The sequence below is a fragment of the Lutjanus erythropterus genome, chromosome 3 (assembly GCF_056507025.1).
Source record: "Lutjanus erythropterus isolate fLutEry1 chromosome 3, fLutEry1.hap2, whole genome shotgun sequence".
Classification (NCBI taxonomy): Eukaryota; Metazoa; Chordata; class Actinopteri; order Lutjaniformes; family Lutjanidae; genus Lutjanus; species Lutjanus erythropterus.
In genome coordinates, this window is record NC_139319.1 from 45,310,619 (window position 1) to 45,887,334 (window position 576,716).

Here is a 576,716-nt window from a genome sequence, read left to right on the forward strand (position 1 = left end):
TTTTATTGTAATGTCTTCTAGTTCCATTACATTGGAGGGTCGACAGAAATCTCCAGAACTCTGCAGCTGATCTGACTTGGGGGTGAACTATTCCTTTAATAATTATTTGTGTTTCTTCTTCAGTTGGAGATGTTTCATCATGAGAAACTGAAACTTCATCTCACTGACCTTAGCATGTGTGGGTTGGAAAAGTCTACTACTATGCAAAGAAAGACAGAAAGAAAAGGAAACTATAAAAAATGTGTTGTCGATTTTCAGATGAAGTTTCTTTAACGTATATCAAAATGAAGGAAACAACATAACTGAGGTGCAACTTTTTGTTGTGTCTAACGCAGAGCTGTACACCCTTATAGAAAAAGGTCAGAGCAGCTTTGTGGACCCAGCTCCGAGTAACCAGACCCGGCTGCTGGTCAAAGAGCCCTCCCTGCCCATCAACGAGCTTCTGGAGAAGAGCAGCAAGACTGGTGAATCCAAATTTGCCCTCCATCCTCTGCCCTCTGCTGTGTGGCCGAAGCACAGCGACCTGGCCCCAGTCCCTCGCCACCACAGTCCCCACAACAAGAGCAAGAAGGGCCCCAAGAGCGACCGTCTGCTGGAGCACAACAGCGAGAAAACCAGAGGTGAGGTGGCCGGTCCGCTTCCCAAAACCCTCCTGACAGGAGCTGCAGCTGCTGCTGCTGCTGCTGCTGCTCCCAGCAACAACAACCGCACTGTGCAGAAACCCAACCAGGACGCCCAGTCCAACATCAGTCCTCCTCAGCAGAGCGAGCCAGAGGGACACCCCAACTCCAGACCCAGGGGTCCTCCACCCCACACGCAGCCTCAGGCTCAGCCACACCAGCCGGCCCCCTCCCCGCGCAGAGATCCCCCCAACCGACGGCTGGACCCGGAGGAGAACCGGCCGGGAAAGTCCAGCCTCTATCAGTCAGGTATCGGTGCAGCAACCCGGAACAACAGCCGCCCGCCTATCACCTTCAACCGGCGCTCCTCCAGCCTGCTCTACCAGTTCGACATCCTGAGGAGAGGTATTTGTTGTGTCCCGACTCTGAGGGCTGACCTGTGTGTGTGTGTGTGTGTGTGTGTGTGTGTGTTTGTGTGTGTGTGTGTGTGTGTGTGTGTGTGTGTGTGTGTGTGTGTGTGTGTGAGAGAGAGAGAGAGAGAGAGAGAGACCTGTCAGCTGTCCTCATAACCAGGATCTCTGAATGTTACTTTAATGCAAAGGCCGAAAGTAACTAAGTACAAACAATTCATTACTGTACTTTGATTTTTCAGGTATCTGTACTTTACTGCTGAATTTATTTTTATGATGTTTTATTTATATAAACACAAATATTTGTACTTTCTTCTCCTTACAGGCCCGATACTTTATTTGTAATTCATTTGAGAGGAATTATTGATTATTTGTGATTGCATCATTGCGCGCCACCTTTACAAACACGAAGAAGTAATATCAAGAAGAATATGGCTTTACAAGCTGAAAAATGGCACAAAATACATAAGACAAAAATTACATAACAAGATGAAAAGACGGAAAATAGATGTAACAAGACGAAAAAGACGCAGCAAGATGTAGACAATGTAACAGGACAAAAACAACATTTCCAAGAAGTAAATTATATATATATATATAAAATATATAATCAGTTCTTCTACTTTTACCTGAGTTTTTCTTCACTCAGGAATCTGTAGTTCTACTCCAGTAATGAATCTGTGTACTTTCACCACCTCTGCTTTAGTGAACTTGAGCTTTATGATGTATTAAACTGCTTTGTGGGATGATATGTTTCAAAACACTGAAATTATCTAACAGTAAGAGTTTAGCCATCTGGAAACATCTTTGATGTTCAGTATCACAATATTTATTACCAGCAATAATCTGTGCAATCTGACTAATGACTCAAACCAATGTAAAATGGATTTCTTACCAAATTAACCTTCATTCTACCGACCTTTTTAACAAACAAGGACTACTGATGATTATCGAGGTGCCAGAATAAAATATCATCAAAAATTATTACTTATTTATTTATTAATTTATTTATCTCTAGAATATTATTAGCTATGTAATTAAAGCTAGTACAATATGTTTTTAACTGGTTATGAAACAGTCTCTGTTTAATACCAATCACCTATATGACCTATATGAATATATAGTTATTGTTAATGCTTGCCAGGTTTGATTCTCATTAAAATCAGATGAAATAAGCCTGTTTACATTTTCCCAGGCAGAATTACAGTGAGTAATATATTATCCAGTTAAAAAGAAGAGAAAGGAGATGTTTCCTTAAGTAATAATAATAATTTCTGATGTTATATTTTGTGGTTATGGTGGAGGAAACACTACCACTTTTGTCCACAGGGGGCTCCAGAATCAACAAAATATCTCAGTTTCTTGTTGCAGCTTTAATGTCACCTTTAATTAATAATAATTTTAGCAAAGTTACAGTTAATTTGTATACTCTGTAAAACAGAAATTGATAGAGTACATGAGGAGATCTGTGACTGTGAATGCCCTGTCCTCACTGATAGTGTGGACTTATAGTCAGTCCTGACAAAACTATCAAGATGCTTTTGAACAAAGATAAAATGTTGGTGCATCTTGATGGGCTATGGGTTGCACATGTTCACCGCAATGCCCCTGATGTGTTTCCCATCACTCTCCACTGTGTCCTGTCTAATTAAGGGTAAAAAATGACCCTTAAAATACAGAGATATAAACACAGATGTTTTTACTTTTGTGGAAATATGGGTCATATGGAGCCGTTACTGTAGCAAAACTATTTACAAATGTGTGTGGAGAGTTTTGTGACTGTATCTAAATCCATGTGTGCATCATCAGGTTTGTAAATGTGAACAGAATCTCTAAATGTGTACTGGAACTTTGTGAACGTGAACAGGAATCTGCACAAGTGTATTCAGAATCAATATGTGTAATCAGACTGTTAAATGTGTAAAAACAAGCTATGAGATTTAGTGTAGACAAATCTGTAAATATACATTTTTGGAGATTTTTTTTAGTCACCACCAGTCCATTGTTCAGTCAGTCCACAAAATTCCCCACCCTTTGGTGACCACCATTTTTGTCCTAGGACATTGAAATTTGGCATAGATGTCAAATGTGTGTGTGTATGTAAAAGTGTATGTTTCTGTTCATGCCATCTGTCAAAACGGGTGTGACAGTGGGCGTGGCCTAAAACAATTATCACTTCTAAATGGATTCACATAACACGTCCAAACTCATGAACCATCAGTTGTAAATTCTTGTGGGAGGCATCACTGGTCTCTGCAGAGAGTTCTTATTTCAGTTGTATGGCTAAGCCCCATCCCCTTTGCTTTAAGCCACGCCCTCTTCATACCTAATGAACTGTTGGTCATAGAAGCTTGCAGCAGGCATCATTGGATTTAGCAAAGTAGCAGGAGTAACACTCTTCATACTTTAGCTATTGCAAATTTGCACTTATTTTAGCTGCTATCAGAAGCTCTATAGGTTGCTTGATTGGTCAGTCAGTCAGTCACCAAAAAATTCCCCACCCTTTGGCAGTTTTCATCCCTGGAATTGGCTGAAATTTAGCATGGAAGTCGTGTGTGTGTGTGTGTGTGTGTGTGTGTGTGTGTGTGTGTGTGTGTGTGTGTGTGTGTGTGTGTTAAGGCCTGTGTTTGTGGTCATGCAAATTGGATAAAGGGATGCATGGCAGTGGGAGTGGCCTAACACAAAAAGAACTTTAGATTCACAGACTCATACAAAACTTTGTAGAAAGACTGATTATGAGCCAAAAGACAGTCAACTAACTGTTCATGATGCTGGACAAAGAGGGCGTGGCAATGGGCGTGACCTATACGTTCTAAGCAGAACTTAACTCATTACTTCCTTCTTTTAGGTACCTGTGTGAGCCATTATCTGACTCAGTGGAGTTTTTTAAATTTTTAAATTGTGACAGCTTGCTCACCCCATACACTTTAGCCACGCCGCCTGTCATAACCTTGTCGTGAACTATTTGTCATAGAGCATTGTGGCAGAGACTTTTTTCACTGATTAGATTTAGTCCCACTCCTTATGCTTTAGCCACACAGGTAAAATGGTTGTGCATGTGTGAATACATGCACTTGATGCATGCAGATTCATGCTTTTACACATTTACAGATCTAATTATGCACACATGGACTCTGAATGCACATTTGCAGAGTCCTGTTCACATTCACAAATCCCACTACACATTTAGAGACTCTTTTACACATTTAAAAATATGATTACACTGATTGAGATACAGTTAAAAAACTCAGTTATACAGTAATGTAATATACACTAACAGACAAAGTTCACAGAGTTCACAAAGAGTGATAATGACAGTGATGGTTTCACTCTTCTCAGTTAGTTAACATCCCCTGCCACTAATTACAACCACTAACCCCTAAAATCTGGCTGTCAGTGTCTCTCTTTGTGTGCAGATGTCTTTTGGGAGCAAGAGATTGTAATGACACTGATGCAAAGAAAGTGTGAGGGCTCTGACATTGTAATTAAGATGGAAAATGTAACAGGGATGTGATCCCATCACACATACCACCACCTCCTCCTGTCCCATGCTGTGGAATTCGACGCCTGGGTTTTGTAATGACAACCTTGTCCTTTTCTAATGACGCTGGAATGAGGGTCTGGCTCCACACAGGGCACGGCAGACAGTCACTTTCTCTTCTTCTCAACCCTCCATCCTGTCCTCTTCTTGTTCTCTTCTCTGCAGAGTCCGACTTCACGCATGATGCTTTCTGCATGAGCGAATGCAGGAAGGAGAAGGAGGAGAGGGAGTATTACTGCTACAGTGAGTTTGGTATGTATCCAGCAAGAGACAAAAACAAAAGTAAGATGCAGTCAATGTAAACTTTAATGCTTTGTGATGATTTTCAGGCATTAATATGGTACTGATCATTCCATTTAGGACATATTTGTGAAGTAATGAACATCCCTGAAGACTTTGAACACATCCCTGGCTGTATGTAGATAGTAATTAACGGTCCAGTGTGTAAGAATTATTTATAAGCATGTTTTCATTAGTGTATAATCACCTGAAAATAAGAATCTCTGTGTTAGAATTTTTGTCACTGTTTGGATTGATATCTACAGAGGGCACAGGTCCTCCTCCTCAAGGTTGCCATGTTACACCACCATGTTTTTACAGTAGCCCAAAATGGTCAAACCAAACACTGGCTCTACATACGGCCTTTTGCACGAATTTCACAGCCACTGTAGGTTCTCCTACATGCTTGGAAGGCAAGAGGGCAATTTTTCAATCTGCAAGCTTACTGCTAGATGCCACTAAATCCTACATGGTACTCCACTCCAAAGCACTCCAATTACCATTGTTCTCCATGTTAGGAAACTTCTTAAAAAGACTGATATTAGTCACCCACATGTAGGTCTATGTACAATAAATATGAAGCTATGGCCAACAGGTAGTTAGCTTAGCTTAGCTTAGCTTAGCTTAGGGAGCTAAAATAAGCTAAGCTTAGACTGCAGACTGGAAGTGGGGAAAATCAGCAAAAGAGTGAACACAAAAATCCACCTACCAGTGTGTTAAGAGCTTACAAATGAGCACATTCCATTGACATGGAATCCAGACAAACACCAAAGTGGAAAGGTTTTATTTAGCTGTTCCCCCCTTCTCCAGTCTTTATGCTAAGCTAAACCAAGCAGCTGTAGCTTCTAGGGGTGGTTAATCTGTCTGATTTCCCGATCCGATTCAATTACAATTATTGAGGTCCCGATTTGATTACCAACCGATTTTTGATTATTAACGATTCTCGATTAGCGATTATTGATTTTCCATTTGACAACAGTAACCCAAAATACACCACAAAGTTATTGCACCATTAAAAAAACAGTTGCTGAATTACTTAACTCTTTTATTGAGTAACAACTCAAAGCACTTCCTGTGCAGTACAAAAAAGAAAAAAGTGGTGGGATTAGGGTTAAATTATTTTAAAAATGCACTTTGATCTTTGTCTGTCTGTAATTATCACCATAGTTAATAATGTAATAATAATGATAATATTAATGATAATGGTTATAATATTAAAAACTTCAAACTTATACAGTGCTGTACTATGTATATACTATACATATATTAGATCATTATATACTGTACAGTATAATACACAACTACACTCTGTAGTCTGACTCAATGTCCCGCCTACAGCAGCACATCTGATTGGTTAGAAGTCATAATCAATCAATCAATCAGCAGACACACTGTGTCACAGACGTGGTGAGACAGAGCTGCACCAGTGAGCAGAGAGGAGCTGTGTAGAAGTTAAGACAGCTGATATCACCAAAGTTTCAATGAACATCACAGTTTGATGATCTGTTTCTATGGTGATAGCAGAGTTACATCAGTGAAAAAAGTTATGGTCTGGATTTCACTCAAGGTGATGTGACGACTTTTAAATCAGTCGCTCTTCACAGAGATGAGCTGCACACAGCAGCATCTGTCCTCTGTTCACTGCAACACTGCATGGAGATTTCTGGTATTATAACTTATACAAAAGTAACAGTGACAGTAAAACTATGATGCTCACATGTGGTCCGTGGATCACATGCATGCCAAACCGTAGAAGGCGATCCGTATGGGACACGGATCAACTGCGATCTGTTGCACCCCTAGTTGGTTGCTCGTTGCTGGTTGATCCTCGTCCATTTTACACACCTGCTCGTACGGCTCACTCGCTCTGGCCGCTGCACACACTTGCGAATTGGAACTGGGCACGCTCGCTTGACGTTCAACTTCCGTTGACCGCGGGATAACATTTTTGCAAAATAAAAAAAATGCAAAAAATAATCGATTTTTGAAAATGTAATAATCGATTCATACTCATCCATAACATAATCGCGATTAATTAATAATCGATTTTTTTCACCACCCCTAGTAGCTTCATTTTGTATATATCATACAGACATGAGTGGTATCTATCTTTTCACCTCACTCTGGGCAAAAAAGGATTTGTATATTTACCAAAGTGACAAACTGTTTGTTTAAAAAATATATTTCTAAAATTTATATTGCACCTTTAAGTTCTACTTTATGGTGTGTATATATATATGTATATATATATATGTATATATATATATATGTATATATATATATATATGAATTTCCAACATTTTAACAATGGTGGAGAGAGTACTGAAAATCCGTATTTAAGTACAAATACTGTTATAATATACTATAAAGTTTTTTTCAAAAGTTAATTGAAATCAATATAGATACACAACAAGTTTGAACTTCTCGTGTACATCACCTGAGTCTATGACCATAAAAACTTTTTTATTTGTACAATCAGATCAGAAAAAAATAATTGTTGGATACAGGCAGTCAGCTCTAAAAAAAAAAAAAAAAGATTTTTGCTAATGAATTTGGATCTGTGAGTATTCTTCAGTCTAAATCATCCCCCAAGTCCTGCACTGTTCCAGTCAGGTGTCCTGGTCTCCTCACCAAACCTGTGTCTGCAGCAGTATTTTGTTGTTTTTCATCTGAATGTCATGGTTTTCATTGGCCCATTTGTGATTAGATAGTCTTAGGAGCTACAAAAATGACAGACAAAAGGTTTGGATACTAATTTAACTTTTATTTAGTATTTAATTAGGACTTAAAAAAGCAACTAAGTAGGTTACACTGTGTCATGTATACTTGAGTACAACTAAATTAACAGATTTTAAAAAATACTCATGAAAGTACCCCCCAAAAAGACTTGCATTTTAGACAGCATTTTAACATGGTTTTTTTTATGTCCTTTCAACAGCCATCAATGGGATAGTTCATGACATCGATGTGGTACGTAAAGGAATACGGCTCATCACACTGATGGTGAGCAGCGACGGCTTCTACAAGATGAGCCGTCTGTATGTGACCCCAGACAGCTTTTTCTTCAAAGTTCGCCTTTTGGTTCTGGACACCTACAAGTGCAGCAAGCCCTGCCCGGACATCAAGCTCGGTAAATATAGTGGGGTCACTCAAAGGCCTTATAAAACAAAAGATCTGGACAAGAAAAACTCAATGCTCAAGTGTATAAAACTCCCTGTTATCTATTTTTTATGTATTAAGTGATTTGTAAAAATAATAAAAAAAATATATATATCCATTGATTGATACTCCAGATCAGATTAAGGACAGCTGTATATTATGGGACATGTATGCAGAGACTGAAGGAAGTGTAAAGACCCATAAATTATGAGGCCAATAACAAGTTTACACCAAATTGTTCTTGTGTGGGTTGTGGGATTTTGTTTCCCTGAATTCAGCAAAAACAGTAACAACCACTTTGTTTAGAGCAAACATGAAAATTGCTCAGCTGTGCATTTTTTCCAGTCATTTCAACATTTCCTCTACGTGTTCCCAAGGGACCAGATACATCGTAATGGGCCAGATCTACCACCGGAGGCGCCACCTTCCCAGTGACCTCCTGAACCTACTGGGCGGTAAACTGAAGCCTGGAGACGGCCTCCTGCGAAGCAACAACTACGTTAAGAGGTTCAACAAACGGAGGCACCAGAAAACCCTGGAAGCCACCCGCTCCAGGTGTAGGTGAAGCAAAGATGAGACTATTGCCCCCTGCTGCAGGGGAAGAGACATTGCAGCTGTTCTGAACTGATCATAACTAACCCCTCAGTATTGTGCAAGACAGAGGACATTTTGCAGAAAGCATGGATTTATTTTCTTATGGACTGCTATGATGTATCATAATCCTGCGTCATCTTTTTTTTTTCTTTTTTTTTACTCATCTGTAAAGTTTCCGAAGTTCTGACTTGTGGTGTTTTTGATAGAAAACACAAGCAGCTTCAATTAAATGGATTTTCCATGATCATTTTATGTGTGGGGCATCAAAGAACGGTGTCCCCTCAGCCCTCGATTATTTTCTCAAAATATCAACTTCACTCATGGCTGGATCATGAAGTCCCAAAATTGAAAAGGTATAAAATTGGCTCATTTTGAAAGGTGAAATGTTCAGAAAATTTTTGTTGTTAATGACACCAGTGGCCGTTGAATGAACTGCAGTCGAGCATCCTGAGTATTGGCCAAAAAAAGTGGCGTGACATGCACGAGAATCAAGTTGATTGACCTGCGTCCTGTTGATAGATGAGGTAAGTAAAGTCAGGCTTCTGTTGTGATTGGTGCTGGTCGTTGTTGTAAGAGGACATTTCTAAGCTAATGTTAGCTACTGCTGCACACTGTAGCTGAAGAGAGGCAAGGCACTCAGGAATCTGCATAAATGTCATCCTTTTTTCACAAAAAAAAGAAAAGCTGTCCAGAGTCCTTCACATAGAAATCAGTCCACAGGCTGCTATAAGCAACCAAGACTCATTTTTAAAGTTATGTTAACATCCGCTCACACATAGGTTATGGAGTGCTGCATGGATGATGTATTTTTGTAGGCCAAACCCGGAAGTTAGCATCACTCCAGTTCCCTTCACAAAAAGCCAATTGGACTTTTTTATTGGATTTTGGATTAGTGCACAAAGCAAGATAATCTTCACAAATGAGCATAAAAGCAATCACCTGAAGTAAAAAGCTAACGTTTGGCTATAAACGAACTAAGCCACAGTTGTATGACTTCACATGAACACCACTAAGTGACTAGTGTTCAGTGTGATAACATTTAATGTCCCTGACAACCTCTAGTCTCATTTAGCTCCTTGTTAGCAGCCATCTTTTAAGGCATGTCAAAGCTGCCAAATTCATGACATGTATTTTCTGATATTTTTTATGTTGTAGAACAAAACATGAAAATCCCCTTAGTTCGTGCTACAGACCTCGTTTCAACATCTAGTCAAAAAGCCCATTCCGAAAACTGACTGACTTTGACGAGGGGACTGGGAGTGCTAATATGCTAACTCATTTCCAGGTTTTAGGACTCATTCCTGCACCACTCTGTACGAAGCAATTAATACATGTAAATTGCTTCACACAGTACCTTTAAATGGAAATTTTGCTTATCTGAAACACACTTCTGTCCATTTAGCCTAAAATTAGTTTATAGAATAAATATATTCTGTCATCTTGCATCTTTACATCTTGCAAATAGGGTTGAGGTTGCAGATTTCAACAAACTCAAAACCCTTTGCTTCACCCTCCCCTTCCAAGAGTGTAGGAGAAGCTATGGTGGCAGCAAAACTTGCAAAAAATACACAGAAGGCCATATCAGGCCATACAGCCAGTGTTTGGTTTGTCCATTCTGGGCTCCTGTAGAAACATGGCAGGTCAAAATGGGCAGCAAAACTACAACAATTATTTGTAGGTGATAATGCACTAATAAAAACATATTTCTGAACATTATATTCCATTTCTGTCATATTCTACCAATAGATTCTGCTAAATCTTAAACACTGGACCTTTAACGTTGTTTTTCTGAGTAAATTCAAATTGACTTTTCAAAATGAGGCCAGTTGCTTAGAATATTTTAGGAAACATAGGAACCATGGATCTCAGTCCATTCTTTAAATTTAATATGTTTGATTAATAAGCACTGTTTCTAAACGGATATGAATACAACATGTTGTATTGCACTTAACAGCATTGTTTTGTAACAACCCAGCCCTGTGTGTCTTGTCACTGTGGTTGATATTGGTAAGCAGGAAATGCTCTATTACTGTTACAAGGACCAAAGGGACAAAGGAAGGACGGATCTGAGAACAGTAACAAACCACGGTGGAGAAGGAGGAGGAGGAGGAGGAGGAGAAGGAGAGTGAAAAAGGGAGCATAGGACCTTTGGCTGTCATGAGAGCGGCTTATTTTTCTAACTTTAATTATGCGTCCACGATGAAATATCTGCCCGAGTAGACTGGGACATCAAAAGGAGGCCTTGCTGAATGAGAAGGGCGTGTGTTGTTGTAGGGACTAAGCCATAAATCTAATCGCAGGAATCTGATCCTCTCCGCACCTGGACACATGACTCGGAAAAGTGCCTCCGTCATGGCTCCTCTCTGGGATGGCTCTTGTTTTCTTGCTTACACATAAACACACACTCCTTTGGTGTAAGGCCAAAGCTCAAAAAGGGAATATTTAAAGTATTCAGGCAGGATCAGAGAAGGAAGGAGGAGGTTGGGGGACAAGGTGGAGGAGAAATAAAGGAGGTTATGTAAAATGACATAGGGAGGGGATTGAAGCAGGATGTTGGGTCTGTCTTTCTGAGGGGAGAGCTTCTTATTTAATCAGAAATCCCGCAGCTTGATTGTAGTACGACCCTGAGCTCGTACTTCTTATGAAAGGGAAAACATTTGCACTGAACGCTTACTTTGCTTTAATATACATGAACCCAATAAAAATGTGTATTTGTTTTGTACTCAATGACCCAGTGAGGAGTTTATTTGTCTTTAAACCATCCACTCATGCTATCACACACATCCAGAGGTGGCAAAAGTACACACATTCTTACTTATGTAAAAAAGATTCTGGTAGAAGTAGAAATACTGATTCAACTTCTTTACTCAAGTAAAAGTGACAAAGTGCAGGCTCTGAAACATACTCAAAGTATAAAAGTAGAATGTAGCCATCTGAAGGACATTTCTACCAGCTATTTCTGGCCAAGCCTCCCTCTCTTGTCTGTTTTCATTATGTTACATCTTTTATGTAGTTTATAGTGTTGCTATTTCTTTTTCATCTCGTTACTTTTTTGTTGTCTTCGTCATACATGTTTTTTGTCTTGTTGCATCTTTTACATCGCTTTTCATCTTGTTACATAGTTTTTTTCCTTAAGTCTTTTTTGTCGTAATTTGTCTTTTATGTTGTATTTCGTCTTTTTTGTCATTATGTTTTTAACGTCATGTTTCGTCTCATTACGTGTTTTTTAATTTGTTACATTGTTTTTGTCTTCTACGTCTTTTTTTGACTTATGTCTTTGACTTTCATCCTGTTATGTCTTTTTTGTCTTGCTGCTTCTTTTTTTTTGCCTTATGTCTTGTACGTTCTTTTTCATCTTGCTACTTCCTTTTTGCATTTTTACATCTTTTACATAGTTTTCTTCTTGTTACATCTGTCATGTGATATGCACTGATGGACAGACTGATAAATTGTCTTTTCTATGTGTTATTGTCTCAACCATTTAGGTTGAAATCAGTCTTGATGTTGGAAGGCAGGGCACAATGATGCAAAATGGAAATAATCAAAAATTCCCCTCAAATGCATTAAAACTAAAATAACAAGCCTGTTTTAAAAATACAAGAAGTACAAATATTTGTGTTAAAGTGTAGGGAGTAAAAGTCAAAAGTGGTCAGAAAAATAAATATTCAAGTAAATTCTACTTAAGTACAACAATGATGTGTTAGCACTTAGTTCAGTTTCACCTCTGCACACAGCTGCCCTCTGACAGAAACATTGATCCTCATTATCATTCCTAGTGATTGCATGAGAAGGAGTCCCTAAAGTAAGACACTCTAATTAGAGTTAAACAACCACGGTCTCTGTCTGGCCTCCGGGAGGAGAGACAGACTTGGGAACTTGGACGTGGAGGCAGGCAGGGCTAAGCCTCTTTTCTCCCCCTCTGTCCGTCTGTCAGCTGGGCCGCTCGGTTCCCAGGCTCGACCAAGCCTCTATCTGGGATCTGCGCTGGAGGGAACAGATGCAGGCGGGCAGGAAACAGGAGCCCGCTCCACATCTTGGCTACCATCGCAGCGGGAGGACATTCCTCATTGCAGAGGATGTAAAGAAGGAGGAGGAGGGAGAGAAAAAGGGGAGGAGGGCTGGGGGGTGGGAGTATCTCTTCCTGTGTGATAGCCCCCAAGCCACAAGAGGGGAGTGAGAGAAAGAGCGAAGGGTGATGGATTGAAACCACTTGGGGCTTGTGGTCATCTGCGGTGCTCTCAGCGTCCGTGCAAGACTCTGGATTCATTTAGCGGTTTGAGTGTGGAGTTAAGAGATGGAGGTGGGGGAGGAGGGTGTGAGAGGAGAGAGTGAAAGGTCAACCCTGGAGGTGGCTTTATGTGTCACGCTGGTAATTTGATCACAGGAAGAGTTTGCATGAGTGTGTTTGGGGTCGTGACCTCGTCCTTCAGCGCTCACAAGTATGCACACATTTCACGTAAAGCTCCAGATAATTGATAAGTTAACCTGAGGGCTGAACTTGCCATGTAGGGCTGAATTAACGGACTAAAGGGGCCCCAGGAGTAAAAATAAGCTGAGGGCCCCAAGTGACATCACTGTTTTTCACAGTCTCTGTGTGGTGTGTCTGTATTAGTTAGTGAAGCACGCCATTGATTTGCAATTTGCAAGTCTCAGATCTTTGCACTCAAGTCTGAAGTGAAGACATACAATTGACCCTTCACAAGTCCCGCCCCTTTTCACTCTGCGTTTCAATAACAGTTAAGCAAGACTGATACCTAACTTTATACTTAGCTGTCTCCTGTACTCATATATGTCATGTGTGAGGCTTGTCTCTGTCCACATTTTGAAGATGGTTGCCAGATGTGTTTGGAGGACAAGTAAAAGTCACATATATTCACATCTCAAATTGGCTAATGTTAGCGAAATGATAGCTAACTAGCAAACCAATCAATATCAATCATCAGCCAACTAGTTAGATAGCATTTTGCTTAATTAGATAAATAGTTACCTAGTGTTTTGCTCATATTAGCTAACCAAGCTTCCATAAATGTTAATGGAGCACATACTGTAGCTAAAAGGCGTAGGACTTAGAAAGGGTCAGTCAACCCATCCCTTTTCTTTCTGTGCTCCACAACTCCATAATAACAGTTAAGCAAGCTTGGTACCCAGTGGAAGCTCAGCCAACTTTCTCCTTTCCTTTCCTGTACTTAGATAAGCCATGTGCTAGGCTCATTGATTGTGTAAAAGATTTTGCTAAACGGTGACAACCAGGCGTGGCATTGTGGGTGGGCATAACAGACCTGGGCCTGCCCACTTGTACAACTGGCCACCCTTAAAGGACTGGGAGAACATATGTTTTCTTAACTTTTATTTTTAATTATTACAATCTGCATTTTAATACACCCTTAAGACAAAAAAAGTTTCCATTTGAAAAGAGACAACATTTATTCTTCTGGACCAATCACAACGGGTCATTATTTGTCACCCCAGACATATAACACTCGTGCACACACGTCAAAATATGGCTGATGTTCAGCAGAAAATGCTGACTGGAGCATCCAGGAAAGCATATCATTGTCTTATTTTATACCTGCAAATGCATTTCTCATCGAAACTAGAACCTCTAGAAAATATAACACAATAGAGCTAAATATTCCTGCCTGACTTGACTGTCTTCAGATCACCTTCACAGCAGGGACTGTTAAGTTTATGAATGAACAGCGCAACACACCACACTCTCTCCTGTTAAGTCACTGTAGCTCACCCACTACTCTGTTTCTCCCTCTCCCTGCAATCAATTTAAAGAGTAATCCAGCCAGACCAAACAAAAATGCATTAAAAGGAATTAAAATGTCAGTTTTCTTAATGAATTGATGTATTGAGCTACTTGATCCATAGTAAAAATATAGATATAACAAGATATACCCATGTGTGCCAAACGTAATAAATATAAACTGCCACGGTGAAACACTAAGCTATCTCAGCATTTAAAAAAAAAGTTGTCACCCGGCGCTGTGCCGGGTGACAACTGATATATATCATCACATCTTAAGTCTGCTAATGTTAGTGAAAAAAACTAACTAATTAGCTAGCTAATCTACATCAATAGTTAGCGAGCTAGTTACACCTGATAGCTAATGTTAGCAAAACACTAGTTAGCTAATCTACATCAATCATTACCTAGCTACTTAGGTAGCTATTTTTAGCTAACAAATAATGTGTGTCGCTTTTACAGCCCCCCTGCAATGTATTAATACTCTCCAAAATGTGGTTTTCTTTTCAACATAAATGAGACTAACACATAGCATATCTAAGTACAAGAAACAGTAACAGAGAAAGTTGACCAATATTCCCCTGATTACCAAGCTTGATCAACTGTTATTGCAATACAGAGCAAAAAGGGGTGGGGCTTATGAAGGATCAACTGCCAAGTCAAGTCCCAAGTCCTACTCTGAGTTTTGAGTCCTCAGCAAGTCACAATGCCCTCTTCACCAAATTTAATGGCACGATGATGCAGCAGCAGTAATTTTCAAACTGCACGTTTTGCAAACTGCAGTACATATTTTGTTGACCACATAGTTTTTGTATGTGAATGAAATGATCTGTGCTATCATTTTTCCAGCTAGAACTCAGTAATGTAACATTAGGCTAGTTCTTCATGGTTCTCTCCTGCAACTTGATTAGATGCTGTCGCATTGGTTCAAACTTAATCTGGGAAATAATTATTGCTCTGAGAATGTATAGTGTTAACTGATTCAGAAAATTAATTGATTCATGGCTCACTTGTCAAATTACACACTTTTTAATCTTTGGGCTTGGGGCAAGGTATCCGAATCAGTCCGAATCAAGTCTTCGAGTCTTTTTGTATTTTGTCAAGTTGAGTCTAAAATCACCAAATTTGTGGCGATTGTGTGTCAGACTCAAGTCCACACATCTGGTAATTAGTTTGTCATCACTTGATTTAGCACAAACTGAATCTAGTGGTAAGCTTGCAGATTGCAAACACCTTATCTCACTCCCCTTCCAAGCATGAAAGGGAACCTAAGGTGGTTGCAAAACTCACAAAAGGCCCTCTTTAGCGCCAGTGTTTGGTTTTTCCACTCTGGGTTACTGTAGAAACACGGTGGTTCAACATTGTGGACTCCTTGGAAGAGGACCCACACCTTCTATAGATATAAACGGCTCATTCAAAAGTGGCGAAAACACAGCAATTCTTATATTCAGGTGATTACTGATAAAAACATATTTATGAATATTATTATGTACCTATATTATGATTTATGACATCTCTTCGACTATCCACTTGTTGTCTGGCAACCTGACCTGTGAGGTTAGTCTGCCAAATAAACCCTGTAAAACCACAGTGGTTCAATTTTACACTTTGGTTTTTGTACAAATTAAATGAACAAGCTGTAACGTGTTCATTTGTGAGCTTTAGAGGTGCTGGTAGGTGGATTTCTGTTACCTTTGGACAGAGCCAGGCTAGCTGCTCCTCCTGTTTTCAGTCTTAATACTAAGCTAAGCTAACCACCTGCTAGCTCTAGCTTCATACTTACCTTCTACAAATGTAGACATGAATGGTATCAATCTTCTCATCACACTGTGGATAAGAAAGCAAAACTGTTAAACTGCTCCTATAAATGTACTGCAAGGAGTTCTTAACTGGTTATGAAACAGTCTATGTTTGCCTCTATATGAGCTACATAAACAAACAAGACCATCAGAGAAAACACTGGATATTTCCATAGTTATTCTAATGTCTGCCACTAGGTCACATTCTTGAAATCAGATGATTTATGCAGACCGAAGAATCTATGTTTACATTTCCCCAGGCAAACTTACAATGACTGTAGTATTTTCACTCTCATATTAAAAATGCTAACATGCTAATGTTAAGCAGGTATAATGTTTATACCATCTTAGATCTTAGATTAGCTTATTAGTATGCTATCATCTGCTGGTTAGCAATAAGGACACAGTACGGCTGATGGTGGTGTCATTAGTTTTTCAGGTATTTGGTCATAATCCAAGGTGTGACCAAAGTGATTAAAAGTTATTGAATGTGTGTGGGGAAAATCTCATGGCAGCCCATTCAACAGTTACTGAGACATTTAGCCTAAATCAAAACCACAAATGTGAACCTCATACTTGTGCGAGATAAAAAGATGATAACCAAACTCATTATCATCTTCCTGTGGGAACTGAATATTGATTATGGAAACAGACGTGTTTATCCTAAATCTTAAACTGTTTTCCACATAGGACGAATTCGGCGAAGTACCGGAAGTTAACAAGCCGCCATTGCTTCTCTCTGCAGTTTGAGCGCGAATGAATGCTAGCAGTCATAAGAAATTTACAATTGTCTACTTTCACATTTACTTTTAATGTAACGTTACTTTTCACAGCAGTTAGTAAGTCGGGATCAACCTGTGCAGTTTGGCTGCTCCAACAGTCGCGTCAAACTGCAACTTTGTAAAAATAAAACAGAATGCAAAATACACAAACCTTTACTTAATGAAGCCAGCTGCTGTCTGAGACCAGAGACTCTACAGAGGACCACAATGTCTCAAAGTTGGTCAAAAATATTAACAGAAAGGAACTTTGTTCTTGACAATCTTGAATACTTGATGAAAAATGAGAATTCCTATATATTTTCTAATATATATATATTACACAGTCCTACGTCACTTAGCTAAACATGGCGGAGGTTGTAACTTTTTTTTTTCTTTTCAGTGTCTAAGTACTGTGTAAAATTTAAAGAACATTAATATCTCCATCCTAAAAGGTACCTCAACAGTTACTAAGGGCCGCTGTTGTTGTCAATCCAGCCATCCATGCTGTCACTGTCAGCAGGCAACAGCAACCACAAGATTAGACCTGACTAAAAGGGAACCCCAGATCCCCAAGATCTCGCGAGAGTGAACAGCCGACAGCCGACACTTTGAAAACTCTCGTGAGATTTCCGCAAATGTGGGGTTCCCTTCTAGACACAATTAGCAGACAGAGTAATGGACGCGACTTGCCACTGCAGGGATGGCGGAATACACAAAGCGGTGGCTGTTTTATATATCTTATATTATATATTTCCTTCTTAATATATTTATTTATATTTTTGAAAGATAAATGTATATATTTTTTGCATATAAACTCTATTTTTTCCTATGTATTTTAAAAATCTTTATATTTGATGTCATTTATCTGTCCCATCTTTTTCCTCCCTTATTCTTCAAAAAAGCAAAAATATTATAGGAGATATTATTTTTGCTTTTTTGATTATGGATGCACTTTCACGCCCAGGCTGAGCAGTCAATTTGTCCATTCAGGCAAAAGCAGTAGATAAAGAGATTAAAGGGATAAAACATACATTATCTAAAAAAAATAAATACATTTATTAAAACAAGAACAGAAAAAATATTTATATGCAGAAAATAAATGTATATAATAACTATACACAAAATACATACAGCAAATAAATGTGAAAATGAAAATGCTTCTAATATTTCATTTCTGTTTTATTTCCACATTTTAAATGTATTTAATTATTCTATCATTTATTTGTCTAATAATTGAAAGTTTTTAAAATCTCTTACAGATTTAGTCTTTTTTATGGCAGTCTTTTGACTCCAACGAAATGTGCAAGACTGGAATATTTAAACAATGTATGTACAGTTAAAAAAAAAAAAAAAAAAGTACAATAAAATAAGATAAACTTCTCTCCGGTGTGTCTGTAATGAGCAGAGACAATCAAAGAAAACACAACTCTTTTAAAAACTGGTGTCAAAAACATTACTTTATTACCTAGGATGAAATGTCCTATCAAGTACAAAAGAGAATCTCTTCAGAGTTGCCACAATCTGTTAAAAACATAGAGTACTTTTTATCTGCAGTTACGTTTCTTCAACATTACTCAAAAAACTGAGAACTTCTCATTGATATGAATAAATAATACAAGAGATGCAATGTCAATATAGAAGTTATGTTGAACGGGTCGGTTTCTTACAAAAAAAAGAACAACTCTTTACAAGAGTTAACTGTGTCACTCTACCCCATTCAAAAAGTTTATGCTCACAATATGCAGCACTTTTAATATAAAGGGCAATTTCACCTAAATGTAGAGTTCAATTAAAGAGAAAAAATATACAGGCGGGCTTAGTTGCTGGTTCAAAGAGTGAAAAATAAAAGTTTCTACTGCTCTAAAAATCTTTCGTCTCTACATATTTGGACAGCCATAATATACAATAGAGATTACAAACGGTGGATGAAACACATCATCATCAGATTACAAAGTGACGGACATTTGTGTGAAAAGACACACAAACACAGAAAAGGAGACAGAAGCTACATTATCTCTCAACTCTGCTTATACACATAAAAACAAACTTTGTGATTGAAACTGAAACATTTGCTTAACGGTTTTTAACAACTTAAAGTGTAACTGTGTCTCATGACCGCTCCCCTCCTACAAAACTGATAATCACGGATTACAAAAATGTTCCCAAATATGCTAAAAATGCAGCTATAAAATTTTCATACAAACCCCACGGTACAAAGACTCCCCAGTCCCCGCTCAAAGTTTACTCCCAGACATGCTGCCGCAGACCGCAACATAACTGAGTTGATGCTGAGTGGAAAAGTCCATTATCCAATTACTTAACCATGCTTTGAGGGCGAGTTGAGAGACATATGTGAGCCAACCTGTCAGCTTCAATGAAATATGCTGGAAGAAGTGGCTGATAGATAAGCAGAGAGACTCGCAGGCTCTCAGCCATCGACAGGGACGAGACAGAGTGTGCATGGAGGGACATACGTACAGTACATGGACAAGTTTCACCTTCCCTGAAGGCCTAACAGTCTCGCTTCCTTACATCTTGTGTCCTTCAAAAAATGTCACATTTAAAGGACCACAGAGCTAAGTTAGCATTCTTCACTACACAAAATGGAAAAAAGGTCAGATGAGGGGCAGGATGTGGTGGGATGTCCTGGGTGTTTCCCCTCAGAGAATTAAAATGAAAGTTGCACAGACCCGCAAACTAAATGAAGGCCCATTGAGTGAGTGCTGTCAGAGACTGTATGTGGTGTTAATCAGACAGAAAAAAGTTGACTTTTTGTTTTGTTTTTTTTAACAAAATCTAGCATCTGTTACAAACAGAGCATCTCAGCATGAGGCTGCTGTGAGAGGGAATGTGCAGTGAAATGTACCACTGACAGTCAGTCAGGTTTGACGTGCCACCATGTGGGCTGTATGAGGCTGGTTCATGTTTCGTGCAGCGCTGCACACCTGAGCGTGTAGTCAAAATAATTGAGTTCTACAGAAGCCCTGAGAGGCAAGTGAGAAAAAAAAAATCCTGATGATCCATTTTCTAAGTCTGATCTAAGTTATTTTCTCCCCTTAGTTTATGATTTAAGACAGGGGTCTGCAAGCTTTAAGATCAGAAGAACCATTTTTGTCTGGAGCTGCAACTATTAGATTCTCTTTTTCCCCCTGAAGACTTTTCTTTGTTTAATTTGGCATCCACAGCTAGCTTATGAAGACTCCACCAAGAAAAGGCACCGAGCCATAGACGTAGGCGACAACACACTTTTTAGTTGTGTTAAAGTTTTAAATATTTAATTAAAACCTTTTGTAAGATTTGGTGTGTAGGCTACATATTTTTACAGTTGGAGAATGTAAGAATCACCTTACACTATACAAAAAATAGTTGAGACAACTCAAAAACGTTTTGCTGACCTATAATCTTTAGTCAAGATGATTTACTTTTCTCCCTTAGATAAACTTGAATCTTATGTACTTCAAAAGCTGGTCACAGCGAGTTGTGAGCCTGGTTAATCATTATTTTTGTGCCTGAAAAATAAATGGTTTTAACTGAACAATTTTTTGGGCTTTATAAAACTCAAAGATTTAAATTCCTCTAAAGAAGAAAAGTCAATTATCTCAACAAAAGATTAGTAGTAAACTTTTTCAAAACTTTGAATTGGGCTCAAAACTCAGGAGTTTATTGCAGTACACCGATTTGAAGTTTTGAGTTTTCTCAACTATTTTGTTTTTATAGTGGTAGACCTGCAGCATATTCATTTTTGACAAACCCCCAGGGAGCCACTGAAGAGGAACTAAAGAGCTGCGAGTTCAGAAAAGGTATTTAAAAAAAAAAAAAAAAAAGACGCTCTGTCAGGATGATCTTGTGAAACAGGTGGGGAAAAAGTTTTGCCAGGTAAAACTTTTTTTTAATGTCAATAAGAACAAGCTAGAAATGTATTTTAATTGGTGAAAGTAATGTTACGTAACTTGTGAACCAGTGTTGGGCAGCACAGCATTACTCAGCTACTTATTACTGTAATATTATAACTTTACCCAGTAGTGTAACGGATTACAATTTCCTTATTGTAAATAAATTAAGTTACTTTTTGAACTAGGTAAGCTTGCTTATAATGGCTTGTACGTGCAGCAGGTCACATCAGCCATTAACCAAAAAGTTAAACAGTGGATGAAGGGATGAGAGGCTGACTTTCCACAAGTGGAAGTACTGTCATCATTCTGAGTTTGTTTGGCTCCTCCAGAGAGAATCTGTAGCGATGGAATCTGATTTGAAGGTCACAATCAAAGAGGTCGACTTTGTTTCCACCACAGACAACATCTGGACAGCTAACTTCATGAGTGTGACGGTTCCCTGGATCAGCTGTTCAACTTTAGAGCACAACAAGGCTTACCTTGCGAGGCCCCTGGATTCTCATGAGATCACAAGATCATGCAAGAATCCCATTTGTATCTGCACCAAAAGAGGGGCAGCCAAGCAGGTTATGACAAGGCTGCCGAGTACAAAAGTAATAGCGAAACTAATCACTTTTGATACCAAGTATGAGTGAATATTATTCATTTTTAAAGGAATAATATGTAAATACCAGCTTCCTGAGTAACTTGCCCAACACTGTTGTTAACACACAGTCTCTGAACCTGTGCATGGAGGAATTAAAACTCACCAGAAAGAAAAACCTTTAATGTGTTTAGTCCTAATGACAGCATGGGGGGTAGTGGTGCGCTTCAGCCTCTTGTGGCTGAAACGAGAATTACAACAACAAACACTTAAAAATGATGATTAATTCTGGGTCAAGGAAGAACTCTCCATGATTCCACTGGAGAAGATACAGTAAATATGTATGTCTTTCACTTCAGCCAGTTGGATCTAATGATGCAGAATATTATCCGATATTCTTATCTTAAACACTGTACATATCATGAATTATATACAAACTATGAATGTGTATTTTTATTATTTATTTTTTCCCACTGAAGGCTTGTGGTTGGGGGTTCTTTACTGTTCAAGTATGACTATTTTTGTTCTGAAATTTTTCCACACTTGGGAAAAAAAATTAAGGAATTTAGAAAGATTATCCTGGCAAAACCTTTTTCAGGAACCAGGAATTTTTTAACTTGCTTCTCAGGGCTTCCATAGTTGCAGTGGAGATGGTGTGAAACATGGAAGGTGACACTGATCCTGAACAAAGCGGATCTGAAAACTGATTTCAGTGGGATTATATTTTGTTGTGGGGGGATGAAGAGTGATGTTTGTTCCTACCGCAGCAATTAAATGCTGCTTTAAGACATACAGCTGTTAAATATGAGACGAATGAACTCCTAAAACGGGCATTTCCGTTTTCATTTTGACCTTATGAGTGCTTCCATATGAGGCGGAGGCTTTAATGGGATGTCTGTGTGATAAAAAATGTGACGGGACGTAATGAAAGTTGCACCCTGGGAGGGAAGCCGACACTTTGCTATAGATGAATAAAAACAGCGATCAGCTACAGAATGAGCACAAACTCTTTAAAAAGAGTCTGCTGCTGCTGTCAGATCAGATCAGACTGCCACTGAGCATCCAACCAGCCAGCTCCGTCTCTCCCGTGTGGATCTGTCTCTTCGTGGATGGGATCGCTCAGGCAAGGAGCGGCTGGTTGGTTGGGAATGGAACAGGCTGACAAACAAAGTCCGTGGTCGCCCCTGCTCCGACTTCTCTGTCGTTTTGTCCAAGTGACACTTTGGATGAAAAGGGGTGGTGTGGGGGGGGGCTTTTCTCTCCGTTCAGCTCTGCAGCGGAGGAGTTGGAGGTCGGGTGAGCTGAGCCCGACCGGGACCGCGGGGGCCTCAGTCATTCAGAGGAACCCACAGGGCCTGTCTTTTTGATTTTAGGAGGGAGCTAAGAGGCTGCTGATTGTAGTTTGTTGTTATGAGACCTACAGAGACAGGCACAGAGAGGAGGAGGAAGACAGTTGGAAAACTTCTTGTTGTTTCCTTTTTTATTAAAAGCTTTACAATATGACAAAAATATGCACTAGGGGAAATACAAAAAAAACAAAACAAAACAAAACAAAACAAACAAAAACATGGATTGGATGCCAGTGGGTCAGACACTTTGACAGAGACCAAGCAGCCATGTTGGTGAAATGTAATCGAAGTGTTTGATGTGTTGTCGGCCCAACAGTGTATATACAAGAACTTTTTTTTTTAAACTGGAGACGTCAAGCTCGCCATATTTAGAACAGGAAAGCTAAACTACATTTTTCTCCAATCTGTCTTTACAGATCCTACCATTATTTCCTTTAGAACATAAAAATAGTCCTTCACAAGAAGATATAATATGCACATGAAATAACATTATACATGATACAGCCAATAAAAAGAAACTAAGAAATGTTGCATGCTTTTTTTTTTAAAAATTCTCGGCTAAGAAATGAGGTAAAAATGCTGCAGCATATTATGACCAAGATGATAAACAACAGTTCTGTCAAATTAAAAGATAAATTATCTGTGTGTGTGTGTAACTTAAGTCAGATTTCACAATCAAAATCAATAGCTTTTTGTGGTTTTGAAAACGGAATCTCAAGAAAGAGAATGACAAACTTTATATTTTGTCTTCTATCCAACTCAAACATAAACAAAATATCAGTCATCTGTTGCAAGAAGTGTAAGAAAATACATTTTCCCTTGAATGCTTTGTGTTACCAACATGGCTGCCATTATTAGACAGTAGAAACTTTTTTTTCTTTCCTTTGCTTCTAAAATAAAAAAGGATCACACCTACAGTGTGGTTTAATATATGCACTTTCTTACAAAGTTTGTTTTAACGCTGTTTTAAACAAGTGAAAACAGCAACATCCAGGATAGCAAATTATTATTATTTTTTTGTTTGTTTGTTTTAAGAGTGACCCCGGCACCCAGGAGTCTGACATCACAATCTGCAAGAGAGAGAGAGAGGGAGAGACAGAGAGAATGGATGGTGTAAATACAGGCGGGTGAAGCACATCACCGTTTCAGGCACATGAAGCTGGATGCAAACCACAAGACTCACTGAAAGGAGAAACTCTGAGTTGATTTAAACTCACCATGAAATCTTCAGCAAATAACCGAATCAAGGGGTAACTTCAATATTTTTCGACCAGGACTTATTTACTCATGAATTTGTGCCAAAGTGACTACTGAGGACATCAATTTTTGAAACTGGTAAATTACAAAGTGAGAACTCTGTCAAAGTGTTTGTTTTTGCCCCTGACAGGCTCAGACATTTTTGATGAGTTTTATTTTTGTTTCTGTCAAGTTTGAATGAAGTGACTTTATATGATGATAAAATTGACCGTTTCTGTGAATGGAGTCTGGTGTCTGTTTTTGGTTAAATAAAAAGGGTCTTACTCAGTGAACACTACCAGACAAATGTTCAAATTCATCAGCCACGCAATAGTTAATCATTACTTGTTATTTTTCTAATTTCCCACCCTACTCTTTCACAAAAAGGTCTGTCTGTAGAGACCCTTTCCACAATGTTGTCATACACTTTCAGTGGACGTACTTTGACAGTGCACAGTTGCCCATAAGGATTATGATGCAGTCCATTTTGAAGCTGAGAGTTGCAGCAGTCTCCCTTAAAACTGGACCAATTTTAAAAATTATAATCCCCATTTGTCACTTAGACACAAAAAAAGAGAAAATAGGGTCCAGGCAAGTTATTCTTTAAAGTCCAGCCAAAGTACAATAAGTTTTATATGCATATATAAATCTGACTGCGGTAAAAATCTTGTTGTGTGCATCCACCCAACGCAATCACATCACGCAGCGAAGGCAATGCAGCAAGGTGAGTTCAGAGGCACATCCAAGAGCAGATAGTGGAGTTATTAGAGATGATTTGTTGTCTGATTGTTTTTTCTTTTGGCTTAAGTTGGCCCTTTTTGGTTTAAACTTACTGAGCCTTAACTAGATGGTAAATGCTCAAGTCTAGAGCTGCAACGATTAATCGATTATTTAATTAATTGCAACTCTTTTGATAACTGATTAATCGCTTTGAGCAATTTTTTAAATAAAAAATGTCCAAAGTCAGCTTCTCAAACATGAATATTCTTTAGTTTCTTTACTCCTTTCTGACAAAAAAACTGAATCTTTTGTGTTTTGGACAAAACACAACATTTGAGGATGTCATCTTGGACTCTGGAAAATATTTTTCACCATTTTCTGTTCTGATTACTAATCAATTAATGAAGAAAATAATCAACAGATTAATTAATGATGAAAATAATCACTTGTGTGAGAACATTACTCCATAACTCCACTAACAGCACCAAAGCAGAAAATGCACCTTTATTACACACAGAAGCTCAAGCAGAAATGTTATGGGTGGAGAATCAGCTGACTGAAGGCTGAATGAAGATACCAAAACAATACAAAATATTATTATACATCAGTCTTAAAATGGGACACTGTATTTGTGGGGAGTTCTCTGTGCTTTGTGACAGAAGGGGCCTGTTTGTACGAGCATTTAGTCACGACCCAAAAAGAAAAAAAAATGAACGTTTTTTTCAGTGATTTAAATGTTTAGAGTAAAACACAAGATGGTGACGCAGGGAATTAAAGAGAAGAAGGAGTCAATGAACTTTTACAAGTGTCTGACATGTATGTTTCCATGAGAAGTTACATTTTATTGGCCTCATTGGAGAAAGTCTGTGTCTACCCAACCTCCAAGGAGGTCAGAGGTCACAGTCACAGCTGGAACCGCTAATGACTGAAGCTCTTTCTGAAAGACACTTAATCCTGAAGGGTGGATGCACTCTGACTCAGGGGCTTAAAGGGATAGTTCAGAATATTTGAAGTGGGGTTGTAAGAGGTACTTATCGGTAGTCAGTGCATTAGCTATGGTAGATGCCAGTTGGCAAGCCCCCAGCTCAGAGAGGCAGAGAGGGGGGCTGGCTAAGAGAATAGAATATTTTCACAGCTTTACTTTGCCATCAAGACAGTCTTTTCTGGTGAGAAACTTCCATTACATGAGCTAAATATCACTCTCTCCAAACCAACCAAACTCCATGAGCAAAATCAGTCATTTTACCTCGCAAGATAAGGCAGCTGCTGGTCTACCGCTGCCTCAATCTGCTTATTTTGTTTGTGTTTTTGTGTGACTTTGGTGTTTTAAGAGGATAGTCTGGACTCACCAAAGTCACCCAATGACACACACTAATGAACAGATCAAGGCAAATGTCAACCAGTAGCTACCGCGTTCACCAAGTAAAAATGACTGATTTTGTCTATGGAGTTTGGTAGGTTTGGAAAGAGCCATATTTGGCTTATATAACGTCAGTTTCTCATCTAACCCTAACCCTGATGGAAAAGTAAAGCACCGAAAATATTCTAAATATAGCGTACACTTAGACTGAGATTTTTTTTTTTTCAGTGGACCTTTTTAAGTGGGTAAAACAACTTTTGTTGCTGACCCTGTCCAAAGCAGCTCATATCTTAGCCTCCGTGCTGGTGCTCCTCTTTGCGTCTCATAACCGTGGGGTTGCTGACTGTCATCTACTGTACCTCACACACCGAGTGTGGATAAATACCTCACAAATTCTTACATTAAATAATCCAAACTATCCCTTTAAACTTCCTCCCTTTTCTCAAAGTCATCTGCTAACATTTTGTGTTTCTTTTCCTCATCAGATCAGCTGATCGTCATCAACGTCCCGTCTTACCTGCTGGCTTTGAAGCCTTTGAGTTTCTGGACAAAGAAGTTCTCCAGAACCTCGGCACACTGGTAGAAGGGAGAGTCGCTGGGGTTGTAGTAGCGGCAGTTGTCGAAGATTTTGGTCATGTCCGCTACGAACTCTGTCAGCTTGACGTACTCGCGCTTCTGTAACCTCTCCTCCATGGTGGAAAGGTCTGAGAAAAAGGGGTTTAAAAATATATTTGGTTAACGATTATATGTACAGTATATAACAGAAATGAATAGAGAAACCCTACAAATTGAATTGTGAACTCGTGCCAGAGACAAACATCACATACGCGGAAGCAGCAGATAAATATCTGGCTTCTCTAATCGACTTTGTTCCACAAATCAGCATGTCTGCTTTAAAGTAATTGCAGCCTATGTGTGTTTGACAGACGTTCAAATATGCTTCCTGGGAGCACAGTTCATCACTTTATATGTGACAGCAAAAATCCAAACCCACTGCCAGCATTAACCTCGATCTGCTCAGCCTTCCAGATCAGTTACTGAGATCTGACCAATTAGTCATTCCTGAGGAGAGCGTCATTATCCCGACGTCATTATCACAGTGTGAAACAGGTCGAGCTCTTTCATAAACATCACTAACCTGGTTAAATCAAGACAGAGGTCAGATTGAGTTAGTGAGGAGGCTTCATATGATCTGCTGCTGCCAGTGGTTTGCTCTGCACGGCGTCCCCAGGGCTGCATTTTAAACAAACATATCCGACTCTTAACCTCCTTAACCCCCACCCAGCTGGCCAGGCGCTTACGGACCTCATGGTCAATATCAAAGACCTCCTTCTTCTCCGTCATCAGATTTCATCTTCAAACCCTCCAAAAACTACCAACGGCTGCGGCTACACCAGCCAAATGCTGCTTCTTTTTTTTATATTTTTTGAAAACCAACAAGGTCTTTTTCTTGCGGTGGAAGTGGAGTGGGGAGGACTAGAGTTTCCAGGACGGGGCCAACAGGAGCTGAGTGTGGGGCTGGTCCCTTTCCACAGGGAGCCCGGCAGACCCCGGACCAGCTCATTAACGGTTTGTTTGTGTGGAAGTTCAAAAAGGCCCTGTTGACGTAAGTCCCCATTTACATGGGCGGTTTGATCTGAGTTGGAGGGCTTCCTCCCTGCTGGCCTCCTGGTGACTGTGTTTGAGCTTTAAGATATAGAGACTGGGTGTTACTTCCAGTAAGGAGCTGCCTGCAGCTTCATAATTGCCTAAAGCAATTACGAAATGAAAACAGCACTCCTGAGGCAAATCTTAATCTTCCGAAGAGGGATCCCAAACCAAGTCTTGGTAATTCAGGATTGGGTATCTGCTGATTCACGAGAATCTTTATATTTTCCTTGGTAGAAGAGCCACAAAGTGCAACACTTGAAGTTTGCCAAACCACAAACGATATGATGTTTCAGGCCTGAAGAGCTCTGCATTCACAAAATATAGCCTGGACCACTGCTTTCCTTCAATAGGTCTTGTGATGATCTGTATTGTGTCCTTTATCCAGAGCAGCAACTGTATGGGTTATTGTCATTATCAATTGATATGATCATTCTTTGACTGAATCCATTCATCATTAGGAATATGTGTATGCCATCGGCTAATAAAGACATTAAAATAAAATATTGGTATCAACCCAAAATGAACACTTGTGTTTGTGTGACAGGCTGATAAAGTGATGCTTTGATTATCCACATGTGATGCCAGTATGTCTGTAGTGTGGCAGGTTTCTGAAGTGGTATTTGCCATGATTGCTCAGCATCTGAGGGGTGGCCAAAACACACTCCTTCAACACTGTAAATATCATTTTAAAAGGGACAGCAAAAACATACAGTTTTTCCTCTTAACTCTAGTGTTATTTATCCATCTAAAAAAAATTGTCTCCTTCAGAGACAGTAGAGTACCGTAGAAAGAAAATAGTTCCCACATGAGTGTCATTCAGTTGCATTATGTTGGAGAGAAGGCAGACATCTCTTTGGCTGTTATCTCCAAAATTCTAAAACTCACAACAAAACTATCTCAATAGATAAATAGCACTACAGGCCAAAATATGGGGTGAACTATTACTTTATGAGCCATTATTTACCTCCATTTGCGATTAAGTGGAAAAAAAAATTGTGTATATTGGTGTCGTCCTAAATTGGATGGAAAATATCATATCGGCAAAAAAACAAAAACAATATTGCACATCCTTATTTAACATGTCTGTAAAATGGCAGAAAACATTGAGTTGCTCAGTTTGATTCAACCAACAGTTCAAAATGCAAAAATATTACAATACAATAATACAAAACAGAGGAGAGTAACACATTCTTACATCTGATAAGACCGAACTAGAAAATATTTGGTATTTCACCTTAATGAATGACTTAAATGATTATTTGATAATCAAAATTGTAGTATTGGCAAGGAGCACTGACACCCCCTGTCAAAAGGAGAATATTTTTTTAGGATTCATTTTATAAGGTTTTTAATGTGCTGTTTTGCAGTTTAATGTACTTAAAAATAAAAGCACACGAAATAAATAAATTGTGGCTGAAATAAAAGGTTTATATCACAGTTTTGAAGTATTAGTAGTAAGTATTTGACAGATACTGCAGTGTGATTCATGATTTTAGTGCCATCTTAGTCCCACTAAAAATATATAAAAATGATGATATGAATTTTGTTGGGGTCTGCATGTTCCCCTGTGTCTCCAGAATATGATTTGTACTCAAGGGCATCTTTGTTGCGCCACAATGTTTCATTTATGACCTGTTATGACACACATGATACTGCTCTGCTGTGATTAGCATGTTGCAATTTCTATAATATCTATTTTGATTAATTGTTCTGCCCTAAAATAAATCAAGTCATAAATGAAGGCAACCATGATTGGAAAAAAAAGGTAGAAAAGTACATTACTCAGCTGAGGAAAATATTTACCACTTAAGTACATGCAATTGTTAGTAGAGCCTGATATTATCGACCCAATATTGGACCATTTCAGCTCTATCAGTATTACATATGTTGTCCAATATGCGCTAATATGAAAACTTTTGCAGACTGTGCAGAATGTTTTTATTTAGTAGCTTTATAGGCAGAATTCTGTGAATTTGATCATTATTATACATACAGATCATACGACTATTGCTTAAACAGTGTTAATTATAATTGTTAAAAACACGAGTTTAAGTTTAGTGTTTTAGTGCCCTGGCATCATTTTTGACAATAAAGCTTGTTGTGAAACTGTAAAATATTCTACCTCTGTTATATATCTTTGTCAAGTGTTAGCCACATTTGATCACTGCAAAAAAGGGAGGAATATTGGCCAATATACCGATATCAGAATTTATTGTACTCCCTAATATCGGTATCTGCCTTGGCCCCAAAAGTCAAGTACGAGTCAGGCTCTAATTTGTACGGTACTTTAGATTTGTGTTTCATTTCAAGATTTTCCTAACTGATACTATAATTTGATTTCAAAAGGCTATTCTCAGCCTCAGCTCAGTTTTATTTATACAGCACCTTCTATCAACAGGAAACAGTGGGGGAAAGCTTCCAGAGCTGGTTAGTGAATACAGTAAAGTGAGGACTTTTAATTCTTAATATGTTCATAAATACAGACACGGCAATGGGATGAAGAGCTCAGAAAAGGTTTAGGTCCAGAGTAGCTGTCGCCCAGATGGACTGGAGGATAATTCCTGAGTAATGTAGCTGGGAAACTTCCAGTTACAAACCGTGTTCTCACAATTCACTGTTGTGCTTGTGTGTGTTTATGAAGGCAAAGCTTTTTTTACTCTTGTCCTCCACTCACCCATTGGTTCCTTGATAACCCTGTAGTAGTCCGGGGCGTCATTTGTGTCCACTGGCTCCAGGAACGGCCACGCCATTTTATGTGCCTGCGGGGGGAGGGAGGGGCCGACGGGGAGAGATAAAGAGAAAGACGAGACACTTGAGAAAGCTGAAACTAACGAAGAACAACAAACAACACCATGAAAATGACACTGAGAGCAGGTGGGTCAACACAGATGTTCTCTCCCGCTTTCTTCCTTGCTTCCATCTCCCTGTCTTGCTCTCTCTCTCTTTCTCTCTCTCTCACACACACACACACACATACACAGACTGCTGGAGAGAGGAGGAGAGAATGAAAGGAGAAGGAAGAGGAAAAGAAAGGGAAGCTTGGAAAAAAAAAAAAAAAGAAAAACGCTGAGGCCAGGCAGCTGTCCAAGTAGCGCTCTGGGGAGCAGAACCCATCAGATAAGATGGACACAGAGGACTTTTGTTTGCTGCTTTTATACTGTAGTGCTGCGACAAGGAGCAGAGTTAGAGTGAGTAATGAAACTACCACTACAGTGCTGCTGCCCCTGCTTCACATGCTGTTCAGTGTGTTTTGTGTACCTGTGCAGTAAAACAGTGTTGTAGTACAGATTAAAAGTCCCCAAAATTCATCTTATCCATCAGTCTGATTGACAAAATAGTTTTATTTTATTTTTACAGGGTAATCTTTCACCAGTGTATAATCAAAAAAGTAGGCCTGGGCAATAAAACAATAGTTCTATGCATCAGCAATATATATTACATCAATATCATATTCCTTGATTCCTTGATAATGTAGCATTCTACTCAGAATGGGTCAGTGAGTTTGTTAGCACAGCTGAGACTGATGGGAATGTAATTAGTTCTTCAGGTTAATGGCCCAAAAATCATAGTACAGCTACTGGACAAATGAACATTTTTACCTTGGGACAGCGCTGTAGGACAAAACAACAAATCCTCCAGTGGGGAACATTAACATGTGGACCAAATTCCATGTCAATCCATCCAAAAGTTTTTGAGATATTTCACTCAAAACCACAAGTGTTAACTTCTTGGTGGTGCAAGACAAAAAGTCAAGTGATCACTTAAGTCAGAAGGTCAAATTTAGTATATACGCTTAAGTATTATAAATGTTATTTTCTTCATTTATATATATTCATATCTTTATCACATTTTAATGAATTATAACTGAAGTGATTATCATGCTTTCCATAATTATGTTAATAAACCAAAAAAGCCAGATACCCCCCTATAATTTCCTTGACAGGGACTCAGTACGTCTTTATAAATATTAAAATATTGTATGATTAAAAAAAAGTTGATGCTGAAAAAACATTAAGCAGCCAAAAAGCCAATCATTTAACAGTTGTGTTGTTCAGTCGCACCATCAACATGACACAACAACTGAAACAGTATGGAGTGAGAAAATGACAGCAGACAGTGAGGAAGTGTTAATAAAAAAGATAAGTCAAGTCTATTAAATCTATTCCCTCTTTGCCTTCATAGATAAAGTGGCTGAATTCAAAATAAGGCAGGTATTTTCAAAATAAAAAAGCAAAACCAACCATTTTCTCCTGGTCTGTCTTAAAAATAGTTAGATAAAAATTATCAATAGACTCAAAGGGAACATCTCATCGTAATAAATTTTTTAGCTACATCGTCCAAACCCCCCCCCCCTCTCTCTCCCTCTCTCCCTCTCTCTCTCTCTCTCTCGTTTTACACCTGGCATGACAGGTGAGTGAAATGATCTGACTGCAGTGCTGCTCCATCACTTCCCTCAGTAAGCACGTGTTTCACCTGTAAGGAACGCAGCGTTCTCCGCAGGCCCTCGTAGTCCTTGTCGGTGAGCGGCGTGAAGACCGTCATGGCGTCCTCCGTTGACTGGCACTGCGGGCACACGTATTCGTCGATGTGGTTGGCCTCGCTCTGCAGGATGCCCACGCAGCGACCGTGGTACCAGTTCTGGCACCGGTCACAGCCGATGTAGAACCTGAGAAAACAGAAGATGATCATTTTTTGATCTGGCGTGGGACGTAACCAGGGTTCATACAGTTCTTAAAGGATCAGTCTGTAAGATTTAGAGGCAATATGGCAAAAATGGAATATAATATTCATAAATGTATTTTCATTAGTCGTACGGACACCTGAAAATAAAATACAGATGCAGCCTTGTTTTTCTCAAGTTCTTCTGCAAGCATGGAAGGGGAGTGTGAGGTGATTTGCAATATACAACCTACCTGAACTTACTATACAACTGACTATAAATGCAGAGTACAGTATATTGTTCAGAGTCACATTGATTGTATGTTTTGATCATGATTATTTAATACTCACTAATTTCCAGATAAGGGACCACCACAGGAATTATCTGGCTATGAATGACAAATATGATGGCATGATTGTTTTATTTCAGATAGTCAAAGATTTTTGGTCTACATGAGTGATTGTGTCGATGAAACATCAGATTTTGTTGAAAACCAATCTTTTTTTTTTTTTGAAGGAGTATATTCAAATTCAAACATATTCTGAACTTTTAAAATATAACGGTTAAATCTGAGCAATAGGCAAGACTTTGTAGGAACCTTAGGAACTCCTCTATGACAGTAAAATGAATATCTCTGGGTTGTGAGTAAAACGAGATATTTGAGTATGACATCTTGGATTTTTTGGATGTTTTTCACCATTTCTGACACAAACAACTATTAAATGATAAATGGAGAAAATAAGTGACTGGTTAATCAACTATGAAAATAATAGTTAGTTGCAGCCCTAACATTTTTCTCTTGGTAACAACACTGGTAAAGCAAAAACACATATTTCTTTTTCACATGACTGATTTCTACATTTAATCTGTGATTTTTGTTGATTTATAATCAAACTAACTTGTGACTAGAGATGAAACAATATGAAAATTTCATACTTATAGTGAATTGATACTGTTAGTGCTATCACATTTGCTTTACTTGTTCTGTTTATAATGTATGTTCTATATATCTGCCTGTCAGCAAAACATGAGAACATGTACCCCACACACACACAGACGCACACACTTGTGCAGCTTCTTACTGGGACTCATCATATGGCGTCTGACAGATGCAGTACAGCTCCTCCGTGCTGCCCTCCTGTCCCCGTTTACACTCCACGCAGATGTAGTCGTCCATCTTCTTGGCCTCTTTCTCCGTGATGCCCACACAGTCTCCGTGGTACCAGTTTGTACACAGGTCGCAGCCAATGTAGAACCTTCAGAGAGAAAAAGGAACGTCACTAATGACAGCAGATACTGACTAGTTACAGTACAGCGTGTCCGTAAATATATCAAACTTTATCGTGGTTTTTTAAAACTAGAGCTGCAACAATGAATCAATCAGTTGTCAACTATTAAATTAATCAGCAACTATTTTGATAATTAATTGGTTTGAGTCATTTTAAAAAAGTCAAAATTCTCTGATTTCAGCTTCTTAACTGTGAATATTTTCTGGTTTCTTTACTCCTCTCTGACAGTAGACAGAATATCTTTGGCTTGTGGGAAAAAAACAAGACATTTATGGACGTCATCTTGGGTTTTGAAAAACACTGATGCACATTATTCAGCATTTTATGACATTTTATAGACCAAACAACTAAGTGACTAAACAAGAAAATAATCAACAAATTTTATCAACAATGCATAATCAAACATTTCAGCCCTAATTAAAACATCTCAGACTGTTAATCTGTGTTGAGAGAGTTTCTATTAGAGATGATAACAATTTATCAATGAATGATTAATTGGTCATTAAGAATTTGATCAATCAAGTCAAATTTTCGAGTAATATTTTATAATATAGTTTGGCTGCAGGTGTCCAGATCTGTTGCTGTGATGGCAGACGTGTTATAAAACTTCTTTGGCCGTGACACGTGTGCGTTCACTTGCACGGCGTACTTCTTGCTTTGCTTTTGACAACATCAGGCCTGCGCTCTCTCACAATGTGGTAAACATTTTGGTTGCGCTGGCTGCCTGCTGCAAATGGCATGACAAACATTTTGCTTTTGTTTTTTAGAGATCTTGAATTTTATGTTTGACAAAACCAAACAGAGGAAATAGTCTGGAAACACAAATAGTACTTTTTTTTCATAGTTATCAAGACCTGGAAACTCAAATTCCATGCTGTGTAGTAACTCTGGGAATACTGGGTTTCATTTAAAGATTTCTTTGTTTAATGGTGAGTGGTACTGGGTAAAACCCTGCATATCGTCTCTGTGAGAGTGATGTCGGCCCTGTTCAGACCTGGTATGAACATGCGTCCTGAGTGATCTGATATCAATCCACACAGCTCTGAGTACAGCGGTCAATGCACACAGGACACATTTGAGATTTGACATTCAGAGGTTAGCCTACTTAACTGATATCATTAAGTCCATCATTTGGTTAAATGTGATGTAAATTACTTATGGCCTCTCTTACTCGCAGTAGATGTTTGTGAACACACCCGGACTCCCTTCACAAAGTTCGCTACTTTGAGAGTTATTCATCAATTATTGAGTGAGAAGAAAGTTAAACTTTCTTATTTCTTACAAAAAAAAATGTGTTGCTGACAAGAGCGGACGGGAGAGAGGCCCTGTGGTGCCGTGGGACACACACTTTTACTTCCTCTGACTCTGTCATGAATGTCTTTCTTCGTCATGTATGATGTAAAAAGATCTAAACACAAGTGGTCACTTGAGACGCACTGTAATGCCAGATGTGAACTCACGTACTTAGAGTTGTGATCGAATCATCCAGGACGCATGTTAATACCAGGACTGAACAGGCTCCTGATATCAGAGCAGATTGTTTCAAAGTAAATGCATCTTTTGATGTGGAATATTCAGTTAGTTTTGATGTGTAAACAATAATGTGTTAGAGAAAGGAACTGGCAGGGTGCTGGGATTTTCTTTATCTTTTTTGGGTTGTTTTTATGATTTATATAACTGCCTCCATACAATTACTAAATAGGGTTAAGTTTGTTTTTTACTAGTCAGGAAGTCGGCTGCGTAACTGACATTTACACATCAGTAACTTTAACTGAAATTCCATCCTTCATCCTAATATTGATTCTACAACCAGAGCTTCCTTACAGCATGAATGAATGCTCTACACTTGTTGCTGCAGTGTGGAAGCTTCTGTTTGACCAGTCAGCTTTGCTCAGTACGACTCAGTAAACCCCCTATATTCCCCTTCTGAAATTCAAGGGCATTCACGAGTGCATCATACTTGGTCTCATCGTAGGGTGTCTTGCAGATGCAGTACAGCTTGGTGTCCTTCTTGCTCTCCTTGGTGCTCGTCGTCACGATCATCTTCTTCTTCTTGGACTTGGTCGACGTCGCCGTCTCCCTCTCCTCCTCCCGTTTCCTCTTGTGCGTGGAGGTGACGGTGGTGGTGAGGTGGTGCTGAGAGGCGATGCCATGCGTGTGCGCCAGAGCGTGTTGCTGCTGGTTGTGTGCGGCTGCAGCGGCGGCCGCCTGGGCGGCCTGGTGGGCTGCGGCCTGAGCCCTCTCCTTCTCCCTCCGCATCCGCAACAGGTCCCTCTTTAGCTCCTCCTGAGGAGTGGAACGTCAGCAAAGACTGGGTTTAACTTCATACTTTATGCATTTGTGAAGCAATTTTCTTATTCTTTTATGTACCCCCTTGTTTCAAAAATATATATACTGGATAATATTTCAATGGACACCAATTTTGTCGATTTTTCTACTGTTTTGTTCCGTCCTCCCTCCCCGCCTTTGTACCTGGGCCTCTAGCTGCAGCTCCTTGTCGAGAAGTGCTCTCTTCTTCAGGATCTCCATCTTGAGGCTCTCTTTGTGCCGGTAGAGGAGCGAGGAGAGCTTGCTGGCGTTGGCCAACCTCCTCTTGGCCTCCACCACCTCCTCCTTCTTCCTCCTCTTGGCCGCCTGCCTCTCGTCCTTGTCTATCCGGTCCAGGATGAACTTCATCACCTGGTTGCATACAATCATCCTGGACAGACAGGAGAAGGCGACAGGAGTTAATTACAGACTTATATCCTCCTGACCTTTTGAAAGTTACAGAGGATCATGAATTCATATTGTGTAGAATAATGAAGCACTGTATATTAAGGATGAACAGCCACTTGAACACAGTAGAAAATGTATAGTCTTGCCTAAAAACACAGCCCTACTGAATCTAATGAGGACCCATGTGAAAAAGGGTGAAAAAGTCCCGTTCAGCTTGTTTTTTTTAAAGGCATAAAACACACATTAGAGTCCTGCTGAGAGAGAAAAGAAGGATAAAAGGGCAGGGAGGGAAAGGATTATCACATATCTGAATCTTGAATTCAAAAAGTCAGTACAGTTGCAGTCACAGAGGAAGAAAGTGATCCCTCTGACACACCAGTGGGCAGGAGTATTAATTCAAACAATGCTTCAATGTTTCAGAAAGTCCAACCTGTGTGGCTATTGGCTACTTCAAACATGCGAACGTCTAACTTTCCACATGTAGGAAACGGCAGTGCGTGTCAATGAACAATGAGAGCGTTTCTCTCAACGCAGGTCCTGGAGGCATTCTGGTGGCTCGGTTGTGTAACTACAAAGTCCTGGACTTGTATCTCATCACTATCTGGCTCTAAATCCTCCATTTCTCTGCAGTGAACTATCAAATACTGCCTGGAAGTGCTTCAGGGGCAGACGGTTGTATCTTCTAAAAAAAAAATAAATAAATAAATTAGATGAGTGTGTGAACTCTTTCTGCATGATCTGATAGAGCGAACACGTAATCAAAGAACATGGTCTTAAAAAAATCCTGACCCTAACATGACTCCCTCCCACGACTGATGCATTTGTGCCCAGGGATGGGAACTGATAAGATTTTATTGATCCCAGTGCCATTACTAATTCTGCTTACTGATCCAATTTTTTTTATTGATTCCCTTATTGATTCCTGATGAATTTTCAGTGTGGGAAAAAAATCGGCCTACACAGGTTTTCAGCATCAGTGTAACTGTTTTATTATCTCTGAGTCTCAATTCAGAGTAGAAGCAGAATAGAAAAGAGGCTCTCCGCCTTGACTCCTTTTTTTGTTGCAAGTTCCCAGCAGCATAGATGTTTGACATCATTTTGCAAACATGTCTTACTTGTTTTAACAGAGACATCATATCACCCCTATCCTGGTTTTGCTCCGTTGGCTCCCTGTATGTTTTAGAATTGATTTTAAAATGTTACTGATCACTTTTAAAGCCCCCAAGCTACATAGCATAAATAATCCAGTAAGCAGCCTGAGATAATTGTTTGGGACCCTCCCGGCGGGTTCAAAATGAAGGCTTAAATCTAAAGGTGACTCATTTTTGCCACCAGGATCCCTCAATTTTGGAGAGAACACCGCAGAATCCGTGACATCAACAATTTTATAGACTTGCATTTATGTGACGTTGTCTTCTTAATCTATTTAAATCATTTTATTCTGTTGTGTCCCTTTATTTTTATTTATTCTTATTGTCTCATTTTCATGTTTCCCTGTTCTTATCTCTCTTTTATCTCAATTTTAGCTTAATTTTGTCCTGAAACATAAAGTTATTACAATGTACAACAGTCAAAAAAACATCCCAGCATTAGGGGTGAAACAACTTCAACATTAAACTGAAAAATGATCTAAATAAGCTTTCAATTTCAATTGCATTGAGTGCAACAACATTTCAAAGACGCCAAAGCGTAGCTAACCTTTCCCTTATCTTTCTAAAAGAATAATTTTAATGTTTTTTTTATGTAAATGACAGTAAGTCAGGGCATAAAATCAACGATCTGTTGATCTTTACAAATCAAGACTAGACAGCCTTAAAATAGCATAACTGCATCAAAAATCTAAAATTTGAAAAAACAAATCAAATCATGACCTTAAAAGCAAAGGTCATATCGAATTGTGGATTTGGGGAATCGTGACACCCCTAGCCGGCATCAATAAAAGGATCTGATAAACTCTGAGACATAGATTCCTGATAGATTGGACAATATGGAACCGTTTCTCGACTGGAATCAGTTCTTGATTCCCATCACGAGTTGTGTCATCATCCCTGTGAGAACCGAGCAGTCAGAGCAGTCGTCTTACTGGGCCACGTGTCTCACAGATGTTAGAGGGCTAATTTGGTAGTCCAGTGTTTATTTGTATGAGACTCTGCGCTTCAGTAGCAGGGGAGTGGAGCTGCAAAGAGGTACGGTGAGAGATGGACAGATAGATGTCGACTGGGAAGCCGTGCTGCTCTTGTAAACACGGGAAAGGGACGAAGAAAGGTCACACGCAAATTCAAGCTACATGGGAATTCACACTCATGTGTAGGGTCCTATCCTGTATTTTACGACTATTTCTGCCACCATTTAATTAAATTAAGGCACTTTTTGCAGATGTGAAACGTGAAAATATAGGCATACTCTTCTGAATAAATACATTTATTGTCAGTTCTAAATTAGAAGACGGGAAAAATCACAATATCTAGTTGAGTTAAAGATGATTTGCACAAATAGATTCATTAATAGGACAGGATGCTACAATTCCTGAAGGTTTATTAGGGTGAAAAAATACATTTTGTCATGAATGATACTAATCACTACAACTGTCCAACAGTGAGAGCCTGAAATGAAGCTATATGAAAGAATGAAAGTCATTTAGACTCTTGTATTATTAATGTGGTTCTGTTTTATACTTTATTCATGGATTTTAAATAAATAGGTAAATGCTCTCATGTCTCATTTAGCCTACAGACAGTTTGTTGTCAGAAGGAAACTGGTCAGCTTCCTTGTGTAGATTGGACTGATGACTGTGTCACTTTTCACAGACAATTATTTACCTAGCAGTAAAGTTTCCTGCACATTATTTAGCCATTATTACATTCCATTATTGTTAAATTCTTGATTCTGATTGGTCAGTTACAGCATTTGAAGGTCTGTTATTTCTGAATAGCAGACTGTTGCCATGGACGCAGCTCTGATCATAGACTATGAAGGAGCAAGAAAATCATTATTAAAAATCAATCAAATGTTTTAATCTGTATGAAACACCCTTCAGGCTGATTCAAGTCCTCCAACATTCTGTTGGGATTTAGTTTTTAAGAATGAACTGCTTGCTTATATATGGTTGTTTGCATTTATATTCTGAAGTCATTTGCAAGGTACCACCATGGGACAAAGTTGATAGAAATGTTGCACCGGGGGACAAAGTTTGCAAACACAAGTAGCAAAAACCTAAAAGACTGTGACGGTTTGATTCCACTGGACACGGCTGTGTTACGTTACAGTTGTACCGCTGCCACCGGAGCTGATCGCGGCCATTCTGCGCAGTGCCTGTGATTCCAGCAGAAGCGCTGCAGCGCGACCCAGAAGCAGCTCTCCGCTCTGCTCTGTGGGGACCAGGTGCCAAGTATATTTTTGATGGATGACGTTGCACAGAGCAGATCAAACGAGTAGGAAGTCAGCCACAGAAACAGCATAGAGAACCTAGTCAGTTTCAAAATAAAAGACCCAGTGCAGACTCCTGATCATAAAAGCAGAGAACGAATAAACTATTATGCAATGTAGCCTACTTATGCATGATAGAAGCAGAAAAAGCATGTACAAATTTAGCAAGTGAAAATAACTAGGAGGGCAAAACACTCAAATTGAATCAACAGATAACAGGATAAAAGAGGCATTTCGACCAAGATTAAATGTACAGGAGTGATTTTAGAGCATGCTTACAGCATTCACTAAATAAATATTTAAGACTTTTTAACACTTTTTAAGGCCTTAATCAATAAATATGAAATTAAGATATTTTAAAGCTTTTCAAGGCCCTGTAGCCACCCTGGTAAATGATATAACTTCCTTCAACTCAAAAGGAGGTTGAGGAAATATTAAACAATGAAGAAGAAAAACAATCTGAGAGATAATATACAAATCTCTTTACACATTCTGTAAAAACTGAACGTCAGTACATTACAGTAAATCAAGAACATTTATGGTTCCAGCTCCGCTATATGTTCACTTGTGTTCGCTAACATTCACAACTAAGATCGAAAACTGTTCGGCAACAGAATGCTGCGCTCAGTACACATTTGTGTGAATAACACACAGAACACGTCCACGGCTGCTGGGGTCGAAGACGGGCCAGGGTTCCTACACTGAAGTACACACTGCAAATGCGGCGTGGAAAGTGGAGGAGACTTCATGAAACAGGACACACAAACACGCACGCGCTGATGTCAGAGCTCTGCTTACAGAGTCGTGTTTTGAAGGAAAAGCAAGAGAAAAGGATGACATGAAGAAATGGAAAAAAAAGGATGAAAAATAAGCAGAGAGACAGACAACAGACAGAGCTACTGTAGTGATGTCACGGTAGTCTGGGTTTGGTATTTCAGGTTTGTGTGAATGGGCACAGTGTTGACACACCGTCTGTGGACATAAACACACGGTTGTCAGGGTCAGCTGTGGGTTACAGTACCATCTATCTACACTATATAAAACAGCAGGGTGCCTCTTGGAACAGCCCACGACTTTTATAGAATTTATTATTGTTTTAATAGTTGCAGTAGTCCTAACTCTGCATACAGATTAAAAACACGCCTTTTTCAAGGTAACAGTACACTAACGAACATCTTCACACTCTGGGTCCTCAGACAGTTTCCTGGGAAGTGCGGTGCCTGGTCCTCAGGAAATAACGATTGGAAACTGTTTAGCTTTTGATAAAAATGTAACAGTACACCCACAGTGGTATTTGTGTCACTGAAGTGAAGGTTAAAATAAACTGTCTGCATCTAAGAATTCCTCCAGTGGAATCGACCAGAGCTACTCTACAAACTACAGGAACTACTTTCTTACATGAAACTGCTCACAAGGTCTGTGGATTATCTTGAGTAACCAGGTCATGAGTTTTGGAAAGAAGAGACACTTGTTTTATATTTTTCAAATTAATTTTTTGGTGCTTCATTGAGATGTTTGTTTCATGTGTTTCTGTCTGTTCATACAGCCAATAAACATGATTAAAATGTAATATAAATAAAATGTTAGAGGGGTGAGATCGTCTAAAATATACCACCTTAAAATAATGTTTGGTTAAAAAAATCTAGTGCGTTTTACCAAAAGTTTTATTCTAATATAGGGTGAAAAGGTCACATATCCAGAGTTTAGTTAAGGGCACCACATGCCCAATCCCAATGCTTTATGTTCTTTTACTTGGAAATTGCTTGTTTTTTGTTTTCAGCAGCTTTATTTCATTTCGGTTCTTTTCTGTTGTGCTGACATATCTGGGCCTGTTAACGGGCACTTGCCTGAGAGATTTAAATTACAGAATAGTATATTTGATTTTTTTTTTTTATATTTTATTTTCTGGTGGTTTTCACTGTGACAAATAGAGAAAGTGAGAGATTAAAAAAATCTTCTGTATGATACGTGGCCATTATTTCATTGGATCAGTGTGTTACATGTGATTTTTATTGTGCAACTCCTCTCATTTATAAAAGGGTTCGTCTTTGTGTTCTTGCTTGTGAGGGTCACAGTGAGTACATGCAGCTGTTGGTGGTTACACACCCAAACGTTCCCATGCTGTGTAGAACCTCCCAACGTGGTGCTGGACAAAAGCAAAATGCAGAGAGGAGGGAGGACGGCGTATAGACTGCTTATGTGATGATGATACAGCTCCATATGATCACAACATGAACGCATTGATCCAAGGAAGAAGGACCGTCCCCACAGATAATGACTCTGACGCTGAATGTCTGTGCCGTTGTGGTTTCCAAAAACATGTTGTGCTCAGTCTGACGCACAAAACATCATTCCTACATTTTCACACCCACAAATTCGGGACACAAACCTCTGATTCTCTTCTCTCTCTGCTGGCGTCATGGTCTTCTTCTGCTTTAGGTGCTCGATCACAGCGTTTTGTTTCATCACCACCTGAAAGCCACGACACAGGAAGATCAAACCATGTGGAAAGATATTTTACAGCTTGTGAAGAGATGCCTGCACTGAGGGAAACAAACCTTGAATAACATATTTCAATCAAAGTGAAAAATAAATTCAATTTAAAATACAATCATCTGGACTCTGGACTGGATTCAATACTGTGACTTTAGTGATGTAGAAAATGTGCTACAAATATCTACAGAAATGGATTATTATTTAATGTAACCAGGTTGTATAGTATAGTATGTCACATACCCATATAAACAGGTGAAAACACATGCATACATATATATATACACACATGCACACAGTAGCAGTGGCAGTGGCTGTATTAAGCCCAACAGAGATGAGGCCTGGGCTTTATAAATAAACCCAGTCTTAGTGGAGCATTAGAGGATGGTGACTGTTTATGTACTGAGAGATGGATGACCTGGCTGTGATGGGTGCCTGAACACACTCGCACACATCTACACACACACACCTGTTTTTGAATGATGTCGCTCTGGCTGGCTGCGTTGAGAGCTTGCTCTCTCTTGGCCTCTGCTGCTTGTTTCTTCTTCTGCTGTTGCTGTTCTCTGAGCTGCTGGATCCTCTGCAGCTGCTCCTGGACAGAAGCTGCCTGGATGGTCACGACGTTTCCGATCTGTGCCGACGGGATAGTGATGAATGAATGATTTTACGTCATGGTGTGAGCTCGGTAAGTAGCCAGAGCACTTAACACAAGAGAACTTTTAATGTTCTAATTTGTTTTCCTCTGATTTTACAAGGATCAAACCTCCTTGGCAAAGTCTTGTGAAGGTAATGTAAGTTAGCATCTGGTTTAGCAGGCTTGCTGCCTACCTGTCCTCCCTGAGCTGATGTGGTCCCGGTCTGTTGTATCTGGATCGGAAGCTGCAGTTTGAAGTGCTGTGGCAGAGAGCCTCCACCCTGCTGGGACTGCAGCTGGGCCAACACCTGCAGTACCAACACAGAAGATACACAAACTTGACAAAGCTGAAAAGAAAACCAGGCTTTTATTTATACAATATCCAACATTGGTAGCACTTTACATTACAGCTTGGTAATTACATGGTAATAGTTTGAGGAAATAATTAAGTACTTACTAGTAGTAATAGCCAGTTAATATATTGCCATGAAATTAAATGAAAACAGGTAGTGTAGCATTTTGAAGCCCTGATTCATTGCACAGAAATATATTTAGGATAAGTTAGATCATCTTAGAATGGCTGGACAGATTAAAGTTAAACTGAGCAAGCAAATTTTGGAAGTTTTGCCAAATTAATTTCCGACTGCTGGACATCATGTAGCTCCACCAAGTGTCCAGCTGCCAAGTTGTCCAGGGTCACATGAGCTGTGATGTTATGGCTACAGTACTGATCAGGATGCATCTTCGCTAATCCTACCTGTACCTGTTGCTGCAGTCCAGACATGCTGATGAGCTGCGGCGTCTGCTGCAGCTGCAGCTGGGCGGTTCCTCCCGGCGTTTTCACTTGCAGCGACGTGGGCGACTGGATGGGCATGTGGGCCTGCGTCTGAGGGGGTAACTGGCCCTGTGGGGTGGCCGTCGAAGGGGTGCTGGTGGTGGCCAAGGGGGTCGCCCCTGCCTGGACGGGGGCGGCGGCCTGCTGGGCGGGCTGGGCTGGGGCTTTGGTGGCGGTGGAGTTGGGCTGGCCAGGAACTGTGGTGGCTAGAAAGAGATGGGCGAGTCAATGTCATCATAAAAATATCACCTTTGAAACATGAGTGATGCATGTGCACATATCCTAACTGCTCTAAACTGCAGGAACCTTCCCGAGAGACTAGGAACCTTTGGTGGAACTCAGTGCGTTACCACCACAAGGACCACAGTCTGAAGTGCTGGGGACATTATTTTACCCCCACAAGAGTCCCTACTTCAGGAGTAGTGTTTTCCCAAACAACAGGAACTTTGAGGGTGGGCCTTGCTCTGTGGTAGAAATGCAGACAACAAAGGGCTGAAGGACCTTTCAGTTCCTTTAGAAATAGTTCCTGAGACTAAAAGTTCCACACACTTTGGGTGGAAACGTAGCTTGAGACTCTTGTCTTCAACTCAAAGCATGGTCAAGGCATTGATTGCCTTTTGTAAGGTAGTTCTATACCCAAGAACACATTTAATCTTCACATTTATTTGTTACAAGCCTTTGCCTTAAATTTAGTGGATAGTTAGATAAATAATGCATATCTGTCATTTCTTGTCATACCTGTGCTTGACGTGGGTGTGGCAGCTGAGGCCAAGGGGGTGAACAGGAAGCGCTGCACCTGGCCGTTGGGCAGTGCTGCCTGCATGAGCTGCTGGCCGGGTCCCGGGATGACGGTGACCCCTGGAGGTATGACCTGCAGTTGACCAGTGGTCTGGCCCTGGCCCTGAACCATCACAGTCAGAGCCTGCTGGGCACCGCCGACACCGGCCGGCCGGTCCACACCTGACGCTGCCTGCTGCTTCTATGGAGACGCAGACAAAGGCTTGTTAGTGGGTGAATCACATGGTACAGTCCAGACTAATGAATGAAAATGAAGGCCTGTGGTGAAAAATTGAGGCTGTAAATTCATTTGTGTCATCACAAAATCTAAAATGGCATTACAAATTGGTGCAGACTTTCTGACTTTTAAACCAACTTTACACTGCCTGTAATGTCCTGGACTAGTAACAAGTTGGAAAAATTGTTCCAAACTGAAACTGAACTTCATTTTCATGAATTTACACCAACCCTTTCCATGGGATTTGTACATCTATTCACAGTAACAACTTGTATATTTTTTGTAGATGTTTGTAATGCTGGCTCTTATTGCACCAACACAGGTGAACTTGAACTGGGTCATGAACTGTTGCTAGTATGTGGTTTTAAAGCCCATTAAGCCATTATATGCATTACTGGGCCCTTCAAATAAACTTTACTGTGAGAGGACAGATGATGCACCTAGAAGCCTTTTTTGTCAAAGTTTATACTAACCTGCTATGAAACTAAGCAGATTTGACATTTTAAAATCAACATCATACATTTTACATTTCTGTGGAGACAAGGGTGTCGGCCAGCTTATCATCATCCTTTGATAACTGAGCTAAAATAAAACTTCTATAGTTCATTTACATACAGTTATACATGATCAATGAACAAATCTGCATATTTTCTCATCTGAATGTTGATATCCTCTCACTATAATTAAAGGAAAACATGTAAAGAGAAATTGTGTTTACAAACCAAAGTAATATATTAATCTTACAACCAGTCTTGGATGCAGGTGCTGATATTGTTTTGGGAAATCCTGCAGGTCACAGAATTCCCACGGGATCAATTTCACTATGATTGGGACGGAACAGGAAAAAAAACTCAACAGGAACAGGTGGGACAGGAACCGTAATAACAATAGGTCAGTTTTTTTATATAAAGAAATGAAAAAATCCTATTTTCTTCATTTTGAAACTAATGCTTTTGTTTTTTCTTCTGTTTGCTCTGGTGGCTGGTTGCTAGTTGGTTACAAGTTGATAAAGAGGGGAAGTTTTTGGAATTATACTACACTGTGAGAAAAGCCTGAAATAGGATAGCTGGTTTGCCAATTTATTTTTATTTCCATTACTGATGTTGCCAATGGAATGTCTCATTTGATCCAGGGATCACAATTCTCCAGTATTTCTCCCGACACATTTTCAACCCGCCCCCCCCACCTTCATTATCACAACCTGTTTCTGGCAATGTACACTGCATATAAGCCATACTCCAAAAGTCTCCTACTTCCACCCATTTAACCACACAGCTACACCAAGCCAGACTTCTTGGAAAGAAGAAGATTCATTTCATTTAAAGGGAGGGGGCGTGCATTTTTAAAATCTGCAGAGTCAATTTTCTTTTAGGAGCTATGCCAAAAGAGTAAATGAGTGAAAGAAAACTGACGAAAAAATGAAATTTAAAGTATTAAACAGAAATGGAGTTGCAGTGGACATACTGTTTTGTTATTTTCCTTCTTCAAAGTCAAGTAAATGCAAGAAAAGAAGTGTCTGAAACTACATCTTTTGGGTTTTGAAATCCTCCCTATTTTGAAGTCTAAAGGTTGGCAGGTAGGTTTTTTACCATGGGATTGGGATGGGAGTATTTTTGTGGAAGTGAGATGTAATAGGGAGTGAAACTCGACCCTCTAGTCCTCATGAGTGTATAAACCTGACAGACAATAATCAATCTAAACAATTACAGGCCATGGTATATTTAATTGCCAATCATTTCACTTCTTTTCAAAAATACATTTTTTTGTGCTATTTGGACGGTGACACAGGACATCTTGGGAGTTTCCAGAGTGTCTCTCACTAACCTGTGTGAGCTGTGTGAGCTGCGCCAGGGTCAGTTTAACCTGGCCTTGCCCCTGTGCCCGTGGGGTGCCTGGTGGTGTTTGGCCCGCTGCCTGTCCCGCTGTGGTGGGGCTGGCCGTCCCCTGGCCGGTGACCGTGGCGACAGGGCTGGCACCTGATATCGCTGTGGAAACTGCCTGGCCGCGAATGATCTGCGTCACTACTTGCTGTCCGCCCTGACCTGGAAGAGAGAAGTATATAAACAGAGAACATTTAACAAGACTCTGGAGGCCATTTTTCTGGAGAAAGATTGTTGATTGTTGAGTCTCATTCCCACGTTGCTGTATTTGGCCAAAGTCTCCCATCACAAGAGGAGGAGCAGAAGTCTAGTTTTCTCTCAGACCACTTGAATTACATTATGCTTAAATGTTATTATGGATCTTTTGATCAATGATGCTAAAAATAAATCAACTGCTCAACTTTAAGGGTCAGAAGTTTAGCATGTTTGTTACCTTGCTGGACCACAAGGGGAGTTCGGAGTATTGTCTTTCCCATTGGTCCCGTCTGCTGGATCGGTGTCCGGATCACCGTCATTCCTGGACGGATCTGACCACCAGCTGCCAGAACCTGGAAAGATATTTTCATTAAGACATTAGTAATCATTTGTTTCAAAGCTACCATCTTTTTCTTAAACTGACAGAAGATGGTGAAAAAGGCGAGGTTAAAAATTGAGGTCAGATTAGACAGTTCAGTGTGATACCAGGCCAGCATGAGGAGGCGTTGGTGCTGATGTTTACTGAGACTGTGATGTCTACATGCTTGAGTCCTTTGCCTTAGAAAGTGTTGTGTTTGTGTTGTAATACCTGCTCTGAACTTCTGAAATTTAGCCCCTGACTCATGGCATTGAAGAAAACTAAAACTAATACTGAAACTAATAAAAACAGACATTTTCAAACAAACAACAAAAAACTAAAGTGGAAATAAGTACGCCCACTCTGGAAATCAGTTAAATAGTTAAATAAAAATGAACACAAAACTCAAAACAATAATTCTACGGCAGACTAGCTACAGTTGTGACGTCACACAGGATGAAATAGAAAAATCCTCTTTGGAGACTTCAGAGCAGGGAGGAGGTAGACGTACCTGCTGCTGGGAGCCTGGGGTGTTGGGCCTGATGTTGAGCGTGGTAGCACGGGGCTGGAATGTGGTGTAGGTCTGGGCACCGCCTGCTGTGCTGGATGGGATGATACCCAACACTTTCTGCTGAACCACACCTGCAGAGAAAAGAGAGAAACAGAAAGATACCAGAGTGAACATCTGAGAAGAGGGAGGAAGCAGGGTGCCGTGAGGATAAGAGTAAATTTTAAAAAAGGCTGAGAATACTCATAATTTTAAGGCAACTGTTTTCACTATTTTTTGAGTTCTGAATCAAACTCAAACTCTTAAGTTTTGAAATAAACTAAAAAAAGTTGCTATAAAGAGTTTTTAATTGTTTATGAAACAGTCTGAATTTCAAAAAACGGCTAATGAGTATGTTAGCCTGTTAAAATAGAGCAGGAGGAGATTTTTATTTAGATAATTTTATTTTTGGTGTTATAATTTGTGGTTATTACAGTGTTAACAGTGTCAACAATATTGAAGTTTCCTATAGTAGCTTTTCAAAAAACTTTAAATCTCTGAGTTTTAGAAACAAAAATATGTATTTCAAAAATTGTTAAGTAAATTCATAAAAGGGAAAGTAAATAATGGTTAATGACTTAAAATATTTTCTGTTGCAACAATTTAATTTTTCAAGCACCCAAAGAAAGACAAATCAGGAGCACAGGTCACTGTGAAACAGTTTTTTAACTCAAAGATTCAAGTTCATCTAAAGAAGGAAAGTAAGCAAAAGTAAAATGTCTCAACAAAACATTACAGCGCACAAAACTTTATTTAAAAAAAAAAATAAGAGTTTGACTTAAAAAATTTAGTGGAGCCAGTTGCCTCAACTGTCTTTTTCTTTCTTCTTCTGTTTTTTACAAAGTACCTAGTGGAGATGAGCTGAAGATGAGAGAAGGACAAGGAGAAATCTGTAATATAGTTACTGTAATAAATCATAAGATGACCACAATGTGTCATCAGAGATCGAGGAAACATGTTAAGTTGAAATACTCGCTTCACTGACAACAACGCTACAGCCGCAGTGTTTCCCTTTGAAATTTCCTGGAATAACTCGTCTTGTTGCCTGTTTCACGTTAATCAGAGTTCAAATTAATGCTGAATGTTTGTCAAATGATTAAGTGTCTGCTTATGAGTTCTCAGAAATCGTCAAAAAATCTTGTAGAAGGTGCAGATGTTTATAATGATTAAATTGAGCAAAATGTTAATGGAATTTGGCAGGCAGGTACTGGCAGCCACTTAACTCAAACTCCAGCTTGTGTTATTTCAGAGCAGTGGGCTTTTGTTTTCAGGATAGCAGACTTAGCTTTACACTGACAGTTACAAACAGCTGATGACTTACAGTTTACAGTCAGGTTATTGTCAATTTATGACGTTTCACACATCCTGCGCTCCTGCAGACTGCCTGAGCCTCCCTGCCTCTGGGGAGCAGGAGCTGGGGGGACACAGCTTGCTTCAGCCATAAATTGTACATTAAACTATTTAATATACCGTCTGTGGCTCCAACTTGCTATTTAGAGTGCTGCACTCATTTTTGGATAATTGCTACACATTGCTTCTCTGAAGTTTGAAGAAATTGTGAGGGTTAAGATTTTAAGATACAGTTTAGAATTTTTTGTCATATTTTTGGAGATGATACTTATATGTCAAATCCCTGCCTTTGCTACATCAAACACAACCATAAGCAGAAAAAAACGCTTAAATCGCTCAAACATCCCTAATACAATTACCAATGTGAAGCTGCGGTTACATGTTTGCATGTTCCAAGTGAGCAGCTGTACAGAAGTCCTGCATTGACACAACTCAATACAATATTTGTGGGCTTCTCTTACTGCTACACGGCCAACCGTTTGATCACAGCGATGGCAAATATTAGTTGAGCAGGTAAACAAAATCTTCAAAGGCTCACTGAAAGCTTAGTTGGGTTTTCCCCAACATACCTGAACCCCCTCATACATTATGCATGAATTCAGGCCCTACTTCTTTAACTTTTATCTGACAAAGGCCGCGTTTCATATTTGCCCACCAGGCTCTGTGCCTTAATGAGCTCACGTGAAGCCGGTGGCAGAAATGGAAACCATGAGTGTCGCTCTTTTTCCTCCACTCATGCTGCTACTGCCGTCTTGCTGTGGTTTTTAAACCGCAACCGAGCAGGTAAGCCTATACATCAAGGGTTTCCCTCTTCAAACGGGGACGTTAAACCCGGTCGTAAGACCAGGGGAGTAGCTGCTCTGGTCACACACATCAAACACGCTTCTCTATGGACTGGCTGTTTGCAGAGGTCGGGGAGTTGGGACTCCGGTGAGTGGAGAGGTACACTTTTATTCAAGAAGACGGAGGGAAAAAAAGGAAAACGGAATCCCGCTATAGAGGACTACCTGTCTGGGAAGCAGACCTCAGGGTAAACTTGTTTTCCTGCCTAACTTCCTTAAGCCCTTCCAAAACAAACAGGGAGCCCAAACAGTCAAATCAAACAGTCATGCTGGATAAATACACATGTCCATTAAATGGTTACACTCCACCTGAACTTAGTTTCTCCTTCATGCTAACTTCAAAGGTAAGAAAAATCACTTTCTTTGTATCCTTGGTGAATATCATTCTCTTTATCTGGAAGTTGCAATGTTTTATTCAAATGATTCACAGTAGTAAAGAGGGTCTGTAGAACTTTTTATGAGAAAATTTCAAGCACTTTTTAAGCACTTTCAAGGCACCTAAACCAAAAATGTCTCCCAAAGCCCTTCTAATCATAGAAATTCCAGCTCAGAATGGAAATTTCTAAGGAGCACGTGCTGGCTAAGTCAGTATTTCAACTTAGCTTGTTTCTTTAATCTCCGATGACAAATCACGGTCATTTTATGATTTAGTGTCCTATGTTGTATGATGCATCTTAATTTGAAAAACACATCTTGTGTACACAGTCAAGTACGTGATTTAGTGAATGCTGAATCTGACCTATATGAGCCACACGAGAGCTGTCAGTGGCTTTAATGGAGCGTGTCAACATGACAGACCACCTCTGCTGAGTGCTGAGCCTTATCCATCATCCAGTAATTTGACAGGACCACAGACAGGCCAGGCGGTGTTCAGAACAAACCATTGGTGTCAATATTGACATTTGCAAAAAACTGAAAAGCACTCAACTTAAGATAGTACAATCCCGAATCCGCAGTCCAGATTTAGAACCTCAGACTACACAAGTCCACCATCCCAAAAACCATCCAACCAAAATAACAGCTTTCTATTAGATTACCATGCCGACAGGACACAACCAGACATGATGTGCCACTCCAAACTAAGCTGCTGACTCATGAGGTTGGGCACCACAATGGGGTTGGTGCAGACCAGGCTGCCGCAGTAGCACAAAACACAGTGAGCGACCGACTGGCTGCCTCTGAAATAGTAGCACCTTTTACATTAGTTCAGCTGAACCAGATGGAACAAAAAGGTTAGCCAGAGCTGAATGCACAATATGTAAATTCTGCTGCTATGAGTCTCTCTCACATTAAAACCATAGCAACAGACATAGTTTGACAACTTTGTGAAGTAGCATCAGGGGAGTTGTTTCCTTCTCTTTTAAACAACCACCATGATGATGAAAGTCTATCTGACATCACTCGGGACGAAGTCATTGTGGACGAGGTAATATTAGTGATTAGTCACGTCCATCGACTTCCTTCCTCACTCTTTGCCATGTCCAATATTTCTCTCGAAGTTATAGCAACTAGCCAGCAACTGCTACTACAGGAAAAGCAGCATCACCTTGAATAAATTATGGATTTCTGCGCGTTTGAGGATTGTTGGAAACACGTGGGATAATGTTAGTTGGTGCTTCCCAAACAAAAGTTCACGCCCCCGATGCCACAATCATTATCAGTCACTAGTAATAATAATAACTGGGAAAGCAACATGATTCCAGCTGAAGTTTAGTGAAATAAAGGTCAGCATGACAGCATCAGCAAAATTTCCTCTACATAAATCATATTCATTCAACTTTGTTTCTTCATCTCTCCCTTGGTCATCCATGTGCCCACCCCTGCAGTGGCTCTACATCCCCCCCGAAAGGCTCACCACTTATGTAAGCTCAAAAATCACAAAATATATAACATATGTCTAGCATTTTTAGACATTTTAATGCACTTTAATTCACTGTTTGCCCAATGAAGGTCTAGTACCGAAACGTCGCAAATAAATGATATATTGCAATATACAATAGACATTTTTTTTTTTGCGTACGTGTTAATAATAAACTCTGACTAAGATCACTTGTGTTCATTTGTTTAACTCTCCTGACTTTGGCCTCTAATGGCTAACATCTTTACATCCATCTGGACTTAATTTGGCAAAAGTGAGCCCAATATTCTCTTCTTTTGAGCTCCATTTCTGGTCTCCACCAACTCCTGACAGAAATATCTCTCTTTAGCTACTAAATCCTCAACTAACTCTTGGGTAAACCTACGTATGACATCACTAAAAGAAAAAATGAAAGCGTGAAATAACACTGACAGGGATTCACTGAACAAATCAGAGGTGTGGGTGATAATTCTGATGTCTGGGACCAGCTTGAACAAAATGTCTCAAGTGCATGTAATATCAAGCATGTAAACAGCTGCATTAGGACAAAATGAGCACTTGCGTGAGTAAACATCTATGCTGGCGTAAAAGGTTGCTGAAATAGTCTTACTTCAATACAAACTTACGTCACAACAAGTTCAGTGATTATGTTTTGTTTTGTTTTGTTTTGTCTTTACTCTGGTGGTAGCATACAACATAGCTTTAATCCTGGCCCCTGATTAGGAGCATGGTAAAACTAACTGACAGCTGTGTGACTGATTCATGTGTTTAATAGTGAGCAGCATCAACACCTGAGCCCTGTGGCTCTACTAAGTTGTGACTTGTTTACTTGGCTCACTGTCAGTGGCAATCAAGGACAGAGGAATGTCTAATTTGTGTCTAATTTGTAGACTGCAAAATATTTGGTCCTGCGGTAGCTGGCACCAACAACATTTCAAATGAGTGAAGACAGACCTAGTCCTTCCAGAGCGCTGTGCGCGTGGTTGGCACGCTAACTTGCTTACAATGGCATCCAATTAACGAGCCAGATCTAATTTGGCCCCTTTGATACGTTTGAAACGTCTCAGCTGTGGGATCTGAGGTGAGGCAGTGAAAACACAAACATACATGCATCCTGAAATGGTGGCGGATGGAAAGAAGTTAATGTCCACACTGAATAAATGTAAGGCGAGCCCTCCGTCTGGCTGCGAGGTGTGACTTATTAAGACTGGACGTACCTCCTTGTGAAGTTGGCACGTTGACTGTGACGATCTTGCTGTTGGCGGGCAGCGGCAGCTTCGTGGTCACTACCTTTCCACCCACTGAGGTTCCCGTAATCTGGAAAGTGTGCCCGCCAGACGTGGCCACAGTGGTCTCTGTGCCCGCTCCTAATAAAGCAAACAAACAAAAAAAGAAATAACAAATACAGTTATTGCTGTAAATCCAGTATTTTCAATACCCCTGGTAAACTTTGACAATCACCACTGCATATCTAAAAGAAGATATGTACTATGATTTGCCCTTTAATTGAGGTAAAAACAAACTTTCCTGCTTCTCCCCCAGCTTCTTCTCTGTAACGTACCTTGTGTGCTTTGACCCTGCTTGACCCAGGTGGCGAACGACTGCTGGAAGTTCTTGTTCTGCTGGAATGTGACGGGGGTGCCCATCTTGGTGGACAGTACCACTTTGGTGCTGGGGGTGCCCTGGCCCGACAGTGAGCCGACGATGACTTTGGGCGTGGCGGCAGGTGTCGATGGAGTCCCGGCTGGGGTAGCTGTGACTCCGCCTGGTTTCTGCTCCAGACGTTTCTGAGATGGTACACAAGTCAGTCACAACATTAACACAGAAACCCATGACACAAGTATTCCAAAAAGAGCCAAAAAACCCATCAGTTATAAAGAAATGAGCTGTTAATGGTATACACTGATACAGACAGGGATTTTGAGGGATTAACTGCCTGGTCAAACAATATTATCGTCAGAAATGAACCGTGTGTTGCCTTGGACTGGTTTTACCTCAAAGTTTGAAAAGATTAAAGAGAAAAATTGCTACATTTCATGTGAGTGTGTAGTCAGCATCAATAGTAAATTCAGTCAATTGAAAGTATAAATTCCTCAGTGTGTGCTCTATTGACTAGTGTTATAATAATAATAGAATTTCTAACTTCAATACAATACTAAAATATCAACATTCAATACCTCGCGAAAAAATTGACACAGCCCTAACTCTAAAATCTTAGATTTTCATGAAAAGATCTTTTCAGTGTTTCCTCTACAATTAGAGGCAAAAAATGTTATCTATGTCATGTTCTTCATGTTCAGACCTTCATGCTGAGGGACTTTTTGTTTTGAAATTTTATTTGAAATTCTAGGTTTGTTTTTCATTTCCTTCTCATAACTTAGGAGTTTGGGCGGCACGGGGTTCGATCCCCCAGCTGGTTGGGTCAGGGCCTTTCTGTGCAGAGTCTGCATGTTCTCCCCATGTCTGCGTGGGTTCTCTACAGGTTCTCCGGCTTCCTCCCACAGTCCAAAGACATGCATGCTAGGTTAACGGGTGACTCTAAATTGCCCGTAGGTATGAATGTGAGTGTGAGTGGTTGTCTGTCTCTATGTGTCAGTCCTGTGATGAACTGGCAACTTGTCCAGGGTGAACCCCGCCTCTCGCCCAATGTCAGCTGGGATAGACTCCAGCAGCCCGCGACCCTTACGGAATAAGCGGTTACAGAAAATGGATGGATGGAAGTTAGGAGTTCTTATATTGACTGTAGAAAACTCACTATGAACTATAAAACTATATGGTTCATTTAGTGCTCTCTCTCTCAGTTGTTCCTGATGTTGCATTGATTTTTTTCACTGTACTGCAGTCATGTCTGTAGAGAACTGTTTCACTGGCCATGCTAGGAGCTAAGCTAACTGGCTATCCTTGCTAGTTTGCCCTGTATTACTGAGAATACACAGTGAATGTGGTTTCAGTGCCATATTATAGTGATAGCAGTTACATCAGCAGGACATAGAAGTAGGACAAACAATACTGCAACAGTAGACATAATACTAATGTGTGTCTACCCCACTGTGACCATGCAAGGTCAAGCCCTTGATCCCCCTGGCGACCTGAATCCTCCCCTCCCCTCCCACCATAGTTCCATGTTTAGTGATACACAAATTCATAAATTGACAGCCATTTAACAAAATGCACTTTCTTACAACGTAATGGTTCATAAATAACATGTTCAAGTCAGCAGCTGTTTAACATCTGCAGAGGTCCATGCCTGAACAGCCCTCTCAGTAGCCCCATGTATTCTGGCTATAGGAACCAAAGAGTCTAATGTTCAAAAAGGACGTCAGCCATTGTCCATCTAACCGCTAACATCTTTTTCGCTACTGTGAGGCCTGAAAACAACACATAATATTTGGAGGGAGACAGACAGTTAACATTTAGTGTTCACACGGCCACAGACACTAATCCGATCTCATTTACCACTCCTGAATTTCTTTTAGTGAAGGCTGGTTATCAGCTGGCTCCCCCTCTCCCTCACAGCCCACTACCAACATCTCTTGTGCTGCTATCAGAGGAGAGAAAGCACAGCTGGCACTGGTGTATTGATACAGCAGAAAATGAGAATTGAAATTGTTTCAAATACTTAGAATCCATATTTACTGAAAATGTTCATTTTTAACAACACTAATACTGACTAAGAAAACAAAGGTGTCCTCCATGCAGAGCCATGCAGGTCGTGCCTATATGTACCACCACCACACGCAAACATTGCATTAGGTAACAAAAACATTCATCTAGCTCGGCCCCTGACAACGCAGAGGAGGAGACAAGCAATCCAGCACACACTGAGGAAGTTACCGCTTCATCTGACTGTATTTACCATCAACAATGTGGTTGTCCACATAAAATATGGCAAATTTTCCCGTTATACAAATATGTGACAAATAAATATCTTCTTTTTTTAAATGGAATGTGCTCCTGAAGAAATTGAACATTTGGTGGAAAGACTGCTAACTAACTAAACCACACTCACCTTGGCCTGCTCTGCTGCCTGAGCTTTCTCTTTCTCCACCCTGTAAAAGAAAAAAAACCCTTGTCAAACTTACAACACAGCACAATCTTTTCACACATTTAACAAGCTAGAAGTGATTATGATGATTGCGACGATGAAACGTAAATATGATGGATTGAAAACATCTTGAAAATCAGCCTTACGTTATTCTACAGCCTCCATTTTACCTCACACAATTTTGGCAGTACCAGGAGCTCGAGCAGAGCCAGGAGAATATTTGCCTACTGAGATTATTTAAATCAACATGGCGAATAATATCTGACTCTATAAACTGTTCTGACATGTTGCAAAACTAACACTAAATGGCAGGTGTAGGCATGACAGGCTTGAGGCTCTGACCTTTCTGAGAAGGCTCTAATCTCCCAGAGGTCCAGCTCCTCCTCAGCCACCCAGGTCTCGATCACCACCGGGCCCGTCTGCTTGGCGGGCTCATGCTTCTTAGGGCGCAAGGCACTGGAGCGTAGCCCCTTCCTCTGAGGGGTGTGGGTCTCTGAGATAGTGGACAGAGGAATAAGTCAAAGACAAAAGGGCTGCTTGAATTTTTCTGGGAGACAAAGATGGCGTAACTGTGTGAGTATGAGTACTCGGTTATCAGCAAACGATCAGTGTTATGGTGTTGTATTTCTTAACACTGCAATACAAAAGAAGGAGCAAACAACTGACGGAAAGAAACACAAACAGATGACTAAGATCATCCTTTTTTCCTCTGCTCTCAGCACTTAAACTCTTTCTTCGTCATCGAGAATAAAAGTGTGTCTAACCTTTCGGAGTCTCGGGCACTCCGAGGGGGCAGATGATTTTGCGGATGCAGTACTCCGAGCGAATGCCGTAGGGTCCCACGTCGCGGCGCTTGATGATCTCGGTGGTGGTGATTTCAGTGTCTGATGTCTCTGTAGCAATGAGTGGGGATAGGGCTGGGTTGGTATGGTGATGAGGACGAGAGCCCGAGAAGATGGAGGAAATGCACTCCAACATAAAAACCACTGACACCCACATGAGACTGACAAGGCTGGGTCTGCTAATTTTGTATGTTTTGTATGTTTCTCTGGGCCAATACAGGAAGTTATGATCTGAAGCTGAACAATTATTGGAAATGTAATCAAACTCGCAATATGGCCTACTTTCAAACAGCAGAAGGTGCAGTACTGTTTCTAGGAAAAATGTGTGTCAAAATACCATTTTAAATCAAATACTGTGGCGCTGCACAGACGTCCTGGCCTGCATATCAAGAAAACATCTGTTTTTTACAGACCCACACAAAGAAATCACACCACAATCATTTTAATTGTTTTTAGTTTTTCAATAAAAATTAAAAGAATGATGTAGGAATTATCACTCTCAGTGATATCACAAATCCTATTACAGTTGCAACCCCTACTATTGAGTTAATGAGCAGAAGAACTGCTAAAGTTTTCTGAGTCCCAGATTCGAGTCGATTCTTGTGGAACTGCATCTATAATCCACAATGTAGGTGGGAACATGAATATAAAGCAGAAGATTCGTATAATAATCATTTAAGTGCATCCAAAAATCCCATCCCTATTATAATTATCTCTCTTCTAATCCAATGCACAGTTCCACTCTTGAAACAAACTCCCCATCCTCTCAGGGTGAAGGGCATCTTAATATGGAGGAGGTTGGATGGTTCGGGAGGGTATGGGGGGGTTCTACCTGTACGTGTGGTGCCGACAGCAGCGGACGGCTTGACGGCCATGTCGTCCCACCTCAGACAGGCCCACAGGAGCCTCAGCATCAGACTCACACCAGCCAGAGATTTCACCGTCTGCAGGCGATACCTGGGACACAACACACAGGGTCCAACATGAATTATATACAGCTGAATGTCAACATCTGTTCAAGTATTGTGTGTATGATATACATTGCAATGATTAGTTGTCAGCTATTAAATTAAATGCAAACTACACTTTAAAAACGAGAAAGAAGTTCAAGGCGACTTACTGAGTTTTGAGCCCAACTCAAACCCTTAAGTTCTGAAAAAGTTAGATATTTATTTATTTATTTACTGTCTTTTCTTTAAATTATGATGAAATTATTACTGGATAATGGTTCATATTTTTTAAGTTCTCAATTAAAACATTTAATTTTCAGGCACACAAATAATGACAAATAAGGTTAACTGCAAGTTTATCAAACGAAGAGAGGTAAATGATCTCAACTGAATATTAATTAAAGGTTGGTAAAACCTTTTATTGTTTATTTCAAAACTTTAGAGTTTTAGTTTGGCTCAAAACTCAAAAAACTGTTGCAAAAACTGTTTTTAACAGTGTATTTTCTGAAGGGAAAAAGTCCAAATTCTACAATTTCAGCTTCTCAAATGTGATATTTTTTCTGATGTCTTTACTCCTCTATGACAGTAAACTGAATATCTTCACTAAATAGGCCATTTAAGGACTTCAGCTTGGGCTTTGGGAAATAGTGATTAACATTTTTCACCGTTTTCTGACATATTAAGGACCAACAAACTAATTGATAAGTTGGGAAAAAAAGTATTATATTTCATTAATGGATAAGGAAAATAATCATTAGTTGCAGCCCTACGTACATGAACAAAAACATGGCTATACTGAAAGAAACTCCTGGATGGAGAATGGAAATGTCTGTGCACATTCTGCAGAAAAGCTGGGCTGATGGTAGAAAGGATACTTGTTCTGCAGCTATGAGCTGAAGGAAGGGTTTTTGGCATTCCCCACTACCGCGGTGTCACACAGTTCATTAGTGCAGGGCAACCGACTGGCAGTGACTCGCTCGGCGCTACAGAAAACATATTGCATTGTGGAACAGGAAGAGGCAGAGCAAAAACAGACTGAGGTTTTTGGTGATTCTGCTGTCCCCTCATGACCATTTCCATGAAAGAAACAGATGGACCGGCTGCCGTCTTTAATAAATCATTTCATATGCTGATTTGGTTTGGGAACAGATATTATCTCGGACTGCGAAAGCACACAAAACAACGGCTTAACTCACAAAGTTCAAAGTGGAAGCTTGTGCATATTTCATTTTGCGGCCATTTTAATTGGATTTAACTGTATTGGGTGTAACAGACTGAGTGCAGAATTAGTTGACAGGATGTCATCCATCAATGAATAATTTCCTAAAGTTGTCTCTTAAAAGAAATATTCCTTCCGTGCATCATTATAGTCGGGACAGCTGTTCCGACAATGAACTTGGCACCAAGAACATGGACATTTAAAATATCTTGAACATCTACAAAAGCATGATCATCACAAGGCCGTGGTGTGTGCGTGTGTGTATGGGAGTATGGTAGATATTCTCTTTCCCATGTGTAACCACAGGCGGGAAAATATCCCTGGGTTTCAGGGCTGGGTCACTGCACAAAGTGAACATCCTGACACTTCTCCGACCGCTGGATGATTCATGACCGTTATGGAACTCTGAGGTCCGGTCAAAATAACCAGAGGTCCCTGTGTGACACCAGGCTCGGAGCCACGACATCACTCAGGGCCAAAGCTGCGGACGGCAGACGGGGAGGGAGACGACATAATGAACAACCAATCAACAGGACATGGCACTCCAAAACCAGGAGAGGATTTAAAGGTGGACGCTGAAGGGAAAACAGCGTCAGCTTTATGCCAGCTGTTGTCTTTCATCAACAGCATATATGTTAAGATGATAGCTGTAAAATGAATGAGCAGTTATAAAAACAACTGGGTATAATTCTTTGCGAGCACAAAGCTACAGAGGCCTTGTTGAGTCACCTAATATCCTCGTCAGGGTGATTACACTCAGCTGACACAGAAATGTTCTTCTTCCATGGAGTCCACCATGTTGCACGCTGATGTTCCTACAGTAGCCCTGAACAAACTAAACACCCAGCTCACCAGAGGTATGGTTTAGCGTTTACATATTTTCCTTCTTTGGGTAAATTTTAGGTAAGGTTAAATTAAAAATTCCCTTTTAACCTTGTTGGACACATCCATGGTCATACTGTGCACTTATTTAACAATATATATATATCAATGGGGGCGGAAGAAAATATCAAAAATATTGAGTGTCGCGATATTATGTTTTATGATACTGGATCGACTCTCAAAACACTGTATCAAGATATTTTGATGCAAGCAAAGATTAGTAGCAAGGTTGTTATCTGGCTTTCCAGTTCTGACTGCATAAAAAAGTAAATTTTAACTTTAATGTTGTGCGTTTGGTGCCGTGTTCTTTATACTATGACAGTTTTCTGAAAATTAGAGTCACCTTGCTCACAGTTTGGCAATATATCACAATAAATGGAATTGTATCCCCTGTATCGTGATATTTATTGTGTCCAATTATGTTTTCTTCCTGTAAAACAAAATATGATGTGTGGTAGGCCTGAACAGAATTTTAGTGAAATCACAATATGTCTCCTATGACTAAAAAAGTTCATCAGCCCCACCCCAAAATTATTTTCAATCATTAATAATAAATGAGGAAGCAACTGACAGAAAAGGATTCAAACTAAATTTTAGTGAAATTAAGGTCAGCATGTGAACATCAGCAAACTTGTTTATTTCCTCTATATAAATCATATTCATTTAACTTTGTGTCCCTCAATATTTCTCCCCTCGTCATCTACACACCCCCTGCAGTGGCTCTGCCCCCGTTTAACTCCCTTCAGCTTTAACACGTGCTTGTGTAGGCTTGAGCCGACTAATTTCAACCAATGTCATCCACACATCAATCACTCGTCAACATTTAGCAGCACAGAACTGAGATTCATTACTCAGCAAGGAAGCAACAGCATTGTACGTTTGCCATGTCTATTATGATACAGCCACTTTTCATGTTCAAATCAAATTCCTACCAACATTATGTCCCGCCTGCCCATCCTGTTTCACTTGGAAACAATACGGAAGCTAGATAGGTGAAATCTGTTGTTCAGTATATGTGTAACATGTGTTACATATATGTATAGAAAATGTCAGAGTGATTATTTGGGTTCAAATGTAGTAAAAATAGAAGAATAATTAATTAGGACATTTTATTGCCACATCACTTGACAGAATTATGTAATCAGCATTTAGGCAGAGCTGAATCTGAAAATTTACAATCAATGTATCTAGATCTTACAGGCCGACACTGTACTGTGACACACAAACACACAACTGAACACACAAATTCTTGACGAATATTTGGCAGGCATACCTCTTCGAGACCGGATACAGTGTCTCTGGCTGCGTGCCCCGCTGCAGAATGTAAATCAACTTTTACAAAACGTAACGTTTTATTCTGAAGTGGCTGTTCATAAAATAATGGTGTAAGTGAGTCCAGACTCAAATGCTTGGTTAAAATTAAATTTGGAGTGCTGCCACTGCAGGGTTTTAAATTAATAATTCCTGGGGAGTCAGTAGATACAAATCAAGTCTGACTGTCAAGAAGGAAAAATTATATATTCAGTTTAAAAGTACATTAAAGGAGAATTAGATTTGGGCTGTCTGTATTGGAATATCCTTCTTCATTTAGAATTAAGTTTTGTGTCTAAGTTTATAAGCTCCACAGGGACTCAGTTTCTGGACCATTGTCTCACAGTAAAAGGTCCTGACTTTAAATCTGTGATCCAACTTTGTATGTCCTCTGTTTTTGCTCCAGTGCTCTTAAACAAGACGCTGGCATCAAAACTGGAGTTGTTTCATCCCTGCTTATTACAGTATATATTATAGATTTTTCCCTTGAGTGTGTGAGAAAAATAAACTGGGTGTGATCTTACCTCCAGGTGATGCCAAACGTGGGCCTGGGTGAAGGATATGGCCAGATATCCGGCGCTGGCTTGGCATTGTAGCTAAATATGGGCACCTCGCGGAATCCGCCTCGCCTCCCCAGCACCTTCAAGTCATCATGCGGCAGTACGAAAATACTCTTGCGGTTGCTCTTGGTGACAAACTTGCGGTAAGAAGGAAGGGCGGTGTCTGAGCGCGTCTTCTTGGTGCGGGAGAACTTGAGGAGGCGGACACGGCCCTTCGTTGACGAACAGTCCTCTTGGCTCACGGCAACAGACGACACTGTGGTTTTACCACTAGTGTCAGTCGTCGACTTGCTGAAGGAGGCCGAGCATGCAGTCTTCTGTTCTTGCATCACCGTCTCGTTCTGGCTGTCCTCTGAGTGACCGTCGGGCGCCGAGGAACAAATTTTGGTCACAGTTGTTTTGGTCATGGTGGTGAGGGTGGACACCGCACTGCTTTGTGTCGATGACACCACAGGCGCTATCGTCTCTCCGGATGCCTTCGATAGTACATTGTCCGTCCTCATCTCTGTGGAAACTACTGTCGTGGTGGTTGTGGAGGTTGTGGTTACCTGGGTGATGATGGTCTTGAGTGTTTCCGTCGCACCGCCATGACTGTTCTCCTCTGCGAAGTCATCACTCAGGCTGGACTCTTCCGCTGAAGGTATGGGAGACGGTGGCATTCGGATAATCTTGACCACGGGACTGGCTTTGGTCTCCACGGACTGAAATGTGCTGTTGTGCTGTAGAGTGCTCTGAGTGTTAGCTTCAAGTGCATCTATGTTGTTCTCCAGCCTCGCCAGCTTCAGCGGAGGTTTATAGTCCTCGTCCAGTATCGTTGTTGTCTTGCTCTCTACTTCCACCTTAGAAGCTAGGCTCGGTTCCTGGGCCCCAGCTTCTGTACTATCATTCACAGGGGCCAAAGCTCCGTTCACTAAAGGCTTTTGCTGTGCGCTGTCCTTCAACGAGACTGCCAGTTCTTCAACTTTACTGATGTTGTTCACTTTCGGCTGCATATTGTTTGTAAGGACACCATTATTTGAGCTCATTACAGAGTTACTCAACATGCTTTCACTCCCCGAGCCGTCATTACCATTTACCTGAGGGAGAGGAGAAACTGGCTCAGGAGTGCTATCTCCTTCTGTTCTACCTTGCATATTTTCTCGGCACTCCACCGGCCCCATGCCATTTTCCTCTGTAGTCGAATGCACTGAGCTTAAAGTTTCTTGGTTTTGCTGAATAAGTTTAGAAGGAGACGTGTTTTGACTGCTTTTCTGCTCAAGAACACTTGTAGGTATCCTTACAGAGTCCAATTTCAAGTTGGGTACCCCTGACCCTGTGTTTTCAACACGTGCAACCTTGGTAGCATCTGATGATGCACTGGCTGTTTGTTGCTCTAAAGAGCTATGAATCCCCCTTGCTGCTGTTTCTTGCGCATCAGGCAGTTTGACACCCTCTTGCCCTGAACCATCTGAATTAATTTCTTTTGGCCCCGTAGTCCTTCCCACTAAGTCTGCCTCCAGTTCCTGGGGCGTGGAGGTGATTTGGTTTTGTGGTGATGCTGAATCTTCAACTGTACCTGTACTGCAACTGTCTTTGGGTGTTGAGCCCAGAGGAGGAGAAGGAAGAGAGAGGGGAGTGACGGTCTCATCTGTACTTTTAGAGAGTTCATCCCGACTCTCCCCTTCGACCTCTCGTCCTCCAGCTTCTCCTGGCCCTGGAGTTTGTGTTGTCGTGGAAGATTTCTCCTCCACTTTCGCAGCTTCGCCCAGCGCGAGCTGCTTCTGAGCGAGAGTGTGGGGCTTGAGGGGTGACCGCGGCCGGACTGGAGTGACCGGAGCGGGGGCTAAAGTGGATGAAACCGGTGTGGGAGTCTGAGGGTTGGAGGCAGACACCTGCTGCCTCTGCCTCTCCTCAATAATGTGCTGCTTCACCCGTCGCTCCAGCAGGCTGTCCAGCTTGGAGGCCTTGACCTTCTTCTTGTAGGCAACGCGGGTGAGGAAGCCCTTGCTGACGTCCACTACATCGTAGTTAAAGGGTCGTGTGGGCGCCTCTGTGGGCTCTTCCTTCATGGAAGCCTTTTCCTCCTGAACACTGGACCCTGGAGAGAAAATGAATTCAAACTTCAATCAGCATCTATATAAAAATAAGACACTTAATCACATTGACTTTTCCTTAATCCTGCCCCTATTTTGCTCTGTGCTCCAATAACAGTTCAGCAAGTTTGGTAACTCAATCAACTTTCTTCTTCTCTGTAAAAGGTCACACTTAAGTTAGCAAAATGCTCGCAAACTAGCTTGCTAACAATTGATGTAGATTAGCCAACATGTGAATACGGCCCAACTCCAATCAGGCCCCTACACAAGGGTGTAGCTCTGTTAGACCTTTTCCACCAACACGGAACTGTTTCAAACACCTAAATTTGGTTCCCATCTGGAACCAGAATACAGCAGATTTTCCTGAGGAACCAAAGTGGATGTGTCATATATGCATTCAGCAACACATTCTGTTGATGACATCATTGATTACAATGTTTCACTAAATAGTATCCTGAATGGAACCAGTTCATGAGCCAGAGTTTATTTGGTGGAAAAGTGCCATGTGTTAGACGCCCTCACCTTTCACTGACAGAAACATTAATCATGATGGATTCATAATTAAGTCAATATTTATAATCTTACACACTGACAAAGATGTAAGTGCAAATGAAATGGCACACTCATTACATTCATGGCATGATTAGCTTGTTAAAATGACTAATTGAATAAATAAAAACTAATTCCCACGATTCTTTGGCCACATCTATATGGATGGACATTTTTTGTCATGTCATTCTATCATGTGGGCTTAAAAACAGTGTGTATTTGAGGTGAGACAATTTATTACTTATCTTTTAGAAATAATCACACAGTACTTTATCTCTATCCCAGACAGAAAAGAGGTGCTACACCTGAGAGGACTGAGTTTTGTAAGCCTCCATCAATGCATAATTGCTTTTAAGGCTGACTGGTTTGGAATGACGCTCAATGTGGCAGACCCTCCACGAGAATGTGCAAACAGTGTGAGAGTGGATGAGGGCCAGATTGGAAATGGGCCCTCATGTCGAACTTACAGGTCCTCCAGCAACATTTTTTAACCATCTTCAAAATTTGTTTCTTTTCCCAAAATATCATATCTAAGCAGGAAAGGAGAAAGCTGACAGAGGTACCAAGCTTGCTCAACTGTTATTGGAGCACAGACAAAAAAAGGGGTGGGACTTACGAAGCATCAGTTTATGTCAATCAAGTTGAAAATCTTGTGAATATCAATGTAAATGTGTTAATAAGAAGATTAAAAAGAAGCACAACTGATACTCCACATGCAAGTGAACACAATGCTATTAGACACTACGTCGCACTCTGTCATACTTTGCTCTTCATCTGATCGTGAGTCTGTGGGGTCCACCTCCATCTTTGTGGGTGACTCATTAGCTGACAACTCTTCAGACTTTTCTTTGTCGTCCGCCCCTTCTTTCTTTTCCTCTTCCGTCCTCTCCTTAGAGTCCAAATCTTCAACAGACATCAGGTGATCCGTTGTGGGCTTGGAGAGACTACAAGAGTCTTGATCTTTTGTCTCAATTCTTAAGACAGCAGCTCCCTGAGCTTCTGGTTCAGCTACACTGAGCCGTCGACTCAAGTCCAGCAGGGTACATTTCTTGCCGAGTTTTGCATCTTTGGGAAACACAATGACAGCAGGAGTTCATTTTCCGCATAATCTTGAAAACACACATGTAGATCTGTCAATATCTTCTATTAATCCTCGCAGCAGTTAAAATAAAAGGATAAACAAGAACATAAACTATCAGTATGAATACACAAGAGGCCAACCTATTTGTGAGGTCTCTGATTAGCGCTTTGATCAAGTCAACACATGCAAACCAAATAAGTAAAAGATCTTTTCAAAGTTTGGGCGAATCTGAGCACAAATTTGACAGCTCTACATAACTCAATGGCATACACAGGCACATCAAAAGAGAGACTTATTTCATTGAACGCCAGCCAACACACACAATGACATCGTTGAGATTACTGAACGAGAGACCAATTCACTCTCTGAGTCTTTAACTGAAAGAAAAACCAAACTCCAAATAACTAAAAACCACATTTTAAGCCCCAAAGTCTCCCATTCCAGACCTTCCAGTTCTTTGCGGTAGTTGGCGTTGGTGTTGCCGGGAAGCCTGGGGACAAACCGCTGCACATAAGTCTTACTGATCCAACTCCAGCCCCCGTATCCCGTAACGCGATACTCCTCTCCTTTCTGCTTCCACACCTTCACACAAGACAAGAAAGTAGAAGGTGAAGGGTTGAAAAGTGAATCAGGACAGACTGGAAAAAAAAGGTTGGAAAAGGAGAGACTGAGGGTATAAAGAACGATTAAAAGTTTAGAGTTTGTTCACACACTGATCGCTAATTGCTGAGGGAAATGACTCACAGCAGAGCTCAACCTGCTCCATCAAAGAGCCCTTGATCATCACTCACGCACTTACACACAACAAACACACCAGCGTTTCCCACAGCAATGAATCAGTTTTTCAGGCAATAAAGTCTCAGTGTACAAGTCTACTAGTCTGAAATATTATTACCGCCTGTGTGTGACCTACATTGCTGGTAACACGACGGTGGTCCATCCTCAACCTGATATGCTTAGTATGTATGCAAGAGTGCAAGAGGGAGTTCCTTGTGCACATTAATGGTAAAGAATATCCATCTTCTGAAATTAAATTCATATTGTGCTGGGTTTGAAATGATCAAGTGAAAATGAGTATGTACATGACCTACCTGATGTTTGATCGGAAAGGTGTACTTGACCCAGGTGGCCTGCTGCATCGTCTCTTCATCCTCCAGCTTCTTCTCCCTCTTCTTTACTTTCTCTTTCTCCTCACGCTCCATGGACGTCATGCGGTTTAACCTGAAGATATTTGTTTAAAGTGTGATGTAAGTATATCCTGCTAAAGTCAAAATCTTTAAGTGTTTTATCACATATTTACTGCGCCATATATCACCTATGCTCCCCTATCAGGTCCAACAATGACAAAAAAATATTCTCTGGTATTTTTAATAGTATTTCAGAGTTTGTCTTTTCCTGGAAAACAATTAAAAACTGTTGATGATCATGGAAGCAGAACACAACCGGCCACCAGAGCAGAATGGAGTGTCTCCAGATACCTCACTGTACAACAGCACAACTTTATAACTTTATTCATTAATTTGGGTGAAACTGAATCATTTTTTGTGGAGAAAATAGATTTTGGTTTGCCCTCTGATGTCCCGTGTAATTAAATAATTGAGTTGAAGCTGAGCAGCCAGACTTTCATGATGGACGGATAGCTACAGCTTACTTCTGAAGCAGCTAACTGTAACTGTTTGCAAGCAACAGAACTGGCCTCAGCAGCCTCCCAGTGAACACAGATATCACTGGGATAAACACAGCCTCTTAGACCAGAGCTTCCATCCTGAGGGAAGATAGCTGTACTTGTTGCTCAAGTAAGCTGGCTAACAGCTAACTACCGTTAGCTTGTCTAGCTCAGCCCCATGGTCCATGGAGCCAAACCCAGCAAGAAAACCACCTCAGTGCTGTAGCCTATTCCCTGTCAAAGTGTCCTCCATTGGTCTCAGAGTGTGTTTTGGTCACGGGCCGGCTGTGCTCAACAGGACGTGGCACCTAACAGGACCACTCGCCTTCATAAATGCATGGGCTGTTTAACTGCATGGCAGGGAGATGGGGGTGTCACACAGTGCTATTGGCTACTCCAATCATTGTCTATCCCTCCCGAGTGGCCCAAACGCAGAACAAATAAAGACTCCACTAGCTGTTTCATGGGACCGGTGTGTAGGATTTAGTTGCATCGAGCAGTGAACTTGCAGACTGCAAACACCATGAGTCACTCTCCTCTTCCAAATGTGAAGGAGAACAAAACGCACAAAATGCGAATGACCAAATTTAGTGTCTGTGCTGGGTTTGTCAGTTCTGGCCTACTGTAGAAACATGGTGGTGCAACATGGCGGGCTCTGTGGAAGAGGACCCTCGCCCTCTGGAGATATAAACAGCTCATTCTAAGTTACAACAATTAGTATTTTCAGGTGATTAATTGATTAAGTTTCTGCCATATTCTGCCAATAAATCACCATATATCTTAGACATTGGATGTAGAGGAAAAGTTTTAGTTTTTTTAACAAAAGAAACTTTTTTGGGCTGCACAAAGAATATCATGATTTGCTTTTCGTGAAAACCCTGCTGTATAATGACAGCTATTGGTCACGATTCAGCCATTTAAAATACACCTTATATGACATATAATTTTGTAAATAAGCAACTGGAATGTTCCTCGAGTAATGTAAAAATATGATTAAAGCCCTGATTAAAGATGAGGGTTCTATGAAGCATTCATTCACTTCCATTCTACAGATACACACACACACACATTCAGGTCCTAACCCTGCGAAACGCCGGACAATCTCTTCTTTAAAGGGGTGCTGTGGTGTTGAAGCAGTAGTACAGGCAGAGGTGGGTGGTACTGGTAGTGGACTCGCAGTCTAAATATTATGCCTCACAGCGAGGGTGGGCCCTTTGATCTGATCTGGTTATGATCGCCTCTGCCTGCTAAACTGACCACACATCCCCAGTGTACATGCACTCAATGCTTACTTGACTCTTTCACTTTTTTGAAGTATTTAAACCGAATCTGTGGAGGGATCACGTAACTATTATTTTGTTTATGTGTTGTGTGAAATTAGATCAATTTGTAAAAACACAGGTTTATGAATAAATGTAGTATGTATGTAGTTAATACACATGCACACTCATACTGTACATACACAATGTGCGTACCTGGTATGGCCCAGCGAGTCCTTCCAGACAGGCAGCATGGCCACAGGTTTGATGGCACACTCCAGGATGGCCAGAGCCAGCGCAAACTCTCTGGCCTTACTGCACATCTGAACTGCTTTGATCCAATTGGTCCTAAAAAACAAGCAAAGAAACATTGAATTCTTTTAAACTTCTCTCTTTACTCTGGGTGCTTTCCCTAGGAGGCTAGTTTAATTTTTTAATTTTCAGCCTGGTCTTGGTATGCTTTTACTTTGGATAAAAAGGCCTCAGTTCAGAGCTTTCTGTCATTCACACTTTATTTTACGGTACACAAATAAGACGGAACAAGACATGTTTTGTATCAAATTAAAGTAGAAGTAATGTGCTTTTTATTAGACAGGTTAGATCATTTATTAGACTTTCTCAGAGGGTAATTAGGGACAAATTACAACAGAACTGTACTGCAAACTAATGTGAAATCACAAATGTCATACTTGAGACAGGCCTTCTTTGCGTAGTTCCATACAACTGACAGGAAGGCGTCTCAAGTATCAGATTTGTGATTTCACTTTAGTTTACAGTACAGTTCTGTTGTATTTATGTCCTAAATTACCCTCTAATAAAGTTTAATAAGGGGCTATCAAAGGGTCTGATACTGACAAATAAAGAACATTATTTTATCTAGTTTGACACAAACTTCAGCTTGTTACGTCTTATTAGTGTCTGAATCTAAAATAAAGTGCAACAATAAAACAAATACCCATTGACTATTACATGTCATAGTGTCCGTCTTCGTACCTGTGTGAGGCCCAGTTTGGGTGCATGAACGGTGCTGGAACGTTGTTCTCCAGCTGGATGATGGTGAGTCTCAGCGTGGAGATGGTCAGAACCTTGGAGCCATGAATGGACCCGTTCCACTTAAATTCTCCTGCTGGTGTCATGCAGAACTTGTGGGAGAGATGCCGCCTCTTGTCGTGGTCCTGATGAAAAGACAAATTAGGTAGGTTTTAGCCAGGGATTCACCTAAAAGACAGGGTACGCTTCACTGCCAATTTCTTATTTTTTACTTTTAATTTCATTCAGAAATGGTCATATCACAGTCATGTACAGAGTCTAATGATATAAAGCCTTTTTCCTGTTTTCCATGTGAGCTTTAGCTCAGTCTTTAGAAAAACTTTGAGTCCTCCTTCTTCACTTTATAGTAGTGCACATTCAGTCCACCTATACAGGTTTAACACACATCTTCTCATCATGTTTATTAGTGCCCTATTCAGTATCTGGCTTGTCTCAGATCCAGTGGACACAGTCATACCTAGGGACAGTTTATAATCACCAATCCATCTGACTTAGAAGTCTTTATAATAATAAAAAATCCCTTGCAGACACAATTAAATTAATGTTAGAACATTTATGAATATTCAGATGATGACAACAACTTGTCGTGCCACTTGCCTCTCTGTGCTGGTGCTTGTTGAGGGCCACGGCGTTGGAGCTGTACTGGTTATGATAGACGCGGTACTTCCCCTCCTGGCCAAGCTTGAAGTATTGGCAGAGTGTCCCCTTCATCACCACGTCCTTGCTGTTACGTGTGCTGACGCGGGTGACGTCACCTTGTGCATTTACTACTAGTACCTGCAGAGGTTGGGAAAAAAAGAGTCATTCAGATTTATTAAAAGACAGCAAATCTATGATACATATACAAGCACCTCCTCTGAATAAAATAAGTATCCTCATCACAGATCCTCATATTCAGTACGGCTTTCTTTTTCTTTTTGTGCTCTCTGTGCTGTCCATTGTGAAGAGGCTAACCAACACTGACAATAATGCTTTTAAGTGAAGCATGACCATAGTAACTGAAGTGCACATGTTGTATTATGACAGTAACTGGCATGAAAGTGTTAGTCCAAACGCTTAGGCTTGGAGACAACCTAAGACAGGGCTCAACAGTAAGGACTGCTCACTTGCCTGGGGCAAGTAAAATGCCATGCCGAGCAAGTAAATCTAGCAAAAAAGACTCTTTTGATCATCAATTGATTGTTAAGGTAATTTTTCCAAGCAAAATAGCAGAAAATGCTGTTTTCAGCCTCTCATATATGGAGACTTCCCATTCCTCTTGGTTTATTATCATATTAAACTGAATATCTTTTGGTTTGGGGCTGAAAAAACAAGAAATTTTTCACAATTTTCAAGACATTTTATAGACATTGCAGCCACAGATTATAATAAGTAATAATAATATAATTAAGCCTTTGTTTTTAACAACAACCACTGACATAGAAAACAGTACAGGGGCTGGTAAAAATTGAATTTGGGCAAGCAGATTTCTGACCCACGTGGCCAGTCAGGCACTAACGTTGAATGCCCCGAAATATTTTGCATAAGGTACAAATGTAAGGTTAAGACATAAGGTAGTTTATGCAACCAGGCATTAACTATATTATGTTAAGTTTAGGACGATGTTCAATCGCCAGAATTCAAGACCTTTAACTTCATATTCATGTGTACATGTCCTGCTTTGCGCACCTGTGTCAGACACCATGCAGGCATTTTTCATTCATAGATTAAAAAAAATAAATCATGATCATCAACAGTTCTTCTCACCTCTTTACCCTCTTTGAAACCCTTGTTGGCTTCGTGGACAGCAGCTGCAACCTGCTGGCTCTTGAGCTGGCTGAGCTTGCTCTCTGGATTTCTCAGCCGGGTCACCATGCGAGTCGCCGACGACTTCTTACTGCTGAGGCCTGTCGTCTCACCGTTGGCCGAGTCTTTACTGTCCCCTGGAAACCAAGTGCCCGGTTCAGTCAAGGACAGAAGAAACCAAGTCAGACACAGCTGTGAACTTTATTTGATGTGGATTGATCAGTGAAACCGATACAGTCTTGAAAGCCATTACATAAGAAACAGTTGTAATATGTTTGTACTGCACCGAATCTTGAGAATTGGGACAAAGCCATACATGTAGGGGTTTTAATTTTTACTCTTCAATAATTCTGGAAAATATATATTAAATGATCAAACTCTTGGCAGTTAAACATCGTAACGGGCCAACCTCCTAATGATTACATTTTACATATGATAGAGCTGATGTCTTACGAAGTTTTAAAATGTTACATTTTTTCATTTCACCCCATAATTGTAGTGAGTAGACAGTTTATTTTTTATTTTAGTAAGTTGCTAAGAGTTTTCTTAATACTAACCAAAACACACATAAACCATAATTCTTATTTAAGCTTTCATGTACAAGGGCTACAGAGTTGACATGTTACGGTTGAGACACATCTTATAACAATATTATTTAATGAATTTGTGGGAAAATAGAACTCCTACCAGTGCTTGAGCAGTATTTAGGCCTGGGCCTGGTTGAAAAACCTATCAAACAGTGAAGTTTCTTATGGGTTGATATTGATAATTATTGATCATGTAAGTAGTGACTGATGAGGTGTTGAAAGGGCAAAAGTGATAAAAATAAGTTTGCTGTATTATAGATATGACTACTGGTATGACTTTCACAAAATATTAACTAAAAGTTGCAACTTTTATTCGTTTTCCTAAATCAATAGTTGAAATTGCTAAGAATTAATTAATAATTAGTAAGATACAAAGTGCACATTTTTCTCATTTTAAGTTTTAAGGGAAAGTTCACCCAAAAATGAAAATTCAATCATCATCTATCTACTCACCCTCATGCCGATTGAGGGTCAGGGTTATTCTGTTGGTCCGAAAAACTCTGCTGGAGTTTCACAGGAAAACAGTGCTGCAGAATCTCCCAAACAATGGAAGTGAATGGTGACCAGTTTTCAAACATAACATAAAGATAAATAACTAACAACAACTGAAAAAAACAAAAAAAACAAAGTGCACCCATACTGCTCATGTGGTGCAACCTAAGTCTCCTAAATTCCCAGACATGCTGTTTGCACACCGTCACACCACACATTCACAGTTCAGACAGTGTGAGATTCAGGCTAGAAACATGGTGTAAATAACATTTTCTTAGTCAACTTGAAATGTCGGGGCAGTATGGAGGCATTTTATATTTTTATTCTGTTTTTTTACATTTGAAAACTGGTCACCATTCACTTCCACTATTTGGAAGACTCTACAATGCTGTTTTCCTGTAAAACTCCAGCAGAGTTTTGTGGACTAAAAAACTAAACCAACCTTCAATCGGCATGAGGATGAGTAGACAATGACTGACTTTTCATGTTTGGGTGAACTATTCCTTTAAGTTTCCTTACTCAACAAACGCCTCTGCCAGACAAAACAATGTCACAATTTCAATGGGCACAATCACTGCCAGACTATTGATTAATTATTAATTTATTTTTTAGTTAAATGCTAAATTCTAAATAAGCAGCGATTAATCAATTAATGATTAATCATTAACACCCCTAATTAACAGTGAGATTTCTGACAAATAATCTGCAATGTGGATATAATGACTATGCAGGCAAAGACGAATAATTGAACAGCTAGATCAGTCTGGTAGGTTCAGGAAATTACATCACTTCACAGACAAATCCAGGAAAAGTCAACACTTGTGCCATATCACAAGATAACAATAGCCAAAATCTAATGTGACATCTCCTTTCATGTCATGATACGATATAATATCGATATTATATGGTATTAAATCGATAAATATTGGCCAGCCATAGCAGTATACCCACCATTTTTAAACCAGGAAGTGATACAGGGGTCCTTAGGATATAGCTAAACCTTTTTATGCCTGATTAAATCATACTTTAGTGAAAAAAAGGGGGTGCTTTCTGGCACAGAGCCAGAAAAAAAAGCAAACAAAAACATTTCTTAAATCACATAGATTTCATATATATAAATCCTTAAACAATGGAATTGCAGTGTTGGCAGTAAGATATTTTTTTTGGTAGGACATGATTTGTCCCAAATCTAAAGCATAGGTGACTGCTTTTCTTGTGCAGATTTAACTATCATGTGAAATGTATGAACACGTCAGACATCAGATGAGGTATTGTTTGGTCAGACCTGTATCATCGAGGCTGGCCAGTGATGACTGGGAGGACTTGTCAGCCAGGTCTGGAGGTTCGGGACCTCTGGGAGGGACCACAGCTCCCATGCTGCTGTTACTGTTCTCTTCGTTGGTGTGGGAGGGCTGGCTCAGGCTGGGGACGCCATCTCCGCTGACAGGGACAGACTCTGATGACGGGGTTTCTGCAGCACAGACAGAAAATCACAAGGAGTATTGACCGTTACATAAACAAGCCTGTCTGGAATTGTGTTGGCTTTTTTTGCCGTCATCAGTCATCATCTGAGACATCTTTCATGGTTCGTTTAAGTGTTCCAGCAAAGTGCAGGTGTTAGCGCCGACTGAAACGTCTGAACTGGAAAAACAAGACAAATTGTGGCATCAAAGCTGTCAGCAGTGACCAATAAACACGAGGCTCTGCACAAGAAGAAGGTCAGTCATGATGAAAACAAACTTTCTTGTGATGGTTCTGAAATAGTTCAGGCTGTGGCTCCCTCTACTGATAACTTGTGCGCAATGCATGCACCAAATAACCAGTTCACATGAAGGGATGGGTCACTTGAAAGCAATGGGTGACCAGTCCAGGCAAGGCAAGGCTCCAACTAGGCTCATGCACACATATAAAAGGGATTGTCTGGATTTTTTGAAGAGGGATTATTTGAGATATTTAATGAATCAATAGTCAGTGTATTAGCTACAGAAGATGCCAGTCAGAACACCTTCAGTTGTCAGTCATTTTAGCTACTTAAAGGGTTCACAAAAAAACAATATCAGTTTAAGTATAAGCTATATTTAGAATATTTTCACCACTTTACTTTGGCATCAGATAGCCGTTTCTGGTGGGAAACTACAGTTATAAATCAAATGTCACTCCCCCCGAACCAACCAAACTCCATAGAGGAAATCCGTCATTTTCCCTTGCAGAACACAGGAGTTGCTGATCTACTATTGCCTTGATCTGTTCGTTTGTGTTATTGTTTCACTTCTGCGAATCCAAACCATCCTTTCGAAATAAAGAAATCACACAATAACACAAACGGATTGAGAAAGTGGTAGACCAGCAGCTCCCACATTTCGCAAGGTAAAATGACCGATTTCACCTGTGGAGTTTGGTTGGTGTAGAGAGAGCAGTATTTGGCTTATTCTAACAGCAATTTCCTGTCAGAAAAGGCTGTCTGATGGGAAAGTAATGCAGTGAAAATATTATAAATATCATGTACATTTAAATTTACATTGATTTTATCAATATGTGTCTAAGATACCTTCTGTTGTTCTGTTAAACTTTCAAATTTTTATTCCTTTATTCTTTTTATTTCTATTTATTTATACTTAGTAGCCACTATGTGATGCTGTTTTTTTTTATCTTCTATTATTTTATCTTTACGTATTTTATTGTTCCATCTTAATTCTACCATGTTTTTGCCTCTTTTGCAGTGTCTTATGGTTTTATCTCAGTTTAACTTTCTCTTGCTTCTGTTTGGCCTCACTGTTGTGACTTTCTGTTGCTCACTGCCTCCTGGGTACCCTGGCCTGTCTGTCAAAGCAAAGGTGCTATATGAATAAAGTTATTACATTTATGTTGCTGACCCCGTCCCGTCCACAGCAGTACATTGATTTGCTTCCATGACATACTTCTCTCTGCTTCTCCACACTGGAGAGGCAGTGACCAGCATCCACTGTAGTGAATAAATGATTATGGATAATAACGACTTCCACCCCACTTCAAATAATCGGAACTATACTTTTAAGGATGAACATGTGCAGATCATCCCTGAACAAGTATCCACAAATGCACTACTTAAATGGACAGCCATCTAACCAGAGGTTCCCATTACAAGCAAGCAGCAGAAGAAAAGCTTTTTATAAGAATTACTGCAGCAGGCACAGTGAGCGTTGTCCTCAGTTGACTGAGGCTCGGTTCTAGCCATAATGATTGCGGTGACAATGCTGTCTGATTGCAAATCAATCGATGCAATCAGTTTCTTGTCTCTATGGGGGAAAAAGAGAGCATGAGGAAAATTAAGAGTTCAAGTGCAAAACGACGGAAAGTGTTACAAGGCTGGAGCCAGATTTCAGGAAACAAAAACTGAAATATTGAACACAAAAGCCAGCAGATGAAGTGAGAGCCACATGCGAAGCGGCAGGCTGGGAAATGGTCAGGAGGGAGGCTAAAGCACTGGGGGTATATGGCGGAACAAACAAGGCACTGGCGATGTTAGGGGCATGACATTGGTCGCACAATCCAGCGAAGTTGCAGACTGCGGCAGTAAAGCAGCTTAATGAGGTCAATTTCACCCTGAAACGTCCTTGTGTACCTTTGGTGTTGTTAGAGACCTCCGTATGGGAACATCCCTCTATCAGAGCCCCTACGGAGGAGGCAGCGGGGGGCTTTGGAGCCTCCGCGGCCAGGCTATAGCTCACGCCGGTGGGGATGGTTTGTGTTGGAGCAGGGGCTGCTGGAAGTTTAGGTCCGTCTGAGGTGCTACTGCCACTACTGCCTTCTTGGACAGTAGGTGGAGCTTCGACAGCTACAGATGAACAGCAGCAATGTTGTAAATACTGTGGTTTTCAGTGGATATTGCACACATAACTTAAAGACAATGGAGAGAAGCAGTGGTGGGCTGACAAGTATGGTCAAACCAAAAAATCATCATCAACTGAAAAAGTAAAAAACTGTTGGCAAAGCTACACATATGACCTTAACAAACGTATCTTAAAGGTATAATATGCAGCATTTGTTCCTGTTTGTAAACACACCATTCAAAGTTAGCCCCTCCATCCCGCCTAAACAAGAGTAAGAGAGAGAAAAAGCAGCAGTGGTTGACCGAGCTAGAGACTAGAGACTGTGCTCCTGCATCTGTCGATGCATTTCCTCAGCAACAACATGCCTAGCTTGCAGCTATCAAAAGCTAATACTTTTTGAAACTTTCTACAAGCAGCAAAGCTGCTGACAGTGATATTCTCACAGTCTCTGTTCACACAAAACTTCTCCCAAATGTTCGACTTGGCCTTCCACAGTTTATTGTCCTTAATTTGATATCCTACACTGACTTTTGCCTTTATGTCATCCGTTTTAGCTATTAGCGAGCCTACATTACTGTTAGATCAGTGATGACCCATTGTTTGTCTGGATGCAGGTCAAAGGTTGTGTCTTAGGCTTTCACAATAACAAAAGAAAATCCTGGAAATTATTTGTGTTCTCACCTGCTGCCTGCCCGCAGTTAGTCTGTACTTGTGAATTTACCCGTTATACAACTTTTTTGCAGGTTACCTGGTGGGTACCCAAGGATAGGGCTGGGCAGTGAAATTAAATTTCAATTTCAGTTACGATTTTGGCTTCCCACAATCATTAAAACAAGATAATCAAAATAAAACATTTATCGTGCCACATACTGTGATGGTGTGTTTTGTTTTGTCTTGTGTTGTAAAAGCAGCGCACCCTTCCTTTTCAGCCAGTTTTGGTTTCAGCTCATGTTGACTGATTTTACTGCTGAGTTACATGTCCGCTGCTGTTTCCGTTAAATGACGAACTTATTCCACACATTTGCCAGATGTTTTAAGCGGAGGGAGACGAGCACTGAGCACACACAAACAGGCAGGAGAAGAGAAATCCTGCCTGTTTGTATCTTACAAGGCGATCTCTTTAATTAATCTTTAGCAGGGGAAGCGACGGCCCATTTACGCAGAAACAAAAACTTTGTGATGTTGTAAATCCAAAAGATTATCAGCTCTGTGTGTGATTATAAACATGGAGAATCACCTGCTGACCAGTGTGCTGTTGTGTTGTGTCACACCTCTTTTGATTCTGCAATGCTGGCAAACTATGTAAAAAGATACACTGTATATCACAGTTGGTGATAGATAGTTTTGTTACATATTATTTGCTTTATTTATCTTCATATTTTTCGCTTTATTACACATTTTCGTTTATTTCTTGTTTTTCAGTTCAATTATATTGAAAGTTCAGAGTCATTGTGTAAAAAATGTCCAGTAAACACTAAAATCATGATTTCAATATCAATCAAAATAATCGTTCTGCTGATTTTTGCCATAATAAAGCAGTCCTACCAAAGGGTACCTGACCAAAGCAGGACTTGGGCTTGTCTGGGCTGTCACTACATATGTACTGCGTGTGAGACGTAAGAGTTAAACTACACACGCCCACGCCTCAGCGCAATCCTGCAAGAAGGTGCCACATTGCCGGCTTTTGCGTGAATGCAGCCAAAGCGAACGCTTCATCATATCTGCTGTGTCCTCTTTCTGCCTGCATGCGTGTATCTCAGCCTCGCCCTCAGCTAACCACACACAGACCTGTCTGTGTCATGACCTCTTTATGACACAGACGGAGGGGAGAGAGACAGAGACAGTGATGTCGCTATGTTTCAAGCTAAAAGTAAAGGTAAACGTAAAGGTCAACTTAGAACAATCCGAGGAAACCTACACCAGTACTTAAGGAACACACAGGAACTCCACAGAGAAAGGCTGTGTCCAAACCAGGATTCAAACCAAAGACCTTGTTGCTATGAAGCTGAAGGGCTAATCACTAAACCTGACCTCACAACCTGCTTGCTGTTACTGGCTGGGTGCTACACACCATCGCCCAATGGCTGATGAACAAAAACATACAGAACAGAGAAAAATATGAGATAATTAGAAAATACGGCCAGAGGGTAAAGTCTATGCAGATATAAAAACACACTTCTTGTTTTTTTTTTTTTTTGTTTGTTTGTGTTTTTTTTAGGAAAATCCTGCATATTATGCCTTTAACTTCTGGGATTCTTTAACTTTTTAAGATGAATGCAATCATGCACTTATGGGAAGGCACACGGGCATTTATATTCCCTATGCACTCAAGGGTAATTAGACGCCGCTTACTAAAGACGTTAGCATTTTCTTCTTCTGTTCATGCAATAAATGTCTTATTATTCTGTATAAGAGCCTCTTTATTGCGCTGTATAATACACATCCAGCAAGGCACCAACATTAATTACCACATGTGCTTTGTGATTGCCAACTTGAGTCTTGAAAAACAGCACAGCATTTCTAATTGGTTTAAGAGCCAAACAACAGCGGAATTGATTCTTAAATCAATAACTAATTACACCATTGTGATGATGTCCTTTTTTTTCCAAGGCTCAAAAACAGAACAGAAGAGGTAGCGACTTCCAGAGAAAGAGCTTTTCAGGTCAGACTTTTTATTGTTTTTTGTGCTACTATTACCATATCTTCAGGTTAACTAATTGGATGTGTTTTTTCAGAATTTCTTATCAAAGATAAACATCATAATCACCTCCAGTTTTGACGCCGTCCTTTTTATCCTCCGTGGCCTCCTCTTTGGTCTCCTCCTCCTCCTTTGTTGGAGCCTTGACCTTCCCGTCCTGCTGCCACTCATCCCTCGATTTTGCCTCCTCGTCGTCCTTCTCCACGTCCACCTCCTTCTTCTCCTTCTCCAGCCGAGCTTTCAGGGCCTCCTCGGCAGCCCGTCTCTTCACCTCCTCCAGCTCCTCCTCCTTCTTGGCCCGCAACCGCTCCAGGATCTCCTCTGGTTGAAAGAAGATGTACGAGACGAGAAGTTGTAAGACAAAATAAATCAACAACAGAACACAGGGTAAAGCCAACAAGCCATCCATAACTTTTTCACTTTTTACATACTTTTAATTTGTATATATTTCTGATATATATTGCAGTAGAATGTACATATTTTAACATATATGTTTTTCTCTTTTATTACTGTTTTGCTAGTATATCAAGATATCAAGTCCTCGGGTGACAAAGATAACTTGGGAACTGACCCAAAATGAACACTAACAGGAAAACAAAAAGATGGTGTGGTTTTGGAGGGGACATTATGACATGCTTGAGCTTTATATTTAAACCCAAAACAAAAAGATGATGCAGAATTATCATCCAACGGACCTCCTCCTTTACACAATTTACATGTAACATGCTGACTGGGAGCAATTCAATCCTAATCTTCTATAAAACACCACAATAAAGTTAGATTCTGATGTGGTAAGAGAGCCTAGTGGCACCATGCTGTCTTGTAGACTCATCCCTCCAGCGTTAATATGAGTAGCAACAGTGATAGGTACATACTGATAGGTAAGCACACTGGGTCATTAATATACTGTAGAGTGGAAGACTGTGACGTCCTTTACAAGAGTGTGACTCATCAGGGGCACAATTTAATAACATAAGCTGAGTAATATAAAACCTCCATCTGCACAGATTGTGTAAATTTAAAAGGGTAACTCCGTCTGTTTTCCACTTTGGGGGTTTATATGCGGCAACATCATCATGCAGAAACCTACATCAGGTCACGCAGGAAAATGGCTTTAAAAGGGCTAAGACTCTAAAATATACACACATGAGAAACAGTTGTGTGAAGCTACATAATGATATAAAAACATCAAACAATAAGTGCCCTCATTAAAGCAGGAGACAGATTAGGGCTGTATTGCTTCTTTCTTAAAAAACCGAAACCTCAAACAGCAGCTCTAGATACTTTGCATCCATATATGATACAAAACTGCCACGCAACATATCACAATACCCTGCTGCATTGGTTTTTAGCCCTGACCCTGCTGGAGCAGTCTGCCTCCTCACCCAATAGGAAATCTCGCATCGAGCAGAACAAACAGCACAGTATGCAAATGTTGAGGCTTTTCTTTTACTGACACACAAAACAGAAAACATCCGCTTGATTGTTAAATTATGTCTCTCTCTTATTTTTTTTTACAATCTTCCTCTTTGTTTTATCAACACTGAATTAGAAATGCAGACGCAGGGCTGACACATTCAATGTCTCCTCACTGGGTATGACACATGCAGACAGAGGAAGAATAACACTGGATGAAAGAATATCCAGTTTCACACTTGTCATCAAACTGGATAGAAAATCCCACATTTTGTATGTGAGCATAAACATGACAGAAATTGAATTCAAAAGCCTCCGTCTTCTTTCTACAGACACTTTTGTTATTTCACTTACTATCATCTTTTAGATGTTTCAGGATTTTAAGAATTAATTTTTAAATCCACTTAAATCCTGGTTTAACTTTTAATTATGATGCACCAAATGTTTAAACCAGCTTAAAATTAGGAAGATTAAATTTAAGCCTCTCATTAAACCTCAGTTTAGTTTTTACTCTAAACCTAAATTCAATTTATTTCTATCACAAAAACTTTAAACTCCAATGTAAACTATAATCCAGTGACTTTAAACTCACACTTGACGAGGTTTAACTTTAACTTTTTAGCTAGCTATCAAACAATACAAGTGTTGTTAATGTCCCCTCATTTTTTTTACTTACTAGCTAAGTTCTGACAGCACTTAGATTTATTATCTATTTATTTATCTATTTTAATGTGGGTAAGTAGCAAGCATGTCCATATTGACTGAACTCTATTTCATTTCAGTTTACGCCACTACATTTGGAATTACTAAATTGAGGTAAACTGAGGTTTGTGCAACAGAGCTCTGCTTAATTTTAAATCTAAATTTACTAATCTTTTGAGCTGCAACACTTACTCGAATAATTGATTATTAATTTAATCGTCAACTATTTTGATAATTGATTAATCTTTTTGAGTAAAATAAAAAAAAGAAGTCAAAAGTGATTGTGGCTTCTTATATATGAATATTTTCTGCTAACTTAACTCCTTCATGACAGTAAACTGAATATCTTTGGATTGCAGACAAAAAAGACATTCATGGACATCATTTTGGGCTTTGGGAAACACTGATTGGCATTTTTCACTTTTCTGACATTTTATAGGCAAAACAACTAATCGATTAATCAAAAGAATAATCAACAGATTAATCCACTGAGGAAATAATCATTAGTTGCAGCCCAACTCATTTCAGTTTTGCTAAACCCTGATCAGAATTTATGTTGGTTGGTGCAACTCAGTCTTACAGACCAGTTATAAGAACAGCTGTGAAGTATAATAACCACAACAAGCCCAAAAAGCGGTGAGGGGACACTGGGCATTTAGTGGTTTTTCCAGGCACTTTTCTGACCAATTAATCACTTGTGTGTCTTCAGTATTAAGTGTGCTACACACATATCCTTCTTGTGAGATGTTGCTGAGCTAGCTGGTACTGGGCACTCTGGCACAAAAGAGCAATGGGATGAAACTGCTGCTGCCAGTTTTAAGAGGTCTGACAAAAGCTGCATTTATTATTTCAAGTGGCATACATTTTTAAATGCTTGTGTTGTACACTTCCTTGGGGTAAAAAAAAAAAAAAAAAAAGTCTGTTGTAAGTGAGACTCTTCAACTTATCTGTGCCCAGCAGATGCTTGTTAGAAGTGATAGTTTCCACTCAAACTGTAGCATCAAAAGATAACGCAAACAGTAGCACCATTTAAAGTGTGGTGCTATTTTCCAAAACAGAATTGTTATGAACTTCCCATGTTAAAATGTGCTCACAGGTGCATCATTTTTACTGACCCTGAAACACATGCATGGATATGGCGGACAGCCTATAGACAGAGAGGACAGGATGAGGGACTGAAGGGAAACTCAAATGCTGGATACTGGCCAAACTGGGAGCAGAGTAAGGTTACATAATGGCTGGGTTGATTCCTATGGTCCAGCCATCTATGACTGGATGGCATTCATGAGTATCGGGGAGAATGTAGGAGTGGCAAGGGAGTGATAGAAAGAGAAAGGAGGGAAAAAAATACTTTGGGCTTAAAGAGAGCTTTCTTCCCCTCTGCACCATGATTAAACTAAGCGATTACGTTCTCTGATAATAGGCAGGGGCTGACTCAGGCTGTCTGAGGGGCAGGAGCAAGAAATAAAAAGGGCACCAGCTGTGTGAGACAAGACCAGTGCACTGAAAGTCCTGCTGCATCTACACTTCAGAGGGCTCTTTAGCACTGGAAAGGCACCATAGAGGAGCACATTAGCACTGGAAAGCACTCTAAAGGACACTTTATTATGTTTTCTTCACTGGAAGTGTGCTTTAGCATGTTTTCCCCTCTGGATGGGCGCTATGAAGTACACTTTATTTCTCCACTGGAGGGGCACCCTAGAGGACAATGTAGCACATTTTTGCTACTGGAAGGGCACTCTAAAGGGCACTTTAGCATGTTTTCTCCACTGGAAGGGCACTTTAGCATGTTTTCTCCACTGGAAGGGCACTTAAGCATGTTTTCCTGTCTAGAGGGGCACTCTGGAGGGAGGTTTTATCTACCATATGGGCATCCACTAAGGCACTTTTACATTGTTTTTTCAAACGTGGTGTTTTTTTAAACAAAGAAATAATGAAGAGCTCTTTACCATTAGCTGCAGTGAGGAAACACTTGTTGCTGCCCCGGGCCTTGTTGGTCAAGTCCTCTGTGGCGTCCATATGCCTGTGCACTTCGTCCCTTATCTCCTCAAGTGCTGCGTACAGGTCAGCCTCCCAGTACTCCTTATCCAAACAGTCTATGAGCTCAGCTAGCTGGACCTGGAAAGAGCAGAGTTAAAGGAGAGTTCACCAAGACTGACTCAATGCTGTGACGGCCACACCGCCAAAAAAAAAACACAGGGATGTGATACATTGTGTTTTTACACCAAAATTAGCAAGTATGTGTGGGTATTTAAATGTGACTATACCTGATAAAAATAGGTGATTGACCCTTCTAGCGTCTAACTGAATCTCAGTGGTTTGAAGTTTTGTTTCGCTCCTGCGTCAGTGTTTCTACTTTCAGATATCTGCTTTATTTTACTATTTCATGTTCGCTCTCAGCTGCAGAGGAGTCATGTAAAGTTAATGCTGATGAAAACGCAACATTTCCTGATTTTGCTGCTTCATAATAAAAGCTTTTATATAATAAAATAAAAGCTAATTTATCCGCTGTTATGCAGCCACTTGACTAAAGATGAGGACTTCATCACTGAATACAAAATCTTCAAACAGGTGCAGACTCCACTGTGCTGTGCTGACACACTAGAGGCTGATATTTTTTCAGGAATTCCCACAGGATGGGAGTCAATTTTGCTATTCATCACAGGGCTGGAATGGGACAGGAAAAAGTAAAGCCCATACAGGCGGGAATTTTAATAACAATAGGTCAGCTTTTTATATATAAAAACTGTGTGGACTATGCATTGATAGGAATGGGATGGGACGGGAATCATCCTTCCTGGACTGGGACAGGAGTATCTTTGTGGAAGTGGGACCGGACCAGAATGAAAATCCTGGAACACGGAACCAGAGCTGATTAATGTAAATGCTGATTGTACCCTTTCCCGCTGAAGATAAAAGCCAAATGGGTGTTGGTGATGTTTTCCCAGTGTAAAAAGGGGTTATGTAAGAAATTACGTAAGAAAAAAAGAGAGCATTTTAAAACAAAATAATTCAGTGTTATTGTGTGAAGCACAGTATATAACCCTGGTAAGAGAAAACCATGAGTTGCATTTACCTTGGTGCTGTAGTACCAGATGGCTTTGTCCTCCTGCTCGCCGTCCTCCTCACTGTAGGGGAGACATGAGAGAGGAGACAGGAGTCAAAAAATTAGTGTGGGGTAGGACAAACAGGAAAAAAGACAACACTAGAAGATAGATGCTTTACTATGCTTTTCTACAGGTTGTTCTGTCGCTTTAATGCCGTTTCTTTGCCTTTGTCTTTTGTCTTCTCAGCAGAGATTTCACATCAATGTATCAGTGAATGCAGATAAGCCATTTGTCTCAATTCTAAATATTTACCCTACATTGATGCCAATTTATGCATATTGTTCCTGACACATAAACATGACTAAGTTCTACATTAATCAGAGACACCGGTGCATCAGTCATGCCAGCAATTACCTTCAAGCACTGGACATAATTTTGCCTGGCAGATCCATTCATTATATGTGCACGAGTGTTCTAGTCACAGGGCTCACAGGTCTCTTGGCAACAATTTCACAGTGACAACTGAGGATAGGAGTGTTTTATAAGAGCATTTCTACGTAAAATAATTTTCACATGCGTTTCCCAAACCAGCACTTCAGATCCAGTGCATGTGCTCTTTGCTGTAAAGAGCATCTTAGAATATTGGCTGTCCATGCTGCTGAGAATTATCAATGGATTTTAAGGTTGTATGTTGTGTTCAGCTGTCTGTAAGAAGTTTAAATAAAAGACAAATCATAAATGAAACAAATGGAACAGAAGACTGTTTTATATGAACAGTAACTGTGTTGTGTATTTAGGATTACAATTAATAACATATATTAATGATATAATTTTATATTGATATACAGTCCACTGAGGAAGAGATAGGATCTTTATTATTATTTTTTTTATTACAATTTCCTTCAAATACAACACAACTCCCAAACAGTTGGAATGTTGTGTAAAACTTAAATAAACAGGAAAAAACTGTACAGGAAAAAGACAAGATATTTAATGTTCAACCTGATTGTTTTCATTGTTTTTCCTAAAATATACACTCATTCTGAGTTTGTTGCCTGCAACATGATCCAAAAAAGTTGGGACAGGAACAACAAAAGAGTGAGAAATTGAAATGGTAAAAAAAAAAAACACCTGTTAGGCACGTTCCACAGGTGAGCATGTTGATTGGTAACAGGTGACGGCATCATGATTGGGTATTAAGGGCACCATCATCTAAAGGATCAGTTGTTCACAAGCATGGATGGGGTGAGATTCATCACTTTGTGAAGAACTGTGTGGGCCAACAGTCAGGAACAACGTTTCTCAACACGCTGACACAAAGTGGAAAAGTGTCCTGTGGTCTGATGAGTCCACATTTCAGACTGTTTTCACAAATCATGGACGTCGTGTCCTCTAAGCTAAAGAGGAAAAGGACCGTCCAGACTGTTACCAGCACTTACTTCAAAAGACAGCAGCTGTGATGGTATGGGGGTGTGCCCATGGCATCATGGGTAACTGTCACATCTGCGAAGGCCCCATTAATACTGACCGGTACATACAGGTTTTGGAACAACATATGCTGCCATACAGACTACGTCTTTTTCAGAGACGTCCCTGCTTATTTCAACAAGACAAAGCCAAGACACATTGTGGATGTGTTCCAACAGTGTGGCCTTGTAGTAAAAGAGTTCAGGTACTAGACTGACCTGCCTGCAGTCCAGACCTGTCTCACATTGAAAATGTGTGGAGCATTACGAAGTGTAAAATGTGACAACAGAGACCCCAGACTGTTGAGCAACTTAAGTCATATATCCAGCAAGACTGAGAAAAAATTTAACATTCAAAACTGTAGAAATTAGTGTCCTCAGTTCCCAGACGCTGACTGAGTGTTGTTAGAGGAAAAGGTGATGATGTATCAGAGTAGTAAACACGCTCCTGTCTCAGCCTGTTTGGAAAGTGTTGCAGGCATCAAATTCAGAATGGGTGAATATTTATGAAAAACTATAAAGCTAATTATTTTTTATTCACACTTTACACAGCATTACAACTTCTTTAGCATTGATGTTGTAATTAATCATTAAAAATATAACCTGAAATTTGATCTTATGGTTACAACAAAATCACGCTGGTGATGATTCATAATTGGTAGATTAGGGATCTAAATTTATCAGTTAATAGTTTCTTGGTCTACAAAATGAAAGAAAATGGTGAAAAATGTTGATCGATGTTTCCCAAAGCCCAAGGTGACGTCCTCTAATGTCTTGTTTTAATCACAACCCAAGGATATTCAGTTTGCTGTTATAGAGGAGTAAAGAAACCAGAAAATATTCACATTTAAGAAGCTGAAATCTGAGAATTTTGACTTTTTTTCCTTTAAAAAAATTACTCAAAACTCACAATAACACTAAATTATGTCCCAGCAGTACTTTATTCTAGAGCTGCACCGATGAACTGATTCTTAAATTAATCGCCGACCATCTTTACAATCGATTAATCCTTCGGAGTACTTTTGTGACTATTTTCTGGTTCTTTGGTCCTCTATGACAGTAAACTCAATACTTCTGTGTTTTGGACAACACAAGACATTTAAGAACGTCAGCATGGGCTGTGGACAACAGTGATTGACACTGTTCACCACTCTATGCACCAAACCACTACTTGATTAATTTAAAAAATAACCAACAGACTAATCAATGTTGAAAATAATCATTTGTTGCAGCCCTACACCGTTCTAAATGGTTTAAACCCTGAGAATCTGAATAACTGGTGAAAAGATCAGCTCTCCCTGTTTACCATGCAGATGTGTACCTGTAGGGCACAGCAGCTGAACTGTACTAATTAGCAGGAAGCCTAAGCTTCTGCAGGGCCCAGCAGCACAATGAGAAAGAGTGAGACACTGGAGTTTTAATGTCGCAGCAGCTAAAGAGTGGAATATCTGACAGCTTTTTGCTCAGCATGGTCTATGCCGAGGGACTGTGAAGCCCGGGGCAGTGTAACAGTAGTGTCTATTCAGCATCCCTTACTTGAGGCACATGTGCACTGCACACACACACAAACACCTTAACTTCTGTGCACATCATTCACTGCACGTACATGCAGTCACACAAACTTTCCTCTGTGCACGCTACTTGTATGCGCGAACACACACGGCCTCTGAAGGGAAAGAGTGAAGATCAGTAATGCAGCACCTGCTGGGGGCCAATTTGGCGAGCAGGACGTAGCAGGAAGAGTAGAGAGAGAGTGAAATGCAGCCACAACAAACTTTGGGCCACCAACCCTCTTAAATCTTAGATTGTTCAAGTGATTCATGCTCCTTTATGGTTTATGGAGCAGGCCTTCTGCTGCTGCTGACCCAGCACGCACGCGCACACACACACACACACACACACACACACACACACACACACACACCATCTGTGACTGCTCAATACCAAGATAATTTGTTAACGTATGGGACCAGTACTGCTGATGGTCAGGTTATGTTAAATCCTATGGACAGATGCACTTATTTCTGGTTTATTAAACAGTGGGTCCAGCCACCGTGCAAACTGTGCTCATAAGACCCTCGGCTTGTGGTTTGCTTAACTTTGCACCTAAGCGCTCATTACTTTTTGTGACTGGGAATAAAATGGTACAGCAGTGACAGAATGTGCCACTCTGCATTCTTCTTCTACCACATATCCCTGCAGCCACACCGTGGTTTGACCGCAAAAATAAATGTTAGATGAAGCCCTACTTTATTGGCATCAATTTGTGTAGAATTTATCATTTTTCTTAGTTCAGGTTTTATAATTGTATTGTTTTTTTTCTATTTCTAGTTATTTATGATCACTAAAAATAGGGGTGAAATTTTAGTGTTTCCATTCCTTGAAATGATTTTGGGCAATAAAGTTTATGGCTTAACTGTAAAATATCCTGCTTCCATTATACATCTTTGTCACAAGTGAAGGATCATTCCAAAAATGTGTTTATATTCTCTATTCTGTAAATTATATTCTGTATCAAGAATATTGACCAAAGTATAAATATCTGAGTTTTTTTACTCCCTAACATCGGTACCAGCTCCTAAAATCCAACATCAGTCAGGCTGTAAGAAACAATAACAAAGATGTAGTTTGATGATGTCATGAAGTAGCATGACTCAGTTTGAGTAAATCATGTTTACAGATGACAAGTATAGGGCTGCAACTAATGATTATTTTCATAGTCGATTAATCGGTCAATTATTTTCTCAATAAATTGATTAATTGTTGTTGGTGAATAAAATGTCAGAAAATTGTGAAAAATGTCGATCAGTGTTTCTCAAAGACCAAGATGACCTCGTCCTCAAATGCTGTTTCGTCCATCACCCAAAAATATTCACTTATTACTGTCATAAAGGGGTAAATAAACCAGAAAATATCCACATTTAACAAGCTAGAATCAAAGAATTTGGACTTTTTTTTATTTACCCAAAACGATTATCAAAATAGTTGGTGATTAACAATCAATTTATTGTTTCAGCTCCACATAAAAGTTTGATTCACGTCACATTTAGTCACGTTCAACAACTTCCTTCATCACTCTCTGACGTATCCATGATTTCAGAAGTTAAAGTAACAGCAGCTAGTAGGAAATGTTACCTTGAATAATCTGCAGATTTCTCTGGGTTTGACTGTTGTCAGAAACATTTTGGATATTATAACTACATAGCTCAGCAAAATATATAACATAGGTCTGGCATTTTTAGACATTTTAATCCAGTAAAGTTGCATATTATAGTTTTCAGTCCTGCAACAGTGCATATAATATAATGCAACTCAACTGTCATGAAACAAATTTGTGGTATGCATGTGTGACTGAAGTATCAGCCTATGGTTCATTTGCAGGCACTTTGAATGGCTCACCACAGGTCACTCGACCTGGCCTCATGACCCCTCTGCTGGCCCAGTCTGGCTTTGAACACCACACTTACGAGCAATTCAGTGGTCAAGCAGTAATGTGTACGAAGTTTAGGTGCTAACGTGTGTCTCTGTGATGATCAGGGATTAAGCTGAGGCACCACTCTCTCATGACAGGAGGGGGTCAAATACAGGTTGAACACAGGCTCAGTGTGGGTCTCCTATATTGAGTGGCATTATTGATGGTTTAGATTAGCAAGGACAAAGCAAAGCCAACCACACTTAGAGCTTCACACTGATTGTAACAGTGTATCTACAGAAAATCACAAATCTCACACATGTCAGTCTTAAGTAAAGCGGTTGGAACAAAGTAAACTGACCCACAAATACTGTGGTACAAACAGAAGCTACAGAAGTCTATCATGAACTATACATTATGGCAATGTACAGACAGGAAATTAAAGGATTCCTGGATGTAATTCTCTTCTTTATAGTGTTGTTTATAAGTTTACATGCAGATGGTCTGTGACATTTGTGAAGACTTACAACCTTGCTTTTATGCCAAATTATGTGACAACTTTGTAGACTCTGTTTTGAAGCTAAAACATAATTGATTGAACTGTTATCGTAATCGCAGTATGGCCAAGTGCAATATCCAAATCTCAGAAGCTGCGGAGTAAAATGTGTGACAAATCATCATTATAGTGAAGTACTGTAGTGCTGCAGAGATGCCCTGACCTACAATTCTTGCTGTCCACATATAAGATGAACGTGCTTGTTTGGCACGGACCCCAGCAAATATCACATCATCATGATTTTCATAGTTTTTCAATATCAATAAGTAGAGATGCACCAACTCCAATTTTCTTTGCCGGATCTGATTTTTTAAGGACCTAACCTGCCGATACCGATTCCGATTTTCAGTCTAAGAACTATAATTGACAGCATTCACAAACATTTTTGCAACTTTTCTTGTAAAAAATAAATTGGATGTTCATAATAAAACAATGACTATTAAATATTCATTAAATACTATTTCACATTTTCTCTAAAGGTCCTCCAGGTTACAGCCAGGCCTTATTATATTATTATATTAACATTATGTACTAGAGGGAACACGATCTTGCGGGATCTCATGGAATCTCGTGGGTTTAGGCGGGACACAGTTTCCTGTGATCTCAGGTGGAAGCAGATGTAAACAAAACCAGAGACTGACTGGTGCAACAGTTTGCTGTAGTCTAAATGAGAAAATGTCTGAGGAGACACATCAACACAGGTTGTTTATTCTTCAGCCAGAACAGGAGGTGAGACTTAAATTGTCCGTCTGTGAACAGCAGTCTGCCGCTGGTTATTTTTATCCTGTTCTTGGTATCTATCGCTAACAGTGACTTCATGCAAACATGTGTCTGAGTGTGTGTGGCTGTGATCAACACTTTTGTGGGTGTTATGTTAAGTCAATGTGTGCTGTGTGCATGACATGACCATCGTACAGAACATGTGTAAATATGACAGGCAGAGAATCAGATATGTGATGCCGACCAACCAGTGCCTCTGGTTCAGTCTCTGGCTGGTTGATTGGTGCATCTCTATGAATAACCGATAACTACCTGCCTCTCACGGCCAGTGACAATAGGATCAAGATTGTAGATATCGGACATAGAGATGTCTGCCTTCTATTGAATATAATGGAACTAGATGGCGCTCGGCTTCTCTTTCTTGTCTTTCTTTGCTGCTCACAGCAAGGTCTGTGGATTATCTTGAGTAACCGGGTGATGATTTCTTGAAAGAAACATTACTGTTGAGTTTTTCAGATGTATTTTTGGCACTTTGCTGCATAAGCTGAGTGCCATCTAATTCCATTATACTACAGAGAAGGCAGACATCTCTATAACTGATATCTCCAGAACTCTGCAACTCACTCTAAAACAATCTAGACGGATAAACAGCACTACAGACAGAAGGAAAAATATGTATTTTTGATTTTGGGGTGAGCTGTCCCTTTAAGTCCCTCACACTGACACCTCTACTGTTGACTCCTGTAAAAGATGCTTGGCACATACAGGAAACAGTGAACTTACACGACAATGCGGCGGTTGAGGAACCAGTACTTGCGGTGGTGTCGGTCATAGCCGACTGGCAGTTGTCGAATAAACGGTTTGCTCCTCTGAGCTTCTGGGATGCAGTCTGCCACGCCGGGTACCTTGTGTGCCACGCACACCTCGCACTGCCACTCGTCCTCCGGCACTTCCTGCAATGGCGGCTTCACACACTCCAGATGGTAAACGGCCGAACATGTCTCACAGCACAGCAAGTCGCCGAGGCGATGGCAAACCCTGCAGTGGTCGTCGTAGGCAACCACCCCTTCCGACATTAGCTCCTCTCGGGCAATGTTGGTCGCCAGGAACTGGTCCACCAAAAACTGGAGAACTTTGACTTTGCTCTCCAACGGTTCGTACGGGTAATCCTCGCCCTCCTGGAGAGGCAGAATGTGCCGGTACTCCGGGTCGCTCTCGCAGTACGCCCGCACCACCTCCGGCCAGGTCATCCCGTCCACAAAATACAGAGTGGAGTTGACCGAGTCCTTTACGTCGGTGGGGCCGAACGTGGTGTTGGAAGTGTCCTCCTCTCTGAGAATAGCTTTGAGCAGGGAGATGTGGGTCTCTGCCAGGAGCGTGCACTGCTCCTGGCTGGCCAAGGCTGCACAGAAATCCTCAAAGCGAAACGGGGAGAGCCGCAGCACCGTGCCAAAGTTGCGGAGGACTTCGTAGACGGCAGACACGTTGAGGAGCTGTGAGGTAGGAACCAGGAGATCCTCAGAAGACTTCGGAGGCTCAAGGGGAGGAATGTCTTTTGCCTCGAGGATGGGAGAGCGCGGCCGTATTGCCCGGCTCTTTCTCCGGCCTGCGAGAAAGGAATGGAAAAGGAAAAGAGCGGAGTGAGAAGAGGATGGAATACAAAACAGAAAAAGAACACATTTTATACAAAATACACTGCAACCACTGTCTGTCTACTCGTTGTAATAATAGCAAGTTAATAAATAGTAACTTTATTAAGTATGTGAAATGTGGTTAAGAGAAAGAAACCACTGCTTTGAGTCACCACAAAATGCAAACTATGGCAATTCTGTGCATCCCTATGTACCACAACAGAATGAGCTATATACCAGTCCCTCTAGGATTTCACAGGCTGTTTTTTAGATTCTTGCAGCCCAAAATGTCTGATTTGACTGCAGCTTTTTTTTTTTAAATTGTGATGCATGTTGCAATATTTTTTAGAGCTGCAACAACTAATCCATTATAACTGATTATACAATTAATCACCAACTATTTTGATGATCTCTATGTTGGTCTGAGTCATTTTTTTTAAAGAAAAAAGTCAAAATTTTCTGCTTTTAGCTTCTTAAATGTCAATATTTTTCTGGGTTGACAGTAAACTGAATATCTTTGAGTTGTGGACAAAACAAGACATTTGATGATGTCATCTTGGACTTTGGGACAGACAATTATACAGTATAAACATGGCCAGAGCATTGATAGATGTCAATAACAAACCCTGTGAACTTTCCAGAATCTGTGACAAAGTAACTAAATTAATTAAATGCAAAAATAGTTGATAATAAAATATTGAGATGGTTCATTGTAATGTACATGTATGACATTTGCGCAGGTTTGGAACTTCTGCAAGACAAAGATGATTGATCAAATCGAAGTTGAGGGGATTGGACAAAATTGAAGAATTTTGCATTCATTGTTGCTATCGGAATTTCCTGAAGGGACTGATATACCTTGCTGTCAAATTCAAAAGTCAAATTCATCTCTCATTGGGTTGCACTCTCTCATTTGGCACTAGTACAGTGTCTGCAGTAATGGTGGCACTGGGGGATCCCCAATCTATTCTAATAAAAGCAGATACAATAACAATGCACCAATGGAAGTTATACGACCCACACACTTTCCAAATATTACATATGACAAGTGGAATTTTGGGGAATCACAATCAAGCACTAATGCGAAAGGGATTATTTCTAATAGAGTTGAACACTAGAGAAGTCGAATTATAAAAAGGCAGGCAGGCACATTCTTGTCCCAAGACAATGAGCTAAATGCTCCCACCTGATTTATAACCATGCTATTTTTTTCTACCACATAAGACATGCAGATGGTGCAGCATATGTACTGTACCTGTATATGCCCTCTGGAATGTGTGTGTGTCTGTGTGAATTATCCGTTTCTGGGCACAGTTATGTGGAATAAGCCTGCATTGTGGTTGATACGAATGGGTCAGTTCAGGTCAGTCAACCTGGCCTCACGACCCGGCTCCTGACCGGGGTCACATGCTGAGCTGCATGAAGAAAAATTTCTATAATCTCTGTGTAGTAACAGGACACTAATCTCACAGTCTTTATGAAATTACTGTATTCTTATGCAAGATTGGTGTGTGCTTCTAGTAGAGTTGTCATGATACTAGAATATTAAACTTTAATATAATACTAGAATCAAAAAAAGGCCAAGACACACAAAATAGGATTTTTCTTTTTGAAAAATTAACAAGCTGCCTATAGAGCTGATACAGAAAAAGACTACGCTGCTGCAAGTAAAATTTTGGGCAGGACAGTAAGACTAAACTGAACTGAAGACTTGAATGAGCAATTTTTTTATAGCTTTGGTACTTTTGATTCTTGGAAATGTTGGCATTGTATTGCTTTTAAACATGTGGTGCTGAAAAAAAGGACTGCAATTAAAGATTGTTTTTATATTCCATTAATCTGTTGGTTATTCTGGATTAATCAATTATAGTTTGTGTATGTATGTAGTTGGCGTGGTCAGAAAATTATGAAAAATGTTGATCAGCGTCTCTCAGAACAAAGATGACATCCTCAAATGCCCCGTTTTGCCCACAATCCAAAGATATTCAGTTTCCTGTTATAAAGGAGTAAATACACAAGAAAATAGTCACATTTAAAAAGCTGAAATTAGACATTTTTTTCTTATAAAATGACACAAAATGATAAATCGATTATCAAAATAGTTGGCGATTAATTTAATACTTGGCTAACAATAGATTAATTGTATTCCTCTCATGTGCTCTTGTCAGTCTCATAGATGCTGTGACATTATTGCAGAGTGTATGTTGCTGTGTTAACGTTTCATAAAAATGAACAAATCCTTAAATATTACGCCCCTTCATCCACACTGTCTGCCATGTTGAATCTTCAGTGTAAACACTGCAGTGACCGCTGTTAACCTGGAAGTTGATATCGGTTCAGCAAATATATTTGTATTAGGTCTGATATAAATCTGTGGTTTAGCACTGATGTGTAAACAGAGAAACAGAGAGGGGACCACAGCAGCGGAACTGGCTGCTTAACAAATGGTGACAGGGATTAGGGGGTTCACCACCGCAGATTCATTATTCAGCATCAAACACGGGGAATGTGTGTAAAAGTGAAGCGGTGTGTGCGTAACGTGCAGCTGCAATGATTAATCGATTATTAAAGTAATTGACTACTATTTTGATAATCGGTCAATCATTTTGAGTCTTTTTCTTTTAGAACAAATGTACAAATTCTCTGATTTTAGTTTCTCAGACACAAATATGTTTGGGTTTCTTTAGTCCCCTTTGACAGCAAAGTGAATATCTTTGGATTATGGACAAAACAAGACATTTTAGGACATCACCTTGGGTGTTTTTCACCAGTTTCTGACATTTTATGGAAGAAACAGCTAATTGAGAAAATAACTGACAGATTAATCACTAATGAAAATAGTGATTAGTTGCAACCCTAGTGCAATGTGTTTTTAAAAAAAGCATGGATGTGTTTGTCGATGACAGGGAAAGCACTGCTGCATCTGTCCATCAGCATTTGTCTTATGAAAGACTCCTCACACTTGACTGCACAATGCTGCCATGTTCACATGTCCTTAGAAAAAAGGAGGGTGGAAGGTAAGAGGTAAGTGAGTAATCCCTGAACCACTTAAGCTGCATCTGAGCCTGACCAGAATACAATGAAGTGTTACAGGGAGAAGAAATCAAGAGAAACAATGGATATTTAATGGTTTCTTTCTACGCATTATTGTTCCAAAGAAAATTTAGCTATTCCAACAAGAAAAGACCAATGCCTGTCATAATAGACATCAAAAGCAAAATAGTGAGCTTTTCTGTGGAAGACACGTTGATGTGCACAAAACACCTGAGTCTGGATCATCTTTACAACTATTTTCCTCATCCTGTCAAACGTGAAATAAAGGCTGCCACACAGCATTACCTTACATAACTGATGTGCCAACTGATTCTTTGCAAACACAACTTCATTAACATGACTGTCCGCAAGTGGGGACGTGATGGCTCTAATTTGCTCACCTGATAAACATAAGAGTGGTTACTATGGTAACGGTGCACCACGTCACATTGTAATGACTTGGTGTTTGCAACAAGTGAAAAAAGAGCGCCTCTCTTCAAAACAAAGGCCTGTCAAACTCATTTAGCAGCATTATGCAACTAAAATGTGTCTTCTGAAAACGAGCAAGAAAAAGTGCACACAGATCTGATCACTAGGTAAAATGAGCAATTATTGTTAATTTGACGGGTAACACTTTCATTTAAGTACTGCATCTTTAGAAAAAGTAGATCTGTTATTCCGAAGCCAACAATCTTACAAAGTACGTGTTTGCATAGAGTGTACTTTACATAGTAGAAACTGCACCTACTGTGCTGTTACACAAGTGGAAATGCTGAATGAATTAAATTAACTGAAGGTAGCAATCGCAGTCCATACATCCTGTTTCTGCCTGAGTATACAAACACGTTAAATGCAGCGTGCATGAAAAGTCCAGTGAAAAAAAAGAAAAAGCGCGAATAAATTCTTCTTCATTATAAATTGACAACAAAAAAATGTGCTGATCCGACAAAAGTCAAAAAACATGAGAGCCGGTTGAAGCGTGGAGTAGATGTGCAAGCCAGCGGCGAGCGGAGCACACGGTAAACAAAGGCCTGTTTCTGAGTGCAAGCTCCATTTTGAACAATGCGGCTTGCTTTCTGTACTGAGCTAAAAATAAAATGCACACTTTAAGTAATGCACACCTGATTTGCTAAAGTGCGTGCACTTGCAGGCGAACGTACCTGGGGTGCTACCGAGCGTGCTGTGGCTCCTAAAACTACTCTCGGTGCAGTAGCTGGCATCATCATCATCTGGTAGTTCCTCCAGATAGTCTGAGTCGTTTCCCAAGGCCTCCTCTTCTTCAAGATCCGACGAAGGGTTGTCGTTCAGGAGTTCATCATCGTCTGACCTGTAGCTTAAATTATCATCCTCCTCGTCGCTGTTGTCGTCGTAAACCACCTTGGTCTGAGGCCGCCTCACTCCGCCTCTGCTCCCGCGGCCGCCTCTCGACCCCCTGCCTCTCCCTCTGCCTCCTCTGCCCCGCGATCCCGCGGCCGCCGCCGTGGTAGAGGCTCCAACTTTCCTGCGGCCCCGGGACGAATGAAAGTTCTCTCGGCCGGAGATTTCTGTATCCACCTCGGCAGAGCCAGTCCCGCAAACGCCGCCATTTCCCCCGCGTCCCCGACCCCTTCCCCTGCCTCTTCCCCGTCCACGCATCCCTCTACTCCTGCCGCCCCGAGAGCCGCGGACTGGCCCGGGTGAACCTTCCCGCATCACGGCTGCTTGTTTGGGCGGCCTTCCTCTTCTCCCCCTCATTGTAGGAGAGAGTATCTTCTGTTCCGCTTCAATCTCGGTGTTCGAGTAAGCCACGCACACCGGAGAAAAGCGGGGGAGAAGAAAGCCAACAGATCTGGTGACGGTTCCCGATAAGTCCCCGCCAAGCCCCGGCCTCAATTTCAGGGCGGAAAGCTCAAACTGAATGGCCGGTGTCCCGCTCTGGGTCGCCTGCAGACGCCATTTTTCTTCTCAGCTCTCCCTCCGTTGAAAACACAGCAGGCCCCATAGCTGCATCAAGCTAACCACCGATACGAGGAGGCGGACCGGTAGTACATAGTCTTTTCCTTCAAAGTAAAAGCAAAGCTCAACTAATAATGACAAGAATGCGTTAAATGCCATGACGTAGAGAACACACCACGAATACCCACCTGATTAAATCCATTGTTAGTTTTCACTGTGACCACTTATATAGACAAAAATAAACTGTACAAATTTTCGTTTTAGTGACTTCAATGAAACACACCCGGAAATGCGCGTTTCATCCTCTGACTTGACGCTAACAGGCCTGAGTGGATGCGAGGTCACGTGACTCACTATTCTACAATAGACGCAATTGCCGTGCTAGTTCATAAAATTAGTTATCCATGCAAACGCTTTCCGCCAACAGTAGTTTACTCGAGTTGGCCGCTTCTGGTGGATGGTTTGAATTCCAGGTGGGTTGAGTGTATTCAGTGAAACACCATCGTTCATTATCGGCCCTGTCGCCATCGTCGTCACAGCAAACCGAGGCGAGAAGATAAGCAGCATACGTCCGACATTGAGGTCTATTACATGAACCTATAGAAGTCGATACAAAAGTTAACAACACACGTGTTTCATTGTTTGAATGACATGAATGGGAAAACTAACATAAGCTATTTCATAAACAAATGCATTTTATACGACTTCAACGTTAATTCATGTTTATTGCTTTGGAACCCGGCTAAATTTTTACTCAGTTCAGACAGGTAAATTAACTGAAAATACAGCCGGAGCTTGAATAAACCTGCCTATAATCTAGTCTAGCAATGTAGTTTGTAATAAACTTTAACCAAAGGGAGGCAACACAGGTGCAGTCCAGATTTGATGTTCGGCGAAATCCTCCTCTCTTTTAGCTTGTGTCTTTCTCTGGGTTTGACTTATGAGTTTTAAAAAATTAACTGTTCATTTTTTAGATTTTTCTTTGCTTTTGTTTGATTGTCTGTAATAAAATTAAGTTAGCTAGTTAGCTATTGGAAGAACACTCTAAACAGCGGAGCTACTCTTTAGCCGCCACAGCCAGCCAGCCGAAACATAGCCCGGCAAGTTTCGTCGTTACTGACATTACTACAGGATTTACATTATAGTGACGTTCAGATGAGCTTTATACGTTTACATCTTTAAAATGGCACTATCAAACATATTATAGTAACTGTTGTCGTGGCCGAGTGGTTAAGGCGATGGACTAGAAATCCATTGGGGTCTCCCCGCGCAGGTTCGAATCCTGCCGACAACGAATAACGATTTTTTTTTTTTTTTGTGCGTTTTGCTTTGTAAACTTAAACTATGGAACGAACAGCCATAAGGCAACACCCACCAAATTGTTATCAATATCATAATTAGCTGAAGCAGGAGTTCCCAGACCTCTACATATTAAGACCCACTACAATAGATGCACTTTGTCCCATGAACCCTCTACTCTGAGAGAATTTTGTCTTAAGGAATCCCTTCTGAAGATTTTTTTATTTGGGTTTGAAGACAATAATGTCATAGTCAACCAATGATCAAACTACGATCACTATAAATTACAGTCAAACAGCAATTCCCATTTCTTACCTTGTTTCAGCTTTTCAAAAATGTGATTTTAAATATAATATTCCTCGTTTTGCTTGGGACCTCCTACAACCCACTACAGGATCCCTGTTGGTCCCTGGACCCCAGTTTGAAAACCACAGAACAGTGTTAGAGAATCTCTTTAACAGTGGAAGTGAATGGTGACCAGTTTTCAAATGTAAAAAAAAAAAAAACAGAAAAAAACACCATAAAATAGTTCCATACTGCTCATCTGGTGTAATCCAAGCCTCCTAACTCCCCAACATGCCAGGTTGACTAGAAAGACATCATTTACACCACATTTTTAGCCTAAAGATTCACTGTAGATCCTTAGCTTGGAGCCACATTGACATGCACATGTACAGTCTGGACTGGGTGTGTATGGTGTGATGGTACACACAGACGTGAGCAGTATGTTTGGGCTTTCGGAAACTGAGATGAAAACTTTTCACTGTTCACTTCCATTGTTTGGGAGATTCTGCAGCGCCATTTTCCTGTGAAACTCCAGCAGTTTGGTGGACTAAAAAAAACTAAACCTGACCTTCAATTGGCATGAGGGTGAGCAGATAAATGACTGAATTTTAGTTTTTGGGTAAACTACCCTTTTAACAGCCGCATCAACTTGTTTACCATAACCTTTTATTTTTTTCTACAGCCTGCAGCCCCTCTTGTAGACTCTATTCTTCATACCGCTCCCCTCATAACCCTCAGGTAAAGTTTTAGTGTCTCATAATAGGTCAGTGGTACAGGTGATTATTTTCAGTTACTGAATCAGGCCACTGCAGGTGTGTTCCTGTGCAGCTAGACAGGAACCACTGCTGCTTTTCTACATGCAAATTCTCTATACCTAACCACTATTATACTATTAATACAAAGTAGTGTCACCTTTTTTTATCCACAGTGTAGGCCTAAGCGTGCAGAAATAATGACGGGAAAAAACAACAGTGACACATGGATTAAAGGGTTTTTCTCAGTTATACGTTTATATTCAAAATAAAAGGCTTTCCTGCAGAAAACCCAGTACAAAGTCACAACTGACAGATTCACAAATATTCAGATGTGTTAGGACACATACAAAGACAGCCAGTCACTTTAACAACTAAGTGTTAAAAGGCAGGACTCATTACAAACATTACAAACTTTTGCCACTATGTTGTATTAGGTGGCTTTTGCATGCGTTTTACAAACATTTTATTAACCAGTTTGACATAAAAGCAGATTGTTAATTCATCTGCAAATCTTTCAATATCCATTAAAACTCATATGTTCAGTTCTGGGGTCACATTACAGAAACTTTCTTAAATCTTAAATTGAGATAGGGAGAGTATTGGAATTTTCCCAAGCTGGTATTACAGAAGCAAATCCTAACTAACTTTAGGAATCATATTTTATCTCAGGTTAGAAAAGCCTATAAACTCAATTCAACGTCACTAATCAACTTTTATGTCTGTTACCTAGCAACCAACAACTGCTTTTCTCATCTCGCTGAGCTTAACAACTTTGTAACTGCTTTTTTTTAACACACTGAAACATACAAAACATGGGGCAGAAACAACAATGGGCACTTAATCTCAAGACAGTGTCAGAGGTTTGGGTGGATGCCCCCCCCCCCCCAGAAAATTTCCCAACAATGCTAAATCACTAGACTGCAGGCACAATTGCTGCGTTCAGATGGAACTTGTGAACTCGTAATTAGGACCTGTAAGTTCTGGGGCGACATCATGAACTCGGAGCTTGCGGAAAACATCCAGTTCACGATGTCATGAACGCAACATGAGGGGGGCGTTCATGCAGATCTCTTAAAGACAACCCCATGTGAACGCACCAAGTACATCTGTTGCGTTAAAAGAATAAAAGAGCAGGCATAGGGATTGAAGGAGTTAGCTAATATTACTGTTAGCAAACACTTCCATTAGCTACTGTTAACTAACACTGCTGTTAGCTACTGAATGGTTAACTAACACTACCATTACCCAACACTACCATTAGCTACTTACCGGTTAACCAACACTACTGTTAGCTACTGAATGGTTAACTAACACTACCAACAACTAACACTGCCATTAGCTACTTAACACTGTTAGCTATTGAATGATTAACTAACTACTGTTAGAGCTTGAAAGTTAGGTTGATTGTGTAATACATTTTCCTATATTCAGTTAGGATACAAACACTTGCAGCCTTTAAACTGAACTCATGAACTTGTAATTATAACACAGTAAGACTCGTGCATGACTCATGAACTCTGAGCTTTTAAAAAAATTGCAGTTTCGGATGTTGTGAATACCGCGTGAGGGTAGTGTTTTCTGGACTCTCCTCAACCCAGTAAAGAGGATCCCATCTGAAGGCAGCAATGGACTGACGAAATGTTTATCTGCGTTTATCGGCTTTTTCTTAAATCAAGTCCTAACCCCAATTACCACAATTAACAAAGAGTTACAAAGTACAAGCTAGGAAGTTTCTGTAATTTGACCCCGATAGCTAGAATCTGTGCCAAAAAGCACTTAATATTATACCATTTGGTACACAACCTTGAAACCACTGCAGGTGAAAAGGTGGAAGGAGACAATGTGCTCAATGATTTATTAAAAGTATACACATTGTGCACAGTCTAAAACAGCTCAATGACTTCGATGGAGTATTGTCCGACATCTTTCTTCACCTTCATCTTATTGAGCTCTTGGAGGCTGCTCTCGATCTTTCCAAGCTCAGAAAACAGTCTCACCTGAGGACACAAGAAAGCATCTTTGGTTAAGCCCTTCTCCAGATCACTTTTCAGATGTAACAATTTTGCACATCCTCTTGCTATTTTTCCAGAGCAGACAGAAGGGAAGACTGTTTGTTACCTGAGATTTCACAAAGCTGTGGAGGTTCAGCAGTAAGCCTTTGGCCTCAGGAGTCATCACTAACACTGTGAAATGGGCGTCCAACAGCAAGCATACCCAATCCATGATCTACAATCAGAAGTATGTTTGTTATATATCAGAAGTTTATTTTTAGGAAAGTTAGAAAAGCTCCATCTATTTATGCCGACAGCCTGTATGCACTTTGGGTACACTTGAATCAGGTCAAAATGCAAGTCCACCTTATCTGGATTTGACAATCCGTCAGCAAAATCCTTTGTTCTGCCTCCAGACTTGTCACTTAATGTGTCCTGGTGGGACAGACACTAGCTGTGCTGATATGTCAAATGTGGCAACCCTAATTATTTCCTAAGACACTGACCTGAGTCAGACTTAGTGCTCTCAATCCATGCATCTGTGGGGAAGCACCTTGGGAATATCTCAGGTAAAGGAACTGCAGGTACTGGAGGAAAAGCTGATTGGGTGAGAAAGAAAATTAACATTGTAAACACAGGGTTTTTAAACGTGCCGTGGGTGTGCTGTCAAATGTTATGGAGCATGAATGAGTGCTGCCTGTTTTATTTTAGAGATGGAACAGACCACGCAGAAGTGGTAAAAGTACACATTCTGCAGTCAAGCTAGTAGCAGTAGAGTAGCAGACATTCCGAATCAACTTCTTTATTCAAGTAAAAGTGAAAAAATACAGTATAAAAGTAAAAAGCAGCCCTCTCTGAGGGACATTTCTACTGGCTGTTTCTGTGCAAAGCTAATTCAAACTTTCCTTTTCTCTGCAAACATTTTCATTATATATCTTTTACATTTTTGCCGTTACATCTTGTTTTGTCATTTTTGTCTTATGTCTGACATCATTTTTGTCTTGTAATGTCTTTTTCATCCTGCTGTGTCGTTTTCGTGTTTTATGACATTTTCATGTTATGTTTTTTGTCTTGTCTATTGTCATTATCATCTTGTTATGTACCGTTTCCATCTTGTTACACCTTTTATGTCTTGTTTCCTATTTCACGTTATTTTCATCTTTTGTATTTTTACATTGTTTTATGTTCTACATTGTTTTTGTTTTGTCATTTTTGATTGTTATGTATTGTTGCACCATGTTATGTCTTTTACATAATTTTCTCGTTATACATTTATCATTTTCATCTTGTTACATCTTTTAAGTTATTTTTGTCTAGTTATGCAATGTTATATTATTTTCATCTTGTTATGTATTGTTATGTTGTTTCTGTCTTGTTAAGTTTTTTGCATAATTTTTGGCTTGTTACAGCTGTCATGTAGTTTCCATCTTGTTATGTCTTACATAATTTTTGCCTTGTTAATTTTTGCCTCATTACAACTGTTACATCATTTTCATCTTGACACATCTTGTTACAGGGCTACATCTTGTACATAATTTTAGTTTTGTTACGTCCTGTTTTGTTTTTAACATCATATTCATTTTGTTATGATTGTTATGTCATTTCCGTCTTGTTACATCTTTTACTTTATTTTAATCTTAATATCTTTTACATTATTTTCATCTTGTTATGCAATGTTATGTCATTTTCATCTTGTTATGTATTGTTACGCTGTTGTTTTCATCTTGTCACATCTGTCGTGTTTGTGTCTGACATGCACTGATAGATACACCAAGAAATCATCTTTTCTGTGTGTTAATGTCCCATCAATTTAGGTTGAAATTAATTTTGATGTAGGGAAGGCAGTGCACAAAGATGCAAAAATCACTCAGATGCATTAAAACTAAAGTAACAAGCCTGTTTTGAAAAAATAAGGAGTAGAAAGTACAGATATGTGCTAAAATGTCATTAGTAAAAACAAAACGTTGTCAGAAAATGAAATACAATACCTAAAAAATCTACTTAAGTAGACTAAATAAAAATTTGGTTACATCACATCTCAGATACTAAGAAGCTGTTACTCACAACAACATATTGGGAGGAGAGGTCTTTGAGGTGGGGGAGGAGGAAAGTGTCGCTGTACGCCGTCAGCAGGACCTCATTTCTGTGCAGCTCAAGTTAAGGTCTCATATGTCTGAGTATGTTTAAATTTAAATCATGACACACCAAACAGTTGCAACGATTCTTGTGTCTGAGTAACTGGGAGGATACAGTAGAACAGCTTTATGTAATCCCACGGGACAGGTCTGTTCTGGTGGAGCTGAGCTCTTCTCCTTGTCTTCTGCTCCTGTCTTAATGACGGTTCCTCCTTCACCAAGGGCCTCTGAGCGGTCCTCGTCACAGGAGGTGGGGCTGAAACCGTTCTGCAAGCCGACCTGCCCACGCTCCCTGGCGATTAGGGTTTCCATGAAGGAGACGCTGTCAGGCTCCAGGCTCACTTTCTCTGCGTCAGCATCTGACATACTGCAGGATAGGTAGAACAACACTGTTATTTTTTCATTTTATGTGACACAGCAACAATCAAGATTATTAATGCACTTAATCTTCACTGAATATTAGAGGATTACCCTTAAACTAAAAAAGTTAATCAACTGTTTAAAGCCACCTCATGCAGAATTTAAACAATCTATTACTTTGGTGGCTCCCAGTGGTCACATCCAAAGTGTCATCGATTCATGGTCATAAAGTGGTTGTCGAAAGTGGTTGTGACAAATCAAGCCTGAAATCTCCTGTGTTGCATTTTGCATGCCAAACAATAAAACAAACCCCAGTTTTTAGGAAAAGGAAAAGAGGAGATCTGTGGCTTTAGACCATCTGCAGAGAGGATGAAAATGGTTAACTGTGGGGCCACTTCATCACAGGGTAGTTAATGTTACTAAATGATTCTGCCTATAGATCGAAGTAAATCAGAAAAGAGTCTTAGTGATGGTGTAGTTAAAGTTTTTATTGTGTTTTTAGAATGGAGGTCGGTTTGAGAGACCACTCAAAAGAATCCCGAGAGCAAAGGGTATTTTAACGTGAAGAATTGACATTGACTGAGCTGACCTCCCTTCTAATAATGAACCTTTTAAACAGCATAAAGTAACCAAGGAAGTGGAGCAACTTCTTTTGGCCTGTCGTAAAAGTTTGAGTAAAGACCACAAATGGCAATCAAAATATGTGTTATTACAATTCTATAAACATGTAATTATTATAGAATGTCAAATTAGACAAACTCAAACATTAAAACTGTTAAAGTGTCTTAACAAAAGAAAAACAGACAAATTTTAGAAATTAGATTAAATAAGGTAGCTCAATGTGTCCAGTTAGTCCTATTAATTAAAATTCTTGTCTGACTGGCCAAAGGATTTGGGCTCTTTGGAAGTTCACATTTACTGTCAGCCAAATTAGAGGGGCTGCTTTCACCAAAAAAGGGGTGGGGGCATGACGCTAAGGGCTAAGTGCACCGATGTGTTGCTCTCATCTACTGGGGTACTGGGGGTGTGCGCTTCAAAACCAGCAGTTTTACCTGATAAAGGCCTTCAGGCAGGCACAGGTGATGGCTTCCGGGATGTCGGGGAAGAACTGCAAGCAGAGCTGACACAGAAAGTAGTCCTTCCTCTCCAGGGCCAGGAGCACAAGGTCAGGACACACACTGTTGGGGGTCATGATAGAGAAATGGTCACATGCAGGCTGGGGTGTTCAATTCAGATTGCATCAAAATCCAAATCATCCAATTTATAACATTTGCATTCAAACACAGGTTTTGACATTTAAGAATAAAAAAGAAATATATTATGCAGCCTGAAGACTGATTAAAAAGCTCTAAGAGTCAACATTTCAGTTAACTGTCCTATAATAAACACCACACTGATTTGATGGCCAATTCATACTGACCTGTGGCAGAGGGACTGGGTGTGCACCAGCTGGACCAGGGTGCTGGAGGTGTAGAAGGCAGGGTCAGCTAAGCTCCGGGTCACAAGGGCGGATGCGAGCTGCCCCACTGAGGGCTGCAGGTCTTGGATGTCCGCCCTGGAGAGGAGCCCCTCCACCTCTTTCTGGACCTCTTCAACTGATGCTGTCTGCATGAGGACATTCAATATTTTGTAATTATAAAATAACTTACTTCCTGCATTTTGTCAGATAGCCTGAGAAGTCAAACTTTTTACCTTAATGAGCTCCAGGACCTGGTCAACTGTTAAACTGGGTGCTGACTGGGACTTACGATTTGTTCTCTGCATAAAAAGAGAAGAATAAACCCGCATGTGATACCACTGACAGGAACATTAGTGAAACATTAGTCTTCAGGTGGTGCTACATTCAAACACACACAGAACTTTAAACACTGAACTTAAACCAAACTGCTGAATGTGGTTCCATGTTTGCTCAGTAATTTCATAAATTGGGATTAATTGTTTGAAGAGGCAGACTTGTGTAATGTCAGATATTTCGAGCTAAAAAAAATACATTAATCTTTAAAAATTATAATAGAGACCACTATTTATTAGTAGGGCTGGGTTCCAAAATAATAGATTTGAAATGATTTTCCTTTGCCTGGTCCGATATGGATTCATAAAATCCCCAAGTTAATCTTTAAATGTATGTCTTTTCTCCTGCTGCTGTGTGGTCCAGCCTGCAGTTTTAACCCTGTTAGTGTCACGTGACCAGCTTTTGCTGTGAGATCTTGTTGTGCAAGAACCGTGTGTTGGTCAGGTAACGTTTAATAAAAAGTACATTATTAATGTAACTACTTTTCTTATTGAACACTCGTTAATGTAAACATTAATATGTTTTAATAATGCACCAGATTAGAGGGCTCTTTGCACAATTTAAGACATTAAATTTCCACAAATCTCTTTGATATCCAAGCAGAATTGATATTCTAACTGAAATATCCCCAGCCAAACTGATATTGAATTGAATCAAATTAATTTGGGAAATCTGAATCGATACCCAGCCCTATTAACTAGGAGTGTAACGATGCATTGATCTGGATAATTTAGTAATATGATGCAAGATCCATATTGTCATTGCTTTTATTTTGAAATTCCCGTACCCCAATATTTATGGTTCACTGTCAATACAATTTTTTTTGTTGTTTTTTTTTTAAAATGAAGATTAAAAAACACTGAAAAAGTTTAACTGAGCTGAATTTCTTCATGAAAAAATCTTGGTTGTTGCAGCAAACTTGTCCTGAGCTCCATTACTGACATGAGTTCAGGTGGGTGATTGTGTGCCGCTACTGGCTAAAAGAGCACCGGCGAGCACCCGACAAAAAATAGAGTTTTATACACACTTATATGTGTACTGCTGTACTGTAGGCCTGTTAGCTCCTTCTGTGTCATTTGTAAAACGAGTCAAGAGTTACAGCTGTAAGTTACAACCTCTATCCCAGCAGTAGCAGCAGCAGCCATATCAGAGTGAAAGAAAATCTCGGCCACAGCAACAGCAGGGATTATATGAAAGTAAGAAAAAAGCATGATTATTATTAACTTAATTATTATCACAGTTAGTACTAATAGCATACCGTTTTTCTGGTCTCCACTGCTCTGGAGGGCTGAGCTTTGTCTCCATGGAGAATGTTATTCCAAGATGGTACAGAAGTTGGAGCTCTGGACTCTGTCAGAAAAATGCAGAATTGAGTCAGTCAGTGTAACAGCATCATTATCAACCTGCTACATGACTGGACGTGCATTTTTTCTTATGTTACAGCATATAATTTATGTGAAATCAGTGTACACAGGCATCAAATGTTATTCTCTGCCATTTGCTTGATGCAGTTGGATTAAGTTATTATTACTACAGCAGCTGAACTACTAATCTGATTTATCTCACCTTCAGTCTTGGCCTGCCTCAGTTTCCCCAGGGCAGCGGCCAGGGAAGATTTGGGGCACTCGTAAGGAATAACAGAGAGGGTTTTCCCATGTGGAATGAATAGCTTGTTGGAATAAGTCCAAAGCTAAGTTAGAGAGAAAAGAAAATGAATACAAACAGACACAGTACATGTTGACATGGTTTAACATAAACAGCACAAGCGTTATATGTAGGTGTAACATTGTAAACTGCCATAAAGTTGTGAGGAGGGACAGTGAGCCCCGTCACAGTGGAGAGCAGGCACGATGCTCTACCAAAGTCATACAGTCCTCCATCAGCACCCAGCAGCTGGGAGGACAGGGAACCTTGGCCTGCAGTAACAAGAACAGTGAGGGAGCCTGAGTGGGTGGTCTCATGCATACTTCTAACCTCAGCTGGACACGCTGGTGACTGTCCTGCAGGAGCTCAGGAGTCCTACCACTAACATGGCTACAAATCATAAGCATTCATTCATCCATTGCTCATAAAACAGACACTTAAGAAAAGAATCGGCTCGGCAGTTTATTTACATTTAATTAACAAAGCATTCCTACCTGTCCGTAGATTTTACCCGCCATCTCTTTTCCTGCCTGTAGAGTTTGGAAATTGGTATTCCAGATGCAGAGGAAGTCTGAAAAGAGCCATTCAAGAACCACACTCACATCAGACACTGGAGTCACACAGAGTCAAGTCATCATTCTAATGCATTCAGTCTAAAAACCAAGTGATATATGAATTATTATTTCCAGTATTATCATTATTATTATTATTTCCAGCCTTTGATAATTATCCTTGTAATAATTTAAGTTTTAATAATCTGAACCTAAAAATTCATTTTAGTTCCAACAAACAAAATTCCTTATTATTTGGCAAGACATCATTCAGTGTTCAATATCAATACTTCAAACTGTTGAGTCTGTTTATACTGTATATACTGTTCCTATTATATATTTCCTCTTGTTTAAATTGTTCATATGTTTCCAATTCATCTTACTAATTTTTTTATTTTATTTTAGATTTTTATTGATTCTTCTTTATATTTTTTGTTAGCCACTTTGCTGCTGTAATAGGAATCTCTTATAGTACAAGATGCAGAGACTAGAAAGTGAATTCGGGTCAGTTATGAAACTTAAAAATGAAAACACTCTTGACCCATTCACACTACTCTGTGTAAATTTTACCAATGCAAAAACCTTTTTAGTAAAGACTGACCAAGCAGAGTTGTGGGTTTTTTTTGTTCGTTTGTGTTTCCCCTCCCATTTGCCTTGAAAGACACAAAATATCTTATTTCATGCTGTGAATTCTTCACATTCAGACATTATTGTTCAGAGACTTTTATTCTGAAATTTTGCTTTGAAAGTATGCATTTGTTTCTGCTTCCTGTCGCAATGTTTCTGCATTAGTACTGGAGCAGAAGCCACAGACAATGTGCTTTCAGGCTTCCTCTACTGCAATTATGAACACTATTTTATTGAATGAACCTCTGTTGAATACACTGTAAGACAGTATATTTGATAGAAACAAGGAAGGTGCACTCAGTCACTGTCTCATGTGACTCAGATCATTCCCACGGGATGTCCACACCTTACAGGCTAACAGAAGGACATCCATGGACAGAGCGCTGTCATTGTTGTGTGTGATCACTCAGCTGATGAAGGTTGTGTCAGACCAGAGTCATCACCGCTGCACTGTTGTATTTTCCCTAATATCTTGTTGTGATCACTTTCATTTCTGCTGTTATAATAGGAAATTTATCTGCCTCATCTCATTTTATATTCTTTTGTAAAGCACTTTGTAATATTATATTGCTATACAAATAAAGTTTATCATTATTATGTGAACACATCTCTAATGAGATGGACTGCAAACATTATCTTTGCACAATCTAATTTGTAGCATTTCATTAAATCCCTGCAATTCAGCTTTTGGAAAATATTTCTCCTTCCTCTTTGCCATTTCCTCCTCTGACTAAGAAACTCTAATGCCTCTTCAAAGTCCAGTCCAGTTTTTCACCTTAGGATCTCTCTTAAAGGTCACATATAAATAGAGCGTCAATGATTAATCAGTTTATCGATCTGAATAATTGGTCTGAGTAATTTTTCAAGAGAAGAAAGTCAAAATTTTCCAACTTAAATGTGAATATTTTCTGGTTCCTTTGCTCATTTATAACAGGAAACTGAGTATCTTTGGGTTGTGGGCAAAAAAAGACATCTGAGGACGTCATCTTGGGTTTTGGAAAATACATTTTTGCACCTTTTCTGACATTTTATAGACTAAACAACTAATCGATTAATGAAGAAAATAATTGACAGATTAATCAACGATTAAAATAATCATTAGTTGCAGCCCTACATATAAAATACACTTTGTCGTGACTTTTCAGCAAAAATGTGTGTCCCTGGTGTCTCTAGAGAGTAGAGACCCCCTCCAAAGTAGGAGAAACTGACATCATCTCTCTTTTTTGCTTGCTCCCCTTTTCAGAAAATGTGTTCGAAAACACCAGTCAGGTTTTTTTCCTCTTATTATGTCACACAGGGCTTTGGACAACCTTACTGAACACCTAGTGAATCACAGTGGGCAGTGTGTGCTCCCCTGAGCAGGGCACTGACCAATCAGAGGGACAGGAGCTAAAACAGAGCGTTTCAGAGAGAGGGTGAATAAAGGAGCGGCAAAAATGGCCAGTATAAGAAAGATAATGTGTTTTATGAACATCAAAGCCTGTTTTCTATTAGAGCCCCTAAATACAAATATGAAAAATGAGCATGTCTCCTTTAAGGGCTAAGATGCTTTGAAAATATTTTTTACCAGGAGCTAGTCTTAACTGTGAGGGGAAACGTCATAATTCTAAGAAGTTTTTGAGAATTCTGTCACCAAGAGCATCTCAGCAACCCACTGATGACTCAATGACATCATTTACTGAAAGCAGTGTACCCAGATTGACTTCATTAAGATCTGTCATGCTTAAAATGATACTTTTAGTGGTGTGGAAACCAGCCAGATGTTCTGACTGATTACATCTCCAAACCTTAAACAGATATGTCTGAGCAGAGCACTTGTGGTCTTCATTTGAGGCAATTACCTTTCCCCGCTCCGGCAGAGGGGTGTGGAACCCCCACAACAGCTACGTGGGCTTCATCCAGGACCAGGGCGGACGCCGCCTCCAGCAGGCCCTCGCCGACCGGAAGACCCAGCAGCAGGGTGCGGGGCATCGGAAGAGCCTGGGACCCCTCGTCAGCCCCCAGGCCCCTCACTGAGACTACACTCTGGTACACATGACCGTTTGGGTCTGGGTAGCAGGAAAGATGAAGAGCCACAAGAAGGATTATTGAAGGAACTAAAAAAAAAACATCTTCAATATCAATGTTCCAGTGTTGGCTGCACATCTGACTGAGTGAGGGGCTTTTGTTCAAACAATTAACCCCTTTAAAAATAACACAAAGCTGTCTAACAGTGACACTAAAGAGATTTCCACGGGTACTTCGGACTTACAGAGGTAGAGCAGGCGGACATGTTTGTCCCTGTAGGAGGCAGAGAAGCTGAGCGGGGACAGACCGGGCTCCTCTCTCTCCAGCCGGTACCTCTGCAGGGTGTTGGGATTCAGTCTCTGCAGGTAGAGGAAATTCTCTCCTTTCTATGGGAAGACAGTTGAGAGACAGTCAAGGAAAACACATCCTCAGAAATACAAGAAACAAAGAAAAACAAGGACAGACAAAATTAGTTATTGTAAGCAGGTAATAAAATACATGTCATTGATGTGAAGCCCTACATAAGCATGTCCTAAAATGAAGTGTCTTAATAGCTTAGCACTGTTATACAATTTTAAAATTAAACAAGACATTTGAGGATGTCGTATTAGGTTTTTGGAAACACTGATCAACTTTTTTCACCGTTTTCTGTCATATTAAAATAAGCATTCATCCAGAAAATAACCCACCGATTACCTGACTATGAAAATAATTAGTTGCAGTCCTAATTTGAATTGTGAGAGTTTGTGTCTTTTGTCAAAAGCCGAACTGATACCTGTTCAGTTGTGAAGATGACAAACTGCTGTGACTCTGCCACTATGTTGGTGCTCCACCTGAACACATACAGAAGAATCATCAACACTCTACAAGAGACAACACAACAGACTGCAACACAGCACAGAAAATCAGCTTATTTCAATACTTAAAATTTCACTAACACTTTCTATGACACCCATGTCCATAATGCATTATAAACAAACTTATAATCTGCTAACATTACCATGTAATATATTCTAGTTATAAGCACTCAAATGTTCATATTGCTTTACTCAATAATAATAATAACATGTTATAAAACATTTCATAATGACATATAAGGTCACGGTTTGTTGCAAGGTTCATAGTGTATGGTTGTGATGATATGATCCTTTTTTCAATAAATAAATAAATAAGCCAAAGGTCTAATGAATAATTCAATAGTTCAATAATTCAATCATTGTCTGGATTTGTTGGGATGTGTAGTTTTATGACAACAACTGCTACAATGTCTTCAGGACGACTCTGAACCTCACTCTTACTCTGGATTATACATAAGACACTGACCTGATGGTCTCCTCTGGAGCCAGGACCTCCTCTATGGGCTGCTGGGGAGCAGCGAGGAGAGCGTCCAGGAGCCTCACAGCTCCTCTCTGGAACAACACCACAGGCTCCCCTCCAGACGCACTGTGGACCCTCCAGATATCTGATGACACCTGCAGAGAACCGAGTCAGAGGAGGCAGGAGTGAGAATGAGCTGTGTTTGGAGGCACTTATATTTTACATTGGTTAAAAAAGTAAATACTGTACTGAGAAGGACACTGATGATCTTTTTGTCTTTTGTGTCAGGTTACAATGGCAATCTCAACTGGTAAAAGGTGGATATATTGTAAATATAGATATCACAGCAATCAATTAAGCATGAGGAAATCATAATATTAAATATAGAAATGCAACATAAAAATGATCCAAGTATTGAAAGGAGGAATATGTGACCTATTAATGTACCAAATCATAAAATAACCATGATCAGAGTTTAAAGAAACATGCTAAGTTGAAATACTGGCATAAGCCTTGTAAATTTCTGCTCCAGGACGACTGTTGTGTTTGCCAATTTCAGGTTAATCTGAGCTAAAAATTAATGCTGAATGGTCGTAAAACAAGTTTGTGTTTGTTTATGACTGGTAAGAAATCTTGTAGAAGGAAGAGATGGTTAAATTAAGCAACATGTTAATGAGTCCAGCAGGTAGTGAGATTGACGGTCACTGAACTCCAGAGTGTGTATTTTCAGAACAACAGGCTTTTGTTTTCAGTATAACAAACTTAACTTTACATCAACAGACACTGATTTTACATCAGCAGACAAGGGCCAAATCTGGCTGCTTACAGGGTGCAACGGGACCCTCTGACCATGTTCTAATTCACAACGAAAATAAGTTGATTCACACCGTTTTTCCCAGGAAGGAGGGACAGGTATGAGAGTTTTGTACTATGAGATAAATAAGGCTGTTTCATTCTGTCCCTGGCAGGGGCAGTTTATGTTATGAATCATTCTAACATTTCAGTGATTGCACAATAAAAGAAGTTCCAGATATGTTTAATGTTGCACACGGCAAGTAAATACACTGATGCAAAATCAGGTTAGAAAAGAAATGATGAGATTAAACAGTCTACACAACACTAACTCTGCCACCAGCAGTATCACAGCTGCACTGTGCAGTAGATTGTATGCTAGATATTTGTTCTCAGCCTTCGAAAGGGGGGAGCCAGTGGTCTAAACTCAACCCTTCTGCAAACTGAGGTCCATCTGGCACTGGAATGAGACTGGAAGACCACAACAGAGAAGTCCAGTCACTTAGCAGTGCTGCTAACCACTTCAGCATGTGTCACACATAAAAACTATTTGTGCACATTAGAATCTTTTTTTTTCAGGGTCTGAAAAACAAGGAAAATGCCAACAATTATGTGAACTCAATTATTAATGAGTAACAGTTAATTATATTCTTTCTTAATCTTTATCCCTGGTCTGAGGTCTGATGATGACCAAGCAGTAAAACGGCTGTAAACACAGGATTTCTCCAGGTTTTAACACCCCTGTAAGACCATTATGAATGCAATTCAAGACCCATTTCACATCCATACTGGCAAAAATGCACGTCGTTTCCATTACTGTGTATTACTTTGTAGTTTTTACAACCTATAACCTATATTTTTTCCCTAAAAATGCATTTAAAAGTGAGAGTGCAGTTAAACCCCACTTTATAACAGTAACATTATAGATGAGGATGTTCCAGCTATGTTTAAAGGGACAGTTCACCCCCAAATCAAAAATACATCTCCCTGTAGTGCTGTTTATCCATCTGGATAGTTTTGATGTGAGTTCGAGTTTTGCAGAGATCAGCCATAGATATGTCAGCCTCCTTTCAAATATAGTGGATCTAAATGTCACGCTGCTCATGGTGATCAAAGCACCAAAAAATGTGTCTGAAAATTTCAAAACCAATCTCTCTTCCCAAACATCATGACCCGGTTACTCAAGATAATCACAGACCTTGTTGTGAGCAGTTTCATGTAGGAACTTTCTTTCTGCAGTAGAATCTCCCAAAACTTTTTTATTTAGACTGCCAATTGAAAAATATGTAGTTTTTGGGTGAGCTGTTCCTTTAATATTGTATCAACTCTTTCAAAATGTTACCGAAGAACTAAAATGCAGCTGCAGTTATTACATGCAGTAAAATATGTGATTCATCCATTGATCCTTACACCAGGCTGATTTAGCTAACAAGTTAATTAATCAGTTTATTTCAAAATAAAGAAAGACAGATGAGTTCTGAGCCTTCTGATGTTTATTCATTCCATCTGATAAGGTTATTAGCGAAGATTAATCGATGATTGATTAATCAGTCTTTAAGAATTTGATCAATCACATGAAATGTATTTGATCTATCAAATAAAGATCTGCAGTAACATGTAGGCCTTAATGTCCTCACGTTTCATAAGCTCTGTAATGCTGTCAGAGAATATACATTTTTGTGCTGTAAAGATAAAGCTTTGGTTGAGCCGGGAAATAACCCTAACATATACCCTAATTGTTTTATCATTATTGTTTCCAATGATCAGTTAAGAAACGTGCCTATAAGTTGCAACCTTATTATTAATGTTTATTAAGTGACCCCTGGCTGCCTGTCATTTTGCAAAAGTGGCCCTGGTTCACAGTTATCCCTGGTGGATGCCATTATCACTAGATGTATGATTCGCCACATCTCACTCCTCTCTATGACAACAGGCTCTTCACCTTCTAATGTGGCCTCTTGGAACAGGTATAAACACTTGTGGCTCCAGACGTGATCAGACTACACATTGTACAAACTAGTTTACTCCAGCCTCAGAGGCCACTGCAGCAGAGAGCTGAATATCAATGTTCACACTTACAGTTGCTTTGAAGGCTTTATCCAAGAGAATGTCTTCTTCCTTCCAGATTCTGACAACCTTAAAAACAAAAACAACGTTTTTTTAAGAAAATATTTCTGGAATGTAACATCTACAGAGACAAGTCTGCAAACAGAAATACAGATCCAGACATTACAGCAGTAAGGAGAAGACTGTCAGTATTGCATGAGTTTATCTATTCAGACTCACAACTCACATTCAAAACACACGTTCAAACATTTGGAACAGAATTGAATTTTAAAAACAATTCAAGTACAGAGGCATCAAAGCTCTACATCAGAGTTCTTTCACACATGAACTACTTTCTGACCAGATGGATGCAGCCTGGTACATTACAATTTGAAAACTTTGGATAAAAAGTCAAATTCATATAATTGTAAAATCTTAACTAAATTTGACTTTAAACTGGGAAAACATGATCAAATTTGCAGATATTTTAACTGTGTTTAAAACAGCGGTTACTCAAATCCAGGGCTGAGCAACCTTTATTTTGAAAAGAGCCCTTTTCAGCGAAAAAGGGGGACTTGACTATTTTTTTGTTGTTGCTGTTGTTTGGTTTCGGCATGCCTAGCTAGCCAAGGGAGACTCGGGACTAGCCCTCAGCAAAATGTAGAGGAAAGGATGATGATCTGTAGACATACGCTATGATGCACATTTTAGTTGATGAAAAATGGAAATTACAATGTTAAAACAAAGAAACATTTTTCATTTTCGTATATTTGGCAGGGAGCCACTGGACGGGGTATGTGACTTCAGAGCTGCAGGCTGCTGACCACTGCTCTAATCAAACATGCTGTCATGATCTGGATTACTGGTTATGTCACTGTTTCATTAATTATCTGTATTTTTGTTTGTGATTATGTTCTTGCAATGTGCATTTTCAAGTTATATGGTTATCTCATTGTGTTTTGCGCATGTTTCCTTTTGTCTGTATTCTTCTTTAAAAATACAGATTTTTTTCTCTTACTTGTAGAGCTACCTATCTAGATTTTGTGTGAGTTGCAGAGTTTTGGAGATATCATCTATAGAGATGCCTGCTGTCTCTTCAATATAATGGGACTAGATGGCACTCAGCTTCTGGTGCTCAAAGCGCTAAAAAATACATTAAAAAATAAACAAATAAACAACAGTGTCCCTTTCCAAAAATCAGGACCTGGTTATCCAAGACAATCCATAGAAGAGTGCCATTTAGTCCCATTATATTGATAGGCAGACATCTCTATGCCTGACATCTCCAAAACTCTGCAACTCACACTAAAACAGTCCAAATGGATCAATAGCACAGCCAACATAGGAAGGAGATAGAAGAGAAATATGTATTTTTGATTTTGGTGTGAACTATCCCTTTAATGTTTCTATATGCCACCAACGAGCCAGGGACTGCAGATGGAAATTAGCCTGTGTGTCTAAATCTGGCACATTTACATGATGGAATCAATCGGTCATGTTAATGAATATGGTCTATTCTTTCTTAAATAAAATAAACATCTAGAGTTTAAATTTGAAAGAAACTAAAAAAAAAATAGATGGGTTTATTTTGCAAAAAAATAGTTAGATCTACCCGTTAAAATGGGGTAGAATTGCGTGACAATTAAGTAACTGTGTAGACAAAGCCACACTATGGAATCTGGTAGGTTGTTTTGTGTGAGAAACTAATTTCAACCTGACAGCGAGTCAATAAGATGGTACCAAATCAAGAATCAGAATCCATCTAATAAAGATCTGTGTGCTAATCTCCACTCTTGTCACTACAAGAATGAGTTAAAGTCTACCTTGTTGTCTGAGACGGCCACATATTCTTTGGTTTGTGTGTTGTAGACTGCTGAACAGGTCAGAGTCTGTCCTTGCTTCACCGTCCAGCTGCTCAGCGGCTTCTGGTCTGAAACCTGTCACCGCCACAACAATACAAAAGAGAGGAGCAGTTAATATAAATGAGGAAAGTTCTATCAGTCATTACACAAAGAGTTTCCCTTCATCTACCCATATTCTCACTGGTAAATGAAAGACTGTTTAATTATTCCACAGCGGGGGGCTGCGATTAACCATTATTTTCACAGGCGATTAATCAGCTGATTACATTCTTGATTTATCAATTAATATTTGTTTGTTTTGAAATGTCAGAAAAAATGCCAATCAGTGTTCCCTTAGGCCTAGAACTATCAGAGCTACATTGGTCTTTATCAGTATTGGCATACATGTTATATTCTGAGTATATCTGATCATTTTTTAAGGTTTAAAATATTGCATATTTTACTGTTTTTTTTTTTTAAAAAAGATGGTTATTTATAATCATTATAAATTCTAATAAAAGTTTACTCTTTCAGTCCCCAAATATAATTTTGGACAATAAAGTATCATTAAACTGTAAAATATCCTGACTCTATTACAAATCTTTGCTACAACAACATTTAGCCACTTTTGAGGGATCACTGCCAAAAATAATTATATATTTTGTAAAAAAATAAATAAAATAAATAAAATAAAATAAAATGTTGTATACTGTATAAACAACATCTGTAGATTTATCAAATTAAGACTTTTTTAATACTTACTTTTAAAGACAGGTTTAGAACAAGGTTACTGGTGCAGTGTACATCAGTACGTGCAGTTTTGAAACTGAGCATTTTGCACAGACTTTAACTGTTGTAAACTGCAAATACTGTTTTATACTGTATATTACCTTGTCTATCTCAGTCATTTTGTTTGTATCCTTTCTTCTTTTCTATTAACTAGTATATTTTATATTTGTAAATAGATTAACAACACCGGGTAGAGACACATAGCAAACTAAGAATTTCATTGCATTGATAAGTTGATTATTTCTGCATGTGACAATAAAGCCTTTGATCCTTTAACTCCTAGCGGTTGATATAGCGACGGTTAGCTAACATTTGTCTTCACACACTGGTATGATGTTTACTCCAGCCTTTACGATCCTTACTTAGTATTTTCTCTGCATCAATGTGCTCCCAGGACTAGCTGAGGCATCTGTCTGTTCTGGTGGTTTGTGTCTGTTGCTAACACAAAACGAGGATGCCAACACGAGTCCCTCAGGTCGCACAGACAGATCAGCTGGCCCAGGTTAGGAGAGCCTAACGCTACCCAAACGTTAAACGTTACCTTATACAACGTGACAGATCTGGTTGAGTCGGTGACGACGACATGGTCGCTGTCTCTCTCCGCTTCGATCCCCTGAATGCCTGAATTCGGCAGAGTTTGAGCTGGAACAAGTCCGCACAACGTGTATCCCTCATACAGCGCGGCCATGCTGGACGAGAAGGAAGAGGAACCCCTTCGATCTCGCGAGAAAAGACGAAGGTTTGTCTGCGGCCACCGGAACCGCGAGACTGCACATCCGTGCTGCTAACTGAGCTCTCCGCTTAGTTTTTTTTCCTAGGATGGTGAAGTCAAACCGTGAATAGTTATTAAGCACGAAACGTTGTTAAGTATTATACAGTGTTTATTATCATTATGAGCGACATGTGGTGCAGGCACTGCAGTAAAGAGACAGACGAGAAGCCGTCGCTGATGAGTTTGGAGGTGAGAACTGAGCGCTAGCGTTAGTTAGCCATCTCTCCCCCCTCCCTCTACCGCCTATATATTTACGTCTTGGTTAGATATACAATTCGCCTCACTCACCAAACTTTAGCTAGCTCTATATCTAAGGTTTATAAACCGTAGCGAATGAGACAAATAACGTTATACAGTTTTTGAACGCCTCTGGTCTGTTCTCTGAAATACATCCACGATTAAAGCTTGCTTAATACTCGTGCCAGCGCTCGTTTGAGATGAACTGCGTCTCGCAGACGTATAGTGCATTCATGTGGTGTCATAATAATCGGAAAAATGATTTCCCCACTGGGGAAATTCACATGGACGCCCCCTCAAGTCGGAATAACAAATCGGAAAGTTGCCAAGATATTTGTTGTCGTCTATATGCAGAAATATGGTGAACAAGGCTAAATGTTTGGTCGATAACTTTTATTAATTCACCTATTACATAACATTTTTGATCATATGCAATTTGAAAAATAGTATTAATTTGTAACTTTAAGTTGCTATCCACATAGAGTGACCGAAATTAATTAGAAAAGTTAATTACAATTAGCCCTGATAACAAGACCCCTACTCTACATTAGTATGGTAGAAACTGTGACCATTCAAGGAGCACATTAATGCACCATAACATCCTGTTGGATCACCTGTAGGTAACCTGTAGTCTGCAGACCATATTCATAGCTGATGAAATAAATAAGTAATAAGTAAAGTGCATTTTTGATGGCTAAATGAAGCTGAAATAGAAAAGATCTCCCTACATTGTAACTGTGCTTTTCATAAGTCATATATATGTACACATATATAGCCTTTATTATTATCATCATCCACAAAATCTGTTTGTTAACAGATTAAAACTTCATTGCACAACATAAAACTAACATATCTGGCATTAAATATTACAATTACATCGAAAATTAGGATTTTATACAAATGTGGTGTTGTCAAAAGTAAGAGCCAATCAGAGCCAGTCAGGTCATCAATCAGGTGACAGCCAGGTGTTTGCAGTTGAAGGAGAGCAACCTGGCTCTAAAAACTGTGGTCGCCTTGATCTTGTGAGGTTATCCTTGCCCACGTATGCATGATGTCAGAGCAAGTCGAGATCAAGTTGAACATAAATCCAAACGGCATGCACTGTGCGGCAATCAACAGTGATCAATCCTGCACAGCCCTGACTCCTTTTAAACACACCTAGTTTCTAACAGCCTTCACATAAATATTGGTTTACAGAACATTTTCAGATAGTTATAGCTCAAGAAATCAAATATGTTATTGCCTTTCTCATTTTGCTAAGTGATATAACCTTTATCGTTGTTGTTGATATTATTATCAACCACACAATGTATGCTTGTTAATAGATTAAATGTATGTTGCACAACATAAGACTATCGGTGCATTTATATGCTAGAGTAGAGTAGGGGACATGTTATCAGGCTCAATGCTAATAAATAACATTTCTATTTAATCTAGGTCACTATGCGGACAGGAACTAATGGTTACAACTTAATATTATATTACAAATTAAATATGACCGAAATGGTATGTAAAATGTAAGTTAATAAAAGTTATCAACCGAACATTTTCTCTTGTTCACCATATTTCTGCATATGTGACGTCAACAAATCATAACTTGGCAACTCATTTCTTTATTGCTCCGATTTTCTGAGTTCAGGGGACATCCACGTGAATTTTCCCAGTCAGGTAACTATTTTTCCGACTAACAAGTGCTGTGACAACAAGGTGGTTATGCTTATAGTGGTATGATAACTTGTTTTGATGGACAGGTAGGCATTCTTTAAAATCACAGTCCTGTTTTAACAGAAACTGTTGCCAGAGCAGTACAGCCATACTTTGTGCAGCTATGACACAACAGGAGACACCGGTTTCAGGGCTGCCATAAAACTGAAGCTGTCGTCTGAGGAAGATGCAAAGAGATGGCTTGAAGATTTCCAGAGCTCTTCAGGCTTCACGTGGCGAGTGTCTAAAACTTACCCTAATGGTGGGCGCTACAACAAGTATCGAGTAAGTATTACCCACTCAACCATCCGCCCACCCTTGTAATTATACCATGAAACTTTTCAGTTTAACCACTGATAAGGATGTCAGGAGGAAAGCAGGTATTTTTCATGTGAAGATGAAGAACAGGAGTAGTTAAGATCGAAGAGTTTGTGTGCATGTCTTAATGTTTGCAGTTGTTGCATTCATTCAGTATATCTGCTTAACTTTCACTTTTTACATTTCACAGGTGGACTACAGGTGCCAACGTAACAACTTTGGGTACGTGAGCAAGAAGATGAACAAGACCACCAACACTTCCTGCCCTGCTACTCTGTTCCTGATCTTGAAAAGGCAGCTCGAAGAGGAAGATCGAAAGTCGAGGTTAGTAAAAAAAGGTTCAAGGTAAATCTTTGGTAGATAACTTAGTTGCTTCATCATAAAAAAAGGATTTTGGCGTGTGTCCTCAGTTGTGTCAATGATATGATGTCAAACACAAACAGTAATATGGTTTAACAAATCTCTCAGTAACGTCTGCCTCATTACCGTATTCACTTCAGGTCTGGAGATCCTCACATGAAGGACGGACTCTTCCTTCATGTTAACTTGCGCCATGAGCACAACCATGAGGTTTCATGTGGTGATTTCAAGCCGAGGAGAGAAGTCTCAGCAGAAACCATTGAAAAGCTGAAAAAGCTATTTGAAAGCGGCCACTCTCCTTCATCGGCACTCGATGTACTAAAGTATGATTTACAAGTGGGAGAACAACACAACTACGTGTATGCTGCTGCAGATCATTCTGTCTGTCCAGATTTGCAGTTTTGTTACAGGTGGGTAACTCATGCAATCAATCACAAAGGTCTTACATTTGTTTAATCTGCTACTGAATGACAGTTCCAGGTTGGGCTGGGCTAACTAGATATACATATAGAAAGACATGGCGATATGGACAAAATCAAATACACAATATTTTTGACCCTTGAACTCTATTGCAGCCATTCCCAAACTTAAAAATGCCATGACCCGATTTTAAATCTGGAAATCTTCTGCAGCCCACCCAAACCTTAAATCACAACTCTTATCAACACTGGAGACTAATCGTACCAATGACGAGATGTAAGATCCGTTCTGGTACTAATGTGCCTGGTCACCAAGTATGGTGTAACATCTGTTAAACTAGGTCAGATACAATGAAGAATAACACAATTTAAATCCCACGGATTACTTTTATTAGTTCTGATTACTTGATAAAAATATAAAAAAAATTGATCACCTTTTAATACAACAAAGAACTAATCGATTAATCAAGAAAATAATCAGCCGTGAAAGTTGCCCAAGACAGGTATGTGAAGTGTGCTGTTTTATATTAATGTTTTGTTAGTTTATGTAATGGGTCTTATCAGAACACTGAGGTTTATGTTGGTAAATGTCGTTTTTGCTCTGGTTTATAGTTCTAATCATGAGTGTGGTGGCTGTTGCATTTCGTCATATAAAGAGAGAGAGGTCCAAACACCAAAGAGCTCCCATTTATTTGGGTGACATTTCAAGCTCCAGGCTCTTCCTCACACTGCTTCAAGTGCATACATATACGTATTCTTAAATACCCAAAATTCATCGACCACGTCAGGGTTCAACAGTAGTGTGTTTTTTTCACTTGCCCAAACACACAAGTGGGTCAGAAATCTACTTCCTCAAAGTCAATTTTCACTTGCCCCTGTACAAATTGTTTTATTTATTAGAGGTAATCAAATAACAACAAAGACCAAAGTTGATTTTCATGTTTAATCAAGGGCTGTAACATCAATAAAATGTCAGAAAATAGTGAAAAATGACCAGTCCAAGTCCAATCAAGTCCAAGGTGATGTCTTTAAATGTCTTGTCTTGTCACTATAAAACCCAATCAGAAAATACCAATCTGTCCCAAAATATTTTTCTATTTTATTGTTTTTTGTTGCATTTCTTCACCTCAGCTGAAACTCAATATTATGTTGATGTAGTGACTGCTATGTAGATTTTATTTCGTGCTGTGCTGTCTCTATAATTCTGCTAAAAAAAAGATTTATACTTGGCTGTATTGATTTTTTCTCACTACCTCTTATACCTAGTCTAATATCATGATATCAGTATAATAATGATATACAGCCCAGCCCTAATTCTGGCATTGTCTTAAAAATATTACGATTAAAACAAACATCATAATATCCCAGCATCTATGGGAGCTGTGGTGAAGTTCAGTTGAAATGTTTTTATCACCGAAAATGTCTTATTCTTTATTGCAGGTTGTACTACAGACTGTTCAAAAAAACAAAGGGCGCAGCAGCAGGGGAAGAAATGTTCAAAGATCTTGAACAAACCCTTGAGAATTACAACAAGGATCAAGGGGATGTCTGTGCCAGGATGTGCAAAACCACTGACGATGAGATGGTGATTGCCATATGCACCCCAATGATGAGGAGGGTCCACGCCACGCTCAGAGAGAGCGGCGAGATGGTGTTTGTGGACTCCTCTGGGACTTGCGGCCGCCACAAGCACCGTATTTTCCTGCTCCTCACCCATTCCTCAGCTGGTGGTTTGCCTTTGGGCGTATTTATCACCACCTCTAAAACCCAGCCAACCATTTCAGCTGCTATAGAGCTGCTACAGACGGTCCTTCCACCTGACAGGTTCTTCGGCCACCCAGAGGGACCTCTTGTTATCATGACTGACGACTGCTCCGCACTCAGACAGGCGCTGCGTGGAGCATTCCCCGAAGCCACATTGGTCCTTTCTGTGTTCCACCTCCTTCAGGCCATGTGGAGGTGGCTGTGGAGTGGTCCAAATGGAGTTCCCAAGCAGCACAGGGCCCACCTCCTGAGCTCCTTCAGAGGTCTGGTGTATGCTTCCTCACCAACGGCTCTCATGGAAGGCTACACCATGCTGATGAAGGACCACATTGCCTCACAGCACCCAAAGTTTGTGCGACACCTGCAGGAGGTCTTCAAGCGGCGAGAGGAGTGGGCCATCTGCCTGCAGTCACAGCTGCCCACCAGAGGGACCCACAGCAACAACTATGTGGAAAGTGCCATGAGGGTGGTGAAGGAGAAGGTCCTCCACCGACTGAAGGCCTACAATTTGACACAGCTGGTGGACTTTGTGGTCACAAGGATGGAGGCACACTACGTCCGCCACCTCACAGATGTTTCCAACAATCTGCTGCAAAGTTCTCTGAAGAAGGAGTTGGAATCAGAGGAAATTGGGAGAGACTCCATTGTGCAGGTGTACTATTGTGGCATGCAGATGTACAGCTTAGGTCACACAGTAGCTTACACCTGGGCAAAATTATTTTACATTTATTCTAACACCATCTACAGTGTAAAGCTAGAGTTTCAAACTGACAGAAAAAGAGCCAGTGTGGTTTTAGGAATTTATTCCAACCAAGCAAGAGCACACCTGATATAACCTGATATATATTTATCTACACTGACCTCCAAGTGAACTTCACAGAGTAGTATAATCAGAACTAATAGGCGTCACCTTTATGTGTGTGTGTGTGTGTGTGTGTGTGTGTGTGTGTGTGTGTGTGTGTGTGTGTGTGTGTGTGTTTGGGAGTCTGATTGAGCCCTACATGAGTGCACAAGATGAGTGTAACATTATACTTTGACAATGACAAGCAATGACCAGTCCAACACTGCAAGCTGATCTCTGTAAGTTGTCTGTCAATGTGAAGTTAAGTCCATTATCCTGAAAACAAAAGCCCACTGCTCTGAAAATACACACTCTGGAGTTGGTGTTCAGTGACTGCCTGCCTTACTACTTTCCAGACTCCATTAACATATTAATTTAACCATTATACACTAACTCATTTGACAAACATATAACATAATTCGATGTTAATGTTAACTCCATGTAAAGTGAATGATGGACAGTGTGCAGAATTACATAGGCCAGAACAAAAACAGACATTCTGCACCAGGAATGGAAATTCTGATGCCTGTAGCCAGTATTTTGACTTAACTTGTTTCCTTAATATCTGATGATATTTCATTGTCATTTTATGATTTAGTACAATAAATATATACATACTTTGCCTCAAAAGCACAGTGGAGTGCATTGGGTGAAGGCTGGACATCTCTAGCTCAGTTGTGCGTGTATGTCGCATGGCCTCAACTGTAATATTTAAAAGATATATGAATATTTCAAAACGGAGTTCCACACATTCTAAAATGGACTTGCCCTCTTCATTTTGCCAATTCTGCAGGAAGACCAAGACAACTACACTGTGACAAGCTCAACAAACGCTGCCGTGTCCCACCACGTCAACATGGCCATCGGCTGCTGCACGTGCCGGGCAGGGATTATGGGTGGACACTGTAAGCATCAAGGCGCAGTAGCCAGGATATTTAGACATAATGACACCTTCCTTCATAGCTTGTCACCAGACACATGGAAGCTGTACTATCAGATCGCCACCGGTGAGTTTCTAACCTCATTGCCTGGTCAAGTTTATTTATATGTATAATATAACATATAGTGGTGAAACCCTTGTCTCGTAACTGTTTCAGCTGTTCTATAACATGAATGAGAGCAACCCATCTGAGTACTTAGCTCCTGCATTATATCCCCACCCCTTTTGAGTGAAAACAACCACTCTGAAATAAAAATTAAAAAAAAACTTATTACTTTCCAGCTATTAGGAGCCAAAATCGTCTGGACAGTCAGATGAACAATCATGCTATGCAATGCTATGCTATATATCAGTGATCAGCGTTATTACATAGAAGAAATTAAAGAAATAGAGGTCCTTTCATTCTGACTTCAGCAAAGTGGATGAACCTGACATATAACTACCTTATTGAGTCTTCAGGTGATATATTTATATATATTTTGATATATATCTGTCACTTTTTTATATCGTTAAGACACTTTATTTTACTGTTTTGGTGCTCATGAACCAAACTCCATTCTAAAAGTTGGTGACTTACAGCTGGGCCATATTTTTTCACAGTAAAAGCTTTCATTCCAGCATCACAAAGACTCTTTTCTGATTCACCTTGATCTACAGACACAATCAGCACACATGCCATTTACTCACTTACATCATTATGATGAAGTGTTTGTCACCGGTACACACACTGACTGGCCAGTGGTACAGTGTTTGTTCTAGCATGGTTGGCTCTCACCTGTACATACATATGCATAAGAGCGAAAACGATGAGTGGATTAATCGATTAGTTGTCAAGTATCGCCAACTTTTGATAATCGATAAATCGTTTGAGTCATTAAAAAAAAAAAAACTCATTCTCTGATTTCAGCTTCTCACCTGCAAATATTTTCTAATTACTTGTTTTTGACAATAAACTGAAAATCCTTTATTTGTGGACAAAACAAGATATTTTTGGAACAGTTTTCCCGAAACAGTTATCAACTTTTTTAAAACTATTTTTTTGACATTTTATGGCTGAAAAGAAAATGACTGACAGATTAACTGATATTGAAAAGCTCTAACATATACATAAAACAATCATGTGGTAACCTTTGACCACTGTGCATTTTCTCTCCAACAGGAAAGGATGTTCCAGACGACTGGTTTCAGACTTTGGTACAGGATAAACCATCTCTGTCTGAGAGAACTGCTGAAGTTTGTACTGATGAAATCTACTGCCATCCTCTCACAGGTAAGTCAGTGAGGGCACACTTCATAGTACATTCATATTCATAGTCACATCGAGTGTTTTAAAATCTTTCTCTTTAGACTCAGATGCTGAAAGCTTGTCCGAGCCAATGGAGGAATCGCTGATTCAGCCAAGTACCTCAGAGGAGACAGATTCCGGTACAGCTGAACAAAATAATTGATGTGTAAAACATTGTTTAGTTTGATAGAAGGGTACATTTGTTAAGACGACTCTCCATGAATCATTTTTCCCAGGTGAGCTGGCCCTCAAGGAAAGGCTGAACAGCGTTTTCCTGGACATGACCAAGAAATTGGACAACCCTGACTTCACTCATGCCATCGCTTCATTTGTGAAGACTTATGACAGCATCAAAACAGACAGCGCCATGGTGTCAGCTCTTTCATCATTTGGGAAGTCCCTCCAAACAAAGGTCATAGGCTGCAAAAGACCGAGAGGAGACCTTCAGACTTCCACCCAAATTGGAGCGCAGACATCCGTGTCGGCTGTCCTGAGCAGTGGACAACCCACAAAGTCGGCAAGAAAGGAGCAGGCCTAAGCGAGAACTGGAGGAAAACAAAGTGCTGTGGAGGAGAGCATGTGCCCTGGGGGACCCACTAACAACCACCCACACTCCCAGATGTCGGATACTCAGCTTCAGTGCTCTTCATCCTCCCCCATCCTCCCATGTCTGAACATAACTGGTGATTCCTCTTACAGTCCTGTACACAACTACTCACTGTTGAGTGATTCTTGTCTGTTACACCCTGATATCTGTCAGAAACAAGTCCAGAAACGTTCAAGTTACTATGAAATATATAAATAGTTTATTGTTTTGCATGCATTCATTTAGTTAGTAATCTGTCCTCTGGCTTTGCTTTACAACATGCAACATTTGTGTTATTGCCAGATAGTTACAAGTAGGAAATTAGACAGAAGGTTGGAAATCACAACACCAACAAACCTACAGAGTGAGCAGTGTTGTCAATACTATTGATAATTGTTTAGTCTGACTGATATAATTGACTCTTCGCTAAGCCCCGCCTCTAAACAGTGACAGTTAAATCATAGGTTAGCAACCGTAACTAGAGCTGTCAAGCTTTCCGCTATGAGAAGAGCAATTCTCGGCATTTCATGAGTCTGTACGTTTTTTTGTAGTCTCTCAAAAACATGTTCAAGAGCACATGTGGCGAATGGATTAAACTCTGTTTTCATCTGCTCTAACATAAACTGTGAACATTAGCATGTCTGGCTAACTACTTCCAGCTTACTGGCTACTGGCTACAACTTTACCTCCAGGCAAATTTGTTAGATACCACTGCATCTGTATCTGTTTTGTGGGGGTTTGAGGAGGAGGATGTGAGCTGATGCAGAATCAAAGTTGGCTGAGGACAGTGCATCTCCCTCTGGCTCACTGTCTCAAGTCTAAGCCAGGTTAGCTTAGCTTTCATTCTGGCTCTCTTCCACGATCACGGTCCTGCTGGTCCCAGCGAGTCCCTGCACTTCCTTTTCCCACGTCAGTGAGTGTGATTTCTATCATGTAGATACACCTGCTGAATTTCACCATCCAACCAATGTTTGCTTAGATGTAAGCTAGCTTTAGCCTCAGTCTGTTAGCGTTAATGTTACATGTATGCAGCTGCTAGCTAACTTTACATTAACACTTTCACAGGTTCTTGTTGTAAAACATGTCAGATGGAAACATTGAAACATCGACTGGAGACTTCTCAGCTGACTCATGTCAAGTTAGCAGTAGCTTAGATCAGCCAGCTACACTTCTTCTTGTGAGTCGTTATTTTAGTTGACAAAATCCACCGTCGTTGGCTAGAAATGAGAAGCTGCTTTTGTTTACGGACCTCGTGTTTCAACAGTTAGTCCCAGTTTTGATGTTAAATCTGTCACCGTTATCACTTTAAACTGCATAGATGCAGCACGAGACTGAAAAGCTTGACAGGCATAGCAACAGTAACTAAGGAGGGCGGGGCTTATTTAGTTAAATGTCCAAATTGTAAAGATCAGTTAATCACATACCTTGGCTTTCACATTACACATTTGAGTGATAACTGTACCTCTACATACAAGCAGCCAGGTTTTCATGAACTTTTCTGTGGTTTGGACATCCTGAAATCAGCTTGAATCTAATATTCATTGTGTAATCTGTTCTGTTTACATCTTAGTATCTCCAACATTGCCACTCATCCAGGTTACTGACTAGGATGACTCACAATGAACCTCTACATTACTCTAAGGTCGATGTAGAGCAGCTTTTATTTCTGGGTAAAATTCCTACTGTTTGGCGCAGGAAAAAACTAAAATATTTCAGAGAAATAAGCATGATAGAGCATAGTAACCCATGTAAACTCTTCATAAATACAGTGGGGATCCGATGCCAGATCTTATACGTTTCCTCTACACCACATTTATGGTAATGACCCATCATCATTCACAAGAGTTTGGAAAGTGGCTGTAAACATGATCTTGGCAAAGGTGAGCTTGTGTCAGTAAACATGCTTCTCTCTGGCTTTTTATTTGAGGCGAGAGAATAAACACTTTTATATTAACATTGTTGAGACCACTTCACCTTTGGCTGTAAAAATGTATACTGTCAGCTAAAAACTACTGAAGTTCTCATCTGTGTGCAGTGCCTCTTTACTTTGGACCCAGACATTTCTGCTTATTCCCACGATTAACACAAAGCACACAAAAGGGCATGTTTACAACTGAGGACACTCCTTGCTGAAGTTTTGAAAGTGGAATTCTTTCTCATTCTTGCTTGATATACGACTTCAAGTACCCAACAGTCCAGAGTCTCTGTTGTTGTAATTTGCTCTTAATAATGCACCACAGATTTTCAATGGGAGACAGGTCTGGACTGCAGGCAGGTCAGTCTAGTACCTGAACTCTTTTACTATGAAGCCTCGCTGTTGGAACACGTCCACAATGTGTCTTGGCATTGTCTTGCTGAAATAAGCAGGAAGAAAAAGACAGACATAGACATGCAAGAACCACTCATAAACAGGTTTGTTCTTAAGTGGTTTAAACGAGTGTTTTTGCATTCATCTTTTTTCTCATATTTTGAATTTTCTTTAAGATATAAATACAATTTATGAGGTCTGGACCTGTCATACAGTCATGTGCAGTCAGTCTGCTGGTATCTAAACCAAATGTTTTTCACTAAAGACTGTATATTTCAATAATTTGAAGACACTTTGAGTTTGAAAAATAAATTACGCTTCATAATTATGTTTCTGTTATCCTGTTTGACTACATTATGCATTATTACCTACTGTCAGGTGTACTGGTCGTACATCTTCACATGCATACATCCTCGAACTCTGCGATGGGAACTTTTCCTTGACTTCCTCCTTCCATTGCAGTCGTTGATCAGTTTGCTGTGGCAAGATGTTTTGTTTTCTTTGAAGCCATTCTCATATCAAGACATTTCTTCTTACCTTCAGTTAACACAGTATTAACACTCATTTTTCTTGTTTCTTTGCTTTAGCAGGTCCTTTAATGCCAATTGTGTGTTGAGAAACTTTGTTCTTAAACTGTTGGACTATTTGCCCATCCAGTTTTTCACAAGGTGCTGAACCTCACCCCATACATGCTTTTGAACAGCTGAGCCTTTTGAACTCAATCGTGATACTGTCATCCAGAGCTGGTCCTGACCTCCCCGAGGCCCTAAGCAAAATTCTGCCAAAGCTGTGTAAACCATTTGCCACACAGTCACACCCCAGTGCTTCCAGTACAGTCCTTCCTCCTTTAAATCAAATTGCTTCATCTGTCAGTCTAAGAATAAGTACATCTATACAGAACAGACTGAGAAACAAAAAAAACAACATTTATTGAATAGAATATGTTGTTTACAATCTTAAGGTAAGTGGATATTGACATTAACATAAAATTTTTGAATATGTAAAATGTAGAAAACTGCATTAGGTCAGAGTAGTAATCCATGTGTGGCAACTGTAAATGCTGTAACTAAGTACTTTTACATCAAGCTGTGTACTTATTTGAGCTACTTGTACTTGAGTGTTTCCATTTTATCCAACTTCATACTACTTTACTACATCCCACTGGGAAATGCTGCACAAAGGTGCAAAAAGGGTGTTTCCTGACTTTTTAGAGATTTGTGGTTCTCACAGGACAGCCACGCTCCAAACATGATGCTCTTCTAGAATATGACACTTTTCTGTAGATTAAACCAGCCAACAGTGGCTGATAAAGTAGTTAAAATGAGCTCAATCTTAAACATCTACAGCAGTAACACTAAAGCAGTAATATTAATCCAAAAACATCAGACATTATAACACTGACAGGGAACATTTTACTGCAACATGACCACTTTTCCTTTAAGTATATTTAGCTAATACATACTCTTACTTAACTTCCTGGGTGAACTGAACCTTGACTGAGAGACAAATAATCATTGTCTTATTTTAAAATGCACCTCTGAGGACTCACATCATGTCCATATCTAGTCTGGACAGACACAGGCTGGTCCACAGAGGATGTTGACAGGAGCTCCATCACGCACTGAAAACTTAATGTTACTTTTAAGTTTAAGTTTTAAAACTAGATTCAGGAACAGGACCACACCACTCTCTACTAAACTCTATCATCTGCATCTCGCTAATTAAACCACCTGCACCTCTCTGCTCCAATCACCTGTGCATACCTATATAAGGACATCTAACCTTCTCCCATTCGTCTCAGTTCTCATGATCCCTCCCCACCCAAGACCAAGACCCGCCCATCCTCATTTTTCTGCAGGCAGCATGCAGCTTAGTGATCGTCCCTCATCAAGAAGAGCCCAGGTTCAACCTCATCCATTTCACTTGTCTTCCCTGCGTCCATATGGATCTCTGCTAGGACGTGTCCCCAACCTGAGTCTCATCCCTCAGGTTCCCAGCCCTGCAGCTCCATGACAAACCAACCCCTTTCATCCCTCTCCTCAACCCCTTCATTCCTTTCCTCAACTGCTTCATTCCTCAAACCCTTTGTCCTTTTCCTCAACTCCTATATCCTTCTTCTCAACCCCTACATCCCTCAAATCCTTCATCCCTCTCCTCGACCCCTCAACCCTCAAGGCCCTCATCCCAAACCCTTCATCCCTTCATCCCTCATCCCTCAAACCCCTCATTCTTCAAACCCCTCATCCCTCATCTCGTCCTCCTCATGCCTCACTTCAAACCCTATATCTTTCTCCTTGACCCCTACATCCCTCAAACCCTTCATCCCTCTCCTCAACCCCTACATCCCTCAAACCCTTCACCCCTCTCCTCAACCCCTACATCCCTCAAACCTTTCATTCCTCTCCTCAACCACTACATCCCTCAAACCTTTCATTCCTCTTCTCAACCCCTCAGCCCTCAAACCCTGCGTCCATCATCTCAACCCCTTCATCCCTCTCTTCGACCCCTGCCATCCCTCCACACATGACCCTCTTTCCATCTCCTGGCTCTGCTGTCGTCTGTTAACAATTAACCTGTATACCTTTTAAACTGAGTTAAGTTTTTGAGCATTTCACAACTTTCACAGTCTTTGTTCCCCTGTCTAATTTTTTTAAACATGTTGCAGGCATCAAATTAATCAAATTGTATATTTACAAAAAGCAATAAAGTTTATCAGTACTGTATTCAATTGAATAGAAGTCGAAAATTATTTGCAAATCATTGCATTTCTGTTTTTATCTACATGTTACACAGTGACCCATGTCTGAAATGCTGATTTTTTTATTGTTTTACAGTCAGACCATATTGTTTAATGTTAGGGAGCAGAACACACCAGCACATTTCCCATATATTGCAGTAGTTTAATAATCATCAGGCAAGGGATCTGCTGCTGCTTCAGCATTGTGTGATCTCTGATGGAAGTGAGCTCGAGTGAAGGCTGTAGTCAAGATGGCTGGGCTCTAGAAAAGAGACACAGATACAAAGAATAGGTTAGAATGAAACACTTACTATAATACATGTACAGATAATAATATAATAATCAAAGTCAAGTATGAAGTATGACCTTCATCAAGTCACAGAAAACCAAACTCAAGCACATTTATAATAAAAGAAAAAGATACAGAGAACATTTGCCCTTTCAGTCATCTGTACAAAAGTACAAAAACAAATGAATAAAATAAAATAAATCCTGACTTGATTTTTTGGTTATTGTTTTTCTTTTAAAATGCCTTACTTTCAAAGCAGTCAGGGATTTTGAGATTTCCATCGATGCACTGCGTTGGCACTGCGTAGCCGCAGTTCCTGGCCTTGTTCTTGCAGTAGACCGAGATGATTTCTTTGTGCAAGATTCTGTTAGGACTCAGGTCTGCGATCCAGAGTTTCCGTCCATTGTACAAAATTCTTCCTCGCCCTATGCCAACACTGCATGGAGCTGTACATCACAAGGGAAAGAAAAAAACATTACAGTGAAAATACAGTGTTGAACTGTTTTTGAGTGCTTAGTTGCATTATTGTCATATATATATATATATATATATTTGTTTTGTTTTTTTTCACTTAAATGTGTTTAAAATACAAATTGAATCACTTTTTAGGATTTTGTAATTCTGGGCAGAAGATGTAATTGCTAACAAAATACTTGTTAGCAGTTACAGAGCTTGTATTTGTATTATTTTAAATACTGAAAATACATTATTGAATGTGTAATTTTATTCAAATGAAACATATTTTTATCTCCAGGTTCAAACAATGGAGGAAAAAAAAAATTTAAAAAATAGTCCAACAACAGTTTTTTTTAGTGAAAATATATTATTGAAGGATATATATGAAATATATATGTCTTTTCTATTATATTCATTAAATATATATGCTCATTAAGCTTTAAATAAATGAGTCTACATAAACAAAAGTATTTGACAGTACATGTAATGTGTGTTCTTTGTGTTGTAACTGAGTTTGTATGATGGAGTTGACAAAATCCTCAGTCGCAAAAAATGAATAAAAAATGAGATCCCTAGGAGGCTGGCCTGTTACAAGGTTCAATAGCCCAAGAGTTTGATCTTTTAAAATATTTTCCCAGCATAATTGAAGAGTGAAAATCAAACCCCCCTAAAAATCCAGAGTTGCCCCGATTCCCAAGAATGATTGTGCAACCCTTTTCTACAAAGCTAACTCTGAAAAACATGACTACAAGCAAGTCTTAACTCATTTAAAATCAGTCATGTAAAAAGGTTCTGATTTTGGTTGTAGTCCTACCCTTGCAGGACGGCCTTTCAGACCAGCTCCCATCCCGCTGACAAACAATCTCGAGGCTCCCTTCAATTACAAAGTCTCCATTGCAGCCATATTTGACAGTTTCCATGAAATAGAATTTTCTCTGGTCGTCAGTTGACTTGTAGCCCCTGTCGATGTTCTCCGGTGGAGGGCAGGTCACCACTGTAAGGGGAACAATTTTAATCCATTCATTAGAAAATCTCTGCCAATAAAAATGTAGCCAGACATCTGTGTTTTCATATATATATATATATATATATATATATATATACCATCTGTTCTCTCCAATTATCACAGGGTTTTGCATTTTGAAGTGTACTTTAAAATTTCCCCTGAGGAAGGTGAAGACCAAATTGCATCTGATTTGTTAATTATCCATATCCTCAAAAACTGTTTTGTCACATGGTGCCAAATGATAGAAAGATCTACCTGTCCTATTTGTCCATGAATGAAATATCTGGCACCCAATCACAAAGTGTATGTGTCAAAAAGAGATATAAATTATGATAACTGAATTTTAATCATTAATCATTAGCATTTGCAATTATTTGGCTCACTGGTGGGTTGCCAGTGAGCCACTGGAAGGGAGCTCTTCTAGCGGACAAAATGTGATAAAGCACCCTCTAGAGCAGTGATTCCCAACTTGGGGTCTGGGCTCCCCTCAGGGGGTCCCCAAGGCTTTTTCTACTCTGACGTCATGAAAATCAGTTTTCCATATTAACTATAATCATAATTTATATAAAAGTCTGTATACAAAACCATTTAGATATTTCTTTTGTCCTAGGCCAAGGCCACATCTTGGTGACCTCTCAGGCCATGATAAAGAATCATTATGATTCTTTTAGTAAGGATGAGTGTGTATAAGCTGATTCTGTTGGGCTGTTAAAAGAAAGACTGTTAAGTTTATAAAAGAAAAGAGACATTAAAAGTATAGATCCTAAGAATATGCACAATTACAATTTATGTTTTTTGACAGTTAAGCGTTTGAATACAAAATATACTTTTGATGTGTTCTAGTGGAGAGACATGATAAAGTGCCCTCCAGAGTGCCCTCTAGAGCAGGGTTTCCCAAACCTGGTCCTCAAGGCACACTGCCCTGCATGTTTTAGACGTCTCCCTCCTCCAACACACCTGATAAAAATGATCAGGTTGTTATAAGGCTTCTGCAGGGGCTTGATGACGAGCCGATCATTTGATCATTCTTCTTATTCATTATTTCTTATGACTCATAAACTGACACTAAGTCATTTGGCGAACTTTCAGCATTCATTTGAACCGAACTAACCGTCATACCTCGACATTCAGGTGTCTTGGTCCAGGTGCCATTGACGGTGCACTCTGCTCTTGCGTTGCCGACAACAGTGTATGGAGGCAGGCACTTGTACGTCCCTTGGGTGCCGTAAACAGTGGTGTTCCCTCTAACCCTCGTGTCATAAACGATCATCCCAAACTCTGGAATCGGTGCGAGACCACAGGTCACAGCTACAAGAGAAGAGCCAGAATATGTCAACTTATTGTATGTGTCTTCACATATAATTCATACTTGTGCTATTCTTGTTTTTCTCCCCCCAGATTTACAGCAAAGCAAACTCAGATTAGTTTTGCTCCATTTCTAGATAACAAGTATAAATGTGTGCTTTCAGGCCTGATATCAAATGGAGGGACTGAATTTTTCAAGTGTGTGATTAAGAGATGAGATGAGGAGGCGAGCAACTCGGATAAACCTTTATTGATCTCCAACTGGGAAATTCAGTTGCTACACTGTAAAAGAAAAATGAAAAATAGAGTTTTTTCTGCTAGCCTGTAGTGCTATTTATCCATGTAGAAAGTTTGAGATGTAGAGATGTCTGCCTCGTCTAGATATAATGGGATTAAATGGCACTCTGCACCAAAAAATGCATTTGAAAAATTCAAAGCCAGCGTTTCTTTCCAAAATTCATGACCCAGATACCTTAAGGTAATCCACAGAGCTTGTTATGGGCAGTTTTATGTAGGAACTACTTTCTTTCTGCGGTAGAATCTACTGGAACTACTTTAAAATCTCCCAGAAAGACAGTAGTTCTGAACTACTCAACAAGGTCTGTGGATTATCTTGAGTAGACGCTGGTTTTGAGTTTTTCAAATGTATTTTTTGGGGGGACTTTGATCACCACAAGACAAATACCATTTAGTTTCATTATATTGAAGAGAAGGCATTATCACAAAAACTCTGCAACTCACACCAAATCTACACAGATGAATAAATAGCACTACAGGCCTGGGAAAAACATGGCTTTTTCATTTTGGGGTGAACTCTCTCTTTAAGGAATACCTTCTGAGTAGTTTTTTAAAGTTTGATAATAATAAGTTCTTCATGGTCAATCAATGATCAAACTAGGATGACTAAAAATATTAAATTAATATTTCCATTCTTGTTTCTCCCCTTGTTGCTCTATCTTCTAAAAAACGTGATAGAAGATAAAATACTTTATTCCTCCCTTTGACGGGGACCCCGACAACCCACTCAGCGACTCCTTGCTGGTTCCCATACCTCAGTCTGAAAACCTCTGAGCTACAATATAGTATAAAATTGAGTATTTATAGTTAATAGTTTGGAGAATACTAAAGATAAAAATGAAACTTTCAGAAATACGGGACTGAGGAACAAAGGAAATTACAAAATATGTCTGCTACTACACCTGCTGGCAATAAGCAGAGATAACTAGAGAAAGTAAAATAATAGAATAACAGTAGAAAGTAGAAGGTACAGTATCTATTGTGTGTTTTATGCTTTCTATTTTACCCTTGCACTCTGGTGGTGGTTCGCTCCATGCTCCGTTGGCAAGACACTCAGCGCTGTCAGCTCCTGTCATGATGTACCTGTGCAGAGCAGCAACATTCATTCACTTCATGCTTACATTCCAAATGAACACATGAACAGACAAAACATGTTTGATCTCCACCACAACTAATATGAGATGTGAGTACATTGGCAACAAAAATCATGTTTTCAGGAGATTCTGTTTGTCTGTTTATGATGGCAAAAGTGAGAAAATGGGTAGTTAACTGTAATGGCATTAGTAGAAACTTGCCAGTGATAATAAAACAGATTACAAACAGATAGAATATATGACATTATAACCAAAAGTGTGCGTTCTTGTTTTACCCTTCATTACAGGTATAGTTGATGGTGCTCTGGTACACAGTATCCTCATAGTACAATTCTCCATTAGACACCGGATCAGGATAGGGACACTGTTTCGCTGCAGGACAGAGGACATGTGGGAATGAATTTTTTTTTTTTTTTTTTTTTTTGGCATTCTGTTACTGCATGTTGTTAAAAGAAAAGGAGATCAAACACAGTGGTAAACATGCTCTTGTCCTGACCTTTTTGGAACATGTCGCAGGCATTAAATTCAGAATGTGTGTATATTTATGAAAAACAAGTTTGAGCATCAACTGTATTCAATTATATTCAACTGAATACACATTGAGAAGGATTAGCAAATCATTCCATTCTGTTTTTATTTACGTTTTTCATAACATCCCAACTCTTCTGGAAATAAGGTTGTATGTTCATATTATTCAAATAAAAGTTCCCTTAAAAATGTTTATGTTTCCTGTTAAAATGTAATAACTCAAGCCTATAGAGACGCACGCCTGCAAAACAACTTGGTTTTGGTCCATTCTCCGCTGGCGGTGCAGACAATCGTCCGGGGGCCCGACACAGGGGTGTGACCCTTTTTACAGGACAGTGCCAACTCCGCACCGGGGCTGAAGAACCTCTGGAGCCCGGCCATCTCAATGTTACCTGCCAGCTCAGGTCTAAAACACACTGCAGGGACAGATGGATTAAATGATAGCTGCGTACATCTCTGCTTGAAAACATGATCCAATAGATTTACATTATCCAGCAATCATTCTAACCCTGTTGTTCTAACACAGCAAGCTTTATATTAAAGTGCTTGCAAAAAGTATTAGTTAATAGGTAATAATAACCTCATAAGATGCTTATTAACATTAATATGCATTCACAAGACTTTAAAAGTGTTAATAAAAGAATATAAACATGTTTATTAATAGATTATAACAATAGGATTAGACTATTAGTGCATAATAAAGGATTAATTAACCTTATTGAACACTATTTACAAGTTTCTTATAAGTGCTTATAAATGTCTTATAATTTTACAATAAACATTTTTTTATGCTATTATCAACCCTTATATAGTCACATATTATTAATTAACACTTACTGCAAGCATCTTAATATAAAATACAAAAGGGATTGGTAATACAAAACTTGAATAAGTAGTTTACATACTCAAGATGCTTATCAACATTAATGTGTGTAAATTAAACTATAAAAGTGCTTGGTAATTGCATAATAAAAATGTTAAGTGTTAGATTAAAACAATAGGGTTGGACCTGAGCAAAAAGCCTGAAAATAAAAAAAATATTATAATAATAAATCATGATTAATGGTTAATAGATGCACAATCAAAGATTACATAACCATAACTAACTTTGATCACACTTTAGATCCAGTACCCTTAAAATACATTAACTAACTGCTAATAAGTGCATAATAAAGGATTTATTAACCTTAATCAACACTGTTTACAAGTTTGTTATAACTGCTTATAAATGTCTTATAATTTTAAGATAAACATGTTTTATCAACCCTTATATAGTCACATATTAAGATATTACTTAATGGGTTCATAATCAAAGATTACGTAACCACAAGCTAAAAATGCACAATTGGCTGTTGATAGGTGCATAATAAGGCATTAATTAACCTCAATCAGCACTGTTCACACACTGTTCAGATACCCTCAAAATGCATTAGTTACCTGTTAGTAACCATTTAACATAATGGCCATTTTTGACATGTTTTTTACAAGTACTTTTAAATGCCTTACAAACTTAACACTTACTTATAAAGACATATTAATGTTAATAAGCATCTTTTGAAGGCCTTATAACCTGTTCACTAACACTTATTCCAAGCACCTTAATATAAGGTGTTATCAGAAAGGGTATAAACATAAAACATTCAAATCAAAATGTATTTCTGTGTTGAATAACACTGAGTTGAAGTATTTTTCATACACAGGCCATCAGCTCAGACATGTTGGAATATCAACACATTGAAACAAAACTTAATACGATCATTAACTTAAACAAATGCCTTTAGAATCAGTGTCTCGAAAGATAAAGAGATTACCTGATGCTAAAGCCATAAAAACAGCAAAGTAATAAGTGTGTACGCATGCAGCTCAAGCCATATAATGTCACATAAAAGCTATTAATAACAACACATACCACTGTCTTGTCCGGATGTCACGGTGATAAAAACACCAAACAGACACAGCACAATTAAAGTCAGAATGTGTTCCATCTTGGGTTGAAATGTTCAGATGGTCCTCTGTTCTCTCCGGTGGTCTCTGGCTCAAATACTAAATCTCTGTCCTCTCTTTCACTGCTGTTTGTGTTTCACTAAAAGTCAACAGATAAGAGCAGCATGAAGTAACTCCTCTCTCTCTGCAGAGCCTTGTTTTTGTTTTCTCCCTTTTTTTTCCTGCCTTGTAACTTTTTACTGGAAATGACACACTCCAGCAGTGGACTTTCGATATTACACAACACCCGAAAAATATCTTGGCCTCATTTTGCTCTTTCTTAAGTCTTTTTAAAGAGCTTAGCATGATGAGACAGAGATACCATACCACCAAATACCATACTATACCATATATAATATATTTCCATGTATGTATGTCAGTAAAAAGGTTTCTCTCAGAGAGCCACAGATTTGATATCAGTGTCCAAATTTACAGAAATAACATGATACAGTAATTCAGATGACTGTATTTGTCCACAAAGTTTTTACAAAGGTGCACTACCAAAGCTAAACAACATGTTATTACTAACTATCCCTATTACACTACACAACACTGATGGAGCTATACTTTTTAACATAGCATCACTAAAGTGACATGAGCTGAACTCTCCAAAAGGCAAACACTGTAAACAAAACACACATATGGACACAAACCTGCCGCAGCGCCGAGATCGAAGTGGCTGATGGTACTGAATGCCACTTGTGCTTTGGTGGCATATGGCCATCTGAAAGGTGGTATGCCCCTGGTTCAGCAGACAATGCTGTTGTCTGCAGTGGTATGGGCCACTCATGTTCCCCTGTCCTTTTCCAATGGCAGGTGCCACTGTCAGACTATCGCCCTGATGCATATGCAGATTAATATATATATCCTGGGCAATGTATGCAAAATTAATATTGGAGCTTGTTTTAGCTAAGATGGCTAAGGTTAGCCTAGCTACTGAACCAGTCTGACAAACTGATAATAGTAATTTAGAGCCAAGAAACCAAATATTATTGGGATTTTCTTTGGTATGTTAAATGCATTAGTAGAATGCACAGATTATATTCCATATCACAGAACATTAACCAGCAGGTGCAACTATGACACCATAAATATGTTGAATGACTAACATGGTGGCATATATGATGATGACAAGGTATGTATTGACTACACCTGATTTAGCTTTACTGTAAATGTCAACATTGGTATGAACCCACAGAGACAGGTTCCTATGTCCCAGGAAGGGCCACTTGGACATATATCACTTATATTTTCATATGAAAATATAATGCACAATCTTTTTAGCCCGTTAATTAGTATTTATGGACAATAATAAATTATATACATATGCCTGATTAACGTTTTGCCATTTGGAGTTTAATATGATGTGATGTCGTGTGATTGTGTTATAGCAATAAATTAAACAAGCCAAACGAAATAAGTCTAAAAGTATTATTTGGTAAGTTGGCTCTAAGTTCCTGTTACTGATTAGTTCAACTGGCTGCAGTGGCTATTTTATCCTTAGCCATGTTAGCTAAGACCAGCTCCAATACTAGCTTAGGGTACTTAGCCCAGGGTATATAAATTAATCTGCATGTGCATCAGGGTGACAGCATATTCTACTGGAACACAAGTGGCATATACATACACAGGCTGTCAGTGATCTGTCAGTGATCTTAGTGTCACTCTGAACGTGACTGGTTAAAGGCGAGGCTTTAATGTTATACAGATTAGGCATTTTGTATAGAAGAGTCGCCATCACGAGTTTGCATTCAGAACTGACAGATCCTCAGAGGATACCATCTCCACTGCCCTCCACTCAGTCTTCACTCACCTTGAGAAGCAAAACACCTTTATCAGAATGCTGTTGATTTCAACTCAGCATGCAGCACGATCTTCCCCATGAAGCTGACTGGCAAACCAAAAACTCTGGGGTTGAGTTCCACACTCTGCAACTGGGTATTGGACTTCCTCACAGACAGACCCCAGACAAATTGGATTCTCACCTTCTGCACTCTTGTGCTCAACACCAGAGCACCCCAGGGATCTGTGCTCAGCCCACTCCTGTTCACACTGTACACCCGTGACTGCAGCTTGGAAAATTACTACTACTACTAGACTGAATTATATATGTATACAATACAAGATAGATTTATTAGATGTTTAATAGTCCATGGGCAAGATATTAATATCACAAATATCAGAATACAGACCTCACATTGTAATCAAACTGCAGCACATGTACCACCGGTGGCATGCAAGCTCCCTCTAGTGGTTCTTGAAGGAATGTCAGAAATATTTTTTAGAGATGAAATAAATTCACATGCCATCAAAATAATACAAAATTCTGAATTGAAATATGTGAAATATGAGATGATTGAAATGTAATTCAAATAAGTTTTGTCTTTCCTGTATTTTTGTCTTAATATAAGCCTATAGCCATCATGAATGCATAGAAATGTCATCAGTGATTACAGGTAGTTATGAGTTAAACTGTGATGGCAGATGATGAGAGGAGATAAAATGTAGAGATTTAAAATTAATATTGAAATCGTGGAAATATTCCAAAAAGAAGTGCAGATCAGGAGGAGAATATTTTGAGCAGTGGCTACTTATGTTCACTAAAAGCTGCTACCACCTAACAGTGTAAAAACAGTAAGGAAATGTGATTTGAGTTACTTCAAATTTAAAGCAGGACTTATTAGAAATAAACCTGCCTCTTGCGTGAACTGTCCACATCTGTAGCCGTAGTCGTAGCCATAAGGTCAATCTGTGCTATTGCATTTTAACCTCAGTCATGATCAGTGTTGGGAATAACGCCGTTATAAATAACGCCGTTGCGTAATGGCGTTATTTTTTCACTAACGGGGTAATCTAACTAATTATTTTTTCCGCCGTTACAACGCCGTTACCGTTACTGACGGTCAAAAGCGGTGCGTTACTTACTCTGAATAAACTGAAGAAACTACCAGCCGTAGCGAGTCTACTCTGCTCTGTTTATTTGTCATCCAAGACTTGGGGTGCGTTCAGGTTCGAGAATAGCGCACGTACTTTGTCCCTGCTCATTCAATTAGACAATGCTTTCCAAAGCTTGCTAACGTTTCTGTGTTTGCTACACCTGAATGCTAGCCTCGTTCCCATCCCCCACTGTCAGCCAGCAAGAATGCTGCTTCCAACTTGACCAGTTGTCTCAGGTTGTGAGAGTTAGATTTAATTTATTAAACTCACTTTATATTGTTTACTGCTGATTGTTATTTTATTATATTGTTTACTGTTTATTTTTGTTGCACTTCAAGTGTAGGATAAATCTGTTGCTGGTGAGGTGCAATAAATATTACAAGGTTCTATAACACAACTACCTGTCTGTTCTTCTCTATTCAACTGACTCGAATACTGCTCAGAAAATTTCAAATTCTTTGACATACATGTTAGGGAGCGGGACCAGGGTGGCTAAAATGTGGTAGGAGGCAGACGAGGGAGACTTGATCCAGGTACAAAAAAGTGTTTATTTACAAAAAGGGTGGCAGCATGCTTCATGAATAATTGAAAATATGTACAAACAAACAAAAACAAATAAACAGTTAACTTGACTTAACTAAACAAACTCAACTCAAAGTAACATAGCATCAAGTGCACACTGCTACACTGATGACCCTTCCTACTCACAGTCGAAGACCAACTGTTTAAATAGACTCCCGTTGGCAGGAGTCAATCTTGGCAGTACCATCCCCACAGGTACATTAAAATATTTTCCCTAAAAGCAGGGAAGAAATACAATTATTTGCCACATACACTTTATGCTCAAAACCACTAAAGTACTATATAATGCACTTTTGCAACCAATCTTACCTAAATTACCCTTAAACTTTAACAGTTCATTCTACCTAGAGTTTACCTCCACCCCTCTTACTTGGTTTAACCCAGTGACATCACTAGTGATGTCACCCAGGGTATAAATACAGGGATAGACGGGCTCCTCCCTCCTTTTGTCCCTGGAACACATGGTGGGTATGGTAAGTAACAAACAAAAAAATGGCATGAATGATTTAACTTAACACAAACCAATAAACAATGTTTTTAACTCAACAATACTTGTCTATGTGTTTTACTTTAACCAGAAATAGTGATTGTATAAACTATAAGTAAACCTAATGCAAACACAAACAAACCCGGGATAGCCTGTATTTGCTGGTTACACATGAATGATGAAAATGTGGCTAAAGCAAACAATTAACAAGCAAGGTTAAATTATGGTATGATGTGAAATGGAAAAGACTGGGACAAATGGTGTGTTCTCACTCACTTTGTCACACACCCCCCCCCCTTACGACCTTTACTCCTCAGAGTCACGGGACAGGAAGTCAGCAATGTTATTCTTGTGTCCCGGCCTATACTGTACCTGAAAACGATAAGGCTGTAAAGACAAGTACCATCTGGTAATTCTAGCATTAGTGTCTTTCATTTTGTGAATCCACTGCAATGCTCTGTGATCAGTCTCAAGCACAAACTCTTTGCCAATGAGGTAATATTTAAGGGTGTCTAAAGCCCATTTAATGGCCAAAGCTTCCTTTTCAACTGTTGAGTACCTCATTTCCCTTGGGAAGAGTTTTCGGCTGATGTACTGCACAGGAAACTGATTCCCATCCTCTCCTTGCAGTAAAACAGCTCCAAGACCCACTCCGGATGCGTCAGTCTGTACAGTAAAGGGCAGATTGAAATCTGGACATTGCACAACAGGTTCTTGACACAGACAGTTCTTCAAATCATTGAAAGCATTCTCATTTTCTGGAGTCCACTTCACCTTTACTGGGCTGGCTTTGCGAGTCATATCAGTTAACACAGCAGATCTTGATGAGAAGTTGGGGATGAGTCGGCGATACCAACCTAATAACCCCAAAAATGACCGTAGCCGCCTCTTGGTGTTAGGCAGCGGTGAAGCTGCAATTGCGTCCACTTTCCCTACCTGTGGACGAATGCTTCCACCTCCAATCACATACCCCAGGTACTGAACCTCAGACTTGGCAATGTGACACTTCTTAGCATTGATGACGAGACCAGCAGCCTGGATACGCTGGAAGACATCGGCGAGGTGTTGCACATGCTCCTTCCAAGTCCGGCTAAAGATAACAATGTCATCAATGTAGGCCGCTGCGTAGTCCTCCGCTCCTCTCAAAACCATATCCACCAACCTCTGAAATGTTGCAGGGGCTCCATGCAAACCAAAGGGCATCACTCTGAATCTGAACAGGCCACTGGGAACTCTGAACGTTGTCAAATCCTTTGAAGCATCTGCTAAAGGCACTTGCCAGTACCCTTTGCAGAGGTCAAGGGTTGTTAGGAAGTTGGCATTTCCCAAGCGCTCAATCAGTTCATCAACCCTTGGCATAGGATAAGGATCAAAGGCCGACACAGCATTCAACTTTGAAAAGTTCACACAAAATCTCAAGGTTGGGTCATCTTTCTTTGGAACCAACACCACAGGGCTACACCACTCACTGTGAGAAGGCTCGATGATTCCTGTAGCCAACATGTCCTCAACCTCCTTCTTCAGTTCAGGAACCAGTTTGGCTGGAATTCGGCAGGTAGTGTCCCTGATTGGTCGCTGCTCTGCTGAATGCAAACGGATCTGGTGTTCCATGAGGTGTGTACAACCTGGCTTCGGACGAAACAGCTCTTTTCCCATGAGGGGTTGCAGCTCCTCACGTCTATCTGCTGTCAGGTGACTTAGATCTGGAAAAACTGGAGTCACAGATGAAGAGGGAAAATATTGCTCCTGTGGATCTTCCTCATCAACAACTGTGCGTGCCCATAATATTGTCACCAGGTCTGGTTGATCCACCCACTCCTTCAGAAGGTTCACATGAAACACTTGATGCTTCTTCCGGCGATCTGGCAAAAAGAGTTCATATGTGACTGGGCCGGTCTTTTTATTAATCTTATATGGCCCCTGCCACTTGGCAAGAAGCCCCCTGTCTGACGTGGGTAGGAGGAGGAGAACTTTTTGGCCCTCCTGGAAAACTTTCCTCTTTGAAGCCTTGTCATAACTCTGCTTCTGTCGCTGCTGTGCTTGAGCCAGATTGTCATTGGCGAGATCTTGAAACTGGGCTAGTCTGTCCCTCATTTTCAAAACATATGAGAGCTCACTACACTGCTGTTCTGGCTTTGGGCCCTCCCAGGCCTCCTTCAAGACATCCATTGGTCCTCTCACTGAATGTCCATACAGCAGCTGAAAAGGTGAAAACCCAGTTGATGCTTGAGGGACTTCTCTATAAGCAAACATCAGGAATGGCAACCACTGATCCCAGTCTGATCCTGAGTCATTCACAAACTTCCTCAGCATGGACTTGAGGGTCTTGTTAAAGCGCTCAACCAAGCCATCTGTTTGTGGATGGTAGGGACTGGTCTTGACACCTTGAATTCCCAACATGTAGTACACTTCTTTCAGTAGGCTAGAAGTGAAGTTTGTGCCTTGGTCTGTGATGATTTCCCTTGGGATGCCGACTCTGGAGAACAACTGAATGAGGCAGTTGACAATCTGGCGGGCTTTGATTTTCTTCAGTGGAAAGGCCTCCGGATACCTTGTGGCATAGTCACAGACTACTAGTATATACCTATGGCCTGCACTACTCCTTTCTAATGGTCCTACAATGTCCATAGCAATACGGGAGAAGGGGGTACCAATAATGGGCATGTTAATAAGGGGAGCCCTATCGCCTTTCCTTCCTGGTGCTGTCAACTGGCACTCTGGACAAGACTGACAATATTTCACAGTGTCAGCATACTGCTGGGGCCAATAGAAACGTGGAACCATCCGAGAAAATGTTTTAGCTTGTCCCAAGTGTCCTGCCCAAGGGATAGAATGACTCAGGCTAAGGATTGTGGGCCTCAAACCCTGGGGAATGACTAGCTGATCACCAATCTGGCTACGGCGATACAACATGTCTCCTTTAACCACAAACACTTCCTTTCCTCGCCCTGTTACTTGGGTTGACTCAGGCACACATTTTGAAAACAAAATTACAAGTGTGGGGTCCTCTCTCTGTAGCTTGGCAATGTCACTAGGAACAACACACAGGTCAGGATCTAAAGGTCTGGACACCTGCTCAGCTACTTTTGTTCCCCTTACTCTGTCCCGTCTCCTCTGTCTCTTACTTTTCCTCTCCTGCCGCCGGCTAGTGTGTTCAACACAAGGCATTTCTTCCTTTGCAAAGGGCAGCTCCTCCCACCCTACTACTGAACTGTCCTGATTTTGCTGACTCTTGGACCTTGTGACAGCAAGCAAATTTTTACTAGGCCAGCTAGCCTTAGCCTCACTAGACTGTTTAGCTATCAACTCAGCAAGGACAGGGAGATCACAACCGAGCACAACCTGATAGGGAAGCTGTTCAAATACCCCTACAGAAAGAAGATAGTGGTGACCTTCAACCTGGATAGCTACCTCAGCTATGGGGTACCCTACCTTGTCACCATGAATACAGAAAACATCAACTGTTCCTCCACAAAAGATAACATCCTTAGGGAGACTGTCCTGTCTGACTAAGGTGCGATTACTTCCTGAATCAAGAAGCGCTACACAGGGTCTATCATCTATTACTACTCCTATTGTAAGCTCCTCCTGACGACCATCTATGGCCTCATCCCTGACAAATTTGCTGACTGATAACTGGGGAGCAAAACACATGTAGTTTTTGCTAACATGCACCCTAGGACACTCTGCTTTAAAATGACCTGTCTGACCACACACATGACATGCCATATTAGCTTTATTCCTTGGCTCAAATTTAGCTGAATTTGAGGGAAGGGGACTATGTCTCATATTCCTAGCTCTAAACTCATTCCCCCCAACAGGCTTACCCATTGGAGTGGGTGGGCAGGACTTGACTGGAAGATAGTCTTTTGATGGTCGGCGGGCTGCGAGGAAAGCTTCAGCCATATCTGCTGCTTCCTTGGAGGTCCTTGGGTTCCGCTCTTTAATCCAGGTGCGAAGCTCAGGATTCAGGGCTTTGAGAAACTGTTCCATTATGATGGTGTCCCCAATTTGTTCCTTTGTCTTCTCCTTGGGAACCATCCACTTCTCATACAAGTCCTTAAGGCGGACCTGCAGCTCTTTTGGCGTCTCCTCTTCTCCTGGTACACTGGAACGGAACCTTACACGGTAAGTCTCAGCATTTATCTCGAACTTCTGCAAAACTGCACACCTCACTTTAGTATAGTCCATGGTTTCATCAATGTCCATAGCTACATATGCAGAACGGGCTTTCCCTGTCAGCAGTGGAGCAAGACGCAGAGCCCACTCTTCCTGCGGCCACTGGCAAGCATGGGCAATTCTTTCAAAGGTGATTAAATAATGCTCAATATCTTCACCTTCATTGTAGGGCTGCATCTTGGGGCTTTTCCAGCCTGAAAACCTCGGAAAACTGGAATGCTGTTCTCCAGCGGCTGACTGTGTTGGCTCAGTGTTGTGCCCATCCTGGATAGCTGGTGTGGGCAAGGGCTCGGTTGTTAGCTCTGTTGCAGAGGCGGGCAGGGCTGCTGAACCTTCCACTGGCCGTCGACGATCCTGGCGGTCCTGCTGTACCTCTAGTTGGAGCTGGGCAAATTGATGCTGGATACGCTTCCATCTCTCCTCCTGTCGTGAACGCTCCTGCTCCACCTTGGCATCTCGATCGGCCTGCTGTTGCATCAAACATCGCAGAAGACTTGAGAGCTCAGCCATGCTTTCCTGCCCCTGGGGTTGACCACTTGCTGCGCCCTGCTGGCCACCGACATCTATGCATGCTTCTGGCAGGCGCTCAATTGTTGGAGGTTTCTTTGGTCGTGTCGACATTTCTTCACTGCCTCCTACTGGCCTGGATCCCACCACTGCCACCAAATGTTAGGGAGCGGGACCAGGGTGGCTAAAATGTGGTAGGAGGCAGACGAGGGAGACTTGATCCAGGTACAAAAAAGTGTTTATTTACAAAAAGGGTGGCAGCATGCTTCATGAATAATTGAAAATATGTACAAACAAACAAAAACAAATAAACAGTTAACTTGACTTAACTAAACAAACTCAACTCAAAGTAACATAGCATCAAGTGCACACTGCTACACTGATGACCCTTCCTACTCACAGTCGAAGACCAACTGTTTAAATAGACTCCCGTTGGCAGGAGTCAATCTTGGCAGTACCATCCCCACAGGTACATTAAAATATTTTCCCTAAAAGCAGGGAAGAAATACAATTATTTGCCACATACACTTTATGCTCAAAACCACTAAAGTACTATATAATGCACTTTTGCAACCAATCTTACCTAAATTACCCTTAAACTTTAACAGTTCATTCTACCTAGAGTTTACCTCCACCCCTCTTACTTGGTTTAACCCAGTGACATCACTAGTGATGTCACCCAGGGTATAAATACAGGGATAGACGGGCTCCTCCCTCCTTTTGTCCCTGGAACACATGGTGGGTATGGTAAGTAACAAACAAAAAAATGGCATGAATGATTTAACTTAACACAAACCAATAAACAATGTTTTTAACTCAACAATACTTGTCTATGTGTTTTACTTTAACCAGAAATAGTGATTGTATAAACTATAAGTAAACCTAATGCAAACACAAACAAACCCGGGATAGCCTGTATTTGCTGGTTACACATGAATGATGAAAATGTGGCTAAAGCAAACAATTAACAAGCAAGGTTAAATTATGGTATGATGTGAAATGGAAAAGACTGGGACAAATGGTGTGTTCTCACTCACTTTGTCACAATACAACAACTTCTTTTTAAAGTAACGGAAATAGTTACTTTCCCTGGTAACTAGTTACTTTTACTATAGAGTAATTCAGTTACTAACTCAGTTACTTTTTGGAAGAAGTAGTGAGTAACTATAACTAATTACTTTAACGTAACGTGCCCAACACTGGTCATGATAGTGGTACTTGGAGAGGCTAATATTTTCTGAGACGGTACATGCTGTTTGAGAAATACTGGTTTAGTCCATCCTTGCCCATCTTGTCAACATATTTTAGCACTATTTAGTTCAGGGGCATAGTGAGGAGTAAACACAAGTTAACTCAGTTTATCAACCTCTTTGAAATGAGTCTGAGACTATAATACCTATTTTCAAATTAACTGTATTAATAAGTTAGGGGAGACATACCTCTGTTTTACTACTGACACAGATTATCACTTTATGATGGTCAATTTTAGATTGTGCATCAGTATGAGAAGCCAAAGTCATGCGTGTAGTCTCCTGCAGGACTAATCTTGGGATAAAGGCAAAACATAAGTTAATAACGTTTTAGATCATAGTTTTTCTTGTTTATGTAGGGAGTGAAGAGATGACCCAGACCAGAACACACATCAGGCACACAGCACTGTGTGTAACTCCGGACATAAGGCTCCGCCCTGGGCAAAATACCAAGTTTTTAGGGAGTTCCACATACACCTTTCTCTAATGATCTCTGGAATGCAGTTTTAGAACAAGTACACTCTTTCTCTTCAAGCAGTAAATATGGGCTCAAAGAATTTAAGGTTGTTCACTAAATCCATTTCACCAAAGCTAAACTGGCCGAGCTTTACCTCAGCATCAACCCTACTCGTGATTGGTGCAATGCGCCTGTCACCTTAATATGTTTCGTACATGCCCGACTCTACAAACATTCTGACTGTTTTCAGCACAACATCCTTAAATGGCCTTATTTGCTGTAAGATCTGCCATATAACATAATATGGTGGCCTTTAATACCTTAATGGTCCCATGTCTAATACTTTCAAACAGGAATTACTCAAAACCTCTATCCCATGTCAGAGGGATCTGGGATATTAAGTTTCATCTTAAGGAAAAACTGATCTTTTTGTGTGCATGTGTAATTTTGTGCCATTGTCTTGAGGGCATTTTGACAATCGTCACTTCATCAGTTACAGTGACTGACTGGGAGTCACACCTCTGTGGTTTGTTCACACAGGTCAGATGGGATAGTAAAGGAGGTCAGATTCTTATTAAATTCACTCACAAATAAGGTGTGAATTGGTATCAGATCTCCTGGGAAAGGATGTCAGATCATTTTGGACACATGTAGGTCCAATTTTTCAGAATCAGTATTCATTGTAACCTCTGTACTGTGTATTTGTATTGTATGTATGTATGTAGGACAGGCATGTATCTACAGACTGTAGATACATGTCTGCCCTACATACATACATGAGCTACCACACCACCATTCTGCATCTTTATTGAAAACTCATTTTCATTATTTTAATAATTAGTTCTGTTATTCTATTATTAGTTGTAAATGACAGGCAAGAAAAATGAAGGTGACCAATAAGAGAAGTAATCTGTCTTGTAGCATATTGTACAGATTTATTGTTCATCATCCAATCAGTCATATCCTGTCCATGTACATGGTGTTTCAGGTCATTCTGTGCAAAGTTATGCAGATCTTGCGGGGCTTGCAGGGCTTGTGGGCCTTGCAGGGGGTGAAGCAGCACACATTTGGATTTCTGATGGAAGGGTTTTGGCCCTTAGACTGTACTCCACCCTGCCTGGTTCTAAAAGCAAGAAAAAGAAAGAAACATATATCACTGTAATTGTTAAATGCATGACTGAATGGAGATCTCATGGTGTTTCCCAAAGACATCTGGAGACCATCTGATAGACCTATTACCAGGGCGGGGTATCGGTACTCAAAGTCTTTTAGGTATCATCCTTAAAAAAAAAACAAAAAAAAAAACAGTACCAGGTAGTACTGAAACTTCTCCAGTCAAACAATACCTGCATTTGATCATTTTTGTACCAAGAAAGCCTGACACAGTTTGTTTGTTTGTTTGTTTTCCAATGGAAGTGTCTATTTGACCTTTTGGCCTAAAAAACAAACAAACAAACAAATCTATCACATTCTCATATATGAACTTTTGTTGTATATTTGATATGTTGGGCATTTATGACATTTTTTAATTTTAGAGACAATAACAAATGTTGTTGGTTTTGAAAAATTTTCAGTTGGTTTAGTTCTTTTTTCAAGCAGGAAGCTTGATCAGTGTAAACTGAATTGGTTGATGCAAAATGCATTTTTTAACAAATCAAAAAGATAATTATAAGCAAGTGTTCATTTGCTAATAACTGTTTGCAACATATAAGTGACTATGAGAGCAGGTTGCATATGTAAAACAATGTATGTAAATATCTCAATTCCCACTCCGAATTTATCTTAAAATGACATTTCAGTCTTAAACTGGTTTGTTTTCAACAGGATTTTACTACAAATTAAGGTACAGAATATCAAGTAGTTATAGGTTGGTTCACTAAATATGACTGTTATTCTTAAAGTATCTTTTTCAAAGCTAGCAAAGATTTGCCTGTCAAAAATTTGCAACTCACTATGTGAAGGCAGCCATGTTGGATTTTCATCAGACACAGATTACTGCCTGCAGCGCACTGATAATCCATCAGAGGGCAGATGTCTGAGATTGCATACAGCAGGATTTTCAGTAATGTATTGATCATATTAATGTTGTAGAGGTCTCAGCAACTCATGCATCAGATCTGATGTGAATGGCATTACAAGTTAATGCAGCATGTGTTGGTCTATTACCACAGTTACTGCAGCTACACACAGGTTCTGTCCTCCCCATTGTTAATGGCTGCAGAGGTCTGGGGATTGGGCACATCTTAGCTACAGAAAAGATGATACAATACTGACACTTCTGTCAGTTAGACAACATCAAGTAATCATGTAGCGAGGATAGCAAGTTGGAAAATATATGTTTCGCTCTTACTGAGCCTTTCTTGTGAATGAGAAAATCTTAGAGAATCTTCTTCCTGGGTCGCATTTTTGTTTCACACTACATCAACATGTTTTAGAAATTTGGGATCCAATTTCATTGCTATGCAGATGACACCCAGCTCTATATTTCCACCACACCTACTTCCACTCTCCGGTCCACCTCCCTTTTAGACTGCTACTGGAAACTAAATCTTGGTTCTTAGACAACTTTCTCAAACTTAAGTGTTAAAACTACTCCATGTTGTCATTAAATCTACTTTGGCTAAATCTGATGGTGATAAATTGCGTGTAAAGCATCCAAACCTCAATAGAAGGACCTAAAGAGGTTTGGATAAAATTTACTGAGCTGACAAGAACTCACCCACAAAGCACTCTGGGATGGGGAGGGTTCCATCGTTACAGGTGCTGACCACAGGGTAGCCACACCTGTCATCTCTGTTCAGACAGTAGAAGGCAACATGCTCTCCATGGAGGACTCTGTTGGGTTTCAGGTCTGCAATCCAGATCTTCCTGCCATTATAGAAGATACGTCCTCTTTTGATGCCAACTGTGCAGGGAGCTGAGTGGAAAACACCAGACATTGCAAATCCAATCAGTGGATTACAGCACTGTGTCAGGTTGAAGCAAATTTTAATTGCCACTCCCAAGTTTGCAAGAAAGTGGTGCTAAAGGTTCAGAAGAGTTTATTGTTTCTTTGAAGTTTGTGATGTACAGAAACTGAACATTACTATCTGACTGTTAACTGAGTCCAAAATCTTTTACAAAAATGAAACATAAACAGTAGCTTTAGGGTAGTTTTAAGATTTGATTTTCCTGTGACTCACCCCTGCAAACTGGCTTGGAAGACCAGTTTCCTGTGTTTTGGCACTGTATCTCAGGGTCGCCATCCAGAACATAGTGCTCATTGCAGGCATATTTAACCTTCTCCTTGTAGCCATGTGGTCTTTTCACAGCAAAGGTGATGACGCCATTTGGTAGGCCTGTTGGGATGGCGCAGCTCACCTCTGGGATCATCAAAAACAGGTCAAAAATGTGAGGAGGTCTTATTAAGGGGCTACAAAGGCAAAAGGTGGGCTGTCTAAGAAAAAACAAAGAGAATAGATGAAAGAAAGAAAAATGAAGAGGTGGAACCAAGTCACTGGTTTCCAAGCCACAACCAAGTCTCAAGTCTTTGTACTGAAGCCTCAAGTCAAGGCAGACAAGTTCCAAGTCAAGTCCCAAGTCCTAAACAAGTCATAATGCGCTCTTCACCAAGCCAATGCTATTTTAACAACAGTGCCTTGACATAACCCTTTTTTATGTAACTTCAAATGTTTAATGAAGTTGGAAGTTGTTGCCTTGTGTGTAATTTTCGATATGCATGTTTTGCATACTACAATTAATTTTTTGTTGACCTACTAGTAATTTTTCTACCAAATTATCAGTAATGTATCATTAGTTGTTCATGGTTCTCTTGTGCAACTTGATTGGATGCTAAGGCCCGCCCTCCTTTCCATTCTTGCACTGCATTTATGCAGTTTACAGTGATAACGGTGGCAGATAAAACATCAAAATTGGGAGAAATTGCTGAAACACAAGGTCTTTGAAGCCTTAGACACATTAACAAAAGCAGCTTCTCATTTCTAGCTGATGATGATGGACTTTGTCTGCTTCAATATTGACTCACAAGCAGTTTTCTGGCTGATGTAAGCAACTGCGAACTCCTTGACATGGCCAAAATCCATCACCAGCTGACTTTTTAACGTCGCCATCTGACACAGTTTAAAACAAGAACACTGTGAAAGTGTAAAAGTAAAGTTACCTAGCAGCTGCGCACGTAATATCACATTAATGCTAAAAGACTGAGGCTAAAAGTAGCTTACATCTCAGCAAACATTGGTCAGATGGTTGAAGACAGCAGGTATATTTACATGATAGATGACAGAAATACACCCATGAATGTGGGAAAAAGAAGCAAAGGGACTCAATTAGTGCAGTGGACCTTGAGACGGGTCATCCAACCAGATGAGCTGGGCCGCAATCGTGGAAGATAGCCAGGACACGAGCTAAGCTAACCCAGCTTAGACCTGAGACAGTGAGCCAGAGTGAGATGCATTGTCGTCCAGCCCACATCCTCCTCCTCAAACCCCCACAGAACAAATGTAGATGCAGTGGGATCTAACAAGTTTGGCTGGAGGTAAAGTTACTGCAGCTAGTAAGCTAGCGTTAGTTAGCAAGACATGCTATTGTTTGCAGATGCTTGTGTTAGAGCAGATGAAGACAGAGATTCACCACACATGTGCTCTTTTATTTCTAATTTCTGAGAGACTACAAAAAAAGACATCATCGTCCAGACTCATGAAAAACCAATTGTCGTCTTCTCAGAGCCTCCTGCACACTGTGTCAACATAGAGAAATGCAAAGCTTGACAGCTCTAGTAACGGTTGCTAAGCCATGACTGTTACTATTTGGAGGTGGGGCTTAGTGAAGGGTCAATTAAATGTCGACTTGCTGAGCCTGAATAGCATTAAAATAAGTTGACTCAGGAAATGAGGCACTTTTTAAATTTTTTAATCTGTAAGGTATTAAGCATTTCAAGTCAAAAGGCCAATTAAGTCACGAGTTGAGTCCAAATTGAGTTGCCAGACTTTCGTGATGTTGTCAAGTCTAAAGTAATAAAACAACTGTTTTTCATTTCTGTACCTTGGCACACCGGTGGCTCAGTTGCCCTTCCATCAGCCATGCAGGATCCCCTCTCATAACTTGGTGCCTTGGGTGTGTTACACTCGTATGTCCAGCTTTGCCCGTACATGGTGGTGGACCCAGTAACTGGCTTATCATGGACAATCCTTCCTTCTCTAGGTGGCTGGGGCAGTGGACAATTCACAGCTGTATAAAGAAAAATGATTGCAGTAGAGTAATATGACATCAACTCAGACACCTTTCCTCTGTGTATGCAAAGTCCACATTAAGCCAATGTCAAAATATTATTTATTAGCTAAGATAGCGTAGATATACTTTAAATTACATTAAATTTTACATGTCTTAATAAAAAACAGACATATTCTGCATACTGCTAATAATGTACAAAGCAAATGTCTTTTCAAAATAATAACTTTATAGACACAAAGACTTATTAACTATTTCATATCAGTATGGATGCTGTGAAAAAGGTCTATTAGATCAAAAATATTTTCATACTTCCATACCTTTGCAGGCAGGTGGTGGATTGCTCCAGCTACCGTCATGTAAACACCTGCTCTCATTGGCCCCCAGCATGACGTACCTGACGAACAAGTTTATTCACATTAATTTGGCTGTATGACTGTAAACACAACTTGAAATGATCTGTTTGAAACTATAAAATGACTTTTACCCGTCATCACATGTATAGTTGAGCACACTCTTGAATGGAGCTTCTGTCCTCCCCATTGCTAATGGCTGCAGAGGTCTTGGGATTGGGCACATCTTAGCTACAGAAAAGATACAATACCGAATCTCTTGTTGGTTAGACAACACTAGGTAATTGTGTAGAAAAGATAGCAAGCAGGAGTTTATGTATTTCTCTTTTACCCAAGCAATTCTCATGAAAGAGAAACTCTTTTTCATCATTGGTATTTTTTAAGGTCAGGTCCTCATGAAGGTTTTTGAAAGGCAGATGCTATTAGTGGCTAGGTCTTGGTAGGCAACAATTTGCACCCAGCATGTAATCCTTGGTGGGGATAACCCTAACCTTAACCCTCAACCTAATGTTGTTATCTACACTTTATCTCTTGGACACATTTCTAGGAAATTTGGGATCCAGTTTCATTGCTATGCGGATGACACCCTACTCTATATTTCCATCTAGCCTAGTTCCACTCTCCCGCCCACCTCCCTTTCAGACTGCTTACTGGAAAGCAAATCTTGGTTCTCACACAGCATTTTCTGTGGTACAGAATTCAGCTGCCCGTATCATTACCAGAACTCCCCTTATAGAGAACATCCTGTTTTTCAGCAACTTCATCAGCCCCATGTTAAATTCCATATCGACTTCAAGATTCTGCTTCTCACCTTTATTAAACTGTGACTGTCCTCTAGTATTTTAGAAGGTGCTAATAAATTAAATGCATTATGATTATTATTTTTATTTACATCTGCATGGAAGACAGAAGCCATGAGCTTTTCTTAAACCTTACCAAGCAGTTTTGGTGCCTATTGCCTAAACCCAACCAAGACATGTTGATGCACAAATCTAACCAAATAGTTTTGGTACTTGGTGATTAAAACTAACCAAATGCAACTGAAAACTGAAAAAAAAAAAAATTCTGGCTAAAGTCCTGTGGCTTACCCAATCCTCCACCACATCCTCCTCCGTGTGGACTTTGAAACCAAACTAGGGGGTGAACATAGCCAAATAGTTCTTGTGTGACGCTCACTTTTGGAAATCTGATATCCCTGATTTTTTTTTTTCAACTGCAGAGAATTTGTATTTTATGCTCCTATTTATATCCTCCTTGATCAGATTGTTTTCAGGGGAAGCGTTACAGAAACTTCTTATCTAGATCCTGTCTTACCTGTATGGTAACCATGGTAATTAGTGGGAGGACCTGCTTCAGGAAAAATATCATTACAGATGAACAGTTCCTAAGTCAATGTTCCTGTCCCTAAATGAAGATAGGCTGTTAATAATAATAAACTCTGCTAACTAGGATAACCATTAAGTTGTTCTATCTTTCACTTTTCCACCTGTAGTAGTTGCTAAATTACTATGAAGTAGTACTAACAGTAGCTTATGGTAGTGTTTGCTAGCAGTAACTAATAGTTTAGCTAACCTTCAATCTATATGCCTGCTTGTTTATTGCTTTTACACAAGATCTTTGCTATCTTAGCCCACTGTCTGTTTTTTTTATCTCCCAAGTTAGCAGTATCGTAAATTTCCCCATACATAATATCTTTGGAGTTAAGTGCCCATTGTTGTTTTTGCTCCATTTATGCATGTTTCAGAGAGGAAAAAAACAACTGTTGCAAAGTTGTTTAACCCAACAAGATGAGATGAGAAGTAGCACTGATTGCTAGATAAAGACATAACAGTTGATTAGCAATGTTGATTTGAGTATTTAGGATTTCCTAAGATGAGGGAAATATCCTATCTTTGACTCTTCCTAACATTTCTGTAATATGGCTCCTGATCTATAAGTTCTGAATAAAAGCCTATCAAACAGCATTTGAAATCTTCTCATGTGACAGGTGAAGCAGAGGAGGCGAGGCATCGTGGAGTAAAAAAAAACCCTACAACACACTGACGAGTTATTTCTCTGGCGGTCATGGGAATATAATTTTTCAAAAAAGTTGCTTGCTTAGAAAAATGCTCTGTCCTCTGTAGAACATTTTTCTAAGCAACTTTTGCTCCCACCCTGTGTGTGCTTTCTACTTCACACAACAGCCCAGTGAACTCACGGGAACATGTCAGGCCTGACTGCGTCCACTCTCCCGTGGCCGTGCAGGTCATCCTCTGAGGGGTTGCTGTTGAAGCCAAGTACCCCTGCTCACATGTGAGGGTCAGCTGTTCTCCAACCTCATACACACGTTTTAGGGTCGACTCGTCAATCCCGTCAGTGATCAGAGGTCGGCCACATACTGGGTAGACAACAAAAATATATACTTTGACAAATATAAGGGCAGAAACAGTGCTCACATTTTGCAAGTAAATTATTTAGCTTTGGCCCACTCCCCATAATCCAGTGTGCAGATTAGAACCTTGTGCATTGTTGTGAAAGTTGTGAACACTTCACTTTTAATGAACAATGAACGATTTGTAAGTCATGTATAATTATGCAGTCAACACTTCAATAACCTGTAACAATTCATTATAAACAGGTTATAGCACAGTTTTCATACAAGATTCATTTACTGCTTACTTATAAAATACCTCACCATTTATTAATGACTTACTACCATTTATAACTGGCAAAGGAAGCCTTACTGTAAAGTGTAAAACATCATCATTATATTAATTTGATATGCAAATTAAATTTTGTGACTATGAATATTTGCTGAGTAAGCAATGAGTTCTGAGGCTTAGTAGTAAAGATAAATGTGGGCTCACTATTTGGCGAGCGACAGGTAATTGTTGCCCTGTTTAATCAAAATTGTTGTAACAGCTTATTTAAGTTCTATGAAGCATTTACAACCTGATTAATAAATTATTTATAAACCACTCTAAATCATTCTTATTGTGAAGTGGTACTGATACAAAAATGCTAATAAAAGATGGTGACTGACAGAAAGTTAAACATAAATGTTTACATCACATTAACAAAAAGAACAACAAATTAATTTCATGCTCAAATACAAATAAAGCAATTATTTTGCTCCACTTTTACCTTTCTTGGATGTTACAGTTGTGTATAAGGCTAACTGGCCAAGGAGCAGCAAGGCCAGAGTCGGAGCCATCTTCCTGTCTTCCTGGGAGTGAAGTGTCCTCAGTGTCCACTGCATCTGGGTAGGAACAAGGCCAACACAAGGGCTGCTGGGTAAGCAGGCCCCCGATAGCCTGATCCAATCAGATGCTGGTGTAAGCTCCTATTGATTGAGCACAAAGTTCTGAACTCCTGCATATTTACCAGAATTGATTGGTAACCTTGATTTGGTACAAAGCCAGCAGCGGACTCACACATAACTCATAAATAATGAAAGGCAGAGACTCCCAAAACACTGTGCTAACCCACACATTCACATCATATTTTTTATTAACTGCACCTAAACCATGTGTTGCCCTTTTTAGTAACGCTCAATAGCTGCTTGCTCCAGTGAAGCAGAGAAATACCATTACAGCAATAATGGCAAAAAAAACAGAGGTAACAAAGATGCTTTTGGTGAGGTTGACTTGGCATTTAAGAGCTAATAGTCCAGGTTATTACTGACAGAGGTGGAAGAAGTACACACATTCTGCATTCAAGTAGATGTACAAATATCTGTGTAAAAAAGAATTTTGTCAAAGTAGAAGTACAAATTCAACTTCTTTACTCAAGTAAAAGTGAAAAAGTACAGACTCAAATGTAAAAAGTCGCCCTCTGAACAACATTTCTTCTAACTGTTTCTGTGAAAAAGTTGTTACAGTTTTTAGTATCGTTACATCTATTTAATCTTGTTAGTTTTTTTGGTTTATGTCTTTTGTCTTTCTTATGTTGTTTTGTGTCTTGGTATGTTATTTTCATCTTGTTACATCTTTTACGTTGTTTCTCATCTTGTTACATCTTTTTTGTCTTTTCGTCATGTTATGTCTTTTATGTAGTTTTTAATATTGTTACGTCTTTTTCATCATGTCAGTTTTTGTCTTTGACATTGTTTTTTATTGCTTGTTTTTGTTTGTCTAGTTATGTTTTCTTCTCTAGTTACATCTCTTTTTTTGTGTTGTTACGTCTATCATGTTGTTGTTTTTTTGCCATATTACACAGTTTTTGTCTTGTTACGTCTTGTGCGTTGTTTTTTGTCTTATGTCTGTTTTTATTTAGTTACTTTTTTCATGTTTTTTTGTCTTGCTACATCATTTTCGTCTTTTACATTGTTTTTTGTCTTGTTACATCTTTTTTGTCTTGTTATGTCTTTTACATAATTTTTAGTGTTATGTCCCTTTCAGCTTATTAGTTTTTCATCTTAAATGTTGATTTTTTTTCATTTTTTAAATCTTGTTTTGTCTTTAACTTGTTTAATCTTGTTACATCTTTTACATTGTTTTTTGTCTTGTTATGTCTTTTTCGTCTTGTTACGTCCTTCATGATTTTTGTCTTGTTATTTCTTGTTTGTCTAGTTGTTTTTCATCTTGTTTTGTCTTTTTCGTCTTGTTACGTCCTTCACATTTTTTCATCTTGGTACATCTTTTTCATCTTGTTACATCTTTCACATTTTTTTCACCATGTTCCTTTCCTTGTTGTGTTGCATCTATCATGCCTGATATCATATGCACAGATGGATTCACCAAGAAATCATCTTTTCTATGTATCATTGTCCCATCCAAGTTTAAATCAGTTTGAATGTTGGGAGGGTGGTGTACAATGATACTAAACAAAAACAATCAATAATTCTACTCAAATGCATTGAAACTAAAGTAACACAGCTGTTATGAAAGTGTAGAGAGTAGAAAGCACAGATATTTGTGTTACAGTGAAGGGAGAAAAAGTAAAAAGTTGTCAGAAAAAGTGAAGTTCAGATACCTGAAAGACTTACTAAAATATAGTAATGAAATATTTGTACTTAGTTGAATAATAGAATACTGTGGAATCATAATCAGTGAAACTAGGTGTGATTTGTTGGTTAAGAGTGTCTCTGAAGTCCTACTGGGTGGATCAACTATGCAGGTATGTTACATTATTTGACTAATATATGACACTGACAGCTAAAGGCTCTCTTTTATTTTTTGTCTCTTCAGTGATGGCTGGTTTAATGGGCTTGAGCCCAAAAATCTGGTTCCAGGGAACAGCAGATCTGTTTTTATCTAACCCAATTCAATCTGCAAATATTTGTCTTTCACATTGGGGGTACTGAGATGGTTAGGCTGCTCTGCTGGTCACTGAACCCCGAGGGAACTGGTAAACTTAGAAAGGTTTGAGGGAAAACGAGGGAGAGAGAAGAAGAGCTGGTAAACCCTCCACCGCTGAGAGAAAATGTTTCATATGGGAATCCAGCCAAAGCAAACAGCAACAGTATCTGTGACTAAGTAATGAACCATGTTGGAATTAATGGTGTATTAAACTGTTTAATAAAAAAAAAAAATAAAATAAAAAACAAAACAAAACAAAAAAACCTTCATATTTTAAAGACAGCTGTCTTCACTGAATTTGGGGGTTTTAAGACAAACTCAAACTCTTGTTGAAATAAACCTACAATCTTTTGTTGAGATAATTTACTTTTAATTGTTATTAACTTATATTTTATAAAGAATTAAACATAATTCAACAAAAAATCGTGGGCTGACAAAAGTATTTATTTGTTTGTTTATTTGTTTCAAAACTTAAGAGTTTGAGTTTGATAAGTCAAATCAGTTGTAAATTTTCCAAGCTGTTCATGAAAGCAGCAGAAAGTCTCGTTCCGTTTAGGGTTGTGAAACATCCTGAGCAGCAAAACAATGAGAAAATACGGAAAAGGAAATAATGAAAGAGACTGTGTTTGCATGAATCAATACCTACATGTTTTTTTTCCAAAGCAGGTAAAAATGTGTAATGCGCTCTTTTTCCACACGATGACGCCCCCATCCCAAAATCCTGCCGCGGGACCAGGGGCCTCCCTCCCACAGCAGTCCTGTTGCGTGACATCAGCCGGAGTGAAAAGGAGGAAGCGGAGCGGAGCGGCTGTCAAGCTGCACAAAGACACACACACCCAGCAGCAGGAAGTGTGTTTTAGGAATAAAGGACACTTTGAAAAAACACGAACCATGCGCTGTCTGGGGTTTTCATTGACTGTAATAGCTACACACGTTTAAAACAACGATGATATGATATAAAATGTGATAATTTGGGCAACTGTAACCAACTGACTTCAGCAGAAACAGTCGGTCAGTTCAGATTCTGAGCTGATGATCCCAGTTCAAATCCTTCAAGGAGCTGAAAATGTGGCTATAATTGTAATACTCTGTGTTTAACAGTAGAGAAGTGAATATGCAGATAGATTTTATGGGTTCTCTCTCATGGCTGGTCGGTGTCACTTTCATGTATTGTTTGACAACAAGGACCTTCATGACTGTCTGAGATTAAAGGCTGCACAGATCCAGGGCAGCTCTGAGGACACAGGGCTGTGCTTACTGGCAGTTAGAGGATTTTCAAATTAAAACCCTCAGTTGCCAGTCAATAACTTTGCACAAAAAAAGAAAAGAAAAGAAGTTCTCAAAAATTCAAAATAAAAAAATCTAAATTTCAAGGCAAGTTTGAGTTTCGAGCTCAACCAAAGTCTTGAAATAAATTATGCCCAATTATAATCTTTAGTTGAGCTCATTCACAATTTTCTGTAAAATAAACTTGAATATTTGACTTATAGAAAGAAAAAAAAAAGTATTTCAAAAATTGTTCACAGTGAGCTGTGAACCTTATTTTTCAATATTCAGAGAGCCTGAAAACTAAATGGTTTTAAATGAAATTCAAATGTTTTTATCATTTTCACTTTCACTTTAATTAGTTTAATCAATGTTTTTGAATTGCATTTTTATTGGGTTCTAAAACTTAATGATTTTTATTAATTAATTTATTTTTTAAAGAACAAAAGTAAATTATCTCAACAAAAGTAAACAAATTAGTAGTTGGTAAAAGTTTTTCTAAATAGAAGAGTCTTGGCTCAAAACTCAAAAATCTTTTGCATTAAGTTATCTTTAAATACTGAATTTTCTCAACTTTTTCACTTTTACAGCGTGTAATAAATCCCACCTTCATAAATGTAATATAATGCAGATGTTGCTGTTTCAACATTAAGGATATTTTGGAGGGTGTAGTTTGTGGTGCTGTTGAAATGTCTTATGTAACACTGTTTCAACATCAACTGAATATTGTAACCTTGATGAAGGGAGGATTTATTTCAGGGTTAGGCTACCTAACAGCCTGAGTGTAGTTTATATGATCCAAATTATGAACAACAATGTAACAGAACTGCAGGCCTAAATTGTTGTTCACTTTTTAAAGCAAAACTACATAAAACCAGCCCTGATGCATTAAAACCCCATGTGTCCTGCAGACTAATGCATGCATAAAAAGGCAAGACATTATTATTTATTGACGGTCATTTTAAGTAAAAACTGACAGACTGTAAGTCCTGTGTGTCCACAGGGGCCTATAAAGGAAGTTTTTTGTTGGTCCAGTCTGTGAATCAAGTCCAGCTCAGTAGCTGCATTAAGCCACAGGATTGAAAGTGGAGATAAATGAGCTCTTACGCATGTTTTAAAAATGTATAGATATTCATAATATAATATACTGCACTGCAACTCATGCCATCAGTACGCTACTTCTAAAATACGAGATACTGTCCTGCATATCAGCTAATATTAACTTGACTCATGGGACAGCTCGCACTTTCCCACAGAGTGTAGTCAAACTGGGCAGGTTCCAGACCTGAATGTGCTGCACGTATGTAAGAAAACAGCCTCTTCTGCCGCTGACTTTAAAGGTAGAATATGCAGGATTTGTTGGTTGCTGTCTGTAAACGCAGCATTCAAAGTTGGCCCCTCCTCCCAGGCTCGACGAACAAGAGAGAAAGAAAGACACTCAGAGCCAAGCGAGCTAGAGAGTGAAGCTGAGGGGGACCGGCATCAGCAAGAACAAAGCAGTGAAACAGATGAATTAAATATTATTTTCTGATTGTTTCTCAGCAGTTATGCTCTAAAGCACATATAAACATGGCGCCACCTCTGCACAAGCTTGCGGGAAGGTGCACCATTCCTGGATTTTGCGTGAATGCAGCCCAAAGCAGCACACCACAGAAGATTCAGGCCGCCACCGGTAAACTCTAGTCCTGGTGGCTAATGTTAGTTTGCATGTTTTTTCTCTCTGCAAATCATTGCTCTGCCCGTTTATGTGTGTGTGTGTATGTGTGTGTGTGTGTGTATCTCATCCCAGCCCTCAGTCAAACAAACACGAGGGTCGAATTCACTGAATCCGGAATGTTTATTTTACATTTAAATTCCAAATTTCACAGGTCAGACATAGGAAATGTAAATGTCTGGCCCCTTGGCACTTTACTTTTTTTTGAACGTGGCCCTTGTAACATAAGAAATTATAGTGCGAGGTCCTGCAGATACAGACCCCACCATACACTTTCTGATAGAGAGGGATTTTATATGAAGCTATACCATAGACTGTATATTTAATTAGTGTAAGGAGCTTCTGGGTCTGAAAAGTGAGACCAATGTGCAGGTGCCTTAAACTTGCACTCTTTCTAATGGCCAGCAGGGGGCAACTCCAATGGTTGCAAATGGAACTCCAATTGCATGTACCTTTATGAGAAAATGGCCCTACTTCACACTTGATTTATGACCTCAGTAAACAGCTTCCTAATCAGTTTATAGTTGCAATTGCTATTTCAAGTTTTCTTCTCTGCAGCATGATGTTCATTTAGTAGATTATGGTCCCATTTAGAGTCAAACGTTCTCAACAGTACTGCACATCTTCTGGTTGGAAAAAAACAACAACAACAAAAAAAAAAACAAAAACAAACAAAACAAAAAAAAAAACAATGGCAACCCCCATAGTGCCAAGCTCCAGACTTCAAAACGGTAGTTCACAAACTAGTGGGTTATGTCATGGTTGGTTCACACTATAGGGCTGTCCCCGACAAAAGATTTTACTAGTTGACCAGTAGTCATCAGTTCATGCCATTAGTCATCACATGTTTATGACATCAATTCAATTATTTAAATATATATATTTTTAAATACGATTGGGCAAAACCTGCATCAGCCTCCTGTCCCTGCCTGAAGCCCCGTGTCTTCATCATCCCCTAAAGAAGCTGGTTGGAGCTGCTGCTAAGTTAAATCACCTTGCGTTCCGTATTCCTGTTATCAAACTGGCCTCGTTTGGTCTTGGAGTCTGTCCCAGTATAACTGAATCACTAATTGAGCTAACTGTCTAATAGCAGCTACATCACCTTACCAGCGGTGCACCGGTGACTACAGTGTTACGAGAGAAAAGGTCAGTGTTGCAACAGTTTTTCTGGGCAAAGCACTGAGGCACAACTCCCACATGAAATTTGCGGCCAGTAGTTTGAAACCTGAGGAAAAAATACAGAAGTTGACTGGTGTAAAGCTGTTCTTCTGATATGACCTCAACTGACACTTAAAATTGAAATAAGACAAAAAACCCCCAAACAATATTTTTGCTTAATGAGTGACGGAAGTGTGACAGTAATATTTATCTCTTTGCTGTGTGACTGCCTGGTTGAGTTATTCGTTTTGGGTAAACTGAACCTGAACCTTTCCATGATTATAAATCCAACACTTAATGTCTTTTGTGATTTATCAGTTTCTTCAAGTTGAAAACTGTTGTTGTTAGCATGGTTGTTAACCGTCTACTTGCATTGCCATGAAACCTTGGCGTGTGTCTGTTGACTAATCAGAGGCTGTTTTCCAGACTTATTGACCAATCAGAGGCTGTGTGGGTGTGTGTGACAGCTCTGATCTCAAATTCATTGTATGATAACATTGTCTGAATTATTGTATGATAATTATATGATAACATGAGATTTACTCCATTCCCATTCCATTACACACAAATGAAAGTTTTGCAGATTTAAAGGTGTCTGCTGTACTCCTGTACTGCCCTCATCTTTCCCCACGTTTAACATGTAGTATATAATAATATGCATATGTAATGTGTAGCAATACAGTGAGAGAATATGTCTAAATATTATATAATGCATTTACTGATATTTAGACATATTCTCTCATTACACATTACATATGCATATTACACGCACACGCTACATGTTACATCTGTGTTATATTCAAAATGCAATATTATTCATATTTTTTCTCATAATACAATGTTACACACCATGTGTATTTACAACATGGGCGCAATCATCCTGCTCAATTATCCATATATATATCCATATGTCTATCCATACAGCCATATATTTTTTCACACATCTGTAAGTGAGAGGTATATATAGTGTATATAGTCTTTTTTAAATCTAGAATCTACATTATTCTTAATATTTTCATTGTATTTTTTACTTGATCTTTTTTACCTGTGCTTTTTGAGCTGCTGTAATGTGAATTTCCCCATTGTGGGATCAAGTTATCTTATCTTATTTAATTATGTATTATTTTAGTATTGTGTTTTTTTAACTTCTTTTTCATTATTTTTTATTTATGTTTCAGTTCAGAACCAATACAAAACAGAGATCTGAAGTTTTTTTTTACATGATGCTTATTTATATGTACTTTATCTTATTATGTCCATATGTACTCACCATTTTAATTCATTTATAGGTACTATTTCTTATCAATAAATATTATTTTTATTTGTACACAAAAATAATGAAAGAAGATAAATTAAATAAATGTGTCAGGAGAGGTCAGGATGTCACAAGCTTATACAAGGAAGCTTCCATCCTTTTAGGAAAAAACAAACAAAAAAAACAAAAAAAAAACAAAACACAATAACATTAACAAAAAGAATGACATAAAGAAACACATGCAATGAATAAAAAAAACAGAAAACGGTTAATAAACAAATGATCAAACAAAGAAATGCATGAACATGTAAAAAATAAAAACATAATTATGTGTATCTGCCAAGAACTAACTTAACATCACTGAATTAAATGCGATGTCATTTTTAAATGTATTTCTTGGTGTGCCTGTTAAAGAGGTCATTCAGAAAAGAGAAAAGGATGGACTTTTATTTTGAAAGGATGTAGCGGATGTAGCGCCTCTTCACTGTGTAACGTGACAGCGCGCGGAGCTGTCAGTGGAGCAGCCCAGTGGTATCGACAGGCAGGGAAAGCCCTCAGACAGTAAGTACAGTGTCTCCGGTGCAGACTGTCGCTCCGCTCTCTGCAGGCTCCACACCGACACGGACTGACCGACTCTCCGACACAGCGACACTGAGCTGCACACTTGGTTCGTTCTGAGGGGGGACATGGCTGATGTGACTTCAAACGACTCGTCCTCCGCGGACGTAGCGAACAGGTTCGCTCGCAAAGGTGCTCTGAGGCAAAAAAACGTCCACGAAATCAAGAACCACAAATTCATAGCCCGGTTCTTCAGGCAGCCGACTTTCTGCAGCCACTGCACCGACTTCATCTGGTAAGCCTTCCTTCTCCCACCACACCTCCACCCCCCTGACTGCTGCCGCTGCCTGTTGCACACTGGAGAAGTTGAGCCGAGTGCTCACACTCTGCTCGATGATGTAACACAACTCCAGGCGAACTTTCCCTGCTTAATGCTGCACTCTGTACACTTATCAAAGACTTTTTTTTAACTAGCAAAGAGTCAGAACATGTGCGTCCAGAAGTCTTGGGCGTTCTCTTCCTGGTGGTTTTACTCCCGGGAGCTCAATTTGTCGAGGTTTCTGCCAAGCTGTCCCATATGGGAGGAGTTCTGCTGCTGTTGATGTTATTAGTGAAGCATTGGGAATAATGACCGTTTAGGAGTCTGACTGAAACTTTGAGTCATGCTTTCACTGTATGCTCTAATTCCCAGCGAGAAACAGTGAAATCAAAGCTGTCATTTTCATGTTTGTGGGACTATGGCTCCAGGAGCCACGTCTGAGAATAACTTCAGTGCTGCATGAAGAGAAGTGAACACGTTTCTCAAACCGCAGCAATTAATCAATTATTAAATTAACCACCAACTATTTTTGATAAACTGATTAATCTGTTTCCCTGAGTCCAGCTTCTTAAAGGGACAGCTCACTCTAAAGTCAAAAACACACATTTCTCTCCTGATATATTTCTTTTAATGAGACTAAATGACATTTGGGTTTTGGTGCTCAAAGTGCTAAAGAAATGCATTTGAAGAATTCAAAACCAGTGTCTCCTTCCAGGAATCATGAACCTGTTATTTAATATAATCCACAGAAATTGTTGTCAGCAGTTTCAAATTGTTGTCAGCAGTTTCATGTAGGAACTACATTCTGCAGCAGAATCTACTGGAACTACTTTGTCAAAGGAAGTAGTTCCTAAATTAAACTGCTCACAACAAGGTCTGTGGATTATTTAGAGTAACCAGGTTATGATTTTTGGAAGGAGACACTGGTATTGAATTTTTTAAAAGTATTTTTTGGGTGATTTAAGCCCCACAAGCTGAGTGCCATTTAGCCCCACTATATTGGAGAGGAGGCAGACATCTTTACGGTTGATATCTCCAAAACTCTGCACCTCACACCAGAACCATCTAGATGGATAAATAGCGCTACAGGCCAGAGGAAAAAGGTGTATTTTTCATTTTGGGGTGAACTCTCCTTTTTAAACTGTCATTTTCATGTTTCTCTGACTAAATGATTCCAGGAAATCCCAGCACCCATGTCTGACAAAAATTGTAATAACTAAACCTAAATAAACATTAAATAAGACATTTCTAGAGCTGCTGTGATGAATCAATCATTAAATTATTTGCTAACTACTTTGATTGTCAGTTAATCACTTTGAGTATTTTTTTAAATTAAAAAAAGTCAAAATGATGTCATTCCAAGCTCTCAGATGTCAGTATTTTCTGGTTTATTTACCCTTTTATGACAGTAAATGGGCTATATTTGGGTTGCAGGCAAGACAAGACATTTGAGCATTTATATCTTGGGCTTTTTGGAAAAAAAAGTAACAATTTTCTGACATTTCATAGACTAAGCAACCAAGAAATTAACTGAGGAAATAACTGACAATGAAAATAATCTTAGGTTGCAGCCCTAGGCATCTGACAACTGTCCCTGCTCTCAGCATCCTCATTCCTTGTTGTCCTCCCTGATTAACACATATTGGGCCTGGTTACAGTCTCAGGATGAGTAACAGGCTCCCCTTCCTGGCACGTCACTGAGCTATTAAAGCCTTCCATCTATTGGTTGTTACTGTGGAGAACAGCTCAGCAAGTATTCACTGCCAAAAACTCTCTAATAGCTGCACATTGGCTACATTTGTCGGGGAAATTCTGCAGTTTATGGAACAGCACTTCACCCACACTGCAGAGAAATGGCTCAACATATGCACATGGTATTCACAAACACTTGGAAGTGGGCAGTGAGGCGCAGAGTGTTGCCTTTATGCTGCAGTTCTTTCCATCATCGCCTCATGGAGAGAAACTACATTTGGAAATTCTGATCAAATTACCTTGGTTTAGTTTAGGTTTGTAATGTTTTGTTGTGCTGTTGCTGAAGCGAGGCATCATATATCTCAGCTGAAAGGAGTTCACTTGCAGACAGATCTGTAGAGTTGCTCCCACGTTTACAGTCCTCTGCTCTTTGCAGGTGGGAGTCTGATCGCAGGCCCTTTATTGACTGCTGGCTCACAACCTTGACAGTTTTACAGTCTGACCTGTGCCCTGACAATCACGCCTCCTTATCAAAGCACAAACTAAACATGAAACTTAAAGGCAACAACTTGTTGATTTGCTTTATAAATGAAAGAAGAAGGCTCTTTATGATAACTATGAGGTTAAATCAAGTTGTATTTGGTATAATTTTAAGTGTTTACCTCAGTTTTAGTTTCAGTTGTTGATATGAGAGTTCTGGTGCAAGTGGTGCAATAGAATCAAATAATATCCCTTGTTATTTTGCACCATAATGTGACAGCTCACTCCAGAATCAAAAATACACATTTATCCCCTGGCCTGTAGTTCTATTTATCCATCTAGATAGTATTGGTGTAAGTTGCAGAGTTTTGGAGATATCGGCCGTAGAGATGTCTGCTGTCTCTACAGATTAATGGGACTAAATGGCGGTCGGCTTGTGGAGCTCAAAGTGCCAAAAATATTCATTTGAAAAATTCAAAACCAGTGTCTCTTTCCAAAAAGCATGACCCAGTTATTCAAGATAATCCATACACCTTGTTGTGAGCAATTTCATGTAGGAACTACTTTCTTCCGAGTAGAGAGAAAGTAGTTCCGGTAAATTCTACTGCAGAAAAAAGTAGTTCCTATGTGAAACTGGTCACAACGAGGTCTTTGGATTATATTAAATAACCGGGTCATGATTTCTGGAAGGAGATGCTGGTTATGAATTTTTCAAACACATTTTTTGGCACTATGAGCACCAAATAGAGGACTAAAGAAACCAAAAATAGTCACATTTGAGAAGTTAAAAAATGGCTCCAAACAATTAATCAGTTATCTAAATCATTTGCGATTCATTTAAGAGTTGTTGATTAACTAATTGTTGCAGCTCTAATATTTGTATGCATGATATATACTGTATATGTGTAGACATGTTTGTAAGTGTCGGTTTGAAAAGAATGATGTCTCCTGTCCTTCTAACATCATTTGACAGCTGTAGAAAATAAACTATATGGCCAAAAGTATGTGGACACCCAAACATTACACTCATATATAATTGTCAGACCCCTCACTCCAAAGCCATGGCTTTTATCCTTCTCTTATTACCACTGCTGCTCTGGAAAGGCTTTCTATAAAATTTTGGAACCTGGCTGCAGGGATTTGTTCACATTCAGCTACTAAAGCATTACAGTGAGGTCCAGCACTGATGCGGGCAGATTAGGTCTCGCTTACAGCTGTCATTTGGGGTTGAGGTCAGGGCTCAGCGCAGGCCAGTCAAGTTTCTCCACGCCAAACATCACTTTAGGGACTTTTGTTTATTAAACGTGGGCATCATTGTAAAAAGGGCCATCCCTGAACTGCTGCCACAAAAATATTGAAGCACACTGCTGTTAAATAATCATTGTTTACTAAAGCATTAATATTTTACTCAATTTGAATTTAACAAATAGCCCAAATTGTGAAAAACACAGGAGTGTCCACGTGCATTTGATCATAAAGTGTAGCTGAGCACATAGTGTGCTCTTAAAGGGATAGTTCAGAGTTTTTGAAGTGTGGTTGAATGAGTTACTTATCAATAGTCAGAAATACCATTTAAAAAAAATCAGTGTACAGTTAAATGAACACTATATTTAGAAATTTTTCACCACTTTAACTTGCAACCACACAATCTTTTCTGGGGGGAAACTACCGTTATATATCACCTTCTCCAAAGCAACCAGACGCTACTGGCAAAAACTTTAATTTTATCTCACAGCATGCAAGCGTTGCTAGTCTACTGCTGCCTCGATCTGTCGGAGTTTATGTGTTTGTGTGACCTCTGTTAATCCGAACTAACCCTTTAAAATTGTAAAGTCACACAATAACAGAATCAAACTAACAGCAGTAGACCAGCAACACCTGTGTTCTGTGAGGTAAAATAACTGTTTGGAGAGCACGATATTTGGCTTATAGCATGGCGATTTCCCATCAGAAAAGGCTGTCTGACAGCAAGATAAAGTGTCTAAAATATTCTAAATAAGGCATACGCTTATGCTGATCTTGGCTTTTCTAAGTGGACCTTTTTTAACTGGCTAAAATACATCTTGTTGCTGGTACTCCTCTTTACTCCTCTAAACTGGGGATATGTCGACCATCATCTACCACAGGTAATACACTGACTCATGCAACCCCATTTAAAAAAAATATCCCTTTAAATATCCCTTTAAAATTCAAGTATCCCTTTAAGTATTTATAATTGTTTTCATTGGGGAGGAATGACAATAAATACTTCCAGCAAAATATGAAAATTTAAAGGCTCAAGTGATTCACATTATGTAACAGCCTGTCCTTGGTATGAATGACTGAATGTATGAATGGATTTCTGCACGAGTGAGAAACAGCAATTTAATTCAGCCTTCTTTGTTTTCACAGGGGATTTGGAAAACAAGGATTCCAGTGCCAAGGTAAAAACACAACTGACATCTGACTCATTCAGATATTATGAGAGCTGTGTGTGTGCGTGTGTGTGAGACATGTGCAGTATGTTAAGTATAGGTTTTAGAAAACTCTGCATCTCCATGGCCGCTTTGCTGTTGTACTGCTGTCACACAAACTGTCACATTTAGGATTGAGACATCTTGTTTGAGTCTCTTTGAGACACCAGCTCCATTGCATTTGTGCAGCTGATGTGAGGAAAGAACATTTGTTGGCCTCTGTGTCTGTTGTCTGATGATTAGAAACATGGATACATATTGATGATAACATGACAAACTTCTGAACAATCTGACCACTTTCATTCTATTTCCATCCTGCTCATGATTTGTTTGCTATTTTGCAGGCATGGCGTTATTTGTTTAGCCACAGTGAGCGTAGCATTATTGTAGTCATAATGTGTCTAAAATGTGAGGCCTCGAGGACATGAGCCTAGAATAACATTATATTAGAGGGATGAGGTTTGCTGTTGGTTTCTGTGTTCTAATATGAGTTAATGCCTTTTATATCTATGGCACAGTTCATTTGAGCTTGTTGGGATTGTGTTTAATTAGACTGGTAATGCTGATTATCACTGTGATAATTGGAATCTAATGTGCTATTTACTGCTTACTATCGGTAAAGTGGTTCCTAATAAGTGAGGCTTGTGCTTAGTAAAAACAGGCCTGTTGATTGAGAACAGTTTGGGTAAAAGCGACTCAAGGAAGTGTGTTTGGTTTTAACTGTGTGAGCCAAAAACAAAGGAATGACAGGTGAGACTATTTATGAGAAAATCTGGGGGATAAAGAGTGAAAGAATGGAGGATGGAGAGGAACAAAACGTGCAAATACCTACAGATCTAGTTGCCCACATAAGGCACTAAATCCCCAACATCGCTGAAGGTGGATTTCCCATCAGCCCGCCATTTTGAGCTTCAGCATGCACCAACTCTCCGAATTCCTCATCTAATGTGGAAACATCTGGGCTTGCCAAAGTGAAACTCTGGCGGCGAGTGCCCAGGTAGCCGTGCAAATGATGATAAACTGAGGATCAGTTGGATATAGTCTTATATAGGTGTATCTTCAGGTTTGTTGTCACTGATACCTGAATGTCATTTTCAGTTTATTTATTGAAAAAGTTTATTTTTTTGAGAAATCCACATCTTTCAAGAGAGACCTGAACCGAAATGAGCATTCAGTTAAGTGACACAGAAAATACACAATAATAAAATATGTCATTTTATATCATGATACAGTAATTGCTCTGTAAATTCAATTTGAAAATGCCTTCAAATAACTATATCATACCATCACATTTGATTATTTTCTTCATAGTGGTGCATTACCGCCAACAACTGTTGCCCTCACATCACTTGTAACTTGAAAGCAATACTGCCGCCCAAATCATGTTACTTTCAGCTTAATTCACAAGCTCACAAGCTAATAGGGTCACATGAGAGTCCAGCCCTGATTTGCTACGCAGCTTTCCCTGATTATAGGGTTATAAGAGTGATTTGTTACATGCACTTTCTGTTATTTACATTTTAAACACGCTGAATTAAAATCATTGCTCCTACATTCTTTAACATTTGATCACAGGTAGCAGTGGGTAATATTGGCAAAATAATTTGAAATAACCATACCATATTGCACTTCATCACATTTGATTATTCTTTTATTTGTTTGGTTGGCAAACCAGCTTAGAGGTGCATTACCGCCACCAACTGTCGCGCTCACGTCACTTTTAACTAGCAAGCAGTATTGCTGCCTAAATCACGATTTTTTGTGATCCAGCTGGATTCACAAGATCACAAGATCACCTGAAAATCCAGACCCACAAAATTATGATTTATATGCATATTACATGAATTTGTAGTTATGTGCACTCTCTGTCATTTAGAGTCTAACCACACTGAATTAAAATCAGTACTCCCACATTCTTTATTGTTTGATCACATGTAGCAGTGAGCAATATGGCCAAAATCTTCTATGACAGTACATGTAATTTTATAGCATGATGCAGTAATTGTTTTGTAAATTCAGTTAAGAAATGGTTTAAAATAACCATACTTTCTTCTTTTAATTGGAACTCCTCCTTGTTTTCTTGTAACGCTCTTCTTTTGCTGTGGTTGGCAAACCAGCTTAGAGGTGCATTACCGCCACCAACTGTCCTGCAATTCAGCTGGATTGGCAAGATCACAAGATCACATGGGAATCCTGGCCCAATTTGCTACATAGATTTCCCTGAATATATCAGAGACACTAAGAAATCGTTCCTGCAGTGGAACATTATTGCCAGAAGGTGTCAAATATTTCACAGCAGTAAAAATCTGCATCCAATGGAGGACTTGATTGGAGATGCTCTCAATGGATTTCCTCTCTCTTAGTGGTTCAACAGAACAGAAGACAGTCTCTCTCTGCTGGAGCCTTAAACATAAACACTTTACCATGCAGGGTGTTTGATCTCAATGATTCAGAAGCTCTTCCCTTGAGTGTGTCAGAGAGAGAGACATACAGAGGTCTTCACTCAATTTTTAGTCATCATACCAATATATTTAGATGGTTCATGGTGCTTTGTGTGGCTGGGAAATGTCTACAATATAGAAACATACACATGTATGTCAGTAAATTCGTCTTCCCCTTGTGGGCGTGACTGCCAGCGGCCTGACACCCACTCGTCTGTGCGATCTCCTCACACAGAAGTGAGACACAGTCAGCTCTCAGGCTTCTTTTATTTGCTCGTACTTGAGTGGAAGCGGGCTCAGTAATGAGTCAGTCCAAGGTGTCGGGAGTGTTGACAGCCCAACATGTTTTTGCATAACCTGACATTAACGTCAGCGTGTCCGCCAACCCCCTCGTCCTGTGCTTCCACAGCGAGTTGTCATTGTCACCCTGCCTCATTATTACCGTCACCGCTTTTGATACAGGAGATGATGAATTGAATGATTAGAAGGACGGAGAGAGGTCTTTCACACAAATGGTGCTCTGGAGATTTTTCAACTGCGTCAAAAAACACTGAAAACATCTGGACAGCAGGTTGGATCAGCTGCAGCACTCAAAAACTGACCACTCCTTCTTCTTCCAGCGTGAATCCATGCCTGGATCTGTTAAATAAATAATGTGTGCCATATCAAGAGCCTATTCGGAGACAGAAAGGTCCCCGCTTTATAATATCTGTTTAGCCATCAATTATTAAACCTCAGCTTCTATAAAATGAGGGTTGAGTCCTGCAGCAGGAGCAGCGAGCCTCTCAGTGACTACTTCAAAACGACAAAGTGACAAACCGGAGAGTGGCATTTATTTAACAAGAGTGACATTTAATTTTCAGCCCTGCAAATGTCTGCTTTCTAAGAATAGGGTGGGCTGCACAGTATTACATCATGTGTGTAGAAGGGTTTGAAGATGCCATTGTCCATCACAATGGCTGACGACCATCAACCAGTGTAACAACGTGATTTAAAGGCCTTTGTTTGAAGTAGTGCGTCCCCTCAGAGTTGCCATAAGCAGGGTTTGGTACCATGGACATTTGAACTGATCTAGTCCAAATTCAGTACCACTAGTTAATGCTACTTTTTTTTTTTTTTGGTAATTTACTTGCTCTGTAATAACAAAAATGTAATTTCTATTGAAAAAATAAGTAAATAAAATTCCAAACTTTGCTATTGCTATTGGTTTTGAATATTTTTGTTATTTATTTAGAGCATTTTACACACCACAATAAATTCCTACAACCAGCAGCCTGTCAGTTTGTGACCAGGGCAATGCTGTTGTTCATGTTGTGGAGGAAACACATGTGATATCCTTCCTGTTATGTTGTTGTTGTTGTTACCATTGCTGTGCTTGCAAATGCAGTTATGCAGTTTGCATAAATTGGTTTCATACTAAGCTTTTGGCCATACTATAGAATCTCAAACACTGTTGTGGGCCACTTAATAGCACGTTGGTAAGGAGTTTCAAACACAGCTGTTGTTGTTGTTGTTGTTATTATTATTATCAATTGTAGTTGTAAGATTACATGAGAATAAAACCGAACTTCAGTTTAGTTTGGTGTCAGTTGATGTTGATGCACATCCACCATCTGGAAAGCTTGTTTAGGTTGTGTAGTGTAACTTGTGTAATTGCTGTACGATTGTGGCTTGTAGCATTCATATGTGCAGCAGATGAAGCTGAGAGGCGGCGCGCATTTGCAGTATTTTCTATGATGCGTCACTGAGAGTTTAAGTTTAATGTTGCATGATCAGTGGCCGAGTGTTGGCTAACGGTAGTGAACATGCTAAGCCAACCAAGACAGTGAAAAAAGCCCAAATCATCACCAACAACAACTTAAACAACAAGCTAATTAATCACTTGAAGATGTGTGAAATGTTGCACTCTTTAGCTGTTAGTTATAGTGCATGTTGGGCTTTGTTGGACGTGTTGGACTCGCCATTTCATCCCATTTACAGTTACAGTACATATCTTTGTGCGTGTACTTTGCACATTGACAGTTGAATCTAATCTGATTTAATGTGATGATATGCTGTAAGATGTGAACATGACTTACTTTACACCACAATAAAATAACCAGACTTTATTGTGTTGAAGATTAACTTATTTGTCTGCAGGTGAGAAAAAAAAAAGACAAACCACCCTCAGCATGACTCCTGCAATGAAATGTTAGAACAGAGTTAATGTTGAGGAGAGTTAATGTTGTGGAAACAAACAAGCCTATCAGTAACCACCTTTGTAGATGCTATCTGCATTGGGAGCGATCTGTCTGTTGTCAACTGGCTACTTTTCCTGTGGAGTCTTATTTCAAGGCTCTGGCGCGCTGCCGTTGCGCAGCAGCAGGGTATCTCAAATCACCGTTTAGTTGACATTGTAACACAGCCGGGCAATTTGTAGTCATGTCACTCAGTAGATTTAACATTCACATCTTGTTGACTTCACAATGTGGGCTGAGGGTTAGGGTTTCTCATTTGGTTTTCACCTCTTGAAGCTGTAATTCACCGAGGGTTAAGCTGGCAGCGTGATTCTGTTCTCTGACCTGATTCACATTAATTTAGCTAAACATATTCATAGTGGGCCTCAGTCTTCTGTTGGGCCAGTAAGCAGTCCTCCTTAAAGACCTTAAGGGTCAAGTGCAACCTTCAAGGTCACCAGTCCTCTGTTGGCTCTTATTAGTATAAGAATCTTTGCTTGCTCCAGATTTTTGTGCAGGATTTCTGCAACAAAGTGACTTTTTAAAGGTTTTAAATGGCATCATGAGGCCATTGTCCTGCCACTGTGAGCTGAAACTGACAGTCACACGGTACATTGATCCTCTTTCAGATTAGTTGATCAGTTGTCGACAATAAAATAAATCAACAGCAATTTTGATAACTGATGAAACCGTTTTCAATTATTTTCCAAGGAAAACTCTTTCCAAACTTAAGTGAGATTTTTTTTTTGTTTCTTTACTCTTCCATGCCAGTAAACTGGATATTTTAAAGGGACACTTCACCCCCCAAATCTTAGTACATCTAGGTTTTTTTTAATGGTGTGAGTTACGGAGGTTTGGAGATATTGGTCATAGAAATGTCTGCCTTCTCTCCAGTATAATGGAACTAAATGGCACTTGGCCTTTGGTGCTCAAAGTCCCAAAAAAGTACATTTAAAAATTCAAAACCACTGTCTCTTTCCAAAAATCATGAACCAGTTAGTTAAACTAATCCAAAGACCTTATTGTGAGCATTTTCATGTAGGAACTACTTTCTTTCTGCAGTAGAATATACCAGAAGTACTTTCTTTTTTGCTAGAAAGCACAAGATGATTTTGATTTTGGGGTGAACTTTCCCTTTAAGTGTTTTTTTTTTTGTTTCCTTAATCTGTTGTGGCAGTAAACTGAATTTCTTGGTTGTCGACAAAACACGACATTTGAGGTAGAGACACACCAATCAACTTCTTTTTTTCAGTCCCAATCAAATATCTGAATATGGATATCTGCCGATACTATACTGATACCAGTGCTCTTATTTTCTTGATGATGATGATGATAATTATTTTTGCTATTAGAATACATGAGGATAAAACTGAACCTCAGTTTAGTGTTGAAAAGTTTTGATGTTGATGCACATCCAGTCAGTTTTCACCTGAAACCACCTTTTTCTGAAAAGTTTGTTTAGTTTGCGTAATGTAACTTGTGTAATGGCTTTAGGACTGGGACTTCTGACATTTACACGTGTAGCTGATAGGCTGAGAGACTGCACTTAATTGCAGCATTTGCCATGATGCATTGCTGAGAGTTTAAATTTGCTATTTTATGTCCCAAAATGCAAATACTACGTTTTTTTTGTTAGTGTTTGTAATGTATTCTTCATGCATTTGTGATGTCTACATGGTGGTTTACAGTTGCTCATGTTGGGAATTGTCATTTTGTGCTGGTTCATTGTTACACCACGAGTGAGGTGTCAAGTACAGCTCCTCACTCCAGCTGTTCATCCCCACCACCATTTGGAATGTGCTTCCCATGTATAATATGCTAATGTTGAACATCTCTCAACTCTCAGTTCGTGCTGTTTAACAGAGATAACACACGGGGTTGTGGAATGCAGATTGCAGATCAATGATACATGTCCGATACCTGATGAATGATTTACAGCAATATCATGCTCCCATACAGATACTGGATTGGATTTGAAGACGTCATGTTGGGCTTTGGGAAACAGTGATCAACATTTTTCACCATTTTCTGTCATTGGATGGACCAAACAATGAATGAAAATCATCGGTAGTTGCAGTTACAGCCCCATTTTATCATTAGTTTTTTCAGTCTTCTAATGCTTTGGCTCACAAACTGATGTTCTTTCTGGCAGTGAATGAAAATAATCTCTTAAACTGCTGCTTTGTACCAACTACAATGGAGAATTATCTGGGGACATTTCAACAAAGACTAGAAAGGTAATGTGAAAGGACTAAGGAATAACAGGAGAGATGAAATTTAAACCAGAAGGCTGTTCTTGTTATTCCAGGAGAAAGAGTTTTTCAGATCCGTACTCAGTAGTGTATGAAGTCTTCATACACTCACCTCACGGAGATCATTTCTGGAGTGTTGACCCTGTTGATGGATTTGTGCTCACTCTGGTTTCTCTTTAAGAGGACCTCTGAGTTCCTTGTTGGATTGGACATTAATTGGCAGACTATAGACAGCTGAATTTCACCTGAGGCTTTCCAATGTTCTCTGATACACAGGAGGAGGAGAAGCTAATGAGTTTTGCTGTTCTGCCTCCCAAGAGAGACGACTGCTTGATATCCAGCCACAGAAGTGAAGGCATGTGCAGATCAGGGGTGACGAATGTTTGACCCCTGTTTTTCACTGCTAGCTAAATGCATTTAGAGCGATTTTATTTTGTGGGTCTGTCTTGAAAATCCAAAAAGTAACGCAGACCTGCTACAGAAACAAAACTGAACTACAGCATCGAGGGGTGAGAAACCAGAGACATTTTAGCAGGGTGGTTTGTGGTTTCACAGCCCAGACTGAGAGTTATATATATATATATGTCAAAATTAAGCTCTTGATGAACTCTTTCAACTGAAAAAAGAGCATATGTAAATTCTGAACCAATCCAGTGTTATTAATCAGAAACCAAAAGGTGTAACTCTGAACACACATTTGAATCAATCTGAAACTTATGAAATCTGCTGTACTGGAATTGACTATATTTATCATCCTTAATGTTTGATCTGTACCTTTGAAAAGTTCATAGACTGAAAAGTTATTGCTGGGATTAATGTAATTAGTTGTAATTCAGCGAACTGTGTCAGCCCGTGTGTTTTCAGTTGTTTATTTGGTGAAATGCTTAAACACCAATGTTCATCCTATGTCCTGTGGCCACAAAAAGTTGCTCTGTGGCCGCCAAATATTGCATGTAGGTTGGCGTTTGTTGCCACCGAGTTTTATCCCGTACTCCGCCAACACAATATCACAGTTCCACAAAATTCTGATTCCTTTGCACTGTTAACATTGTACAAATGCAGCAAATGGTACATTTTGTTGGTAAGCTAGGGGCTCAGGGCTCCAGAAATTGTTTCTCCACTGGCTAAATCGCTAGTGAATATTCAAATTTGATAGCCATTCAATAGATTATCATTGGTTGTTTTGGCTAGTAAGTGAAGCCAATGTATCAGCCACTTGCACATTTTACCACCATTTGGCTAATGGCTAGTGCTAATTCTTGTCTCTGCTGGGGCTATTGAAGTCTGGATTTACTAAGCCTACTCAAACTGTTAACACAGTCCAATCCAAAAACAATACAGCAACAAAAATGTAGGAGTGAATTGAAGCAGGAGTTTAAGTGTCTAGAATATGATACACCTAGGATGTATTGTACTGCTGTGTGTGCTGCCATTTTCCTCTACTAGCCAATAAGTCTAGCTTGTTTTGTGTCACAGTTTAGGAAGGCTGTGTTAAATTGCATTAAAATGGCCTCTTGTGTATTATTTTTGCATACTTGTAGATTTAAGCCACAAAAAAAATTACTTTGGCCACCAAATTTAGGAGCTTGGTGACCTGTTGGGCCAGTGCTTAAAAATATTAGCGTCCACGGTTATTAATGTTTAACAGAATTAATTACAATCAATGAACTTATATAACAAATATACATTTTTATATGACATATTATAAGATGAAGAAAAAGAAGTAGAACATTCTTAGTGATCTAAAATTTGATTTGTTTTTCGTATGGATTACTGTTGCTTTTTAATTCATCAATGTAATGTAAATGCATGTGACTTTCTTTCAAATAAAAAGTATCCATTAAATATAATAAAATTTTATATACTAAAGATTGAATTTAACAAAGTCAGGACAAGTATGGTTACTTTTTGTTTTGTCTCTCCTGTGACATTGGTCAGATGTCACATCCGCCCCTCCAGCTGTCAGCCCTTGATATGAACCTGGCGGCGTGCATCATGACAACTCCAGCACACTCATACATAAACCAGCTCTGCCTCTTTGTTCCATTGGTGGTTAGTGGTCTTGTTTGATGTGTTAGCTCAAAATCTGACAGTGTCAGACATCTAATAATGACTACAAATGTTTTCTTCCGCCAAACCCCATTAATGCACAGCGGCTTCGTTTACCTTGTGCTGTTCAGTGTTTGGACAGTACTCAAAATATCCTTGTGCACATCCGCCACAGTGCCATCCCAATAACGTCTCTGTTGACAGTACATGGAAAGGTAAACTCCGAGTGTCCGTGGTCCCCGTCTACACTGGCACACAGATTCTACTATTACTTGCTGTTCTTTTGTGTTTCTGTTTTTAACTAACCAAGCAGCATGTGCTTCTTAGACGAGGTCTTTTCTGTTTCATTTGATTGCTTCATCTTTAAGTTCCATACAAAGTGTGTTCATAATGCTCAGTGTTCTGCACTGTGATGGCCAGAAAGACAGGAAAAAGAAAGGCAGATCATGCACACTTATTTGACCACTGGACTGGATTCATTATATACTGCACAGTTCACAGTGATAGCCAATGACTACAAACTGTCGAGTGTGGTCATTAAAGTATAGACATCAAGCAGCCAGCATCTGATGGCACCACAGCTCTGTTTCTGTAGTGTGGCAGATCTGTGTTTCATACATTGGTCCATGCTTTCATTTCTGCAGGGGGTTTACACAGCCTATAATAAACTCCATCTTTTCATGAGAGACATGAGACTTTATTACGATTTAAACCTCAGGTGGCCTGAAATAAACTATGCTGATATGTGCCTTAGAGGATATGATTTCACAGTGAAATGACTGGAAATAGCAGTATAGTTGAGAAACATTTTTTTTCTTTAGTTCATTAGACAGGAAAAGATATAACATTACCAGCAGATCATGTAATATAGACCCTTTTAGTTCTGATGAAGTGATTCCTCCAAAAAAGGCGAACATGAATCACCTCATGACTAAACAAAAATATCTTGTGTTGTTGGATGCCAGAATAGACGTAGTTTTATCGCATACCAGCTGTCACTGCCATTAAAAAACAAAACAAAACAGATAGACATGGTTAAAGACGATGAACGCTGGGAGATGTGGGGGAGCAGAAACAAAATAAACAAAATGATCTCAAAATGTCAAGAAAAGAAATATTCTTATACATAAAAAAATGAATGAAAAATACAACAAAATAAAATTTCTCTCTTTTACCAGACAAACTCTTATTGCCTCGGTAACTCTGTTAAACTTCATTTAATCTCGACAGAGATTTGGTAGAAATAAATCCTTAATTCAGCGCAGTAGATGTGAAAGTAGCCTGGCTCTACAGGCCGTTTTCATCCCGCGCGTCCACCAACTCAGTAGGTGTGTCCTGTTCTGCTGAGTGTGTTGCAACGCAGCACCTGTCTCTCGTGAAGACCATTAAATTAGCAAATCACATAAATAAACAATCACATCAATATATATATATAGATCACTACATGGATATATTCGTCCAATCAGCCAACATTTTTATAACTTGGCATTGTTTACCCTTGTATTACATTCTGCACTCACTGTTACATGATGTTGTTAAAAGACTAACAGTAGTGTATATTGAACATTTCTGCAATCATCTGCATCCCAAAAATACTACTGTAATTTGAATTATTTACATATTAAGACTAAAATTTCACTATCTTTTGTAGTATAATTTGTGAAATTGCAACCAAAATAAAAAAGAATTTAAGAAGAATATTTATATTTCAGCCTCCTTGAAAATCCGTCATTTTTTTTTAAAATTTTCCAAATAATAAACTATTCGACTAGTCAGGTGTCTTTGTGACAACTGCTTATTTAACAAAACTCTGATCATAAAGTTGCCTGAACTGACATTTTAAAATCAACTATGCTCAAGTTTACTGACTGACATGAGTCACTTATATTTAGTTCTTTTAAGCTTTCACATCTTAAAATGAATGAGAATAAATTTTGAGGCAATCGGTTTCCTGAAGTTTTTAAAGTACAATAAAGTGAAGTAAGTAAGACTTGTTACAAGTTACAGTGTATGTCACTGTAGATAGACCATCCACTGAGTGAGGATTTACAGGTCAATAAGTCTCGTCCTATTGGTTAATGTGAACTTTTTCAACACTCACTGTCCTGGAGAGAGACTGTGACTGTGTTCAGAAGAGCTCATATTTTCTTAAGCAAACGTTAAGAAACAAACCAACAAAACCTGCTAACATGTTTTGGGATATTTTTCTGCCTCCACCTGAGCTTTACTTTTTTGGAGTAGTGTCGTTAGTTTCTCTATAAAATTGAGGACAGTTACATAAATGTTGTGGTGTAATAGCAGTGAGCAGGAAACCAGAAAGGGAAAGATAAAACTTTGAAGTACTAATCCAGTGGGACTATAATTTTTGTGCCCCCTCAGATTCTGGGCAGGCCGAAAAATAAAATACTCTGCCTGTTTATTTACCCACACAAATTTGGGGAAATGAAGCAGAGTTCAAACAAAAAGGGCAGAGCTGAGGCATGATTTCAGCCTTTAAAGCCTTGAAAGTAATTTTCCTTCCATCCCGTGGCCCTCCAAGAAATAATTTTAAAAGCCCCGTTCTCTGTGGTCCTGAGATTCTCATAAGCTCCTCAGCCTCAGTCGGTGCTGTGAAACCACAAACCAGCCCACAGCTACATCTGTCGCTTAATCTCTGCTACCTTAGTGGCCGTGCCTTTGTTTGTGCCTTATGTTCTTTTTTTTGTTTTTAAAGCGGCGGTATATTTAGAGCAAAGAACCAGATTTATTGCTTTCTCTTTTTCCTCTCTTTAATCTCTGTCTTTTGAATTGTTTTCCTCTTTCTCTGTTCATTCTCTGTCACTTTTTGGGCTCACAGCCAGAAGATTTCCCTCTGCCCTGGGGAGCTGCCTACAGGCTGGGGTGACTCCTATATGGCCACTCTCTGTCTATCTTCGTACACACGCACACACATGCACATACATGCACACACACACACGCACACACACGCACACACACGCACACACACGCACACACACGCACACACACACGCACACACGCCCTCCCACGTACCCAGTCCCCCCTTCTCACATAGTTAACATAGCAGGACCGTGCTCTTAAGGGTAAGATGTTCCAAGCGTTTGGCCGTTTATAATGTTTTGGCCTAGAGTTAGGTGGACATCAAGATACAAGATTAAGACAGAAGAGGCATCATGATGTGTATGTGTGTTTATGAGACAGAGAGGAAGGGGGCAGAGTTCAACAAAGGCTAAATTTAGAGTCGCTCCATGGTACCCTGAAGAGACATGCTGCTATGCATAGAGTTGCTTCTGTTTATAAGAGGACACTTGCTCTGTATTTAGATGGTCGCTGTGTGATTACATAAGGCCTTTGTCAAGGGACGAACATGTGAGTCAGGTTCTGCAGATGTTAACAAGATAATAGCTTGACCAGGGACATACAGTGCCAGTCAAAAGTTTCACAGTCACTGTTTGTTCTTTATTTTTATTAATAAGACTTGACAAGACATATTTGTAGATCGACAGATGCGTGAGAGAAGACCATGGGTCGACAATAAAATGCAAAAAGACTCTGTCCTCTGCACTTGGAATCAAAGATTTAATAATACTTATATTATAATCATTAAATTGTCATTGCAAGTGCAGAAAACAGTGTGCAAGAGTCATTTTTCTTTTTTGGAATCTAAAGTATAAAACATATTTTGCCTTGCTTTCACTTTTTTTGCTTGCTACATGATTCCATATGTCACAGTTTTGATGCCTCAGGTGTTAATCTGTAATGTAGAAAAATAATAAAAGTAAAGAAAAAGTGCATATGTGTCCAGACTTTTGACTGGTACTGGGTGTATGTTTCAGCTACCCTCACGCTTTTTCAGCTTTTCTGTTTCTTCTACCAGACAGTTGGTTTAAACATAATCCATTACAAATACAATTTCTCGCCGTGATTGTGTTTTTGTCATTTTTAATATTTGGAAGAAGTTGTTCATTATTTCTTCCAACAGAAAAAAATCAATATTTCAATAAAAAAAAAATCAGTAAATGATTTCTTCAGAGGGTAATTGGCTCATTGATTGGTTATGTCTGTTGTTGGGCACAGAGACACTCAGGCTATTTTATTAAAAAGTTTTAACTGAGGTTGTTTAAAGGGACAGTTCACCCTAAAATCAATGTATACATATTTTTCCTCTTACCTGTAGTGCTGTTTATCCATCTAGATAGTTTTGCTGTGAGTTTTGGAGATGTTGGTCGTAGACGTGGCACTTGGCCTGACTAACTGGGCCGTGATTTCTGGAAAGAGACTGTGTGTGTATCTGTGTGGATTTTTTGTGCGCTTTGAGTTCCATTTAGTCAAGTCAGATTTTATTTGTATAGCCCAACATCATGAATTACAATTTGCTTCAGGAGGCTTTACCATCTGTACAGTGTGCGACTGAGACTGTCTTATAGACCTTCTAAAGAGTAACGAAAAAAAAACTTTCACAGGTATTAGACCGGTACTTGGCATTGGCATATAGGCAGAGTTCAGGTAGAGGAATCGATGTGGATTACATCGGAGGAATTAGAAGGAAAAATGGTATCAGAACGTCTCTAGTTAAATGTAATTAAATTTGAAAATAATTGTAATTGTGTTCTGTTACAGGTACTGAGAAAAACTGTAATTAAATTACAGTCACTAATCAAAATGCTGGTTCACATTCAGATATCCTCTGCTTATAGTTGTTTTGATGTTAGACTTGTAGAAACTAGTCAATGCTGCTGTGATTGGCATCTTTATATCATTTGGATGATGGTGATCAGAACCATGATCTGTACAGCGCTCCATGGAACTTGGAGAGATGTGGCCCATCTGACAGAGACCATAATAACTAATGCTGCTCCAGCAAATCCCCAGCAGTAAAACCTCTTAGTCCCATAAAGCCTCCCCAGCTGTAAAAGGGTCACCACCATGGACTCATGTTCACCAGTAGTTAACTCTCAGCTCCCAGCTATTACTTTTTATTACCTTCCGCACACACTACTCTACTATCTGATCCATAAGCATGAAAAACAGTCAACATTACTCTAACACCACCATTAACAGGACAGGGAGCCGGGGTATCAGTGCACTGTAGTTACAAAAAGGTTTCGGTTCTGTAGCTGGAGCCAGAAAGGCTTGTTAGATGAAAATGAACAACAATAGCTCTCAAAAACCTTGTTAACCAGGCACTGCTCATTTTTGACTGGCTGGTCACCACTCATTCAGTCTTCAGGTGGAAACAGCACAAACCTGTTGGACAAACACGAGCGGCAAGCAGGCAGCAGCATTAAAGGTGCAGTTAGTGCCTCTGGAGAAAAATAGCTGTTTGTTGAGACTCATTCCCAGGCTGTGAAATACAGAAGGTTTTTTTAAATAATGAGACTAAACAATCAACTAGCACCTAACAAACCTGTGACTGGCCAGACTTTCCCATCATGGGCTAGAACTTCTAAAGCTTGAAGGTTGTTTAAGTTGTTAAACATACTTTTGTGTTAATAAACAGAAGCTCACCAGTTCTGGATAACAAAACATCTGGCCTGTATCTTTTTGGACACATGACTCAATGTGTATCATGTCACTTCCTGAGAGCATCCTTGTTGGTTTGAGATGCGTAACCACAGTAACCAGTGCCAAAAAACAACCTAATTTAAAAAATATATTTTGCTCAGCAAAGTGAAACCTTACTTACACTTAAATTTAAGTGTTATTGATGTTAATGCCAGAGCTGTCTTGGTTGCTGTGTGCCTTTTTCTGTTATGTTGTCGTCATGTTGTCCTGTTGTTTGTGGGATATTTATGCCGGTTCTTCATCTGTTGCTTGCATCCTGTAATATTTCCGCGGAAATAGTAGGCACCTTGCATAGTATTAGTTTCATACTAAGTTTACTGTTTTAAGATACCAAATAATATATCAGTATGTAATTTCAGATGCAGCCCTAGTTTTCTCTCAGACCAGTGACTGCAAAAATAAATGACCTGCCTGTTTTAAGATTTAATTAACTAACTAACTAATTTGTAAAGCTGATCAGAAGTGCTCTGTGTTTGAGTGAGCTGGAGGAAGCTCAATGCGTGCAAGAGAAAAAGTGTTCTTAGTGATTGTCAGTGGCAGAAGCTTAGCAATGAGAAGATAAAGATGAGTGGCAAATCATAAACCAGCGTAAGTGTCTTGTAAGTCTCTTAGTAAGACGTCGGACCACTTCAGGCCTCCAGAACAGCTGCAACAACTGTATTTTATGCCCGTTTCACATAAATCAGACTGCAAATTCATGCCGAAATTTCGCTGCATGAGGAAGTGTCTGTTTATGAGTCGTAACAAAGCATTTATAATCTGGTAGAAGATGTAGATGTTTATGTGTTAAATTTAGCAAAACTGTAATGGAGTTTGGCAGGCAGTGAGACAGGCAGCCACTTAACTCATTGTCGAATAGTGTGTTATGTCATAGCAGTGGGCTTTTGTTTTCCGGATAACGGGCTGAACTTTTACACTGACAGACATCTGACAGATAGAAACAGGCTGATCAACTTACAGCGGAGGACTTGCCCTCGCTTGTTCTTCAGTTACTGTACGACTTTGCGTGCGTCCTGCACTCCTGCAGAGCTCCTGCCTGTCTCTGCCGTGTCTGGGGATAATAATCTATACAATTTACAGTCTATGCAGTGCACTACACTACATATTGCCCCTTTAAGTATAAGTCTTAATTATCATTGTAGAATTGAATTGGAGGTGCTGGCCAGCAGCTTGGTTCTGACTTCAAGCAACACTGCCAAAGTAAACTGAATGGCCTGAATGGTTTTGGATTTCCCTGAAAGCCTCTTGTCCCTCTTCCTGTTTCTCGCCAATCAATTCAGACCAGCTGCATTAAGATTAGACTAATCCATCATGGCGGCCTGCATTATTTATCACCTGAATTCCCACCATGTATTCGGTGGAAATGCCGTGTTGTGTTCAAAATGTGCCTCGTAGCTCTGATGTGTTTGGCGTTGTATGAGGCGGTGTTTGCACAGAAAAAGCGCTGCTGTTTATCATATTTGTCAGCCCAGAGGGACTGTGGTGGAATATGTAAATCCCAGTGCTTACAGAATGAGCATTCGTTATGAATATTGCTTTTAAATTTATGAGACTGAGTGCTGATGCTCAGTCAAATATGTCAATGTTTGAAATAATGTTTGTTGCTCCCTTGCTGCAGCTCTTCTCTCCGTGCCACTGATTGTGTATTAGATTACCTTCTGGGCTTCCATGAAGACCCGGACGACACGTTGATGCAAATCTGCTTGTCTCTTGGCACAGGACGGCTCCTGCACGGAGGGAAATACATCCTCTGACACCTGCATGTCATGAGATAATAGAGTGCTGCTCACTTCCTGATTGCATGCTGTCATGATGCAGCCCAAATCTGTTTCACAGTTTGATAAGGGGATTTGTGTGCAGGAAGGGGACCGACTGAGCAGTCCCAGGTGGGATGACGTCCATGTCCCTGCTGTCATGCTGATGTCACATGGAATTTTAGTGGTCAGATTTTTCTGTCTCTCCCTCTCTCTCTGTCAGCTGGAAGACAAACATCACAGGGCTTTGTTCTGTTGTCAGAATTTGACAAACAACTTTGTGCTCCTGGGTTTATGATCCTGCATGTTGGCTCAAACACTGAACTGGATCTCACTGCTCTTATCTCTCTTCATATAGGACGAAAACAGTACAGGAATGTCCATTAAGTTGCTGGGGCAAGTGGTGGGTTACATAGGGTATGGACTGACAAGATATGTTTGTGTTTTCAGAGCCAGTATGACACTTATTATTGGTAATCAATGAGACTGATAACTAATATTTGAAACTGATTTACATTTGCAGTAAAAATGAAAATCTTAGTGCCAAAAATTGGAATAACTGCTGTACTTCAACTCCTGGTGCCTTGAGAAAAATATCCAACTTTTTACTCCACTAGGTGTCATCTGTTTGATAACTACTTATTTTGCTGATACTGATTATTAATTCAAAATATAAATCAGTTGGATTATTAATATAACGTCAAAAATAAATGTATCTGGATCTGTTTCTTTTTAACTGGCTAACCCACGACTCACTGTAACTTTGCCTGAGAAAATCTAAATACGGGCTTGTTTTAACTTATTTCACGGAGAATCCGACCCGGTGGCAGGTATGAAGAATAACAGTATAAAAATAGGTGCTCTTCTCGCAGATACTGTCGTTTGCTTACTGTATGTAGGTCATATAGAGCAGTGCTTCCCAAACTTTTTTTATTGGGGACCCCCTTTTTAAAAATGACAAACCGTTACCACCTGATTCCCAACAGGTGTCGCTTCTTGCTATTCAGTATCGGTGGGGTCCTGCTTTGCTGTCCTTCAAAATTCAAGGGAAAAATGTGAAAAATAGGCGTAATACTGAGGATTTCACAGTTTTTAAGTGAGGGAAAACTTAAACCCAAGTGACTCAAACACAACTGGAGTTAATACAACCAGCTGTTTTGTGGTTTATCGACGCGCCGTTAGAACGATTCCACATGGAGCATTATTTAATAGGCTGTATTGGAAGGGTGTGACATTTTATTTTAACCAGAATACAACAGTAATCTGCTGCTACTCTCATAACTGCCACTCTGTCTTCTGCTTTTTCTTACTGCACCCTCAACATTGCCACAGTGTTTATTTGAAACAGCAATAAAAATCTGCAAGAAGCCCTACTTTCTCGTGCTTGACCTTGGAAAGCTAAACCAGAAATATTTTATGTATGAGTGTGTGGAGTGTGCGTGTGTGCATGTATTGATGCACGTGGAGCAAATTAGTATGGACGATGTGTCTGTGTGGAGACGGGTGGAGGAGCAGGCCCTGCCAGCAGCTCTGTGTTGTGGTGTCTGCTCTGTGTTTGCTCGGGCTCCTGCAGGACGAAACGTCTGGCAGCTCACTCGTAATGGACTTGAGAGCGTGCAGATGCAGCATGGTGAGCCTCCTCAGCACACAGTGATCCCTGTGTTTGGCTTGTCACGACTGGTTTTCGTCAATATTTATTGTGGCGATCTACTTTTAAAGGACTTGAATAGAAATCTGTCAGGACATGCGTATTTATCATGGGAAATTATTTTCCATCTTTTGTTCCTTCATAGTAATGTCTTTGGTAATAGTCAACCGTAAAACAAATTAAACTATTTATTATCAGTATAATCCCAGGAATAATACAGAATTGGATTGTTATTGACTCGCTGTGTAGCAATCACACATGGAGGAATTCATGGTACAAGAGACTGAGACACTGTTTCTGCACTGACAGACATAATCCATATTATATTTTAAGTAAAACGTGTGACTTTGCTGCTGCCACAGCTACAGTATGTTGCTCTGTCTGCCTAAAAGGGATAGTTTGGTTTATTTCAAGTGGGTTCATATGAGGCACTTATCCATAGTCAGTGTATTAACTACTGTAGATAACATTTGACACGTCCTTAGTTAGTAGAAGCAGCAGGAGTCTCGGCGTAGGAAGCTATGCAATGTGCTGCTGTGGACAGGGTCAGGAACAAAAGGTATTTTAGCAACCTAAAAAGTTCCACCTGAAAAAAATCTATATCAGTTGAAGAGCATTTTATATTATGAATATTTTTACCACTTTACCTTGCTATCAGACGGCCTTTTCCAAAGGGAAACTGAGCGAAACATCACTCTCTCCAAAACAACCAGACTCTTTTGGCAAAAACAATAATTTTACCGCTTAGAACACAGGATGTGCTGGTCTACTGCTGCCTCAGTATGTTAGTTTGATTGCGTGATCTCTGTGTTTTAAAGGGTTAGTTCAGATTCACCACACTCACACAATAACACTAACTAACCCACCAGTCGAGGCAACGGTAGACCAGCAACTCCCGTCTTCTGTGAGGTAAAATTACCTGTTTTTGCGAAGGAGTTTGGTTTGACTTGTACAATACAATGGTGCAAGAACATCAGTACACTTGAGTCAGATTTTATGCATTTTATTTTCCTAAAATAAAAAAAACTAGCAATATATCACCCTGCTTATTGTATTGCAATATACTGACTCATAACCCCTGTATCATGATACGTATTGTATTACCAGATAAACATAAGTACTAGAGATGTCATGATTCTCAAAATCATCAATTTGATTTGATGTTCAGTTTTAAGGTCAAGATTTGATTAAATTCGGTTTGATTTTACAATGTAAATATTATGTTCCTGCACTGAGGATTGTTAGACAATCAGATTTTGTCACAACATATGCTGCCATCCAGACAACGTCTTCTTCAGAGACGTCTCTAATTATTTAAGTAAGACAATACCAGGACACATTTTGCATGTGTTACAGCAGAGTAGCTTTTGTAGTAAAAGAGGTCAGGTACTAGACTGTACCCCGCTGAAAATGTGAGGGGCATTATGAAGTCATTTTGTCATTTACATTTCCAAATTATTTTTTAAAGTATGGTACCAAGTGTGATATAACAGCTGGTAAGCTACACTGTGTCGTCTTTGAAGTAGGGCTGCACAATTAATCGAAATTTCATCAAAATCTCAATTTGGCTTCTAGCAATTTTCAAATCACAGAATAATGATGTAAAACTCATCATTACCTCTAATATTACAGATCATATCGCAATTGCAAAATTAGTGAAAACCTGCTGTGGACGCCACAAAGGAGTTGGGGGTGAAGAGAAAACTACTGTGAAAATCACAGATTCTCCCTCGTTTCGATCAATTTTCTACTTCAAGAAATTCGAACTATCCCTTTAACATATGGACGCAGCAGTCCTGTGGAGTTGTTTGAGTGTTGCTGAAAGGCATTCAGGGAAGTGTAAGAACATAACTGAATTTGAGGTAGTTGAGGCATGCTGAGGGCAAAAGGAAACAACAGAATGGGAACTCAGGACCACGATGAGCGTGAGCGATATGAGGCCAGTGTCAGCACACATTATCCCTGCAGATACACACTGTCCTTTAACAATGCACAGATTTGTGCTAGTTAGGTTAGTCTGACCTATTAAAAGAACCTCTGCAGCAGCCGTAATGGTTTTTAAAATCATCCATTTAGATGATTAAAGCCACGTATACGGTCTCAATGTTAAATCTCCTTTCAGATGGTTGATGATAATGTTTTGAAGGGGCAGAATGGTATCATAGGTGCTTAATGGGAGCTTAATGGGAGCTTTTACTTGAATGAAACACTCATTCAGCCTGTTCTTTTTGTGAATGGAACCACCTGTTGCGCTGTCATTTGCTTGTAGGAAGTGTGCCTGCTTACTGGGATTAACTTTTGGGACTGGATGTGAGCAGCAGGGAACAATCCTTCCCCTCACCTCTGAATCGATGCCGTAATGTCGACAAGTCACAAATCCCACATCTGTCTGCAGGCAGACTAGATCTCTGGGCTGGCTGCTGCCCTGTCCCTACACTCTATGAACTGAGGGTTTCAAAAAGGCTCTTTTTGTGGTTCTACCTAGAACCATTTGCTTCTGAAGAGCCCTTTTTTGAAGAAACTGTTCATCAGGGGTTCTTTGTAAGACTAAGGGTTCCATTAAGAACACTTTTCATCCAAAGAACCCTTTTTAGAAGAAAGAGTTCTTCAAGAATTGTTGAAATTCTTGAAGAACTCTTTGATCGAGGGTTTGCCAAGGGTTTTGTACTATAATATAAAAGGGTTCTTGGTAGAACCCCTGGGGTGAGCTCTAGATAAAACCCTTGGAATATAAAAAGGTTCTCAGTAGAATCCTCTGTGTGTACTAGACAAAACCCTCAGAAAATAAAAAGATTCTTGGTAGAAGTTAGTAGGAGTTGATCTAAAACTCTTAATAAGAAATTAGAAATAACCCCAAAGAGGTTTTTGGTAGAACTCCCTGAGTGGGTTCTTGTTGGGCCTCTTAGTAGGTGGAAGGTTATGGATAGAACCTTAAGATAGGGTTCTCGATGGAGCCCTTACATCATGGAAGGGTTCTCTGTAGAACCTCACATAGTGGGCTCTGTATGGAAACTTTCACACATGGTTCAAGATATAACCCTGTATCTTGGGTTCAAGGTAGAACTCTCTGAGAGAATTCCAAGTGAAACTTTTCTAAAATGTTCTACCAGGAACTAAAAAACTTTCTATGAGGACAAGCCGAAGAACCCTTTATGGTTCTTGCAAGCACCTTTATTTCTAAGGGTGTAAGCTGGCTCGTCTGTTCTGCCATTTAACACAGACCTTATGTTGGCCTCTGTGGACAAATAAAACCTCAGTTTCAGTGTTCGGCTTTACATCAATGGCTGGTGACCTTCAGAGATCCCCAGAGGTCAACACCTCAGGACCAGACATTCTCGGGATTTACCGATCATTTTCGGTCTTCCACATCTGTGTGGATCTATAGCTGCAGCTGGGATGGAATTTACCTTTAATTAATAGCATTCATGTCATCAGCTTTGAAAGGCAGGCTGGACATGAAGACAGGAAAATCGAAACAGGGAATACACTTTATATAACAGAGAGCAGGGCTTTGTACCAAATGGGTTTCTTTATTTGTTGTGGAGTTGGTAATGTCACATAGTCACAATTTCCTGTGTTTTCACTTGAAGGGTGTGGGTGTTTGTATATGATGTTTTTCTCACATGCTTTTTCTCCTAATATGGTGCAGTCAAATTGTGCTATACGACACTGAGCCTCTTCTCTTTTCCCTCCTGCCCAGCTTGTCTTTGAAATTTGATCTTGGCAGCTGCAGAGGGATGCACTTAGAATGGATCTTTCACCCTCAAAACAGTTTGGAAACCTGTTGAAATGCTTCTGTTTTCCATTCCTGCCTTTCTGTGTTGTAGTTGCTTCACTGAGCTGGGGAGGATTGTGTTATGGTGTCGCTAAAGCAATAATACAATAATGCAATGAGCTAGTGAAATTGATGAGGAAGAATCAGATAAAGAGATTGGTTCATCCCAGTGGAATTCAGCCAGAATCAGACAAATTATCAAACTCATGTTTAATTTACTCCAGTAGATCTGTCTGGCCAGGCTCCCGTTCAGAAAGGAATATGAAATGGAATATTTAATTTATTTGTTTAATATGGGGCAAACTTGATACGATGACTAATAGCCCGGTCGCTCATACGCAAATTAAGAATCATCTTTGGTGACCTTTCAGCAGCTGGAATCACAGACTTGACCAATTGTAAATACATCCGTCCTGGCAGGCCATGGCCACTCCCTTGATTCTTGTATTCGTGACTATGTCTTAACAGAAGAGCATCACAGGTCAACAGGTTTTGTGCGCATTTCACCAGGCTCACAAATCTAATGCACTGTTCAGCTGTAATTTGAGAAAGCTGTGACCAGAATGCCATTTTTGAAAAGGCTTGAATACGCACTAAGCACCGCCCAAACTTGCACTAGCACTTGTTTCGTTGGTGTTGTAGGTCGCGTTTAATTCCTCTCATTGGCTCTTGGTCTATCCATATCTGCCCAGAGGTATTTTAACTGCACACTTTGATAACGCTCCTTCGAAAACCAAAAATCAGAAAGAATTAAGCTACATTTACACCGCAGGCAAAAGTGTGCCAACTCTGATTTTTATTTTCTGCTCATGTCTGACTCAGATGTGATTTTTTTCTTAGGACAAAATTCATGCGACTTTTACATCACTCATGCACTTCAAAGTGTCTTAAAAGACCCTTGTGGAGAGGTGCTGGCGGATAAAGTTAAAACCAGCCCTTGACATCCTGAAACTTTGGATGAAATCTGTTTCTGTGACGCCATTCACATCAATCCTGTGGCTCCTGGCTCCAACCCCATATCCACTGTAAAGAAGGAGCACCCATCATTATCATTATCATCTGCTCACGAATTTACTGACTCCCATTGCACATCAACTTATAAATGAAACTGTACACACTGACTTCAGTGGCCTTCATGTTTACTTTTGTACAACAGCGCACTGCATGTGAAGCCTTTGTTATTGTTCAGTTCAGGACCATGACTAGTTCCTACTGGAATCAGATATGGGCCACATCGAAAAGATAATGTGAACAGCCAAACAAAAACTTAGATCAGCGCAACAAATCAGAATTGAGCTCTAAGACTTGAGAACGTAGCCATGGGAAAGTGGGTGTTTGAACCGTTGACCCCAGTCTCTGACCTCTTCCCCTTTTTACACCAGTTACTACTCTTGATTGAACAGCTTTTATGTTTTCCTTCTGTAGATTGATATACCAACCCCCCCCCCCGGGTACATGATACCACAGCAAAAGATGCCATCAGTTGCACTGAAGTCACTCATGGATTACAGAGTACTGAATAATCCTGATTATGATAAATTTCATTGGGTTTTATCATATCTATCATCACCAGTAGTTACAGCCGCATCGCGCTCGCTAAGCCCATGTGTCCAAATCTGCAGTATGTTGACCATTCAGCTGTATTAGTTTGCTCCAGTTTACACAAACAAATGCAGGGATGTATAAAGACTTACTGACACACATAAACTCCTGCACACACACACATTGGTTTTAAAAGTGTCATTTAGGTCTGTATGTCAACATCTGCTGCCTGAGAGTGGTTAGCTGAGGCTGTCAGCTTAATCCATATGCAGATCATATGACCTGGTTTGTTATTGTTGTTGTATGACATCACTTCTTCTTATGGTCTCAACTAGGGCTGCACAGTTAATCGAAGTATTACTGAAATCGCAATATGGCCAAGTGCAATATCCAAATGGCAGAAGCTAAAGTAGATGAGTGTCAACATATCATTGTAATGAAGTACTGTGATGCTGCAGAGATTCACTTGCCTATAAATAATGTAATAAAAGATGTTTTTTGGTTTGTTTGGCCCAACAAATGTCACATCATCATGATTTTGAAAGTTTTTTTTCTGTGAAAATGAAAAGCGTGATTTAAAAATTACCATTCCCACAATTGCGAATTATCGCAATCAGAATATCTGTCAAAATAATTGCAATATGATTTTCTTCTTTTTACCATATTTTGCAACCCTACTCTCTACTCAATTTATTGTCCATCACATTAGCAGTGCAATGTCTAATCTATTAGTAATCAAATATTAAATTAATCACCGACTATTTTGATCAATGATCAATCATTTTAAGTCATTTTTCAACACAAAATAGCCAAATTCTCAAATTTCATCCTCTTCAAATGTGAATATTTTCAGTTTCTTTACTCCTTTCTAACAGTAAACTCTTTACTGTTTATCTTTGGGTTGTGAGCAAAACAAGATATTTGAGGATGTCACCTTGAATTCTGGGAAACACTGATTGAAATTGTTCAACAATTTCTGACATTATTTAGACCAAACAACTAATCCATTAATTGAGAAAAAAATCAACAGATTAATCGATTCGATCTATGTTTTCTCAGTTTTGGTTTCCTTTCTTTGTGGGATGTTTTCACCCATATGGATCAATTAACTTTAATCTTATCTTATGTACTTCTGCTGGAAACTGAACTGAACACACAGAGTTAATGATATACAGGTGGACATTCTGGACAAGTGTTGTAAAGTGTGGTAGAACTTTGTAATTGGAGCCAAAACTTTCTGTTGTTCATAGGGACCAAGGATATATGATTTATTATGCAGATATGATAAAAGCAGGGGTATTCAACATGTTAGCAAAGAAGCAAGGCTGCTTAAAAATGCAATATATTACATAAGATTTTTATTTTACTATATGTTACAGTTACACTGAGCTAAAACTAATGCAGCCTAATGCAACAGTTCTGCATTATGATTGTACTTTATGACCATTTTGGAAACTGTAGTTTTATTAACAGCTTTTTCTATAGTTTTGTCCATCCCATTTATTATTTACCACATGATACTCAGGTATATCCTGGCATCAATACTGCATTTATACTGTACTTTTCAACTAATACTCTTAATTATAATTAGGGATGTGTGTGATTAGTTAGCTAAACGAATACTAGTCAGCACCAGAAATACTGGTGGATTAAACTATTTATCAATATGTTATTCATGTACAGCAGCAGTTCTGTAGATAAGTTAAGTTGCCGCCTTCCCCCTCTCTATGTTCTCTCAAGGTTTTTGTCAGCAAAGCAGAGCAGATGACATGTAAAACCAGTGCGGTCTGTCAGTATTTTGATCTGGAAAATGAAAATAAGCTTGTATGAAAGCTGGCTGCTGCTGCTGCGCTGCTAATGTTAGCTGCCGCACAGCATGGCATTAGCTCTGGGTAAACCCGCAGACACTGTGATCCTGTTTCATCTGTCAGGTTAAAGTCTTTAGTGAATTGTCATGTTTTGTTATAATAATAATGCATGGCACACATTTCAGCAGCATTTAGAGTATGATTTGGCTATGGAAGAATATGATTAATGGCTTTAAATTATTCTTAATATTACAACAATATCTAACCTTATCAATAAATACATTTTGAGTGCTTTTTTACTTTTAGACTTTTAGTTGACTAATCTAAATTAAAATTTCCAATTAATCAACAGGGAAATTAGCACATCAGTAGTCTATCTATCTGTCTGTCTGTCTGTCTGTATATCTTTATTTTTATTTTTATTTTTTGATAATTCTCTATGCTTCAATATATCTATCTAATATATATCTATTCTTGGTTGGAGTAACAGTAATGTAATGAGCACTCCACCAATTTTTGGGGCAGATGCTGATATTGATACCAGAGAGTAAAAAACTGGCAGATATTCTATATTCAGTATCTAATATTCAGTATTTAGAATATAGGCCTATGCAGAAACACCTATTTTTACAGTGAGCCTTCAAATATGATTATTTTACACTTGTGATAAAGACATGTAATGGAAGCAGGATGATTTACAGTTTAACAAAAAACTTTATTGTCCAAAACAGCATCAGGGTACTGAACAATGAATTTTCACTTTTAATAATTATAAATAACTATATATAAAAAACACAAATAGAGCAAAAATGTCTATATTACACTTGAATTAATAAAAATAAAAACAAATAAATGCATAAAATGCTGCCCATGAAGCTATTAAATGAAAACAATCTGCATTATGTTCTGTTAAAAGAAAAAGGTTTCCATACCGGCACATATCAGACAACATATGTGTCAATAGACTGATATAGCTGTGATAGGCTGATTACGGAGAAATAATGTCGGCTGATATATTGGTCGGGCTCTAAACGTAACCCAGTTTTCCTCTGGGGATTAATGAAGTATTTCTGATTCTGATTTATCACTGAGTGGGCTAAATATCTGTCAGAATAATGCAATAAAGTTTAAAAAATGCCACAAACTTCAGCCTCCAAAAGATCAGACAGCTGAATCAACACCTGTGTCAACAAGAACTGAACATTGTGTATCTAATAAATTGACAAATAGGTGTGCTCTTGCCTTGCACTGGAGGCATTAATCAGTCACTTTCTGGGTGAAATAACCAGGAGTATCATGCTCATTCCGTCATCCTCATGCCTTAGATGCAGTGAAATGGAAATCTGTGTGAAAACAGCAGCGAGTGCCGAGTGAGCTTCACTCAGGCTGTAGTCCAGCACACTGATAGGCTTCCCATCTGGACTTAAAAGACTTCAGACACTTTAAGTTTAAGTTTCAACCCAAAAATGTTGTGTTTGAGCCACATGCGACAGACAGACGTCCAATTAAATGTGTATTTTTAGCTGAGAAGTAAATATTTGCCTGAAGAGGACGGATCTGCTCCTCTCCTTGTGTCTTTCGCTCTGTCTCCTGTCTCCTCCCACACAGTTTGTAATTCCCACTGAAGTTGAGGAGGGTTGACAGCAAAAATGCCAGAAGTTCTCTGGCTGACACCTTGAAGCCCTTTGATAATCCAGACCACAGTCGCCAATTATAATGGATTTTAATAAGTCAAATCACAGGGTGGACAGTGTTATATAAACAGGGTTGAGGGGTTGCTTTAGAAATGAATTCCGATTAAATTACTGATTTCCTGTCAAAAAATGTAATCGGTAACTTAATCCAAATATCACTATATATAAGTGACATAACCTGATTACTTTACGTACTTTACTTAGATTACCTCAGTGCCCAAGATGGTGAAATTCTTTAGCCTAGTATAATATTTTATGTTTGTTGTTAGGTTTAATAATTATTTGTCTGTATATTCCTTCCTTTGTTATGTGCATATGCGTTTTTGTATTAATTGCTGTAATTTAGCACATTTAAATGTACTCACAACTTACACTAACGGGGTGCTATGTAGCTAAAGGTAGCGGTTGATCTGTGTGGCTAACATTAGTGGTTGTTTTGTGAAGCTAACATGAGTGGTTGGTCTGTTTAGCTAACAGCTGTTGCTTAACATTGGTGGTTGTTTGTGTAGCTAATATTAGCAATGGGTTTGTATAGTTTAGGTTAGGGGCTAGTCTGTGTAGCTAACATTATTTGTTGTTTTGTGTGGCTAATGTTAGTGGTTGGTCTGTGTAGCTTATGCTAGCAGTTGTCTGTATAGCTCATATTACGGTTGTTTTGTGAAGCTAACATTAGCGGTTGTTTTGTGTAGCTAACGTTAGTAGTAGGTCTGTGTAGGTTATGTTAGCAGCTTGTCTGTGTAGTTAATATTAGAAGTTGTTTTGTGTAGCTAATAATAGCGATAGGTCTGTTTAGCTAACATTAATGGCTTAGCTAATGTTAGTGGTTGGTCTTTTCGGTTTTATGTTAGCATTTGGCCTTACCTTGAAATTAGATCTTGAGTTTTAATAATGACAGTATTTTCACAGTTGAAGGCAGAACTCACTGTGTTTTGTAATGTTGTTTCTCTTCTGTTTTAAAGACATAATAATGTTTAAAATTCCACTCAGTGACAACATTTTTTCACTAAACACAATGTATAATAAATTAACAACTGTAAGATCCGCTGTGGTTTCACAGAGACTGGTGTTGTATGTTGTTGTTATTGATCTGTAATCTGACTGTGTCTTTTTTCCTGTAGTTAAGAGAGGAATACAGTCACTTTTTTCCTATTTATGTACATAAGCCTGTATATAAGTGATGAATCACAGGAATTCATGAAGGAATATATGAGTGAATCAGCAGAGATGCACTGAACATATTTAATTGCAGCTTTATTCACTGAAAAAAATCTCTAACACTTCAATGCAAATGAAAAAAAAAGCTGTAAGTGTTTCTCGCAGTGCGTCAGTCATGTGTTTTGGTTCTGATGTAGACCAGGTTACCTTGCTGCAGTACTTTGACTGCTGGATGGTGAGGATGGCTTCTCTGTTTTCTCCTTTAGCTAATGACTGTTAATCCTTTTATTTACAACTGGTAGACTTTCCCTGTCTGCATGTGTATCTCCCTGTCATTCTGTTTACACGGATCATGCGTATATCTTTGTGACTCAGAGGTAACACAAGCAGGGAGATCATAACAGGGCTCCTGCTAATGCTTCCGGCTAAACGAACAATCGAATTTCCTTGGCTCTAATTGAATTTCTCTGGCTCATTATGGTTGCGATGGTTGTCCTTACAGACACTTTGTGATGTTGTAGCGGTGAAGAGTTTCTCTGCCTATGTCTCTGTGCTGCCTATGGTACTGATCGGGATCAGGTGCAGTTCAGAGATTTATTACACAGAATACGGCACAAAGGCCTACGGGATGGTGGAGGCAGGCGACGTTCAAAAACCACAGAAGCAGGCAAGGAAATCCAATAAGGAGCCAGCAAGGCTTCAAAGTCCAGTAAGAGGCAAAAGGTCACAACTTGCAGGTTAGGAAGACAAAAACAGGTTTCACATACAGGTGTCAGATAAACAGGACGCAGGCTAGAAAAACAAGAGAAGAAGCACAGGCAACAGTCTGACAAGGAACAAAATGATGCCTCTGTCAACTTTCTGCATTTCCTGTAAAAGTGACATATAGGGTCACGCCTTAAGTTTAGCTAGTGTAGGGCTGCAACTAACAATTATTTTCATTGTCAGTTAATCTGTCTTATTTGTCTGATTAATTGATTAGTTTTTGGTCTGTAAAATGTCAGAATATGGTGAAAAATCTATCAGTCTTTTCCAAAAGCTAAAAATGACGTCCTCAAATGTCTTGTTTGGCTCACAACCCAAAGATATTCAGTTTACTGTCTTAGAGGACTAAAGAAACCACGAAATACTCACATATGAGAAGCTGAAATATGAGAACTTAAAAATGACTCAAACCCATATAGCCTATCAAAACAGTTGGCAATTCATTTAATAGTTGATTAACAATCGGTTGATCATTGCAGCTCTAATGCTAACTAATGTTAGCAAAAAAGCTAGGCAACTTGCTAGCTAGTGACTGATGCTTAACTAGCTAGTTAGCTAGCATTTTGCAAATATTGGCTTATTTAAGATGTGAATATCTGTCACTTTTACAGGTCCTCCAGCAACTTCTTTTAATCATCTCAATATTTGGTTTTCTTTTCAACATAGATGAGCCTAGCATGTAGCATATCTAAGTACAAAAAACATAAAAGAAGAATGTTGAATGGAGTGCCAAAAAGGGGCGGGGCTTAGGAACGGTCAGTAGTCCACTGACAGAACAAACAACTGTTGGCCGACAGGGCAAAATCCATGGTAGCTTTTCTAGTTGATAATTGATTGCCAGCTTAGTCAATAATATTTACAATATGGTTTTATGGCAGAATCAGTTCTCTGTCTCATTAATCATCCTTGACTTGTTTGTGTATTTTATGGCCCATGTGGTTGAGGTAGGCATACATGCTTCTTCCCCCTCCTGAATTGACCGTAGCTCCCAGCACATGTGCCAGCAGACGTACTGTTTAAATGGTGTGCGGACTCTGCCCACACAGGCGTACGCCGGCGTGGTAATGGTGCAGTCCCGCTGCTTGAAGAAGTGGGAATTTGGCTGGAGGAAGGGATGGAGGCAGATTGTGACAATAGCCAAACATTTAATTGAACCAAACAATGCCTGAGCGCAAAATAAAGTCCAAGAACAACAGATTTGTGCTTTCGTTTCATTTCGGACCCATCTGGGACAACATCCAGCAAAATATGAACGGCTAATCATTACCTTAAAGTCCTCCATTGAAAAGAATACGAAACAATAGAAAGCTCATGACAATGATGCACAATAGTTGGAGCATATCTTACAAAAGCTATGATAATAGTCATTTTGGAACATTATTTGGCAAAAACAGCTTGAAATATGGCTAGTTCTGGCTGCACAATAATGGCACATACAAGTAGGCTATTATATAAGCAGTTTGTCAGTCATATTGAGTTGCTGAAGGTTGTGTGTTGCATAATCTTGGAGGAGTAGTATCCTCATGAGCTTTTTAAAATTGAAGCAAACACAGCTTTTGATGAACGCTTACGTGTTTAACATTGGGGGAAGGTCGAGGTCACGATGCGGCTCAAAGGATACATCAAATCAAAATAGCTGTCTGCGTTATATCTGCATGGCGTCTTCGTCCACAGTATGAATGTCTTTAAAAGAAGACATGACATCAACTAGATGAATGCAACACAGGTTACGTACAGTCGACAAAATTAGCTGCCTTTTTAGAAAGTACCCCGCGCAACTGTGATTCTTTCTCCCTCTCCTCTGTCACAATATTTCCTGCTTTCAGACTCTGCTGTGTCCCTGACCAGTGAAACTCTCCTCCACTTTCCCGTCCTCTTGCTTGTGGTTGCCTTTATGTCTCTGTCTGCTGATGTTTTTCTTTTTTCTTTCTGAACAAGAGAAGGAGTTTGTGGGAGGTAAAAGGCCACAGCAGATATGACAGGATTCAAGTTTCGCATCAGCTTAACTTAAATAGTGTTGATGAGACCCGATGCAACAGAAAAGAATTCTCGCTGATGCTGTCGAGCATGAAGCAGCGATGGAGGAGTGAGCTGTTTCAGCTGTGACTGACCTGGATTTACCTCTTGCAGACTATTACATGTTAGTAAAAAAAATCCAGTTTTTATGAGAGGCATGGACTCAACTTAATAAAAGGTGTACCTTCCAGAGGTGCACGCCACTTTGGGTTACGGATCAGAATGCTTTTAAAACTGAGAGGGTTTGGTTAATCCATGGGGAGGTGCAGCAACGAACATTACCAAGGATTAGAGAGGGATATTACTGTCTGAATGCATTAGAGGTGTATTAGATAGCTCCATGATGGAGCGCAGACTAATGCACCCCGCTCTGAATTACAGCGTAATCTGCATTTAATTGCCTTGAGTTTTGTTGTGATAATGGCATTATCTAATGGAAGAGCTCTAGAAGGGTTTGTACGAAGAACAAAAGGCAGGGGAAGTGGAACGAGCTGAGTCGCAGTTACAGATTTGGGACTCTCACTTTAGGGCGATTACACAGGTTGGCGTGTTTTTTTTTTTTTTTTTGGGCCATTGTTACACAAAGATCCCTTTCATTACAACTAAACTGGGTTGCTTTCAAGAGTGGAAATGTCAAGAATGTGGAAAGAAGGTTTTTTTTTTTTGATTGGATACAGTTGAGTGGAAATTAAACACTTGTTTTTGGAAGAGGCCTTTGTCTGTGTGCAGTTTGCATGCCTTCCAGCGATTGTCAAGACTCACAGGCTCTTCCTGCCTCTCAATCAAATGACAAAGGCAACGCCCCAGCTACTAAAATTAAATGTAATACTTTGGTCATGTTTACATTACATATGTTACACTGGCAGGGTGTTCTATGTGATAACGCTCGCATTAGAAACACTTTAAATAGCTCACTCATTCCTGAGAACTGGGACAAAGCTGTATTTTCAAAGGGTTTTGATTTTTACTCCTCAATCATGCTGGCAAAATATATTTTAAAAGATCAAACTCTTGGCTGTTAAACCTTGTAATGGGCCAACCTCCTTGTGATTCAATTTTTTGAAATGTAGACGTCATTTCAATCTCAAGGAAAATCTGACAGACTTGATATGGAGTTGAATTTTTTCATTTTGCAGCATAATGAGCAGCTGTTTTATTTTTTAAAGTTGCTCATTTTTCTCTTAATGCTTATCAAAATACATATTTTTAAACCGTAACTTTTATTTAGCTTTGACTTAGAAGGCTGACAGAGTTGACATGTTATGGTTGACACACATCTGATAGAAATATTATTTCATGAATTTGTCAAAAAATAGAAAGCTTACCGGTGCTTGAGCAACACTCCTGCCTTTTTTTTAACCAGGAAGTGAGGGAGACGGGGTCCTTAGGGTGTAGCTAACCTTATTTATGCCCGATTAAGGAATGTTTTTGTAAAAATCTGAATCTGAGTTTATGCAAATCTAGGACTCAGCAAAGGCCAACATCTTCATCAAAAAAAAAAAAAAAATTCAAACAAAGATTATCATAATAGCACATTTTTATACCTCAGTGGGTTTTGTTTGTTTTAGATTTTGAAGGCTTTTAACACATTTTTAAATTGTTTGAAGTTGTGAATTCTTGTCTGGGACAAGGTGTTTTCTGGCACAGAGCAAGTTTAAAAATTAAAACAATTTACAAAAATGTAATTAGAGTGTTGATATTAGTTTTTTTTGTTCTTTGTTTTTGTTTTGGTAGGACATGATGTCTCCCAATTCTTAATAATGGATGGGCTCCAAAAAATAGAGTGAAGACAAAATCTGTGGTACTTCCTGTCTCGTTTTAACACCTACAGACTCATTGTTTACGAGGTGGCATTTAATCTTAAAAAAAAAAAACACACACGCACACACCCACAGATACACACACGTATGCATATCCCTATCTTCCAAAAGGGCCGTTGCCCTGGTAGCAGGGTTAAACACTAAATATTGATTTGCTCAGTCCCTCTCTTGGTCGTCAGTGAACACATGGTCTCATTATGTCCCTTGTGTTGTCCAGAGTCTGTGTCAACCTCTCTGTCATCAATATGTGGAAGAAGAAAAATGCCTTACACACACACACACACACACACACACACACACACACACACACGGAACAAAAAACAAAAACTTAACGGCTTCACTGTCAATATGAAAAATCAATAAATGGCCAACTTCATGTATCTTGATAATTGAGGTTCATATTTATACCTGTGTTCAGAACAGATAAGCTACACTTCCAAAATTGACTGTTACTCGCACTCAGCGACAAGGCTTACAAATATCTTTATATTTAGTCTATGCTGATATACAATATAAAAATCGATACACATTTTCTCTCCAATAATATACCAAAACTTCCCTAAATCTACCCAACAGTATAGAAGGTAGTTAAAATTAACACAACCTGAAGCATCTACAGCAGTGAAATGCGCATACTCATTAAAGCAGCTGTAGTAATTATCCAAAAACAGCATATAAAACACTGACTACTGCACAGTGATTACTTTAAGTAAATTTCGCTAAAATACAACATACTTTTACCTTAGTAAGGTTTAGAATACACAACTTCTACTTGTGGTGGAGTATTTTCATGGTGGTATTGTCTCTTGTCTGAAGAAAAGACCTTTTTATCCAAAAGAATTCTCATAACATGAAATGATAGCAATATATGACTGTCAGAAACAATTAAACATTAATTTCCTTTTAACGTATGGTTTGTCAGAGCCTCTGCTAAACCCTCACAATCTGGTGGCTCTAGTACTCAAATCTGATTGGTCTGTTCCACCAAGTACACCGTTCTCTGTGAGGACATGAAAACATGTGAAGGGTTTTGCACAAGTGGCGTTCGGCCAACACAACGTGGGTCACATTGTTAACGTACCGGAAATGGAAAATACCAGGCTGAACGTTTAAGACTGAAGTGGAGAAACCGGATCATTTCCTGAAGCACTGCGATTGATTTTTCATTGATTTTTTTGGGTAAGAGATGAATGTAAATATTGTTGGCAGCGTTGATGAACTGTCAGTATGGTTCAGACATTAAATGGAAGGAGCAGCTTGACAATTAAGCTGGAATTCGAGATTCTCAGGCAGCTTTAAACCACAAAGGGTGTTATTAATGGAAGACTGCTTCATGTAATCTGACTGACTTGACATGAACTAGAAATACCACAAGGCAAAATTCTGTTTAGTTTTAATTCATATCATTTTGTGTGAGTCAGAATCATACAAGGGCTGAACAGACTTTGAAGACATCATGAAAGCAGTGGAGCCTCAACCTTGAAGTTTCAAGAAGAAGTTTCCTCTTTATCAAAATATGTTGCTGCTTTGCTTTCATAGTTTTAATGTTGGTTGACAGTTAATTATCAAATCACATCACATAACTGACTTTTTACTTGATTTTCAAGGTACAAATTTAAGCACATGTAGGGCAGATAACAGTTCTTAACTCTGACAGCTCTGAACATTTGTTTGATCGAAAACATGACAGAAATATTGATCCCTTGCTTTTCATCTCTGAAACCTAACTGCACGGCTCCCTCTCTAGTGTAAGATAACTAAGCCTCACCTTAATTAAACAGGATCTATTAATCAACACTGATAAGAAGTGTTTGGTGGGGGTGGAGGTGATGGTGGTGGGTTCATTGATGATATTGAGGCTGACATCCGTCTGTCAGTGGGCTTTCAAGTCTTCATGATTAAAATTAGTCTCTTGCTTTTAGATTGGTTCAGGTCCAGCTTGTCTTTCGTTCAAGATCCTGTTCAATGTCAGGGATTAGTCTAAACCTTGGTGTCAATACTCGCCATCATTGATTGGACCTGTAAGTATGGTTAAGTGTTGACTCTGGAGAATAAAGCTGATTGTCTCGGTCTCCTTATCAGTTAAACACCTCACTGAACGAGAGTTTTTACAGAGCGATGCACAGATCGACCAGACAGAGACTGGAATGCACCAGTTTTCAGCTTGACTCTCATGGCCAGTCAGGTTCATATGTCCAATTCTTTACGGGTCAAATTTAAATGCACGCGTCGCGCAGTGCTTCACGTGACATACACCACAGCCATATTCTAAGACGCTGGTCACAACCAAACACACACATGCTAGCATGTCATCAGTGTTAAGAGGAACAAGAGACTCCAAGAACAGGATAAAGAGAAGATCTGTTATTTATCAAATCCAGTTTAGATGAAACCATGCCCACTTCAGCATGACTTAAGTAACTTAAGTGGCACAGCCAATTAGTCAGAGTCTACGGCTCTGAAGAAAGCTACAGTAGCTTGCAAAATAGCGACATGGGCCACTGAGAAGAAGAAGGCACTTTATTAATCCCCAAGGGGAAATTACATTCTTTTCACTCTGTTGTAATTTTTGTACATGCATACACAGGCCTGAAATACACACAAATGCACAAACAGGACCTATAGATGTGCATCTGAGAGAGGTGTCAGAGCGAGGGGGCTGCACACATACATATAGCATTTAGGGGTTGGTGCCTTGCTCAAGGGCACCTCAGCAGTGCCCAGGAGGTGAACTAGCACCTCTCCAGCTACCAGTCCACGATGCGTACTTTGGTCCATGTGGGACTTGAACTGGCGACCCTTCAGTTCAGGTCCTTACAGGCTGAGCTACAGCCATCCTGTTCAATGAATTTACATTTTTCAGAGTATTCAGTGATTGGAAACGTTAATAAATGTTAATAAATGAACTATGAGTTAACAATTTCAGTTAACCTTAGAAACTATTATATGTAGCTCTGGTTGCCAGTGGTGGTCGTGCCCAGCTGGCTGCCGCCTCTCTTAGGGAGTTGCTCATCGCTGCTGGCTCATCTACCAGGCTGTTTGGTGGACCCTGCAGTTGCCACCTTTTCTGATGAGAGGGCTCACCAATGAAGATGGTCCTGCCCCCAACAAAACAGCACAAATATAACGGTATGCCTCACTGCGACTATCATTTTTTTCCCAAGCTCGGCGCAGCCCTCCCTGCAAGCACCTGGCCTGTGCGCTCTCGCCCAGAGACCCTTTGGCAGCGAAGAGCAGCTTTGGCAGAGGAGTGATCCTGAGAAGGAGGAGGCTGGGCAAGAGGAACTGTGATAGCTTCAGTGAAACAAAAGTTACAGAAATGTTTGTGTATGCTGTCAATTCAATCTTAGACAGAAAGAAAATTGGAAGACTTAGAAAGTTGGAAATCGAAATTGGCCAAGAAAATTGCTATCAGTGCATCTCTAGTACTGACTGAGTGTTTTTTAAGGCACAGGACTAAGTTATTTTGAGCATCAGATAAAAACGTAGCATACCATTTGAATATCGCAAAATAATGAATGATTAACATATAAGTTAATTATCCATACATATATGACCTAAATCATAAAACTGAGGGAATTTCCATCCAGTCGGGATAAATTCTTGCACCATCTTTGCCTTTGATCTGATGAGGAGGAGGAAACTCGTGAAACTGATTACCATAAATCACTAATACACTGATAATGAAATGAAACAACACATGAGAATGCGACATTCCTCTGCTTGCACCTTGTCAGCTGTTTCACAGTTCTCAGCTGCTTTTTGAGACACCATAAACAAAAAGAATCATTATAAAACCACTTCTCTTTTACTGTGTATAAAAAGTTAATCCTGCCACAATAAAAAGTTCCCTTTTGTTCCTCTAATAGATGATCTAAATGACTAGTTAATCCTGCCACAGATTGCAAAGTGCTTTTGCACAAAGACAAGATGAGACTTAAGTGACCTTAAGCTGGTATAATACTGTAAACATTAAAAAAACAGTGTTTTTTTCTCAACAGAAGTGAGTTGTGTGGTAAGGGGAAAAAAATGACCTGGGTGTTAAAACAGTATCAACATGCAGCTCATCTCTAATGCCACTCTGGCTTCTGTGAAAGCGGAGACGGGGCTTTAGAGATAAATGGGAAAAATAATCACATCCTCTCCATGTTCTGTCCTCATATTTAAATGAACCAGAAGTCCAACAACAAATCCAACAATTTTGACTTAAAACCTATTTTGCTCTTAATGTAGTCACTGCACTTCCTGGAATTTTATGAAAGCACAATGACTCGGGTAGTTTGGTTTAACAAAAGACAAAAAAAAAAAAGACAAATTTGTTATGTGACTGGCTAAGAGGACAGTTGGCTGTCAGCCGGCGTCCATTAAGGCAGGGGAACATTTTGTACAGCTCCCAAATGTGACATGAAATGCATGCATTATATTTCAGTTGTCCTATTTCACTACTTTCACTTTCACTTTAGTCTACCAGAACTGTTGCATGGACTGTGAGAAGTGTGCATCTGCACAACGCATGAAAAGCAAAGTGCATATAAGTCAACCTCAGAGCATGTGTAATGGACTACTTTATTGTGATAGTGGACCTTCCTAACTGGAAGCAAAGTGAGCAAACTCAGATGGATGGAGGGCGAGACACTGCTGATTGTTTCGGTTACATTGTGAGGATGTCCTAATCTGCTCTGCGCATCAGAGGACAGGCCAAACAATGTGCCTAAACACTCGCTTCACCTCCTACATAGTTTAGTTGAAACTGATGCTGACATTCTTCAAGTTCCTATTTCCCTTCATCAAAGTCGTCAACAGGGAGGTGAGAGACTTCATGAGCTTGAGAGGAGGCACATTTTATATGATCCGCAGCAGACTTTTTATATGAATGTCCTCAAAAAGGACAACTATACAGAAACAAGACTGCACTGTTGCGATGTCGCTTGTAGTATATCTGGACAAAAATGTAAGAAGAGCCTCGCACATGTCCTCTCATCAATACTTCATATTAGGGGTGGGCGATATGGCAAAAATATCATATCATGATTTTTTATTAGAAAATCACGATTTCGATTTTATCACGATCTTACATGTATTTATATTATGTATTATGCTATGTATTTAGATTTACATTTACTGTTTTTACTTTACTTTCTACTTTTTTTTCAAGCACAAAGGTAAAAGTAAAGGTAGTAATGTCTGCAAAAACCACAAACAGAAGATGTTACTAACTCTTTTAACTGAAACAGTCACCAGAATGTTTTGTTAACATGTTAAAATCACAACATTTTTCTTCTGGAGCAGGACAGACGCTCCCAGACCCCCAGAGGACAGGGGACTGGTTTACCAACATGTCACCTTTTTCTCCTCTTATGAGTTTGCAGGTCTGTATTTAGTAATTAAAAAATACCAACAAGAATACCATTAAAGTACAACAGCAATAAAAATGTTGATTTTTCAAAAAAGGAAACAATAACATGCAAGGTTTTTAAATTGTAATTAGGTAAAAACACTAATACCACAATGTAAAAATACCTACATAAAGAATCTGAGTATTTTTTCCATCACAGCAGGTCAGTGATCAGTGTTTCAGTGACTCTCTGTGGATCAGTGAATAGTTTTATTTATGGCGGCCTGCCACATTAAAAACATCAACACCACGACATGATTTTCTATTTTTGGAGCTGCGCACCTTTTTCGCTTGTGTCTAGAAGGTAACTCTTTATTTGCGCCAGTCTCGCGAGATTTGTGTTCGTCATTTCTACTAAAATAATCAAACTCGCGCGATCTTTCGCAGGTCTAGGGTTCCCTTCTAGATACGACCCTCTGTCTCTGTCAAACTAATGACAGCAGACTGTCTGTAAACAGCACGATGTTAAACTGCAGTGTTTCACACAAAGACTTTATTTGTGTGGACATCCAGGTTTGGTTTGTCACCAACTTTGGCATTTTAATGTTTTTTAATCAGTCCGAGAGGACGACGGCATCCGTGATTGATTAGTGATCAGTCTGCCCTCCTCTCCTCCCTCACCTGTTCACTCTGCTGTGAGAAGATCTGAAAGTTTCTCACAGAGAAACACAGACTCTCCTGTTTTACGTATAGGCTTCCTTATACAGTTGTTTAATTTTATAAGCGCATCTGGTTGGTGTCGATGTCATTAACCATCACGTTAGTTTCTGTTGTAATAAACTCCGTCATTAACAACAGTCTCCTCCACACGCAGCTTGTCTGCAGTTGGTCTGTGTAGTTCGTGATCAGCTAAACCAGCGCCGGAAAGACTAGAAAAGTTGCGCCAGTTAAAATAGAAGCGTCCCGTCAAAATTTAAAATCTCTTAATAGTTTATTGGTTATAGGTCCGGGTCCGTATAGGACGGCGTGTGGGTCCGCCTGTTAGGGACCCCTGAACGATCCATATGATCTCCTCACTTCGGCAGATCTAATATCGTCATATCGCACACCCCTACTTCATATGCACTTATTTTCAAGTACAGGGGCAAATTCTACATCCTAAAAATTACTTTAAAAACCTTCCGTCAAAGCGAACCTTATCTTTCACCATTCATGCCAGGTGCCAGGTTACTGAACCTGTGTAAAGTGAACGTGGTGGATAGTTTAGACATCATACTTCAGTGCAGGAAAAGTCGAGGCAGTCTTCACACTGAATACCGCCAGCTCTCAAAAGATTACTGAGACAACATTGGAACCATGAAGGTCTACAGCAGTGGCCTGCTGGCTAATGCTGAACCAACTTACACATACTATAGCCTCATATTTTAACTGCAGAAAGTTTCTTTCAAACAACAATCACCATCCTCATATCACCCTCTGAAACATCCGGCACACTGAGCCATCCACTCAGAGTGACCCCGCTTTAGGCAAAGTGGCTTTTACAACAAGCACATTAAGAAAAGTTTGTCTCAGCTCTGCAGGATTTACTCATTTACATCAGTTTTCTTTGGGCAGAAGTGTTCAGTATCCATTAAGATGCAGAAAGCAAGCAACTTCAGCACATAAGAATTTATCTGCTGATGTCTGAAAACCATCGGTTTCTGCTGGGAAAACCTCATAAAAACAAGTCCAGACTGATGCTGCTGTTATTTCTTTATGAGTGACATCAGTGACAAATCCCTGACAAACCGTTTAGAGTCCGGATTTGAAATTTGTCAAGGCAGCGTCAGAGTGACAAAACTAAGGTGTGATCACTTGTCTTCATGTGTTTGACTTGCCATTGTTAATGCTGGCAACTTAGTGTGAACACTTTCATGAAGGCAAAACAGGCATTTATTCAAGGATAAATCTGAAGGAACCTGAACTGATGTGTTCATATACGTACATCAACGTAACTGAGGCCAGTTTTGCATTTCTGCATTGCTAGGGGAGAGCGGGCATGAAAGTGTCACAGTTTTGTATTTCTGTTTTTACACAGACATGTACCAATAATAGAAGGATTTTACTTTGGTCCCTCCTCATCAATTTTACCCCGGCTAGCATGATAAGTTAAACCTGCACTGATACTCAGCCTACAGATAAGTCTAACAGATGATAAATATTTATCAACAAAAAACATAAAACTAGGGATAGAACAATGTATCACATATCGCAATGTTGAGATTTCAATAATGTTCTGGACTGTAAAACATGATATTGACATGGTTATTATTTTATTCTGTTATTTTCATTTTATAAAAAAGACTGCTAGCATTGTTTTTGTTCTGCAGTTTGTATATACATAATTCAATCACTCATTATCAATGACAGTTCATTTTTCAGCATGCTTAGGTCATGGCTGCCATTTTTACTTTATTTTATTAAAGAAGTCAAGCAAAAGCACTTTAAATAAAAAGTGGGGTTGCAAATTTTGTTTATTTCCTTAATATTTCCCTTTTCCCCTCATTGTTTTTCTTGCTTTTTTTATTTTGAGTTGAATTTTAAGTGTCCTTGCCAGACAAAACGATGGCAACAATGGTTTCTGTACTTTTAATTAATTATCGATCGACACATTTTTAATCGGTTGAATTTTTAAAGGTGATTAAATGATTAATGATTAATCATTAAGACCACTAGTTAAAATGAAAAAAAAAAATTCAGAAAATGCTGTACAGGTGAGGTTTATTATGCAATAATGGAAATTTTTTTGTAGTTGTGATTTTTCTTTGCTTTTTAATAGTTAATAGTTACATCCCTCTACATTAAAAATAGAAAAAAAAATGTTTTTAAGTGAAACAGCAGTTTTTATATTAAAAGTTTTGGAAAACTGATCTGATTTTCGCCTGTGGACTTCATGACAGCATGTACGTCATAAACTTCAAAGCATGTTTCTGACTCCCATATTACAAGAGAAAATGTCTGTGTTGCAACTGCCCCGGCATACTTTTGCCCCTGCTCTCCCGTATTGTCTTTATCTCTTGTCCTGTATTAGATTAAACCTTTAAACATTAAACATGATAAGGCTAAACATGATTTGTGTGACGTTATGATGTGTGATGCTGAGAAAAATATTTATTTTGGCAGTGATTCCACCACAGGTTTTATTTGATCACTTTTACTATTTTTTGAGCCACTTCAGTGATTCACTGGTTCACATCGGGTGCCCGCTGGACAACCCTGGATCACAGAGCATTTGCCCGTGTTTATGGGTCCAATGAAAAGCAAATAGACTCCTAAAGCAGTGAGATGAGAGCCCATGTTATTGTCCACACTGTGAGTCAGCATTTGATAGTTGGCCTTTAGGAATGAGTCATAGTGGATATACTGTGAGGGGGGAGAAGGTGTTAGAGCTGTTTATTCAGCCATAAGAGGTGTTCCTGTCATAACTCTGGTTAGGAAACGCCTCAATTGTGTGTGTGCATGTGTGTGTGTATGTGTGTTCCTGCACAAAAAGGACAGCCATGTGTGTCTTTTAGCTAAGCTAACAGCTTCTTGCCATCTCTGTTGTTTACTGTCTGAATGACTGTATAATCCCTGTGTTTAATCCCCACTACTGGGGATTACAGTTGATGGAGTACAATGTTGTGGCCTGAACAAAGGTCTTGTTGGAGAGGAAGGAAGACACATCTGGACGTTGGAAGGCAACAGACACCAGTGTAATTGTTGCGCAATTTTAATAGTTTCACCTGAAGTGTTCCATGAATGCTGTCGTCAGAGAATAACGCTACCGTTTTAACTGTAGTTTTCTCCAGAGGTAGGAAGTAACTAAGTAAAAACTCTTTAAATACTAAGTAGATTTTTCAGGTATCAGGTACTTTACTTGAGTATTTTTCTGACAATTCCCTACATTTTAATACAAATATATGTACTTTATATTCCTTACATTTTCAAAATGGGTTGTTACTTTAGTTTTAATGCATTTGAAGGGGCTGCCTTCCAAACATTAAAACTGATTTAAGTGAATAGAACAATTATACATAGAAAAGATGACTTCTCAGTATATCTATCAGTGTACAGCATATCAATTAGACAGACATGAAAACAAGATGACAACAATGTGAAATGACATATCAAAGTGAAAGAGACATAAAAAATAAAAAAACAAGGAAAAAAAACTTCCAAAAGACAAAAACATAACAAGGTCAGAAAGACATAACTTGACCAAAAATGATGTAAAAGATGTAAGAAGATGAAAGCAACTTAACTAAACAAAAAAGATGTAACAAGACAAAAAAGAACATAAAAGACCTAGCAAGACAAAAACAAACTTAACTAGACCAAAAAGATGTAACTAGACAAAAAGACATGAGATGAAATAGATGTAACATAAAAAGGATGTAACAAGACAAAAAGACGAAACTAGCCAAAGAAGACGTAATTAGACAAAAAAGACGAAACAAGACAGTAAACTACAAAATCTCTAACAAGATGAAAAACAACTTTTCCTTCAAATTAATAAATTTCAGAACTTACTTGAATTTGCTCTTCTACTTTTACTTAAGGCTTTTATTTTACACAAATATCTGTTCTTCTACTTGAGTACAGAATGTGTGTGCTTTTACCACCTCTGGTTTCCCCTCAGCTGTGCTTTTATTGTTTTGTCAGTCCACTGTACGCCTCAGTTTTTATTGTGTTACTGGTATCAGCATGCTAGGAAGTTGGCACATGATCCAGGCCAGGACTGTTCTGCCAGATAAACACATACTGTATGTCTTACTAACACACACACTCACAGGCACACACACACACATTTCTTGGTGTGTGGTATTGGGTTGCGGTGCAGTGCTGTCTTCCTCCTCTGTGTTACTTGATCAGGTGATTCAGCGGGGGATTGTAATAATATTATACTCCAGTGCATTCTGAAAGTGAGAATGCTGACTGAAAAGGTGCTTGTAATCAAACCGAACTCATTAAATCCTCATGCCACACAAACTGACTGCTGCTTTTACCTTAAATCACCCCGACTATAATATTACACATCTATGATCTGTACATGTTTCATTTGTTGCTGATTAGAGGAGGTCATTTTTAATGAAATAACCACTTTGGCGTGAAAGGTGATGAATCAACTTCAGTGCAGATCCATGCTTTAAGATCCATGCTTTGCTTTAAGATTTAGTTCATCTCTTGTAGATGAATTGCTTTTACTTCATTTAATCAATGTCGTATTAAGTGAAGTTCTTAAAGGCATTTACTTAGAAAACGGTCTACTCACAGTTTAGATTGCTGAATTTAACTGGTAATCCTTGAGATTTTTCATCTTTGTTCAGTCAAACAGCTGATGCTGTTTTATATAACAGAAAAATATTTGTTTCAGCAAGATGGTGTAGATTATGACTTGACTTGAATTTCATACTTTTTGTTGTTATATTTATAGCCACACATGGCTTTATGGATGTCAGACAGTCAGCTGGTTGGTTGGCTGGTTAATTGATCCACCACATTGTTTTGAAACTGAAATATCTCCACATTTATTTGATGGATTTGCATAACATTTGGTACAGACACTTGTACTTCCCAGACAATGACTTATGCTGACTTTGGAGATCCACTGATTTTTTTTTTGTCCAGTGCTACCATGCATGAGGTGCAGCTTTGGGGTTTTGATCAGAATATTTCTATTGGATGTATTGTAATTAATTTTGGTTCAGATATTATTGTCTGGATGAGCTGTATAACCTTTGTAGGCCAAAACTGTAGGCCCATTACTTTGCTTCATGACCAAATAGCTACAAAACTACAGATGACATTCCCATCAGCCTCAAATGCACCATGTGTTTAGTGCTAATTGGCAAATGTTAGCATGCTAACATGCTAAACTACAATGGTGATCATGGAAAACATTCTACATTACCTAGCATTAACATATAGTGCATAGTTAGCATTAGCATTAGCTTTGTAATTGAGGTTTTCCTAAGTTTTTGTTTTGGACCTCAGTCAGCTTTCTCTTTACCTGTTTCCTGTAGCCTACTATATTATGCTATGTGCTAGGCTAATCCATGTTGGAAAAAAAATTTGAAGATGGCTACGACATTGCTGTGGGACCCTTAAAAGTGACATACTGTAGTCATAACTTGAGTTAGCTAATGTAAGCAAAACACTAGGTAACCAGTTAGCTGATGTCGGTCACTAGCCACCTTGCTACCTTGTTAGCAAAACTCTAGCTATGTAGCTTGCTAATCTGTATCAGTTGCTAGTTTTATGCTAACATTAGCTAACTTAAGATGTTACTCTGGGCTGTACAGTCTCACTGGTCACCCCCTTTTGCCTTCAGAATTGCCTTAATTCTTCGTGACGCAGCCATAACCAGTTCAAAGTTGCCCCATTCTGATGCTCAGTTTGAATCTTAGCAGGTTGTCTTGACCATGTCTACATGCCTAAATGCACTGAGTTGCTGTCTTGTGATTGGCTGATTAGATATTTGCGTTAACGAGCAGTTGAACAGGTGTACCTAATAAAGTGGCCAGTGAGTGTGTATCACTTTTACAGGCCCCCAGCAACATCTTTTAACCTTCTTCAAAATTTGTTTTTTTCAACATAGACAAGATTAGCACATAGTATATTTAAGTACAGGTTGCTCAACTATTATTGGAGCACAGAACAAAAATAGGCGGGGCTTATGGTGAGTCAGTTGTGATCATGTTAGAATGCTGTTAGCTACAATCCCACACATTCTTAGTTGTGTTTGATGAAAAGCTGGTAGCAGTTTCAGACTGCATTCATTATTATAATAACAGACAATGGCTTCAGACTTGAGCTGATCATTGAATCTCTTTACTTGTAATTCAGCGCCGTCTGTAACAATCATGTTCTCTCAGAGTCAGAAATTAGCTGCATCTTCTCAGCTGCTTACTGATTTCAGTGATTGTAGCTGTATGACAGTGTCCGCCCAATCGAAATCCCATTGAGATGATGTTTTCTCATTATGCATTCACTTCAAATCTCAGTGGGTAAGGAGGAATGCCTCTCTAAATACACAGGAGGGCTATCTTAAGAGGGAAATTTGTTTTTCTACCTCCCCCTGGTAGTGATTTTGGATAATCATCTTTTCAAGCCAACCAAAACATTCCAAGTTGTAGTCCTTGGAAATTGTCCACACACTGCTTTCTTTCTTCAGCTCTCAATACTACTGCTGACATGAGGAAACAGCACAGGTTAAATAACACCCTCAAGCTTTCCTGCTCTAATGTTGGCCTGAAGTTTGGGTTCAAGAAAAAAGCTAAACTGATCCAATGATCAGCGGAGTGTAAGGATATGGAAATTTAACAAAGTGTCATAAAAGGGTTTGCAAGTACAAGTAGACCCCTCTTCATTTAAATTTTATGTTTTTTTGCTTGCCACTGTTCAGCTTTAATCATGCATCAGTTACCAGTCACATAATAAACCATCGCTTTCTTTTTATGTGGCTTTTTTTCCCCCAGCCTCTGCCCTCTGCTGCTTTTTGGCGCACATGCTTCAGATCCTAATAATAACCCTCATCATTTTATTTTCGAGGCCATGGGTCTGTGAAAAATCACAGCCCACGGCTCGTTCCTTTGGCTCTAACGCGCTCATCTCTGAGACAATCAGGAGGATATCATCCCCTGATGATGTTCTGATGAGAGATGAAAAATTAAAAAGAAAAAGTGGAAATAATGAGGAGGAAGAAAAAGAAGAACTCCCCATGGTTGGAGAGTCCATAAAGCATTGTGGCTGCTGTATTAGCCTCTTTCTTATAATTTGTACTACAGTTAAAAGGACAGCAAAAATCAAAAATACATATTTTCCCCCTGGCCTGCAGTGCTGTTTATCCATCTAGATTTTGTTGGAGTGAGTTTCAGAGTTTTGGAGATGTTTGCTGTAGAGATGCCTGCCTTCTGTCCAGGCTAATGTAACTAAATGTCACTCAGTGCCCAAAAAATACTTTAAAAAAAATGCAAATCCAGTCTCTCTTTCCAGAAATCATGACCCGGTTACTCAAGATAATCCACAGACCTTGTTGTGTGCAGTTTCATGTAGGAACTACTTTCTTTCCGCTGTTAACTGTTGTTTCACTGGAGCTCATTTAGTGTGCGGACAGAAAGTGTCAGGAAAATCAATGGAAAGCTACACATTCTGAGAGATTCAAGGCATTTGTAAATTCAGTTCTCAGCATTTCTGTACTTCACTTAAAAATAATTACTAGAAATTAAAGGACACAAATTCCCTGGTAAAGCAAAAAAGAAAAAAACAAAAACAAAAAAAACTGAAATAAAAATAAATAAATAGATTAAAAAAACAGGTAGGTAGGAGAAAGGGAACTGGGAATAAGTGCCTCTCTACTGGAAATCTTAGATGTTCTACTAACTCAATCTTTAGGGTACATCTTCATTGTTCTTATATGTCATCTGTAATTGTTTGAAACCAACTTTTTTGTAGTAAGTTGTCAAAACCTAAGTTTTGTTTAAAGGTTTTTGTAACTTAAAAATGTTGAGCGCCAGTTATTAAACTCATAATTTTCAATGAATGAAGGAAAAGGGTCCCTAAAATTCTTTATTACTATATTGAGTTAACTGAAAATTTAATAATGTGTTTTTATACTTTTATAATTTTATTCACTTTCTGAGTAGCAATTACTGAAAACATTCAAATGGACTTATAAGAATTTAAATTTACCTGCAATCAAAGAGTGCATGTGACACTAACACATATTTAAGGTCGGATAATGTCAGACTTGAGTTTATGATCTCAAGAAAATTGTGGAAACTGATTGCTTCGTTTTTTGAGTGCTGCTGACTATGTGGCGTTGTTAACCATAGTTTTAGTTTTTGTGGATTATGTCGTTTCCATCTCCTCGTCACCTTCATGGCAAGAGATGCATGTCAGTAGCTTTTATTGTCTCCAGTAAATGAATACTCAGTCGATATACATAAAGATACAAAAAGGTATTAATACAAGTGTAATCTGTAAATATGTAATGTAATCATCTGTCCACATCATACCACGTGATCTCAGCCGATGCTCTCTGAGCAAACTGAGAGCATCTCCCACCATTATCAAAATAATTGCAGAAAACCATCGTACACACTGGTTTATTCTCTCCTTCTCTTCTCCTCCTTCGCTCCATCTCTCTCTCTCTCTCTGCTGTGAGTCTTATCACTCCTTTGATGCGCATTTTTTTAAGCCACAAGCTTTGTTTGAGGTGTCACAAGCTTAGCTGTAGTCAGAGGATTGACCCTTTAACCACAGTTAAGCTTGTGGTTTATACTGAAATAGATCAGGGCCATGTCTTTTCTTACTGTTGATAAAGCTTCTCATTTACGAGTAGATAGCAGGTCAGCAGTGCTTTGGTTGTAGCTTTAGTGAGCGCCAGTTTATGTCCAGTGATGAATTATTTGCTTCATAATCTCTGTCCTAATAGAATTATTAGATGTTTGATAACTTTGTATAGCCTATTAATCCTGTTTGTCCCAGGAAGAAGGTACGGATATGTCCGTTTTGTATGAAGAGATAACTGAAGCTGTTGGTCACAGAGACGACTGATCTTTGTGTGATGCTATTTAGGTGAAGTGCAGAATGACCACACAGTTAGTGATGCAGGGGAAAACAACTATGTGCTGAAGAGGAACAAAAGTTACACAGAAGTGAGGATAATTGTGATCTTATAAATGTGTATTTCACACTAAAATAGCTTAAATTGGCTCTTCATTCTGTCCCTGGCAGGAGTAGTTTATGTCCATGAATCATGCCAGCATTTCAGTGGTTGAATGATGGAAGAGGTTCCAGCTGTTGAATGTGAATCAACTCGTTTAAATGTCGCCAGAGCAGTGCAGCTGTAGTAGTAGTAAATGCATCTGTCTATAATTACACCAGGTTCATATAGTTAATCAGTCAGTTTCTATGGATGAGTTATGAGCCTTTTAATGTTCATCCATTTTTTCGATAAATAATATTATTGATGCTTGTTCAACTGGCCACTGGGATCCTAAAATTTTGCAAAAGTGTCGCCCAGGCTAAGCAAGTGTAGTATCCCTGCAAGGGATGGGTGATGTCTACCAAATCGACGATATTGTATTTCTGTTACGTGCTTCAGTAATAAAGCCAAAAATAATTGAAATTATAAAAAAAGAAATGCATTTTAAAAAAAAAGTATTTTCTTTATGTTGCGCCTAAATTCAAACTTAACCGAGCACTAAACAGTGTGATTAAATAAGTAGTTTTTCCTTTAGTAAATACAGTGTAAAGAGCTATGTGGGGCGTCTTTTAAATTGCAATGTTACGATGGTAGAGGGCTCAGTCCTTAATCCCTGCTGTACAGTATCAAAGCAAAAATGAATACCTGTCAGATTATTATGCTGATAAAATCAAAAGCACATTGATACTCATATTTAACATATAAACAAACAATATACAATAATATATACTATAACAAGGAATTCTCATTTAGGGGAGCATTGCTCCCTTGCAAGGTGTTTCCTGTTGGCATCACATACAAAATGATCATTTTTGGTTATTATATAGGGCTGAAACTAATGATTGTTTTGATAGTTGATTAATCGGTCAATTATTGTCTCAAGTACTTGATAAATAGTTGTTTGGTCTATTTAATGTCAGAAAATGTCAATCAGTGTTTCTCAAAGCCCAACATGACGTCCTCAAATGTCTTGTTTTGCTCGCAACCCAAAGATATTCAGTTTACTGTCATCCAAAATAGTTTAATTAAAAAAAGTTTTTCATCACAGACACTGTTCCATGTTGGTAGAGATGAGAAGCAGTGTTGTTTTATAGACCACAACAGGAAGACAGTTTGAAGACAGTTTCCGTCTTCCTGCTCTCCCAGACTAATGCACCAGTAATGGCACCTGACAGTGGGAGGGGTTGGAGGGGAAATACTGTTGATAGCAACATCGACTCTGCAACAGGAAGCTATGGGGAGCACAGGAAATGTCTGAACTTTGAGAAACACTGACATTAACTGTGTCACTTGCACGAGATGGATTCTATAAATCAACACTGTATCTGCACCAGTATGTTGCAGAAAATCTGTGTTTTTTTCCCCCGAGAGCCTCCGGCTACAAGGAGGCCTCTGGAAATGGCAGCCAGCGTTAATGCTGTGTCAAGTCAATGTTACACTGTTTCATTTGACCCTGTCAGACCCGGGGCTTGTCATGTGTTATGTTAATGTGGAACAGTAAACATGGTATAGACTGACATGTCAGAGATATAATTACTGGCCCAAGGGGCTGAGACATGTGACTGCAGCCTTTGCAGGATTTAACAGGTGAAGCTAGCAGAATGCATGGTTAGCATCAATTATTATGGGCTGAAAGGCAGAAATACACTTATCAGGGGTGCTAATTACTGAGATGAGGATGTGAGATGCAGATAGAGTTGACATGAAGCTTCTGTTAAAACACGCAGAGGACCTGATCATTTGTGGTGAAATGTGTAGGGCTGCAGTCAACCAAAAAAAATCTTAAATTCTGCCCGCTCATCAACCAATCGATCAGCTGATGGTCATCTTCTGTTATCTCTACATTAATGAAATCAGCCACAGTGCCCTGAAGTTAGACAGCGTTAACAAGCGCATGCAGTTCCTGCAGTTTGTGCCTTTCACACATAGTTGTATTGTTACCGTCATCAACAACACAAAAACACACACACACACAGGCAACGAGGATCATAGAGCAAAACTGTTTGGCTTCCACGTAACAACAAAGCTAACGCACACTGCAGTATAAACTCAGCGTAACATAAGTGCCTTATCCCAAACCACAATCTTTTCCTAAAGCTAACCACGTACTTTTAATGCCTTAACCAAACCGTGTTTTTTTTTTTTTTTTTTTGTGCTTAAATCTAACTAAGTAGTTGTACTGCCTGAACCAGAAGTCTGCAACCTGTGGCTCTGGAGCTGCATGCTGCTCTTTTGCCCCTCTTCATAGGCTCCATGTGGCTTATGACAAGAAATTATATGAAAATGGTAGGGATGTCCCTACCATATCAGCACGAATCATACATACTTTTATTACTTATTTTGTAGTGTGGAATGATAGAAAAGGCTTGATCAAGTGATGTTACTCAAACAGAGAACAACAGTCAGCAACCAGAGTCACCTATGGATAGAAGTGCTGGAGCGGAAAATGGACTGCTTATCGGAGCGCTTAGATCGGAGATTTTAGATGCAGTCAAATAAAATCCGATACTCGTTTTTTGGCTGATATCGGACCGATATCCGATATCAATATCGGATCGGGACACCCCTAGAAAATGGTCACTAAACATTTTAATTTTCATTTAACGTTGTAGACCTTAAGTGATCCTTAAATCCTTCAAATCAGTTTTTTTAAGTAAAAGTTGATATTTCATTAACTAAAATGTGCATCTTACCATCCGTGGCTTGTTGTAAGTCTCCCTAAACTAGCCATGGATGCCAAATCCAAAAAACAAGGGTAAAGCAGGCATGTCCAAACTATTCCATAAAGGGCCGAGTGGCTGCAAGTTTCTGTTCTGACCAATCAACAGCACACATGACTCGACTAATCAGCTGTTTGAAGAGTGAAATGAGTTGGTAGGAATGAAAACCTGCAGCCACATGGCGCTTTATGGAATAGTTTGGACATTCCAGTCAGAGGCAAATAGAGAATTTAATACTTGCGGGTCCAAATGGATTTTTATTTTGCATCTTTGCCAAAAAAGGCAAGCAAAGGGTGAAGACCACGGGCCTAAATTTAAGCAAGTAGTTGTTGTACCTGAACCTAACCAATCTGTGACTAAACTACATGTGTCACATGAGCTATGTCATGGCTTGAGTGATGTCACTTCTGTCACATGACATACATAATATAGTTACTTGAACTCAAACCACCATCTTTCCTAACCCTAACCAAATATCTTATATCCCTAAACCTAACCAAACTTCGACCGTTTGACAGCGTAAATCACGTGAGTAATGTCACATGACCTGAAGGTCCAGTGCACACACTTGAGAGTGGGGTGAAAAGCCTGAAAGCAAAAATTTTTGTCTGTCTTTCGCTATCAGAAACTCAGACCATATTGATGTGTTCTTTTTCTGTTTCCCTGTAAATCCGTATTTGTGGGACAGAAAAAAAAATGAACAAGATGAAAGAAGAAAACAAATAATGAAGGAAAGAAAGAGGGAAGCCGGTAAGCACTTAAGGAAGAAAAGAAGAAAACCTTGCCAGCAACCAGAAAATTAAGTCAAACAGGATTCTTGACAAGACATTCTTGCCGCAGCAGCAGCAGCAGCTTGCCGACATCCCTGTGAGACTGATGAAGTCGATGATAAAGATGAAGAGGATATGAAATGGGAACACGGCTGGTGGTTTTGGGGCGAAGAAGCAACAAAAACAAAACCAGTGAAGATGCAAACTCTTCACACCGCTCGCTATCTCATCTCAGACAGCCTCTCAGTGTGGAATTCATCCACTGTGTCAAATAGATCTGTGCTTATTGTGAGCGACGTCCAGCCTCAGACTCATGGCAGATCACAGCTTCCACAGAGCATGTTAGTCAAACATTTCCACTGCTGCTCAGTTTCTGCTTCAGGCAGTGTCTTAAGCTGCAGCACTAATTTGAAGCCCCGGCGTTCTTAAGCAAGCAAACAGCGTTTTTCCGTCAGAGGCTGATAAAACTTGAATGGAATCCTGAATGGAAATTTTTGCAATTAATCGCAGGTTCACTAAAGGAACGAAGAAGACTGGGCTCAGGTGATGGAATTTACACTCTTAAAAAGAAGGGTTTTTCTTTAAGGTCTGAGGTTCTATACAGAACTATTTGCCTCTGAAGAACCTTTTTTTGAAGAGAGCGTTTGTCAAGAAGTCTAAGAGTTCCATTAAGAACTCGTTTACTTCAGAGAACCCCTTTGCAGAAGATTTCAACAGTCCTTGAAGAACTCTTTCCTCAAGGGTTTGTCTGGGGTTTGTTGTACCATAATATAAAATTGTGCTCGGTAGAACACCCTGGGTGGGTTCTAGATAAAAACCTTGGGCTATGAAAAGGTTATTAGTAGAGCCTCCAGAATGGGTTCTGGATAAAAACCCTTGAATATTAAAAGGTTCCCCGTAGGACCCCCTGAGACTGTTCTACGTGAAAACCTTGGAATATAAAAGGTTCTCTTTAGAACCTCCTGAGTGGGTTCTACATAAAACCCTTGGAATATATGAAGGTTTTCGCTAGAGCCCCCTGGGTGTATTCTTGATAGAACCCATGGAATATAAAAAGAATCTTAGTAGAACCCACTAAGTGGGAATACCTTGGAATAGAAAGAGGTTTGTAGACCCGCCTGAATGGGTTCTATATAAAATCCTTGGAATATAAAAAGGTTTTCATCAGAACCTTCTGGGTGGGTTCTTGTTTGCACCCTTAGAAAATGTAAAGGTTCTGGATAAAACCTCCACAGAGGGTTCTGGGTCAAAGAAATGCACTGCAGATGGGTTCTCTGTAGAACCTTTGACAGATGGTTCTATATACAGTATAACCCTTTACATTTGGTTCTCAGCAGAACCCTTTGAAACAGTTCCAAGTGGAACCTTTATAAAAGGTTCTACCTGGAAGCAAAACGGGTTTTCCTCATGGCGACCAGCTGAAGAACGCTTTATGGTTCTGGGAAGCATCTTTATTTCTCAGCGTGCAGTTTGAAGACAGGAAGTCAGTACGTGAGAAGTGACATTAAAACAACACTTCCTGGACTGTGTGTGTGTGTGTGTGTGTGTGTGTGCGCGCAGATAAAATGCTTGTTCAGGTCTTTTTGTCTTTTTGTCCTTCCTCGTGTGTAAATTCCCTGAAGCTGCACACGGCCACCACTCGCTCCTTCTTCCCCTCTCTCCTCTTCCCATCCATCCATTTGCTCGCAGGCGCTCTGTCAGCTTCACTTAGCCGTCCTGTCAGCGATTACTCTTTCTGTAAACATGACACACACACACACACACACACACACACACACACACACGCACACACACACACACACACACTTCATCTCTGTTGCTCCTGCAGTTAATGACTCCTGACGTCACCATCACAAACCTATAACCCGCCTGTCTCTCTTCCTTCTCCCGCTTGTGCGCACGATCTCGCACGCGCATCGACGGGCGGTGTGGAGCTGCTTCGATTTTGACACCTTAACATAGACACTCAACCTTTTTTCTGCCTCGAGGGACACGGATGATTGACAGATAATACAGGAAGGAGCGGTGAAATGGGAGCAGAATGAGGCAGTAGCATTGTCCTGCTGGAGCTTTGGCCTCTCCCCAGGCGTCTTTGCCTCTGAGAATACCTCTCGCATTGTGAGGTTTTTATGGCGCCTCTGCCTTCAGAAATGAACTTTGCTCAGGGAGGTGGTGGGGTGATAATCATGTGCAGTCTGTGTGTGTGTGTGTGTGTGTGTGTGTGTGTGTGTGTGTGTAGGGGTGGGGGCAGGAAAAGGTCAATGTATGATGACTAACAGATCAGGTTTGCTCAGGGATGCACTTCCTTATTGCACTATGAAGAGAGGAAATGCATTGAGACATTTTTAGGAAAGAAACATTTAAGAAAATAATTAGAGCCTGACTGATGCTGGAGTTTTTGGGTTGATATTAGGGAATAAAAAAATCCAGTATCAGTACATCAGCTGACGTTCTCTATCAGACACTGGTGATAAAGACATGTAATTGAGGCAGGATAGACAGTGTGGCCTACAATAAAGTTTGATGTTTGCAGACTGTAAGATGATCGCACAGCTAAATCTTAGGCTAAAATACAAGCTGAAAGAAAACATCATCAGTGTGTCTTATCCATCTGGACCGCTATAGTGGTAAATAATGAAGCTAAACAAGAATCAATTCCTTGTAATAGTGGCATTTATATGTACAGAACAAAATCCAAAGCAGAGTAATTATAAGGAGAATGCGGACGAGGGAAAAGATGCCAACTTGGGATGCTAATTTGGGATAGAGCACTTGAGGTAATGTTTATATTATCTGTAGTATGCTAAATATGCTAAAATTACATAAATGTATTCCAATTGGTTGATTAGTACACATAGCAGTGGTCATATTTTGAGATTGTTATGCTAAATTTCTGACACTATCAGACTTTCATCTCAGGGTGTGTTTGGTTGTATGACCATGAGAACGGTTGTCTTTGAACCTCTCTTGCAGTTTGATGTAGGACCTCTGTTGGAGCTACAATAACATAAGATATCGCCGCATTTCTTTCACAATGGTCATCTTTCGACAACCCAGATTTGCACAGTGTATAGCTCAACGGTAGCTCAACGCTATCTGTTGCTCTGCTGCGGTTGCAGTTTTGAAGCACACAGAGCAGAGATGCAACCGACTGACAGAAAAAATGCAGGATGCTTTGAATGCTCTCACAGAGTTGAGATGAAACAAGTGGATATAAATCAGGTAAATAACATAAATAAAATATTGAGTTTCTTTTAGGGTGGTGGTGACTCTTTTGGGGGTGGCACTGCAGAATAACAACTTTTTCCACGCAATAAACTGACCAAGAAACTTGCATTTCTAGTGTTGAATAATCCAAACTGAAAGTTTTTGTTGCTGTTATTTTTATTTTCTCTCCTGGATCCCTACATCAATAAACATGCCGGTTGGACAATTTCAGTTTTTGAGCCAAGTCCGTTCACATCTCAAAGAGAGAAATTTGGATATATTCAGCAGGAAATGAGGGAGAGAAAAAAATACACGACAAAAACGAGAGGAGGAGGAAGAGGATATAGGCCTTCGCCAGATGACCTGATTTCTGTAGCAAGGCGAGGTGACAGCCAGCATGAGGTCATCTGTCACTTTCTCACAGAGAACTAATTTTAGCATTATCGCCCTCATCTTTCTCCCCCAACCCACGCCCCCCCCCCCCCCCCCCCACACCTCCGCCTCACCCCACCGTCACACCACTTAGCACCAGCCGCCGCATGCTTCTCTTTGTGTCAGTCGTGACTCGCTGGTGGTTACAAGGTTGACACGTTCGACAGCCCTGACTGTGTGTGTGTGTGTGTGTTTCCGTGTGTATTTGTGTGTGCTAGAGGGAGAAAATTAGAGTGTGTGTGTGTGTGCTTGGATAGAGTGTGCGCAGGGCGTGAACTCATGACTGGCAGAAGTGGCCATCGTGGCTCAGACTGTTTACATGCCTCACGGCTCACGTCATCAGTTTTTAAAGAATAATGTAAGGTAGTGCTGCAGACATGAATCAGCATGAACGAGCTGTGTGCCGCTCAGTCACTTACCAGGCTCTCTCAATGACTTCTGCTGCTGCGGTGTGTGTGTGTGTGTGTGTGTGTGTGTGTGTGTGTGTGTGTCAGTGCAGAGCGAGCGAATATGAATGTGTCTGTGAGGCTTTGTGTGAGTGTGTGCAGCTGACAGTGAATGAATGATTTGTTCCTTAGATAATCGCCATTCACTCCTGTTTGATGCCGTGTTCTGTCATGTGCTAACACAGCGATTGCCTGTAAGCAGTTGGAACTTCAACAACACAGGACCACTGGCTTCTACTAGCATGCAGATTTCCTACACAATCTGCAGCATAATAATAAATAACAATAAAAACAACATTTTTACAATTAATCAAATCATTAATCAAACAATAATCTGTTGAGATGGGATGCATATTATGATTGTTTTCAGCTCATACCAGAGTTCAGTTTTAATGTTTTTTCTCAGTTGCCCAGTCAGCCAAGTGGGAACATCTGCTTGCCTGATGTCAACCTTTCTTGCCGCTGTACAATTTGTTTTATGTATTAGTGGTTATCATATAATAAAGACTTAAGTTAATTGTCACATTTAATGAAGGGCTCCGATGTCCATAAAATCTATGAAAATAGTAAAAAATGTCCCGTCCCAGTTTTTTTAAGTCTAAAGTGATGTCTGTAAATGTCATTTTGTCAGTCTGAAGCCTAAAGATATGCACTTTGTAAAGGATAATGTACAGTGAGTAGGCCATTATTGTGAAATAAATCCCAACAGGATGATGCAGGATCACCCTGAAGGGATTTATTTCACTTGGTACATGGTTATGTGTGAAGGGAAATCAATAGTTTGTCACAAAATATGAATTTTAAAATGATTTTAGTGGTTTAACAATGGCTATATTTCTTTTCCAGAGTCAATGATCAGAACTGTGTCCATTCTAATGGTCCAATCTTTATAATAACGGTCTGTTATACAGAAATAACATCTGAAATTGGTGTAATAAACCACTCACAATTAGGTATTTACCAAAGCCATGTAATAAAATATGTTAATAAATGAGGAAAAGCTAAAAAATCTCCATATTTGAGAGGATAAAAACAGCATTTTCTGCCATTTTGCATGAAAAATTACTGTAACAATTTATTGATTATCAAAATATTTTAACCAGGTTTTTTATTTTTATTTTTGCCAGGTTGGGCAAGTGAGTTGTCAGATTTACTTGCCCAGCATAGTATTTTAATTGATCCTGGCAAGCAGGCAAGCCTTATTGTTGAGCCCTGATACAGATTTCCTACACAATGTACACAGTCTGCAGCTTGCAAACTTTTTTTTTTTGAGTGAACAAATGCTGAAACTGTTAGTCGATTAAACAATCAACACAAAATTAATCAACAATCTACAATCTACTAAACGACATCAAACAGCTTCACAAATATACTTCAAGTTTTATTATACCAATATAGACCAGTATAGCTCTGATGGACCAATCTATCAATCTATCTGACAATTTATCAGCATTGATATTTATTATGGATCCCTAATTATTGTGCATTAAATATCCCTGCTTGGACAAAGCAAGCAATTGTAAACTATCACATTCGAGTCCAGGACTTGTCTGACTGACTGGTTTTTCACAGCGTGACAACACTGAAACAATAAACGATAGATTTATTGATAATGAGAGATGTCTTTTGCTGCAGAGCCACATTTTTATTCTGGACAAGACATCTCTTTTTGTGATCAAACGTTTTTCATTCCCTCTAAGAACAACAACAACAAAAAAACATTACTGATATACATGTATATATAATACAGGTTTACAATATTAGTTAGCGTTAATTTTTTTTTCAGTTCCAGCAATTAGATCGGAAATCTACTTGTCCAAAGTCAGTATTTACTTTCCCCCTGTACATACACTTTGGGAATTACTGGTGTAGAAGACACTCGAGTCCAAAAATCCACCCCAACACTGTATTCCCAAAACGTATATATGAAAGAACCTGTGTCCGTCAGGCCAGAGGTCACATAGTGGGGAGGGAATTCTCTTCATCCTGTGGTGTTTTCTCTGACAAGACCTCTTGATTTCAGTTTAAACTCCTCTTCACAGCTGCAGTGGTTTGTTGCCTGACTTTTTACTTATTTTGTATTTTATTTCTACAGAACTAATTCCTGCCTTCAGTTGCCACTCATGGTCTTCTCCTCTGAGCTCTCCGTTCGACTCATCACACATTTCACACGTCTGCTCTGTCTGAAATTTAAAGTTCAGTTTGAGGGAGGCATTTCATGTTAATGTAATGATCTTTGAGTATGGCCCAGAGCAAAATGTAACCATTAATTGTGTTGCACATCATTGACTGACCAGTTAGATATCACACTACAGAATTGTGTAATTGATCTGCCTTTAATGTCATCCACTTATCCAGGCACTGTGGCATTTGGCAGCTGTAGCCGTTGTGAAGATTAACTTGAACGTGTCCTTTTCCTGACTTGTAATCAGTCATTGCTTCCTTTACACCAATTTTCTTCTTCCTGCTCTCCCGTTATTGGCTGTTATTTTCTGCAACAGGAAGTCATAGGCGATATGGATGGCCACAACTGTGCGCTTTAGCAGCTAAGGTTCAAACGAGCTGACACGGAGGGAAGACGCTTGTGTAGACGCTGAGATACACACACACACACACACACAGGGTTCAAATTGCCCAGATCATCCATCATGTGCTCTGAACCGACATGTCTCAAATATGCCTGTGTTGGCAGACCTTAATGCAATCTGTTGGGCACTAAAAGTTTCTAAGTCAACAGTTTTTTTTGTGCTCCATCTGCCCTCATCAGCTTCCCTTCAGATCTAGTGATCTACACAGAAATGGAAATAAAATACCATCAGATAAATGTATTTTCATATGTGGATAGTACTGTTACTGGTAGTGCAGTGACTCTTGAGCAAAGATCCCAGGGGAAGTGAAGGGAACATGTCCACTCCATCTACATAAGGTTGTCCCCTCCAACAAAATATTTCAAAATTAATAAGTGAATTGCAAATATATATTAATTTTAGCTGACTCCACTTTTGAAATAAATCGCACATAAAGACAACGCTTTTTAAAGGTTTTGTTTATGTCCCACCCAATCTAGCCTGGTGAGTTTAATGAACCGTGTTAAGTCACTCTTGTGTGGTGAAAACAAGCGCAGTAGTGCTGGACCAGTCAATGCATATACATCTGAGGCAAACAAGATTAATAATTTACATAAACGGAGTTGACCTACCTTCTAATAATGAATCTTGTAAACACGATAATGTAACGTAAGAAGTGTGGCTAAACCTGACCTGGTTTCTTCTTCTCTCGGTTTGTAGTAAAAGTTTATATGATAAGCAGAAAGTTCAAATTTCAAATTAAAGAGATCAGTGGCCCTGCTCCATTCTAAAAGCAGTATAAATTTTAGCTACACCATCACTAAGACTCCTCTGATTCTGCAATCTACAGGCTCACTTGCCACACATGTCATTTACTCGGGAATATCATTAACCGATCTGTGATCTAGTGTTCGTCACAGATGTACAGATATTGATTGGCCCAGCACTACAGCGCTTGTCTTCTGGCATTTGTGGTTTAGAGCACTTAGCAGGAGAGGATGAGCAGGAAGTGTGTTCATGTGTTTCAAAAGTGGGTCACCTTCAAATATTTATTTTCAATCACATAATTTAATTTACAGCTTGATGTTTTTTAGAAGTTGGGGTGGAAACATCCCCCCAGGATCTGCGCCCAGGGAATAGAGTTTGGTGTAATAGTCCAGACCAGACCACTGGTAGCAGAGGATGTTTTAATGATAATAATTAACATAAACTGAGTTTACCTATCTTCTAATAATGAACCTTGTAAACATCATACAGTATGTAGGAAGCGGTGCTAAAACCGACCTGTTTTCTACTTTTCTCGGCTTAGTAAAAGTTTACATAATAAAACTGCAATCAAAGTAGACTGTGGCTCAGCTCCACCTCACACACAACCCCAGACTCAATTGGCACGCATGTCATTTACTCAGTAATATCATTAACTAACGTGTGATCAAGTGTTTGCCACAGACTTACTCGTATTGACTGGCCCAGCACTACAGCACTTGTTTTCAGCAGACGTAAGTGATGCATGCGGTTCAGACCACTGAACAGGATGAGACATAAACAAAACCTGAGGCAGCGTTGTGTTGTGAATTATTTCAAAAGTGGTGTGGCTTTAAATATACATTTGCAATTACATACTTAGTTGGCAGCTTCATGTTTTTTAGTATCTTGGGTGGACGTGGTGAACATAATGAACCTTGTAAACACCATCAAGTTAAAAATGAACTGTTTTCTACTCATCTTGGTTTGTAGTAAAAGCACAAATTGCAATCAGAATAGGGACAGCTGCTCTGTATTGCATCACCCCTCACCCCACCCCTGGCTCCAAGCAGTAGAGTCCAGGGCTGAATTTCAGTCCTGCCTTCCTCTAAATTGTGATGAGAGCTGCACCGTTGCACTCAATCAGTTTTGCCCCAGTACACTACATTCAGTAGTATTGTGATCAGGTGAGTAAATGCAATACTTTGCACATGCAATTCAAAGCCTGGCTCAGTGGAAAGAGCAAACATTAGCCCAGAGGTGTTTGCATTCACATAGTCATGTGAGCTTGTTATTTGCATCGGTAGACCTGCTTTCCTTATTCCACCTTTTGTTTGCAACGCTGACAAAGGATGTGGTTGATTTCAGCAGTGCACTGTGAGGCAGGCTCCTCATAGCTGTGCTCCCTTTGCCTCTGCGGGCTAATGCAATTTCTCAAAACCACAGAGTAACTGTTAGAGCTCTTGGCGCCGTAGCATTTGTTGCACGCTGGCGTGACAGTGAAGCATGAAGCCCTTGCGATGGCTGTTGTTCAGTGCTGATGTTCACAAGTTGTGCAAGACGCTGGAGATAAACCTGCTGTCAGAGCGAGAGCAGAGAGGTGGAGACAGAGAGAAAACAGGAAAATCAGATCTTGAAAGGAAGAGAGAGGCTCAGTTATGTAAGTGGCAGTAATGCTGTAGTGATATCTTGGAGCACTTCCAGCTCCATGGTGCACACCTCCCCACACGTTCACACACACCCACCCACACAGACCCACTCAGTGGAAGGCTGTGGAGAGTAATGTCCTGTCTGACTGCAGGCTGTAAGAACCACAATAAGCAGTTTCTGTAGCCAGCTGACCACAGCTGAGGGAGCTGAAGGAACAGAGGAAATACTGTCTGAGCGTGTGGACCGTGAGCTGAAACAGGCCTCTGTAATTAAGCCGTGGTGGCATGTTTTAAATTTCTCCTCACCTTCCTCTTTTCCGGGCTCTTTCATTTCATTACCCAATTTAACCACAGGGGACATTAAAGTTTTATCTTTTTTCTCATTAGTCACGTCTGGCTATTATTTTCTCCTATTCCACAGTTTTTCTTGTTTCCACTGTAATATGTTGTACTTTTATGAGCTGTCTCTTCTCACTTCTTCTGGCTCCCTCCGAGATATAGATGTACTCTCTTCATCCCAGCTCTCTTACAGAGGTCGAGGAATTGTGCTCATCCTTTCAGTTAATTGGACAAATCAATTATTAATACCAACATTATAATTCCTTCTTTTTTGCTGAAAATCTATTCTTTAAATATTTTTGTGTATGAAATATATGCAATTCAAATTTTTAATTTCTAAACTTGCTGTGTGCAAGAAAACATCCTTATCCCAGGCAAGAATTCACAACTTAAAAAAATTTAAAAAATGTGTTAAAAGCCATCAAAATCTAAAACTAACAATATCCACTGATAACAAAGGTAAAACAGTGCTATTATAGTCAACTTTGTTTTTAAAAAATAGAATTGTTATGAAAATTTAAAGTTGCGTCCCAGGTTTCTGTCAACTGACTCAGATTTTTACAAAAAACATGATTTAATCAGGATTAAAAAGTGTTAGCTATACCCCAAGGACCCCGTCTCACTTCCTGGTTTTAAAAAAGGCGGGAATACTGCTCAAGCGCTGGTAAACCTTCTATTTTTTGACAAATTCACCCAATAATATTGCTACCAAATGTGTCTTAACTAGGGGTGTAAGAAAATAACAAAAATATGTAGTATATTTTGGATGATATTATGCTTTGTGATACTGTATCGATTCTCAAAACACAGTATTGGGATATTCTGATGCATGCAAAGATTTGTGGCAGTGGATAATTTTGTGTTGTGTTTAAACCCATGATGCTAAATAGCAGTGTTCTTATTTAGCTTCCCTGTTCTGATTGCACAAAAAAGTTTACTTTTTTTAAACTCAAATGTTACACATTTTTATGGTATGACAATTTTCCTAAAATTAGATCAGAAAATAGAAATATATGACCTTGGTTAGAGTATTGTGATATATTGCAATATATTGAATCGTAACCCCTGTGTTGTGATTTGTATCATATTGTCAGATTCTTGCCAATTCACAGCCCTAGCCTCAACCGTAACATGTCAACTCTGTAGCCCTTCTAAATCAAAGCTAAGTAAGAATTATGCATATTTTTATTAGCATTAAGAAAACTCTGAGCAACTTCAAAAAAAAAAAAAGGCTACTCACTCCGACTATGCTGTGAAAAAATATAACAAAAACCTTTGCAAGATTTGATGGCCAGGTCTTTTAAAATATATTTTCCAGCATAATTGAATAGGAAAGATCAAAACCCTCTCAAAATACGGTTTTGTCACAATTCTCAGGAATGAGTGAACTCATGCCGCCTTTTATTCCCTGCCCTCCTTGTCTGTTCCAGGTCAGGGTCCATCTTTCTGCCGCTTTAATCTTTCCACCCATTTCTTCAGCTCTTATTTTTTTGAATCTTCATATGTCTGCACAGTTCAGAGTGGCTCGTGATAAATGTGGAGGAGTCTTCCTATATGACACTTTGTCAGCGTGTCAGAACTTAACACAACCTGTTCTGTGTTCCTCTGCTCGGCGAAGTGCAAACTCACATGAACCGCTTGACTTACAATCCAGGAAGCTTGTCTGATGTCACCACCTGTTAATGTTTCTCTGCCTTTGTGACTTTAAAGCTTGAAGTGAGAATGTGCACCTTATGATATCACTCTAGTGATATTTAAATCCTGTTTAATTACTGACAGCTTATATTGTACAAGAAACAAAAAAATCAAGTTCAAGTATCATGGTTTAAAACTCTATTTTTGTTAGCTCTCATCACACTAGCCACATTATGAAAAAGCCTCTGGATTGATGAAATAAATATTTTCTCTTGTCAAAGTAAATTATATATACAGTTTTGAGGAAAAGTAAGCAATTTAGATTTTTTTTTACTTTGAGCCTTATTATTTCTTAGTACACTTAGGTTTTAAAATCTACAAAGTACAGTACACAATGTAGGCACCATGAAAGCAGCAATTTACCAATCTGACAAAAGAACTTCTGATTTTGTGCTCAGTATTTAAGTCTACATGCAAGTGTAGACATTTGGCCCCAAGTCTCAAAATGTGGTTCGACGTTCAACTATCTTACAGACTTGTGATTGGCCAAAGTCTCCTGTCAGAGATTACCAGGGCTTGGGCGATTCGACGAGGTAATAGGTGTCATCGATTATGAAACGGTTTGGCTCTCTTTAGCGCCACAAAATGAACATGACTTATCACGGCGGGACAAACCTCTCCACAAGTACTGGAAGTGAAGCACAGAGCGACCTGTCCTCCTCCTGCAGCTGCAGCAGCACCATCCTGTCTACTTTCTGTCAGCACCCAAACACCATATATAAGGATTATCAACATGTGGAACATGTTTGCGTTAGTAGAAGTCGCTTCAGATAGATTTTCTAGAAGTTTCTTTCTCCCATGTTAGAAGTGATGTCTATACTGCTGCTGGTAACTTTACACCACATGTCATCTAATGGTGTTATTCTGCCGTTTTGTACTTTCTGTTCACTTTATCAGCCACGTATGAGTCAGAAATGGCTAAAACTAACGTTACAGACGTCTGTTAATCATTTCAGTCGGTAGAAAAACAACGAAAAGTATTTTCCTGGCTCCACACTGAAGCAAAAATACATTGCCAGAGATCGTCTTACCTGCATATGACTCCAGCAATGAAATAGCTTTATGTCATCAGTGTCACCACCTTTCAGTGAAGTGAAGTTTTCAGTGACACAGTAATGCATCACTCTTCCTTTTGAATTTGAGGTCCAGTATTTTTCTAATCAGGCATCTGACATGGAATCTACTAAATTAAGTGGAAATTAGACTTAACTTTAAAATATGCTTTATGTGTTCATTTTTCAGGATTATGATTGAATAAAGTATTGAAATACTATTATTTGCTATGTATTTTGGGTAAATTAATTGTTATATGACTGAATAAGAAAAAAGTTTTAGATGAATTGATAAATTAATCAATTGAAAAATAATTGTTAGGTGCAGTCCTAGAGATTACATTTTCTAAAGCCTGAAAATGGAGCAAAGAGCAGGTGCAGAAATGTAGATTTCTTCCAGATGACATAAATTACACGATACTTAAAGGTTAGTATGGAACATTTGCCCAGTGGTGCCAAAAATAAGCTGCCTACCGCAGCTTTCAATGTGTTTTTAAGGTGAGACTCGTTTAAGAATCCTTGCTTCTGGTCTTAAAGATTGATTTATTATCTCATCAATACATCCGGCCGGTGATTTAGTGTGACTGTTAATCACAAGGTGTCAAGCACTGTTGGAAAATGTGAGTTAAATAACACATTTAGCTTTAATGAACATGTTTAATCATTTTATCTTCAATATACAGCAAGCTGTCACATAAAGCAGCAACTTTTGGTGCCTTCAGGACACACTCTCACACGCAGAAGCACAGTCTCTCTCACACTCTGTACGCGTGTGTGTGGTTTCTTTACTCCTGTATGACAGTAAATGAATATTTTTGGCTTGTCAATAAAACGAGACATTTGAGGACCTCATTTTGGGCTTTGGGAAACACTGATCAACCCTTTTCTAACATTTTAAAACATAAAAATATACCGGTGAATCTAGAAAATAATGACGATGAAAATAAGCCCCTGCAGCCCTAAATAGAATATACTGCACCAACTCCCTAACATGATTTTTCCTCTTCTTGAATTAGAGTTGAATTATTGTGTGGGGATATTATTGGTGAGAATGAAGCCTATGATTAGAACAGTCATTATTTCACTTTCTGTACCTGGATAATGTGTAGTGGATTAATTTTTAATAAAAATGAATCTGTTCCTCATTTTGTGAGGGATCACATGGGGCCTGAACCTCAGCCTGATCTGCGAAGCTCTTACTCTTTTTAACCATCTCCAGTTGCACTGTTGCTTAATGCACATCTACTGCTGCAGTGTTTACACACGGTTTGATAAAGGTTGTGACATGAATCAGGCTGTCAGCCACCACACCCAGTAATCTCCTATGATTATTTATAGCCTCTGCAATGCTAGACCCCCTGGGAGAATGGAGAGGTCTAAACCACTGTGTAACGGTGCGTGTGTGTGCTTTCCTCATAGAGGTGTGTACACAAATCCTATCCTGTCCTATTTGTGAGTGTATTTATCTGTGCATGCAAGTCTGCTTCTGTTTTGGCTTGGTTTCAAAATGTTAGAACTGCACATTAAGACACCAAGAAATGATCACCAGAGTAAATTTCTCTTCTTATCACGACACTATAGGGTGTAACAGATTATTGTCAGTCAGTGATCACGATCACGGATCACCACCCATGGTTTGACCCGCATTTTGTGAAACACACTTTTACTGCTGCTGTTTTTAAAGTAAATACTTGTAATCTCGATGGAGAATTGCAGTGAAAAGACAAGAGGTGCGTACTGTTTTACTCTGAAGCGTTGTGTGACTAACCTGACGCGCCAGATGGTTTGTTACACAGAACCATCTGGAAAGTCATCCATAGAAATGGTTTGGAAAAGGGCAGGCACTTTATAAAGACCACCTGGCAGGTGGCTGGATGAACCATCAGTCTATCACATCTAACTTTAACCAAGTAGATCAACCAGCATAGCCAGTTGGTAAATCAAACTCTCGCTGGAACCATTTAGGAGGAAAACAGCCTTTCAGTGCCGATCTCTGCTCTTCTTTCAATGAAGTTGTTATCACAGTATGTGCACTAACCTCTTCAGGAGCCGCCATTGTTTGTTTGAGACGAATTGCTTCCATGAACGCTTCTCTGTGTCACACCTAAAATTATCCCCTTAGTAGGAATTCATGATGAATAGCAATATTATTGAAATTGCAAAGTGCAGTGCCGTAACCAAATCGCAATTTTCAGGGAATGGAGAAAAAAGAATTATAATGAAGAACTGTGGTGCTGCAGATCTGGCCTAAAATTCTTCTTCTCCAGATGAACGAAAACGTTTGTTTGGTACAGATCCCAACAAATATCACATCATCACAATTTTATTTTAGTTTTTTTTCAGTAAAAGTTAAAATTGTACTGGAAAAATTTAAATTCCCACCAAATGTATGTACAAAAAGAATCAGAATACAACTTTTTTTTTCTTTTTACATCACTGACAGTAGTTCCTCCCAGTAGCTCACACTTGTTGATGACGTATACCTGAGCTGCTCCGCATCCACTCGGCGCCTCTGCGCCCAACCTGGCGGTGAGTGAAGAGCAAATTACTTGTCATGTGAAGGCCCCTTAAGATTGGGATGGTTGTTGTAACTTTGGCGATATCTGCTGTTTTCGCATCTACACACAGGTCTGCTCGGCTCACTGGAGCTTCAGCAGTCTCTCTGCCTGTCTGTGACTCAACCTCCAGTGTTGATTGGCTATTACTTGCGATGTCTAACCAATCAGATTGTGCTGTGGGCGGGACACTGAGTGAGACCACAGAGTGCAGTGTATAATTATCTATTTATATTAAGCTGACTGTAGTATACTATAATACAGTATATTATAAGTACACTTTATAGTGGTATTATTACTTTAACTAGTCCTAATCCTACCTTTTTTTTTCTTTTTTGTTGATCTGAAAATGATCTGATCCATGACTCAAAACCATGATACAATCCAAACCATGAGTTTTGTGATCTGTTGCACCCCTACTAGTGCTTGTGTAGTTCTTTGGTCCAGACTGCCGTGTAGAGCCGCTAAATGTTGGTCTGTTCTGTTGTCTGGCTCACCACTCTCATGGGCGGGATTGCCTCGTCTCTCAGGGTTGTTAGGTGTGGGGGTGGGTGGGTGGGGGTTACACACACTCTTAAGTGCATGCATGCAGGCAGAAACAGAGAGACACACCCATTTACACTCCAGAGGAATCCTCACACACAGTGCACTCCGGAGGAAGACACAGTGGAGGCCGAGGGAGACGGTTAAATGTGCTGAGAGAAGCACATTGCACCAGGTCAGTAGAGTGCGTCACAGAGAAGAAGACTGGCTGTAATATTACATATTCACATGAGGATTTTTCACTATGTAATAAAGCTCCTCTTACCTCCTATTCTAAACAGTGGTACTGTTAAAATTGCCATTATTAAGTCCAAACCCATGGGCTATGCTTTCACACCTGTGAGTTATTCTGCGTCCTGGCCTCAGCTGACGGAAATGAAGTGTTTTGCAGGCATTCTGGAGGCGTTGGAAGTAATGAAACCCCAGAATACTGCCAATAAAAAACTATTTTTCTCTGAAACGGTGTCACAGTGTTTTCTATTTATTAGCCCGTTCTGTCATCGAGTATAATTTATATCCCGGAGCAATACCAGGAACCGTGGGGACATTATCACAGATCGATGTATTCGGCTCCATCTGGAGCTATAACTCAGCGGGAAAAGATCTACCGTGCACGAAGTAGCGACAGTGCTGCCTGTGAAGATAGAGAGAAGATTCTAGCCAGGGCAGACACCTCTGTTCTCGCTCCTAACTTCACGTCCCAGGGTTCCCCCGTGCTACTCAAATTTATGCCATTAAATCAATAGCAGGGTTAGTTTCCATTAGGATACAGCCACAGGCGATGAGTGATGTGTGGGTATTTTTCTGAGGTGCTCCGTCTATCATGCAGGTACATTAAAATCAGGAGTCGCAGCAGTTTTTCCATGCATGCTGTGCAGAGGCCCAGCAACGGTGCTGTGATTGTACCACAGTTCTTGATAGTCTTGCTGTGCAATGTTCATTAAGGTAATTCTTTATGCACTGTAGTTGTGGCACTTTAATATGAAAACTGTGTTTTTCCTGGTAAAACATGTTCTTGTAATCTTATTTTCTTCCATTTTTTCCCACCACACTAAAGGCTCCTTCTCATCCCTGACACACAAGCATATGTTATATTGTTGGATAATTTTTGTTAGGAATGTGTGATAAATATCAGGACATGTATTCTATTATTCATTATTCCGATAGCAACATTATAGCTGATAAAGCAGTATTAGTGCCCTCCAGGATTTCACAGGGTTTTTTTTGTGATTGTAGTCTAAAATGCCCAATTCCTCAGCATCTTTTTTTTTTTTTTTTTTTTTAATGCAATGCCTGTTGTAATATTTTAAGGCATTTTTTGCGCTGAACTTGTGTGCTTTTTTCTTTTTCTTTTCCTTTTTTATCCCAGTGAGAATAAAACTGCAGTCTTATGAGTAACCTTACTAAAAAGGCTTGAGATTGAGATGGAATTCCACAAAGAAGAAAAATGTTTTTGGAGCTCAAACTCAAGCAAGCACAAAATTATAGAACACAGATCATATATACATGTACAGAGAATTGATAAATGTCAATAATAGTATAATAACAATGTGAATTCTCAGACAAAATACCCTATCAAAACCAAAGTATATTAAGTTTTTTGATGAACTTTAGTAGAAAAAAATGAACAAACAAACCAAAAAAAAAAAAAAAAGTCAGACCTGTCTGTTGTCACTTAGGGATGAGACAATTACTGGTTCACAATACACTGCGATAAAATTCCCAACAATTTGTGTTACCATTTCAGATTTAATTAGGATTAAAACTGTGTTTTATTACTGCATCAGCCAGAGTTAGCAACAGTCTCCCAGACACAGGCACGCTTATATTTTTCAATAGATGATCTCAGTGTGAGTGTGATCAACAGTGTGAGTGTGAGTACTTTTAGAACATTGTCAGCACCTTTCAACAAAACCAAAATCATACTGGTAATTTCAGTATATCACTAGAAATGTGATATGAATTAGATTCATCTCTAGTTGTAATAGTGATGTCAGTCAGATTTATTTTTGTTAGACCTATAGAATATTATATCATACTTCTGAGCCTTTATCACCCTCAGGTCAGGGCTGGGTGATATGGCTTAGAAATAATATCTCAGTATTTTGTGATACTGTGATATTCAATATCAGTATACGCATTTCTCTAAAATAACATGCCTTAAATTTTCAAGTACAGCAGTGAGAGATGATGAGATTATTGAATAGGACGAATTGCTGTAGATTAAACTACCCAACAGTAGAGCTGGGCGATATGGTCAAAAACATACAGCAATATTTTTGATCAAATAACTCAATATTTATTGATATTATTACAATATTGTCAGGATGACTATCGGTGCTTTCACAAACTGAGCACACTGCGATTTCTGATAAATAATCATTAGCAACGTGGATATAATGACTAAGTGAGAAAAGACAAATAATAGAACCGCTAGAACAGTCTGATTCATGCAGAAAATTACATTACTTTACTGACATGCAGCCTTTTAAACCTATAAACAGTATCCAAAATCTAAGACGGTTCCACAATATTGATATAATATCAATATACTGTATAGCCCAGCCCTACCTCAGGTGTGTATGAACTACAGGCTGTATGATTTTTTTGTGTGTGTTTTAAAAGAAGTTCAGTTATCAGGTGTTGACCATGAGAAGCAGGTTATTATTGGTCATCTGTGTCAACTGAAAAAAATCCACATTTTACATCCCTAATTGTTGAAGACATACTTGCATCCTTACACGGCTAATCTTGATGTTCCTCCGTCTCCTCGTTAGACCTCTGCTGTGATCTATGCTCGTCCATTGTTATCTTCCCGGCAGGGACTGTCTGTAGCTCTCATGCTCTTGTTGCGTTTTCCACGGCAAATCCAGTGGAATTTGCTTGTCTACACAATGGATCAATTAGCACCTCCAGCCTTTCTTTGTAAAAGAGTAGTCCCCCTAATTTGGACCTCTTCCTGTCAAATGTAATTGGGGAGCTGTGAGAGTTGATGAGGTGCTTTTAGACTGTCTGCCCCTGAGTTCTTATTGTCTGACCTCGCAATTGCAGGTTGTGGGTCCAATTTCAGCCTGGAGAAAGACACTGTCTGGAGGTCTGGAGGATGACGTATATTGTGTTTTTTCTTTTTTTCCAGATCAGTCTTTTGTTGTCTTTTGCAGAAAGCATCAAATTCATGTCTTTGTCTGTCTTTCTGTTTACGCCCTCATCATCTCACTCTCATTTTTTTCTGTCTTCTTCATCCTCCTCCGTATTAAACCTTGTCCGTTATCCAAAAGTAGGCTGGAGCTCGCCTGTTCTTACTGCACCATAGCCTTGAGCCCCTGATTATCTTAGTGATACTTAAAAACTGTCTGTTTCTAAAATAGTTCTGAGCTGTAATTGCGCATAAGAAGACACAAGCCAACTAATTAGATTGGCAGATGAATGAGGATGCCCTCATTGGCATTCTGTTGCATATATCTCTTTCACCCCAGCCCTTTATCAATAACACCTCAGAGTCAACAGTGAACATGGTGTCTCAGAGGAGTGTGGTTTTAAATTAAAACGCACTGCTAACAACAATTAAAAAAGACAAGAAAAACCCATTCCAGCATTATTACCCTGCACTCAAATACATAAACTCTTCTAGGTATTTGAAAACAAGAATTCAGTGTAGCATAATAATGATGCAGGAATATGGTATAAGGATAATATGCAGTATGTATAGTATACCAGACACTATAATGAAATTCAATTCAAGAATTTAAAGAGGATTTATTATGCTCATTTCCAGCTCTGGATTTTCATTCTGGGATTCCACTAGAGTAGCTTTGCATGAGTCACAGTTATTTATCTTATGCAGGCACTGTATACAGCCCCTCTACTCACTCTCTGTCTGAAACAAGTTATTTTAGTTCTTGTCTCTTTAAGGCCCCTCTCCCTAAAAGCCCACTTTCCGCTGAATGGAATTCCCTCACTGTAGACGGTAGTGTTGGCTGCTGCACCTTACCGACTGCTGTACAAAACTACAAACTAATTTACTGATGTTGGTGTGATGTCCTCCGACTGCTCTGCCTCAACGTTTGGCAAATTGTGCTACAGAGTCCTCTGATTGCTAGATAAGTTTTACATTAAGTTAGTGGCTATTTTAGCCGCTAGCTGGCTAGTTAGCTCATAGTTAGGGCTGGCAATGCAAGACAGCAACACCCTGAGTGCTTCTGAGCACTGTCTTAGTATAGAAAACAGTGATATGGGTCGCTTAATTTTATTTATATATTGTTTATCAGTTGAGCAGCTGGAATGGAGTGTTTCTGGGGTCTGATTAGTGTACAAATACACACAATTGTATTGCTTTATTCACTACTTTTGGTGAAACTGGATCATATTTTGTGGAGGAAATATTTTGTGGTTTTCTCTCTGATGTCCTCCGGCTGCTCTGCCACAACAGATTTATGGAGTTTTCCTGCTGGAGAAAGGTCTGCTTGTTTTTAGCACTTTAGCTACTTTAGCTGACTCTGCCTGGACTGACTCAAAATGCTGCAGGAAAGCACGGCTAACTAGCTGTTGCAGTTAGCTACTTAAGCAACAAAGTAGAGAGCTGAGCAGCTGCAACTGAAACTCCTTAACAAATGAAAAGCCCTTTCTGTGAGACAAATGGAATACAAACATAATCCAGAGCAGAATGCAGACTGAGGGGGTGAGCGTGCTGCACCTGGAGCAGATGATAATATGAAGTCCACGACATGTCAAGATCAGCCTGTCACATCAGGTTGTCGACAATCTAATAAAATAAATGTTGCATTCAGAGCAGCCTGAAAGCTGAGCGTTTGGCTCATGGAGGTTAATTCTAGATACACTGACCTCATTATTTGACACTTTGGCCACATTTAATGTAAACATGCAACATTGTAACTTTATATATATGTCAGAAAATAAGGAAAAGCTCCGTTTAATGGAATCTTCAAGGAGGCTACACCTACTTACTGCCTCTAACTTTATACACACGGTCAAAACCCCCTCAAAAAGAGACCTAGGTCCAAATCGAATGGCATTAAAAACAGTCTCCTTGCCCTCCACTACAGCAGTTAAAATGTTATCTGCAGGGTTCTTTCTCAGTAGTCAATGTGGTATTGATGTCTCAGTTTTGGCCTAATGGTAAAATCCTTGGAAGCTTTAGAAAATGAATTTTATTGTGGCACTTTGAGCACAACCTTCACACCATCCATCTCTGCCACATAGACTGTTCTTTTGATACAGAGATGTCCACCTGTGTCACTGTGCTGAGGTGTCACCCATTATGGAAGTCTTTAAATGTCAGTGCGCGGTGGTGAATTATTGAAGGGGATAAAAATGGATCTCTTTATCATCAAGCCAAGGGAAATGTTCACATTTGTCAGCGGATGGCTGAAATGAAAATACACTGACACGCTGTCTTCATACATGGTTTGTGTTTCTAGGAAATATCAAGTTCTTCTCTCAGGATTTGACAAAAGTGCCTTTCAGGACGTGTTTTTTCTCTTTGAAAGCCAATCAGCCATGAGCGGCTTGAGCAAACACACCCAGTTCACAAATTATTAATATTTATATTTGAAATTGAGTACATTATAAGCAATAGGCCTGTGCCAATGGACAAGGCTGATATTGCTGTATTAGTGAATGTAAAAGTTAAAAATGCTGCACAATCATTATAATACTTTACTATTGTATTGTATTTGTTATATTATTGTCCTCACTTACTGCCCACCTGCAATTACTTCATTTTTACCCCTGCTTGCACCCTTGAATTTATTCAAATATATTTTTTACACAATATTTTTGCAGGTCACCTGTCAGGTACCTGACTCGGCGCAGGACGCTAATTTGCGTTGCTGTTTTCTTAGCATAGCTTCCTCAGCTTCCACAAGCTGGTTAACCTTGTTTCAAGTTTAACACAATTAAGTTACAGACGTGGTGTGGCAACAAAAATTAAGACTTCACCAAACCATAGTAAGCAAAGTAGAGCTGCAACAATAACTCAACTTGAGCCATTTTTTCCAAATTCTCTGTTTTCAGCTTCTCAAATGTTGATATTTTCTGGTTTCTTTAATTCTGTGTTACAGTAAACTTAATTTATTCGGCTTGTGGACAAAACCAGAATTTTTTCACCATTTTCTGACATTTTACAGACAAAGACAAAGATTCATATGTCACAACGCTCAGCGCACATGAACCTTGTTCATGCTCATGTCCTTGTGGAGAACGGCCTTCCTAAATGCTCCGAGTGTAAACAGGATTCTGAAGTGCACGAGCAGATGGAAACATTCACAAATAGAGGATTGTGTGATTGATGTCATGCATGCTGAAGTCTACAGGTTTATTTCAGACAGATACTAGGGATTAATTACCTACTTGTAAATCTTTACAGTTAGCTGTAGCTTTTCTGAAGTGAATCCTGTTGATGTCTGTATGTTGGCTAAGTTCATTACTGTTTGTCCTGTTCATACTCCAAAAACTACAGTAGAAATGTTTTTTGCTTGATAGAACACTTAATGTTACTGCATATGGAGATACCAGTTCTTCGGTCCCTGGGGTTTGTTTTCCCTGCCCTGAAGAGAGTTAACTGGCTCTACTTTGGATTAGCCCTGCCTTTTCCAAAATCCCATTAAGACTCTACCCTATCAGTTACTTTAAATCTCGGCCAGGGTAAGCCTGCTTGCAAGTTTGCTGATTATAGACCGATTACAGTGTGTTCTTTATGGTATTCTGTCCACAAATGTGTTTTAAATATAGGACGAACAACCTGTTAACTCAACAACAGCTACATTTTGATCAGCAAAGACATTACAGTTTTCAATTACAGTTTTCAATTTATGCAAAACATTGTACAACCATCTGTAGACTTTTAGTTTTCTTTTTAATTGGCTGCAAATGCTTATTTGTTAAATCCTCAGTGCAGTTTAGTACTTGTAAGTCTGTGTGACTAGCAGCTTTCCAAAAGAAGCAGAGTGAATCTATGAGGATAAAAAAATGAAGACATATGGTAAAACATATGAGGATTGAATTATGGTCAAAATGCAAGCATGCATAATGTATTTCATATAAAAAAGTGAATAATGGGTTCTAAATGTGGAACATGTTCTATCTAACATGTTCAGTATATGAGAAGTCAGTCTGTTCTGGAACATGGTGCTGCTAAAGACTTTGGAATGACAAGACATTGAATCGAGTTTGACCTAGGGCTGGGCGGTATGACAAAATTTTCATATCACGTTTTTTTTTTTTTTTTAAATCATATCGGTTTTACTGTATTTAAAGTTTTTTTTTTTTTTTTTTTCATGCAACAGTGTTCTTACCCACATTGTCTTCTACTGAGCTTCTTCTTCCCGCTGCGCATGTTCCAAACAATGTTTGGGCTATTCACCGGTATGGCGGTATATGAAAAATTCATATCATAATGAAAATAAAGACCGGTTTTCGGTACGAACTGGTATACCACCCAGCCCTAGTTTGACCGTTAAACTGTTTCTGTATTCTTGATTTTTTGGGTGGACCTGAAACATGTCTTGGTGACGACACTGCCTTTCCTCCCCTCATCCTTCGCAATATGAACGTACATGGACTGAGCGTCCAGGTCATTTTCAGATCGTAGTGGTGTTGAGAGAGTGGAGCAAACACTCATGTGGCGTTTCAGTTTTTTTTATGATTTTGTGACCTAATTTTATAATCTTAGTGATTTTTTTTAATAATTCAGATTTGGCGGGATTTTGGTTAACACACATATTTCTGTGTGACAAACTCAGAACGTACATTTATAGTTGCTTAACATGACCTTTAATTTAAAAACATATTAGGCTTATGTGTGTTATCAACTGTTGAATGTGTTTGTCATATATGTATATATATGTATATATATATATGTGTGTATATATATATATATATATATATATATATATATATATATATATATATATATATGTATATATATTTATATATATGTATACATATATATATATATATATATATATATATATATTTATATTTTTTTTTAATTTTTTTATTTTTTGCAAAGAAAACTGCGACTAGGACTCATGACTCAGTATTTCTAAAATCCTGACCTGACCTTGTTATGAATCTGTTCTGTCAAACTCTGCAGTGTCTGACTAGGTCTTCCTCATCCACGTCACAAAGGTTTGGAGTCATGACGAATAGTGTGGTGGACTCCGTCATGTACCAGGATCTCCTTTCAGAGATCAATAATGTCACTTTATTTTAAATGTTTGCCAGTATTCCCAGGCTATCCAAATATCAAATGATCAATAACCTTGGACAAACCACCAAAAAGATGTGTATGCTCAGGAAATGTACATCCCTGTGTGTAAGCTATGGAAAAGCTGTCCAAATAAAACCCAGCTGCACCTCACCTCGTGCTCGCCGGGAGCTTGAAACAGGAAGCCGGGCCCAGCTGCCTGAGCCTGCTGGGTAGGAGGGATTCAAGGCTGACATGAGATCCTCCTCTGGAGAAACACCACAGTGCTTAAAAAGACATTCTTTCATCTGTTAGGGGGCCTTTAGTTAGGAACAGAAATATGAGTCATTTGAACTTTTCAACACAGTGGAAGGTAGCAAGGCTCTGTGTGACGCAGCTCTCGCTGCGGTGAGAGTAAGTTTAAAAGTGAAGGATTTGCTTTTCCGAGCTGGCACTGAGCTGGCTGGTCTTGTTGCGTAAACAGTCAGAAAGGATCAGTGTGAGTGTGCGTGTGTGCGTGCATGTGTATTAGTGTATGAGGTCACTGCTAAGAGGCCCATACCATCATTGTTCATGTGCTCCAGTATAGTGCTCAAGATCAAGTGAAGTCACCCTCTTACAGGGTGAGTTGGCAGTTTCCCTCACATGCAGTGAGTTATCTCACCCTGAATGAATGAAAGAAGAACTGTCAGGAGTCACCATCTGGATCCATTAGGCACCACATCTCTGTAAAAAACAAAACAATGAAGAGGTGATTTTGTGTCACGATTTTGCCAGAAGAGAACACAGTGGTTTAAGTGACAGATTTCTGCACCCACACTTTATTTGTTTGTGTAGATTACTTGGTGCTGTATGATATTGCAAATGCATTATGTTGTAAGGTCAAGTCAAATTGTATTTATGTAGCCCAGTATCACAAATCACAATTTTCCACAGGTCTGTCTTTAGAGTCGCAGTTGCAGTCAGGAAAAACTCCCCCCTTAAAAAAAGCATTCGAACAGGGGGAAAAAATGGTAGAAACCTCAGGAGGGATCCCCCTCTCTGGATAGACAGGCATGCTATAGATGAACAAAGTCAGAATCGGTTGTACCTAGGGTTGCGTGATTGGTGAGGTCATATTGTGATTACGGTAGGATTAGTGGAAATGGCAAGTTTGCATTAAAATTTTCATCTTCACTGAAAAAAGGAACTGTTAAAATCATGATGATGTGATATTTATTGAGATTTGTACCAAACAAACATCTGGAAGATTTTTAGGCCAGGTCATCTCTGCAACACCACAGTGCCTTATTTTTACCAGGTCAATCCATCCAAGTGTATTGATCTGTTTATCAGATTGTTGGAAATCAAGCTGCAACAATTAATATCGATCATTTATTAATAGATTATTAAATTGATTTTCAACTCCAGCTTCTTAAATCTGAATATCTAATGGTTTCTTTACTCAAACTCAAACTTAAACTGAATATTTTTTAATTCAAACGACATTTATGGACATCATTTTGGGGTTTGGAAAACAGAGATTGACATTTTTTCTATTTTCTGACATTTTATAGAATAAACAACTACTCGTTTAAATGACAGTAATCAGCAGATTAATTGACTGTGAAAATGATCGTTAGTTGCAGCCTTACTTGGAAAGTTTCCTGGAATTGTATCTTTTTATACTTTCTGAAAAAATGGCTTCTATATAGACAGATAGCTCCGTCATGGCAAATGTCAGCCTGTGTTAACATATTAGCACTTATGTTAGCACTGGTTCAGACAAGTCTAGTCCAGAACAACCAAGGCTGCTGATGAACATAAAATAATGTGTTTTAGCTCAGGAAGCCTGAAACTTGCTCTCTGGCTCTCTGGATTTTTGCAACTGGTTAGTACCGTCTCTCGTCCTGGCAGTTTTTCTCAGCACTTCAACTTGAAGGTACAAACTGGAAGACAAACACACTAACTATAGGATTGATCAGCAACCACACAGTTACTTTGTTCCCAGAAGTAAAAATACCAGTTTTACAGTCACATTCCTCCAAGGCTCACCAACAGGACACTTCTTCCCGCGAGGATGCCCTCCCTCACTATTGTCTGTCTTTGTCAAAGCCAACCAGGCCCATCTCCCTCCAACCTGACAGGTATTGTAGTCCTGACAGCTGAGGTATTGTGACCGCTTGAGAATGCTGTGCTTTTATACAGCCTTGGAGCTTCTCCCCAACACGACTCTTCTGCCAGACACACCGATCCCAGCTGGGAAACACCGGTGACATTTTAGAACTTTGATGAAAGTTTGGTGTAACTTCCGGTAAACGGCTAACTCCAAAAAATACAATATTTTGAGTGAAAATGCCAAATTAAACTTTAATGTGAGTTGATGAATATTTTTTTTGTGTTGCACATACAAATCATTTCGCCTGTAGATCTAAAAACACCTGCTAGTTTGAGAGAAGCTGCTGTGACATTCACAACCAAATAAGCAGGCATGCCAAATGCTGATTTATTATAACTAGTTCTCTACCAAGGTTGCTGCTTGTTTTTTTTCTTGCAAGTTATTTTATTTTGTCAAAGGCTGTTCCTCTTTTAGTTTCAGTGAATTATTAATTAATATCATTTGTGTTCCAGCCAACATTTCCATGTTTTTTTGGAGCCCAGAGGGGACTTTTTTCAATCTATTCTATTTTTGCTCCGCATGACTGAGTCGTGGCATCATACAGTGTCCATGGGGATGTTCTCAGCACACAGTGTCCACAGCCACAGAAGCTCAAGTGTTTGAGGAGGCGCAGTGTGAGAGCGGGCAGAAAGCCAGGTCAGGTTAATCCACTGATGTGCTTGAGTGGAAGTGTTGAGGCGTTGATGAAGAGAATGGCCTCCTCCATCCACCGTCTTCCACAGAGGCTAAGTAGAATTGTGTGCGGTTCACAGAGCTGTAGAACTAATGTCCACACCCAGTGAGCCCGTGACCTTTCCAAGTGCTGCATTGAACCTGTTCACACTCCAGAACAGGGGCGTCATTTGTGAAAACTTTCTTAGATTTGTACTTGAGCTTACTTAAAATCATTTCTGACGGAGCGGTTGTGTTTGATTCATAAAAGAAACTGAGCATAAAAAATCCTGCTCATGCATGTCCTGACAAGAAAAGTCATTTCCACTTTTTATAATGCAGCACAAATGAGGGTTTAGTCAGGAACAGCCATGGACCAAAAGAGAAAAACAAATGAGATCACAGCGATGTTAGAAGAAGCCAGGCAACATGTATTATTCGGTGGATTAAATGATGGGTTGCAAACAAAGTCGTATACATCCCAGGGAGTGTGTTGCAATTCTTCCCACCTCAAATTAATAATTCCTGTCAGGGTTGTGACAATATGGTTTTTTTTCATACTGTGGTGGTGAAAAAGCAACATATTTCGGTGGGACGACATTTTACTGCAACTGCCTTAACAATTACGTTTTATTGGAGTTTATTGAAGCATATGTCTTAAGCGTAGCGTAGCTCCTTCAAGGAATAGGGCGATGCGTAAGTGTGTGTGTGATGGTGCAAGTAAAGGAGAGTGGCGGAGTGCTGGTGCTGCTCATAAGTGAAGCAGAAACTGAAACTTAGCAGTAAGTTGTCAGGCTGGCAGTAAATGTACAGTTCAGTTTACAGTGTGTCAGTTAATAAACACTGCAGTTTCTCAAGTCCAAGAAAAGTTTAATCTGTTGTTTCCCAGCTGCCTGAAAAGTGAAGGAGTTTAGCCCAGAAGTAAGCTGAGCAGGAAAGGCTAACGCTAAGCTAATACTAATGTTAGTGTTGCACTTTCACAGAGTTGGCTCTGATGAAATCATATCCCTCGCAGAATCTTGGTAATCCAGCCTTGAATTGCAGTATCTTTTTGGAGATGTGGTAAAATAAATCCATAATCTGTAGTTATTTATCCATTTTCCCATCTTGAAAACAGGTGTAGCATGTTGTTAGCTGTTCACTTGACCAGCCATTCACTTATTATTAGTACAACTCATATAGCCACCTAACATCATTGTTAGTACAGCTCATGTTAGCTAATGTTAGCTACCTAACATTATCTTTAGTACAGCTCATGTTGATTCTAAGTCCATTTTTATCAGTGAATGCCTCGATCTGTGGTGAGTTAGGGAGTCCCTCCAGTGCTGCTGGTTGGGAGGATCCACAAGGGTTTATAATCTGCTTTTAAATCACCCAGAGTGACCTTGATTTAGGCCTCTTACATAAATATATTGTATGCATTTATTTGTTTTAAATATCATAACCATGGCCTTTAGTGACTGCTAAGACCTCACTTCGTGCAGGCAAGAATTCATTTGTTCATTCTTGTATTGATCGTACATACTATCAGTTTCTCAGTCTCATGTGTAGGTGAGTCAGGTACTTAAAATGATTGCTCATCATTGTATCCATTAGTGCTCAGACTTTTCTGGCTCGTCTTTCTCTGTGTTTAGATATAAATGTAACACTTGACCAAGCATCACACACACAAACAGAGCCAGAGCTGAAGAAAGATCAATGATGGTGGTTTGCCTGGACCAGCTGTTTTGAGGAAACACAAGCTATTCGACGGCTCCAGAATTTTCCATTCATTCACTCCTGCTGCTTTCAAACTGGGTTGTGTTTACCATGTTCATGAGCCCCCTCATTTAGTATTCATAACATCATTAACTGTAAGTTTTCTGAAAGCTCAGAGTTTTACGACGGCATGCACATGATTTCCCATGTCGTAATTCCGAGTTTTACGAGTTCCATTTGAAGGCAGCATCCATTCACTATTCAGAAAATCCTGATATAAGGAGTCTTAAGCAAGGAACCAAGCCAACCAACCACAATATGAATTGCGACCATAAAACATTTAATTTGAACCTGAAACAAATACTGGAAAATGGGGGAAAAAAAGGCAAAGGTACACGACTGTGTCCGTAATTATTTCAAGAGTGAAAGAACTACTCATCCCATAAACCACTGCAAATTATACAGCTTCTTTTTAAATTTAACTTTTGTCATTATTATAGTTTTTAACAGTGTTTGAATATGTTGTATTCTGTGTCATGTATATTCACTGTGACATGACACCATTATGATGATGATGATATTATTATAATTATTATTATTATTGTTATTATTAGTAGTAGTAGTAATAGTAGTAGTAGTATTATTATTACTACTACTAGTAGTATTAGTAATAGAACCGATGTTAACTAATGTTAGCTTCCTAAGATTGCAATTCATGTTAGCAAATGTTAACTACCTAGCATTATTATTAGTGCAACTCATGTTAGCTACCTAACTAGCCGGCCTGCTAGCAAAACTACCCATTTGCAGTTGTGGTAACCATTTCCTTGATAACAGCGAGCTCCACCAATCAGAGACATCTCTTCAGGATTGTCCCGAATCATCCCGAATAAAACACGTTTTTCTTTAAACAAGGCTAATATTACACAGACTCATGGCTCTTACAGGAGTATAAAGCATCATTTCAGTCTCATAGCTCGTAGTCAATTCAGAATATGAATAGGATTTTCACTTGTGGAACCTTATGGTTGAGCTCTGTAGAGACTGTAACCCTGGATGTTCATGTCATTCCTTCTGTGAGATGTTTCCTGTGGTTGTGCGTTCTAGCCCACTGTTGTGTGAAACAGTTTCAGTCCTCCGGCTCACTTGTTCTCTTTTCATTTTAAAGGCCACTGAAGTTATGTGCATCCCAAACTTTTGCCATAGTTTACTTCGATGTATTAAACTTATAATCATGTCCTAGAGAAAATGAGCTTTTCTTTGTACCTGCACATTTGCAAGCTGTGTGTATGCACACATTTGTTGTCATACTTGTGTTGTACAAGAAGATCTATGTTATCTGTTGATTTTCCTCTTGGAGAAGCCATTAGTGGATATTTAGATGTTTATTTTAATCCCAAAGCACACAAGGCTCTTCAAAACAAGTCAACCATGTGTGAAAAGGCTTCCTTTACCTCAAAGGAGTCAGCCAGGCGTTTATCAAAGGCCGGTTAGCAGAGATCTGCAGCATCTTGAGGAGAATCCTAAGTATGTTTTTCACTCAGACTGATAGACACACACACACACACACACACACACACACACACACACACACATACACACACACACACACGAGTCACAAGGCATTCAGTATGCAAAACCGCTTTCATTAAAGGAATGAAAATCCCACTGCATCCAAATCCATCTGTATGCTCGGTAAGGATCAATTAGTTCAATTAACTGGATGGATAATGAATAAAAGACCTGCTCAGTAATTACGTGCCATGATTGGATTCTTTCTGTCCTAATATGCAGCAATTTCCTAAATGATCATCAACTGAATTAATGATCAATAATCAATTAATCGTTCAAAACATATAAAATACAAACCGCATGTTTCTTCTAAATGAGAGCTGTGTTTAAACTATCAACACAAGCTTTTTCAGCATCACATTCACATTCATTGTAATAGTTGTGCTACTGCTCTACCTACAGGCATTATTGGATGACATGCAAGGCACTTAGAGTAATTTCTAAGCCATTCCTATAACAACAAAAAGGCCTGTACTCTACAAATCCTGACCATCAAGTAGAAAAAGTGGAGTGGGCTGATCTGATCTCCTGAAAACAGCCTTAAGGCTTTTACACGGTACTGCACTGTATCCAGATCAAAGGCTAATATTTCAACACTTGGCACAGCTTTTTCAGCTGCGTTGGACAGTTTTTCATTCTGGACACCGAAAAAGTCAATACAGTTTGAAACAAGGTCCTGGGAAGAAATATTGCACATATAGTGTTGCACCAGCTTTGGGTATGGTTAGTTAAAAGACCATCTAATGATGAGGTAGTAGATTGCATACTGCTCACTTCACCATCCCCTTCAAAGCATACAGGCAAAACTATAGTACAGTGGCTGTGCCAATAGATCCCATTAATTCATGCACACTGGACCTTTAATAAATTCTTAATTGATGGAATTATTAATAGATGAATTATTGCCATCCCTAGTCTTATTGTATGTCTGTCTAAAGCCCGGTGTAACCACCATTCTGAAAGCTATCATTTTTCTGACTGCTTTCCTTTATTCAGTGCTGTTAATGATGAATAGCGTTATCATAAATGCTCGCTGTTGACCTTTCTTAAGACATGATCTTACCACCATTATTTCCATAGCCTTTGCCACTTCAGGCCTCTGTCTGAATAGAGAATGAGGTGATTAATGTGTGCAGAGACCCATTCACCTCAGAGCTCCTTACAACTGTTGTACCTCTGACTCTGCCACAATGTTTCTGTCCCACCTGTCACACACAAGTCTTCTTTTATGGTTAACTCTAATTGTCATACCTACAAGGGTTCCCCACGAGTGCCCATTGTATAATTTGCGCACACAGCAATCCACATCCTATTATGGGCCATGCCTCTTGACCGCTCTCCCCCACAAGTGGCCATTATGTGTGCAGTGCACAAGACTCCTTCTCACTATCTGCCAATTACCAGTGGAAAAAGAAAACGCCTATGCATTTCTTTATATACCTCACTTATATAATCAGTGATCCATGTTTCTTCGACTGAGCATTGATTAAGCCTTGTAAATCCTCATAGTGTTCTCTATACACAGGAGCTTTTGATAACAGATGGAACCTAATTGCCATTTTGAATACAGAACCTACGCAGCATAATTGCTCTCTAACAGCAACGGGACCGGATCAGGATTCAAAATCTCATCCCGCAGTGGGTTGACATCCAGCGAGACATTTATTCAGGATCTCAAGAACTTTGTGCAAGGATAAATATGAGCGTCATTTTAATTGGGTCTTTCAGCCTATACGTGCTCAGAAAGCACATGGGAAATTTAATGTATGGGGGGAGGAAATCAGTCATGTAAACATTCATTACTGACTTTAGACCCAGGCTTGTTCTGCAAAGGTGTAAAAGCATGTGTTGCATCCCCAGTTTTATATTTTGCACCCTCAGGTGAAATTTTTATTTTAAATGCTAGGGATGCACGCGATTAGTCGACTATACGATTGAACATCACCACCCATTCATCACCACCCTCGCTAGTCGGCACCAGAAATACTAGTTGTTTAAACTATTTATCAATATTTCGTTCATGCACAATGCCAGTTAACTGGCTAGTCTAAATTAAATGTTGTGTTTAATTTACAGGGCGTTTGTAATACTCAGCAGGTTCAACTTGTTCAACAACTCAAGTTGAACCTGCTGAGTATTACAAACGCTCTGATGAAGGCTTTGTGCCAAAACGTGTAAACGTTTGTTTTTGTGATGTGAGCCAAATAAAAAACTGAAATGTGAGTATTTTGTCCTTCCAGACTTGAGATGTGCTACCTTTTTTGATTTTTTGGAGTTGGTTACTGGATTTTGGGTTTAGCACTCCACTGAGAATCCCATTGTTGAAGCGCAACCTCCTTCTCTGATTATCAGAATAGTTAATCATTAGTTTAAAAGTCGATTAATCATTGCAGCTCTAGTTCCAGCATAATCTGTTCATTTGAGATCACACTCGGACTGATAACACCTACAGTTTTTTTCATTGAAGTTTCCAGCCCACACTGTAGATAGTAGTGCACCCCTGCTAATGTCAGATCTACCCCCAGTCATTTTGCTCTGGAACTGGGCCTGGTTAGACCTCAGTCTTTATGACAACTTGCACCCAGCAGTGTATGATCTGAAATAATATGAATAATATGAAAATTTCACACATTCTTTAACTCAGTCCAGCCAAGGTTTCCGCCTGCAAGCTGCGTCAGTGTTTAAGATGCATATACAGTGTTTATACAGATGCAGTTGAAAGGAGCCTGAGCTGCTTTTGTTTCTGTAGCAAATTAACGTTTCCCTCTTTGACCTTGGTTACATAAACGTCTGTCTGGAAATTGCATCGTGCAGTTATTGGAAAGGAGATCAGCGTCAGCGCCGCATAGCAGAGGCATTCAGCTGTGTGGTGGAATTCTCATATAACTGTTTGATGGGAATATTTAATATTTAATACGTTTTTTTATGGGCAAAGAATATCTGTAATGGTGTCCAAAGACCAAGCTGAAACTGAACAACTCTGAATTGGGGTGTTTGAGTTTTAAATCAAGCTGAGGCCAGTTTCACTGCGCAGTGAATACTGAATGATGCCGTGATTGCTGAATGCTGAAAGCTTTGGTCCCATTTCACGGAATAGTTAATAGGTATGAGCCAGAATACGATTGGACATTGGTAGAAAATCTCCCAGGGCATTGCCAAACATGCCCGTAAGACTGAATGAGCTGTTCAGATGGACTCTTTGAATCATATTTCTGCCAAATACGTCCATGAATTCACTTTCCTCCTCTGCGTTTTCACTGTCTGCTATTTGTAATAAGTCAGATGAAAGAATGATAACATCAGTAGTGCGCAGATAATGCTGATTGTAAACCATCTGACTTATGGCTTATGTTAATAAAGACAGCATCATTACTTGATTAAATGGACTGACTGTATATTTTCTTGCGTGTCTGCAAACTTGGCCTCTGTGTCAGTGTGTGTGCAGCAGCTTCAGGCTTTCTGTTTATTTTCTCATTCTTTGGAAGATGAGGGTTCATATTTAGAAATTAATTTCTGGTGCTACTAAAAGTTTGTTTGTGGTGACTATGTAAAACAGGCCTGTTTGTTTAGTTCTTGGCACTTGAGAAATGGTCATTTTATGTTAACATTTTCAATTATATGTGAAGGCAGCACTCGTCATTTACTGGTTGGAATGCACCTTTTTATATCCACATGCTCAGTGAGAACACTGTCTGTCTCAGATGGACAGAGTGGCCGCTTCAGGTACATGTCGAAGGTTTTTGTTCTTTCCGTACGATATGTTCCTTAATTTCTTCTGACAACCTCTCATGGCTTGTTTCCTTGGAAACTACCCCTGCTTTGTCCCAGTATGTCCATGCCTCTCTTAACATTTAGTACTTCAAGGTGGGCACTTAAAGTACAATGCCTGCAGTGCTTCGTCCCTGTTTGCTTCATTAGTAAGTTCTCTTCTCTTCTCTTCTCTTCTCTTCTCTTCTCTTCTCTTCTCTTCTCTTCTCTTCTCTTCTCTTCTCTTCTCTTCTCTTCTCTTCTCTTCTCTTCCTGTAAATGTGCTGCACATGTTCCTGTATGATACTTATTCATGCAAAAGTTCTTTATGAATTTGATGATGTAGAGCAGGGGTCTTCAACAGGGGGGTTGTGACCCCTAGGGGGTCCTCAGAGTTATGTCTGAAAATTCACATTAAAGGGATAGTTCACAGAAAAATGAAAACTGAGTCATTATCTGCTCACACTCATGCTGATTCAAGGACAGGTTTAGTTTTTTAGTCCAATCCAAATCTCCTAAAGCCCTGACATGCCATTCACCTGTGTGCACACCATCACACCACACACACCCAATTCAGAGTGCAAAGCTAAGGACCTGAAGTGAAAATTAAGGCTAAAAACATGGTATAAATGTCATCATTCAAATCAACTAGGCATGTTAGAGCATTAGGAGACTTGGATTACACCAGATGAACAGCATGGAAGCATTTTATGTTTTTCTTTTGGTTGTTTGGTTGTTCACTCCACTTGTTTGGGAGATTCTGCAACCCTGTTTTCCTGTGAAACTCCAGCCGTGTATTGTGGACTTAAAAACTAAACCTGACCTTCAGGTGGCATGAGGGTGAGTAGATAATGACTGAATTTGGGTGAACTGTCTCTTTACCATGAATCCAACATATTATTAGCAAAGATAAATCAGCCAATCCATAAAGAACACCAAAAATATTTATTTTGCACAATACTGACAAAAGCTAGGAAACCATCTAAATCACTGTGTGGCACCACTTGATAACAAACTAGTTATGTATTATTGAAACATATTTTCTAATTAACTGTATCATTATCTTATAATTGTGGCCTACAAACACTCTTGAGCCACAAGAATAATTCTGTAACTCCTCAAGCAAGAGACTCAGGTCACAGGGCTACCTTCCACTACCACTGATGAAAGTGCAGAGTGTGAGGCTAACACAGCTAGCATTAGCCACGCTACAACTGCTGCTGACTTAGCAGCTACGGGTTAGCACAAACAAGAGAAGACCTGAAAATATATATGTAGATCGGTGGCCTGAAAAATGTTGAGGCCACCGTTTCTAGAGGACGTGGCCCATGAGCATTGCTCCTTCAGAAGACTCCATAAAAGATGGCCCAGTTCCACAGAAGACTGACCTAATGGCTCATGAAGGCGGGTCCTGATAACTTTTAGATTTGATGACTGTGATATTGTCCTTCAACAGCCCAGTGTTAAGTGTAAATATTACTGGGAAATTGGGCGGGTTCCATAATACTAGAGTTTACAGTACAAGTAGAGGTGTTTAACTTCAACACATAATGCATGACTGGCAAACGGTGCACCGGGTTAAATCTAAATCTAAATATGTCCACATAACTTCCTTTTCCCTGTAATGCCTTGTGATTCATTTCATCTGCAGCCTGCTAACAAGAACAAACAAATGGAGTTTATGACTGACTTCTATCATTGACATCACACGAAAAACCACCTGAATGGTAACAGGCATACTTGATGAATATGACACGGTTAGTTGTTGTGTCTCGATCCTTCAGCTTTGCTGATCATCTCATTAAGCAGTTGACCGGTGCACAACAGATTAAGTGAAACAAAGGACAGGATTTGCAGTGGTGTCCTCCAAATGAGGCTGCATTTCTCTGCCATATTTAAATGAGTGCTGGGAAAAGGATGGGACTTTTTGGATTGTTGGGACGTTTTGTGTCTTAAAAAGTTGGATTTTGGAGCTTCCAGCCCAGTCATATACATCTGAGTGTAGAATGATCTGAAACTGTGATGACAATATACTACTGTTACTTAGCATGCTAATACATTTTATTATGTTTTGGCTGATTTACTTACTTACTATATTTATTGGGTCACATGACAAAGTTTCTTTAACCTAGCTGTTGTGTGTAACAGTTTTTTTTTTTCCTACTTGTGTCGGTGCTGAGGTATTAACAGTATGGCAGGATTGTAAACAATGAGCAAAGGGGAAGAACCTGTTATGTGTCATCTAGCTGCATAACCTGAAATGTAAGTTGCTACTCTACAACCAGACAGCACCTATTTGCATGGCTGTGCTTTACTCCGGTGACGGCTGCACCCAAGATAAGAGAAAGTCGCAGATTCACATCCACTCTACTGAGCCTGAGCTCATCTGAGATGGACTGATGTAACATGGATAAGTATTTCAGACATTCCAGATTGTTTTTGGCATCTCATGGACGTCATGTCCTCCAGTCTAAAGAGGAAAATGACCATCTAGATTGTTACCAGTGCAAAGTTCAGAAGCCGACATCTGTGATTAGGGCTGGGTATTGTGTAAAAATTCTAGATACCAGTACCCACACCTTGGCTTCAATACTGTTTCCTGAATGATCCAGCCCTATCTGTGATGGTATGCCGATGTGTCTCTGTCACACCTATAAAGGTCCCATTAATGCTGAAAGGCACATACAGGTTTTCGTGCAACATATGCTGCAATCCAGACAGCCCTGCTTATTTCAGCAAGACAGTGTCAGGACACATTCTGCCCATTACAACAGTGTGGCCTAAAGAGTTTGAATACTAGACTGACCTGCCTCATACTGAAAATCTGTGGTGCATTATGTAGTGCAAAATTCACCTCAGAGATCCCCGACTGATGAGCACCTGAAGTTGTGTATCGAGTAAGATTGGGAAAGAATTTTAATTTCAAAACTTAAAAAATTAGTGTCCTCAGTTCCCAAATGCTTACTATGTCACCCTGTCTCAACTTTTTTGGAACATGTTACAGGCATCAAGCAACAAAGTTAAATCTAATCTTGAAACTGAATAACATTATATTGTAATTATCAAGAAGAAAGTTGTTGCCAAGCAGCTTGATTTAAAATAACTTCAGTCCACCAAGTCACTCAACTTAATGTACTTTATTTGCATGACGATGAAAAACTTGCAGACACTTAAAGTACAAGGTTTATTGATTCATATAGAGATCACAGTTATTTAGTATTAAATAGATGGCATTAAAAAAGACTTAGAGACAGGGTTTAATCAATGTCAACAGTGTCTAACACACAGAAGCCTATTCTGCTTAAAAGGTCAGGATGTTAGAGCCAAGTCTCAGCTGGGACAAATCAAAAAGCACAATGAAGTCTCTTAATTTTTCATTTCCTGCCAAGTTGTTACTTCAGATGATGAAAGAGCTTTGCAGCGATGCACAGTGTTGTCAGCTTTAATATCCAGACCTTTAAGTTATGATGATAATGAATACAGTGATCATGGGGAGAGGCTGTATGGATGGTGTTGGTGGTGAGGCACTGAGGTCGCTGCTCCTGTGTTGTTGACCTCTGACATCACTTTATCATCACCACAGTTCTTCACAATTTCCTGAAGACATTGATCACTGCAGGATGCTCATGGCTTCAGCAGCACTGTTACTGTTTAGAGTTGATTTTACTCATGATTTGATATAATTTTGTATCTCTAAGTTTTTTAATTTAGTTAGTAATTGTGGCAGTAAGGTGTTGATGATATGCTAATATTTGCTGTTAGTCTAGGAGGTGTCATTGGAATTTGGTGTTACACAAATGTGTCAGTTTGAAATTATAGTGATACTTAGTGATCGCTTGTGTGTGTGTGTGTGTGTCTGTGTGTGTGTGTCAGTGGTCAATGGACCTGAAGCTTGTCCACAGCCAATATTGAATACCACTGGACCGATCAACCCAATTGTTTTGTGCACATTCATGACTGCATGCTGAAGGACCTTTTTAAATTCAGAATCTAAAAAAAGAGAAACCTGAAAAACCTTTTACAAACCTTTTACCTCTACATCAGCAACAGCCACCAGAGGTGTTATGTTTACAGGTCATGCCATTCTTGTGAATGCTATGTCGCAAGAACACCATAAGGGAATTACGAGGGAGAACTGATTATATTTTGATGGTCAAAGGTCACAGCGACCTCACTAGACACATTTTTGGCCGTAACTCAAGAATACATGTTCATACATGCTGACAACTGTTAACTGGCCACTAGGGGCCTGCAAGTGATCAACACCTGCTTCAGTTTGAAATCTTGTTTCAGCTCGAGACAGCGTATGTGGATGTCGTGTTAATGTTGGTGGAAGTTTGCAAATCTCTGCTGGTTGCATCTGGCAGTTTTGTGGCATTGCAGCAGGTGCTTCACCATCTGTTGTTTGGCAGGGATCTGCACTCTACTGAGTGACCTCTTACTTTTGAATTTTTTTTTAATAGTACAATATTGCTTTGTAAAATGTGACTCCATTTATAGACAGAAATGCAACCGTAGAGTTTCTCCTGTCACATCTGTCATAGGTGGTGACACACTTATTAAATTTAAAAAGTGCCGGCAGAAACACTCGAACATTAAAATTTATTTTTTAGCTGCAAAGACATGACTATCTTGTCGTCCATCTTTGCAGCCATTGACATGAACGCCAAAACATCTCAGTCTCCCCCTGGTGGCTGGTTGCAGTATCGGTCATAAGCCCTGCTACCTCCATGTTCACAGAGGAGACTAAGGCCAGAATAAAGAATCAGTGTACATGTCAAAAAGTTTCATGTACATGCTTTCTGATGCTTGTTCAAGTTTTCATACTTGAAGAAGAAGAAGAAGAAGAAGAAGAGTTTCAACTTTACTCACAGTCAGTGGTTGCAGCCAGTTTGAATGAACCCTTGGGTAAACCTGTCTTCAGTAGTAGTTTGTCTCATATTTCAATACATAATCTTGATAAACCATGTGTCCCTGTCTGTCTGCTTTATTATGCTCATTATGCTCAAGCAGACACTATCCCGAGTACTCAGCCCCCTAGTTTAAACATCTACTGGCAGCTGATTGGTTCAGGTTTTAAATGTAATCTTTGAAACTAGGAGTTTATGGAGGCACACCCCTCACTAAATGCTGCAGTTAGCGATGTAATGTGTGTTTTGGCCAGACACTTGGATCACTCACAGTGCAGTAAAATGATAAGATTGGCATGTATGTCTGTATCAACCAGTGAATAAAAACCTTTATCGAGGCTGTTTCCATGTACAATTTTGTCCTGGTCTGATCTAAATTGTTTCTGTATAATTATTTCATCTCATTCTCCTTTTCATGGTACTGGAGTTATTGTTTGGTGACAGTAGTGGAAATTGTCCAGGCATTCAAGAGGAGAATAGAGCCGCAGGGAAATAATGAGAGCTTCCTAGTCTTTGAAGAGAGGCTTTTGTCGAGAACACCAGTGGGCCGCAGGGCCTCTTGATGGTTAGATCTAAAATCTTCCTCCACTGCAATTCCTTTGTTTTAGTGAAATAAATGCCATCTACATATCCAAGAGCTGTTGGGATTTAAAATCCCTCTTTCTCATTTCCTGCCTGTATTCAAGAGGAAAACTTCAGGAAATTGCTCTAGTCAACTTCTGACCTGGAAAAAATTTGGAAGAAATTGATTTGCCAGAATGGGAGTAGGAGTGGGTCTGAGCTATGTTATCTTTTGGGAAGAAAAGTGATTTAGCTGTCTGTTGTGCTTGAAGGCAATAAGTATTGATTTGATAACCCTCATTTTCTCTTACTTGCTGTATAATTAATCCTGTCTGAAGAGAAAGGAAATTATTGGGTCAGAGGCAGACAAATATCTCCAGTTACCCTAACAAACCCTTTGGAAACACCGCAACCTAGTTATTCTCTTTTTTCAAATGTGACTAAGTTGGAAAGCTCAACCGATATATCAGGCAACCAGTATTGGCCTGGTAAAGCTATATCGATATCTGCATATATGTTCTATCTGCGTAGTTGTCCTTAGAAACTGGACAAGGAAAAGTTTGGAAAAGGGCAGGCACTTTCAAAAACACTTGGCAAGTGATTGAAAGATCCATCTGTCTATCACATCTAACAGCCGGTCAGGAGAAGAGTGAAAATATCTTTTCCATGGAGAAAAGCCTTCAGTGTTGCTCTTTGCTCTTCTTTCAATGAAGAAATACTCTGCAGTTCTGATATAACTGATGCTATCACAATATCCATGCTAACCTCTTTAAGACGAGTTGCTTTTATGGACGCTTCTTGCTGTTGTTACACCTAAAACCAAACCCTTAGCTGCCCGTAGTCCCTCTTAGGATGCTGATTGGCTGCACCACTTTTGGTGCAGACACAAATGGGTAACTTGAAAGATGGATTCTCACTTGATCTGATGATCTCATAAATCCACCTGCCTCAAAAAGTAACGCTACACCTATCTCCCGATCCAGTCCTTATCACTTGGGTGCCCATTTGATATGACCGCCCGGTCAGTGTCACATATCCGATTCTGTGCCCGTCATTGTCACACACATGTTCTGCACGATGGTCACGTCATGCGCGCAGCAGACAAACTGACTGTGATATCAACACAGTGCTGATAACAGCTACACAGTCTGACACATGTCTGCTTGAAGCTGGTGTCAGGGACAGATTCCAAGAACAGGATAAAGAGAAGACAGACAGTCTACAACGAGACAAAGCAGCTGACAATGTCGCAGAACAGCCATAAACTATGTAGCTCTTAATGCTAATGTTAGCCAGCAGCAGACTGCTGTTCACAGAGGGACAGTTAAACAACCTGTGTTGATGTGTCTCCTCAGACATTTTCTCATCCAGACTCCTTTAACTTCTGCTTCTGTTTTTCTCACGGCAGAGTTTTATTGTAGCAATGTGTTGCACCGCGTCAGTCTCCAGTTTGTTTACATCTGCTTCCACAGGAGATCTTGTGAAATTGCGTCCCACGAGGCATCACATTCAGCTGATTCATAATCTTAACGTAAACCTATAATAAGTCCTGGCTGTAACCTGGAGGACTTTGGAGAAAATTTAAATAGTATTTAATTAATATTTAATAGTCAGTATCTTATTATGAACATTTAATTTAATTTTATATATATATATATATATATATATATATATATATATATATATATATATACATATATATATATATATATATATATATATATATATATATATATATATATATATATATATATATACATATAGTTTATGTTTTTATTATTTATAGATATTTCTAATTATTGCAAATTAAAAATTCTGTTGAAAGTTTACTATGTCAGTGCTATTATATCATTTTGGACTGTACTGTTAATTGTTACACTGTAAAATATTACACCTCTATTACATCTTTTTGTCCTGTTATCAAGTGTTTGATAACCACATTTGAGTGATCAATGCAAAAAATGTCTATTAATATATTCTATATTTTTATTGGCCAATATGTAGTTACTGGAATTTTTTTACTCCCTAATATCAGCATCGGCCCCCAAAATTCAGCATCGGTCAGGCTCTACTAAGGTGTTTACAGAGATAACACCTCATATCCCTGAATTCTCATTTCTTGCAGGATTCAAAAAAACATCTCAGCTGGCACATGTGCATGTCCATGACCCTATGAGCCTATTCAATTTTCAGTCCCGAAAGTCCCTGATTTAATGCAATCGCTCTAAATATCAGCAGCCTTTAATAGTAACTGACCACTGTGACCCTGATGTCCTCAGTTTGCCTCATGTTTGTGCTTTACAAGCTTTACAACTCAGTAGCTTCCTAATGATTTGCTGAGATAAATATACTTTAATAACAGACTAATCAACACTTGTCGTTCTTGACATATTAGATTACATTATAATGCCGTTACTGTGAAGTGAGCTCGCTGCCTTTGCCTCCTAATGGAGATTTTCCATGAAGATGGTGTCAGAGGTGATGTATGTGTTGAACCCCGGTGCTGCCCCAGAACAAGACCACAGGGACCACCGATCACAGGCAGCTGAGCTCTAATGAGAACTACAGGAGACGATAGGCTTCGACCTTCTTCATCTGCAGCCTCCGCTGACCTTCTTCCTTATCTTGCTCCACCTCTGTAGCTCACGTACGTGCCTCCTCACTCTCTTTTCTCAGGCTGTTGCCCGTGCAGTCTTAACAAGCAAGGCCAATTCCATAAATCTTTAGAGAAAAGACTTTTTCAGACGCAGCCATGTTGCAGAAAATGTCTTGTAAGATGTCCTGGCCAACGTCAGCAGATGATTGGCTAAGATTGAGGGGGATTTATAAACAGAATATGACAGAAATGGAACAATACAAATATGTATGTTTCATTAGTGTATAATCACCTGAAAATAACTATTAGTATATTTTCATTACCCATGAATGAGCCATTTATATATGTACATGTCTACAGAGTGCATGGGTCCTCTTAAACGGATACCACAGTGTTTTTTTGAGTTTGACGGCCAGAGGTTTTCCTATATGCTTGGAAGGAGAGAGTGATGCAAGGCACATTAAATTAGTCGCAATATGCACATCATCCCTAGCTGCCAGCTGGACTTTTTCAAAGTCCAAGGTGACATCTCGTTTGTCTAAAACCCAGAGACATTCAGTTTCATACGATAATAGATGAAGAAATCAAGAAATCCCCATATTTGAGAGGCTGAAAACAGCATTTTCTGCCTTTTTGCATGAAAAATTTCTTGAAACATTAATCTTTATCAAAATAGTTGGGTAAGTGAGGTACCATATTTACTAGCCCGACATGGCACTTTACTTGCTTTGGGCGAGAGGGCACTCCTTATTGTTAAGCCCTGAAACAAGGGCAGAGGCATTTTTCATTTTTTAGTAGTTAGTCTTGTAACTTTATCCCCCAGTCACCATCTTTCTTGGCTTAGCTGCGCTGCCCTAACTACCAGTATTATAGTGCTGAGCACTATGATACATCACCTCAATATAACATATCTGAGTCAGTTTAAAAGAAAGAGGAGCATCTGTATTTTTGGTGGTATTGAAAATGATTCTGTACAGATTTCTTTACCCTAGTATATCATAATAGCTTGATACTGCCCAAGCCTAGTTCCCTCTTATACCCAGGTCATAAAGTCTTTTTGTATGAGCTCTTTTGATAACATGTCTTGCAGAGTAGGACTTTCACAGGAGAAATGCACTGCTGTGAAGTGCTAGAAGCAGGAAAGCCAGTAGTTTCAATGACGATTGATGCTGCTGATGATCACTGAAGGCTAAACAGTCAAGGAAACGGGCACCCCATACAGAAACTCAAACATCAACAGAAACAAGACAAAGCACTGTGGGCTGGAACATCTTCAGTAACCCTGTATGTCTTTGGTCTTCAAAATGTTGGTGTGAGCTGGGAGCTGCTCACTCTATCAGCTATTTACTGAAGGATGAATTATGGAAGGAGTGAATCAGTGAGATTTATGACCTCTCTGGTTGCGGTTGGCGTTGTTGTGAGTTATGTTTCATGTTGGTTATTGACCCGCACTGACCGATGGCCCAAAGGAGGCACGAGGGGGTAGTTGGAGTTGAGTTGTGGCGGTGTGATACATCTGTGTGTGGGGGGTTGTATTGATTTGCCATCATTACATATGAATACCAACATTTTGGTAACCTGAAACTCTTGCTGTGCATGCATAGATGATAAATTATCATATTATCTGGTTTCGTGCCTGAAATACAGATCTAGTCTAAACTACGGCATATATTTAGATCTTTTTTCCCTTGAAGTAACTGATTGCAGCATCATGGGTAGAGAAGCTGGCGTGCGACCACAGCGCTGCAGTGAAATCTGGGCTTGGAACGTGGATTATCTCTACAACAACCACTATGATGTATTTCGCTCCAAGTGGAGCTTCTGTCTGAATATTTACAACTGCAGCCATGGTGTCGGAGGTAAAGAAAAACAGAGATAATTGTAAATATGCAGGCATGGGCTTAGTTGAGCCTGCCAAGTTCTTAAATGCATCAAATGCTTAGATACATCTCTGACAAACCAGATAAATAAAATATTTATGATGCAATCAGCAATGATCCTGTTGGGGTTGATGTTCTGACAAGCGTACGAAGAGAAAAAAGGTGGATTTTACCTACATAACTGGTATCTCGAGTGGAAATTTAAGCACTGTCTGTGTCATCATTAAACCTGGGCGACTGCCACCCAAGCAACAAATGACTTTATAATGAAAAAATACCGTATGCTCTGTAAGAAACATATGTCTACATGTTATGATGCATCTAATTACTAATTTAAAGGAGAAATCTGTAATACATTCAGTGTAGTAAATCATAAAATGATCACATTGTATCATCAGAGATCAAGGAAACATTAAGTTGGAATGCTTGCCTCACTTGACATGAACGCTGCAGCCGTGGAGTTTGAAATTTCCTTTCCGGGCTGGAAGAACTGTTTTGTATGTCAGTTTCACATTAATCAGAGTTCAAATTAATGCAGAATTTCCACCGAATGACTAAGTGTCTGTTTATGAGTCATAAGAAATCATTAATAATCTTGTGGAAGGTGTAGATGTTAATAACTGTTTATTGAGAAAAACGTTAATGGAGTTTGGCAGACAGTGAGACAGGCAGCCACTGAACTCGTCGTCCAGATTGTGTTGTTTCAGAGCAGTGGGCTTTAGTTGACAGGATAATGGGCTTAACTTGACATTGACTGATAATTGAACAGCTGATCAACTTATGTTTTTTTATGTTCACTTGTTATGTTTATATTTATGAGGTTGCACACATCCTGCAGACGTCCTGTAGACCTCCTGCAGACTGCCTGTCTATGCTGTATCTAGGAAGGAGGGCGAGGTGTGCTCATTTTTGCATGTGGAATTGCTACATATTGCTCCTTTAAATAATGCATTACAATACATTTTCCTATGTTTTAGCATATTGGCTTGGCAGTGCCACTTCCCTGATGAACAGTGATGTTTCTTACTGTTGCCTAGTAAATATTGATTTTTTTTTGTTGCTTGCTTCATCAAAACAGATACAACATAGTAAGTATGTAGAACACATTTCTTTCTGTGAGGCAATGGGGCTGCAAACAAACAAACAGAACTGCTGTTTGTCCATACATCATGTGTGGACGACAGAATAGAAACAGTATAGCAGCTAGCTACATTATCATTATACAAATGTTGCTGCCTGTCAAGGGTGATCAGTTGAAGCAATAAACTCCTCAGTGCTGCTATATTGTCCTCAAAGACATAGGCAGAGTTCTAATGCTGCAAAATCATTTGTTCTTCCTGCATTCAGTGACATCACTGGAACTACATTTTCAGTTTGAATTTCTAGTCTCCACCCCTTGACAGCCTGTGGCTTTCCTAGATTTTCTCACCCAATGCTATGTTATGGCCAACTGAGTAATAGCTAGACTAGGATGGTGATACACGATAACGTAGACGTGGGAGTCAGAAGCTTACATGCAATGCATCCTGGGACATGCAGGCACTGCAGGTATAGCACTGAAAGCAGGAGAACTCAGCTGTCTTGGTAACTATAGCAACACGGACGAATTCACTGCTTCAATTGGCTACACTTACCATCAACATTAAATGGATATCAGCTTGAAATGTGGCTGATTTCCCTGTAAAGAAGTAATCTGTAACCATTGTGCATGCAAAAATGAATGCAGCAGATGAAACAGTGAGTTAGACTGTAAATAGGTTGTAATCCTGTTTTATGCACGATCTAGGGTTGAAGTGAGTTGTTTTGCCCCGCCCCCTCCTCTCCACAGAAGTGCAGATTGCGTGCAACCTTGTAAATTGACAGTCACAAGTGCGGACGAGTCTTCCACCATAAATTGATCAGCTGTTTGTAACTGCCGTCTGTCAAAGTTGAGCCTGTTATCCTGAAAACAAAAGCCCACTGCTCCGAAAGAACACACTGGGTGAGTTAAGTGGCTGCCTCTCACTGTCTGCCAAACTCCATTCACATTTTTCCAAATTTAACAGTTACAAACATCTACACATTCTGCAAGATTAGTAATGATTTCTTATGACTCATAAACAGACACTTATTCATTCAGCAACAAATCGGAATAAATTTGAACTCTGATTGATGTGAAATGGAAATTCCCAGCAGGTCCGGAAAGGAAATTTCAAAGGGGTTCACTGCAGCTTTATCGTTCATGTCAAGTATAGCGAGTTTTTCTGCTTAACATGTTTCCTTGATCTCTGTTGACACATGGTGGTGATTTTATGATTTATTACACTAATTAAATTACAGATTTATCCTGTAAGGACATAGGAGGAACAACAACTGCAAGTACTTATCAACTACTCAAACATTCATGCCTTTATTTTCTATTAACTGGTTGATATAACATAGCGTTCCCTCTTATGTACAGTTCATAAACTCTTTAGTACGCATGTCTGGTCGGCCTTTCACAGGAGAATTTCTCTGCTCTAAAGGAAGTGCTTGTAGTACAAGAGCTTGTAGTTTCAATGAGAATTTATTTCTGCTGATGAAGAGTGACGTCTGAACGGTCAAGGCCAGCTTAGTTGGCAGAGAAAAATGTAGTTAAGGGCATCCAGTAGGAGGATTAACTGAGGCAGAGCAAATATGAAAAGAACAGATGTTTCAACATTATTAGCCAATAATTTTTGAACTAGATGACTGGTGACTCAATATGTAATGTAATATACAGTATAAAATATGCATAATCCTTCATGCATATTCAGAATTTCATGTGGCACAGAGTCATTGTTAATCCATGGTGATAAAACAGAAATTATCCCTTTTGTGACTTATGCACAATAATGTGTCATATAAATCTGATTTATGAGCCACAGTTAAGCAGAATCTTATACAATCTCAAATGCAAAATATGTCCTCTACAATATTACACATATATGTTATGCAAATATGGTGTTACATTCATAAATATCTGTTTTTATTCATGAGTTTATTTGTGTGTCGGGACAGATTGTGGGATGGAGTTTTGACTCATGCCAAAACATCAGTGATCAGAAGTCATTCTCATTAACAGCAGCACACTCATCACTCAGTTTGTGTTTGCATGTCAGAATTGTAATTGAGACTTTTGGACTGAATGAGGACACATAAACCAGAGTTTAACTGGTAGCAGTGATACATAATGCATGAGTGTGCCAGCAGTGTGAGTGATCAGGTGATAACGGTGAAAGACAAACAATCTCAGATCTTGTTTTCATTTCTGTGACTGGCATCGATAATTACTGGGTCTTTATGAATCGACTGTTAATCAGCGTCAGTTTGGGGGGGGTATGGATTGGTATGGATTTCTGTCAGGCTTTTTGTTTTTTCTTTGATCTACTCAGCCATGGTGGCCATCACAGCTTTGGTTCACAAAAAGAGCACCAGCTGTATGCGATGGGACACCAGTGCACCAGAAGTTGTGATGCATTTATGAAATAGTTTGAAATAGTTTTATTATGTGATTTTAAGTACAACAACCACTTTACCTCTGTAATAAAACCCAAAGGGAACTATAAACTATTAAACCATTTCCAGGCAACTAATCTTCTAGCGTGTAAGGCAGCTGATATGGTGCTGCATTGTGTTTTATCCACTGCAAGGGCACCTTAGAAAGCACTTTACCACATTTAGTCCTGTGGAAGGGAACTGTAGAAGGCCTTGATCATGTTTTCTCTGCTGCTACAAAGGCATCCTGTAAGGATGTAACTTTATCATGTTTTATCTACCATAGGGGCAACCAAGAGCCACCCTATTGTTATTTAGATTTATATATATCATATATAACACCATTTATAATAGTCAACATAATTCTGCAAGTCCATAATAATGTTGTGAAATTATTATACTGAAATATATATGTAGTAGACTGCACAGCTTAATAAGGAACACAAAATCAGTAAAGTAACTTACTACAAATAATCTAAAAATATCATGTGTACAGTAACTATGGTTACACTTGTAGCACGAAACTGCATCAATGATTTGTTACATTTAGAAAGTGACCATCTAATAAAAATAAAACATGTTTTAAAAGTTACTGTAAGAACTTGAATGGTATTGTTAAGTACTCGTATCGGTACTCAGTATCGGCAAGTACCCAAATCTAAGTACTCCGTCTGAAAAAAAGTGGTATCAGTGCATCCCTAGTTCTAATATGTTCATAAATGTATATGAAATAATGAGAATCTGTAGTTTATTCTATGTCTGTTTGTATGAACTAAGAGTGTTGAGATTAGAGCAGCAATGAGTCATTGATCATTAATTGGTCATTTTGAGTTATTTTTTAAGAGAAGAACATCCAGATTTTCTCATCTCGGTTTCACAAATGTGAACATTTTCTTATTTCCTTAGTTCCCTCTTAAAGTAAACTGAATATTTTCAGACAGTTTATGGACCAAACAACTAATCAATAAATTGGGAAAATTACTGGCAGATTAAACGATAATGAGAATAATTGTTAGTTGTAGCCTTAGTTGAGATGGTGCAGATATTTGAATACCTATCTAATATCTTTCTTATACTTTTCTTTTGTGTTTGTTTTTCACATAGCCATGTAGAAGTGTAAAAAATAGGCTTCATCAAATTATTCCAAGGGGCTTTAGTCTAAAGTCCTCAGTTTTTTGTGTTTGTGTGGAGCTGTCTGATCCAGTGGAGAGACCAGAGCTGATCTGTACGTGGACGCACGTAAAAGAGGAAGAGCCGGTAGTGAGGCTGTAAAACTGAAAATCAAGCAAAAGGTCTCTCAAAATGCATCACAAACCACTAATGGAGTCTACTCAGGGTTACTCAGCGCTAAAGTGAAGACTATTGAAAACCACCAATTCAGATGCTTTCATCTCATGCCGCAAGTGTCGGCCTTGAAAACATTAAGTCCTGGGTTAGAAAGGGAGGGGCGCTCTTGTCTTTTAAAAGGAGAGATGGGCAGAAATATCACTCTTCTAGACACAAGTGTGGTGGACACACAAAGACAAAAGAGTGAGGAGATAACATGTATTTTACTCAAACTGGGACAGTGGGGTGGTTGATTTTCACTTATGCTGGAAATTATACAGTGAAGTTGCTCAGAGTTCTCTTAATACTAATGAAAATACACATTTTAAATTTAGATTTTTATTTAGCTTTGATTTTAAAGGGCTACAGAGTTGACATGTTATGGTTGAGAAACATCTGATAGCAATATTATTTATCAAAATTGTCGAAAAGTAGAAAACTTACTAATGCTTGGGCACTATTCCCACCTTTAAACCAGGAAGTGAGACAGGTGTCCTCAGGGTAAAGCTAAATTATGTTTTTGTGAAGATCGTGGCTTTAGGCTTTTAACACGTTTTTAAATAGTTTTATAGTTGTGAATTCTTGTCTGGGACAAGGCTGTTTTCTGGCACAGAGCAAGTTTAGAAATGCAAACCAAAACATTTCATGAATGACATATATTTCACACCACAATTATCGAAATTTTATCAAAATGGGAATATGGCTTTCTGCAATTTTCAAATTGCAGGAGGTGCAACATTTATTAAAGGCAAAATGTGTGTCAGAAAATGTTTAAGTGAATGAAAGTCGTGAGGCAGAGACATCCTGTCCTACAAATCAGATTTTACAGACTTAAAAAAACATCTTCAAACACACCATAGCCATTTTAACATGTTTTTCGATCTCAAACCAACTCAGTCTAACTAAAATAAGAATAATGATATCACAATTGTGACATCAGTCAAAATAATCAAAATGAGATATTTTTCAAAATCATTCAGCCCTAATTATTGGAAGTAGAGTGTTGGTATCAGTATTGTATCTGGACTGATTTGTCCAAATTCTCAAGAACAGGTGATTTATTTCTACCGGACAGCTCACACTGTTAGCCTCCCTCATCCTGTCTCATGTCGATGTCAGACACTTTTTGAGAACTGGTAACAGGCGCCTTCCTCCACTTGGGTCGGCTGCTTGCTTGGCTGCAGCCTGCCATGCACTCAGTGACCTGGCAGTCCGACCGTGACAGTGACACCGTGAGCTCTGACACCACGCTGGCCCAGACGTGCCCTGTTTGCGTACGTGTTCAATTATTTGTGTCGGTTTGTGGACGTCCGCGTTTGAATGCGATTTGCGTGCACGCAAAAGTGTACGCGGTGTCCGCTCCAGCTCCTGTCATGTCAGTGAGGAGGTGGCACTGTGCTGTGCAATAAGAGCAGTCAGCCTGCAGGCAGGACTGGCCATCTGGACACATGGTGAGGAGCCTAGCCCAGACATCAGTGGTTACTCAGTCCCTCTCAGTGTTATCAGATCTCACTCTGCTGTCTGTCCACCTATCAGTCAACAATGATACACTGTATTTTTTAACCATCACACTCCTTCTCTCCTTTTTGTTTTCTCCATCTGTCTGATTATTTCTTCCTCTCTGAATCTCTCTCTCTTTTCTTCCCCCTGCAGTTTGCTGTTTTGTGGTCCACAAGAGGTGCCATGAATTTGTCACGTTCTCCTGCCCGGGAGCTGATAAGGGGCCCGACACAGACGTAAGTAACCAAAGCCCAGCTGTTGCCTGTCACGTGTTTGTCAGTGAGGCGGTGCCTTTCCTGCCATTTATGCTGAGGAACATAAACAGAGTCATCAAGATATCAAGCAGTCCGGCCTCTCTTTTCTGCCCACACTTCTCCTCTCTGACAGCTGTAGATCTGCCATGCATCCTCAGTGTATTGTGAGCACTGTAGCATCACTTTCCAAGCACCCATCTGCAAAGCGCATATTACCTCACTCAGCCTGAACAACGTGCAGATTGTTGAAATGATTAAATCAGCCCTCTTAAGTATTGATCACAGCAAACTGACTCACATAAAACAAAGAAAAATACACTGCTTACTCTGAAGCTGCACCCTTGTTTCATAGCTCTTGAGAACAGAGCTGTGATCTTTGACTCTGCTCGTCTGTAGTCAAAGAAGCACCTTCAGATGTTAAATTCAGCCGACTCATGATTGAATCACAGCAGCAGCAGGTGGCGAATTCAGTTCATTCAATGTTAATGTTCCAGTCGAGTCACTGGCCGCCGCCTTTAGGAGCAGTGATTTAAATATTCCACTTAGTGAGTCACTCTTTCCAACCTCTTAAGAAGAACTACATTTTAGATGATCCTCTCCCTGTTATAATGAAATCAAAGTCAATATTTTTCCTCTAAACTAAGCAACTTTTTAACATACTGACAGACATGTTCATCCTCAGAAGAGTTATGGAGTTAATGCTGGAGTCAGGGACACCACTTGAATTTTAATTTAGGCTTTGCGAGGTTTGAAAAGTGCTTGAATTTTTGGATAAACTACTTGAAACGGCTTAAAACTGCAATTGCATTGCTTTCATAAAAAATTGCTACCCAACTGAAAAGTTCACTGGTTCAGCCAGGTTGTACAGGATGATATACAGGAGTCCACTTACAGACAAGTCACACATTTTGAAACATGGAACTGTTTTCCTTAAATTTGTAATCCTTCTGTAGAAAGCTTCCACAGAAGATCATTTTGGTTGTTTAAAGTGCAGTAAAATTTAATTTAATGTGATAAAGAAGTGAAATAATCATTTTGAGTACATGTTAATAAATATATAATTTGGCACAGTTGCAGGGTTTGCAACTCAAAATTTCAAGGCTACTTACTGGAATAGATTTTTGAGTTTTGAGTAGGGTTGCAAATTGTAAGCACTCTCCTTAATTGATTATTGGTAACATTAATGATCAGTTAAAAACAAAAATTTTACTTATACCAAACAATACTAAATGTGTTTCCCTGCATATTACATAACCTCTGAAACATATGAAGACATAAAGGCCTAAAAATTAAACATATATTTTACTAAATACACTCATAAAAATGATCTGTTATATTTCAGACGGTTATTTGATAGTGGATTGATTAAATTTTACTTGATCAATCAATGAGTCCAACTCAAACTCTTACATTTTGAGACAACCTAAAAAAAAAGTTGCTTTTCTTCTTTGAAACTCAAAACTGATTGTATTTCAAAAATTGGTCAAAGTGAGCTGTGACCATTTCTAGTCATGATTTGGGTGCCTGAAAATTAAATGGTTTTAATTGAAAATGTTAAATCATTATCTGTTATTCACTTTCACTTCAATGAATTTGCTCAATAGTTTGAAATACAATTTCAGGTTTTGAAAAACTCAAAGATTTAAGTTTATATAAAAAAGAAAAGTTAATTATCACAACAAAAGATTAGTATTTAGGCTCAAAACTCCAAAATCTATTGCAGTAAGTTACCTTGAATTGTGCACCAAGAAGCTCCTTGAAACGTTCTTAAATGCAACTTTGGAAAAGTTGTCAAAACCCTCTGTAGTATATAAATAATAATTCTAATTCATTCAGGAGGACAAAGTTCAAACAAAAGCAGACTGGTGGATTTCAGTGGCATTGGCAATGTCCTGCTCCGGCCCCCGAGACAGATGGGAAGTGTAGGAGTCAGTGGCCAAAACCAACACACCTGCATCTGTCTTGGCCAGACCAAGCACACTGTACTGGTAACAGCTGGTTGCCTGCAACTGTCTGAATTAATGATAACACTGAAAAGAAAGACTCTGAACAGAAGTATAACAGTAGTACAAGTTCACTAAGTACACTGTTGAAATACTCATGTTGAATTAATTTAGCTTCCTGATGATATTTAATGAATTGTCATTTGTCAGGGAGACTCACTTTGAAGTAGTTCATAATATATTTTGTACTTTGGTTTTCTGGATAAAATAGGGTAATGTAGTTTTCTGTTCTGAACATTAAAGGTGCTGTATATGATATGTACTTTCTCTAGAAGTCACAGTAGACCACCAGCATCTCAGATCAAAACACATATGCGCTTCATTTGCTCAATAAACTTGAAGGAAAAAATGTAATCTGAACACTTAATGCTCAAAAAACACAGCTGTCAAAAGTGTCAAACAAGGCAGTGCTGATAATAAATAAAATATAGGTCAAGATTATGTTACTGTATTGTTCATTTCTTGTTTAAAATGTTTTAAGAAACATATTCAGTGTGCTGTTTAGGTGTAATACGAGATGCACTGTGACCAGGAAGTCGCCATTTTGGCTCTGGTTTCCAACAAAGACTCCCAAAACTCAGCTCAGGCTGTCAAAGGTGGCTCAAGATTTTGTTGCTGCATTTCCTAAAATGTTTTCAGAAACATATTTTGGTTTAACATGTTGCTGAGTATTATAACCAGGAGGCTGCCATTTTGCCTCTGGTTTTCAACCAAGGCTCCAAAAACTCACTGTGTGCTACAGCAGGTCGTGCAGATCAAATACAGATCAAGGTTGTGTTACTACATTGCTTATATCTCACTTACAAAGTTTTCAGAAATGTATTATGGTGTAATGTTTAGCTGGAATACAAGAAATCCTGTAACCCGGTGGTTTCCAACAGAGACTCTCTAAACTCAGATGAACTCTGAAACTAAGCAGTGCTGATCAAATATGGATCAAGATTATGTCACTTTATTGCTTGTTTCTCTTTTAATATGTTTTCAGAAATATGTTTTGGTGTACTGTTTGGCTTAAATACAAGACATATCGTCATCAGGCAGCCGCCATTTTGGCTCTAAACAGAGAAGCTTGGATAACGACATAAACCATGGAACGTGACATCATTCTCTGCTCAGGATGCCATAGCTCACTATATCTTTACATAACAAATAAATTTTTGCTGACATCTAGTGAGGCTCAATGTTGCATATTGCACCTTTAAATACATTAACAAGGTTTTTGTTCTTCGGCCATCAAAACCATTTGAGATGCTTGATTAATATCAGCCTGGATGACATGTTCAATGAGGTCTCCCACTGGCCTCTTCTTCGGCTGCTAGTACCAGCCATGTGCCATCAGCCGCTGCCTACCTGACTGCTAAGTGTGAAACTCCATTTACATGCCTGCTCGCCTCGCGGGCATGCGGAACCTCTCAGCGTTACAGCAGCGCAGCCCCGGCCTCTGTAACTGGAGATATGTCAGTGTGTCATTCAAGATCATCAACCCAGACTCTTGAAATAGTGCACGCCGCGGATGACACGGAAGCCGTAACGGCAGAAAATAGTCTGAGCAGAAGGAGGAGCGGGGGTTCTTGATTCAAGCATGAGTAGTGAAGGAACATCAGGTTCATCATTAGCAGCACAGTTGACTTTTAATGACCTTTGACATCTGTGTGCTGCAGTGACCTCAGTTTTCCTATATTCTATATCACACATAATTAATTTAGCTCCTAATTTATTGCTGTTTGACTTAATAAAAGAGCAACATTCTACTTTCTTTTCCAATTGAGGTTATTTTATTTTTGTATGTTGTTGTATCAAAAGGCAAATTTCACTTTCTGTTCAGAAGTCTCATAACCCACAGTTAGCAACACTTGCTGCACTGTAAAACAAAAAAGTTGAGAAAACTTCAAAAACTAGAGCAACCAGCTGCAAAACCTTTTTGACATCACTAAGCTAAGGTCAAATTCTTGTGTTTGTTAAACTTACACGTAAACCTGAATTTGAATGAAGTTAGCAGGACTCAAAAACACTGAGGCAATCAGCTGCCAGAATATTTTTGAGTACATAAACTAAAGAGTTGTAGATGATCAGAGCTTTAATATTTGGAGTTACTGGACATGTACTCCTTTGTCTACAGTTAGATTAGAATTATTGATTAAGCCAAATGAAATATCTTCATTAAATGCAACCCCTGCCATTGCAATAAGTTAACAGAACTGAATAATTTTAAGTATAAAAACCCATCATTTCATATAAAGTTCATGTTAATTGAAAATTACAGGTTTCATTAAGACAAAAGAATCTGGTTCAAAATTTTCACTGCCTATTACAATGAATTAATTTGAGTGTTTGGTTTTTCTTTCTGTATATTTCAAAATGTGTGGACAGCTGGTGGACACAAAACGCAGTGTTTTCTTATAGGGAGGAGACAAATTTGGATTTTTATGCACTACTGTTGACGTATATTTTCAGTCAAAACACACAGTTTCCAGATCAACAAATGTCATAATTTAGGTTTGCTGAACTTAAGTACATGAGTATATCTGAATAGTAATGTTATGTATGACCAACTTAACATAACACTTTGAGTGAACTTCTTAACCTAAGCTAGTGCCTGCTGGGGGGGCGTAGAACCACTGCAGGGGGGTGTGGATGACCAGGGGAGATATGTAGAGTAAAGCAAAGTTAAATTAATATGATTTATGCGGGGAAATAATCAAACAGTCATTAATTTTTTATAATGGGGTGATGGGGTGCAGTTTTTCGGTTTTTGAAGGGGTCAGAAAAAGTTTGGGAACCACTGACTTAAGATGACAAAGCAAATTAGCCGGTAGCTGAGTAAAGTCACAAAGTCTTTGCAGCTGGTTGCCTTACTTCTTAAAGTTTTCTCAAGTTTTCCTTTTTTACAGAGTGGGGTCAACCACATTTCATTTAGCCTTGTACTTTAATGCTTGTTGTCATCGCCACACTTGGATATCAGGTGTTACATGCTTGTCTAATACACTAACAGTGCCTCACAGAAGAGGAACTAAAGTGCAGTAATCCAATCCAACTCGAGCAGACTTCACTTAGAACACCAGAGTGTTAAATTATTCTCAGCCTTTTGTTCATGCAGAGACTCTTTATGACTTTCTAACTCTATGATTCATGTCACCACATGGCCACCACAACGCAAACCTCCGTCTTTTAAGAGGGTTATCTTGTGTCATATCGAAATATTTGATGCTTCCTTTTAATATACATTTCTGTGCACTTAGCAGTTCTGTTGCCAGGGGCAACCACACATATTACATGGCTTGCTGCCTCCCGGGCGTGCAATCCAGGAAGGCAATAACTCCCATGGCCAACAAATATCCTGAAGATTTGCAGTATCTAGGCTACCTGCATTTTATGACTCACGTCTGTGTTTTATAACTCCCCCCCCTGCATGAAACCCAGTTCGTACAACGATGCCAAAAAGAGCCACCAGATCTTTGTAGCAGCAACCTCGTCACGGTCGGCTAGCCTTAGTTTGACGGGACTAGTTTTCCATGAATATCCCCACAGCAATGGCCTCAGGGTGTTGTTTCAAGGGCAGATGAAGGCTGCGGATACTCGCACACGAGAGCCGCTCTGATATTAGTGCCACAGAGCACACTCAGTGGTGCAGTTTGAGATTCAGCTTGAGGACTGGTGCCATGTTTGAGGAGAGAACTAACACTTGATTCATCTCCCAGTTTCACAGGGATTGGAGCGGATGTCTGTCTGGTCACAGGCTCACTGCTCAAACCACTAGATTACTGCTTCTCGTGAGACATTTTATATTATTGTTAAAACTGTCATGTAAACTGGTAAAAATATAAAATACAGGTCTATACAGAAAAAAAATGTTATTAGAACTAGTTATTTGCGTTGTCTTTTAATTTATGAGGAGCCTTGCTTTTTTATGTTTTGTTTTGTATAAAGTCTTGAGAAAGTGTGACTCTCTTGTTTGCGTCTTTAGAATTTTACATTATTACTAAATAACGAAACACAATCCTACTGCTCTGAAAATACACACTCTGGAGGTGGAATTAAACGGCTGCTTGTCTCACGTCGTGCCAAACTCCATAAGCATATTGCTCAATTTAACCATTTTAAACACGTACGCCTTTTACAAGATCATTAATGGTTTCCTGCATAACCATAAACAGATGCTTACTTATTTGGCAACTATTTGGCATCAACCTGACCTCTAATTAACATGAAATGGGCAACAAAAATAGTTATTCCGGCTGGAATAGAAATTTCAAAGAAGGTGGTATTGCTGATGTCAGATTAGTGAGTGTTTCTTTGATCTCTGATGACACATCATGATCTTTTTTGCGATTTATTACAGTAAATATATCACAGATTTCTCCTTTAAGAGGGTAATCCAGTTCAATCAAAATTTTGCCTTAAAGGGACAGTTCAAAACACATCTTTTATAATATTGGTGTGAGTTGCTGAGTTTTGGAGACAACGGTCTTCTTTTGAATGTGATGGCACTCTGATTCTGGTGTTCAAAGCACCAAAAAATACATCAGACTCAAGATAATCCACAGAACTACAGTAGAATCTAGTGGAACTACTTTCTTTCTGCAGTAGAACCTACTGGAACTCTGCAGTTCACTCCAAGCAATCTACATGGATAAATAGCACTACCAGCCAGACGACAAATCTGTGACCTGTCCCTTTAAGGTGATAACGTGTAGTAATCGGTAATACTATCACTTGTAAGCTCATCCCTTGTTAGTACCAATTAGCCTGATTAAAGCACTTAATCTAACAAAATGTTTTCGTTTGTCTGCTAAGTGTAATGTTACCAGCGGGTTGAGTCAGTTCACTGCTTTACAGGACAAGAGCATCAATAATGTAGCAGCTTCCCGTTTCACTACAGGGGCTCAGCAGATGAAACTGAGAGGTTTGATGTGTCTGCATTTGTGTGGGTGTGTGGCTGCTGCATCATTGATGTCCACTTAACCAGTGCAGCACACATGACCCGGGGCAATCTGCAAGTCTTTTTGCACTGATTTCCCCCTCTGTGCTTGCACACACACACACACACACACACACACACACACACACACACACACACACACACACACACACACACACACACACACAAAGCAGACAATCAGGCCTGGCCCTTCGGGGCTGTTCAGTGCACAGATAGCTGTGACAGAGTAACAGAGTTAAGCAGTAGCACAGTGCCCTTTCTGTCTCCTCTGCTTGGAAACAGACAGAAGTGACCTGAGGGTGACATGGCAGTCTGGTACAGCTCAAACACACCCAGAAAATTCTCCTGTGCCATACTGAATGGTGATATACTGCATGTAAGGATGCTCTTCCACAATGTCCACAAATAGTAACAACAACACAGCATTTGAAGGGTCAGTTCACGCCAAACTCTTTGGAGACATCAGCCATAGAGAGTCTGCTTTTTCTTGAATATAAAGGGACTAAATGGCACTCTGTGCTCAAAACATCAAAAAATTTAGATTTAATCTAGTAGAAAACAAAATAGTTCTGTTAGATTCTACTGTAGAAAGAAAGTAATTCCTACAGGAAACTGCTCACAACAAGGGGTGAGTTTTGGAAAGAGAAACTGTTTTTTTTTTTTTTTTTCAAATATATTTTATTGGTACCTTGAGGACCACAAGCTGAGTGCCATTTAGTCTTATTATATTGGAGAAAAGGCAGACATCTCTATGGCATACTTTCCAACTTTGAGACCTTGGATTTCAATACCAAGTGTCAGAAATTTAGTTTCTTGCATTCTGGTGACTTTTAAAGGATGAAAATAACAAAATAAATACACTGTAACAGCATTTTATGCTGAACACTTTTAATTCTCTAATAATTCGCCCCTAATAATATTCACCAGTTTTCTGAGGAAACTGGTCAAAAGAAAACTGACGCAATAGATTTTTCCAGATGCATGACCTTTTCCTTTAAAACTTTTCTTAAGAAACGGGAATTCCTCTTAGGAAGTGTCAGCAGTGTCAGTTTCATAAATTTATCAGCAATCAGAAGAAATTCAAGAGAATTTTGAACCCAGGAGGAAATAGAGAGAGCCCAATGGAAAACATGAGTCATTTGGGAAAATTGAGAGGGTTGGCAAGTTTGCTCTATAGCTAATATTTCCAAAACTGCAACTCACACCAAAAAAATCTAGATACATAAATAGCACAACAGGCCAGAGGAAAAATGTGTATTTTTGGGGTGAACTTTCCCTTTAAGGGTATCCTGCCATAAGGTGTAAATAGTCAATCTTAGAGGCAACTCATTTGTAATATTAATGAACAGCGATGCTGTATGCAGGAGTGATCTAATATTTAAAAGGGCAAATCACACAGGAGGAGACGGTTTTGTCAGGCTCCAGCCGCTCTGGGAAAAATAGGTGTTCTGGTGACAAGGCTTGGGACATACACTGTCTCATTACAAAGACTCTGCTTGGGAATTGAAAACAAGATTAAAGTGGAGTGGGGCTAAATTACATCATCAGTGCCACAGGCATCTTGGGTTGTCACAGGCAATGGACTTGTTCATCTGTATTTTTAGTCCATTTCATTCTAGTGAGGGTGTTGGCCGTCTCTTTTTAGTCAGGTCTGTTCTGGTCCAGAAGTTTACTATAAACACCTTGTCATGTCGCTCACAATTTCACCACCCAGTCAGCCACTGGTGCAAAGGAGTGAATCACAGGGGAATCCACTTAAACACCTATCCTGGGTGGCAGAGCAGTAGGTCATTCATTGATATTTATTTTGCCAGCATTAATCACATCACTGTATTTTGCACCAGAAAAGTTAAAGCGGTTGTTTGAGTCTGTTATTTAAAGGACCACTTAGTAGGATTTAGTGGCATTGTGTGGTGAGGATTAAGATGGCAACCAACTGAATACTGCTCACCTCACCCTCCCCTTCCAAGTGTGTAAAAGAAACTAAATTGTCTGTTACACATGCAAAAGGTATTATCTAGAGCCAGTGTTCGGTTTGTCCATTTTAGCTACTGTAGTAACATGGTAGTGCAACCTGGGGCTTCCGTAGAAGAGGAACTGGCCCTCTGTAGATATGACGCGCACATACTGATGTAAAGAAAACACAAAAATTCTTATTTTCAGGTGATTATATATCAATATTGTATTATACTTCAGTCATATTCTGTCAATAAATCTGAAAAACGTATACACTGGACCTTTAACTGTATAGCCATACCAATAAAAGTGGCTCCAGATATACTACTGGTGTGTGTATTTGTTTCAATTAGAAGGGACACAGAGATATTTTTCTCTCTCCTTTTTTTTGAGAAGGGTCAGGGTGCAAAATTAACATTATATGTCCATCAGTCAAATGGCTAGTGAATGTTCCAGTTTTACCTACCACTACCACCCACCCATAGATTACCATTGATTTTTACTGGTGAGTTAAGCAAATCTACCTGCTACTGGCATACTTCACCAGCATTTGTTTGGTGCTAATTTCGTGCCCTGGTTTGGGTCTGTGGTTAAGCTAAACCATGGTGCAGATGGTTAAAACTTGTTACTGAAATATCTACATGATTTTTTTCCTTAGAAAAAAATGCCTTTATATTATGTCTCTGATGATAAGCACATTACCATAATACGGCAGTCATGTGATGCCTATGCCAAATTTTATTTTGAAGGTTGATCTATTAAAACAGCTAGCGCTGACAGACATAAGTCAGGAACACAACCTCTTGTTGGACTGATAGACTAGAGTCAACCCAAGGCATCTTGCTACTGCCAGTGGTTGGCTGACAAAATACTACAGGTTGTCCTTTAGATTTCTCAAAACAACAATATAGATGTATGTTTCAATTTGAGCCACCACAATTAAATGAAGTAAGAGATATTATTAAAAATGTAAAAGACACTGCTGTTGGTCATATTGGAACCTCTCACTCACAGTTTAGGCCATTCTATGGCAACTGGTGTTGTTCCCAAGGACCTTAAAAAAGCAAAAAAATTACCCTTATTTAAAACTGGTGATCCAACTAACTTTTCAAATTACTGCCCTGTATCCATTTTGCCTTGTTTTTCAAAAATATTGGAAAAATTAATCTACACCAGGATATTAAATCATCTAAATGAGAACAATATTTTATATGAACATCAGTATGGATTCAGAACGAGAAACTCTACCTCTATGGCACTTCAACAACTTGTCTCCAAAGTGTTTGACACTGTTAACCATGATATTTTGTTGGCCAAATTAAAACATGGTTTCCAAGGTGAAACTATAAAGTGGCTCACTAGTTATATGAGCGAAAGAGAGCAATATGTATTATTAAATGGTTATGCCCTAAAGTACAGTTCATATAACATGTGGAGTACCACAAGGGTCAACTTTGGGACCATTATTGTTTCTTATTTATATTAATGACTTTTCATTAGTTTGTAAATTTTCTTTTCCTATTTTGTTTGCTGATGATACCAGTATGGTTTTATCACATACTGACTTACACACTTTAGTAAATAATACAAATGAGGAATTGGTGAAAATTACAAAATGGTTTCAACGTAACAAACTCTCATTAAATATTAAAAAGTCAAATTTTATAATATTTGCAGGAAGGGGCAGGAGATATGAAAGAGATTGTGTCAGAGTGTCAGTGGGGGGAAAAGAAATTTCTGTCTCTAGTATAAGCCTGTGGCTTCCTGACCTCTCCTGACACATTTATATCTTAGTTTTTTTTCTTTTCTTCATTAATGTAGTTTTATATGTGTACAAATAAAAATAAATTAATAAATAAATATGCTAACAACTGTTCAAGACAGAAAATAGCTCAATAACTACAGAAAACATTGTGTGTTGGATTTATCATCATGGATTTATTTTACCACGTCTCAAAAAATGAGGCTTCAGTTCAAGGCTGGATTAGGAGGATTCTGAAAGGGATACGATCACCTGGACCCCACATTGTAAAATTACAGTGCTAGCGTTAGCATGAGCTGTATGTTAGCCTTTCGTGCTCGACTTACTTTGGGGCAAACGTGTTAACGTTTTCAGCAGAGCTACACTGCAATTCATAAAGTGTGATAAAACTTCATTATTAAGGCAGTCACATTAAACTGGACTATGTTACTTTGTCACTGTAGTAGAAGTATTCACAATGTCCACAGAGTAGAGTATGATGCATTGCTGAAGATTTGACCACCAAGTACTGAAGCAGGGCAGAGTGATACGGACAAAATCAAATATTACAATATTTTTGGCCAAATAGCTCAATATTGAGATGGTAACAGTATTTTAGGTGATTTTACAAAATATTAACACTGTGAGATTTTTGAAAAATAATCACCATTAATATGGATATAATGCCTAAGTGAGTACAGTCAAATAACAGAGCAGCTACAACAGTTCAAAAAGCTGCATCACTGCATGTAATGCAACTTTCAAAACCAGGAAAAGACAACACTTACTGCCATGTCATGATATAATCCAAAATCTAAGATATTATCTAGTATCATATCATGCTATTAATGTAATTTCAATATACTGCCCAGTTTTAATTTAGTCTCTGCTTGCCTGAATGTAAATCTAGCTGCTTACGCCTGTGTGACATAACGGCTCTTGTATCAGTGTCTGCAGAAGTCAGCCTCCCACCCCTCACTGTGTCGAATCCCGGCACATGCTTTCTGCACACGCCCCTGTGCAAACACTGCTTCCAAGGAAACATGGTCACAGAGAAACTTGATGCTGCATATTTGTACTTAGTGCACTGATTTAATTTTGGTGTGTGAGTGCTGACATGTCCTGCAGAGCCCTGTCAGAGTGCGTTGCTTTAGCAAAATGAGATCATTGTGGACTCTACCATGCCTGCAAACACACAAGACATGCACATAAATATCACACTGTGTGAAGTGCCAGACAGGATTATCTCCATGGCTGGTAGCTAGAGCTGCAGCCTGCAGACCGTGCACACGAGAGAAAGGACATAACAGCTACTCATGTCCTTCTAGAGGGAATAAGAGAATGTACTCAAGTCATATAGTGTGTCTAATGAAGTTTGGCCTCTTTCACCAGGTTATATTCATTGTCGTAGATGAGCCACCCCCCTGTATGAAGTGTTTGGGAATGTTGCTGTGCTCACAGAGTGTAAAGCTCCTCATCTGATATCTGCATTAACACTCAGAGAGTGTGGTAGATGAGAAATCAAGAAAGAGGTTAAAAAATGTGAGCAATTACTGTCAGACAATCTGCTGATGGACTGGAGGTCAAAGAAGAGGGGTAGAGAGGAAGTGGGAAGAGAGAGAAATATCGCAGGAATATCATTTGTAGATCATTAAGCAGTTAAGACAAGCACTGCATAAATGTCAAGTCCTGTGCAGGATTTGATCTTAAAGGGACAGTTCAGATGATTTAATCCACAGTCAGTGAATTAGCTGCAGTAGATGGCTGTTGGCACGCTTCCAGTGTGGAGAAGCAAAGAGGGTCAACAGTGTGGAAGCTAAGTGATAAATTACTGTGGACAGGGTTAGCAGCAAAAGGTATTTTAGGAACAATATTGTAATAATTACACAACAAAATGAGCACAGCAGTCCAATTAGTGAGTTGGAGCCATAAATTGTTGGAAATCCTGTTTAATAAATGATTTGTGGTTGAAGTAAGTTTTTGATTTGATTTGAACTCTAATTAACGTAACTAAAACATTATTATTATTTATTACAGTAAATATATTACAGATTTGTTTGTTATATTCAAAATATTTTCAACACTTTACCTTGCCATCAGTCTTTTTACAAGCCAAACCAAACCAACCAAACTCCATAGATAAAATCAGTCATTTTATCTTGCGGAATACAGGAGTTGCTGGTCTACCACTGCCTCTGTTAGTTAGTTGTCTGAGTTTGGTGAATCTGAATTAACCTTTTAATAAAGTGACGTCACACAGTAACCAAAATAAGCTAACCAATCGAGGCAGCGGTAGACTAGAAACTTACATGTTCTGCAAAGTAAAATTACTACTTTTGCCAGTGGAGTCTGGTTGGTGTGGAGAGATCCATATTAGGCCTATATATCTGCAGTTACCATCAGAAAAGGCTGTCTGATGGCAGTGTAAATCAGTGAGAGTATTCTAAATATAGCCTACACTTAAACTGATACTGATATTTTTTGTAAAGTGGACATTTTTAAGTGGCTAAAATGCCTTTTGTTGCTGACCCCGTCCACTGCAGTATATTCCTTAGTTTCCTACACTGTACTCCTGTTGCTTCTTACAGCTTGGGGCACTGACAGCCATCTATGGCAGGGTAATACACTGACTATCAATCCCAAATATCTCTTTAAGTCCTGTTTCCTGTAATACACTGCTGCCCCTTCCCCTGTTGGAAACAAGATCTGTTGGATGATTATTTTGTTTTGGCTCAGGTTGTCTTTTTTTATCAGCACAAATTACTTTATGGTCGGTGTTTTTAGCCAAAAAGACAGATTGTGTCTACAACAATATGGTGAATCACTGATTTATGAGAAATCATCCTCCCAGAATGGGCCTTTTGTCCTATGCTGAGACAAAAGTGCTGTTGGTAATAAATTTTAATGAAGTTGGTGGTACATTTCCTCAAAATGTTGGCCATGCATCATAGCTGGATGTTTGTTGCTTGTGCCTCGCAGCATGACAGGGGCTCATAAACTTTCTCATCTCAGACCTCGAAGGATTTAAGTCTCCTGAGGGGCCACAGGCTAATATAAACAAATGTGCTGGCTTAGAGCGGCATTCTCAAAACCTTCCTGATGATATGTGTAGATAATAATGCACACGTCACAATATAGATTTACTTTGATTTCAACTCGAAGCTTTTGCCACTGGAAGTGGAGTGGGCCGCAGACAGATGAGAATAGATGTTGTTTTGAGTTCCCATGCTCTGTGACAGACAAAAATAAGATCACGAGCTGTTATTAATCTGTCTGGGAAGTGTTTATAGAGTCAGACGATGGATCTTAACAGGTCTCTTGAACTGTCTCTCCCTCGATATTTATGCACTGTAGACAAGGGTTGTGCAAAGACAGTGTGAAAGTTGAGTTGTTGCTCTTTTGACACAGCATGATGATATAATGATTGTTTTAACCCTCTTACCTCTTGACTTTTATTATGCACACACAAAAAACTTAGCATGGCAGAAGACATGTGAGAATCAGAGTTAAATCAGTTGTAGGTGTTATAATGTAGAGATGTACCGATCCACTTTTTTCAGTTCTGATCTCATTCTGACATCTGAATTTGGATATCTGCCGGTAACAATACTGTATAGATACATGCACTCTTCCCCTCTTGATGTTAATCATTATTATTATTATAATTAGGGGTTTGTAGTAGAAGTACTAGTAGTAAGTTTACGGAAGGCTGAAACTGAACTCTAGGCTAGAAAGCTTGTGTAGTTTGTGTATGGGGACCACCCACCCCCCCAAAATTATGTAATGTGAATTCTTCATCTTTCGATATTCTGTTACTTTTATTTTGAAAGTACATATTTGTTTCTGCTTCCTGTCATTCAGCTGATTTTCTGCTAGGTTTCTGCAGTCACTGGTGATGTGTTCATGAACAGTGTTGGGAATAACGCCGTTATAAATAACGCCGTTACATAATGGCGTTATTTTTTCACTAACGGGGTAATCTAACTAATTATTTTTTCCGCCGTTACAACGCCGTTACCGTTACTGACGGTCAAAAGCGGTGCGTTACTTACTCTGAATAAATTGAAGAAACTACCAGCCGTAGCGAGTCTACTCTGCTCTGTTTATTTGTCATCCAAGACTTGGGGTGCGTTCAGGTTCGAGAATAGCGCACGTACTTCTTATGACTCCAGGCTGTTTGTCCCTGCTCATTCAATTAGACAATGCTTTCCAAAGCTTGCTAACGTTTCTGTGTTTGCTACACCTGAATGCTAGCCTCGTTCCCATCCCCCACTGTCAGCCAGCAAGAATGCTGCTTCAATCTTGAGGACGGCAGACGCTTTGAGGCTGACAGGAGGAGGAGGGGGACGAGGCTACCTGAATGCACCCCCTGGATAGATGCGATAGAAGTGATTGTGATTGGCTGAGGGTTAGAGTCATGTGTCATGGTAAGCCAATCAGAGCCGGTGTTTTCACACACAAACCGGAACAGCGCGTGCGGCAAACACACACGCAAAACAGATGCAGAGGGATATGATGGCAGAGCATTTTTCAAATTCTTTGACATACAACAACTTCTTTTTAAAGTAACGGAAATAGTTACTTTCCCTGGTAACTAGTTACTTTTACTATAGAGTAATTCAGTTACTAACTCAGTTACTTTTTGGAAGAAGTAGTGAGTAACTATAACTAATTACTTTTTTAAAGTAACGTGCCCAACACTGTTCATGAAGCACAAGAACTCAGGACTCAAGACTCATTTCTGCAGTTAGCCCGTTTGCAAATTAGCCTCAGCAAGCTAACTGGCTAGCCAGGCTAGCTTGCCCTTTATTATTGTATGCACTTTATGTAGTTATTGCAACAGTTGTTAAGCACTCAAAGTCACATAGTATGTCAATCTCATTTGACAGTCCTTGTATGCTTTTAGTTAATGTTGTGCTGCTGAAACATAGTCTTTGTTCAGAAGCCTCCTTGGATACCAGAAAAAAATAATAACAGATCAATTTCTAATGATGTTACCTACACCACAGTACATTTATCTTCATGTGATTGTGAGGCCACTGCTGCCAAGACAAGGTTCACGTCAACAGATTTATTCAGTTAGGTTTAGTCGAAGTGATTCACCTTCAAATAGCCTACTAAGATTAGTATGACAAAAAAGTTGTCTGGGCATGTAAATGCTGGCAAACACTCAAATAATATGAGCCATTGACATCCAGCTTCATCAAGCCTCTGTGAATGTCATTACTGCAAACAGTAAATGGGTCAGCAGGAGGGGGGATATAAAGGGAGCACCACAGCTTTGCAATTTTTTTTTTACCATCACATAACTATGAAAACACAGATATTAACAAAGCTTTCTTTTGCTGTTTCGACACAGCTTAATTAATCACATCATATCAGAGTAGTCTGAACCAAATCCAACCAGTAGAACAGTCTTCTATCTGCATATATTGCCAAAGATTTTCTGGATCCTGCAACATATTTTAAGACAAAACCCTTAACTGAAGACAATCTACATGGATGTTTAACCAGCAACGATATCAGAATGTATGATGGTTAAAGCCATGTATTGTAAAACATGATTTGTGATTACACACACTTACATAACTTGCAATTGTTTCTACAGTGATGTTTGAGGTGGCTGCTGTTGCATACTTTGCCAACCTTGCCAGCTTCCAAATTTTTATTGCCCTCTCCCAGTTTCCTCTGGAGGGTCACAGTTTTATTGTATTTCTTCCAATTTATGATACAATTCTGGTTTTAAAGGACAGGAGCCTATTTTTACTAAAAGCAACTATATTAACACACCCTTTGAAAAATAATTAATTTTAAGGCTAAATGCTGTGGTCCCACTGAGTTTTCCAGCTAATAACTGTCAGTTAGAGGTAATCTGCAGGGATCTGTTAGTCAAGAAATGTGACCTTATTTTCATTTTTTAAAAGTCATCAGAAGGCAGTAATGCTATTATGCCTTGTATGTTTAGTCACAGCACATTAGTCACTTTAATATAGACAGGCTTGCACATGCACAACAAATTTGCTTTATTTTGCCATTGTGGGTTCCGTCTTGTCCCATGCTACATCCGACCACCAGGTTTCATGGAAATCAGGCCAGTAGTCTTCCCATACTCCTGTGGACAGACAGACAAACAATCAAAAACTGAACATCCTTGGTGGTTGTCATACTTCTTTAAAAGTTGCTTCCTGGTCCAGAGGCAGTAAGACTTTGACATGCTGTCACAGCCGGGATGTGGTGAAGTTTACTGTCATCACAGAGAGCAGGACATTTCCACAGACAAATTGACAAATTGATATCAGAACAAAATGTATGTTCTTGGCTCCCAAAGAATGCAAAATGTTAACTGAGATTTGTAATTTATTGTTTCATGTTTGAAGAAGATACTTTTGTGAACTCCTGCTGTCACTAAAGAGCTCTCATTTGTTTATTTTAGGTGTCTCAATTGTAGGGCTGTGACAGTATGAATTATTTCTTACTGTGGTGGAAAAGCCACATATTTCCAGTGGATGGCAGCAAATGCCTTAATAATTGTGTTTTATTGGTCTTCATTGAGGGATCCAGTTACAAGAGAAGAATCACTTTTTTTAGGAAATGGGAAGTGCATAATTTGTGTGCGGTGTGTTTGCAAGCAGCAGAGCGAGAGTGACAGTGCTGCTAGCCGAGCAGAGGTAAAAGTTAGCTGTAAGTTGTCTGTCTGGCAGTAAATATACAGTTCAGGTTACAGTGTGTCAGTAAATACAGGCTGCAGGTCCTCAAGACCAAGAAAAATCCCATTTGTTATTTCCCAACTGCTGGAAAAGTGAAGGGGGTTATTGCCAAAGTAAGCTGAGCAGGAAAGGCCAGTGTTAAGCTAATGCTAACATTAGCATTGCACTTTTTCAATATCTGCTGTGGTGCAGTCTCTTTCATAATCGCTGCAATCCAGCCTTGAAGTGCAGTGTCATTTTTGGAGTCATGGTAAAATAAATCCTGATGTCTTCTGTGATTTTTTATCCAATTTTTCTGTGTTTCTGACTTGTCAACCAATCAGAGGCTGTATTCCTGACACTGATCCATAGATGCACTGATAAATCCATGTGCAGATGTACAGTGTGAGATTAACCCTTAGAAATAAAATTTGTGGTGATGTTGGTAATTACCTCAACCCCATGGTAGGCATCACATGACAGCGGTATTGTGGTTATCGTCGCAGTCCTACTTGATTTATGATTTTCACATGCTGATACACATAAACTTATGATATATGAATTTAACCAGTAAGACTGTGAATGGATCAGGAATTGTGGACCGTGTATGCTGCTGTCACAATATGGGATAATTTTGTTTTAGGACTGCAGATGAAATCTTCATTTTTCTTTGATGCCAGTTTTCTTTTAATCATCACTTCTTCAGATGGATTTTGAAATTTTGCTTTGGTAGATTTACACCAGTCCAAAACTGGAGTTTTATTTTAACTGATTAAATAACTGTAAAATTAAAAGTTACAGGAAAAGTCGAGCGTTTGAAGAAAATAAGAGATAAAGTTCTGTTGCTTTTCTTCAGAAATGTGTCATTATTTCCAGTGATTATCAGTGTTGACTTATAGTTGATAGAGGGTCCCCTGGGCTGCCTGCGGATGGTATTTATATGCTCTCAGATCCTAATGAACCCTAACAGATCTTGAGTCTCTCTTGCTAATGGTCTGTGACGTGCCTGTCTAAAAAGTGGCATTATCAAGGCTTTGCTGGGGGGAAGTATAAGTACTTACATGCTCTCAAGAGTATTTGTGTCTGTGTTGGTCGTGGTAGAGGTTGGAGGATGGGTGGGCACGCTGGGAGATGCTGAATCACTTCCTGGTAAAACGTTTCCCATAGGATAAGCATTAAATTAAAATAATTTCTAGTGAGAAACACGCTGTCTTTGAAACTATTTTTCCAGAGGACTGATAGAGAGCTGAACATTATGATGTCACAGTGAAGCTGACCTTTGACCTTTTGGATATAAAATGTCATCACCTCATCATTTTATTCTATTACATATTTGTGCATGACCTTGTTATAATTAGCCTATGAATTCTTGAGTTGTGGCCAAAAAAAAGTTTAGTGTGGTCACTGTGACCGCCAAAATTTTAATCAGATCATTCTCGAGTCCAACTGGAAACTTGAACCAAGTTTGAAGAAATTCCCTCCAAGTGTTCCTGAGATATCACCTTGATGAGAACGGGTTGGATAGGATGGTCACAGTGACCTTTGACCTTTGACCACCAAAAGCTAATCAGATCTTCCTTGAGTCCAAGTAGTCAATAGTGCAGAGTTTGAAGAAATTCCTTCAAGGTGTTCTTGAGATATTACATTGACAAGAATGAGATGACCTGAAAACATAAAGCCTGTGGCCATAAAAACATAAAGTCATAAAAGTCCCCCCCCTAGAAAAGGTTTATTTAAATTTTTCCAAGAATTCTGAATCGTGGAGGTCCTTCAGCATGCAGTCATGAATGTGCACAAAAAAAATAGGATGATTGGTTTAGTAGCATTCAAGATAAACTGTGGGCAAGATGCGGGTCCATTGATCACGCATGCACTCACGCACTTGTGATTGCATAATCCCCTCCTAGCATCACCTAGCGGGGATAATTACAGAAACCAACTTTATAAAACTATGTGCACACTGTTTATTTATCTCTATTTTTAATTGCTAGAACAATAACATGCCGTACATTTTACTACAAATTACATAATCTGACCTGTTTACAACCCTATTTAAGTAACACAGATGCTGTATATTGATTTAAAACTTGTTCAAGTTTGTAATTCTTCATGAAGGGCATATTTTTAAGGCTTGCACCTCCCCATTCTACATTCACTCACACACACACATACAAACACCAAACTTTAATTTATGCAAGGCAAGTGAATAAAACACCGTGCCTCGTTCTTCACTGCCAGTGAGACAAGTTTGTCACCACCGGTGCCTGAAATTAAGTTTTCGTTATCCACCTTCCATATGCACACTCGTCAGAGAGATAAACTTTATCTGGATGCTCTGGCTTTGACTGTCGAGTAGCTGAACAGGAAGCCGAGTGAGGTGATCAGAGAGATAATGTCTGCTCCCTCACCTTTGTTCAATTTTTAGTATATTGCAGCAGCTAGAGGTCTATTCTGGAGGATAATACACAGGCCGAGACATGCAGAGAAGCTACAAGTACATTAAAAACACAGCCGTCTCAGCTTAAAGACTGAAAGAGCTGATTAATAGCTATAACTCTTGCTGCCAGTCCGTGCCATATGCCTCCATTCTTGTCTTGACTTGTTTCCAGTGTGTTTTATTTACAGTTTAAGCAAGTGGAAAATGTAGCCCTGTGGCTGGTGTGTGTGTGTGTGTGTGTGTGTGTGTGTGTGTGTGTGTGTGTGTGTGTGTGCTTACATACATGAATAGTGTAAAGATATGAAGATGAATAAAAACGTATTTATACTGTGACCTTTGGAGTGCGTAAGGGCCCAATCAGACAGATTGCTGCCTTTTTTATCAAGTCAGTCATGCGTGGTGTGTTTTGAAATTGTTGCTAGGCAATCGCCCGTCTTAAGCCTAACCATGGTTCTGCTGTGAAGTAAACTCAGAGCTGTACCTTTTTATTTTGCTTAGCTAGAAGTAGTAGATAGTCTTAAGCAGAAGTCAAAGCTGTGAATGACTGATTTCCAGTTCAGCAAGTTGATAACAAAGCAGAGAGAAGCAACCATTTTGTGGGTGACTTTCAGTGTTGTAAATCCCACTTCAGTGCTGTTCCAGGTAAAATTTTCCAAATAGGAACTTGGAAAACTCTGACTTAACTGGTTCAGATTGAACACATCATTAGTTAGCTACCTGAACATCTGGAAAAAAAAATTGACAGGAGGATGCTGCTTATTCTGATTGAGGTTGACACAGGGAAACAGAGATCCTTGTGGGTACGTGGGACCCTCAGAAAGAGGAGTAATAGCGGGTCAGCTCGCCCAGACTAGATGTTGAAAGTAAGAGGCTGAAAGTGAGCACAAACGCAAAGCAAAAGTATCGCTACAGTTTAAATGAATGAAAGCAACTAACCTGAAATCTTAAGCAGCGCACTAATTTGATGTTTTCTGTTCATATCACGTTCACTAGGGTCGGTAAAATTACATAATACTGGTTATCCAGCGACAGTCATTACTAGTCTGTCCATCATGAAGGTTATATCCAAGCAACTTTGACGTCACCACCACAGAAGGCTTGTCTCTCACTTCATCTGATTGGATATTGGGGGAAAAACTCAAATGACATCTGGATTTTCTGCCTTGCATTGAAGTTTCTTCAACTTGAGGCGCTCCAAGCACCTAAAATGAGTTTAAAATGCAAGGCGCCGAGGAAAAAATGCTTAAAAAATGACTGGGAAAAGATGCCTCTGACTGCAAGAACTGCTCTCTGTCTGATCAGGGCCTAGAACTCAGTGTTCAGTACATCATCATCAGGGTCTGTGCATGGTGGTCTTTCAGAATCAAAGGGAATCTTTCAGCCACAGAAGAGCCAGAAGTACAGATTCTTAGCTAAGATGCATTGCATCCACATTGTACACATTGTACCTCAGTGGATCTGTTTCCAGTTGAGTACAAGTGTGATTTCTGGACATTGGACGCTGGACTGAGACACACAATACCTTGTTTGACAGCTTTATTGTAATTTGAACAACCACACACTACACAGTACAGCATTGTTCTCCTTCAACTGATGTTTTTTGACTGGATGAACTCTTTGATTGCCTTCATTATTGCTCTGTAATGCTACCTGTAATATACAACTGAAAGCAGCCGCTGGGCTTTGTCTTACTGAAGGTCAAGAAATCACCACCCTGCCCTGAGTAGTCTAGGTTAAGAGAAATTACACATGACAGGCAAATGAAGTACAGCAGTTCATTAAGAAAACTCTGCAGCACAGATTAGTAACTGCGTACTCAAGACACCCATGATGCACCAGGCTTCTCAAGGCTAAACAGCCTGTTTGCTCAGTATGATGGGAACCACAGCTAATCACAATTCCGGCCTCCCTGACCTCACACACACACACACACACACACACACACACACACACACACACACACACACACACACACACACACACACACACACAGAGAGAAAGAGAGAGACAGAAACAATGAGTCATGAACACACACATACATTTTTATGCAGTATACAAATACACTCTTGCATATACAAATAAGCCCTCAGAAACTTGTAGTTCACAAAGTCTCACACAATTTAATACCTTAATACACACACACATACACACATACATACGCACACACACACACACACACACACTCCACCAGTCCCTCAGAGGTTTGTTTACAGCAAGTATCTGGTAGCTGGTCTTGCTCCAGCCATCCTAAGTATCACTAATGACCAGCACATGGGAGAGTTGGAACTGCTCTTGACCCCGGATCAACCCGGTGTCACAGCTCCTGCAGGACAAGAGTTTGTCCTCACCAGTGCCTGCCAGGAAGATACAAAACCTGTCCCCAAAAGACATGATATTAGTAGGGAGTCTTAAGGCGCCCAGTGGTTTTGCATCTTTTAACCTATTATCTACCAGTCATGTATACATTTACATACTGTTATAACCTCCACCCTCTCCTCCCACTGCAACAGTATGGACTTTTTATTATTGCGTCAAAAAAAAGCAGCATATTCCCACAGTTATTGTCACAGCAGGACTCGAAATCAGCTTTTTCCTTGGTGTCCAGCAACTGTCATGAATTCTACCCTCAACTGTCCAGACTTAACAACTATTGTCCCAAATTTAAGTACTTTATTTCATTTAACATATTAAAGGGATGGTTCACCCCCAAATCAAAAATACATATTTTTCCCCTTGCCTGTAATGCTGTTTATCCAGCTAGATATTTCTGGTGTGAGTTGCAGTTTTGGAGATATTGGCCGTAGAGATGTCTGCCTTCTCTTCAATTTTATGAGACTAAATGGCACTCAGTCTGTAGTGCTCAAAGCACCAAAACATACAGTTGAAAAATTCAAAACCAGTGTCTCTTTCCAAAAATCCTGACCCGGTTAAGTCAAGTTTCATTATATTTAAGAGAAGGCAGAAATGTCTAATCTCTAAGGCTGATATATTCAAAACTCTGCAGTTCACACCGAAAGAGTATAGATGGATAAAAAGCACACAGGCCAGGGGAAAAAAACATTAATACTTTTGATTTTGGGCTGAACTGTCGTTTTAGAAATGATTTGTGCTCACAGCAAGAGGCTGACATTGTGTACACAAACATGATCTCTATGATCAATTTCTTGTCAGGAAAACTGAAATTGATTTTATCTGGCAGTTAAAATTATATAAATTAAATTGATGTAAATGATTAGTTTCTCTAGTGTCTCAGAATTGTCCCAGACTCTGCATCTTATTGTCTCTTGTGCTATTTTGTTGTCCCCAGGACAACGGGACATCCTTAATTTAAAAGTGTCACTGTGACACCCCGTACATGTTACATTTAGGTTATTTAACACATGGCTTTGATAAAGACTCCATTCTGATTGGTCAATTACAGCATTCTAAGGTCTGTTATTTTTGTACAGCAGATGGTTGCTATGGACACAGTTCTGATCATAGACTCTGGCTGAGCAATAAAATAATTTTTAAATCATAAAATGACTATTTTGTGTCATATTAATGATTTCTTTTGGTTAGTAACCATGTAATAAGTGGGATAAGATCATTCAAGACACCTCTGCTTTGCATCGAGATCCTGCATCACACTGTTGAGGTTTATTATAGAAATAATTACTTGCTCACTCTACATTATCCCTTATGTAGTAAAGTTTACATAGTTGAATCAATGCGTTACATAAATACACATTTGTTGGACTCTTTCTTGCACGTTGCAAATAGCCTTTATACTACAAACTCTTGCACATTCCTTGTCCAATACTTTGCACATTCTTGCACAAACTGTACAATTCTTTCATTTAAATTACAGTCATTTTGTAATTTATTGTTTATTTCATATTTTTCCATATGTTATTGTCAATTTTCTATATATGTGAAAACTTACCCGATTTAGATTCTGATTTTTTTTTTTATTTTTTTTTTTTTTGTATCTCTGGTTCTCAAACTACACCATATGGTACCATGAAGTCATGTTTTTTTTAAGATCCTGACAGGCAGATGCACTATAACTGTCCTGCATGTCAGTGCACACAAAAACACTTGAAATAGAAGCCCTAGAGGTTCTGAAGTCTAAACTCGACCTTGCATGTAACAGTGAGGCCTGAAGCTGAACCAGCAGTAGGTCTGAAGCTCATCCCCAGAAATAGAATGATACAAGTTACAGATAGGTCAGCCTGCCTCCCTCCTTCTCCCTCTGATCTCCAGAGACTTGGAGTTCTCTGTGCTTGTGTTTGTTATTCAATGCAGGTAAATAACCACAGGTTTACCTGCATTGCAACAGGGTAGGGAATGAATATTTACTACGCTCTTACCATGCAAACAACAGCTGATTAGAAGCTGTAAAGTTACTATCTTGGCAGTTCACTTAATCAGTACAGAAGTTGTAATTCAAGTAATTCAGTCCCCTGCTTCAGTAAAATCTAGTGAGAAAAGGTAAATTATCAATCTGACATCGACCTCATGTCACCTTGATGGCAGTTGGAATTGTGATCAAGCTGATCACTGTATAAATTAGTTGGAACAAAATCTACATTTGAATGCTGTTTTTTGATTTCAGCTCAGCATTCATGTCAGTCTCCTCTACAAAGCTGATTGGCAAACTGACCACTCTGGGCCTGAGTAGCACACTCTGCAATTGGATATTGGACTCCCTCACAAAACAAGCCCCTGACATTGGGGACTGGTGGTCTCACATCCTCTAGTGGGCTTTTTCTGTTAGCGCTTTTGGTCGCAGTGAGCCACACCGTACTGCGCCAAATTGCATTTCCACTATCCCTGTCAGCGTGCCGAGCTGTGCTGAGCCGCAAGGACCTCCTCTGGAATGGGGCCAAAGCCAGCCTGACCCTCCTCCAAGCAGGCTGTGGTGATGTCTCGCCGGCCCCGGCCAGTCTGTGAGGAACCTCCTTTCTCCCCCTCAAACAAGCGAGTGTTGTGATACTGAGCTCATGTGAATACAGGAGAGCAGAGAGAAAAGTCTCTTTATATTCAGCTCTCAGTACTTCTCCAGCTTCTAACAGAATCTTTATGTTTTGAAATGTAGTTTCTCTCATGTCTCTCTGTTTGTACTTTCAGGTATCTGCATTATTTTACTGTTTCATACTCACTTTCAGCTGTGTCTGTCGTGTTAAATTACTGCTGATGAAACCCCCGAATCCTAACATTTCCTGTTTGTGCTGCTTCAAAATAAAAGCATTTACATAGCCCTGTTGCAAGGAAATGCAAACTTCTGCCATGCTGAGCTAACATGCAGAGTCAAATCAAGTTGAGCCAGGCCAGCTCTGTGTATGGAAAAGGGCCATAGGAGTTCCCCAGGGCTGTATGCTCGACTCCCTCCTGTTAACGCTGTTTTTTACCTTTTTTTTTTTCTTTTTGGGTGGACCTGAAATCATATTAAATCATGACAAAGTCCCCTAATACTATATAAATTAGAGAGCATTAGCATTTAGCATTAGCAGGGCTAATTCATTTCTTTTTGACAGAATGACTTTGAAGGATGACTTATTGACTAACTGACCAGCGTCATTATACTCACTGTAGATGAAGTTCTTCATGCCATTGCATCTTTTAAAAAACTGCCAGTGAGAAATGAAACATCTGTTTTGTGCATCATCACAGCATTTGGAGCAAAAATGAACTCAGTCCCAACAGTGCAATTAACCAGTGGACTTTCTATCATTTCTGACCACAGGCCATAGTTTTAGTAAGTATTTTCTGAAATATCCCTTAGTCAGGCCTGAGCCTGCATGTTTATTGAGCTGGCCAATGGAACATTATGTTCTACACATTTTTTGTTTGTCAGATTAGATTACAGACCCCTGGGCTGGAGTAGCACTTTAAGAATCTTTCCGTCCTCCTCTCTCTCTGCACACACACCACCTTTCACACCTGGCACTACACTATGTTTGCAGGATTCCTGGCCTTCCTGATGTTTTGCCGTGCTAAATAACAAGGCTGAAGAAGCCAAAGTCTCTACTCCTTCAGTCCATAATGAAATCCCCAGACTTGGAAATACACACACACACTCACACAGTTGCAGACACTAAATTGATTGCACGAACAAAAGCTAACTTTTATTAAGTTTTCTACAATACATACCCCAGAGCAGAGAGCACACAGAAAGCAGAGTTGAACAGCCAAGCCACTGCCCCTGTCAGCTGGCTCATTACAGTGAAAAAAGACTCTGCCAAGTCTTTGGTTATTAGATAACTTTCTCAAACACATCTTGTGAAGTTCTTTTAATTATTAAGCACCTGACAGATGGCCTGCGTCTGATAAGCCAATTTATTCTGGCTTTTGGCGTTTGCAACTTGACCGAATGAACCAGCAGGTCTGTGTTCTTTCATTTTTTTTCCCTCCTCGTTTTTTGTCTTTTTCCTACCTGTTACCGTGCTGGAGAAAAGGTTGGCATACTTGGACATAAACAGCACAGTCATCTTCGAGCCGATGTGACAGCTGTGACAGACCACGTTATCCTCTCCTGACCTTGTGGATGCCAGTCACAGCGTGTGTGTGCGCGTGGCTATGCTAATGAGCCAGCGTCTGCAAAGGAACACATCTCTGCAGGTCCCAGGTTAACTGGGAGCTCACTTTTCTCCAGCTGTGAAAAGCCAAGCAGGAGAGTTTGGTCACAGGGCTGCAACTAATGGTTATTTTCGTGATCACCATTATCTTGATTAATCAATTAATATTGTTTGGTCCAAGCCCAAATGTCCTCAAATGTCTTGTTTTGTCCACAACCAAAATATATTAAGTTTATGTTTTTACACCAAAATTAGAGACATGCCTGCCAAACCTCCGGATTTTCCCAGGAGACTCCTGTTTTTCATCACCCTCTCCTGGTTTCCTCCTAGGGTTGTGATTCTCCCATATTTCTCATGAAATTTTCACACATTTTTTTAAATTCTTTTTGTTATCACAACCTGAAAAGTCTACTATTTCCTCCTGGACAGCAATACAGCTTTACCAGATCTCATTTCCTGGCATGCATGTAATGTGAAAGAAAGCTACTCACTCCTCTTTGTCCTCAGTGGTGAGCTACAGAGAGAGAAAAAGAGAGAAGGAATTTTCAAGTACTTTTCAGATTTCTTGGAGAGTAGAATTCACATTCCTTGCAGAAAGTTTTAAAGGAAAGGGGCATGCATTTTGTAAAATCTGTGGCAAATTATTTTGTGAATTATGCTGTTGTAGTGTACCTGTTATTTTGTTTATTTAATTCTTTAAAAGTCTCCAGAATCTGGGAAAACTGAATCTCAGTGGTTTGATGTTAAGTTTCTTTCCTGTTTCACTGTTTTTACTTTCAGGTATCTGCTTTACCGTTCCATGTTCACTGTCAGGAGGTGTCTTAAGTTACTGGAAATGAAAACCCAACATTTGATTTTGCTGCTTCATAATAAAAAACTTTTAGATAAAAAAGTAAGAGTGGACTTTAATTGTGAAGAATTTATAGGAAATAAAATCTTTATCCACTGTTGAGATGCACCACTAAAGAGCAGCTACCCGTTAAATGCACACCTTCATACGGGTACAGACTCCGCTGTTCTGGGCTGACGCACAGAGTCAAACAGAGTCAAGCCAAGCAGCAAATGCGTCTGAAACAGCAGCAAAAGAGCCACAGAAGTTCCAGATGCAGGTGACAAGACTTCATTGCCTCGGCGAAAATTAAATTCCATTAGAGCTGCAGATGTGAATATTGAGTTCAGTTTATTTCATACTGTGTTTTTCTCTAAATGGTCTATTTAAATAATGTCAATGAAACTTCCTGTGCATCTTCATGAATAGTGTTTTGAAAGAGCCTTGGGTTATTGTTAAGCTTTTTCTCCTTCTTTTGTGAACAGCAATTCACTGCAACAAATGAAAATTAGAAATGCCCTTGCAGGTGACTGAAAACATCCAGTGACAGTTTGCCAGCATTATGAATTTTCAACACAACAATTCACAAATTAGAAACACACTTTAAGGATTAGCCTTGCTATGTGGTCATGTTTTTTGTGTGTTAATAAGAATGTGTCTTTTTTTGGCTTAAAGGAACTGGGTCTGATTTGCTGCAGGTAGATTCAGGATGCATTGGGAGCCGGATACTGGGTGTCTACATTTTCCTGCATGTTAGTGATGGTGCATATTATAAAAAGACAAGATTCCTCTGATTTTTTGGTTCACTTTGTACACCAACTGCCCTTTGAGTTTTTGAAATATTTATCGTTAAAAGGCTGATTCTTTGTTGTTGCGTGGTAAACTGCAGAGAAACACCTCAGACCTGATTCAGATGCAAGAAGCTTGTTGACAGTGAGAGCAAACAGAGAGTTACCCTGAAAGCCATTATTAAAGGCACGCAAAACAAATGTTACTAGAATTGCAGATGTGGAGTCTGAGTGTGACTCAAGTCTGATTAGAGGAAATGTTTTTGTTTCTATCTGGCTAAATGAGACTAATGACCTAATTGTTTTAATTGATACAAATTTGACTTGGACTGTGGTAACAGGAATAAATGTTAAATAAATCTAAAATTTGCTAGATTGCTCAGAAATGATTGAGATGGTTGCTTAAGACTTCTTCTTGCTAAGACTGGGTAAAGTCAAAATGTAGACCAATTAATATACAATCTCTAGTCATGGATACCCTCTATTCTTCGCCATGAATGCTCAAATAAATGTGGTATCAACAGAACTGTGTGGAAAATCAAAGCAATACAGGTGGGAAATGAATAATATTCAGTCAGACATAAATCAGACATAAGAATTAAATACTATTTGCTGAACTTACAAAAAGGTCCCAAATTAAGAATTTGTCACAATAAGTTTATGAAGACAAAATTTATTGAGTTTCTTCTTGCTCGACATCTCTCAAAATTGCACAATTCTTTGAGGGATTCTGGGGATATTTCTAGTTAAATGATGAAATCAGTCGAAACAATGTTCTCACTAACATCTGAACAACAACTTATGTCCTCAAGTTGACTGTTTTATAACACTGGTCTGCTTGGCAAAAATAAACTGAAAACTGAAATTGACTAAAATTAGAAATCATTAGTTACAAATAGGCAAGACAGTGGACTATTGTTAACAATGTATCCTAACAACGCACACTGGGAGACAACACCCAGAGTCTTGTCGGTATTCACATGAATGCACACTGCTAAGATCAGGCGTTTTTAAGTTTGGCTGGTGCAACCAACGTAAAGTCCTTTTTAAAGACTGGTCTTAACTAAGACCGACCTAGCAGTTAGGACCACGCTTAGTAAAGACCAGTTAGTGCAACCCACTGAAGAAGGGGGCAGCAAGGCAATCACCTGCACTGGTGCCCCCATTTGGATCCCCCTTATAATAGATAAAACATGACAAATCCCCTTTTGAGTTGCCCAGCATCCAAGAAAATGTGATCAAATGCCCTCTAGGATGTCCTTGCAGTGGACAAAACATAATAAAGTGCCCTCTAGGGTGCTCTTTCAGCGAAGAAAATGTGGTAAAGCATCGTGACTTTTGGAGCACTGGTGCCCCAACACATACAGGTGGTGCCCTTTTTTTGCACATGCCGTCCACCACTGCAACTGACGTCATTATCATTCTCAAGTGTGTCCATAAAAATTTCAGGAACAAGAAGAACCAAGGGCCTGATGCTAATACAACAGCAGCACCGTGACAAATGGCACTCTAAAAATGCAGCCTGGGCCCCAACAACAGTTGAAAGTGTCAGCTATTATCTGTAGCTCTGCTAGCAGACAGATGTGTTAACAGATACCACACGGCAAGGAAAACCCCCTGTGAGTGGCGGTGGCAACCCGCCCTCCCTCTCAGCACTCAGCAGCTTAGAGGAGAGGAATCAGGGTGGTGATTTATATGCTAAAAATAGTAACCTTGCCTAGCCTAACACCTCACGTCTGGATAAGTGATAGCTCCATTTTGTTCTCATCAAAGCTTCTCCTCACCTTAGTAACCACAGATATGACCCCTGTCACTGTAGGCCAAGGATATTCTCTAGAAAGTAGCCAACATACAATGATGCTTCAGGCGTCTAGTTAAGACGCCTGTTTGTCCATGCATGAGTGACTGATGCATGAGTGACACAGTTTTTCCTGCACAATAGGGCCTGATGCGGGGAGGGAAAGGCGATTAATATGATGTAGAATATAATTAAAAGTTGAAGGGCCAGAATGTAATAACAGTGACGGATTTAGGTGACACTGACTGCCTTGCTTGGTTCAACACATTGTCAGGGCGTCATTAGTACCATGTGAAGGGGCTTTAACAAGGACCCTTTGAAAATGAGTAACAGGAGCTGAGCATGGTCAGGAAATATTTAACTCAAGTAGAGGGTAGTCTTGAAATTTTAAAAAGCCTTTAAGTAATTGTTTTAAATACTACTTTAAAATGTCATATTGTTTCATTAGACATATATTAAGTATTATCAGCATGAGTTTAATTGTAGATTATATGCAGTATTTGTGAAATAACTCAAACTCTAATTAGTCACTTTAACAGTACTTATTCTTCTGGTTTTCCTAAGTATGCAGTAATAGTCTTTATCAGCATGAGTGAGTCAGTGAACTAATACCTGCAGCCGCAGCTATTGACTCAGGAGGTTGTCAAACAGGTACACATGTGGCACTTGTCAAACATTTCCTAAGACTTTACACAGCACCAATTTGGAATAAATAAAAAGCATCTTGCCATGTCTTTCCAAATTAGCTTGCATGTGTATGTCTTTTCTGTATGGCTGCGCACAACTATACAATTAAACATTGGTATCTACACTAGTCAGCATCCAGAAACACCAATTAGCTGTTGCTTCTAAGACGGGGGTCTGCAGGAGTTTGAGTTATGGGCCCAACTCAAGCTCAAAAACTTTTGAAAAAGTTTTACAAACTACTGATCTTTCGTTGAGATAATTATCTTTTCTTCTTTAGAGTAACTTACATATTTGAGTTTTAGACAGATAAAAATGCATTTCAAAAATTCAAGTGAAAGTGAATGATGATTAAAAACTCTTTTCCAGTCACCAAAAAAATAACAAATCAGGTTCACTGTGACCAAATTTTGACGTAATTTTTTTTTACTTTTGAGTTTATAAAACTCAAAAGATTAAAGCTGATCTAAATAAGAATATAAAAGATGATACGTAGGTCAGCAAAACTTCAGTTTATTTCAAAACATGAGAGTTTGAGTTGGGCTCAAAACTCAACTCTTTTGCAGTACATTGCCCTGAAATATTAAATCATCTCACCCAATTTTTGTAATAGTGTAAAGTGATCAACTAAAATAGCCTACAGCTATGACTCGGTGCCTTTTCCTCTAAATATTGAGAGTCTCCATAAACTCACTATGAATGCCAGATATTTTTTTAAAAAAAAGTCTTCAGTGAAAAGAGAGAGAGTTCTTTTTTCTTTTTGGCCAAAAATGGCTCTTTTGATCATAAAGGCTGCAGACCCCTGCTCTAACATGTTACATAGCCGTCTGACTCTTGCTGGGGCTGCAAGTCTGTCAGACAGCAGCCTCCTTCTCAGTGCGCTATGGCCAGTGTTGTTATCAAAGTAGGGCAGATGGCATGTCATAAAACCAGCAATATTTGGTAGCATTCAGATCTACAAAAAACGAAAATAAGGTTGTAAATAGACTGTGTCAGAATAAACCTCTTTCAGCACAGACAACTGCAAGGAGAGCAGGCTGCTGGTGCTGCACTGCTAACGTTAGCCTCACTGAGTGGCAGCTAATGATAGCTGCAAGTAAACAAAGTCATATCTGACCTGCAAGATGACACAGACGGCGTGATTCGCTTGGCTTGAAAAGATAATGTGCTTAATTCAAAATTGACTAAATTATGTCCAACAACAAATACATACTAAGATGTGGGTCTGTATTCTGATATCAGTGTAGTATCTCACCCAAATGGGCTTACAAATCTTGCAAACATCAAATAAACTGATCTCATATTACAGTGTATTACTCAGTCTAGTTTGCCTAATTTTCCGAGCTTTAGGAATAAAACTAGCCTGTGTTTTGCCACTCAGTCCAACTTTTTTGTGTACTCAGAGCATGGGCTGAAACAGTCACGCAGCAGCAGGGAGTCCCTTGAGCTTCAAATGGCTCTTAGAATGTGCAATATTTTATCAATGCAGCCCACATCTTATTGATTAATAATTTGTGCCCAGGTTTACTGTTTTCTGAGTTTTTCTTACATTTAGACGAGTCCACTAGTCCCGTGGTTCCCACACTGGGGGCCAATGAACCACTGCAGGTGTGTGTGTGTGGGGGGGATTCTGGGGTAGAAATACAGAGTGAAAAGTGAAGATGATTTATATGGGGAAATAAACAAACAAGAGTTTGCTAATTCTATCATGCTGACCTTTATTTCACTAAAATTCAGTTTCCATCTTTTTTTTTTTTTTAAAAAATCAGTTGCTTCTGCTTTTGCTTATTGTTAATGATTGATAACTGTGGGTTGGCAGGGCACGACTTGCAGAAAAAGTTTTGGAACCACTGCACTAGTCTATATTAAAAATTTGCATTTAACCATCAGGGAAATTAGTCTGAAGTCTGACACACAGGCACAGGTTAACCACCACAGAGAGTGGCTCAAAAACAGGGAGGAGCCTCCAGCCACCTCCATTTCAAATGTCACCTCCCAGTAAGGGATGATGGGTAAAAGAGGAATGAAGTGAGGGAGTGAATACAAAATGGGAAATTCAGAGGGGAATATAGTGATGGTCAGTGCTCGTCTGACTCTGGATATTAAGGAAATTGTTCACTTTCAAGATGAGAATGTAACAACCTTCACCTCAGTCCTGAAGGGAACAGATGGTTCAAAGAGTTAAGTGAAAGAAGGGTATGACAGAGATAAAGTGATGGTCACCGAGTCTCATTTCACACTCCCTCTCTGTCTCTCTGGCTGTAAATGTCACACCAGGTGGATCTCTTTAGACTCAGTGGGAGGCAGGTGGACTGTATTAGCCGCTCGGCCCCTTTGATGATTGCTGCTGGGTCATTCCATATTCTTCCACGTAGTGAAATGAAAAAAAACAAACATCTGTGCTGCTATTTCACCTTCTGAAGGTGATTTTGAGAGATTTAACCCTTCAGAGCAGACTGCAGCCTTTGTCTTTTTAGTTAGCGAAGTGAGAATAGCATCAGTTCCGAGAGTGTGAAGCCGTCACAGTGTTTTCTTCCTTTTAGATTTTATTATAGATTTCACATAACACACAGACACGCAAGAATGACAAATTTACAATAGAAGGACATGGCTATTGCACAGACCAGACAGACCACCTGAAGAAGGGTAAGGGAGGGTTACAGTGTTATTTAATGCATGTGTTCCTATTTAAGACACAGGCTCTGATTTATTAAGATCCCAAATAAAGAGAGCTAAATTGCGTTTGCATTCTAACATATTGCACATTTAGTTGGCATGCATTTTGCAGGTGATCAACTAAGAATAACTGCATAAATGACAGGTGCAAACATTGTGGAGACAGCGGTAGTTAAAGAGAGGGGGATCTGAAAAAAAAAATCTGAATATTACAAAAAGAAAGGGAGAGTATCTATGTCAAACAACAGATGAAATTGAGAGAAGATGACAAGATATGAGGCGGGAAACAAAAGAAAAATGGGCTTATAATAAAACTTCTCCAATTATCTTAAATAAAAAAGACTTACAATCAGATCATCTGCTGGCCACAATAACAGCAGCCATCTGTGCACGACACTGCTCGATTAGCACCTTCCTTTCAAACATTAAATATAGACATAGTCATAGTCACCACAAATTATTTTCAGGCTTAGTAAATTGCAGTGCGTGTGTGAAATGAACCTATTTGCATTTTCTCCTCCCAGTATTTTACATGTTAGGGTAGAATGGCCCCATTTTGCATATTCATTAAGACACTAAATGGACAGTACGTGCTGTCTTGCACATTTGAAAGACGCAGTTCTCTGCGCGCACCGTTAATATATCAGCTTGCACATTTGTTTGCGGGTGATATCAAGTTTACACGTTTTTAAACATGCAGCATCAGGCTGTTTTCAGTGGAAGCTGGAAACTGACATCCAACACTTCAGGCGCTACAAATCAAAGTTGAGCTGGCTTCATCTTTTTTCAGCGTTTTGTTTTTTCACTTCTGCTTCCTGTCATTAGCCAGTTTCCTGTTTTATTTAACCCTACACCTTTTTACTTATTGCAACATCAACAAAAAACAAAAAAACAAAAACACTTCACTAGTGACTCAGCAACAATATAGCTAGCAAGGTTTGGTAATTTTTTGCTGTGTCGCTGGTAATGTCAACATACGGTTAGACACATACATGTCCATGATCTTATGTCAACACACTCTTTGTTCAAACACATAAATATAACTTCATATATTTATATTTTTAATTAAACATTACTTTAGAGAGTAGTGTGTGCAATGACCTTGTTACATGAGAAAGGGAAGAGGAATCACCGCATTGCAGCTTCTTCCATGTTTTAAGGTTCAGAACGTCCTCAACCAACTGCTTAAGCTAAAACCATCAGCATTTCTACCTTTCCAATCCATAAAAATTTATCATTTTGTTACGAGGCATGAAAATGCAAATTTTTTTGTGCAGAAGTACAATGCCATTGCAGGCATGTAGCCTGACATAGAACTACATCCATGTTCAACATCTTTGAATGTGTACCTCTAACTACATCCTAGAAGGGGTGTCACAGTCTTTCAGTCAGTGTGCATGCACATAACTAACAGCGGTACAGTCAGCTCCGTGCAGGAACATGATTTTTTAAACATCGCATACAAGAGAGACTAAGTATCAGAAATCTGTACAGAGGATTAGAGAAACCTGATCTTCCCTGCAGGTAGATATCTCCTGCTTAGAAAGAGATGATTTCTTGGCCTGGTATAGGCATAACCGGGTTTCTAATTGGCTTTTCACATGTACAGTGTAGCATGCGAGTGTGTGACAAAGACTTCAGACAGGGAGACTATTGCTGAGACAGCAGGGCGCAGGATGAAAGGAAAGCTCATCACACAGAGCGTTACATCCTCACATTCACAATAATTCCATGCAAAGTCTGACAGATGCTGAAACTAACACCAAGGTAACCCTTCAAGTCCAAAGAAGCTGAATTCCACCACTGACCAGGTTGTTGTACTTGTGTGATGAGTGGAGGGAAGGATCAAATGGAGTGAGAAGCAGAGAAGAGTGGCTCCATAGCCTCAGTTACTCTGATCAGGGGTCTGTTTCAGAGAAAGAGCACATGTCTGCACCTCCAAAACGTCTCCTGTCTGAAATCCACAATCCATGTCCCTCACATCAAGTGAATATGCTGCTCACACAACACGGAACACACACACACCAGCTGAAAACAGATTTAGAATATTTTAACATATCCAATCATTTAGTGGGAGTTTGCAGAATGGTGTTCTGTTAGTTTCCAAGTCTCTTCGGTTACCAGAATGTATTATGCAAATTCAGAAATCTTTCATTTTGTGTGCACGTTCTGTCCTAAATGTGTTACACAGCACCAGTGTGTAGTAGCTTCACAGCCCATATGGTATTGGAATTTCCCACCAATTAAACCTGCTAACTACAGTACCTTAAATCAGTAGCACTATACAAACTCATGTCCTGTTTGCACATCTGGTAACTGCTGTTAAAGAATCAAGTCCAAAATAAGTGAATTCATGTTTCTGTGCTGCACTACTGGTGACCATCTTTAATATTCATTGCAGCAAGAGTCTGCACATTCATTTTGTTCTTGTAATGTGTCTAACACTGACCAGTCTGCTGCTCTAATTGCGTACATTTCACAAACACAGTCTCAGTTAAGCCCACAGGTGTCTCTTCATGTTGACACAGGCTGAACAGATGCAAGACACACAGTGCATTAACTAATTCTGGCTTACAGGACCCTTTTTTCTCTTAAGTGAAATTGAATTAAATATAGCTGTAGCAGCGTGCCATCTGTTCACGACGAGTCCAAATGATTTTTTCAGTATTTTTGTTTTTATTTAATTAGGTATATATTCAAAGTATTAATATAAAATGTCCCAGGGTGCTTTAACCCAAGGATCCTACTGTTGTTTTGCATATTTGCATGTCAATGAGTGTCAGTATATTAAGACACGAGGTCATGTTATGTTACATGGCCTTGTTTAGATGATTTATAGCACATAGTCCAAAGTGCATGGCACAAGTGCTTTCAGGGCATGTTCAACTCAACTTTGTTATTTAAATGGCACCTCTTAATTAATTATAGGCATTTGGGGCAAAACATGAATTAAACCAATCAGCCATTCCCTTTGAAAGCCAGGTGTGCTTGCCTGTGGCGGATTGCTGTTTAAATGATGCATTCTGCAAGTTGAAGAAGCAAACGATGGTGCTGAAATGACCCACTTGTTATGATGAAGGCACTGTGGTTAATATGTGGGTTGGATGGAACGGATAAAAATAAAAACTGACATTCTGTTTAATAGCTGGATGGCCTGCAGGTGGATGAAATAAAGTGTGCATATCCCCATTAAAGAGAGATGCTGTGTGTGCATTTATGCACGAGGCAGCATTACTGATGTAACAGTGGGTGCATGGTAGCATATGCCACCGTGTTAATAAGTTAATTGGTGAAAGTAACTTCTCTAATCCTAAAATTAAATCAAGTATGAAAACACTCACATGCAAATACAGCACACAATAAAGAATTTTCCTGGAAAGCTTGGGTTGCTCTACTTTATTTAAAAGACGGTTTAGTGATTAGACAAGCTGCTTTCAGTCACTCTAAATGTTTCCATGTGGGCAGTAATGTCACTGCAGCAAATTTTGTTAATATTGCTTTACTCCGAAGTGTTTCACTGTGGAGGGGCGAGATAACCGCCTAAGTAATGATGATTGGCTAAGGTAGTGTAAGATTTCATATTAAGCCAACCAGAGACATCAGGTGGGCGGGTGTTTACACACAAACCCAGCACATAGCAGCACACACACACACACACAAACTATCAGAGATAGCGAGTCCGGAGTCACGTGGAAAGAGGGCGTTTTCGAGGTGGAAATACAGGCACTACTTTAACCTCATCGAGGTAAAAGGTAAAAATGTACATGTTGAGTGTACATTATGTCCCAGAGCAAAGAGTTTGTCCACGTCCGGTGTAAGCAACTCCAATTTAATGAAGCACCTCTCGACGGCACACACTTCTACTAAACTAGTGGCCAAAAACACTGTTGACACCGGTAATGATGATAGCAGGCCAGGTGCTGTTAATGTGAGCTCCGCTAACAAAGAAGGACACAGAGCCACGCCGTCCAAGCAGCAGAAGCTGGATTAAAAAAAATAAAAAGTAACGCAATACTTACTTTCCCTGGTAACTAATTACTTTTATAGTGGAGTAACTCAGTTTCTAACTCAGTTACTTTTTGGGAGAAGTAACCAGTAACTATAACTAATTACTTTTTCAAAGTAACGTGCCCAACACTGCCATGGATTAACTGCAGCACCCTTGAAGCAGAGCGTATGTGCATTTTTTGTCTCCCATATATGTGTGAATCTTACTGTCTGAATAGTGCACTCTTTAAATAGCAGGAAAATACTGTGCCATTGACTTACAACCAGGTTTTTGTTGGTCAGTGTTAGAGAGATAGTAATGTATCAACACTGTGCCAGACCACACCTCATATTAAGACCAACATGCTCACAGGTGCTGGGTGAGAAATGACAACTGCATCATGTAAGGATGGAGACGCAATGTAGAAACGTATTGTTTTTGTCAAGTTATGTTGTTCTTCAGTTTTTTATGTGTTGTAAAGTCACCACTAAAGATTCTGTGTCCAACATGGTGTAAAAGCAGTAGGATTTTTATTCTTGTTTCATTATTTATCTCACTGTGACTTAAACAGTGTGCATGCTGGATGGAGGTGACCCCAGTCCTCCAACTCTGCCCCTCACCTCCCCTTCTTCTGCTGGGAAGCCCGTGTTCAGCTTCACCCTGCCAGGCTGTTCATTAGCAGGGGCTGGTTGGCGTCCTGTTTGCTAATTAAACTGGATTGGAGGGCCTGGATAATTAGCCGGCATCAGTGTATCTGACCCCCTGTGCTTCTGTTTTCATCAGTATCTCCTGGTTGCCTTCAGCCTTTGATCAGCCTCCTGCCCTGTGTCTGTTTTTGATCTGTGGCTTCACATGCAAATCTGCCTGCCATTACTGCAGGGCAAATGCTAACATACATTTAGGGGTTGCTTCAGAGAAAATCTGCTGTAAGGTTACTGAAAAATGATTTCTTGGAATGTTTGGAATGAATAGGATAAGTATTATCATTGATGACTTAGGTAATCCTGTCTTTTAGTAGAAAGTTTGTGTTGGCTCTATTGTTTTGTCGATTGGAATTATCATCACTATTTAAAGCTAGACTGCATTTTAGAAGCATCTTTTGTTGTATTTGTCATCCCCAATGGCAATCAATAAACCAAATACTATATACAAAAAAATAGAAAAAACAAATTACATACCTGTGGCCGTTTGCAGGCCTGTAATAAGCCTATCTGCTTGCCTACCTGCTAGAGTTTGGTGATATAATAAAATCTTTCAACCGGAAATTGCGGATATAGTTGCACAAGTGTCTTTCGGTTGAATGCTTTCAAAATCTCAGCTTTAAAGTCTGTGTAAAGGAAAAAACACATTATCTATGTTGGAAAATAGTTGCTGAAAACATGTGAAAAGACTGCGTTCAGGATTTTTTGGATGGACCTGAAACATGGCTCGCTGATGTGCAAGAACCATGGAACAACACCGCCTCCCCCTCACCCTCCCTAACAATCAGTTACAAAGAATCTTCAGTGACTCTCTCAGTCCAAATCAGCCCAGCAGTTCAGCTCACTTCACTTCCAACAACCTGACACCGAAGAAAAAAAAACATTGTGTCACTGTCATCTGGCTCTGCTGGCTCAAACATGTCTGGATGTGTCCAAATTAGTCTAGCCCCAAAAAATTGTTCAGAACGTCCTGAAGACCAGATTTGAGTTCCACAAATGTACACTGCCGCTATTTTGACACCTAGACAGCGGAGAGGACACGCCCCCAGCGTTTCAGAGCAGAGAAAACTGCTCAATTTGTTTGAGACTTTTATACTTACTTTTATATACTTTTTAATCATTCAAATTTGGTTGGGTGGCCAATAATTCATGATTCTGTGGTGTGACAAACTCTTGTTTACTCCCAATTTATCAAAGGATTTGTGCTGCCAAGCTCATTAGAATGTATTAAAAATGTATTTCTTGTTTTTCTATTAAGCTTCATACAGAGCTGTTTATTCCAAATGGCTTTACATCAGAGCTGTAATCACTTAGTATCTCTGTATTTCTCTAAGAACCTTAATTCAAATCATTTAACTTTTGTAACATCTGGATTCTCTGCATGCTGATGCACTCATGCCAGCACAAAATATTCAGACGTGACCTCTTATTGTTTGCTGGATTCAGTATCCAGGATAGGCAGAAAGCTGTACAACACAGAGAAGAGTAAAGTAAACATGATGCAGAATTGCTTCCTGTCTGTGTGTGTGTGACATCTGGACCATCCTATTGGCTCTCATATTCTCAGTAACCAAAGGGCAACCTCCTTGCCATATAATCCAGTCAACATGCACCACCCCCTGGCTTTGTTTTTACCATCATGGCCTCCTTGTGGTGAATCTAGTGATTGAGTTCATCATTGCTTGTGGCGGACCACTCTGCTTCCCCTGCTGATCTGGAAGGGCAGCGCCACCCAGTCTGTCTTGAATTTCCCATTAAGACCCAATTAGGCTGTAATAGGGGATAGAAGCCACAGGGGTAAACTGTTCCATCCCACAGCTCGCAGAAAGGATGTTAATGGACAACCAGTGTGCTCAGTGACATGAAGTCGGGTACACTCATTTACAGGTTTCATTTTCTGCACATTACAGCTTGTCCTGGTGAATCTTTAAATGGCACCTTGCAAATCAGCCCGAGCAGGCTGTTTACACCCGGCAGGCTGGCTGTTGACAGTAATTCATTTTGAGGGGTTAGTGAGCATCAACGTGGTTAAGCATCAGAAAACGGTCTGGTTACATGTATGCCACGGAATTTTGTAAAGACATTAATGATCCCCAAAGCATGAATTCTAATAACTTTAATGATCCCCTGACTTTTCCTCCAGAGCCACCATGAGGTTCATATTTGTGGTTTTTAGTGAAATGTCTCAATGTGCTGCATGTATTGTAATAACTTGTGGTTCATCAAGTCTTGTGCCATCATCAAGTCAATTTCACTTTTTCCCAATGCTAACTAAAATCCACAAAACTAATGACATTCCCATCAGCCTTGTGTTTAGTGCAGACTCACAAGTCAGTCTCTAAATGCTTTGATCAGTAGAGACTGAGGACAGTCTTCAAGCTTTCAGTATTAAAACTGGGTGAAAAGTGCCAAAAATGAAGTGTTGTTTTAAGCAACTTCTACGAGAAAAATATTTATGAGGAAAAATTGCAACCCACTCAGTCATCCATACCGACTCTTCACCACACTCGGTCACGACAGTGTATTTGTCGTTTTTCACAATGGTGTCATTTGTTTGTTTTTCTTTTTTTTTTTTTTGGCAATTTTTATGAGAAAAATAATTGAAAATATATACATGTGACACAGTCGTGACCTGCTCAGTCCTCCCTGCTGACTCATTATGTCAACAGCATCTGCCTCAGGCAGTGAGAGTTGGGAAGGTCCCGCTGTTTAACAGTGGAAAAAGATTACAAGTCTCAACGTTACAATGGATATGTCTGGTTCAGTTTTGGTTCAGTTGATTTTAAAATGACTGGCGTTTCTGGGTGCTATAGTGAAATATAAAGCAGAAGCTCTGGGTCACTATGGGGTCTAGAGGGTTAAAACCAGTGGTGGATGCCAACAAAGTACATTTTGAGTCTCTGTATTTTACTGGATATTGTACTTTTTTGACTCCACTACATTTTTAGGAAGGTTGTTGTTACTCGTTACTTTTAGTCTAAGAGTAGCTTTAAAGCCAATCACACTACCTGCTCTGAACTGGGACTGATGTAAAAGCAGAAATACATCATCCAGGCGCTCTCTGTAACAAGAACAAGTAAGCTCTCCCTCTTTCATTCAAACTAAACTCGGTAATGGTGACGGCAGGAGAAAGACAACATTAAATCTCAAGATTTATTATAATTAGAAAAAGAGAAATAATTCTCGGTAGGCTTTTAAATTTTGGATTGTTTTATTGGGGTGAAAAATATCACATAATTCATGTATATATACTGCCTCTGAGGACAGAAAGAAACCTCAGTTATTTAACAGACTTGGAGAACTCCTTACAGTTAGCTTCAATCTAATTTTATGATGTGATTTTAATACAGTTACATCAGAAAATGACAATAACTGTCCTTTTTGGTTTTGATTGTATTTCTATGCTGAAGTTTTTATAGGTGTTTCTATAGACTTTGTGTAGCAGAGTGGTTCTACAAGCAGGTCAGTGCATCATTAGATGGTTTCAGAGAGTTACAAGCTTCTGTAAATGCATCATGAAAACAATACAGCATGTATTGATATTAGAAAATGTACTTTGTAATCTGTACTTTTGAATACTTAAGTATTTTTAAAAGCAAGTACTCTCAAATACTGGGGTTGAGTACTATGTCCAACACTGGTTAAAAGATAGCTGGATAATTCAGTTTCTTTTGTTGTTGAAAACACAGCATTAAAAACCTGTATATCGTTTTCTTTTCTTTTTTTTTAAATAATAATATTTTGTGAGATTTTATGCCTTTAATGAACGGGACAGCTGATGATATAACAGGAAAGGGGGCTAGAGCATGAGAAAATGACAGGCAGAAAGGGGCTGCAGGTGGGAGTTGAACCCGCGGCTGCTGCAGAAGACTTATAGCCTCGGTGCATGAGGCAGACGCTCACAAACTGAGCTACTAGGCCATCCACCTGTACATCATTTTCAATTTTTAAAATATGTGTGTTGAATAAAACAACACATTACATCACAGAAATATTTTCAAATCTCCAGTCAGCTTTTAGCACTGAATCTGTGTTATGGCCTTTTTAAATTCTCAGGTGTGCAATTCCAGCCGTGATTATGTGATCACAGAAACTACAGGGCTCTACCTTCATGTTGCCATCAGCCTGTCGTTGGTCCATACTGGGCCCCCGTAAAAAAAAGATACTTGGCCACTGGCTCCCGTTAAAACAAACCTACCAACAGGCATTTATACCCTGTATCAGTCAGTTATAGAAATGATTGTAGAGACTGCACAAAAATAAACTGAGCTCAAGACACCCACACTCTTACTCTTATAGACACGCTGTCATTTAACCAATTCAGGAGGCCAAGTGTCTGTTTTCATGGTCTGAATCTGTAGCTGACCATTTCTTAGAATCTGGCTGGTATACATGTATCAAGCGTCTCTCAAGGCTGGAGGGAACTGGCTGTTTTCTGCTGATTCACCACCATCACCTCGGCTGGCCTCTTCTTATCTGTCTTTTTGTTGGGAGTATTTTCCATTATCTTGGGACATTTAAGTCAAGTTTCACCCATCAAAAGCTGATGTGACCGTTGATAAAAATCCATGATCCATCTGCAGCTGAATGCGGCTCTGAGTCGCCATCGCTCATTCATGCCGTAGATGGAGGGAACAAAGCGAAGGAAGGGAGGAGGGGAGGGGGGTGACAAGAGGATAATCCTTCAGGATCAGCTGTGTGTGGGTGGACATGAGTAAGTGCAGCTGGCACTGCCTCTCTCTTTCTATCTGTCTCTCCGCTGTCTGTCTACCTCTCTCGTTCTCTCGTCTGTCCTCAGCTAACATGCTGACTGCTGACCTGTGCACAGCGTGGTCAGGGCTGCTAATTGGGCAATATGGACTCTGTGTGCAGGATGATTTGGACGTTTAACCTGCGCTGGGACGGTTACAACGCCACTACAGGCAGGGACATTTCTCAGTCTTGCTGTCAGAGCTCGGTCCTACATATGCATTTTCTTTCACAGCCTGATTTAATGAGTCCAAGTCAGTCCTGATTTTCCATACCTGATTATTTTGGATATGGACCACTTTGCAGCAGATTGCCTCAGCACTGAGGTGTTACATCCACCGGGTGTTTACACTGTCATTTGAGATGGAGGAGTTTTAAGTCACTCAAGATGATGGACGGCTCAGATAAGCTGACCATCAGCCTCAAACTGCTCATGTCAGAAGACTTGGGTTTGGCAGTCAGAGATATGCTGAACAACTCGCTGTGAAATTCTCAGGAATCACAAACTCATCCAAAAAAAAAGAGGAGCAGAATATGTCCCCTGAGTTTGTCAAATATTTATTTTTAATACTAACACTTAAGTCCCAGTATTTTGCATTTATAAGCACTAACAGACATTTAATTAATAGTTTATAACATAAATACACTATTGTGCACATGTAGCTTTTTAAAAGCATATGCCAGCAATTATAACATCTCCCTTGAAAACATATTTATACTTTTACAACAGCTTATGAACGATAAACAAGGGGATTTGAAATAAAGTGTTGCCACTTTGAATATTTCTGAAATATTTGTAGGTACAAGGGATTAATAATTTACCCCAAAATGGGAAAATTTTCTGTCATGGCTTCAGACACACTATCCCTGGATACCTGGGAACTTGTGTTACAGTAAAAATACAAAGTAAAGGCTGTCAGCAGGGCGGTGGCAAAAACAATAAAAAGCTTGCTAGCTGTGTGAGGTGAGACTCCCTCGCACCAAAAGTCATATTGCACTTTATCATGTTTTATGCACAGGAAGGGCACTCTGGAGGGCACTTAATCATGTTGTCTTGGTCACTGGGCCACTCAAAATGTCCTTTATTATGTTTAATCTACCATGAGGGCACTTTTGTGCAGTTTTCTCGAACATGGGGGCACCAAGGGGGGTGATTGCCCCTGCCTCCCTTTGAGTCTACCAGTGATGTCATGTGCTGCTATCCATGCCAGCATTTTGCCCAGGGAAGTGTTGTGGATAAAGTCTGAATCCAGTGTTCTTGCACGCTTCAGTGGGCTTTCACTTAAGATTTTGTCCGAGATTCCAGATGTCGCAACAAACCATTTGTTGAACCTTGTGAACATTTGATCCCTGGTTCACAGAGTGCACTTTTTACACCTTTGTTGTTCAATCTTTTGAAGTATTTCCATGCAAAGCTGGTGGCAGACATTGTGTTGGCCTAATTAAAATGGTAGAGCTTCAAGTTACTAACAAGGCTCTGCCTGCATCAGTGGTCAGAAGTGTTTGATTTCATGGGGCTAAGTGCAATAGACACCTCAACAATAAAGACTGCCCACTTGCCCTGAGTAAGGGAAAAGCCATGGTGGGCAAGTAAATCTGGCAACTCACTTGTCCGACTGGGCAAGTTGTAAAAAATGAGTCAAACTATTAAACTGTTTTGATAATCAGTCAAGTTTTAAATTATTTTTTCATACATGAAAATGCCGGTTTCCACCTCTCGATTATGGAGATTTCCTGCTGAAACTGAAATCTGAATATCTTTGGGTTTTGGACCAATAGAATGAGACATTTAAAGACATCACCTTGGAATTTGAAACTCTGAGATGGACATATTTCACTATTTTCTGACACTTCAAAGACATCGCAGCCCTAGATTAAACATGACAATTGGCTTTAGTCTTTGTTGTTATTTGATAGCCATGAAGAAATGGAACAGTTTGTACAGGTTCAAGTAAAAATTGACTTGGGGCAAGTAGATTAACTGACCCAGTTGCCTGAAAAAAACCAGAAATGTATAACCTGCAATAATCTATCAGTGCACAAACACAGATGTTTTAACAAAATAAATTGTAGACATAAGTATTTCCTAAATATATTCTAAAATGTTGTTTAAAATAAAGAAAAAAAAAGTTTTTCATGGGTATTCCCAAGAATCCGATCTCCTGGAATTAAACCCTAATATGTAGGATCATTTTTAATGTCCTTTAGCCCTAAATGACCATAATATATATTGAATGTTTGGGTTGTTGTTGATAAATTGTGATGATTCAGTGATAACTTATTCAGGCCTGATATTTTCTGCATCTCATAAAGTCACTTCCTGGCCGGTCTTCAGATACTGGACTTTGCATGCTGTGTTGAAGATGATGTGTCAGTTAAAGACATGCTACTGTCCCTTTTAACATTTGACTTTATGTAAATCCGAAAGTGTTAAAATTACATATTTAGAAATGTCTAAGGCCGCTGAAATGTAATCACAGCAGCTCTGTGTCCGCGTCAGGACTTACTTATCACGAACACAGGTGAGTGACAGACAAAGGAAGCGTTTCTCTTTGTCCTGTAAAGGTGTAAAGCCCGCAGACTGACAGGCAGGGAAATGGTAGATTGCGAGCGAAGATCTGAGGAGCCTGAACGAGTCCCTGCCGCATTAGTCCAGAGGCCAGAGTCAAACCGACTGAAATGGCAGTGAAACAGCAGCATTGATTACTCTGGCGCCTCACAGTGTGATACTGTCAGCTCTCACCGAGACGTACGACATGCTGCTCCCCTTAGTGATGATTTATTCCCCTCTGGGTCAAGCTCTTTTCATTCACTTCTTATTTAACGCTGTCTTTCTCAAGATACGGGAAAAAAGGAGATATATTCTTAGCATTACTGTTTTTTTTTCTCAATCAGAATAAGACTTCTCAGTCTCCTGTTTCCAGAGGAGACAGACGGGTGTTCTCTCGAAGAGATGCAGTGTAAAAAAAAAATGTCCTGGCCTCCATAATGTTCTCAATGCAAATCCACTTAAAGAGATTCCGACTTTGAAAGAGATTTACAGAACAGCACAGTGTGAGAATGAGCAGGGAAGCACTTCACTTGGAGAAGTGGCATCCATCCAGTTTTCATTCCAGTCAAGAGTGGATCATAAGTTGCAGGCTGAGTGCACCAAATGAATGAATGCATGTGACGGGGACCCTACACTCTACAACATAAGTGCTGCTGTGGTTATTCTAACCCGTCTATACTACACCACTTACCCTCAAATGCTACACAGATATTATAACGGTAATATTTTCCATATGCATCATGCTGTGTGTTTGCATTGGCTCATGCTGTCCTTTTTATTTACTGCTCAGCGCACAAAGGAATACAACAGGCCGATAACTGGTTCTGCTTGTTCAAAAGATCACTAAAAAAAAAATAATCAGGCTTTACTTAACACCTGCAGATATTTACTTAAGGTAGAGTTTGCTCCCAGTGCCATTTTTTTAGTGTGATGCCTTGTTTTATTGAATTGTAAATGTGCTGGGGAGACAGACGGAGTGCCAAGTGAATGTTACCATTTTGGTGCTGAATTGAATTGTTCGCTGGAATGCTGACCAGGAAAATAGTTGAAGTTTCAAGTGTCACACTGTTCAGTCCCTGCAGGATTTTGCAGGCTTGTTTTGGTCGATGCAATGAAACTGTGGGAGCCAGTGTAAATTGCTTTAAGAAAAAAGTATAATTCATTAAAAATCAAAGCCAACTTGTTCCAGGGAGAGAAAAGAAGCGCTCTGCTCTCAGTGCTCTCAGTAACCGTACCAAAAAGGCTCAGGATTACAAAAATTTGAACAAAATATGCTTCATTTGTAAATGAAGAAGTGCACTCGGGGGAGGGGGGGATTTTATAAAGAAGCAAAATCTTTTTGCGGCCCAAACTTAGTCAAAAGAGCTCCACGAAAATTATAGACTAGAAAAGGCACTGATAAATGTCAAAAACAATGGCAGTGGAACTCATTGGAAACTATGATGATTGGGCAAATTTGCGGAAAAGTTGCGGCGATTTGACAAACTTGCAAGGCCGTGCAGAATTCACAGGGATTGGCTCAGTTGGTGTTAACTGTTGCATTTACAACATTGCAGCTTCCCAGAGGAACTATTGGTTCTCCTCAATCCGCTGTTAACAAGGGGTTAATTTTTGTAGCACTTTCTGTCAGCTCAGTTGAACATTTGACTTGTCATAACTCGGCTGTATCTTCCTTCATCTCTGCCTGTTTTGACTATATGAGAGTATTACTCTGTATGCTAAATATTCCCTAATTTGAGTATCCAAATTATCCAAAATTATAATGGTCCAGTGAGTAGTGATGAGCGCCTGATAAAAAGATGTGGGTGTTGCATTTACTTGAAAGGGGGGAGGAACCTGCCCATGCAAATACATGCCATGTGTTCAGGAATGACAAATGCAAACTAAGCACAATAGATGGGTTGTTTTATCAGTGCTGTCTTGCGGTACAAGCCAATTGCTTTGAGAAACTCACAATCAGTACTGTCCAACATTAATCAAAGTTAGCGCCAGTCTCTCAGACAGGGTTGGGTACCGAACACTGTACTTTTACAAAATTTTGGCACGTGAGACTGTACCAGGGTGAGTATAGGGAAAGAAAAACAAGAGAGGGTGGCATCATCCCTGCAGCTTGTTTAAGTCACACTGAATTCAGGCAATAGTGAGTTAAAAAAGGGTCGCAAGACTTTTCAAAACTTAACATGGACTATATGTGCTGTAAAACACAAAGCTGGCACGTGCAACAGGTCTTTCAAATACTAAATAAGCTAAAGAGTATTTTACAGCCTGAAAGCCAAGTCCCACACAGCAGATGCGGCTAACGTTAGCATGCCTGCAGCTAGCACCTCAGCAGTGTAACTTAACCTTCAGAGATCACAAAACTTAAAACGAGGCATCGACGTCTTTAGGCGATCAATTAACTTGTTGGTCAGGTTCTTGTTGGAGACAACTGTGCGTTTTTCACTGTCTTGGTTGACGCTTGCTTAGCATGTTCACTGTGCCAACATTTCAGTAATTGCTTACCAACATGCTAGCTCTTTAGCATGCTAAATCACGTGAGGTTTTATTAGTACATCCGAAACCTTGGAAGGAAATTGCACGCTATCGACGGGGAAAAAAAACTGTATGCAAACACGATGGAACTAACATGTGCATGGAGGTTATAGAGATGGGTTTAGGACGGGAAAGGGAGGAATTTTATTTTATGAGGGTTAGGGTTTAAAATGTTCTAAATAAGTAACAATGTTGAAACTGAGAAGTTTAGACGTATTTCTTAAAACTGAAATTACATTTTTGTCATGACAGAAAGAGTAAAAATGTACTGTCGGGTACCGGTACATAAAATTCGGTACTGTTACTGTATTGGTTCACAAATGTGAACGGTACCCAACCCTACTGCATACACAGCAGTAGTTTGGGTTTATTTTGCGTCAATAACCACACAGACAGAGGTTTCAGTGTAGTTTTAGAACATTTCCAGCAAATTTTAACACAACACAATAATATTGATAACTTTTGATCGCTATAATCGTGATAAGAGATGTACTGTATTCATTTTGATTATTTTGTAGGAAATTATACTGTAATAGATAATGTCTGCTCATATGTGGGGATGCTAACAGTCTGGATTAATTGCATCACTGAGGCTCCATGACATCATAGATTAAATGATAAGTTTATCATGAACCAAAATCCAGAATGAAAACTTTAAACCTTTAACTCATACACTTTGACTTGGGGAACTTATTCTATAGGATCCTGCTCAATCTGACATAGTTAAGGGACCTCTGTGTGAATCTGCATTGTGAGTAAGTCTTTTAGACAAGCACATCTGCGCAAGAAGAGGCTCCAGCCTGTTTTGCACCCCGTAAAATGCTCCCTGAAGCACCATTAAAGCAGAATTAACACTCTGGTGGGATGGGTGATAAAATATTAGCCGTCCTCGTCGATAGCTAGTCTCACATTTGTGGAAGGCATTTTGTCTGGTGGTAGATTACAGGAGGTGATTCAGGGACAGCTTGATCCACAGTGTGCTTAGAAGACTGCCTCTGAACTTCATGCTGCAGAACACTTTCCTGTTTCTGATATTACAATATAGGCTACTTGTCTTGAGGATCTGGATGTCCTAATGACTTTCTTTCTTTTTGTCTTAGGTGTATGGGCTTTTCAGCCTTCTCAATTTTCTGCATAATTCCTTGCACTTAAATATTCAGAGATATAGCTTAAAAACACAAGGGTCTGGACCAAAATGTTTGGTTTGTCTCAGCTGTTTGTTGGGTAGAAATTCAGTTTACAATTTAGGGACTCAGATATTCATGTTTATTTTACTTTTTTTTTTTACATGTATTTTTTTTTATTTTTTTGCTAAATGTTGGCTCTTAGTGATGCACAGGTCATGGCTTTTTAATATCTACACCCACCCAACCCATTATCAGAGCTAATTTATACTGGCTAACCTGCAAAAATATGCATTAGTCAACATCCTGAACCCAACCTGACCTGCAAACTGCCAAATTACACATCATAGCAGCATAATCAGGACTGAGTGCCGCAGCACTCTCAAAGGGGATGATCCTGCAGCTGCTGTCAGAGCGTCCTCTCTCTTTTTTCTTCCTCACAAACACGTACACACACACATGCACACACACACACACACACACCTTAACAGTTAATATTTGCAAAATAGTGGCTTATATCTGTAGGTCTATACAGCCCTCTCAGCCAAAGCTTTGAATATTCACGGTAACAAGGTCATCTATGATCGTTACACAAGATGGGGTTGTATAATGAAATAAGAGTAGTTACTTCACACAGTCCACACAAATACAACAAATATACAGATAGTTAATTAAATTCAAAATTGAACAGGATACAAATGAAAGAAAAGGAAAACAAACCAATATATATGTAGTTCTTTTCATCTGCATCTGCATGTGCTGCAGTCGCTGTTGATTATGAAGCTCAAAAGCTCTAAAAATGATATTTGGGACAGTTGACTGATAACTCCTCAGTGCTGTGTTTTCCATCAGAAGGGACCTCCTGTTAATGCCATGCACTGCTGCCATGTTGAGTATGATGACTCTGATGTGTTTTCTTTGTGAATAATTCACTGACAATGATCAGTGTGATTAATGCATCACAGTACAACCTGCTACATCCGACTGGCAAATTAACCTATTTCCTTGTGTTAAAATTGGGGCTGCGCAATGTGCAAGTGTAATATCCAAATGGCAGAACAAAATTGCAATTTTTTGAAAACACCTTATCATGCAGCCTTTGTTGAAATAAACCTCAATACATAAATATACAAATAGTTTTTGATAACATGAGAAGACCATAAGCTCACTGTTGAGAAGCTGCAACAGGATGTATGTAAGATTTATATAGATATAAAAAAGAGGAAAATTGTCTTAACATAGCAGAAGCCAACAAGAAGAGTATTTTGTATGTCTACAAAGACATGATTCAGCCTCTTCAAACCAGCAGCTCCTCTATGAACTGCTCTTACACACACTCATCTCCAGTGTTGTGCTCTGCACTAAACCCAAATGTTTTTCACACTTTGACTAATATGGTATTTATGTACTGTAGAGAGCCTGGAGCGATGAACTGTGATAATATGGAGGGCAATGATGAATGAAATGCTCCACTGGCTCTGATGACTATTTACACATACAGTGCTGTATGTACACAAATCATTTACTGAATGGCCCACAGGACAATACATGAGATGAGAGTCTGTTATTTGCACAATGCACACATTCTCATACTGTATATGGCACTTTATGACACTTTTTATGGAGTAATAAAAACCAAGAAGCAGTGTCTGTTCAGTGTGGTCTATAATGTTATCAGCATAAATGTTGTCCAATGTGTGCCTATATAGTACGAAAACTTTCATACTATACAGGCATGCTCTGTTCATTTCTTCTTAATTCAGGTTAAGTATAGTTAATTTGTCTTTTTTGATTTATACTTGTTTTGAATTAGAAAAATAGACTATAAAGAATATCAGCAAATTAAGTACAATACAGTATAGAACAATATTCTATTCTACTCTATTCTATATACCGATATCAGTAATAATTATTTACTCCCCACTATCAGTGAATTTAGTATTGGTCAGGCCCTATATATGATAATAGCTGAGAATATTTAATTGTGAGTGTTTTTGTTTTTGTTTTTCTCATTATTTCTGCATCAGCTTTTTTTTTGTAATGGGGGAAACATGGTCCGACTTGGATGTACAGCTGGACTGAAGAAATGTACTAGTCAACTCACTCTTGTGGTAACTATAAACCAGCACAAAAGAGACAGTTACCACCATAAGCCACAATACATCATCTTAAACCACCCATAAACCACCATGTTCTGGACATGAAATGGCAAACTCTCAGCAATGCATTATGGGAAATGATGCAAATTAGGGTCACCTCTCAGCCTATCAGCTGCACATGTAAATGTCACAAATCTGAATACAGCTCCCCACAATGATTGAAGGACACCATTCCACAAGTTACATTACACAAACTAAACAAGATTTCCACACAGTGAATGGAAAGCTCCACTGGCTTTGATGACACACGCACACAATACTGTACTGTATGCACACTTCCTATTTACTGAATGACCAAAAGAAAAATAAATGACACTTGTACAATACACACATTCTTGCACTGAATAAGTCAGTTTATAGCACTTCTTATGCAGAAATATAAACCAATAAGCAGTAATAAGCATAATAAGAAGAGCTTAACTGACACTGAGAATATATAGTTGTCTGTGGTTTTCTCTTTATTTTACTCTTTATTAGGGTAGGTATTAGCTTCTATTGTCAATGGGTGCACTTGTGTGAGTATTTAAAAATTAATGAATTTTATTACTTGCTTCGGTGCTTTTGATTTGAAGCCCACTGAGTACAAACAACTCAATTATCATCCGCTGATGTGGTCGAAAATGTGGAAGACGGAGAGACGACCCAGAAACGGTGGTTTAATAAAAGGCTGCTAGAGATTGATTGCCTACCACTTCAAGTTGTGTAAGATGAAAAAATAAGTTGTGATTGCATTCAGGTTGGCAATCAGTGATGAATTGTCTGATACACAATGTGTCCTGTGATGAAGTAGGTTGATTTCAACCATCTTCACCTCAATAACACCTGAGTGTCAGAGGATAAAGCACACAGCTGTCGTTGGCTTAAGTCATTTTTTCCAGAACAGACATTTTGAAATTCTGGCCTTTAAGCTGCCAGAGAAAATGCCAAAATCAGAAATACATACTTTTCACTGCCCTGTAGTACCACTGTATTTATCCATCTATTTTTTCTTTGGTTTGAGTTGTAGAGTTTTGGAGAGTTTCAATTATAGAGTTGTCTGCCCGTGCTCCATTATAATGGGATTAAATTGCACTTGCAGAAAAAAAGTAGTTCCTACATGTAACTGCTCACAACAAGGTCTGTGGATTATCTTGAGTAACTGGGTCATGATTTCTGGAAAGAGACACTGATGTTGAGTTTTTCAAATGTATTTTTTTCGTGCTTTAAACGCCACAAGCCGAGTGCTATTTAGTCCCATTATACTGGAGAGAAGGCAGACATCTCTACAGCTGATACCTCTAAAACTCTGCAACTCACACCAAATTGATCTGGATGAATAAAAAACGCAGCAGGCAAGAAGTATGTATTTTTTATTTTGGGTTGAACTGTCCCTTTAAACCTTCAGAAAAAAACAAAACAATTATTTTTTCTTTTAAGAGCAAAATGATTTTGTTTCCAACCTATACAGAACTTCATATGTCCAGAGATGTACTCAATTCGATCCAATTTTCCTCGCATTTTACCTGCAATTTGATTCAATTTGATAATTTTTTTGTTTTTCCAATTTTCCAAATCTATAAGGCCTAAAAAAATATATAATATGATAAAAAATTGTCAAACAAACAACACAAGTAAATAGATAATTAACTTTAAACTACATTTTTGAATCAGTGTGTCCACTGTGTAATTGATGGTTGGTAACTGGCAGCCTTTTCAGGCCACTATTAACTATTTTTTACGTTTTTTTTTATTTTTTTTTTTTATCTCTTCTGCTTCCTACAGGATCCCAGAACGAAGCACAAGTTTAAGATCCACACCTATGGGAGCCCCACCTTCTGTGACCACTGTGGCTCTCTGCTGTATGGCCTCATCCACCAGGGCATGAAGTGTGACTGTAAGTTTAAACCCTGCGACCTCTCACTCAGTACAGTAAATAAAATTCCAAACAGTTGAATTATAATTGAAAATTATTATCTGCACACTAATACTCTGCAGTGAGTCTGTGCTTCCTGAGAATTACAAACAAGGCCTAAAGTTTAAGCTCATACAGTAACAAAGGAAATGTTCTGTTATACAGGTCAGGGATGCACCATAATATTGGCACGTCATCAGCATGGTATCAGCTGGTAAAGGCTTTAAAAAGGAAATATTGGCATTGGACTGAAACAAACATTTCTGCCGACAGAACGAATCACAAGTTTTGTTCAAGATAACTTCCAGGTAGAAAACTCCTGTGTCACGTACATAGAATTTATTTGCAGAATGTTAAATGTTTTCTTTATTCATGATGGCTTTTCTAAGTGTCATTCATCTAAAGTACATGTTGTATGCTTTCACTTAAAGGGATAGTTCACCTAAAAATAAAAATTCAGATTTAAGGTTGGGTTTAGTTTTTTAGTCCACAAAACACTGCTGGGGTTTCAAAGGAAAACAATGCTGCAGACTCTCCCAAACAGACAACAAACAAAAAGGGCCTCCCTACTGCTCATCTGGTGTAATCCAAGTCTCCAAAAGCCCCGACATGCCGAGTTGCAGACTTGCATTAAGCCAGATGAGCAGTATGGAGGCATTTCTTGGTTGTTTTTTCCGTTTGAAAACCATTCACTTAAATTGTTTGGGAGATTCTGCAACAGTTTTCCTGTGAAACTCCAGCAGTGTTTTGTGCACTAAAAAACTAAACCCCACCCTCAGTCAGCATGAAGGTGAGTAGATCATGACTGAATTTTCATTTCTGGGTGAACTATCTGTTTAAGTTAGCTTGGAGACCTATACCTGCTGGGCCACAGACTAAACAAAACGACAGCTTGAGTTTACCCAAAACTAGATTCTGTTAGACTGTGTTCAGACCAAATCAGGCGCTGCAGCGATTAGCTCAGGGTTGTGTGGCTGTTGTTTATTTCTTCTTTGAACATAACCACCGTGAAACAATCAGAAAATAACATTTTACCTCTCAGATTCACTGGCTGTCTTGCTACCACTGCTCTTCCCATTTACTCTCTTTGACCACTGCTGTGCTTCATTTCTCTCAAAGAAACAAATGTTGAAAATACAAAATAAACCAGGTGAGGACACAGCTGGGAGAGTATCATTGTTTGGTCCATGAATTCCCCACTTTTACAGATATTTCATGCTGAGTCAGTCTGATTTGTGAAGAACAAAGAGAAGAAAAGCTGTCAGCAGACGATTTCTTATTTTGCCCAGTGAATGTGTACATTTTAAAAAGCGTTGCATTTTATTTGTGCATCTGCCAGTGAACCATCACGATGAGAGTAAGGACAATATTTTAAATTCCACTGCAGGAGAGGCTTGATGATCTGTGCAAAGTTTGATAAAACCCAATTTTTCTGGTGCTGCAGAGATGTGCTGGCCTACACATCAGAGTCTACAGACTTAAGAAGACATCATTGTAGGGCTGTGGCCAATGATCATTTTAATTATCCACTAATCTGTCAGTGATTTTTTCGATAAATCGATTAGCTGTTTGGTCCTCAGAAAATGTTGATCGTCCTCAAATGTCTTGTTTTGTCCACAACTCAAAGATATTCACTTTACTGTCAGAGAGGAGCAAAGAAAGCAGAAAATATTCACTTTTGAGGAGCTGAAATTAGAGGAAAAAAAAAAATAATAAAAATAATTTGGAAAATATCTGTATATCAGATATCGGCAAAAATCCAATATTGTGCATCCCTAATACAGGTCAATGAGCATGAGGCCTAAATGCGGTGTGCATGGGAAAATAACAGTAAGTGGCTCTACACAATTTTCTGTTCTAGAGCCACTTTATGATCATCACTCTTCTGAAGAAAATGGCTTTTGTTCCTCTTCACTCAGTATCATGGACCTATGATTTTCTCCTCCTCCTTGACTTCCACTCATTAAAATCACACATCGTCTATTTTGAGTCCTCAGATATGTTCGATGCAGGCTGAACAAGCCTGCTGTATGAAAGCTTTACCACGTCTTTATTAATATCCCTCCCTCCCTCTTCTTCCCTTTAATCTTGTGTTAGTGGATTAGTCTGCATGCCTTAATGAGCTCCTAAATACATTATCCCCCACCTGCTGCAGACCGCCAGTTATGCCTAATGATTGCTCCAGGGTGTACATAAATAGAGATGTGAAGCGGCAAATTATTTTGGCAGATCAATTGCACCTCTAATCACGGCACAATAAGCTGCACTGTGGTATTTTTAAGCGCTGGTGTGCTGGAGGACAGTTACAGTGAGGCACACAAATAACTGAGGGCAGCGGCCGTCGCCATTTACAAAATCATTTCTCACCTACTGACCTGGTGGCTCCGTGATGTAACCATCGGTAACTGCTCCCAATCCACGAAATTTCGGTTCAGCCGGCTGACACACATGCCATGTATGCATGACATCACAGGGCTGAATCTGGGTCATAACCTTGTTATCTCCTCTTCCACACAGCTCACAGAAAAACAATCCTTTAATATTGTGCCAAACATGTATGATCCATGGAATGAAATTGAAACGTGTCCTTGTATAGATAAAGTAAATCTGCAGCTTACTGTATTTAAACATTAAACGCACTACGAGGAGTTTTGAACTGGTTATGAAACAATTTCAATTTAGTACCGTTGTCTCTATATGACCTACATGAGAAAACAAGTCCAGAAAACTGGTTATTTCTGTTAAGTTATTCTTAATGTCTGCCACCAGGTCAGATTCACCTTCAAATCAGATGAAACAATTTATAGCGTGCAGACTGGCAGAGCCTATATAGCTATGCATTAGACAGTTAAAGCTATAATATGTAACATTAATGCTTTAAAGGGACAGTTTTGAAAAACTGAAAAATTCAAAACCAGTGGCTCTATCCAAAAATGCTGACCAGCTTACTCCAGATAATCCATGCACCTTGTTGTAAGCAGTTCCATGTTAGAACCACTTTCCTTCTGCACACAGAACTGTCTGGGAAGTCGTCCGTAGAAACTGTTTGGAAAAGGGTGAGCACTTTCAAACAACACTTTGCAGGCAATTGGATGAACGATCCGTCACGTCTAACACAGGCTAACTTCAGCCAAGCAGATCAAGTCACTGAACTGAAGCTGAAGCCGGCTGGAAAACAGCAAAAGCAAGCAAAAACATCTTTTCAGCCAGTTAGAACTTTCAGTGTCCTTCTTTGCTCTTCTTTCAATGAAGAAATACTCTCCAGTTCAACTGATATGATCAGAGCTTTTATATTAATCTCTTCAGGAGCTGCCGTTGTTTGTTTGAGACGAGTTGTTTCCATGAATGCTTTACACCTGAAACCACGGCAATAGCTGCCAGTAGTCCATCCTAGGACGCTGATTGGCTCACACCGCCTTGGGTGCAGACACAAGCGGATAGCTTGAAGCCTGGCAAAATGGATTTTCAAATCCAGCTGCCTCGCAAGGTAAAAATGACACTGCTCACCGCAAGGTCCGTGGATTATCTTGAGCAAATGTATCATGATTTTTGCAATTTTCTGAAATGCATGTTTTGGTGCTTTAAGCACCACAAGCTGAGAGCCAGTTCCATTGTCTTGGAGAGAAGGCAGGCATCTCTACAGCTGATATCTCCAAAACTCTGCAACACACAACAAAACAACCTAGATGGATAAACAGCACTACAGGCCAATGGAAAATCATGTATTTTTGATTTTGGGATGAAGTGTCCCTTTGCACAGCACTCTGCAGTTCAGTGACAATCTTAGCTGCTAAAAAGGTTTAATATAACATTTAAAATGACTGTAACACAGGTGTCATTTGTGCCAGGACACTATGCTTCATATCACCCTCAGAATCTGTAACTGATCTTCTGAATAACTAGTAATATTTCCCTAAATTATTCTGTTTTTATCCTTTTGACAATACCCAACCCAGCTCCCTGTCCTGAATTTCACCTATTCTCATCTGGTCACCCTAGTTACAGACTCGCTCCGCCTCCATATGCTTATTTTTTGAGTGTATTTCATTTGCAAAAAAGAGACAAAATGCACAATAAATGAAGTTAAAAATGAACAGACTTGCCAATCCTTCTGATTTTCTCAGGAGACTTGCATATTTTTTAATTGTCCAGGACCTCAAGTTCTCCTGGATTTCTCCTGATTTCCTTTTTCATAATTATAGCCTCTTTCTGACACTGTATAGTGTCTATAAATCCTAAAAGCCTGCTGTTTCCACCCGTAAAACAATACAGCTACACCAAACCAAAGAAAGAAGTGAAATGCTTAAATGAAAGGGGCTAAAAGGGAATCTGCTGCATCAATTTTCTGTTACGGGCAGGGAAAGTAAATGAATGAACATAGAAATTAATAGAATAGAATTTAACATAGAAATTTCTGTTGCAGTTTGCTTATTATTTTGTCATTTTCATTCTTTAAAAGTCACCAGAATGCAGGAGACAAAGCCCCTGAAAGTCATTTTTTTACCTATTTTTGCGGTCTCAAGGTTGCCAAATATGAAGATGCATTTGATTTGATTTCATAGCATTATTAATATTATTATTGTTTCTTTCAAACTTTGTGACAGCTCACTTTGATTTGATTTGGATCAAATGCATAAAGCTCATCTTTGTCACTGCTTGTCCTGACGTCTTCGCTCTCCCGTCTCTCTGTCCCTGCAGCCTGCGACATGAACGTCCACAAGCAGTGTGTGATGAATGTGCCCAGCCTGTGTGGAACCGATCACACCGAGCGGAGGGGGCGCGTTTACCTGAAGTGTGAGGTCAGCGCGGATAAGCTGCAGGTCACAGGTAGGCCCGCCACCGCCCCTTTCTTCTGTCAGCGCATGCCGGGTTGAAAAGGCTTAAAGACACGAGCTGTGATGTGTGTTTCTGTCAGATTATTGATGAAGACCTGTGTTTGTGTGTTTTGTGTTTGTGTGTTGTGTGTGTCTGTGTGTGTGTGTGTGTGTGTGTCTATGTGTGTGTGTGTGTGTGTGTGTGTGTGTGTGTGTGTGTCTGTGTGTTGTGTGTGTGTGTGTGTGTGTGTGTGTGTGTGTGTGTGTGTGTGTGTGCAGGTGTTAGCAGACACTATTGTTCTGTCTTTTTTCTTTTGCCGCTTTGCCGCCCCCCCCCCCTTTTTTTTTTGTCGATAAATCGTGACTGTCTAATTTCACACATCGCACATCTCTATCGCCATGCTGCCATTAACCTGAGGTGAACCCAGCCCGCCATTAGCTCCGTCTGTTTGTGATGCGGTGAATCCAGCTGCTAACTGCATGGCCGGCCCTGTGACTATCAGCCATCAGTATGCTGCAAAGGCTGATCCCTCTCGGTGCACACGGATCGATAAAGCCTCTCCTGCTAAAACGTCCTCCTGTAAGAAACAATTCACAGTTACGACACACTTGGAAGGCAATCCCAGTCCAAATATATAGTCCTGCGGTGGTGTGTGGTCTGCTGCGTGGGACTCGTGTTGTTACTCTTTTTAAACGGTCACGACTTATTCCGTGTTGGATGGACTTTCTGATGTAACCGAACCGTCTCTCCAAAGCAAATTGATCACTTCAGATATTAATTTATTTCTCATCAGAATCGCACAAAGGCAGGATCTGAGCTCTCTGCTCTTGAGCAGGGTCGTGGCTTTACCATTATTCATCAGAGGGCTATTCTACATGATGGTATCACTGGCTGTTCCCGCCATTTTAATTACTGATGCCTCCGCTTTCAAAGGAACACCTGGTCTTTGCTCAGAAAAGGATATAATGAGATGCTATTAATAGCATTTACTTAATGGAATGTAATGAATGGTGACGTCCAGAGACTTTACTCATACTTTAAAAGAATACTTTCAGCCTCTTGTTAATAACATCTGAACAGCCAAGAGAAAGTAAAGCTATCTGGAAAAGGTGCATGTCACATTGTGCCTAATTCTTGAGAAGTGGGGCAAAACCTTAATCTTCACAGGCCAACCTCCAAGTGATTACATTTTATAGCTTTTTTTTCACAACTGGGGACTTTTTGTCAACGCTGTCAGACAAAAGAAATCATTTATAACACAGAGAACACATGTTAGGTGTACCATGAAATTTTTTGGTTGATTAAAAACTAGTTTTTTAAATCCGTATATTTAATGCATATAACAGAAAACAACTACTGTATGATGAAGTTGTCAGTCAGCTGATAGTATCAGACTGGAGCCAGCAGACAAAGGACTCGGACGCAGGACTCAAAACAAAAGGTCTTTTAATGAAAAAGAGTTTGGTGCACAGGTTGTCAGTCCAAAGAGAAACTAACCCAGAAATTCCACCAGGTTCTGATCCGTCCTCTGCACAGCTGCAGCGCCCACTAGTAGCGTTTCAGCAGTGGAGCGTTTTGCCCGCCTGATTATGTTTACTTGCTCGGATTTTGTTGATTAGGTCTTCTTTCCTTGCTTTTTGTGCTTCCACCATGGATAAGCAGGCCTCGTGGTTAAAGAGTTTCTGTCTTTATGATTGCGAGTCTGCACAGGGTCTTTTATTTTGAGAATTGATCAGATTCTCCCTGCCTTTTCTGCATATGACTTCTGGCTCATTTGATCTGCTCAGTGCTAACTGATGCAGCATCTGTCAGAAATAGACTTGTTGCGTATTTGAAGCGGAGGAGAGCGGAGAGCTGCTTCTGGGACACGCCACAGGACATGACGTGGCTGCTGGTGGAATCACAAGCATTGTCTAAAATGGCCGTGGATTGCTTCGGCACCGCTGTAACGCAGTGCAGCCGTGCTTGTGAAAACTGGGTAAGGTATTCAATAAACAGCAGACAGAAGCAGAGTCAGGTACACAAAAAATCAGGTCAAATCCAAAGAAAACACGAGGAATAACGGCTAGAACTAAACACTCAAGTAACTGAGACGAAGTGGCAACAGACAAAGGGCATCACAAGCACTTTATACACAGGGGAAGAGGGGCGATGAGGGACATGTGAAACCAATCAGGGCGGGGCAGCAAACACACAGGAGCAGAAAGTAAAGTAAGTCAAAATGAGAGACAAAGGTGAGTAACAAAATAAAACAGGAAATACTGACAGAAAACTGGAAACAAGGATAACATGAATTTAACTGGGACATCAGGATGTAACAGATGGAGGTGACCTTATGGAGGCGTCCAGATTTTTTTTTTTTTTGACTGGGTAGCCTAAGTTGGCGTTTCATTTCACAGCATAGTTGTAGTGAGTAGCCATTTTATTTTTTAAGTCGCTCACAGTTCTCTTAATGCTAATCAAAATACACGTTTAGACAATAATTCTTATTCAACTTTGATTCAAAAGGGCTACAGAGTTGACATGTTATGGTTGAGACACATCTGATAACAATATTATGTAATGAATCTGTTCAAAAATAGAAAGTTTGAGCAGTATTCCTGCCTTTTTTAAACCAGGAAGTGAGACAGGGGTCCTTGGAATATAGCTAAGCCTCTTTATGCCTGATTAAATCATGTTTTTGTAAAAATGTGACAGTTGACAGAAATCTGGGACACAACTTTTAAGAGTCAATATCATAACAAAAATGTATTTTAAATCAAAGACTTTTAACACATTTTCAAATCATTTGAAGTTGTGATTTCTTGTCTGGGACAACAGTGTTTTCTGGTACGGAGCAAGTTCAGAGATTTTTAAAAAATGAAGCAGACCAAAGCCTTTTAGAAATTACATATATTTCACATGTAGAAAACCTTAAAAAATGGAATTAGAGTGTTGGTAGATTAAATTTAAATTAAATATGATGGATAAAGATTTATGTCTTTGTGAATCTACTTACTTGTCAGCCACAAGCTTTTCAGCCTAATAAGATACCCATGAAATGAATTTTTAACACTATTCGCTCCACTTAATCTCTGCTGTTCATGAATGTTTCTGCTTATTCATTTAGTTTTCTGTGCTTGTTCGTCTGTTGCACCCCTCAGGCCTTCTTTAATTGCAAACAATTCATCCAGCAACATGTGGGCTTAAGTGTTTTAGTTTATAAATGACAAATTATTCGACAATACATAATTGTTGACTCTGCAGACGGCGTTGAATAATCCTCTCAGAGCAAACGATGGCCGACCAGCTGCTGTAGTTAAGCTGAGATAATTTCATGCGTAATCTGTCAAATGTATCTCTCAGGACGTTGTGAGCCGCTGGTGAAAAGTAGCACAGAAATGAACAGAGTCTGGCAGAGTTTGAATATGCAGTGAGGGCTTTAACACGGCTGCATCAGGATGTTGCATCACTGGATGCTGGTTTGTCATGAATATTGACTGGTTTCACAAACACACACAATGGTAAAGCAATGATAATGCACTCATCTATGTGTATGGATTGCAGTAAACAGTTTATACAAACTCAAAAAAGACTTGACTTGGACTTCAACACTAGTGACTTCACTTGGACTTGAGCCTTTTGACTTGAAGTACTTGATACCCCCCCAACCCAAAGATTAAAAAGCCAGTACGAGTGCCAGTTTTAAATAATAATACAAAAGATAATTTTGTTTGCGTACAAAAACTACAAACAAAAAACTTCCAAATTTATGCAACATTTGATGTTGCACAAAGAATGCTGAATTGATATTATAAAGTGCATTTCTTGCACACAGGTAGATTCAAGGTGCTGTACAGAAAAGTTTAAACAACACAAGTTAAAACTGTTAAACAACGAAATTCAAAGTTAAAGGGATAGTTCACACAAAAATGAAAATTCAGTCATTATCTACTCACCCTCATGCTGATTCAAGGTCAGGTTTGATTTTTTAGGCCATAAAACACTGCTGGAGTTTCACAGGACAACAGCATTGCAGACTCTCCCAAACAATTGAGGTGCAAAAGTTTTCAAACAGAAAATAGGTTATTACTTCTTATTATCAAACACAAACTTAATCATAACTTATCCCGATGAATAGTAACAGACTAAATGGCTATTATCTACTGTTCAATAAAGTTTAAGTACAGAAAAACATTTCTTATTCTGCTGTCATTGTGTACTGTTTTCTGCCCCCTGCTGGGTTTGACATGTGACGACTACAATCTTCTGAGTTTGTTTCTGTTGTTGTCAAAAGTCACCTGACTGTCTGCCATTTATTCCAGCAAAGTGTTTTGTCCTTTTGCTGCTTTTTTAGTGTGTCTGGCTAAAATTAAAGTTTAAGACTTGACTTGGGAGTTACTTGTAAAACAAAAGGTCTCATGCAGCAACAATCTTTTAAACCTCTCTTATTTTTCTGTTAAGAGAGAGAGAGGAAAAAAAAATGAGACATCAAACTCCAGATGCACCAAACCTTCTTCACCATCCACATCTGCTCCTACCCAGGTGTGCTGACTGATGAATCCCAGTTGACCATAAAATGGTGGCGTGTGGCAGATTGTTTGTTATTAGCATCAGTAAAATCCCTCTAATGCTGTATAAGGTCAGGTGTTGTGCCATGTGCAAATACTCTGGCACATACCCAAGAAGTGGAGAGACACCATGATAAAAGGCTGTAAGCAGTGAAATCAACAGAAGAGTGAGGAAAGGAATTAAAAATAAAACTTAAGAGTTTGATCAGTTGTGTTTTATTGTGTTAGATCCAGTGGTTGGTGGTAAAGAAAAAGAGCTTTTTCCTGCTTTTTACTGACTGATCAGAGCTTTCTTTTTTAACTTTTATTTGAAACAGTATTATTAGGGCCCGAGCACCGAAGGCGGTGCGAGGCCCTATTGAAACTGAAGGAATTATTCTTCTTCTTATTATTTATCTTTTTCCCCTAAGATCGCATTTTTGAGGGCCTAAACAGGCTCAAAAAGTCCCAGATTTCTGCACACTCATCAGGTCTTGCGAAAAATTCGATATTTTATGGTCGTTACAAAGGGGCGTGGCAAAATGGCTCAATGGCGCCCCCTAACAGTTTTCAAAATTGAAGCCCCCTGCTTTAACTTTGACCTAGGCGTACGAAATTTGGTACACATATGTATCATGCCGGGACAGACAAAAAAGCCTCTTGGAGCAACCCCCTAAACCCAACAGGAAGTCGGCCATTTTGAATTGTATTTTCAAAATAAGGTCATTTTTGGCCATTTTCACACGTCATACTTTAACGAACTCCTCCTACAGATTTCATCGAAATGACTTCAAAATCGGTTTGTGTGAGCTCCACAACTGTGTGATCAAAAGTTATTAAAAGATCTTCGTATCGTTGAAGGGCGCGGTCGCTGCGGAAGGGCGAATTTTGATATCTCGCAACACCCACATCAGAAACCACGAAATTGCTATAACTTTAGCATAAATGGTTCGATCTGCACCAAACTTGCTGTGATGGATAATAGTCCCGCCCTGAACACATCTATGTCACAATATTCTGTGATTGTCATAGCGCCCCCTGGTGGCGACAGGAAATGACATGTTTTACTCTTTGAGGTCCTGCTCCAAGCACGTTGACCATATCCAACTCAAATCTGGTCAAACCGTCTTTAACATGTTGATAATCGTGTATTATGAAAATCGTGCCATGATGTCACACTGTCTTTCCGTGACGGAGCGGCGAAGTTGATGTTTCGCCAAAAATGAAAAATTAGCATTAACTTCACTATACTTAGTCGAATCTGCCTGAAACTTGACATGTGCGTTAACGGTCCAGGCCTGAACATGTGATATGAGTTTCGTTAATGGCCGTGGCCAAATAGTTTGGCCACGCCCCTTAAACATCAGCCCCTGCGGCACGTTTCACCGACATGCACGAAACTTGGTACACATATGTATCACACCCAGACGCACAAAAAAGCCTCTTGGACCCATTGCCCAAACCCAACAGGAAGTCAGCCATTTTGAATTTTGCGTCCATTTTTGGCGTTTCTCACGTGTCGTATTTTAACGAACTCCTCCTACAGGATTGATCAGAACGGGTTCAAAATCACTGTGTACCATCTAGACAACATTGTGATCAAAAGGTATTAAAGATTTATGCCCTCATTGAAGGGTGTGGCCGTCAGGTGGCGGCGAAGTTTGATGTCTCGCCATGAAACACGAAATTGCCATAACTTGGGCGGACATGGTCCGATCCCCACCAAACTTCACAAGTGTCATAGAAGTCCTGGTCTGAACACATCCACGTGACAAGCAGGAGACATACTCACAGCGCCACCTAGCGGCGTCAGGAAGCGACGTCGAATTCCTTAAGGGGACGTCAAAAGGCTGTGACAATCACAGAGCCTCTTCGCCCGGGGCGAATCCTGCCACGAGGCCGCGGCCGCCGGCCCCCCGAGTGGCGCGGGGGTGCTCGGGCCCGTAAAACGCTGCTTGCAGCTTTAATTTATTCATGTATTTAGTATTTCCAGTTTTATGAAGGGTCTGGCCTACTGATTCCGATTTTAGCCGACTCCAATTTTCAGTCTTTCTAAGAACCGGAATTGACAGCATTCACAAACATTTTTGCAACTTTTCTTGTAAAAATTAAATTAAATGTTCATAATAAGATACTGACTATTAAATATTCATTAAATACTATTTAAATTTTCTCCAAAGTCCTCCAGGTTACAGCCAGGACTTATTATAGTTTTATATTAAGATTATGAATCGGGTGAACACGATCTCGCGAGATCATGGAACCTTGTGGGATTTCGTGGGACTCGATTTCAGGTGATCTCCTGTGGAAGCAGATGTAAACAAACTGGAGAGTGACGCTGTGCAACAGTTTGCTGTGGTAAAACTTTGCCGTGAGAAAAACAGACGCAGAAGTTAAATGAGTCTGGATGAGAAACTTTTTGAGGAGACACATCAACACAGGTTGTTTATTCTTCAGCCAGAACAGGAGGTGAGATTTTAACTGTCCTTCTGTGAACAGCAGTCTGCTGCTAGCTTGCTATTAAGGTGTCTGTGAATCCAACACAACGAATGAAGGCAAACGACGCAAAGAAATTAAAGACAAGCTGCAGTTTGCTGTCTGCTCATACATTGTGAGACTGTTCAGAGAGTTTACAGCTGTTTTGCGACATTGTCAGCTGCTCTGTCTTGTTGTAGACTGTCTGTCTTCTCTTTTTCCTGTTCTTGGAATCTGTCCCTGACACCAGCTTCAAGCAAGCATGTGTCAGTTTGTCTGCTGTGCGCATGACGTGACCATCGTGCAGAACATGTGTGTGACAATGACAGGCACAGAATCGGATATGTGATGCTGACCAGCCGGTCACCGGTCAGGGCCTGTCACGTGAAAACCATCCTGGTTCCAAGTACTGCTGATTAATCGATGCAAGTCTAGTATTTAGTTATATTTTTTAGTTCTCTTTTTTTTTTGTTTTTTTTAATCACATTATGTCAGTTTTTGGACTCCACAGATGTCTTAAAATGACTTGTTTTGTCCAACCAACAGTCATAAACCCCTAAAATATTGAATATAAGATGATACAAAAAGAGATAAAAGCAGCAAATGAATTAATTATACATAAATGGTAATAAATATAAGAAATAATAATAATAATAATATTTAAAAATTCTTTAATCCTATGTTTGCTTGTCCTGTTTGATCTGTGAAAATGAGATGTTTTTGGTGAATTTGATGAATCCCATAAATAATTGGATATGAACAAAAATAAGCGGTGGGCTCATAAATGGCATCCTGCATGAAGTCCAGTAACTTCTTCCCACCTCTGGTTGATACTGATTTTTATTTTTTTTTAAATAAAAAGACTTAAATAGTGGACAAGCACACTGCAGAGCTATCTGTACTGTTTTGGCACTTGAGTTTATTAGAGAAGCATGGCAGCACAACTGTGTTTTTGTCCAGGAGCACATTTTGCCTTGTATTTCGAGGCATGCTGTAAATCCCCAGGCTCTAATGATAGTGCATTAGCACATCTGCTTGAACAATGGTGACGGCAAGGAGATGACAGCAGGCGCACATAATCATTCAATTAGCTGTCTAACAGGGGTCAGTGCATCACGAGACCCTGGCACCGAACTTCACCGACTTATTCACTTATCAAATTATCACTAGACGGAAGAGAATGGATGTGAGCAGGGAAGTGGTGCAACACCTACATGCACGCCTGACACCACATGAACATTAGGAAACATTAAAGTGGTAAGCAAAATAACTTGTGTGTGCCTGACAGTTCTTTCTCATTATCTGATCACTAAAGTGCTGCAAAAAAGCACTTAAGCTGGCGTAGGCAGTTTATTTTTGGCGTCAGTGGGCAAAAGTTCCATTATAACCTTTAAGCATAAATGTAATTCAAGCAGTTTGAGAGAAAAGTAGACTTTTGCTCCTCCTTTAAACTCTGTTTACAGGCTTTAGAAAATCTAACTTGTGATGCAAGACTTTGGCCAATCACAGGTCAGTAACACAGGTGATTCTTGAGTCACGTTCCCAAATTGAGGTGTTAGATAATGAGACTCAGTCAGCCATCTTCAAGGCATCTGTGATGCTTTGGATTGGTGCCTCTGACTAAAAATTTTCCCAGTTGAGCAGCAGTCATCATATCAAGTATTATTCAACTTGTCGTTGCACATTTATGATATTAATTTAATTATTTGAATATGTATTTTTGGGGAATGAAACAAGCTGTCTGTTAAATGCGAACGAAAAAGATGTAATGATTTTTAAATGTGTCGGAACAACCAGCAAGGACACTGAACATTCAGTGAATTTCAGCGCAGTATAACCTCACACAAATAAATAAATAACTTCCAACCTCACTAAAACAAATACTCACAGACGTGTCTGCACGATGGATGATTTGTGTGTCTTCAGTCAGAGTTGGAGTCGCTGTACATCACCTTGATACTGTTACTCCCAGTCATCAAACTCACTTCTGTCAGTCTCTGAGGTTGTATCCTCGTCTCATAAGACAGCTAAGTGAGCTAATTAGTTAAAGGCAGCTATGACACCCTTAGCAGTGGTTCTTCCAATCATGTCTTAAATATCTTAAATGCAATTTTCCCAGGTCTTAAAAACTTATTGAAACTTATTGAATGTTAACATTACTTTTATATAGTTGCATTAACTTCGGTGTGTGTTTAGGAAGAAATTGAAGTGCTCATGCTGCAGCAGTTACAAAATGAAACCAACACTGAACCAATGCAAATGCAACTGTGCATGTATGTTTTGCCAGTTAGGACATGGAATAGATCTTAAATTGCTCTCATACACTGTAAAAAAGAAAAAGTTGAGAAAACTCAAAATTTTGAGGCAATTTACTGCAATTGATTTTTGAGCCCAACTCAAACTTGTGGGAAAAAAAGTTGTCACCAGCCACTAATCTTTTGTTGAGATGATTTACTTTCTGTCTTTGGATAAACTTGAGTCTAAGTTTTAGAAACCCCACAAAAATTATATTTCAAAAATTATTTAGTAAAATCATTGAAGTGAAAGTGAATTAATGTTTTAATATATCCAACTAAAATCATTTATTTTTCAGGCACCCAAATATTGACAAATAAGGTTCACAGCTCACTGTGACCATCTTTTGAAATGCATTTTTTGTTTGTTTCTAAATCTTAAAGGTTCACGTTTATCTCACTGTCTCAACTTAAGATTAAGTTTGCAAAAATTTTTAAAACTATTTAAAAACTTAAGAGTTTGAGTTGGGTTCAAACTGCCTTGGAATTCTAAGTTTCTTGAGTGGAATTTGAGCTGCTTTTTTTTTTCTCTGTGACTAACGGCTAAATAAAATGTGGTTGACTCTGACTAACAGTTTAGTCTACTATTACTGGGCAGCCTCGGAAGTTGACAGAGTAGGAATGAAACTTAACAGGCAACTATCTTTCTCCAGAGTTGCTTACTGCACTTTTAAGTTTAGTTTTATCAACTAGTCCGTTAGTTGCCTGTATCACAGAAACACACTCACTCACTTGGTTTAATTTGGAATGTTTCTTTTAGTCACTGTAAATATTGTATATGTTATCTAGGTCTTATAGTTATAGTTTATACAAATTAGTATCTAAAATGTCTTTATAGCCAAGTGTTGAAATACCAGTGACAGCAGTTCAAACACTTCAAAACACACCGAGGTGGTCAAATAATGCACAAATATTTATTCTAGAGTTTTGGCTCAGACCTTTCGTTTCCCCCTTCTCCAGCTGGTGTCTCCTCTTGACATGCATTCTTCTCTCAGGAGCCACTCCTCTGCTTCAATTCATGTTCCATTTGTGCAATTAAAGGAGAAATTAGTAATATATTTACCATACCAAATCATAAAATGACCATGATATGTCATCAGAGATGGAACCATACCACATTGAAAATGTGTTTTAAGTTAATTAGAATTCAAATGAATGCTGAATGTTTGCCAAATAAGCAAGTGTCTGTTTTTGAGTGCTGAGAAATCAATAATAATCTTTCAGAAGGAGTAAATATTTAGATTGGTTAAATTGAGAAATATGTTAATGGAGTTTGACAGGCCCTCATTTCCAGACTGTGTATTTTCAGAGCAGTGAGCTTTTGTTTTCAGGATAATGGGCTTTTACATTGACAGACGACTGACAGTTATAAACAGCTGATCAACTTACAGTGTAGGATTTATCGTCGCTTGTTATTTTCAAATTATAATGTTGTGCACGTCTTGCGCTCCTGTTCAGTGCCCCTGCTGCCTGCCTGAGCTTCCTGAGTCTGGGGAGGAGGGGTGGGGGGAAACAACTCACTTCAACCATAGACTTTATATTAAATAGGATTTCAACCTATTTAATATACAGAGTATATCATTTTTGTACATGCAGATGACCCTTCGCTAAGCCCCGCCCTCATTAGTTACTGTTGCTACACCTGTCAAGCTTTACATTCTTGCACTGCAGTTTACAGTCATGATGGTCGCTGATTTTACATCGAAATTGTGAGTAACTGTTGAGAAGTGAACAGAAGCAGGTTCTCATTTCTAGCTGACGAATGTGGATTTTGTTGGCTAAAATGATGACTCTCGCTAACAGATTTCATACATGTAGCTGGCTAATGTAAGCTAATGCTAATGCTTAAAGTCCTTGAATCAGCTTGTCTCCACCATTCAAACTCATGAAACACAGAGTATCACTCCTCCTCCTCCTCTACCAGTGGACTGGTAGCTGGAGTGATCTCTGTCGAGGTGCCCTTTAGCAAGGCATTGAACCCTCCAAGGCTTGGACGCCTGTTTGTTAGCAGCATTTATCACTCTACCACCTCTCCCACAAAAAATTGCATGAGGATGTGTGTATACAAGCCTCTGTGTGTGTAAAAAACAGTGGAGTGAAAAAATTGAATTCCCCTCAAGGGGGACTAACAAAGGACGTCCTTCTTCTTAATGCAGATTATACTTTTAATTCGTTCTAATTGAAACAATAACTGAATTTCAAGGGGAAATCTATGTGTCACAAAAAACACTTGAATGAGTTGAATCAGGTTTGTAATGAAGAAAATAGATTCCTGCTGAATGAGACACTGACCCGCTTCACCCAGTTCTTTCCTGTGGAAACATCCCAGTCTGACATGGCTTTCATTTAGCTGAACCGTACACTGTCACAGACTGCTGCCAACACATGACGATCATGTGTGTATAGTATGTGTGAAAATGTATACATATTTCACACTTGTATATGCGTAAGTAATACACATGACGGTGTATGTGTGTAAACCACTATTAACACCTGTGGCGGTGTTTGGTTCCAGAGAAAACCTGCAGACTCGTGGCCCTCTGTGGTACATGGTAGCCAATTCTTGTTGTGGGCAAAACATGTTATCATTTGCATGTGTTCTCTCGCTTGTGTGTGTGCACGTGCGTAGGTGTGTGTATGGAACTGCTGTACCAGCCTGCAGCCCACTCAGGCCAGATTGTATCATAGATTACATTAGCTGCTGTAGACACCTTGCAGACAGGCTGCCCAGCAGGATTGTATTACAGTGCATGGTGAAGAGTTTAGCAGGGAAGAGGAGTGCTGGAGGGTGGGGAGGAGGAAAGTTTGCATCATTCTCACAGTGTGATCCTTTTTAGTAGGAATGTGTATTTGTGCATGCATTTTATCCACAAATAGAGCATAGACACTGGGGCTAAGCTCGCTGTTGATGCTAGCTAAATACCCCCAAATTATAGTCTGTCTGCTGTAAACCACAATGTCTTTTATTTTTTATTTTTATTTTATCTTGAGTAACTGGTTCATGATTTCTGGAAAGTGACACTGATTTTGAATTAACTGCACGATTAAATGTCGCCACCCTTGCTAGTCGGCACCAGAAATACTAGTCGTTTAAACTATTTAGCAGTTTTTATTCATGCAAAATGCCAGTTAGCTGTTTCCTCTAAGATGTTATGTAGCTGCGCTCCACTAGATGGGGCTGCGGCCCCATCAGACAGCAGCCCCTCTCACTATACGCCTTAAGCACATATGGATGCCTTTACCAGCCATGTCAGACAGATGACATCTCATAAAACCAGCGCGCTTTGGCAGCGTTTTAATCTAGAAAATGGAAACAATGTTGAAAGTAGACTGTGACAGAGTAAACTTGTATATAATCACTCGACTGGAGCAACATGTGACCACATTCAGTACAGACATTAACCTGCAAGCAGAGCAGCTGTTGCTGCTAGCACTGCTAACATTAGTGTAGCAGGCTGGCAACTAACATCAGCTCCTGGTCATTCACCCCCAGACACTGTCATCCTCTTGAGTCTGAAGGTGAAGCATTTAGTGAGTTGTTGTCATGTTTTGTAGGTTAATGTGCAGTGCTTTTATTGCACAGCCTAAAGTGCCACACATTTCAGTGTCATTTAAAAAACGATTTGGCGATTGTAGACTGTGATTAATGGCTTCAAATTGCTCTTAATACACACAATATTTTTCCTGGTAGTGTTTAACATTATCAATTAAGAAATAATACTCAATTATAATTACATTCTGAGTGTTCATTTATTCTTAGACCAGTCAACTAGACTAAATTAAATTTTCCGTTTAATTGACAGGAAAATTAGTCAACAGGAACTTCTCTAATATTGTTACTTTGACATCACCCATTGGTTTGTGGGCTACTATTTTGAAGCCTCGAGCTTGGCATTACGTCAGAAGCCATCTTGTTGTTTTTGCAGCCCGAGTAATGTCAGTACCAATGAGAGCATGGAGCTGGTGGGCAACGCACAACTTGCTGGTGCATTACAACTAAACAGTGAACACACACAGTACACACAGCAATATGTTTCTGAGGAGATTTTAGCAAGATATATGCAATGTACTAACAGAATCTTGATCTATATTTGATCAACATTGTCTAGTTTAACAGTTTGCGAGACCTGTGCGTTGCACTGGATGGACTCACTGAGAATGACTTGTCAATCACACGGTAGCCACGCCCTAAAGCGTACCCTGCTGTATCATCTTTTTTACTCTATGTAGGATGGTTAATTTACAAAATGAACATCATGCTGTAGAGGAAGACAGTGTGAAACAAGGTTTTGCCATAAGACTCCATACAATCACATACTTCTTTTCACAGCCGTAGGATTCGCCCCCTGCTGATCATTAGAAAGAATGCAGGATTAAGGTTCATCTGCATTGGCTTCACTTTTCAGGCTTGGAAGCTCCATTTGCTATTTAATATAAGGTCAATGGTCACTTCTTTAGTAAGTTATGAAAATATTTTTTCAATGTGAAACAAGTAATAGGTAATTTCTTACATCTTTCAAGTAAGTTGCCCAGCACTGTTTTTGATACTTGCTCTGAAACGTTGGTGAAGCTGTTAACATAAATCCCAGTCCTCTGTCTCAGAAACTAAGAAGGCTCAAAAATGCCACACTGACATCTGGTGCAGTCTCTGGAAAGCGGTTCAAATGAAAATGAACTGAGCACAAACATATCTTTTTTGAAAAAGACCCCATCCTGTTTGTCAGTATCTAGATTTACATTTGCCTTGGTTAAGTAACTCTCCTCTGTCTCTGTCAGACTTTTTAATGGGATTCTTTTGACATATTTGCAAACCAGGTGCAACCCTGGTATCCACGGAAGCCAGACGAGTCTTCAGTCTAAGCAAAGCTCCTCCAGATTTATTATGTAACAGAACATGTGGATAGAGTTTGAATGTTACTGAACAGGCAGTGTAGCACGAGGCCTTGAAGTCAGGAGGAAAAGCTTGAGTGATTTCTTTTGGGATTCACCAATGGCCAGAGACAAAATGTTCAACAGGAAGTGACATGGTTTCCAAGGGAAGCAGCTGTCCCTTGATGGATGCACACATCAACTCCAACCAAACTAGTAGAGACAGACAAGCGTACTTTCTGCCAACAATACTGAGATGACAAAATGAAATAATGAGTCACTCAGAAACACAAGAGATAATTGTGCACTTTCCAGAAACGTGTGAGAATGTGTGTTTTTGTCCGTTTGGGTGAATGGAGACGCGAGGGGAGGTGGTGAAGCAGACAAAACAAGTTCTGTTTCTCTAGTGAAGGACAGACGCAGCCCACTAACCTTATCCTCCGCCTCTCATTCCTGCTAACACACAGCTCGTCTCTGTCCGTTGGTGCTGTGGACGCCAACCTCCTGTTTGTTTCAGCAACACTATTGTTCATTGACTCTGTGCTCATATCCAGAGTGCACTTGGGAAAGGGCATCTCTGTAATGTTTGTCCATTATTCTATTATCAGAGTGTCTATTTACACCCGGATGAAGATAGGCACACAGCAGCTATTTAACTATTCATGTCCAACACCCTTAGTATTTTTATAAATAGTGACATATTTACTGCAAGTAAGAGGTTGTAGTCGTTGAAAGGGTTAAGCACAGGACTAGAGTACAGTGTTTCCCAACCCTGGTCCTCCGGGACTCCTGCCCCTTATTATTACAATATCTATTATTATTTTCACTTTTCAGTCACAGTTTGGTTAGGTTTCGGCAACAAAATTACTTGATTATGTTTAGGCAACATGACCACTTGGTTAGATTTATACGACAAAACTACTTGGTTCTGTTTAGGCAACAAAACTACTTGGTTATGTTTAAGCAACATAACCACTAGGTGAGGGTTAGGAAACAAAACGACTTTGTTGAGTTTAGGCTACATAACTACTTGGTCAGATTTATCAACAGTATGTGGTTAGGTTTGAGTAACATAAGTATTTAGGCAACAAAATTACATGGTTAAGTGTAGGAAACTACTTGGTTAGATTTAGGAAAAGATTATGGTTTGTCTCTGCCCCTTGGGTATAAATAGCATCTTTGGCTATTTACACCCCAGATGTAAATAGCATTGTTTGCCATGAACACCTGTGCACTTGTTTCTGCCATGCTATATATACCAGGGTGCAAATAGCCACATTGGCTATTCAACCCTGGGTGCAAATAGGATCTGTCTTCTTTAATTTGCACTAAATCCTCATCACTGTGTGTGAATGTGTGTGCAAGCATGTACACACAACCTTGCCGCCTGCAGGTCCTTTGGGATTGTGTGAGAGACAGTGGTAATAATTACATTTCCGTTTTTGTTCCCTCGTTGACTCACCCAGTTCTGCAGAAAAGCCTCATTTAACAAGCCCTCTGCTCTCCCTCTCACTTCCCTCCCCTCTTTTTTAATGGCTTTTTATCGCTTTAACCTTTTCATTAGATTGTTCTTCTTGCCTCGATGTCCAGATCTGTTTTCTGCTATTTTTTACACTAATGCTGCCGTAGGAGTCAATGTGTGTTATATGTAGGTGCAGTGTAGGTGTGTTTAGGTCACATTGCTTGATGCTCAGAGTGGATATAGATGTGGGTGGATCAGGGAAGCCAGATTTTACTTTTGAACCTTCTGGAGGTGTAGCTGGCCTTTACAGCAAAAGACAAAATGCACTAAACACTGTTAACATCTCCTGGCCGATGCAGCGAGCAACAATCTACCTCACCATCTGAGTCTGTTCTGCTGCTACGTTTGATGTATCATGATTACTGTAGATAACTAGTGAAACATCAGAAAGAGGTATAAAAAGTGCTGCTACGCTGGATGAAAAAATCTGAAACATCAAAGAAATCCATGAGAGATTTCGACCACAGCTTTCATTTTTGTGATCTGGTCATAGGTTGCATGCAAAAAGTACTTCATGTTGCATATCATTACTCTCTCTACACATTTACTTTTTTTATCTGTGTAAATTTACATTTACACTGTAAATCTACAGTATGTCTGCAGAAGATTCCTTTGCAGCATTCTGGGAAATGTAGGGAACTGTATAGCACAATTCTACAGTAACACACATATTCACACAATGTTTCTCCCCACCGTCTACCCTTTATCTTTTTTCATTTATCTTACTCCTGCATCCCCCTATATCATCTCAGTTTCATGGGGTGCTCACTGTATGCAGAGGCAAGTGTCAGATTTTAACTCTTTAATGCAAAAATAACTGTCTAGTGAAAACAATTATGAAGTCACAGAGAAGTGGGAAGTGAGCCACGGTATTTATGTGTATCTGCGGCCAGTTGCTCCTTCAAATTTCACTACATTTTTGTTTTAATCTGTTATTTTTTCAACTTTAATGCTGAATCACGTATCACCTCTGACAGAAACACACTTGTTGGCATTGTAGAAGGAAGTGTGGGGTTTGGATTAAAGATCAGCAGACTGAGTGAGGTGATCAACAGTGCATGTGGCATCTTTCGACCACCCAACAAGTCCGTACCAGGAGGAGTGGAGGTGAACGGGGGATAAGAGCTGCACCAACCCAGCCTGGACTTTGGGCTGCTCCTGGAAAATGTCTGGTCAAGAAAGTTAAATGAACGAAATTGGACAGAAACAATCAGCAGGAAATCAGGGGCATATTTCAAGCTGACTGCGACACGCAAGACTCAGTCAGGAAGAGACGAGGCAAACATCAGTGATGCTTTGTGCTCAAACGTTGATGGACACAGATAATCAAACTTCTTATATTCTACTGCACTACAGAATTGCTACCTGGGTGTGTATGTGTATATGTACAGAAATCGTTGTTTAATTATCCTTGCATACAGTATCAGTCAAAAGTTTGGACACAAACTCTCAATTCTTATTTTTTTTCTTTACTTTTATTATTTTTCTACATTGTAGATAAGCACCAGATAGTAAGCAAAAAAAAAAAAGCCTCTTTGCTTTTTATTGTCGACACGTCCTCTCCAACGCACCTGTCAACCCACAAATGAAATGAAATGAAATGAAAAGTGTTTTGCTCTTTGATATTTTAGATTCTTCAAAGTAGCCACCATTTGTTTTGAAGCCAGCTGAACTTCTCTGAACATCTGAAACATATTAAAAAAAAAATTAAGAAAAAACATTGAATGAGAAGTGTGTCCAAACTTTTCTTGTACGGTGTGTAGTGTAGCAAGAAGGGACTACAACTTTCTTTTCTATGTGCAACCTTGTGTTGATGATAAATAATTTACCTTGATACCTTGATGTTAGTGTGTGCATAATGAGTTTTTAATAAATGTATCCATGCAGTTGCATGAGCTCGAGCCTGCAGCAGCACAAGGTTGTCATTGTTCATATTTAGTAGTTTTGCCAATATATTGGCTTTTTTCATCATGTCCCACTCACCTTCTCATCCTCGCTGGTCTTCCATGTTGATTAAAACTATTAAATTAGTGAAATGTCAACACATCCTCATACCTAAATGCCAGAATAGGTTGATTGTCAATTACTCCCAAAACAACATATATTACTGGTGGAGAGTAGCAGCAGAGACAGGCTTTTCAGGCCTTAACCGCATTACGTAGGTCATGTGACATAACTTAAAACGGTCGCAGTTGGATTAATTTTAGGCATAAAAACTGATTGGGTAGATTTAGTAAAATATCGTTTGAGCCATCCAACTTTCTAGCTTCTTATACTTGTCCTGCCATGTTCACTGCATCCACAAGGGGCCACTGCCTAATGATAAAGGGACATATCAGTCAGAATTAGCTGCACAACTGACAACATGCATGTTTTTCTGGTGAGGATGGGCTGCAAAAGGTCAAACTTTATTGAATTTTGTAATTTAATATCTTATAAACCTTATAAACCTCGCGTTGTCCCCTCTTCATCGCTTTTATCATTTCAATAAATATCTCATTCAGTCAGCCAATCTGTAAAACAAAAATGATATCCTTCCTTTCACTGATGGCTCTCTGGATCCATGGAAGACCTTCTGGAAGGGTTGGATCAAGGCTCCGTCTGGGGTTTTGGATGCAGCCCGCGGTTTGCCAATTTATGATCACTGCCCGGCGATCTGAATGCCGCTGACTTACTGCCACGGCTTCCACTCTGCAGCCTTTCCTTGCAGTCATTTCCATATCTTTGTAGTGTCTGAGTCATCGTGCAGAAAAGCCAGGAGGTTTGTGCCAAGAGAATATTTACTTAAAAATCCTGTTATTTCATTTTTCCCTATGAATCAGAGTTAAGATGGAGCAGCTGACAGCACTTCTGTTGGTACCGGTGCCAGTGCGTTCCCACTGCAGGGAGTTGGCCACTGGGACAGCAGTGTTTCCTGTCTTAATGTTCTGTAGTGAGCTCCTTGGCGATCTAACTGAGGACGTAATCCATCAGAACTGATCTGAAATGATTATAAAGTTATTATCATTTAAAAAATCTTCAATAAATCTGATATATACCTCATTACAGTTCATTCAGCCTGAATTATGCCTTCAGTTTTAATGAAATTAACCAATTTTGGTGATTATCCCATCACTCAGCTCACTATATGTCCTCCTTATGTCTCACTGATGGTATGCTGGTCCTTTAGAATGATGTAATATTTCACTATAAAGCAAACAGGCCTGCCGTTCAACTTGTTTCTTCAGACCAGTTCTGAAGTCGTGGGCTCTCAAAGAACACACTGTTTTGCAGAGAGGGTGGAGAGCGAAGCTGGTGGTTTAAGTATTATAGGCTGTGTTTACACAGGGAGGTGAAGAACAAACATGGCTGGCGTCGTTTCTGAGGTAGGGTCATCTGGTGTCAGCCGAAGACAAGGCTTTGTGTGTTTGTGTGTGTGCGTTTCCCAACTCATGTAAACTCTTGAAAGAGCGTAGGAATGAATGAAATTTAGTGGTTGGCCTATAGTATCACTGTGCACCCTCAGAGAAGAAACATGACACACGGATACACTATATCTTCTTGTACAGTGGAGGGACACAGATCCTGAAGAGGATAGAAAAGTGGTGAAAACTGATCCTTAAAGGCACAGTTCATCCCCAAATCGGGTGTGAGCTGCAGAGTTTTGGAGATTTCGGCCTTGATGTCTGACCAGTGTCTCTTTCCAAAAATCATGACCCAGTTACTTAGCTGTTTCATGCAGGACCTACTTTTTTCCTGAAGTAGAATCTACCAGAACTACTTTCTCTCCAGCAGAAGGCAGACATCTCTACGGCCAAAATCTCCAAAACTCTGCAGCTCACACCAGAAGATTCTAGATGGATAAACACCACTACAGGCCAGCGGAGAAAATGTGTATTTTTGATTCTGGGATGGACCCTTCCTTTAAAGGTTACACTTGCTTGGATTGAACACAAAAACACACGCACAAACATGATCATCACTTGATCATCTTTGTTATATTGAAAGTACTCATGTCCTCCACCTTTTAATTTTTTCTCAATATAAAGCCAAATCTCAAAATCATTTTAATCCAGTTTATATTTTGGACATTCGGTTGCTCTCATCACTAAACCTAAAAAGACATGGACACATTTTGACATCTTAGTATGAGTCATTTTTTGTACATAAATCTGTTGATATATCATGAAAGATTAAGGAAACTAAACTGAAATACTGGTGCCTCCGTCTACACTACAGCCTGCATATTCTCTTCTGGAATTGGGCTGGAATAACTATTTCTTGGCAGTTTCTTGTTTATTAGAGTTCAGATTAGTGCCAAATGTTTGCCAAATGTGTAAGTGTCTGTTTATGAGTTTTAAGAAACCATTAATAAACTTTTATAAGGAGCAGATATTTGTAACAGTTAAATTGAACAATATTTTAATGGAGTTTGGCAGGCAGTGAGACTGGCAGTCACTGAACTCCAACTCCAGAGTGTGTATTCTTTACATTGACAGGCAATGGCCTGCAAGCAACCTGCCTGATCTTCGTGTTTGGGGAGGACGGAGTGGGGGAAACAACTCACTTCAACCATAAATCAATTACTAAAGAGGGATTCAGCCTGTTAAATATACTGTTTATGGTCTTTAGAAGCCACTTTGGACTATACTATACTAATACTGATGTTTGAACAATAAGTTTTGACATATTTCCTCTTTAGGACACACACACACAGACTGTGTCCTTCTTTCATTGTCTCTGTGTAGCTTGTAGAACAGCTGGACTTTGATGCTGTGTGATTTCTGCCGCCAGACTCCCAGAAGTCATGTCATTGGTATTCTCAAACTGTTGTCGCTGCCCTGCCTCGACTCACTCTTCTCAGCATGTTGCACGCTGTCTTCACACTATTTGAACATATGCCTCTGCCTTTCACCGCTCAACTTATTTTCCCCGTCTAGCCTGGTCTTTCTTTCCTCTCCGTTTTCCCCTTTTCATTCTGTTTCATTTAATGGAAAGGACAGAAGTGCATCTTTATCATCTGCTGACCTTTCTGTAACATGGAAAGTACAAAGCCAGTCATTTTACCCAGTCTGTTTTTTCTGCAAGTCGACAAGAGAGGCCAGGAGTCAGTTTTCAGCCCAACTTGACTATTTGTGCTGGTGCAACTATTAAAGGGACAGTTCACCCCAAAATATTTTTCCACTGGCCTGTAATGGTATTTATCCATCTAGATTTTTTGGTGTGAGTTGCCATAGAGATATCTGCTTTTTCTCCAGTATAAAGGGACTAAATGGCACTCAGCTTGTGGTGCTAAAAGCAAAAAAAAAAAAAAAAAAAAAACATTTGAAAAATCCAAAACCAGTGTCTCTTTCCAAAAATCATGAACCGGTTGCTCATGATAATCCACAGATCTCTGGTGTGAGCAGTTCCATGGAGGAGCTACTTTCTGTCTGCAAATCTTACTTTAGAATTTACCGGAGCTACTTCCTTTTCCACTGGAAAGAAAGTATTAAATTAATTAATTTTAGTCTGCATCTAAATGAGTCCTCTAAATGGTGTATTTCCAGTTTTGCAGCAGCATGACCAGAAAAATCGACAGTAATATGTATCAGAGGCAAATGTAGAAGCTGTCACTGTTTATTTTCTCATAAAAAAAGAGCAAAACTGAATATAGTTTGCAGTAGCTGAGGTAGAAACCTCACACGGAGCAGATCTCAGGATTACAGTGCGAAATCATTTGTGCTGATTAGCCGTCAGGAGTTCAGAGAGCTCAGTAAAGCCTGGCTGTATCTGAAATATGATTATACAAAGCTGATAAGTGGTAAAATAACACATGTAATGTTTGGTGGGTGTTCAGCTTGGCTCAGATTTCCTGCAGTCTTATCAGGTCAGCAGATGTTATTCTTCCAAGGCTTTGGTTAGTTTTAGTCAGAGATGAAGAAGGGTTTTTTTTGTTTTTTTTGTAGAAACTGCAGCGCATTCTGACTTGCACTGCTGTTTAAATGTGAGCCAAGATAGTTGTGCGGCGTTGTATCCAAGCAACTATGTTACAGCCCCTACACACACCCCTGCTTCCTTTGTCCAAGTGTTTGTGTGTGTTCCTATTTGCATATGCATGTGTTTTCTAAACTCACTTGCACACAGATCAATGGAATCATTGTGCGCTTTGTACTTTAAGACATAATACAAACTGAGGTTCAGTGCAAATTCAGGTTTTCCATTTAACAAAGAAAATCTGACCTTAAACCAGGAGTATTCAGCACCACGAATAACGTGGAATGTGAGCTTGTGTGTGTACAGTACAGCTGAAAGTAGTTAAGACGGCATAAACATCTTGTTTAGTTTATATCATACAGTCATATGGACAGAAAAAGCTCTGTGCCAGCCAAGCCGTATTAGACAGTCTATTGTGCCCCCTACTGGTCATGACTGGACATACAGTTTCAGTAACTCCAATAGAAACTAAGCAGTGTCTTGTCTGTAGTCAAATGCATATTAAGATTGAAACTTCAAATTCAGTCTACATGCACATCCTGTAACCCATAGCAACAGAGTGTACTGACAGAGAAACAATTGATTATAACATTTGTTTTCATTTAAAAAAATCTATTTTCTTTCATCTACTTTTGTTCTAGGAAAAAAAAACATTTTGGAGAATTAGGACCAGACATAAGGGGGGAAAAATTACATTTTGTGTTATCCATGTTGAAATATCAGGAATAAAGTCAGACTTTCAGTAATACTGCCGGGCAAAGAAGATTTTCTTAAATTTTGCATTTTGAGAATAAAGTCCAAATGTCGAGAGTAAAATTTCAACTTAACCATCTTGACTTAATTCTTGTAATGCAAAGTTAAAAACATGTTCTCCTCCCATTTTTCCTTAGTGTAGGCTTAATAGTCCATTGTAGCATATCATCTAAGTTCAAACAGTATAATTTATAGGACAACTAAAGATTATTTCCCTTATCGATTAATATGGTAATCATTTTAGCGATTAATCAATTAGTTGTTTGGTCTGTAAAATGTAAGAAAATGATGAAAATTGTTGATCAGTGTTTCCCAAAGCCTGAGATGACGTCCTCAAATCTCTTGTTTTGTCCACAACCCAAAGATATTCAGTCTACTGACATCAATGAATAAAGAAACCAGAATATATTCACATTTGAGAGGCTGAAATAGCTCAAAAATTGTAACTGTAAAACTGTAAAAATAGTTGGTGATTAATTTCATTGTTGATTAATAGTCGATTAATCAGTGCAGCTCTAGTCATTTGTATTGTTTGACATCACTTTTCTGGTTAGATAAAATCACACTCATTACAGTCCACTCTGTTTGGACAGGATGATTAATTGAACTAATCATTATTTATTATTCAGACAAATAATCAAGCTTGACCGCTGATTATAGTCCACAGTCAGGTACACAAGCATAGACCACAGAACAATGTCCTGTTTTTTTCAATGGTCATTTGGATGCTGTGACTTTGCATGCACACAGTTACAGCTGAAATATTCAAAACATGACCTTTACAATGCAAGGGTTAAAAGTTGAAGACAAAGCATCTGGGACAGAAGTTAAAAGTTCAGTTCACATACTGCACATGATAAACAGAACCTCATCCAAATGTAACATCAATCGATCTGTTGATTATTTTCCTGACTAATTGATTCGTTGTTTGGTGCCAGAAAATTGTGAAAAATATTCATCAGTGTTTTCCAAAGCCCAAGGTGAAGTTTGCAAATGTCTTGTTTTATCCACAACCTTAAGGTGTTCAGTTTACTATCAGAGAGGAGAAAAGAAAACAGCAAATATTCACATAAAGAATCAGAATCAGAATCATTTTCTTAAAAAATGACTCAAAACAATTATTGGATTATCAAAACAGGTGGTGATTAATTTATTAGTTGACTACTATTTGATTTAGCATTTCAGCCTTATAAAATGCCAGTGATTTTCAAAGTGGGGGGCTCAGCAAATTGCTAAAAAAAAAAAGATTTAACAGACAAAAATCAATTTAATCAATATAAATATGCCACTTAAGTTTAAATTGAGTGCTAAGTCACAAAAATTGACACATTTTAAAAAATGGAAAAGACCTGACAAGCTGACCAACAGCCCGGCTGACAAAAGCTCAGCTGCAAAAACTCCAAAGAACTCCTGCCCAAGTAAAACTCACCAGTATGATTTAACATATATAAAGTATGGATTTACTGCTGCACATAAAAATGGTCCTGAATGCATTCCCTGCTTCGAGACCCTCTCAGAAGAGTGTGAAAAACCATCTAAGCGTCAGTGACACTTGAAATAAAAGCACCAAAAAAACAGTTGACTTTGGGACATCTTGCAAAAAGGAGGCCCCAGCCATAAGCTAATGGTGTGGAAATGTTTAGCAGCTCCTGTATAAAACATACAACAAATTCAGTGTATATTGTCTCTGCAGTTAAATATGACCCACGGTGAACACGGTCAGAGTAAACTTCAGTTGCAGATTATAAGACTAAGACATCCAAAGGCTGAAAGATTCATCACTTTATCATTCTGCAGGTGTCTCCTCCCTTTTAATTACCCCATGTGCATCCTGCCACACTGACGGTGGACATCAAAAATAATTCTTCTGATATACAACTGGTTTGTCTGGAATACAGCACACGTCACCATTTATCTCAGGGTTGTTACTATTCCTGTGAATGCTATTAGGATGCATTTGTGATTCCATCAAGAAGATGAAACAGACAAAATGTGAAAACCCATATTGAGTTTGCATATTCAACTCAAATCTGTCATTTCATCTGTTTCGGTGAAATGGAAAGATACGGAAATGAAGGAGGGGCAGCAAGGTTCAATTTTTATCTCAACATCTAAGAAAGCAGGAAAAACCAGCCTGGCCTATATGTGCTTCCCTTCTCTGCTGCAGAGTGCATCCATATTAGAATGCACTCAAGTGCAAATACAGTGAGCAGATCAGTCCTTCTTTGGTGCCTGTGAACGAGCTTTTACTCTTTTCCATTGGATTTCTGAGAAAGCAGAGGGTTGCCAGCAAAGGATCGCTCAATACCTTCCCACACCTCGAACTGCTTCTGTGAGCTGGCATCTGCCTCTCTTCTTCTCAAGTATGCTCCCTCGCTGTCTCTCTCCTTCCTCTCTCTCTCTGTGTGTGCGTGCATCCGTGTGTGTGTGTTTGTGTGTATGTACAGCAGCTTACGCCATCACTCATCAAACTTCACACCTTGCTAATGTTGCTCAACAGCCAAATCCTGCACCTGAGGTGCTGAGAATCAAAGCAAACAATGGGAAGGTACTTACTCTCTGCTTATTAAACAGCCATTTGATTGTGTTGTTGCAGCCACACAGAGAATAAAATGAAGCTGCCTTTTTTTTTTTTTTTTTTTTTTACCAGTGGCTCAAGTAATCATTATTGACAATCCCTCACTGATTTTGTTCATAAATCCCTCTTACAGCTGCATTAGGCTATTTGAACATAGACAATGCAAACCGTCTGCCACTCTCTGCCATCTTTAATCACTCTGCTAAGCCCGTCTCACCAAATGATGCACCAAAAATGCACACTTTGCTCGGCTTAAAATTGAATATCTGAGTTGTCAAACTGTTGTCGCCAACTAGCAAACAAAACTTAACTAGCAGACGTCTGTTCTTTTCAACTTCAGACTCCTTGTGTTTGACTCAGTGGTAAGAAACTGATCCTTTGTGATGGAAGAAACTCCTTTCTTGGCCCTTATACACCAGATTAGCTCAGGTTCTTGAACCAGTTCAGTTATACATGTTAGTCTATCGCTAACACCACTGTACAGTCATGTTTCTGCAGTTTCAAAAACTCAACCTAACATAGTGATACATGTTGTCTCTAGGGGCCCTTTTCCACCAAATTGGCTCTGGTTCTTGGACTGATTCCATTCAAGGTCCTTGGAACTGCTATCTAGTGAACCAGCTTGCATTTTCTCAAGCTTTGAATGGGACCACTGAGGATGTTGTACAATGTACAACGTATAACATAAGACACATCCATTTTAATTTTGAAGGAAATCCTTCCATTTTTTTTGTTAGTTCCAGTTGTCCAACCTTGGTGGAAACGCTGTGAAAGGTTCAAAATTAGGGAGCTGGTTCCATGTTGCTGGAAAGGCCCTTTGCTGATCACCTCATGATAACTGTTTGCACAGAGTCACTGTGATTGGCTGGATGTGTGCTAGCTAACCATGACTGGTGTTTTGAAAGGAACCCTTCAATTAAATATTGTTACTGACATGCAGTGGTCAATACTGTATCTCGTTCAGTGTATTTCAGTTAAAATGGTGAGTTTAGCGTACTGGCTTAGCATCCTCTTCCCCAGGTCAAAGGTCAGTTAGCATCTCGGCTACTAGGGCCGACAGTGTGACTGACAGGGCCACATGGAGAGATCTCTGGGGTCTTTGAGGGCCAAGCAAGGCAGGGAATCACCCTGTCCCTGTGGGGGTGTGCTATGTGTAGAGAAACACAGCATGTGTGAGTGTGTGCAACTGTGTGTACGTCTGAGTGTTGGCGGGGTTGTGTTTGTGTGTGTGTTGTACTCAGGCTCAGGTCTGGCACTGCTCCAATGCTCAGGGCTAATGGAGTGCTAATGTCCCTGGTGTGCCCTTGTTTACTGAACAGCTACATACAGGAGAAAAGGGGGAGCCTTTGCCTATTTAAGCATGACACAGCGCTGCAATTTTGAATCCTTTTCCCATAACACTTCCTGCACTTGCTCTCTGTATGGCTCTGTGCCATAAAAAAATCCCCAAAGGCTCTGACTTGCTGTTTGATCTTAAACACCTGCAATTTATTCTGTTAATGTTCACCTGTTGCTAAAAACAAAAGCATCTGTTGTTCCTGCACAAAGTGATTTGTATCGGAGAAACCACACGGAATATCAATGAAGACAGTGTGTTCATTAAACTATTTAAAAGGCTCATTTAATACAATCATAGCTCATTTGTCTCTCTATTCTCTCCGTCCCATCAGTGGGTGAAGGCAGAAACCTGATCCCCATGGACCCCAACGGCCTGTCTGATCCATACGTGAAGCTCAAGCTCATACCAGACCCCAAAAATGAGACCAAGCAGAAGACCAAAACCATCCGCTCCAACCTCAACCCCAAATGGAACGAGACCTTCAATTTGTGAGTAAATTTTCCTGTTTTCACCTCCGTCCCACCACAGGCCACACAACACTTTTAGATATTTTCTAATGTATATATAATTATTGTGAATGTAGAGTCAGCAGTAAATTAAAATCCACTGTATCAGCAGTTTATACAACTACATCTACTAATGCTGATATTAATTATTCTCCAGACTTTTATACTTCTGCCACTACTGATAGGGTATTGTTGCTGTTATGGCGGTACAACTGCTACCCTAATCCCAGTACACCACAGTTTATTCACTGAAGCTTTTCTTGCCTTCATCAGGGTGGTGTATGACTTTGTTTCTGATTCCCCTATGCACAATCCATCAGACATGTGACACATATATAGATATTAAACATACAAAACAGCATTCCCATTCATTTGTTTTTCTCATGCAATAATTACTTCTATTGGATACAGAAATTTCCAAGACAGATACATAAATAATTGGAAGTGAAAAACATACAATTCTGTTACAGCCAACATTACAAAGTACTCTTAACCATACATTTACAGTATTTCAGTGGCTAGATTAACCTCTACAAACAGATATCTGCATATTAATCCAGAGTCAGTATTGGAAGTTTTCTGGTCTCTGTTTGTAGTCCAAGTAGTATTGAACAATCACATTTGAGCAGGCTTTGTTTTCATTCAGCTCCACATGCAGAGCAAAAAAAGTGTAAAACACTGACTGAAATTTAATCTAAAGATGCCTTAGCTAGTGTTTAATGATATTTTGATATAAGCCTTCATTCATATGCAGATATCTTTTCATAGAGATTAGTCTCCAACTCCATTCTTGCATGTCATGTTGCTAATTGGAGTGTAAACAAATAAAGAGGCACTTGGGCACTTAGTGTCATGTTCTTCTAGTTTTACTGTTCTTATTTCTTTTACTGTTTTATTGTTTTTTTCTGTGTTTTAGTGTCTTTGCTTGTGTCTTGTTTTACTTCAGTCTTAGTTTACTCCTGTTCGGCCCTCTGTTGTTATTTTTCCTTGGTATCCTACTCTTGTGCTCTTTTACTTTGTCTGTGAAAGCACTTTGTAAACTCTGTTTTTAAAAGGTGCTACATAAATAAAGTTATTATTATTATTATTATTATTGGAAGAGGAAGTCTTTGCCAAGATATCTATTATAAGGATATCTGCTGGCTATACCAGAAGTCGAGAAACATTAGCTGTTGTCCCCAGAAGCTAATCGATGGTCAGTGGGTTCTTAGACTGTGGAGTGATGGACTTGGACTTGGACATAGTTTGAAACTACCACTGTTACCACCAGTAACATTGTAATAAAAAAAGTAATAATTACACATTTATTTTCCCATAATATATATGATGAATGGAAATGATTTTATTTTTTTTTTAAATGCAATACAAGGAGTTTTTCACTTGTTTTAATTTACACACACAAGCAAACAAGACCATCAGTAAGAAGATATTTTCTATATAGATGTTCCTAATGCCTGCCACCGGGTTGGAATGTCATGGAAATCAGATGAAATGATTTACAGCACGCAGATCAGAAGAGTCTGTTTTTACATTTTACATTTTCAAAGTTAAACAAAGCAGGAGTAGATTTTTCTTCAGAAAATTTTATTTTTAACATATTTTTATTTATGCTGGTGGAAGCACTACCACTTTTGTCCACAGGGGTCTCCTAAATCAACACAGTATGAAAGTTCCCTATAGTGCTTTAAGTAATGAATTATATTACTAGCACTAGTGCTGTCAGTGCTACTACTATGACATATTTGATGTTAAATGTGATTGTGACTGAGATCCAGACACTGAACTTGACATAAACATAATGTGCACCCTCTCTGTCTTGTACAGCAAGCTGAAGCCTTCAGATAAAGACCGCCGGCTGTCAGTGGAGGTGTGGGACTGGGACCGGACCACCAGGAATGACTTCATGGGGGCCCTCTCCTTCGGTGTATCGGAGCTCATGAAGTCTCCAGTCTGTGGCTGGTAAGACTTAACACTCGCTTCACTTAGAAGAGGGGAAGCTGGGCAAATTAATCTGCTAGTCTCTTCTCTCGCAGCCTTTCTCTCTGTGTTCCTGTGTGTGTGCCCACCCTCACTCGCCCTGTCTTTCTTCGTCCATCCCTTCCAGGTATAAGTTGTTGTGCCAGGAGGAGGGCGAGTACTACAATGTTCCCATCTCAGAGGAGGATGATGGCAATGAGGAGCTGAGGCAGAAATTTGAGGTGAGGGTTGTGCTGAAATAATCACCACTGTCATCTTTGTGTTTCTCAACTTGAAGTGTATAAACAATGTCACTGTGTGTCCACAGTTTCTTGGTTCTGACACATTTTTTCAGCTTTCTTTTAGGTCCATGTAAGTGGTTTATCCTTTTTTTTTCTAAAACTGGCTATCAATGAGACTCTTCTGTTGGGACGTGTAAAATATATCGTGGTCTATATATTTATGTCAGTAAACCTGAATCATTAGTGATGTAATTCTGCCTAGCTTTGTGACTAAAGGCCCAAATGCACTGAAAGCACCTGACACATGCATTTTGAAGTACACCTATTGTTTTAAATGGCTGGACACGCACTAAAAGCGTTAAGGGTGTGTCAAACTGTCTTGATGCTGTGACTCTGACCTTATTTTGATTTTGGAGTGTTAAATGAGGACCACAGCTTTTTTCTGCAGGCATAGAGCCTGTTTGGATTGAGTTTAAAGAATTTTTTTAAAAAGGCATGGATGCAAGAAGTGGGTGCTGACGGGGCTGCAGCACCAAAAACACACATTTTCAAAAAAGTGTGATGTGGAGAGAGAGAGAGAGGGATGTGCTTAAATATGGACAGAGAGATCCAAACTGTTGTGTTTTGATGTTGATGATTAATAGAGTAATCTGTCATAAATTTACCATAATAAATCATAAAATGACCATGATGTATCATCAGAGATTAAGGAAAAGTGCTAAACTGAAATAGTGGCTTCTCTCACAACAATAGCTGCGGTGTTTCCCTTTGAAATTTCAAGTTTCAAGTTAAAGTTTGCAGAATGAGTAAGTGTCTGTTCATGAGTCGTAAGAAATGATTAATAATCTTTTCGAAGGAGTAGAAGTTTATAACAGTTACGTTGAGCAACATGTTAATGGAGTCTGGGAGAACAGTCAGTCACTGAACTCCAACTCCGGGCTCTAGTTTTTGGGATAATAGGCTGAACTTTACATTAACACACCTGACAGTTATTAAAACGTGATTTACTTGTCGTTGCGTTGTTATTGTCAAATTACAATGTTGCCCTCGTCTTACACTCCTGCAGTGCTCCTGCAGCCTGCCTTAGCTTCCTCCAGTCTGGGATGGAGGATTTTATGATTTCAACCTATTTAAAACACCGTCTATGCCTCCCATTTGATATTCAGACTTCAGTCCTCATTTTTGGATGCACAATAGCTGCATATTGCTCCTTAAAGTTATCCTAACACATAAAACATGAATATTGTGCACTGCTTAGTCATGATATAGACCAGTGGATCCCAAACTTTTTCAGGCACGCCACCCTTCAGATGCTGAAAAAAGTTGAGCCACCCCCACCTCACAATTATTAGCAAATATTAACAATAATTGGGGAAGCAGCTAATTAAAAAAGGATTTAAGCAGAATGTTTGTGAAATAAAGGTCAGCCTGATCACATCAACAACCTCCTGTTTATTTATTTTCCCTACATAATTCTTCTTTATATACAATATATTATATAATCTTTATATACTCTATATTTCTCCCCTGGTTATCCACACACCCCCTGCAGTGGCTCTGTGACCCGCCTGGGCGGCCCATCCCCCAGTTTGGGAACCACTAATATAGACTAACATGAAAAAAGGCAAGGTTTCTTTTCTTCAGAGCACAATATTTTGTTAAAAAAAATCATAATAATAATAAAAATACACAGATACATACAAATAACGACCATTTTCCAAAATACTGTTAGTTCTGTGGTGTTGGTATGTCAGATCTGGTGCCAGAGGAGCATCAGTTCATGCACGTCAAATGAAGCACCTCAGTTGTCACTGTCAGTGCGTTTGGGCCTTAAGAATACCCATCATGCTCAGCTGTTGGAGGCTGACATCTTTCTTAAGTTACTGTAACCTTGATAATCTTCCTTTGAATAAATCCGGACAACCGTTTCCTTAATCACTATAAACGGGTGAGTATGAGCTGCTCCAGCCGTTCACAGCTCCAAAACAAGCGTGTGCATTAGAACCTGGAAATGATATCGACACACTCCCCCTGTCTCCAGCTGTTAAATTAACCGACAGCTGCAGCTTTCAAAGACCCCCATCAGCTTGTGGTCTCTTTGCATTTATGCAGCGATGGTGTGTGTTGTGTGTTCATCGCCAATTTTTATCATTTTGTTCTTAGATCAGAGGGATTCCAGCCTGGAATGAATCAAAGCAGCTCACCGACAGCCTTTGATATGTTTTTTTTTTTTTTTTCAGCAACAACTTGGCTAAGATGTTTTGATACCTTGTTTTAAAGAAGTTTTTGTATAATTAGTTAGTTCATAATTAGGCTAATTGCCTGGGAAAGTTGTTTCAAACATGTGGTGAGAGTAAAAAATGGGCTTTTTTTTCTTAATTAGGCAACTTTTTGAGTTGAATGTCTACAAATGAACAGTTTTGCCAGCTGGTATAGCAGATCTTTGATGCTCTATACCTCTGAGCTACACCTGTACTCACAAGCTGTCCAAGACTGAATTTTGCCATTTTTTATCAGTATGCAAAAGCTTGGCCTTGAATATATTATAAAATTTGTGTTGTGCTTTTCAGACTTTCTAACAATGTTTAAAAAAAACCTGAACATGCCCTGCTTTATGACAAATCTAAAGTTTTTATTTTACAAAAAAACTCTCATTGCACTGTAAGAAGCGTGGTTGATGTTGCTCTGTTCTGAACACTTGCAACAGAATGAATGTGAAGTTATTTTTATAATCACTGACTAATGAATTATTATTTTTTTCTTAATAATATACTGCTCAATGCGGATCCAATGTCATTCACAGAAAATTATTTTCTGCATCAAATGGTAATGAAGTTTAATGATTACGGTCTTCCAATAATTAAGAAAAACTTGACTTTTATGAACAGTATTGGATTGTCTAAAATCATAATTAAATCATAAACTTTCACCGCTTAAATGCCACCCAAACACATAATACACACACTCACACACTGCACAGGAGTCTTGTCAGCACAGGTTGCTGCAGACACACAGTTGCCTGCTCTTTTCCTTCAACCAGTCTCCTGCACTGGTGCGTCTCACCCGCTGAGAGTGAAGCAGCCCTCTGTGGTCCTCTGATTGTCTGCCTCTCAGTGGGGGCCCGGGGCCCCGCAGGACACTTTTTAAAGTTATTTCCCATGACATTTCTGCTACACATGGTGGAGAGTTGTGGGTAAAAATGGAAAGAATAGAAAGGAAGGATGTTAGAAAGGTCATGGTTAGGCTTGAATTGTAATTTCTAAAATATCTATTATTTTGATGATAAAATCAATTGTCAGTTGTGAGAATATGTTAATTTGTTAGATTTATATGGATTTTATTTATGTATGAATTACAACAAAAGTAAAAAATGTATGGAAATTTCACATTATCCCTAGTCTCCTTATAAAAATTAGGTTTAGCCAAGTTTTGAGATGCTTTTCCACTGTAATCAAACCATTTTCTCACGTAAAACATGTCCATTACCTGTGGAGTTAGTTTTAAAGTTATAAGAGTTTGTAACTTTTTTTCCAGCGTAATGAAAATACAGTCAATGATGACCTTCACACAAGATGTGAGGTTTATTTTACGATGAGCAAAGACAGAGAGAAGAGGCAAAGAGCAGGACTGTCAATTAAGGTCAGAGAAGAGTCTGACATCCTATCACTTGCATTTGGTTGTCACGGTAACACATTCACAAGACCTAGACAGTACATGTTGTTGTTCATGTTCACCAAAATGGGATGAATTATGCATTTTAGTCAAGGTGGTGGTGCTTTGCGAGTGATGGTTCAACAACTGGTCCTTCACCCTGCTTATACACACACACACACACACACACACACACACACAAGCTTAGTCCTTAACTGTACAGTCAAGTACTACACAGAGCAGTAAATAGCTGAAAGCAGGTCTTTCCAGCTCCTCTCTAGTTTGTTCTCTAAAGAAACTAAACAGTATTTGTTAACATTTTCTATTAGGGTCACATCTAATGCATTAAAAGTATATTCATAAGACATTTTAATGCATTTATAAGGGTTTATAAATGGCATGACAACTATAAACAAGCTTTATAAGTGGTGGACATACTCTAGTATATGTTGAGCATTAATAAAGCTTTATACCTCCAAAGTGACAACAGTGTTTAAAAGAAGGATCTGAGTCCCTGGTTACACTACACATTCTCATAACTGTAGCCAGTTATAAAGACCCATTTAAAACTGCTCTAACACAGTGCTTCCCAAACTTAGGGTCTCAACCCAAAATGAATCACAGACCCCTTTTTTATTGGGTCGCCAATTGACAGAATAAAATACATATGTGCCTTATATAATAAAAGAGGCCTTTGTTTACCCCAACTTTAACAGGCTTTTATTTGAAGCAGGCCTGTATTAGAGGGAGGTCTCCATTTCTTGTTCCCTCTTTTTGATAAGTGTAATTGGTTATATCGTGGCAGGCAGCGCGAAATGAGAGACAGGAAGCAGCTCTGACTGACATCAACACAGGAGACAAGAAGCCTAAAATACAATGGCAAAATACAGCTGAAGTCAAGAAATGTTAACAGCCGTCTCACTAATAGTTAAAGCTAAACTAGCCATGCTGGGAAATGTGGGCCCTCATTACAGTATTGTAGTATGAAGCCTAGTTTTGACACCTCCTGTGTACATTTCAAATGAAAAGCCTTGAGCAACACTGAGCAAATTTATTTATTGCTGTGATGTACCTTTGTAATGAAAAAAAAAAATCCATATACATTGTAACTGCATGGTTTGATGTGTTCTTCATCAGAAGTTTATAAAGAGGGAGAAATCAAATTTCTCTTTTGGGTCTTGAACAGAAAAAGTTTGGGAATCCTCACTCTAATGTAAATGGAATAATATCTTATAAACATTAATAATACACAATAGTGTGACTGTGAGCTTTTAGTAAAGTTACAACACTGTATAAGATTATCAGCAATTATATAATACAATTATGGGGACTTATGAGCAGTATTTGCTGGCAAACAAAGTATAAGACAAAAAAACAAAAAAAAAACAAAAAACTTTCACAGTGATTATCAAAACCATTTCAAGTCTGTATTTTCCAAAAGAAACAACTTCAGATTTTAATTAAAACAGACAATAGCATCTCATAACATATAAACCATTAAAGGTTGAATATAAACCTTTTTGGTAGTACTTACTAATACTCATTATTAATAAATGGCAAATTGATAGTTAATTATGCTCAGTAATAGTTATTTTCTGTTAACAAACAATGAAATTATAACATAATGTTTACTAAGTATTGGTAATATTATAATTTGTTTGTGTTATAGAAAATATATGCTGTATCACAGCTGACATCTTAAACAATGTTTATTACAGCAGTACTGACAATTAGTAGAAAATATTAATTATAATTTCAGTGTTTGTTAACAGGGCAATAACAATTAACTCAAGTTTAATTAACATCAATCAAAGCGTTACCATATTTTTAAAAAAAGTTTTTGTAAAATACACACACACACACGCACACACACCTCTCTGTGTTCAGCCTTACCTCAGGGGCTATGTAGTCTGGATATGTATATATATATATATATATATATATATATATATATATATATATATATATATACACATATGTCTTATTAAGGTGCTTATAATGCATTATAGACAAAGTGTTACCAAGTATTTCTCTGATTCTCTCTATAGTTTGCAGTCATGTTGCACCTAAATTACAGAATATACTATTAATCAAGCTGAAACTCAAAAACAACTTCCTTTAATGTAAAAGAAACTACCATCATGATAATTCTGTTTAGTATACCTTAAATAATTTGTCTCCCAGTCTTCAAAATGTTTCATTCACTTGACTTATCTTTTCTGGTCTCTGTGGCCTCGAGAATGTGCCAGTTTCTCTCTCCTGTTTCCTCTTCATAAACCCCTCTGTGGTTCTCTCCCTTTTCTTCCCGTAGCCTCCTGCTCCCTCCTGTGTGCTTGGTGAGACTTACACTGTACAAATGCTTCTTCATCCTGTGTCACGTTGTCATATTTAATGCAAGAGTTTCTCTCTCCCTCTCTCCCCTTCTTCCCCCTCCCCGCTCTCAGGACTGCCAAATTAACTTTAATCTAAAGGTAGCTCCTCTCCTCCTCCTCCTCTCCTCCTCTCCTCCTCTCTTCTCCTCCTCTTTGGTCTTGTCTTGTTGTCGTGACACGTTCCTTCATCTCTCCTCATGTTTTATCATTTGTATGTGGTTCCAAGCTACTGCAAATAGATCCAATTTACTAACAATTTGTCCTGGTTGTGAGTTGGATTTCATCAAAATGATTAAAAATAAAAATTCAAACTATATTTGCTCCAATAAATCAGTGTTGTATTAAGTTACTGCTCCTTTTTGTACTTGGAAAACTATGAAATTTTCAGTATTTCTTCAATTTGCTAAATGTATGTTTCATATGAAATCCTCAGTAAAAGATGAATTCTGTGCCAAGCGAGAATAAATGACTTCCTCTCCGTCTCTACTGCTCCCTGGTAGCCAGAGTTTGTCAGAGGATTGTTAGTAAATCCTGGTGCTGTGCTGCCCACAGTTCATGATCATACATCTGTCTGCATGTGTGTCTTTGTACTCTGTTTGTGTCTGTGGATCAATCTGCCTGTCTACATCTTGTCTGCTTCTATCATCGTCACTGCAGGTGTAACCTGGAAATATGTAGCCATTATTTTCTCTTATTCCAGTTTTCTTAAGCTTTACCTGCCATATTTTCTACATCTACCTGCAAACATGTAATTGTAGCATCTGTCCTCACATTTACAAAGAATTCAAACTGGATTTGTGGACTACAGAAATATTCCACACTGGGCTTGAAGAAGAGAAACGAGATCAATTCTGACCACAAGATGTCAGCATTGAACAGAAAATACATACCCACACCTGTTGCCAGGACAATAAGTAACTGTGTGTGTGTGTGTGTGTGTGTGTGTGTGTGTGTGTGTGTGTGTGTGTGTGTGTGTTCCCAACTACTTTCAGAGACACATTTCAGACTAGAGACCAGTTAATTGGGGACAACTTGTCCAAAAGTGGTGTCCCCAATAAGGAAAGGGCAGATTTTAGGGTCAGTGGTTAAGATTAGGTGTATGTTAAGGTTGTTTATATTTTTTAAATGACCAGAACCAGACGTCTTTACTTGGTTGTTGTAGTGTGATAGTCCACTGTTGGTAATATAGGCATATGTGTGTGTGTGGGGGGGTGGGGTTTCAGACTTGGCCTAATTTCATGGACACATGTCAGACTAAAGACCAGGTTGACCAAAAGTTGTGTCCTAAATTGGAAAAAGGCTGGTTTGTGGGTCAGTGGTTAAGGTTAGAGTTAGGCAAGTAGTGGTTATGTGTAGGATTACGGTAAGTCTCCAGGAAATGAATGTAAGTCTATGATATGTCCCCAAACGTGACCACAGTCAACATGTATATGTGTTTGTATGTGGATTTGTGTTTGTGTATAATTCTCAATGCCTTCATTAGTATGCTTGAAAGATAACAGTTTTTTTTTCCACCCACAAGTTGTCACCTCACTTCTTCCTCATACTTGAAGATCTGATTTTCATACCATCTTTAAACTGTGCTGATTGTTAGTCACATTTTTTAGATTTTGTTATTCTTTGCTGCTATTCTTTATATTTGCTAGTACAGGTGGGGTTTTCACTTGATTTAGGGAGTGCAGTAAATGGCTGTCAATTCAGTTTCCTCTTATTTGTCCCACTTTTAAGCTTAAAATTTTTATGTTTGCAATATCTCTGTTTCTGCCACAAATGTATGAAATATTTCTCAGTTATGGATTGATTGATCCTACTTTTTCTCTGCTGATTCAAATTTCTGTGAGTTTTAGTGCTGCAGAAATCCCTGGCCTCATTGGAATTATTTAAAGTAACATGAGTTTCATGTAGAAATAAGTAACACTGTATTTGAAGTGCATAAGACTGACTGTCTTTATGAATGTTTATGACAGTCAGTTATGTCATTGTAAATGCAAATGTGACATTATTTGGGATTTTTTTGTTACGACAACTTGACATTAACCAGGACAACACGACCTGTCATAAAGCATAGTAGGCTATATAGCACACAAAGTAGGCTTAGTTATCAAACTATTTAGCTTCATGTGTTAACATTACATCAAGCTTTTATATATGTGGTTGGTTTTAATATTGATTTTGACATTTAACCATTACAATAATGTCATGAGTATATTCCTGAACATAAACTGAAATGGTACACTTGTCATGAAGATGTTATTGCATTTTATGATTAAGATTTTAAGTAATTTCTTTACAGCCTGCTATAGTATGTTCATAACAGGTTATATTGTCTTGATTAGTGTTAAGTTGTCATAACAAAGGCATCTCAAGCGATGTCGACCTGGCATTAGCAATGACATAGTTGACCAGATGACACAAATGTAATGTCATGGTTATGACAGTGTCAAAATAAAGTGTTACCAATTTCTTTTATGTCTCAGATTGCAGAAACGCTGAGTTTCTGAGCTATATCTGACCCATCCTAAGTCCAAGCTAAGCTTTAGCTAACTTAAGATGTGACTTTATATGTTAAGTTTGCTTAACCAAAAAATGGGCGGGACATTAGAGCGGTCAGTTACATTGACTAAGAAACTGAATTTAATGTGGAATCTGCCGTTACCTGATCGACCTCCTCAGTCCTTGGCTCACCCCTCAGCTAAAATTGTCTTGATTGGGCCAGCTGTTGTGGCTCACACCTATACTCAAGTGTACTAAGTGAGTGGGTCCTTTTGGCTTCCTTCTCCCTGTGGTTTCAGGACCAAGCAGTTGTGGAAGACTCTGATCAGGTGCGCCTTGAGAGGAAGGAAGTAAGGCTGCTGCTCGCTCGGCTCGGCCAGGCTCTTTTCATTGGCTAAAGCTTACAGGTGTGCTGTGATCTGGTGCGGTCTGCTCTGCTTTGCGTGTCTCTGCTGCTCTCCCAGATGAAGAGCAGACTATGGTAGATGCCATTAACCAAACTAAAGCTTCCCAGCATTGGTTGTCTCAGGTTGAATGTCTTTATTCTGGGCTTAAAAGTAACGTTTAAGTGACTCCTGAAGGTGAAAGATGATGTGGAATTTGTCCTGCTCGCATGTTGTTGGCCCTTTTTTTTCTTTCTTTCTTATTTTTAATTAACTCCAATTCCAAAAAGTTGGGACGCTTTTTAAAACATGAATAGTATCATAATTCAAAAGAGGTATGACATCCCTGTTACTTGCACAGATTTTACAGAATTTTCTGTAGCCTGGAAGCTGTGAGGAAATTTGACAATTTAATACCAATTTGTTAAAGTCCTTGGTAAAGCTAAACAATGACCTCCTCTATGTAGCATGTGGGTGTAGATTACACCAATGATAATTGAGGTTCAGCATGAGTTTGGATCTGTGTTTGGCCTTGGCTGAGTGTGGATACTGGACTTGTCAATCTTGGTTGTGTTCTTGTGCAGAGAGACATGGAAAACTAAATTGTCTTTGATTGTTATTTGGACTTCGGACTGCCATGATGTCCTGTATTTTTCAGCATAGTGCACTGTAGTTTTCTAGCAAGCTTGTTGGAGCATCTTTCCATACTGGGAGATTAAGCATGACTTTGGCATGAAGGATAGAGAAGAATCTTTTTGCATTTTGGCAAATACAGGTGAACATAAGAGACACTTGTCTGGATCGGACATGCATGCACAGTGTGGTGTCCTCTTCATTACTCCAGCAGCCATGCAACTTTGTGTTTGTCAAAAAATCATTACCATTATCAGTGCAACTGTAAGGTTTGATGTCAACATTTTAGACTTTGCCTTTACCACACATTAGACCTTTTTCCACAGCAGCCATTTTTACATGAAATAGTTTGATAAACACAAGTGTTAACAATGATGTTAATAAAGGTTTGTTTCCATTCAGGTTAGAGTCAGGACCTCAAAGCTAGCCACGTTAAAATGTCAAAAAACACTATGCATATGCTTTATATTTTGTAAGTTGTGTACTTACATTATCACAAATGTTTTCAACACTGTTCAACTGCAGAGAAAATCATAATTTATTCAAGGTAATTGTATGTTTCCTGTTAGCCGTTGCTAGCTGCTTTAACTTAAAGGTAAACATGGAATACGTCAGAGAGTGAGGAAGGAAGTCAGCAAACATGACTAAATGTAACGTGAATAAACATCTTTTGTTTCAATATGAGAGAGCCCTGGTGTCAGAACCTACATATTTTATGTTCGATTAGTATTTTTTATCTTACTATCTCATATCAATAGGGCTGCAGTAAAAAAGATCTGTTAGATTTAAGAGGTGATTTCAATATGTCATGCTTAAAATATTATTCTTAATGTTATTTAGTGATATACAATAGAAATAACTTCAGTATGAACATCCATATATGTAATTTACTTGTTTTTAATGTTTGTGATCTAGTTTAATTTCTACAAAATTCTTACCCTTAATTGGCACACCCTTAGTCCCGCCCCTTTTCCCTCTGAGCTCCAAAGACAGTCAAACTTGCTTGGTACCTTGGTCAATTTTCTTCTGTCCTGTTTTATGTGTTAGACTTGACCTGTAGAAGTGACATGTAGCAATGAAGAGTATGTTAGCAAAACGCAGCATCAATCATTAGCTTGCCAGTTAACTAGCATTTTGCTATTATTAGCTAACATTTTTGCAGGAAAGCAGAAAGTTGACCGAGGCACCAAGTTTGCTCAACTGTTACTGGAGTACAGACCAAAGGGGGGTGGGACTTCGGAAGGGTCAATTATGACGTTAATAATCAGTAAACATGTATAATTTGAAACATAAATGGTCATGTGACATGCAATACATCAAACTTGGTGGGACTTTTTTTTTTGTAAGAGGTTTCAAGCATGTCATAGAGATGCTTTTGGTCCTCATTAAAGAAACGTTTCATTAAGTTTTTTCACTCCAAGTTCACATAAACTGCAAAAAAGGTTTTGATGTTTACATATACTGTCATCATTCTCAGCCAGTACATTATTTTATAATGAGAATTTCTTGTTAATATATTTTAAGATGGGCAGGTCAGTTTCTGCTTTTTATCAGTCAATAATGTGAAAATGTGAAAGAAAAAATATCATCTTATTTGTCACAATTCATTCAGTTTATGAAATTATATCTGTTTGTATGGAGCCATTTTTGTGTGTATCTGCTCCACAACGGCACCACAGTCTCATTTCACTCCATACATTTTGAGTTCTGCTTATCAGAGCAAATTAACAGTGTGAGTGTGTGAACACATGTAGAGGATATTCCTTTAAGAATGATCTTCAAACATATGACATATTTGTGTGTAAGTGGTATAAATATAATAAAAACATACAGCGAAATTGGATTTGTTGGTCTGGAATCAAGAGGAATCCACCACAAAGAAGCCTTCTTGAAGTTTATTGGTTCAGTGTCTGTTACATTCATTTCCTGCACCTTTTAAGACAAGGTCCACATTTCAGGAATTCAGAAACTAGATGTCTTATATGAACTACACAGTTGTAGCTTTTTGTCATGTGAGTGTTACTCAAAGTGCATTTTAAAATATGTGTCTCTAACACGCTGCTTTTTGTGTCCTGAGTGCAGAAAGCCAAGCTAGGTCCAGGTAAGAAGGTGATCACCGAGACGGATGACAACGATTCCAGCCAGCTGCCCTCCAACAGCCTGGACCAGGTGAAACTCAGCGACTTCTCCTTCCTTGCTGTCCTGGGCAAAGGCAGCTTCGGCAAGGTGAGGCAGCTGTGATCAGTTCAGTAATAAAGTTCCCAAAGGGCACCTATTATACTATATTTTCATTCTTGGACTCCACAAGAGTAGCTTTGCATGAATCACAATTCAAAAAGATTTTTATTTATCCTGTACTGAACCTTTATGCAGCCCCTCCATTCAACATCCCTCTGAAACAAACACTTTTAGCTCCTGTCTCTTTAAGGCACCATATTCTCATATAATTTATATTTGTAAAACTGTTCTTGAGTAATAAAAAGTGATTTAAAAATCTGTAAATCTTACTATACAGAAAGACAACTTTATTTACAGATTTGAATTAAACTGGATAAGATGATGTGATGTCCTCCGGCTGCTCTGCCTCAACTTTCAGCTATTTGCAGGGTTTCCTGATGGACACACAGTGTCACTTGTTTTTGCAGCTGCTTCAGCTGCTAGCTGGCTAGTTAGCTCAGAAACAGGCCTGGATATACAAGACAAACACATCATGAGTGCTTCTGACCACCGTCTTAGCATGGAAATAGTGATATAGGGCACTGAATTTAATTTATCAGACCACAAATGAGACAAGAATTAGACTGGAAAAAGGCAACTGGAGCAGAATGTTTCTGGTGACTGATTACTGTACACAAGTTTATTCACTGATTTTGGTGAAATTTGATTGTATTTTAAATAGAAAATATTATCTGTTTTTCCCTCTGATGTCCTCTGGATGCTCTGCCTCAGCTCTCTGGGATTTATGGAGTCTCCTGATGGACAAAGCTTGTTAGTGGTTAGCTACTTTAGCTACTTTAACTATAATCCTGAGCAGAGCAGTCAAATGAAGACAGACTGGGTGGGTGGGCGTGCTGAGCACAATGTACTGTGTCTGGAGCAGATCACCATATAGAGAAATCCATGACACACTAATGTCAGCCCGTCGTCGAAAGTAAGAAAAAATAAAAAACATCTGAATCTGAATCTCACAGGGATTACTTTTATATTTACCACATTTTTTTACATTTGGCCAATTTAATATGAACATCCAACAGTGTAACTTCATATATGTGTGTGAAAATAAGGCATGTATAATAGTTCCCCTATAACAGATAGCTTGCAATCTAACCACACAAGAAAAATTCTGTCAGTCTTAGAAATAATCTTTCCCTACCTTTCTCTCTGCCCTTGTCTGTCTCTCTGCAGGTCATGCTGGCAGAGATGAAGGCCACTGAAGAGCTGTACGCAATAAAGATCCTGAAAAAAGATGTGGTGATCCAGGACGATGACGTGGAGTGCACCATGGTGGAGAAGAGAGTCCTGGCCCAGCAGGACAAGCCGCCCTTCCTCACACACCTCCACTCGTGCTTCCAGACTGTGGTAGGTAAACCGCTCCTGGACACGCGTCAGGACAAGTCACTCCAGGCTGGGTCAGGTCAAATTAATTCACGAGGGGGCTTTTAGCCAAACAGCTTAGTCATAAAGTGTTGTACAGAGCAGCAGAGGACGAGTATGACAAGTAGAGGAGGAGAAACAAACAAGCCCCAATTAGAAGGCTGAGGTCTGTGTGTGTGCATAGAGAAGCATGCATCTTTGTGTGCATGCACGTGTGTTATGACTTTGAGTCATGTTAAAACCAGACTGCACAACCTGAGAGCACATACTGTATGAGCAAAGAGACATACATTCATAATTGTGTGTATTTCTTGCACACACAAATGGGAGTTTTTAAGCGCACATGCAGCCATACATACATATGCACAAACACACTTTCACCTATTCATAAAAGTTTATTGTGCTGACTTATATAAGAACAGACACAAAGTATACGTACATAAAGTTACAACAAATTATGCTTTGTGCTCTGCATCATAATTTACTTTTGCCTTGTTAAGCTTTAGATCTACAACCTGCCATTGTGAGTCCTGCACACACACACACACACACACACACACACACACATGCACACATACATATATACACACAGTCTTACTTTCTTCCATGTGGGTCATACTGCTCTGCTTTCACACCTTCCCAGAGCTGGAAATGAAACTTCCTAAATCTTGAGCCAAATATTCCATCATGTAAGGTGTAACACTGTTAGCAGCATCAGGAGTAACAGCGGCTGGACTATTCAAGATGTCGTAGTGTGATGTCATGACACACATATTGTCAAAATTGGAATTATGACATGTAATAACCCTTTCAAATGTTCTGTATTGTTAAAGGGATAGTTCGGGCTGTTTGATGCGGGGTTGTATGAGGTACTTATAGATAGTTAGTGTACCTACTTTGGTGTTTTATATACTACTCTATTACAGAAACACACAAAACACACACACACAAAACAGTTAGTGCCTGTGACATAAACAGTGTTTCAGTCCTTATCCTGTCTAGACATGTATACATTTTCCATGGCTTTTTTACAAGCTACTAAAATGATTTTCAATAAATATCTGTCTTCTCTTACCACAATGTTTCCTGCCGTATCACCAAAACATAGTACTATACATGACCCTAGGTATATCATAGCCCAGAATTTTGATAATAACCAACAGAAAAAAAATACCAAAACTGTACAGTTTCGGGACAAAGCCAGAAGACACAACTTTGATGTTTTACAGGATAATCCGGATTCAGTGAAGTCACTCAATAACACACACTAACAGATCGAGTCAGCAGTACACCAGCAACTCCTGTGTTCTGTGAGGTAAATTTACTGATTTCACCCATGGAGTTTGGTTGGTTTGGAGAGAGCAATATGTGGCTTATATAACGGTGGTTTACCATCAGAAAAGGTTGTTTGACGGCAAAGTAAAGCAGTGAAAATATTCTAAATATAGCATACACTTAGACTGAAATTGATTCTTTAGGCAAACTTTTTTTTAGCTAAAATATGTTGTAATGCTGACACTGTCCAGCTTCAGTGCTGGTGGCCCTCACTGCATTTCCCAGCTGGGGGCGTGTTCATACACTGAATTTGGGTAAGTATCTCATCAAATAACGTGAACTATCCCTTTAAAAGTCTAAACCAGAAGTTCAGTATTGCACCTCCATCAGTCTGGTGGACTTGGGAGAAACAGATTACTTTAAAAAAATGGTCAAAGTCGGTGAAGCAAAGGCTGAGATATGCTAATCTTATATTTCCTTTAATGTAACTTGATAGCAACTTTCATAAAACCTTTTTCAATGACATAATCAGCGTTATGTTTTTAATTTGTTGCAGTGCTCCTTTATAACTGTAGTTGCGGTGCTAGTAATCATAGTTTGTAGCTCAGTGGTGGACAGTAATGAAGTACATTTACTTGAGTACTGTACTTAAATACATTTTTTGAGTATCTGTACTTTACTTGAGTGTTTGTTTTTTTGGAAACTTCTGACTTTCACTCCACTACATTTCAAAGACAAATATTGTACTTTTGACTCCACTATATTTCTAGGATGGTTGTTGTTACTTTTCGACTGAGCTTTGAAGTCAGCTGTTGCTGTTTTTTCTTTTTTAAAATGCAGTTGGTCACATGCTGTGTTCCTCACAGAAAGAAACCAATCACAGTAGTTCCTCTCAAATGGGACTGATGTAAAAGCAGAAATACGTCCAGGCGCACTAACAAGCACAAACAAGCTCTCCCTCTTTCATTCAAACAAAAAGTGGTAATGGTGATGGCAGGAGAAAGACTAAATTAAATCTCAAGATGTTATTATAATTATTAATTAAAGTTGGATTGTTTTTATTGGGGTGAAAAATACCAGATAATTCATGTATATATACTGCGTCTGAGGACAGAAAGAAATCTGTTATTTAACAGACTTGGAGAACTCCTTACAGTTATCTTCAATCTAATTTTATGATGTGATTTTAATACAGTTACATCAGAAAATGACAATAACTGTCCTTTTTGGTTCTGATTGTATTTCTATGCTGAAGTGTTTATAGGTGTTTCTATAGACTTTGTGTAGCTCTTGTGTGGTTCTACAAGCATCAGTGCATCATTAGATGGTTTCAGAAAGTTACAAGCTTCTGTAAATGCATCATGAAAACAATACAGCATATATTGATATTAGAAAATGTACTTTGTAATTTGTACTTTTGAATACTTAAGTATTTTTAAAAACATGTACTTTTGAATACTTAAGTATTTTTAAAAACATACTTTTGAATACTTAAGTATTTTTAAAAACAAGTACTCTAGTACTTTAACTCAAGTAAAATTTTGACGGAGCAACTTTCACTTGTAGTTGAGTAATATTTGACCAGGAGTATCTGTACTTTGACTCAAGTACTGGGATTGTGTACTTTGTCCACCACTGTTGTAGCTATATAGTGGTGGTTGTTGTAGTGTCAGCAGGAACAGATATGGCCTTGTCCACTGAATTTTAACAATTCAAGATGGTTCATTTAGATGTAATTAAGTTAATGATGAACCCTGGAAAGTCATTAACCTCTCAAGGGGTTTGAACTCAATCATAAAATGAGGCAGAAATAGCACATTTGAGGGAAATCTGGTTATTTCAGGTCAATTTAAGTAGAAAGGCAGAGAGTAATATAATATTCGTAAGTATGTTTTCATTAGTGTATAGTCATCTGAAGATAAGAATCTTGAGTTTTTATTACCTTAGAATGAGCCCTTTATATCTACAAAGGCTGCAGGTGCTTTTCTATGGTGTTTGCCATGTTGCACTGTTTCTACAGTTGCCAAAAATAGACAAGCCAAAAACTGTCTCAGGAGAGGACCTTTTACTTGATTTGCAATTTTCACGGCCACCGTAGTTTCCCCTGCAGGATTGGCAAGGGAGGGCGAGGCGATGTGTTTGCAATCTGCAACCTCACCGCTAGATGTCACCAAATCCCACACTGTAGTCCTTTAACTGAAGAAATAGTCATTTTGATGCTTTCAGCAGGCACCTATTTTTACATATTTTATTTTTTAGGTACTGAGATATATAGAATGACAGCCACATGAATTTTTCATGCCCCACTTCTCACATACATTTTAGTCTCAATGTGAAAGAAATCAACGTTTTACATAATCTGGTATACTGGTTTTCTCTTGGATGTCAAATGAGTGACTATTAGCAGTCTGATTCCTCAGAGAGGCCGAGCTGAACTATAGCAGCTGATTAGAGCTTTAGCACTATGTCACTCATGGCATATTCATGAACGCGCACACACACACACACACACACACACACACACACACACACACACACACACACACACACACACACGTTCATTTCCCAATACACATACATAGGCAGACTTACTCTCACGTTCCTGAGCTCTCTCTAGTATTTCCACAATTTCCCTGCAGATTTTTTACTATCCCAATTCCAAAAAGTTAGGACACTGTCTAACTGATCTGAGAATCCTTTTCATCCTATATTTAATTTGATACAGTACAAAGACAAGATACTCAACGTTCAAGCTGATAAACTTCATTGTTTTTTGTAAATATATACTCATTCTGAATGTGATGCCTCAACATGTCCCAGACAGTTGTGACAGGAGTGTCTTTTAACTCTGTTAACTCTCTGTTGTCGTATTTTGTTCTTCATAATGCACCACAAATTTTCAGTGGTAGGCAGGTCTGGACTGCAGGCAGGTCAGTCTAGTACCTGAACTCTTTTACTACAAATCATGGAACATGTGCAGAATGTGTCTTGTCATTGTCTTGCTGAAATAAGCAGGGACGTCTCTGAAAAAGATGTCATCTGCATGGCAGCATATGTTGCTCCAAAACCTGTATGTCCCTTGCAGCATTAATGGGGCCTTCACAGAGGTGACATCTGGATGGTCCTTTTCCTCTTTAGCCCAGAAGACACGATGTCCATGATTTCTGAAAACAAATCTGAAATGTGGACTCGTCAGACCACAGCACACTTTTCCACTTTGCGTCAGTCCATCTCAGATGAGCTCTGGTCCAGAGAAGTCTGCAGTGTTTCTGGACGTTGTTGATATATGTCTTTCTCTTTGCATGGCAGAAGTTTTCCCAACCCTTTCCCTTTCCACAGTCTTGTCAGTTTTTAATGCAGTGCCGCCTGAAGGGTCAAAGGTCACCAGCATTCTATTTAGTTTTTTGGCCTTTCCATCTATGTGCAGAGATTTCTCTGGATTGTTTGAATCTTTTAATGATATTGTGGATCGTAGATGGTAAAATCCTTAAATTCCTGCAGTTGTGCTTTGAAACAACTGTTTAACTTAAACTGTTGGTCAGTGCAGTTTTTCACAAAATGGTGAAAAAAAAGCCTTTCAAGGACGCCCCGTTCATATACAAGCATGATACTGTCATCTGCTACCAGTTAAACTCTTTACCTGTTTAATTTTCCAAACAGGTGTTTTTATTGAGCATTCCACAACTTTCGCAGTCTTTTGTTGCCGCTGTCAAAACTTTTTTGGAATGTGTTGCAGGCATCAAATTCAGAATGAGTGTGTATTTACTTAAATAAACAATTTTGAACTTTGAATATCTTGTCTTTATACTGTATCCGATTAAAAATAGGTCCAAAAAGAGTTTGAATATGAAATATTTTGTCCTTGTAATGTATTCAGTTGAATATAGGTTGAAAAAATAATAAATCATTGCATTTTTTTTTTCGTTTGTGTTTTACAGTGTCCCAACATTTGGGGATTGGGTTGTAGAATAAAAGAATCCTTTAAGATATATGAAGGGTGGAAAAGCATTTTAACCTCCCTTGGCATAAAGTTTTATAGTAAAGTCTTAAGCATAAATGCAAGTTATATTTTACTTTTGTTTTGCGATAAAAAGCACAACTAGGTCTACAAGACTAAATGAGACATTTTGCTGAAGGGATCATCATGATAGTGCGCTGAGTGTCAGAGCGCTCACAAGTCCAGGGTCAGATCCGATTCGTTGTGGGTAATGACACTTGGTCAAACCTGCTAGGAAGTCAACTTTGCCGCCAGTTTGTGTCTGCTGCTACTGTATGAGAGACGGTTGGTTTGTGTTTTGCTCGTAAGGGACTGTCAAACACAGCCAAACCAGGGTTGGGCCAAACTTGTCATGGGCGATAAGGGACCAGCACTATTAGACAAAGAAAATACTTCCTGACAGATGTCTGTGTTGAGTGTTTTCTTTTTCCATGAAGCGCTTTGTTGTGGGCTTTTTAGGTCACCTTGTCATAGAAAGTGTAGCAGGAACGATGAAACGACTCAGACAGCAAGGTTAGAGGAGGCTGTAATACTGAAGCTCTCTGTTTGGAGCAGTGACACCGAATAGAAATGTAGGAATGTTGTGTAATCTCACAGCTTTTGTGGAACTTTGTAGTTTTTACATGCAAAATAATGATGGTGCATATTTTTCTCCTCCTCTGTCCCTCCTCTCTCCTTTTCTCTCTTTTTCTATGACCACAGGACCGTCTGTACTTTGTCATGGAGTATGTGAATGGTGGAGACCTCATGTACCATATCCAACAAGTGGGCAAGTTCAAAGAACCTCAGGCAGTGTAAGATATGTTGATTTATTAGCACCTGGTGTTGTTATTGTTGCTATAAGGCACCTTTCCCCCTAAAGGGAACTTATTTTCTAGGAACTAAAAGGTTCCTTCAGCCTGTTGTTGTCTGTGTTTCCACTGTAGTATAAATACCCATAAATATTAGACAAATTAGTCCTCAGAAGTATGAAAAAGCAACAGCTGACTTACATATTTGTACATGCAACTACACACCATGATGGCATCCACAGCAACATCAGCCCATCTCTTGTATGTTTTCTTCTGTAACTCCATAACCACTTTCCACCACAGGTACTTTCCCCAAGGACCAGGAACCTTTGGATGAACTCTTTCTATTACAGGAACCAGGGTATAAATTACATTCCGGGACCATTATTTTACCCCCTGAAGGTCCCTACTCAGGGGGTAGTACTTTCCAAAAGTACTGAACTTTGGGGGTGGGGAGCCCTGAACAGTTCCTCCAAAGGTTCTTAGTCTCTGGTGAAAGTTTCTGCAGTGAAAATGCAGCAATAATCAATCATTTATGTTTGCATGTTTTAGTTGAAGATAATTGTTCATTTATTCTTCTAAAAAACATCTTTGTAAATTATTACCAATGTAAAAACTGAGATTTAGAATAGAACAGAATGAAACAGACAGGCTGTATTGTCATTGTCTAGAGTACAACAAAATATGCTGCAAGTAAAGATTAAGTTTCCTTGTCTTTTAAGTCTATAAATATGTGGTTGTTATTGCAGGTTCTATGCAGCAGAGATCGCTGTTGGTCTCTTCTTCCTGCACCTTAAAGGAATCATCTACAGGTGAGTATCAACCCACACAGCGTAAATACAGTGCATGCTGCTCTTCAGGTTCAGTGGTTGTATTTAAAGTAATAATCAGGCATTTTGTGATAGAATAAATGTCTGTTTCTGCAGTGGATACCACATAGTATGGAGTACTATAGTGAAAACTCCAGCAATTCTTTTTCCAGTGTTTTATTAGATCTTTCCTGAAAACACTCAACAGCAGTGACTGTGCTTACTTGGAATAAATTGTATAGGAATATATATATATATAAGTACAGAAGAGAAATACAGCAGTGGAATTCACCTGCTGGACCTAATTCTCAGAGAGAAGTCAGCTTCATCTTCAAGGATGTTTTGAATGTCTCTGTGCGTCCTCAGGGATCTGAAGTTGGACAATGTGATGCTGGACTCTGAGGGACACATTAAGATTGCTGACTTTGGCATGTGCAAAGAGAACATTGACGAGGGAGTGACCACACGCACCTTCTGCGGCACTCCAGACTACATAGCCCCTGAGGTAAGGCTGAACACAGAGAGGCGTGTGTGTGTGTGTGTATGTATGTGCATCTTTTGATGCATGAGGTCATCTCTGTCACTGTCTGGTCTGAGCCTGTGTCACCCTTGTGCTCCAGATTAAGGTCACCGCCTCGGGACACATACACTCACACGCGCGCAAGCGCTCTTTCATGACGTAAGCATCCCGGTCAGACAGACGCCCAGCGTGTCCGCTGGCGAGTCCAAACTTAACCCAAACATACAAGCTGGGGTCTCCGTGTGTCCCAGTGGGCTTTGTCGTTGTTTTCATTGAATTTCTTTCAAGACAAATCCTCTGGATGATTTCACCTTGCCATTTGTGATCATGATTGTGGTAGGGATGGATACCTAGATATTTTGTTTGCTTTTGTCCTTGTTTGCTATGAAAAGTAGTTCACACATTTCTTGAAAAAAAAATCGTTCCCCAAAGACAGGACTCTTCACCAGTGTGCATTTTCCTTGCTGAATGTGTCCTTGCATCACAGTAGATGAGAAGGTTGGTCCAAGGAGGATTAAATGATACTGGTCCAACATTTTCACATTCACATTATAAGTGACTGTTCATCAATTGATTTGGCAGCTGTGTATCAGACTGGAGCCACTCCCAGAGAACTGGGACCGACTTTTCCCTCAGTAAAGGCAAGAGGTAAAGACAGGATTAGTCCAAGCTGACTGACAAGCCCACTGATGAGTAGGGCTGGACATTGCTGCAAATGTTTAAATACTCTTGATATTGAAATATAATACATGTTTCAGTACCACTACCAAAAGGAAACTAACTTACTTTGCTAGATACTCACTCAGTATATAACTCAAACCACAATAATTAGAAATGGGACCAATGTGATCTAATATTGGAATTGGCCCAGTATTGACGTAAGGCAGTGCAGCATGTAATACAAGGTAAATATGTGTCAACATGGTGCTGGGATATACAGCTGGAGTGAAGAAATGTAATATTAAATAGCAAACCTAAACTCTCAGCAATACATCTTGTGAAATGATGATGTAAATTCGGGCTGTCTCCTGGCCTATCAACTGCGTGTGTGAATGTCACGAGCCAGAATCATATGGTGCCCAACAATGGTTGAAAGACATCAGTACACGTTACATTACACAAAATAAACTAACTTTCCAGATGTTAAACACTCTGACTTGATGTAATTCTGCTGACACAGAACTTTTCACCACTAAACTGAAGCTCAGTTCCAGCCTCATGTAGCCTATGACTACTGCGTATAAGAATGATCAACAACAACAACCACCACCAACAATCATTATCATCATGAAAAAAACAGAGCTGGTATTGGTATGGTATCAGTATATTATCTATATCAGCAGATTTCAAATTCAGATATCAGAATCTGACATTTAAATGGATGGGTCGATGCATCTCAATAATAACAATAATACACCAATAAGAAGCCCATTATACAATATTTATTTTATTTATTGTTCATATAAATTTGTTTTTCCTTTTAACATAAAGTATTTCTCCTTTTCTACTTGAATGACATAAAACAAAAGTAACCATGACCAAATGCTTGAATTATGTCTGTGCAGTGCAGCAGTGAGTAAGAGACATTTTATGAAATAAAATAAAAAATAATAGAATTAAATAGTTAATAATGTAGTTTCATGATAGATATAATCACAATCTGGTGTGGAAGCAAGACTTTTTTATTGTGATATTCAACAATGACAATAATGATATTCAACACATTCCTCCATCGAGTGTGAACATGTTCTGCATATATTGTAAAAAATATATTTAAAAAATGATTATTTCAACCAGGAAGTATCGGATGAAAAAAGACCAAGCAAGCATTTGGTGCCAACCTTTTGAACTTGAGATTTTATAATAGTGTCGAGAGCTTGAGATAAAATTGATTAGGGAAAAGCATCCTACCCCTACTGATGACATGTTGGCACTGATAAAATGTTGAGTTTACTGACAGCAAACTAGGGCTGCAAGTTTGACTATTTTCATGATCAATTTATTTGCTTAATTGCTTATTAAATGTTCAAGGTTAATTGTTTAGTCTGTAAAATGTCAAAAATTGTGGAAAAATGCTCATCACAATTTCCCAGAGCCCAAATTGCTTCTTTTGTCCAACCGACAGTCCAAAACATATGTTGGACTGAAACGATTAATTGATTACCGAAATAGTTGGCAACTAAGCAATTACTTGACTAATCATTGCAGCTCTACAGCAAAGTAAATGTTTAAAATTTGTCACTGACTGATTTAAAGGCACACTATTTGCCATCCCCAATGAGTTGCTAAACAAAACCCCTGCCTGTGATTGGTGGAATCTGGAAACCAGGCTAAGTATCCATAATTTAATGCCATTTTCTGCCTTTTAATCTATTTATCAGTGTCTCTTAATTTTAACAGGAGAGGTCTGATGCTGCAGCTCTCAGCAGTTTATACATCATGTGCTGATTTAGTTTGTCCAGCTATGTGGCCATTATCAGTTAGCTGGCTTCTGTTTAATGGTGGGCTGGGTTATTGATCGTCTCTAAAAACCCCCTCTGACAGACTAGGAGGTTAATTCCAGCCCATGGACGCAGGGTGAACATGCTGTGACCGCTCAGAGTCAGACTGACACTAATGCGGCAGCTAGGGATGACACAGCAGGGGGTAGGAGCAGCTACTGTTTCCATAACACTGTGAGTCTGCGCACACAGTTAATGTCACGCACTTTATGCTAACTCACACACACACACACACACACACACACACACACACACGATTTCAAACAGTCACATGCATGTACAGATAAATATCTGTACATGCCTTCAATAGACACACAAGCTCGGCCGTGTGCACACTTGTACACACATGCACACACTCAAAAACAGTCCTAAGTGGAGGCTGACCTTAAAAAATGGGCTCACAGTGGTGACATTTTCAGATATAATCGAGGGCAAGTGCTGCTCAAATTGTGTGTGACAGAAAGATCAACTACTAATTACTTTACGAGCTGAGTTTGACCTCAACGCTCAGACACATGCTTCATAAAATTAACTTTTATCTGTCATCTATACAGTCCCTGACAAAAGTCTTGTCACTTATCCTAGTTGTAGGAACAACAAAAAATAACTTGACTTGTAGTTGACCAGTTGGAATCAGAAATGGCTTATATGAAAGGCAAAGCCCTCTAGACCATGCTTATTATACCAAAATAAAGTTTTGTATCATTCATTGAGTTTTATCATTTAATTAGGACAGAAAGGTTAGATTTTGCTTGGACAAAAGTCTTGTAATGTACAAAAATAATGTTGAAATTATACATATATTTTATTTTGAAAGCACAAACATGCTACACTAACATCAGAACATAAAATCAACCTTCTGCCACTATTCCACTGTCCATCCTTTCTGCAAGCTGTGGGCCTTGGCGAATGCAACCAGATTTTTTTGTTGTCTTGGCTGTTTAATGCTGGTTTCTGAGCACTAATTCGGCCATGGAGACCACTGCGTGAGAGAATCTGGCAAACTGTTCTTGTAGATACAGGGGTTTCTGGTGTCCAGTTCTCATGTAGCTCCGCTGCAGTTGAAAAAGGGCTGGTCCTGGACTGTCGAAGCAACAAACGGTCCTCTCGAACAGCTGTCTTACGGGGTCAGCCTGACCTGGGCTTGTCATGAACGTCACCAGTTTCTTCTTATCCTCTCCACATTTGGATACATTAAAGATGTCTGCCACCTCAGCAGCAGACTTGCTCTTCAGCCTCTTGATGATCAGCACTTTGGTCTGTGGTTGAATCTTTGGCATGTTGTCAGAGGTCAGGCTGCATTTCACATGAAGGTCTGATGTGCTTTTCACACACCTGTGAATGTGTTAATTACAGCATTTGTCATAGGTGAAGCTCTAATCTGTGATTGGTTGAATCATTTAAAGACACTTTTTGACGGTTTCAGTTTGCACCCAGTTGTTAACGTGAAAGTCTTTGACATTAAAATGAACCATTTATTGTAACAATTGATTGATTAGAAATAAAGTTATATGCCATTTCAAGTTACTATGTCCTTATGGGACAAGACTTCTGTCAGTGACTGTATCTCTGCAGTCATTAAACATGCTTTAAACCCACATTATAAGCTATCTGTAACAGCTACAGCAGTAACATTCTTTCTCCCTGTACATTGCAGTGTACATACACACGAGTACATATACTCAAATACTGTACTTAAATACAAATTCAAGTGATACAGCTTTGATTTTAGTTGAAATTTTTAGTAAGGTTAGAATCTTTATTAATATGATTATTTGCTTTTCTTCTTTAGATAAACTTGAATCTTTGAGTTTTAGAAACTCTAGAACTTTTTCTCAAGAAGAAAAGTAAATTATCTCAACAAAAAATTATTCTTTGGTAAACCTTTTTCTCAACTTTTTTGTTTCTACAGTGTACTGTTGTAGCGTGCTAAAAATCATGTTGGTAAGGAGTTTCAGACACAGCCTGTGCCTGGACGTCGGCTTACGCATGTAAAAATGCTAAGTGATTTTGAATGTTTCTGATAAACTGGAGGATTTAGTGTTTCTGTATGGGTTGAGAAAATTCTCCTACCTCTTAAACCCAGTAAACGCTTTAAAACACTCTTGGATTGGCTGGAAAATGCATCATAACAAAACTGATGCGTGGTTCCCACAGGAAAGCGGTGTCACTAATACGTGTTGATCTTTTAGAATACAGTATGACGCGTTTTTGTAGATTAAACTATCCAACAGTATATGAAGGAGATAAGATGAGCTCAAACATAAAACATAAACATTACGCACAACAGTGACACTGACATGTTGGAGGGATTTAATTTAAACTCCTCTGCCTTTTTGATTGGACTTTTTTTTGCATTCATCATGTAGGTTAAATGGAAAATACTGCAGTGTTCATGTGGATGTCAAGTCAGTCTTGATGGTAAATGTCATTAATTGAAGCAATAAATTCTTTCGTGCTGCTGTAGCTCTCTTGCTGCTCTGTATCTTGGTAGCTAGGGGGTGTAACAGAGGCGAGGGTCATGATACACAGCAACATGGGTGTGGAAGTCACAAGCTTGCCCGCAGTGCATTCTGGTACATGTAGGCACTGCTGCACGGCTCTGTGAGCAGGGAAACACACACATTGAGGAATTTGTTGTAGAGCTTGACACAGGAGTAGATTTTCACTCGTCACTCAAATTCTTAGTTTTGAAAAAGTTTTACCAACTACTGATCTTATGTTGAAATAATTTATTTTTCTTCTTTAGATAAACTTAAAGCTTTGAATTTTAGAAACTCAAACCATTGCATTTTAGAAAATATATATAATAAATAAAATGAATAAATACTAATAAAAATATTGAGTAAATTTATTGAAATGAAAGTAAATGTTAGTTAAAAATATTAAATTTTTCAGGCAGTAAAAAAAGATTGAATTGATTTTTTTTCTAAAACTCATTTTTATTTAAAGAAGAAAAGTAAATTATCTCAACTAAAGATAATATGTCAGCAACACTTTCTAAAGTTTGTTTCAAAACTTAAGAATTTAAGTTGGACTCAAAAATCTATTGAAATGTGTCTCAACTTTTTTTATATATATACAGTGTGCCTGCAAAAAACTGACCTCTTGTTATTATGGTTCCTGTTCCTCCACACTCCCTTTGACTTTTTTCCTGTCCTATCTTAGTCCTGTGATCAATAGTAAAATTGACTTGCATCAGGTGGAAATCTCACAGGACTCCTGTCTCCTGAAAAAATCTAATTTGTTGCTCCAGTTGACCACATTTACATTATTGATACTGAGGGGATGTTCAAATGAAAAGTCCCCTTTAAGGGCTAGTGGACAGAGTAGAACATTGGTTTTTGATTATTTGGATCCTACCATACTGTCTTTTCCAAGGAACTTAGATCCACCAATATAGGCACCAGATATGGGGAGCAGCTGTGACCATGAATAAGGAAAATTCCCATGCAATATACAGTATGTTTATGTTTATATGAGCTCTTATAGTGAGAACCCACTTCTAGTGGCTTCCTGCATGTTTGTATCTCAATATGTGTGAGAGAGCTGTGAGATGAGAAATATTTTCACACTTGTTTTTCTCACACACACCTGCCCACATGCTCATTACTCTGTCAGCGAGGGAGTATATTTCTATGTAGCGGTGGGTCCCCTGTTTGTCTGCACACATGTGACAGAACACAGTACACGCACGCACACACAAATGTGCTGGCGCACAGTTTTCGCTGTGTTTACTCTGACCTATATAGCCAGTCATTGGTAGCTCCTGTCTGGGAGGAATGCTCACACTAATGTGAATTTACACCTCAATGACTTTGACACAGAGAGAAAGAGATAGCGAGGGAGAGAGAGGGAGAGAGAGGAGGGAGAGAAAACAGAGAGGGGACGCAAAAGGCGACAGAAGGTATTAGCAGTGAGGGAGAGAGCAGGAGGGGGCAACAGTAGTCAGACACTGAAGGAAAGAAACGGAGAAAGCAGTTGAAATGACAAAGAGTGACCTAATGATGGCTCTGCACAGCGTTTCAGGAGAGCGTTTGAGGAGATTGAGCTGTCTGACACGGGCCATTTCCCTCTACGCCCTAGTTGGTCCCCACCGCAGTGTGGTGTTAGGAGGCATGGGCGTCCACTTCCCCGCTCACCCCTCTGTGGACTCAAAACAGCGGTTGGGGTGTTTGTAGTGTCAGGATGATTTAGTGCAAATTTAGTCAGAGAAGAAAAGCCACTTTTTCGATGCTCTTTATCCTGTCAGGAAGCTGGTGTTCCTCCACACAGGATAGACTGAAGCCACTTTTACACTAGACCAAAAACCCACCGTCCACATTTAAACTGAAACCATTAGGTTTTTCAGTGCTCTCTCTCTCTATGTAATAACAAATATGTCATTTCAGTTGTAAAAAAAAGTCCAAATTCTCAGTTTCAAGGCTGCAATAGATTTTTGAGCCCATTGTTTAACATTAAAAGTCATTTTCAGGTTGTAGTGATATTTGACACTTGAAACAGCAGAGTGGACATGTCCCCAGCATTTAATCTATCACCATGTATCTATTTATTTAATACTTTTTTCTAATCACTCATTTGACCCTTTGTTAATCCCCGCCCTCCTTAGTTACTGTTGCTAAGTCTGCCAAGCTTTTCATTCTCGTACCACATTTATGCAGTTTACAGTGATAACGGTGGTCGATTTAATGTCGAAGTTGTAAGTACTTGTTGAAATACGAGGTCTGAGATTCCTTAGGGAAGTAAATAAAAACAGCCTCTCATTTCCAGCTAATGATGGTGGATTTTGTCGGATAAAATAACGACTCACAAGCAGATTTCATAAGTGTAGCTGGCTGATGTAAGTTAACTCGACTTGAGTCAGCTGAGGTTTTAATGTTTCCATCTGACATGTTTTAAAACAAGAAGCCTCTGAAAGTGTAAATGTAAAGTTACATTGCAGCTGCATACATGATATTAGGTTAATGCTAAACAAGGCTAAAGCTAGCTTACATCTCAGCAAACATTGGTCGGATGGTGAAATACAGCAGGTATATTTACATGATAGATGACAGAAATACACTCATTAACATGGGAAAAAGAAGCACAGGGACTCGATTAGTACAGTGGTCCTTGGGACAGGTCACCCTGCTGGACCAGCCAGCCCACGATTGTGGAAGACAGCCGGGATGAGAACTAAGATAACCCGGCTTAGACCTGAGACAACAAACCAGAATGAAATGCATCATTTCTGTTTGGGGTGGGGTTTAGCAAAGGGTCAATTTGGCTATTTTTTTTTTTTTTTCATTTTTCTGTGGTGTGACAAATTCATTATACATTTATTTACTGCTTAATACAAACTTTAAAAAGGAACCACTGTAACTTTGTCACTCCCATGTCATGTGAAAGGAAACCAACTGTCTATTTTTAGCAGGTTTACCCACATTTAAAGAAATGCCTTAATTCTGGTGTAGAAAAAACTGTATGACACAACCGATTAGTCTAATGTCTTGTAATGTCATAACCACCAATGAGTGATTTGTCAGGGACATATTTGTTTCATTTGCTTTAATGAAAGATGTTATTTACTTAAAAAAAGCTAACCCAGTTTTTTCACAGGCTCATAACTTAGAAAGGAATGTTGCTCATTTATAATAAGACCCAGTAGTTTTGCTTGAGGCATTTTGACCATGCATGACTCAGGGTTGTATAAGGTGCAGACATGCACTTGTACATGTATTTTTGTTGCTGAATCATAGCCACAGCTTGTCCTTGTTTCTCAGAAAGTTGGAGGACTAGGAATAGGAACCCTGCGTCATCATGGAGTTGTCGACTGGCCACATGCTTTTGCAGCGGCAGCTCCAATTTTAAACTCTTCGCCAATTACCAAGCGGTGAAATCAGTGTTTTCAGATCAGAGCTATTAGTAGTCCCACAAAATCACGTCAGCAGTGGTTGGAAAAGTGAGTGAGAGGTGAGAAAAAGTCAGGAGGGGGAAAGAGGGAGGCGAAGAAGAAGAAGTGAGAAGGAGACGGCAAATGAGACAGAAATGCAGAGAGCATGAACATGCAAACATCCTGCAGACAAGATGGCAGGAGGGAAAAACTGTTTGGATGGCAGTTAATACTTCTCTTCCAGATAATTAAAAACTTCAGTAATTACAGAAATGATTTTTCTTGTTCACACCCTTTATATCGAGCTTGATGATATAACTATCTTTTCCTTTCCACTCTGCCTCCGGGCGCCAAATGTACATTTCTCTCTGATGCAATTACTTCTATATTATATGTGCATGTGTACATGTCACTACGATGTATTTTCCCTTGTGATTTATTTTTAATTAACATAATTTGCTTATATTATTACACTAGTGGTAATACATGACACATGCAAAGAGATATTTTACAATGTCAGTGATAATCCGTCAGATGCTGATGTAGTTCAGTTGTGTATGGTATCTGTAATTATATAAACATCATGTACTGTCTATATTTTTATGCAGAATATAATATAAAAAAAATATGTTATATCTACATTAACACACATTTTTGTAATGATCACTCAAAAGTAGGTAACACTTGTGATCTTATTGTCCAAAATGACATCAGGGCACTGAAACAGTAAACTTCCACCACTATTTTAAATAATACATAATAAATAATTATAAACAAATTAAAAAACACAAATAAAGCTAAATACATGTAAGTGTTTAACTCGAATTAAGAAAAATGATCAAATATTCACAGAATCCTGCCTATAAAGTTAACAAAAATAATCTACATTATGGTCTGTTTAAATAAAAAGTTTTCATACAGGCATATATGTGGATACTGATGTAGACTGATACAGCTGTGACAGGCCAGTACTGGGCCCATAACCCATTTATCAGTCGGCCCTCAATTGGGATTCTTACCCATAGATCTGCACAGAACATATTTGTACATATTGGATATTTTTAGTCTTTTCAAACCCAAAATAAATGTAATTTTAATTTATCAGGGTCTCATCTGAAATTAAACAGTATCCTAAAACCTTTGTCTGACCGGCCTCAGGTTTGTTAGCTTGACAACACCAGGCTGTCAGTTTCTGCTGTTATTTGAAACTGTGCAACTGAAAACAAATGAAAAAATAGTGCCAATATAGCTTTAGTAAATTTGATTGACAATAGGTCACAAATAAGTCACAGAATGTCCTGATAATTACTTTTTATTTCTTTACAAACCACACACTGATTTAATTTTTACTCTTAAATTTGCTGGAAAAATATATTCTAAAACTCTTGGCTATTAAACCTTGTAACTGGCCAACCTCACAGTGATTACATTTTTTTTATTGAATGTAAAAGTTCCATCCAGCAGATGAAAGCTCTGACAGAGTTGACAAAATGTTACATTTCTTTCATTTCATAGCATAGTGGTAGTGAGCAGCCATTTTATTTTTTAAAGTTGCTCAGAGTTCATGTAATCAAATCAAAATATGCATTTATAATCCATAATTCTTATTTAGCTTTGATTTAGAAGGGCTACAGAGTTGACATGTTATGGTTGAGACACATCTGATAGAAATATTATTTAATGAATTTGTCAAAAAATAAAAATTTTACAAGAACCTGAGCAGTATTCCTGCTTTTGTTAAACCAGGAAGTGACAGGGGTAGTTATGGTATAGCTAAACCTGTTTATGCCCGATTAAATCATGTTTTTGTAAAAAAAAAAAGATTTTAAAAGATTGTAATATCACAGTTTTGTACCTCTGTTACCAGTAGGTATTGTTAGTTTTAGATTTTGAAGGCTTTTAACACATTTTTAAAATATTTGAAGTTGTGAATTCTTGTCTGGGATGAGAGTATTTTCTTGCACAGGGCAACTTTAGAAAAATTGAAGCAAACCAAAAAATTTCATAAATTAAATTAATCTCATTTCCACCCAAAAACTGGAGTTACAGTGTTGGTATTAAAAATTCTTTTTTATTTTTTTTTGGTAGGACATTCTTTGTCCCAGTTCAAAATAATGTCTAAGTTCAATACTAAACTGTAAAAAGATGCTGTTTATCTTCGGGGCTACTTGCATTTGAAGACGCTCACATAAACCCCAAGGCTGCTCATTACAGTAATGTGATCCGTGAATGAAACCGAACCAACCACAACAGGCAGATAGGCTACAGTGCTGAGAAATGTTTTCAGAAACAGTCCACTAAAGCGTGGCCTGATGCACGCTGTATCTGCTCCACAGCACACACATTCCTCACAGGGCTCTGATAACAACAAAGAAGCAGATATTCACGCAGCAGCCTGCAACACTGTTGGTCAGGAGGGCAGCGTTGGGCGCCGTGGTGTTTTAACCACACTGGCTTATCTGTTTCTGTACGGAGGATGAGGTTCATGGGAGCAGAGGTGGTGTGTGTGTGTGTGTGTGTGTGTGTGTGTGTGTGTGTGTGTGTGTGTGTGTGTGGTGAGGGGAGTAGCCTTGAATAGCTAGCAGTCTGATCCACAACTGTCATGTAGTATTAGCTCTAATGGGAGAGAAATGTCTGCAGCATCGCCTGTGCATGCACACACACACACGCAAACACACACATGCAAACATACACACGCACAGTTGCAGACTGTCCAAGCCACAAGCACAGGTACACACACCAATACAGACGCACACACATACTCAAACATAAAACACACTTTGACTCAACAAAGATATTATAGAGTAAATATATTCAAGACATAAAGATTGATGTACACAAAGAAGATCTCTTTTTATTCTAATCTCTTTCACTACACACACGCACACACACGCACAGACACACGCGCGCGCACACACACACACACACACACACACACACACACACACACACACACACACACACACACACACACACACACACACACATATTGCAGTGAATCAGCGCTGCTCTACTGGCCAGAGGCTTTTATACAATAAAGTTAAAAAATAAAACAAGATGAGAGCAGGGAATGTCAGGCGCAGGTCATGCTTGTCTATTTCCATCACTGGGAACCTGGCAAAAGGAGAAAGCACTTAATGTATATAAGAGCCTCATGCAAACAGCAAACAAAACGTCCGTTATCCGTGCGTGGTAAATAAGCACACAGCTGCAGACTCAACATGCCGCTTCGGAGCAGGAAGGTCACCGTGCCTGGAACTGCAAATGTCCGCTGGTGTTGATGCAGACAGGCGATGGGGTGGCAAGGGCAGAGAGTCACAGCGGCGTCACATTTGCGCAGCGCTCTGCAGGATGGCCTGAAACTGATCTAAACAGTCGCTTTCTGCTGAATTCTAATTGTCCTCTCTGGCTTGTTTCTTTGCTTTTTCTCCATCGTTTTGCCTCACTCTCACTGGCTCTGAATCCTCCGTGACTTTCAAGTCTCTCTCCTTCAGTCTGTACTTTCTCTGCAGCGAGTAGTGACAGCTGAGAGGAAAACAGTCTGTGACAGTCTAACAATAGCGTGAAAATACAGCAGTAAATAATATGGCTTCCAAGTTCAAATGGAACTCAGCAGAAGAATATCTGTACCTGGACATGTCAGTGTGTGAGTTAACTAAGTGTCGGCTCTCTACTAGCTCCAGATAAAGGTCAGGGTATTGATAAAGTCATGAGGCTTCATAAGTCATGAATTGATGCATGACGATATGTTGCTATGGTGATTTTCATAATGTTTACAAAGAATGGATTAAGTATATTAAATAAAATTGTATGGTATTTTTCATTTCAGCTCAAAAATGAGGATTTCTCTTAATATTCAATTGCAAATTTAGGGCTTCAACTATTATCCACATTATCAGGTAATTTGCAGAGTATTTTCTTGATTAATCAGTGAGCTGATTGGTCTGTAAAATGTCAAAAAAATGTGAAAATCGATTGGTCAGTGTTTCTTAAATCCCAAGGTGACGTCCTCAAATGTCTTATTTTTTGCCACCACAGACATGCAGTTTACCATCAGGACTAAAGAAACCAGTAAATTCACATTTGAGAAGCTGAAAACAGAGAATTTGGATGAAAATGATTAATTGATTATCAAAATAGTTGCTGATTAATTTAATAGCCAACTAATAATCAATTAAAAGAGATCATTTATATATTTCTTTCTATTATATATATTACCTACACTTGGTATATCCCTTGTTTGTGCTGTTGCACCAAAATTTTTGTGGTTGAGATTGCCCGTGTTTACTCCTTGTGTGAGGGAGCTATGCATCATCTATTATAAATTTCATTGCGGAGCATGGCAAAAAGTCAAAATATTTAACTCTGTCTGAATCCATGTGAATGCAGCAGCATCCTTACAGGAAACCAGTTGTAGCTTTTTACCTTTTTTGTGAAAGAGTACAACAATTCCTTGACTTATAGTGTCTTTAGCATTAGAAAAGAAAATATGTCCTGTCTCACTGTTTTCACATCATCTTCCTCAGTCCCTCTTTCTCCTTTCTGTCCGTCTCTCCTCCTCTCTGCCCCTTTCGATCTGTCTTCCCCTCTGTTTTCATTCCCATGACACAAAGCGGCATGAGGCTGCAGATCTTGCTATATTGACCTGATGTGTCTACATGCTTTCCATGGTTAAATCCCTTATTGCATATGGTTCTGCAAGACTGTGAGGTCAATTCTCAGTGACACAGTGCAACAAATATGCCACATTAGGTCCTTTATGACGCGCTGTCTGACGTTGGCCTAGTTCACCCTGTCATGGTCAAACTGTTTCCTCTTAGCGAATCAGCGGAGAATCAAACAGCCTGACTCTCCTCAATAAAGATGTGGGGTTGTAATGTTTCAGCATATTGTGTCGCATCGTGTCAGATCTGTTTGAAGAGCCAGTGAGAATATTTGTTTTCCTACTAAGATTGTTCTGTTTTCAGTTAAAGAATCATCAGGCTTGGGGAGTAATGGATTACATGTATCAGGATTATGTTACGTAACTATATTCCATTACAGTAACATAAAAAAGAGATGTAATCAGATTACAGATGCATTCAGTAAACATGGAGATTATAACAATTTTAAAATAAAGAACAATATACTGCCATACAAAGTGTTCACGCTGTTGCCAATTCATTATCATGGCCTCTAGTAAAAAAAAAAAACATGCTTCACTGGGTGGAAATTTCACCATTTTTTGTTTTTAAATCACAACAAAGGAAGTAAAATAATAAACCTGACAACAAACATGAAACACTCGCAACAATTAATCTACTATTAATCGACTATTAAATGAATGTGCATCTATTTTGATAGTCGATTAATCATTTTGAGTCATTTTTTAATTAAAAAAGTCACAATTCTCTCATTTCAGCTTCTTAAATGTTAATATTTTCTGGTGTCTTTACTTCTCTCTGACAGTAAACTGAATATCTGTGGGTTGTGGACAACTAATTGCAAATACTCAAATGACTGTAATTAAGTAGTTTTTTTGGGGGGGTACTTTTATGAGTAGATTTTCAAGTCTATATTTTTACTTGTACTTGAGTATGCATTACACTGTGTAATCTACTTTTAAAATCATAGTTGAGAACTGACTACAATTTGAATTATTATCCAAATCCTTCATCTGCATTTTAGTAGCCAGTCAGGTGATCTGATCACAGACGGACCAATGACACCCAGGACATATGAATGAAAAACAAAGCAAAACACTGCGGCAGCTCATGTTTGGAGTATGGATGTTAATGATGAATTATTAATCCATTAATTGCAGTTTTTTTTATTGAACCAATTAATAATGTATCAATGGATATTTAATCAATAGTCCAGACATTGTTTTGTCTGGAGGAGCCATTTGAACTAAATGTTGAATAAGTCACAAAGACTGTGACAGGATTAATTAATCGATAAATCGTTTTTCGTTTCATTTTTCAAGAAAAAAGTCCAAATTGTCTGATTTCAGCTTCTTAAATGTGAACATTTTCTGGTTTCTTTACTCCTTTCTGACTGTAAACTGAATATTTTTGAGTTGTGAACGAAACAAGATATTTGAGGACGTCATCTTGAGCTTTGATCAACATTTTTTAACATTTTCCGACATTTTATGGACCAGACAACTAACCAGTTAATTGAGAAAATACTTGACCGATAGATCAAGTAACCCTCCCAGCCCTGGGAATCATCCATCCTCATACATTTTGAAATATTTCAGCAGTAACATTGTAAATCTCATGTGATAATGTACATTCGGAGTGTGTATCTGAATTCATTAGCAGTTGTCGGATCAGGCTGAAGGTCAGAGTGATCCCTGCAGGAAGCAGGATTTCAGCAGGCGAGCTCGGGGAATTCACTGCAAGGTTTCCCTCACCGTGGAGTCTTTGACCCTCCAGCTAATTAAAAACATAGAAGGAAGATAAGGGGAAGGGGGCTTTTCCCTCATGCATCTTCCCGCCTTTTTACCAAAGAGCTAAAATGAGCTGAGGATTAAGGCTGAGCACTTCTCACCTTCTCGAGGCGCCGTGTTCTCTTTCATGCAACGGGATCAGTACGTGGAGCCTTAAACACATTTTCTCCTGTATGTGTTTGGCACATTAACATTGTGCCGCCACTCTGGGTTATAGTCTCATTCTTATTCTGTTTCGTGTGGATATAATCTCAAGCAGTTTATACACGTTCACTGATGGAACAATACGTCAGCTGTATGTTCAGCACATCTGTACAGTGCCCTGTTTAGTGAGGGTCAACCACAGTGCTGATAAAAAATGTTTTTATACTGAGATGTACAGTATTTTTGTACAGCGAGATCATAATAAAAGTCATGTTTGTGGAAACACATCAGAATAATTGCTTTTTTCTGAGGCCACATGACGGATTTTGCTCTTTTTTCAGTGTATATGAAGAAGAATTAGCTCCATTATCAATATATCATCATTAAAAAGCAAAAATTAGTTAAGTCACCATTTACAAAACAGGCAACCTAAGAGGAGTAACTATCAACAGAGGCACTTTAAATGATTGAGTAGAGCATTATTAATTATCGTTATTACAATTAAATAATTTTAAAATTGCCATATTTTAAATATATAATCAAAAATGTAATCAAGTAATCCTTGACAATGTAACTATAATCTAGTTGCACATATTCTCAAATGTGATCTGGGTTGATTATAGTTGCTTATTTTTTATAATTTCATTACATAATCCCAAGTACTTGTAATCCATTACTCCCCAGGCCTGACTGTGTGTATGTTTATGTGCACACGATGCCAGTATGTCTGTGGTGTGGAGGCTTTTTGATGTGTCTGAAACAGTTATTAAAGTTGCTATGTGGAATGATTATTCAGCGTCAGTAATGCGAGGATCAGCTGAGTTGCAGTTCTTAAACTCTGCAAATTTAATTGCCCATCTGAAGAGACATCATCATCATCATCATCATTAAGATGATGTCAAGAACAAAGAGAAACAGGCACCAGCGGAAAAAAAAACTGTCAGCAGGAGATATCTTATGTTGCCAAGTGAAGGTGGAAATTAAAGAAGCTTTGTATTTTATGTCTGTGTCAGTGGGCCATCATGATAAGAGGAGGTTTAATAATGTGATTCCACTTCAGGAGAGACTTAATGTTCTCTGTCATTAGATGGGAAAATATATGTGCATATGCACTGTAGAAACAAAAATGTTGAGAACACCCATTTTTGAGTTTTGAGCTCAACTCAAGTTGAAAGTTTTACTAACTAATAAAGTTTTGTTGAGATAATTTACTTTTCTTCTTTAGATAAACTGGAATTTTTGAGTTTGTATTTCAGGAATTATTGAGTAAACTCTTTGAAGTGAAAGTGAATAATGGTCAATAATTTCATTTGCAACCATTTTCCAATTTTCAAGCCTTCCAATAATGACAGTTCAGGTCCACAGCTCACAGTGAACATTTTTTAGGCTTAAAAAAAATCTCAGATTCAAGTTTATTACTAAACCTTGTTTATTTCAAAACCCGAGTTTGAGTTGAGCTGAGTCAAAACTCAAAAGTCTAGTGAAGGCAGCTGCCTTGAAATTTTGAGTTTTTCAATTTAAGTGTAATGGTATCAGCATCAGCAATCACGTAAAATGAGTTGGAAAATATTGAAATATCAGATATCGGCAAAAAATCCAATAATGTGCATCGCTTTGAATGAATAAATTATTAGCTAATTTTTATTCTGAATTCACACATTATTCACACAGATTAAATGTCTTAACTGACCATTAATACATCAAATACAAATAACTGTAATCTGTTTATTTGACTTTATTTGACTTGAAATGTGCAGTTAAAATCCAGAGTAGAACATAATATAATTTAACCTCTTTCTATGACTTACATAATTTGAGCTGTAAGTGATAACATTTGAATTGTACTAGTAAAGTTACAGAGTGCTTTTGGATACTTCACTGGGCATACTGTACAGTAGAATGCCAGTAAAAGTACAGAGGTTGCGGTCGCTGTCTGCCCAGACCCAGGACTCAGCTTCCATGTGCACAGCAACCCGGTCTCCTTTCTGAAGAAGCAGCACGACACCATTGGATCCGTTATCAGTGATGTCAGAGGCGGTCGGGTGCTCGGCGGTGCCCACGACAGCCTCACCGTTCTTGTACAAGAGTAAAAATCCAGGGTTTCCTCCGTTAGCATGAGTGTAGAGGGTGAAGTGATATACTCCGCCGACTGGAGCTGTAAAGACTCCTGGACGGGATGTGCGAAGACAAAAAAGAGGGTGATGAGTCATTTTAAAAATAATGTTATTTGCAGGAACAGGGAGGCATGAAGCATTAACACATTGTGACAGGATTTGCCAAATGAGAAGAATCACAGTTGTTATATTTACATTAACAAGTGCACAGGCGAGAATTGACCACAGCAGCGACAAGGCAAGAAAAGAAAAACTCCCTGAAAGTCCACAGTATGCTTATATGAGCAGGTCCATAGAATAATATAGGAAGAAATGAGACAAAAAAAACAACAACACGCTTTTAATAGAGACTGAGTTAAATTGGAAGACATAAGTTGCAAGTTAGGAGCTAGACAAAAGTATTTTATTTATCTATGTTTTCAAATCCCTCGTGCTGAATGAATGTATATGGCATTGAGCCCACATGTGAAAAATAAGGATGCTGTAAAATAATTTTGTGGTTTCTAGCCTCCCCAGCTGAAAGTGGAAGATTTGACTCATTAGTTGGAGACCCCTCAGTCAGCTGAGATTCTTCAAGTCGATTATCTCTTTTCTCCTTTTGTCAGTGTGCATTACAATTACAGGATAAACCAGACAGAAGCTTGCAAAATCAACAGGGATGACAATTGATGAAGAATTTAAAATATATTTTTATTTTAAAAAAATGTAACGTAACGTAACAACAAGTACTGATGAGAGAAGGTGAAATGAGTGGTCGGTAAAGTTTCTATTCATGTTTTTTTTAACCTGCATCATTGCAAACAGACCAGTGCAACAGCATGATAGGCTGTAAACATTACAAAGTCTCTAAATCACCACAAAATTAACTGTGATGGAAGAGGAGAAAAGTGAAAAGGTTATGCACTGTACTGTCAACCACTTCACAAGAGCGCATCAGATCGTCATCATCAACTTCATTCAAACCCGACAGAAACAAAATAAAATTTACCCCAAAACATCCTTGGCCATCTTTCCTACGTTCCAACAATCACCAACTCACCTTTGGTCAAAATAAACCCTTCATTTGTGGCATTAAGGAGCGTGCAATGCAGCTGATGCACACTTTCACTTTCTCTGACTGTGTAATGTTTTCATATCATATCAAAAAAAGGCATTAAAACTCATGTCATTGTGGTAAAACATACTCATGACGGCTGATATAGGAAGCACTGAAGTGGAAAAAAAAAAGAACAAATTGTTGACAGCCAAATCTGATTCAGCTGAATTAAAATCTTAGCCCTTATGATAACACAAATAGCATCCTGCAGTACATTACCTGTTGTGGGATCATAGCTGTCACCAATGTTGGTGATGACTTTCTTGTAGATAAGAGTGGTCTCTGTCTCAAAAGGCCCAATGTGCATTTGGTTCTCTTCCAGCGCAGCTGAGAAGGCCACTTTATCTGTTAATGAAAAAGAAATATAAATGCTTAAAAAATTCTAAAGCTATATTTACCCAGTGTCTATTGTTTGTGTATTAATAAATCAAAATTCCCATGTTGATATGTAATTAATTTACCTTCAGTCATTGTTGTCGTCACCTCTTCCACTGCTGCAAATGCTTGGTCAACCTTATTCTTCAACTCCTCTTGTACACTTTGATTTGTTTCCAGTTTGGCTTCCAACTCTATAATGAAAATGCATTAATCAAGTCAGAGACATGACACAAAAACTTAAACACTGCCTTTTTTAATGAAAGGAAAAATATGTTTTAAGAAAAAAATGATACTGAGCAACAGCATAATACAAAATATTTAGTGTGTGCAGTAACTTTCTGATGTCTGACACATTTAAGTATACACATGCAGTAACAGGGGACAGAAATATGAGCAAACGTGACAGAATATTAACAGAAACCTTTAAAGCCATATTTGATGATACCAAAGCAGTACAGGTGTTTACAGTGGCTCAGTCATGTTTGCTTGCCTTGATCAGCTGTTTGAAGTGCCTCCATGTTGGTCTCTGTTGTTTCAAGCTTTGCGTTCAGCTCCTGGCCCAGAATCTCAGCGGCGTTCAGTCTAGATTTCAACTCTGAGGGAGCAGTGACAGAGATTAAGAACAGTATGAACTACCTGTTAAAATTATGGTAATAAGTAAAAGATGGTATTTGTGCATACATTTTTTTTTTACCTTGATTTATTTTCTCTACTGCTTCCACTTGTCTTTCGGTATCATCAAGCCGTGTGTTCACCTCCTTGGCCAGAACCTCACTGGCTTCCACTCTGGACTTCAGCTCTAGTCAAAGATATGAGACGCAGCATGAAATCAGCCTTTATATCTCCTTTAAATCAGAGGAGAGATCAGAGGGTGCATAGTTTCAATTGCCTGAATTGCTCATTCATAATCAGATGTGATTTTCTACCTCGATGAGCAATCTTGAGAGCCTTCACCTCCCTCTCCGTGTCTGCAGTCTTCATCTTCAGCTCTTCACTCAGGCTCTCAGATACTCCCAGTCTTGTTGCCATTTCTATCAGAGTAGATTAGAGGAGTTAGACCTATCAAGCCATCAGTTAGGTGATCGTAAATTATCATGATGAGCAGAATGTGTGTAATGTACTGAATCAGCGCTGCAGGCATGTCTTTATTCTCTTTACCTTGATCAGCTCTATCGAGTGCCTGCACTTGTCTCAGCGCATCTTTAACGCTGATCTTAAGCTCCGCAGTCAGACTTTCACTGGCTGACAACCTGGAATTCAACCCTTTGGTTGAAGGGAGGGAATACACCATGATTTCTTTCATTCATTTGTTCCATTAGACAGTATAGCTTCATCTCAACTAAAGTGGAAAGCGGACTGTTAATCCCTTTGGAGATAAACAATGTTAACAAACCAGGAAAGGGTGAAAATGCTCTAACTTAATCATGAAAAGGTCATGGAAAATTCATAGACATTTCCATCAGGGTCTCCAGTGGGTAACCCTACAAATATGAATATCTTATATCCCATATGGCAGCTTAAAAAGAATTTCCACACTAGTTAACCTTCTGGCTTTACCTTGATCAGCAGTCTTCAACGCCTCCATCTCCGTCTCTGCGTTTCTAAGCCGGGATGTCAACTCCTTCTCCAAGCTCTCGCTGGACTCAAGTCTGGACTCAAACGCTGGCAGTCAAAATCTTAATTTCAACAGCTTCAATAGATTCCAAGAGTCTTTCATTTTCTGGTAGTGTACTTAGTATTTGCATGCATTTACTCACAATGTGATCACCACACTTGCCGACCCTCCCAATTTTCCCAGGAGACTCATTTTTCACTCCCCTGTCCCTGTTGCCTCCCAGCATCATAATTCTCCTGTATTTCTCCCGATTTCTGACATATCTTCATTTTCCCCTTTCATTGCCATAACCTGTTTCTGGCACTGTACAGTGTGTATAAGCCTACTTTTTCCACCCGGACAACAATACAGCTACACCAAACCAGACTTCTTAAGAAGAATTATGGTTTTGGACAAGAACATGCACTTTGAAAAATCTGCCACATCATTTTTAGGGGCAAGGAGAAAAAATAATTAAATAAATAAATGAATGAAAGAAAACTGAGAAATATTAGTTTATGCCAGATATGTACATGCTAGAGAGATGAATTATTCTATGTATACAAGTATTTATTCTTGAGTATTAAAAGTAAAATTAATGCGGTTGCATTATACTTAGTATTTTTAATTATTAAAAGCCACTAGAATGCAAGTAACAAAGTCTCTGAAACTCTTTTACATTTTTTTGTATTGAAATCTGCCCTATTTTTGAGGTCTGAAGCTCAGCAAGTATGGTGATCACATTAGTGCAGATACTATTGGTATTTGGGTTGGGATAGTCAGTGTGGCTTTTTGCACAGGTCTATAGCCTAGCATGGCAGAGACAGCAGTGCTATTTGCACCCGAATTGCAACTGAAAACTGAAAATAATAATAATAAAAAAAAACTGTAAATAACAGGTACCACTGGCATGTAATTTCATAGTACCGTCAAATCTTAGTCTCCCAGGGAAGGATTCAAACTCCACTCTCCTGTAGGAAAGCCTTGTGTTTAACCCATTCATCTACCACAGACTTTTATAAAGGGTTAGCTTGCTGCTTGTTTTAGCTAAAATAAGACAGTCGGTTGTCAATAGCCAAATAGCTGCTGTGTACCTATTCATTCCTGGGTACAAATAGACACTGATACAATAATCTCTGCATTTATTTATGTAGTTTTAATTTCTATCTGTAATTGTGCCACTAAGGTTCTTCAGCTTTGACCTCTGTGGCATTCAGCCTGGCCTCCAGTCCTGCTCATTGTACGGAGGAATAAAATCATCAAACACACAGATAATTCTGTAAAAATAATGTCCTGATCTTACTGCTCAAAAAGCAACAACTGTATATGGTTGTGTGTTTTTGGACATACCCATGTGGTCAAAATGCAGTTTATTTACCTTGATCAGCAGTCTGCAGCGCCTTCACATCTGCGCCCACATCTCCAAACTTATTCCCCAGCTCTGTCAGCCTGATGTTCAGTTCTATTTGTAAAAGAAAAAAGGCAAATTAATACTGCATGATTCTCCATTCACTTAAACTATAAATCATGGAGCGAAATTAGATGAGCCGAGGTGAGAAGAGATCTACTTTACTCCTCATAAATAATTGACTTGTTTTTTGTATCACGAGTCAGTGATTTGTTCATTTTTAACAGCGGGGATAACCCAAACCGTAACCCAACTTAACCCTAGGCTGCTGATATTTCAGAGCCATGGTCGGGGCCATAGATTCTAACTTGTGCAAACCTCAGTCAGATAAAGAATCAAGATTCACCTGAACAACCTTTCTGCCCCTGCAGTCTCTCTGCTGCTAGGGGACAGAGAGGGGGTGGTAGAGTAACAAGTATATTGTTTATTTTTTGTGGCGTTCCCCTTCATCCCCTCTCAAAATCGCCTACCGTGTATTACCTTTACTTTCTTTCTGTAGTTGTTCCACTCGTGTGTTTTGACCCTCCAGATTACTAGCATTCAGTCTGGCCTCCAGTCCTGTGAGGATGGGCGAAAGATCAGAATGGTTAGAAAAAATGAACAACCAAACAAAAACAAGCAAAGAACTAACTAACATATACAGTTGGCAGCTAATGTGAGAGGAATATAGTTGGGAGTTTACAGGCTCAGGGCTTGGAACTGATGATTTGTCCTTGCCCCTTTATGACTCATTCAAACATGCACAGGACCCATTTGTGGCTGAAAGCAATGCACCAGGCTTTTCGAGTGACTTCAGTGTAAACCCATCTGTGGCTGTATAAGACGTCCTGTGTTGCTGTCGTAGTGTAAAGAGGGAGAAGGTTCAGACATGGAGGAAATGGGGTGGAGGGATGGCTCAAACAAATACAGGACTTTCACCCATTGTTGTGAGTGGCTTCAGTGACGTTACATGATGTACGTAACGTGCCATAACGTGTCAAAACGTGTCATAACAACATAATTGTTGTAACCCAAAACATGGTTTTATCCTTAACCTAACTAAATAGGTTTTGTACCTAAACCTTACCAAACTGCATCTGGTTTACAGCGTTAATCTTGTGTTAAAAAGGGTACGTTGTGCTTCAGAATCAGATCTCAAGGGACGATGACAAATTGTCAATATATGACTAGTTGGGATGAAAACGTGTTGAAATTATTGTTTGAAAAGTAATTTTTCCCCAAAAAAATTAGAATTTGTATGAAAAATATGCTAATTCAACACATCAATGGCAAAGATACATCAGTTTAGAACAAAAACAAACCCAAAACATTTAATTTATATAACATACAAAGGGCTACCCATGAGTCTCTACTTAGCAACACATTACTGAAACATATTGGCCAGTTAGCTGTGTTGGAGTTAGCAAACACTCTCAGGAGCCACAGTGGATTGTTTTGTAATTTCGTGAGTGAGAGTCATAACTCTGACTCCACCTCAGAAACTATTGGTGAAAGTGCAGAGGGTGAGTCTAACCCAGCTAATGTTAGCCACTCTGCTGCCTTAGCAGCTATGGATAAGCACAAATGACAGAGGACACAAGTTGGGTTTCTCTTCTTCATATCTCTATCGTGGCCTTTTCGTCTCTTTACCTTGATCAACAGTCTTCAGCGCCTCCACCTCTGTTTCTGCATTTTTAAGCCGGACCTTCAGCTCCTTCTCTAGACTCTCACTGACCCCCAGCCTGGACTCAAACTCTGACAGATAAAATGATGAAACGAAAAAATACATATATATATTACAATGCAAATGTTTTCATTTGCATCACCAGATTTAACAACAACAAGGATGGTATGATGATTAAAGAAGGGGAGAGATAGGATAGGATGTGAGATGAAAGTCAAGTATCTTTACCTCGATGAGCAGTCTTTAACCTGTTGGCCAACACTCACAATTTGATTGCACTCATACAATATCCTCCACATTTGTTAAAGGAGAAATGTGTAAAATATTCACTGTAATAAATGTCAAAATCACCATGATATGTCATCAGAGATTAAGGAAAATGAATTGAAATACTCGCTTCACTGACAACAGTGTTACAACCACAGTGTCCTCCTTTTAAATTTCTCTCATTGGCCAGAATACTTGGCTATCGTTCACCTATTTTACATTAATTAGGGTTTGAATTAATGCCGAATGTTTGCTGAATGAGTAGTGTCTCTTCATGTTCTAAGAAATGATTCAGAATCTTATAGAAGGGGTAGATGTTTACAATAGTGAGATTGAGCAAAATGTGAATGGAGTTTGGCAGGCAGGTAATCCCTGAACACCATCTCCTGGGTCTGTGTAATTAATAGGGATTCAACCTATTTAACATACAGTCTATGGATCCAACTTGATATTTAGACTGCAGTACTCATTTTTGGAAGCACAATTTCCCCTTTAATGCACCTTTAATTTCCACCTGTAACTGTGCCACCAGGGTTCTTTGTGTCTCTGCCTGGACATCTGTGCCATTCAGTCTGTCCTCCAAGTCTGGTCATTAAATGGAGGAACAAAACATGAAAATATTTAGTCACACACATAATCGGACAAAAAAGCAGTCTCACATTCTTTTTCAAAAAGCAAAAACAAAATAGTCCTTCTATCTTTCATTCAGAATATATTGTGCACATACTGATGTAGATAATCATGCAGTATGAATGTAGTTCATTTACCTTGATCAGTAGCCTGCAGCGCCTTCACCTCTGAGTTCACGTCTCCGAGGCTATTTCCAAGTTCTGTCAGTCTGATATTCAACTCTATTTGTTAAAGATGAGGGAATAAATACTGCATGGCTTCAACCATTCAGTTGAAGACAAATCATGAGGTGAGATCAGAAGAGCTGAAATGAGATGAGGAGGAAATCTACTTTGCTAGCATTAATAATTGACTAGTTTGTTGTATTACCTCTGCTTTCCCGCTGCAGTTGTTGCACTCGTTTGCTTTGTCCCTCCAAATCACTGGCGTTCAGTCGGGCCTCCAGTTCTGCTCAGGGAGGATGGAATAAAGATGATCAGAGTAAACAAATGAAAACAGCATAAAAGAGTCAAAAATTCATGGATAAGATTTTGAATTTTTACTTCTGTACATATATATGCTGCAGTCATTGTGGAAGAAAAAGAGGAAGGAAGTTAACTTTATTGCTATATTCCAAAAAGAGAAACACTTCCCTGCTTCCTCCTGCTTCTGTTTTGTTTATAAGTGTTTCTAAAAAGGATCTCAATTTATATTTCATGCTGTGGATGAAGTTGCTTTACCTGTGTACTGACGCACGACCTGCTGCACCTGTTTCCTCTGCTCCTCTTCTTGCATCTCACTGACTCTCAGCCGGGCCTCGTGGTCTTTTTTTTTTTAACAATGGAAATAATGCAGTATCAAACTTTATTTTACAGTACACTAAGATAAAACAAGCTATATGTTTTATCAAATTAAACAAAAACTAGAAATAAAATGTCCTTTATTAGACAGTATTAGACATTTTATAAGACACTTATTAGACTTAATTAGATGATCATTAAAAACACATCACAACAGAACTGTACTGTTAACTTAAGTGTATTGTTTCCCACTTTAAGGGGGTAATTTTGTACACATTAGAACAAAACTGTACTGAAAAGTTAAGTATATTATTTATCCGTTAAAGACCCTTATTACTGGATAATTTAGGACACATTACAAGATACTGTACTATAAAGTAAAGAGTATTATTTCTCACTTAAAGACCATCATTAGAGAGTAATTTGGGACACATTACGACAGAACTGTACTGTAAACTAAAGACTATTGTTTCCCACTTCAGGACCCTCATTATAGGGTCATTTTGGACACTTGACAACAGAAATATACTGAAAACTAAAGTGTATTATTTATCCCTTAAAGACCCTTATTAGAGGGTAATGTGGGACACATTACAACGGAAATGTACCGTAAACTAAAGCAAAACATATGTAGCCATACATAAAGGTAGAGGAATATTTTGTCCATTTGCAACTGCACAGATTTATTCTAACTATTGTCTAATAAAGAACATACTTAATTTTTGTCTAATTTAACACAATGTATGGCTTGTTATGTCTTATTTGTGTTCTGTAAAATAACGTGTGACCAATGATTACATAGTTATTTTACATATGTATAATACATGTTATGTTTCTAATATATTTATGCTTTCACTTTCATTCTACCTGTATATCCTCTCTTCAGTGCCTCCACCTGTTCCCATAGTTCCTCCATCAGACTGTCAGTGAATCGCTTCACAGATGTCTGTTCTATACAGTGAATTACACAAATTATGTAATGCAGTATGAGTGAATTTGAATATATAAAATAGTAATACTCGATTTGCAGAAGATGCTGCTTACTACAATCACACTACCACACATACCCTGTACTTTCTGAAGTTGCACCAGTTGCTGTTTGGCATGTTGCAGCTCATTTCTCTGCTCATCCAAAACAGCCATCATCTCTCTGAGCAGAGTGAAGCTGTCTGCTTCAGCGATCTCATCCTGGGTAAATGTGATAGCAGTGAGCCTCTGTCCCAGGACGTTTGCCTCAGACAGGCAGCAGCCGAGCAGGACGAGTAAAACAAGCCTCATCTTTGTGGTCCGTGGGGCTGTGACACCTGGAAAGGGGCCAGCAGGTGGGGTTTTTAAGCTTTAGGTGAGCGTGTGAAAGGTTATGCAAGGTTTGTATGTCATTTACATGTAGTTGGCCATCTGAAGTTTATGAAACATGTCCACCAGGGTCAAGGATAGAGGTGATAAGAGGCTTTCATGTACTAAAAGACAGAAAACAGAAAAATAATTACATCACAACCTTGTAGGTTGTAACCTCATGTTCTAGTACATTCCAAATTAGAGATGTTGAGAGTCTAAACATTTTTCTAAAATACATACCTCAGATATTCAGCGTTAACTGTTTGAGATACATCAGCAAACCTGCGGTCGAATGAGTAAGTGTTTGTTTATGAGTCGTAAGAAATCCTTAATAATCTTTTAAAGAGAGTAGACTTTTAAGACAATTTAATTCAGCAATATTTTTTTTTGGAGTCTGGAAAGAAATATGTCCGACAGTCACTGAACTGTGAGTGTATTTTTGGAGCTTTACACTGACAGTTATAAACAGTTGATTAACTTAATAGGACCTGTCATATTTGTCATGGTCAAAGTATAATACTGGGCTTGTCTTGCACTCATGTAGGCTCAGGCCTCAATTATACTCCCAACTGACCCTACCTGAGTCCCTCCCCTTTCTGCTCTGTGGTCCAGTAACAGTTTACCAAGCTTGGTTCACAGTGGAACCTCTGTCAACTTTCTTCTTTCCTGTTTCCTGGACTTAGATATTCTACGTGGCTTGTTAAAGTTGCAAATGAGAATCATAGGTCAGGTCCCCCAGCAACATCTTTATAACATCTTCAAAATCTGGTTTTCTTTTCAACATATGGAGCTTTTCCACTGGCGCTTTTGGCTGTGTCAAGTCAAAACGATACCGTGCTAATTTGCATTTCCATTGCATTCCATCGTGCTGAACTGCACCGAGCCGTGCACTGAAGACCTCTCAGGCTCGTCTTCGCTTAAAAGACACACCTTCAAGCTGGTAGCCCTGTTGTAATGGAAATGCAAACCCCTGCTGTGCTGATCTGATGGGTCGAATCAAACCGAGTCGGGTCAGCTGTGTGTATGGAAAAGGGCCAACAGACGAGACGAGCGCTACTCTCAAATGGAACTCGTGAACTTATAAATACAACATGGGAAGTTGAACTCTCTAAGGAGAAGCTTTGAGCCAGGACGGGAAAGTTAAATTCAAGCCTTTAGTGCACATTTACAGACACGCCTGTCTTTATTACAGCCTGAGCTCTGGCTCAGCACTACTGTAGATTTAGCTTAGAATGTGAATGAAATGCCCTGATATTTGTTCCAACCATTCAAGATAATAGATAAAATAGTTTGTGGCCACAGTGATGTCATGTAGTCAACATTTTAACACAGTAAACATTGTTACATGATAGACAGAAATAGCAAGACAGCAGTTTAAGGTTATACAGACTTAGTTTAAAGGACCAGTGTGTATCCAGAGCCAGAGTTAGGTTTGTCCTGGGCTGCTATAGAAAAATGGAAGGCCCTTTGTAGACATAGGGTTCATTCTAAGGAAATGAAAACACAACTTTTCTCAGTTTCAGGTGAATATGCACTAATGAAAACATTGTGATAAATATTATTTTCCATTTCTGCCATTAGATCCTCCTAAACCCTTCACACTAGTCTGTTAAATAGACAGATGATGTGTATCTTTTCTATATTTTGGACATTTTTTGTATCTAGCTGTCTGTTGAACTGTAATTTATTGAAGAACTGATTAAGTCTATGACATTATATGAATGCTACATGACTGCTCTCTCTGCTTGTATAGCTCTCTTATAGTGACATTCAAAGACACGTTAGTGTACATGCAGTCAAGTCTGTGCACATGCTCGCCGTTGTATATGAGGGTTAACACGTGGATGTACTGCATGCCCAGCCGGCTCCCATCAGCCCTCAGGACAGCGTCATGACAGCGGCGTGCAGAGCTGGAGGCTGTTTGTCCGACCGACTGTGTGTGTGTATGTGTGTGTGTGTGCTCCCATGGGCAAAGCAGAGGTCAGGTGTTACACAGTGAAGGTTACAGAGCAATACAGAGCAGATCTGCTTTCACACACCTAGACACATTGGGTGTGTACGCTTCATGTGTGTGTGTGTATGTCTTGTTTCTTCACATACAGTATGTTGGCCATGTGTGAGTGTGTGTTACTGAGCTGGAGGAGAGTCCCACGGCAGCATGTGTGAGGTCAGATGTTAATCAGCAAAGGTCATAGAGCAATTTACCCTTTAACAGAACTGCTGTCACACACCTGCATTTGTTTATGTGGGTCACCATATTGTACTGTACTGTGTGTGTATGTGTGTGCATGAGTGTATGGTCTCAACATATGTGCCTGAGTGCTGTATGTGAGCCCAAATTGCACATGGCTGCACCGACTGCTGCTTCATGGCCGAAGACACTCCAGAGAAATGGTTGGACGTGTAAGTGGGTGTGAAGTGTAAACATGAGGGTTTTCTGACTGGTGTGAATGGGGGTCAAAGCGGATGAAAACACTAACCTTGGCCAATGTCAGAGAAACCCACAGGGAATTCCTCTGTCGCCAGAGAAATGTCACTGTTGAGGGAGGCTTCCTTAGGATATTGGGTGGATTTTTTTGTCAGAAATCCTTGTGTCTTTATCGGCTTTTTGGCTGTATAATTGTTCCCATTTATCAGTGAAAGTGAAGACAAATATGAGTGATGACATTCAGAAGGTTCAGATGGATTTGTCTCAACTTATAATAGACCTTCCTTAATGGACATTTCATTTTAAAGGGATAGTTTGGATTATTTGAAGTGAGGTTGTATCAGGTACTGGCAGAAGGAGTCCCAGTGTAGGAAGCTAAGCAATGGACAACTGTGGACTGGATCAAGAGTAAAACATGTTTTAGACACACCCTTTCTTAAGAGTTGAGACAAATCATGTCCTCCCAGAAATACAGAAAAAATTGTTAACAGAAACGGTCTAATTCCAATTTTTGGGTGAAAATGTGTTCTTTAAGGATATATGAAATTGTTGAAATTTTTTTAGAAAAAAAGACTGGTTTAAGAAAGGCGAGAGTATTTGTCTCAACCATAATATTGTTAGCCCTTCTAAATCTAAGTCTAAGATCCAAATCTCTTTTTTCTGTTTTATAAACAATGCAATGTGACATAATTTAGCACACTATAGTAAGTGTGCTAACATAAATCAAGTGGCAAAACAAAGCCAACAAACAACAAATCATGGTACCTGACAATCTAAGTTATAATAATAATGATAATGATAGTAATACAAACCTAATAATATTATAAATAAAGAGAGAAAAGAAAAAAGAGGGTGCTAAGCACATTTGAATAAAAAATTAGGAATATTGTGTACATTAAAAACTTAGACCAGACCTCATACAACCTGCCTCAGTAATGACTGGTTCTTGCTATTAGCAATTCGTAGGCAATATCCATCATCAGCTTTAACCATTCATCAAAAACAGGCTTCGTCTGACTCTTCCAGTGGCAAAGAACAATCCTTGAAGCGCTGATAAATCCTGCTAATGCAAGTCCAAATTTTTTGTTTGGATATACCTGCTGGTAAAAGAGACCCGTCCCCTAATAAGCACAGCCAGGAGGTTCTGGCAGTGGTTTATACAGTCACCTACCAATACGTTTGACTATGTGCTTCCACAAAGCAGAAACAAGTGAACAATCCCACAGGAAATAAAGAGAAGATCCTGGTTACGTTTGACACCTCCAGCAGAAATTATCCTCCTATCCTTTGAAGTTGAACTGGGGTATAATAATACCTGTGTATGATTTTGTAGTGTGTGAATTTTCCAAGAGCATCTCTAACTGACCAGTCTGCATCAGCTACTATAGTTTTACATGTGTCTTCTTCTGTTTGATTTGAGATCTCTTTCCCAGAGTTTTCTTAAATTTTCATAGTTACCATGCAGTGTTTGTCATCAATTTATTTTAAAAAAAGCTGTGGCTGATTGTGTACTCTTTGTCAAATTAAAAAAAGAATAAAATGCATCATTTTTTCAACTCTTTAAGACTCTGTCGGATGGAAAATTTGACGGAGTTGATGTCTAATTTATCAAAAAATTGAATCACTAGGAGGTTGTCCTGTTACAAGGCTTAATAGCCAAGAGTTTGATCTTTAAAATTAGTTTTTTACAAACATAATTGAAGATTCAAAGTCAAAATCCCTCAAAATATGTTTTTTTCCCAAATCTCAAGAATGAATGAATCAATCAAGGTCTACCAAAAACAATCAATCACTGTTAGTGTACACCATGTTTAGAATATTTTCACAGCTCCACTTTGCTACCACACAGCCTTTTCAGATGGGAAACCATCAGTGTCTCCAAACCATTCAGACTCCATTGGCAAAATCAGTAATTTTACCCTCGCAGAACACTGGAATCACTGGTCTACTGCTGCCTTATTTGGTTAATCCATTGCTGTTATTGTATGAGTTCTGCATTTTAAAAGGTTAGTTCAGTCCCACAGTAACACAAACAAATGAACAGATCAAGGCAGCATTAGACCAATAACGCTCGTGTTCTGCAGGTAAAATTACTGATATTGCCTGTGGAGTTTGATTGGTTTTGAAAGAGAAATATTTGGCTTATATATTGGTGGTTTCCTGTCAGACGGCACAGTAAAGCAGTGAATATACCTAAACTGGTATTGGGGCGAGGGGGTTGTAAACCAGTATCTACTGTAGGTAATATGCTAACTATCAGTAAGTACCTCATACAACCCCATTTTGAATAATCCAAAGTATCTCTTTCAAACTTGCAGTGGCAGCTAAACTTTGGATATGACTAATTCATCCCTTAAAACCATATAACCCAGATCAATAAACATTTTGCTAGAGTCTTCAAAAATGAAACATAACCATTTTCAGCACCAGTTCAGAAAAGAGGTGTTGTATCAGTCTTCTGAATATTTGGACAAAAGGACTTGAACAAAACAAAATGTGGATGTCAAAATAGCCCTTCCAAATGTGCAAACACTTGCCAGGAAGACTTTGATTCACGATGGCTTCACTGTTGTTTGCTCCTGACTTGTTTTTGTGTGAAGAAGTGTGAACTGCGTTCTTCAGCCTCAGCTGCGCCAAACATCATCCTAAGAGAACTGTTTTTCTGATGCTCATCTCTTGTAAAATGATGCACAGGGAGTCTTTTCTGTGTTTTTTTATCTGTTCCCTTCCTACGCACCAAATGCTCTCCTGCTTGTCTGAATTTTTTAGCGGGGCTATCTCCTTCGCTGAACTGTGGCAAAACTCATCGTTGCAGGTGAATTAAAATGTCTGCGATTCAGGGGGTCATCCAGCATCTCTGCCTGGTCACAGCTGCGGTCACACCGCCGCTTTATACGTATTCTCTGTCTGGGTCAAATCACGGTATGAGGAGCAAAGCGAGGATGCGAGTTTGGAATGTGCAGAACAGGATTTTCAAGGCTTCTGTCAAACTTCATATGCATGTGTCTGTGGCATTTTGAGGCACAGTTGGCTTAAAAATCTCTACGAAAAAATGTCTCCCGCTTTAGCAGTTGGCAACTTAACAAGGACGTTTAGGGAAGCACAATTTGTGAACAGCGTTTGATGTTGCACTGAGTAATTTTATCATTCAGAACTGCTGAACTGCCTCACTATCACAGTCATTTAGATTTACATAGAAATGAGACGAGCATCGGCAGTGTGCATGAAAAGATACGCAGCCATGCTGGGAAGAGGCCCGCAGAGTATCTGTGTCCTGTCATGGATTTATAGAGGAAAACGTATAAGTACTCTCTGCTGTATGTATTGAGCTTTTGTGTTCATTTTCATATGTGTGATCTGAACATCAAGATGGAGGTTGTGATATATGGGAGATCTTTTGTGTGTGGATTCAATAAGACTAAATTACATCACATAGAAGACGTGTATGCATTGTGAGGGAATAATATTCTGTATCTTTGCAATCTAATGATATGTACTGTGCTGTCAGTGCAGACAGTGGTAACAAAATATAGAATAAATGATGAAGCTTGTATTGTAATGAAATATATACAGAATATGTTGTGACTAGGGTTGCAATTTTGTGCATTTTCCTTCAGCAATAGTTGAAAATGCTAACAATCATTTAATCATTAATTAAACATGTTTTTCTTCATTATTTTTCTCATTTTCATTTTTCAGAATGTGTCTTGCTGAAATTAGCAGGGACGTCTCTGACAAAAATGTTATCTGCATGGCAGCATATGTTGTTCCAAAACCTGTAATGTACCTTTCAGCATTAATGGGGCCCTCACAGATGTGACAGTTACCCATGATGCCATGGATACTAACACATTCCTGTACCATCACAAATGGTGGCTTTTGAAATTAGGGCTGCCAACAATCTGGATGGTCCTTTTTCTCTTCAGCCTGGAGGACACGACATCCATGGTTTCTGAAAACAATCTGAAAACAGTCTGAAGTGTTTCTGGATGATGTTGATGTATGTCTTTCTCTTTGCATCTTACCTTGCATTTGTAGATGCAGCGACAAACTGTGTTTACTGATAATAGTTTTCCAAAGTGTTCCTGAGACCAGTTTTTAATGCAGTGCCACCTGAAGGGTCAAAGGTCACATGGATTGAATGTTGGTTTTCAGCCTTGCCCCGTACGTGCAGAGATTTCTCTGGATCTCTGAATTTTTAATGATATTATAGATTGCAGATGGCAAAATTGCTAAATTCCTGCAGTTTTGTGTTGAGAAACATTTTTGTGAGTATTTGCCCACAGTTTTTCACAAAGCAGAGGGATGCAACCCATCCATGCTTGTATTTGTACTGTATTTGATTGAACATAAGTCAAAAAGGATTTTGAATGCATTGATTGCTGTTTTTATTTACGTTCTACACAATTTCCCATCTGCTTTAGAATTGAGGTTGTGATTACCATAATTGTGTAGACTGTTAAGTACTGCAGTGTCATGTGGTGAGTTTCAAACGCCTCCATCATGATGGAGAAAAGATCAAACTGAGCTGAATCTCCAGTCTCCCCGTACTTTTTACCAACGGACAGTCGAGTTTTCCAAATCTGATTATCAGAATGGCAAATCAGTTGGCCAAATAATTCTCTAGTTTTTGATGTGCCGTTTTCAAGAACAGGATAACTGAAATTGTTTGGGACGTTTGGGTGAACTTCTGACCTTTATCTCTCCCTTCCTCCACAGATCATTGCATATCAGCCATATGGACGCTCTGTAGACTGGTGGGCATATGGAGTTCTGCTCTACGAAATGCTGGCAGGACAGGTGAGTGTCACGCACAACACAAACACACAATTATGCAATTGCCTGCTACAGATTATGCAGACAGCTTTACACAGACACGAGGTTGCTCACAGACTGCTCACGGCCACATTATTCCCACGTTGAAGTTGACTCTGCAGAGGCCTAAATGTACTCAGGTGGTGCTTCCTAAAGACCTTCCCACTGGCACTAATAATAAACACTGACATAGAAACACACAGAACCTCCATCTGCCCCTCCAATCACAGGGCATATCCTATTTGGTGTAACGTTTTGCCCTCTTTTAATCCAGTCAGTTGAGCTTACATTTGACCAGTGGTTGTGGAACTGAACTACAGTCGGATTAAAGGGTCAGATGGGGTTAGAAAAAAGTGATCTTATCAGACCTCTGTAGCTTCTCCTCCATGCTTGACATAGTGGCTCAATGCTAAATTAACAGCTACTAGCAAAACATAATAATATACCTGAAAAGTGGCAGTCAAGTTGCATTGTGGGTAAGGTCTGCTAAGTTTTGACAAGGAAGAACAATGCATGAATGTATTTCAGAAGCATTTTTTGTTATATTTGTGAAAATTGTCTTCACGTCCTGACAGCGATTAATAAATGACCTAAAAAAAAAAAGAGAACAAAAATCTGGTATCTGTGCCTGTAATAAGCCACCCAATCATTTCATTGGGGCCAAATGAAATTGAAATGAAAGAGACCCCTCTCCCCTTTTTCTAGACTTTTTTAGTATTTAGGTCTAGAAAATGAAAATAAGGTTGTGTGTAAGCTGTGTCAGAATAATCTGGCATATAACCACTTAACTGGAGAAATGCGTGACAGTGTTCAGCACAGATATGTGGACGCTAACCTGCAAGAAGAGCAGGCTGCTGGTGCTAGCATTGCTAACATTAGCCACACTGTGTAGCAGCTACGTTTTATGAAGTGCATTGTTTACCTACAGATGCTGTGATCCTGCTCTATCTGAAAAGTTGACACATTTAGTGAGTTATTGTCATGTTCTGTAGGATAATTAATACACATTATTTATTGGACCATGTTTAACAGTATCAATTAATAAATTGTGCTCAATTTGAACTATTTTTTAAACATACTTTTTACTTTTAAAGTAGTCAACTCAAAATTAAAATTTCCATTTAGTCGACAGGGAAATTACTCCCTGTTGTCTCAGGGGGTTTACTTACTCTTACTTACTCTTGTTGGTTTCTCCAATGTTACCAACCTCATTTTAAAGTGTCTATATCGTGAGTCCAACAATTTTATCACAGTGTAATGCTAAATCAGTGGAGTATGTGTTAAATTAAAAAAGTTACAACCTGTCATTTTCTTTTTTAGATTTAACGAGTGTCTGTTGTATGTGCACAAATTTGTTTTTTGTCCAGCTGGACCCAAATAGGTGCAAAACAACACAGAAAGCTTTACTGTGCAACACTTGTTCAGCTTGGCAAGTCTTCTCATCCAGCATACTGCTCTGCAGCCAGAGAAGCCGCCAGACTATTTGTGTTCTTTTTAGTGCCTGCATTTGTACACAGATTAAGCAAAATAAATTAATCATATTTCTGCACTGAACAAAACACCAGAGTTTTTGCTGTTACCACTGACCTATCTGGGAAGCCTACTTTTTGAGTTTCTTTCTTTTATTTCTGGATACAGCAGAGTGTGCTGCCAGTGGACAGGAGTCAATATTCCTCACATCAATCAATAATGTGTTGGCTGGTAAAGCAAAGCTTCTTTCAGATTCAGATGTACCAAGTCAGGACAAGGAGGACATGCAGCTACTCTGTAGGAGTATTGTCATAAGGATTCCTTCTTGAGTAGAGCACAAAGCTTGACATTGTGTTGCAGCCAGTAACAATAACTGCCAGTCGAGGTTTTTCATGCCTTTAAGGTTCTGCGTTTGTGCACAAATTGAGCGGACTTGAATCACTTCTTTATGCTTCCACCAACCCCTTTTTGAGAGCTTATTTTCCTAAGTTTCTTTGAGGTTTGTTTAATGAGCATAGCATGAAGAAGAAGCTCTGTGTGGTGGTTACATAGCAACAATGTGACCTCCTCACCGATTAGCCTAGCATTAGCTATTTATGAAGACAATCTGCAGTCTTTGCTTAACACAGAGTTTCCAGCTAGAGCCTAAAACCACATTTCAGAGGAAGGTCATGTAGAAACAGAACATGTCAGAGAAAAAAAGCCTTTCACTTTGTCAAAGGTGCAGGACAGTCATTTTAATATGTTGTCAGAACTTATCTCACCCTGTGTTGTCAATGTAAACAACTTCAAGAGATTTTTTTAATGTCCTCTTTTGAATCAAACATTGAGAAAAAAACCCCATACAGGCTTGATAACACTTAATTCAAAGTGGTGTGCATAAGACTGTCATTACACTGTCATAACCATGTCATGACACCTGTCATGAACATGAAGGAGTCTTGAATAAATTATATGTGTCTTGGTCAATAGAGAACATAGACAGTTAGTGTGAAACAGAAAGCTAAACAGTTTCTTTGAGTCTGATATGTCAAGTTGTCATAACAAAGACATTTCTGTGTGGATTAATGTCAAGTTGTCATTACAAAGCCGTGTCTTATTTAATGTCAAATTGTCAGAACAAAGACAGTATTGGCTTGGTTGATGTTAAGTTGCCATAACAAAGACACTTTTGTCTTGGTTAGTGTCAAGTTGACATAACAAAGACACTTTTGTATTGGTTAAGGTGAAGTTGTCATAACAAACACATTGTGGCCTTGATTAATGTCAAGTTGTCATTACAAAGACATCCTTGTCTTGGTTAATGTCAAGTTGTCATAACAAAGACATTATTGGCTTGATTCATGTGAAGCTGTCTTAACAAAGATATCTCAAACATTATCAGTGTTGCTTTAAAAATGACATAATTGACCAAATGACACCTCATAACAACAGTCAAAAACATTCATAAAGACTCCTTACAGTTCTGACAGGTGTCTTAACATGGTTATGGTAGTGTAATAACAGTCTCATGCACTCCCTTTAAAATAGAGTGTCACCACAGGTTTTAATAAAGCATGTTTCCGGCACTAAATGACTTATTAAGACATTTATAACTTATTAACCTACACATGATACACATGATCCCTGTTCCACAAGGCCAAAAGCTACATGCAAAAGCAGTCTCCTCCAGAGCAAAGCTCAGCATGAAGACGGGTGTGTTTTTCATTCTCAGATGAACTCAGAGCAAGTGTCTGCTGTTAAACAATTAACACAAGTTTTTACCTATTGATATCTTCCTTCCTCTGTCTGTCTGTCTCTCCCTGCCTTGTGTGAAATCAGGTAAAGGGGGCATGACGCAGACAGGCTATCTGTACCCGAAGGGGCCAGTGGAGTGGAAATGACGAATAATTCATTTTATGGACTGTCAAAACACCCACATTATGGTTACTGATGATAACCACCCAGAGAGGAGGGGAAAAAGCTGGGTCATCCACTCCATTTGCCCTGCAAGGTCTTCCTCTGAAACTTGTTTTCACGAATGCTGCACTGCTCTTTTGTTGTTGTCTCTCTATTTCCATGTCTCTGTTGTTTTTATGCCTTTTTCTCCCCTATTCTTCCTCTTGACACCCTATTTAGTCAAATTTACGTCCTGTTTTTCTGCCCTCTTCATCTTTATTCATCAGGGAAAACCGTTTTTACTCAATTTGGTCAATTTACCTGTCATGTAGAGAGGGCACAGATGACAAAAAACAAATGCAGCACTGCTGGATCCATTTGGTGCTACATGGTGACGCTTTACTTTAAACATTAAAAAGATCTCAAGGGAACAATTTATTCATCCACTATGTGATAATGGATGAAACACAGACAACACTCTTAATATCATGTCCCTCCACCCCGCAGCCTCCATTCGATGGAGAGGATGAAGATGAGCTGTTCCAGTCCATTATGGAGCACAATGTGTCCTACCCCAAGTCCCTGTCCAAAGAAGCTGTCTCCATCTGCAAAGGGGTAAGTGGACGTTCTTTGCCATCAGTGGAAAATCTTTCACCATTATAAATCTGTTTGCATCAGGTGTGGGGTTTTATGAGGATCGGTTGTCATGCCCCCAGTTTGGAGAAGCAGAGATGAATGCCACACTGTGTTTAGAATATTTTCACCACTTTACCTTACTCTCTGACAGCCTTTTCCAACAGGAATCCACTGTTATACAAGCCAAGTTTTGCTTCTTTCCAAACCAACAAAACTTAATAGGGAAAATCAATAATTTTACCTCACAGTGCACCAAAGCTGCTATTCTACCCCTGCTTTGATCAGTTACTTTGTTCGTGCCATTATGTGACTTTGGTGAATCCGAACTATCATTGTAAAACACCAAACTCACATAATACAAACAAACTAACAGATCAAGGCAACGGTAGACTAGTAACTCCTGTGTTCTGTGAGGTAAAATGACTGATTTCCCCTATGGAGTTTGGTTGGTTTGGAAAGACCAGATATCTGGTTTGTGTAAAGGCAGTTTCCCATTGGAAGAGGCTGTCTGATAGCAAATTAAAGCTGTGAAAATATTCTAATCATAGTGAACATTTAAAGCTACTACAAAGAACTTTTGCATGTGTTGATTTTGGAGGCATCTGTGGACAAATGCGATGTTTCAATATTCGCAACCACAAATTATAAGGTTAAAAATAAAGTTATCTAAATTAAAATCTCCTCCTTCTTCTTTTTAACTGGGTAACATATGACTCACTGTAACTTGTAATGTAAACACAGGCTTGCTACATATGATTTCAAGAAGAATCTGTTCCGGGTGCAGCCATTAAGAATAACTTTATAGAAATAGCCAGTCTTTTCGCAAATGGTCTTGTTAATTTATGTAGATCATATAAAGGTGTCAGTAATAAATTGAGACTGTTTCATAACAAGTTAAAAATGCCTTGTAGTAGCTTTAAACTGAAATTGTTCAAGCCAGTATCTACTGTAGCTAATACACTGACTATCAATAAATACTTAATAAAGCCCTACATCTAATAATATAAACTATCCCTTTAAACCAAATAAAGATAATTATAAGTGAATCATTTTGGTATTCATGCTGTAAGTGGGGCTGTTTCTTTTCATTTTATTTTTCAGTTTTACACACACATTTAGGAAAATGTACTTAAACTGATATAAAATCTGCATCTTCAGGCTGTTGTCCTATTTAACTGGAAATGTTTCTGCCAGAAGCTTTTCCCACCTGGGCTGCAAATCCTGTAAATAAGCGTTTCTGAGCTCTGTGTTTTTCACGCTCTTCACTGAAGCCAAAATAATTGAACTCCTTGTCAGAGGGCTACAAGACCTTCCTGCTAGTTCAACTTCAGGGAGAGAAACTGACAGGCTGCGTCACAGACTGCTGTGAAGCTTTTCTTAGCTTTCCAGAGTTAGACGTAACATATGAGAAGTCTAACCCCATTAATGTAAGAATAAAGTGTAGGCATTTTTAAATACTGTCTGGGAACTCTTCTGCAAGTTCTCTCTCCTCTTCCTACTCAGTCCACGTGTCTTTTACATTTACATTATTAAAACACAAAAGGGAAACCTAACAAGCATGACTGTGAAGCACAGTAGTTCCATGAGTTAAAGGTTTATTTCTAATGCTTTTTAGTCATTATACAAAGCTTGTTCTCTTAATATTCCAGCTGCATAATAGAAAAACGTAATTTTGTAGTTGTCTAAGAATTATGTTGTATAGACTTTGCACTCATGCAGTAAAGTTACATAGATCAAAAAAGCTTGGGACACATACAAATCCTGTTTAGAAAATTCCTAAGTGGTCAGCTTACTATGTTCATTTTGAGTCTTTTCATACATGGCAACATGTCAAAAAAACTAAGTGTCTATTTGCACCAATAAGCGAGTACAATAAGCACACAGCAGCTAGTCAGCTATATACACTGGACCTCTTTACACCCAGGCGTATACAGCCTAGCATGGCAGAAACAAGCACCCAGATGTCTGTAGCTACTAATGCTATTTGCGCAGGTGGTATAAATAACCGATGTGGCTATTTACACACACATGACAGAGTTAAATCTTAGTCTCAATGGTGGGATCCAACACCAGTCACTCACAGGAGAGACATGGCTTGTGCTTAAACCATTCATCCACTGAAACCTCTTGACAATGGTGATTTTGTTGCTCTTTGCAGCTAAAATAAGGGGTCTGGTGTGAATAGTCAAATAGCTGCTGTGTGCCTATTTACACCAGGGTGCCAATAGACCCTCTGAATTGTTAATCAGCCACAGTGGAATACCTAAAGAGCCTGTGTACGCCTTTCACAAAGAAACTACTTGAAAACTGTACTTTACCAAACTACTAGCTACTTTACAGTGAAAAGTAGTTAAACTACATCCTAATTACTCTAAAAAAATTAGCCTGTTAAACTAAAACTACTTTCAAAAAGTAGTTCAACTACATCCAAACTACATTAAGGGTAATTATTACCATCTGAGTCTGGAATCTCATATTGTTACACGTGCTGTTAAAATAGCTAGTGTTAGTTAAAGTGTTTAGGGAATTATTTTACCTCCACTTTAATCTCTGCCCACAAAAAAGTCATACTGTTTAGTAACAGAATAGTCATCTATATGGCTGCTGGATGTCCAGAGGCAGAGGAAACTGAACAGTACAGTGGGTCAGTGCAAGTCAGCAGGCAAATACTGTCACAGAGTAGACAAGTCAAAAATAACATATAGGAATTGTGCATACACTCACTTAATTGCTCTTTAACCTCCGTTTGTATGACTTTCATAAGCACTCTGTATGTGCTCCTCAGAAGGCAGAAAGAAGTATCAGTATGTCAATGCATGTTCGTGCTCACAGGAGCTGATGTGCATTAAATATGGATGAATTCTGGCAGCTGTCACAGTCACGGATCGCATGAGGTTCACCTGAGGACTATTAGATCAATAAAAGGATTACTTTAGACACATTCCTCACGTGGTTCATGTTGGTAACAGCAGAGGCTCAGGTTCAGGTTCTGGCAGCACTGCTTTCAATGCAACGAGAAGCTTGTATATGAAAACGTTTTTGGTTTTTTTTGCTTCAAGGGATAGTTCAGATAATTTGATGTAGGGTTGTATGAGGTGCTTATTGATAGTCAGCGTATTAACTATAGTGGATTGCGGTCAGCTCACCCCCAGTTAGGGGCAGAGAGCAGGCAGGACCATAGTAGAGTATTTTAGCAACTTAAAAAAGCTCTACCTAAAAAAATGATCAGTATCAGTTTAACTATACACTACGTTTAGAACAGTTTCACCACTTTACTTTGCTGTCAAACAGCGTTTTCTTGCAAGAAGCCAAATAGTGTTCCATCCTATGTAGGTGAAATCACTTACTTAAGCTCTCAGAGCACACAACTTTGTTTGTTATTGTGTCAATTTGACGTTTTAAAAGGATAGCTAGGATCTGAAAATTACTGGCTTCGTCTATGGAGTTTGGTTGGTGTGGAGACAGTGATATTTTGCATCTATTACAGCGGTTTCCCATCAGAAAAGGCTGTTTGACAGCAAAGTAAAGTGGTGAAAATGTTCTAAATATAGCATACACTTAAACTCAGATTGATTTTTTATAGGTGGACTTTCTTTTAAATGGTAAAACTACCTTTTTGTTCCAGACCCTGCCTACAGCAGCACCAGCGTCTCTGCTTGCACTCCTCTCTGCTTCTCAAACCGGGGGCGTCTGACTTGCATTTCCTGTAGCTGATACACTGACTATCTACAAGTACCTCATATAACCCCACTTCAGATAACCCAAACTACCCCTTTAAGTGTCCAGAAGTATTCACAGGGGTTACAGAGAACCACACATTTTTGTACATCAGTGCATACAAGAAATTTAGTAGTGAAAATGGCAGTTTTATTTTTGTCCGGAGGCAGTGCAAACTCAATGAGCTGTGCAATAACACGTCTTGTCTCCTTGTCCCTTCCTCAACTCCACTTGTTTCTCTTTGTCCCCCTCTTTCTCTTTCCCATCATTTTCCTCCTCCTACATTTTCTCAGCTGTGTTTGTGTGTGTGTGTGTGTGTGTGTGTGTGTGTGTGTGTGCGTGTCCTGGTCTCGGCCCAAGTCCCTGTCTCAACCCGTGTTTGGCATGGCTGCAGCACTTCCTCTTAATGGATACATAGTGCTTGCCAGCAGCCTGACCCACAAAAGGGAGAGAAAGGGAGAGATGAGAGGGAAGAAAAAAGGAAGAGAAAGAGTGGTTAGAGGGAGATAAAGAAAGAGGAGGAGAATAAGAGGGTACAATAGGCAGGGAGCAGGGGAGGGAGAGATTTTGACAGAAAACTGATACAGTAATGGATAATAGTAGAGGAGGATGAAGAGTGACTCAGTGAAAAGGACAAACTATACAGTGTGTCTGTTGTGTATCAGCTAAGTTTACTGGTTGAGTTTTATTGTGCAACTGTCCATACAGATAATTATTCTGAGTATGCCTATGTACTGTATACTGTACAGTCAGTTACATTTTAAATAGGTCACTGATACTGATACACATTCATCTAAGTAATGAGATGTTAGCTAAAGGTCATCCATTTGAGTCTTGTTATAAATCATTATGATCACTGGAAGACAGAGGTGGCAAAAGTACACACATTATTTCCTCAAATACAAGTATAGATACTTGCTCGCATAAAAAAGTAGAAGTACTGATTCAAAAGTGACAGTCTCTACAGTTTCTTCAGTTTCAGCTTCTTCTTCAGAACTGAAGAAGCCTCTTGGATGAGAGGCGAAACGTCTTCAAGAACTCTATCAAGTCCAGTTACCTACTACAAACCTTGATACGAATATACGACAGTACTGATACAAGCTGATATAGCTGTGATAGGCCGATATCAGACCGACAATATCGGCGGACCAACAAATCGGTCAGGTTCTAGTTCAAGCCAACTTAAGCATGCGTCATATTTTATTTTACATGAAGAAAACGTGATTGGATTTTGATGTATACAAAGAAACTTTTTTGAACTTTGGTAAATAGGTGCCCAGCATGATCGGGGTGTGCTCAAAAAGGGTTAAAAAGGCATTTTCCATTTCATCTGGCCTTAAAGGATAATGATGGTGTGTGTTGTTTGAAAGCTTTGATGTAGTGAATCTGTGTTTTACCTGGCCAGTCTCCCCGCTGACTTGAGGCCCCATCTGCTTTTTGTTTTACTTCATCACTCTCATCTCTTTTTTTTCTCTCCGCCTCCCTGATTCTCACTTACTCTCGCCCCCCTCCCTCCCTCCCGCCACTTCAAATCCAATGATTTGATGTTCTCAGCAGAAACAGCAGGGAAACTTCAGAGTTACGTAGACTTTGCAGCTAAACCGTTTGCTGACAGTTCGTGACGTGGTGGAGCCACTGAGACTTGAGTGCTAACAGTTTGCCGACAAAACGATCAGATGTTCCACATGACGCATCAACACTTTCTTTTGTCCAGGATTATCCGCCACACTTATCTAAAGTAATTCAAGCAAGCTCAAGTTTCCCAAAAAGAAAAAGCTTGAGTGTGTGATTGACGCGGTGGCAGGCCTGCAGTCAGTCAGTCAGTGTCAAGGACATTTCAATGTGTGAGGTGTGTCATTTTAATGGTGACAGCCGTGTGTTTGCAGCAGGAAGCGTTCTCACCGTCAGTGACAATCCTGTGAACAGACAGAGAGCTGCAAATGACTTTTCCTTCCTCATCAACAGCTGTCTGATGTACTCTGCCAGCTGGATGCACTCAGCAAGTTCAGATGTGGCCCAGCCCCACGGCCTGCGTGTCAAAGCAACATGCTGCAGGAGAGCTGGCCTGAAAGAAGTAGAAATTCAACACTGGCAAAAGTTTGCAATATTGGCATGCCATTTAAAGGCAAAAACATAAAACATAAAATGACCCTGATGTGTCATCAGCTATCAAGGAAATATTAAGTTGAAATATTCGCTTCACTTGACATGAATGCTACAGCGACAGTGGCCCCCTTTTGAACTTTGCATTCCGGACCAGAATAACTGTTTTGTATGTCTGTTTCACATTAATCAGAGCTCAAATAAATTCTGAATATTGACCAAATTAGTATGTTTCTGCTTATGACTTGCAGGAAATCATTAATAATCTTGTTAAAGGTTTAGATGTTTTTTAACTGTTAAATTGAGCAAAATATCAATGGGCTTTTGTTTTCAGAATAACAGGCTTAAGTTTATGTTGACAGACTTAAAGTACAGCTGAGCAACTTACAGTGTAGGAGTCATCATTATTGTTATTATGAGGTTGTGCACATCCTGCAACCACTCCATTCAACCATAGATCATATATTAAACAGGATTACAACGTATTTAATATACAGTGTGGCTACAACTCACTATTTGGACTGCTGTACACATTTTTGCATGTGCAATAGTTACCTATTGCTCCGTTAATGTTTTATCTCTTAAATGATATTTTTCTCCAAAAAGTTAAAAAATACAAAATCAGTCTGGCTATGCAGTCATATTATATTCTCCTTTTACAGTTAATTTGTCTGTGACAATGGCACAAATGTTCAGTTTCGCTTCAGATTTATGTTCTGTCAAAACACAAATCTTGATTTATTTGTACAGTTATACTGTGTATTGTGTTCTATCCAGCACACTTTCACCCACGTGGCTGTCAGACTGTCCTCAGCAAGAGTCTGTTAAGCTAGAGTGTGTTGTAAGGTTGTCAAAAGTATCAATACTGCAATACTCGTTAAATACTGTTTGTTTAAAACAATCAATGATGGACAAAGTACTCAACCGCAGTACTTGAGTCAAAGTGTAGATTCTCCTGGGCAAATATTACTCAACTACAAGTGAAAGTTGCTCTGTCAAAATTTTACTCGACTTAAAGTGTTGAAAAGTTGACTGTAGTATCAAAAGTACAGATGCAATGAAAACAAGATCTAAGTGCTCAGTTAAGACCTCAGTTCAGTTGAGTCTTTATTTTCCTCGCAAAACTAGAAGGTGTTCGGTGACTTTTTCTGTACCAGCAGTGTGTAAAAGTTGTTGCTTTTCTTTAAAGGGAAAAATTATCCTATTACATGTGTCAAGGACCTTTTTTTATTTTTGCCATAGTATAAAAAGAGGCACAGAGTCTTGTTTTTTAATTCTAGTATTGTGCTGAACTTTAACATTCTGGTGTCATGAAAAGTCTAATATTTGTGTCTAGAAGAAAAAGTAAAAAAAAACAAATGATAACAATTTAGCCATGAAATCTGCAGTGTTGTAATGGCTGTGAAGTCTGGGGCTGCTTATAAAGAGACAATACAATGAACAGAACAGCTGCACCAACATCTGTACACCCATTCTGTATACCAACAGAAGTTCTTGCAACCAGCTGGGCTGACTGATCTGTTAATATAAGTAGTAGTAGTAGTAGTAGTAGTAGTAGTAGTAGTCAGTATAACAAATAGTATAATTAAGTTTATTTAAATTTCATTCATTCATTACAGCATGTTTGCATACATGGAATTTACACAATAGAAGAAACATCTTTATTGTACAGTGTAATAGTGCATAAAATTTTTATGCTGTTGTATCAGTACAGCAGAACTGAGAGAGACAGAGTATGATAGGCAGCAGGAATGATTGACAGCTTGAATTTTATGTGATTCTTGTCCCTCCTTTTTTCTTGTGCATTAGACAAAGTCACTCGAAAATAAGGGCATTTTGAAAGGTAAAAAACAAGCTCCTCAGCTGCCAGTCAGTTCTTAAGAGAAGCCCAGTTCAAAGTTGTTGAGAAAACAAAAAGCAAGTATGAAATGATGGGATAGGGCTATGGAGTGTTGCTCAAATGTAGACTCAAGGTATCAACATAAAAATGTGAAGATTTGTAGAACAGTATATTAGTGGACAGAGCCGTCACCCATTGGTTTGTGGGCTACCATTTTGATGCCTAGAGTTTGCAACCAGAGCATGGCTGTACCGATAAGAGTGGGGAGCTGGTGGGTGATGTATTGCAACTTGGGTGGTGCTTAGTCTGGTTCATCTGTCCAGCAGGAAATAATGACGGCCTGCCTGGTTGCGATCCTTCTCATATTACATCTAAACAGTCACTAAAAAAATGTTTCTGAAAACATTTTAAGCAGAAATGGGCAACATGATATTGATCCATATTGGATCAACACTGCCTGGTTTTACAGTTTGATCTGAGCTTTAGGAGGCTCTGTTGGAAACACAAAGTTGGCTGCCTGGCCCTGTCTAGAGGGGAACCCCAGACCAGCACAAGATCTTGGCTGTAAGCCTTCACAGATAATGCCATAAACAATCTGTGCCCAAATCTTGTCAGACCCAGCACATCCACAGCATATAGAATTAGTCGATTGGTCTGCAAATCCAAAATAAGGGAAGTATGAATATACAAGGTCTGAGGCAACAGTTCAGCACCCTCTCCTCACATTCTTCAGGGTCAGTGATATCTGATCCCTGATTGCAGTTACGTCTGCTTCATTGAGAGAGACAAGGAACACAGGACAGACAGGACACAGGGACTACCTTGTTTCCCCCAAAAGGAACATACAGCTGCATCTACTGTCTAGAAGAGAGGCAATGTGTCTGTTAAGAGTTAGTAAAGGCCTCCCAGTGATCCAGTGTCAATTTGGAAAATTCCCTAACACTTGAATGAGTGAATTATTTAACCCAAACCATCATATTTCCCTAATCGTAACCGGTATTTTTTTCCCCTAAGTCCACCCAGATCTTAACCACAACATTGTTACATTATAAAACAAGTTTGTATAACATGCATTACAAAGAAACAGTACGTACAAATCTCGCAAGAGTTCTGCAAATCCTGGGTTCTCTTCTAGATATAACCCAGCCGCCTGGTGGCAATCTTTCTTATATTACAACTGAACAGTCTCTAAATGATTAAAAACATTTAAGTGAGAAATAAGCAGTGTAATAACAGAATCTTGACACTCACTGAGAATAACCTGCCAATCACATCATAGCCCCACCCTAAAGAATATCCTGCTTTATGGTCTATTTTACTCCAAATGGGGCCATAATTTAAAATCGTGCTGTATTGAAGAAGACTTGAAACTAGCAACTGAGACCTTAAACTTGTGAGCAAATTGTTTACTGAGATCATAAATCATGTGAGAAGTAGAGTCATTTTTGTATTATATTCAATACAAACAGACCTTTTTTTGCAGCCAATGGAGTCACCTCCTGGTGGCTATTAGAAGAGATCCAGATTTAAGCCATTTCTGCATTGGCCTCACTTTTCAGATATGTATTAATGTTTAGTGCATTAAACATCAGTGGCTGAAAGCAACTGCAAGTATTTATTTTATTTAACACCAATAGTTTTACTTGTAATTGAGTAACATTTCAGGAATGTAACAGTACTTCTTCTTGAGTGCAGTTTTTCAGTACTCTGTCCACCAGTTGTGTTTATTACCTTAGAATGAGCCTTTTATATCTCTTTTATGCAGTCTGCCATGTTGCACAACCATGTTTCTACAGTAGCCCAGGACGGACAAACCAAATACTGGCTCTAGATACAGTCTTTTGCATTTTCATGAGTTTCATGGCCACTGTAGATTCTCCTACATGTTTTGAAGGGGAGGGTGAGAAATCTGTAGGTGTTACTGTTTAATTTTATTGATACATAGAAACTATGTATAATCCAATACTGTAATTATAATCTGTGATATGTTGTCTGGAGAGTGCCACTTTGCATGCCCTGGGAGGGTTTTTAGGTGACTCTCTTTCACATTCCTTTGTAATAGGATATACTGTGTCTTTTTAAATGTTCTATATGTGTAAATAACATAAACATAACATAACAGCACTGCTAGATTCTACTAAATCCTACACAAGTGTTTGTGTCTGCTTTCGGTCAGAGGCTGTAATAAGATAGCTTAACATTAGTTACAGATTCTTCCCACACAAAGAGTGATCGCTAAACTTGTCATATAATTCAGGAGAGCTGCCAAGGTGACTGAGCTGCATGTGAAGGTGTGCATCACAGATTAGGGATTTAACCAGAGATGCTGCAGTCTTGTGTGCTTGTGTGTGTCTGTATGCATGTATGCTCTCGCACTGTGGGCGTACCACTCAAACAACATGCATTGCACACAATGCCAGAGCCAAGAAGCCTGCCTGTTTAAGCATTTAAACTACCTCAGTCAAACAAAACACCATTTCCATTTCACAATCCGGTGCATGAATAAGTCATTTTGTCCTTGCACTGTCAATCCTGACAGCCATCAGGCTGTGTGTCCATCTTTAAAAAAAACAGCTTTTTTCCTTCCTTAGCAGTTCAATCAGGGCAAATCACTGCCCTGAGGCAGGAGTGGCAATGCAAAATATTTATGTAAATAATATGACTGGTGAGAATCCATATACGCACTCAGAAAAACAAGCAGCCCATCAGCAATTATGTTCAATTATGGATAGGAATTGCTTTAATGAATATAAAATTGCAAACAGACTCATTTGTTTCCTCGTCCAGACCAACTCATGTTCTGTTTATGCAATCAGCAACAATATATGAGCTGGACAAGCAAACATTTAGATTACTTGTCATTTCAGACATATTATTTGGACAGTTATGTTTAAATAATACCAGTGGGCCCCTATGTAGCTTAAAGGAGAAATCTATAATATATTTACTGTAGTAAATCATAAAAGACCATCAGATGTCATCAGAGATCAAGTAAACATGTTAAGTGGAAATACTCGCTACTCACACTCCAGCCACCGTGTCCACCTTTGAGATTTCTATTCCAGGCTAGAATAACTCTTTGTATGCCTGTTTCATGTTAATTAGAATTCAAATTCGTGCCGAAGGTTCACCGAATGAGTGAGTGTCTGTTTATGAGGCGAAAGAAGTCATTAATAATCTTGTTGATGGTGTAAATGTTTATAACTGTTAAATTAAGTAAAATGTTAACAGAGTTTGGCAGGCAGTGAGACAGGCAGTCACTCGATTCAAAGTCCAGAGTGTGTATTTTCAGAGCAGTGGGCTTTTATTTTCAGGCTAATGAGCTTAACGTTACATTGACAGACAGTTGTCAGTTGCTTGTTATTGTCTATTTACGATGTTGTGTCTTGCACTCCTGCAGTGTTCCTGCAGTCTGCCTGAGCTTCCCCAAGTCTGTGGAGGAGGAGGCAGGAGGAAACAACTTTCAACCTATTTGATATACAGTCAATGTCTCCAACTCACTATTTAGACTGCTGTACTTATTTTTCTACATGCAGTTGCTACACATTGCTCCTTTAACAAGGACAGATTTTATGGTTGGTTATGTTTCCTGTGGGTTTCTTCTTTTTTTTTTTTTTTTTTTGGTTTGCTTTTGACCAAAGTGCAGACTGTGTCCTCATGTTGTCTGCGGTGTGATTGGAAGTGGCAGCAGTTCTCTAAAGGCTGAACAAGCGGGAGAGGCAAAAAAAAAAAAAACACAATTATATCACTCTTTTTCAGACCCATCTGTTAAGCTGTCATTTACTGACCTGGAAAAGAGGTGGAATCACATCACAAAACACATCAGCAAAAGAACAACAGAGTGGGAGAAAACCTGATGCACTCGCAATGAAAGTCGTTCCTGGTTACTTTAGAAATTATATAAAGAAAAGAAATGTGGAAATCAATAAAAGACATTGTGCATTCCACACTCTGTTTCTCTGTAAGTTCTATAATATTAAGTAAATTCCATATGATCTGTATATAAGAGGAGTCATCTCTGTAATCCTGATGACAGTTTATAGTCTCGGTGTTCTGACTCCATGTCCTCCTTTTTGTTTCTTTCTGTGAGCAGCTGATGACCAAGCACCCATCTAAGCGTCTGGGCTGCGGCCCTGAGGGAGAGAGGGACATCCGAGAACACGCCTTCTTCAGACGCATCGACTGGGAACGCCTGGAGAACAGGGAGATACAGCCGCCCTTCAAGCCCAAAGTGGTAAGTGCTGTTCAAATACACTTCTACAGGAGCCGGCAAACTTGCTTAGGATTCAATTTATACCTCGTAGTCTAATTAAATGTGATACGGCTTGATATATTTACTGAAACCAAGGCCAGGATGATTGGTAGCCTCTCTCACGAAAGTTTAACATTCATTAAAAATAAGGCCTCATTTGCCATTACACTTGTCTGTTGTTGTCACTGAGGAAATATTGCTATCTTGACTTCTGTTTTCACATGGGTGCATAGTGCAAAGAGGCATTTGCCTGACATGCAGTCACTCTTTTTCCCACCTACAGCTTTCTTTCAGTATTTTGGTGTCTTGACATGCATCACAGCTGTAGGAAAGTGGCAGTTCGTGTATGTGTGTATTTAAAAACTGGAATTGAAATGCAGCAAATTTGAAAAATCAAAGTCGAAATAACACAAGTTTTTGTGCTTGGCTGAGATACAACATTTGGTGTATCGAATCATGACTTACGTGAAGCATGTGAAAGAAACATCCATTAAGCTTCCTCAAATGAATATGTGAAACAAACGTAAACCTCATATTTTGGTCACGTTTCCATTTTGCTTCTGCAGACTGGAGAATTAGCACCACCAAGTGTTTATCTAGATCGACCCAAATCCTAATATTTGCATAACAATAGTCGATGATGAGGCAAACCAATGTACATTTTCTTTTGACGATTTTAGTTTAAAATGTTAGTTTAAAACTTGTACTTCATTGACTGGTTGCAATCCAGCAATGTCGTTAGCCAAACAATTGGCTAAAGTGTACCGCCACTGGTTCAACACTGGTCATTCTCAACCACTGGGCCGGGGTCCACTGGTGGGCCTGAGAGCACCATCTAGTGGGCTGCAGAGACAATGGAACCCCCCCCCCCCTTTTATTTTGGGTCACGTTGGGGTTTTTTTCTCATTCAGGTGGTCCTCAAAATATTTGAAACAATCAGAAGTGACCCTTAAGTTACAAAAGGTTGAGAGCCCCTGCTCTGCACAGCACTCTTGACTGCACTTTGCACCATGCACCTTGATGTACAAAATTTAGCACCCTTTGTCTTTCCTTCCTCTTGTTGCCATTGGTCCAGGTGTACTTGTTTTCTCTATGGCTTCACTGAAGTTTTTTTTCCCTTCAGCTCATCTGACACTTCTAGAAACTCTGACAGCTTTGCTTGTACCTCAAGAATGAACCATGTTCTCGTTTTGTGCCATCCAACATCTTCATTTTGTACCGTTAAGAACATAATGAACAATCTTCCCACAAATTCAACACAATGTTAAATCCTTCTCCTAACAGGCTTCTTGTATATCTACAGATATTCTACTTTTATTTTTTATTAATGTGATAATGAGTAATCCATGTAAAATCGACTTCATAGCACCATGCTGTGTGTCACAGATGCACAGGACAAAGACAAATACACCGATACGACTTTCTGAACTGCAAGCATCGAAACAAACAAGAACAGATGTGCTCATCACTGCAAGACAAATCTGTTATGGCAAGACGTTTTACGCCCCTCTTTACCCCCCTGGGCGGTATTTGTTCTTGGCTGTTTGTTTACCAAAGTGTTCCTCCACTTTCAGTCAGATTTGTCAAGGAAGGTTATCAGTCAAAACTTCTTTAGTCACTGTCTTGAAGTACAGTAATTCTTCATTGTTTTTTTTTTTATTTTTGGTTGAAATTATTTTTCTTGATTAAAGGAGAAATATGTAATTTATTTACTGGACTAAATAATGAAATGACCAAGATATGTCGTTTAGGACAGGGTATTGTTTAAAAAATTACAATATGGTGGCGTCTCAGCGTGCTAACTGCTAACTCTGTCAACTTGACTTCACCAGCACAGACTGCATGGAGCAGGTAGCTGTTAGCTGTAGCTGTGATAGTGAGCCAATCATATGTTGCATTAAATCGAAGAACACTTGTGGTGATTGGCTGTGAGCAAAACTATATAAATAGTCTATTTTTCCAGATCTGTGTACAAAAATGAAAGATGGCAGGTATCATTTGACTGGAGAAGTTTTGATATTGGATTATTTCAGTCCATACCTTAAAGGTATTAAGGAAACATGCTAAATTGAAATACAGGCTTTTCCGTCAACAGTGCAACAGCCAGCATGTTTTCCTTTGAAATTTCCCTTCAGGGCCGGAATATCTGTTTGTGTTTGCCTGTATTAAGTTAATTAGAGTTAAAAATTAATGCCTAACATTCGCTGAATAAGTTAGTGTCTGTTTATAAGTTGTAAGAAATCACCATTAATCTTTTAGAAGGAGTTAATGTTTATAACAGTTAAATTGAGTAAAATGTTAATGGAGTTTGACAGGCAGTGAGGCAGGCAGTCACTGAACTCCCAACACCGGAGTGTGTATTTTCAAAGCAGTGGGCTTTTGTTTTTGGGATGACGGGCTTAACTTTACACTGACAGACACTTGACAGAGTTCTAAACAGCTGATCAATTTAAGTTCATTGTCACTTGTCAGTGAATATAGTGTTGTGCTCGTCTTGCACTCCTCAACATCTGTGCCGCCTGCAGGCAACCTGCCTGGACTTCAGATTTGTGGAGAAGGGGGGCATGCCAGAAAAAGTTTGTAAACCACTGATTTATGGCTCTAATGAACTATTTGGACCACAGAACTCATTTCTGAACAGCAGGGACTTACATATTTCTCCTTTAACTTTTGAGACACCTAACTACAAGATGAATTGATACTCACAGGTTAAACATACAGCGCAGTATTAGATAATCAGTGTGCAATCTGTTAAATAAACAGTGTTCAAATGAAATGAAACAGGTGGTGTATAATGTAGCAATCCAGACAAAGTTAACTGCGAGTTATATAATGTGTTTACAACCAACTTTATGGAATATCAATTAGATTTAAACAAAAATATGTGCTGCGTTCTCCTCTCTGTGATTGGTGGTTTTGGTTTGACTCTATGGGTTCTAAAAAAAAAGCTCATCCCTAAATCTGAACTGCTGACACGTTTACAAGGACCACCACCCACAAAAATACACACAAACACATACATGCAGATTACAGATAATCCCTATCCATGCATGCCACATTTTTGGGGTGGAGTCGCTCCTGAAGGTCTTCATTAACATTTAATTCAGTTTCATTCTGAATATGAACTTAATTACTCCAGGAAATCCCTCTAGTTAATATTCTAAATCTTGCCATAAAACAGTTGTGTGCCCAGAACATTTATGGATATTGTGGAAGATTATGAAACTGGATGTTTTATGGACAAGCAAGCTCTGCTTTACCTCCTCCTTTCTCTGTATCTGTCTTATTTTATTCAGACACACACTTAGAGTAACCACACACACACACACTGTCGTCACGCTGAGGTAATGCTACAGACTCATGTTTCTGTCAGGATCTCTTCTTTAGCAGCCAGCTAACTAAAACCTCCTGTCATACGTGAGCGAAAATATAACTAAAAATAATTCTGTTGTGAAAATTGGATTTCAAATACATTACGTGATATTTCACTCTTATAGGAGATTTCACTTTCCAGCAGGTTTTCTTTGACATGACTTCACAAATCATCATCTTTGCTGTTGATCAGTTTCAAGTGTAATTTGGAGCTGACAGCCAACATAGAGGGAAAATTCAAGCGAGGACATGCAGCAAAGTTAAGATAGCATATTTCAGATCGTAATGTTGTAAGTACATGACATGTACCTTTTAAAACCACTGAAGTACAACAAAATGCCCCCAGGCCTTTTCAAAAACGTATCCTCATTAATAATTCTTAGACTATTTGTTTAAAATTTAATAACAGGTAAAACTTCTTGTGAAAAAGAAGATAAAAGAGCAAAGATTGTGTGTTTTTGTTGTGGTGAACATGCAGTTTAAAGCAGCCACCAAGTTTCAGAGGCAGGTATCTCAAAACCTTAGCAAGTAAAACCAACTCTGGTGGGTACGAGGACATGATAATGTTGTATAGTCTGACTCTCACTCAAATTTCTGTTGCTGCTGGCGTGTTTTACTGTGTTTCAACAGTTTTCTTGTATTAGTCAAATATTTGATGTACTATAATTAGAGACACAAGTGCTTACCAAGAAACAGGGGTGGAAATAGCTAATTGCAAATACTCAAATTACTGTAATTAAGTGGATTTTTGGGGGGGGTACTTGTACTTTTATGAGTAGCTTTTCAAGTCTGGACTTTTACTCGTACTTAGGTATGAATTACAAGATGTAATCTACTTAGTTACTTTTAAAATCACTGTTGAGTACTGAGCCCAATTTGAATTAATATCCAAACCTTTCATCTGCATTTTTGTAACCAATAAGGTGTTTTGTTTGGTGGAGACATTTATTGAATAAGGACAATTGAATTTAGACCGAAAATGAGAGAAAGATTATCAAAAAAGGAAAAAAAAACATAATTTATATCTTATAAATTATTAATGATTAATCACTTGTTAGTGTTTTCAACTATTGGTTCAGGAAGACACAAAATTTACAATAGTTTGGAGAGGTGACTGTGACATCAGCGGTTAAACATAACTAATACTCTCAGTAGTTTTTGCGATGAATACTTTGTAGTTTTACTTAAGTGTATTTCTAACACCAGTACTTTTACTTGTAATTGAGTAATATTTTAGTAAAGTGACAGTACTTGTACTTGAGTACAGATTTTCAGTACTCTTTCCACCGCTGCCAAGACGTTATAATTCTTTTAATGAACCATCTATTCATTAATTTCCTGTACATGCTTGCAAAGCGATGAAGACTTCCTTTTCCATGTGGTGCACACTGTTCACTGTCTGATTAGCAATTTGTGACATGAGACTGGAGTTAGAGGCTAATCTCAATATTTAAATTCAGATGAATTTCTTTAAAAGCCATTAAACTGCTTAATCATCATCAGATGATAGCTGATGGCTTCCAAGATTGCATTGTTCCACCGCTCCTTTCCTCGCCACACCGACTGTTTCCCTGCACTCAACCAAAGCCAAGCAAACACAATTGGTCAATACTGCTTGGACTACAAACGGAAACCAGAACTCTTCAGATGCCAAAATCTTGTCCCATGCATATAGATTCTGCAACCTCAAATTCACATATCTTTTTATAGACATTAGTGAAGAGACAGCTTGCTGTACTCTGTCTAGGGCTTCTGTAAAGCTGAAGTGTAAACTGCTGTTGCATAAGCATCACACATGTATACACCAACAATACACTGTCTCCCAGCACATATAGAAGGCACTGTGTTTTTGAGATTTCTAGTAAATGACTATTGATGTTTTGGACACACTTAATTTCACACTTCACCAATAAGACAACAAGCTGCACTTTGTATCAAATTAGACAAAAACTATAAATAATACATTATTTGTTAGACATTAAACGATCACAGCTATACCCTAATTAGACACCATATATCTGACAGTACACTAATAAGATGTAACAAGCTGTACTTTGTATCGAAATAGACAAAAACTAGAAATAATGTTCTGTATTAGAAATTATTAGAACCCTTATTACAGTGGTTCCCATCATTTTCTTCGTTAGAGCTCCCTACTTGTATATAATAAAATCTGAGCCCCCAGCCTCAGAGCAGACAAAGCCTTAGGAACTTAATATGATTTTTATTAGACTTTATTAGAGGGTATTTAGTAGAGGGTTGTCCATCTGTTGAAATAACTGTATGAGATGCTGATGTAGAATGTGAAATAGGGACATTACAACAGAACTGTGCTGTAAATTAAAGTGTGTTATTTCCCACTGCTAGACCCATATTGGACTTTATTAGAGGGTAATTTAGTTAACAGTATAGTTTGTTTGCAATGACCCCTAGTTACACTCTAATTAAGTCTAATAAGGGTCTAATACTATCTAATAAAGAATATTATTTCTAGTCTTTGTCTAATGTGATACAACACACAGCTTGTTATATATTATATTAGTATATTCTTAGGTGTATGATGTCTAGTATAGGGCTATGTATTAGCAAGAATCTGGCAATATGATTTGAATCACGATAAAGGAGTTACAATTCAATATATGGCAACACTGTAAGGAGATATATTTCTACTTTTCAAATCCAAATTTAGGAAACTGTATAAGTATGAAGAACACAGCACCATATGCATAATAGTTTAAGAAGCTGTTCTTCATGCAATCATATCAGTAAAGATGATGGGGGTTTAAACACAATACAAAATGAATCACTGCTACAATTTTTTATATGTATCAATATCACGATGAAGTATTTTGAGAATCAACACAGTATCACAAAAATAATATTGAGATTCTTAAGTGTACAGATATTTTCTTATACCAGTAGTCTAATTAGAGTTGGTGAAAGTTTGTTCACTGATTAATAAAGACCATACTATTTCTAATTTTAGTTTGATCTGATACAAAGTACAGAATGTTATGTCTTATTAATATACTGTAAAATAAAGTGTGAGCTACTGGAGAAATTTGATTTTTCTTGTAAGTGAGACCTACGTTATTACAGTAGGTTTCATTATATGAAGGTTATAGCTGCAACTATTAAATAATTAATCGATTATTAATCATTATTAGATTAATCGCTAACTATTTTGATAATCAATTAATTGGTCTTTTTTCTCAGAGAAAAAGTCAAAGTTGTTAAATGTTATTTTTAACTTAAACTTTTAGTTTCTTTACTCCTCCATGACAGTGAACTGAACATCTTTGGGTTGTGAGTAAAACAAGACATTTGAGGACGTCGTCTTAGGCTTTGGGAAAAACTGATCGACATTTTTCACAATTTTCTGACATTTTAAAACAAACAGCTATTAATCGATCAATCGAGAAAATAATCGAAAGATGAACCGACTGAAAATAATCTTTAGTTGCAGCTGAATGTGACTGCATTATACAGGATTTCTTCATGTGTTGAGACAGCTGATGTGGTCTCTTGTGGGTACTGGTGTAGTCCAATACCCACTCCACATTTTACGCTGATGGATGCTATTATAGATTTTACAGTAAAAATCAATAAATGCATCATGGTCTTTGCTCAGTAAACAGAATGGCTACATTAAACATGGTGTGACATACCGTATGATACTCCCCTTGACATGACTCTCTTTCTTTACAGTCAAAACACAGCTGCAGGCGCAGGCTCTTATGGCATGTGCTATATGGGCCATAAGTAATTTCAAAGCCTCTCATCTCAATGCATAATTAATGTAACATCCATTTATTATGAATGCATATCTCTTATAGCACACATTCTGCTGCACAGTACAGAATAGTCTGGAAATCCCATGAGATTACACATGATCATGTAAAGCTCACACTCTTTCTTCTCATGTCTTTCTATCATTCTTCATATATTTATATGCACACACCCTCACAGACTCATAAAGAGTTCATATAGACTGTGTCTCAGTCAACAGAGATGAAGTAGGTCACTGTGTGTGTCCCTTTCATATTCAGTTTAAATATTGTAGTTCTCTTCTGTTTCACCCCTCAAGGGCTCCAGTTCCTCTAATAAGGTGAATCCTGACCTCTTTGTCCATGTAGTCGCCCGCTGCGTGGATGTGCTGGGCGTCCTGGAAATGCTGTGTGTGCTTTGTGTGTGTGTGTGTATGCGTGAGTAAATGTGTGTGTGTGGGAAGGTTAAAGAGAGTGGAGGTTAACAGAGATTGAGAAAAGCAGGGGAGGAAGATTTCCTTGCATGTACGCCTCGTCTCTGTGACTCCTTGCTGCATATGTGTGTGTCTGTAGGGGTGGGGTGGGAGGGGGGCAGTGATCGATATCAGAGGGAGAGAGGAAAGCTTCTGTCCTTGTTTCTATTCGTCGACGCTGAAGTTGCAGGGAGGTGGATGCATGCAAACGTGCATGTCCTTTGCACAGTGCATGCTTGCATGGGTCTGGTCGCGGTTGCAGAAAAGAGTGAAAGGTGAGAGAGATGGGTAGAGAGTGAGAAAACTTTGTTGAATGCTCCCCGTAACCACCGTAACCTCCTCTACACTGTAATGATCCATCATCTTCATCTCACACCCATTTTTGAGAATTGGGACAAATCCCATCCTACAAAAATACCTTTAAAAACTATTAATACCAATATTCTAATCAAATTTTTTGGTGAAAAATGTCCTCTAATATGTTAGAACATAGTTGCTGAAAACATGTGGAAACACTAGGAAGTTAGATTTAGACTATTAAAACTGTTGTTCACAATTTCTGTGTTCAGGATCTTTTGGGCGGACCTGAAACACGGCACGGAGATGTGATAAAATCATGGTCCCTCAGCACTATTTAAGCCCCACAAACCAACACGCTAACAGCACCCCCTTACCCTCCCTAACAGTCGGTTACGGACGTATCTTCAGCAACTCTTTCAGTCCAAATCAGTCCAGCAGTTCAATTCAGCTCCCTTCAGTTCCAACAACCCGACACAGAAGAAAAAAAATACCATCCTGTCACCGTCCTCTGACTCTGGTGACTCGAACATGTCTGGACATGTCCAACAAAGCTGCAAGGTGGAGCGTCCATGTTTTAGGTCATTTTTCAGGTCATAGTAGTGTTTGATATTGAGACAGCAGAGTGGACATTCCCCCCAACTGCTCATTTTTCATGATTTTGAGACCTACTTTTATATGTTAAACTATTTTTTAATCATTCAAATTTGACTGGGTGGTTAATAACACATTTTTCTGTGGTGCGACAAACTCAGAACACACATTTATTTTTGCTTTACAGCTTCTTTAAGGATTTATATATAGGAAATATAAATAATTTTTTAGGTTTTGGTTTGCTTTAACTTTTCTAATTTCTAAACTTGCTCTGTGCCAGAAAACACCATTGTCCCAGACAAGAATTCACAACTTCAGACACTTTAAAAATGGTAAAAGTCTTCAAAATCTAAAATTAACAATAGTTACTTATATCATATAGTTGTATCTCAGATTTCTGTCAACTCCGTCAGATTTCTACAAAAACAGGCACCTCACTTTTTGGGTTAAAAAAGGTGGGAATACTGCTCAAGCACTGCTAAGCTTTCTATTTATTGACAAATTTGTTATTAATATTGCTATGTGTCTCAACCATAGCATGTTAACTCCATCCCAACCCTGACTTCTTCTAATTTAAAGCTAAATAAGAATTATGGTTGAAAAATTTGTATTTTGGTTAGCATTAAAAGAACACGGCTACTCACTATGACTTTGACTATGCCTGTCAGTACTAACCCCTTATTTACACCAGGCACAGCTGCGCCACGGCACTCAGAGAGATACGCTGCCATTCTAGTCAATGCTGTAATTTATACCAGAAGCGCCGCAGTGCATCTCAGCAGCGTCCCAAAAGCGGCTTGGCGCTCCGCTCCGCAGAGAATATGCAGCAAGTCTATTTTTGATGGATGGCGCGTCAGTTGGCACAAAGCAGGTAGAATGGGTAAGAAATCAGGGGAGAATCCGGTTGATTTTCAAAATAAAAGACCCCGTGCAGACTCGCGATCATAAAGACAGACAGAAAATAAACAATTTAACTACGTAGCCTACTTATCCATGGTAGAAACACAAACAGCAAGGAAAGAGGACTTAATCACCAAAATCAGAGCAAGTAAACATAATCAGACGGACAAAACGCTCCGCTGCTGAAATGCTTCTGAAATGCTGCTGGTGTAAATTGAAGTTGCGTGCATGATGGAGCAAAACCACAGCACAGCCGTGACGCGTCACAGCCGCACCTGGTGTAAATTATGGGTAAGACTGTCAGATTTTCCATCTGATTTTTTCTTTCTATGTTTAATAAAAAATGTGATCACTAGGAAGTCGCCCGTTACAAGGTTTAACAGCCAAGAGTTTGATCTTTCACAATATATTTTCTCAGCAGAATTGAAGAATAACAATAAAAACTCTCTCAAAATATGGTTTTGTCCCAGTTCTCAAGAATGAGTGCTCACTATGCCTTGTAATACAAAGCTGTTTCTGAGTGCGTTACCACCTAATGGCCATCAATACACACCTTCCTGTCACCCCTCACCCCTCACCAGGTCTAACCCTGCCTCTCTAATCTTCTCCTCCTCCTCCATCCGTTTCTTCTTGTGCATCTATCCCCGCTCAATCTCACTTCATCCGCCTGTGACAGCTATGGAATTGCAATCATTACACCGACTGCACCCAGCTGAGAGACTCCAGCCATCTGTATCTATTGGACCGGGGCTTCAGATAGCACGGAGGACGCAGCCTGTGTGGTATAATGAGTGTCAGGGCAGGCTGACTTAGTGTTGATCCATATTTATAGTGCTGGGTGCTGTCGCTGTGCAGGTACCAACACACGCATGTGACGGTGTGAAATCGGTAATTTCTTAACTCACTCAATGCCCACACGTTTCTACGCCCACTTGTGGAAGGCCGATTGTCTCCATGGCTGAAGGGAGCGGGGAAGGATGGGAAAGTAGGTCAAATAGGAAGCTGCTGATTGATAGTGATGGGAGCAGTGAATGAAGGGAGGGAGGGAGGGCAACAAAGAGTGGGAGGACTTAGTCACTGCACAGAAGTCCTGGAACAGTGTCCAAGGAAGGGATGCGCATGCCTGATGGGATACATGGACACACACACACACACACACACACACACACACACACACACTCTCACACAGAAAATGATGGCAATATGGATGAGTTGTGACTCATTGTAGCTGTAAGAAAATGAGAGGTGCAGACTGTTGCAACTTGACTGAGCATGTCTGCTGTTCCTCTTTTAGCTTACGGGGCATAAGAGGGAGCATTTTCAGTCTGTGTATGTGTTTACTTTTTCTGTTTGTTTATTTATTTCTGAATTTGGGGTCAAGAGAATTTGTATTTTCCAGTACATTTATCACAAAATCAAGTTCATATCCCAACAGTTGGATACAAATGTGCGATTTCTAAGAGTTGGCCCCTGCCGAATTGGCCTCCAAACAAATTTGGGGGCAGCATATCACCAGAGTAACTGCAAACGGCTAACTGTGGCTGCCGTTAGCTCAGTTAGCTATTCAGCAAGCTAACTGTTAGCTGACTTGAGTCTGTCTGAACTGGGAGCTTGGAGCACCAGGCGAGTGTTGGTGTTGACTCAGCTAGCACAGGAACGTGGAGGGGAGGAGGTATTCAGGCCTGGGGTAGGGAGGACCCAGTGAGGAATGGGCACCAGCACCAGAATCAGGCAACAGAGCCTGATTCAGTAGCCTCACTGTGAACACGCCTGGACTGAACACAGCATAGCTGGACAGAGGGCATTTTGACTACAAGGAATATAGAACCAAAGTGATTTGCATGAGATGCGTGACACAGAAAGGATCGAGATGAGAGAAAACCAGAATAATTTCACATCTAAGTCAGTGAATTAATGGTTTACTTCAATTAAACCAAAGTTGTGGCTATGGGAACAGTGGAAACACTAACAAAATTGATTTTTGGTGAGTTTTCTGTCAAATTTTAATGATTTGTGTTGCATGATGAGTTAGCAAGGTAATTAAGCTAGTTTTAGATTGGTTAAAAAAAGAAAGAAAAAAGGTGTACAGTTGTAATTCTCTGTCAAATATGGAAAATATGGGTAAGAATATTTCCATTTATTTTACTTTTGTGAGTTTATTTATTAGATTAAGAGAGCTTGTACCTTTCTGCTTGTGGTACAAAGTGGTATTATGACACGGGGTAGGCGCAGGCTAGCTGGTTAGCGTGCTAACTACCTAGATATCTCTGCAATACATAATGTCTTTGTTATTTCTTCATATTTGTTGAATTTTTTTTTTTTATGTTTTAAAATAAAATTCTTACATATTACCCCTTTAAAGCAGTGGTTCTCAACCTTTTAGAGTTGCAACACTTAAGAATAATCAGGTTGGTGTTCGTAACCCCCAGAAGAAATCCAGGGTGACCCACCTTGAGACACAGTCTCATTTAATGTCTGGTCTCCTGTCGGCCTGAGTCTTGAGCTGGAATAAATTTACATTCACTCCATACTAGTCATTCTATGTGATAGCTGGCAAAACTGGTTATCACTTCTTGGTTAAGCACCATACTGTGGCACACAAGCCACAATACAAAAAAGTGTTTTTGTGTCCAATAAAAACTCATTTGCTCTCCGCTCTGCTTCAAATATGCACCGAATCTATTTTTGACGGTTGCCGTGACAGACGCTGTGCCAACTGAGATGAGATCGTGCGGGAATCGAGAATCTTCCCAGTTTTCAAACTAAAGTACTATGTGCAGACTCGCAATCAGAAGAACAGACAAAAAAGAAACTGTTTAACTTACTTATCCATGGTAGAAGCATGAAAAGAAAAGAAAGAGGACCAAATCAACAAAATCTGAGCAAGTGAACAAAATCAGGTAGTTCAAACACGCCGCTGCTGCTGAAATACTCCTCAAATGCTGCTTGACTTATCAAAACCATGGCATGACGTGCCACGCCCTGTGGAATCAACAGATTAGGGTTTGTATCTGTTCAGAACATGCTGGCTTATGTTGGTGATTATAATTTTTGTGCTGGTTTACAGTTTTAACCATTAGTGAGGTGGCTGTTACATCTGTTGAAGGCAGCTGTGTTTAGCATGTTTTGCAATATTTTATTGTGTTCTCAGCAATCATTTCTTGAGAACCAACTTGCAACCACTTTGAGGTTTTGAGGTGAACTTTATGCACACGCTGCAGGAGTTTGTAATTGAAGGAATGCATTAAGACAACATCAGGACTCCTCTGAACAGCTTATTTTGGACGTCCGATTCCTCGGAGCATGTGCACAAGTGGTCATGTAAGGTTCTGTTTTTTCCTTTAGCCTTCTGCACCAGTAAACCATTGATTCAGCCATGCTTTGTCATTTTGTCACATTACGCATTCATGGAATCAGGCTTGAAGATTAAGTAAGGACATTTCATTTCAGAGAAAAGTAACACATCTGCATATGTGGAATGAAGTGCATCACAATTAGTTACTTCCCCGGATTAAGAATTAAGTTCGCTGCTAAAGACAAGTAACAATTCATCAAAACAAAGCACAATGTTCAGGAGATTATGACAAGAACAGATAGCTTCCTCTGCCAGTGGCTTCAGGGAGAAGGAAGCAGAAAAAAGAAGAGAGCAGGACTCATGCACAAGTCTTAATGGAGACAGGCACTCATTTACCATCCTAAGTAGCTGAGTGTTCTTTTAATATGCTTGAGTGCAGAGGCGTGCGCGTGTTTCTATGTGCGCAGAAAGAGGGAGAGAGATTAAAGATGAGAGAAAGTAGGTCACAAACCCATGTAGGACACTATGTCATTGTGTAAGGGAGAATGTATCAACAGCATAATGGCTTCTGGTCTCACCCCATAAGGGTTGGCTGAATCACACAGTGAGGAACAGGAGACAAGAGGACCAGCCGCGCACTTCTTCGAAAAGGGCAAGTTTATGTTTCTGGAAATTTCACAGAGACAGCGCAGCAGATTTTCCACAGTTCATAACCCAATTTTCTCCTTTTGTTCTTGTTGAGCTAATCTTTTGAGCTTCATTTATCTTATAAGAACAGTTCATAAGATTCAGGGCCGGTTTCACAGACCAGGCTCAGATTAAGGCAAGCCTTAATCTGTACTAGTTCAACTATATTATTTAAGTAACTTCAATGAACATGGCTTAAATTTGGCTCAGATATAAAACTAAGGAGTCCTGGAGTAAATTAAGTAACTAATGGTGCTCTGAAAACCCAGAATGGGATAGAAAATACCAGGACTGGAGTGAATCTTGAGACAAAACAGCAGCAGAGGCAAAAATAATTTGTTCAAAAAACTTAAGTGGCTTTAAAATAAAAATTGCTGCGAAAACAAACGCTGTCAAACTATCTAGTTATTGAAAGTAATAACCAGACTCATCTGGCTGGCCTCCATAATGTATGTTGGTCTTTATTGAGATCAGGACTGCCTGAAATGGGGCTTGAAGACCAAACCTGGCCCACCATAAGGCTGGATTTGGGCTGTCAGATGTTTCTAGCCAAAAATAAAACAAAACATAATTAAATATATATATTATTTATGGTCAGAATTTCTTTAAAGTCTGCACAAATAACCACTTGGACTCAAGGTTGAACTGATTATATTTTGGTGGTCAAACATAAAAGCTCAAGGTCATGGTGACCTCACAAAACACATTTGTGGCAATAACTCAAAAATTCACATGCTAATTATTCCATTACATTACGCACAAATACTTAATATGAAAAACGATAGTGGAAAGTTCCAGATTAAATTCCTTCAAAGTCTCCACTACATAAATTATATGAGTCTGGACACAGATGGATGTAAACTTTAACTTGACTAGTTGGTGGAGACAAACAACTTTGAGGCAGTAATTCTATTTTTTGACTGCTCTGTTTTATACGACTACTGACAGCTGACTTCTCACTTTTCTTAACCGGCCACTAGGGGCCACCAGTGATCAAAAACTGCTGTCTGTTTGAAGTCTTGGTTCAGCTTGGGACAGCATATGTTGGGGTTATGTTAATGTAGGCAGAACTTTGCAAATATCTGCTGGTTGCATCTGGCAGTTGTGATGACATTGCAGGAGGTGCTTCACCATCTGTTGCCTGGTGGGGATCTGCACTCCACTTTTCACAATTTGAGTAGGTGGTGAGAGAGACACTTTGCTCAGGAAGTCAGTCAATTCTGGAAGGGACTTTGGGATCCTAGTACTATTTAGCATCTGAACATACAATACAATAAATCACATTAGGTGTTTGCTTTTGGCCAGTGTCATGGCATTAGGTTTGGCTAAGTGAAAAAGTTTGGGCATCCCAGTTTAGATTTTCCAAATAGTCCATGCTTCCTCACAAACAGTACTAAGCTGAAGTTAAACCTGTTTTTTAAGGGATAAATTTAAGCTTTAGTTGAGTCCTTGAGCAGCTTTAATTGTCCTTTTTGCCATTGAATTTAATCCAGACGAGGTTGACATTTTATTCTGGGACTAGGCTTAAAGAGTAGAGTGTGAAACTGGCCCATAGATTTGTACCAATTCAAGGTCCTTTATTTTGCTGTTTCATAAAAAGCTTTCAGCACTCAGTGCTGTGACAAGTGAGCAGAGCATGCTAACCATTCGCTCAAATCTAAAGTCCCACATCCACTCTGCAAAAAAGACACCAACCAGAGTAAATGAAGCGTGTTTGTGATTTTTTTTTTCTGTCAGTGCTGTCAGTTTGGCGGCTGCAGCTTCATCCAACATACGCTTCGCGTGCAAACTGGCAGAAATATCGCTTCAGAGCAGAGGCCCGGTGTCACAAGGAGTGACTGTTCTGTGATCAGGAGAGGGATGTCTTGGTGCTGGCAATTGTCGGCGGAGTTCAGAGTGAAAAGTGTGTTGCCTCACTTGAGCGACGGACGGTCAGTGATGGATAGAAGAAGACAAGTATACAGGGAGACACAGCAGTTGAGGGACGCTGGCGATTACCCATCAGGTATCTGCTGTGTGGGGAAAAGAGAGTACATCCAGAGACATGTTTGCTCCCTATCTTGAAGAGTGTGTCCTGTCTTCTATCCACTCTGACAGGGTGGTGGTGGCTTACAGCGAACATCACCTGTCACTGACTATAGTCATGGGAGGACACACACACACACGCACACACATGCCTTAGAAACGTCTGTGTCTTAACGTTTTGAATGTTCTGTTGTGTTCACTTCTGTGAAATCACCTGACATCTGTTGTCTGGCTTCACCAATACAAAAAAAAAAAAAAAATCGAAACGTCTGTACCGTTCTACCACAGCATGTTTGCTTGACAAACGCAGACAGTCATTCTTAAACACACACATGGATGCACACGTTAAACACAAACACACACACTTACATATGATGTCTTGTCTGTGAATGTAGGGCAGCAGTGGATGAGGCCAGTTAGTCACAAGTTAGTCAACAGTCTCAAAGCCAGATCACAGTTTCAGAGTCACATATCAACAATTTAAACGGATTGAAAAATAAAGAAGAATTAATGTATAATGCCTTCCTTAAAAATATACTGTCTTCCCAATCAAATCATCTGTGGATCAGTCGAGGTTTACCATGATAGTGACCTCTCTTGTAAATCTCACAGGGAATAATGGTCCTGAATAGGGCTGAACACTTACAGGAAATTTGATCGAAATCACAATATTCGAACTGCAGGAGGCACAGTATTTGCTAAAGGCGAAATATGTATGAAAATACCATTTAAAATTAAATATTTTTTTGCTGCAGAGATGTTCTGGCCTACACATCATACTCATCTTATTTTTGTACAGATGTCTGCAAAAAGCACACAATAATCATTAAAAAGATTTCAACAAAAATGAGAATAATGATGAAAAAATTATTGTGACCTATTCCCTTTCATATGACAAATCACAGTTACAATATCAGTCAAAATAATCACTATTGACCCATCCTAAGTCCCGCCCCTTTTTGGAGCCTCAGTCAATGTTCTCCTGCCCAGTTTCCTATACGTAGATACGCTATGTGCTAGACTTCTTATTGTTGAAAACCAAATTTTTGAAGATGGTTAAAAGATTGTGCTAGGGGACCTGTCTATGTTCACATTTGAAGTTAGCTCATTTTAGCTAAAGTCTAGCTAACTAGGTTGCTAATCTACATTAATCAAGGGCAAAAGGTTTTTTTCTGTAGAAATAACACACTAGCTAGCTAATCTATGTTAATCTTTAGCTAGCTAGTTACATCTGCTAGTGTGATATTTTTCCCCTAGATTGTTCCACCTGGTCCCACACTGCAGTGCTGTGATTGGCTAGTTTTTATTGCCTTGACAATGTGCCCGTGTGATTGCCAGAGAGCCTTTCTAATGTTGTGAAGAGGACTGTTTTAACCTAAACCATGATTTTTTTTTTAAACCTACCAAAGTAGTTGTGTTCGTAAACGTTACATTTAGGAAAATATTTGGTTAGGTCTTCCAACCTAAAATTAGCCAAATATTTTCTTGCCTAAACTAACCCAAGTAGTTGTTTTGCCTTAACCTTACAAAGTAGTTTTATGCCTAAACCTAACCAAGATTTTTTCTTGCCAAGACCTAACCAAGTAGTTTTTGTGCTAAAACCTAACAAAGTTTTATACTTAAAACTAACCAACCTGTGATTGGAAACTGAAAATGATAAGTTAAGTAGCTAAGTAGAGCAGACTTTGGTGGATCAGTCTAGCCAATATACATCGATCTTTTGCTAGCCAGTTAGCTAGCGCTAAAATAGGACTATATGTCACTTTTACAGGTCCCCTGGCAACATCTTTTAACCATCTTAAAAATGTGTTTTTCTTTTCAACATGGACAAGCCTAGCCCATGGCATATCTAAGTACAGGAGGTAGGAAAGGGAAAAGTTGACCGAGGTTCCAAGATTTATCAGCTCGAGCGCAGATTAAAAGGTGTCAGGGTTTACGGTGGGTATTATATGCCAAGAGAGCTTTGCTTGTAGTGGTGCTACTTCAGAAAAAAAAGGGTGGAACTTGGTGAAACAGATAAAATCTGTCTTGTCTTGACAAAGTTAAATATTCTGTCATCAGTCCTATCTGAACAAACCTCGGCTACATTTGGAAATTAATTGAAAATATCTGACACATTAGCTCCGCGAGACACCTCCCACACGATAATCTAACTTATTTTGGCGAGAATGTTTTTTTTTAATTTTATGACTAAAGAAGGTAATCAAGATCCATCAAATCTGTCTGGAGAAAAACTGTAAACTAATTAACCTGCCGGTCACATTCGGGCAACAATGATTGGAAAAAGGGCAAATCTATTCTTAAAAAAACAGCTGCCTTTTCGGTATCTTTCTTCTGCCATGCTTCATCCTGTATGTGGATGGTACCTGAAGCGCTGATGTAATGTTTGGTGAAATATTGCCTCTGCAGTCACAACAACCCTTTTAGTTTAATGTACTGATGTTTATTTCTATGACAACAGTGCCAAAAGTGCTATGGTTGCCATCCTGCTTTCTATCTATTCACGTCCCCTGTTCCAGCCCCGTGGCATTTAGATTCACAGAATCAGTTCTACTTGCAGCCAGCTGCACAACAGAAGCCCCCCAAGGGAACATTAATGCTTATCAAGCGGTGCACTGGGTCCCAGCATACAGTATGTACATGTATTTGGTTGTATGATGTGTAGTGTGTGTTTGCGAATGCATGCATCCATGTAGGTGAGGCCGGTGCGTAGGTGGACTCACAGATGAGGATGAAGAAGGATGCTGTGGTGCAGTGCTCTCCCTCTCTTACTCACTTGCTCTCTTGTCTCATTTCTTCTTGGGTTTGCTCCTGTAAAGACAGAAGAATAACAGACTAGAAATGTTTTCCTCCTGGAGAACACCTCTCTGCTGCTCAGTATCAAGTCACTGATTTAACAAACCATATTTAGATATAAATTGAAGCCTTTCATGTCGATGCCACGGGGTGCTGTAGGAGTCCTAAACCACGTCTCAGCTCATCTTGAATTGATGAGTTCATTGGTTAGATGGTAATGTTGAGTCATGTGACTGTGGTGTGGTTCATTTGAAGGGAAAGTTCACCCCAAAATCAAAAATATGTTTTTCCCCTGGCCTTAAGTGTTATTTATCAATCTAAATGATTTTGGTGTGAGTTGCAGAGTTTTGGAGAGATTTATCTCCAGTGTAATGGAACTAAATGGCACACTACTTTCTTTCTTGTAGAAAAGAATGTAGTTCCAATAAATTCTAAGGTAGTTCTGGTAGCTTCTACTGTAGAAAGAAAGTGGTTCCTCCATCAAACTGCTCACAACAAGGTCTGTGGAATATTTTGATTAACCGGATCATGATTTCTGGGGAGAGACATTGCTGTGGAGTTTTTCAAATCTATTTTTTGGGCACTTTGAGTGCCACAAGCTGAGTACCATTAAGTCCCAATATATTTGAGAGAAGGCAGACATCTCCAAAAGTCTGCAACCCACACCAAAAATATCTAGATGGATGAAAAGCACTACAAGCAAGAGGAACAAAATTTATTTTTGAGTTTGGGTGTGAACTGTCTCTTTAAAGCTTAAAGTTTTCTTTTTACTTTTTGGCGATTGCACTTGTGCTTCAAAGATCATGTAAAATGTGTTCATTTGTAAAGATTATCTTACTGAACATAACGTATTGTTTGCCACAGAGCTTATTTTCTGCATTGATCTAAAATCCAATGACAAATTCCCACTGGTGGGGCACCTGGGTAGCTCAGTCGGTAGAGCTTCCTCTGCAGTGGCTGTGGATTCGACACGCGCCTGCGGCTCTTCGCTGCATTTCATTACCCCTCTCTCTATCCCCATTTCCTGTCACAACTTCAGCTGTCCTATCAATTAAATACATAAAAGGCCCCCCAAAATATTTTTAAGTAATCCCACTGATTTAGCGATGCTAACTTCTGTTGATTTTGGTAGTGGTACCATTATCGATACCTTGGGTTTAATACCAGTTCCTAAATGATACAAAATCCATTTTAACAAAGTCATTACATTATGTAAGCATTACTCACTTTAAAGGAGGGAGCTGTACAAAGAGCTTGTAGTAAAAAAAAACAGAACAATGATCCCTGTCTGTGGGCATAAATTTTGTAGCAAATGACAAGGCATTTTATGATGCTCAAGCATATTGAAGCAGTTCAGTCACAAAAGTATTGAAGTTTGGTACCCAGCCCAGATCTAAAAAGTATTCAATTTAAAGTGATTAACAGACCATTACACACTAAGACCTTCACAATAAAGAGGCCACAGTGACTGATTTTTGGACAGTATGTGGCCAAAGGTTGAAAGTAAAGAGCTGTTGCAATTGAAACAGAGTTATATTTGTATTATACATTGATGGGTGTAGCTGGAGCTAGCATCACTTATGACAAATGAAAGCATCAAGTTTCTTGTCTTTTAAAAGAACAGTAGGAGAACCAAGGTATGATGGGAATTATGTGTGAGAATACACTCCTTAGTATATCTTCCACTAAAACAAATCCTAAGATGATACTGAGGGCTGGCACAGAATCACTGCAAGCAAATATACAGCACCATAAATTAGATTAGCTTGGAAGGAGATAAAACAGCTGGTTTGTGTGCTCTCTGGTCTCGCAGCCATCACTGAGTGTTGGAAATGGTTGTTGACAAAAAGCCGATGTTACAGACACTGGTGTAGTGTTTCAACATCTCATGGTGAAACAATTGAAATAGCATTTAAGATGACTGAGCTTTGAACTTACATGTTCCTTTCCTCTGGTTGGGGCAAATATGATGTCCAAATTGCAAAGTGTTACATGATCATCACAGAAATAGTTTGTTCCACACTTCTCCTTTAAAGGCCAGACGCCAAAATACAAAACAGGACTTAAGAATGAGAAACACTGTAGCTGTATGAAACAGTACCACTTCTCTTGCAAAAATCCATGCTATATTCAGCAATAGTTACGTTTTACTCAATATAACTAGCACATACAATAACACTTTAAATTCCATTTTAAAGGTCCAGGGTGTAAGAATTAGAGCAGGGGCCTCTAACTCAAACTTAACTTAACTTACTTTCTAAAATTTAGTGAAAGACAAAAAAAAACATTATTTCAACTAAAGATGAAAAATAGAATAGAAAAATTTCTATTTCAGGGCTTCCAGTTTGAGACCCCTGATTCAGGTAGGGGTACTGTCAGAATATGAATATATGAAGGGGAATGTATTATTCATAAATTTGTTTATGTTTGTATTAGTGTAAAAAACACCTGAAAAACAGTATTGTTGTGTTCTCCTTACCTACGAATGATCCCTTTATATTAACTGTTGCATGGAAGCCACCATGTTTACCTGTCAAGTTTCTACAGTAGCCCAGAACAGACATTGATTTTTGATTGGTAACAAATGGGAATTGGGGGGGGTGAAAACCTTTTTGGGCTTCTGAAAGTGGGCAGAAAAAGCTTGGTACCCACTGACCAACAGAGGGCTTTTCGGAGCTACAATTTCTCCTACACACTTGGAAGGGGAGGGTGAGGTGAGCAGTATTCATTTGGTTGCAATATACAACCTTACCACTAGATGCTACTAAATCCTACACACTGATCCTTTATCGTGAAAGACACTGTGGCCATACATGTCAAGTATGAGGAAGGAGGAAGATCACTGCAGCAACAAAATGAGATGCACGCTCACACCTCTGGAACGTTCACATGACCTTCCACCATGTGACATGATGATTTAATATGATTATCCTCTCATGATGCAAACATGAAACACTTTTAATATCTCCTCTACATACTGACAGCCTGCCTCCCTCTTACTAACACGCTAATTAACCCTTTTGTGACCTTGCAGCACCTTGATGCTATCGCTGTTATTGTCCAAGAAATGGTTTCCCTCTCCTGTAATATAATCAGTTCTGACAGCTGAGGGACAAACACACAAAAGTACGCTCATCACACATGTGAGCCAAGATAAAGGAACCGCATCACAGCAGGTTATGAGGTTCAGAGCAACACCACGGAGAGGTCCAGACACCATTTCCTCTCGCAGAATCAATCCCAGGCTGTGTTTACCTCAGACTGCATTGCTGTTCCACAGCTGTGCCAATGCTGCTTTGGTATTCAGAAGAGTGCATTGCGATTCAGGTGAATGCGATGTGGAGCATGTAATCCAATGTTATTAACTTCCTGCTGCATGCAGCAGTGGGAAAAGTGGGGGATCAGGTGTGAAATGTTCTGCATTTGTATGTAGGCCAGGGGGGCAGCAGGAAGATGCATTTTAATAAGTCGACAGGTTGATGTGGGAGAACTCACAAGTGCTGTTTGTTGTACTGTCCATGCACATTGTCTAGCTGCCCAGTGTGATTTTCTTGAGCAATATGAATGTTGATGACGATGGTGGTGAGCGATGATGTTTGATGATGATGCGTGTCCTGTGCTTTGGGCCAATTTGTGAAAATCTCCAAGAAGTTCCAAGCAAAAATTCTGCTGAATGGTCCTTGCCTTCGCAGAATTGCCGTGCGCGCTCCTCTGCCGGCACTGCAGATTTTTTCATGTCCGCTCTGTCTTGTCGGTGTGCTTGCACTTTTTGTGTCATCCTGCGTGCCTCATGTCTAAACTCCCCCCTTCTTCTGTCTCTTTTTCCCCACAGTGTGGCAAAGGAGCGGAGAACTTTGACAAGTTCTTCACACGTACCCAGCCCCAGCTCACACCGCCGGACGAGCTGGTCATTGCCAACATCGACCAGGCCGAGTTCGCGGGCTTCTCTTTCATCAACCCACAGTTTGTGCACCCGTCACTCAGTAACAGCCTATGAGGAGGAACGGGAAACCTCCCTGAAGAACCTCCCTGCTCACTGCCACCCACTTAAACCAACCGCCAACCCGACGCCTGACCACGACTTGATCAAGGCCCGCCCTAAACCTTTATGTATTGGTTTTATTCAGCAGCATTCTAGGGCTTGCATATTTGTTCTGTACAATATAGATCATATAGATTAGATTGGTTCTTGGCCATCACAAAAAGTAATTTCCTTTAGTTTAATGATGAGCATGTGCTGAGGCTGTCCTTTCTTTACCGCTGCAACTTGTATTGAAGGTTTTCTGTAACTGGAGGCGCTGAGACAGAAGGTTAAGAAAGTCAGGCTTTATTATCTATTATAGGATGAAACAGAGATAATAAATCATGTATGCCTGTATATGATCAAAGCAAGAGATTGTTGCCTGTGCACCTTTTCATGCTTAGAAATCTCAATGGATAAACATGGTCTAATTGTGATAATTATCTCAATATGTATATAGTATGTCACGCATTCTTGAGAATTGGGACAGATTATGTCTTACCAAAAAAAGAAAAGAAAAACCTTTACTAATACTAACAGTTTAATTCCAGTTAATTGGTGAAAATGTATTCTTTAGGGATTTATATATATGTATGAAATATATTTAATTTAGATTGACAGATTAACACAATTTAAGAAAAAAAAAATACTGATAAAAGGGGGAAATTATATATATATGTTCTCTTATTATTTTACAAGTTCTCATAAATTTTTAGGGTAATTTAGTGCTGGTATTTGGACGCACATAACAAATTTGTGTATAGCTCCAAAAAGTAAGTCAATCATTGTGGAGGATTTGGAAAAATAATGTCTACTAAAAAAGAAAAACACATTAATACCAAAACCAACTTTTTGGTGAAAATGTATTGTTTAGGGTTTATTTTTTCATATGAAATACTTTTTTGTTTCTTTAATTTTTAAACTTGCTCTGTGCCAAAACCCCAGGGAAGAATTCACAACAACATTTTTAACACTTTAACTTTAATTCTTAAACCAACAATACCTACTGATAACGTAGGTATAGAATTGTGCTATAAGAATCAAAATTGTTTTAAAATCGATTTTTTAAATGAAACTGTTGGCCCTTTAAAGTGTGGCCCAGATTTTCATCAGGCATAAAAAGAGCTAGCTACACCCTAAGGACCCCTGTCTCACTTCCTGGTTTTAAAAAAGGTAGGAATACTCAAGCAGTGGTAAACTTTCTATTTTTCGATACTTTCATTAAATAATATTGCTACCAGATGCATCTCAGCCATAACATGTCAAATCTGTTGCCCTTCTGAATAAAACTAACAAGAATTATGATTTAAAAATGTGTATGTTGATCAGCATTAAGAAAACTCGTGAGTTCATATGTTATGAAATGCAAAAATGTACCATTTTGTCAACTCCGTAAGACATCAACTTTGTCGTTTATTCTTAATTAAACATGAAATGACTACAAGGTTGGCCCATAACAAGGTTTAATAGCCAAGAGTTTCATCTTTAATAAAAAACAAACCCTCTCAAAATGCAGTTTTTGTCCCGATTCTTAAGAATGAGTCGAAAAGCTCATATACAGCGAGGCTGTATAGACACTGCAGCCAAATATGAAGGACAGGTGGTGCAGGTTGAAACAGCACCTTGTGATTCAATGTTTCCTCTTATCATGTTTACAGTCCTCTTCCCCTCTGATTTCATGGTGATGGTGTAAAAATCTATTTTAGCACGACTTGAATCGAGTAGCAGATCAACCGCAGAATGAACAGTCACGTGATTACATAACGCGCAGCCTGTAAAAACGCAAACATGTGCGACGCGAAGGAGTTGCAAGTGCGTCAGGGTTGGTTCCACTTTGTCAAAACTTAACTTAGCTTCCACCCTGTTTTACCTGCTTTTACAAATGAGAATTCAGACACGTAATACATATTTTCTAGCCCTAACTTGAGCTGCAGATTGTGTACTTTCTCCCTCGTCAATAGTTTTGTGGACACTATGTGGACACACAGTAAAGAGTAATCAGTTTAGTATGTGGGCAGTGGCAGATCATTCTTATATCTACCTTATGGAAAAAAAAAAAAAATCAAAGCTAAAACGTTTACAATTTGTCATGTTTTAACACAAGTCAGTGTTAACCACCGTCTCTGTCCCATGCTACGCCCATAAATCTCCCATTGGTCATAAATGTCCTAACAGAAGACATGTTTGTTTTTAGACTCTAACATGATGTCATTGTGTATTAACCATGCGATGTTATATTGCATACAGTATCACGCCCTCAAGTGTAGATTAAACACATTTGTTAGCATTATTAGCATGCAGAAGTTGCTAAATCAAAATGAGCATTTCTTCTGACAATGCTTTTTCGTCCTTCATTAAGAATATGTCAACACAATCATTATTATCATCCCTTTTTGTTTCTTTAATGTCTTTAAAATTTTTAACTTCCTCATTCATGTTTTTTTTCCATTAGATCAGATTAATATTTTAATGTATCTAATATCAGTGCATAACTCCTTTGTAAATAATCATGAGTTATTTAAAAAGAGTATAGCAAGTTACAGTTTTTATACCAACACCTGAATGTGCTTTTATTACATTAATTACATAAACCAATATTTGTATGTGTAAAAACAACTTACCCAGTACAGATCAAGTTTGTAACAGCTGGATGTCTTTAATAGAGTCCACATTTAGCAAGTTGTGAAATATATCTGTTCTACTTTTACGTTTTGGCAGATTTATCAATCTTTTTTTTTCTTTATTCATATTCAATGATTTTAACTGCAAATTGTATGTTGATTGGATGCGTGTCTGGCTGTTGAATGTCCTTGTGTATCTGCATGCTGTTGGTAGGCATCATTCATGCATGTGATCCGCTAAATGCTGCATGCTACTAACATATAAAAACCCTGAAGAGTTGCAACCTCAAAGTGACACTTCACTCGAAATCGAACCTTAAGTCTTCAAAGTTTGTATCTGTTTCATCCTTCTTGAAGAATAATGCCCATGGTTAGTTTGAATCTGTGCTGATTGCTTTAATGACAGCTTTTCACCGTTGGGGAAAAGTGTCAGAATGTCTCAAACTGCTTCTGAAATACAGATTTTCCATCACAGTCTTCACGCTCAGCCCACCTTTAGCCTGCCTGTGGGTCTGGTCGAGCCTGTGGAAAGTGAAAATTTGATACTCAAGAGACAGATTTAGAGTGGAGTATCGCTGTAAGACATAACCATTACAGTCCGATACCTTAAGACAGTGGTTCTCAACCTGGGGGGTCACAAGATAATCTCTGGGGGTCGGCAGATGGTTGTGGATATCTCAGCGATGTCAGCCCCTGAATAACATTTAATATAAGGGACAACCACTCAAGAATATGCAAAAGAAATGTCACAGCCACCTTAAAACTATAAACCATCACATAAATGACAATTACCACCATAAACACCATGTTATGAACGGACACAAGCACTAGCAAAAAGTAACATTTGTATTGTTTATCAGAAAATAACAAACTCAGTCAAGCATGATGAGAAATGTTGGCTGTATTTTAGACTGGGGACCAGTTTTTACATTACATTGCCTGTATTGGTGATATAATTAGCATACAATAAATTATATCGGCTTTCATGTGTGATATGTGTGAATCCCCCAACAGTCATTGACAGACAGATACAGTTGGGTGGGGGCAGTCATGAACACCAACCTGATTATTCAGGAGGGTCACAGTTTGAAAAGGTCGAGAACCACTGCCTCAAGAGTCCTGATCCAGACTCTTTAAGAGTTGAAAGTTCCAATGACACAGTCTTACAACAGTAAAGAAACGCTGACGTCCAAATGTTCAGGCGCATTTTTGAACTATGCATAGAAGCAGGCGTGAGGAAAAACAATGATTTTGCCAAAAGAATGCAAGTGAAAAACATAGAGAAGACATTTAATACAGGTTATGGATTTAAAGGAGAAATATGTAAGACCCTAGTGTTCAAAATGAGTACTGCATGCCATGTAGTGAATTGGAGCCATCAATAAATTGAATCCCTATTTAATATACGATCTATGGTTGAAACGAAATTGTTCCCCCTGCCCCCTCCTTGCCAGACTCAAAGCTGAGGCAGGCTGCAGGGACACTGACCACGAGTGCAAAACGAGTTCAACATTATTTCTAACAAGTGCCCATAAGTTGGTCAGATTTTATTTCTATGAGTTTTCTCTTGATGTAAAGTTAAGACCATTATCCTGAAGACGAAAGCCCAGTGCTCTGAAAATACCCACTCAGGAGTTGGAGTTCAGTAACTGCCTGTCCTCTGCCTGCCAAACTCCATTAAAATATTGTTTAATTTAACTGTTATTCCTTCTAAAAGATTACTAATTATTTTTCGAACTCATGAACAGACAATTTGGAATTTCAGCAAACATTCAGCATTAATTTTAACTCAGGTAAACAAAAACAGACTGTCCCAGTGAGGAAATTTAAATTTAAGAAGACAGTATTTCAACTTCTCCAATGACCTTACCATAAATATATTACATATTTCTCCTTTAAATAGACTTCTCTGCCACATAGTCCCTGGTTCTAGATCTTTTCAGTAGAAACTTGATATATTTACATTATGGCCCCTTGTTCTTACATTATTTAGGGCGATGTGGAACACTGAACCCATATCTGTGGTGAGTTGTGGCTCAAGCACGGCTCGTTGCTATACCAGTAGTAATGCTCGCTCTGTAGTGTCTCATTAATGGGGTTTATGTTAGAATCTTAATGTTGTGTTGTTGTCATTTGCTTGTTTTTTATTTTTTTTGCTTTTGTTGTTGTCAGTGTTGTCAGTTTTATTTCTCTAACTTCTGCTCAAGAAATTCGGGAATGTTTCAAAGGATATATCACATAAAAAAAATCTCATATCTCACTGATAAATATAGGAACTGATATTTGATGATATTTTCTCCATGTTTTTTCTAAGAGTTGTGCTCTCCTACCGTGTTTCCTATCGTATATTATAACCTTTTTTGCATGTGCCAAACCTGGAGAAGGCCAGAGCCCAACAACAGCAGTGTTGTTCTAGCTGTCGTGTCACGTGGATGACTCTCTGTGGCAGCCGAGACCTGCCTACAGCCACATCTGCTGTTCAATCTGTTGGCCACATAACATATACAGTAGCATGCTGCCGTGAGTATACCAGTGCACATCATTGTGTCTGTTCACTCCACCATGCCAGTCAGTCTGATAGACGACTCAACTTACACGGTATCAGATCCTCCTGCCTGTCTCGCCTCGGGCAGAATTGTCTCTGAAAAACATTTCAGCTTGTGGAGCATTTGATTTAACATCCAGTGAATTTCACAGAGGTGAGAGAAAATATTTCCTTGTACATACTCAGAGTTTACTCAGCAACAGTCTTGCCCTCGCCTGAGCCTAACTCGCACCTCTGTATGTGCTGATTTAACAGTCTAGGTCCATCCCTTTAACAGAATCTCTGGTGACTTGATTCCCCATTCCCTTTTCTTCTCAGAAATGTTTTCAAAATGTCACAGTCATTGTGGTCATGAAAAAAAAAACTTACTCTCCCCGTGTGTGCCTTTCCCAACTTGAACAGATATACTGTACCTCTTCTTCTTAATCTTCATCCTCATCTAAAACAGAGGTTTTCAAAGTGGGAGGTGGGCCTCCCCAGGGGGGCTCCGATTTTTTTTTTAGATTTTAGTTATTAAAAGGAGATCATATAGAAAAGCCTAAATAGATCAGCAATAAAGTGATGGGGAATTGACCCTTCCTAAGTCCCGCCTCTTTTTGCTGCTTCCTCCAGCAGCAGTTCTAACTAGCCAGCTAATGTACATCAGTTGTTAGGTAGCTAGTTATGTTTGATAACAAGTATTATCAAAAATCTAGCTAAATAAGCTAGCTAGTTAGCTAACATTTTGGCGACATTAACTTAAGATGTGACTACATATGTGACTTTTACATGTCTTCCAGCAATTAACTGAGATCAAAATTTTTCATTTGTTTTCCAACAGATATGAGCCTAGCACCTATTGCTAGTGGTTTACAAACTTTTTGTACCTAAGGCCCCCTGAAGGGCAGGGTTGCCAGGTGTCTGTGACAAAACCAGCCCAGAGAGCGTAGTCACATCATATATGTGTGTGTTTATGTGGGCGTGCTTATCTGGACTCAGTTTGGTAGGATTTAGGTATAAATAAATTATTTCATTTCAATTACAGCTGTGTATTTGTGGATATTATTAGTGTAATTTGCATGCAAAATAGGTTCAACTAGCCAGCGGACAAAAAAAAAAAAATTATCCTGTGACAGCACTTCAAAAAAAGTAGCCCAATTCCAAAGGAAAAATGTGGACCTGGCAACCCTTGCAAGTTAAAATCTCAAGGCACATCTGTATTCATACCCATGCAAAATAGCCTTCATACCCAACCGAACTCACAGAGGCTACGAATACTAGCCAATCAGAGGAAGAGTTCAAAGAGTGTGTGTGGGTAAAAAAAATTAGGCGTCAATCAATCAGGGCCTTTTATGTGTGACGCTCTAATTACTCCCACCATCCTGGAACAGAAAGTTTGTTCAGGATTTTTATTTAGCGCGTAGAATTTTCCTTTGTATTGGGAAATTAGTGCTCACAACGTACTTATATTGCAAACAGAAAATTTATTCATAACTTTCTGTATGGTTGTATATTGCAGTAATATTTTATGGTTGCCACAAAATCCAGAGGCACACTTTTTGGCCATTTGGGAACCAGTGTCATAGGCTATGTAAGTATAGGAAACAGGAGAGGAGGAAGTTGACTTAGGATGGGTCAATTTGACTGTTTTCCCCACTTTCCTCAAGTCAGAAACTAATTTGACAGACCTTTTTTTTGTATTTGTTGTAGTCTGACATTATGTAAAACAATATGATTGGGCTATATGGGTTCAGTTGTTCAGTGTCAATGGGATAAAGTGACTTAATCATGATCCCATAGACATCCAGGAATTGAGTGAAAGTTTTCCCAAGCTCTGTCTGAGGGGAGGCCCACAGTGTCACAGAGTCTGAAAACCTCTGATCTAAACTCTCGACTCCATTTTTACTCTGTACCTTTTACTCCACTTACGGTATTTTTAATCAATCGTCAGAGTAGCCTAGTTGAAGTTAATTTACTCTCACCATGTTAGTGTTGAATGAATGTTAATAAAAGTCTGTAACTTCTTGACTGACGCCGTTAACCCTTACAGTCACAAAACTGCTACTTGACTCATCCTCCTGTGTCTGCTTGCTTTACCTTTACCTCCCTGTGCCTATTAAAGACTGAATGACGCAGTGAGTTAATTAATACATGTATCGACGATTTCAAAGGGTGATTTTGGCGTAGAGGAGGAACGATGAGCTGGTGATTGATGGGGTTGGGTAAAATGAGTGAAAGGATAGATGGCGATGGCTTGTTTGAAGGACAACCCCCTGTGCCTGGTCACATTGAACCACCCCTCCCTTGTCGTCTCTCGTACTCCCTCTCCCACCCCAAATGTTCCTCCCTCCTCAGTGCCTGGGCCAAGTCCATCCATCATCTTATCGACAGTGTCCTCCTCCTTTCACCCTTTAAATCCCTTCAGGTCAGGAAAAGCAGTTCAATTCACTCGACACGTCAATCCCACCATTTTCTCCTCTCTGCTGGCCCCCTCCAAATGCACCATGGGAAAGGAGTCAGCCAAATGTATTTGGTGTTTTGCTTTGTTTACATTCAATTTGATGTCCTCACCTTTTTGTTTTTAATTTGAATGATTAGGATGGCCAGAAATGATGAAGTAACTTCCTGATGTTTTATCTTAAATGTAAGGTTTTGAGAGAGAGTCTGTTCTAATTTTCTGCAATAGTCCTTTAATGTACCCGTTTGCTTTAGATGAACCCCGTTTAACATCTTTTCTTCTTTGTAGTTAGTCATTACTCTCCGCTGTGTCCTGTTCGCTGTGAAATGAAGAGAGTTGCGGTGAGCTGCCATCTTTTTGGCCGTACAGAGCACAGGATCAATGATGTGCAGGAATGCCTTATTCCTTAACCCACACAGTAACATGGTCTCTAACACTCCTCTCTTTGTTCATTTATAATCTCAGCACCCCTGTCCTTGTACATAAATGACTTACAGTAGATATCTACATAGACTGTAAAAGAAAGAATATATTGTATTTTGCAAATGGTGTATGTTTGTTTTCTTCCCTTGTCAGCCTGAAACCTTTAAAATGAGTCTGAGCTACTTACCTTGTAATTGATTGTGTCATTTGTACCTAATGTATGATAATGCAAATAAAAAAAAGGAAAATGAGGTCCATATTTTTGCAAGCGGGTGTTTTTTTTCCACAAGTTTCAGCAGCATAAAAACATCAGCAGTGAATCCTGAAATAAGTCAAACGTAAAAGCCATCAATGTCGTATGCAAAATTAATCATATTATACCAACAGTGAGCAAAGCCGTCATCAAAGCAAAAGGTGGCTGCTTTGAAGAATGTAAAATATCAAAGAGCTAAGAAATTAGGCACACATTATAACATTAACATTATTAAATCTTTGGTTGCAGATGCAGAGAAATGTGAGGATCTTTTTGCTTTTTAAGCATCTAAAATATAAAACATTTTAACTTGTTTTCATACTTTCTCCAGCATACATATAATTCCACATGTCATTGTTTTGATGTCACCAGTATTCATCTACAATGTTGACTGAATTAAAAAAAACAACCTTGAATGAGTATATTGTGGCTTTCTTATGCAACAGTTTGGTGCAGATTTTGGATTTCCACTTAACTGTGAAGAGATGCTTGTTGATCTCTTTTGAGAGATCTCTGTGGCATCACCTGGTGTTACTGTGACACATTGCTGTCAGGCTTTCTTCAAAAGTTAGCAAAAATAAAAACCAAGGCCACTGAAGAAACTTAAATAATACTCACTAAAAATGTGTCTAGGTGGAATCAGACTCTTGGGTGCAGAGCCCATATTATTTTGCAATAAATTGTATAAAATCAATTTAATACTTGCCACTTTTGAAATAAGGTTTGAAGGTTTTGTTTATATCCACCCTATATATTCTCCTAAGTGGTATGAACCACATATGTTACTTTGGTCAGGTGAAACAAGCGCTGTAGTGCCGGACCAGTCAATGTGTGCGTGTAGTGTGCCTCTGTGGCAAATACTTCATCACAGGTTTGTTAATAATGTTACCGAGTAAATGACGTGTGCTGTTAGCACCTGTAGATTGAAGTGAATCAGAAAAGAGTCTTAGTGATGCTGCAGCTGATTTTAGCATGGAGTTTTGGTTTAACAGTCTGTCCACTCCAAAGACTGCCAGGAGCAGAGTATTTTAACATGAATTATTCATAGAAATTTAGTTGACTAAAACTGTAAAAGTTCATATAATAAGCACAAAATAGAGACAGTGACTCTGCTCTTGTTGTTGCACCCTGCTACTGAACTCCTCACCCACCCACACATTCCAAACAAAACAAGTCCAGGACTGAACTGTGTGTTTGTGTGTGTATGGCCCACAGACTGTATAAAGCATGGACATAGTCACCCATAGGTTTCTGAAAAGCAATTGTGAAGCTCAGCCTGGTGGCTCCGACTACACCAAACTGTCAGCTATAAAAAATTTGAGTTATATAAAAATTAACCTCGTCCAGTTGTTATGAACAGGAAAATTAGCTATAGAGACCAAAACTGCAGGGACTAAACGTGTATATCTGCTGTAAGGTTGGGCATTTTTCATTTGATTCGATTTTGGAGCCAGCCTCAAGTGGCCCTTTGAGAAAGTGCCCGTCATTTTTCAGCTCCAGAGGCTGTCGCTTTGTATCGCCCCTTACAGGGTTAGTACATCTAGCATGTTGAATAAAAAAGCTGTGATAAGTTCAAAGCAGCCTAGAGACAGTTAAAAGTCGGGGAGCAAGATTAGTGTTGGTATATAACCAATAAACATAAACTGTATTTCCACACAAATGTAAAATTTGGGATTTTGTTGCCTCAGTTTGCTACCAGCCTCCTTTGGTTAGCTGCACTATTTTAGTGGGTGAAGATCTGTTGGTTGTTCAGATACTCGCTGAATTTAAGACCAACTTATAACACTGTTAATTCACTGGTTATTGTGTGTGTGACAGTATTTGAGGAGTATTTTTCAGCTTTAACCAAAGTAACTACTCAGTTTTCTGCTTCCTGTTTGGTGCAGGATACAGTGCATCTACCCTCCAATAATATTACACATTTGATTTAATCAGAACATCAAGATGAGGACATAGACAGACTTAAAGGCTGGTTGGACTGAGTTGCATGACCACTTACAGATTAAGTGGAGATGGTACAGATGGTTACAGTATGGGTGTATGTGCATATCATTATGATAGTATGCAGAAGTTGTTCTCAAACTTTTCTGATGTGAACCTCTTCAGAAGGCAAGAAAAGTCCACATCTAACATCCCACAATTTATTTTTACAGTTAACAGTGATAGGAGAAGCAACTGACAAAAAGGGATCAAAGTTGAATTTTAAAGAAATCATGAAAACATCAGCAAACTTTTTTTTTCAAACTCTGTTTTCCCAACATGAATCCTATTCATTCAATTTATTTTCAAGTATTTTTCCCAGGTGATCCACAGTGCCCACCATACAGTGTGCATGTATGTGTAAAGGGTCATGTGAGAGAGTGTTTTCCTATGTATGTACAGGGGTGTGAGTTTGTGTAGGGGGAGCGGGTCGATTGTGTGTATGTTCCAGGCTTCTTCATTAGTTGGATGGCTGAGCTTGAGTGCTGGTGGACAGCAGAGGGGTGTTAGTGATGGAAGACAATAGTGTAGCACTCACTGCTGTCAGAAGTCATCAGGGTTTGCCTGCACTGACGAGCATCACCGCCCGCTTGTCTAAGGCCTGACTGACACTGCAAGATCTCCACTACCTTTCACCTAAATGAGGCTGTGAGCACACCTGGGGCTTTGCTTTTATGCAAGAAGAGGATTTATAAGGAGCCTGTTTCATACCAAGTTATTAGGAGCTCAGCTGACTCTTCCTAAATCCCACCACTTTTTGCTCTCTGCTCCAGTAACAGTTGAGCAAGTTTGATACTTTGGTCAACTTTCTCCTTCATGTTTCCTGTTCCTACACTATGTGCAAGGTTCATCTACAACGAAAAGAAAACCAAATTTTATAATTGGTTAAAATATGTTGGTGGTGGGCCTGTAAAAGCACATATAGCCACACTTTAAGTTAACTAATGTCAGCAAAATACTAGCTAATATGCTCAGGTATGCATGTCACAGTATATGGTGCAATATATATGCACAGTCAGTAGAATCACTGTGGTCACACCCACTGACCAAAGAAAAAATAAAGAAAAGCTAAAGAAAGGAGACGCAAATGGATCTTTAATTATATACTGTATTGACTGATGTTACTTATAAATTAAGTATCTAGTATCTTTAATTTATATTCTGTGCAACAATCGTACATTGTGTTGTGTTGCATGGCGTTGCGTGATGTTGCATCACATTGTGTCATGTTGTGTTGCATCTTGTTGCATTCTGTTGTGTCGTGTGGTGTTGTGTCCCATTGCATTGCTTCATGTGGCATTGTGCCACATTGCCATGCCTCACATTGCGTCACGTTGCGTCGGGTCACATTGAGTCATGTTGCATCATGTTGTGTTGCGCCATGTTGCATTGCGTTGCACCACACCTTAACACATTGCATCGCATTGCGCATCCTCACCACCGCTGCAACCAAAAACATCTTTTTACTATTTATTAATATGCCATAAACCTGTCCATGTACAACCAGAAAATCCTTAGTTGTTCTCTTCACTTTAATTTCAACAACAAACACCTTTCTTTGCTTTGTGTATTTCCCTGGCTTCAGAATCAGGTACATATAAACATCAAGTAACCTGACTCCTGTCCACGTGTCAATGTCCATGAACCACAGTGTCTTTGAAAACCTATTGTTTTACTTCCAGTTTCGCACTTTCTTCTATTATGGACACCCATGTGGCAGGAGTTTTTGGTACTGAGGGGGCGTGTCCTGGTGGGAAAGTGATTTCAGTCAGCAAAAACAACTTGGGTCCCTTTAGGAAAAGATTGTGATTTGTATTCAAATAAGTCTGTTAATCCAGTAAGTTATCTTAGGTTTTGTGTTGTGTGGTGAAGTAAAGTGGCTGTATCTTGTAACAAAGTCAGTGCATCTTGTAGTCTGTGAACAACTAGCCAGCTGATCTACTTTAGTTAGTTAGTGATGCTAATGTTGGAGTTTTGCTAAGTGCTACTAGTTGTGGCCATATATCACTTTTATAGCTACCCACATCTTTTAACCATCTTTAAAAATTAGTTTTTTTTTCAACATGGATGAGAAATAAAAATGAAAAGAATTCTATTGTCTTACAATTCACAGTGAGGTGTTCTCTCTCTCCCACAAAGACACAAAGACAGGTAAAAACACTTAGCAGTTCTTGCTGCTGGTCCCCATTATTCTATTGATCACTGAAAAGTTTTCCACTAATTTCTTCCAACCTTGACCTCTCCTCCGTTTGGGACTCTCCTCTATCTTGATAGTCACAAAACTCCAGCCACATTACATATCCTCAGATTCTTCACATGATGGCTTTCATCTATCTTAGTGATGTTTTCTCGAATGAGGGCCCATAATTACAATATCTCCTTGCTGGCGGACAGCCAGTGTCCTAAATGGCTGCTTAGAGTGATGTGAGGAAGTTTGTAAGGGTTTTACAACACACTGTAGTGTACTGACGCTTTTTTGTTTTGTTTGTGTGTGTGTGTGTGTGTGTGTGTGTGTGTGTGTGTGTGTGTGTGTGTGTGTGTGTGTTTTGTTTTGTTTTTTTAATTTTTCATTCCTTGCTCTATGATTCTTAAATGCCAAATTAGAAGCCAGTGTTTGGTTTGTCATAATTTCAGGTGATTATATACTATGAATGGATGATGAATTTAGTATAATAATAATAATAATAATAATAATAATAATAATAATAATAATAATAATAATAAGAAGAAGAAGAAGAAGAAGAAGAAGAAGAAGAAGAAGATATGATTTAATATACTGAATGAATATGCTACAATCTACCCATGAATCTCACATGCCGGACCTTTAAAGGGATGGTTCACCTGTAGTGCTATTTAACTATCTAAACTGTTTTGTTGTAAGTTGCAGAGCTTTGGAGATATCGGCCGTAGAGGCATCTGCCTTCGCTCCAATATAATGTGACTAAATGGCACCAGTCCTGTGGTGCTCAAATCCACAAACTTTGTTGTGAACTACTTTCTGTCTTCAAAGGGACCTCTTGGAACTACTTTTCTAATGGGAAGAAAGTAGTTCCTACATGAAGCTGCTCACAATATGTAACATTTCTGCATTAAAATATATAAAAATGCAAGACATATGTTATGTATTTTGTTGAGTTATCCTAGATGTTTCCAATGATGTTCAAATACAGAAAAATTCATTTAGTCAAAGTAACTCAAATATTACTTCATGTATGAACAAGATATCTGCCTATGTCATGTCAGATGCATTTTCATCAGCAACAGAGGTTGTTTAACAGTGACGACAACAACTCCCATGATTCCACACTACTTCACAACAACATCAAACTACATCTTTTGTCATTGTTTTAATGTGACAGAGACCACTAAGTGGCAGAATTTACATATTGTGCCTTTCATACGCCTTAATTACAATTTGTTAATTAGATTAAAAACTGGATTTCCTCCTGGGTTTTTATATTGTTGTATTTCGATGATACTGCACACAGTTATTGTTCTTGTGCTTCTTTCTTCACGTTTTCAGACAATGCATAGCTGCCATGTGATAAGAGAAAGCCCTGCGGTATGTTGGCTGTGGAAGCAGCTGGTGTGTGAGCTTCTGTTTAACACTTATATGTTTTTCACTTGACTGGTTTCTCCCATTCTTTCTATATTACATTACCAGACAAACACACACACACACACACACACACACACTGTACGTATACACACGTCTTCAGCACAACTTCCTCTGTTATTAAACTGCTAGAGCTGGGTCATATACAACCATACTGTTTGTTATGAGGCTGTTCTGGCCTTAAGTAAAACAGATGCTTCACCGTTACAGTCTGATACACATAAATATCTCTGTGAATAATGACTACGCTGGAGTGTATTACAGAGGCTGGTTGAATGATTTATGTTTGCATTATAGAGAACGAGATGAAGAAAGAAAGAAAAAAAATGATAGTACTGTGTTTTATGAGTCAAAATTGTGTCCCAATAAGAGACCCTGATTTAGAAAAGGCTTTTTTTTTCACAAATCTACTGGTGAGCTCAAGGGGTGGGCAGTGGGGGTGATTGCCTGCCCAAGACAATGTGATCAAGTTCCTTCTAGTGTGTCCTTCCAGTGGACAAAACATGAAAACAGTCATTCTCAAAGACAGGACTCACAGGTGGGTCACAGGACATTTTATTTGGGTCCACAAATTTAAGATTTATATCTGGAGTACATCTTTTTAAAAGTATTTAAATGTGTGTATTCTTTTACTGATGAGAGGGGGAAAAGCTGTTAATTCTGTCTAAATGCACTTCTTTTGTCTCATTTATGAGATAGGCTAAAATGTCCAATATTGTTTTCCTGATAAGAGGAAATTAAAAGAATGAGATCGCCTGTTGACTCAGCTTAAATGAATTTATTTCTCATTTATAAAGTTTTTACATCTGTATATGTTTTCAATAAAAAGCATCTAGATGATATAAGGTGATGTAAAAATGGCAGTGAAAATAGTCAGGAAAGTTAATTTATGCACAAATGAACTCTTACCAGAATTTGTGAATAAGGCTTATTGTGACTTGGGTTGTCATTTAAAAAAAAAGTTTGGGAAACTCTACTTTACAGTTTACAGTGCCTATTCAGTTTGCAAAACATGAAAAACTGCCCTCTGTAGTTCCCTTCTAACAGACAAAACGTGTGTAAGTGCCCTCTAGAGTGCCCTTCCAGTGGACAAAACCTGATAAAGTACATCATAGCTTTTCTGTGCTGGTGCCCCACTGCATACAGTTGGTGCCCTTTACATTTTTTTGCCCCTGCCCTTCAGTAAGCATGAGTCCATCCCTGCTTAAATCGCACCATAAACATACAAATGTTTTGCCTCTATCTCTTTGTGAAGATACTGAAGTTTCTTCAGTAGAGAAGCTCTTAGAGAAGCTCTGTACACAGTCCATTCCCATGGGTAGATTATGGTGTTAACTTTAAAACCCTTTAAGAAATGCTCACTTCACCTTGCTCAGGTCAGCAAGGACTCCAGTATTTCCCAAATACCTGTAGGCCAGGAAAGTTAATGTTTGCTGTTAGTGTTCAGCTTGGAGGAGCCAGGATTTTGCAGCCTGAATTTTTGATGCTTGATTGTCAAAGCGGAGGAAAAAATAGCAGAGGAGAGAATATGTTTGCTGCAATGATGAAATGTGCTAGAAATAAGCTCCTGAGAGAAGAAGTGATGCAAACTGGGATGAGGAAGGTCCTGATTGCCTTCCTGTGAGGTCAGTAAGAGGTTACGTGAAAGGCAGAGTCGGAGCCAAGCTGACGACAGCTTCTTCATTCACTCCTGCCTGCTATGATCGGTCGGGAACAAAACGTGGTGGTTAGTCATACATGCACATGAGATTTGCCAGATGCTCCTGAATGATTGAATGAATGTCCATATGCTCAGAGACGGTTTGTGCTGGATTCAGTCTGACAGCAGCTCAGACGCTCTATAAATCTGCACCATTATGAAGATGTGACTAAATGCAATAAGACATAAATGATTTAGAAATAGTCTATAATTAGGTTATAAATTAGGTTTTAAATGCTTTATAAATCACTAATAAACAATTATAGATCACTTACAGATGAGCTATAATTGGCGAAAGGAGCCTTATTGTAAAGTGTAAGCATCACAATTTGCACTGTAGACACAAAAAAGTTCAGAAAACTCATGATTTCAAGGCAGCTGTCATTTTTGAGGTTTGAGTTTAGGAAAATGTTGCAGATTATACTGTTAAGTTTTAAAATAAACAAACAAACAATCAAGAAAAATAATTAAAAAAAACTGTTAAACTCAAAGCGAAAGTGAATAATGGTTAATAATTTAATATTTCCTATAGCACACTTTTAATTTTTAAGCACTCAAATAATGACAAAACCAGTTCACATGTTATTATAAAAATTTCTAAAATACATAAGATTTTTGTTTGACTTAAAACACAAATATTTAGTAAAGCCAGATGTTTTGTCAGCTTTTTTTTTTTTTTAACAGTTTCCACTGTGCATAACAATCTTAAAACATTTATCATACAGAAGAAGGAAATCTACTGATAGCATGATGAAAACACCATAGTTAACAATATTGCCAAAGCCTCATTATATTAATCTGGCAGTTTGATGTGTTCATTTGAAATGCTGATGAAACTTTTTGACCATTAAGATCTGCTGATGGTGGTTAATTGCAAGTAAATCATTAACAAATGAAACTGACAGGTATAAATGCTGCTGATAGAGAAGACAAAGTAGAGCAACAAGATCAGAGGCTGAACACTACAGATAAATGTGGACTCACTATTTTGCAAGTAACAAGTTGATGTTGTAACAGCTTATTAATGGTTTACAATCTTATTAAAAACCTAATTATAAAGTTTTTAAGTAATATATTTTGAAGTGGTAATGTTTATTGAATTGATGGACTACAGCCACAATTTGTCCAGTCACCATTTTCTACAACTACAGAAGGCTCCTGACCTCAGGTGGAAACACGTGACAGGCTGCGCACATCTGTTTCCACATAAGCCAGATGTTACATGGATGCATTTTATTGAGAAATGATGATACAGAATTTAAAAAAAGAACCAAAGCCACTGATTCTGCTGGAGGCCCATTTTCTCGCAGAATATTCCCCTCAGTTTTTGAAGACAAGACATATCAAAGCCAAATAAAACCAGTTTATGTCTCAGTGAGGAAGCTGATTCAAAAGGGCAGAATAAAGTGAGAAGAATTTTAAAAAATAAGAAAAATAAGGGACTGCCAAAAAGACTTCCCATCAATGTCAGTGTAAACATTCATTATCTTTTCTCTACTGCAGCTCATTTTTACTTTTTATATTTTAGAAACAGATAGGCCTCCACAGACTGAGTCACTATAGCAACTGAAAGCTGTTTTCATGTTGGGATGTAAGCATATAAAATATAGAGGAGACCTGGAAGTGTTGTAACACTGGAATAGTTGTAAAACTGTGATGTCACCGCATGTGGCATGTCTCTATGAGCAACATTGTGTATTTTACAACCCAAAAAATATTTTCAGGTAAGAAAGTAAAAATTTTACCATTTTACGTTCATTGTATTGTAGATATAACCTAAAGTTTCTCTAGTTAATTTGAGGCTTTGCATCGCTGCTACCTTCAAGCCCATATGCTAAAATAGTTAGCTATGTAATGACGGCCTGGGGTGGGACAGCTGCAACAGTTGCAACTCACGGCAAAACGAAGTTTGAGTCAGGTGTCTACATATTTTGTACATATACTTAAGTAAAATTCTTCATAAATTGGTCACTTTGGATCTGAAACCAGCAAGTTTCCTTTGATTGTTACATCAATCCCCAGCTAAGGTTATACCTCACCTCAGTAGTGGGGTAGGTTGTAACACCAGAACTCTTCGTATTTGACATGAGCTCACATAATCTGTGATTGTGTATCATAAGTCCAATAGAGTAGTATTTGTAGTATTTGTAGTAGACAAATATGGGTACAGAATTATAGAAGTCTTGTATGGACAGCAACTCAGTTACAGATCCTCAAACAAAAAGTGTGACTACCATCCCCAGTCTCCCCTTATGCATTTTGTATAAACACCTTAAGTAGTTTAGTGTTTCATTTGCAGCACACATTTTCCACACCTAACATGTCAGCCATTCCACCAAATCTGTTCCATTTGCATGTTGAACTTTTCTAAATTAAACTTCTATCTGATACTTTTTTGCATAACTGCATCTGAAAACATGTTTAACTATTCCAAAATGTAATGGTCAGTCTCAGGCCATTTGATTTATTTATTTATTATTATTATTTTTTTTTTTTTCAAGGTTTCTAAATGAGGATCATGCATTTTTCATAACAGGACTAAGACTGACAGGGCTGAGGTTTTAGCATAGCATTAGAAAACATGAAATGTAGCCACATGCCATCAATAGTAATAGTGTGAGAACACTCACCACCTTCAACTGGTTTTGCAAAAACAAAAAAATCAACAGGTTTGAGTGAAAACCTGGGGACAAGACTAAAATGAAGCGTATTATACAGGAACTTTCCATGCATGTTTATGTGTGTAACATCTGGGGGATTAAAAAGGCACCAATTTGGTGGAATGGACCATCTACAGTAATTGTGGCGCCTCCAGGGTAGAATTTGGTTTTACTGTTGTACTGTTTACTGTTAAAATATTATAAAGTGCCCTATAGAGTGCCCTTCCAGTGGACAAAATGTGATGAGGTACTTTATAGGGTGCCTCTCCAGTGGACAAAACATGATTAATGCCCTCTAGAGTGCCCTTCAAGTGAACAAAATGTGGCAGAAGTGCTCTAAATGCTAGACAATTACTTGGTCTCTATGTGGTTGTAAATGGTTTAATAGTTAATAAGTTCCCTGTGTGGTTTTATAAGAGGTGTTGTACTTTTAGTCACACAATTTTTTATAGAATCATCACAACTTTTGGAGCACAGGTCCTCCACCACATACGAGCTGGTGCCCTTTTTATTTTTTTCCACCCCTGCCCCTCAGACCGCCTGAGTCCGCCCCTGTTTGTTTTGAGCCACGAACTCAGTCAGACTGTTTTCAGCGCATCACATACAGGCAGCATCTCCCCCTCCTGTCCTCACCTGAACAGAGGTGGACTGCGGAGTTGTTGGCCGCCACGTGCTACTGGGCTTGGATAGTAGTGGTGCGCGAGCTACGCAGCCGCGGGTCCCGTCCGCCACACAGGCTTGTCGCGCGCCAAACAGGAGACACCACGGAGCAAGTGAGCGGAGAGAAACAAGAGAGAGAAGAAGAGAGGAAGAGGAGGAACTGTGCTTTACTCGACGAGTCTTCTTCGTGAAGGTAATTAATAATCTTATCTGTGTTTAATTACGAGAGAAATGTTATCGTCAATATTTTGCGCAGAGAAATGCGCTGCAGATAGTTTCACAGACACGACAGAGAGCTTTGTTTGTTGTTTGGTTTTCATACCTAGTATTATTTGGTTTGTGTCACTGAGACTGAGGCTTGTTTCAATATTAAAAACAAAAAAACAAAACAAAAAAAACATATCAGAGGCTACTGCCAGCTTACATTCACTCACTTTACCCAGACCTCTATGTGAAGAGTAGAGTTTTACTCTTCATTTTTTCCTGACAAGATTCAACTGACTTCTAAGTATTTGTAGCTAGTTAGCATTAGTATATTTGCCGTTATTTGTATTTTTACCAGCCCCTTCAAAATAAAAGCACTGAATGTGTCCAAGTTCTGAGGCACGCAACTCTAAACTCGATTCTGTTTTTAAACCCCTTCTAAATGATGTCCAGCTACGCAGAATATGCTAACAAAGACATAATGCAGTGTACTTTTAAGAAAGAAAATTTCGTGTGACACAACCTGTCGTTTTTAGGATGAGAGAAGGAGAAAATTGGGGTCGTATAAAAACAACCAAAGTGAATCCCAGACTGCGATTGCTGTAGGTGCTCCGGCGCTCATAAAGACGTGATTTAAACGAGTAACCTTTGACCACGCTCTTTAACAACACTCATTAACACCACGCTCAGTGGACTGAGTTTGTTATTGACGGACTGTTCAGCAGCAGGGGGACGAGTGTGGCCGTTTCAGCACCGCGGACAGCGACTTGAGCTCGAGCCAAACATAAAACGGCCGGCGTGATAAACAGCTGGCTCTGATCACTTCAAAGAGGATGAAGCCAACAAACACATTCCGGCTGAAAGACAGTGACCAAGAATTAAAACCATATCTTAGTTATGCACACATCTGCATTAATTATTAAAATTAGAAACTGAAAACGTATGGAGGCACAGTCACAGTTATTGCATTATTCATAATCAGTATATTTAAATTAGGACTCGACCAATACTGGATTTTTGGGGTCGAGTTAATTTTTTTGCAATGATACAAACGTAGTTAACATTTGTGACAAAGTGGCACAATGGAGGCAGAATATTTTACAGTTTAATAATATTTAATAATATTATTGTCCAAAATGATACCAGGGCACTGAAACAGTAAACTTTTACCAAATTTTTTTGAATAATAAGAAATAACTATAAGGGGAAAAAAAACATATTAAAGGTACAGTGCACCCCAAAATCATAAAAAAATCATATGTATGTATATATATATATATGTATACGGGCCAGGGGAATACATACATACATACATACATATATATATATATATGTATATATATATATATATATATATATATATATATATATATATATATATATATATATGTATGTATGTATGTATGTATGTATGTATTCCTTTGGCCCGTAGAGCTATTTATCCATCTAGGGTTTTTTTGTGTATGTGAGTTTAGAGAGTTTTGGAGATCTTGGCCATAGAGATTCTCTCCAATACAATGGGAATAAATGGTACTAAGCTTTTACCGGAACTCCTTTCTTTTCTACTAGAGATAAAGTAGTTCCTACATAAAACGGCTCACAATAAGCTATGTGAATTATCTTGAGAGACTAGGTCATGATTTCTGAAAAGAGGCACTAGTTTAAAATATTTTCAGAGAGAAGGCAGACATCCCTATGGCTGATATCTCCAAAACTCTGCAAATCACACAAAAAATCTAGATGGATAAATGGCACTATAGAGCAGGGGAAAAATATGTATATTTTTGATTTTGGGATGAACTGTCCCTCTTAACTTTAATTAAAGCTATGACAAGGAACTTTAATATTTTGTTGATTTTGGAGGCCCCTCTGGACAAAAGCAGTTGTTTCCACCATAGTAACCACAAAATATAACCTCAAAGTACTACTGTCCAAATTACTACTCAGTATAACTTTGACTGTGAAAATGTAAACACAGGCTTGTTTCATCTGATTTCATGGAGAATCCAACACGATGGCCATTAAGAGTTTCTATATTAGAACTAGCCAATCCTCTTGCAGATGGTCTTGTTTGCTTATGCAGGTCATATGGAGGCATCAGTAATAAATTGAGAATGTGTCATAACCAGTTAAAAACTCATTGTACTAGCTTTAAGAGAGGGATCAAATATACACAGACTGCTGTATACAGCTAACAAATAAAAAGAATCTGCATTATGTTCTGTTAAAAAAAAGTCATACAGGCACATATATGGAATATATGTCCATACAAATACAGATTGATATAGCCAATATCTGGCTGATAACATCAGTCAGTCATTAGTATAAATTGATGCTTTTCTGAGATTTTGTTTATTTTGGAGGCTGCATACCTGCGATTACTTACATTGTTGTACACCTTGTTACATTTCTTTTTCCATTTTATATTGCAACACTGTTAATGACAAAATATTATCTTAAAGTAATCGACTCTTGAGTTTCCAATACCTCCTCATTAACAAAAAATCTGATTAACCTGGAATATGTTTTCTGCAGTAGGCAGCCCACAGGCTTACTTGGCTGACATCCACTCCTCAGTGTGCCAGCCAGACAAATACTGTTAGAGCACAAATTTAGACAGGGATGGTGTGGGCTGCAGGGGATTATTTTTCTGCAAATGCAGAAGAAATTTTTTTTGTAGCCACAGTCCAGCATAAGGTGCTCTCTGAGAAACTACTTGTTGCAGTGACATTTATATAACAGGTTGTCTACATTATCTGGACATGATATTATAGAAACAAACTGTGACTTAAAAATGAAATCTTCCACTTGTGTAACACTTTGTGGTTTGTTCAGTTTCAATTCAACCTTTCAAATTTTCATATATCTAATATGTAAGTCTGTCTATCCACATTGTTGATTGACATTTTTGATTGATGCCATCATTAAAATGCTGCAGGCATTTCAGCTCTATACAGACTTCTATCTGGCTGGCAGTCAGTATTTTTCATCTCTCATATGCAAGTCTTCATGCAGCTATACAGAGCAGTTGTAAAGGGTAAATTTTGATGGCTCAAGGATCCACAGACTATGTTACAAAATGCTTTATAGCCCTGTCCATGTGTCCTATTATTAAAATCCAACAGTCTTTGCCTGTTTTTCTTCTACCTTTGTGTCTTGTTAACTCAGAAACACCACTGTTCACAGATTACCAATTTATCACTCCTGCCAATAAGAAAATACAGCTGTAGGTCATCATTAATAGAAATGTTTGCTACAAATCTCATACTGAGAAGATCAAACATGCTCACTTGTATTGTATATTTTGCATGACAGCTGCACAAAACAGTTTAAAAATCTATTGTGATTATTATTATGGCCATGACAAAATAATTCTTTACTAACACTTAATGGCAATAGTAGGGGAGACCAGGAACAAGTGCAACATTTTTTTAAATTTTCCTTCATAACTCACAGCCTGCTTGAAATATGTTACTCATCTTTTGATATGAGACATATACATGTGCACTAATTAATAATGGGATTTATATATCTTCATCAATTAGGACAAGACTGTAATACTCAATTTAATGCGAGGCGTCAGTGTGTTACAATTGTCCTCTTGGTGGGGGCAGTTGTAATAGTGGTTGGGGAAATTTGTAACAATGTAACAATATCTAAAAAAAGCACATCTCAAAGTAATGACACTATTGATGTCTGGCATCATATGAATTCAAAGCATGAATCTCTTTTTGCAGAAGACTAGGCAATCATTCTAATGGTAACTAGATTTTAATTATTTGAATTGAGTTACACAAAATTTTACATTTAAGTTTAGTGAAATATGATAATTTTCAGAAACATAAAAATGTCAATACAGAAAAACAAAGTGTTTACATTGGGCCATGTGGCTTGGCTTGGGGACATTTATGACTTGACTAAATAGTTTTGCCCTTGTTCTTGCAGCCATAATAAAATCTCTTATGTTAACTAACACCTATATTAGCATAGTTCTTCATGGTCATTTTTAATCAACTTTAGACAGCAGCCAGGCGGAGAAAGAATCCCACTCAGCATGTACAGAGGAACTGAGTTTGTTAAAATCATAGATGTGTTGTATGAACTAGACAAGGCACTGCCACTCAGACAAAAGTTTCCCAGTGGTCACTTGTGGTACTGCAATAACAAATTCCCCACCAACACATGAAGCATTTTCCCCAGTAGGCCACGATTATAAAAGAGACATCTGCACTGTTGTTATAACACTTTCTATGATGAATTTTTGATCCATGGAATTTCTATATTTGTAAAACTTAACTACAGCTGAAAGCAATTTCAAAATCAGAGAAATCATAACAATGTTAGGTCTATGAGCTAAGTGTAACTTGCAGGTAGGGGCAAGGGAGGAAACACTACTGTGCGTATTCAGTGGGCAGAAAAAAAAATGTGCTCATGCACTAGCCGAGCAACTCTCACTGGACTGAATGGGCGCCATCTTTGTGTACACTATCTAAGTCATTATAATATATCTATGGTGACAATTGTTCTTCTCTAGGTAATGTTGGACAAGAATTAGAAGGTTTTGTTAGTAAAACTGTACATTCATGCTGTTTCTGTTTAGGTTTATGTTACGATGTGAAGAGAATATTTGTTCATTACAAAGACAGACCCATGTGTAGTCAGGATGTTGGATATCTAGGAGCATCTAAGGCTCAGCAGTACTGCCAGTGCGTATTGTTTTGTTTTCCTCTCTTGACCCATTACTAACTTCATTTACTATTATTAGTGTGTATATGAAGCATGCTGCACAATAGAACAAATTTGTTAATCACAGTAAATAAGCACTCACCGTAGCATCAACCTACTCTCTTGGCTGCACCTCAGTAGTTTCAGGGATCTCTCACGCTCTAAGGAACATCCTATTGGGAATATCCTCACAAAGTAAACACAGTGCTCTTTGGTGCTCCATTTTTTAAACACCTTAAAGTGTAGCAGTGATCCCCTTTTTTCAGCTTTAATTTAGATTGGTAATACTGTGTAAATATTGTGGCTTTATACAGACTCTGGTGGTCATTCTGCAGGAATTTCAGACAGAAGTGGACTAATGTTGTAGCTGTACTGTCAAATTATTATTTTTATTTCATGTATAATTCAAACATTCATTACCAAAGACAATTCATGCCAATTTTTTTGTATATGCCAAGGTCATGGCTGGCTGCATTTATTTTATTTTATTTTAATTTATTTTATTTTTATTAAGAATGAAGCAGAATAACTTGAAGTTAAAAGGAAGGTACTGTGGTATTGTACTTTACACATTGTTACATCCCTACAGCAGGGCGTAACAGTAAAGATTGCCCATTTGCCCAGGACAAGAAATATGCCATATCAGGCAAGTAAATCCAGTAACTCACTTACCCGACCAGTCTAGTGGTAAAAAAAGAATTAAATTATTTTGATAATTGATTAATTGGTTAAGTATTTATTCATGCAAAATTATTGACTTTCAGCCTCTCAAAGATGGAAAATTTTCCATTTTTATTTATTTATCATTACATTAAACTCTGTATTTGTATTTGGGTTTTAGACTAACAACCAAGACATTTAAATATATCACCTTGGACATTTTTCAGTATTTTCTGACATTTTATAGAATTTGCAGCCTTAGAATAAATATCACAATTAACTTAAGTCATTTTTGCAAAAATAAATAAATAAATGAACAATTTGACAAGGGCAAGTATATCTTTGACCTACTTGCCTGACAAGGGCAAGTGAAAACAAAACATTAACGCTGAATCCTGTAATGGATAACATTGTTGTTATCTATCTCCAAAATGACAGTTTTCCTACAATTACAAAAGAATTACAATCTATCACCTTGCTTACATTATCACAATATATCACAGTATATTGAATTGTAACCCCTGTAGTGTGATATGTATTGTATCGCCAGATTCTTGCCAATACATAGCCCTGATACAAAACTGAATCTTTCTGTCATGTATTTAAATGACTGCTAATCTTTATCTCTAATGAAACATTTTATTAATTGTGTATGCATTTGTTTTTGTTTGTTTTGTTTGTGAGTGTGATTGTTTGCATTGGAGCTGGGCAATATCTAGATATTATAAGGCATTTCCGTGAAATGAAATATACATATATCTTAATATTCACATTTTCTGTAAAATAACATACCATAAATTCTCAAAATCACAGTGAGGTTTTGATAAATAATCATCAGTAACGTGGATTTCATGTAAAAGTAGGTAAAGGCAAATAATAGAACAGTTGGGTAAGTTGCATCACTTTCATGTAATGCAGCCTTTAAAACAAGGAAAAGACAACACTTATGACATATTATGATATAATGATATCCAGAATCTTAGACGATATCTTGTCTCATATCACAATATTGATATATTATTGATATATCGCCCAACCCTAGTTTGCATACCCACATGACTCTGTGTAATGTCCTGTATATTTTCCTCTATAATTCTCTGTGATGTATTTCTGTCTCTGTGTCTTTCTCATGTTTTCCTCCCCTCTCCTACATGTAAAATGCACTACTAGATAGGATGCCTTGTTTTGGGACTCGCTCATCAGTCCGTTCATGCTTGACTAATTCGGAGGCCTCCTCTGTATAGTGTTGCCTGGCGACAGAGCCAAGTCAAGCACTTATAAATGGTAGACTTGTTCTCACAACAAACAAGGGAAAATGGATGTTAGTACTGTTGCTGTGGGTCACTGTTTTTTGTGCCTGAGCCAATGGATTGTCAAAACTTTTAGAAATCACTACTCTGCCACTCATTTGGATTTTATCCGATTAAATAGATCAGTGTGTCATCTTTAAGTCAAGTTATTATTATCTTTATTATAAATATGTCTGAATGGAAAGAAGCAGGGTCTTTTGCAGTGGTGATATGTAATTTTAAGTCTTTGTTCAGCCTTTCATAGTTTATCTTTCTTATTTATGATCATTGGACGCAGAGAACAAGTTGACTGACAGGCTCTTTGTACACTTTCTGATCATGATACCGTATGAAGGAATACGCAGGGGATGACAGCTCAGAGCCAAAACCATTTGCTAAAAGACATAAGGGAACTGCCTTTGGAACAGCATGAAAGGCTCTGGCTATATCCAGAGCTGCCCCATCCAATTAAGATGATCTGACATTACAGAACGAGAGATGTACTGCGTTTTGATGCACACTGCTCTAGAATCTTGAGGCTGATGGAGGAGAACACCTTCTACACTGGGTCAGCTGGTTCAACTATTTGCATGCACATGTGCGCTTACATTTAGCAGCCAGTTGACTGGTTTTGTAACCTGAATCCCGTGGTTATAATGTGGAGGGGACGTGTGAATATGACACAGAAATTTCCACTTCATACTTGACAGCTCACACCACCACCACCTCTCTCTCTGCTGTTTGCCAGATGATGCGTTGTAAGTTGTGTGGCCTACAGCAGGGATTTGGCTTGAACGACTGTGTGCATGTATCTTTTCATTTTTGGTAGGCATGCCTTTCAGTGAGGGCTGAGGCATCTCCAGAATTAGACCACTGAGGAAATCATTCTAGCTTGTTAGCTCCCTACTGGAGGCCAGCGTAGCTCAAAGACAATACTGATATATGAGAGCATATGGAAACAACATGTTCTCTGTTATATAACATTAACTGTCAGTAAACCTGACAAAAAACTATGGCCACTATTTTCAGATTAAAAGAGTCCTTCTAAATGAGGAACATATCATGTGTAGCTCTGCCAAACGATTAATGTAACACCAGCTGCTGCATTATTGTCAATAGCTGCTCAAAGGTTTCACATACTCTGCCCAATTTGTGCAAATAATACAAAAAAAAATCACTTGCTCTAATTAACACATAATCAGTTAAAATACTTACAGTGCAGGGCCTGGATTAATATGTTAGGGGATGTGTAGCCTTTGTTGGATATTTCAGAAACACTTTATTATAGTCTGAGCTGGGCCTGGGTGATATTGTTGAAAAGTCTATCATAATCGTGAAGTTTTATGTGGGTTAATATGAATAATTATCGATCATGTAGGTCCAAAGGATGGTGATAAAATAAGTTTGGTGTATTACAGGTCTTGGTTGGGAAGGTATTTATGCATTGTTTACACTCAACACTGTTCCACCAGTTTCTTGTAGTTATTTGGGGTTGGTGGCAGCAGTCAAGTATAGTATAGTTATCTGACTAAACGACAAAGAACTGCCACACCAGCGATTTGAATGGTCCTTTTTTATCTGAACTCATTTTGCATGCTATTTCTGTTGTCTCAGACCTAGCCTGAACTTGATGGTGGGCTTATAAATTAAACTTTGTAAGCCATTATTGGGTATATTTCAAAGTGTATGCCTCCTTCAAAAACATGAAATTCAAGATAGATATAGTGTTAACAATATTAATGATGTAATGGCTCCTTAACATTTGCTGGCTGGACTGCAGCAAAGCTTAGGGCCAAAAGTATAAAAGAGAACATCTCTGACTGACTTACTGAGTGAGTGATGAAGTTACACCATTGGTTGCTGAAGTGTTGCAGTTTTCCCACCTGCTGTTGCTCTTTGAAAATGAACAGGTGTAATGAGTCCTGAATAACGTCCTCAGGAAATTATTTTTGATGCACAAGGCATGATGACATCACTTTTGGCATATGCACCATCACACTTGGGACAGTGCTTTGTGTATAAACAAAACTTTGACCTTTGTAATCCATGGACGAAATGCAACCATTATAGTGTACAATGCAGTTTTACTGTCACTCTTGATTATAAGTAATAACACCTTAAATGTTGATGCAGAGTTGCAGAGAACACACAAGACAGACGTGTGCTGTGTTTCACTCTAAAGCACTCTGTGAAGCACTGGAGTCTGATGAAGGTGAAACCTGTCAGTTTCACCTCTAGAGAATGAAATCCTGATCACCACTTAGAGTATTTTCAGCAGTGAAACTGGGACACTGGGTAAGCTTGTCATCAAAGAAACAGATTATAAGAACAGTTTATTGTAACTCTGGTGTTATCTGCTGTCTGAACTTCTACACACAGCTTCTCTCAGCTCACCTGTGCAGCTCTGTGTCTGCCTATCTTTAATTGGCTGGCACTCATGATTCTAACCAATCAGATAGTGCTGTGGGTGGGACATTGAGCGAGACTACATTGAGTGAAACTGATTATACTGTTTAGTAGTAATATAGTGGAGTATAGTGGAGTATAGTGGTGGTAACTACAGATAGAGGGAAGCTGCTACATCAAAGCCAAATGCATTTTAAAATTAATTTAGTCATCATCAAGCTTTTTTCCCCCTTTTTGTTGATCCAAAAAATGATCAAATTCATTCAAAACTGTTCCAAATGATCCAAACTGATTTTTGTCATCAATTGCACCCCTAGTAACTGTGATTATGCCTCCAGCCGTTGAAGGTGCCGGGCCGGAGGCATACTGTTCTCCGGTTGTCCGGCCATACGTGACTCCGTGCGTCTGTCCGTCACAGATTTTTTGTTTGCGTGATAACTTTTGAGCAGGTGGATGGATTTACACTCTATAACAGGTACATGAACTGAATAAATTTTGGAGACCAATGCTTTCGAGATGGCTGCAAAATGGCCGCCTGACCTGTCTCTAAAAACACACTTCAATTCAATTTTAAAGCTTTTTTATATTTGACTTTGATATATTTTTGAATAACTATGTTGGATACTATTAGGTAATAAAGATAATAGCTCTTTCCTTGCAATCTTTTTTCATTAACTGTATACTGTATCAATAGAGCCAAAATTTTCAAACTCCTGGGACACTTGCAAATAGGACTTATAATGAATCAATGGTTTCAATCAGGTGTAGGGAACACAAAAAGTCACAGTTGTATCTAACTGTTGCAGGCGGAGGCGTCAGAATCAACGCTTTAGCGTCGACTTCTACCCGTTTTCATTTTATCCTAGCTTTGCTTTTAACACTGGAGGACATTTTGGACAGTCAGAAAAATATATAATTCTTTGTAATGCTGTTATGATCTGTGACACACTCCCTCTGTAATACTCATGATGCATTACACGAGGACATCAGACTGACTGTGGAGAGTTTGTGGGTCAGTGAAATATATGATGACGTTTGTCTGATATACTCTTTGATGATACAACTGTCTCCTCATGGACATTTGTGGGTCAGAGAGGATGATGTGTGTATGAATATGTGCATGTACATATACTGTAGGCATGTGTAGCGTTTTCCCTTTAAGTATGTCTGCTTAGACTGTACAAACAGGTCTCAGCAGGCCGGTGATGGGGGCTGCCAGTTTCATCCAGCTGTGTCCATGGCTTGATGACATATCTCCTCTCTCATGCACTGGACTTCTATTGTCCTCAGGCTCCTCCAGCCAGCATTAGCCAACAGCAACTAAGTCCCACAGTGTTAGTGGCCTGTCCACATACAAGGCAACAGAGGGACTGCACTCACAGCCATGCTCTGTTACAGCCACAGTAGCTGGGTCAGTAAGCATGCCAAAAAGAGACCCATGCTGTGATGCGGACAAACACTCGACAGAGATGAACAAATGCACAAATTCAAATTAGGGTGTCAGTTTTTTACATTCTGGGCTTTTTACCACAGTCATGGAACATATTCAACTAATTCAGCTTAGAGCTACTACAGGCAGTTTTCAACTGGTTATGAAACAATCACAACTTAATACTGATTTGTCTATATAACCCACATAAATAAACAAGACCATCAGTGAGTAGACAGGTTGTTTCTATATAGTTATTATTTAACATCTGGAACCTCAAATTCTCCTTGAAATCATTTTTAATTCTTTTTTTTATCTTTGATGCTATATTTTGAGGTTATGGTGGTGGACACACTACAGTTTTTTTTGCAGGGCCTTCAAAGTCAATATGAAAGGTCCTTGTAAGGTTAGGTGATGGCTACCAAATTGACATATGATGATATGCAAAGAGAAACATTGCTGATGGACGATGACATCGCTGTTTTTTTAGGGGGAGGGTATGAGGTCAGCTTTCCCATAAAAGAAAATCTAGCTTGGTCACCAGCTCAGTACTGTAGTCACTACTGCTTCACTCTGAAGGCAACCTCCAATTGTCTCACAAGAAAATTCATAAGTGAAGGGAGCGGGCAGATGCCAGTGTCCAACATACAGCCCCATGTCGGGTTTAAAAGGGTCTCTGTGTATACATCACATGTCTGTTACATAGTTGTGTGAAGGTGTTAAGCTAGGAACAAAGTTAGCTGTTAGCTGTACTGGTGAAGCTAAGCTAAGAAAACAATAGCAGCACAATTGAAAGAAACACAAATAGCAGCCTGCAGAAAAGATAAACCACTTCCACCAAACTAACTGAGCACCTTGGATTCACCTAACTAGTGAGTTTAAATAAGAAAATAATAAACAAGACATGTAGATGTAAGTTTAGTGCAATTTTCTTCTCACAAGCCAAAGATATGATGAAACTCCTGCTTCACTCAACTCTGAGGTGACACACTACCCCCATGGAACCTTACTTAAGAAAAAATATGAACAGTAGTCTATGGCAAGAGATGAATAATTTTTTGTACCCATTGTGCCAAGAATCACAGATATAATGTTTGTCCATTTAGAAAGATAATTTTACAAGATAATTAAATCTCAGTTTGTGGTAGGTGTGTCATAGTTTAGTTCTGTGTGAAACCACTCAGTGAACTACACCTCTCGTCTTTATATACGTCATCAACTCCAACATCACTGTCCCCTGTAATGTTATTTTACCAGATGTGTTCAGTGACTTCTGGTCTTTTTAACAGCTGGGGTGCAAAAGACTGAGCAAGACCCATTGCTTGTGTGACTACATCACTGTACAGAAACACACAGGTATTGTAGCTTCAGTGGCCTGAATGTTGTTGATGTTAGCCTTTGGAGGGAGAAAGTCATGACGTATGGATGTGTAGTCTTTCTAATAACATATCTTGACAGTCTTATTCTTTAACAGTATTATGACAAACAGTGACTTTCTTGACTTGTACACATATGTGTGATTCATGGCACAATTCAAACTAGCACAGTTATTACGTAGCATTGCTGTATGTCATAAAATACTACTGTTACGTCTTATATCATAAAATGTGTTTAAAACAGTGTGCTGATCATATTTTCATAACTTGCTGCAAGTTGTCTTCTTAAGTTAATAGTTCTATTTCATGATATTTTTTGCCTAAAAAATAGCATGTAAATTTTAGTTACATTACAGGTCAGCTGTTTTCTTGCCCTGCTGTCTTCTGACGGGTCACAGATGTGGTGGAGGTTCCAACATTGCATTCTACAGCAGTTGAAAAGGATGGAGACATCTGTGTTACTCTTTGTCTTTCCACTGGATTTCCAATTGTTCTCGGAAAATGTGGTATTTTAGGCGGTGAGCTGTTTAAATTAAGGTTGACAGGAGGTTAGGTGCATGTTAACAAAGTAGACAGAAGAGGACTGCCCTACTTTTGGTGATGACGTGCCCTTTACTCTAGCAGTAGTGTGCATCTGCCTTACTCGATGTCAGCATGGCCTCTGGACCCCTAGTGGCGCTGTTTAGTATCACATTAATGGCTGAGAACGGAAACGTTGTTTGTCACTTTTGTTTAAATCCTTTTGAATTCAACCAACCAGCCTCTGAAGAGACAATTCCCAATTCATTTTAACTAATGAGTAGTTTATGTTTTTGCACAAGAGAAATGCATTTGAGCATAATTAAGTTTCTGCATAATTTAATACTATGTTTAGGCAGGACTCGAGGAACAGGTTCAAACGGGTTTTTAAAGGAAATGCTGATGTTTATGCAGGAGGGAGAGTGTTTTGTGTGTCCCTTTGCAGACATAGAGGGACCACAAGGCTTTTTTGTTGGTCGCAGTGGCTTTGAACATATAATGAGAAACATTTCTCAATAAAAATAAAACCTTTTTTTTCCCTCAGCTGAGATCAGTCACCATTCATAATCCTTTAGAGACCAGAACAATGAGTAGAATTATTAGTATTCATGGAGGATCGAATATGATGACTGTGTGTGTCTGAGTGTGTGTCTCTCATCCTAGAGCTTCTGTATACACATTCCTGTTTTCTGGCTTTGTGGAAATAAATGGAGCTGTAGTGCATTGACCAGCAGCAACAGCTTCCTTTTATTTTGTTCTCTTGTGTCAACAATGGAACTTCACCAACAACTTCTGCCTTATGGCAACCTCAAATACAGAAAGCATTTAAGTTAAAATGTCTTGATGGCAGAGGGCTCAGTGGTCAATGCCAGTAAATCATCACAATGAAACTTTGCTCACGCACAGACAACTTAGATTCACGAGACACCTTTTCTCCGCAGTTGAGTCTCCTTGTCTGTTTTGTTTTGTTGTGTATTTTATGAATTGTCATTTGTTATTGTCCCATCCATTTGGGTTGAAATCATTCTGGATTTAAAGTTGTTATAATCCCAGAATTGTAAACTTCTAAACAATACTAGTATTAAAAAATGATACTCAATCCCTCATTTGCAATACCACACCAAAAAGAAAAAAAGTCCTAGTCACACAAAGTAGTATAATTTTTTTGTACTGGTGCTGATACAGAAAAAGTCACTGATCACTGTCTGCTTTTACTGCTGTAAGCCAAATTTCAGACAGGACAACAGAGATTGGATGGAGTTGAACATGTTGTATATCCTCAGTCTGGGTGTTGGGAGGGTGGTGCATAATGAAACAAAATCAAGTCAAATCAGTAGTTTCCCAATCCATCAATAGTAGAAAGTACAGATATTTCTTTTCAAATGTAAGGAAAATGTAAAAAGTTGTTTGCAAAAAAATACTCAAGTAAAGTACAGATACCTGATAACTTAAGAACAATAACAAAGTATTTGTACTACTGAGTGGTGAAAAGTTCTGCTCTGTCACTTAATGTTCATGGACATGGATGTTTGGTTTTACTTAAATCTTAAATGTTTGTTTAGTTTTCATGATACTGGTTATTGCTGCTACTACTAAAAATGTTTATATGTATTATTTATAGTGTGTGTAATGTGTCATGTATTTTTACAGAACAAATGGTTCATGTTGGTAATTATATCAATCATCTTAATAATTTTGTGCTGGTTAAAATTTTATTTTTTTTTTATTTGGCTTTCTTGTTTTGTCTCTGTTATTCTCTCTCTTTTAGTTGGTGTCAATTGAAAGTCAGGCATTGTTTATTCCTAAAAGTATTCATTAATAGTAATTAAAGTAGTTATGAGACATCATATGTGTGAGTGCATATGCATGCATATGTGCACCCACACACTTCATGGCACCCCTGTATAAGTAAGTGCCCAACTTGGGCCACCCCATTCAAAAAGTTTGGAAATGCCCATGCTAATGTGACCTTGAGTGGACAAATTAGCTCAGTGCTGCTGTTCATGCCACAAAGTGTTCTTTGCCAGCAATAGTGCTTACACATATTTAGCAGGCCCATGCACTAGTCTCTTTGTGTTAATGTTACCCTTAACACAGCCTAATGCAGGCGATGAGGAGTTTGTCAGAGAACTGTTGCTGGCACAGGAAAACATGCTGCTAAACTTGATTATGTCTGCTGGGAGTTTTGAGTCTCACCCAAACTGGGATAAGTGCCTCAAGCATTTTTTTTTTTTTGCTTGCGTGACTGAAAAAAAAACAACAACAAAAAAGTGCCCAGTCCCCCAGTCTTAGTTAGCACCTAATTAAGGAAAGCTAACATAACCCAGGTGACCGTAACTCAGCACTGCCTGTATTCAGAAGTAAAAGTCATAATCATCTGGAAAGCTTTTATTGTGAAACAGCTACAATGTCATTCAGCAGCTCCTTGTTGTGATGCTTTGTGCTCTAAATAGACAGACATCTCTGGCTTAACACTATGGTGGCCTGTGTTATATTTAGATATACAGGGAAAACCTGGTTTTAATTATGTCAAGGGAAAACCTTGTAGGTCTGTGCAGTGCCTTTTTAATGATCAGTGTGGCTGTTTTTAGCATCGTCACTATCATTACAGTGTCCTGGTCTATTTTTGTAAGTGCTTGAAGGGTACCACCAGCCAAAATAGCTCCTCTTCTGTCTCTTTCAAGTCCATATTTAGCTACATTCAGCACATTCAACATGTGCTTTTAGTGCAATGCAACTGAAAGTAGCCCCCTGGTCAAGTGCAGCAACACAAAAAGGTCTATGAGTGAGTGAAAAGTATGCATTTTGTAGGCAAGAAGTTGTAGCTTGATGCTAAATGACTGAAAATGGAACCCTGTCATGGCCATTGTAAATGAATGGCCACTGATTGCACTACAGCCAAGAATAGCTGAGGTTTAATGATCCTTCCTCATTAATGCAGGTTCTTTGTGCTTTAGTGAATTCTGATTACTTATACATGGATCACAACTGCTTCCAATTACTAGCACTCTTTCTGGCATGACATGCTGACCTGTGGTTTATAGTTTAAAGTCCAGTCTCATAAACAAAAAAAGAAAGAAAAAATGAAAGTGAAAATGAAAATGAAATTTTAGTAGTTACATTTGTTTAAAAATGTTTTCTTTTTTTACAGTCATAAATCATGCAAGGCTATTGTCATACTCACATATCTTAGAAATGTCATTTTACATTAGAAAAAGTAAGAGTTTAAATATACCTTGGTCTCTTAGGGTTCTTAGGTTCTCTAAATAAGATGAGTAATAATAGCTTAAAGCAAGCATGATGGTCCCTATTTCCACCCATACATACATGCACAACCAAGATAAACTATACAATTCAGATATCTGAATTTAGATATCTGCCAAAACCAATACTATACTGATACCAGCACTCCTTTTTTGCTTGATTACGACCATTATTATTATTATTATTATTATTATTATTATTATTATTATTATTATTATTAGTAGTAGTAGTAGTAGTAGTAGTAGTAGTAGTACTGAGATTACATGAGGCTGAAACAGAATTTCAGTCTGGAAAGCTTATGTAGATTGTGTAATGTAACTGTAGCTGTACAGTTATGGCTTGTGACATTCACATGAGAAGCTCATAGATGCCCCATTATTTGCAGAAATTTTTATGTTCCAAAATGAAAATGTTACTTTTTGTAGGTGTTTGCTCAATAGCTCAAATGAACAGCTGAATAACACTTTCAACACATCACAGAATATTTACAAATCCTACATGCAACAACATGTAGTGCTATGGAATTTAGATTATAACGCGGGTTGAAGAGGTGAGTTTGACATCCGATGAATACCTTACATTAATAAGAGGCCCCAGTACCAATATTGGATCAGATTGGTACTATCTCTAGAGGCAAGATAGTATTATTTCCTATTTTAAAAGAGGTTTTAAATTCAGCGTCTGAAACATGAGACAAAGCAGGACTGTTACACAGGGAGAAGAGAAATGGATACAGGATAATAACAAATGAGTGAACAGAGTATGTGTATGTGTAGAGCATACAGATTTTAGTGTGTGTTTGACTTACAACAGTCATAGGATTTATGACCCTTTGTATCTCAGAAGCGGAGCAACTGGTTTAACATCCAGAAGAGTAATGAGGTCTGGGGTGTATGGTTATTTTGCACAGGATTTATACATTGAAGACACCATATGGATGAAATTAGCTGATTAATTTATCTTGCTTTCAGGAATATCACATTGTTTTTATAGACTAGATATTTGACTGCTAACATGACATTGGCTAGATGTAAGAAATGTCCAGAAACGAAACTAAATGCAGCTTTATCAGACATAGGAAATTTATTTTCTTGTGTTTAGTTGCGGACGTCTTCTGTTACTCTGCTGCAAATGTGGACTGTCCATTGTTCCAACTGAAAGACCAGTTGTCCAACAAAGGTCAATTGCTCTGAAAATACACAGTCTCCCTGCAGTTTTTAGATAGGGTTAGGGTTAGAGTTAGCCTATATCCAGCAACTATGGTCACAGGGGCACACACCAGCTGAGGTAAAACTATTCTGTTTTATTCTGACATTGGGAAATTGTTTGCAACAGTAAAAGTGCTGAGTCAGGACAGCACCGGTAGTCAAAGTCAAAAGTTGGTAGTTTCAAGTTGGCATTCCTGACTTCCAATTTAAATGTGCCCCGGTGCATCTGCTCAGGGAAACATGGATGCCGGCAACAAAGTGATGTTTGTGGTGTGTTTCTGTTATGTATGAAAAATCCATGAACATCACAAGCATCACTACAGCCACTGATTAGCACACGTTAAAAGAGACATGAGAAGGTGAGTACTACAGGTTTGCAGAGACTTCCATCAAGCGCAAATCAACTGAATGGAAATGTAAATAACAACTACAAAGTTGTTATATCACTTTCCATGACAAACCCCCCCCCCAAAAAAAAAAAATCCAAAACACTACATATATTAAAAATTGATAAAAAGGTAATTCTGCTGTGTGTTCACTGTGTGCACTGCCATATTGCTGTGACGTCAGGTGTGTTTATATCGGTGAACATGGGCTAGATGGATCTTGCTTGAATGACCGTTCCATTGCACTTTAACGTGTTGGAAGTCATTTTTTCCAGTACAGTGGACTGCAGCATAACAGCAGGGAGAATTTGTATTTTCAAAGCAGTGGACCCTTTTCACGGCAGCCATTTTGATATGAATTAGTAGGGTAAACACAGATGTTACCAATGATACTAATTAAAGTTCAAACAGTTGGCTCAATATTACGCTAAATGAAGTGAGACCTCAACAGACCTTTTTAAGGGCAGCCATATTGTTGGGTAAACACAGGTGTTTCTTTTGATATTAATTAAGGCTCCATTCAGTTCGTGTCAATCACAGTCAGGGTGCTGCTGTTTTGCATGTTGGCTCACTGGAAAGGCACTACTACACAAAAGGGAAGGGGACCTTAATTGATATCATTAATAAGACTTCCCTTCAATATGGCTGCTGTGAACAAGATCTATTAACCTTTAGAGCAGTGATTTTTTTTTTTTTTTTTTTTTGGTCAAATGGGCTCTCAGACTAGTGGGGCATTTTTTGGAATATTGGGGAACAATGCCACCCTGAAAGCTTATGTTTTGTACGTTACTTCTTTGACTGTTCTGTCTGTTGAGATGCTTGTTCTTCACTGTGAGCTGGCAGATGTGTGGAGATCTGCCTTCTCTGTTCTACTGAGCCTCTACATCCAGTCACGATACAAGAAGTTGATCCATGGAGAGGAATAATGCCATGAATCTTATGAAAAGTTCAAAATCCTTTCACATATTCACTCAGTCTTTCCAGTCACCCAGTGGCTGCTCAATGTGGCAACCCACTGAGAACTCATTATGTAAAATCAATTCCTTTCAACACGTATCCCATGCCAAGCAACCCCCAGTGCTCCAGCTTCCGGCAAATGTGGGCATCAGCTACCAAACGAACAGATCCATCGTTTTGTGTGATGAGCGCACACATTCATATGCTGACACATACTGCACACCATCTGCAATGCTGCTCCGGCATTACCAGATGTAACAGAGCGGAAGTGGATTTATATGAGATATCACAGGTTATATGTATATGCTAAAGCGAAATAAACTCAGTCTTATAATTCTATTTTGAGTGTTATCAGTGGTATGAGTTTTGCTGCAGTTTTTTGGCTGGAGGCAACACGAGGGCAGTCAAATGAAAAACTTTACATAATGTTTTTCCAAACATGCCCCACAAAGCCATTGGCCCTGCACAATGTGGTTATTCAAATTCTAATGAGAGATTTGGAGGAGAATGAATCTTTCCCAGATTTCTTTCTCAGCTAAGAGGAAGAAAGTCCTCTGTTAAGGCTATAATCTATCATCATATTCTCATTTATTACTTTCCATTATTCCCAACTGATCTCTGACTGGAGTCAGCTGCTGTCATTCATATAGAGTCTTTGGTGTACAGTCACTGCAGCTGTGAAAAATCTCCAGCAACAGAAGGGGTGTGCAAAAGACTGACATGACTGTCATAACCATAATATGATGCCTGTCATGAACATGAAGGAGTCTTTATGAATGTTTATGACTGCTGTCATTTGGTGTTATTTTTAATGCAACCTTGACATTGTTTGAGATGTCTTTTTTATGACAACTTGACATTAATCAAGACAACATGACTTATAATAAACATGCCATAGCAGGCCTAATTATCAAACTTAAAGAAATAATTTAGCTTTATATGTTAATATTACATTAAACTGTCATATGTGGTTGGTTTTAAAACTGGCTGTCATGAAACCATTGTAACAATATTGTGAAGATTTTCCTCAACTGCAGTACATACAATGTTTGAATTTCAGGTCAGTTTGACAACACAGAATATGCTGCTAACTGTAGCTGCCTTTAACTGGTTAGCTCAGCTAGCTGTGCAGCTAGCGGTCTGATTAGCTGACTCAGTCCTGCAGTGCCAGGGGCCAAACCTGGCAATAGAACCACCTCGGTACTGTATTCCCTATTGTCAAACTGCCCTTAAAACATTTAATGACATCCTTAAAGCCTGCTATGGCATGTATATGACAGGTTATGTTGTATTGGATAATGCCAACTTGTTATAACAAAGACATCTCAAACAAATTTGTATTAAAAATGACATAATTGACATAATGACATTAAATGACAATAGTCATATTCATGGCAGTTGTCATGTCATGGTTATGATGGTGTCATGGTAGTCTTATGCACACCCCTTCAAATCTCCTTTATCATGAAACAATAAACCTACAGATACATCATCTACCTCCCCAAAGCCATTAATTACATTGTAATGTATTGATTACTATATATTGATTTTTAAACAACAATAACTTCTCTTGGTTTGAATAGATTAACTTTTTACATAGTATCGTTACATTACTGAAATATTACTCAACTATATCTGTTGTCAGATGATGGTTTCACTGATTTTTCAAGTGTGACTCAGTAGGGTAAATTTCTGTCCTTTTAGGTTTCTTTTAGGGGAAAGCATGTACACATGGTTTTCTCGAAAAGAACAAATCCAACTGCTGTTTTGAAAATGTCATTGTAGTTTTCTCATTCTGATTTTTTTTCTCTCATTTGTTTCCTCCAGTTCTGCCATCCTCTCCCCTCAGGGACAGTTTGATCTTGTCTCAGGAGGGTTTTTCTCAAAACTTTTTAACTTTGGTAAACTCAGTGAAGTTGCTTTTCTTTCTTTCCCTCTCCCAGCTCTCCTTTCTGCCGGCGGCGCCCCCCCTGCTGTTGAGGCTGTGGTATGAGCCTATGTGGCAGGAAGGCGCTGACGTTGCTGAGCAGCGTGTTCGCTGTTTGCGCCCTGGGCCTGTTGGGGATTGCCGTGAGCACCGACTACTGGCTCTACCTGGAGGAGGGCGTCATCCTTCCCCTGAACCAGAGCACCGAGATACGCATGTCTCTCCACTCTGGCCTCTGGAGGGTTTGCTTCTTGGCTGGTGAGTCATTATGAAGTCTGAAACATATAGATGAAACATTTTTATCCCTCACTACTCAAGGCATGGTTAATCTGACGTATCTATCTCATTCTAGTCAGGACTTCAGATCTACCAGTATTCAGCTCAGAGACAGAGCTTTATGAGCAATTGGATAGTGACTAATAATTTGATTATTATCAGTGGTAAATGCTGATTTGCAAAACTTAACAGTGACATTTTAGATGTATAGATATAACTACAAATGTACAAAGATACTGTATAATTATTCATGAAGCAAGCTCCACAGTCAGTCTGACCATGCAGTTGCAAACTCCCACTGAAGGATAAAATACAAAATGAAGGTCCAGATTCACCATGACTCCCATGCAAATGCAAATACAACAGCTTGGTCAGTGATACTGTCCTTCAATTTATGATGCTATAGGCATGCTTCTAGCCTCCCTCTAGCATTGATATACCATTGGTCAGGTGAAGTAGCATAAAGATCGAGAAGGTCCACGTATGGATGAGGTGGGGTGGATGGATGACCAGGGTTTGTGTCCTATGTGAAACCCAAAGTTATCTTTGTTACATAACATATATATGTTAACTTATGTAACTAATATTTTGACCCATGATCTTTCCCTAAACCTTATGAAATGAATTTTGGGCCTTTATTTTGAAAGTCAACATGGACTTGTGTATTTATTACACAGAACCTTGCACATGCAAAACTGACACTAGAAGGGTACCTACCCTGGTGAAAAGTCAATATGCTAAGTATATGAAATTTTAGGAGTGCACTTGAAGTCAGTGAAGTGTATTATTTTGGAGCAACTCATTTTGTACTAAGTATATGCTAAAGAGGACCAACTGTATGCTTCAAGATACACCTAAATATATATATGGCTGTATATGTATTAATATACATGCTTGATTAATGAAATTAAAGTTTACCTTGTATGTGCTACTTTTTCAAAGTACACTGAAGTACAGCTTTAAATAAACTTGTACTGAAGTCCACTTATGTAAGCATATTTTAATACACTTCAAATGAAGTGAAATTTATGTACACTTTAATAAAGAATACTAATTATGTATTACAAATGACGTGAAATTGACTACACTTTTCAAAAATAAACTAAATACTACTGTAAGTATTTGTAATTTAATTTAGTTTTTAAAAGTGTAAAAATGTACTATTTACAGTACACTTTTTGTAAGTATGCTGTACACTTTAAGTGTTGCACCACTCATACTAGTTTATTTTTTGTACATGGCAGTTGATCTTCATGACATCTATTTTGAAGCACACATTTGAAGAGCACACTTTGAATACACTTTAAATTAAGCAAAAAAACAAAGAAAAAAACTTGTACTTGTACACTTGTATACTTGTAATGACTTTTTTATTCTTAAATTATACTTCTAATACGCTAGTAGTGTGAAGGGTATAGGGCCACTGACCAAGTTGTGTATGGAATGAGTTGGGAATGAGACCATGTTACTCCTTCAGCACTGTTCGAGTTTGAGTTGAGTTCTGTTCTACACAAAGCTTTTGTGAATCTGGGCCTCATTATAGTTTTCTGTATGATGAGTATTACACATGCACAGTCACCTGTGTTTCTTTCCGCTCTCTTTCCTCCTCTTTAACCACAAGTCTGCAGAAAGTCTTTGCTTAGTGTTTGGATATTTGAGCATGAATATTTTAACTTTGCCTTAACCTCTGTGCAGCAATACAACCAGTACATTTCCTTTCATGTCTGATTTCCACCCTTGAATTCTAGGGTGCATCCTTGAAAGTATTTTTATTCCAGTTGACAGATTGGCTGGATGTCTTTCCTCATGACTTACCCAGTGGCTGACTTTTATTCTTTGGCACCAGAGGCACCTTGGTTTGATGCGGAAAACCCTCAGTTCCTTGATTGCTGTTTCTTTCCCCTTCTATCTGGCCTGCATCTCTTTTCCACCATAGCACTACACATGAAAAACAGCTTTTGTATTTCCACAGTGCATGCTAAAACACCTTTTGGCCTTTCAAATTATTGTTCCTCCCCAGCTCCATCACAAAGGCATGCTTGGAGGTCTTGATTGGAAGAAGCACTAACGGTTAGATTTTATTCTTTTCTTAGAGAAACAACTCTCCAGACAAGTGTTGCCTCAGAGTAAACCAGGTATTATCTTTTGCTCTTACCTTTCGCTCCCTCTGGTAATGGCAACAGTTAATTGTATCAATATGCCGTCTTGATCTTGTTGGATGTGAACTGTAGACGAGGTCACACTTAATTTTACAGTACACTAACATCATGAGATCTAACAAGCTGTACTTTGTATCAAGTGGAAGTAAAATGGAATGCAAATAATGTGTTCTTTATTAGACAGTATTAGACCCTTTATTATCCCCACCAGGCATAAGCGATCATGTAATTGCTTCCGTGTGTGTGTGATCACTGGACTTGCAGCTTGTCCACTGTTATTCTTGAATACTGCTACTACCACTACTACTGGGCCAATTACCCTATTTTTTTTTGTGCTCATTCATGTCTGAATGCTCAAGGACTTCTGTGATTACGAATTCTTAAAAAACCCTGAAAAACTTTTTTTTTGTTTAATGATTTTTATGCTTTTATGTTTTCGTGGCCACTGGCATTATGTTTTCAGGTCATTCCACTTATGTGACCATGATATCTCAAGAACATCTTGAGGAAATTTCTTCAAACTTAGCTCAATTGTTCACTTGGACTCAAGGATGAACAGATTCAATTTGGGTGCCAGAGGTCAAAGGTCAAGATCACTGTGACCTCACTAAACACATTTTTGGCCATAACTCAAGAATTAATTTACTAATTGACATTTTACATCCAAGGTCAAAGGTCAACTTCACAGTGACATCATAATGTTCAGCTCTCTAGCAGTCCTCTGTACTAAAATAGTAAAAGAAGTCTCTAAGTGAAAACATTATTTACTGGAATCACACATTTTTATTTATTTCACTAAAAGGTACAGGTCAATGTAGTGCTAGGAGCTATTAAATTTCTTTAAAGTTTTTTACTACGTTAAGTCTGGACAGACATGGATGTAAACTGTAGATTGACTGGTTGGTGGAGACCTAAAACTGTGTGGCGGTAATTCTATTTTTGGACGACTCTATTATATATGACCATTGACAGCTGATTTCTCACTGTTCTTGATCAGCCACTAGCGAGTGCTAGTGATCAACAACTGCTTCAATTTGAAATCGTGTTTCAGCTCGGGACAACATATGTGGAGGTCATGTTAATATTGGTGGAACTTTACAAATCTGGCATCTGGCAGTTGTGGTGGCATTGCAGTAGGTGCTTCATAATCTGTTGCCTGTCTGTGAGCTGCATTCTACTGAGTGCAATCTTCTAGACTTTATTAAAGGGTTATTAGGAACACATTAGAATCTGTGTCCCTGATTACCCTCTAAAGTCTAATAAGGGTCTAATAAAGGGTCTAAAACTCTCTAATAAAGATCATTATTTCTAGTTTTTGTCTAATTTGATGTTGTTACATCTTGTTAGTGTACTAAAATCTATGTGTGCTGTCATTTATCTGTTTGGATCATTTGGAAAGTTGGACCAAAAAAGTGGCATTTTTTTTTCTAATTTATCCTGCAATATTATTCCATATACTGTTGAACTGTTCCATTAACCCCCATGACCTGCCCTGTCCTGTTTCAGGGTTAATCATTCAGTCACAGCAAATATGTAGGCAATCCAGCTGTGATTAGGTAACAGATGTTTTTTTTCCTGCCATGTAGCGGGACATTGCTACAGTATAATTGGACTAATGGTCCAGTGTTTGTTTTAGGGTCAATTGAGTGGCCTTATTGCCCACTTAACTGTTCTGGTTTGACCCAGAAACAATTACTGTACACTGTTGCGCTGTGTTGTTATGCTAGAGAATGTGAACGAGGTTGTGTGGTGTTTTGGCTGGTATTGATGTTGGTTCGAGTTCATTGGGTGTTAGCTGTTTGGTTCCAGCGCAAGTTCATATAGGGGACCTCTACCCATACAGCCAGCATTTACATTGTGAGTGCTGTAAATCATGTTCGATATAGGGCACTGGACCGCTTACGTATTGTAGACTGCAAGAGTAATTGCAACAGTAGGCATGGAATGACTGTTTCTTGTTTGTGATTTTTAAAAGCATAATTTTCTCTTCACACAATTACACTTCTAGCTTTGCTGTCTTGGTCTACAGTAACTGTGAAGCGACATTGTTAAGATCACATTTGCATAATGTTTTATTTATTTTCATCTATTCCAGGATAAATGTTTTTCATTGCAAGTGTGGAATAGCAGCATTACTTCAGTCCTTCAAGACTGACTGAATCTGAGGCTTTAAGTCTGCTGTGTGAAAGCATAATCAACATCTTCTGTTATAGTCATTATCTCCCTCTGTTGCAGTTACATTTGGATGGATTGAGAATTACGGTTGTCATTGTTTAGATATAAAAAAAATAATAAGGACCACAGACTTTCCCTTCCTTGTGAGAATGTTCTCCATTTAGTGGCATTAAATTCTGACACTATGCCAAAAGCAAAAGTGAAATAAAAAGCAAGTGTGTGGGAGAGGTAAATGACAGGATTGTGACTGCCTGCATACCCTTTACATCTTTATTACACAATCCTTGATGCTTCTTGTTCTCTTGTTTATTTCGACTCTTGAACATCTCTTGATTTAAATAACAGGGTTTCTGACAGGAAGCTGTTTATCCAACATGGTAAACCACCAGGACTGTGACTCATCTCATCTCATGATTGATTTATAGTCACCAAATGATAGGCCAAACAAACAATAGAGACTCTTATTAAATACAAATCAGCAGTTCATGATAAAAACAGGCCCGGGTCAATGTTTTATTTATTGAAACTGCATTTGCTTTATGATGTTTGCAGACACTGTCTTTTCAGGCAAGCTGACCAGACTCCACTATAAAACACTTAAAACCATGAATGCTTCCTGTAAGCAGTGCTTATACCAGGAACTCCATATTGAAAACAAGCATGATAAGATATATCCTTATATAACATGTGATGGAAACCAGCAAACAACTGCTTGATATATTAAAAGTGACATGTATGTTTCCCTAAAAGTCCCTAAAAGCACATGTCCTTTTCCATAGAGTCTGCCATGTTGCATCGCCATAGCCCAGAACAGATAAAACCAAACACTGACTGTAGATAAGGGTTGTGTCCAGAAGAGAACCCTAGATTTGGGAAACTCTTGGACATGTGCACTTGATTCAGCACAGTAGTGACTCTGCAATGACAGAGATGCTTCCGGAGCCACTTCTGAATATTCTTGTCTCACCAAGTTTGAAGCGCATCAGCAGTCATACAAGGTTAAGACCAAAAAATAATTTTATTGTAATGTCTGAATTACTTTGCTGTTTGCTATTTATTTATACTGTTTTGGTGTGAGTAGCAGAGATATCTGCTGAAGAGATTTCTGCTGTTTCTGCAATATAATGGAACTAGATGGCAGTAGTCCTGTGGTGCTCAAATACAGCTTTTCGTACTTTGAGAAACATGAGCCAAGTGACAGTTAGTCCCATTATATTTGAGAAGCTCTGCAGCTAAATTTTTGATTTGGGGACGAACTGTCACTTTAAAGTACTTTACATTTGTATTCTGAACACTTTACATCTTCTTAGACTACATAAAGACAAATATAAGCAATAGTCGGCTGTATAGCTACAAAACAAAAAAGAACATTTACAAATCATGCTGTTGTAGGCTACCTGGCTATTTTATAAGGTACACCGTTCATTTATATAACCATTAATTTAATTAATATAATTTACATAATTCATTGATAAATAAGTCATAAAAGTCAACTATTTTTTATGGTGGACATGTAAAAGAGACTTGTCTACAACCTGAGGAAAGGCATGCACAATGAAGAAACAGCATGTACAAATGTCACAAGAGTTTCCTTCCAGACAAGACCCTAGACACAGCCTTTTGCATTTTGTTTAGCAGCCAATGTAGATTCTCCAACATGCTTGGAAGGGGAGAGTAGACAAGGTGTTTGCAATCGGAAACCTCACCACTAGATGCTAGTAAATCCTACAAACTGCTCCTTTAATTTCATAAGAAACACAGACTTTCTTTAAATCCTCAAAAATAAACCGTCTCCACTATAATCATAATGCCTAATGGTTGCATTAAATGTTTTATGTCTATTCTTATACAGATATGTTTCAGACCTAACCTGAACTAAACCTCAGTATGTACTGTTCCAGCCTGCGTTATCAACACGTAACATATACTATGAAAGCTAATTACATATGCAGCACCACAAAATATCACCTAATCCAACACATCATAGTGTGTGGGGTTAATGAAGTGCTGATAAAGACATCAGTTGCAGAAGTGTGTATTTGTGTGCCAGTGTGTTTTGGTGCCAGACTTTATACTGTATGTGTCAAAGTGATAAAGATAGGGGAAGGGAAGGTGCTAAAATCTAATGCAGGGTGTTCCTTGATCCTTGTACAAATACTGACAGCAGAACTGAGTATTGTGTCTCCCTGTCCTTTGTTCCAGGGGATGAAAAAGGCCGATGTTTTACCATAGAGTATGTGATGCCCACCACTGTCCAGATGACCTCTGAGTCCACTGTCAGTGTCCTGAGTAAGTAACTGTTCACACTCAAATATTACATTAGCTGATAATAACGCTTCAATTTTGTCAAACTATTCAGGGCTGTCCACACCAAGATCTAGAACTATAGAATTATCTTTTTAAAAATTGTTCTAAGTGGAGTCAACTACACAGTTATATAGCTGCAGTCTGAACTCTGCCATCCACTTGAGATAAAATAATTTTTAAAATAACATTTTTACAGTTGGTGTGTTCCTTTTTAAATAGTTTATTTTACTATACTTTATTTATGTGTGTAGCATGTAGGTGCTCAAAAGTAGCTATTTACTTTGGTCTTCTGTCAGACAGACATTATTTGGTGCAGCACTTTTTTCCTTTTCCTTCTCTGAACTCTAATGGGTGATTAACAGGATACAATGGTGCCAATATGGGTATACAACATTACAGCAGAGAACAAAACGTGCAATCTTAGAACCTGCAGAAGATAACAAGAGAGGAAATCCAGTTTTAACAAATTAAAAGGTGTGATTTGTAAATGCTCAGGGATCTGTGTAAGTTGTACTTTATTGTGAACGTGTGTTCCCATCTTCCATGTAGTCAAACAAAGTTGGCCATGTTCACAGATAGGAAGCTAGATGAGTGGTGTTATCGTTGTTGTTGCACATGCACTAAGATTCTCAAAAGTATTAATATTTTAATACTTTTTCATTACCACTCATTTAAAATGATGAAACATCTGTTAATTATAGTATCAAATGTACCAAAGCTATATGAAGAAAGCATTTAAAATGCTCATTCAAGACATCAGATCAGTTCAGTCTTTATTGTCTTGTCTAACATTCAGCAGGTTTTTAATTTAAAAAAATGTATTTTCTTCTTTTCATGGTATCGAACGTATTTGTCAACCTTGAGACCTCAAAAATTGGGAGGACTTTGAAACCAAAGTGGGGTATCTGGAGGTCTTCCCCCATAAAAACTGAGTCTCAAAGTGTAACGAGTTCAACCAGGAGGACCAAAAAACGCAGAGTTTAGTACAGAGTGCAGAAAACGCAGAGGAGAGCAGTTCAAAAAGGATATTTAATAAACCAAAGACCAAAAACAAAACTTACATGAGTGACAAGTGAGAGTTCAAAATCTAGGCTGGGGAAGAAGAAATCCAAAAAATCCATACGGGGGGAATCAAAAATACAAGCAAACCAAACACCAGAGAACACCGACAAAACACAAGGCAAGACGAGTGAATGAACCAACAAAATAAAGAGGACAAGACACAGGATTAAATACACTAGGGAGGGGGAGGAAAAAAAGACACAGGTGAGGGCAGTCAAAGACAGGTGAAAATAATTACCGAACACAAAGGGCGGGAAAACAGACAAAGACAGGAAGTAAAAACAGGACACACGAGGGAGGACCAGAAACTACCAAAATAAAACAGGAAATAAACCAACAAAATCCAACACTGTGACACAAAGATCTTGTTTCCCGCATTCTGGTGGCTTATAAAAAATGATAAATGGCAAAATAATACAGTACACATTTTTGGGAAACACATGCCTGCAGATGACCTTCAACTGACAATTAATAGCTGGAATGGGATCAGAGCATTTAGCATTACCTAGTCCAGTTTTTAAGTTTGATTACAGTGACCCTAACTCTAACCCTGACAAGACACACAAATCTCAAGAGGGTTGAGGAGGTGGAGGAGGATAGGATTTGGATTTGCGTGCTGTTTTTTAAGTCTTCACTAATATTGTGTCAAAGTTTATAATTCTGGTATCATGACAACTCTCTTGGACACTCTCACTTCTTCCACTGGGTGGAACTGGAGGGATGATCTGGACTCCCAGCGTATCATGCCCTCTCAGTGAACCGCCTCCTTGGCAGGTGAAAGAAGAAGTGGTAGCACCATGTGTCACAGAGGGAACACATGTCTGTCTGCAGCCCTTTCCAGGCCAATGCTTCTGTAGTGTTACTCTTGACAGGGACTGCAATGCGTATTAAGCATCTTATGCCAAGTCGTCACATACATGACAAGCCTGACCTGGGTTCAAGTCATGTTACTTGAATCCACACCTCTGCACTATGAGGCAGCTATGTGGTGTGTGCTATTCCTGACCCAAACCCCAAGGCCTCAGGATTAGAGCCAGATGTGTATGAAAAATTGAAGGGTGGAATTTTCATTTTATAGAGACCCCCTGCAGGAGAAACACGCATGGATACACAAAAGTACTGGTACTCTTCAGACAAGCAGTCAGGACTGCAGAAAGTGATGCTGTCAAGACAGCCACTCAGATCCCATCTCCCTCGTGTCTTCAAGCTGCAGTTCAGAGATGGTCATAGTACAGCAAAGGTAAACTAGTTAATCATCGTTGGTTGATCACCTAGCCCACTGCTCCTAATTCTAGGATGGGTTAAATGCAGACACTGAATCTGTCTTCATAATTGATGATAATGTATAATGTCACAATAAAGTTGGCCTTTACCTTTACCTTTATGTTGATCTATAGAGCAGTAACTCCAGAAAAGCTGAAGTTGAGAAAATTGTTAAGTCTTAAAGCTGTAATATAGCTCAGGTGTTATTCCCTCTTGTTTTTTTGCACTTATTTTACAAAAACAACATAACAATAATCACATTATAATTAATATAGGAAATTAATTTACACCTTAATACCCTTAAATAATTGATGTTGAAGTATATTGACAACACCAAATTGTAAATTCTACAAGTCAAAAACTAACATGTCAGTTACTGCCATTCTGCTAAGCTAAGGTCAGGCTACTTTACTATTTAGCTAGCCCTGTAGTTTAGCCGTGACTGGAGGCATTATGTTTGCAAATTGTCTCTCCGTCCAACCCTTTGTTGTGAATGCAACATCTCAAAAACACCTTGAAGGAATTTCTTCCAACATGGAACAAATGTCCACTTGGACTCAAGAATGAACTGGTTGTCAAAGATCAAAAGTCAACATGATCTCAACTGTCCCATTCTCATGAATGCAATATCTCAGCAACACCTGAAAGAAATGTATTCAAATTTGGCACAAATGTCTACTTGGATGCAAGAGTTAAGTGATTAGATTATAATGATCAAAAGTCAAGAACACTCATGACCTCATGACCATCCCATTCCTGTGAACCCAATATCTCAAAAACACCTTGTGGGAATTTCTTCAAACTGGGCACAAATGTCTTCTTGGACTCAAGGATGAAAAGATTAGAATTTAGAGGTCAAAGGTCAAAGTCACTGTTATCTCACAAACACATTTTTGGCCATAACAATTCATACGCATATTATGACAAAAATGGCACACGTCTGATATGATAAAATAATGAGGTGATGATATTTCATACTCACAAAGGTCAATGGTCATTTTCACTGTGACATCATAATGTTCAGCTCTCTATGATTCCTCTGTCCTCCTCTTCCTCCTATATTTATCAATTTCAGTTATGGAGTGTTAGCCAAGGTTAGCTGTGGCTGTCATTCACTCGCTTTAGCAGGATTTGGCTGTCTTTCTTAACTTAGCTGTGAAGCTGGTTTGATTCTTAGCTGTGTTTTGTTTTAACAGCACAATCATTATTCTCTTAAGTACCATACTAGAGAAGAAAGAGACAAACAAGAAAGAAGTGGAAGATAGAACAACTGATATAAAGATGTGACAGAAAAATGAATGTGAAAGAAGCATGAGAAAGAAATCATTCTCTGAACGGGCAGGAAGGATTTACATAGACAGGGATAATAAGAGTTAATTGATTTCTTTCTAAAATGGAGATGAATGTTAGAATCCTGAAAATAATAATGCCGCTGAAAAGTGTTTGTGCCAAAGATAAAAGTATGCTTACAAGCACATGGGCAAAAATAAGTTAACATATAGTACGCATTAGTTGTAACTCTATTTCAGATGGGGGGGATGGAAAAATAGTAAATGCACACAGCACAAAAAGTTAATACAGGACTTGTCCAGTCACATTAGGCCACATGGCTTTGATGTATTGATATACTGTATGATAGCAGAGTTCCTCTGTCACGCTGACACATTAACATGTTTTTGCTGCCACTGAATCTTTTTTTATAGTCACAAGTGAAGCTTTTCCTAATATTTTCTCCTTTATTTCCAGACACAACACAAATACAGAAAGATTTACTTTCACTTTGTTTTTTTTATTTTAACCAGAACTTATATTGTGTAGTTGAGTATCTAATAGGCAAGGTTCCCACGCAGTCCTAACTTTTCCCAACTAATTAAATAACCAGTTCCATTAAGGTTATGGCCTCAGACATCTGGTCCACTTAGCTGGAAGGGTAACATTTTGTGTAATGGAGAACACAATGGGGCTCTGGAAAGAAGTATCACAGAATTACTTTACTTCTGGGAGATACTGTACCATTTGCTCACAGTGGGGAGGTCCAGCTCCATCTTAATATAAATAAGAGACCATGTCCTAAACCCATAAAACCCATGACAGGCGAGCCTCAGTGGAAAACCACATGCTGCTAGTCTAAGAGGAAAAACTTCCATTAGAAGTTTCAGAAAGTCACCGTGGAAAATGTACAAAACAAAGAAAAAAAACATAAGGTTTGCATTAGAACAAAGCATGTGGTAAAAACCACTGTATAATCAGCACCTCACAGATCAAATTCAGTGAAAGTCCAGGTTTCTAATTTAGTCCCAAACAAACTGATGAGTTTTTCTCATCTTCTTCCAGAGATGATCCGTTCTGCCACACCCTTCCCTCTGGTCAGCCTCTTCTTCATGTTCATTGGTTTTGTACTCAGTAACATCGGCCACATCCGACCCCATCGTACCATCCTGGCCTTCGTCTCTGGAATCTTCTTCATCCTGTCAGGTACTTGATTTGCACATTCAGTTTAATACTACATATCAGTGTTTCTCAAAGTTTGTTCATCATGTACCACCTCAGAAAATGTCTGACTGACATTTATGACTGATATATACAGCATTGTAGGCTTACTCTATTCAGCTACAGACAGTTCAAGCACAAGGCAGATTTATTTCAAATAAGAAGATTATTTATTGTTGACTGTTGCCATCACAGATTAGCTAATAACTAATCACGGATGACATATGCATGAAAGTGACTATGTAGCAGGCCAATATTACAGGAAAGGACAACATTTTTTTTAAATTACATTTCAATGACCTTATCTTTTAAGCATTTTCATTTTATACTTTGTAGTAATTTGATATGTTTTTAAATTGATTTATTTTATCTTTAAAAATTTAGGAGACACCTCAGTTTACCACTAGAGGGAGCTCAAATACCACCAGTGCTACTAGTCGTATAGTTTATGAATCTTGGCTAGATCACCTCATTCTGGGGAAGGAAAAGTAAACTATTGTTTTAATAAAGATTTCAGGGGAAAACTGGTCTCTTTCCATCATTCTATGAGCAACCGTGATTTTATGCTGTGCCCTTGCTATGAGTCTGCAGACAAAGACGTTGGTTACCTTGCTGAGGAATTGGAGGTGTGCAGTCTGTTGCCTACACCTCTTCATCTAACAGCTCACTGATTGTTCCGTTTCTCCTTGCAATATTTCAAACTCATCTGCTGTCAAAAAATGCTGAAAATGACCGTTGTCTTGTTTTGTAGATACATTGTCGATGAATGATATTAGCTAGTTCTAATCTCACTAACAAACAATTACATTGCAATCGCAACCTATTTAAAATTGATTTCCTGTGACTACTTCATAATAATGAGATCCATATTATTATTAATATCAGCTAAGTGATATATTGGTCTGGCTCTACATAATAAAAGTCAGTATGTGCTTCGATAGTTAAATGCTTTTAATGTAAAGCTGCAGCAGCAGAAAATGTTTGGTTTGTGTTAGTGGAGATCCCATAGGCAGATATCTGTTTGTAGTAATTACTTTAGCAATAACATGTTAGCATGTTTCTTTTTCTTCCGGGAATGCCACCACAGACCATTAGTTTATAATTCTGCTATTATTTACATATTGCAACACTTTTATCAATGGACCATGGACTCAAGTCAGTAGTAGTAGTGCAGTAGGGACTGCCACTTTAATACAAAAAAACACTTACAAACACTTATTATTTATGGCATCAAGAGTGATACCAGTCTTATACTGTCAGTAAATATTTTTTTAAACTGACGTCATAGTCATTTGAGTTTTACTTTACTTTCTTTCTATCTATCTTAAATTGTCTTTGTCTACCTCCCACAGGTCTTTCTCTGGTAGTTGGTCTGGTGTTGTACATCTCCAACATTAATGATGAAATGTTGAACAGAACCAAAACTAATGAGGCCTACTTCAGCTACAAGTATGGCTGGTCATTTGCCTTCGCTGCCATCTCCTTCCTGCTTACTGAGGTAACTTTCACAAGCATGCATCAAAACTACTCCTCCAAACATTCTTTCTTACCTACTTAATGTTCTCTCTCATCCTAAAATCAGTCTTCTTTGTGTGACAGATATAATCCTTTTTTTTTTTTTACAAAAACACCAGGATATAAATGCATTAAACTTTTGGTGTTTGGATCTTTTAGCATCTTCATTTTGCTAAATCTGTTCCTTCGGATTTGAACAGCTGTAGGATATTGTGCTGTGGGAATAATCATCATGACACATTATAATTTAGGGATAATAAGCTATGATTCATATGTTGAATCAGTTTCTTTTGTGGATAATTGATCCTGCCTTTCAACCAAGCAGTGAAGATCTGCAAGTTGCTTTTGATGCTGTTAGTCATTCACAATAATCAGCTGTCACAATGACAGGAAATCCTTTTTCTGGAAGGTTCTGCCCTGTGTGAACTTAAGTTGACAATGATCTCATTTAAAGAACAATAATAAAAACCGACAAAAAAAAAAAAAAGAAAAACATCATACAGATACAGCACACTTGCATGGACGTTTGACTAAGCCATGATTCAATTATTCACTTTAGGGGGTTGATTTTTGCTAATTTCTAATCATCAAATATAATAAGGGCACATTTCTTGTTCGTTTGACAGCAATCTGCAATTATATATTTTGTGCAATTCATGAAATAATTCACTTTGAAGGGATAGTTTGGATTGTTTGAAGTGGGGTTATACGAGGTACTCACCAGACTCCACTGGCAAAAACATTTTACCTTGCAGAAAACAGGACTTGATGTTCTACTGCCGCCTCAATCGATTAGGTTTTTGTGTGTGTGTTATTGTGTGATGTCATGTTTTAAAGTGTTAGTTCAGATTCACCAAAGTCACATGATAACATAAACTAACTAACAGATTGAGGCAGCAGCAAACCAGCAACTCCTGTGCTCTGTGAGGAGTCTGGTGGCTTTGGAAAGAGCGATATTTAGCGTATAAAGCAGTATGTTGGAGAAGGCTTATGATGGTTAGGGTTGGTACCGACAGAATTACATCAATGCTACCATGTACCAATTTATGTTAAATCAATCACCGCCAAATTTAGATACCTGGGAGCACATCTGGGTGAGAGCAATAGAGAGTATAGAGAAGAAGAGGAGGAGAGAGTGACACTACAGCAAGTAACAGCAGCTTGTTAAAGTCTAAGCAGAGTGAGTGAGTGACTTTTCAAAACTCTACACAGACAACACTCACTGCAGTGTTTGTAATGTGACACGCAAAGCTGGCATGGGCAACATGCCTAACTAAACACAAAATCTACATCTACATCTAAAGCTGTCTTTTTTTTAAATTTAAATGACATTTCTGTCATTACAGAGAGAGTAAAGTACCACAAAAATTTTTAGGTGGATCTTTTTTAAGTGCTTTTGAAGTATTTGCTGCTGACCCACCACAGCAGTGCAGTATTTAGAGCTTCCATATCCATAGTCCTGTTTGCTACTCCAAACTGGGGTCATGCAAACCGCATATAACCTGACGTAAAGTTAAACAGCACATTACTGAGTTTCTGCACTCTGGTGCCTGGCCAAACTGTGGGCCGACTATCTACTGTAGGTAATACACTGACTATGGATGAGTACCTCATACAACCCCACTTCAAAAAACCTAAATTACTCCTTCAAAGTGAATTATTTCATGAACTGCACAAAATATATAATTGCAGATTACTGTCAACTGAACGGGAAATGTGCCCTTATTATATTTGATGATTAATAATTTTTGCCCTGTAACCATCAGCAAAAATCAACCCCCTAAAGTGAACACTTGAATCATGGCTTAGTCCAATGAGTTCATGCATGCATGCGTGTGCTTTTTCTGTATGAACTTTTATTTTTGAAAATAATTGCCTTTAACAATGAAGGACACCAGCTCATAATGGTCACCATGAAAACTGTATGCCTAGTTTTCATTTGGCTTTGCTTTCCGTTTAAGATGTTTTCATTAACAACACCTTCAAAATGCTGCAGAATCTAATAGATAATTAAAAGCAGGTAAATTTGAACTATACAGAAAAAAGAAATAAGAACACAGTATTAGGACTAAACAAAAGTAAACTTTATGTCTCCCCTAGACGGCAGGCGTCATGTCAGTGTACCTGTTCATGAAGCGCTACACAGCAGAGGAAATGTACCGGCCCCACCAGGGCTTCTACCGGCCTCGACTCAGCAACTGCTCAGACTACTCTGGCCAGTTCCTCCATCCAGACGCCTGGGCCGGACGCGGTCGCAGCCCCTCCTCCATCTCCTCTGAAGCCTCCCTGCAGATGAACTCCTCCAACTACCCTGCTCTCCTCAAGTGTCCAGAGTATGAACAAATGTCCTCCTCGCCTTGCTGAGGCAGAGGATGAGTGGTTGCGTTAGCACCATAGCGGTCATTTTGATCTGACTGGATTTTGGCATAAAATTGTCCAATAATTTGATGTTATCCAGCTTGAATCACTTCCTTCTTCAAGTGTCCTGACTATAACCTGATTCTCTCCGCCCTCCCTACTGCCGATTTTTTTATTTACACCTTTTGGTTCTGTGGGGAGCAAATCTTAAGTTGAAGGTTAGCCAGTTCACTTTATTCTCAGCTGACCTGCCTTATTTCAGGGACAGCTGTTAGAAGATGAGAGAGGAAAGTTGTACTTGTCTTTGCTTTTTCTCTATCTTTTAGTGATAGGTGACTAAAAATCTGCTGATCTGACTGAGGGTGAGGTCATCTGAGAGGAGCAGCTTCAGTAGCTTCAACCTTCTGTGAGCTAGTTCACTATTTGCCTGTAGTACTGCCACAACCCTGATAGCTTTTTGACAGGATAACACGCTGCACATCAGCAGACATGGAGAGTATAATAGGGACAAGAACTGGGTGGGCAACTTTATGCAATAGATGTTTTCAGCAACACGAGAATGTGTGCTTTCAGCCAGAGAGCGGAAACTAATCAGCAAAATCACTGAGATGTAGAGGAAACTAGCTTAAAATAATAAATCAATCAAATCAATTTGATCATACGATTATTGCTCAAATTGTGCAGACTTTAGATTTGCTGTGGCAGTGTGAACAAGCACGTTTCACTCACATCCTCTGTTGTCACTTCTCCTGTGCACAAAACGGCTTTTTGTTGTATTATCCTGTAGGTGTTCTCATGCACATCACAACTTGATTATTTGAAGTCACGTGCAAGAACTCAGCTTGAACTTTCTCATGTTCAAGCACAGAGCTCATGAAACACATGATGAATGTGAAATTCAAGTAGATCATTTTATTGACATTTTATGATCAAAGTGTTTGACTCAGAACAGGCTGGGAGAGGGTTTGTGACAGATGGAATTTGACCTTCACCTCTTATGTCACCTTTTCAGTATTACTCTATCAAATGTGACTTTTAAACAATTAGTAAGTCACACTGACTTTCAGTTAACAGACAGAAATCTTTTGCAGAGAAGCCGATAATTATTCTGTAGCCACGGGTGTTTCCTAAACTTTTATAGAAGGCTTCTTCTTTCTTGTCAAGCCCTCCAGCTTCATTTGTTTTCTTTCAGCAGTTTAAGTATTCACACCAAAGGAAAGGTTTGTATTATAAGCTGCTAGTCCAGACATATGAGATGCATTCTATATATTAATGGTGATATAAACTTTGAGTGTATTATTGTATATTCTTGTAAATGAATCGGACAAAAAATGCTTTGTTTGCTCTCATAATATTAATAACAATACAGGACAGCTTTACATCAGTGTTTCAGTCAATACAGATGTAAATAAACCTTTTATATTCTCAGAGAACCTATGATTCCTGTATACAGTGGTTGTCAAACATTTAAAGACAAACATAAATAAATAAAACATTTTAAGAAGAGAAGGCCAAAAGGGAATAAGATGTGTAGTTTCTAATGGAGAATGTGAATTAGTCAGATGGTTGAAAGACTATTTTGGTATGGAGCCATTGTGAATGTAAGATTTGCTAAAGGGATTTCTGCTAAATGAGATTTTTTTTTTTTTTTTTGCATATAAAGAAATACCTCTCCTATAGAGATCTATAAACCCAAATTCTAGATACATATTTTTCTAATTTACCCCCTAATGATGACATAATACTCTTAGATGTTTGACAAATAAACTGCAGTCCTCAGTGTGCCAAGGGAGAAGCTGTACCCAGGTTAAGTGGCTTAAGGTTAAGTATTGAATATATACATTTCATGCAGCATTAAGTGTGAGTAAACATATTACGGAAAAACATTTTGTCTTGTGCAATAATTTTATGTTACTTTGATATATTATTATTGTCAGTATTTAATGTTGCATGGTGTGAACTCCACATATTATTAATGGCATGCAACATTTCATCACTGGATTATGATATTCCACAGTACATGTAAGCAAACTGTACTAAGCTAAGCTTAGTTCACTCTCTTAAGCACTGTTTTGGTGTATAGACCAGCTACATTTTGTTTATTTACACTGTAAATATGAAATCTGTGTGTACATAGATTCATTTTTTTGTATAGACGGCAGTACATGTAAAAAATAAATATGGTTGTTGTTGGGTAGATTTATCTGCAGTAGATGTGACAGTTGCTTTGCCTCCTGCATCACATTGAGAATGTGAGCTTTTGCATAATGGTGTACTTACATACATGTAAAGTATTCAGATGGTGTCATTGTCAGACATGAAATGTTAATATCTGTGTATTTTTTACAATCAGAGTCATTTTCATGATGTTCAATGTGCAATGGAATATGTATACTCAATGAAATAAAGTTTAATGGGATTTGATAAACAATAAGTTTGTTTACTGCAGTCTCATAGCACAAATTTAATATTAGGCATCACTATCTCTACAAGTAAAATACATTTTATGGCCAGTGTACATAATTTAGCATAATAATTACTATTTGTTTTAACTTTAAAAAGTTAGTGCCCAGGCTGCCCTAAAATCTTGAATTTGAAAAGACAAGTTGAGGTAATTCTGTGATGTGAATAATTCAAACAAATGAACATTTCTAGTCAAATAAACTTGATTTTAATTCAATTGTACTTGAAAACATGTAAACATGTTCAATAAGCTTAAGATATTACGTTGAACCAACAGCTCTTCATTCACATTGACAAACAAATTGGATTTCCTTTTACATTTTCTCAGTTTAAAGCACCAGTTCTTTATTCCACACAAAGAACTTCTCGCTGCAGCTGCTACTGTTGGAGCTTCTTTGTTCCGGCATTGAATTTAAATTTAAATTTAAATTGTAAGAGGGTAGAGACTGTTCACTGGTTCACAGTGTTTTCATTATTGTACAAACAAGAAACCAAGACTTTCTTAAGGCATATTAGAGACACAAAACAAGTTTATCATAAATGTCTTCTTGAATGCTTAAAAAGCAGATAATTTTAACTTTCAAATAATTTCTGATCAGGTTTCTTTAGAAACTTTATAATGAGTTGATTGAACTCTGTATAGAACATTTATTCAACTCATTGTTTTCAAGTCCAAAGGATTCAAGTTAGAAGAACTTAAAATGAAACTTTAATATTTATGCTAAGTCAATGAGAAAATATTAACTGAGTCCACTAAATTGCTGTGTGACTTTTTACAGTGTTGTAACACTGTAACAAAATCCTGTTACTCCATCAAGAACATAAGACAATAAAAGACATTAAAGGGACAGTTCTACTAAAAACTTAAAAAAACAAACTGTTTTCCTCTGGCCTGCGGTGTTATTCATCAGTCTAGATAGTTTTGGAGATATCGGCTGTAGAGATGTCTGTCTTCTCTCCAGTATAATGGAACTAAATAGCAAACAGGTTGTGGTGCACCAAAAAACTACACTCAACATGAGCATCACTGTCCAGAAACAATGATTACTCAAAATTATGTGCAGACATTACTGTGACTAGAACTATTTTCTGTCCAGTTGAGTAGAAACTGTTCTGGTAGATTCTACTGCAAGACATTTGCGCTCAAATTTATTTTTTGCTTGTTTGATCACCACTGTGTGACATTTAGTGCAATTATATTTGTTATATGATCATTCAGAGTTATTTAACTGGAACGCTCTTCATAAAACTGTTTTTAAGTAAACACGTTCTGGTTTATGTGCAGCACAATGTCTCCCTCTGTTGAGACAGAGTGGAAATGCATATTTATGTGAAACTGCAGGTGTGGACTGAAATGAAATGAAATCGCATTATTATTAAACCATAGTAATATGGCTCTCTGCCCAAAACAGTGATCAGGTCAGATGCGTGTCTCAGTGCCAGTGTGAACCCGGCACTGCTCTGCCTGTGAGAGCTGGCACTCATCCATCTGGGTGGATGAGATGTAATGGGGCGATCAGCAGGATGGAAACAGCTAATCTGCATCATGTGCCGCTGTTTCATCTATTGACCTGATGAGCTGGCATGTTCCCAGATTGATTACCCCCAATGATGAAACCATGTGCTGCAAATTTCACTGCTGGTGGTAATTAATACACATTTAGTGGAACACTATTTAATTTAAACTGTTGACTCTCCTTGTTCTGCTGTACTATTAAGGAATAAAGTAATTAGTTGTGTTATTTCTTAATCAGATCTCAAGTGGATGATTTCCTCTGTCCCTCCTCAGACACTGGTTGCTGATGATGAGAGGAGGCTCCGTACCTTTTGGCAACAGCTCCATCTAGTGTCACATCTGTGGAGACACATCCTCCCATCAGTGTTGAGTTACGTACAGTATATCTTCACTGCCAAGAGGAAGAACTCTTTATCCCCCAAAGTGGTGCTTACAGGCAAAGTAAGAAGATGCAGGCAGGTGATTCCAGCTGATTTGAACAGTCTTTATCACCTTTTACTGTCTGGTTCTTGTGCATACTGCCTTAGTTATTGATGTGTTTAAGCCAGTAGATCAATAGGATGTAACTAGCTGTACTTTGTATCAAATTAGACAAAAACTTGAAATGATATGTTCTTTATTCTACAGTACCCTTATTAGACTTTATTAGACTGTAATTAGGGACACATTACAATAGAACTGTACTATACATGTAAACTGAAGTAAAATCACATATCTGCTATTTCTAGACTGATACCTGGTCACCAAATGACAAAATATTCCTCTGTGTCTATCATTTTGGCCTTCACTTGGTATATCTGTTTCACATATTGTTTTTTAAATGGGGAAGTAGCAGACATGTGATTTCACTTTAGTTTACAGCACAATTCTGTTGTAATGTGTCCCAAATTACACTCTAATGAAGTCCAATGAATGTGTAATAAAGAGTCTAATACAGAATATTATGCTTCTGGTTTCTGTCTCACACAAGACTTGAACCCCAGTTTTCAGGGTCCCTTCTTTGACTCATCACTCCCTACAAAGGCTCTCTCAATCTTTCTACTGCTCCCATCATGATTACTGCGGCCACTAGAGGTCGCCGCTTAACATTAAACACAAATAAGCTGCAGACTTCAGCAGTATGGTACCAGGGTACTAAGAAATACTGATGGTATTATATTCAATACTGCTTTAAATATATTTTTTAATTAAAATGATCAGGAGATGCTGTATTGTAGTACATAGCGCAGACCACCAGAGGTCAGTGTCTCTACTGGCAGAAAAGGCTGCACAGCTGAGCTGAGACACATGCAGTCTTGGTGATAAAGTTACAGGACTAACTAGTAAAAAAGAAGAAAAATGCCTCTTGGAATCTTGGATTTAGATCTGATGATGAAGGGAAGCTACTGACCACTGACTGGTCAGAGCAGCATATTGTAGTAAGTGTGTAACTTTAGCAAGTGTGTGAGTGGCAGGCTAGAGTCAAGTCTGATTAGTGTCTGTAGTCGCAAACGGTGGTGAATCCATACTTAGCAGAGGAACAGATGAGCAGTGAATTTGTCAGTCTGGCAGTAAATGTACAGTTTAGGTTTGCGTTTGTCAGTGAATAAAAGCTGCTGCTTCTCAAGACTGAAGCAGAGCTCCGGTGTGTGTTGTTTCCTAGCTGTGAGAATAGCGTCACCATGACGATCAGCTCTGCCTACATTAAGGGAGCATCACAGTGCTGTGGGCTGTAGTCGAGTTGAGCTGTTTTACACAAATACAGTCATAATACTGTGTAGCTCCATAAAAGGTCACAAAGGTATGAAAGTATGAAAAAATAGATATCAGCCATGCTTATTGTTTGCACAGATGACCTATACGGCTGTTTTTCTGGTGAGGACAGACTGAAAACACCCAGCATGCACCCCTGAATTCACAGCTTCCCACCAAGAGATCCCGAACGGCCACTTCAAATCTATGAAACTACCTAAAATAATATCAGCTTATATGGGATGTATTTTTGCATTTTCAAATGACCAAAATTACTTGTATCTTAATTCAATACAGTTTCTGTACCATTTTTGTATTTAACTTAAATACATTTGAAGATCAAGTATTGTGGTGCCCATCTCTGAATACTGACAATATCATTTTCTGAGAAATGTGAAATGAAAAGACAGCAGCGGGTCAGAAAAGGCCTTCAGGGTATTCCAGCAGTGGTTCAACAAGCCCTGGCTGACTTTGCCTCGGAGCAATCCATCTTAAGTATTGTTTCAATATTCTCAAAACTCAAGGGGGCTTTTGTGAGACTGACCCTTAATGGTTGAAAGAGTAGGTAAACACTTCACTGCCACATTTTACCCACAGGGCATTGTGACCTCTGGGAAGCTCCTCTGCACAATGTTCATTGAAACAAAAAGTATGTAAGTAAAACAAACAACACTTAGATCTCATCTGCATTTCTTCCTCACATCATCGTCTTTCATTATGCTAAATTAGAGAGACTGCTTCAGGGCAAGTTTGCACCATTTATAATCCTCTGCTTCTCTTGGCCTGCAGCTCTGCATGAGGCCGCTTGATGTATGTGCCTGTCTCCAAGTGTAGAGAGAATAAGAAGAAGGTTAACGGGCAGAGGTGGGAAGTAACAAAGTACAAATACTTTGTTACAGTAGTTAAGTAGATTTTTCAGGATTTTTCAGGCCCAGAAAAAGGACTGATTTCAACCTAAATGGACAGAACAATGACACATAGAAAAGACGATTGCTTGGTGCATCCATCAGCGCATATTACACATGACAGATGCAACAAGACGAAAACGACATGACAAGAAAAAGACATAAAAAGATGAAAAAGATGTAACAGGTAAAAAGCTGCAACAAAATGTAAAAGACAAAACAAAACAAAAAAGTACTAGGACAAAAAAGACGTAATGAGACAGAAAACTAACAATACATACACAACACATAAGATGTAATGATGAAAAGCAATGTAAATTAAAGCTGCAAGCAGCGTTTTACGGGCCCTCGCACCCCCGCGCCACTCGGGGGGGCCGGCGGCCGCGGCCTCGTGGCAGGATTCACCCCGGGCGAAGAGGCTCTGTGATTGTCACGGCCTTTTGACGTCCCCTTAAGGAATTCGACGTCGCTTCCTGACGCCACTAGGTGGCGCTGTGAGTATGTCTCCTGCTTGTCACGTGGATGTGTTCAGACCAGGACTTCTATGACACTTGTGAAGTTTGGTGGGGATCGGACCATGTCCGCCCAAGTTATGGCAATTTCGTGTTTCATGGCGAGACATCAAACTTCGCCGCCACCTGACGGCCACACCCTTCAATGAGGGCGTAAATCTTTAATACCTTTTGATCACAATGTTGTCTAGATGGTACACAGTGATTTTGAACCCGTTCTGATCAATCCTGTAGGAGGAGTTCGTTAAAATACGACACGTGAGAAACGCCAAAAATGGACGCAAAATTCAAAATGGCTGACTTCCTGTTGGGTTTGGGCAATGGGTCCAAGAGGCTTTTTTGTGCGTCTGGGTGTGATACATATGTGTACCAAGTTTCGTGCATGTCGGTGAAACGTGCCGCAGGGGCTGATGTTTAAGGGGCGTGGCCAAACTATTTGGCCACGCCCATTAACGAAACTCGTATCACATGTTCAGGCCTGGACCGTTAACGCACATGTCAAGTTTCAGGCAGATTCGACTAAGTATAGTGAAGTTAATGCTAATTTTTCATTTTTGGCGAAACATCAACTTCGCCGCTCCGTCACGGAAAGACAGTGTGACATCATGGCACGATTTTCATAATACACGATTATCAACATGTTAAAGACGGTTTGACCAGATTTGAGTTGGATATGGTCAACGTGCTTGGAGCAGGACCTCAAAGAGTAAAACATGTCATTTCCTGTCGCCACCAGGGGGCGCTATGACAATCACAGAATATTGTGACATAGATGTGTTCAGGGCGGGACTATTATCCATCACAGCAAGTTTGGTGCAGATCGAACCATTTATGCTAAAGTTATAGCAATTTCGTGGTTTTTGATGTGGGTGTTGCGAGATATCAAAATTCGCCCTTCCGCAGCGACCGCGCCCTTCAACGATACGAAGATCTTTTAATAACTTTTGATCACACAGTTGTGGAGCTCACACAAACCGATTTTGAAGTCATTTCGATGAAATCTGTAGGAGGAGTTCGTTAAAGTATGACGTGTGAAAATGGCCAAAAATGACCTTATTTTGAAAATACAATTCAAAATGGCCGACTTCCTGTTGGGTTTAGGGGGTTGCTCCAAGAGGCTTTTTTGTCTGTCCCGGCATGATACATATGTGTACCAAATTTCGTACGCCTAGGTCAAAGTTAAAGCAGGGGGCTTCAATTTTGAAAACTGTTAGGGGGCGCCATTGAGCCATTTTGCCACGCCCCTTTGTAACGACCATAAAATATCGAATTTTTCGCAAGACCTGATGAGTGTGCAAAAATCTGGGACTTTTTGAGCCTGTTTAGGCCCTCAAAAATGCGATCTTAGGGGAAAAAGATAAATAATAATAAGAAGAAGAATAATTCCTTCAGTTTCAATAGGGCCTCGCACCGCCTTCGGTGCTCGGGCCCTAAATATGAAAAAAAGACATAATAAGATGAAAAAGATGTAACGGACAAAAAACGACATAAAAGACGTAACAAGACAAAAAAGAAGAAGCAAGGCAAAAAAGACAAAAAGATGCAATAAGATGAGAAATTACATTAGAGACATAACAAGACAAAAAACACAACACGAAAAAATGACATATAGTATGTAACAAGACGAAAAACTAACCAGACAAAAAGTAACATAGAAGACATTTCAAGACAAAAAACAACTTAAAAGACATTTGACAAAAAGACGTTACAAGACAAAAAAGATGTATCAGGACGAAACAAGATGAAAAATTATGTTATAGATATAACAAGACAAAAAAGACCAAACAAAAGAAAAAACAATGTATGGTGTGGCTAAATTTGGTTGGTTAACTCAAAGAGTGAATGCCCATAGGTAGCTGATTGAGAATTAATGGGTAAAGAGAGGAGGTGAGAGAGACAACAAAAAAAAAGTATCAGCACTAAAAACTGCATAAAAGACATAACAAGATGAAAACAACATATCATAAAAATGTCCTTCAGACAGTGACTGGAACTCAGTAGAGGTTTATGTGTTTTCCAAAGATCATGGCCGGAAAAAGTCAGTTGATTGTTAAAGGCAGTCTGGTTGGGCAACAATGAATATGAATTTGAATGTCCTCTGTAGAACTTTATCTGTTATTCCAGCACAGGGTTTTTATTCTAAGCTACAGCAAGCTTAGCCTGGAGCCCAAATTAATACTCAACACATCTGGATTCTGTAGTGTTGGAATTGAAATCAGCAGCATCAGTCAGATCTGTGCCAGCAACAAAGAGAGATTAACAACTGTAGCGACATGAGACTGTGATTCAATCTAGTATAAATCAATCTTTTTTATGTTTTATTAATGACTTTAGTTACTGTGTTAAACTACCACAAGGCAAACATCTCTGTCTCATTATCCCTGAGTCTGAACTTCAAAAACACTGCATGGGGTATTTAGGAGTCAGAACTAGACTTGTGCTATGAAGCACACAGAACTTTCATTAAATTCTCCCACATCTATAGACAGACAGACATTACTTATGATATGGGCATTTCAAACATATGCTGTTTTTCATACATTCAACAAAAATATAAAAGCGACACTTTTGTTTTTGCTCCTGTTTTTCATAAGTTGAAATAAAAGATCTAGGACTTTTACTGTTGTCAACATAATAACACTCATGTCCCATGGACTCGTCGCAATAACTCACCACTCTAAAATGTGACATTTGATCTTAAAAACAGTCAATTATTAGGCATTAAACTATGGATATTTCCCATAGGGATAAAGATGCCAAGGTTTTTCCTGGGAGGGCAAAATCATGACCTGCCCTGCATTGCCTGCGATTAGTTAAACCTAAGCAGACCTAATGACTAATCCTGACTAACCCAACCAACAAAGGCCATGAGTACTAGGCAGTCAGAGGCAGAGTAGGGCGAGTCATGACTTTGCCCTCCAGAGAAAAACCTTGGTATCTGTAGCCCTATGTGAAATAGCCAACATTCAGTGGAAAAGATATGAATGGTAGTCAATGGCAAGAGATTAAATGTTTTTTTATTCCTGCTTGAATTGTGCCTTAAATTACAGACATGATGTTTGTCAATTTAAAATTTTCATTTTATATGAACCCACTCAGTGAACTACATCTCTTGTCTTGTGCAACATACATCATCAACACCAGCATCATATCTCACCCTAAGTGGTATAATCAGCAGCTACTGGCCCTTTAATCACCCAGGAAGTGAAAGAACAGCCAAGAACCAGTACGAAAGCACACAGGCATTGAAGCTTCAACGGCTATCGTTAGCTTGGGTGTGTAGTCTTTCTAATGACGTAACTTCACAGTCTGATACTTCAACAATTTTACAACAAACCATGGCTTTCTTAATTTTTAAAATTATGTTTTAAGATATTTTTTCAGAAGTAAGGTCCCATGATGGCCCACTGGAAGGGGCATTGCTTCACCTCTCTATTGTGACCAGTCCAAGGAACACCTGTGCAATAATCATGCATTCTTGGTGAAGAAGAAGTGCTCACTTACTGATTTTTGTGAACAAATTTGGAAGAAAATAGACTTGAGTGCACAGAAGAATTCTTACATCCTTTGCTTCAACTTATTAAAAAATGGGAGCAAAAACAAAAGTGTTTATACTTTTCTTGAAAGTGTTGGTAAATTGGTAAATCTGAGTGAAATTCTTATTTGATACAGTTTTTTTTTTTATCTAACTAAAGCTGAAGCTGGTAAAAAGGAATCTTGCTGACTGGTGCTGCTCACAGCAGCATATTTTTGTGGAGGAAGCCTGTGACAAAAACAGGACAATCAATTCTCACAGTTGGTATTTTATTCCAGTGTGTGTGCCGCCTGGCAAATCTTACGTGGAACTGAAAAGTGGCACCAGGCTATAAAAGGCCTTGACTTCTAAATTAAGTGAGTTTCATTCATTCTTTTGTTTTTAACATTAATTGCCAGATTAAGACAAGACAAGACAGAACTCAAATGTATCTGGATAAACTCTAATATTCAACACTGTCACCCAGTTAATGACTGTCTTTAAAAGGTCCTAAAATGGTTCAGGAAGGGGAACTTGTCTTTTTTCGGGGGGAGAGGAAAGGTTCCTTGAGTAGTTGTCATCCTGCTTAGCCTTGGCATTTCTTGCTTCTTGGCATCTTGTCTTAATAACAGCTAATTCTGATCTCTGATCCTCAGTCCGAAAGACAACATGCAGATATAGATACTGCTAAAACCCAAATAAATAAAGTAATAAATGCAAAAATAATTAAAACATGCAACCACAACCATTAGGATAAAAGTAAACAAAACTTAGCATGAGCATCTGTACATTTTCAGAAACGTTTTAGTGTACCGTTTAGTTCTAATATGCAAAAGTTGTGACTAGACAGGCTGCCATTGTTTCCTCCTAAACGGACAAGCCAAACCAAGCACCATCCAAGTCATAGTACATCACCCATGAGCTAAATGCTCGCGTTGGTACTGTGAACAATTTGGTTGCAAAAACCCAAGATGGCCACTCCCATAATGCTTCAAAACAGTAATCCAAAACCGATGACTCTGTCCACTTATTCTACTGTCTATGTCTTCTACACTCTTGGAAGGGGAGGATGAAGCAAGTGGCGTTCAGTTGGTTGTAATCTGCAACTTCACCACCAGATGGCACTAAATCCTCTGCACTGGTCCTTTAAAGGCTTATTTTTTAGCTGAATGTAGCACCTGGAACATCTGGACAGGAACTAATGCTAAATAATAAACATGTAAATAGATATACTAAATAATAAAATCAATTTTTAATTACTGTATATAACTAATGCATCCATACACACTGTAAAACTGAATTCATTCAATTTGAGGAAAACTTGCTGTGTGAATCATATTATAGGATCAAATCCCATAATGATCCAAACATATGCGATTCCCATGAGTCCAGCTCTACAGGACTAAGAAAGAAAGATCATGAATAATTTATCAACAGTCCATCTCACCCACACACACACTCCTTTTTATGCATTTCTCTGTTTATCTCTTCGTCCATCTCTCTTCCCTCAGTATTCCCACGTCTTTCATCCTCTTTCCTCCATCTGTCTGCTTTCTGTCTTTCTCTCGGCTGCTTGTGGAAAGAGAAAATCTTCTGTTGAATAGGTTATTAGTAAATACAGCAGGTTCATCTCCATTCGACGGGAGGCCTGAAGGACACATGCTTGGCAGCGCCGAGCCCAAGGCTGTGTGTGTTTGTCAGGCTGCCTCATTAATGGTGGCAGTTGTGGCTTTTTAATGTTTCCCGCTGGATCTCATCTATACCATGACCTCTTTGCTCTGTGCTTGCTTTATTAACAGTGATTAATTAATGATTTGACTTAACATGATCTGATGCCACTATATGTGTGTGCGTGCGTGTGTGTGTATGTGTGTTATACACTGAAGCGACTGATTAGCTGTTTTTTCAACTCACTGATTGAACAATTTGTTTCACTCCAACTGTGAGCCCCCTGCTCTTTACAAGGCCAGAACAAACTTGAGATCTTTTCAGACTTCACCAAAATGTACAAAGAATTGAGAAAGTTATTGTACAAAGAAGAAGAATAATAAACTAGAAGAGGTCACTCAGTTGAATGCAGATCCCTTCCAGGAAACAGATGGTGAAGCACCTACTGCAATGCCACTACAACTGCCTGACGCGAGGAGCAGAGGTTTGTAAAGTTCTTCTAACATTAACATGACCCCCACATATTTGAAATGAAACATGATTTCAAACTGAACCAGTTGTTGATCACTTGCGCCCCCTAGTAGCCAGTTAAGAAGCGTGAGAATATAAAAACAGAGCAGTCAAAAAATAGAATCACTGCCTCACAGTTGTTTGTCTCCACCAACCAGTCAAGTTACAGTGTACATCCATGTCTGTCCACATTCATATAATGTATGCAGTGACTTTGAAGGAATTAATATGGAACTTACCACTATATTGACCTGTAACTTTGAAGGAATGTAATAAAAGGTATTAAGTGTATTTTTACATTGCATTTTTTATTTTCTCACTCTACATGTGTGATTCCAGTGAACAATTTCCAGTGAGAAACATGCCGTCTTCACTTAGAAACTTTTTTTTTTTTTACAGAGGAGGACAAAGGACTGATAGAGAGCTGAACATTGTGATGTCACAGTGAACTTGACCTTTGACCTTTTGAATATAAAATGTCAGCCCCTTATCATTTTATCCTATTAGATATTTGTGTGCAATTTTGTCATAATTAGCATATTAAATCTTAAGTTATGGGCCAAAATGTATATAGTGAGGTCACTATGACCTTTGACCTTTGGCCACCAAAATCTAATCAGTTCATCTTTGAGTTCAAGTGAACATTTTTGCCAAGTTTGCAGAAATTCTCTCAGGGCATTCTTGAGATACTGCCTTCACAATAATCAATTGACGTGAAAAAATAACTCTTATGGCCATAAAAACATAAAGTCATAAACGTCATGAAAAGACTGTTTTCTAATGGTTTTTCAAGAATTCTGTATCACAGAGGTTCTTCAGCATAAAGCCATGAATGTGCACCAGAAAAAATAAGCTGATTGGTCCAGCAGTATTTAAGATTAGCTGTGGACAAGCTGTAGTTCGAGTGATCACTTGCCCACTCATTAGTGATGGGAATTCTGGCTCTTTTAAGAGAGCTGGTTCTTTTGGCTCGGCTCACTAAAAGGAGTTCATTCTTCAGCTATGAACGTGGTCTGCAGACTACAGGTGATCTAACAGGATGTTAGTGTCTCTTCCTCTATTCTCTCTTAAGTCTGTTGAAAACTGTCCGACTTGACTGCAGATTTTCATCATCACCTCCTGCTGCAGCTGCCTGATCTCGTCTATTTTCCAGGCGAGGCGCAGTTCATCTCGAACAAGCCTATTTTCTCACCTTTCTAGTGTGTTGTCTCTGTCTGTAGTGCATGTTCTCTCTCGTCTCCCTCCCTCCTGTTCCTCTGCTCACTGTGCTGTGTGTCTGTAACTCCTCCCCTCCCCTTCTACTCAGTGTGGACACACATCTTGACCAATCACGTGCGGCTTTAACAGAAAATAAAGAGGAAAAAAACCAAATCAGCTAGGAATAAAGAGCCAGCTCTAAGAACTGGATCGTTCGCGACTGACACATCACTAGCACTCATGCACGCACGCACTCACACACACGTACACATGGAGGCAATAACACGATCCCCTCCCAGTTTACGCCTTGCAGAGATAAATATCAGACATGGCTGAACAATTACTGAATAACTGAATTGTTATATATTTTACGGCATACCAGAACAAATTGGAAAAACTGATATTTCTTCTACTAAAACACAAAGTATGGGCAAAATAATAAGAACATCTGTGCAATCTCTATAAGCCTAAACAGACTGAGTTTTGGAGTTTTTGTAATGACGTTAGCTGATTGCACTAAGCTGATGCAATTTAGTCTCTCCACAATATTAAGATAGCATCAAAAATCTAAACAGTAGTTGTTTTTGCTAATGTTAGTTTAGACAGTGATAAATAAATGATTTAAAAAGTAGAGGAGAAATAACAGAAGAAGACCCAGGGGTGAAGTCAGACAGACAGAGTTGGGTTTACTGCTTTCATTTTGAAGCTGTTACTTCAACAAAATTAAGGACAAACAAGCAGGGAAATCAATTCCATGAGGGATGCCGCTAACAAGCACCAAACACACACACACACACACACACACACACACACACACACACACACACACACACACACACACACACACACACATCTCTTTCATTTGGGCCATGACTGGGCCTGTGAAGCTTCCATTTTTTAACTGATAGGTAGTAAAAACGCTGGTCCAGAGAATGCTAAGCTGTACACTGTGGAATAAATCAGGTAAAGGTAAGTTTACTCATTAGAGCTGGAGGAAAGAGAGAGAATAATAAGAGGTGAAAACTGATAGTTTAGTCCTTATCACACTGTAGCTCAGTATACATGTTGTTTAAACAGCAGAGTCACAGAAATGCATGTGCTTCTGTGATGATGATGATGGTGGTATACTGAGGCATGTGTCTGCATGTATTTGTCTGAGTGTACACTGTGTGTGTTTGCATTGTACAATTTTACATGATGATGATGATGATAATGGCTATAGAGAGTGCATGTCTGTCCTGTTAGCTGCTGTTTCTGTTTAAAGATTTGAGGCAATGCACTGAAGAGACTGTGAAGTAGGAATCTGCCAGTGAAAGACTTTTTGGTAACATGACTATAATGGTTCATTAACATTAATAAATAAGCATTAACTAACAGTTAATTAAGAGTTAACTCGTGTTTGATAATCATTTAATAACATGTTCATGTTAACTAAGGTATTAATTTATACATTATGTAACAGTTTTTAAAGATGCTTTAACAACAAAAACAGCTAACACTCTACTAAGCATTATCTAACAATTAATTAATACAATAATAAGCATTAACTAATGTTAATAAACAGTTAACTCATGTATCTATGATCATTTACTTATGGTTTTCATGTGGTATTAATTTAGAAATTGTGTAATAGTTTATAAAGATGCTATTAACATTAGCTGAGTCTGTACATTTTCAGAAACGTTATCTGATACCATAATAAACATTATTTAACAATTAATTTATACAATAATAAGCTTTAGCTAATGTTAACTAATGTGTTTAGTAATCATTTGCTAATGGTGTTCAAGTTCATCAAGATATCAAATTATACATTATGTAATAGTTTATAAAGATGCCATTAACATTTGCAAACTGTAATGAGCATTATTTAAAAATTAATTATAAAAAATATGCTTTAATTAATGTTTATTAACAGTTAACTAATGTGTTTAGTAATCATTTATTAATGGTGTTCATGATAACCAAGGCATCAGTTTATACATTATGTAATAGTTTATAAAGGCGCTATTAACATTACATAATACTGTAACAAGCATTATCTAGCAAATACAATAAAAAGCATTAAGTAACTGATAACAAGTGTTTTTTTTTGTGTGTGTGTTTTTTTTTTACATTTATTAAAGGGATAGTTCACCAAAAAATGAAAATTCAGTCATTATCTACTCACCCTCATGCTGACTGAAGGTCAGGTTTAGTTTTTTTCAGTCCACAAAACCCTGGAGTTTCACAGGAAAACAGACTTGCAGAATATCCCAAACAATGGAAGTGAATGGTGACCAGTTTTCAAAAGTAAAAAACAGAATTAAAGCATAAAATGCCTCCATACTGCTCATCTGGTGTAATCCAAGTTCCCTAAAGCCCAAACATGCCAAGTTGATTAAAAAATGCTATTTACACCATGTTTTAGCCTGAATCTTCACTGTAGATCTTTAGCTTGGATCCATGTTCACATGCATGCTGTCTGAACTTGGTGTGCGTGGTGTGACTGTCTGCAAACAGTATGTCAGGACTTTTAGGAGACTTGGATTACACCAGACGAGCAGTAGGGAGGCTTTTTATGTTTTTTCCACTTGAAAACTGGTAACCATTCACTTCCATTACAGCACTGTCTTCTTGTGAAACTCCAGCAGTGTTTATTGGACTAAAAAAACAAAAAACAAAAAAAAAAACAGACTCTCAATCAGCATGAGGGTGAGTAGATAATAACTGAATTTTCATTTTTGGGTGAACTATTCCTTTAAAGACTTACATGTTTATCAAGATAAATCAGAAGTGGCTGGATGGACAAATAAGTGGACAATCGCTATTCTTGAATAAACATTTATTTTAAAAAAAAAATTCTCTTAATGAAATAGATTAGCTGTGAACTTTATGACATACATGTTATTTATTATCTTTAGCAGCTATTTACTAATATAAGTTAGTGCCTTAATTACTATGTAAGCCCTTAAAATATTAACAACAGACATTTGTGAACAGCTACTCAATGTATAATATTGTATTAATTAAGTGTTAGTTGAAGCATTAACTAATATTTTATATAATATTAATGTATTATAAATGGTAAACCATTAAATAGTGTATAAATTACTACCTTAGTTACATGAACAGGATTTGTAAATGATGTTAATTAATATGTTTAGTTACATCACATCAGTTAAGTGTTAGTTGTTGCTTATTACCACATTAACTGATGTTTATTAATGTAAAATTAAAGTATTTTTGGTCAGTTTGTGGCAGTATTTGAGAACAGCAGACTACAGAAATGTGAAAATCAACATGTGTGGAGTGTTGGATGGAAATTACATGCTACAAAGACTCACAGTCAGAGTCGAGCTGGGAATGTTATGGGCTGTGGTCAGCGCCTCATGCCTCTTGGCCAATGGGGGCCTCAAAAAGACTTTTCTTACCAAACACACTGTAACAGCCCAGTGAGCGTTTCTGACTGCTGCATTTTACACAGATAAGACAAATCAGACAGTTATGATCAAGAGGCAATCCTGTTACGAAGCAGTTGCTTTAAAATGAGTCTATGTTATTTATTAAAACCAGACTCATTACTATTTAATATATCTAATTTATTTACGGGCTAATTTTGCCTTTTTTAAATGGGAAAACACCAAAATGATTGCCAAATCAATTACTAACAAAGCAGCTTTATTTGAAGATTTAACAGCTTGGCTTCCTGAAATATTCAGAGAGAGATCTCCCTGCTTTTAATCACTGATGTGGCACAGCCAGATTCAAAGCCTGATTGGACTCGAGGGATTTGAAAATTAGCCTTTGATGATCAGTCCTCCAGTATGCGCCCCTTTTCAAAGTCTCAAAACCACCCACAGAGGTGACGGCTTGCTGCCACTGACCTCAACATGCAGGATTTCGAAAAGTCAGCGGGCACAGGGGACAGATGGTCCACACTGAGGTTGTGTGAATCCACCGAGAGGCTGAATGGCATGGTGCTGATACCACTCTGTGCTAAACGGCAGGGAAAATTAGAAAACTGAAAAATCTGTTTCTCTATCTCTCTTCTTCTCCCTGTGCCAACTTGTTCCATTTGGCGGACGGTGGAGCTCCCATGCATATCAAGAAAGTCACCTTTAGAGCATGCTTTCTCTGTCTCCGTTTATCTAGTTTGGGAAAATTCTGGTTTATTACAATATGAGTTTTATTGTTTTTAATGACTGCTGATTATCCTGCCTCTCCTAGCCAATACTAATAAGACAACTGCTAATTTTGTATTTTAAAAAGTTCATAACCAGTAGTTTGTGCAAACATCAATGTAAGAAAGGCTAAGATGTATGCCAAAAATGGCAAAAACATACTTTGGCTTTGGTAAAAAAAAAAAAAAAAAAAAAGTGTTATGATTCTAGTTAAATACTTTGACATAATCTGTTAATTCAGACATGTATAGCCCTGAGGGCTAACTTCTCCCAACAGCTCTTAGAAGGCAGATACTAACTACCTTTAAAGGTACATACTGCCATCCCCTGTGCTTGTTAAGTTAATGAAAACAATTTGTAACTGCTCTTGTCCATCAGTATCCAGTCAACGTTAGTTAATCAGATTTAAAGCACCTGTGCTAATTATAGTCACAAAACTAATTTTTAAGTTTTGAAAGACATTCTATACCTATTTTCAAAGGTTCTTCATTATGATCAGTGATTACAGTTATTGATTTTTTTTTTTTTTTTTTTTTAACAAAAATGATTGAATGCATGTATCATTTGACTGGAGATGTTTTGATGTGACCTGGTGCAGAGTTATTTCAATCTATATCTTAAAGTTTTTGAGCACTGATACTCAGCTGTAGTCACCCCCTCAAATGCCGCACAGTGGTCTGGTCCACTACCTACCTCTAGCTACTGGTCTCTTTTTACTGCCCAAATATTTTATTTGAGAATAGAGTGACCAGCGACAAATATAGTGAATCATTCAGACCATCAGAAGGAAAGAAAGAAATTTACACAAATCTATTATATTGTAATTTTTTCCCAAGAATGCTGTCCAATATGTTCAATAATTAGCATATTTGTAACATAATTTTTACACATGTACAATACACGAGCAGTAATTCCAAAAAAGCCTGACTCTTCATTAATTGAACTTTTAATTAATTGTGAAATTCCCTTAAACCTGCAATGAAGCCTAATTTGAGACCAATCACATCAGCACTGCACTGATCAAGCAGCTGCTAAAGCAGTGACACAGTCTGGGGCTTTTATTTTGATGGGTAAGAACAGAAGGGGTGGTTGTGTGATGAGCTGCGATCAATTCCTTGTAAAGTGATAAACTGTTGCCATCTGGTTCAGATGACGGCGCCTCCGTGTAATATGGTGCACATGGCACAGTTTTGTCAGTTGGTGTAGCATCCTGCCCACTTCACAGGTTGTTTCTGTATGTGCAATAAGTTTTGTTAAAATAGGATATTTTTAAAGCTGCAGTACTGCTGTATTTTGCATCTGGCAAAACTGATACCTCAGTCAGTGATCCTCCCCACTGCTTGTACATGTAGGTCCAGCTCCATGTTAATTGTCCCATCATGATATTCTACTTACCAAGTTAATTGTTGAGATCTCCTGAGACGATGATGAATTTGCTAAAAAAAAAAAAAAAAGAAGTCAGGGAGGAACAAAAGGCAGCAGATAATCATGTTTGAAATAAACTGCAATAAGGGATTATGAACATTTCAGGTTCACACACTTTAGGTCCTTTGGTTTCATCTCCAAATAGCTACCATGTGTGTTTAAACCTGCTTACAACCTGAGTCTTTTCTTGCCCTATCTGACTCTAACTGTTAACATAACTGTGAGACAAGCTATTAAGATAAGACCTGTGTTATTATGAGCAAGAACTTTCTTTTAAAGTTGTAGGTATCTGTGTATCCTTGATATTACTGTAAGACATAGTAAAAAAAAAAAAAAAAAAAAAAAAGGAAAATGTGCTGGTGTAAACTCCAGCTTGTCATAGCAGAGCCAGCCTCTGGCAGCCTGGGGGCTGAGTCTGTGTTTGCTTTCTTTTAGCCCAAATCTCATATGCTCTTTAACGCTCTCTTCTGCTCCAGGCGCTGTCTGCACACACAACATCTCGCTGGTAACTGCAGCAGGCAGCAGCCATGTGTCTCTGCTTCGTCTCATCCCTGAACAACACAAGAACAGGGAGAGAAACAGTCATTATTTTGAACCCCCACTCTTTTAGCAAAGGGTAAATAATGAGCATGAATGTTTCGGGTTGAGTGTTCTTCATGTAGTTAAAGGCATTCACACCTGAGAGCTGTACATGCAGACCCTCAGTCCTCTATTAATTAATGTCATCTTCTTCTACATTAACTGTAAGCTGAGCAAAGAAACTTTTAAATTCTCTCAAATCATTTTCATATTTTGGGAAAAGGACATTAGGCCTCAAGCAAGAAACCATTCAAGAACAAATTCTCTTTTAGTTTTGTTCATATCCACAATTTGTTCTGATTTTGTTAGTACCCACTGCTCTCTGGTGTTCACCAATGTTTTCTTATTTTATCATTGTGTTTTCACAGTCCACTAATAGTCTGTCCGACTCAAGGAAACAGAAGTTTAAAGAATATTTAAAGGGACAGTACACTGATAAAGATATGGGCCATAGAGATATCTGCTTTCTCTCCAATGTAATGGGACTACATGGCACTTTTTACAAAATTTAAAACCAGTGTCTCTTTACAAAAATCATGACCTGGTTACCCTAGATAATCCACAAACCTTGTTGTGAGCAGTTTCATGTGGAAAGTACCAGAACTACTTTCTGTATACAGGAGGTTCGCCTTTCAAATCTCTCATAGGGGGTTTTGGGTGAAACCTTTCATAGATGGTTGTGGGTATAACCCACTGATTCCAGGTAGACCTCTATAGATTTCCAGTCTTTATAAAACTTTTAATCTTTTATCAAGGTTTATGAAGGTAGCCAGAGGACTACTCATGCCATCTGCAACCTGAAATCAGCTTGTGGCTGCTCATAGCATGATGGAAAAAGGCCAATTATTGACTATATTCTTTATTATAACTCTTCTATATTTCTGACAAGTAGCTGCTCTCACTTTGGGTGTTACATCCTGGAGATTTTGTTTTAGAAAATACTGTTTTTCATGTGTTCTTGCTGAATTTTGATAGTCAGATAACCTGTGTCCTGGAGGTTTATAAATGTTAATACAGTATTGTTTATTCAAAGATTAGATTTGTTGCAGTGTTCTAAATATGTATGAACAACTATTGTTCAGTTTTTCCACTTTTTTAAAAGTTAATTTATCATTTATACAATGTCAGGATAGCATTTCAACCTATTTATTATGCCGTCTATGGCTCAAACCCACTACTTGGACAGTTGTATTCATTTATGGATGTGCATTTGCTACATATTGCTCATTTAAAAAAATGGGAAAATGTTACATTTATACCCTAATAGGCAATTTATGTCAGGAGATAAAGACTTTAAATAGTTAACTAAAGGTCATATTTAAAAAAATCATGATAGTATGTTATTTTAGCCTACATACAATAATGGCACTTAATCATTTATCCAAAATACTTATGTACTTGCTCATTCAAGGGTTAAAACAACATGGGAACATTACAAGCCGATGTCTGCTTCACCAGCAGGAACACTGTCAGAATATTCTCGCCAGTTTCATAATAATACACCACAATGTCATATTTAATTCTCATGGCATGTTGTCTACAGTCAACACTTGTTTTCTGTTTTTAAAGGTATATCTGCAAACTTTCCCCCTTCCAAAAAAAAAACAATGTACAGACACATATCACTCATCACTTATGACCCAATAGAAGCATGTGGTCTGTATCTGCCCTCTACCTGTATTTCTTTGTTTTTCTTCATTGTCTGGCTGTGCTCGGGACATTTCACCAACCCAAAGCATTGGTACAAGATGTCCTGAACTTGGACCAATTCCACTGACTGACTTCAACCAGCGTCCTAATATATTTGTTTGAAATTACAGTCATTAGCTTCAGCGCTGCACACTATAAAAGAAATAGTCGAGATGACTTAAAATTTAAGGCAACAGTTTGAAATAAACTTTTAAAAAGTAAAAGTTTTACTGACCTATAATCTTTAGTTGACATGATTTACTTTTCTTCTTTAAGAAAAAAAAAATCAAAAATTGATTTGTCCTTTTTTAGTGCCTGAAAAATTCAATAGTTTTGAAAAAACAAACAAACAGAAAAATAAATTATCTTGACAAATATATACAAGACATACATAATTTTTTTTTTTCAAAACTTGAGAATTTGAGTTGGGTTCAAAATAGGGTTAGGCGATTGGACAAATATATCATCTATTGATGATGGGCTGAATCCATCACCGGTTGCTATTTTGGGCTGATTTTTGGGGCAATATTTGCCTTTTTTTTTTTGCTAATGTAATTGTCTGCAGAGTGACAGCTGCTGCTCCACGCTCTCATCCAGCGGCGCAGGACACACCCACTCAGCTGGACCATGAGTGCGCTCAGCTGGGTGAGGAGTGACAGATAAGCACCCTGCAGAATTAGACTCTTTACATTCTTTTAATGTGGTGAATTAAGGATTTCATTCAACCAAACCAGAGTTGATGAATGTTGGAAGAGGGGACAGACTAAGAAAGACGGTTTTTGTGTGTTTTGCATGTTTTTCTGTCGAATTTGAATGAAGTGAATTTCCTGACGATTTAACAAGCCCATTAAGCTTGTTGCAGTTCAGTAAACTTGAATTTAGAAGGTACATGGTTGTATTTTTCTGGAGAATAAGGGTGAGAACATTTCATTTCTTGACACTTTGTGAGTTTATTTTGTTTACTGGACATAGTGAACGTACGCAGCATGCGTAACATACTGAATTTGCTGCTTGCACACATCTCCCAGCTGAGACCCAAGAGGACGGGAGGAGAGATGAAGATTGACCGATTGATGGCCTGACAATGATTGTTGGAAAATTTCTACATGTTGCCCAACTGTGGTTCAAATCTCAAAGATCTTTTGTAATCCCTTGCCTTGAAATTTTGACTTTTCTCAACTTTTTTGTTTTTACAGTGCGTTATATTAAGTTCAGTGTTCAGCAAAGCACTTTGACAAAATGATACATCATTTGGATGAGAATTTCTGGGAAGACACTGTATTCTATCTCAGAACATGTATGAAAAGGAATACACACTGTAGTGCTCTCGACAATTTCAGTCTTGCAGGTCCTGCTGCTCTGTCTTTGGCCCCAGAAGCCAAAAACAATTTTCTTTGAATTGTAGCTGAATTTTTGCCACCATATCTCAGCTGCTATATCTCTTTGCATATCCAAAGTTTGAATGTTTCTTCTTGCTGTGCCTCTGTTGATCTTTCATCCCTGTCTGACTTGATGCCTCTTTCTCTCATTTGCTTTTCAAAAGAAATGAGATGCAAAGGCTTCCTCCTTCACCCTACAATTTTGCCAAAATCAGCCTGAATTTTGACAAGATCATTTCAAAAGAAAATAACCAATTACTTCCTCGATGGGGCCTCCAACTTCCGATCTAAATGGTCCTGGCACGCTGGCACGTTCGCTAATGCTGTACAGCGGGCAGCCATGCAGCATTAATCTCTTTCACTGGATGGGCCAGACTGCTGCAGCTACTCAAACTGAGTAGACAACAAGTTCAGCGAGGCCAGAGAGGAGTCGCTCTTGGCACAGGCCAACACCTGCAGGGAAGAAGAAAACACCATGGGAGAAGAAGGAGCTGGCGGAGGAGACATCAATTACCAGAGTGAAATGGCAGGCTGTGCCAAAACGCTCTCTGAGCAGGGACGATGGAGAAGCTGGACAGAAGAGAGAGGAAAAAATGAAGTTGAGAAGAACTCGATGATGATGAGAATTAAAGTCATTATTAGTGGCCCGTGGGTGCTCCCATTACCACAGCCACTTTACACAGGCAAGCTGGGAAGCCAACATGTCTTTTTTTTTTTTTTTTTTTGTTACTAAGAAATAGAAGCACTCAGACGCTTCTTATCAGGATGCAAAAATAGCCCAGAGACAATAGACTGGAAAGACAAACCACATGGGGCAGGAGAAGGGAAGAATCACAGAAACAATGACTGAGATGAAGTGGGACAGCATGGAACAGCAGGCTGTAAATCATCTAATACGGATATGTAGTTGGATCTAAAGGCAGAGTCTTTCAGTGATCGGGGTTTCTTAGAGTCCTAAGGCCTAGTTATGTGGACATCACACAATGTCACAAAGACTCTGGACTCCTTACAGCAGGTCTATTCAACCAAATCTGGGCTTTTAAAGTCTGTAAAGCAACAACAAAAGTGTGTTCTGAGATTGTCACACTGTATAAACATGTGTTATTAACCACCCAGCCAAATTTGAATGATTAAAACATTGCAAAGTATAGAAAATTAGGTCTCAAATGAGGAAATTAACAGTTTTCTTTGCTCTGAAATGCTGCCACTCTTTTGTCTCAGGGGGCTTTCATACTAGGGACCTGGGCACAGATCCAAGCATGCTTGATCCCAAAGTCCAGTTCATTTGATAAGTGTGAACACTGTGTACTGTGCTGGGGTACGGATCAACATACCGTTTGTATGTTTGAACAGGTAGTCTGGAGCGTGGTTTGTGTGTGTGTTCAGGCACGGTCCACACTGGGTGTGAAAGCAACTGGACCAAAACACATAAAGGGGCCCATCTCATCCTCTGAGCTGAAGTGAACTGCTGGGCTGATTTGGACAGAGAGTAGCTGAAGGTACATTCATAAGTGACCGTTTTGGGGGGGTGGGGGGGTTTAACAGGTAGTAGTTTAACAGCCGTTTATAATGGCTGATAAAGTGTTGGGTGGCCATGGTTCCGGCACATCACTGAGCCATGTTTCAGGTCCACCCAAATACTCCTGAACACAGAAATGGTTAACAACAATTTAACTGTCTAACTCCAGAGTTCAGTACTACACAGTCCTCAGTGTTTTCACACATTTTCAGCACCTATGTATCATATGTTTAGAAGAAAACTCTCCTTTTTCCTTTACAAGGACTTTAACAACCTAAATCCAACCCTTTGATTACTTATACATAAGAAAAAAGTATATATTTATTGTGAACTTTAATTGACCTGTTTAATATAAGATTATCATTTTATTAGCATGCTTCTCAGCTCATTCATTGGTTATATGTGTTGTTAAGCACAGATACACTTATTCTGAACTCAGACTGTTTAGGCGAAGGAATTTGGGAGAGTCAGAGTGAGTGAAAAAGATGTTAAAGCTTCTACAAGGAGTCTTTAACTAGTTATGAAACAGTCTCAATTTACCACTGATGCCTCCATATGACCCACATAAGCAAACAAGACCATCAGCGAGAAGATCAGGTATTTCTATGTCATTCTCAATGTCTGGCACCAAGTTGAATTCTCGTTCACATCAGATGAAACAAGCCTGTGTTTACATTATCCCAGGCAAAGTTACAGTGAGTAGTGTGTTAACCTGAAAAAAAGAAGCAGGAAGAGAATATTTATTTAGATAATCAACTTTTGCTGCTATATTTTGTGGCACTACAGTGGAAACACTATTATTGTTCACAGGGGCCTCTAAAATCCAAACAATATGAAATTTCCTTGTAGTAGGATTTAACAAAAGCTATTTCTAATCAAGGATTTTTTCCCTATGCTTTTGTGTATAATGTTTCTTTTCCAATTGTGAAAACTAATACTGTGGAGGAAAAAAACAAAAAGGTGCATTGTTTAATTAAATTCCTGATTTTACAGGTCAGATGTAGGAAATGTAAACACCTAACCCCTTGGCATATTTCAATCTGTCTATTCAGAAAAGTTTTTTAAAAGGTAATTAGCAGTGGTGGACAAAGTACTCAACCCCAGTACTTGAGTCAAAGTATAGATACTCCTGGTCAAATATTACTCAACTACAGGTGAAAGTTGCTCAGTCAAAATTTTACTTGAGTTAAAGTACTAGAGTTCTTGCTTTTAAAAATACTTAAGTATTCAAAAGTACATGTTTTTAAAAATACTTAAGTATTCAAAAGTACAAATTACAAAGTACATTTTCTAATATCAATACATGCTGTATTGTTTTCATGATGCATTTACAGAAGCTTGTAACTCTCTGAAACCATCTAATGATGCACTGATGCTTGTAGAACCACTCTGCTACACAAAGTCTATAGAAACACCTATAAAAACTTCAACATAGAAATACAATCATAAAACAAAAAGGACAGTTATTGTCATTTTCTGATGTAACTGTATTAAAATCACATCATAAAATTAGATTGAAGATAACTGTAAGGATTTCTCCAAGTCTGTTAAATAACAGATTTCTTTCTGTCCTCAGACGCAGTATATATACATGAATTATCTGGTATTTTTCACCCCAATTAAAACAATCCAACTTTAAAAGCTACCTGGAATAATTAATAATTATAATAACATCTTGAGGTTTAATTTTGTCTTTCTCCTGCCGTCACCATTACCGCTTTTTGTTTGAATGAAAGAGGGAGAGTTTACTTGTTCTTGTTACAGAGCGCCTGGATGATGTATTTCCACTTTTACATCAATCCCATTTGAGAAGAGCTACTGTGATTGGTTTTCTTTTGTGAGGAACACAGCTTGTGACCAACTGCATTTTAGAAAAGAAAAAAACAGCAACAGCTGACTTCAAAGCTCAGTCGAAAAGTAACAACAACCTTCTTAGAAATATAGTGGAGTCAAAAGTACAATATTTGTCTTTGAAATGTAGTGGAGTGAAAGTAATAAGTTTCCAAAAAAAACCAAATACTCAAGTAAAGTACAGATACTCAAAAAATGTACTTAAGTACAGTACTCAAATAAATGTACTTCACTATTGTCCACCACTGGTAATTAGTAACTTGAAATACATTTGTAAAGTAACCCTCCCAAAACCTGTACAGACAGCAGAAAAAACAGCATTTCCTACACTGGAGAGAGAGACATTACTGTTAAATTTATTTAATTAATTTATTTTTTTTATTTATTAAATTTATTTATTTTATTTAGTTGAGTGCCATTTAGTTCCATTATATTTGAGAGAGGACAGAACATTTTCAAAACTCCGCGACTCACCAAAACAGATGAGAGGGAAAAAATTGATTTGGGGATGAACATCCCTTTAAACATTTTGGCATCAGTGGTTTCAACATTTTTGGTGCATTTCTGTACATGGTTGGGGATGCAGAGAATATTTTGCTGCTCTGTATGAGTGGTGTCTTTAAAAAGAGCGCTAAATGTTTGATGACCACAGCCACACATGCTAACAGCCTTTCACACTGCACAGGTTTATTACATCTGCAGACAACCACACCAAAACAAGTCACATGACACAGTTTGTTTGATTTAAATCTTGTTAATTTGCTTGTATTCTCACACTGTGGGGTTGAACAAGCTCTTTTCTGTTATATTAACAGGTGTTTCTGTGTCTTTGACTTACTGTGGTTGTTGGGGGCGCTTCACTTCCTGGTTGAGCAAAAGGTGCATCTGAGTGGTGGAGACTCTTAAATCTGAAAGCCAGCTCATCAGACCAAACCAGAGCGGGGGTCAGAGCGGGGGTCAGAGCGGGGGTCAGGCTTTAGTTAGTTTTTGCCTTGTATTAGTTGTAGTTGGCGTCCATGTTGTTTCCCCCCTGTGTGTTATTTGGTTTGACCTACTCACTATATATGTTCAGTGCTGGCTGCAAAACAGTTTGTTTTTTTTTTCCTTTCTCAGCCACAGAGACAGCTGCTCCAAAAAAAGAGTCTTTTTATGGACTCACAGGTACATTCAAGAATGAATTCATTCATTAACTGTACGAAATGTTTCTGAGTATTAATGTTAGAGGTGAAAAATTGAGGATAACCTCTTTTACTTTTGTAGTTTTCCCAAATGTATTTAAAGCTTTTGTCCAGTTTTCACAATACAGACTTTTTCATACTCTAATGTTTAGTGTCGTTTAATTTATTTGAAGTGTCTCATGTTTATTTGGGGCAAAATAAAATGACATGGTCCACCATTTCCTGTAGTCCACAATGTCCACATCACCTGCAGCAGGTTTCTACATGAATGTCCTGTTGAAACCAGTGAGACCAAATGTCCTCATCTCCACTTCTACTCATTTCTCTCCTTTCTCCTACTTTTCTTTGAATGCTGTAGTAAATTAGATTGACTGAGGTTAAATTCAGCAAATTTAACTGTTTTTAAAGACGCTGCTGTGAACATAAAACTGTAAATTATTTCCGTAAGTGTCTCTAACACTGAATGTTTCACTGACATAAAATAAAGCACCTAACTTGCATCAGTTGCTGTGAAAGAGGTCTGAAAGATTCTGGAGTGAAGAACTGAGCCTGGCTGCCATGTTGGATGTAGTCAATCAAGTAGCCAATCAAGTAGCTTGAGGGCACCTCCTGAGGCGGCTGCAGGGGGGTGGGCGCCACCCTTGCCACCCTTGCCACAGATTTTTCTTTTTTTTTAAATTTATCTTTGTCCAAAAGGTATAAAGTCAACTTCACTTATGACAAAGTTACACACAAATATCTAATGGGATAAAATGATGAGGTGATGATATTTTACATCCAAAAGGTCAACTTCACTATGACATCATAATGTTCAGCTCCCTATCAGTCACTGTACTCCTGTTAAAAGTTATTAAAAGACTTAGCTATCATTGAAGGATGTCACTGCGACGTGGCGTCAAGTTTTGATGTTTCGCCATGAAACAGGAAGTTGTTGTAACCTTGCGCTTCATGGTTGAATCAGTGAACATAACGTGTTTGATAAGATACCCGGTCTAAATACATCCTCAGGACAATATTTAATCAATGTTGCAAAATTGCTCCATCACGCCCACTACAACATTTCAATGACGCAGCCCCCATGGTGCGTTTCATCATCATGCACAAAAAAATCAGAAAGCACATATATCGTCTCCAGGTGCACAAAAAAGCCTCTTGGAGCCACAGCCTAAACAGGAATTTGGCCATTTTTGAATTTCATGGTCAATTTAGGTGCTTTCCATGTGTTGTATTTTAACAAACTCCATCTAGAGAATTGATCAGATTGAATTCAAAATTGCTGTGTGCCATTTAGACTAGTTTGTGATCAAAAGATTTTTTATTGTTGAAGGCTAAAACAGGAAGTTACTGTAATTAGAGTGTAAATGATCCAATCAGCCCCTTCACATGTTTGATAAGAGTCTCTTCATGATCACATTTACATCCCAAACAGTGTTGCCTACAGTCACTATAGTCAATGTGTCAATAGTGACTGTTCTGAAGTGCCACCTAGTAGAGACAATAAGTAGTGTCCAAAACACTGGTCCAGTCCACTGATGGGGTCACAGCAGGAGCACATTCTGATGGGTGCGAGGGCCCATTCAACGATGCTTGCAGCTTTAATTCTATGCCAGGACATTTTTGCAGCACAAAGATAATGAATTTAAAATGGTATATTTTGCACTTGACACATATTGTGCCTCCTATGATTTGAAAATTGTGTAGGCCATATTGCGATCAGTAAAATTGTGATTAAGTGTTAAGCCCTACTGAAGAGAGTAATTTAGCAGGCCTGCCTTATAATTTTGTCACTGTGTTTTTTACAATTGGAAACACACATTTGTCTTTTAAACACTCTGCACAGTCCTCTGTACCAACATGTAGCTCATCAGAACAGTTAATCTCTCATCCAGAATGCACCAATGCATCTAAAACACTTGATACTTGATCTCAGAATCAATGCTAACTATATTTGTCTCCCAAAAATAACATTTTGTCACTCATAATATCATAACTGTCACTCATACACAATGACCTAAAAAGTCTACCAAAAGGTAGCATTACAATATGCATCACTAGTGTCTTTGAAGTATCTTTAATTTATCTAAAGTCTTTATTGCATGTGCTACATCACAGTACATGTCAGAGGACTGTCCAAAGCCAAGTGCACAAAGAGAAAGTAAAGTCATTCTGGTGATGCAAAACTCTACATAGGTCCACATGTTCAGGATATCTACAGATACAGGAATACAACATTGCTATCAGCCCTGTCTTCTGCATTTGGCCACAGGATCCCATTAATGTAGTCCTGGTGTACATTCAGTCCTGAAAAAGAACCTCCCAGATGGACATCTGATCTTGTGGCTGGCGGTCATAAACTTTCCTCCTCCATGGGTTAAAGAATACTTCTGCGGGAATGAGGATTTGAGAGTGAGGTGGAAGGAAAAGAGACACCATGCTAGGTCTGGCTGTAAGCCACATCGTAAACTGTCTGGCTTGTGTCTTACTTGCCCCCTTTCCTCACCTGGCAAAAGTTTTTCAAAGCTGTCATCGAGGAGTGAAAATAGGCACTCAGGAGTTTGTGAATTTATATTTCTTCATTTGTCTTTATATGTAAGAGCAGGATAGAGCAAATTGAAGCCTAATTTACAGAAATTTTGTCTTATGTTTGGATTTGAATGTAAATATGAGTTTTTACAATAGTGCTTTATGCAAGAATGTGTGAATACAAACATTTTTGTGGTGGTTTGAATGAGAAAACTGTTCATGACTTTTGAATGCATTTTGTGCCAAAGCAATGAAAAGTGATCCACAGTTAAGTCAACACTGACTTCTGTTGTGCTGACGTGTGTGAAGAGATTTGAAAATGTCCTTTCCTACTGAGTACAGTGATCAAACTTCTCATACTTTATTTTACAGCACACTAATAAGATGTAACAAGCTGTACAGTAAACAAACAGCTATGCACCCTAATTAGACCAGTCTAAAGTAAGGGATTATCCATCTTCAACTGCTTATCCAAAATCAGGTCGTAAAATTAATGGTTTCAGCAGGGGACCCCAGACTTCCCTTTCCCCGGCCACATTAACCAGCCTTGACTTGGGGATCCCGAGGCGTTCCCAGGCCAGGGTGGAGATATAATCCCTCCACCTAGTCCTCGGTCTGTCCCATGGCCTCCTCCCAGCTGGATATGTCTGGAACACCTCCCTAGGGAGGTGACCAGGTGGCATCCTGACGAGACGCCACCTCAACTGGCTCCTTTGTATACAAAGGAGCAGCGCCTCTACTCCGAGTCCCTCACAGATGACTGAGCTTCTCACCCTATCCCCGAAGGGAGATGCCAGCCACCCTCCTGAGAAAACCCACTGAGGTGTAAGAGATTACAATTTCAAAATTACAGTTACTAATCCAAGTAACTCAGAGTTACTGAGTTACTTTTTGACCTCTGCAGGCTCTTATGATGACGGGTACATGTGGCAGGTCAGAGCAGCTCACATCAGCTGTTAGTAAAAAAAAACTAAACAACTAATACTCTTTAAAGGAATAATAAGTAAAAAGTAACTTATTACTTCTCCTGAGTAACTTACCCATCACTGAAAGTACACAAATGGTACACTAACAAGATATAACAAGCCGTACTTTAACTATTAGTTACATCCCTGTTTTTAATTAGGTACAGTAAGTCACTGTTCATATGATGGGAACCAAAAATAGGTTGAGGATCTCTGTACTAATGTTTTAAAGATTCACAGTTAATTCCTGCACAAAGCTTTAAAGGGACAGTTCACCCCCAAACCAAAAATACATATTTCCCCCTGACCTGTAGTGTTGTTTATCCATCTAGATTTATTTTTGTTGTTGTGAGTTGCAGAAGTTTGGAGATATCAGCTGTAGAGATGTCTGCCCTCTATCCAGGACTAAATAGCAAGTAGTTCTTACATGTAACTGCTTACAACAAGGTCTGTGGATTATCTTGAATAAACGGATTCGTGATTTTTGGAAAGAGACACTGCTTTGATCCCCACAAGCTGAGTGCCATTTAGTCACTTAGTATTTGAGAAAAGGCAGACATCTCTATGGCTGATCTGCAACTCACATCCAAAAAATCTAGATGGACAAATAGCATTACAGACCAGAGAAAAATGTGTACTTTTGAAATAGAAAAGAAATCCAGCCTTGACTTTAACTGGAAAGAAAGAACATCAGCTTTCTGAGCATTTGTGTAAAATATTCCTTTAAAAATTAAACTTTCTGTTTGCTGATGCTATCTAAAACTTCACATCTCTCTGTCTCTGTCTGCTCACCTGCTGTGGCTCCCCTACTCTCACCCCTTTTGTTAAGATGATCGAGGTCCAGTGGACATATTCCAGCTCCATCCACAGACTGAGAGCCAAGCCCACTCCGCTGCATCATCACAGGCAAAAATACATTCTTGTCACTTGCTTTCCAGTCCTCATAAAGTGTAAAATGTGAAACTAGTGAGCTCTTTTCCACATCCTCCTCTCCCCGCTCCTCCTGCATGCTTCTTTTTTTTGTCCCACCTCTTTATCATAATCTTATTTTACCATTATCTTTCCCTCCACACTTCATCTCCTCCTCCTCACTATCCAGCCTCTCTGTCCATGCACACACACACACATTCAGACCTGGACACAGACTCTTTGCATTGTTTCTGCTCTGTTTGCACAGACCAAGGAAACCAAAAAAGAAAGAAAGGACATATACATAACATTCTATGCTGCAGACTTTAGTGTCAGTTCTATGGAAACTTATGAGAGACACAACGTCAATCATATTTGGAGACCGACAGCAAATTAATGAATGTGCATATTTGGAGAAATCAGTCAGTTTGTTATTGTCTGAAGTGTGTCCTTTTATTTGTTTTAATGCCTGGTGGGGAGAGGCGTTCACTTGCGTGCATGCATGTGTGCATGCCTGATCAAGGGACCTGCAGCAATCTTGAATACTGCTGGACTGATCAGCCTAATTTGTTTTGTGCACATCCATGACTGCATGTTAAAGGACCACTGGTTCATCATTTTTGAAAAAGCCTTTTTATTTTAATAAATCCATGCTGGTGACAGTCAGGGCCACAGGCATTATGTTTTCAGGTCATCCCTTTCTTGCGATAACTCAAGAACACCTTGAGGGAATTTCTTCAAACTTGGTACAAATGACCACTTGGGCTCAAAGATGAACTGATTCAATTTTGGTGTCAAAGTTCACAGTGACTTCACTAAATTCATTTATGCCCATAATTCAAGAATTAATACGCTAATTATGACAAAGTTACACACAAATATCTAATGGGATAAAATGATGAGGTGATGATATTTTACATCCAAAAGGTCAACTTCACTATGACATCATAATGTTCAGCTCTATATCAGTCCTCTGTCCTCTGTAAAAAATACTCTCTAAATGAAGACAGCATGTTTCTATCTGGAAATTATTCACTGGAATCACAAAATTCTCTCAATTCCCTCAATTCCCTCAAAGTTAAAGGTCAATAAAGTGGTAAGTTCCCTATTAAATCCCTTCAACTTGACTGGTTGGTGGAGACAACAACTGTGAGGCAGTAATTCTATTTTCTGACTGTTCTACTTTATACGACCATTGACAGCTGACATCTCACTCTTCTTAACCGGCCACTAGGGGCCGCAAGTTATCGACAACTGCTTCAGTTTGAAGTCTTGTCTCAGCTCAGGACAATGTATGTGGAGGTCATGTTAATGTTTTGGTGGAATTTTGCAAATCTCAGCTGGTTGCATCTGACAGTTGTGGCGACATTGCAGTAGGTGCTTCACCATCTGTTGCCTGATGGAGATCTGCATTCTACTGAGTGGCCTCTGTTTTTTTCAAGGGCATACAAGTTAGATATGTTGGATGCACCCATGTTAAAAAAAAAAACAATTCAAAAGGATGCCCCTACGGTAGATAAAACATGATAAAGTGTCCCCTAAGGTGTTTTTTCAATAGACAAAACGTGATAAAAAGCCCTCTGGTGGGTCCATCTAATGGACAAAATTTGGTTAAGTGAACAAAACATGGTAAAGTGCCCACTAGGGTGTCTTCCAGAGAAGAAAATACAATGCAGTGCCATATAGACTGCCCTACCAGAAAATTATTTGATCTGTACATGCCTTTAAGTATTTTAATAGTGCATGTTTTGATTACATGGTTGTAGTACTTTTTAATCTAAACCAGGAATCTGAAGTTTCACCTTAAATACATAACGATTTTCGCCACACCGGTGTCCCACTGCGTACAGTTGTGCCCCCCGTTTTTTTTTTGCTCCTGCACCTCAAACAGCCTGAGTCCACCACTGCCAAGCACAGCATAGAATATTTTATAGTGATGCAATGCCCCTTTTTTCTCTTTTAGTTTCCTTGGCAGGGACCAGGCAGTGACACAGACCCTGGGATTTTAGGATGGGGCCCCCTTTCTAAGACATGGGACAGTCCAAACAAACAAACAAACCCTGCAGTCTCTCTGCTCTTTCTGTGCGTGCCAGTGTGAAAATGAAGATCGCTCCACAGAAAAAGACCCCGACTGCACACGTACACTATACTGCAGTCATTTAGGGACATGAAATAAGGGTTTCTGATTGTGGTGGTGAACATTTTTGTCTTGCTTTCTCTGCTTTTCTGAGCCGGGTGATCTTGCAAGCAGACTGCTCCAACTTCAAAGTGGGTTTGATGGATGTTTTAAGAGATATTTCATAAGTGGTGATGCTTTCAGTTGCTTTAAAGTTGCTGCTACAGAAGTTCAGCCACAAATCAGATCTCTCTAATCTCCACCGTGCTGTCAGTGCTGCTGTTTTCATCCTGTGCTTGATTTGTAGATGCTTGGGAAAACATTTGAAACCCAGTTTTTGAACTGCTGCCACATTTATACTCTGTGTGTGCTTTGTTGTGTTATCTTTGTAATTGAGTGTGAAAGACAAACTGCACACCCTAAACACCTTTTCCTCTTTACTGAAAGTCGCTTAATTCTCCTGCTATCAAACATTACTGTACATGTTAGTGTGGATCTGATGTTTTCTTCCTCCAGCAGCTGTTCACTCCGTCGTCTCTCATTGGCTTGGCTGCAGCCGTGGAAGGTGTGGTCTGAAAGAACGATACTGCATCCTTTGTCAAATCGTGCAGTTTAATATTAGAGTAGTAAACAGTGAAGAAGTCGTGATATAGATGTCAGGACCTTTCTTTTACTTTATCACAAAGTGTGCTTGCAAAAGGAGTGCGTTTTTATGTTTTCTTTTAAGATTCCCACCTGTAGCAGGATTTCAGATGTGCCCAGTCAACTCAAAGGGATTAAACGAAAGCTGCGATCGTGCCAAACTTGGATTGAAGTGAAGTGTGAGAGGAAGAGGGGCTCTAATCGAGCAGTTCAGGATCGAGACTTGGTTTGATGAGAGGAAAAACCGCGAGACGCGAGCGCTTTTTCCCTCACACCATCATCATGATGGGCACCATGCGCTCCTCGCCGCGCGCGTAAGCTGCTGTGGAGGATCCACACACATTATGAGACGCCATGGCATGGTGTGACCGAGGGGTTCAGACTCTGCTGGCCATCGTGGGGGCTTTCGCCGCCTTCAGCCTCATGACCATCGCCATCGGCACCGACTACTGGCTCTACTCCCGGGCGTACATCTGCAACGCCACCAATGCCACTACGGACGAGACCCAGATGCAAACCAAGAAAGTCAAAGGCGACCTGACGCACTCCGGGCTGTGGAGGATCTGCTGCATCGAAGGTAAAAGTCTGATAAGTTCGTAAGCGTTATTCCACAAACTTTTCTGTTCCACACACAAGTGTTCTTTGGCACGGATGAGCATTTTGTTCAATGATGAGCAGCTGATCTGCGTCTGATTGTTTGTTCTGGGCGGGGAGCTGACTGATCAAATAGTCATTAGATGTGTTGTTAATGAAATAAAACTGGATGTGAATCCTCCCTTATGGGGACGTTTTTGCAAAAAGTACATCAAATATAGTTTGTGTGGTGTGAGTGACGACGCGCTAAAAAATGCAATTGTCCAAGGGGTGCATAGGCAATATGAATCATTGTTGAATGTTAAATGCGTTAAATAGCATTTTAAAAAGTTACCTGGGCATGATATTGTGAGAAAAACTGGAGGGAAACTGCTGCTTGTTGCCCGCAAAGGCGGTGATGTGCGTGCGTAATGCTACGTTTGCGTCAGTTTTCTTGTAAATGATTCAGTTTGTCACTGAAAAAGAGCACCCAGTAGACACATCATGACCGTCATGAGCCAAATCTTATGTTTTTTATGTTTTACATTCTGTTACAAGCAAGAAATGTCGCCTGCCAGTAATAATTTAAGGATTCATCCTAATTTTCTCATTAACTCGAGACCGTTGCCTGGCAACTACTCCCATAAAATTGCTAAGACTGATGAAATAAGTTTCAGCTACAGAAGTAAGATTTCTGCAAGAAACTGACTCGCCTAATGAAATCCTGCCGTCATTTTCTCAGCTATTTTGCTGCGTATCTGTGATCACCAGCACACAGCCTGAGGAGTTTGAGGCTGGGCTTCCTGAGAGGCTTTTTGTTTGGACACCACTGCTCGCGACTGCTTTATTGAAGAGAGGACAAAATGAGTTAAGTCAATCAGTTTTGTTTCTGTGCTTTATTGATAAACTATAAGGAGCCTAACAACGCACAGTAAAGACAAAATCATGAAATCAATCAGTTGATTGGTGACAGAAGTCACTGGTGATGTCCTCCACCAGTCCTGCCCGCTGCGGCGCTGTCCACTGCTGCTGGTGCTGAAACCTTTCTTTTTTTACTACCAACCCAACTAACTAACGAGGTTTAATAAATAAATAACTTCACAAGACAGCCTCGGATCCTCAGAAATAGAGAGTAGCTGACTTGTAAAGTATTCTCTTTGTAAACAGCACGACTGAAGCTTTCTGCAGAATTGAGTTGATCAGCTTTTCAGCACTTGCCCACAGGTGGTTTATCCCTCCTCACTCATGTTTTAGAGCCAAACAGATGATGCGCTTGCAACCACAGACGAAAAATCCAGCAATTTGTTGTACACTGTGGTTGAGTTTTACTGTAATGGGTCCACTCAGACTACAAGATCACAGGTTTTTGCAATTGTTAAAGGGACTCCAAAATAAAATAAATACATATTTTTACCCTGGCCTGTAGTGCTGTTTATATATCCAGGTTTTTCTGGTGTGAGTTGCAGAGTTTTGGAGATATCGGCCGTAGATGTCTGCCTTTTCTCAAATATAATGGTACTCAAATCACCTAAAAATACATTTGAAAATTAAAAACCAATGTCTCTTTCACAAATCATGACCTCGTTACTCAAGTTAATCCACAGAACTTGTGTAAGCAGTTTCATGTAGGAGCTAGTTTCTTCATACAGTAGATTCTACTGGAACTACTTTAGAATCTACCAGAAGTCAGAATTTTCTACTAGAAAGAAAGTAGTTCCCATCTACATCACACAACAGACTTTTATCCGCAGCCATATTCGTATGAAGTAGTTGGTTAAACATAGGTGATACCAATGATATTAAGGCCCAGTTCCATTTAATGTAGCAGAGCCTTTCCAGTGAGTCAACATGTACAGTAGCAGCACCCTGACTCTGTCTGACCTAAAAGGAACACAGGCTTAGTTAGTATTATTGGTACTCAATTTCATGTCATGTCAAAATGCCTGCTGTGAAAATAGTCCACAAGCCAGATAGTTAATTTAATGTTTAAAAAGACGTTTTGCTCATTAAATATAAAAACTTCTCTACATACACTAACTCTATCACAACACAACAAATGCAACTTGAATATCAAATCATTCTTTTGAAACACCAGCATGTTTTCTTTGAAAAGTAAAATAAAAGTTAAGGTCATCAAGTGTGTATATTTCATGCCACGGTTTGTGGGGACAATAAACATGTCCCAGCCTGTTGTTGTAATCAGTCTCAGTCCTCAGTGTACAGTGCGAGGGGACGCTGCACTACTGCCAAAGGAGTGCTGACTAAGATTACAGTATGGGAATAAATGACCAAACAACAGATTGTGTATATTTCTCACTTTCCCCTTAATGGTCTGAATAACACACTTAATATATATATAATATTTTGGCAATAAAAAAGACAGTGGACTAAACCCCTGAATGTCATTACTTTATATGTTTTAGTTCTATCTGACCATATGAAATCTGTTGAGTTTTTTTTTATAATACTTTCCTTTTACTGTAAACCACTCTACAATTTTTCATTTTGTGTTAAATGTGCAAGCTTTTGTTGACTTTCTACCTAAAAGTGAGTGAGTCATCTTTACTTTAGAGAGTGTACACGAGAAAAAAAACATTAAGTGTCAGAAATGCCGCAGTAAATGTTGTATTAGGAACATGAAATTCGTGTCAGTGATCAACAAAAAAAAAAAATCAAACATATGGCATTTAGTGCAACAAAATTCGCAAATACAGTTAACAAGCAAACAAGCAAGCCGGTGGGAAGAAAATGACAAAAATACACTAATCTACACCATCTTCAGCATTTTGGCCACATGCTCTTGTCCACTGAGGCGTTGTTACCTCATTAGATGTGTACATCAGTGATCTTCTACTTCAGGAAAATCTCAGTAGGACAGCAGCATCAGTTATCTTCTCACTCCTGCTCTTTTCTTTCCTTTATACTAAAGTTTTGAACATTTGGTTTTCATGGCATGCTGGAATTTGTAAATAAGACGACATAGAGCCATAATGTTAGTACTGGGTAAGTTTATATGTAAAGAACATTTAAGCATTTTAGAAATGTGTTAATTTTGTGAAAAGAACATGAATTTTAGCAACTATATGGTCCACTACAGATAGCTTTTGTGCTAACTGTGTTAAGAGTTTTGATCAGAAAATCCTATTGATCAGAAAAGAATACTTGTTGGGGATGTTTGAAGTTACTAAATTGAAGGAGATTTGTTTAATCCCCAAAGCATGACACATTTAAATGAATTTATGACATGGGTGCATTTTGAAAAAGGAAGCTTGCATCTCCCACATTTCTATGTGACTTGAAGGTAGCATCTCTCAGACATGTAGAGAGATCTGACGCTGTTATGGGTGGGTGGTGGGGGGGTCCAAGTGAAGAGGCAACAGTTGCCCAGAGGTGTCTCATATGCAGATGATACTGCCGTTACAGAAGTCACACTCGGTGCACTTTTGCTCTCACAGTTACCACTTTTACTAAAGTTTTTTTTTCTATAAAAATGCATGACTATTTATGGATCCCCTGTAAAGTTGATCAAAAGACACATTCCCTCTTGCTTCAAACCCCTGAGAGTATCATCAGCAGAAGTGAGCGCTCGCTGTTCAACATCTGTCATCTTTTCCACCATCTTCTCCTTCCCAGCTCATGTAGTTGGGTGTGTGTTACATGCAGAGCTGGAGCTATAAGTAACACACACTTCTCTGGCTCCGTCTCTCACACACATGTCACATCAGCGCTACTGCCACACTGTTGTGACATTCGGTCTAACAAGCCTCTGGTGGCACACTGTATCTGACTTTGGCTCAGTCAAATGTTAATGAAATCCAGTCAAAGATATACTGACTTCTAAAATAAGGGCAAATTGACCATTCCTCACACTCCTTTTTGCTCTGTGCTCCAATAACAGTTGAGCAAACTTGCTACTTCACTCAACTTTCTCCTTTTCCTGTAAAAGCAACATATAGGGTTGCATCTTACAGTTTTTATAAATTATTTTTGGCTTATTTTATCTTAACTTTCTCTGTACTGTAAGTGCAAGTGTCACAGCTGTTTGTTTCATGGGACATCACAGCTCTATTGCATGTTAGCAAAAGGTTGTGATTCACCCAAGACATTTCATTCATGCTTCAAAATTAAATTTTTGTGTCAGTAAATTGGTCAGAGCCACCAAAATGAAAAGTGGATTTGTTATCGAGTGAGCTGTACTGCTTAATATATTGTATATCGCACTTTTTTAGATTCAGGTTTCAGCAGTTTGTAAAAAATTACTGGGGAAAGTAAATTTATTTGTGTAGTTCACCTATGATCTTTCATATACAGATGATTTAAGACAAATTGACCTCCATGTGATTCCTAGATTACTATTGTCACCTTGCAGGTCATTTGCCAATTCAGCAGATATCAGAAACATTCCATGCCATAGATACTTGTGGAATATACGACTACGTCTCACAGATTTAACTGAATGGATTATTTTGCATGTGATGGCTCAAACAATGAAAGAAATGTTTAGAAGTTGTGAAGAGTCTGACAAAGAGTCAACTCATCAGTTTTGTTCAGCAAACCATGTGCAAGAGGTTATTGTGCACAATTGTCAACAATGACGCTTCCTAATTCCTGCCCTTTTTGCATTATGCTCCAATAAGATTTGGGCAAACTTGCTACCTCAGTGAAGTTTCTTCTGTTCCTGTTAAAACAACATATTTGGGGGTCACATCTCCAGTTAGCTAATGTTAGCAAAATACTAGCTAATTACCTTGCTAATGTTAGCAAAATCTACATCAATCATTAGCTAACTAGTTATCTAGCATTTTGCAAATATTGGTTGACTTAAAATGTGACTACACGTCACTTTTACAGGTCTCCCAGCAACATCTTTGAACCATCTCCAAAAATAGGTTCTTCTTGACAAAGAGCCTAGCACATAGCATCTCTCAGAACAGGAAGAAGGAAAGGAGAACACTGACTAAGTTACCAAGCTAGCTAAACTCAACTCAGCTGTCATTGGAGCACAGAATGAAAAGTGGCAGGACCACATATGTGCCAAAATATGCAGTTTTGTTGAATTAAGGAGAAATTCAAATCGGTTGTGATCAACAATCCAGTTTTATGTTTTGAAAAAGGCAATTCTCATTTGAGAATTGAACCAAAGCAAATGAGGAAAAGGTAGCAAGCTAGTTAACGAATGATGTATATTAGCTAGCTAGTTAGCTAGTGTTTTGTAAACATTAACTAACTTACGATGTGACTCTATGTAGCTTTCACAGATCACTCAGGAACATCTTTTAGTCATCATAAACCATAAAATTTGGTTTTCTTTTCAACATAGAAGAGCTTAGCACATAGCAACTTAAGACAAGAGAAAGTTTTGGGACGGAGAGCAAAAACTTCATAAGAGTTACACTTCCTTGTTTGCACATCTGTGCCCCCAGTCACATATTTTATCCATCTTCAAAATTTGTTTTTCTTTTCAACATAAGCGAGCCTAGCACATAGCAACAGGAAGGGAAACAGTTTTGGAGCAGAGAGCAAAAAGGGGCAAAACTTTCATTCTTCAACTGTCAAATATTAAAAGTACTTCTTTCAGTTCCTGTTTACATTATGGAGGCCTACATTTTACTTTTGTGGCTGATTTATTTGTTTGTTTGTTTGTTTGTTTGTTTGTTTGTTTTAAAAAGAATGAACAGGAGTGATGGCTTTAATTGCCCACTCATTTCACTTTCCAACTGAGTAATAATTTCTTCCAGGAACAAAGAACAAGATGGCGTCTAGGCAGTTATATTAGTTCCAATGAGCGGCATAAATAATGGGTAAACCCTGTGGGGACATATTGGCTAACCTTGTAGAAGAAATTATGCTTGTCTCTACGTGCCAAACAGACGTCTGCATGAGTGTTGTGTTCTTGTAGAACAAGGAGGACGTTCGCTGGAGGTGAACAAAAAAGGCAAATGAGCTTTTACGGGACACAAAGCGAGGTCTTGTTCTGCAGCCAGTCATGCTGAAATACAACAAGAACTCTCACTTAAGCAAGTCACTCCTGATCGCTGAACATGTTGAGTGGCATGAGAAGACACAACGTGTCTCAAACATTTGGTTCAAATTCAAACGGACACATCCATAGCTCACAGAGGCTTGCTTTTAAAAAAAAAAACAAAAAAAACACGACCTCTTGAGCTTCTGTGTCATAAAGGCTGCTTTCTGGTTTTTGGGCTTTGTTAGTGTGTGAGTGTGTGTTGCATGTTTCTGTGAAGCATCAGTGTGTGTGTGTGTGTGTGTGTGTGTGTGAGAGAGAGAGAGAGAGAGAGAGAGAGAGAGAGAGAGAGAGAGAGAGAGAGAGAGAGAGAGAGAGAGAGAATGCATTAGTAAGATGTCAAAGGCGTCCTCTGAGAAGCGAAGCTAGAAATGTGATTCTGGGTTGCCGGGGGGAGGTTGCCATGGTGAAGCTATGCTGAGTAATAAAAGATGGGCTCTGGTCTCTCAGACAGATGGGCTCTGGGGAGATACCTCCCCTACCGAGCTCCCTTTTCTTTTCTCTATCTTTCTCACCGTCACTCCTCTGTTTATTAACTCACTGGCCTTTTGAATATTTTTTATTAATACAATTATTTTACTTTGATGTCTTCACTCTTTGTTTGGTTCTCACCCATTCTTGAAAACTGGGACAAATCATGTCCTACCAAAAAAATTAATTTTTGGGGGGCTAAAAAAAAAATTTATATTTATGAAATATATGTAATTTATGAAAGGTTTTGATTTGATTTAATTTTTTAATGTCTAAACTTTCTCTGTGCCTTGTCCCACACAAGAATTCACAACAAACTAGGGATGTCCAAGATTAGTCGACTACACGATTAAACATTGCCAACCTTGATAGTTCTCACCAGAAATACTAGTTGGTTAAACTGTTTATCAATGCAGCAATGCTGCAGCCCCTCTCGCTGTACGTCCCTACTTCAAACAATTAAAAGTGTGTTACAAGCCTTCATAATCTAAGACAATATCTAAACAATATCTACTGCTAACATAATAACAGGTCAACTCCATAGCCCTTCTAAATCACGGCTAGGGAGGAGTATTGTTAGGATTTTATCAATACTGATATTGATACCAATACTGCCTATCAATACTCATACTTATCAATACTACTTTCCACAATTTGATACAAAAATAAAGACATGGCATGCAAATATGTGTAAAAAGTCTTAGCTGGTGCAACTGGTAACTGTGGTTAAGGGCTGTGGTTATCTCCTGAGCACAGAAATAACGGATTGTCACTAAAATGAGAATAGCTGGCCTGGTCCACCTTAAATATCAGCCCACCTTAAGTGAGCTAATAGCTGCCTCCAGCAGCGTTCCAGACAGGGGAATTTGGTTTGAATTTTGAGGAGCTGAAGCATTTATTCACCGACAGTCTAACTGTGCAGATGATGCACGTCACTGCCACGTTCACTCCGTCTCTCTGTGTCTCTCATCTCAACTGCGCACTTGCACGCCTACGTTAGCAGGAGGGTATGCTGGGAAAAAAAGGCAAAGGAAAAGCTGAACTAGAGTTAACTTTTGGAGAAGCACAGCACTCCCAGCTGTTTCCTCGCTTGTTTTATTTCTTGTATCCAGCTTTGACGTCTACATCTGGCTGCCGCTTATGCTGCAAAATAGTAATGCAACAAGCTTCATTTTGCTTGTGTTGATGAAGGAAGACAGAGGGGGAGCGAGAGCGTGCAGGGTACACACTGAAAGAGGAGAAAATACATTGAATCAGAGAAATAAAACATTATTTTCTGATTGTTTTGCAGGGGTTGTGTTCTCAGCACAAATATATACCCTCATACACCCGCACAACCCTGTGGCCCATCGCTGAAATGCTTGAAATCAGGCATTTTAGACCACAAGAATGACAAAAAAAGGCCTGTGAAATCCTGGAGGGACTGTCTTATAAATATAAGATACATGCGAGATACACTCACACACCCAGTCTGAACACATTACACAGTAATTGTGCGTCTGTATCAATCCAAAGAGTATGCTTGGTCCATAAAAAAAATCCAAAAGAGAGGGTTGAAGAGGAAAACATTTAGAACAGGGGAGTGAGAGAAGTGGGTAATTGAGACATGATAGTTGTTAAGAGTGTTGTAAAAATAGAGGATGAAAGTTGAAAGAGACTGTAAGAGTGAGGTTGAGAGAGTGGAGTCAGTGGAGATGGAGTGTGTCTGGGCTGTAAAGGATGTTTCATCACTTTATCTCTGGTTTCTTTTCATTCTCTTTCCCAGCGGTATCAGACATCAACCATAATAATTTAGTAGACAAATGTGACATTGAAATTCTGCGCTGATGGCTGGAATGAAATCATGTCGCAATATGAAGTAAGAAACGTGTTAAAGGTGTCCTGAGTAAATAACCACTCTTTTGTCTTCATTCTCACCAAAACACATTATGTGGATCATGGCTTACAAACATGGTGAATGCATTTCCTGGCTGATGAAACATTTCCACCACAGATTTTGATCCCATCTAAATGAGCTGTCTACCACAAAATGACATGTAGCCAGAGGTTATGCTAACCAGGATGCACACTCAGCCAGTGATTACAACTAATCTGCTAATGTTCACACTTATTTTGATTTTGTACTCACAACACAGCTCACCACTGGCCACAGCAAACAGTGAATGTCCCCTCAAAAATCCCAAATGTCACTGAAAAACAACCGTTATTTACTATGGTGCATTTAAAGAGAAATTTTAGCATTTTTAGCATAGCTCTCCATGTGGATGTCCACATGTTAATTTAATCAGTTAATTCCTCAACACATGCTACAGAAAGCAGAAAGAGTTTTCAGTTCACAGAGCCTTGCAGCAGTGCCTACATGTATCAGGTTGCATTGTGGGCAAGCTTGCAGCGCCCACGCCCATGTTGCTGTGTTATCACCACCTTTGCCTATAGCTATTACTTTGTTGGCCAAAAACATAGCAACAGTTGACAAAAATAATAATCTAGCATGCCCCTTGGCTACCCAGAGGCAGAGATGAGAGATGCAAGCTGCATCGCTTCCTGTGAAGAACTCTTTTCTTGGTCAACTTAGAACAAACTAAGGAATTTATTGCTTTGATTGACATAATTTTCCATCAGCGCTGACAGGTAATTGTGATTATTTTGACTCATATTGCAATTGCGATATGATCGTGATCATTTTTACAACATTCTTATTTTGATTGAAAAACGTTAAAATATTACAGGGATCTGTACCAATTGATTTTTTTTTTTTTTAATCTGTAGAGTCTGATGCGTAGGACAGGACATCTCTGCTTCACGGCATTCATTCATTTAAAAGTTTTTTGACATATTTTGCTTTTAACAAGCACAGTAAGTAACAGTATACTTACTGCGAAAATTGCGTAAAGCCATTTTGGGATTTTGATACAGTTTTGATTAATTGTGCAGCCCTACTGAGCATCCACATAAAAAGTGTCAAAAATTTCCTTTACGTGAGGCTGAGTGTAACAGTCTGTCTGTGACTGACTGTTGACAGACAGTAGAATGGAGGATAATGCCTGAGTGGTTTGTTGTCAGGAATTAATGGATTACAGGGACACCAGAACCGTTCAAATCTGAACCTGAAGTTTAGGTACCAAAACTACTTGGTTGGCTTTAAGAAATGGGACATGAACCTCCTCCTCCAGGGTGAAAGTCTGTGTTCATTAAACCCATCCATCTTTACACAGACTTCCTTGCTCTTTATACTTCGTCACCTTATGGTTGGTTTTAGATTGAAGTTACTTGAAAGCCTGGTGTGTCATACAGAAGCTAAAGGGTACTGTCTGTGTCTGTGTGAGGTTTGATTAAGTGTATATTTGACAACCTGGGAAGAAGAACAGGCTTGGCAGCTACGTGAATGGCATCTCCCACATACTTGTGCGCATGCAAAATATATTCAAAAAAGAAAAATACCCCATAGAGCTAATAGAGAACTTCAGAGGGCACCTTTAAATCAGGCAAATCTACTGAACATGTGGCAGTCAGTAAACTGCTGTAAACCAAGTTTAGGAGTTTTTGTTTTATTTTTAAAACTTTCCTCAAGCCGCAAAAAAAGCCATTTAAAAATCTGTGACCTCATCACAATTCTATGGGGCCAGTCGGAAACCATGAACAGGGGAAAGGGGGGAAACACTACTGTGCACATTCATGTCTCATGCCCCAGGTGAGCAACTCTCATTGGACAGATGCCATCTTTGCATATACTATCAAGTTCCTTTTAAAATACATTCACCAGCCACTTAATTAGGTACACCTGTTCAGCTGCTCATTAACGTAAATATTTAATCAGGCAATCACATGCACTTAGGCATGTAGACATAGTCAAGATGACCTGCTGAAGTTTAAACTGAGCATCAGAATGGGGAAGAAAGGAGATTTAAGTGACTTTGAACGTGGCATGGTTGTTCATGTTAGACAGGCTGGTCTGAGTATTTCAGAAACTGCTGATCTACTGGGATTTTCACACACAACCATCTCTAGGGTTTACAGAGAATGGTCTGAAAAAGAGAGAACATCCAGTGAGCGGCAGTTCTCTGGGTGAAAATGTCTTGTTGATGCCAGAGGTCAGAGGAGAATGGCCAGACTGGTTCGAGATGATAAAAAGACAACAGTAACTCAAATAACCACTTGTTACAACCAAGAAGACCATCTCTGAACGCACAACATGTCGAACCTTGAAGCTACAGCAACAGAAGATCACACCTGCCACTCCTGTCAGCTAAGAACAGGAAACTGAGGCTACAATTTACACAGACTCACCAAAATTGGACAATAGAAGATTTGAAAAACATTGCCTGGTCTGATGAGTCTTGATTTCTGCTGCAACATTCAGATTTAACAACATGAAAGCATGGATCCATCCTGTCTTGTATCAATGGTTCAGTCTGCTGCTGGTGGTGTAATGGTGTGGGGGACATTTCCTTGTCACACTTTGGGTCCCTTAGTACCAATTAAGCATCGTTTAAAAGCCACAGTCTACCTGAGTATTGTTGTTGACCATGTCCATCCCTTTATGACCACAGTGTACCATCTTCTGATGGACACTTCCAGCAGGATAACACACCATGTCACAAAGCTCAGATCATCTGGTTTCTTGAACATTACAATGAGTTCACTGTTCTCCAGTGGTCTCCACAGTCACCAGATCTCAGTCCTTTAGAGCAACTCTGGGATGTGGTGAAATGATAGATTCACATCATGGATGTGCAGCCCACAAATCTGCAGCAACTGCATGATGCTATCATGTCAATAATAGACCAAAATCTCTAAGGAATGTTTCCAGCACCTTGTCTATGCCACAAAGAATTAAGGCATCTCTGAAGGCAAAAGGGGTCCAACCCAGTACTAGCAAGGTGCACCTAATAAAGCGGATGGTGAGTGTATCTATACCACAGATGCCAGAGTGTCTTGTTCTCAGCTTCTCTGAGCCACTAACAGTTAGCTCAGCTCCAACACACGTAACCTACCACACAGAAACTTTTACAAAGGGCCGTGAATGTGCTTTATAGAGACTGTCAAAGCTTCAGCTGACTCTGTTTCCAGCATAGATACACAGAGTAGGATAGCAGCTGCTCAAAGATAGTTTGCTTTGACTACCAGCTGTCCTACACACCACCTGCAATGGTTGTCATGTGCACCCCCCTGCCACTAACAAGTACCTTACCACTTCAGATCTGGGGGTGAAGTTACACTTCAAGACATAACAGCAGCAGGCAAGGTTTAGATTGACTAAACTGTTTTTGTGGTTGTCAGTTGTACAGTATTTTCAGATATATTGTGCCTATTAAAGGAACATGACCTTATCTTGACATCCAAATTATGAAACTGCTATTTGTAGCACTGAAAATGTTCTGCTGTTTCAAGGAAAACAAAGAGTTCATACTGCTGTTAGATTTTTACAGTTTATTGCACAGTGAGAGAATCCAAGCTGTGCGAAGCCTAGGTTACATTTTTCTGCGTTATCAATTTCATACACATGATGCATGTCCATTAATGCCTCTGCAGGTGTTTTTAGTGAAGCTCCAGAGCAATTAACACTGTAGCAAATGCAGACATGACAGGATGCCGCAGCAAAATTGGGCGTCTGACTTTTTAATTCAAAGTCTAACCTTTCAATATTCATAATGCTCCAATGTTTTATTCTCTTAAAAGTGGAGGGAAGATTTTCTCAGTGAAGAAGAGACTGGGTCTTTGAATAGAAGGTGCCCGAGGGCTTGAGAACGTAAGAACCTCAGATCCACAGCAGCCTGTCCTCACATGGTCTCCGACACGGTTGGAGGTGAAATAATGTTCTCCACCAAAAAGAGACTCCAGTTTTCTATGCTTGGATCACGAAAGTTGCTTACTGATTCAGTGGATGATCAACCATACTTAATAACCTTGAGACCTCACAAACAGGGAGGATTTGATACCATCTGAGTTCCAGAGACTTTGGGGTGTCTTTTTAAGACTGAAAATAATAAGAGAGTACACTCTCAAAGCATTTTTATGTTGAATAATTTTAATTTTACTTTTAATTCTCAAGAAAGAATACAGAATAATTTATCCTTATACTGTGAAATTATGACAAAAATCTCAGGCATTCATCAGTTTTCTTTCATTCATTTAGTTCTTAACCCTACAAGAAAATTGTCGCAACAGATTAAAAAAAAAAATGCTTGCACCTTTTCTTTAAAAATGTCCTTATGAAACGTGAATTCTTCTAAGGAAGTCTGGTTTGTTGTAGCTGTATTGTTTCCCGGATGGAAACAATAGTCTTTTAGGCTACATTCACATGACAATGGCCTTGCTAAAAATGGAAAAAAATCTTTCTTTGTGTTATTAAAAAGTTCCATGTTCAGATGACAACATTTTGAAGATGATCTCCTTGCACACAGATCTGCAAAAATGACTGTAAATCCTGTAGTGTTCATGCCAGGCCATGTAATGAAACACCATGTGCCTGCACCCAAACGTTTTCTTCTACTGAGTGGTGAGTAACACTCTCGAAAACAGATCATTTTGTCTGGATGGACCATGAAGCGGGGTTGTTACTCTGAGTGAAACTGGACTATAAAGCATCAAAAAAAGCTCTGTAGTCCCTCATGATTTTGTTGGCCTCTTACTTGCACGTGGCTATTTGATTAAAATTGTAATACACATGCTTGAGATGTCACCGTTTTCACAGGAACTGCATATTACCAGTTTACAGGTGGTGTTATCATAAGATTACACTCTGGAATTCTGTTTCAAAAGTTTGCATTTTCAGGCCCCCAAAATGCCAACAAAGGGTCAAAATGAAACAAAAGTTTACTGTAATGTTAATTTGTAAACAGTACTATAGAATCATGTAGGTCCAATACATGTTGTACAGTTTTTGAAACAGGTTTTGGTAGTAAAAAGGGGGGAAAAAGTGGGAAATTTTGTCAGAAATCAGGAGAAATACAGGAGATCATGTTCCCTGGAGGAAATAGGGAGTGGGTGATGAAAAACGGGAGTCTTCTGGGAAAATCGGGGGAACTGGTAAGTATGATACCAATACCGTATGTTCCTTTTGCTGCTGTCATTTCATCCCTGCACAGGTTGCTCTCCTCATCAGTCACATTCACATTGCATTTTGCTTCTCTGCAGGTATCAACAAAGGCAGCTGTTTTCGGATCAATCACTTTCCAGAGGATAACGACTACGATACAGACAGCTCAGAGTACATCTTACGTAAGTCATTGCAACCTCCTCATCTTCAAACACTTCCACCCTTAATCCTCTCCTTTTTCCTCCGTGTGGTGATGGAGTTATCACAAGGGTACTTAATGTGTCATGACATCTCTATCCCTCCCCCATAAAAGCCTGATGTCATGACAGTAATTGGAGGTACGGAGACGATGAAGTGTGTTGTGTGCCGATGAGTAATGGCCTAAAACATGACCCATGTAGGAGCGAGTCTCACATTTGAGCGAGGTGGTTTGATGAAGACATGTCGCTGTGAGCGGCTACGCTGCAAATTGTCTAAACGCTGTGGGCAGTCCGGGTTATTGCAGTTCAATCAATCGATCCATTTTGCTTGAGGTTTCAGATCAGCTCCGCTCTGCATTATAATGTTTGGTTCCTAGTTTGGTGCCCTGTGCCCCACAGCAACTGCTCCAATCTCTGCTGTTGTCTATATTGATGAATTTCAATAAGCTCATGGAAATTAAATGCTGCACTCACTTGGTTAGTGTCATTGAACGGCAGGAACGTTTGCTAATCAGGCCTCGGTATCTGTGAAAGCGTTCATCTGTTGAACCTGAGGCAGTCTGCTCTCCTTTCACTCCCTTTATTTCTACACTTACAGCAGAATTACAGCATGTGTCAGATAGATGTGCCATATATTGTTATTTTTGGCAAACTACTCAGAAATGTCATCAATTAGCAAGTAAGTGGTAACATGAATATATGGTAGGATGCCTGTTTTGCCTCTAGGGGGTTTAAGGGTTTTGGAGTTTTGGTGATGCCAATAATAGTAAAAAGATTCTGATAGCAATATATCGGCTGATATTTTATATACAGAATATCGAATATACACATAAATCCACAATATTTGCAATAATTACTCAAACAAAAAGTGCGAGCCAGGATATTATACAGTTAAACAATTAACTTTATTATCCAAAATGACATCACGGCACTGAAACAGTAAACTTTCACTATATTTTTCAATAATTATAAATAAAAGATACAATGGTAAATTGGAATTAAAAAAATTAAAGCTTTGATAAACCCGCCGTACACTACCTACTAATCTAATCAGTGAATAGCTGATGGAGCATTTAGCTGTTAGTAATCAAGATCCTTTCCTCAGAGCTGGTGGAGACCAAAACAGAGCTAAAAGAGGAGTGAATGTTGGATTTGCTAAATGATAAATAGCAATGCATGGTGGGTGTTTATTCTTTATACTGCCAAGACTATTACTGCTACAGTACTACTGCATGAACATTAAAGGGATAGTTCAGGTGGGGGTTGACACGAGCCCAGTTTGGAGAAGCAGTAAAGAGTACTGTGTAGGAAGCAAAGCACTGTATTGCTGTGGACAGGGTCAGCAACACAACATATTTTAGCCACCTGAAAAAAGCCCCACTTAGATAAATCAGCATCAGTTTAGGTGTACACTATAGAGTCGGGTGATATAAACATTCATCGCCCATCAATTAGCAATTGCTGATATCATTGTCCCCCCTCCCGTCCTCTTGGATCTCAGCTGGGAGATGTGCACAAGTGACAAATGTACTATGTTATGCAGGCTGTGTATGTACACTGTATGTCCAATAAACAAAACAAAGTGTCAATAAATCAAATATTCTCACACTTATTTTCCTTTTGAAACAGAGAAATACAACCATACACTTTCCAAATTCAAGTTTCTCTCTGTTTTTGTCGAGGTGAGAGCTTGGCAGCAGCTGTCACCCTGCAGACCATTACATCAGCAAAATAAAATGACAAATATTGCCCCAATAATCGACCCAAAAAAGTGACCAGCGATGGATTCAGCCAGTCCTCAATAGATGACATATATATTTGTCAGATCGCCTAACCCTAGTACAACCCTCTTACTTTGCCGTAAGACAGCCTTCTCTGACTGGAAACTGAATCTGTTTCATTTATCTGTGCTGTCTCCAAAGCCACCAGACTCCTCTGGTAATTTTACCTCACAGAACACAGGAGTTCCTGGTTTACCACTGATTCAATCTCTCAGTTTGTTTATCCATGTCTTTGAAATGAGGCTGAGAGGCTGAACTAAATCCTAACAAGCGACCACTATCATGTTCCATTTTTAAGGTTCATGACAAACCAAATTACCTGAAAATTAGTTGAGAATGAAGTGAGTTACAGTCGATTTTGTTGTGAAATGTGCATGTCTCTACCACCACCTAAATATGGCAGACAGTCAGATGCACATCAGTTTGCAAACATGGCTTCTATGTTTCTATATCTATGGGTAATACCCTGACTATGGATTATAAAAAAGAACTATCCCTTTAACAATGATGTTACTTTACTGGCGCTATTGTCATTATCCATGAATCACATTCTGCTTTGTCCTCCTCTCATAATTCAAAGTGAGGTATTTCTTCATTTGTATTGCTAAGCAGGCTCCACTGTCTCTTTGTGTGTCGTATTAACAGGTATAGTGCGTGCATCGAGCCTGTTCCCCATTCTCAGCACCATTCTTCTGATGCTGGGTGGTCTGTGTGTCGGGATTGGACGCATCTACAGCAACAAGAACAACATCCTGCTGAGTGCTGGCATCCTTTTTGTAGCTGCAGGTAGGACAAGACTGACAGTGCGCCACAGATGAATACACAAACTGGTGCGACAACAAATGGATCCTGTGCAGCACCACAGACAGAGGGAGAAGACAGACACAACACCAGAGGGTTTTCCTTTGGTGTCTATTTCGTCTTTTTCTCTTAAAGTTACCCTAACTTTTACTATATTTCAACATGAAACTTGGTGCAGGTGGTTTTTCCCCATGGCATATTTTGTTGTTTTTACATAACACAGTGAATAAAGCACTGATATATGGCGAAGTTGTAGCATATGTTACCTTTCCCTTGAATCTGCAAAGAAAACTGCCAGAAGGTGAAAAAAGATGTGAATATTCAAGTTGCATTTTCAAGATGATAGCTTCTTGTTTAATTAAGAGGATTCAGCTCAACAAGCAATAGACCTAACTTGAAAAGGTGATGAGGTGTTAAATGTGATGAAAAGATAGGTGTAGAGTGTGTGACCCCACACTGTACGCTCTATCATCTATTTATGTGCTTAAAGGAGCAACATGTAGCAATTAAAATGAGTACTGCAGTCCGCATCGCAAGTTGGAGCCATAGAGAAGGATATGGAAAAGGCATATTAAATAAGTTGCATCCCATCCCAATAATAAGTTTAAGCCCATTATCCTGAACACAAAAGCCCCCTTCCCTGAAAATACACACTCTCCCTTGCTGCCTGCCAGACTCCATTAACAAATTGCTCAATTTAGCAGCTATAAAGATTTACTCCCTCTAAAAGATTATTAATGATTTCTTATGGCTCACAAACAGACACTTAATCATTCGGCAAACATTCAGCTTTAATTTGAGCTCTAATAAATGTGAAGGTTACAGGCTGGAATAGAAATGTCAGGGAGAAACTGCAGCTGTGGCATTGTTGTCAGAGAGTATTTCAAGTTGGCATATTTTCTTAATCCCTGATGACATATCATGGTCATTTTATGATTAATTACAGTAGACTCCTTTTAATTGCCTTTTTTTATGCCATTAACATGTTTTTAAAATGGCACTTTATGCCTTAAATGACTTTTAATGCCTTAAAATTTTGAACGTGCCATCAAATATGTTTTACCTCAATGCTATTGATTTTTTAAACGATTGTGTTTCCTGTTTTTATTCTTTTAAGAAAAAAGTAAAACATTTGGTGCGTGTTTTGTATCAAATCTGCAGTATAAATATATTAAAAAGTTTATTATTATTAAATATGTTAAAAGGCAAAGTCCACATACAAAAGTACAGACGGGGAAATAACCCTAACTTCACAAGATTCTTATTTGAATTATGTACTTTTCCTCCTGTTTCTCTTTTCTTTTATCACAGTGATAAAATCTATGTATCCCATATTGCTTGGATTTTTCTTTATTAATATTTATTTATTTAGATGATTATTTATATATGTGTCTTTATTTATGTGATATCTCTTTTTTGGCATTGGCAGAGCACGTCTGTCTTGTTTGGAAAAATGTTTTTTTTTTAAATAATGCAGTTAATATGTTACAGATTTTGCCTTCAAACTTTAGGCAAATATATGCATACATTTTTCTTTTATCATCCCTCTTAATTCTCTTCATCTCTCTCTTTCCTTCTCCTCTTTTCAGGCCTGAGCAACATAATTGGCATCATCGTCTACATCTCTAGCAACGCAGGCGACCCCAGCGACAAGAAAGACGAGGACAAGAAGAACCAGTACAACTACGGCTGGTCCTTTTACTTTGGCGCCCTGTCCTTCATCGTGGCTGAATCAGTGGGTGTTCTTGCGGTCAACATATACATAGAGAAAAACAAAGAGACGCGCTTCCGAGCCAAGCGCGACTTCATCAAAACCACCTCCTCCTCTTCGCCATACTCTCGCATCCCGAGTTACCGCTACCGACGAAGGCGCTCGCGCTCCAGCTCGAGGTCAACTGACCCATCCCGCGAGCCCTCCCCAGTCGGGATGAAGATCGGCGGAGGAAGTGGCAGCGGTGGAGGAGGAGGGTTGGGGATGGGTTTGCCATTGGGAGATATATCCCTGTACTCCCTCAGTAGGGACCCTCTGAAGGGTGGGAGCGGGACTGCAGGGCCTTACAGCCCGGAGAGGGACTTTTTACAAGTCCACAACTGCTTCCAGAAAGATCTGAAAGACGGAGTGAACAGGAGGACCACGCCGGTATGAGGTCAGGAGTTCACTGCTGTGTGAAACAATAAGCTTGATAGAACACATTAATTATTGTACAGCTGATGAGAAAGGACAAATCCTCCCCGAGGCAGCAGCCATGCTGAAAGGTCAGAGCTCAAAATTGTTTCCTTGCCTCCCTCTGTGAGAGAAAAAGTGCCAATCTGTGTTTCATTTGGAGGAAGAGGGAAAGTGATATCAAAACAACTTTTTATGAAAAGACTCCTCTTTAAAAAGTGGATGAAGACATTTTGTAGCAATATTTGAAGAGTTTAATTCTAAAATGTGATACCCACTATTTGTGAGTGACTCCTACTCTTATAGAAGGAATAATGTTGTACTTGTTCTGGTTTTCTTCACTTAACCCTCTATGGTACGCTTTATGATGCCAGTTAGGGGTGTAATGATACATCGATCTGGATCAATATATCGATTCAATGTCCAACATTCGATATTTGTCTCATATCGATCGCAGACCCCTGAATTGAATCAAATTGAAATCATATCATGGCAGGCTATGTGATATTGGCAAATATTGTGTAGTAGTCCAAGGAATTGATGTAATATACTATTGTGATGAAACTTGTGATTTACCCCCCCTAATGCTAGTTGGTATGAACAAAAACTTTTTTTGGCATAAATTAAACAAATAAACATAACTTGAAGAAATTTCCAAAAAACACTTTTAAGGATACACTTTAGAGGATGTTACCTTAAAGCAACACTGTACCATACCAAACCTAAAAACACAAAAGAAATGTCATAGTGGGTCTGTAGTAATTTTACATTACTTAATTATCAGTTATCATTAATATTATCAAATTCATTAAACACATAAAAAAATCTTTACTCATCTATTAATGTGAATCATTTTCCCAGATTTTAAATTTAAATTGACAGAAAAAGACATTTTCAGACTATTTTTGTGGCGAGAGATTATGGAGCTGAACAACATCAGGAAGGCAGCAAAATGAGTCATGTGACAAATAAAAACACTGCACTTAGTTTCCTTAGAGTTCTGCCTCTTTTTTTTTAAGTTTCGGCAACATAATTAGTAGATTTACTGTGCGAGTGTGAAGCACCAAAAATGGGTATGTTACCCAGAGGCAACACTGGACCATAGAGGGTTAAGACTTTGCCTGATAGAAGAATTAACGTTTTATAGACTTGATGCTCAATATAATGAAGATTGTGAAGTTTGATCTTCAGGTAGTGATGTTTTTCTCTAAAATTTCTCTATAGTGATTTGGAAAGGAAGAGATTTTCTTTTATTGAGACAAACGGATGTTTGTCTCTAAAATGGTTTGCTAAAATTAAGTGATTTATGTGATCGTTTGAGTATTATTGTCTTGTATTTGTTTGTAACTTAACACAACTGGTGCTAACTTAATCTGTTTGATAGTCTTAAGCCTTCTCAACTGCCATTTAAATACTTCTACTGTATCTCAATAACCTCCCTCAAGCTTGTATGCGAGTCGTGATAAAATGTGTTACAGTATGTGAAATGTGTGTTATGGCTCTGAAACACTGCCACACTACCACACATTCATACTATGAATATGGATTTATGGATTTATGTAGATATATATATATATCAACAATGACAAGGCACACCGTAATGTCAGTACATTCCAGTATGTGGTGTATCAGTGTAAACATTATTTGTATAGACGGTCCAGTTTGCTCTCCGTTCGCTCAGGGACGATGTGTGGAACAAAACCTTTTAAGAGATGTAGAGCATGAGAGAGAAATATTTGTTTTAAGTTGTTTTGGTTCTCCCTACCTAAGCCAGACAGACTGTTGCAGTTGCTGTGTGTAAAAACAGAGGTGAGATCACGCTGTATGTGTTGCTGTTAATTAACATGACTTTTTTCTGCATCTTTGTGTTCAGAGGGTTTTTGTCTTCTACAGATTTTTTTCGTCATAATATCAAATAAAATCAAATACTCTTTTAGCCAGTGCAGAAGTCATATTGATTAATTAAAATATTACTCATAACATTAAAACATTAAGTATAAATATTTCTGTAGTCTTACTGCTCCATATCAAATGTTTGGATGGATTTTTTGTGTGTCATTATGTGGTTGTGCGACTGTAGCCTACTATTACATGACAGATATTGGAAAAAGTACCCTATTATTGTAATGGCACATATATATGGTGTTATTCTCTGGATAGGTTAATGTTAATGCTAAAAAAAAAGTCTTATTTTAGTGTGCAAACAAGACGCAGTTACAATACAGCGTAACCTTTTATTTGAAGAGGTGTGTATACGACTGACATGTGACCTGTTATAATAATGAAGGAGTCTTTATGAATGTTTATGACTGTTGTCTTTAAGTGTCGATTATGTCATTTTTGGTTCAGATGTCTTCATTATAACAACTTGACAATGTCTTGTTATGACAATTTTACATTAACCAAGACATGCCATCGGAGACCTAATTCATTCATTAATTTTCTATAACTGTTTATTCCCGAAGGGTCGCAGGGGGCTGGAGTCTATCCCAGCTGACATTGGGTGAGAGGCGGGGTTCACCCTGAACAAGTCGCCAGTTCATCGCAGGGCTGACACATAGAGACAGACAACCACTCACTCTCACATTCGGGCAATTTAGAGTCACCAATTAACCTAGCATGCATGTCTTTGGACTGTGGGAGGAAGCCAGAGAACCCGGAGAGAACCCACACAGACATGAGGAGAACATGCAAACTCCACACAGAAAGGCCCTGCCCCAACCAGCCGTGCCGCCCGCAGACCTAATTATCAAACTTAAAAAAAAACTATTTAACTTTATATGTTACACTATACGGACTAATTTTATTTAAAGCTACAACAAAGAGTTGCTAATAAAACAATTTATTACTGATGCTTCTATATGATCTAAATAAGTAAGTTCCTTATAGAAGCTTTGACTTTTATTTAGCCAGAGAAGACCCATTAACACTGAGGTCTCATTTTGATGATGCCCTGGTGTCATGCATGTCATGCATACAATTGATTAAAAAAATAAAATCATAAAACAATAAAAACATCAGTCATCAATAGGCTTATCATACATAGTGTTTTAAAATCAAAGTGTTTGAAATTGAAGTATTCACAGATCTCAACATCTAATTCATTTAGCAAATCTTGGAACGTGCACAAGGAGACTGGTGCGTTTCATTTAATGGTCTCTTAAAACATACAGTATTCCAGGCTCTCGGTGCACAATAATTAAAAACATTTTTTCCTAGTTTGGATGTGACTTCTGGTATTTCAAGAACTAACCACTCCTGAGATCTTGGTCTGGAAGAATTTGTAATTTATTTGGAATGTCAGGTAGTTAGGTAGCTTATGTGAGACAGCTTTATAAACATACAGGACTAAATGGGTTCTCCTAGCAGCCAGGGATGGCCAACCCAAGTTTATGGGATCTAGATAACTGCATACATTATGTTTTTTGCTGCATTTAATAAAAGTTAAATCTCTAGAGGTGAGCACTGGATCAAGTCAGCAGTTGTCTGGTGCAAAATAGATATCACTCCTTTTAGTGTTGAAGCATATGAATAAAGCACAGTCTCTTCAGCATAAAAGTGCACCTTAGAGCCATTATCAAAGGAGGCAATATTGTTAATATACAAGATGAAAAGAAAAGGGCCTAAAAGTGAGCCCTGTGCTACACCTGACAAGCATTCTGATCAAGGCCAGCAGAGACTAATCTATGTACTAAATGTGAATGATTAACTGTATCAAAGACTTTTGACAGGTCAATGAAGAAAGGAGCACAATGTTGTCTATTGTCAAGAGCACACAGATGTCATTTAGAACAAGAATTGCAGCTGATAAAGTACCGTGACCAGATCTAAATCCAGATGAGGAAGTACTGAAAATGCAAGTCCTACTTGAGAACAGCCGGAGGTTATGATGGTCAAACAGGATTTTTTTGAAATTGTGACTGTTTTAACTATTTTAAATCTCCACAGCAATGAGCAGAACAATCTCTGAGCTAAGAGACAGATTGAAAAAAAATTTTGTTTTTGACATCAGCTGAACTGTGTCATGAATATTTTCCTTGATCTCAAATGGATTGAGGCATTTTGGACTTGTCATAAAGACATTATTAAGTTTTCTTACACTGTCACATGCTTTTATAACTGTGTCATGAATGAATAAATGACCTTAACCCCAAATAAAGTGGCATCATTTGGACTTGTTGCTAGAGTAGGCTAACTGCTGAATGCTGTTAACTGTAGCTGGTGGTACCGGTGCAGTCAAAGTCTAAGCAGAACAAAACGGAAAATTTATTTCATCACATTATGACACAATTACAGTACAAAACAGTGAGGGGAAACACAGAGGGAAACGCAACATATGTGTGTTATCATCAGCTCCCAGCATAGTAAAGGAATGGTTTGATATAATTTCAAAGGAAAAATATAACCATAACATGAGATGAGACATGAGAAGATGAGATGTTTTACAATAAACAGTAGGAAAAGCTTCTTTTTATTCCTCTCCCACATGTCAAAAACGGATCTTAGGCAACAACTCTATGGAAACTCTGAGGGGACATACTTCCGTAGATACCGAAGGCTTCAAAATCCCAATGTCGTGATGGTAGAGGGCTCAGTGGTCAATAACTGCACAGTACCAACAAGTCATCGTGATCAGCCCAGCACTAATATCCAATAATTATCATAAAAAATAAACAGTGAATATACAGCAACCACGTTTAAGGTGGATACTAGCTAACGGAAGGCTAATGTCATGCCATCTACTGCCAGGGCCATGGAGAGTGATTGTTACCATCATGTTGACTAGACACGTTTGGTGATGCGTGTAACGTCCGCACCTTAGAGCAAGTATTTTGATTGACAACTCAGGCGGGTGGCAGTGAAATGAGGCACTGTTTTTGTGCTGTACACAGAGTTTCGGTAGCCCACCCTACTCACATCCCCTAGTCCATGTATTTCCCCTGAATCACTGTGGCTACTACAGCTTGTTAAATTGAGTTAGTGCCATGGGAATAAATGAGTTTTTTGCTTGGTTGATTCTGATCTTGATTCTTGGGGTATCTCTATCTCTGACCAGGAGGGAGTGGCTGGAACTCCGCAGAGAGTGGATCAGATGTGTCCATGCAGACCTTGTCTGCCCTCTCACTTGGTCAGGTACAGGTCAGTCTGCTGTCCCATGATTTCCCTGCAGAGCTCAACAAATTTTGCTACTTTGTCTCTGTGAGTAATTTGGAATGTCCATACCAGCACACAGAGGATTTGTAGCACAGAGCAAGAATTTTGTTTGTAGCAGAGCGCAGAGTCAGAAGGCATAGAAGTAATTGTTTATTGCATGTGGACATCAGGGGCATTTGCTACTGTTAGGGATACTAATTGGGTTTTACAATTATGGGTGGTACATATGCTATATAACAGTTTTTCACAATTACTAAGACATAGTATTTCCCGACACCTTCCACCCTTTTTCAAAAACTGTAAACACAAAACCAAATATTTAAACTACATTCAGAAAACCTCTGACTCTTCTGGCAAAATCACTCATTCTTCCTCAGCATCCTGTCTTCATACTGGGTCAGGCCAGAGGACTTTGTCTATCACAGGCAACATTCTCCCTTGCCAGACCAAGGGGGAATACTCTCTGTGCCAACTTGACAAGGCTGCAGGCCAGTCACCAAAGCCGCCTGCAGAAATATTTCCTGGTGTAGGAGTTTTGGCCATAGACCATGCAGGCATTTACTGTATGAATCACTATTTGATGTTGAACCACTCACATATCTGGATTCAACTCTAGTCAATTGGTTACTGTAAGCCACAATACCTACAGGAGTGGATATTGCCAACTGGTAAATAAAATTTGTATTTGTAACTGACATTGCTTTTCTAAGGCACACAAGACAGAAAACTGAGTGTAAGGCAATACAAGAGTTTCAGATTTCAGTGACTGCATTTAAAGTTGCAATTTTAGTGTGAAAACAATTGTGAAAAAACTGTAAATCACATAATTAGAAATAAGTGTGAAGAATTTTGAGCCACCGTGTGTAAATGATGACAGCTGTGTTGCAGTTGTGTTCAGTTTCTGTTGACTGTTTAAACTTTGCAACACAAGTGCATCACAGTGCAAAATGTGTCTTAGCAAGTAAAAATGTGTTTCAAGTGTTGCCGACTGAGTGGATAATTTGACAATGGCAATGACATTAACATAAGGCTACTTTTTCAAAATCAAAGAATATCCATCCATCCATCCATCTTCAATCACTTATCTGAAATCGGGTTGCGGAGGTAACAGTTCCAGCAGTGGACCCCAAATGTCCCTTCTGGCTAAGCTCTCTTTTTGGTAAAGTGAATGCAATACCGCTCCTCCTGCTCCGATTCCCCGGCCCATCTCACGCTCCATTGTCCCCTTACTCGAGAACAAGACCCCAAGATACTTGAACTGCCTTACTTGGGGTAATCAAAGGATAATCAGAGCAAAAACAAACGTAAAAAAAAAAAAGAAAAAGAAAATATATAGTTTTAATCACAAAGTCAGCAGGGGTTATTCTCATATTTACTCATTCAAGAATCACATATCGCATGATAAAAACAAAAAAGCTGAATACTGATTAAACATCAACATCATCATCTGATCTTTGTGAATAATGCAAAATGAACCCACTGAGACATTTGTTTTTACACAGGAGGACAAAATTGGAATGTGATAACAGAATAAACTCAACATTATTATTTATCCCAAACCTTAATGTACAGAAAATAAAATACAACTTAAAAATGGCCAATGTTTTAGGGCCCTTCCTGAATATCCCAATTTAAGCTTTCATGTCCTTTTTAGGGGAGCTGAACTCCCATTAGCTCCCTTGTAATTTGAACCATGTATATATGAGATTTAAACAGAAGCTTGGTCAAGGCTTTTTATATTCAGTCAAATTCTGTGACTTTAAAAAAACAGCTCTCTCAAATAGTGGGATTCTTCAACTTTGTAATTACTGTTAACTTCACTTTGACTCTTGCTTGTTGTTTAATGCAAAATATGAATTGGACTCCGGTGTCTTAATAGAAGAAGTATTTAGTTAATGGTGCGGGGTTGATGGGTCTGTGATGCTCTGCTATGAGACTGCGTGGCAAGCAGTCGGGCAACCACGGGGTGTTAAAGGAAATCGGCATCAGCCAACTTAATGCTTGACTGAGCTAACAGGCTCCCAAATGCTCATCCAGACTTCAAAAAGCTTGTCTCCTTGTCTCCAAACAAGAGCTGAAGCAAAGTGGCTGTTGTATGTGTGTGTGGAGGGCTAGTGGAAGTTCAAATTACTCATTCTTGGTATAGTGCATGCTCGACTGCGTCTGTGTCAGCTTCATGGTTTGTTTCCCAGTTGAATATTTTTAGCAGCAGCTGGAATTGGTTTAATTTGGTTGTTGGTTTGTGAATCAGTGTCACGGTGGTTGCCATGCGTATTTAAACATACAGTGCCATGAGAGGGCGTGCAGTCTGCAAGGGCTACAGGCTGGTTGTCATTCAAGTCACTGAGGTGGAGAAGGGGAAGCCTTGAATTGGAATAGACTTATTTTCATTCTGAGTGTGTCTGATGTGTCTTTGTTATGCCAAACTGGTTCTGATGACCTTGTTTCCCATTCCAGCCCTGAATTTCCTCACCCCTCTCCTCTGTCCATCGCCCAGGCTGTTAAGCCCTGCGAATTTGAATGCCATGGACCCTTGCTGGTATTTTCACCCACAATAAAGCCGCGCCACACCCCTTCCCTCCCTCCTGTTGTGCGCCAGTGAAATAGCTCCTCCAGTAATTGAGAGGAAAATGGCAGGGTCACCTCCCCATGCAGTCACAGAACTAGCCAACGTGCTTGTTAGCATCGGTACCTCGCTGTGCAGGACGGATAAAATAACGCTTTGGGGCCTCAACTCTGGGTCTGTTTTTGTAACCTGATTTGCTGGCGTGAAAAATGGCTCAGCAGCAGTTCATACTTGAGCTATCTTTACATGAAACCTGATACACCCAAAGCCATAACAAAAACATTTACAGCCAGTAATGAGTTATTTAAAAAAAACAATTAATCGACTATAATTTTAGTCCAGACAACCCAAATATTTTGGATGTAGTTATATATCATATGTCTCACTCAGAAGGATGATGAAGGCTTACTGTTGGACTAACAACATAATTGCATATATAACTGGCAGGTGTAAATCTTACAACAATTTGTGTGCAAATTAGTAATGCATTTTGTAAAAATGGAGACATCGGCTGTCACCAGATTAGGTATCCCTCCAGTAAATAATAACTTTTTAAGGTAAGGCCAAGGCAGTTTTATTTATAAGGAATGTTTCATCCCTTAACACATCAAGATTATGGTTTCCTTCAAAGAGCCAGTTGTAAATAATTGTAAATTATCACAATACATAATTGTCTATGCATTTGATTATTATTATGCATACATTTTTAAAAAATGACAAAGACAAGCAAGACATTTCTTGTCTCCATTAAGCACAAACATATTCACTTTCCCATTGCTCATTAAATTGCCTTCCCTCTTCATCAACTTTTCTTTTACATTTTATGAGCTACAACCATACATCTAGAGCGCCACTGCTGGAAGAGGCTCTATGACTGTGGACAAAAAAATAATAATAATAAAAAGAGAAAAGACATCACATTTGTGTTTATATTTCTTTTGTAAAACTGCCAGTGTCTGACTGTGTATAACATCATGAACAGTGGATGGAGCAACATCATACACCACGCTGATGCTTGGGGAACTATTTCATTCACTCTTCCATCAGCAGTAAATGTTTAATATTATGTGATCTTCATACTGTTTATTAGCACAACATGTGCTTAGAGGTTACAGTATGAATGTGAAAGCCAGATGCGATTTCCTCCTGAGAGATCAGATCTCCACAGGCGTTCTCTCTCCTCCCAAGTTCTGTTTGAAATTTTAAAACGGCTTTCTCCCGGCAAGGGGGCTCAATTCCTCACTCCCTGTTGATATCGGTGCCATACTGTCAATCCAGGAACCACAGGCATGCATTAGCATGACATCTGTCACTGCACTAAGTCAGGATTTAGCCAGCAGCCGTTGGAGCTAGACCCTTTTCATCTGCTATGACAGATGAAAACAGCAGATCATCATGATGCAGTGTAACGTATCCAATTGTTTTACAATGTACAAATGCAGCTTCAGGCAAACATCACTTTAAATCTGTGACTATAACCTAATTAACCCTTTGAGAATGCAAGAACAGGAAGATAGGCCAGATGTTTTGCACTCCCCTCCTATTAAACATAAACACACAGTTAAATATCAAAAATATGAACAGAAATACAACTGTAAGTAACATTTTTGATATTAAACCATTGGTCTTGCAAGAAAAGCAACCAAAAGAGAATGCGTATGGAATTAGTGCAATCAGATGCATAAAATCAAAGATTTTAAAATGGTAAATTGGTGCAGATGAGAATTGGGGCCCTACTCTAATGATAATACTTGTTTATTGTAATGTAGTGTATAATACTTTTTAATTTTTTGTCTGCGATTAACTGACGTTAAGTTGTAAACAAGTCACACACCATCAACTATGTCACATTTTACCCAAGTTTCCTGGCAGACAGCAAAGTTACCGCAAACTTCTGTTAACTGTAGCTTAGTTGTGGTTAGCTAGTTAGCTCAGGTAGCTGGACTGAGTGCTCATAAGAGCAGTGGGGGTGGAGTGTAGATTTTCACACCTCTTGTACAGGAGGTTTAGAGAAGAAGAGAAAAGGAGAAAATGACTAGGCAAGAGTAATTCCATCTTGGACGTGCTATCCATGCAATGTATAGTCACATACTGATCAGAGCTGAGATGTAGATGGTCGCCACTCTATGGTGCTACAGTGGCTGCATTTATACTGAGACAATTCTTTTTCTTCTCAGCGCAATAAGAATTAATCCAAGATAACAGCAACAGCTACAGTAGTTAATCCAGGTACCTAATTTTTCTAGACTTTATTTGGAAAGACAGTGAATCAGAAAAAAATCTGACTTTTTAAACCCGTCATGTTCATGCACACCCAATCAGTAACTTCAAAGGGAACACTGTGTATTTTCATCACTTCAAATGCTGCAGAAACTGCGCTTTTGTTAAATGAGGCTGTCAAACACCAGAAGCTCTGTTATGAATTAACAATAGGGTAGACTGGGGATTCATGCAACATGGGATGGTGTCAGCAAGTCTATCCATCAGGAGGACTGCAGATCAATTCAATGTCTGCTGTTTAAAATTGAATTGATTGTCTTGGATGTCATTTTTCTTTTCATGAACATATGTTTGTCATTCTGTCCCGGACTTTTCCATAACTCACTCAGTTTAAATCATTGTTTTGTTGACTTCTAAGTGACATGGTTAGCATGTGCCAAAGTCAGTTCATCTAGCTAGCACACAATGTTGTGTCATGGCTGATGGGGTGGGGATGGTTGCAACAAGTTGGTGCAACTGTCCCCGAGCTAAGCAGCCATATCAAAACAAACCACACAGCATAATCTTGTCATTGTGGCAATACACAATTGTACAATAAATACATGTTTATAAAAGCTTGTTGCATTGCAGATTGTTTGGTCGAATAGCATCTTTGACATCTGCACACTGACTGACAGTAAGTCTATGTTCCATGCATACACAAAACTAAATAAATTTTATTATTAAATAAAATAATAAAATAAAATATTATTATAAGATTTATTTCCATGAGGATGTATTCAGTAGATTACCTTGTTTTTCTCTGTTCATTATTTTTTAGTCTACATAATTAATTAATTCTTACAAATTAATCCTAACTACATTTATGCATGTTGTATTAAGTTAAATCTGGAACTATATATTATGGCACCCCTTATGGGCAGGTAATGTGAATTATAATTAAGATTGGCGGAGTGATGTGTAAGACATGAGATGTCACTTTTGTTGTCTGTGTTCAGTTGTCCTACGTTTTCATTTGGACATTAAAGTGGATCGAGTTACACAAACAAAGGTGTCCTTGTGCTCTTAAAATAATTGAATTCACTAACAAGTAAGTTTGTAGTTAAGGCAGAGAGGACCCTTTCTTACATTATTAAATCAATGATTTTTTTTTTTATAGAGCAATGCAGATGTTTATTGAGACAAAAAACAGAAGTGAATGTGAATGTAATGTATTTTTTAACATTTTGCTACCGTCCTTTGATTGTGTTAGGGTCAGGGTTGGGGTCAGTTGCATCTTCTGACTTCTTCCATTCAAATAAATATTTTTGAACAATATGTAAGTTCAAGTTTATTATTTAAAGATTAGTTTGGTCTAAGACAAATAGTCTCTGATAAGAGAACTACAAAAAAAGTGCTGCAACCATCCCCAGTCTCCCATACTGATGGTATTGAAACGGATGTGCCATGGTGTGCCTGTGCCACCCAAAAGAGCAGCTGACACCCCCAAAAATCAGATGCAGACTGAATTTTTAGTTATGGTCTAGTAATGCATTTTCTTTGAAACTTGAGTGTTTCCCATGCATTTATTTTTTGTAGCAGCCGGTTACAATAACAGCATCAGCCACCACATATTGATTTTCTATAACTGAAGCTGTGTGCACCTCTCTTTCAGTCGTGCCTAGAAGGGAACCCTTGATTTGCAAAACTCTTGCCGTCAACGCAACGCAAATGCAATTTTTTTATTACTTATTGAATCCATCAAAAAGAGCGAAACCTAGCGAAGGCCTAAATACATATTAACCTATTATTAACTATTAGGCTTTGCCTGTAATACAACAGTGTCAGTGGTCACTATTTTATCATCAGTGTTTATTGTGTAAATCAGGCTGTACTATGAGTCAGTGCCCAGCTGCTGTTATATCATGTTTGTGTATACGATATGTGTTTTGTTGCTATCAGGTCACCACTTGTTTTGCAAGCATAAAAAAGAATCAGTGGCGGCTGTTTCATTATCAGTTGTGCGTTCATTATATCTGTGTGTAGACTATATTTTTTGTACATTTTTCTACATGATCATCAATCCTGTCATTGACAAATGTTGTGTGTTCATGGAAGCATACAGCTTATCTTTAAGGGCCATAATCATATAAGAAAACATGCAGTGCACATTTGACAGCATAAGCCATAATATTTCTGCCAACCTTTTTTATATAGGTGAATTGTGTCTCCCCACAGTGAGAGACAGAAACAGAGATATTAGGGCCTGTGTGTGTGCAGTAAGAGAGGTGTACATATTTGTGTGTGGGGGGGAATAAGAACTAATGTTGTAGTGAAGTAATGTTTTAAATATTTTTCAATAAACAAATATTCCTCATCCTCACCAATTTTGAATAAAAGATGAACCCACATTGAGAGTAATGGATTGTTACGTTGGTGTGCAGGTGCGGATCAGTCTTGCCTTCTCTGTGTTGAGAAGAAAATTAGCTGTGGCACACCCAGTTTTTATGATGCACACCCACAGACATTTTTCTGGCTACGCTGGTGTCCCATACTGGAAGGAAAAAAAAAACACATGGCCAAGCAGCATGCGGAGGCTGCTGTTCATTATGTTACGGCTTCATAACAGCCAGAAAACAAAATCTTCTGAGCAGCCACCTGTTGCTCTGATTTAAAAAGTTGCACAAGAAATGCATCACACACTGTGCATCAAATAAAGTTAATTACTTTAGGAACCACACTTAATTACTGCTTTCCTTGATAATTGCAATTTCAACAACATACTTCAATTTAAATTGTCAATTTATGCCAGTAAGTGTGTTTCAAATGAAATAAACACTATCCAAATTGTCTTGTGGTGTTAGCCTTCATAGATTAATTATGCTGTGGTTGATGAATTTCTTTTTCTCTTTGAAGTCTATAATTAATTCAGCTTGTCAGGGACTACATAATAAAATTGTGAATTCCATTCTGTTACACATAGTGACTCCAGCAAACAAGACTAAAGGCGGACTGGACCTGGAACTGAGGCCAAAGGTGACTACACAGTGATTTAAAATACACATTAACTTTTCCTTAAAATGATCAATGAGCCTTTTAACAGTGACATTAGGGTGTTACGGTATAAGCCGTGACCAATGCGCCTCGTGTCCTCTATGATTACAATCAATAGGGTTTAGTGGTCCAGGTTCTGTGCACACCATTAGCCCACAGGATTAGGTTATTTCCCTTGAAAGATGTTTGAAGAACCTGACGCCTCCTCGAGGACTCGGAATTAACGCTTACAGCCCCAGTGTGGCAACAAAGGTCAGAGGTTGAACCAGCCAGTGTCACAAGGTCAGAGGTCGTTGCTCCTGCTGGAAGTCATTATGTCAGTGCCATCATTCAAAATGACGGTGAGCTGTGTGTAGGACTGGATTGATGGAGGGTTCGGTGTGGATTGTTTATCTGGAAAGTCATCAGACCACTCAGATGTGTGAAACACACAAACATAAATGCACAAAAACACACACTGAGACTGGCACACTAAAGGACTGCTAAATCTAAACCTGTGATTATCCTGCAGACTGCTGCACACACTGCATCCAACAACTAATGATGCACAACTATACTATAACAATCAAAGGATAATCATCTAGAAGAGGTCAGTCAGTAGAGTGCAGATCCCCGACAGGCAACAGATGGTGAAGCACCTACTGCAATGCCATCACAACTGCTAGATGCAACCAGTGGAGATTTTTAAAGTTCCACCAATATTAACACGACCTCCACATATGTTGTCTTGAGCTGAAACATTTCAATCTGAAGCAGTTGTTGATCACTTGCAGCCCCTAGTGCCCAGTTAGGTAGAGTGAGAAGTCAGCTGTCAGTGGTCGTATAAAACAGAGCAGTCAAAAAATAGAATTATTGCCTCACAGGTGTTTGTCTCCTCCAAACTGTCAAGTTACAGTTTACATCCACATCCAAACTCATTTAAAGTATGTAGTGAAGACTTTGAAGGAATTTAATATGGAATTTACCACTATACTGACATGTACTGGAGGAATTTCAAAATATTGCAAAAGTAGTCTTTAATATCTTAAAGAATCTTAGAGCATGCCTGAGAAAAAGAGGTTATGCAGTATAAAAGTCAAGAAAAAAATCATTGCATAAATAAAAGTTAAAGCTTTACTTAACGGTGAGCGGTGTCAGATTTGCCTTAAGGTTTAAAGATTGTCTCTAACAGTTCTACCTAACCTTATGTCTTTGTCAAACCTAAAATGATACTTAAAAGAGCAATATGTGGCCATTGCCTGTGCAAAAATGAGTACAGCAGTCAGAACAGGGAGCTGGAGCCATAGACCATATTTTGAAGGGGCTGTAATCCTGTTTAATATACAGTCTATGGTTGAGGCGGGTTGGATCCCCCCCCCTCCCATTCCTCCCTAGACACAGCAGAGACAGGCGGGCTGCAGGAGATGTAAACTGACAATAACAAGCGACAACGAGGCCTGCATTGTAAGTTAATCGCTGTTTAGAACTGTCTGTTGTCTGTCTTTGTGAAGTTAAGCCCGATATCCTGAAAACAAAAGCCCACTGCTCTGAAATAACACACTGGACGATGAGTAAGTAATAAGTGGCTGCCTGTATACTGCCTGCTAAACTCCATTCACATTTTGTTCAGTTTAACAGTTATAGACATCATTGCCTTCTAGAAGATTATTAATGATTTCTTACAGTGAATTGACAGATACTTATTCATTTGGCAATATTTCTGCATTAATTTGAACTGAAATTTGAATGACATACAAAAACAGTTATTCCAGTCCAGATTGGAAATTTCAAAGTATGACACTGCAGCTGTTTCTTTGATCTCTGATGACACATTGTGGTCACTGTATTACAGTAAATATATATTATATATAATATATTACCTTTCCTTTAAGATACTGTACTGTCTCTAGTTCAGTGTCTTTTATTGTTACTTTACAAGTGTCTGTGATTGGGAGGATTCTGATTGAGACACACAAAGAGACAGGAAGTGTTAAGCCAGTGTGCCATTTTGCCCAAGCATTCTATTAGTGTGACAGCAGCAAATAGTACATGTTTTTGCAGCCACAAAAATAATAGCACTTGTCAGCACAAGTTTGTAACCCAGCTCTTGTGCAGCACTCAGAGATTGCATTTATATATAAGCTAAAGAATAATGGTCCAAGCACTGATCCTTGTGGTATGCCAATTTTACTTTAATGACATTTAGGCTACTGAGCTGCAATATACAAAATCATTCACCTGGTCCTTCATCTTGTATAAACAGTGATACTTTGTTAAAGAAAACAAATTATATACAGCTCTGGAAAAAATTAAGAGACCACTACAAAATGATCAGTTTCTCTGGTTTTACTATTTATAGGTATGTGTTTGAGTAACATGAACATTTTTGTTTTATTCTATAAACTGCTGACAACATTTCTCTCAAATTTGAAATTAAAATATTGCCATTTAGTGCATTTATTGGCAGAAAAAAGATGCAGTGTTTTCAGACCTTGAATAATGCAAAGAAAATACATTCATATTCATTTTTAAACAACACAACATTAATATTTTAATTTAGGAACAGTTTAGAAATCAGTGTTGGTGGGATAATCTCAATCTTTAATCACAGCAGTTTTTTTTATAATCTTCCTCATTAAGCAGAATGAGGAGGTTTGTGTTGGAATCCAACAAACACTGGAATAGACTGACTGTCATACATGTATAGATGCTGCTGTGGTCTCTTTTTCCAGAGCTGTATTTCTAAACTGTGTTTTAAACAAAAATGAAAGTTTTGTTTTCCACAACAGCAGAAACTATAGAGCCTTTTACATCCGATATTATCGAAAAGCTGTGCACGCATTTTGCCGTCAGAAGTGGCGGTTTCCCCGAGTCATCCAGACAAGTCATCAGGCTGCAAAGGTTGAATTAAACATTTTTCCAGCACCAAAATCACCAAAATTATTATTATAGTATTTGATACTTCAGAATCAATATTCCAGTGGTCAGTATAAGTTGTTGAAAATTCCGATCACGGATCACAACCATTTCAGAGCAACCAGTGGAGTTAATGATCAAAACTTCTCGTGTTTGCAGCAGCCCATTGACAAGCTGTTGTGGTCCGCCATTCGTCAATTGCCAAAATGCGCGTGCAGCTTTCACATTGTTTGCAAACTGTAAAAGGGTCTACATATGCAGGAATTACTGACTTTTTGATTACTGATTGATATACATTTACTAAGTCGCCAGCTTATTGTCATTGTTTATTAATTTGTTCTTTTTATTAATTTATTTATGCTGGAGAGGGGGCTTTTTTATGGCTTTATTGATAGGAAAGGAGAATATATGAGAGGGTCCACATGTTGGTACTGAACCCATAGCCCACCCAAGAGTCAGTCTCAGTACAACAGGTGCTTATTATTATGATTAAATGATTAAAAATTTAGCCTGAGTAATGTGATAAATGGTGGGAAAATGGCCCTCAGAATTTCCCAGTGCAACAGGTGACCTGTTCAGTTTGACTGTTTTGTCCAACTTATGCCCCAAACTCAAAAGATATTCAATTTAATGGTACTGAGTTTGTTCCCTTGTAGTTCCTCGCCTAACATGAACTTATCAAACTCTCAGGAATATACCCAAAATAAATCAGGCTTAACCTTAACCCAAAGAATAGGAGGCACGGCTCTTAACACCAAAATAGAATGGTATGGGTGTAGTAAAGATATTTTGAAGAAACACAGGTTCACAGTTAAGGCCATGCTGTTTCATAATGGTGTCCTACATCCCAATAATAGTTCAAAGGAAGTAAGGAGTAATTCTAGCCTAGCCCAGTTCACGCTGGGTGAGAGTCAGGATACACCCTGCACAGGACACAGTCCCTCCAGGGGTAACACATATAGAGATGGGCTATTTACAGTCACTGATTCACCAAACCTATATGCTACATAGCCTGATAATCAGCCTGAATTTCCTTTCATTTTGCATTTCACTTCATAAATCCCTGCACCCAGGCAGATATTTCAAACCTCTTTCTGTGAGGTGACTGTGCTGACCACTGCACCACTGCGCCACAGAAAGTTGATCTGATTGTTCTTAAAGATGTTCACTTCTTCACACTTAGACACTGGTCCACCACTGCAGACTGGCATTCTTGTGGCACAAAGGCAAAACATAATTTTGTATTGAAGGTAGCATCCAGCACATTTAGAGATCAAGTTTTGATGTAGTTGTCAGCTTATCAGTATAAAAAGAAACTTTGAGCCTTATTTTCTCATGATGGTACTTCATGTATCAGATGAAGCAACATAAACACAGAATCAGCTAAATGCATTAAAACATGGGCAATCAGGTTTTGAACATTTTCACTACCATCTAATTATCTGTTATTATCTAAACTACCTGTTTGGAAGAGGAAACAAGTGAAAAATTGCTGAAATTATTACCCAAATATCCATTAGATTTGGAGTGCTACTGCCTGCTTGGTGGGATGGATGATTGTAATGGACAATTTGGGTGCATGCATACACTTTCAATTTCATGTCCAAATACCATTGGCGCATTATATAATTCAAAAAAATTTGACTTGTTTCAAACAGCAGGTAAAATATTCAAATTGTGTCACCCAATGAGCACCAAACAGGATTTCTACATGGAAACTGGTTGCTATTCAGTCTGAACGTCTTAGACCTCTCTTAACCATTCTTTTTCAGTTATAGTCGGAAAGAGATTATATCGATTAGTTGGAGGGTATTTAGGCAAAATGTGGTCCATGCAAAGACATAATTTCAATGCACGGACCATCCAGAACATCATGATCGGAGACCTTCTTCATGTAAAATGAAGAAATTTTGTTTTTTGCACTAGCAGGTACTCAGGCATATAGGCTACAGCTTCAATGACTCTGTACATGTAATGGAACAAAGTATAAAAAAGTATGTATGAACAGGTAGATGTGGTGGATGATTGTCTGTACCAAGGTACAAATAGGCACATGGCAGCCATTCTGCTATTCACACCTGACCCTCTTATTTTATTTATTTTAGCAACAACCATTGATAAGAGGGTGTGATGGATGAATTGGTTAAGCAAGGCTTTTCTGAGTGAGAGTTTGGTTTGAATTCCACCCCGGGGAGATGAAACTACTCAGTTCGGCAACAAAACCACTTGGTTAGGTTTAGAAA

The 576,716-nt window shown here is 39.0% G+C and overlaps 10 protein-coding genes, 1 long non-coding RNA gene and 2 other non-coding genes across 23 annotated transcripts in view; 7 read left to right on the forward strand and 6 right to left on the reverse strand.

The window, feature by feature from the left end:
* LOC146330897 (uncharacterized) overlaps positions 1–10,400 on the forward strand; it is an 11,905-nt gene extending 1,505 nt beyond the window's left edge. Inside the window, exons 2-5 of one of the 2 annotated variants that reach the window (XM_084714373.1) lie at positions 354–1,025; positions 4,737–4,823; positions 7,789–7,980; positions 8,387–10,400. In XM_084714373.1, the coding sequence (XP_084570499.1) occupies positions 354–1,025; positions 4,737–4,823; positions 7,789–7,980; positions 8,387–8,574 (1,139 nt within the window). In that variant the 3' untranslated portion in view covers positions 8,575–10,400. Of the gene's footprint in view, positions 1–335; positions 1,026–4,736; positions 4,824–7,788; positions 7,981–8,386 lie in introns of both variants that reach the window. The other variant, XM_084714372.1, reaches the window with a different exon arrangement.
* Positions 10,401–21,849: 11,449 nt separating this feature from the next.
* Positions 21,850–96,591, reverse strand: LOC146330898 (nucleosome-remodeling factor subunit BPTF-like). 4 transcript variants are annotated; one of them, XM_084710798.1, is made up of 36 exons: positions 95,804–96,591; positions 90,763–91,585; positions 83,855–83,906; positions 82,728–82,896; positions 78,730–78,981; positions 75,755–75,967; positions 73,439–73,624; positions 71,036–71,211; positions 69,887–70,066; positions 69,233–69,414; positions 68,456–68,587; positions 66,406–66,535; positions 65,761–65,896; positions 64,996–65,298; positions 61,577–63,689; positions 57,523–57,647; positions 56,613–56,741; positions 56,191–56,341; positions 55,813–55,852; positions 53,365–53,590; positions 53,021–53,170; positions 47,718–47,848; positions 47,087–47,201; positions 46,598–46,815; positions 44,497–44,737; positions 43,687–43,964; positions 43,118–43,231; positions 42,759–42,920; positions 42,186–42,268; positions 36,128–36,353; positions 35,616–35,941; positions 33,449–33,622; positions 32,180–32,372; positions 30,381–30,465; positions 26,574–26,760; positions 21,850–22,808 (listed from the first exon to the last, which is right to left on the reverse strand). In XM_084710798.1, the coding sequence occupies exons 1-36, from the start codon at positions 96,375–96,377 to the stop codon at positions 22,772–22,774; spliced, it is 9,012 nt and encodes a 3,003-aa protein (XP_084566924.1). In that variant the 5' UTR covers positions 96,378–96,591; the 3' UTR covers positions 21,850–22,771. The 4 variants fall into 4 exon arrangements, with proteins under 4 accessions (XP_084566924.1, XP_084566917.1, XP_084566941.1 ...); XM_084710791.1 differs by having other exon boundaries at positions 43,681–43,964; XM_084710806.1 differs by lacking the exon at positions 21,850–22,808 and adding an exon at positions 22,840–23,810 and having other exon boundaries at positions 43,681–43,964; positions 95,804–96,590.
* Positions 96,592–96,923: 332 nt separating this feature from the next.
* On the forward strand, positions 96,924–101,142 carry LOC146330899 (uncharacterized). Its single transcript, XR_014768970.1, has 3 exons — positions 96,924–97,051; positions 98,845–98,900; positions 101,007–101,142. It is a non-coding gene; the product is annotated as an uncharacterized LOC146330899 (long non-coding RNA).
* On the forward strand, positions 97,791–97,872 carry trnas-aga (transfer RNA serine (anticodon AGA)). The gene has a single exon. It is a non-coding gene; the product is annotated as a tRNA-Ser (tRNA).
* Positions 100,756–117,532, reverse strand: nol11 (nucleolar protein 11). Its single transcript, XM_084710839.1, has 18 exons — positions 117,351–117,532; positions 116,003–116,116; positions 114,213–114,269; positions 111,348–111,496; positions 110,800–110,857; positions 110,269–110,410; positions 109,859–110,065; positions 107,334–107,410; positions 106,762–106,885; positions 106,454–106,545; positions 105,096–105,161; positions 104,824–105,008; positions 104,456–104,581; positions 103,159–103,410; positions 102,973–103,051; positions 101,415–101,507; positions 101,036–101,143; positions 100,756–100,914 (listed from the first exon to the last, which is right to left on the reverse strand). The coding sequence occupies exons 1-18, from the start codon at positions 117,495–117,497 to the stop codon at positions 100,801–100,803; spliced, it is 2,190 nt and encodes a 729-aa protein (XP_084566965.1). The 5' UTR covers positions 117,498–117,532; the 3' UTR covers positions 100,756–100,800.
* Positions 112,518–112,647, reverse strand: LOC146330902 (small nucleolar RNA SNORA35). Its single transcript, XR_014769885.1, has one exon. It is a non-coding gene; the product is annotated as a small nucleolar RNA SNORA35 (small nucleolar RNA).
* Positions 117,533–117,566: 34 nt separating the features above from the next.
* Positions 117,567–127,058, forward strand: LOC146330903 (uncharacterized). The gene is made up of 9 exons (XM_084710828.1): positions 117,567–117,770; positions 119,607–119,807; positions 120,031–120,164; positions 120,341–120,610; positions 122,060–123,035; positions 124,018–124,231; positions 125,324–125,434; positions 125,512–125,589; positions 125,686–127,058. The coding sequence occupies exons 1-9, from the start codon at positions 117,702–117,704 to the stop codon at positions 125,985–125,987; spliced, it is 2,355 nt and encodes a 784-aa protein (XP_084566954.1). The 5' UTR covers positions 117,567–117,701; the 3' UTR covers positions 125,988–127,058.
* A 4,194-nt stretch (positions 127,059–131,252) lies between these two features.
* On the reverse strand, positions 131,253–138,173 carry LOC146330904 (beta-2-glycoprotein 1-like). Its single transcript, XM_084710858.1, has 8 exons — positions 137,965–138,173; positions 136,295–136,471; positions 135,803–135,899; positions 135,440–135,516; positions 133,951–134,139; positions 132,640–132,819; positions 131,618–131,815; positions 131,253–131,342 (listed from the first exon to the last, which is right to left on the reverse strand). The coding sequence occupies exons 1-8, from the start codon at positions 138,038–138,040 to the stop codon at positions 131,278–131,280; spliced, it is 1,059 nt and encodes a 352-aa protein (XP_084566984.1). The 5' UTR covers positions 138,041–138,173; the 3' UTR covers positions 131,253–131,277.
* Positions 138,174–149,352: 11,179 nt separating this feature from the next.
* On the reverse strand, positions 149,353–157,298 carry LOC146330905 (beta-2-glycoprotein 1-like). The gene is made up of 8 exons (XM_084710869.1): positions 157,140–157,298; positions 156,214–156,393; positions 154,151–154,247; positions 153,984–154,060; positions 153,478–153,663; positions 151,620–151,799; positions 151,157–151,354; positions 149,353–149,560 (listed from the first exon to the last, which is right to left on the reverse strand). Exons 1-8 carry the CDS (start codon positions 157,252–157,254, stop codon positions 149,442–149,444), a joined length of 1,152 nt encoding a protein of 383 aa, XP_084566995.1. The 5' UTR covers positions 157,255–157,298; the 3' UTR covers positions 149,353–149,441.
* A 7,883-nt stretch (positions 157,299–165,181) lies between these two features.
* Positions 165,182–451,262, forward strand: prkcaa (protein kinase C, alpha, a). 6 transcript variants are annotated; one of them, XM_084710879.1, is made up of 19 exons: positions 165,182–165,541; positions 170,129–170,160; positions 270,925–271,007; positions 323,688–323,799; positions 328,516–328,644; positions 355,278–355,434; positions 357,277–357,411; positions 357,557–357,650; positions 366,466–366,516; positions 369,265–369,408; positions 370,588–370,761; positions 376,751–376,842; positions 377,589–377,651; positions 378,015–378,153; positions 411,533–411,613; positions 415,484–415,591; positions 427,366–427,506; positions 434,984–435,004; positions 449,563–451,262. In XM_084710879.1, the coding sequence occupies exons 1-19, from the start codon at positions 165,375–165,377 to the stop codon at positions 449,725–449,727; spliced, it is 2,088 nt and encodes a 695-aa protein (XP_084567005.1). In that variant the 5' UTR covers positions 165,182–165,374; the 3' UTR covers positions 449,728–451,262. The 6 variants fall into 6 exon arrangements, with proteins under 6 accessions (XP_084567005.1, XP_084567021.1, XP_084567013.1 ...); XM_084710895.1 differs by having other exon boundaries at positions 366,466–366,495; XM_084710887.1 differs by lacking the exon at positions 434,984–435,004 and having other exon boundaries at positions 165,183–165,541.
* Positions 394,663–404,337, reverse strand: LOC146330907 (uncharacterized). Its single transcript, XM_084714374.1, has 17 exons — positions 404,115–404,337; positions 403,915–403,998; positions 402,988–403,071; positions 402,638–402,715; positions 402,406–402,489; positions 402,140–402,223; positions 401,338–401,442; positions 400,189–400,266; positions 399,679–399,762; positions 398,264–398,368; positions 397,865–397,969; positions 397,633–397,737; positions 397,401–397,505; positions 397,197–397,301; positions 396,790–396,897; positions 396,548–396,673; positions 394,663–395,285 (listed from the first exon to the last, which is right to left on the reverse strand). The coding sequence occupies exons 1-17, from the start codon at positions 404,323–404,325 to the stop codon at positions 394,972–394,974; spliced, it is 1,965 nt and encodes a 654-aa protein (XP_084570500.1). The 5' UTR covers positions 404,326–404,337; the 3' UTR covers positions 394,663–394,971.
* Positions 451,263–468,564: 17,302 nt separating the features above from the next.
* LOC146330908 (voltage-dependent calcium channel gamma-5 subunit) lies at positions 468,565–506,051 on the forward strand. 2 transcript variants are annotated; one of them, XM_084714376.1, is made up of 7 exons: positions 468,565–468,838; positions 489,012–489,253; positions 491,365–491,406; positions 495,808–495,894; positions 500,572–500,712; positions 502,080–502,225; positions 504,343–506,051. In XM_084714376.1, exons 2-7 carry the CDS (start codon positions 489,058–489,060, stop codon positions 504,604–504,606), a joined length of 876 nt encoding a protein of 291 aa, XP_084570502.1. In that variant the 5' UTR covers positions 468,565–468,838; positions 489,012–489,057; the 3' UTR covers positions 504,607–506,051. The 2 variants fall into 2 exon arrangements, with proteins under 2 accessions (XP_084570502.1, XP_084570501.1); XM_084714375.1 differs by lacking the exon at positions 491,365–491,406.
* Positions 506,052–539,550: 33,499 nt separating this feature from the next.
* On the forward strand, positions 539,551–560,608 carry LOC146330909 (voltage-dependent calcium channel gamma-4 subunit-like). The gene is made up of 4 exons (XM_084710930.1): positions 539,551–540,131; positions 553,758–553,841; positions 556,286–556,426; positions 558,031–560,608. The coding sequence occupies exons 1-4, from the start codon at positions 539,909–539,911 to the stop codon at positions 558,585–558,587; spliced, it is 1,005 nt and encodes a 334-aa protein (XP_084567056.1). The 5' UTR covers positions 539,551–539,908; the 3' UTR covers positions 558,588–560,608.
* Positions 560,609–576,716: the final 16,108 nt, after the last annotated feature.

Coding starts and splice junctions, on each gene's coding strand:
- prkcaa (XM_084710879.1), top strand. CDS start 165,375: ATGGCTGATGTGACTTCAAACGACTCGTCCTCCGCGGACGTAGCGAAC. Junction 366,517..369,264: donor TGCGCCTTGAGAGGAAGGAA/GTAAGGCTGCTG, acceptor TCCTGAGTGCAG/AAAGCCAAGCTAGGTCCAGG. Junction 370,762..376,750: donor ACTCGTGCTTCCAGACTGTG/GTAGGTAAACCG, acceptor CTATGACCACAG/GACCGTCTGTACTTTGTCAT.
- LOC146330903 (XM_084710828.1), top strand. CDS start 117,702: ATGAGCGACATGTGGTGCAGGCACTGCAGTAAAGAGACAGACGAGAAG. Junction 119,808..120,030: donor GGCGCTACAACAAGTATCGA/GTAAGTATTACC, acceptor TACATTTCACAG/GTGGACTACAGGTGCCAACG. Junction 125,435..125,511: donor CTACTGCCATCCTCTCACAG/GTAAGTCAGTGA, acceptor CTTTCTCTTTAG/ACTCAGATGCTGAAAGCTTG.
- nol11 (XM_084710839.1), bottom strand. CDS start 117,497: ATGGCCGCGCTGTATGAGGGATACACGTTGTGCGGACTTGTTCCAGCT. Junction 110,858..111,347: donor GCTCCAGAGGAGACCATCAG/GTCAGTGTCTTA, acceptor GTATGTGTTCAG/GTGGAGCACCAACATAGTGG. Junction 110,411..110,799: donor TCATCTTCACAACTGAACAG/GTATCAGTTCGG, acceptor GTCTTCCCATAG/AAAGGAGAGAATTTCCTCTA.
- LOC146330904 (XM_084710858.1), bottom strand. CDS start 138,040: ATGGAACACATTCTGACTTTAATTGTGCTGTGTCTGTTTGGTGTTTTT. Junction 136,472..137,964: donor GACATCCGGACAAGACAGTG/GTATGTGTTGTT, acceptor CTGTCCCTGCAG/TGTGTTTTAGACCTGAGCTG. Junction 135,517..135,802: donor AACTATACCTGTAATGAAGG/GTAAAACAAGAA, acceptor TGCTCTGCACAG/GTACATCATGACAGGAGCTG.
- LOC146330908 (XM_084714376.1), top strand. CDS start 489,058: ATGAGCCTATGTGGCAGGAAGGCGCTGACGTTGCTGAGCAGCGTGTTC. Junction 489,254..491,364: donor GAGGGTTTGCTTCTTGGCTG/GTGAGTCATTAT, acceptor TTCTTTTCTTAG/AGAAACAACTCTCCAGACAA. Junction 491,407..495,807: donor GTTGCCTCAGAGTAAACCAG/GTATTATCTTTT, acceptor CCTTTGTTCCAG/GGGATGAAAAAGGCCGATGT.
- LOC146330898 (XM_084710791.1), bottom strand. CDS start 96,377: ATGAGGGGGAGAAGAGGAAGGCCGCCCAAACAAGCAGCCGTGATGCGG. Junction 56,742..57,522: donor TGTCGGCACCACACGTACAG/GTAGAACCCCCC, acceptor TCATTGCTACAG/AGACATCAGACACTGAAATC. Junction 42,921..43,117: donor CATCAGCTCAGGGAGGACAG/GTAGGCAGCAAG, acceptor CCGTCGGCACAG/ATCGGAAACGTCGTGACCAT.
- LOC146330907 (XM_084714374.1), bottom strand. CDS start 404,325: ATGAGGCTTGTTTTACTCGTCCTGCTCGGCTGCTGCCTGTCTGAGGCA. Junction 402,224..402,405: donor GCTGCAGGCTACTGATCAAG/GTAAATGAACTA, acceptor TTTAATGACCAG/ACTTGGAGGACAGACTGAAT. Junction 397,970..398,263: donor GTTGAAGACTGCTGATCAAG/GTAAAGCCAGAA, acceptor CTTCAACCAAAG/GGTTGAATTCCAGGTTGTCA.
- LOC146330909 (XM_084710930.1), top strand. CDS start 539,909: ATGGCATGGTGTGACCGAGGGGTTCAGACTCTGCTGGCCATCGTGGGG. Junction 540,132..553,757: donor GAGGATCTGCTGCATCGAAG/GTAAAAGTCTGA, acceptor GCTTCTCTGCAG/GTATCAACAAAGGCAGCTGT. Junction 556,427..558,030: donor CATCCTTTTTGTAGCTGCAG/GTAGGACAAGAC, acceptor TCCTCTTTTCAG/GCCTGAGCAACATAATTGGC.
- LOC146330905 (XM_084710869.1), bottom strand. CDS start 157,254: ATGCAGTGGACACTGAGGACACTTCACTCCCAGGAAGACAGGAAGATG. Junction 156,394..157,139: donor AACTGTAACATCCAAGAAAG/GTAAAAGTGGAG, acceptor TTGTCTACCCAG/TATGTGGCCGACCTCTGATC. Junction 149,561..151,156: donor CATCCCAGAGTGCTTTGTGG/GTGAGTTCTTGT, acceptor TCTTGCTTTTAG/AACCAGGCAGGGTGGAGTAC.